This window comes from Erpetoichthys calabaricus, chromosome 15, assembly GCF_900747795.2.
Source record: "Erpetoichthys calabaricus chromosome 15, fErpCal1.3, whole genome shotgun sequence".
Classification (NCBI taxonomy): domain Eukaryota; kingdom Metazoa; phylum Chordata; class Cladistia; order Polypteriformes; family Polypteridae; genus Erpetoichthys; species Erpetoichthys calabaricus.
In genome coordinates, this window is record NC_041408.2 from 93,246,980 (window position 1) to 93,823,695 (window position 576,716).

The 576,716-nt window shown below is 43.9% G+C and overlaps 9 protein-coding genes and 3 long non-coding RNA genes across 19 annotated transcripts in view; 5 read left to right on the plus strand and 7 right to left on the minus strand.

Annotated features, from left to right (window-relative positions):
* Positions 1–3,840, plus strand: part of LOC114665551 (serine/arginine-rich splicing factor 7-like) — a gene marked incomplete at its 5' end in the record, with an annotated part of 14,439 nt that extends 10,599 nt beyond the window's left edge. Inside the window, 2 exons of the mRNA XM_051919260.1 lie at positions 1,286–1,321; positions 3,753–3,840. Of these exons, the coding sequence (XP_051775220.1) occupies positions 1,286–1,321; positions 3,753–3,807 (91 nt within the window). The remainder of the gene's footprint in view (positions 1–1,285; positions 1,322–3,752) is intronic.
* A 7,432-nt stretch (positions 3,841–11,272) lies between these two features.
* On the minus strand, positions 11,273–57,500 carry galm (galactose mutarotase). The gene is made up of 7 exons (XM_028820716.2): positions 57,051–57,500; positions 49,667–49,821; positions 31,922–32,128; positions 20,764–20,845; positions 16,858–17,011; positions 12,758–12,932; positions 11,273–11,515 (listed from the first exon to the last, which is right to left on the minus strand). Exons 1-7 carry the CDS (start codon positions 57,235–57,237, stop codon positions 11,438–11,440), a joined length of 1,038 nt encoding a protein of 345 aa, XP_028676549.2. The 5' UTR covers positions 57,238–57,500; the 3' UTR covers positions 11,273–11,437.
* An 18,364-nt stretch (positions 57,501–75,864) lies between these two features.
* Positions 75,865–192,881, plus strand: LOC114665632 (heterogeneous nuclear ribonucleoprotein L-like). The gene is made up of 13 exons (XM_028820238.2): positions 75,865–76,300; positions 152,293–152,411; positions 155,660–155,897; positions 159,485–159,570; positions 163,401–163,497; positions 163,580–163,652; positions 176,912–176,983; positions 179,644–179,864; positions 181,470–181,591; positions 186,001–186,202; positions 188,470–188,527; positions 188,619–188,717; positions 192,193–192,881. Exons 1-13 carry the CDS (start codon positions 76,022–76,024, stop codon positions 192,246–192,248), a joined length of 1,722 nt encoding a protein of 573 aa, XP_028676071.1. The 5' UTR covers positions 75,865–76,021; the 3' UTR covers positions 192,249–192,881.
* Positions 192,882–200,599: 7,718 nt separating this feature from the next.
* Positions 200,600–314,294, plus strand: atl2 (atlastin GTPase 2). Of its 2 annotated transcripts, XM_028820242.2 has the most exons (14): positions 200,600–200,766; positions 237,562–237,809; positions 285,597–285,731; positions 294,186–294,290; positions 299,170–299,220; positions 299,553–299,609; positions 302,116–302,208; positions 303,392–303,530; positions 304,356–304,483; positions 304,573–304,629; positions 308,861–308,932; positions 310,406–310,837; positions 312,381–312,395; positions 312,481–314,294. In XM_028820242.2, exons 1-14 carry the CDS (start codon positions 200,694–200,696, stop codon positions 312,589–312,591), a joined length of 1,716 nt encoding a protein of 571 aa, XP_028676075.1. In that variant the 5' UTR covers positions 200,600–200,693; the 3' UTR covers positions 312,592–314,294. The 2 variants fall into 2 exon arrangements, with proteins under 2 accessions (XP_028676075.1, XP_028676074.1); XM_028820241.2 differs by lacking the exon at positions 312,381–312,395 and having other exon boundaries at positions 200,603–200,766; positions 312,976–314,294.
* Positions 314,295–322,509: 8,215 nt separating this feature from the next.
* eif4a3 (eukaryotic translation initiation factor 4A3) lies at positions 322,510–336,528 on the minus strand. The gene is made up of 12 exons (XM_028820948.2): positions 336,257–336,528; positions 333,181–333,253; positions 330,693–330,759; positions 330,468–330,530; positions 328,852–328,984; positions 328,462–328,542; positions 325,745–325,886; positions 325,433–325,571; positions 324,365–324,480; positions 323,782–323,889; positions 323,538–323,665; positions 322,510–322,767 (listed from the first exon to the last, which is right to left on the minus strand). The coding sequence occupies exons 1-12, from the start codon at positions 336,408–336,410 to the stop codon at positions 322,751–322,753; spliced, it is 1,221 nt and encodes a 406-aa protein (XP_028676781.1). The 5' UTR covers positions 336,411–336,528; the 3' UTR covers positions 322,510–322,750.
* A 4,630-nt stretch (positions 336,529–341,158) lies between these two features.
* On the plus strand, positions 341,159–412,167 carry ninl (ninein-like). 5 transcript variants are annotated; one of them, XM_051919121.1, is made up of 27 exons: positions 341,160–341,465; positions 346,190–346,346; positions 351,236–351,441; positions 354,929–355,025; positions 367,268–367,473; positions 370,175–370,241; positions 372,888–373,078; positions 374,732–374,884; positions 377,444–377,611; positions 378,079–378,215; positions 378,776–378,916; positions 381,407–381,581; positions 381,730–381,840; positions 382,107–382,196; positions 387,659–387,797; positions 390,795–390,916; positions 392,135–392,484; positions 392,979–394,319; positions 396,769–396,873; positions 396,969–397,038; positions 401,403–401,516; positions 402,128–402,274; positions 405,013–405,147; positions 405,285–405,398; positions 407,774–407,986; positions 410,052–410,159; positions 411,630–412,167. In XM_051919121.1, exons 3-27 carry the CDS (start codon positions 351,259–351,261, stop codon positions 411,819–411,821), a joined length of 4,869 nt encoding a protein of 1,622 aa, XP_051775081.1. In that variant the 5' UTR covers positions 341,160–341,465; positions 346,190–346,346; positions 351,236–351,258; the 3' UTR covers positions 411,822–412,167. The 5 variants fall into 5 exon arrangements, with proteins under 5 accessions (XP_051775082.1, XP_051775081.1, XP_051775079.1 ...); XM_051919119.1 differs by having other exon boundaries at positions 341,161–341,465; positions 410,046–410,159; XM_051919120.1 differs by lacking the exon at positions 346,190–346,346 and having other exon boundaries at positions 341,161–341,465; positions 410,046–410,159.
* Positions 412,168–415,423: 3,256 nt separating this feature from the next.
* gins1 (GINS complex subunit 1 (Psf1 homolog)) lies at positions 415,424–433,107 on the minus strand. Its single transcript, XM_028820949.2, has 7 exons — positions 432,887–433,107; positions 428,123–428,187; positions 425,846–425,944; positions 423,924–424,014; positions 421,249–421,365; positions 417,324–417,398; positions 415,424–415,720 (listed from the first exon to the last, which is right to left on the minus strand). Exons 1-7 carry the CDS (start codon positions 432,959–432,961, stop codon positions 415,652–415,654), a joined length of 591 nt encoding a protein of 196 aa, XP_028676782.1. The 5' UTR covers positions 432,962–433,107; the 3' UTR covers positions 415,424–415,651.
* An 11,547-nt stretch (positions 433,108–444,654) lies between these two features.
* On the plus strand, positions 444,655–511,570 carry abhd12 (abhydrolase domain containing 12, lysophospholipase). 3 transcript variants are annotated; one of them, XM_051919415.1, is made up of 15 exons: positions 444,655–445,073; positions 472,704–472,816; positions 474,973–475,078; positions 477,338–477,457; positions 484,205–484,235; positions 490,138–490,183; positions 491,023–491,152; positions 494,479–494,516; positions 496,592–496,671; positions 498,990–499,072; positions 501,802–501,880; positions 503,570–503,697; positions 505,964–508,439; positions 508,802–509,256; positions 510,771–511,570. In XM_051919415.1, the coding sequence occupies exons 1-13, from the start codon at positions 444,898–444,900 to the stop codon at positions 505,995–505,997; spliced, it is 1,164 nt and encodes a 387-aa protein (XP_051775375.1). In that variant the 5' UTR covers positions 444,655–444,897; the 3' UTR covers positions 505,998–508,439; positions 508,802–509,256; positions 510,771–511,570. The 3 variants fall into 3 exon arrangements, with proteins under 3 accessions (XP_051775375.1, XP_051775374.1, XP_051775376.1); XM_051919414.1 differs by lacking the exon at positions 508,802–509,256 and adding an exon at positions 509,766–510,383; XM_051919416.1 differs by lacking the exons at positions 508,802–509,256; positions 510,771–511,570 and adding an exon at positions 509,367–509,426.
* The window catches only part of LOC127525969 (uncharacterized), a 569,224-nt gene continuing 447,119 nt past the window's right edge, over positions 454,612–576,716 (minus strand). The window contains exon 3 of the long non-coding RNA XR_007933579.1: positions 454,612–454,712. This is a non-coding gene — a long non-coding RNA (uncharacterized LOC127525969). The remainder of the gene's footprint in view (positions 454,713–576,716) is intronic.
* Positions 507,113–510,703, minus strand: LOC127525964 (uncharacterized). Its single transcript, XR_007933573.1, has 3 exons — positions 510,554–510,703; positions 508,781–508,861; positions 507,113–507,125 (listed from the first exon to the last, which is right to left on the minus strand). It is a non-coding gene; the product is annotated as an uncharacterized LOC127525964 (long non-coding RNA).
* Positions 514,702–568,136, minus strand: pygb (phosphorylase, glycogen; brain). Its single transcript, XM_028820161.2, has 20 exons — positions 567,797–568,136; positions 555,751–555,852; positions 551,686–551,764; positions 547,732–547,835; positions 545,886–546,017; positions 545,656–545,767; positions 541,497–541,579; positions 540,770–540,913; positions 534,232–534,324; positions 533,994–534,140; positions 533,578–533,741; positions 532,360–532,474; positions 529,891–529,992; positions 527,386–527,533; positions 527,064–527,122; positions 522,810–522,951; positions 519,928–520,135; positions 519,619–519,753; positions 518,796–518,862; positions 514,702–515,624 (listed from the first exon to the last, which is right to left on the minus strand). Exons 1-20 carry the CDS (start codon positions 568,037–568,039, stop codon positions 515,481–515,483), a joined length of 2,523 nt encoding a protein of 840 aa, XP_028675994.1. The 5' UTR covers positions 568,040–568,136; the 3' UTR covers positions 514,702–515,480.
* On the minus strand, positions 520,867–522,472 carry LOC127525971 (uncharacterized). The gene is made up of 2 exons (XR_007933581.1): positions 522,371–522,472; positions 520,867–521,985 (listed from the first exon to the last, which is right to left on the minus strand). It is a non-coding gene; the product is annotated as an uncharacterized LOC127525971 (long non-coding RNA).

Genomic DNA, 576,716 nt, shown 5'->3' on the forward strand with positions numbered 1-576,716 from the left:
TCTGTGATATACAAGATGTTAAATAAACAATTGCAACCGGTATAAAACAAGAACATCAAGTTAGAAATATGCATTTTAATGAGTAAATGAAATACCAAAAATAGAATATTGGAATGAATCAGTACACAAATAAGATATGCAAAATAAGACCCTTAATGACGGGATTAAGGCTGCAGAGGACCCATGGCCGAAAGACTGTTTAGTTCTCACAGGACATTCCGCCTAACAAATGTGCTTTGGTAATTCCTACTATGTGGTTGTTCTTAAGTAGAAGATTAAATACAGTGAGAGTTGTTGACATTTGGAAGTTCCCCACTTTAACTGATTTTGAAAGTGTTTCAGAATTGTTTGGAATACTAGGGTGTTTTTCCATGTTAGCCATTATGATTATAGTGGGAAGTCAAGCAAAGCGACACCTTTTATTGGCTAATTAAAAGGATAACATTATGCAGGCTTTCGAGGCAATTCGGGTCCCTTCTTCAGGCAACTTGTAGTCAGTTGTTTGGAGATACTAGCACTTCCTACAGTTAGAAGGGACTGGTATATATCCAAGAATCCTTGTAGCCAAAAATTGTGGTTTTGATATATACCTACATAATATGCTGACTTTTTTTTTTTAACAAATAGCAATTGTATTACTGACTAATGTGATTAATGGATGTGCGCCTCATCCATCAAAACACTTGTCCTTTTGCTACTCTGATTCGATTGCAGGTATTCACCTGTCTGGAACTGATAACAGTAAAGCTTCTCTCTCGGTTGCTACCTTGCACCACTGGTGCCAAGCAAACATGGCACATGGCATTTCTTCCTGTCTTCTCTTCCTATATGCATCAACGCGTCAGTCAGGTTGACCGACTCAACTTTGGGTAATATTCATTAAGGGGTAGGCTCACTTATTTTACACCGTTCACATAAAAGTCTATACACAAAAAGCTCTAATACCAGCTCACAATCGCATCTCCCGTTTCTTTCTGCCTTCTATTTTAATTTATAGATGTTTGCAAGTTTTCCAATAATTATAATATACCAAAAAACAGATCAATAATGTTACAGCATCACCCACTACCACCCACACCTGTGTTGTGAGAGGCATGATATGGAGTTTGTCAGCTTTTAATCAGAACCTGTTAATTTATATGCAGAAGACATTGTTTTCTAGTTGGCTACTAAATTAAGGACTTTTTTTTTTTTTTTTTTAATCTTTAGCATAATTGCTGAAAGAGCTCAATAGCTTAATGGTTTTACATTTTTAAGTTTTTTTTTTTTCTTTTTCTTTATCTAGCCGGTCAAAAACCAGATCATCGCCTCCAAAGCGAAGGTATGTTAGACCATCTTGCTAGATACAAAGGTGACCTTGCAGGCATGAGCAGCAGAATGGCAATGTATACTTGAGGGTCTATAGGCAAGCCGGTATCTTGTTTCCATGATGTTTGTCTTTTGAGGACACAGAATGTATTGGGGGAGGGTGCAGAACTTCACAGATTTTAGTCAAAATATGCTGTCGTGTAAGAAAATATTTTGCCTAGGAAGAGGAAATTAAACACTTTTTTTGGACTTGCTTGAATGTGTGCATCTTTTCAATTTAACTGTTCAATTCATGAAATCTTCTACCCATCTGATAGCTCAGGGAGTGTTTCTGGACAAAGCTGTAAATAAAATGTTAGACATACAAAATGTCACCACAGTCTCGCCCGAGAGATGCCGAGACTGATCTACTGGTCACGGACTTGTATACTTTGGGTGTGTGTTCCAGTTTCTCCACCATAGTTTTGTGTTCATTATCTTCCTGAGTAGAATACATTTACCTAAAGTAGTTTTGCGTGGAAGTTAATAGAGTAAATACAGCATTGAGGATCCACATCCCCTTGCTTTGAAATGTCATGTGAATGTCATGTACTTGGAAAGTAAGCATAAAGGAACACATTCCATTAAGTGCCTGTGATGGTTAGCCCAGAATTTACCAGATTAGGTGTATAAAAGAGGCCAATGTTCTCTTCACCTAATCTTTTGTAGGATTAACTTCTCATCAGGTTTGCATTTGAAATATGTGTGGAGAGGGAGAAACTGACTACAACATTCAAATTAGCATTTAACACATACCCCAAAATGGTTTACATGACCTTGGTCTTGGCTGATTGTTTTTGACACTAGGATAGTAGCAGTACAAGTTTAAATAGTGATAAGTGCTGATGCCTCCCAGCATCAGAGTTCAAGATTTAAATCTAGAGCTCGACACTGACTTGGGGGTAATAGTGCCCTCTCCCTGCAGATTAGAGTAACTGGAAATTTGCAAAGTAGCCACGAGTGTGAAGATAAACAACTAGGTTTATTTTGATAAAAAATATCCTGTCATAGAGAGAAGTGGTGGATCTGAGGCTAAGGGTCTGCGCTGGTATGTGAAGGTTGCCAGTTCGAATCCCTGTTACTGCCAAAAGAGATCCTACTCTGCTGGGCCCTTGAGCAAGGCCCTTAACCTGCAGTTGCTCCAGGGGCGCTATACAAAGGCTGACCCTGTGCTGTTACCCTGAGGGTCAGAGAAACAAATTCCTAATACAAGAAATTGTATAAGGTGAAATGAACAAGGGTGGCGCAGTGGGTAGCGCTGCTGCCTCGCAGTTGGGAGATCTGGGGACCTGGGTTCGCTTCCCGGGTCCTCCCTGCGTGGAGTTTGCATGTTCTCCCCGTGTCTGTGGGTTTCCTCCGGGCGCTCCAGTTTCCTCCCACAGGCCAAAGACATGCAGGTTAGGTGGATTGGCGATTCTAAATTGGCCCTAGTGTGTGCTTGGTGTGTGGGTGTGTTTGTTTGTGTCCTGCAGTGGGTTGGCACCCTGCCTGGGATTGGTTCCTGCCTTGTGCCCTGTGTTGGCATGGATTGGCTCCAGCAGATCCCCGTGACCCTGTGTTTGGATTCAGTGGGTTGGAAAATGGATGGATGAAATGAACAACAAAAAAAGTTAATGTTTTGTGTAGTATTTTTGAGTGATAGGAATCCTGGCAAGTGATGGTTCTTTTGACCTTCCTTGCATGCTTTGATGCTGGGATAGGTAGTGCCCCCTTGGAAGCCTGAGCTGAGTAGACAGACTTGAATACAGGATATCTGTTAGATTGGTTTCAGAGTGTTAAACAGGTCATTTTGTGGTCTCCTGAAGAGTTTTGTCAGACCTGATCTTAGCCCTAGAAAGAGTATATATTGTGTTGCTCGCCCACATACATGAGAAACAGTAACACTTGCTAGGATAAGGATATTCCCTCTTTATTTGCATATAAACCTTATGCTGCTTTGTTTAGTAGGCTGTAATTTATATAGATTTGAAAGCCTTTGATTTCTGATTTTTCTTTTCGAACCAGAATTCGTTCCATTCTCTGCACAGTGCTCAAAAGGACCTGAAATATTGTGATTTTATTGTAAATTGAAATGTTCTTTTGTGGTTGGAAATGTTCAGTAATAGGATGTGCTATACAGTAATGTAAATTTGGGACATCCTCTGATGAGCTGCTGGGACAGAATCCAAAAAAATGAAACATAACCAAATGTTTCAAAAAGATGAGGCATTTTTTATAGCGAGTACAGGTAAAGGGTTATGTTCAGGGTATAGCTAAATAATTGGCAAAAGCATTGTTTTTGTCTATGTAACTCTAGTGCATAATGAACAGACTGGCTAATTTTGCAGGGAATTAAAGAGCCGCTCTCTGAACATTTCAATGTGCTGATTCTTTTTTTTTTTTCTTTCCCTTTTTTTTGCTTTCAGCCGCTCACCATCAGGAAGTCCCCGTCGGAGTGAAAGCCCTGAAAGAGATGACTAAATTTTATTTTATTTTTTTTGTATTTTTTTTTTTTTTTTGTAATAAAACCAAATCTTTTAGGAAGGAACAAATATTTGTTTACATTACTATAAGGGAATCTTTTGATTCTGTTGGTGAGAATTTGTGTTGAATATTTTGTTGAGGTGTAGTTCATGTTCAGGTTTCTTTTGTTCTTTTATTATCTCCTCCCTCTCCCCATCCCACCCTACTGTGTCACAAGTTAGAAAAGTTGAAAATGGCATAGATAAAAACTGTTAGTTGGTGAGTAGAATGTGTTCTTTTTACAAATTGGTTGTGAGGCATATTATCTGGAATGCAAGGAACTGAATCGGCTTTTTGTATTTGCATATTAAATTAAATTTTGACTTCTGATTATCCTTTGGCCTGACTTTTTTTTTTGTTCCTTCTTGCTTTCTTTCATCAGTTGGATGATTTTTGTCTCTTGCGTTTAAGGCCTCTATTAGAGTTGAACTATGATTGGATAGTGTGTGTATACATCTACATACATGTATAACTAAGTTTGTAGTAATCGTAAATAAGCAAGTTTGAAGCCAGTTAAGAAAATTGTGTGTTAAAATGTATGCATTTAAAGGAACTGGCTTGCAGCTACGCTAAAAAATAGAGCCCTTAGATTAAATTGATATAGCGAGTTTATTTAATACTTTCATGTCAGTTCAATTTTTTGTAAAGACCTATTGAAAATTGATTTCCAGGATACAAAAGTAATTGACAGATCTCCTAATTCATTAATATGTAGAATGATTTTCCCACCTAAAGAATGGCGATGTGTAAAAGTTTGCCATCATGCCACAAGGATCACTAAACAAAGCAGAATGCCAGAGTGGTTCTTCAGAGCAATGCTATAGGGTAATCATTTTTGGATCCCAAAAGACCCATCCACATGAAGGTTCCAGAAAATCTTAGTTAGCAATGTAGACCTTGGTGCATCATCTGTTGGAATGTATTTTACAATGCATGTAGTAAAGTTAAATTTGTCATTCCAACAGATATGGTGCTTTACAAACAATTGTATTAATCAAATGCACTGCATTTGTCATTCCAACCAATGGTACATCTGTTGTATGCTATTTGGTATTCGTAAAAGCAGTGCTTGTTTGTGATGTACCATCTGTTGCACACTGTGTCAGACACCGATTGAACAAACGCACAGACACTTGTCCTTTTATTCAGGTGTATTTGTCTAAAGTTTTCCTCCATATTTTGGCAGGGTAGCTGGATGATTTATATTAAAATGTTTCCTTGTCTGCCATCAAGTGGGCAAAATAGACACTACAGTCAGTGCAGCTTACATTTCGCATGTCTCCGGTGTATTTGATTTGTGGGAGGCCACCACAATGCTGTCTTAATGACCCAGTGACCAGGGTTCAAATCCTGGGTTTCCTCATGTGCATTTGACATGTTGGCTGTAATACTGAGAGGAGCGGATGACCACCAGTGTTTTACCATGAAGTTCCAGTAATCTGGTTGTCTTTTCACACCCTCTGAGACTGTCAGGTTTAGTTAACTGGCAGCTCCACGCTGGTGCAGTGGATGCGCTGGCCTTGTAATGGACTGGCTTCCCATCTGTTGTTGGCTGTAGCGACCTTGGCTGTGAGTTGGACTCGGTGGGTTTAATGCTGTGAATTTGATTCATTTTGCCATTCATTTAAGTCATTGTAAGGATGTGCTTGTGCGTCTTTCACTTGACATGGATGCATATTGCTTTTGTCTTATCAATATACTTCATGTAGTATTCCATATATCAGACATCTACCTTTTATATAGTGCCTTTTCTTGGAGTACTGTGTTTCTTTGGACATTTTCTCCCAGAGACTCTTGGAGGGGATGGAGCAGATTGCACTGATCTTTGCAACGCGCTCCCCTCAGCTCTCCATTGATCAGACTGATTGCAGTGGTCTGCCAGAAGTCATACAAGGGGTGCTGTTCTGGTTTTCCTCACTTGTTACATGTTTGCTGCTGAGGAAGTGTTTTGTTCATTTAGATTTATCAGTCCCCTGCAAGGAGTGTAACACTGGCAGACACACACACCCGAGGAGTGTGGTGTGCACTCCCTGAGACAGTCACTGGTGTCCAAAATATTGAAAGAGTTGATTAAAAATGAAGCTTATGACAGATTTGTCGCATATGCCAGATTTTGGGTCACCATTCGGGAGTTTTTTTTGTTCCTTTAGTTTATTTGCACAAGAAAACCTGAAATGTCCCTCCTTGGTTACATCCAAAAATGGACAAATATAATAAAGATGTATTTAAAACTGCCCAGTATTTACACTTTTCTGTCAATGACTTTGAGTGGCCTGCCAGTGCACATTTACCGTTGCATGAGAACATATCGGATCTTCTGCATTTTGGCATTTATCTCTTGACATTCCTCATTAATGAGACGTATGGCACTGGTAAGGCTGGGACTTCTGGTCTTTAAAGGGCCTCAACCTGCCTGATTTTCTGATGTTAGATTTGTTGTGTCAGGACTGCCTGATGACTTTGTTTTATAACTGTGGCCCTCAGATGCACAGACTCTCCAAATCGTCGATGTCGACCCATTCACTTAGAGCAAGGGTGGGCAAAGTCTGTCCTGGAGGGCCGCAGTAGCTGCAGGTTTTCATTCCAACCCAATTCCTTAATTAGAAACCTGCCAGTCTCGCACCTTATTTAATTTTATGGCTTGCTCGTCTGCAATGTAAGATTCTTACAGATTTTTTCCTTTCCAAGGATGAAATGATTTGAAGCCTAAAACGTTTGATTTTCAGTCTGTCACATTTTTCTATTAAGTGTTTTATTAAATCGGTGTGTGATGTAAATGGAAACAAGTTCGATGGAGAACTACTGGCTGCTTTGTCATTTACATCTTATTGTTAATAAAGAGACATTAAACAGTGAATCCAGCTCTTTAAGATTGAAATAAGCAATTAAGGGTGGGGAGACCACTAAAATGAAGCATCAAAAAGTCACTTAAGCAATAATTGATTCCTCATAGAGAAACTGGGTTGGAACAAAAGCCTGCAGCCACTGTGGCTCTCCAGGACTGACATTTCCCACCTCTGACTTAGAGGAATGTCTGCTCATCCACTGAAGGTGACAACTGACTGGGTCAGACCTCAAATTAAGGCTTCGTCTGCTGTAGAAGTTTCTGGGTGAGAAGTGAGCACAGACGACTGCATGTAGAGGAGGTGATTGTTGTGTTTATATTCCTGTTCAGATGATTACCGTATCTAGAAGAGTTGGCAAGTGTTTACATCCAGTCACGGTTTCTATCTCCTACACCAGAACGGTGATGGGTTGACATGCAGACTCCAGACCAGGCCAGTAATCCGGTGAAAGTAGAAATCTGATTTCTTGTAAAGCTCTGTTTACATGCACAAATCCACTTGTGGCGTTCTCCTTTGGCAAAGCACTCTGTCATTAAACCATGCAAAACAAAATTAAAATGTCATCGGCCATCGCAAATCCAAAACCAAGCATGGGGCCTGGGATCATTTTTGGGTTTATGAAATAGTTTAGTCCTTCATGTGCTGTGAGGTAAATGAACGTTCATCATCAACCCCTCGTTACACCTCTCAACCTGAGCCACCAAAACTGCACACTGGCTGCTGTGCCACTTGCTCACCGTGTTTCAATGTATTGATAGCAAACCTCAGCTTTATTGTGTTTGCGACTGCACGCAGTTCACTCTTCTTATCTATTTGACTGTTGGTTGAGCCCTACAAAGGACTGGTGTACCAATCTGTGTGCTGCTGGGACAGAATATAATCCTGCTACGGTCACTGCAATAGCACAAGTGTCACGTTGTGTTATTCGTTACTTTAAAATGTATCCGTGTGTTTCCATGCGCTTTAATAAGCCAAGCTGGTTAGTCGAGGTTTCTGAAAGGCCGTGTAAACCTTTAATCCAGTTGGGGACATCAGGTTAACTGGTTACACTTGAGGACTGCGTAGTCCGCACTTGTCTGTGGCACTCTGATTGTCTGTGAACAACTTTGCTTTGTACTCTCTTTCACAAAATACGTTTGTTATACGCAGATGTTTGTGTGATTGTTATTTCTTCTCCTGGTTGAAATCATTGGTCTCAATATTTCAGAAATGACTAAATTGATACTGACGAGCTGAACGTGCAGTGCTAATGTCAGTGGCACAATCTTGAGCAGATGGGTAACGCAGTAAAAGTAAGGTGCATTGACGTAGTCGGGATTATTTTTTGAAGTAATGAGTTACCTTGTGTTTTATGTACCACGATGGAATGGAAAAAAGGTGGCAGAGATTGCAGTTACTTGCTGTAGCTGTTGACCCTTTGTGACTGCCAGTGATGTGCTGTACAAACAGCGGTGAGCAGAACTGTGCTGGTGAATTGTCATTCAGTTGCTAAATGTGACACATCCAGTCACTTAAACTGGCCTGGTCTGCTGATGTGATCAGCAACTTTAGACAGCAAATGTGACCTACCCATGACTTGCGGTCACAAAATGTGACATCTGCTTAAGGGAGATGGAGTCAAGCCTCGAGGAGCTCCCGGCTTGGAGAGGATCACTTTTGAAAAAGATTTGCATACTTTGACTACGTGCAAACAATTTAAAAGAATGTCCTGCCTGCATAACGTAATGAACGGGTAAACCTCCCTACTGTGCAATTCCCCAATCGATAGGTGAGGTGGGACTGAACTGGTGCTCTGACATCGGCTACATCCACACCACTGTGTTTTCATTACATTTTTATTTCTTGTGTAACAAAAACACTTTTCATTCATAATGGTGTTGTCTATGAAAGTATCTCTCGACACTAAAATGGCCGAAAACGCAAATGACGTAGAATTAGGCTTACACTGGGCATCCTTGAAGGGTCAGTTACAGTGCCAGCCAAAACAGTAAAGTCCTGTGTCAACGCTAGCAGCCAGTCAGTTGTTTGCCTTTTGCACATACAGGGTTCACACTTTACAAAACACGATTTAGCTGCATACGCGTAGCAGCACAACCACCACCATGGGGAGCAACTCCTCTATGACCGCCATGTTGGGATATGAAAGTGTGACCAATCAGGGAAGCGTTGGGCAATAAAGCACGAACCAATCAGAGTCTGCACTCTCAGAACTTTGTTTTCACCCATTGATGCTGCAACACTGAGCCCGTGTTTTCTGAAGTGTCTGTGTGTGGAGAGCGTTGTCAAAAGTCTCCTTTTTCAGGCGATAAAAACATCTGCGTAGTATGGATGAAAGGTGAATACGGAGGCCAACGTTGAAAGTACAGGAGTGAAGACCGCACAGCATTTAGGCCGGCTTTATACTTCACACGACACGACATGGCATGTGCTCCAGCGGACACTACTTCTACGCAAGCGTTGTACTGTTTATACTTGTGCGCGTACTTTACGTAAATCTGGAAGAATCCACCAGGTGGCAGTGCATGATATCATCACGGTGAGAACAGGTTCGGCTTCGCTGTGTTGTGAATTTCCTGAAACACCCATTGAAGTCTGAGGACACCTTACTGCAACATCTCTGAAAAGGATGTTTACTGATTAAATCCATCAATCCAGGAATGTGCCCATTCCAGCAAGCATTGGGCACGAGGCAGAAACAATCCCTGGACGGGGCATCAGCTCATCACAAGGTGAACACAAGCAGACACACACATACACTGGCGTCATTTTAGTATCACCAAATTCCCAAACCACATCTTTGGAAGGAAACCGGAGCACAGTGTGGAAACCCACCAGGAAACCACAGAAACTCTAGGCAGGGTCCACCAGGGACGTGACTCTGTACCGCTCTGCCACTGTGCCTCCCACATGTGTAATTATTAACAGTATTCATTATTTAAATAAAGTTAATGACGTACATACTTTAATGCATTTCGTCATGAAAATGATATCAAGTAGAAATCTAAGGATTCTAAATGTGCAGAGAGCTGCAGTGTCACAAATGTCACGTGTCCTGTGTGGCGATCGCTGCTGTCGGCTCAGGAGGAAGCCCCAGTTGCTTGTAGCGATTAAGAACTGGGTGGGTTTGAAGATGACGTTTACGACGGTCTGCTTTAGTGATAGATAACGAGGTTAACGTGGACATTTCGAGATAAGAGACGACATTTCCACTTTAATCACAAAATAGACCTTTTCATCGTGTCCTTAATTTTCTTCTCTGTGGCTCAAATACGCTGCCATACATTCTGATGCTGTGGTGAAGATGGTATGTGAGACCTTTAAAATGTATCGCGTCATTGCGACAGGGCCTGAATATAAAAGCACCACAAACGCATTTGCACGTCGGCATTTTGCTTCACCACATCAAACCCTTCATCAAACATCACAGCGCGCACATCGATCTCAAAGCGGCTTTCCGTCACACATGGAGAGTAAACAGAGACGTCCAACTTGATCACTCCGCTCCTCTCTGACTTTTTGCCGATACTGCAAGTCGTGCACCCGTTGCATTAAATTTTGTGGACGAACTCAGAGGACACATCAAATGAACACTGGAAATGCGTGGCATCCATGATGCGTGCGAGTACGCGTACTGAGCGTGACGTATAAACGAGCCCTAACTCTGCATTCTTCATACGCCGGACCTTGGAAGTCGCAATTTTATCTTTTGTAGCCTTGTGTGTTTGTGCTGCCCAAGTAAACACGGACGCCCCTATGAAAGCTTGTGTTCCAACAACAAATGCCAACTAACAGTTCAACAGTGCAAATCGAAGAAGAAACCGAAGAGCAAGAAATGTGCAAAATCAAAAAAACAATTTTACGCTCTTGGCCGTGATAAACAGTCCTATTTAAGCTGGGACACTGCAATTAAAAAAAAAAAACACACAAAGCAACCACTGAGCGCAGCAAGCAAATAGCAGCAGCGCGTGGCACGCGGGCATCGCTTAGTTGTTCTGCTATTGTAAACGTATTCCGTATTGTGGTGTGAGGAGACTGATTTAAAGTCAATTCTTCTAGTAAATTAAAGTACTGTTTTCGGTGTACACCGCCATTTTGGACTGACGTCATAATAATTGTGATACTTTTGATTTGTGTAGCTCAAGGCATAATCTGCAGTCGGACAAACTCAGACTTGAGTGATGAGGCCCGAGTTCCCAAGTAGGATTTCTGAGTTCGGGACACGTTTTCTTTCTGTTTTCCAAATCTGAGGTCGGACGTTGTAAGTTTTAGTCAAATGCAGTACGCGTCTCTGTCGTTAAAGTGTTCATCGCTGACCGTTCAGAGCGTCCCATTGGAGTGGACATTCCGAGTCCTCGCAGTCGCGGCAGGTTTATCCCCAACTGGCCCCTGATCCCAATCTTTTATTTCATTTTCACTTCATTCAAGTGTTCCAAGTTTTGGGGGACACGTCAACAGCCCACCATTACTGCATCTCCCACAACCGTAATGGCCGACTCGTCCTTCCCGGAGAGGGGACACCTGAGCTCACGTGTTAAATGTCAGAATGCACTTCAGTTTTACTGACTTGACAGACAACAGAACTTCACAATTTTTATTCACGTTTGCCAGAAGTCTCCATGAGAAGTCACAGCACGCTGGTCCCCGTGGAGGCACGTGAGGTGCGTTTTCTTTTCTTCCCAGGTTGGAGATTTGTATTCCTGCAGAATGGGTGATCCAAACTGGAATGGACTCACTGGCTCACGTCAGGCAGTGGAAAACTGGAACCACGTCGTGTGGCCGTAGTCGTCTCCTGGCCGCAACAGAGCATCCGGGAAGTGGGGCTGATGGGAGAGAAACGACAGAAACAAAGACGACATCAGGCATTCGTGAAAAGTTTCGAGGCTCCTCACTGTCACGTGTGCGCAGGCCTGTGCAAAACTTGACGTGCGTGTGCTGACGGACAAACAACCCGTCGTGATAAGCAAGTAGGACCACCAGACCTCGAAACGCCAGCCCTTTACACTCACTGAAGCACAAGGTGACGACCTGAGAGGGAATTGTGCTTAAGGGTGGGAGGGGACGATTAGACGGCCCCCCTGGGTGGCACATCTCTAAACCAATCCGACGCCTCACATAGGCGGAGCTTACAGTAGGGGCGGAGACTTTAAACTGCAAAGATCAGATGGGCTCTCCTTAGCCTGGGGCAGGGGTGGGCAATGTCGGTCCTGGAGGGGTTTTTGTTTCTTTATGAGAAAACAATTACTGCTTAAGTGACATTTTGATGCTTCATTTTAGTGGTCTCGCTTGTTAAGGTCCCCCACACTTAATTGCTTATTTCAGTCTTAAAGAGCTGCATTCAGTGCTTAATGGCAGTTCACCATCTCGCTTGTTTCCATTTACATCTCTCTGTGGGTTCATCACAAATAAAACACTTAATAGGAAAATGTGACAGACTGAAAATCAGACGTTTTAGGCTTCAAATCTTGGTGCCACCAGAAGCCATTTAAAAGAGACAAAAGAGCGAGAAGAGAAGACGGCCAGAGGGATTTTACTTCGTTAAAACAGATTCACTCCAAGCAAACACCAAAGACTCGTCAACGTGGCCGATCACCGAGGGCGACACGTCCGGGTGCACCCTTTTAGGATGGCTGGGGGGGTGGGGCTCCCCAACGCTGAACGCACTCTTCAGTTTCGTGTCGGGGTGACGCCGAGTGTGAAGACGTTCATCGCATTTCGTATCCACGCTCTAAACCGGACTCCCGTTATTCTCTGTTCTCACTTTCACCCAACTGTCTGTGAAGTTAAAGACTGATAACGATTTTGTGGTGAAGGTTTCGTGGGTGTCTGGGGACTGGGAAAGGCGCTATATAAATACAATGAATTATTAGTATTATTGTGTTTGTGTATTTTGTGTTATTTGTCTGCACCTTTCTTATTATAGCAGATGGCACCCTAATTAGCTTTCCTGTTGTTTTCGTCGGGTTTCTTGTCTTCTCCAGGACGAGGTACGGTGAGGGTGTTGGCCTATCTGGTCCTTTTGCCTCAGCCTTACGGGTTTGTCACAAGCGTCTCGTCCCACTTACCTTATTAACGGCATCCGGCCAGTTTTGCGTCTCCAAGCAGAAGGCCGAGTGTTTGGGGTACGCAGCTCCTCCTTTTCCTTTTATTGATGCATCCAGAAAGTTGGACGTGTAAAACTGGACTCCAGGCTGCGTCGTGGCCACGTTCAAGACTCGGCCGCTGCCGGGGTGGTAAACACTGCAGAAAAATCAAAAAGTAAAATAAAAACACGCAGAGTCCCTTAAAGACGTTCTCGGCCAAACCACTTCCATGAACTGCAGACAAACAGACGCCCCCCTGACACTTCTGAGGTCTGCCATTGTGCCACTTGGACTCCGTGGGGTCACAGAAATGTCACTCGGCAGGTTTGTGACCACATGGACCAAAACGTCACATTCATTCTGTGTGTCAGAGAACACAAGTTTGTCTTTACCTCTGAAATTCCTTGTGTTTTATACGGCAGGAGCAAAAGTGCTGGGAGGCATCAATTGGGTGGCGCCAGCAGGTCTGCAGTTTGTTGCCTGGGCACGTGGTGAACAAACAAATAAAACTTGGTATCACTTGTGTGGTAAGTTGGGTGCGGCGTTGTAACCGAGGCCAGGGCTGTCAAACTCAAATCCCAAAGCCATCTTCTTAATTAATAACCGATTACTGGTGCCAATCAAACGAGCGTATTCTGCCTTCATTTGAGTGAACTCGTGTTTTCACGTTCACAGTCCTCAGTAGGCCATATGCAGACGGCGATGCTGACGTACTTCCGGTAAAATCTCCATACTGCAGTTGTGATCTTTGTTTAGTAGCGAGAATGTTTAATGTTTAAAGAAGTTGAAGTGTACAGATCGCTCTACAGCTGGACATTGCTGTGTTCCTTCATATCGAGCTCCCAGTGAGTACAACACGCTACTTGGCTTTCACGCATCCACGATGTGGAAACCCAATCTAAATGGATTGTCGCTATCCGGAGAGAACTTCACAGTCAGTCCCCATCCCCGAGTTTGTAGCTGGAATTTTAAAAAAGACGATTTTCGGAAGCCATGATGGCGACTGTTGAAGAAGGGAGCGATTCTGGCGTCGTCTGAGTGGAACAATTTCTCCATTACACTTTCAAGACCAGGGCTTTGGGAGAGGAGAGAGCAACCAGAGAAGGGCGAGGAGGAGGAAGATGATAAAATCCTTGAGGACCACAACTATGCTTCAATTCCAGATCCAGCAGATATCTAATTAATGCTTGATGAACACATATCTTCTGTCGGAGAGGAGACCCTCCAGCTAAGGAAACAAACTGACACCCTTACAATGAAGCAGCAGTTTGGCCTTCGCCGTTTTGCTGGCTCAGATAGACATTTGGTTTTTCACAAGGTAAACTGTCCGGGAGACTCATGTTGTTGTGCTCTGCACAGAAGCAGGGGCAACACAGAAATGAGACCATACCTTCCAGGAACATTCTACGTTTTTATCATGTGGACCACAAGGGGTGGGGCTTCCTTTGCTTCAGTGCCTTCAAGGGGTGGAGCTTCATTTACTCCACTGTCCTCCAGGGGCGGGGCTTCCTTTACTTCCACGTCCTCAAGGGGGTGGGGCTTCCTTTGCTTCCGTGTCCTCAAGGGGGGTGGGGCTTCCTTTGCTTCAGTGCCCTTAAGGGGCGGGGGTTCCTTTGCTTCCATGCCCTCAAGGGGGTGGGGCTTCCTTTGCTTCCGTGTCCTCAAGGGGGGTGGGGCTTCCTTTGCTTCCATGCTCTCAAGGGGGTGGGGCTTCCTTTGCTTCAGTGCCCTTAAGGGGGTGGAGCTTCCTTTGCTTCCCTGCCCTCAGTGGACAGTTTCTTGAGGCTGTGAGGGAAGAAGGAGACAAGCCTGTTTGTGACAGTGCCCCTTCTTGTGCTGGAGTGGCACTACCTACTTTAGGCAAACTTGGAAGGTGACCCTCTGACATGCATTCATGACAGCATCCGGGTGAGCACTCATTGGCTGTCAGTTCTCACACACACACACACACACACCTGTCCACCTCCCCTGTGACAAATCAAACTTGCCAGGACAAGTCAGTGACTGGTTGGACTGAGTCGCTGGGTATGTTGGACAACGTGACTCCTAATCAAGGGGGAGCAGACTGCCAATTAAAGATGGTGACTGTGGAAGAGTCATGCAGCGTGACAGGGGCTTTAATTGTCCTTCAATAGTCGCTACACTTCAGTCTTTTCGCCATTCTCCTCCTTGATTGTCTTCTCCTGACATCCTTCAGGTCAGACTCCACTGTACGGTACTAACTGGTTTGGGACCTTCACTCAGCAGAAGACGTCAGTATTGGACTTTATCAGCGTAGCTCTGAGCGTCTGTATGGATGTCTACTTGTATGTGTTACGTGTGCATAAATTCGATTTCAGTGATACGTTTATTGCATTTTGTTTTATGTTATCAGACAACATTAATAACAAGATAACCTTCTGCCGTGTCCACTCAAATGGAGTTTACTTGGATTGGGTGGGAAGGGGCCGAAGACCACTACTGTATGATGTTGGCGACTCTTTGTGAACATCGTTCACCTCTCTAACAGTAAGTGAAATGTGACCGAGGTGCTCATCAGAGGCCCGTTGTTATGAAGTCTTCTCAGTTTTTCCATAACGTCTCACAGAAACAGCAGTAAGGAGTCGAGCAGGTAAGCAGATTTTCTGTCAGTTAGCACTCACTCTTGTTCATCATGACGGCGTGGTGGCTGTTGGTCGGACATAAAAGTAAGAATTTCACTGGAATCCGCACACGTGACAAGATGGCTACTGCTATTCCTACTATTGGAAGGCACGAGGAGTCAGAGCCGACTGACTGTACCTGTAGATGTGGGCCTTGACGACCGGGAGCCACTTGTCGCGATCTGCGTTGTGTGCCAATTCTGTGCCATTGTCCCTTGGCTTCAAAACTCACCAATCGGTTTGGGGGTTGGGGAGCAAGTGAATTGCCATGGCGTAACTTCTTTGGCTAACAGTACGAGCCACACGCTGTCGAGTCAGATGGCGCAGGTTCGCGGCTGTCCGTCATCAGTTACCACAGCACAAAGCTTTGAGCCAAGATACTTCGTGGTGCGAGTCCGTGACAATTCACATGGCGACGAGGACGGGATGTGCACTGCGGCCGGGTGAAGCGTAGTGATAACGCAGTGCATAAAAGGTGAGGGCCGACGCTAGCGAGAGATCAGTTGACACCACCAGGAAGCGTCTCGCTCATAGGTGTTCATGTGGCACCCTCTGTGTCGCTGACTGATGGAGTTCCTCCTTTGGCTCACACCGCAAGGAGATCAGTTGACGCCGCAGATTCACGGCTGACCGCCAGCAGTTACCACCAAACAAACCTCCAAATTGAGATGCTGTGTGGTGCGAGTCCACGGCAATTCAGACAGGCCAAGACCACAATGGGCTTATTCATTTTAGCTTAAATACGTTTTTAGTAATGTAGGTACATTTTGTGACAACGCCATTTTGTTGGTCATATGGGCACCTGCACTTTGTGCATAGCGTTTGCTCTGGTCGCCAAGCCGTTACTAGGCAAGGTCAGCCAGCAGTGTTTGACACACGACCTTACCAGGAGAAGGGTATCAATGATAGTGTGGTGGCACGTCCGAGTTTGTGGATACATCATAGTAGCACTGGGTGTTTCAGTTCGATTTCTGTTAGGGTGGCACAATAAAGTGACCCCGTGTCCTCCCTGCGTGAAGTCTACATCTTCTCTCCATGGGTTTCCTCCCTCTGTCCAAAGACACACACGTTAGGTGACTTGGTGACACTAAATTGGGCCTCAGTGTGCGTTTGGCACCTTATCTTAGCTGGGAGAGCCTCCAGCCCCACCACGACCCTGGTCTACATTAAGCGGATTATAAAATGATACGGAAATGTTTGCTAATTGACTTGACTGTCATCTTGTATTTCAAACCCCAGTTATGAGAAATTATTTTGGTTTTCAACTCCTCGCTACATTTTTTGATTTTGGTCTTGTTTGTGAGAGTGTCGTCTTCTCAGTAATAAAACCCATCTGCTGATTCTATTCTTACTTAAATGGCGCTGCCGCCCACTGGAGTCAGTACAGCTGACCAATCCTTAATCAGAAATAATCAGCCATCGGTATTTGACACAACTAACCGGGAGAAATACTTGGGGGTTTCACGGCGCTCTTCTGGTGAAGACAAGCAGAAGTTGTGGTCAAAGCCGCGATCTGGCAGTTGACTCAGGCGATCTCCAATCCGCACGGAGCTCCTCAGGTCGAATGGCGTGCCCTTCACTGGTTGGACATCTCCTGTGAGTGACGACAAAGAGAACATCAATGTGATGAATGAAGGGGAAGGCCGTACCTTGAGACCGCCAGTCCAGGCCTTCACCCTGTCAACCAACTCGTATTTGTTTTATATCGAGAATTTCATAGATGTTAGGATAACTCGTAATGGGAGGAGGGGGGCAAAATTAAAAAAAAAAAAATCAAAAATAAATAATAGTAATTTCATCCATCCATCCATTGTCCAACCCGCTGAATCCGAACACAGGGTCACGGGGGTCTGCTGGAGCCAATCCCAGCCAACACAGGGCACAAGGCAGGAACCAATCCCGGGCAGGGTGCCAACCCACCGCAGGACACACACAAACACACCAAGCACACACTAGGGCCAATTTAGAATCGCCAATCCACCTAACCTGCATGTCTTTGGACTGTGGGAGGAAACCCACGCAGACACGGGGAGAACATGAAAACTCCACGCAGGGAGGACCCGGGAAGTGAACCCAGGTCCCCAGGTCTCCCAACTGCGAGGCAGCAGCGCTACCCACTGCGCCACCATGCCGCCCTCTCTAAGTAATTCCCACAGCTTAATCCAAAAGACTCGTACTACAATATCAGGCCTGTGCTCCGGTCTTTGGGTATCCGACAGTGCATGTAGAATTTCTGGCCAAGCAGGATTACATGTGAAAGTGATAAATAAATCAGGCTTTCTGAATTTACGTACTATGGCCATGGCATCCTGATAGTTTTGTTGCATGTATCTTGGACTTCTTGGAGATGTGGACGGTAATCTGACCATTTTCCCTACACGTACGTTGTTATTTTCAGCGTTTGCTTGCAGTGCGTCTGATAGTTCGACGCGCAGATCTTGTTGATGTAATCTGAGATAGTTGAGACGCGCGCCCTGTTTTAACATACGCATCTACGACGTACTGTTAGAATAGTTTGCCGCTGGAGTGCAAAATACTAAATGTATTCCTCATTGTTAATCTGTACGCGTAAAATTGGCATTGAGTAAGCGTTATTCGCTTGTCGGTTCTTTTATCGGGAACATGTTGAAAATCTTTGTGCCAGCCAATGTCTCCGTAAGGGAATAAAAGTGAGTAAACCATAGAGATCGCAATTCATATTGAGCGTGGAAATCTGTTTAGAGGAGTTGCCAATGGGATAGATGCAAATGTCCCTTTTGGCAGGCGTTCCGCCATCTTCTCCGACAAAAATCTCTGCAACATCGGTGTGACATGTCGGGGCATTGTATTGTCATAAGTCCTGCCTAGGGGTTTCCTTGAAAACCATTTGTACAGATGCTGTTGGATTGGACTGAGTGATTTCATGCGTGTGTTTGTATGATTTGGCAAAGCGGTTGATGGTTCTGAGCATGGAATCTCGCTGGAGAAGTACATTTTCGCTGTGTGCAGAGTTGGAGAAGTAGAAGTGTTAGCGTATGGTGGAGAGATTTGGTGATCAATTTGCCCGTGTATTTTAAAACAGTATGCTCCGTGGCCAGGAGGTTGAGTTATCTGTGCACCCATGGAAGCAAACGCTAGAGAAGAGTTGTATTCTCGAATGTGTTCACGATCATTTTTAGCTTCTGATGTTTGCTTTGTAAGAAGCTGTTGTAAAGACACAGGAGGCTCCCGCAAAGGTGGTAAAGCTACTTTACCATCGTGGCATCACCTCCAGTACTTGTTGGCTGTATTACGCTCAGCAGGCTAGTATAGGGGCGGCACGGTGGCGCAGTGGGTAGCGCTGCTGCCTCGCAGTTGGGAGATCTGGGGACCTGGGTTCGCTTCCCGGGTCCTCCCTGCGTTAGGAGTTTGCATGTTCTCCCCGTGTCTGCGTGGGTTTCCTCCGGGCGCTCCGGTTTCCTCCCACAGTCCAAAGACATGCAGGTTAGGTGGATTGGTGATTCTAAATTGGCCCTAGTGTGTGCTTGGTGTGTGGGTGTGTTTGTGTGTGTCCTGCGGTGGGTTGGCACCCTGCCCGGGATTGGTCCCTGCCTTGTGCCCTGTGTTGGCTGGGATTGGCTCCAGCAGACCCCCGTGACCCTGTGTTCGGATTCAGCGGGTTGGAAAATGGATGGATGGATGGATGGAGGCTAGTATAGTGCATGACATGGAAGAGGACGAATAGGAATCGAGAAATGCCGTGTGGGCGTGACTGGTTTTGAACTGGAAGCAGGACGAACCAGAAGAGAAATTCAGTCATTATAACGACGTAATTTAGAGAGAAGTTCTGAATCAAATCAATTAAACAAAAACAGAAATGTAATATCATAGATACTTGTGTATAACTCACGTCTTGAAACTCAAAAAAATCGATCATAAAATCAGACCCCGACTTATACGCCCATTCAAGAATACGACACTTCATTTTTTCTTTACATCTTCTTGTCTCCTCCAATCTCGCACCAGTTTCTCAGACACATTGAATTTTGTTGCAGCAGCGCAGTTACCAATTTCTTGCGCCACTTCGACGACATTTAATTTAAAACCAGCTTCATATTTTCTTCTGATCGAATGCTCCATCGTAGATAAGGGATGCTCTTACGATAAAGGGTGTATGAGGGCGTGAGATACAAAAAACACAAAGCAGTGCAAACATCACTTCAGAATAGTGCGGGTATCACCGTGTGGTCACATAGGCACAATACACAGAAAACAAAAAGGCCGTGTGCCCCGTGGTGACTCTCTCAGGTGGGCGGGAGTGTAATAGATGGCCAGGAGCCCTGCCCCGCTGGGATGCCTGAAGGAAGGAGGACCCGGGAGAGTGGCGCTTCTTTTCCCTGGGTACCCGGCTGGTCCTTGATCCCTGGGGGACACCAGGGAGTGCTGACAAACCAGGGATGGTTTATGCTCGGAGTGCTTCTGGGTGCAAGGACAGCACTTAAGCCACACTGGGGAGTGCTACCGGAAGTCGTCATCAGGCACCTGGAGCACATCTGGGGCTGAATAAAAGGGGCCGCCTCACTCCATTCACGGGGGGAAGAGGACAGAGCTCGGTGGAGAGGAGTGGAGGCGGTGAAGGACAGAGAAACAGGGGCACCGTGTGCTGTGGACTGTATTGTAAACGACATGGAGGTGTCTGTGTCCAGGGCCGGCTTCCACAGGCGTTAGTGTATCATAATCTCTTGGACCAATAGTTTTCCGCATTCGACTTATACAACCAACATTATAAAATACCAGAAATTATACAATAAAATCAAGCCCCGACTTATATGCGGGAGAACTTAAACGCAAGTATATACGGTATATATATATATATATATATATGTGAATTTCCCCTTGGGATTAATAAAGTATCTATCTATTTATTAATTAAACATAAAACTTCCTCAAATTCTTAAATATACCATTCAATTATTACGGATCAACAGAAATGCAAAAGGCAAAACTAAAAGAGAAAGCTGAAGAACTCTGTTGCACACGCAGGCTTGGCGAGTCTCAGACGTGGCCTCTTACTAATGGAAAGCCTGGGTGGAATACGAGGGTGGAACGTTTGTTTGCCAAGTCCTCGTTTTCCCTCCTTAGAGCAGACAAACAAAGCCTGAGGTCACCTGCTTCTCAAGCCCCGCCTCTTTTTGTCACCGAGACAAAAGATCCAGCGATGCAGCAGCAGCTGTCATTCAAGAGCCTGTCAGACCGCCCGCCCGCCCGCCTTTCCTTTTGAGAATCACCAGAGGGCGCCAAATCCTCAAGTTTCCCCAAAGGCTGACCCTCAGAATCATAAAAAAAAACAAAAAGGTAAACGTTACCCAGACGGCCGACTTCACTCACCTGTAGGAATCATAGTGCTCTCCACGGGCAGGTAGGCATCAGCACTGATGGAAATTTCATGATCATAGATATCAGGAGTCCCCTGGAATGATGGAACAAATGTTAATGGGTGTGGGAACACAGACAATAACTCCATTTTTTTTAAATAAGTGTTAAATTAGTTAGCTGAAAATGACCAGATTTGGTTACCAGCAACTTTAAATCGATCCCCGTGTGTGTGTGAGTGAGTGTGACTGAGTGAGTCTTGTGAAGGACTTGTGCCTCATCCATGGTGGGCCCCACTGTGACAATTGGCTCTACCCCCCACCCCCAGTACCCCTGTATTGTATCTGATGGGTTTGATAAAGTTACATTAAGCTGATGATTGGCCAGCATGCATATGGTAGTAACATGATGATGGGAGCGGTTATGCTCAAACATACTAGACCTCACAGGTGGCGCAGTGGTAGTGCTGCTGCTTTGCAGTAAGGAGACTGTGGAAGGTTGTGGGTTCGCTTCCTGGTTCCTCCCTGTATGGATAGCGCTTTGAGTACTGAGAAAAGCGCTATATAAATGTAATGAATTATTATTATTATTACACTAGATTATACTGGGCATCATCTATGTCACATTTTTCCTTGCTCCAGTAAGTCCTTCTTTCTTTATGATGATGTCCTTTGGTCCCCCTGCCTCATCTTTTGTTCTTTTATTTTGGGCATTTGCTGCTGTGATTGCTCTGTAGGAGCTAGAATAATGTAGGGAGGCACTCCTCAGCTGGATAAATTAAACAGATCTTTAGTGGCAGTTACTTTCTTCAAACAGGTAGGCCAAGCATTAGGGTTCGCTTGTCTTTTATCGTAGTATTTCCCTCTACTTACCCTTTACCTGTTTTCCCTGAACGGTAAGTGTTCTCGTCAAGTTTGTTATCGGGTTGGTCTACTGTTGCACTTTAAGATGAACACACACATACACAGCCATACGCATACGCACAGACCCTCACCACAACGCTGCCCCATGAATGACACACACTCACTGATTAACCTCTAACACTTTAAACCACACGAGTGCTTTAGGAATAACACAGTGACTGCCACTCTCTCAGAACTTCAAGAGACTTACTTATTATCGTCACGAACAACATACGATGTTTTAATGATAGCTCAGACCTAAATATTACTTTTGGTCTACAAGAATACATTTAAACATACAAAGACTCAGCACTCTTGACTAGAGGCCATTTATCAGCCAAGAATACCTTACTTTACGTCCTGTTCCCTACTTTTGGGTGGAGCTCACACCCTCCGCCTTAATAAACCTCACAGCACGGAGCGTATGACAAACCTCTGGCTGCTCTAGGTGCTCAAAGAACTACTATGCTATGAACAACTGTTATAAAAGTGAGGTGTAAGGGAAAAGGATACAGTAAGCCTTGATTTGTCCTAAATGTAGTTCATCTGTTGTCTTGTCTTGAACAAAATATAATGGAAAATTAATCTAAAATATATGGATTTTATACACCATAATAGGTTGGCTTTTCGAAAAACTCTTTTGATCTCGACTTCTGGTTCTCTTTTTAGCCCTTTTGCTTTGGTTGCCCCCTTTAAAATAGTCTTCAATAGATAGATAGATACTTTATTAATCCCATGGGGAAATTCACAATAGTCTTTCTAGTTAAGATTGTGTTTTGAAGTCTCCTGCGCCCTCATGTATAAACGGTGCGTACGCACAGAAATGTTGCGTACGAACGTTTCCACACTCAAATCATGATGTATAAAACCTAAACTTGGCGTAAATCCACACACATTTCCACGGTACCTCATACCCTGGCGTACGCAATTTCTCCGCTTGGTTTTGCAGACTGGCGGCACCCAGCGTCAAAGCAGTGCTACTGTTCCTGTGTGGTTACCCTTTCTTTCTTAGATCCACATTCCTGGCGCGGCTTTATAAATACACTGAAATTAACTGCATATTGTTTATTAGTGTAATGCATCTGATTGTAATTAACCTGCAGCAATATAATGGTCCAGGGAATAGCCATAGTATTCCAAATACCAGAACTGCTTTAGCGTTGTTACTCTCACTGCATCTTCTTCTTTCAGCTGCTCCCATTAAGGGTTGCCACAGCAGATCATCTTTCTCCATATTATTCTCACTGCACCACTCGGAGTATTTATATCACTGTATCTGAGTGGGGAATCACAGCAGCAGCTGATCGGAAACAGAATTATCGGTATACAGCATCAAGCACACGCTGCATCAGCCACAACGTGTCAAAGCCTTCCCAGTATGGACCTCGCGTTTCAGAAACAGTTTCATCCCAAGAACTATAAACGCACTCAATCAGCTATCAAGTGCTTCTTGTAGAACTGTTTGGACTTATAAGTACAATCACCTCACTGTAAACTTGCACTACAGTTATAATATTGCACAACATGCGCTACTTTATAAAGCGCGTATGATGACGATATCATTTTTAAGATGAAATGCAGCAAAATATGTTTATTACATTATATAGATAAAACTTTAACTTCATTTAAATAATCTGTATTGTTAATAATTAAACATGTGAGGACACGGTGCCGTAGCGCTAGCGAGCCGCTGGTGTTCTGTTCATGGCTTGTTCCTGCCTTGCGTTGTATTCTTGCTGGTGCTGATGCGACACTGGAAGGATAGACGGATAGAATAATTAAACACGAACTACGAAGATATTTCAATGTTCCTTAAAAGTTTTGAAGAATCAGCGTTCTAAGCTTACAGATGACTTAACGTCTATTACAGAGCTGATTGTGTGGCGATTGGGTATTTGGAGAAAGAAAAGTAAGGACAGGAATTGGAGGTTAGTACGTTTGAAAGAGACAGTATTTCTGTAATAAATTATTTCGTCGAAGGTCGCACATGGCGCATCAAGCCTCTTGCATGAGATATGAACAATCACTGCGCCACCGTGTTCCCATGTTTAATAAGATGCTTTCATTCCTATCATCATGAAAAAGATATCCTGTATACATCTCAGTATTTTAATTATTCAGAGAGCTGTAATATCACGAATGTAATGGATTCTGTGTCCTGTCAGAGAAAGATGAAGAACGGAAGCACGTACTGATTCACACACATAGAAGATCAAACACAGAACAAAGCATTTAACGTTCTACTTTAGTTACGATGGGATTTAAGAAAATAGTAAAAAAAACGATTTTAAGATGAAGTTTATGATGTTCTACTTTAATGGCAAAATAAACTACGTGATTAAAGTGGAAATTTCGAGATTAAAGTTGACGTTTCGTGTTTTTTTTCCCCACTGTGTGCCTTTTTTTTTTCTCTGTACTCTAATAAGCTTTCATATGACACTCAGACGGTGGCTACGACTTGCCTTTTCACAGCGACTTTGATATGTGACCGCTTCTTTTTTATTTCGGGCACTGTGCGACTTTGTGAACTTGAGATTTCAATTTTCTCCGACACGCTATGTCACTCGATCAACTTCCTTTTGTTGATTATACCACTGTTTAAACCAACAAATAGTACGTTTTTTCTTTGCCTCCACTTGGTATTCGCTGAAATTCTTATATTTTCTCCCGTGCTTTTCCCATCGTCTTTTCACAGAAGGCTATTTAAATTTATTTGCATATTCAAAGAGGCGTAATTCTGGGAGGAGTTGAGGCGGGACAGAAGGCGCGTGCACGTGCGTTACTTTTCACGCTGATCGGGATTTATGTAGTGGAAGAATGTGAAATTTTGCGTACGTACAGATTCCTGCATCTGGATTTTTCTGTGCGTATGCACATTCCTGCTTTTGTGCTTACGCCATGTTATAGTGTGAGTTCTACGCACGGCGTTATACATGAGGCCCCAGGTCCTTTTCATTCGCAATAATAATACATTTTATTTATATAGATAATCCTTGGAGACAAAGTCTCATTATACAAGGCAGGTCTTAATATACAATCCAATTTACTTTTGAATAGCCCAATGGGTTGTCTTTTGACAGCCCCCCAGCCCTGACTCTCAAAGAAGACAAAGGAAAAACTCCCAAAAAAACACCCTAGTAGAGAAAAAATGGCAGAAAGCTCAGGAAAGGCAGTTCAGAGAGAGACCCCTGCTTTCCAAGTTGTGTCCATTTGAAAGTAAGTCTACAAGACAATCAAGTGCGCAGAAAAAGAAGGGGTCTCGGTCCGTTCTGAACCCACCGTATATTTTTTGCTTGTTTCATTTATTTTCGGTGAGATGAGAACGATTGTGTTCCTCCTATTTTTGGGCCCAACTGCAACAGCAGGCTGTGATGGTAAGCCGCCTCATTTTAATTCAGGCTTGTCAACAGAAGGCATTTGTTGGTTTTGTGCTCCACATCAAGCGCTGAGGTGTCACCTTTATTTAGTCACTTACCAGCAGCTGTTATCTTCTGAAGCCATCACTTATGCAAATCGCTAGCGTCACCCAGGTTGCCACAGTCGCTCCAAGTGCATTTAAAAGGCCGAGGGTCTCAGCCACAGCCGGCACCGCTCTGCTCAGCTCAGCGTCCGTGTCACAGCCATTCATCAGCTCAACTGCCTGATTGTCGATTCTTGCTGCCGCTTGTCTTGTATCGGTAATCGGGTAAGAGTCGTCCAGCTAGGAGGCTGTTAATGCGGTCAAGAAACTGTGCCAAGGAGCGACTGTGGGGAAGCAGTAGGCCATGGAGGAGTGAGCTGTAAATTTAACAGGCCTTGTCTTTTAACAGCCCCCCAGCCTTAAGCCTCTAAGAAGACAAGGATAAACTCCCAAAAAAACCCTAGTAGGGAAAAAAATGGAAGAAAGGAAATTTGAAGAGAGACCCCTTTCCAGGTAGGCTGGGCATGCAGTGGGTGTCAAAGAGAAGGGGGTCAATATAACACAATACACAGGCGAGAACACAAGTCATCCTCAATACAATAGAAATATTCCAAGTACAGAGCAGATGAGCTCAATCCTTATTTTATTTTGCTCCTGACTCAGCAAACAACTTCACGCAGCAAGAGCTGTGAAAAGAGTAGAAATGTGAAATGAAAATGTACTTTAGGTATGAACAACACTCAAACTAAGCGACTTCCAGCACTGAAAACATAAGAAGGGGGATTGTGTTTGGCACCGCGCAACAGCTGAATGTATGCAAGTGGTACAACGTGCCATGGCGGGGGCAGCATGAGCCGGTAAGGATGTTAGTGTGACATTTCAGTGAGTCCCTTGTGTTATGATAGTGGCGTCTCCGTATTATGGAGGGCACTGCCTACCATTCCCCAGCAGATGGAGCTCCAATGCAAAAAACGACATAAGCAGTCAAGTCGCCTTGATGATTTCACAAATCATGAAAATGTTTAAGGGAACTCAACTAAGATGTCGTAATCATTTCTCCAAATTTTCACTATTATCCAAAAAAAATTCAATTTTTCAACCTTCATTTGGGATGTTTATGTTTTCTGGCTTGCTGATGCCACTTGTGTAATTTTAACAGGAGACGAGAGGAGCAGAGGTTGGGAGCATGCACCGATACGGCACGTTGGCATACCCGCCACACAAGGATTGACAAAACATTTTGTGACTTTTAGGCAAACAACTTTGTAGTTTCTTTAGCCTCATTCACGTACTATCAGACCTTTTGGATCTTTGACTTTTGACGTTTTACCTTTCCAGTGCGCTCGTGTGAATTTCCAGTCAAACTGTTTGGAGAAAATAAAAGGTTGCTGCGGCTTTCAAATCCCAGCTGAAGACTCACAACTTCAGTTTAGCACACCCTGCCTAGAGCTGCTGATTAACTGTGCAGACCGCATCTCTGTTGTCAGTCGTTAGCACTAAAACAGAAGTAATATGATAGTTAGAATTTGTTACTCACCCTCAGCTATTCTGTTTCTCCTCTCGATGCTCAAATGTGGCACTTGGTGCCCACGGCCCACCTGCCAAGTTGTTTTGCCTGCCTCTCTGATGGAGGATCGCAGGAATCGTTGGGTACAGGGGTCCTATCATCGGATTGGCTGTCTGAGCTGTGGAATGGCCAATAGGGGGAGGCAGCTTGATGGCCAAGGCCTCCAGGATTCTAAACAAATCCAAATCCTATCATGTGATATCATCTACTGTTAAATTCTTCTCCATACTTGGAAAATTTGTATTTTTATACTGTATTGAGGATTTGTTCTCTTCTGTGTATTGTGTTGTGTTGTATTGTATTGTATTAACCCCCCCTTCTTTTTCACACCCACTGCACGCCCAACCTACCTGGAAAGGGGTCTCTCTTTGAACTGCCTTTCCGGAGGTTTCTGGTCTTCTTGGGCCTGTTAAAGCCCATTGCAGCACTTCTTGTGTGATTTTGGGCTATACAAAAATAAATTGTATTGTATTGTTGTTACTTGGTCTGCAAAAAATTGAAACTGATGATAAATGGGTTTTTTAAATGAAAATAAAGAGGAAACTAAATGTATTCATTTTGATGGAAATACAATTTGACCACAAAAATGGCATTTCTGGCTGACCAGGTTATATTTTATATTTTATACAATTGACTAAGGTGAAAAGTCAAAGAATTTCCCCCAAATTGTTCAACTCAGAACTCTTGAGTTCATAGTTTGTTCACATGGAAATTCTGAGTCGGAAATGATTTCCTGTCCGCCTGAAAGTTAAAGGGACAAAGCTCAGGTACAGTGCATCCAGAAAGTATTCCCAGCACATCATCCCTTTTTCCACATTTTGTTATGTTACAGCCTTATTCCAAAATGGATTCAATTCATTTTTTTCCTCAGAATTCTACACACAACACCCCATAATGACAACATGAAAAAAGTTTATTTGAGGTTTTTGCAAATTTATTAAAAATAAAAAAACGGAGAAAGCACATGTACATAAGTATTCACAGCCTTTGCCATGAAGCTCAGAATTGAGCTCAGGTTCATCCTGTTTCCCCTGATCATCCTTGAGATGTTTCTGCAGCTTCATTGGAGTCCACCTGTGGTAAATTCAGTTGACTGGACCTGATTTGGAAAGGCACACACCTGTCTATAGAAGGTCCCACAGTTGACAGTTCATGTCAGAGCACAAACCAAGCATGAAGTCAAAGGAATTGTCTGTAGACCTCCGAGACAGGATTGTCTCGAGGCACAAATCTGGGGAAGATTACAGAAAAATTTCTGCTGCTTTGAAGGTCCCAATGAGCACAGTGGCCTCCATCATCCGTAAGTGGAAGAAGTTCGAAACCACCAGGACTCTTCCGAGAGCTGGCCGGCCATCTAAACTGAGCTATCAGGGGAGAAGGGCCTTAGTCAGGGAGGTGACCAAGAACCCAATGGTCACTCTGTCAGAGCTCCAGAGGTCGTCTGTGGAAGGAGGAGAACCTTCCAGAAGGACAACCATCTCTGCAGCAATCCACCAATCAGGCCTGTATGGTAGAGTGGCCAGACGGAAGCCACTCCTTAGTAAAAGGCACATGGCAGCCCACCTGGAGTTTGCCAAAAGGCACCTGAAGGACTCTCAGACCATGAGAAAGAAAATTCTCTGGTCTGATGAGACAAAGATTGAACTATTTGGTGTGAATGCCAGGCATCACGTTTGGAGGAAACCAGGCACCGCTCATCACCAGGCCAATACCATCCCTACAGTGAAGCATGGTGGTGGCAGCATCATGCTGTGGGGGACTGGGAGACTAGTCAGGATAAAGGGAAAGATGACTGCAGCAATGTACAGAGACATCCTGGATGAAAACCTGCTCCAGAGCGCTCTTGACCTCAGACTGGGGCAACGGTTCATCTTTCAGCAGGACAACGACCCTAAGCACACAGCCAAGATATCAAAGGAGTGGCTTCAGGACAACTCTGTGAATGTCCTTGAGTGGCCCAGCCAGAGCCCAGACTTGAATCCGATTGAACATCTCTGGAGAGATCTTAAAATGGCTGTGCACCGACACTTCCCATCCAACCTGATGGAGTTTGAGAGGTGCTGGAAAGAGGAATGGGTGAAACTGGCCAAGGATAAGTGTGCCAAGCTTGTGGCATCATATTCAACAAGACTTGAGGCTGGAATTGCTGCCAAAGGGGCATCGACAAAGTATTGAGCAAAGGCTGTGAATACTTATGGACATGGGATTTCTCCGTTTTTTATTTTTAATAAATTTGCAAAAACCTCAAGTAAACTTTTTTCACGTTGTCATTATGGTGTTGTGTGTAGAATTCTGAGGAGAAAAATGAATTGAATCCATTTTGGAATAAGGCTGTAACATAACAAAATGTGGACAAAGTGATGAAGTGCTGTGAATACTTTCTGGATGCACTGTATATGGTGGCTAGGTGGTGTCTATGGCAGGGTGACCAGAAGTCACTAAATGTGGGCATGCTCTGATGGCCCGTTGCCGTACCCACCACACAACGAACCACCCGGATTGGGACCCGCATGCAGCAAGGGCCCAACGCAGTACTGGGTCAACAGTATAAAGGTCAGCGCCACTTGGTTCGTGTTTATCCGAGATTGTGGATGCAAGTTGAACTTTCTGGGGTGTGCGCTTTGCTTCATTCGTTTCTGAGCTTATTAAATAACAGACTTTTGAGTTTCATTTTTCTGACCACAATTGGGTTTGGGTGAATTAATGGGCTGATTTTGGGTTTAGACTTTAGTTTAGCATAACGACTTTGTCTCATCTCCTTTGCTCTTTATAAAACTTCACTTGCCTTTTCAATCAGACATAACAGATATGCTACCCGCAATGCAACGCTTATCTAGAAATAAATTTATGAGGGGGAGTCGAGCTAAAGTTAGAAAATGGAGTTTATGAGAAAATGGAACAAACCTTCACAAAACTGATAGATAGATAGATAGATAGATAGATAGATAGATAGATAGATAGATAGATAGATAGATAGATAGATAGATAGATACTTTATTAATCCCAAGGGGCAATTCACACATGATGATGTCATTTCTTAATGTCGCCTCCACCCATCTCAATGCACTGGCGCCACCTGCCCAGATTCCAGCAGAATAAAATGTTTCGTCTTGTCGTCGCTGCCACTCGTGCACCCGCGTTATTGTCGAACACCACATGCCAAGGGGTACTCCGGTCACTAGTGCAAGTTACTGTGACTTGCTGGAGACCAATGTGAAGCCTGCTATTCGACCCAAGCAGTGGGCACTTTTGAGTCCTTTTGTGGGCTGCCAGACAATGACAAACACACACTGCTAAGAACACCGAGGCTTGTCTGGAGAAACCGAAGTTTGAGGTATTACCACATCCTCCTTATTCACCAGATTTGGCACCGTGGGATTTCCGCCTTTTTTTGGGCCACTAAAAAAACATGACAGATGACAACGTGAAGGAAGTGGTGCACGAGTGGTGGCGAGGACGAGACAAAACCTTTTATTCTGCTGGAATCCAGGCAGGTGGTGTAAGTGCATTGAGAAGGGTGGAGACGCCATTGAGAAGTGACATCATCAGTTTGGTGAAGGTTCGTTCCATTTTCTAACTTTAGCTTGACTCCCCCTCGTACTTTTAGAGTATGTGAAAATTTCCAGTGCCGCTCGCCTGTTTCAGGCCTTTGATCGTGCCAGGGGTGTGCAGATGTGGCCTCGACTTCTCAGGTCCACTGCGGAGCCTGTAGGTTTAGAACCCTTTGAAATGAACCTTTGATTGTATTCTGCCCAAAGGCTGAGCCACATGGGAGTGAATTAGAACAACAGACCAGGAGATGAACTGTAGCCGTGTGCCAGAAATGAATCAATACCACAGAGACATTAATTCTAAACTCCACAGCCAAAACAAAACTGTAAATAGTACTCAAGAAGGAAGGCAAGATACTTCAAATAGTAACGCGCCAAGCGATTATCCTTAATCACAGATACTAAATGATCCTCTGTGCCAATATTGAAAAGCATTGTGCTGAGGATGGCAGATATGAATTGAAAGCAACCACCCCTGCAACCGGGGGCGGCATGCGGATGATGGCACTCGTAACACGGTGGTGTCCATTAGCAAAACAAAATAGTGTAGTGTGAACATAAAAATAATTCAAAACAAATAATTGATACTAGGGTGGCACGGTGGCGCAGCGGTAGTGCTTCTGCCTTGCAGTAAGGAGACTTGGGTTCGCTTCCCGGGTCCTCCCTGCGTGGAGTTTGCATGTTCTCCCCGTGTCTTTCCTCCCACAGTCCAAAGACATGCAGGTTAGGTGCACTGTCCCTAGTGTGTGTGCTTGGTGTGTGTGTGCGTGCGCCCTGAGGTGGGCTGGCACCCTGCCCGGGGTTTGTTTCCTGCCTTGTGCCCTGTGTTGGCTGGCATTGGCTCCAGCAGACCCCCGTGACCCTGTAGCTAGGATATAGCGGGTTGGATAATGAATGGATGGATGGATAATTGATACTAATTTCAAGAGGTAATAATTAATAAAAAGGAGTAGCTGGAATTGTTCCTGGTTATTAAGGAAAAATCCTGAAGCCATGTAAACTTTCTGCAAGAAAAATCGATTCCACTTATAACACATTTTTAAAGTGTAACACTCACAACGGATTGATTTTTTGTGACATAAGGGTACATGAACTTGCACACCTGGCTGTTTTGTATAAGTCATCATCATCATCATCATTATGGATCACAATACAATTTAGCACTTTGACAACTGAACAAAAACTGGAAATGTATCGATATTTTTGGTGTTATTTGATAAGGAGATACCTTTTACTTTTGACGTTTGGTGATTGTACTGTATGAGAATATGTCGCGAGACTTTCAATTGGTGTCATTTTCTTTTTTTCTGGCTTTGGGACTCTTAGTTCACAACACAAACCCCTGCCACTGCTTTGCTTGGCTCCTTTCTGTGCCACTGCCTGCACATTCACACCACCTGCTTCGTCTCACATCGCACACTTGGGGTTACATCTGCAGTCACTTTCCCCAAGTCCGTCAGCCATTTCACACCAGTATCCTTCCTGAGACTCTCCATCGGCTACGTACTCAGGCCAATGCATTTCATTTGTGGAGCGGGTCTCTCGTAAAGTGCTGCATTATCAGTTTCGGACACTCACGCCCTCGGCACATCTTCTCAAGACGGCTCCGGCCCGTCTGATAACACCCCCCTCTCTCTCAGGTCTGTGTGGCACAATCAGAATTTTCATTCCAAAAATGCCAATGCAGGGCAGCATGGCCCCTAAAGCCTCAAGCCTAAATGTGCCAAGCAGAGAGTTCAGGTGGGCAGCATACCTGGCCAGCCAGATTGAAGTAGGAATGATTTGTCAGGTTGACTGGAGTCGTCTTGTTGGTGCAGGCCTCGTAATACAGCGACAGCACGTCCCCTTCCAACATGTAGGTCACCGACACTTGCAGCTCTCCAGGATAGCCCTCATGACCATCTGCACTTGTCAGGGAGAGCCTCACTCCATTTGGCAGGACTTCAGCATTCCAGATGGCCTGAAAATAAAAGAGGAACAGAAACAAAGGGGAAAAAAGTCAATTATTTGGAGTTTCAGCAGTGTGACCAAACATTTCCTACAATAGTCCATTAAAGTTATTGTAAGCCTTACTGGGAAAAATCCAACCGTTAACTTTTGAAAGATCAGTCAAGGACAAAGTCAAAGAAGAGCAATCAGGAGAGGAAAGCATCAGAAGTAACAGGCAATAAAGGCTTCCAGTGCTTCTCCTTCCACGGTAACTGGGTCTGCTCTGGATGCGTTGGCCTTCAGGATCTTGGTCTGTTCTTATGCTATGTGGAGACTGTCATGCCAGGGCTCGAATTGTCCTGATCTGGAGTTTCTTCCAGAGCAAAATATGGAGAGGCCTCCAAAAAGAAGCTAGGAAGAAGGCTATAAGCCTGCCAGGTGTGCCCAGCAGAGGCGACCTTAACTTTACAATCTGCTGGCTTCACCTGCAGCAGACACCAGTAATGGGAGGCTGCCCTTATTTTGCCTTCTTCCACCTCTGTGAATCAAGACTTATCTGCCCCCTTATATAAGAGATACCCCTTAAGTGTCGGTTTTAAATCAGGCTGAAGACTCTGGACTTGAGTCTGGCATACCCTGACTAGAGCTGCTGATTAGTTGTGCATATGGCAGCTCTGTTTGTTAGTCATTTCTGTAAATGTATAAGTAATACATTCAATAAGTATGAACTGTCACTCGCCCTCCTCTGTGCGGTTTCTCATGTCTGTGCCACTGCTCTACTTCCAAGCCATTTTTCCAGCCCAGGGGAAACACAGCAAGGATTCTGGGAGCCTTGGAATCCAAGGATGAAAAGATTCTGTCATCATATAAGACGACCCATCATGGACCCTACTGTATAATGACCAGCAGGGGACGAATCTCCAGTTGGCCGAGGTCTCCAGGACTGCAGCTGTGTCTGACTTTCTCTGCTCTAAGTGACAGTGGACCCCATCAGAGGTTTATATTCTCCACTAATGCTGCTGACTGAGTTTCGGTTTTCCTTTCCTTCATTGTCACCTCTGTGTTTAAGTGCGTACACTGGCCTGCCCTGTCGAGAGCACTAGAGAACGTACACCTGCCGCCGAAGATCATCCAGCTTCTTCAAATATCATATATTGGCTCAACAAGCAGCGTGCGAATCCAGAATTTTCTATCCAAACTGGCGTTCTCCAGGTTGACGTCATTTCACCTCTACTTTTCAATATTGTCATTGATGCTATTATGCGAAAAGTATTCGAGGGCAGACGTACAATATGATGTGAACAAATTTGTGACCGACTTGGTATTCACAGATGACAGCACCATATTCGCCGATAACGTCACAGTGGCTACTGATACACTTTACGACACAGCTTGCAATGCTTAAAGATCTTTGTGGATAAGACCAAGATCATGAAACACAGATGGATCACAGGCGACAGTTTACCTCGACGGAGTCCAAATTGAGCAGGTCCAAGCATTCAAATATCTGGGATCACTCGTACAAGAGAAGAAAGTGGTATCAATGATCAAAGTCCATAGTCAGATTGGACTAGCGGCTGCGACATTCACATCGCTCAAGTGGTGCCTCTGGAAGAAGTCCAATATTTCCATCAAAACGAGAATACGGCTCTTCTGTACTCTGATGACGCCAATTCTCTTGTATGGAGAAGAAACGTGGACTCTGCTGAAATCTGATTTGAACAAGATAGATAGATAGATAGATAGATAGATAGATAGATAGATAGATAGATAGATAGATAGATAGATAGATAGATAGATAGATAGATAGCGTAGTTGGCAGGATTAGATAGATAGATAGATAGATAGATAGATAGATAGATAGATAGATAGATAGATAGATAGATAGATAGATAGATAGATAGATAGATAGATAGATAGATAGATAGATAGCGTAGTTGGCAGGATTAGATAGATAGATAGATAGATAGATAGATAGATAGATAGATAGATAGATAGATAGATAGCGTAGTTGGCAGGATTAGATAGATAGATAGATAGATAGATAGATAGATAGATAGATAGATAGATAGATAGATAGATAGATAGATAGATAGATAGATAGATAGATAGATAGATAGATACTTTATTAATCCCAGGGGGAAATTCACATACTCCAGCAGCAAAAAATATTAAATTAAAGAGTAATAAAAAAAATTTAAAAAATACAGGTAAAAAACAGACAATAACTTGAATAATGTTCAACGTTTACCCCCTCTGGTGGAATTGAAGAGTCGCATAGTTTGGGGGGGGAATGATCTTCTCAGTCTGTCAGTGGAGCAGGACAGTGACAGCAGTCTGTCGCTGAAACTGCTCCTCTGTCTGGAGATGACACTGTTTAATGGATGTAGTGGATTCTCCATAAACAAGCTGAAGGTCTTCCAAATGCGATGCTTCAGGCAAACACTGGGTGTGTCCCTCCGTGATCGCCGCCAAAATTCCACCATTCAGACCCAGTGTGATAACCAGAATCCAGTTTAAGAAATGATCATAAAGCGTAGGCTGCAATGGTTTGGCCCCGTCTGCAGGATGAACATCACTAGGCTGCCATACAACCCTTTTATGGTCAGAGTGACCTGCCTCTTGGAAAGTTCAACAAACTGCACCAAAGCAAATGTGGCTCAAACATATCGAAGAAGTCCTAAAAAACCGGCGACTGACCATTGACGTGGCCCGAGACATCACCACTGATCACCAAAGATGGAAGTGTATCATGGATGAAGCGCAGGAATCCATAGGCACCCACAGCAGCGTATTGGCCGAGAGGACATCCCGCTCCCCCAGGAGCCAGATAAAGGACCCCGAGACTAAGACTATGTGACCTGGCCATAGACCACCTGTCATGTTAATAGACAGCACAGACCGACTCTCACCTCAGCGTGGTGAAGGAGTGAACGACTAAGTAGGGGGATTACCTGTTGGGGCTGTGACATCAGTGGTGAAGAGTACCTGAAGTACCACCTAGGGCTCCACACGAGGGGGACAGGCTCAACAGGAACCCTGAAAATGTTGGACAATGAGAGCAGCAAACACTCGGGCAGCAGTGTGTCTAGTGTCTTGGTGGGCAGATGACCACCGTGAGGAGGCAAAGGACAACTAGAGCCAACTGCAGGGCGAGTACCCGGTCTAACCAGAAAATGGCTTGCCAACTGCGAGGTGGAAAGAGTCGGGCAGCGCCTGCCACCTTATTAGCCAAAGAGAGTGAGAAATCACCGCCAACCCTTTGTGAATTTCCCCTTGGGATTAATAAAGTATCTATCTATCTATCATAGAAGGACAACCACCATCACCACCACAACATTGTTTGGAAGTGCTTTGTGTTACTGTGTGTCTAATCTGATCGGTACATTTACGTAAATGCCATTTAATTTGCGATCTGTAAAGTGTGTAAATGCCTTTTACCAGTAAACTGATTACAGCATTCTGAGCCTGCACTCGGCGGAGACGACTTAACAAAACGAACAGAACTGAATACAAAGGCGCACTGAATGATGGGATTACTCCTACACTTAGCGGTGCTGTCATTTCATGTGGCCTTGTAGTCTCGAACTCTTTGCAGCTGTGAGAGAAGCTGGATCTTATTATTCGTGAGTCGCTCTGACCTTGGAGTATTAGATAAGCGTTGCTTCTGCTATCCTTCATACGAGGGTGTGACGTTCCTCGGTATTCAGTGTTCAAACCCGCCACACTTGTGTACCAGCGGGGGCCAATTCAGCTGTGTGGTTGAGGAGTTCTCTTTGAACATCTGCTTTAATGACCTTGGTGAGAGTTATAATAAAACTACCTGATCGTCCGCATCAAAGGAATGGGCCTCAGTGATCCTGTGATTACCTCCACCAACGGCAGGACACCAATAATGTTGACGACAACTCAAAGGTTTGGGGTCCCGTTTTTGATACTTCACATTATCAAGATACCATTCTACTGATCACTTGCTCACCTACCAACGACCGGAGCAGTCTGCTTTTACGCCTAAGAAGTCGGCCATCGACCACATCCTGGCACGGAGGGTTCTCATGGAGAGCAAACACGAATGTCGGCAGAGTTTCTTTGCAGCCTTGTGTCGATTTTCGTAAAGCGTTCGACTCAGTTGATCGAGCTGCCCTGTGGGACATCCTGAGGGTTCGCGGGATCCCCTCAAGGTTGCTGGATATCATGGCCGGCCTGTACACTGGTACTGTGAGTGCTGTGCAGAGCGGAGGAGGCAGACCCTCTGTGTTTGTCCCATTTGATTCTGGGGTCCGTCGGTGGTGTGTTCTGCTCCTACTCTGTTCAACGCCTGCATGGAATGGCTGTTGGGTAAGGTCGTGGGGTCCAGCAGCTGGGGGGCATCTGTTGGTGAAGAAAGACTGACAGATCTTGATTTTACTGATCGGGGGTCTCAAGAGACTGAGTGAGGAGTCGGAGTGTCTGGGCTTGCGAGGGTCCTGATAAAAACCAAAGAGCCAGGCCTTTAATGACCTCTCTGGCATGGCCAATGTTTTAGTGACGTGAGAGGTCAGCCTTACTGAGACCTGCACCTTTCTTTATTTTCAGATATTCCGTGATGGACTAGCTGGTTAGCTGCCCGAGTGTCGGCTCTTTTTGTGTCTCATTATTGGGTGGCTGTTAATTAAAGAAAAAGGAAGCAATTCAGGGGTCTGAGTCAACTTAATTCATCCATCCATCCATCCATTGTCCAACCCGCTGAATCCAAACACAGGGTCATGGGGGTCTGCTGGAGCCAATCCCAACCAACACAGGGCACAAGGCAGGAACCAATCCTGGGCAGGGTGCCAACCCACCGCAGGACACACACAAACACACCCACACACCAAGCACACACCTAACCAGCATGTCTTTGGACTGTGGGAGGAAACCCACGCAGACACGGGGAGAACATGCAAACTCCACACAGGGAGGACCCGGGAAGTGAACCCAGGTCTCCAGGTCTCCCAACTGCGAGGCAGCAGCGCTACCCACTGCGCCACAGTGCCGCCCTCCAACTTAATTCAAATGAAGGCAAAAGAAGTGAACTAGCAGCAAAACTGGTCACTAATTTAGAAGATGGTTAGGACGAAAACCAGCAGCCACTACGACCCTCCAGGACCAGAGTTGGACAGCCCTGCTGTAAGGGGAACAGGGGTGGTATCGTTGTTTGCATTCCATTCTTTATTTGCTGTTTGATTACTGGTTTGCTTTGTTGTCGTCTCTGATTGTGAGTGCGTGCGGGTCGGGCCAAGGCTGGGTGCGGCTCTGGAATCTCCACCATAAAAATAAATAAATCGCCGTCTTCTCGACAGCACCGGACCGCCACACACTTCAATCAGCACCAATGTGTAGCGCCCACCTGCATGGGGCGACGACAGCCATTAGTATCACATCAGTACTCTCACCAGATATTAGCTGTTAGGTGGTAAAGGGGTACGTGAGACAGACACAATTAGAGACGTGGGTGTTAATGATTGAAGTAATTTAGCCAGGACATCGGGATACAGCCCACTCTTTACCATGACCCTCTTTCAGGACCTCGTCTGAAGGACAGCATCAGATTTACGGCACACAGTGTCCCCACATCACTGCACTGGGAGACCACCGGCTGAGCGCCCCCTGCTGGACTCGCCAGCACCTCTTCCAGCAGCAACCCAAGCTTCTTTCCTAGGTGGTCTCCCGTCCAAGTACTGGCTGGGGGGTCACGGGGGTCCGCTGGAGCCAATCCCAGCCAGCACAGGGCGCAAGGCAGGAAACAAACCCTGGGCAGGGCACCAGCCCACCGCAGGGCACGCACACACACACACACACACTAGGGACAACTTAGGATGCACCTAACCTGCATGTCTTTGGACTGTGGGAGGAAACCCACGCAGACACGGGGAGAACATGCAAACTCCACGCAGGGAGGACCCGGGAAGCGAACCCAGACGGGTCTCCTTACTGCGAGGTAGGACCTCTACCACTGCACCACCCTAGCTCTAACCAGAAAATACAAAATAAAAAACGACAAAACAAACAATTAAGAAACACAGCCTTCATCAGAGGTGGCATTTCCTCTCGTCTCACATCTCTGTGGAGGTGTTACAGCTCACTCCTCCTCGGCCCTCGCTAATTCTCAGTTTCTTGACCACATTAACAGCCTCCTAGCTGGACGACTCTTACCCGACTACCGATACAAGACAAGCGGCAGCAAGAATCGACAATCAGGCAGTTGAGCTGATGAATGGCTGTGACACGGAAGCTGAGCTGAGCAGAGCGGCGCCGGCTGTGGCTGAGACCCTCGGCCTTTTAAATGCACTTGGAGCGACTGTGGCAACCTGGGTGACGCTAGCGATTTGCATAAGTGATGGCTTCAGAAGATAACAGCTGCTGGTAAGTGACTAAATAAAGGTGACACCTCAGCGCTTGATGTGGAGCACAAAACCAACAAATGCCTTCTGCTGACAAGCCTGAATTAAAATGAGGCGGCTTACCATCACAGCCTGCTGTTGCAGTTGGGCCCAAAAATAGGAGGAACACAATCGTTCTCATCTCACCGAAAATAAATGAAACAAGCAAAAAATATACGGTGGGTTCAGAACGGACCGAGACCCCTTCTTTTTCTGCACACTTGATTGTCTTGCAGACGTAATTTGAAGGGCATCCATTTGTTATTTGTGCCCATCAATCCACGCTCAATAACCCACAGTGACAAAGTGAAGACAAAATTAAAAACTGAAGTCTCTCCTTCCTACAAGTATTCAGATCTTATAGTGTGACCCTCCAAGTTGAGCTCAGGTCCGTCCTCGAGATGTGTCGAGAACGTGATTGGAGTGCACCTGTAGCAAACCGAATTGACTGAACGTTATCCAGAAGGGCACACGTGGTCCTGTCTACAGAAGGTCTCACAATTCACACTGCATGTCAGAACAAAAGCCAAGCCATAAAGTCCAAGGAACACTCGGTAGAGACCACCATGATCTCATCTGGCCTATATGAATCCAGCTATTCTTCAAAAACATTTCTAACCGACTGCACACCCGTGTCGATGTCTATATTAGTGCAGAGGGACTCCACGTCCATGTCTATCCAGCAGGGGGCGCTAGCTCCCTTGTTGGAATAAGTTCTTTTGTGATTGCGGCATGTTACATAACCTGAATCTATACAGATATAATATAAAAAGGCGATACTCCTCCGTTAGTGATACGGCGGTAAGAAATCACATAGGAGAAATAACTTGGCTTTCTTTAATGACGATTTACATGTCCTCACAGGTGGCGCAGGGGTAGTGCTGCTGCTTTGCAGTAAGGAGACTGTAGAAGATTGTGGGTTCGCTTCCCAGTTCCTCCCTGTGTGGATAGCGCTTTGAGTACTGAGAAAAGCGCTATATAAATGTAATGAATTATTATTATTATTATAACAGATAAGGAAGCCATGACAAGACCTTCGGGTAGTGGGAGCTTGATGTGTAGAGTCTGCCATTTTCGTCGCTGTGCTGGAAGGATTTTCAGGATCGGAGAGGAGATTCTGGTCCACCGTCCGGCGTCTCAGGAGGGGGAAGCAGTGCAGTGTCAACACTGTATATGGTGGGGATGGTGCGCTGCTGACCTCGACTCGGGACGTTGTGGGTCGGTGGGGGGGAAGTACTTCGAAGATCTCCTCGATCCCACTAACATGCCTTCCAACGAGGAAGCAGAGCCTGGGGACTCGGAGGTGGGCTCCCCCATCTCTGGGACTGAGGTCATCGAGGTGGTCAAAAAACTCCTTGGTGGCAGGGCCCTAGGGGTGGATGAGATACGCCCGGAGTTCCTCAAGGCTCTGGATGTTGTAGGGCTGTTTTGGTTGACACGCCTCTGCAACATCGCATGGACATCAGGGACAGTGCCTCTGGACTGGCAGACCGGAGTGGTGGTCCCCCTCTTTAAGAAGGGGGACCGGAGGGTGTGTTCCAACTACAGAGGGATCACACTCCTCAGCCTCCCTGGAAAAGTCTATTCGGGAGTCCTGGAGAGGAGGGTCCGTCAGATAGTCGAACCTCGGATTCAGGAGGAACAGTGTGGTTTTCGTCCTGGTTGTGGAACAGTGGACCAGCTCTACACCCTTAGCAGGGTCCTGGAGGGTGCATGGGAGTTTGCCCAATCAGTCTACATGTGTTTTGTGGACTTGGAAAAGGCGTTCGACCGTGTCCCTCGGGGAATCCTGTGGGGGGTGCTCCGGGAGTATGGGGTACCGGACCCCCTCATAAGGGCAGTTCGGTTCCTGTACAACCGGTGTCAGAGCTTGGTCCGCATTGCCAGCAGTAAGTCAAACCCGTTTCCAGTGAGAGTTGGACTCCGCCAGGGCTGCCCTTTGTCACCGATTCTGTTCATAACTTTTATGAACAGAAGTTCTAGGCGCAGCCAGGGTGTTGAGTGGGTCCGGTTTGGTGGACTCAGGATTGGGTCACTGCTTTTTGCAGATGATGTTGTCCTGTTTGCTTCATCAGGCCGTGATCTTCAGCTCTCTCTGGATTGGTTCGCACGAGTGTGAAGCGGCTGGGATGGGAATCAGCACCTCCAAATCCGAGACCATGGTCCTCAGCCGGAAAAGGGTGGAGTGCCCTCTCAGGGTTGGTAGCGAGATCCTGACTCAAGTGGAGGAGTTCAAGTATTTCGGGGTCTTGTTCACGAGTGAGAGAAGAATGGAGCGGGAGATCAACAGGCGGATCGGTGCGGCGTCCCCAGTGATGCGGGTTCTGCATCGGTCTGTCGTGGTGAAAAAGGAGCTGAGCCGTAAGGCAAAGGTCTCAATTTACCAGTCGATCTATGTTCCTACCCTCACCTATGGTCATGAACTATGGGCAGTGACCGAAAGAACGAGGTCGCGAATACAAGCGGCTGAAATGAGTTTCCTCCGCAGGGTGTCTGGGCTCTCCCTTAAAGATAGGGTGAGAAGCTCAGAGTAGAGCCGCTGCTCCTCCACAGCGAGTGGAGTCAGATGAGGTGGCTCGGGCATCTGATCAGGATGCCTCCCTGGTGAGGTGTTCCGGGCACGTCTAACTGGGAGGAGGCCCCGGGGAAGACCCAGGACACGCTGGAGGGACTATGTCTCCCGGCTGGCCTGGGAACGCCTCGGGATTCCCCCGGAAGAGCTAGAAGAAGTGGCCGGGGAGAGGGAAGTCTGGGCATCTCTGCTCAAGCTGCTGCCCCCACGACCTGATCTCGGATAAGCGTGAGACAATGGATGGATGGACGTATGTTTTAAAAATGATATCTTCAAGGTGGTGGCCATCATTAGCGATACACTCTTTGAGACGTTTTCTGAACACTCGCATGACTTGTTGGGCCATTTCAAGGGGAACAGCGGTGATTTCATGGCGAATGGCATCCTCGAGGGCTGCAAGGTCTTGAGGTCGGGGTGTGTATACCTTCGCCTTGAGAGGCCCACACAGAGTGAGATCAGGCGAATGTGAAGGCCACCCGACATCGCCGCGCAGGGAGATCAGCTTCTCCGGAAACATCTCACGCAAAACTTGCATGGATCTCCACGCTGTATGATCTGCCGCTCCACCCTGTTTCACACCAGGCATCCACCACACCCATTTCTTCCAGTTGGGGCCATAAAAAAGTTCTCTAGCATTTCAATGTCATGTTCTGAAGTCACGTCCCCCCTCCTCAAAAAAAGTAAGGGTCTACAATGCCAAATATTGCAACTGTAACACGTGTGCTCACCGTGAGGGGGTCTCTGATGATTGGTTTGAGCCCGATAGCGAAAGTTTTGCTTATTCACACAACCATTGAAATGGAAATGTGTCTCGTCGCTGACATCACATGACGATGGCGGTTTACAGAATGTTGGCACACAGCCCTCTACGGCTCTCCCAGTCTCTCTCAGTGAGTTCTTGCACTGCCATCATTTTGTATGCACGGAAATGAGGGTCCTCACGTGAAATCAAAGACGTGTTGGAAATGCCTGAGGCAGAAGGGCGCGCTGAACGTCTAGGAGACTGCAGCATTGATGCCCTTACAGCTTGGATGTTTACGGGCGAGGACGGCCTGCAGATTATCTGTTCAATGTTGTACCCGTCTGTCTAAATTCAGCCACCCACTGAAGAATTGTTTTGCGATTTGGGACGTCACCGTTAGGAGGAATGCTGAAGTGCGTTCAGAAGGCGCGTTGCGTCGTGATGATGATGGATTCGTTGTTTTTGAGGAACGCTTTGACAGCGAAAGCACAGTGCGCACCGGATCAAGGCACGTGGCCGACTGACGACGACAAGGGATCGCCTATCAAAGGACCCCCCACCACGACCCACTCGGCTGCCCCTACCTTGAGAAATGGGGTACTTCATTTTGGCTCACCCTATATAGCTCATAAAGCCTGATTGTCTATAAATGAGTCTTCTGCTGCTTTGTATTCAAGTCTTGGTTGCTTTCTGTCCCATATATTGTGACAACTTGGTGCAAGGCACTATATTAAAGAGTTCAGTTTTTAAATCTTTGTATTTTTGGTAGAAAGTGGTTAAGGCTTTAGATTTCAGACCCCGAAGTTGTGGGTTCAGATCCTGCGACTGACACTGTGTGACCCTGAGCAGATCACTTCACCTCCCTGGGCTCCCACTGGAAACACAAAAGAAATGTAAACCAATTGTATCGCAATTATTGAAAGTCACCTTGAGAGAAGACGTCAGCCGCGTAATAACATCCATTAAGAACATGAGAAATCGTAACATTTTAGAAGTAAATTCCAATGTAGGTCTTTATATTCTATTCATGTATGGAATTTCAATTCTGCACAATGAGAAGTGAAAGAAACGAAGCAGCAAAGCAAAATGAGTGACTGTTGTCAAGACACGACTTGATTTCTGCTTTTCTGTATTAGTCACAGGTTTTGAGATTTGACGCTGCAGACAGTTTGTGGTGGTGTGGGTGGACGGCGCTAAACAAGACAAAGAACGGCACAAAAGATGCACGGCGTGTTCTTTGGATCTTTTGGTTGTGGATCTCATTTTCTGGAATGGTTTGTGCTTTTTTGTGAAGTTCTGTGCCAGTCCTTTGTGAAAGGCGCTATATTAAACAACCGGTCTTCATCGTGTGCTGAACAGTCGCATACACTGCAGTACTTTCACGTTTGATTTTCTGTATGAGATGAGTTTGATGCTGAAATGTTCAATATGAAACAAAGACTGGCGGACTGGCTGAGCTGGCGTTTGGACCGCATAATCACTTTGATAAACTTTGCTTTGCTGCGTCATCACTAAACCTCAAAGAGCCCACCCGTGAAGATGACCGAAGTGATGTCGTTCTCGACCCACCTTCAGCAGATACCACCTGATGTTAACATTTGCTCTGGTAGAGTCTGAGCAGCCGGTGTTCTTTAAAAGGCGCTATATAATATGAAGACTGGCTGGCTGCCATCATTTTGTAATCTGCTACCAATATGTCTTAATACTTTGCTAACTGGTAAGTTTTGAGCAGCTCTCTATATCAGTCCTCTTTAATAGTTGTGGATCGGGGGCCTGAGTTAGAGGGGACACTAAGAAATTATACTGAGGTGACGCTACATCGTGACAGTTTGTCCTCTTCCTCTGCATCGGTAGGAGTTCAACCCGGAATAACTCATCTGAGCCCACGTGCGAGCGCCTGCCCTGGTCTCCGGGGTATGCAGTGGGTTCAGAAAGCCTGCAGACCCTTTCACTTGCTGCACACTTTGCTGTGTTGTGGATTTCATTTTAAATGGAGATGTTTGCCCATCAATCTACCTTCAATGACCCATAATGCCAAAGTGAACACGTGCTTTCAGAAAGGCCTTCAAATTTATTACATAATCAAAATCTGAAATCTCTCAATCCTTGAAGTATTCTGAGTCTTAATTCTGTGCTTTGTAGAAGCCCCTTTGGCAGTGTGGCGTCTTCTTCTTGGGTAAGCCTCTACAAGCTTTCCACACCTGGATTTGGGCAGTTCATCCCATTCTTCCTGGCAGATACTCTCACGCACTGTTAGACTGGATGGGAAGCATCCGTGAACCGCCATCTTCAGATATTCTATGAGGTTGAAGGACCCCCAGAGACTCGTCCTGAAGCCACTCCAGCATTGTCTGGCCTGTACGCATCGGGTCATAAGACCATCTCGGCTCTAGGCTCGTGGCGGCCCTGGGCAGAGAAAGAATCGGTGGCCCCTTCGCCCGCCGATGTCAATATGGTATCTTATTAACTTGTAAGATGACTCGCCCACTTGCACTAGCTTCACTTCTACAGTATATGCGCGTGTCCATAACTTGAAAACCAAGTGGTGGCCCGTGATATTCTCATTATAGCAGAACGTTATAATACTACATGTTGCTTACTGCTCCGACTCTAGCGACATCAGTAAATACAGCGTACTAATTAACAAGAAACACAATGTTATTCGGCCACATTGCTGTCAGCTGTGTCGTTATTTTCTCTTTCTGTTTTATATTCAATATACAGTATAGTGCATCCAGAAAGTATTCACAGCGCTTCATCACTTTTTCCACATTTTGTTATGTTACAGCCTTATTCCAAAATGGATTCAATTCATTTTTTTCCTCAGAATTCTACACACAACACCCCATAATGACAACGTGAAAAAAGTTTACTTGAGATTTTTGCAAATTTATTAAAAATAAAAAACCTGAGAAATCCCATGTCCATAAGTATTCACAGCCTTTGCTCAATACTTTGTCGATGCCCCTTTGGCAGCAATTCCAGCCTCAAGTCTTGTTGAATATAATACCACAATCTTGGCACACCTATCCTTGGCCAGTTTGGCCCATTCCTCTTTGCAGCACCTCTCAAACTCCATCAGGTTGGATGTGAAGTGTCGGTGCACAGCCATTTTAAGATCTCTCCAGAGATGTTCAATCGGATTCAAGTCTGGGCTCTGGCTGAGCCACTCAAGGACATTCACAGAGTTGTCCTGAAGCCACTCCTTTGATATCTTGGCTGTGTCCTTAGGGTCGTTGTCCTGCTGAAAGATGAACCGTCGCCCCAGTCTGAGGTCAAGAGCGCTCTGGAGCAGGTTTTCATCCAGGATGTCTCTGTACATTGCTGCAGTCATCTTTCCCTTTATCCTGACTAGTCTCCCAGTCCCCACAGCATGATGCTGCCACCACCATGCTTCACTGTAGGGATGGTATTGGCCTGGTGATGAGCGGTGCCTGGTTTCCTCCAAACGTGACGCCTGGCATTCACACCAAAGAGTTCAATCTTTGTCTCATCAGACCAGAGAATTTTCTTTCTCATGGTCTGAGAGTCCTTCAGGTGCCTTTTGACAAACTCCAGGTGGGCTGCCATGTGCCTTTTACTAAGGAGTGGCTTCCGTCTGGCCACTCTACCATACAGGCCTGACTGGTGGATTGTTGCAGAGATGGTTGTCCTTCTGGAAGGTTCTCCTCTCTCCACAGAGGACCTCTGGAGCTCTGACAGAGTGACCATCAGGTTCTTGGTCACCTCCCTGACTGAGGCCCTTCTCCCCCGATCGCTCAGTTTAGATGGCCAGCCAGCTCTAGGAAGAGTCCTGGTGGTTTCGAACTTCTTCCACTTATGGATGATGGAGGCCACTGTGCTCATTGGGACCTTCAAAGCAGCAGACATTTTTCTGTAACCTTCCTCAGATTTGTGCCTCGAGACAATCCTGTGTCGGAGGTCTACAGACAATTCCTTTGACTTCATGCTTGGTTTGTGCTCTGACATGAACTGTCAACTGTGGGACCTTCTATAGACAGGTGTGTGCCTTTCCAAATCCGGTCCAGTCAACTGAATTTACCACAGGTGGACTCCAATGAAGCTGCAGAAACATCTCAAGGATGATCAGGGGAAACAGGATGGACCTGAGCTCAATTTTGAGCTTCATGGCAAAGGCTGTGAATACTTATGTACATGGGATTTCTCAATTATTTTATTTTTAATAAATTTGCAAAAACCTCAAGTAAACTTTTTTCATGTTGTCATTATGGGGTGTTGTGTGTAGAATTCTGAGGAAAAAAAATGAATTTAATCCATTTTGGAATAAGGCTGTAACATAACAAAATGTGGAAAAAGTGATGAAGCGCTGGGAATACTTTCTGGATGCTCTGTATATTGGCTTGGCGGCCCTGTACAGGTTCACAGTTTGCACGTGCCTAAGGCCGCCACTGACCCCAGGCTGAGGCAGCGGGTTTTCTTGAAAGACCCCTCTGGATTTGGCTGCACTCGTTCTTCCCTTGTAGCGGACTAAAACCCAGCTACGATTCACACCGTTGATAGGACGGTGATTTCTTTAATTTTTTTCAGTGGGGATCCCAGGAACACACCCAGCCTTGGCCCGACTCGCACACACTCCGTCACAGGGACAAAAAACCAACTGGTAATAAAACAGAAAATGAAGAATGGATTAAACAATAAAAAATTAAATATAACTACGCAAACTAAAACAATCCCACCCCAGGTCCCTTTACGACGATAACACAATAAACACAAATTCAACAATACTAAAAACCTCACTCGACAGTGTCCATGAAAAACGGCAACTGATGAAATGAAATGATGGCGGTAGATAGTCCAGAGATCAGCACGCTGTATGAGAATGGAAAGACTTCCTATGAAGTCAGTAGACGGTTTGGGAGAGCATGGGGGGGTCATGAGGTCGCTGGAAAGGGGTGTGTGGCACTAAAGGACAAAGGTTCAAGTCTTTAGGGTCCTGGAGCCCCCTGTTTGTGAGACATGGACGCTATCCAGTGACCTGAGATGTAGACTCGACTCCTTCATGTGTGTCTCCTCAGAGGGTCCTTGGGTCCCGCTGGTGTGACTTTGTATTGCTCACGGAGTCCCAAATGAGGGACAAAACCTGCACTGTGAGGGAGCGCCAGTTACAGCACTATGGCCATGTGGCGCCATTACCCGAGGGTGATCCAACTCGTAGGACCTGAGTGGCTGGACCAGGCCAAGGGATCGCCCACATAATACCAGGCTGCAGCAGATAGAGAGGCTGTAATGGGACTCTGTTTCTGTCACACTCATATCTAATTTGGGTACCAGCACCTCTAATACAGAATTCATTAAACGAGTGGCGTCCTTCTCCCGTCTGTTCTTTCACTCAGATATCTAATTACCGGAGTCTATCGATAAACAAGGAAATGGAGGACCACAAAGTGCTACGTGTGCGAGATCAGAGGTATTTGGTAAAGTCTACTTAATAAAGAATACAAAAGGGCAAAAGAGGGTCACTCAGGGAAAAGCTTGGAAGAGGTGTTGGTGAGGCCAGCAGGGGGCGCTCACCTTGTGGTCTGTGTGTGGATCTCGATGCCCCAGTGCAGTGATGGAGGGGTGGGGGGGGGGGGGACTGTGCTGTAAAAATGGCACCGGTCTTTGGATGCAACGTAAAAACTGAGGTTCTGACTCTCTGTGGTCAGAAAAGATCCCAAGATCCCTGGGCATCTTTCATAATAAAGAGTAGGGTGGGGTGTACCCCAATGTCCAGGATAAGTTACATCGATATCGGGAGCACCACACACCCCTTTCCAGCCATCTCATGACCCCCCCATGCTATATCTCTGCAAAAGGATGAAGGTCCAAGTCTTTAGAGTCCTGGTGCCCCCTGTTTGTGAGACATGGACGCTCTCCAGTGACCCAAGATGAAGACTGGACTCCTTCATGTGTGTCTCTCTATGTAAGAATCCTTGGGGGCCGCTGGTGTGACTTTGTGTTGCTCATGGAGGAGTCCCGAATGAGGCACATGACCTGCACTGTGAGGGAGCGCCAGTTACAGCACTACGGCTATGTGGCGCCATTACCCGAGAGTGATCTGGTTTGCAGGACCCTCATTGTTAAGGACCCGAGTAGCTGGACTAAACCATGTAACACCTGGCTGTGGCTGACAGAGGGTCGTTTCTGGAGGGTGGGACTGGACCAGATGTCTGCCTGGGGGATTGCCAAGCAGGATCCCAAGCTGCTTTGGCGTGTGGTGGGTGCGGCAACGCGCTGTACCAGTGCCTGCTCCCTGACCTGACCTGACCTGTAGTTCTACTCACATATCATACAGCCAGACAGAACGTAACGTAAGAATTTCACTGCACTCCGAACACGCGGCCGTTAAGTACCCATGTGAATGTATGTGTGTTTCCCTGTGGGTTTTGTTCATTTTGTGTTATTATTCTCCATGTCTGTTGTTATTTCTGTTGGGTTCAATTGTAATCCTGAAAATATGCTTTGGTTTCAGATGCCCAGCCTGTTGTATTCACAAGAGGTGAAGGGTTGGCTGGCAGCAGCTCAGCATCTTGTTATCTGTTCTGGAACATTTGCATTTGTCCGTGCAGTTAGTACAACTAAGAGATCGGACAGATAACGCGTCCACTGAGCAGTTGCAAACTCTCTGATGGGTGTCGGCGGCTGCTGTGCGCCTCTGGGCATCTCTGACGCTTGCGAACAGCCTGTTTACAGCCAGACGTCTAGGAGGTCGGAGGTTTTATCGCACACACAACGGATGTCATTTGCCTTCACATTTAATCCTCTGATGATAAGATGAGGGTGAAGGTTTGTACGTTTTTCCTATGATGTATTTGAATGCATGTGAATTTCCCCTTGGGGATTAATAACATATCTATTTATCTATCTATCTATCTATTTTTCCTTAAACTCAGATGCTTTTCATTCATTTATTTTTTTCACATTTTCCTTTATTTTTAAAATTTTTGTATCCTATCATCTCGCCTGAAGAAGGGGCCTGAGTTGCCTCGGAAGCTTGCATATTGTAATCTTTTTAGTTAAGTCAATGAAAGGTGTCACTTTGCTTGACTTGTCACCACATCCTAGCATCGACCAGGTTTATTCAGTGCCAAGTGAGTCCACCTGACTTCTAGTTTTCCTCCTCTTTCTTTCTCTGTACGTTTATCATTCGTTTGCTCAGAGGTTGATCCGCTTGCTGTTTCCTGAGCATCTCTTCTTGTCTCCACCCTAGCGGCCCGCTTCTTCTCTTCTTTCATTGGCATCATTTCACGTTAAAACTGATTAAGCCAGTGTGTGTGTTGCAATTACTTAGTGTCCATCCATCCATTATCCAACCCGTTATATCCTAACTACAGGGTCACGGGGGTCAGCTGGAGCCAAACCCAGCCGACATAGGGCGCAAGGCAGGAAACAAACCCCGGGCAGGGCGCCAGCCCACCGCAGGGCAATTATTTAGTACGTTTTCCTTAATTTTTCACTTAAGTCTTCAATCTGGTCCCGCGGTGGGTTGGCGCCCTGCCCGGGATTGGTGGCCTGCCTTGCGCCCTGTGTTGGCTGGGATTGGCTCCAGCAGACCCCCGTGACCCTGTCTTCAGATTCAGCGGGTTGGAAAATGGATGGATGGAAGTCTTCAATCTGCCTCTGAAATGATTTAACATATGAAGAGGTAGTGGAAGTGAGACCCATTTAAAAATGAACACAGTTTTACCCTAAGAGTTCACATAATACATTTTCTGCTCACTGTAGGTTTTATGTTCTGGTTACCAGTTTACCGATCTCCTGGTTTTGTAATCCAGCCTGGATTAATCCCAATTTCTTATTCCAGTATCACTGCTGCATTTCCTTGTGCAGTCAGTACAGAAGAGGCTTACTTACCTGGTGAAAGCCTGTGGGTCCCCCATGAAGGGCGTTGGGTCCATTATTGATAGCCAGCTGGTACTCCTTCCCATCAACGGTGAACTTGCCATTGGCGATTCTGTTGGCAACACGGCCGACAACAGCTCCAAAGTAGCGAGGGTTTGTCAGATAACCTGAAATAAATCGAGAGGGTCACTAACAGCAATGTTCAAAGATAACGACAAAGAATCGCACTTTCTTGATGGAGCGGGTCCACTGAATGAAAGGTTCTCCTTCACATGGCTGCCAGCTCGGCCTGTACTGTGTGAGTGGTCTTGTCCAGCTTCCAGTTCCCAGGCAGGGTCAGTCATGGACAGATCAGGGCTCAGCCCACACCTACAGATTGCAGGGTCAAGATGAGCCCTTGTCTGTCCCATTGGCGTTCTGTAAGTTTTAGGTGCACTGGGTGTGGGGGGGCTACACCTCAATGAATGCACTCTTCCTGCTCCTGTTGTTTGCAAGAGTTTTTACTGTTCTGATATTACACGGTGAGCACAATTATTAGGCAAGTTGTATTTTTGGGGTTTCACTTTAATATGGAACAAACACAAAAAAATGTTAATAAACCTGAATGATTTACAAAGGAAATGAGAGCATGAACAGGGGATACATACGTGTGTGTAATAAATAACTCTGCTGTTTCTGTTTCAAGCTGATTTTGCTAAAGTACTGAGGCTCAATTTTGGGGTGTAAGACAGGGACTCGCACATCACAACAGTTTTGTGAAATGAGGATTAGTGTTAGAGAAGAGCTGACTAAGACTACAATTTTTATCATGCTAATTGAAATTTAAAAGGCAAGAGGTGAGTTATCCATATTACTAACTGAGAATGGTAAACCAGAAGGCACAGACGCAGGTACACGGCGATGGACCCAGGAGACATAGTGCGCAGGCGCCTACAGCACGCGTCTCATAAACCACAAGCGACGTCTGATCCACCGCAAACGAAGGAGTTACAGCTCAAAAATGAAAGAGCTCACCTGACGTAAATAAGACATGAAGCAACAACGCGCCCATAGCTAACGACTAACGACACAGCCACACAGAAAAGAGGATTCTGCACTGCACCCCAGAGTCAAACGTAAGTCACTACGGGGTCCGCAAAGGTCCACAAAGATAGAACGGAAGGCGCGAGAAACTACGAAAGGCGCATGCGCCTACAACGTGCTTCTGAACTAAACGTTCACACTACACAGCATGGTCCGGGTAATAAGAATAAACGAACTCTCCGTATTAAACGTACGGCATCCTCACACGTCCAAACCATATAGCATATGTGAATCACATTACAGTAATGCATTATTAACAGTACAACCACAGACAACGCTCCATATTAACAGTAAGTGCAATTATCCATATTACTAACGGTAGACAACGGATAACTAATGGAGTCACGGTCATGGCTCCAAAACGATCCAGCTCACCTAACGGAGCTACAAAACCGAGCCCGCATGGATAAAAACAATAGACGTGGGCACCTACAACGCATGTCTGAAACCGCGGAAGCAAAACTGTCTTGGCTCCAAAACCAAACAGCTCAACTAACGGAGCTACAAAAACAAGCCTGCATGGACAAATACAATGTACATAGACGCCTACAACGCGTGTCTGAAACTGCGGAAGCAAAGCAGGCACGGGTTCAAAACGAAAGACCACAACTGACGGAGATACAAAAACGAGCCCACCTGGATAAAAACAAATGAACGCAGGCGCCTACAACGCGCTTCTCAAATAACGATTCATCAATGTATTTCAGGTTACCCAACACCGGGGGTAGGTGAGCGAAGCGAGCAGGGGGCGGAGCCCCCTTGTAAATTAATATTCTACCTGAAAAAGTTAGTTTTTTTTTTTGTTTATTTCATTCTTACAGAACAACAGTAAGTGACATAACATGAGGTGAAGAATGAGGAATATGAGATCCCCTAATCCTGTTCTTGTGAGGTTTCCTCCTTCATAATTTCTGGACTAGAAGACTCCAGTGACCATTTGTTAGGAAACAAAGTGGTCAGCGCCACGTTTATAAAAAGCAATAGGGGTGCTAGGGAAAAAAGCTAGGCAACTATTAGTGGGCACAATTATTACGCAACTAAAAGGAAAAACAAACATCTTCCCATCTCACTTGCTTGTTTTCATCTGTTAAAGTGAGAATAATAAAGAAACAACTCGCAATTTACAAATAAACATTTCTGACACTTAAAAAAAATAAAATCCGTGACCGATATAGCGCCCCTTCTTTTCAATAACAGTCCCAAGCCTTCCATTCACGGAGTCGGTCAGTTTCTTGATCTGTTGACGATCGACGTTTTGTGCCACAGTCTGGGAGTCAAAGGACTGATTTGTGACGTCTGTATCGAAAGCATGAACTTCAAACAAAAAGCCATTTGAACCGGTAACTGGGGTTGTGTAGTTTGGTCAAAGGTTTGGGGTTCCCCAGAGGCCCCCTAGTGGCCACGTCACGTAACACCACCAAGGACGTATTGCAGTCAATGGGATCAACTCCTTCATCCTCTCGCCACATGAGGCCTGGCATTGTCGTGTGCCAGGAGGATCCAGCATAGGGTCTGACAATGGGGCCAAGGATTTCATCCCGATACCTAATGGCAGTCCTGCAGTGCCGTTGTCTGGCCTGTAGAGGTCTGTGTGTCCCTCCGTGGATATGCCTCCCTCCTCAGACTGACCATCACTGACCCACCACCAAACCGCTCATGCTGAATGATGTCACAGGCAGCATAACGTTCTCCATGGCTTCTCAAGACCCTTTCATGTCTGTCACATGTGCTGTCATCTGTGAAAAGCACAGGGTGCCCACCAGTGCTGGACCTGCCAATTCTGGTATTGTATGGCAAATGCCAATCGAGCTCCACAGTGCCCACTAGAGGACATAGTCGGGCCCTCAGGCCACCCTCATGAAGTCTGTTTCTGATTGTTTGCTCAGTGACATTCACACCAGTGTTCTGCCTGCCTGCCTGCTGGAGGTGATTTTGTAGGCTCTGCCAGTGCTCATCCTGTTCCTCCAGTGGGTCCTGCTGATGGGTTAAGGACCTTCTACGTGGGGCCCTGTCCAGCTCTCCTAGAGGAATTGCCTGTCTGTCTCTTGGAATCTCCTCCATGCCCTTGAGACTGTGCTGGGAGACACAGCAAACCTTCTGGCAATGCCACGTGGTATTGATGTACCATCCTGGAGAAGCTGGACTACCTGTGCCAGCTCTGTAGGGTCCGGGTATGGCCGCATGCTACCAATAGTGACACTGACCATAGCCAAATGCAAAATGAGTGACAAAACAGATGAGGAGGGAGAAATGTCAGTGACCTCCCTCCAGCTGTTAACCCATTCATTCCTGTTCTGGGGGTCGTCTCATTGTTGCCCCTCTAGTGCACCAAAGCAGCTGAAACTGATGAACAAGCCCCTCTGCTACTTCACTGAGCAGATCAACAGCCCACAAGTGTCACTGACTTGATGCGATACTCTCATTATGAAGTCATGTCGAGTGTCCACTGCTGTACTGATGCACATTTAGTGCACGTCCTCTGTGTGACACGTTTTGAAACAGTCACTGACGCACATCCCCATGTTGCAATCAGCAGAGCAGAAGCGAGTTTCTTTGTGCGCTTGTCTTTTAATGTTTTCTTTGTTCATTGTGCATGACATGGTAGAATATCAGCGCCTCATCTGCATGATCAGCACCACCCATTGTGGTATTGTGGGCTACCACAGCTCAAGTGTTAGTGACTTCCACGTTTCCCTTGGCACCGACACTGACAGTTGCTGCACTATCCATGCTGCTTAGGGGGAGATCATGTCTTTCTTGTCTTTCCCCTTGATTGCAATTATTTTGTCTTTTTTTGCCACACAGCTACCTGTACCACAGTGAACTTTCAGGTGACCGAATTTGCCATCCACATCACGCCTGTCCGGTCGTACGGTGCCATCAGCATCAGTTTCATTGTCCATGTCAACATCTGGTGACCAGTTCACATAGTCATCACTGTCACTCGATTCAACCAATGGTTCAGCTTCAGTCTCCCCTAAAACTGCCTTTACAGTTTCTCATTTATCCACCGTTGTGTGTTGGTTGAAAGCTCCGCCCCTCTCATGAATATTGATGACTTACCTTAGAGCAGTGGTGTCGGACACCGGTCCTGGAGGGCCGCAATGACTGCAGGTTTTCATTCTAACCATCTTCTTAATTAGTGACCTGTTTTGCGGCTAATTAACTTCTTTTGCCTTAGTTTTAATTAACTCAACTCAGACCCCTTAGTTCTTTCTTTTTCCTTAATTAGCAGCCAAACAATAATGAGACACAAAATGAGCAAACAGGCGATCAGCTAACTACATTATCTGAACATAAAGAAAGTGGAGGGTCTCAGTAAGGTTGGTCTCTCAGGTCACCAAAATATTTTAATGATGTTGTTAGGAAAAAATAGAAAATCAACAGTTTTGGAAATGTCTGCTGTAGCAAAATGAGAGCAGCAACAAGTCATGGAATTAAATAACGGGCTTAATTAACAAGAAGAATCGGCTTCTCTTTAAGGAACTGGTAGGAGTGAAATTGGTTGGAGTTTGAAGCCCCAGTTTAGCTGGTCATCTGTTGGCTTATTTCACGTCTCATTTCTGTTTGGCTGCCGTTTAATGAAGAAAGGAATAAATTCAGAGGACTAAATCCTTAATTACAGGGCTAATAAAATCAAATGAAAATAAGTTAATTAGCAGTGAAAACTGGTCTACTGTTAGAATGAAAACCTGCAGCCACTGCGGCCCTCCAGGCCCAGAGTTTGACACCCGTGCCTTAGAATGTCAAAGCACATAGAAATATGAATGATATTTTGCAGCATATCTTATCCACCAGATGGCAGGAGAATACTGTCCTGAGCATTAACGCTGAAAAACGGACCTTTATATGTCACATCGAATCTGACTCGGGCTTAACCGGACTGCCAAGCCTGAGTAATGCTTGGGGTTAACACTAAAGACATTAAGACTGCAAAATGGGCTGCTTCTTGGGAAAGAATCGTTCTACACCTAATGACTACAGACCAGTGCCACCTCTCCCATTATGAGGACCTTTACATGGCTGGTCCGGGACTATAGGAGTCCTCTTGTGGTTCACCACCTGGACCCACTGCAGTTTGCCTAACAAAGATTGCAGTGGAGGATGCAGTTATCTACCTGGTCCACAAGACTTGTTCTCACCTGGACAAAGCAGTAGCACTGTCAGGATTATATCTTTGGATTTCTCCAGTGCCTTTAATACCATCAGGCTCCCTGTTACCGCGTAAACTCAGAGATATGCAGGTGGATGAGCCTGTGGTGTCCTGGAAAACAGACTACCAGTTGGGCAGACCACACTTTGTGAGGCTCAAGGACTGTGTGAGCAACACAAGGAGCTGTCCTGTCTCCTTAACGTTTCACTCTGTACACCCCTGATTATAAACAGAACAACCGCACTTGCAGAAGTTCTCAGATGATTCTGCACTTGTGGTGTGTATTGATAAGGGGGATGAGACAGGGGAGAGGAGTCAGGTGGGGAACGTATTGTCTGTAATTTAACATCAGCAAAGCCAAGGAACTGCTTATTGGCTTTCACCACACTAAAGGGCCTCCATGTCCAGTCATTATTCATGGCGTGGATGTGATGGTGGTGCACTGCTACAAGCACTTGAGGAGTCCACATCAGTGACAAGCTGGAGTGGTCTTGTTGCAGAGATGAGCTACAAAAGAAAAGGGCTGAGCAGACAATTTATTCTTCGGAGACTGTTCTCCTTTATTGTGAGTAGTGTTATCCTTCACATGTTCTACAACTCGAAAATGGCCAGTGCTATTTTCTGTACTGTAGTGTGATGGGACAATAACATCACTTCAAGAGAAGCCCACTGAATCATAAAGCCGATTAAAACAGCAGGCTCAGTTATGGGACACACTTTGGATCCCCTTCCAAGCTAAGGTAATAGTGAAAGGGAGAATGAAGACAAAAATCTGAGTGCCATTATGAACAACACTGCACATCCTCCTTGTGACAAGCCAGCATTGAGGAGTTTCAGCCACTAATTACTGTGCTGTGTCAGAAAACGCGACTGGGGCTCCAGTATGGCGACAGCAATATATGTATGTATAGTGCCTCACCGAGACTAATATAGGAGTTTTCCTTCTTTTTAGTCATCCATCCATCCATTATCCAACCCGCTATATCCCAACGCAGGGTCACGGGGGTCTGCTGGAGCATTCTGGCATATTTATGATAGATAGATAGATAGATAGATAGATAGATAGATAGATAGATAGATAGATAGATAGATAGATAGATAGATAGATAGAACTTTATTTGTCCCAAGGGGGAATTTGGAGTTTTATGGAAGCTCTTTAAATAAATAAATACGTAGATAGATAAGTAAATATAGTAAATACACGTACACAGTATGGTCTGAGCTCACACCAGTAAGACCATAAAGCAAGAAAAATGAAAAAGAAAGAAAACGTCTGTCACAGTCCCAGTGGGGCGCTATGCAGACGTATTGCTGTTGGTATAAGGGACCCCCGTAGCGTTTCTTGGCACACTTCGGCTGAGTAATTTGTCGCCTGAATGTACTCTGTGTTGGTGTGCAGCATTGTTCATTAAGGCACTCACTTTTTGTTGTAATTCTCTCCTTTGCTATGACCTCCAGGGGGTCCAGAATTCGCACTATAACTGAGATTGCCCTTTAAATGAGCCTGTTGATTTGGTCGTACTCTTGAAGTAATGTTACCCTATATGAGTTAATATATAGATATATATACAGGTATAGATACATATACATATATATACATATATATATATATAAATATATATACATATATATATATATATATATATATAAATATATATACATATATATATATATATATATATATATATATAAATATATATACATATATATATATATATATAAATATATATACATATATATATATATATATATATATATACATATATATATATATATATATAAATATATATACATATATATATATATATATATATATAAATATATATATATATATATATATATATAAATATATATACATATATATATATATATATACACATATATATATATACACATATATATATATATATATATATATATATATATACACACTGTGGTGGGCTGGCGCCCTGCCCGGGGTTTCTTTCCTGCCTTGGGTCCTGTGTTGGCTGGGATTGGCTCCAGCAGACCCCCGTGACCCTGTAGTTAGGATATAGCGGGTTGGATAATGGAAATATATATACACAGTATTTAGCTTCTGTAAAAAAAAAGCCAAATTTCCCCCAGGAACAAGTAACGTTCTATCTATCTATCTATCTATCTATCGTCTCTCTTACCCACTTTCTAACGTATCGAAGCCCAGGACGATGTCGTCGCTCCTGCCGTTCCTGTCTCGGGTCTTTAAAGCGCTGATTATGCAGCCAAGCGTGAGAATTTCCACGGTCACCCCCTCGGACTCTAATCGGAATTTGTCCACGGTGCCGACTCCAGGGACGCTGCCAAACGCCTCCTTTGTAACTTGGGTCATGGCGAAACGAACAAGCGGTGATGATGGAGAGTGGGCAAAAAATCAAAGTCCGTCTGTCAGTGAACGGCCAGCCGTGGTCAGGTCACCTACTTCTGTGTATCGTAATGTCAATAAAGGGACACTCTCCGGCTGTGCCGTGTATTTCACAAAACGATTCACTTCAGAGTTGATTGCATACACGAAATGAAAAATGTAACGAAAGCGAAAAGGAGCGAAACTTGCAAACAGCGCACTTCTGAACTTCCGCGCGCGACGTCAGCTGTCATGCAGCGCACTCCAGTGACGTCATTGCCAGCCGACTAGCAGCAGCGCCGTTCACGTCTCAAAGAGCTCGCGACTCGTCTGCTGGGCTTTTAACGGTCTGAGAATATTCCATTAGCACCGAATTGTTCAATAAGGACAGCAATCTATTAAAGTATTGAGAATCTATTACAAACGTTAATGATCCGATTACTTGTAAAGAATCTACTTTTTATTTGACGCCGTCTCTAGCGCAGTATTAACACTGTTTAAAAGTCAAGGAGTCTCTCTTGTTAGTACAGTACAAGTAATGCTTCAATGGTCTCATTACATATTATTATAAAAAAAGAAATTGTATTTTTTAGATAAAAGATGTAACGATAACCACTGAAGAAATGTATCCTTTCACAGCGTTGCTCCGTCTGCTACATACTTAAAATAGGATAACTTTTGGAGCGTACTGAATGTTGTTTTAATAAAGATAACGTAGTATCGTGAAAATTTGTACACGGTACATATCCCGTTAAAGAAACACCAGAAAAGTTTGAAATAAACAAAGATAATAGATATGTCTGCTGTCTGTCCACCTGAATAAAAGGATAAGGATAATTGTCATTCCCACAGTTGGCACATAATTAACATTAACACTGCTTTTATGAATCCCATGCCAAGTGGCATGTGGCAGAGACATATACATTGAATTTTTCTCTCCAACAGACAAATGTTTGTGATACGCCATCTGTTGGAATGACAAATGCAGTGGAATGTAGCTTGTAAATGTTAATTCTGCGGTCTGTGTTGATTGTTTACATTTCAACCCATCTTAGGCAGGTAGTATTATATAATAGACAGCCTATTACTGGTGCTGTTATTTTGTGCCCGAGGCCAACCGACTGTTTGACAGCAAACCTGTGCGGCTTGGTTCCCACCCCCCAATGATGATCTCCACCCTAGGCGAATGCCTAATTTGCCTTAATGGTGGCACTGGCCCAGTGTACAGCTAGTGTACATTAATAATGTATAATAGCACAGCTAGTATTTCATAATGCCTCATTGTGACTGCTGTTTTTGTCTTTAGCCAAGTCAGAACTTTTTCATTCTCTTTAGTTTTCATGCGTGTTTTTCTGGTGTGTATTTGATTAGAACATTAGAACAATTGTGACGAGAGAAGTTTGCATTCCTGATCTTCTCTGAGTGGAGTTTTGCATGTTCTCCCTGTAATAATAATACTTTGCATTTATATAGCGCTTTTCTCACTACTCAAAGCACTTAGCAATTGCAGGTTAAGGGCCTTGCTCAAGGGCCCAACAGAGCAGAGTCCCTTTTGGCATCTTATGGGATTCAAACCAGCAACCTTTCCAATTGCCAGTGCAGATCCCTAGCCTCAGAGCCACCACTCCGCCTGTGGGTTTTCTCCGGGTGCTCTGGTTTCCTCCCACAATCCAAAGACAAGCAGGTTAGTGGGACTGGCATCGCTTTATCGACCCAAGTGGGCATGTGGTGTGTGTATGTTCCCCTGTGATGGCCTTGTCTTCTGTCTAGGGATTGTTCCTGCTCTGCACCCTGTGCTTGCTGGGATAGGCCCCAGCCCTCCACGATCCTTCTCAGGGTTAGAAAGCAGGATTAGAAAATGGTGTGGTATGTTATATTGGTGAGAACAGGCCATTCAGCACAACAAGCTCATCGATCCTGTTCAGCTTGAGTATCCAAAATAACCTCAGAGCCCATATTTATGAAGCATCTCAGAGTAGGAAAACGGTCCTAACTGGCTGAAAAGTCTCAGAGTGACACCAATTTGGTCCTACTCTTAGAAGTATGAGTGAAAGCATTGCAGCAGTTTTCCTAATTTTGGAGACTACTTCTAACTTCACCAGGATTGTGGAGAACTCATGAGCTGAATTAACTTTGAGAGTGAAACCTGATGAAACTCACTGAAGGATGCTGGCTCTGTATGGAAATGAAAACAGCAGGACTTGACCAAAAGTTTATAACTGGGCAGTAAGGTTTAAGAACAAGTGTAACTGATGAAGATCGATCTGGTCGACCATCAACTTCGTGTACACAAGCCCACATCGACATGGCGAATGCCGTCATCGGAGAAGACGACAGATCACATTGTTTGCTGTTGCTGCACATTTGGATATCTGCTATAGATCTGCACGTGCCATAGGGCATGGTGTCATGTGGTACTGTAAAGTTTACACAAGATGGATACCCTAACAGCTTACTGATCTGCACAGGCTACATCTCTCGGTGAATTTCACCAGGTTGCACTCCCTTGGCTCAAAGAAATCTCACTATGGTGCGTTGTTGAACAGTGGTGCGGTCCGGCAGCAGAGCAGCCATGTTCATTTGCCCTTGGCTTCAACTAGACTAACGGCAGAGCGCTGCGCAGTGTGTCTTCAAATTACCCATAAGCCTTTGTGAATGTGTTGTATTGTGTCAGCTTCTATCTGTTACAGTCGCCACATCATTTTCAAATTGCCTTAACATTTTGATTTACCCTCATAATACATTTTATTTATATGTGCCTTTCATAACAATCAATGAACATTAAATGTCTATCTATCTATCTATCTATCTATCTATCTATCTATCTATCTATCTATCTATCTATCTATCTATCTATCTATTATGTAGTGCCTTTCTATCTATCTATCTATCTATCTATCTATCTATCTATCTATCTATCTATCTATCTATCATGTAGTGCCTTTCTATCTATCTATCTATCTATCTATCTATCTATCTATCTATCTATCTATCTATCTATCTATCTATCTATCTATCTATCTATCTATCTATCATGTAGTGCCTTTCTATCTGTCTATCTATCTATCTATCTATCTATCTATCTATCTATCTATCTATCTATCTATCTATCTATCTATCTATTATATAGTGCCTTTCACATCTATCTATCTATCTATCTATCTATCTATCTATCTATCTATCTATCTATCTATCTATCTATCTATCTATCATGTAGTGCCTTTCTATCTATCTATCTATCTATCTATCTATCTATCTATCTATCTATCTATCTATCTATCTATCTATCTATCTATCTATCTATCTATCTATTATGTAGTGCCTTTCTATCTATCTATCTATCTATCTATCTATCTATCTATCTATCTATCTATCTATCTATCTATCTATCTATCTATCTATCTATTATATAGTGCCTTTCACATCTATCTATCTATCTATCTATCTATCTATCTATCTATCTATCTATCTATCTATCTATCTATCTATCTATCTATCTATCTATTGATGGCCAGCAGCTTAATCCGGCCGGGATGCCCCAGCGATGGAAGGATGGGGGAAGGCAGATTTTCAAGGACACTGCCTCCCCTAAAACGCTAGATGGCAGCTCTCCTGGAGTGTAACAGTACCCCGGATTACCGCAGGGCATCCTGGGACTTGGAGTGTGGTTTCTCAGCCCTGTTGGGTACCATGGGTACTGTCAGGAGGAGCTGTGAGAGGACTAGAGGAGCCATGCCTCATCCATAGCCCGGAAGTACTGCCAAGTCACGAGGACAGGATCCCCAAAGTACTTCCAGACTGAAGAAAACACAAGTTCTCCATCTGGGTCATGGAATGTTTAAAGGACTGCTGGAAACCCAGCAAGCGAGCCTGAGTTGGGAGGAGGTGGACAACGCTTGCTGGGAGGTGTGGAGGAGAAGGAGTATTGTGATTGTTGTGGCTGTGGTGCTTTGGAGGCACTGTGTGGTAAGAAAATAATTAAAAAATGTCTTCTTGGTGCTTTTACCCTGTGTCCTGTGTGTCTGTCTGTTGGGTTTAAGGGGCAACAGCGACCACTAGCATCCACTCTATCTATCTATCTATCTATCTATCTATCTATCTATCTATCTATCTATCTATCTATCTATCTATCTATCTATCTATCTATCTATCTATCTATCTATCTATCTATCTATCTATCTATCTAACAACTAACAATCTTCTGGAATCAGATGGGATCATCTGCCATACTGGGGGGGGGGGGGGGGGTGTCCAGGGTCCTTATGTAGGGAGTCATCTTAGAGGCTACAAGACCCTGGCCTTGGTGTGGTGCCCCTGTATTAGTCCTTTTTCTGTGGTTTTTAATGGTTACATTGGAGGTGGAGATACATAGTCAGAATGTGACAGTCACACTCATCTATCTAATCCTGCCAACTAAAGCAAATGCTCAACCTAATATAGAGTATCTGTCTATATCTATCCTGCCCATCATCACAGGGTAGCAGACTTGGTATGGCAGCATGCCCCTCTCATTTTAGTGAGCCATTCCTGCCCACTTTTGAGTGACCAGCCACCTGTTGCCCATGAGGAGTATTGCATATTTCCACCCAGGCTTCAGTCCACTCTTCTCATTCTGGTGCCCCTGCAAGTTGCCCTCCGGTGCAATGCCATACACACACAACTTATGCTGCTTGCTGGAGGTGCCCATGCTACCACACCAGCATTTGCAAGGCAGCTTCTTTTGTTTGGAGGTTTCTTGTACAACTTAACAAGTTGTGCTTAGTTCCTAATAGCACTAAGTCATGACAGTGCAGTGGTATAAGGGGGCTTTTAGGTGGGTGGACCTCATAGAGTGGACACTGGGTGTATGCCACGCATATATCACTCCAGACAGGGAGGAACTGAGCTGAGAACTTGAGGAAGTACAAGCACGGCCAACCTGCCTTGCCACCATGTCTCAGTTCTCATTTATTGCGTGTGTTAATACTGAATCGGGATTTGTAGGTTTCAGCATGCGGCTGAGTGCCCCACTTCCACTGTGCATAAATGGAAGTGGACTTGGCTCGTGTGTTATCTGCAGGTAGAACAGATTACTTAAAATAATTCTAATGTGAAAAAAAAAACAAATGTGTAAGGTTACAATTCTGTGCCATCAGACATCAAGCAGTGTCACTTGTCAGGATCAGCACTCATGGCAGCAATACGCTTTAACATAAAGGGAGATTTGGGGTAAAACTATAAGCACTGGAGAAGCCAGTGGGCAAGCGGGTACAAGGAAGAAGCAAAACCAGGATGTCATTCCAGTCCATCCTATGGTATGCTCACTCAAAAAGTCACCATTGACCTAAAATGTTGTGATTTTATACCACAGCTTTTGTCCCCGTGTCTCTAGGGGATTTTGTACTCCAGTGAGAGTAAACTGGGGGTGTGTGGGTTGAGTGCACCTTGTGATAAGCTGGCATCCCACCCAGGGATAGTTCACCTAATTTGTACCTGTATGAATGCTTGGGTGTTAATGTGGCCAGTATTGGGAGACACGCAATCACCCTGCCACATCAAACAGGGAGTAAAGTCAGGAGTAGATTCCTAAATGACTTCTTCTGCACTTAAGGTTAGGACCATAGTTGTGTCCCTCTGAAATTTTTGAGCCACCTAGGACCATTTTTGGACTCTGAGACATTTGCCAAATGCAGGCACAGATCTCCAGCTGTCTCTCTGCACTCTCGTCATGGATCACCTTAAACAAAACTTTTTACAGTCAGCTATCCTGTACTTGCCTTCTGCTTCTCCTTCCTCAGTCACTAAGCATCGCTCTTGAAGATGATGCCCTTTCACCACCAGTCACGGTCCGGAATCTCCACATGACTCTGGACTCCTCACTTTCATTCCTTGAATGTACTTACTCTATTACCCAATCCCATCATTTCGTTCTTCGTAATATTCAGAAGATTTGACGCTTCCTCAACAATTACACCACTGCAACTCCTTGTTCAGGCCCTCCTTCTTCTGTCTCGCCTGGATGATTGCAGCTTTCTCCTGGCAGGTCTTCCTTCAAATGCTATCTGACCGCTCCGTCTCCTCCTGCTCAACTGGTGTCCTCTGTTCTTCTTTTCACTCCTAGGCTTCCTATTGCTGCAAGGATCGAGATCAAAACACTTGTCCTGACTTAGGGTTCTTTGAATGGTTTTTGTCCCTCAGTATCTCCATTCTTTGGTCTCTCCATATGTCCCTTCTAGTTGTGCCTCTTCCTGTCTGCTGACCGTCCCTCCACTTTACTTGACTTGCCAAGACTGGACAGTGCTTCTCGTTCTTGTTCCAAAAACTGTGGAATGATCTCCCATTGGTTATTCGGACTTCTCCAAATTAGACGTCTTTTAGAGACGCACCTTTTCAATTAATTTATGCTTTGCACCCTCCTCTGCCATAACCTGTTGTCTGTGGGGAAGGAACAAAAGCTTTAGATTCGTCAAAAATTTCGATCTCTAGTTTTTGACGGATCTCAATGTTTTAGGGTCCCCTGTTACCAAAAATACCGATATCTCAGCGATGGGTGAGTGTTTCTGTGTGTCTCACAGTTTCTTGAGGACGGTCTAGAGCGAAAACAGCTGCACGGAAAAATTCCAAACTCGAAACTTAAGCCTGTTACGAGATGACGATGTGCTGATTAGTTTTTGAGCCAAATCGTATGAGAGAAAAATGCACTTTAGGGGAACCCTCAAATACCGGAGTTCTGCAGTTAATTAGGAATTCTTCTCATCAATTGCTGTCGTAATTTCATTCAATTTATGCTTTGCACCCTCCCCCAACCTAACCTATCATCTACGGGGATGGAGCGAAAGCTTTAGATTTGTCAAAAATTTCGATCTCCAGTTTTCAACGGATCTCGATGTTTTAGGGTCCCCAATATCGAAAATACCGATATCTCGGCGATGGGTGTGCGTCTCTCTGAGTCTTTCTGTGTGTCACAATTTCTTGAGGACAGTCTAGAGCTAAAACAGCTGGACAGAAAAATATCAAACTCGAAACTTAAGCCTGTTACGAGATGACGATGTGCTGATTAGTTTTTGAGCCAAATCGTGTGAGAGAAAGATGCACTTTAGGGGAACTCTCAAATACCGGAGTTCTGCAGTTAATTAGGAATTCTTCTCATCAATTGCTGTCGTAATTTATGATCAGAAAGATCAGCATCAGAGCGGTGAAGAATTACTGAAATGTTATTGAATAGTCTGGCTAACTTGTTTCCGAGGGCACAAGTTGATGCTCACATCCAAATTTTTTCAGAACTGTCGAGTGTCTCCTCTACAGGAGGGCTGCTCACAGGATGCTGACTTGTGTCTTAGTCTAACGGCAGGTATGATTATCTAGTAGTTTTATGGCTCCCCTCTTGCTTGGTTTTTTGTCTTGTTGTGTGTTCTTTTTAATGCCTAAATATTCTTATTATGTATTATAACCTGCTTTGTAAGTCACCTTGGATGCTAATAAGAATAATGTGCCTATTTAATCACGTCTGTCTACTTCAGGGGTCCTGGCTATCCCATTGCTGCATTATTTCTGTCTCTCTAGCCCCCCCCATGCTGACATTTTCAGCCCTCCACAAACGCCCTTCACACGTCTCCGTTCACAAGCTGAGTAGGATCAGTTTAAACACCAGAGAGCAGCCTCGGGGGCCCACTGGCAGACATCGGGAGGACACACAAAGGGGGCACCGGAGCACTCAATGAGACAGGCGCTGCCGCTTTGTGTGTCCTGTTGCCAGGCAACACACGCTTCAGTGCTTCAAGGCAGAGTGTTGTCAGGCGAGGGGCGGATGGACAGACTGGCCATACAGCAGATCGGAGTGGAGAGACTGGCATCACTGGGCTGCAGGGTGGACTTTGAGTTAATGGGAAGTGTAAATGCTTGGAATGTCATGTTGATTTTGTATTTGATTAAACTGTTTAACTTATTATAATTAATAAAATCAACACAATTAAAATGAGTAATGCAGAAACGACTTGGAAAGCAGCATATCTGACTAAGCTGTGTTTTACGTGTTGTAATGTGACATACAAAATATTGTCAGAATCAAAAAGCAGCCTTCATGGATGTGGGCTCAGCAGGCAGTTTGTCACTCTGAGGATCAGGGAGTGCAGCACAAGCGAAGCTGACTGGACTTAAAAATAAAATCATAATAAAATATTTTATTTATAGAGCGCCTTTCCCATGCATTGAGGACAACAGAGAAGCCCCTGGGTGTGGTGTGGTTTGCAATTCAGGATGAGGTGATTGAGGGGGGCTGCTTGTAAATCTCAGGACAAAGCAGCAACAATGGACACTGAACATTCAATGGGCGAATGGCTGTGCTGCACGGCCACCAGTGTGCTCAGGTGTGACACTGACTTATTATGGGCAAGGCAAACGAGTTGACACCCTGAGAAAGAAAGAAAGAAAGAAAGAAAGAAAGAAAGAAAGAAAGAAAGAAAGAAAGAAGTCCAGACCTCGACCTTTGTCTCGTTTCCTCATTCATGTGATTCTGTTGGTTTGTGTCACTTGTGGTGCTCAGTTTATGATGCCGCTGAGCTTCAGGAGACTGGGGTGCAAATTCCAACCCCCTGACTCTGTGGAATTTGCAATTTCTCTGGATATGCCGCTTTTCCACTCACATCCCAAAAATATGTGAGTCGGGTAATTTGGAGACTTTAAATTCTGTCTGTTACGTAGCACCCTTCATATCTATCTATCAATCATTTACTACCTGTTGTGGAAGATCAGCCTCGACACCGAGACAGTCAATGTCCAAAACAGATGCTTTTATTATTTTCCGCTTTGTACACACAGCACAGTGCGCCAGTCACTCACAGTCCTTTCTTCAGTTGTCTTTTCCTGCCGCCTCCACTCCTCTCTCGCAAGCTCCTTTTTCTTCCACCCGACTCCGGCTCCCCGAATGGAGTCAGGCGGCCCCTTTTAGGAAACACCCGGATGTGCTCCAGGTGCTCCCTGATGATCTTCCGGCAGCACTTCCTGGTGTGGCGGAAGTGCTGCAGTCCATGGGTCTGGAACCATCCAAGCGCCCCCTGGCGGTACCCATGAACCCCCACAGGGTTGAGCTTCCCAGCTCTGTATCCATGGCCTGGATGCTATCCAGGGGTGCTGCCCTCTTGCACACCAGGGAAGATGTGGCCCCTCTCCAGGTCCTTCCCTTCTCGAGGCGTCCCGGTGGGGCAAAGTCCCTGGTCATCTGCCACACTGTATTTATATATGTGTCTGTCACTCTGTTATATAGTGCCTTTCATATCTCTCTATCTATCCACCTCTGTTGAGAGGTTTACTTATCTTGGCAGTGACGTTCACATCTCTGGTGACTCTTCCTATGAAGTCAGTAGATGGATTGGGAGAACACGGGGGGGGTCATGAGGTCATAAAGGGGTGTGTGGCGCTCCTGATATCTATGCAAAAGGATGAAGGTCCAAGTCTTTAGAGTCCTGGTGCTTCCTGTTTGAGAGACATGGACGATATCCACTGACCTGAGACAAAGACTGGACTTCTTCATGTGTGTCTCTTCAGAGGATCCTTGGGTGCCACTGGTTTGACGAATGAGGCACATGACCTGCATTGTGAGGGAGCGCCAGTTAATGGCACTATAGCCATGTGGCACGATTACCTGAGGGTGATCCAGTTTGCAGGATTCTCATTGTTGAAGATCGGAGTGGCTGGACCAGGCCAAGGGGATGCCCATGTAACACCTGGCTGCGACAATTAGAGGGTCTTTTCCGGAGGGTGGGACTGGACTGCGTGTCTGCCTGGGGGGTGGCCAACCAGGAGCCCGAGATGTTTGCATCATGTGGTGGGTGTGGCAATGCACTGTACTAGTGCAGGCTCCCCAACATGACCGGGCTATCTATCTATCTATCTATCTATCTATCTATCTATCTATCTATCTATCTATCTATCTATCTATCTATCTATCTATCTATCTATCTATCTATCTATCTATCTCATATAGTGCCTTGTCATATCTGTCTGTCTGTCATACTTAGGGCTGGTCTTTCACAGAGGGGCCATTCATTCTTTCATATCTATCTAACAACTAACAATCTTCTGGAATCAGACAGGGTCATCTGCCATACTGGAGGTGGGGTCCAGGGTCTTGAAGAGGAATCTAAGGAGTCAGCTTAGAGGCTACAAGGCCTTGGTTATATTGCAACTGGAGATGCATGATCAGAATGTGGTAGTCACACTCACCTTCTGAAGATAATCAGGTGACAAGGACTGAGGAAGCTCAGGTGGCTTTCATGGGTGGCTGGAAGGCTGCCATCACAAGAGGATTCGCGTAGTCAGCAGGATTTGAGAGTCAAGGAGAAAGCAATCAAATGCCTGACAACAGTCTACCACCATGACCCGTACATCTGTGAGCACAAAGGACAATACTGCTGTGCCACATGTCCTAAAGTGGTGACCCTGAGGCTGACTGGACTACTGAAATAAAGGGTAACACACACTTGCTATATAAAATGGACCCCACTAATGATAGCTTCAACCCTGCAGCATGCTCTAATGAGACGCCATAGTAAAATTCAAAATGGTTGTATGTACTACATGTCATGGGCTTGACCCAGTTGATGCTCTACACATCTCGGGTACCCAGTGGAAGGATGCCGGGTTACTTAGGGCCCTGGATGAGCCTTAAGCAGCCAATCTTATATATAATTCGCCAGCCTCCTCACTCACTCACTCACGTCCTTCCGAAGCCGAATGCGCAGCTGCCCGAAAAACCTTACGAGACTGACATCGCGGCAGGCGGCAGATTTACGGCCGCAAAAATTCAAAGAGAAAGGCGACTTCGATTAAATCTCTAGAGGCCTGAAAGGCGATTTCGACTACAGCTCGAGGCCTAATTACGCATTCATTCAATACACCGATATGAGGTTTGTGGTGCTTATACTTATTACTATTCCACTCATGCCCGTTTCATCTTACGTTGTCGAAACGGGCTCTTTGTCTAGTATATATATATATATATATATATATATATATATATATATATATATATATATATATATATATCTATACATATGGCATTCATAGTCTGAATCACAATCTGATTGTATGGGTGGTTACCTACCAGGTAACGCTTGTGGTTGGTCAGCATGTCGACAAACATCCGCCACAGTGCCCTCTTTCAGTTGCGAGAAGCAGATCATAGAATATGGCAAAGAGGGGGGGTGCCGTGAGTGTGTACGCCTCATGAGCCCAGAATTAGGGCGAAACACGTGTCGCGTACTCTTTGCATTATTTGACAGTAAAACTTTGCAATATATATATATATATATATATATATATATATATATACAGTATACATATGTATAGTGTATAATGCTGCCCCTCTTGGCTTGGAGTGGTACTGCAACCCCTTAAAGGCCTTTCTTAAGCGCAGTGTCTGGCAACATTTAACACACACACACACACATCTATGTTTTTATACAAGACATTATTGTTTTTTTATCAAAATGATGAAAGGTGGAGCAAAATGTAAACATAGTTTAGGCGTCTAATTTTTTTGGGAGGAAAGACCAGCTACACTTTTTAGCAGTTTAAGAACCCAAGTACAGGTGACACCAAGTATCCACCTCCCCTCCTGCTTCCTTCCCAAACATCATTTCATCTTTGAGAGCGTCTTTGTCTTTATCCTTCCCCCATTGTCAGTATGCCCTTGCGGGTTCTCCAGCACATTTTAATTTCACAGATGCAAGGCTAAAAGAACAAGGTCCACTGAAGATCAGACGGACTGCCGGCAGCACATCCGGCACTCAAATCAAGACAGGCATGGGATCAAAGTAATAAATAAAAATGAATCTATGGATCTTTGCCAAAAGAAATTTTATTTCAATGTCACATATGTGCCACTTGATACGTCCGTAATGTAAGGAGGTAAAACGATACGTTAACATTGTTTTACAGATGCTACACCAGAATCCCAAAAATAGGAGCTTCTCGGCAATGTCAAAAAGTCTCAAGCCAAGCCTCCTTTTGCTGAGGGCTGCAGACGCCCGTAGACGTCACTCCAGAATGGATTCCGTCCTTGTGCCTGCTCGCTTGGTCAAATAGGAGACATGCAGTGCATACAAGAGCTGAATTGTCCTTCCTCAACACGCACCTCACCATTGATCTATCGGGTGAAGGCTTGCATTACATGCCAGGCGGTCAGCTTACTAATGAAGGGCTGCCCTTTTTCATTTCACCATTCATAACGAATTCAGCTCAGCGTCCGTCCAGCACCCTTCAATTCCCAGCGAAGACATCTGGCCCGAAAAAAAAGAGTACGGAATTGAGGATCAGGGCAAAGAGAACATGGCGGAGGACAACACTGTGTAATAATAACAATTAACTTGAGCGTCATTCCTTTATTTATTTATATATGTATGTTTTTAGTAAATTGCCCCAGTAAGCAACCTGTAGGGGGTGCCAAAGAGACACAAACCCCAGACACCACCACTCAGACACAAGTCCGAGTTTCAGATACAAGGTTTATTACAACCAATCTTTAACAGACTTCCAAAGTTGCACAAGCATTATGACTCCGCACTCCCAGGGGAGCTTTGTCTGTCCTCCACACCCGACTCCTACTCACCTGGATAAGGCAGAGTGACTCCATTTATTGCAGACCTGGGAGTGCTTCCAGTGTCAGGGCATTGCCTGCAGGAAGTCCCACAAATTAAGGATTATGAATCCCTGCAGCACCCCCTGGTGGTGCCCACTGATCCCAACAGGCCTGTTCCACGGGACTACAATTCCCAGCATAACCTGTGGATATCTGAATGGGTACTGAAACCCAGGGATGCTGCCCTCTAGTGTATCGGTGTGCAGATAGTCAGAGCTGATTGGCTGCCCCGACTCACCATTATACTGTCTGGGTAAGGATCTTCAGTCCATTGTCAATAAGTGGACGCTTGAGGGCGCTGTTGCCACGTGAAACCCAACAGACAGATGCAGACATGGGTTTAAAAGATAGATAGATAGATAGATAGATAGATAGATAGATAGATAGATAGATAGATAGATAGATAGATAGATAGATAGATAGATAGATAGATATGAAAGGTGCTATATGATAGATAGATAGATAGATAGATAGATAGATAGATAGATAGATAGATAGATAGATAGATAGATAGATAGATAGATAGATAGATAGATAGATAGATAGATAGATAGATAGATAGATAGATACTTTATTAATCCCAAGGGGAAATTCACATTCTCCAGCAGCAGCATACTAATAAAGAACAATATTAAATTAAAGATTGATAATAATGCAGGTAAAAAACAGACAATAACTTTGTATAATGTTAAATGTTAACGTTTATCCCCCCAGGTGGAATTGAAGAGTATCCAGAAGTATTTTAATTATTTAATTAAGTATTTTAATTTCTTCTTTAAAGTGCCCCAAAGCACCTCCACCACCATAAACAAGTAATCACTATAATAACCACACAATACTAATCACAATAATTCTCCTCCTCTCCTCCCAGCAGCTCTGTCACTCTCCCTCCCAACTCCGGGTCCCTTGCTGGGTCTCCACCAGTCCTTTATATAGTCCTTGACCAGGAAGTGCTTCTGTCCTTCTAGCCATGTGACTTGTTAGCACTTCCGGGTCAGATGGAGATTTGTGGATTTCTTCAGCCCGGAAGTACTCCTGTGGTTCCGTCCCTGTGACTCGTGAGTGTTTCTGGGCTATATGGGAAATATAAATTCTCAAGCCTTCCTGCAGCATGTCCTGGTGGCACCCACGGCACCCAGCATGGCTGTGAAGCCAAACTCCAACTTCCATGGTGCCCTGCGGGAATCTGGGGTACTGCTATGCTGCAGGGGCATCTCATTCTGGCGTTCCCCTATCTTTCTCCTTTCTGGGCATCCCGGCCTGAGTTGAGCAGCCAGCCATCCGCCACAATACATATTGTGAAGGATGGCTGGCCATTTACCCCGACCAATACCCCCAGGCCGCTAGATGGAGCCCTCCCTGTAGCATGGAAGTGCCCCGAAGACCAGCAGGGAATTATGGACAATGGAGTTTTTATTCCCAACCCTGCTGGACACCATGGGGCCCACCAGAGGACGCTGCAGGGAGGCTCAAGGACTCTTACGTGCCCTATAACCCGGAAGTGCGTCATGATCACATGACAAGAAGAAACGACGTGCTTCCGGGTTGAGGAAAAGGACTTTTACCCTGACTCGGAAGTCATAAGGACTTGTGGATTGTCGGACAGGAACATCTCCGCGTCAGGGGGTATAAAAGGACTGTGGGGAAGCTCAGACACTGAGCTGAGTTGGGAGGCAGGGTGGCTAAGTGTCTGGGAGTGGAGGATTGAGTATTGTGATTATTGTATTGATTATTGATTGGTTATTGAGTATAGTGAAGTGGTGGTGCTTTGTGCACTTTATTATTATAATAAAATATTCATCTTTGGATTTTACCTGGTGTCTGACGTCTGGTCTGAGGGTTAAAGGGGTCACGGAGACCTTAAACTGTCACAATATATATATATATATATACACATACATACATACATATACAAATGTATATTATACATAAATATATATATATATATATATTGTGGACTCTAGAGGCGCTGTTGCCCCGTTGAACCCACCAGACAGACGTCCAGGACACACGTTAAAAGCACCAAGAAGATTCCTTAATAATAATTCTTCAATAAAGTGCACAAAGCACAGCACACTCCACAATTCACCAATAATAATACAATAATCAATAATCACAATCCTCCTCTCCACCCAGCAGCTCTGTCATTCTACCACCCAACTCCGGCTCGGCTTGCTGGTATTCCCAGAGTCCTTTTATAGTCCATGACCCAGAAGTGTTCCTTCTCCGGGTCAAATGCCACATCATCCTTCTCAAGTGTCCCGGAAGTACTGTGGGCTTCCGTCCTCGTGACTCCGAAGTACTTCCAGGTTAGTGTAACAAGAATAGTCCCCTTGATGAGCTCCCCCTGGCGGCACCCACGGCATCCAATAGGGCTGAAGAAATGGACTCCATGTCCCATGTTGCCCTGAAGGAATCTGGAGAACCATTTCCGTCCAGGGGAGCTGCCATCTAGTGTCCCGGGGGATGTAGTGCCCTGAAAAGGCTGCTTTTCTTCCCTTTCTCTGTTGAGGGACGTCCCGGCCAGGCTGAAACGCCTGCCATCCATCACAATATATATATATGAAAACCAAAAGAAATGTAACCACTTGTATCATAAATATTGCAAGTCGCTTTGATAAAGGCATCAGCCAAATAAGTAAATGTAAAATACACACACAATATAACTTTCCCTCTCATCCTTAAAGGCATTTTTAAGTGTTTTAGGTTTAGAAAGCCTCAGCTCCATTTTTGAACCCATGCAGGCTGCCAGCAGCCTGTCATTTGAGTTTGAAGCAAGGCTGTGTGGGGTGAGGCCTGTTCATTGGGCTTGTTAATTTTGACGCCTGCACTCCCTTTCTGAGCTTGTGGTAGCAAGAATCACAACACAATGACCCTCTGCAGTTCGCATACCAGGAGAAGGTGGGAGCGGAGGATGCCATCATCTACATGCTACACCGATCCCTCTCCCACTTGGACAGAGGCAGTGGTGCAGTAAGAATTATGTTTCTGGACTTCTCTAGTGCCTTCAGCACCATCCAACCTCTGCTCCTTAGTGGCAAGCTGACAGAGATGGGACTAGATTCATACCTGGTGGCATGGATCGTGGACTATCTTACAGACAGACCTCAGTATGTGCGTCTCGGGAACTGCAGGTCTGACATTGTGGTCAGCAACACAGGAGCGCGGCAGGGGACTGTACTTTCTCTGGTCCTGTTCAGCCATCGGACTTCCAATACAACTCGGAGTCCTGCCACGTGCAAAAGTTCGCTGACGACACAGCTATCGTGGGCTGCATCAGGAGTGGGCAGGAGGAGGAGTATAGGAACCTAATCAAGGACTTTGTTAAATGGTGCGACTCAAACCACCTACACCTGAACACCAGCAAAACCAAGGAGCTGGTGCTGGATTTTAGGAGGACCAGACCCCTCATAGACCCCATGATCATCAGAGGTGACTGTGTGCAGAGGGTACAGACCTATAAATACCTGGGAGTGCAGCTGGATGATAAATTAGACTGGACTGCCAATACTAATGCTCAGTGCAAGAGAGGACAGAACCGACTATACTTCCTTAGAAGGCTGGCGTCCTTCAACATCTGCAATAAGATGCTGCAGATGTTCTATCAGACAGTTGGGTCGAGCGCCCTCTTCTACACGGTGGTGTGCTGGGGAGGCAGCATAAAGAAGAGGGACGCCTCACGCCTGGACAAACTGGTGAGGAAGGCAGGCTCTATTGTAGGCACGGAGCTGGACAGCTTGACATCTGTGGCAGAGCGACGGGCGCTGAGCAGGCTCCTGTCAATCATGGAGAATCCACTGCATCCACTAAACAGGATCATCTCCAGACAGAGGAGCAGCTTCAGCGACAGACTGCTGTCACCGTCCTGCTCCACTGATAGACTGAGGAGATCGTTCCTCCACCAAACTATGCGAGTCTTTAATTCCACCCGGGGGGGTAAACGTTAACATTATACAAAGTTACTGTCTGTATTACCTGCATTGTTATCACTCTTTAATTTAATTTAATATTGTTTTTTATCAATATGCTGCTTCTGGCGTATGTGAATTTCCTCTTGGGATTAATAAAGTATCTATCTATCTATCTATCTATCTATCTATCTATCTATCTATCTATCTATCTATCTATCTATCTATCTATCTATCTATCTATCTATCTATCTATCTATCTATCTATCTATCTATCTAACACAGGAGAGGCAAAAGAGAACTTGGTCAGCTCCAGCAACTTTGGACTGTGATGGTGGGTCATCTTCCTAGCCGGACTGTTCCATTTGATTCTGGCTACACACCATCTGGTAGAAGTTGCTATTTAGTGGAAATTTTCTTTCAACAATGTCATTTTTTATTTTACCAAAACCAATATAAACCTCCTCTGAAAACACGTTGTTCCAGCTTCTTGTTATTACTCAACCACTTCTGCTTTATCCAGTTTCCCTTCTTCGAATATGGGACATTCTTCTTTACCAGTTTTGATCTGACTGTTCATCTCTACAGTTTACTGTGCTCCCTTTAGATCCTTCCTTAAATGCAGCACCTGCAGAGAGCATTCACACTGCTTCACTTGGGACATATTTTATTATCTTACAGATTTGTGCTAAAATCATTTCATTGTTTCCTCTTCAAGCCACACTTAGTACCCAAAAATGAGAAAGTGAATCAAAACTTCACGAATTTTTTGCCAATTCATTAAAGATAAAAAAACCAAAACAACTGAAAACACCACTTTCACAAAAGCATTCAGACCCTCTGTTTTGGCTCAGGTACATCAGAAGGAAGTATTTAATTATCTGACAGCAGAAGCACACCATGGTGGAATGAGCCTGTGGCTAAAAGTGTTCCAAGAATGCATCTCCTGGAGAGGATTTTTTCATGATGGCATCCAGTTTTGCTACCATCTTCTTTTTCTACAAGATCTTCCACTGCAGCAGGCTTTCCTGATCAGTTTGTTCAGGTATTGTGCTTCTTTTGAGCTCAAATTGTCTCCTCAGGAGGCCGCAGCACAGAACAACACACTGGCTACTATGGTGTGGTAGAGCATTCTCAGCAATTGCTGGTTACATCAAACATCTCTTTAGGAAGTCTAGTCTACTTTGGCCCTTTTTGTACAATGCCATTGTGTTGTCACATCAGCCCAATTTTTTCTTATGTAAACCCCCAGGTACTTGAAGGTTTTTAGGGTGTAGATGGCCAAAAATGGGGAGGGAGGGGGGGCCCCAAAACTGCTTGACATCTTGCATAACTAGCCATTAACATGAGTGGAAAGGCATATCATATCTGGGAGTTTTCATGTACTGGTGAGTCAGGAGGCGCAGGACAAAAAAAAAGGAAGTGATTTCAAAGCGTTCATAAATTATTCTTATGAATACAACTGGATATTATAAATCACATCAAATACTCTTATGAATACAACAAAGAAATGCTCAAGAAATAAAGAAACGATTTAGCGATTGCTACATTGTGGCTCACGAGCACATCATCCGTGTTTCCACACACTTAGCGCTGGGGTTGTGCTGCACATTCAGAATTTTTCTTCTTGTATTTATTTATTCCTATAAAATCCGCTACTTTATACTTTTTGTATCACCTTCCATGGGATTAGCCTTAGTCGTGCCTCCTTGTGTTATATTTCCATACTAGCCTTGGGACAACACCTTTAACCATATGTTTCATCACATCTATCTAATTACAGCTAGAAAAAGTTCTTTCCCATTTCTTCTATACTTCTTCTTTCTTCGAGTGTTCGCGTTAGTTCCTTCACCCTTTGTTAAACCACCATTACTTCATTTCGTACAAGTGTTCTTCTGCTTCTAACTTGACGCTCTTCATACGCTCCACTTTCCCAGTAGTGTCCAAAATATATCCGACAGTAGTGCCGCGACTCCGCCCTCTCCTTCTAAACCCCGCCCTGGGAGCCAATGAAAAAGCATACTTTTTAAGGATCATCCAATGAAATGGGACTAGGGCGGGGCCTAGCTGCCCATTCCAGAGTAACGAACAAAGAGCGTAGCTCAGAGCCAGTTACGGTGAGGACTGAGGCAGCAGTGGGTGTCTGAGTGGATAGTGCCTGTGCAGTCGTGTAATAAAATCTCAAACAAAGCAGGCAAGTGACGTGGCTGACGCTGTCGATCTTTGCCAGTTCCCAGTCGCCCGAAACATGTCTCTGGTCGAGGAGTTTGAAGAGGGAGATTACGAGCAAGCCGCCAAGCGCTTTAAGGCAGACGAAGCAGACAGAGAAGCAGCGAGAGAGGCGGAGGCGGCAGAAGAGGATGAGGACGATGATGATTTGGAAGAAGGGGAGGACTTGGAGACGGCGGCTAAGAAGCACTTGAGAGAAGATGAAGAAGACGACGACGACGAGGATGAGGCAGCGAAGAGTGGCGGCGAGGAAGACAGGAAGGCCCCGCGTATTCTCCAGGGCACACCGCCGGCGAAGGTAATTCGACGTCGGCTGCACTTACCGCAGGGCTTTCGCACGCGGCGCACAGCAACTTCGTCGTGTTGGGCACTTCGCGTCCAACACCAGTAAGTCACACGTGTGTTCTCTTGAGTTTATCGCGGGGAGCGTTATTCTCGATTTGGGCCTCACCTGGCCCAGCCCAGCCTTATTCATTGAAGTTCGGCGGTTCGTGTCGGACGTGCATTTAATTATCGGTCGCGTGATGTCAATTACTCCACTGAGCCGAACTGAAGTCTGTTCACCCTTCTAGCTAACGCTGAACGCCAGCTCACGGGGACAGTTTGTGACCAGCCGCCACTCTTTTACCCTTTTCTCATGTTGTTTTGGTGTTCACATGCCACGCGTGGGGTTCGATTGGCAACCACAGGCGAAGTTTGAAACCTGCTATATAGCCCGGGTACTCTGGGAAACTCGCGTCAGGCCTGATTCAGTCAGACGTCTATGTTTCCAGTTTCAACAAACGGTGTGCATTCACATGTGTACGCTTACCTCGGGACGCCCCGTACATAACTTTTTATTTTTATACTCTGCACAGATCAGGTGTGGGTGAACATTATCATATACAGTATCCTGCTTTTGTCGTAGACACTCCTTTAGTCGGTGTATCTAAATAGATGTAAACCTGTACATTTTAAATACATTGATATAGTAAAATAGTGCTTGGATAAGTTAACATCTGTATTTAAATACATTGGCACACACAATTATACAGTAACAGTATGCACACCGACATTTTAAATGCATCGATAAGCACATGTTTACGGCTTTATCCATGTTAACATACAACATTTTAGATACAATTGGTTGCTTTTTTTTCTTCTTCAGTTGTTACCCAGGCAGGTGAAGTGACTTGCTCAGGGTCTCACAGTGTCAGTAGCAGGGTTTGAAGTCTAAGTCCTTAACGGCTGTGCCACACTGCCTTGGTGCACCAATACTTTAAATATAATGACTAGGTAAAAACGGTACATGTATTGATGCACTTCAGTTTGTACTGTACAGTACTATTTTAAATGCTTTGGCACACACACATATACAAGTGTCTAAGTTCACATCTGTTTGGACACACCAGCATTATCACCCATCTTTACATCTTTGGCTAATGCAATTAACATTTAAAGATAAACTTGGTTACATTTCTTTAGGGTTTTCCGGTTGGAGTACGGGTTCAAGTTCACACGGTAGTGGGATTTGTGCCAACGACCCCCGGGTTTGAAGTCCAAAGCCTTAACCACTAAGCCACACCACCCAGTTTTGATACACAAGCAATTTAAATGCATTTACATATAAATATTAATATGGTAATGCCACTGGTTTAACTTCGTATCTGTTTGATTGCACAAACATTTTAAATTCAAGATATTGTGTAAATTCACAATTGTTTGAATATGCGTCAAATGCATTGGCGCACACACTTCGATATTATAAAAGCATGAGATGTATAACGATGTGCACATCTGTATGGACACAGACCACCAGCCAAGGCAGACACTCGTCCTACTCTCTTCAGATCACTCCATTTGCTCTTTTCAGCAGCACATACTAAGTTCAAATCCTTGATGCTTGCACACTGAGTACTCTGTGCTTCGCCACCTTTCTATATGGAGACGCTTGTGGACCTTCTCGACCACTCGGATCTGCTGATGAAAGGTGCCCTGGTGATGCCAACTCTGCATGCTGTCAAATCTCAGTCCAGAGTCTTCCTGTGTATGTCCTTGTTGGTGGAACAAACTGCCCACCTCCATTTGAAATGCTGACTCCCTCAGGGTTTTTAGGAAGCGTTGGAAGACTCTTGTATTGTGAATTTCTGTCTAGCTGTGATATGTTAGGTTTTATTGACTAGGAACTATAACTTGTATATTTATATGTAGAATTGATTTTGAGCTCTCCAGTTGTGGTGATCAATTTTCTAACCCTCTTTTGTAACAAACAGCCTCCCAGACTGATATATTCGCTCGACTGTGTTGACATCTTCTGTATGGCACTTCTATCCAAAGTTTTTGCCTAAGGAAATAAAATGTACATTTTTTTAGATGCACACACATTTAATTTGGCTGATGACTTTATCCAAGGTGACACACAATATTTGAGAAACAATTGGTTACATTTCTTGTCCCCCAGTTAGCATACAGGCAGGTGAAGTGACTTGCTGCGGATCCACATAGCCGATAGCAGGACTTTGAACCCTTAGGGTTGGACATTCAAAACCGTAACCACTTTACTACCCTGCCTACTTAGGATACGCCAACATTTTCAATACATCGGCACGCTAAAAATGTTACACAGTGCTAAATATATTTTTCATATGCTCATACGGTGTTGACCTTTACACCATTGATGTTGCCCATTCTGTCACCTTCTCTTAACAGTTTGTCTGATCCAAAGTAAACTTCTTAACCTGCCTTGTGTTTTTCATTTTTTTTTTTTTTGCACAAGAATTGTGAATACCTTTGCATGTATAAAGTGTTTTGAGAAGGCACAATGTCATTTTTCCGATTGCTGGTGTTCTCACTACTTGTGTACTGTTTGTACGCTGGCTTTCACACCAATTCAGACACACTGGTGTATCCTGGCATATACTGGATGTCATTTAGACGCAGTCTGTGTACTCTTCCAAAGCGCATTTCCACTAAAAGCCTAGCGAGAGAGACGCTAAGCACAGTATGCTTTAAAAATACCACAGAATTGAGAAGGATCAATTTAAGATTCAAAAACATATTGCTAAATTACTAGCAGACAAAATTAAAATGCCTTGTTAACGTTTACAACGAAGCACACGCTTATTCATGTGAGCATATAGTGGAAAGAAAATGGAGCCACAGATATTTATCAAACTATAGGTCTTTATTATAACATCGATGGGAGTCCACGCCTCAAGTCTTGAATAAACCGCTGCACTTCACGTTATTTAAGGTTTTGTTATTTATGGGCTTTTAATTCAACACACAGCATTAACAGTTCATAGCAACAGTTTCAAAAGGAATTCGGCATTTGCTGTTGAAAATACAGGATTCATCATTCTAAGACAAAGATTACATACTGCAGATCGAATTAAAAGCCCATTAAGTACAATTCATCAAGGGTGCATATTGATAAACATAATAAAATTGCACAATACAGGTGTATATTTATATTTGGCAGACACCTTTTATCCAAGGTGATTTACAACATTTGAGATATTATTGGTTACATCTTTTTGTTTTTCCAGTTGGAGCAGAGGCGGGTGACGTGTCACTAGCTGGATTAGCACCCACAAAACTCCAACAACTTCACCACTGTGCCACACTGCTTGCCTTTACATGTGCTGCCATGTATGTGTGTGTATACGTACAGTGGTGTGAAAAACTATTTGCCCCCTTCCTGATTTCTTATTCTTTTGCATGTTTGTCACACAAAATGTTTCTGATCATCAAACACATTTAACCATTAGTCAAATATAACACAAGTAAACACAAAATGCAGTTTTTAAATGATGGTGTTTATTATTTAGGGAGATAAAAAATCCAAACCTACATGGCCCTGTGTGAAAAAGTAATTGCCCCCTTGTTAAAAAATAACCTAACTGTGGTGTATCACACCTGAGTTCAATTTCCGTAGCCACCCCCAGGCCTGATTACTGCCACACCTGTTTCAATCAAGAAATCACTTAAATAGGAGCTGCCTGACACAGAGAAGTAGACCAAAAACACCTCAAAAGCTAGACATCATGCCAAGATCCAAAGAAATTCAGGAACAAATGAGAACAGAAGTAATTGAGATCTATCAGTCTGGTAAAGGTTATAAAGCCATTTCTAAAGCTTTGGGACTCCAGCGAACCACAGTGAGAGCCATTATCCACAAATGGCAAAAACATGGAACAGTGGTGAACCTTCCCAGGAGTGGCCGGCCGACCAAAATTACCCCAAGAGCGCAGAGACGACTCATCCGAGAGGTCACAAAAGACCCCAGGACAACGTCTAAAGAACTGCAGGCCTCACTTGCCTCAATTAAGGTCAGTGTTCACGACTCCACCATAAGAAAGAGACTGGGCAAAAACGGCCTGCATGGCAGATTTCCAAGACGCAAACCACTGTTAAGCAAAAAGAACATTAGGGCTCGTCTCAATTTTGCTAAGAAACATCTCAATGATTGCCAAGACTTTTGGGAAAATACCTTGTGGACTGATGAGACAAAAGTTGAACTTTTTGGAAGGCAAATGTCCCGTTACATCTGGCATAAAAGGAACACAGCATTTCAGAAAAAGAACATCATACCAACAGTAAAATATGGTGGTGGTAGTGTGATGGTCTGGGGTTGTTTTGCTGCTTCAGGACCTGGAAGGCTTGCTGTGATAGATGGAACCATGAATTCTACTGTCTACCAAAAAATCCTGAAGGAGAATGTCCGGCCATCTGTTCGTCAACTCAAGCTGAAGCGATCTTGGGTGCTGCAACAGGACAATGACCCAAAACACACCAGCAAATCCACCTCTGAATGGCTGAAGAAAAACAAAATGAAGACTTTGGAGTGGCCTAGTCAAAGTCCTGACCTGAATCCAATTGAGATGCTATGGCATGACCTTAAAAAGGCGGTTCATGCTAGAAAACCCTCAAATAAAGCTGAATTACAACAATTTTGCAAAGATGAGTGGGCCAAAATTCCTCCAGAGCGCTGTAAAAGACTCATTGCAAGTTATCGCAAACGCTTGATTGCAGTTATTGCTGCTAAGGGTGGCCCAGCCAGTTATTAGGTTCAGGGGGCAATTACTTTTTCACACAGGGCCATGTAGGTTTGGATTTTTTTTTCTCCCTAAATAATCAAAACCACCATTTACAAACTGCATTTTGTGTTTACTTGTGTTATATTTGACTAATGGTTAAATGTGTTTGATGATCAGAAACATTTTGTGTGACAAACATGCAAAAGAATAAGAAATCAGGAAGGGGGCAAATAGTTTTTCACACCACTGTATAATGTGTAATGTGTGTATATATAAATGTATCCCTTTTGAGTATTCTCAGATTCTATTCAACGGCAGTGAATATCTGAAGGGAAAAATAATGACCATAAAATGTTAATTCAGTTTCAATTCATTTGAGTGTTTATTTGTTGCATTCAGTTATAAATACACAACGTGCAGTGAAATGTCAACCTGGCTTACTACTCGGATTATGTAGAAGCGAGTAAAAGAGAAGAAATATAGAGAAATAGAAAAGCACGTGTTAGACTAAATGGAGCAGCTTCAATTTTAAATGTGATGGCTAAATAGAAATAGCTTACATTTTAAATATAAGCTAAAAATAGACAAGGCATAACATACGGTGGCAAAGTGATAGTGTTGTATGCAGTGCCCTCCACTGTTATTGGCACCCCTTGTAAGAAAGATTAGAAAAAAATCCCTGATTGCTGAAGAACTGTCATCTTGCACTAAAAAAAAATGAGAAACAAGTTCATTTAAAGAAAAACAAAGGCCTCACTAAGAAATAAATATTTTTAAGAAAAACACATGTGCCACAATTGTTGGCACCCTTGAAAATGAATGTGAAACAATGTAACTGAAGCACGTTTCCCATTTAAATTAAAGATTATTAAGTTGATTGGAGTGTTTAGAACTTTCCAGCTGAAATCAATGACTCCCTGATTAACTGGGATATAAATGTGAGGAGACAGAGAACCAGATTTCCTTAGCCAACCCTTATCATGGCAAAAGGGTGCCAATAATAGTGGAGGGCACTGTAATAATAAATAATAATAATTCATTACATTTATATAGAGCTGTTCTCAGTACTCAAAGCGCTATCCACACAGGGAGGAACCGGGAAGCGAACCCACAATCTTCCACAGTCTCCTTACTGCAAAGCAGCAGCACTACCACGGTCAGCCATCGATGTGCTGTAATATACACATAACCTTTTGTGCGAGGCAAAGACATTATATACGGTGCACAAGGCAGCAGGGGCAGATGACTTTGAATTGCTCCAATAAATTCTGTGAATTAGCAGCCTTGCAGCGCCTTCACTTATTTGAATCTATAATATATAAAATGTGACTATCTGTACTTGTATTATTCAATACTGCTCTTAATTTGATATTGTCTGTCTGTCTAAGGGGCAGCACGGTGGTAGCGCTGCTGCCTCGCAGTAAGGAGACCCGGGTTCGCTTCCCGGGTCCTCCCTGCATGGATTTTGCTTGTTCTCCCCATGTCTGCGTGGGTTTCCTTTCACAGTCTGAAGACATGCAGGTTAGGTGCATTGGCGATCCTAAATTTGTGCACTTTGAGCTACTTTTTTGTATGAAAATGTGCTATACAAATAAATAACTTGTCCCTAGTGTGTGCTTGGTGTGTGTGTGTGTGTGTCCTGTGTTCCTGCCTTGCACCCCGTGTTGACTGGGATTGGCTCCAGCAGACCCTCGTGACCCTGTTTTAGGATAGAGTGGGGTGGATAATGACTGACTGTCTGTCTGTCTAAATCAACAAAACAATGACACATATGAGGCAGGAGTGGGATATTACGTTAGTCCAGTTTGCAGAGAAAGGCCAAGCAAAATGACCCCTTTTATTCCTTACAATGATTCCGCTACTACATGGAACTGAAGACCCGGTGGAAGAAACTGGCACACATGGACAGCGACATCTTCTTCTTAACGAAATGCAAAAAGGAAAATCTTATCCCGAAAGGCATCATGATAAGGAACACACTTAAAATTTCTCATTTAAAGTTTTACCAATGTTGTTTCTTGTCCTAGAGTGTGTATATAAACACAGGGAACTCCAGTCTCTCTATTACATCTCGCCTGAAGAAGGGGCCTGAGTTGCCTTGAAAGCTTGCATATTGTAATCTTTTTAGTTAGCCAATAAAAGGTGTCATTTTGCTTGGCTTTTCTCTACATTCATAATGGCTAACACGGTACAACACCCTAGTACTCCAGTTTGCAGGTAATACTCCAAAGATGTCCTGACAGAGGAGCCTTGTGGCCTGAGGATACGACGCTCCACCTAAGCCTCTCATCTATGGCTGTAAGAAAGCAGAACCCTTTTCCGGATTTCATATAGTATAAGAATAGTATTGAATGTAGTACAGGTCTAACTTTTACTGTCCTAACTTTTATATGGCTGGAGTGTGCGACCCCAAGGCACACCAGGTGCCATCACTAGATTTGGAGAGGGTTAAAAAAAATCTGATCTGCCAAAACAAAGACTTGCTTCATTTCTTTAAAATGCGTGTGAACAGCCTGTGCAGTTTCTCGTAACAAGCCCACACTAGTCTAAGATGAGGCTTGGCTAGAATACGGAGGCCGAAGGGCTCTTCTATTATCGACAGTCCTATGGTTAAATTTGTACGTGTTCGTTTTCTTTCAGCCCCCTGTGTCTATAAATATGCCCGATGTCGCTGTATGTCTGCCTGCACTGCATACTCTTGTGTACTTGGTGTACGCATACGTTTCATCTCACTATACACGTGTGTTTACTGTTGTACTTTCACATACAATTCTGTAGAACTTTGCAGAAACCCTTTTTTGTTTTGTTTACTCAACATCTGCATGAAACCTTTACTCTTGTGTACCCTCCAGTGTTGGTGCAGCCTCATGTAGACGTTGGCGTAACCATACCCAGCATCATCAGACTTGTTTCCCGTGAGAAGAGTGCTAAGCAGTTACTTGTGCTGTTGCCTTGATGGATTTTGATTGCCTTTTTCCTTTCTATTTTTCAATCTCTGTGTGTTATATTGCATGTTCTCCTGGTCTGCGTGATCATTTTTTATTTGAACTACAGTATATTGTCAATGTTTAGAGGACTTAAAGCTTATAAATGCGCTTTGTGCAATTGAGTCACCTCCATTTTTTTGGTTGCCATTTGCTGTTACATGTGCAACAATTCACACCTTCACTCAAACCACAAGAAAGGAGTGCACCCTCATGTTATGTCATGTCGTCTTTTATTATCAACCTTCTGTTTTCTGTCTTGTTGTTTGGAATCGTATACACTGCCGTCAACTGAAGGAAAAACGGAGGTTTCATGGGTTGCCTGTTTGTTCTTTATTGTTCCCTCGTGCTTAATATTATTCAGTATGATAGCATTCTTTATTAAGAATAAGCTCAAAATTGCAGTAAAAATTACACCGGCAAATTGCAGATTTAATAAAATACCTAATGCACACATTAAACATACAGTAAAGCTTAGTAATCCATCCATCCATTCATTATCCAACCCACTATATCCTAACTACAGGGTCACGGGGGTCTGCTGGAGCCAATCCCAGCCAACACAGGGTGCAAGGCAGGAAACAAACCACAGCCAGCCCACCGCAGAACTAAGCAATTTCAAACAGTTTGCATTTATATTAATCAAACAGTTTATGTCAACTGATATTTTTATTGAGAGATGGCAATTTGGCTCCACATGAGATGAAAACAAACTCTCATCAGCAGCATCCGTGAAGAAAATAAAGAGACGAGTTCTAGACAAAGACAAGACACGGTTGTAGTTTTGAAGACCGCTTAGATCAGGGGTGGGCAATGCCAGTCCTGGAGGGCCGCAATGGCTACAGGTTTTTGTTCCAACCCAGTCGCTTAATTAAAAAACAATTCTTGTCAATTGTTCAATTTCATAGCCTGTTAGTGCTTTAACTCTGCCATGTCAAGTAATTCTCATATTCTACACTTATTTTTTCCTTTCTAAGGATATCATCCAAATGATTTGAAGTCTATAACTCATTTCTCAGTGCTTCACTTTCCTTCCAAGTATTTAATTAAACCAAATAGTGCGTGATAAATACATACCGGTGTAAATGGAGAAATGGCGGTCTCTTTTTGTCATTTTCATCTTATTGCTGATAAGGAGCAATTAAAAACCAAGAATACAGCTGTTTAAGACTAAAATAAGCAATAAGGGTTCGAAATCTTAATGAGCGAGACAAATAAAATGAAGCAGAAGTGTTACGTGAGCAGTAAGTGCTTCTTAGTAAGCAACTGGGTTGGAATAAAAACCTGCAGCCACTGCTGCCCTCCAGGACTGACTTTGCCCTCCCCTGCCTTAGACCAGTGGTTCCCAAACCCGTTCCTGGGGACCCCAGTTATCCCAACCAACTTGTAGCGGGGCCACATAGTTAGTGTTGTTAAATGTCAGTTCTGAGTGCGTCTCGTTTCATTGTCCCGTTTGCTGTTTGTATGTGTATCAGTTAATGCTGTCCCCGTAAAGGGGGACGGATGATGGAAGGAGACCACAGCCGCAAACCTGGAAAACACCTGTTCACGATTAATCAATTACCGCCGTCACAGGACTATTTAAGCCAGCAGGAGGAGAAAGAGAGGGAAGGCAGGAGAGGAGAGAAGGAGATTGTTTTTCACATTCACGACCACGAGCCATCTGTACCTGTTATCTTCCACATCGCGCATTTCCATCCAGTTTGTGTTTCTATCCGCCAGACTTGCTTCAAGAACCTCATCACGAGAGACCCCGGGGTTGGAATTAATCATCCACCACGCGCCGAGGATTCACGGTGAGGCTGCTCCATTTTGTCCGGGGAAAATCAAACGACTAATTTTTCGCTAATTCAGTCAACCGCACTCAGGACAGTTTTTTATAACCGGACTCGCGTTCACATTCATTTCCGTATCTCATTCAATTTTTGTTATTCGTGTTGTGTGTTTATATGTTACAGGGGCAAGGGAAGGTTTTTGTTGTATTTATATTTGGTGGTGTCTTGTTGTTGCTGGGGTGGAGGGCTATTTATATTTATATCTGTTTTCTATTTTTTGCATGTCTTGTTGTTTCATTTAATCCGTTTAATTTTACATCCTGCTTTTGTGTACTTATATTTACACCGTCGATTGTGGGGAAAAGTTTAATTGGTTAGAAGTACGGCTTGATAGTTAGATTCTTTCTCAGTAAATTATCCAGGCCACAGGTCTTGGAGGTGTAGCTGCCGGCTGGGTAAAGGGGTCGGCCGTTACAAACTTCTGTTCTTATTTGGACTTGAGCTGTTATTTCCCAGTTTCAGTGTTTTTTGGGGTCAGTGAAGAAATTATAAAAGCAAGTGTGTTAATAAATTTTAATAAAAATTAAGGAGTTAACCGAGGATAAACTATTTATTAATGTCCATCCCGATTTCCATTCTGCCTTTCCTTTATTGACTAATTAGTCAGTCTAATGCTGAAGCAGTTGTAGCCTTTCATCAATTAGCGTTGTTCGCCCAGGTGTCTGGTTTGGTTGTTTATAATTACTATTAGGATACAATGGAGGGAGCAGACTACACAGAATGAGAGAAAAATAATAGGAAAAGAATAAAATGTACGCACTTAAAGCTGTAGCAAGAAATAGAAATATTTCCAAGTGTCTTAAAATGTAAAAATCATACTGCTGTGCTTTTCGGAACGTAGAATAAGAAAGGTGGAAAAAAAAACCCCCAGCTAACTAAATGACATCAGTTTATATCACTGATTGTGAGTCTGGTTGGAACAAAAACCTGCTTTTTTTTTTTTTTGGGAACCACTGCCTTAAAAAACTCCTCCTTAGCGTAATAAAATAATAAAAAATATATTTTATAAAGCAGTGGAGATGATTGAATAAGATGCTGCATTCCTCCAGAGCTGTTAACAAAGGCTGGGCAAGCATTGCTTTATCTTACCGAATTGTTTCACCTTTAAATCGTGCTGCCGTGTCTTTGAGCTTCATTTCAGTCCTTCTCAAGATGTGTAAGGATTTATTTGCAAAAACCACAGCTCATAGTCCTGTGCCAATATAAAGAGCTGGTTTTGGTGTTTGCACAAATTTTTTTTTGCATTTGTTAAAGATAAACAATTACCGGAATAAGAGCAGCAGCAGTTAGGCAGCATTTTATCAGCAGCAGAGCTGGCTGTCAGCCTGTACAATGGGGGCCTTGTTATGCTGCTTTCGCAGTTAATAAAATTTGAGTTTTTAACTCGAGACTATATATATATATAATATGTGTGTGTGTGTGTTTGATGCATCCAAAAACTTAGCAACATTTGCAATCTTTACTGAATGTTAAGTTTCATTTTGCAATCTGCCATTTTCCACTCTTGATTATTAGATAGATAGATAGATAGATACTTTATTAATCCCAAGGGGAAATTCACATACTCCAGCAGCAGCATACTGATACAAAAACAAAAAAACAATATTAAATTATTATTATGATAGACAGTATCCCTTCAAAGACTGCCTTCTGCCTCCTGCTTGTTGCTGTCATGTTTGGATCCGTCCACCTGCAGGCTTGAATTGCGCAAACCAGTCAGAAAATTTTTGTTGGATTGAGTGTTACTAAACTTTTAGCCTGCTTGATTTGGTTGGGTAAACCAGGTACCCCCCTAATATTTAATTTTAATTGTCTTCTTCACATGTAAACCTGTCTTGGGTCCTCTCTGTGTCTACATGGGTTTTCTTCGGGTGTTTCGGTTTCCTCCTTCTTTCCAAAGACATACAGGCTTGGTTGAACCGGTGATGCTAAATCGGCCCTAGTGTGTGTCTGATGTTTCTGCTTTTGGGTTGTGTGTGTGTGTGTGTGTGTGTGTTTGGCGTGAGATGGCCCGGGGCCCTGTCTAGGGTTTGTTCCTGCGTTTCACTCAGTTCTAGCTGGGATAGGCTCCATCGATTTTTTTTCCCCCCCCACCAACCGTGCTCCTGATCTGGATTAAGCAGGTTAGAAAATGCCCCATGACATGTGTAAGAGCCATTTTCCTTGTTCTATAAGATTCATGAATGTTTATTAGATGACAGTGCATAAACTATGGAAGGTTCCTATAACCCCCATGAATAGAATCGTTTTGGTATGTTCTTGCCATTTCTAATAGCTTGGAGTAAGCATCACTGTTCAGTTAGTTAGTGTCAGCCTTGCCTTGTATGAGGTGTGGAGGCATACGGTTTTTAACCGTGACCGCACGTTATCGTGCCTAGGCACTTGCCTATGTGCCAACCGGCTTAAGAGCCTTTAAGAAAATAAGAACCTTTAAGTAGGAAAGAAGAAATTAAGAACCTTTAAGTATAAAAATACTAAAGTCTTTCAAGAAAAGCTAAGTTTATAGAAGATTCATTTTTTCCTTTTTTTGCCTTTTATTCTACATGTGTAACTATTTTTTCTTTTATTCTTGTGTGGACTATTTACTTTTACCTTTCACTAAATATCTTTAAAAATGAACTCTTGGACTCTGAGAATTCTTTTGACACGCGTCTTACCCGTGCCTGATGACACCTTATATATTTTAGCAGCTACAACATGTAAACCAAAATTTAAGTCATTCTTCAGTGCACTGCCACTTAGCAGCCTACAGAAATAAGAAGCCTGATTTGAAAACATTTGATATATAATAATAACGTAGCCACGGTATAAACAGAGAAACATCCTTCACTCCTACAGATGGGAGGGGATTGCCAGTCCGAGATCTACATGTCCCAGGTCAGCTGTACTGCACCCAAAAAAAAGACCAAATGACAAGAATTTCATTCAGATAAAAAGAGATAAACGTGACAGATTTTTAGTGCAAATGCGTCAGTGCTGCAGCATGCTGCAGGTTTGTCTGCTTTGTACTTTGCCTGCCTCGGTTACGAGAGGTGTCATAACTCATGGGCCTCACATAACGGATGTCACAGTCTACTCTGGATACCTTTTAAGGTTTTTTTCCAGTAATACCAGTCTTTCATTTTTGACTAACTCCCCTTCTGGTGATAAGTTTTAGCTCTTCCTCTTTGTCCTTTTATCTGTGGAGACCTAAACTGTACCCGTTCATCGTACAAATGTCTTTCCCTGGTTTGGCTTCTTGTGTGAGGTCTTGACCAGCGTTCACATTTTCTCTTTATTTTATGTGATTACTGTACTGGTTAAAGAATTATGTGTATTGTACACCATTTGGCTAAATGTTTGTGTACATCTCTACGAGCCTGTTGAGTATCCCTGCATTAATATGGAATTGCCCCCTCTTTGTGACTGTTAACACTCTGGTCCGATCTTAATTTCCGCAGTGTGTCTCTAGGAATTTGTGCCCATTCAGCCAAACGTTGGTATGAATGTTGGATGAAGACCTAGCTTGACAGTCAGCAGTTCATCCCAGAGGTGTTCAGTAGGGTTGGGGTGATCGCTCTGTGCAGGCCACTCGAGTTCCTCCATGTCCTTATGAACCACAGGGACACAATCATGCCGAGCAGAAGAGGTCCTTCCCCAAAGTGTTACAACCCAGTTGGAAGCTCATGATTGTGTCAAGTTGTATGCTGTAGCATTACCAGTACCCTTCACTGGAAGCAAGGGGCCTAGCCCAGACCCTGCCATTATCTTTTGTCCACAGAACTCCATAGTTGGCACTATGCCAACCAGAAGATAGCATTCTCCTGGGGTCCTCCAAACTCCGATTCCGTTAGACAGCCTGATGGTGAAACCTGGGTCAACACTCCAGAGAACACGTTTCCAGTGCTCCAGAGTCCAGTAGTGTGTAGCGTGCAGCGTGCTTTACTCCACTCCACTCCAAACGCTTGGCATCACACATAGTGATCTTAGGGTTGTGTGTAGCTGCTCGTCTATGGAAGCCCATTTCATGAAACTCCTGGTGCACAGTTCTTGCAGGTTCTGTTGTGAGTTCTGCAACAGGGGATGAGTGATTTTTATTTGCTGGTGTGCGGCTCCAGTTAATTATTTTGAGTGGTCTACCACTTGGCGTCTGAGTTGTCGTTGCTTCTCGATGCTGCCACTTCACAATAATAGTCAACAATTGACCAGGGCCAATCTATTAGAGCAGAAAGTTATAAGTAGAGCATATTGACTTGGTAGTGGTAGTGCCACATTTAAAGTCACTGAGCTGTTCATTGCTTAGTGGGGTCTGGGCAGTCTTGTGGCCTTGGAACCCCTGCAGATTTTTTTTTCTCCAGCCTTCTGGTGTTTTTTTTGTTTTTTCTGTCCTCCCGGCCATTGGACCTCACGTTATTCTTTGTTATTTAGTATTGCCTAACCTTATTTTAATTTTTTTTTTTTATCTTGTAAAGCACTTTGAGCAACATCTCTCTATTATATAAAAAAAACTTGGGACAAGACGTGACCTCCTCAGAGAGACAAGACGTGACCTTCTCAGACACTTCCACATTCTGCGAGACGAGACTTTATGCCAAGAGATTTAACCACGCCCGGGGCCGGAAATAAAAGACAAAGAGTAGATGACAAAGTAGAACGTCATAAAGAATTCAAAAACGTTGGCGCGATACACATGCAAAGCAGGTTAGAGATAATGAAAGTAGGAAAATTCGAAGTCTCGAAAAAAGGAGAGTAAAGATCACATTAGCGCAAACAAACAGAAAATATTACTTGGTGAAATAACGGAACAGCGAAAAGAGATCGAGTAGTGTTTGAGGATGTCTGGGGGAGAAGAGAGACAAGGCAGGGAGACAAAAGGACAGCTGCTGTACAGGCTTTTAAATGTTTGAAGCGCCGCACAAGATGTAGATCACATGGCACAGCAGCAGCTGATCGAGCAAAGAGGAGGTGGAAAAAAACTGTATTCGTTTCCCATTGTATTACTGTTTAAGAGGGGGTTTCAGAGGAGAAACCACATCTCCTTGGGGTGCGTTCAGTCCCCCTCTTCACAACGGCGTGTTAGCGAGTGAAGCAAGCTGCTATAAAAATAAATGTTATTGTAGTTGTTCACTGTGACCCAATGTTTTGTCAATGGCGACTGCATGGCCGTGTGCCTGGTTTTATGCACAAGCTAATGGTGAAACTCCTTCATTTGAATGGACGTCCACATACTTTTGGCCGTATGTGTTTTACGTTTTTCACAACTTCAGGAGAGCTTACAGAGATTGTATGCTGTGTTTGCTGTGCGTTGCTTCCTTTGCTTTTTGCAGCTTACAGCCATCGGAGCGTAGACTCTATTTTAACTACACGTCATTTTAGCAGCCTTCCAAAGCGGGCACCTCGGTGGCAAGTAGCACTCACCCCCTCGAGAGCAGCACATATGCTGTAGGTTGTGGTCTTGTTTGAAGTGGGTGACAAAAAACATATTTTTAGAGCAACGGAAAATTGTGGTGATTCAAACTAATATAATAATAATAATAGTAATAATAAATCATTTTATTTATAGGGGCACTTTACATTAGCAGTAAATCTCAAAAGTGCAACATAAAAAGATTAATCAAAGGCAAGGCACGATAAAAACAGATAAAACAACAATAATTATAGCATTCTTGTTAATATGCTTTCCTAAATAGAATAGTTTTTAGCTGTTTTTTTTAAAACGGCCCACAATCTGCGGTGTTCTCCGGCTCCCTGGTAGAACATTCCAGAGCTGTGGAGCAGCGACTGCAAAGGCTCGGTCACCAATTGTATGAAGTTTGGTCACAGGGGAGCAAAGGCGGTGGGTATTTGTAACACGGAGGTTTCTTGTAGTGGATTGTAATCTAAGGAGTTCTTTAAGATATTGTGGAGCATTTCCATGGATACACTGGTGAGTAAACTGAGTTTGTATTCGATACGGAGATGGATAAGGGAGCCAATGAAGTGACCAAAGGATTGGTGAGATATGTTCATATTTCCGAACCCTCGTCAGGATTCTTGCAGCACTATTTTGAATTTGTTGGAGCTTTTGAAGGCTCTTGTAATGCACTCCTCATCAGGATACCCAACAATAGTCCAGTCTGGATGAGACAAAGGCATGAACCAGTTTTCAGCATCACATAGGGAGAGGTAGGAACGGAGTTTGGCTATGTTTCGGAGATGAAGGAATGCAGTTTTACAAAGGTGATGGATATGTATATCAAATGACAGATGGGAGTCTAACTTGACACCCAGATTTGTAACAGAAAGGTAGAGGGTAATGGTACGGTCAGAAAAGGAAATACAATTTACAGAGGAACGAAGCTGATGGGAGAGTGCCAATTAAAAGAGCTTCAGTTTTGGTGCTATTCAGCTTGAGGAAGTTCTTGGACATCCAGGCCTCAATCTCATCCACGCAAGAGGAAAAAGTTGATGGAGGTGTAAGAGAAGTCTAATCCAGTCTCACATAGAGCTGTGTATCATGGGCATAGCAATGGAACGAAACTCCACACTTGCGGATGATGATGATAGATAGATACTTTATTAATCCCAAGGGGAAATTCACAAATGAATGTGACCCAGGGGTAGAGTATAGATATTAAAGAGGGTTGGCCCAAAGACTGATCCTTGTGGGACTCCACAGGTGACAGTGTGGGTATGAGATTTAGCATCCCACAAGGCCACATACTCAGTTCTGTCTGTAAGATAGGACTTGAACCACTCAAAAGCAATGCCAGAAAGTCCAATTGTATAGTGAAGATGATGGAGAATATTATGATCTACTGTATCAAATGCAGCTGTAAGGTCCAGGAGGATAAGGAGTGGTGGAGAGCCCTGGTCAGCAGCCATCAGGAGGTCATTGGTGACTCTAACCAGGGCTGTCTCTGTGCTGTGAGAAGTTCGGAAACCAGACTGAAATTTTTCAAACAGATTGAATTTTTTGAGGTGATCCTGAAGCTGAACCAAAACAACCTTTTCCAAAACCTTAAGACAAAAATGGAAGGTCGGAGATCGGACGATAGTTTGCTCTCACTTTAGGATCCAAAGAGGATTTTTTTTTTTTAATGAGGTCTAATTTTTGTGGTTTTAAAGGCCAGTGGGACTAAGCCGCTCTGGAGAGAGTGATTAATGATGTCAGCAATACGAGGGCTTATATCTGATGCATTAGCTTTTATCAGAGGAGTAGGAAAAGGGTCCAGTGAACACATTGAAGGTCACATAAGTGCAGTCTTCCATAGTTTAAGTGCTCCCTCATTACTCCACTGGCTTTTCTTCCAAGTTCATGAACTCCTACCTCGTAACCTGAACGTTTCTTCCCGTCTGTTTACCTTGGAAGGCGTACCAGTCATAAAACAGGGAGTTGGTCGTCCTGCTGGGCAACTTCACTAAGGGCATCCTGGGATTGTGCACACGAGTGTGTGGTTTAACTAAGTGAATGCATCCTGTTGGTGACTGGCATTCACTGCCAAGTTCTAAAATGAAAGAAAATGCTGAACTTTTCAGATAACTTTTGTCAGTTACGGCCTTTCATGGAGAAAAGTGATAAAAGAGCAGAGTGTGGGCAGTTCAGGTGCGCATGTTGGGGAAGCTGAAAGTAGTTAGGGGGTCCAGAGGAACAGTGTGAGGCGCCAGAATTTAAATAATACAAAAAAGGCAGGAGCAGGTTTGTAATATTTGAAAAAAAATAAATAAATAAAAAATAATAATAATTTTTTTAGGTTCTGTTTGATTTTTTTTCTCTCTTCCCTATACTATAATCATGTAGCATTTTATCTTTACATTTATTTTCAATATTTACGATTGCTTTAACTTTTTATTCATGGGTTCCTTGCATTTGTTAAGTTGATGAAGTATTTATTTATTAACTTTTTATTGCTTCTAACTTTGATTTTACTTCTTTGACGTTCCTTTTTCATTTTGATGGTGAATCACAGGTCAGCAAACTTTCCAAAGTTTTTAAATTTTGTGCTTTGAGATTACTTTTCTGCCCCACCATAACCTATCGTCTATAGGGGAGGAGCCAAAGCTTTCGATTCATCAACATTTCGATCTCTCGACGTTTTAGGTGTCCCCTGATTCCGAAAATGTCCATATCCTGATGATGGGTGTGTGTCTGTCTGTTGTGTCACAGTTTCTTGAGGACGGTCTACAGCTTAAACGGGCGGACTGCAAAATAGCAAACTCAAAACTTGAGCCTGTTATGAGACAACGATGTGCCGATTAGTTTTTGAGCCAAATCGTACAAAAGGAGGCGGCGCTTTAGAGGAATCCTCAAATACTGCGATACTGTAGTTAATTATGAATTCTTCTCATCAACTGCTATCATAATGACATATTTTATGATCAGATAGATCAGTATCAGAGTGGTAAATAATTATTGAAATATTATAAAATAATTTGGGTAACTTGGTTTCGAGGGCACAAAGCCTACTGATGCTCACATCCAAATTTTTCATTTCATATATAGTGAATCAAGAGATGGGCGGCACGGTGGCGCAGTGGTAGCGCTGCTGCCTCGCAGTTCGGAGACCTGGGTTCACTTCCCGGGTCCTCCCTGCGTGGAGTTTGCATGTTCTCCCCGTGTCTGCGTGGGTTTCCTCCGGGCGCTCCGGTTTCCTCTCACAGTCCAAAGCCATGCAGGTTAGGTGGACTGGTGATTCTAAATTGGCTCTAGTGTGTGCTTGGTGTGTGGGTGTGTTTGTGTGTGTGTGTCCTGCGGTGGGTTGGCACCCTGCCCGGGATTGGTTCCTGCCTTGTGCCCTGTGTTGGCTGGGATTGGCTCCAGCAGACCCCCGTGACCCTGTGTTCGGATTCAGCGGGTTGGAAAATGGATGGATGGATGAATCAAGAGATACACACAGAAAAATACTGTGGTCTAATTATAGAATTCCCTTGATTATATTAAGTAACATATTAAAAGTTTTATATGCATAAAGTGAAAACACAAGTTCTACGACTTTTATTTTTAGCTACATCTCTAATGAATTTAAAGAATCCATTTCTTATCTCTGCTAATATCTGCCTGTGTGACCAGCCCCACTGAGCAATCTGATTGGTCAGTGTCACTGTGTTTGCTCAGTCAAACACACTGGAGACAGGATATTCCTGGAAAGGTTCACACACACACACACACACACACACACACACACACACACACACACACACACACACACACACACACACAAGGATCCTGAGGTAAGGGATAGGAAGAACGCAGAGAGTTCCCCTGAAACTCAGGAAATATTTACAAGAGAACAAATGCTGTTTTCACACTGGGCAGTGGTGGCCCGTCTACAATTTCTGGTATTCACATAGTGGACAGGAGCCAATCAGCTTGCCTTGAAGTGAGAGTCTGAGAGACGGGAAGCTCTAGCCAAGACGGGTTGAGAGACGCTCAAGGATACTGAACACCTGAATAGTATGAATGCTGATGGTACATTTAAGGCAAGAGTAGTCAAGTATTTAATAAGAAATTATTTTATTGGTAAGAGGTGCAAATCTATGTAATGAAGCTCTAATGTGTCTGAGTGTCCGGTTCGTTGGAGCAATCTGACCAGTCAGTTTTGCTGGTTAAACACAATCGAGAGAGGAAGTGCCAGGCAAGGAGAGTCGTCAGCGTGGTGCAGTGGTTAAGGCTTTGGACTTCAAACCCTGACGTTGTGGGTTCAAGTCCCACTTCTGACACTGTGCGACTCTGAACGAGTCACTTGACCTGCCTGTGCTACAATTGGAAAACCAAAAGAAATGGAACCAATTGTGTCATAAAAGTTGCAGGACACTTTGGATAAAGGTGTCAGCCAAATACGTAAATGTAAATCTTCAAACATGGATAGCATTTGCAAAAATACTAATGCTGTTTTCACAGCCGGTAGTGGTGACCTGCCTACCATGGGTGAGGAAATGCGTAGGAAGGTACGTGTAGAGCAAGAGATGTTGAATGTCAAATATTTTTGTTGTATTTTATTACTTGCCTTTGACCGGTAAGGTAGCTTAATGACTTCCCTGCAACCCTGCGCAGGATAAAGTGGGCTTACAAATGAATGATTTGTACATAAAGTGTGTAGCGAGCATGTATGACAGTTTCTTCAAACTAGGGTCAAAATGAAGAGTTTTGTAACTGTATCAAAGCCCTCGGTCAGGCATTCAGATGCTTTCTTCTTCATTTGGCATTTGTCCCCAACTTCAGGGGGCATCACGTCCCAGGCCGGCAGTAGTCTGCATGTATTGCAGTACAGAAACTGTCGGCACTGTTCACACACACTCCTGTGGCATAGTGAACAAACACATCATGCAGCTTCAGAAGCTTCTCACACACAACGATAGAGGAGCCACAACACATTTGTAGCAGTGCTACTGTAGGAAGAACTCCATTTCCCAGCAGCCCAGGGGGGATTACCCACACAGGATGACTGAATCAGAAGTAGGGGCTGCTGGGGACGAAAGAGGCCAGCGGGAAAGTTGATTAGGGGGGCCTGACGGAGCAACGAGAGATCGGTGTTTTTGTGTATCCTGCCCAACGCGTCGTCTGAAAGTCAATTGTGCCCTGGATTATTTCCCATTAGGATGAGCGGACTCTCTCGTGCTGGCCTGTTGTGTGTCTATAGTGGTGGACTCAGGGTTGTGTGTCTTCAAAACCAGCGCTCCTGCAAATCTCATTGCGCGAAGTATCACAGTTCACTTGCGAGGTACCGATTTTATTAGCGAGAATCTGAGAGAGACTTCTCAGGGGCGGGGCCCTCCTCACTCACGCGTCTGCCTCAGGGCGTAACCTTAACTCGGCTTAGTAAGCAAACGAGAGAACTACTTAACGGATTTAGATCTTTTTTTTTTTTTTCCCCTCAATAATTTTGCTTGAACATTCCGGTTGATTTTGCGACTTCTCTCATCGTGCTAAGAATCAGAGTCCACTTGCAGGAGCAATATATTCACGCTGATCCGAGACAGAGGCTGTGGGCCGAGGGGAGGGGGAAGAGTGACGTCAGGAGTAGAGAGCTGGGCCGGGCTGTGCCCTCGTCGCTGTCCTGTTTCGCTACTCCGAGGGTGAAGCTGTGGGGGATGGCTAGTATATTATATACGCATTCATTGGTTTTGTGTCTTTGATTGTGAGTGTGTGCAGGTCGGGCCAAGGCTGGGTGTGTCCCTGGAATCTCCACCAAAAAAATAAATTTCCCTCGATAATCTTGGCGGCACTGGATCGCTACACGTTGAATCGAAAATGTTCAGGACATGCAGGGTAGTGGGCCGAGCCCTCGTGAGCAGCAGTGCCACAAGTAAAACTGAGCGGGAAAGTAATCTACCCCTCATATCACTAAGGTTTCTCCTTCAGATGATGTTTCTTTTATGTCAGAAATCAATTTTTATGGTGGGGTTCAGAATTTAGGTACAGCTATTTAGGTCATGGAAACGTTTTGACTGCTGACCAGCGAGCGCAGTCTCCATAGTAGCTTGCGTGATGGCTTTTGGCATTGCTGTGTGCTTTTTGTTGAAAGAGTGGGTAAAATGAGAGGAATTCAGCTGGATTTATTTTTGTAAAGCACGCTTCTGCTTTTTGGGTGGGTGGATGGGTGATAATTAATTCTAAAAGATGATTAGATGTGTGGAGCTTTTCTAAATTTGGAGGCACTTGACAGGGTTAGAAATCTTGGGGGGTGGGGGGTGGGGAGAAGATGTCATTCTTCCTGAGTTTCTGTTCCACGGTTTTAAAAATAAAGATGCTCAGTAAGCTCACTTTATCGTAACTGGTAGGTCCAATAAAAGGTTATGGACGTTAATGGAATCTGTGGAATAAATGGTAAATTAGTCATTTTAGGTTTCTTTTGTCTACTGTCTAGACTTCAAATGACGTCCTAGCCTGTAGACTTTTTTTTGAAGAAAAAACCACTCCAAATGTGCCTCTGCCTTTTAATGTGTGATTTATGGAAACGAATAAAGCTGTTAGGTGAAGCCGCAAATAAGACTGTCGTCGGGATGTTTTTGTAATTAAAATGGCTTGGCATCCTTGCTGATTCAAACTTAAAGAGACGACACGAGTTTGATGCATCAAAGGCTTTTTTAAAATTTTTTTTTAATGTTTCCTCTTGAGTGTACGTAGCTCTTTGGCGGTTAAAAACACAAAACAACATTGCTTGGTTATGTCAGCATTATCTGGGGTGTGTTTCCTCTGAGCACACTGAAACTCTTTTGACTCGAGTTGCTGGACAGACTGGTTTCACGGAGAAGAGCCACTACCAACTCCATGGCAACAACACGGCATGCGCGAGTAGGAAGAAAGATTTGTTTGCGATACTCACCTTCTATTCTGCTGCTAGTGTTGCCTTGTAACGCCTCACGATTGTAAAGCACTGCAGAGGGCGGTGAAGGCGGCACAGATTGTCACCAGCACTGAGCTGCCTTCTGTTCAGGACGTACACAACACTCACCGCTGTAGAAAGGCAAACAGGATAATTAAAGACTCCAGCGATTCTGCACTGTCGCTTTCCTCACTCCTTTCTTGTGGCTGTTGACACTCGCACCAGCGGGTTCAGGGACAGTTTCTATCTGTAGATTGTAAGGTTGCTGAGCAGCCAGTCGTAACGGCAGATATTGTAACATAAAGAAACTGTGTGTGTGTGTGTGAATATATATACAGTGGGTATAAAAAAGAATCCCCCCTTCGAAATATTCCATTTTGTTTTGCTTTACAGCCTTAAATGAAAACACACAAACCAATATTTTTTCCAGCTTTACTTACTCAATGCAATCTCTGACATCCAGGTGAAAAATATCACAGCTGCAGTTCAGAAGAATTTTGTGCTCGTGTGGCCAGTCAGAGCCCAGACCTAAATCCCATTGAAAATCTGTGGAACATTTTGAAGATTGCAGACCACCAATGTTCACCATCCAATGTGACCAAACTTGAACAGTTAAACTGTAAGGGGGGGGGGGTGGGGGGATAAACATTGTCCGCTCCATGCTCCCAACGCCTTCCGGGGTCTCTGAACCCGACACCGTCTGTAATGTCACCGAGATGAGCTGACATATGAGGACAAATCTCACATGAAGCCAGGGGATATTTCCAACAGTGCCAAAGTGCTTTTATTACAAACAAACATCAAAACTGTGTCCAAAGTGCAGTGCTTCATAGTTTCTAATCCACAAAACAATTGTCCAGTGGGGATAAAAACCAATCATCAATAAATAAATCCTTTAAAATCCAAGGTTAAAAAATGCAGTCTCTCTCTCTCGCTTTACTCTCCGGCCCACCTCTGTCTCTCTTTCTGCCCCGGCTCACCCATTGCTCCCTCAGCTGGCAGAGACCCTAAAGCCATGAGCTCCTTCAGCCAACCTTCGTCTTGGCCTCCTTATGGACGTCACTGCTGGACCATCCGAAGTCCGCTCTCGTCCCTTCATCTTTTGCGCTCCTGCAGTCACTCCTCAGATCCCTCGGGAGGACATCTGCCCTGCTCACCCCACTCACTTGAACTTTCAGTGGGGCGAACTAGCCCCCAGAGCGCCACCGACTAACGCTCCTTTGTGGTGGCCCAGCTTGTTTGGCTTCCTCTTTTCAGGTGGCCAGATCCTCTAGCTAAGACTGCTCTTTCCTGTCCATTAACCTTTTTTCTTCACCTCTATCTATCTCTACATATATATACATATATATATATATACAGTATATATATATATATATATATATATATATACAGTATATAAATATATATACATATATATATATACTCTACATATATACATATACTCTACATATATACAAGGTATATATATATATAATATTGTGATATTTGCCTGGACACCATCAGACTGACACCGCATCTTTATAAAAACCATGCTTTATTTTCTCAGTTCTCCACACAACACACCTCAGTCCCGCACAACAGCAATGTGCCTTCAGCCCCAGTCACCTTTTTCCTGGGCCTTCTCCCTCCTCATCCCTGGGCCACCTGTCTCCTCTCTCCAGGTGCTTCGTCCTGCTTCTGCTCACAACTCCAGCTCACTAACAGGAGGGAGGGAGGCGGCCCTCTTTATCCTCACCCGGATGAGCTCCAAGTGCTCTTCCTGACGTCGCATCCCGGTGTGGCGGAAGCATCAGGAGAGCACCCGGAAGCACTCCATGTGACCCTGGAAGGATTGTCCTCCATGGGTGTGGCGGAAGTGAATAAGTCCCGGGCTCCATGAGGCTTGGGGCGCCCCCTGGCGGTGACCAGAGGCCCCAATGGTCTTGAGCCTCCCTGCTCCCCTTCCGTGGGCCTCTTCTACTCCAGGGCGGTTGCCCCCTCGTGGCCCGGGGATAAATATGCCACGACCCAGTCCTTCCAGGCGTCCCGGCTGGGTCTGACTCCCAGCCGTGTACCACAATATATATATATATATATATATATATATATATATATATATATATATATATATATATATATCACGGCATTCGTAGTCTGTGTCACAATCTGATTGTATGGGTGGTTACCTACCAGGTAACGCTTGTGGTTGGCCAGCAATCTGCTAACATCCGCCACGGCGCCCTCAGTTTGTGAGGAGCAGATCATAGAATGGTTGAAATAGTTTACTGTCAAATAAATGCAAAGAGTACGCGACACGTGTTTCGCCCTCATTCTGGGCTCATCAGGCGTACAAACTCCACTGCACTCCCTCTCGGGAATCGGACCTCGGACGTCAATATATATATATAATATAACACCCCTATGCGCCTTAATCACATACCGCAGGAAACCAATGAGGCAATCGAGAACGATCGCACTCACTCCAACTACTTCATTAACTCCCCGCAGTCGTGCAGTCTCACCCATGGAGAATGGCACAGCTATTTGGATTTAAAACCCGCCCTTTCTATTTTTGTTGAAGCTGCTGACCCGCTATACCACAACCATTACTCAATCTAGGTGTGCAAAGCTGATAGAGAAGAATCCCAACTGACTCAAGGCTTTAATTAAAGCAAAAGGTGGGCCAACATAATGACATTGACATTGGGGGGGATCCTTTATTAATAGTAGGTCTTGTTTTTGATTTTTTTTATCATTCTTCTGAACTGTAGCTGTGATATCTTTCACTTGGATGTTAGAGGTGGCCTTGCGTAAGTAAAGCTGGGAAGAAATATTTTTTGTGTGTGTGCTTTCATTTAAGGTTGTAAAGCAAAAAAATGGGAATATGTATCAAAGTGGGGGGGGGGATTCTTTTCTAATACCCACTGTGTGTGTTGTGGAAAGAAGATGGGTACATTGGAAGAAGGTTTGGGATTCCAGCCTGCAAGTGGTGTCGTTGAAACGGAGACACATAGCAACAACAATAGGGCTGTCTGTCTAAGGCACGTAGCCCAATAACAGGTAGTCAAAAAGACGTTTTCAGGCAGGTTTGCAAATTTATTAAAAAATCAATAACTGAAGTCTCTCCATCATAGAAGTGTTCAGACTAGGGTTGGTCAGATTAGTCCACAAATAAGGTTTGAATACTCAAATTAAAAATGAGTTTGATTGTATCTGAATTTTTCCTTAACACTACTGGTCAAACATTTTAAAACACCTCAGTTGAAATGCAGCGAATGTAAGATGCTGCAGATGTTCTATCAGATGGTTGTGGCGAGTGCCCTCTTCTACGCAGTGGTGTGCTGGGGAGGCAGCATTAAGAAGAAGGATGCCTCACGCCTGGACAAACTGGGGAGGAAGGCAGGCTCTATTGTTGGCATGGAGCTGGACGGTTTGACATCCGTAGCAGAGCAACGGGCACTCAGCAGGCTCCTATCAATTATGGAGAATCCACTACATCCATTAAACAGTGTCATCTCCAGACAGAGGAGCAGTTTCAGCGACAGACTGCTGTCACTGTCCTGCTCCACTGACAGACTGAGAAGATCATTCCTCCCCCAAACTATGCGACTCTTTAATTCCACCAGAGGGGGTAAACGTTGAACATTATTCAAGTTATTGTCTGTTTTTTACCTGCATTTTTTATTACTCTTTAATATTTTTTGCTGCTGGAGTATGTGAATTTCCCCCTGGGATTAATAAAGTATCTATCTATCTATCTATCTATCTATCTATCTATCTATCTATCTATCTATCTATCTATCTATCTATCTATCTATCTATCTATCTATCTATCTATCTATCTATCTATCTATCTATCTATCTATCTATCTATCTATCTATCTATCTATCTATCTATCTATCTATCTATCTATCTATCTATCTATCTATCTATCTATCATATAGTGCCTTTCACTCTATCTATCTATCATATAGTGCCTTTCACTCTATCTATCTATCTACCTATCTATCTATCTACCTACCTACCTACCTACCTACCTACCTACCTACCTGAAAAGGTAAGCCGTAAACTCTCACAGGTTTACAGGTAAAGTTTAACTTAGCAAAAAAATGTTAAAAAGGAAATAACTGAATATTACAGATGGTGACCTGAGACAAGACTGGACTGCTTTGGTATTGTGTCTCTTTGGAGAATCCTTGGGTACCGCTGGTTTGACTTTGTGTTGCTCACAGAGATCCTAATGAGGCACATGACCTGCATTACAGCACTACAATTCCTCAGCTCACAGGACCCTCATTGTTGAGTGGCTGGACCAGGCCAAGGGGATGCCCACGTAAGATAGACGATCATTTCCAGAGGGTGCGACTGGACTGTGTGTCTGCCTGGGGGTTACCAACCAGGATCCCAAGCTGTTTCGATGTGTGGTGGGTGAGACAACACGCTGTACCAGTGCATGTTCTCTGACCTGACCTGACCTTCTTCCGGAAACAATAACAGGTTACAACCTACAGATGTTCTGCAGAAATGAAAGTAAGTGAAACCTCGACTGCTGTGAAGCTGTGCTTGAATCTGGTGTGTTGTGAGGCGCCTGTGATCACGCCAGCTGGTGACCCTCAGGAATATGTCTTCTGATTGGCTGGTGACTTTGGGTCTGCCAGAGATCTTCCTGTTGGAGTTTCTTCCAGTTTCTAATTGCCTTTGGGTTGTGTAGGACACCACTGGACTCACTGACACTTTGAATTTTTTTTTGTTTTGCAATTTGTCTAAATGGTGGGGGGGGGGAATGCTCTTTCTCATTTCATTTGTTAATTGCCATCTTCTTGCCATTATCACTGGAATATTGTCCAAGTTGTACTTCGGAGGGTGTGGTGACACAGTCTGTTCCAACTCTGCTTTAAGACAGACCGAGGGCTTTTAAGTAATCAACAGAAGTTGGGACACCTGTGTAAATTGTTTGCTTGAACTTACAAGGCCTCATTTATTTTAATTACTGCAGAACATATGTAGGTTGTAACTTGTTAGTTGTTCCCAGACGAAGACCCATGGGTAATCTTCTGAAATTTCCTTTTTTTTCAGTTTTAGCTAACCTAAACTTTAAATGTAAACCTCTGGAAGTCTACTGCTTTCCTTTTCATCATCTTGAGTCATTCATTGCATTTCAATTGATTACATTTGTAGACAGATGAGGTGCTTTACGTTTTTGACCCATTGTGTTTTTTCAGTGAAACACCAGGTTTGCATAAGTGATGAGATCTGGATATTGATTGATTATACTTGAGCATGCTAAACACAGTTACTGTTTCCCCCTTAACAGTAGCATGCTAAACACAGTTACTGTATCCCCCTTAACAGTAGCATGCTAAACACAGTTACTGTATCCCCCTTAACAGTAGCATGCTAAACACAGTTACTGTATCCCCCTTAACAGTAGCATGCTAAACACAGTTACTGTATCCCCCTTAACAGTAACTGTGTTTAGCATGCTCAAGTATAACCAATCAATATCACCTGACATCAGTTGCAGGGAGAGGTTTTGCTGGTAGTTTATGACAATGCAAAGAATTCCAGACAGTTGGAGAGATGCTTTCACAGAGGTGTGTGAAGGGATACAAGAAGGTATCTAAAGCTTTGACTGTCACACCGAGCACCTCGTAGAGCATCATTAAGTGGTGGACAACGTACTCAATTGATAAAGAAGCCATCCAAGGTTAAACCTAGCTATAGGGGTGCTGGATTCTTTACAATCTTTGAGTGCTTGATTATTTCCATTTGCAACTGTCTCTGTCATTTGAATAATGAATTTGTGACAGACTGACATCCCACCCAAGTGCTAACTTTTTGTGACCTCATTAGTGGTTTAAGTCTGATGGCTTTAAAAAGATGAGGGCAATGCCAGTTTGGTTCTGAAGGGCCTGCAGTGATTCCCCTTGTGTCCTGTCTTTTGGAGAGTGGGCTTTGCTTCATTTTATTTTGTCGTTTACATGATTTGTTAGATTGAAGATGATTGAGATGAAGTCAGTGTTTTCAGGTCTTGCTGGCATCACACCTCTTTGTCTGCACTTGCATGTAGAAGATTTGTTTTTGTTGCCGCTGTCTAAATGAAGCATTTCCTGCCATAGATTTGTTTTCTGTATTTCTGTTTCTGAGTCACGGTAACTTGATGTATTATTTCAAACACGATTGTAGCTGGTGTGATGTTTTGAGAGTCGAGTAAGCCTCTTCTAACCTCCTGATCACCAGTGACAAGCCTATGTTAAGGTAGCCATGTTGGATGAGTGTAAACCTGGCATAAGAGGTGGATGCATGGAGTCCTACAGAAGCCAACTGTTCAAGGAGGTTTTGGATTGCATTTCAGGGGGAAACATGGATGGTGATAAGAATGAGAAACTTGCACAGCAGCTGACTGGCATGGTTGCTCTTCCACTACTGCACAAAGCCTTCATGTCCAATTCAATGGAGGCACAACCCAGCCTGGATGATTCTCTGTTTCTGTTCCAGTCAGGATGGTTATTATGAACCATATAGGACGAGTGGTGGCAGATCTCCTCTGAATGGGTCACCGTGTTGACACCTGTGGTGTTGCCTGGCACTTGCATTGTGAAAGGGCAACCCTGTCGGGGTCCCTTGGCACCGTACTAGTGGGATCTCTAAATAATGGATTGGTCTATTTTAGGAAGCTTCCGAATGACCCAGAAGGCTTTTTGTGCCATGGGACCAGAAGTACTGCAGGGTCCACCATAAAAGGGGACCGTCTCACCTCGAAAGATAATCATAATTCTTTTCATTTATATAGCGCTTTTCTCACTATTCAAAGTGCTCAGCAATTGCAGGTTAAGGGCCCAACAGAGCAGAGTCCCTATTGGCATTTACGGGATTCGAACCGGCAACCTTCCGATTGCCAGTGCAGATCCCTGTCCTCCGAGCCACCACTCCCTTAAACACTTTCTACTTGTGTCTCTGTGTTCTTGCTGAAGATCTCATTCTAAAGTAATGGCCTGGATCCACTGTATTAGTTTCTGTGATTATTTTAAAACCTTCTCACCTTTTAATCCCTGCTTGCTTGAACTGAACTGAATAGATCCAACTCCTTCAATCTTTCCTCTAACTTCATACCTTACAGTCATGGAATTAATCCAGTCCCACTTCTCTAGACTTTTTCTAGCATTGCTCTTTCTTTTTTGTAGTCTGTTGACCAAAATTAAATCCAGTATTCCAGGTAAGGCCCCAGCAGTGCCATATTGAAGTATGTGGTACTGTTGGGGTTAGGGGTAGACATCTTAAACTTAAGCTCCTTTAACTTAGGGTGTTATACAACCCAGCATTCTGTTACCCTTCTTAATGGTTTCTGCAAGCTGTCTAGCTGTAGACAATGGTGAGCCTACTATGACTCCAAGGTCCTTCATAGTGGGTACTTTCAAGTGTCAGGCCTACCATTGTTTATTTAAATTTCCACTTCCTACATGTAATACCTTACATTTATTTACATTTGATTTCATAAGCCTCAGATCTGTCCATGCCTCTATTCTGTCCAATTCCCTCAGTAATGATTCGGCTTATTCTACACTATCTGCTATTCTACATTATTGGGTATCATCTACAGATTTAACCAGTTTGTTATTTATATAGTGGGTTGGATAATGGATGGATGGATGGTTATTTATATTCCTATCTGGATCATCAGCACTGCCTCCTCACCTAATTCTGAGAAGGTTCCTCACACCATAACCTTTTGCACCCTGTGCCTTAGCCAGTCTTACACCCATGTGGACTAAGCACCTTGAATTCCCACAACTTTTATGTAGTAAGTGCTGCCACCTTACTGAGCCAGTGTTTTGGGTTCAGACTCTTTACCTGCTTGTTGTCCATGTGGAGTTTTCACATAAACCAGTGTCTAGGTGGGTTTTCCACTGAGTGTTATGGTTTTCCTGGTACCATTCCAAAATTAAGTTTATAGGCAATTCTAAATTGGTCCTTTGTGGGTCTGTGTGTACCTGTTTTCTGCGATGGACTAGTGCCCTGTCCAGGGTTGTTTCCAGCCTTGTGACCAGTACTGTCATGATTGCCATTTGTGATGCTCAAATGGATTAACAGGTTTGAGAGCTTTATGTTATGGTTATGGCATTAGGATCAGCATTACATTAAATAATAAAATTTCACGTCTCATACATTCAACATCCATTTTCAAACCTACTTAATTGAGTTCTGTGTCTTGGCAGCTCCAGGCTCAGGGCAAACCATTATTCTCCAAACACATCCATAAGGTATGTCAGAGTTGGGAGGTATAGGGCAGTGCTCTCGGAAAGGAAGAGCGGGAGGGAACATAAGGTGTGAAGCTGTTTATTTACACCGTGCTGGACTGAGCTAAGCCTCTGGTTAGGTGGGGGGGGGGGGAATGATGAGGTAGAGTTGTGATATTTTAGCTTACAATTGTATCTGGTGTATGGAGTCACTGCCACCTCCTGGTGGTCACACCATTATAAGGAAAATGTTCTGGAGAAGTGCATGTGCTAAGGCTAAGGCTGCCACATGGAATGTCACTATTAGAATATAACCAGCAAGCCCGCGATTCTCGAAAGAATCGCAAATCCAAGAATGGCAATCACCTCATGGAGGGTGGGTGCGTCCTGGGAAATGTCATTTAATTAAATAAACATATTTGTACTAAAGCGGTTTCTTTTTGGAGCTTTGACTCATGTGGTTGTGGTGTTTCAGAAGCGCGTCGTAGGCGCCTTGTTTCCATCAGGACGTAAATACATGACAATATCGTGGTGAAACGGAGGCTCACCGTCATCAGTTTGAAACACAATTGCCACTTCATTAACGATGGGAACATTGTATCGTCTCGGATCCTGTTCTTTGTCCTTTATTAGCACTAAGCCAATTGCTAATCTGCTTTTGCATTGGCTTCTCTTTCAACCTCATGTAGCATTTTTATAGAGTTTGCTAATGGCTGATTGTTTATGACTACAGCTACGTTTCTCATTATTAGCTCTGTGGTTGATATACTGCGTCATCTAGATGTAACACGTACATTTGGGCACATTTGCGGTGGTGATTTGGCTCAGGGTGCACTGTTCCAATCCGATGCAATATTTGTCAACACACGCGAAAACAGTATGGGCCATTCCCAGGGGGGAAGCCGGTGCGTGATGAAATATCATGGAGGGTGGGTGCGTCCTGGGACAGTTCATTTCAACGTGCTTCGGTTACTGTTTTTCTTCATGCAGTCTTGTTTTTGTTTTTTTATGGCTGTGTCGTTGTATATACGGTGGTGTGGCCGGTTGCGTCCGGGCGGCTGTACAACCTGGCGTGCACGCTTTACCTCAGGTATAGTTCACAGGTCATAAGCATGGTAAAGTTTCCATTCAATTCAGTAAACCCATTTGAACTAAAGCGGTTTCTTTGTGTGGGCGCCTTCGTTCATTGTTTTTATCCATGTTGTTTGGGCGCCACCTACTGACTCTGGGAAGCCGCCGCGTTTGACTCTGGGGCGGGCGCCACGGCGCAGCACGTTGTGTTATTTGGTTTTGGGCGCCCCCTACTGACTCTGGGAAGCCGCCGCGTTTGACTCTGGGGCGGGCGCCACGGCGCAGCATGTTGTGTTATTTGGTTTTGGGCGCCCCCTACTGACTCTGGGAAGCCGCCGCGTTTGACTCTGGGGCGGGCGCCACGGCGCAGCACGTTGTGTTATTTGGTTTTGGGCGCCCCCTACTGACTCTGGGAAGCCGCCGCGTTTGACTCTGGGGCGGGCACCGCCACGTTTTGGGATGCCGCTGCGTTTGACTCTGGACTCTGGGGCGGGCGCCAAGGCCGCAATGCGCATGCGTGCGTTTGACTCTGGACTCTGGGACGGGCGCCAAGGCCGCAGTGCGCATGCGCCTCGGTGCGTCCGCCGTGCATAAATTAACTGTGGTTTAGTAAGATAGATTCAAATGAATAAAAAAGAAAAAAGACTTATTTGAAGGCAAAATGTGACATTAGATTGCACAAGAACGCTGATTTAGTTCACCACACAAATTTTGACATGCCGTTACTTCAGGCATGTGATGCTTTACTGTTGTATTTTACAGATCTGTTTCTGCACATAACTAACCCCTCACTGTGCAAGTTATTACTGTCATAAAATGAACAAATTAAACGGACTTCCTCACAGTGCAGTTTGGGTTGTTTTGCCCCTCTGCTCTGCTTTAAGGTCGTCAACGGATGTACTAAGAACACTTTTAAGACACGTGTGCAGCTGCTGGGCCAGTTCTAATTCACTCTGAAACCTCCATTGTAGCAATCAGAAGCTGCTTTCCTTTTTCATTTGTAATAATGGAAAATAACTGCTATATTTCTGATTTCAAATGTTCTAATTTTATTATAATGTATTTAAGATCACCCACTTAAAGAGGGTTTTTAGTGTCAACAATGATTTGCCCGTTTAGCCACTTCAGCCAACAAACGGGATGCATCTTTAGATGGCGGCTGGCTTGAAACACAGCGTTTTAAAACAGGCCTAATAAATTCATATGCATTAAGGTTTCCTGTTTTGTATTATTTCCCGGCATATGTAAGGGGTGGGGTGTGTGGGGGGGGGTTGGCATTATCCATGTTATTCCATACCCGCTGGCTCCCACGCACAGCATTCACCATCTTTTAAAACTCATCTAGTGCATTCTGCTCTGTATTGTGTAACATATTTGTTTTCTGATCAACACTTGGACTCATTTTTGATAAGAATTTTTGAATTACTGTACATGACAGCTGATTCTGCGCTCTGGCCCCCAAACGTCACGCCAAAAGATAGTTTCCCCATTTGGAATTAACAAAGTATATCAAGTCCAGATTAAAAAAAACATCTGCTAAATAATGATAATACAGAGGAAAGACTCAGCGATCCTTACAGTGCAGTTTGTATTTTGAAGTGCGCTCACAGTGCCTTAGTTAATGTAAAAGTCAGGTGGACTGCGATCTTGGGAACCAAATAGCCACATAGCTGATGGGGTTGGCATTTTAAAAATCCTGACTGTGTAACATTTTGAGCAGTCTTGGGAGATTTCTCTCCGTGTCTCATATTCGTATACTTTACATGCACTGTCGAGGGTGCCCGGCTCCAATTTTCTTGTTGATCACGTCACTTTTTTTGATATGGATTGTGTTTTCAAATGGCACTTTTGTTTGAAGGCTACCTTTTTTTTCCCCCAAAATAGAAGTTTTAAGCACTTAATGCTTTGCAGACTCTGCCTGAGCAAAAAAGGAGAAATGAAAATGTACAGATAGCACCCACAACTTGTAACCTGTGTCATGTGACTCCATTTGTCGGTCACAAAGTGTGTACGTCTTTACAAATGAGGCTGTGTGGGTCACTGGCATGCATATTTTTGAAAAGTGTAGGGTGCACCCTGATATCCCCTGACAGTCTGGTCATTCGGGACCCATAATCATCCCCTGTCCCTTTTTGGTTCACCGTTTTTCTCGCCCCTTCATCCCCTAATAGCTAATTGTGTGGTGAGTGCATCGGCGCAAAAAAATGTCATCTGTTGCATCACCCAGGTGGATGCTGCTCATTGGTGGTGGTTGAAGTGGCTCCTCCCTCTCCATGTAAAGCGCTGTGTCTTCGAAAGAGCTATACACATGTCCTGTCATCGTCTACTTTAACTGCCGGTACTGAGTGGCACAAACCAAATTTTTTTTCGGAGTCTCCAGGTCTGTGTAAGGCAGTGTTTCTTAACTATTGTCACACTGCTGGTGGGTCAGGGGTTGCTGTTGTTGGTACATGAGTGGGTTGCCTAAGCCAGTGTTTCTCAAGCACCAGGTGTCCACCGACAGGTTGTGGGTTGCCATTGTTGGGTCACCTAAGCTGTCTGCTGGCATGGAGTAGTACAAAGTGGTGTTTGAGTCTCCGCAGCCTTTGAAATCACATGTGGGATTCTGGGACATGTGACCCTACACACACGTGACTGGCTAGTTCTCCTGGTGATTAATGGCTGTGCTCAAAAGCTTTGGTCCTGTGCATATCTCTGCTGTCTCTGTTCTGTTATTTCAATGAAGTTGTGAACTGACGTGACTATTTTAGACCAGTGGATAAACAAATGGATGCAGTACATTTTACAAGTTACTGATATGGAAAGAATGTACACATGTATTTGGGTCCTACAGTCCACAGGAGAGGATGCTTTGAATGTAAATTCTTTATTAAGCTATCTCTGCACTTTACCCCATTCAGCTTTCCCTCAACCCTCACTACTCTCCCAGTCCCCTGGGTTGATGCCGACACTAACTTGCTTCACCGTTGGATTGTGCTGCTCATGAGCATCGAATAATTTCCTCCAGATGTGATGCTTAGAATTGAGGCCAAACCGTTCAATCTTCATTTTGTCAGAACAGACAGTCTTGTTTCTGACAGTCTGAGAAAATACCTTTTTGCAAACTGCAAGCGGGCCTTCGTGTGTCATCTGGCCACGCTGCCGTCATGCCCGGATTGGTGGAGTACGGCAGTGACTGCTGTGGCTCTGTGGAGCTTGGCCACACTGACTTATTGGGTTCTGTCTTGGTCACCTCTGTTTCCATGACTCTTCTCCCAGAATCGCTCAGTTTGGCTCTGCAGCCAGCTGTAGGAAGTGCAGCAGTTGCTGCAAACTTCTACTGTTTAAGAATTGTGCAGGTCACGGTGCTCTTGGGAATGTTAAGTGTTGCAGGAATTCTGTTTTTTGTAGCCTTCCCCAGATCTTTGTCTAATCTCTGACGGCAACTCCTTTGACCTCATGGCTTGGGTTTTTATCAACTGTAGGACCTTCTATAGCAGGGGTTGGCAACCTTTTAGCGATGTCATGCCGAACCTTTGTTACAATGTTATTCTGCGTGCCGACAGAATTCTACTAAGTTTGTTATACAGTAATCCCTCCTCCATCGCGGGGGTTGCGTTCCAGAGCCACCTGCGAAATAAGAAAATCCGCGAAGTAGAAACCATATGTTTATATGGTTATTTTTATATTGTCATGCTTGGGTCACAGATTTGCGCAGAAACACGGGAGGTTGTAGAGAGACAGGAACGTTATTCAAACACTGCAAACAAACATTTGTCTCTTTTTCAAAAGTTTAAACTGTGCTCCATGACAAGACAGAGATGACAGTTCCGTCTCACAATTAAAAGAATGCAAACATATCTTCCTCTTCAAAGGAGTGCGCGTCAGGAGCAGAGAATGTCAGAGAGAGAGAGAGGAAAGCAAACAAATCAATAGGGCTGTTTGGCCTAAGTATGCGAAGCACCGCGGCACAAAGCTGTTGAAGGCGGCAGCTCACACCCCCTCCGTCAGGAGCAGACAGAGAGAGAGAGAGAGACAGAGTTTGTTTTTCAAGCAAAAATCAATACGTGCCCTTCGAGCTTTTAAGTATGCGAAGCACCGTGCAGCATGTCGTTTCAGGAAGCAGCTGCACAGAAGGTAGCAACGTGAAGATAATCTTTCAGCATTTTTAGACGAGCGTCTGTATCGTCTAGGTGTGCGAACAGCCCCCCTGCTCAATCCCCCTACGTCAGGATCAGAGAATGTCAGCGCAAGAGAGAGAGAAAAGTAAGTTGGGTAGCTTCTCAGCCATATGCCAATGGCGTCCCTTGTATGAAATCAACTGGGCAAACCAACTGAGGAAGCATGTACCAGAAATTAAAAGACCCATTGTCCGCAGAAATCCGCGAACCAGCAAAAAATCCGCGATATATATTTAAATATGCTTACATATAAAATCCGCGATAGAGTGAAGCCGTGAAAGGCGAAGCGCGATGTAGCGAGGGATCACTGTATATACTATCAAAATTGGTCAGGTTATAATGGGCTTCATAAGTATATATTGTACACTTTTGAAGCCCATTTTAACCAGATCTTATATTATTGGTCATTCAGTATTTTAAAATGCATAGGATCATATGTGAAAAAAATGTTTTGTCAAATTTTAATTTTCAACACGTTTATTAAAAATTGCATTACAAATTATAAATTGCAATTTTTTTTTAGTACAAAATACATAGTGTGAATAAGAAAAAGTTATCAAGAATTCTAATATGATTAATCATTCTTTATTATTAATCAGAGCTATTAATTAATTAATGTGAATCTTGGCCCCTGTACCTCTTTGCTCAATTGCTCAATATCAGGTGTGTATTTGGTGACTTTTAGCTTCACGCAGGCTTCTGAATGTTCAGGTGTTAGACTACGTCTTTTTTAGCTTCACTTTTCTCATCCGTTTTTTTTTTTTGTTTTAACATTTTATTAGTTTTATTAAAATCAAATAAACTTGACTTGCTTGTATGGAGTGTTAACAAAACTAGGTTTGAAACAAATCAACCACCACCTCATCAGAGTTTTTAAGCGTGGACTGACATTTAGTTTAACGTCTTTGTACACTTGACGTACGACACACGACACTTTCACAGCATAACGTGCACACAGCACGATCCTTTTGTTTGTACAAATTCATATTCATTTGTCCAAGTCTTGAAAAGAGCAAACATCGAGTTTTTGTCTTTTATGAGTCATTTTAGGGCAGTATAGTAGTTAATAATGAACTGAACACATGGTTTCCCTTTACACGTGAGTCGTATGTGAAAAACGTAGGTGAAGACTCGGAGCACGAATGCATGCTCAGTAATTAAAATATAATAACGAGGTTTGTTTTAACGTACCACAGCCTGCACTGTACGCACGTTTTCCATTTACATGTGAGTTGCATTCGCAAAACGTAGGTGAGGGTGTGAACATGTGCGCTGTAATTAAAATATCAGGAAAAGGATGCTAAGGATAGTGCTGCCAGGTAAGAGGAGAAGAAGACCACCTAAGAGAATGTTTATGGATGTGCTGAGAGAGGACATGCAGGTGATGGGTATGACAGAGCACGATGATGAGGACAGAAAGATATGGAAGAAGATGATCCGCTGTGGTGACCCTTAACGGAAGCAGCTGAAAGAAGATGACTATACGGTATTGCCCTGGGAATCCAAACACCCCAGAACTCGAACAACTTGGAATCCGAATGAAAAATTCGAGCAAATTTTGCCCTGGAATCCGAACGCTGCTTTGGAATCCGAATGCCCAGCACGTTGTTTGTGTGTGTTTGTGCGTACATTTCCCCAGCGCTCGGGCCACCCATACGCTTTGTCGTTCAGTTCGTTGTTGGAAGCTGTAGTGAAAGCATCTCGTGATTTTTTCATTGCTAATTTTATGCTTATGTTCCTGTTTTGTGTTGTTTTTTTTTTTATGTAATAACACCTTAGTGTATTCGCCATGGGTCCTAAAAAGTGTACTGAGGAAAATAAGAGCACGAGGAAAGCGGTTAGGGCTACAATTGAAGTTAGGAAAGAGCTTATTGCTTTTTAAGGTAAATACAGGTTTTTATATTTTTAATTTTATTAATTTACGTTTTTATTCAAATATTACTATTTAATATTTTACCTTAAAATTCAGTGTATTTACTGTTAAAATCATTTTGAAAATTAGAGTTTGTGGGACCCAGGAACAGATTACTCCAGTTTCTATTATATTAAAGGGGAAAAATTGTCTTGGAACTCGAACGCGGTTCTGGAACGGATTAAGTCTGGATTCCAAGGTATCGCTGTATTTCAATTCAATCAAGAGTGCTACTGAAAATCATCCCGTGTGCCACAGGTTGCCGACCCCTGTTTGTCTTTCCTAATCAGTCCACTTGGTTGACTTAACCACTGGTGTCAAAACCAGGGCTGTGGAGGCGGTAGAAAAATCTTACAACTCCAACTCCTTAGTTTCCGGTACTTCTGACTCCGACTCCTCTGTATTTAATATGCTAATGTATTTTCCATGTTGATTAAAGGAAGGCGACATACACGTCGTCATTTAACCACAGAACTACTGGCTAGGAAGCTGACTCTCTACCGTATTGGCCAGTTTGAACCCCTGAACACACATCAGGCCATAGCACACACCTCCACCTACATCATGACACTTGTTAAACATTATATCTGAAATCAAATGGAAACACTTTTTGTGATGTACCATAATCCAGATTACAATATGTCAGGTTGTATAACAGCTCAGCTGAACTTCACACTACAGTAGTAGTAACACAACTATGCGCTGGGCTTTATTCTTACATCAGAGAATTATCTTAATTAGGACGATTGTTTCTGAAATGGGACATTTGAACTTGCTGTATTTTTTCATTACAATTTAAATTTATTAGGAGTCGGTACATTTTTGCCGACTCCGACCCCGACTCCAGGTACCCAAAATTGTCTCCGACTCCACCGCCCTGGTCAAAACATCTCCATGAAGATCAATAGAATGTGATGCACCTTAGCCACAGTAAAAGCACTGAATACTTGTGCCAGTGTGAGATTTCAGTTTTTTATTTTTAATAAATTTGTAAACCTTTCTAAACTCCTGTTTTCGCTTTGTCATTCTGAGTTATTGAGTGTTCCTTGATGATGGAGAAGGAATGAATTGGTATGTTTTTGACACAAGGCCACAGTGTAACAAAATCCGAGACAAGTGAAGGAGCCGGACTGTTCTCTAAATTCACTTCATGTGGTGCATTACATCGAAATGTGACACAAACACCAAATATGAGCTCAGCGTTTACAAGTAGGCAAATTTTGTGGGGAAAGTGCAACTGGTGGTGCTTATCAGATGAAAAGAGAAGCGCTGCTCGCCTGCTAGTGATTGAACCGGGCTGGGAAACGAGCTTACATGCAAAGCAGTGTGGTGTGTGCCCCATGAAAGCAGACAGGCAGCTTTGTCTCTCTAGCTCTCAAGTGAGTATCATTGTGTGACATCAGGGCATGTGGGTGGAACAAGTGGCACTTGAGCGCTAGCCATCTTTTTGAAGATGCTTGTAATGCCCAGCTGCTTGGTAAGTGAATCTGTGACTTTGCATTTCCTACACTTTTGACTCCTCTGGCACAGGCCTAGTTAGATATTCTGGGCGTTGACCTGTTTGGAAAGGCTTGTGTAGATAAGATAGCAACTAAAGGTTAACGAGGAGAAATGCAGTGAGCATCAAAGGGTGGCGGGCACGGCATGTAACAGTCCATGTGGCCCTAGAGACTGCACTTGGTTACCTGTGGACGGGCAGCTTCTCTCTTTGTCCTGGACGTGAAATCGGCAGAAGTGCACCTCGGGCATCTGCCTGACCTCTGTCACCACCATTTCCGTGATTTGTTCTTAGCTTTTCATAAGAGTTGTCTTGTGCTGGTCATCATGTTGTTTCTTACTCAATAATTTTGATATTAAACAGATGATTGGGCAAAAACTAAAAAAAAAAGTGTGAACCAGCCTGCTACAAGATTTTGCTGACATGAATTGCGCAACATTAAATTCTCAACAGCACATTAGTTGGTTAAATAGTTTAATAAAGACGCCATTGACGTGTAAACACTAAAGGAACATCTGGCGTGTTACTACTACTGCAAGTTCACTTAACCCTGACGGTATCAGTTTCTAGCTTTTCAGCCAGCAGGACAAGAAGCTACGATGAGCGCAAGTGGGGATGATTGCTGTGTTTTCTTTTCTCCCAATAGTGGAATACGGTTTTTAAATCTGCAAGGCACATGAAATGACGTGAAATGTTTGTTCGTTTTTCTCTGTCTGAAGAAATGCCACAATGAAATGTGACCTGAATCCTCAGCTACACTCTGCTCCTCTCTCAGAGGTGTTTGTTTACAGACAAGTTACGACGACGCTGTGCCATTGTGGCTACTGTGTCAGCGCTCGATGCTTTTTTTGGATCGTTGGCGACATGTATTATTCATAGTTTCTTTTAGCTTGTTCAGTGGTGAATTTAAGTCCAACACAAATTAGCTGTTTGAATTAAATATTTGATCTCTTGAGCATAGTCGGGGGGGGGGGGGGGAGGAAAGTGAACACCATACTTGCTTTGTGCTGTCGCTGTGCCAAAGCAGATAAGTAAATACCAGGCAGCATCTACAGCAATGCATTTCACTCCCTTTTTAACTTGATTAGCGCCTTTACCACTGGGCAGCCCTTTATTAGGTTATCTAAGATTTACTTATATTTGCCCACAAGGGGCTCCCAGAGAAGAAAATGTGTGTGTGTGTTATATATATACACTAGCTGTGTAAACCCGTTCTGTAAAAAGCCCAGGGTCCTAGAAACTATTGAAATCGTCAGAAAAAAATTTGAAATGTAGAGATAGCAGGTAAGCGAAAGCAACTACGCTGGGCGTCTCTCTCCTAGGAGGATTAGTTTTGCCGATGTGCTCGCCTCGCATTAAGTCCTTTTATATTTAGATGTTCTTCTTTTTAAGCCTGCATATGTTGGGTTCAAGTCCAAGTGTCTGTATGCCTAATCATTTTTGTCTGATGATGACACCTGACAGCTTGTCAAAAGCTTAGGGATAAAAAAACTTTAAGATATGTGAGTCATTTTCTCCCTTTGTGGATCACTAGCAACAAATATACAAACCGTATCACAGAATATTGCTTGTATATCTTATGTATCAACGTCTATGCGTGGAAGTGCGTGTGTGTCTGTCCGGCCCGGAAGTGACAGGTGGAGTCGGGGTAAGGGCTCTACTTCTGAGAAAACAGAAAACACCCTTAGCCGCTAATAACGCAAGCGAGACGAGCACGTCAGCAAAACGAAACCACAGAAGAAAGACAAAGTCACTTAGGTATCCGTTTAACTTTTCCTCCTACCGCTAATACACAAGTGATGCGAGCTCATTGGAAAAACGAGTCCTGTTAGGAGAGAGGTAGTAGTACCTTTCAATTATCTGACATCTTTACATTTCAGGTTTTTTTTTTTCCTGACAATTTCAATAGTTTCTAGGACCACCAAAATTTTTACAGCACGGGCTTACACAGCTAGAGTGTGTGTATATATTGTGAATAAGACGCTCTATTGCGCTCAACCTGGCACAGACTCTCACTGAGGCATGTATAAAAACACAAAGACTTCATTTTTTCTTCACCTGTGGGGCACGTCTTCCCCGTGAACCCCACAGGCACAACACAGTCCAAATAAGCACAAATATCCACACTTCCTTCTGGCCCCTTTTATAGCCCACCCGGAAGTGCTCCAGGTGCGTGATCACCTGTTTCTGATTGCACTTCCGGGCGGGGCTGTAGAATCGTCCCAGCAGGCTCAGGGACCCATGCAGCACCCCCTGGCAGATCCGAACAGGGCTGTGGAGAACTCCATCTCCCATGGAGTCCTGGAGGAAACTGAGGCACCATCGTTAGCCAGGGAGGCTGCCACCAAGCGTCCTGGTGGAGGTTCTGAGTAGTCCATAGTTGCTCCCCCAGAACATACGTAGAAGGGGCATCCCAGCTGTCCGCCACAATATACACACACACATACGTGTATACGTTTATATACGTATAGATACATATATATACGTTTAGATATGTGTATATATAAAATAATCAATTTTAAAAATGTATATGCATGAAAATATATAAAGTAACTTATAGTATCCTACTAATAATAATTGATAACAACAGAAAAGTTTTTCAAAGTAGAAAGAGAGAGACAGCGCTTCTGTCAAAAGGCTGCTGCAGATGCCAGAAGTGAAGAAGAGAATGAAGGGAGCTGAATCCCATCACAGATTTTCGCGCCCGATAGATCAGTGAACACTCGTGTGTTTCTTTTTTTTCTCATATTTTAATTCCTTCTACGTTTTTCTGTAACTAAACAAGAGTGAGAAGTGTAGCTCCTCAATTTAAATCTGTAAAAAGCTGTTTATGAATGTAAGATGTGGAAAGCCAAAGAAGGGGTAAGTAGAGGATTAAGGGCTGTTAATCCGTCCTACTGATCAGAACATTCAGTGGTTGTAGTAAAGTCCTCTTCTGTAGCAGAATGTCTGTCACAACAGGATGATGGCGGTCGTCGAAACTGATGACTTGTGCAATGCTTATTATGCTGCGATGAGGAATAAGGAACTTTGGGATCTTGGGCCTCATAAACAGAAGAGAGGTTCTTCCGTCCGTCTGTTGTCCCGTGTTTTACGTACCATGATAGAGTAGAAGAAATAAAAGGCCAGAGCTTGCGACTGGAGTTGCCGTACCTGTAGTCCCTTTGCATGGACATCAGCTCTGTAGGGCAGCACGTTATTGGCTGTCAGAGTAAAGAGGTGGGAAATGTGAAACTGTGCCTGGAAGTCGTTAACGCAGTCATGTGATGTGACACATCTTGTTCGTGTAGTTTGGTATCCTTGGGTGAGGAGATCAGTCAAGTTTGACATCCTCACTCTAGTAATCCTGTAGTGTGTCATTGGCTTTAATTAGAAGCAGATGTTACTGCTGAATCGATGAATTCTCAAGCTTTACTTTAGTTTACTAACTTGTTAAGACCCTCAGTTCTTTTCCTGCTGCCTTTGTACTATTTTTGTTTTTAATTGCTTCTTGTTTTGTTTCTACCAGCTGCAAATTAACAATAAAATGCAAATATAAAAGGAACCAGCTTGATCACCATGTAACTTGGTTCCCTTTACATCAGTGTGTGTGTGTGTGTGTGTGTGTGAGCTTTGATCAGGATGTGTCCATTTTTAAATAAAAGGAGTAAAGTAAATGAATTTCTCCTCTGTTCTCGTCCACAAATCATTTGAAAGAAATCCATTGAAAAGACAAATCAGCAATATAAAAATGAGCTGACACAGCAGAATAGATTTGCTGATGCTGGCAAGGCTGACATATTAACAATTTACGTTGGACCAAAAACCTGCGTCTGCTGTTGTCCTCAAGGGCTGAAATTGAGAATCCCTGTTATAAACCAAAGGCTGTTTTATAAAATGACCTGTTAGTTGTTCAGCCTTGCGTTCCCTCGCTGGTGGTCTCCTTGTCAGCGCTGATCTCTTTGAATGCAGGGAGGTGAGCATTGGTGTGAACAACGAATCAAGACCAGGTTTGGACCACATTCTGTGAGATGGAGCACCCTGATGCTGGGCTGTATGATTAACTCCAGAATGTCTTGGTAGTCTTGAGATTTTATTGTTCCCTGCACAGACTCGAGGCACCCCTAGAAAAACTAAAAAGTATATATTGTGTGTATGTGTGTGCACCAGTGTTAGATTGGTACTAAAAGTTTGACTTGGATATCGATACCAGATGTTGGACCTCAGTCCCGGTACCAAAGCAGTCCTGAAGCAAATAATGGGTAACTCCCCCATAACCCCAACCCCAGCTTTACTACTGCTTTGCTCCTTGAGCCTGCATGCACTCGCACCTCCCTTGTATGTCTCACTCTGTACATTGATTCCATAGATGTTCGATTGGACTCAAATCGGGGCTCACAGAAGGCCACTTCAGAACAGTCCAATGTTTTGTTCTTCACCATTCTTGGGTGTGTTTGGCTTCCTGCGACCGAGACAGAGCACCCTGATGCTGGGCAGAACGTTTTACTCCAGAATGTCTTGGTAGTCTTGAGATTTTATTGTTCCCTGCACAGACTCGAGGCACGCCATGCCAGACACAGCCCCAAAACATAAGCGAGCCTCCTCCATGTGCTGATGCGAACCAATGTGACTTCCCAAAAAGCTTCAATTTGGCCTCATCGGTACAAAGGACATTCACCCAGAAGAATTGTGGCATCTTTATCAAATTCCAGTTTGGCTTTTTGATGTAGAGTCCTCCGGAGTCGTCTTCCATTGAGCCCACTGTCACTGAAAAAGCAACGGATGGTGGGATTAGACACTGATGGACCTTGACCTTGGAGTTCAGCTTGTATCTCTTTGAAAGTTGTCCTCGTCTTTTTGTCTACCATTCTCACTATATTTTCGGAGTCATTTGGGGTTCGATTTTCCTCATTTGGCGACCTCCAAGGAGGTTGGCGACAGTCCCATGGGCCTTAAACTATTTAATATTTGGCACAGGAACATCAGACTGCTCTTCTAGCCTTTGCCTTGTCTTTCATTTTCTTTCTGAACTCCTCAGACGACTCTCTCCTTTGTTTTCTGTCCCTGCTCAGTGTGGAACACACGATGACCTCAAACAGTAATGACCCCCCCCCCATTTTAAATCAGCTGAGTGGCAGATTGCCCGACTGGAGATGTGTGATATGAATTCTAGAGAGCAGCTTGTTTGAAGAGTCACTCAAAGCCAGTCTTTTCTAGGGTTCCCAACAAATGGGTCCCTGCCGTTTTTGAATATCTTTGTGGAAGAGGTAACGCTTGATCTCTTGTCACACTTGCTTTGCTTGACTCGATGACATCTCAAAGGCATAGAGGTACACAGGGGAGAATTGCATTTTACGTCATGACTTTTCGGCAGGCATGCTGCACTTTGTCAATGAGCTCTACGGGGACAAACACATTTGTCCACGTCAGTATAAATTGCTAATCTCTTACAAATGTTTTTCTTGTCACACAGCATGGGACTTCCTTCCCATCTGTTCCCCTAACAGCATCAGTAATGGAAAGTTGAATTCTGCATTTCAGTGACATGTGCCTGTCTTGTCCTCTGAACACAAACCACACTCTAAAGGGCACCTGTTTTGCCGCTTTGTGAGTTGCTAGGATGGACAGGCCTGCAGTGGGCCGAGGCCGTCAATAAGACAAACATCGCATGAACCGATGATGTCAACACGAGGGACTCTTCTGCTATTTTTTTGCTCTCCCTCCTGTACTTCTCTTTTAATGAGAGATGAGTCATGGTTGTGTGGTTAATTGCTAGCCATTTCTCCTTGGGGAGCTCTTCAAGAGGTGCCATCCAGGAAACGAGAAAGTCTACTGTTGGTGCCAAATGAACTGTAAAAAGTCTGAATTGGCGTAAGGCGTCCTAATTCAGGGTGTTCTTAAGAGGATGCACTAAATGATCTACTCCATGAGGTACAAGTGCATAATAAACGAGAATACTTAGTCAAATATACAGCATGAAACATTCAAATGTGTGCTTCAGTTTAAATGTTGAAAGTCACAACCAATCCTGATTGGAAATTGCAATCTGTCAGCCTCTGAAGGAGGTCCATAGAGACCTAGTAAAGCAGGGGTGTCGAACTCCAGGCCTGGAGGGCCGCAGTGGCTACAGGTTTTCATTCTAACCCTTTTCCTAATCAGTGAGTAGTTTTCACTATTTAACTCCTTTTCCCTTCATTTCAATAGCCCTGTGTTTAAGGATTCAGTCCTCTGAATTTTTTTGTTTCTTCATTAAATGGCAGCCAAACAGAAATGAGACATGAAACGAGACAACAGATGACCAGCTAAACTGGGATTTCAAACTCCAACCAATTTCGCTCCAACTAGTCTCTTAATGAGAAGCTGATTCTTTCTGTTAATTAAGCCTGTTATTTAATTCAATGGCTTGTTGTTGCTGTCATTCTGCCACAGCAGACATTTCCAAATCTGTTGATTTTTCTGTTGTTTTTCTGTCATATGGTGGCTTGTTTGATGTCTCATTATTGTCTGGCTACTAATTAAGGAAAAAGAGACAATTATGGGGCCTGAGTCAAGTTAATTAAAACTAAAGCAAAAGAAGTTAATCAGCAGTAAGAACGGCTCACTAATGAAGAAGATGGTTAGAATGAAAACATAGATAGAGATAGATAGATACTTTATTAATCCCAAGGGGAAATTCACATACTCCAGCAGCAGCATATTGATACAAAAACAATATTAAATTAAAGAGTAATAAAAATGCAGGTATAACAGACAATAACTTTGAATAATGTTAACGTTTACGGGTGGAATTGAAGAGTCGCATAGTTTGGGGAAGGAACGATCTCCTCAGTCTGTCAGTGGAGCAGGACGGTGACAGCAGTCTGTCGCTGAAGCTGCTCCTCTGTCTGGAGATGATACTATTTAGTGGATGCAGTGGATTCTCCATGATTGACAGGAGTCTGCTCAGCGCCCGTCGCTCTGCCACAGATGTCAAACTGTCCAGCTCCATGCCTACAATAGAGCCTGCTTTCCTCACCAGTTTGTCAAGGCGTGAGGCGTCTTTCTTCTTTATGCTGCCTCCCCAGCACACCACTGTGTAGAAGATGGCGCTCACCACAACTGTCTGGTAGAACATCTGCAGCATCTTATTGCAGATGTTGAAGGACACCAGTCTTCTAAGGAAGTATAGCCAGCTCTGTCCTCTCTTGCACAGAGAATTAGTATTGGCAGTCCAGTCCAATTTATCATCCAGCTGCACTCCCAGGTATTTATAGGTCTGTACCCTCTGCACACAGTCACCTCTGATGATCACGGGGTCCAGGAGGGGTCTAGGCCTCCTAAAATCCACCACCAGCTCCTTGGTTTTGCTGGTGTTCAGGTGTAGGTGGTTTGAGTCGCACCATTTAAAACATGCAGCTACTGCGGCCCTTGAGGACCAGAGTTCGACACCTGTGTAGTAAAGGATCAAAAATTAAAAATAACATCTTAGTCATAATCACTGACCAATACCCCCATATGCTTAGGGTTTGAAGTTTGTCATATTGAACCTTCTAGGAGTGGTTGTTTGGGGTCTAGGACCGCCAGTAAAGAATCGGCTATCAAAAATATGATTATATTTGTGATCACCAATCTCGAAATGGCATAAAATGACAAGTGCTGATTATGAGAATTTAGACTTGTTACCCAAAATAATTTTTTTGTGGTATTGGGTATATGAGTATGATTTTAACGCTTTGTGGACAGCCTTAGTAATCTGGTGGTAGTGTTCTTTTAATATCCACTTAAAGAAGGTATGCAATATCTTGATAAATTGCAATTGAGAGTGTTGTCCAAAATTGACTGGTAGGGGGCACTATAATCTTAAACTCTTGCCGGAGATCAAAATGGTGGAACGCATTAATTGTAAAAATTAGAGGTAGTTGAAACTTCTAGGATTGGATTATTTTAGAACAAGATGTAAAGATTAATGGGCTGTAATTTACAATTAATAGGATGTGTGGTCTCCGTAAAATAAAATCATTATAGGTAGAGCTGTGTACCCACCCATGCATTTGGATTTGGCCTTCGGGCTATTATCCCCTACCCTCACCCTAATCCTAACCCTGAGCACCCATAGGACTGAAAACACTCCGCTCACTATCATAGCAGTGTGGACGGAGCCTATGGAAAATCTGTTCCTTCCCAAAACCTAACCCCCCATCCCAGTATCCCATTAGGGAGTGAAGCCCAGGGTCAGTTGATGTGGCCTGTACTACAGTGGAAGTGACCAGAGGGACCTGAAGAACTGAGGAGCTCTTGACCATAAGGGTGCCAGTTCCTGCACCAAATATGGTGGCTTGAAAATTAAGGTTTTTTTGGGTCTGTCCGCTTGACATCTTGGATAACTAGACATCAAGACGAGTATCTGGGGGTGAGTTAGGGGGCACTGGACCAAAAAAAAAAAACCTGAAGTGACGTTCAAAGCGTTCAGAACACAAAAATGCCGATTTGTTTTGTGTTTTTTTATACACACAGACAAAAAGTATTGTGATTATGTCAGAAATTTGAAATTGCAGCATTCTGAAGTGTCGTGTGTGGGATTAATCTGATGATAATACTTATTATTAACCACCGTTCCAACTTTTCTGATTTTTCTCTTTGATGGTGTGCTAATTTTTTCACATTTTTCACACATCCGGGAAGCTGCCTGCTCTTTTAGCTTCCTCTGTCAGCCTAACAGGAACACTGAGCTCAACATGTCTGGATGGCGGCCTTTGTTTGTCAGCCCTGGTGTTTCCTGAAACGCACGTTCGTTTTAAGCCAGAGCGGGGCAGGCGTGTCATCAAGGAGGGCCAGTTACCAGAATCCTTGTATCTGTGCTGCACAGATAATAGAGATGACAAATGAAAATGGCTGTAAGGCTTTAAATTACATGTGCCCGTTCAGTCAAAGGACCTTGAACTGCAGAAACTGAATGGGGTAGCAAGAAAAAGCCAAGGGCCTGAAACACCTGGGAGGGGAGCCTTCAGCTTCTGCTTTATGAAAGGCACAGATAAGCAAATCTACACCTCCTGCTCTGTCATCTTGCACTTCCCTGTGTTATTAACTTGCGTTATGTTACCTCAGATGTGTCGCTGGGAAGCCGTCGTCAGACCCATGGGTGCAAAATGTTCTCTGTCTAAGTGATTATCAGAAGGGTTGTGGAGCAGCGAAAGGAACTGTAGCTAGAAAAACGTTGGCCACTTGGCACAGCCTGGACTGCTCAAACAAGAAAATAAAAATAGAAACCCATGATGGCCTTAAGTGAGCGATAATGTTATTTATAACCCTCATGGAGGCACACGCATGTTTGTGTATTCATGCCAGGTCGTCACTAGTTGGAACATTTCAGGTGAAATTTAAATAAGCAAGTAGGTAACGTATTGTGAAATGTCACAGAGAAATAAAACATTTTTCATTTGTACATTTTATTTGCTCAGCAGTCACTTTTATCCAAAGTGACGTACACTCACCGGCCTCTTTATTAGGTACACCTTGCTAGCACCGGGTTAGACCCCCCCTTTTTGCCATCATTTTCCATGGCATACATTCCACAAGGAGCTGGAAACATTCCTCTGTGATTTTGTTCCATATTGACGTGATAGATACTTTATTAATCCCAATAGCATCACATGGTGGCTGCAGATTTTTCCATGATGTGAATCTCCCGTTCCAGCACATCCCAAAGGTGCTCTACTGGATTAGGATCTGGTGACTGTGGAGGCCATTTGAGTCCAGTGAACTCCATTGTCCTGTTCAAGAAACCAGTCTGAGATGAAATGAGCTTTGCGTCCTGGCAGGTTATCCTACTGGGAGTACCCGTCAGAATATGGCACTCATAAAGGGATGGACGTGGTCGGCAACAATACTTGGGTAGGCTGTGGCATTTATACAAAGCTCAGTGGGTACTAAGCGGCCTAAGAAACTGTCCCTGACACCATTACACCTCCACCACCACCAGCCTGAACGTGTTGATACAAGGCAAGACGGATCTGTGTTTTCATGTTGTTGACACCAAATTCTGTCTCTGCCATGTGAATGTTGCAGTAGAAATCGAGACTCATCAGACCAGGCAGCGTTTTTCTAGTCTTCTATTGTCCAGTTTTGGTGAGGCCGTGTGAATTGTGGCCTCAGTTGCCTTTTCTTAGCTGACAGGATTGGCATCCGCTGTGGTTTCCTGCTGCTGTAGCCCCCATCTGCTTCAAGGGTTGACGTGTTGTTTGTTCAGAGATGCTCTTCTCCATACTGCGCTAGTAACGAGTGCTTATTTGAGTTACTGTTGCCTTTCTATCATCTTGAACCAGTCTGACTGTTCTCCTATGGCATCAACAAGGCGTTTTCGCCCAGAGAACTGCCGCTCACTGAATATTTTCCCTTTTTCGGACCGTTCTCTGTAAACCCTAGAGATGATTATGCGTGAAAATCCCAGTAGATCAGCCAGCAGTTTCTGAAATACTCAGACCAGCCTGTCTGCCACGTTCAAAGTCACTTCAGTCGCCTTTCTTCCCCATTCTGATGCTTGGTTTGAACATCTTGACAATGTCTACAGGCTGAAATGCAGTGAATTGCTGCCTTGTGATTGGCCGATTTGAGATTTGCGTTAACTAGCAGTTGAACAGGTGTACCTAATAAAAGGGCCAGTGAGCGTACAAAAGCAATCAACACAACTGAGTAAACATCGGTCTGGAGGACTGTTTGGGAACAAATGTGATTGGACAAGGGTCCAAAATTGATCACCACTAGTGACGAGTCCAAAACAAAATGCCAGCAAGTGTCACTTCATGTGGTGATTGAATGCGTCACGGATCAAGAAAGAGAGTAACGTCTCCAGAAGTTGTTTTGTCCCCACTAACCATGTATAAAATTGATCGGTTGTGCTTTTTATGATAGTAAGGTTAATGGACGGTGACACAGACACTGAGCTCTTTCCCTGGTCCCTCAGACATTTCTCTTAAAGTTTTAACTTGCAAAGATTGTAGACATGATTGTCTCGGTAGCCTCGCTTGTTTGTCTCTTTCTCTCACACAGCAGCCGTTGACCTCGATGTCCGTATCCGTTGAGCGCCTGCTGCTTTATCGAGATTGTATCTGCACTATTGATGGTAATCTGTTTATGAAGTGCACACCTGGCTGTGGTGAGCCTTATTTTGCTTTCTTTTCTTCTTCTGCTGCTGCTGCTGTCGTCTTCCTGCTCTGCCTGTAAATGACAGCCAGGGACTGGAAATTGGACTTTTACTGTCGCATTGCAAAACCCCTTGGTTGACATGGATGTATTGGGCTGCTTTTATTTGGTGGGCCGTGTGTTAACCTTAAATCACCATTGCTCTCTGACCTAAAGCTGTAACTGAAGGAAGTGATGATGTGTGAAACCTGCAAGATGGTAACGGCATTAGTGACAGTTGTCCACATCCGTGTCACCTTTCTGTCCCTTTCTTGTCATTTACACGAGTGTGCGCACACACACATACCAGTAACCTGGTTAAGCTCAAACCCTTATTTCTTAAAAACCTCTACTTACATGCTCAGGTCCACTTCTGGAGTTCTCCTTTGTCAAAAGGCACTGATGTCACTAAAAAAAATGAAAAACGTCCTCATTGGGGCGCAGTGAAAACAAAACAACTGTGCAGGCTACGTCTCCTGAGCAGTATGCAGACCATTAAAAGTAACTTATTTACATTACTCATTACTTACATAAATAAAATCAACCAAGATGTTGTACAGTTACTTATTCTAAAGTGTAATGCGTTGCAAACGGTGCGTTAGTTTTGCATCACCTTTTCTTCTTTTGTATGGAAAAACTGCACATTTGACTGGCCAGCATTTGTTATTAAGTCCCAGGCTCACAGAAACGCAGCCAAACGTGAATGTTCCTGTGTTTTATCAAACATTTAGTCTTTTGGGTAATGTGAGGTAAGTCACATCCATCCCCAATTTTATCGCTAACCTGAGCTACTTGATCGTTTGCAGTATGAACTCAGGCCACTGCATCCCCAGATTACACCATTTCATCTTATCTCTAATAAATAGCTGAATTAAAACTAAATGGACACTTTTTAATAATTTGTTTTTATGACCAAAATGCTCGCAGTGCAATTTTTTTCCTTTCTTGTATGCAAAGTATAGGGAAAGTATTACAATCGTCCAAAAATTCGACCTTGAGATTTGCATGAATTGCGAATGTTTTAGACCCCACTCAGTCCGGTTTACTTTCTTGTAGGGAAAAAGTATTGTAATCGTCCAAAAATTTGATTTCAAAATATTGATGAAATCTCAACGTTTTAGACCTCCAAGTCCAAAAATACCATTTTTGGAATTACGTCTGTGTGTGTGTGTGTCTGTGTCTGTGTGTAAACACGATAACTTGAGCACGCTTTCACTTAAGTCCACCAAATTTTACATACGAGTATTAGGTACAAAACGTAGGTTTCTGTCAACTTTTCAGCTATTTCCACTAACTGGAAGTGGTACTTTTTTTATTCATGCAGCTGCAGAGTCTGGTTTATTCAGCTTTACTCTTATAATAATTGTTCAATATATTATTACCGTATATGCTTGTGTATAAGTTGGGTCTTGAAACCCGAAACATCGATCATAAAGTCAGACTCCAACTTATACGCCTGTTTAAAAATCCAACCCTTAAATTTTTTCTTTTTTTCATGTGTTCTTGCTTTCTCCAATCTCGCACCAGTTTCTCAGACACAACGAATTTTGTTACAGCAGCGCAGTTACCAATTTCTTTCGGCACTTCAATGACGTTTAATTTAAAACCAGCTTCATATCTTCTGATTGAACGCTCCATCGAAGATGAGGGATGCTCTTAAGATAAAGGTGTATGAAGGTGTGAGATGCAAAAAACACTAAACAGTGCAAATGTCGCTTCAGAATAGTTTGGGTATTACCATGTGGTCATGTAGGCACAATACATAGGAAAAAAAAAGGCTGTGTGCTCCGTGGTTACTCTCTCAGGTGGGCGTTAGCACATCGTAACCTCTTGGACCAATAGCGTGAGTTTTCCACATTCGACTTATGCGACCGACATTATAAAATACCACAAATTACACAGGAAAATCAATTCCTGACTTATCCACGGGAGAACTTAAATGTGAGTATATACGGTAATTTCAGAATTGTTGATGGTTCTTTAATGCACATAATATTAAAATTTAATCCTTGTCTTGCAGTTTACTCCTAAATTCTCCATCTTCATATCTGAGTATACGAGAAAGTCGAGGGGAGACCATTCCTGAATATTTGTTTTTCTTCTTGGCTTTGTGCTTGAGCGCCGCAGGGAAGCATCATACTGATACGTGTCGGTCCTAACCTTAAACACAGTGCTGTTGGGATAATAACGCACATAATTTTGCAGTAAATATTGTATTGGGTTACTTGTTACTTTGAAAAGGAATTGTGTAACGGTTGCTACATATTTTATGTGCTTATATCTGTTTCTGCCACTTGCTCCCTTTGGAATAGATGTCCGAGGGAATTATTGTCTTGGAGGGTATAGCAGGGGGCCAAACCACGCCTGTGGGTCCTTGCCAAAATGTGCTGTTGTATGAAGTAAGGAGAACCGACTTAAAAAGGGAAGGAGGCGCGCATTTTTTAAAAAAAAAAAAATTAAGAAGGAGCTGGGAAGGTGAATATAAAACGGAAGGTATCGGCAAAGCAAATAAGGGTCCGTAACAAGAACGGTTCGGGTGCACGGAAAAAGAGTGCTGGCTAACCAGGAATAATCTTTGGGGCGCACGGCTTTACATTGTATTTCTGATGCTGGCGTCTGCCATGGACGGACGTTAATGCCAATACACCCAGGTGAGGTGAACCTCAATGTTCTACAGAAGAGTCGTCACCAGGCTGGTGAGATCGTTTTTTTTTTTTTTTTTTACACTGTGTGTGTATATATATACTGTATATACTAGCCAAGTGTGCCCAACTACGTTGCGCGTGTTAAAGTTGTCTGTGAAGGGCTCCCTGTTTAAACGAGGCTGCCAGTTGTGAACTGGGCCCTTCGTCACACAGCATTATGATTTTTTTATAAGGGAAACAAAATTACAAAAGAAAACCCTTGGACATTGATTCAATAGGAACGGCCTACTCGGAATCACTGTCTGAATAGTAATTATGTGGTGGTGGAGGAGCATTTCTGCTTCTCTCTGTTCACAGTCCGTCTCGTTTTCACGAAGCTGTCGTTTCCTCTCACGATCTCTTCTCAACCTTTCTCCAATCTCACAGGTTGCTTTGTGGCAATCCAAAGAGTAAGGCAATATACACGGAGCAATGGTTATAAAAGGGGGACACATAGGTATCCAGGCTCTTTAAAGCACAAATAGGGATCACTTCACTGACATGTGAGCAAGCCACGGTACAACTGTGAGACGCGCAGCACTCGCCGGCTACAACGTAACAATAACAATTTCCGGAACGTGCTGTTACATTGTCATTCATTTTACCCACTGTCTTTCTTTCATTCATATGTTACGTAGGCACGTACCTTTTATCTTTGTCAATCTCATTCTCTAACCAGGCCTCATTCTCTAACCAGCGTAACACTGTCCACCACCCCTTTCGTTATTCCGGCACATTGTTGACATCCATGAGTAACAACAACGTACTAAACTGGAAGGTGGTCTACGCATGCGTGGAATTCGCGGACAAACAGATCAAGATCCAAATGAAGATTATATATAAAGATTAGTTAATTTAAAGCACAACAATTTGTTTAGTCTGAATGTCTGTGTTTTGAGGTGTGACTGGAGTGCTACAGTCTTCAGTAGTATAAGCCTGGAGGAGATTCTTAATGCAATGCCTATGTTTTAGCTGTCTCTCTACTGCCATCTAGTGCTGCTTCTAATTCATTCGCGGACAAACAAAGATCAAGATCCAAATGAAGATAGATAGATATATATATATATATATATATATATATATATATATATATATATATATATATATATATATATATATATATATAAAAAATATAAAAAACAACCCGGGTCTCCTATCTGCAAGGCAGCAGCGCTACCCACTGTGCCACCATGCCGCCCTGGTCATTAGGGTTTTATATTTCTTCCATTTCTGAATAATTGAACCAACAGTTGTCACCTTCTCACCAAGCTTCTTGCTGATGGTCTTGTCGCCCCTTCCAGCCTTGTGCAGGTCCTGTTCCTGACGTCTTTTGACAGCTCTTTGGTGTTGCCCATGGTGATGGAAAGGTTAGAATGGAAGAGATGGATTCTGTGGACACGTGTGCTTTATGCACATCACGAGATGAGGTCAGGAGTATCTGTGATTGATTGTGATCTTTGTGCCACGTGGGCACACAGGTAATCTGTGGGAGCCAGAAGTCTGGCTGGGTTGTAGGGGATCAAATCCTTATTTAACTCAATGACATGCAAATCAATTTATAACTTTTATGTGACGAGTTTTTTTTCTGGATTTTCGGTTGATTTTCTGTCTCTCGCCATTAAAATGAAACTACCATAAAAATTAGAGACTCGTCGTTTCTTTGTAAGTGAGCAAACTTACAAATTCAGCAGGGGGTCAATTACTTATCCCCTCCCCCCACTTTAACTCATAATGTAACGTGTCAGTTTCTCGTCTACTGATTCGATTAAGCTATTTTTTTTGTCTAGACTTTTGATAAAACTTTAATAGCTTCTTTTTTAATGTTAATGTTGTTTTTTTTTTTTTTACCTCCTCTTTGCTCGATCAGCTACTTGCTGCTGCCGCCGTGCCTCGTGATCCGCATCTCGTGCTCCGCATCTCGTGCGGTGCTTTGAGTGTTTAAAAGCCTGTACAGCGCCTGAATATTCGATCTCTTTTCGCTGTTCTGTTATTTCACCGAGTAATATTTTCAGTTTATTTGCACTAATGTGATATTTCGTCTCATTTTTTGAGACTTCTGAATTTTCGTACTTCCGTTATCTCTAACCTGCTCTACATGTGCATCATGGGACTTGCTTCCAAAGGTTGTAAGTATGACGTGACTTGTCCATCTCACGGGAAGTGAAAGTGATTCTCCGTCAGAAGATCACGTCTCGTCGCATGAAAAAGTCTCGTATCGTCACAAGATTAGGGTAAGGGTTTTTATAATAGAGAGAGAAGTTTCGTCTTCTAATGTTACTCAGGGTTTATAAGCCACAACATCACTTCATCCTTTATACCTGAAGTTTATCAGTCCGAATGCTGAAAAGCAGCCTGATGACTGACTCGGGCAGTGATGAAGTGCCTTGTGTTTTGTATCTCGTATGGAGTCTTAAGTACAAATTGAAGAGTTGGTGGTAATGGCAATTGAGGAGTTTAAGATCTGATGCACCAGCTCCACAGCCCTGCTGACCCCAAACTAGTAACGGTTTAAATGCTGGTATGGACTGTGCTTGATTTGCGCAGGAGATGAACGGAACATCCTAGCAAGAATCCCCTGAATGGTGGCCACTCCAGAAGGGTTTGCTGCCCTTGCTGAATTTTCAGGTCACTACTAACTGATCAGCAGCATGGCCTGCTGTGTCACACTCGCTCCACCTTGTTCTCTTTCCTCGACTTTAAAGGAAAAAAAAAATGTTCAAAGTTCTGAGCTTTGTTTCCTCCGTTGAAAGACAGCAGGCTGGAAATTGTGGGAAACGAGTGGGCGGCGGATACGCGAGGAACAGTCACGCTAAGGATGCTGCTACTCGAGAATAGGCTGCCAAGGCTCTTGCCGCGTCTGTCTTTGACATCTCCGCACATCATTGCCTTGCTGGAGTGAGCGGGACTTGCGTGGGTGCAAGTGCATCAAGTTTGCCCGCTGCCAGAACTGCAGAGGCGAATGTTGGCCATGTGCATGCAGGAGAGCGCCTGTCCATCGGGTGGATGTGACCGATTAGTTGACTCCTTGGCAGTTTGTATACAGGTGTGTGGCTCCGGCTCTCGATGGGTACTGTGAATAGTGTGGAGTTGTGTGGACAGACCTACATGGCACTGCTCTGAAAGTGCCAGATTGCCCAAAAGCATTCTAAAAACCGGCCAGAACATCAGCTTGATTTCAGCATTCAGATTTGCTCTCTTTGGACAGGTTGTGCCCAATAACAGCCTGGATGCTCAGCAATTTTTCTTTCTTTCTTAATATGGAGATTCACAAATTTGGTCAGGGAACGGGCAGGACTGTCAGAGAATATAGTAATAAAGAAACACACTAAAGACGCTAACCCTTCAAACTGCCCATGCCCGTCCACGCCAGCCATTTGTGATGTGAGAAATTTGTGAATTCATCCCCTCAAGGTGTCAAAGGAGCTGAAGCTGCAGTGACCATGTGAAGAAGTCTGCTGCTTTGTTTTTCTGCCATAGGATTGTCTGCTCTCTTCATTTAACACATGGGGGGGGGGTTTCCGCTTTTGGAAGTGTGCTGCGGTGACCTCTATTTAAGTGCCCCTGACAAATGGGCCTGTTCAAATTTCTAAGAGAGATGCTAATTAGCAAATGCTCATTGGGTGGCAGTTGACAGCTTGGCTTCCAACATGCAGAACAGGATGCGTGAAACTGCTGCAGCATGAGCTCATTCTGATAGCGTGAGCTCATGTAGACAGTATGACCTAAATGCCACATGATTTGTACCACTGACCTTTTTTTTGTTTTTTGGTCATCCTGGCTGTTCACACGTGTGCTGGCCGACTGGACTTGTGATGTTAACAGAAATGCAAAATGAATGGTTGTGAGTGTACCAGGCCTGCATCCCAAGCTGCCAGAGGAGAACGAATGGCATCATTCAGAAACACCACTTTGTACATCTTGGTGTGCACCTCACTCTCAGAGTGAAAGCACCTAGTCTTTTGGTAGCGGTTCATTCTTAAGTGTTTGGAGAGTGGTGGTTGCCCACTAGTGGTTCGTGGGATGACACTAGATTGCAGTTGTAATCCCTGCCACCTGCTCCCATCTCCAGCTCAGCCTATCGGTGACTGCTCACCTTATCATCCCGTCGTAACATCTCTGTAGAGCTCGGCTCATTATCTTCAGCACCTACCTGGTCTGCACGTAACCTTGAGGTTATGATTGATGACTGAGCTAACTTTGACTGATCTCCCGTTCCTGCAGACTCTCTCTGTGTAGTGTCGGCAACATCAGACCATAGCTCAGCTTCTTGTCCAAGTGGTGTCAGTAACACTCCATGACTGCTACGTCTCCTTATTATCCCCGAGTAGCCTCCTGTACCATCAACCCACTGCAGATGCTCTGAAATTCAGCAGCTGTTATAATAAGTTTAATGTCACGGTCTCTGTGCAGACATTTTAAATCTGTTTTTCTTTTCTTTGTACATGCATAGCTGAGCGAGATTTTAGCACAGAGGGGCTCAGCATTTAGAATTGCTCGGCCAAGCATAGGACAAGATGGACAAAGACAGCTGGAGGAATGTATAGTCAGCCTAAAGAGAGATGTCTACTATTTTGTCCTCTGTTAAAAGTCGGCACAAAATCTTCTTCCTTTGTTTGGAACTTAAGTAAGGGCCTGCACGTGGAGAAACCACTATAAAAGACAAGCACTTTGAAGACGACGGACGGATGGGTAATATCGTCATCCGTCCTGAAAAGCCTTCTAGCGCAGCGACGAAAAATGACAGACTGTATAGATCAAGATCCCACCTTGGTATTGTCTTGGTATAGGCTTCCCGAAGTCTGTAATGATGCGTAAATCGTCATTAAAGAAAGCTAAGTTATTTTCTCTTATGTGATTTTTACCGCCGTATCACTATGGGAGAGGTATCGCCTTTTAATATCATATCTATATAGTTTTCGGCTACTTTAAAACGCCGTGATTACAAAAGAACTTATTCCAACTAGGGAGCTACCGCCCCCTAAAGGAACAGCAGCAAGTCTCATTTTCACAGGGCTGACGTCATTCTCTTTCTTGAGTTCCTCTACTGGTGGCCCCCTGTGGCCGCACACATTGACTTCAAGTCGCCGATGCTCACTTACATAACTGTCAAGAGATTTAGCAACTACTCATCTGGAGGCCCACTTCAGTTCCTGTGCTCTTTGTTCATGACCTGCTGACATGGGCACGTCATTTGCCTTCTCAGGTCACTCCACTGGCTTCCCTGTGGCCACACGTGTCAAGTTCAAGTCATTGCAGTCAGAGGTGTTCATTGCCTACTTATTTGGAGTCCTGCGTTAGGTCCTGTGCTCCTTTCTGTCCACTTAGGTCTGCTAACAAGTGGTGTCTGGTGATCCCACCTCTATGTGGCATCAATAATTGATCCTGGCACTTCATGTTTAGTCCCTTTGCTGGTGTGTTTAAGTTAAGCTTTTGAAGACTCTCTCGTCTTTGGGAATAGTGCTAATAATTCTTCTGAAATAACATCAAGTCCGAGCATCAAATTGGGCTGGCGAACTTTGTTGGGCTGAATGACCTTTTCTCATCCAGATTGTTCTTGTGTTCTAATGGCCTGTCTGTAGTTAAAATTAGTCTTGTTCTTTAATTTGTTTAGTGGCTCCTTATATACAAAGCTACATCCATTCTACTACATCTTAATACATAATTCGCCTGCCTCCTCACTCACTTACTCACTCACTCACGTCTGTCCGAAGTCGAATGCGCAGTCGCCTTCTGCACAGCTGCCTGAAAAACCTTATGAGACTGACATCCAACCCCAACATCGCGGCAGGCGGCGGATTTACGGCCGCAAAAATTCAAAGAGAAAGGCGACTTTGATTAAAGCTCTAGAGGCCTGAAAGGCGATTTCGACTACAGCTCGAGGCCTAATTACGCATTCTGATTCAATTACGCATTCATTCAATACACCTATATCAGGTTTGTGGTGCTTATACTTATTACTATTCCATATTGTACTGGAACATTCATCTATATATATAAAATCCCTATGTGCGTCCAGGTGTCCGTGTGTGGGTGTCTTCTGGTGAAGTGCGCATGCGCGGGGCATGGTGCGATGCGCGATATTACTGTCAGAGAAAGTTAGAGGCGTTTTACGGGAGTACAAACCAGTATTACTGCGAGAGGAAATTAAAGGTACACAATACAGTGACGCATATTACAGCCTCATACAAGCCAGTATTACTGTCAGAAGAGATTAAAGGCATATTACCGACGCGCATGCCTGTATCACTGCCAGAGAAAATTAAAGGTATATTACGGATGTACAAGCCAGCGGACATACAAGACGGTATCCTTCAATAAGGGCGCGCACAAAAAGGTGAGCCTCAAAAGGACGACCTCAATTGGGCGTAGCGAATAAAGGCGCACGTAAATAAAGATCTGCACCTGTTGCTCTTCACATATTCCAGAGCCATTTGAACTAAATTATCTATGCACCCTTATTGAATAGAGCCATACAAGACAGTATTACTGTCACAGAAAATTAAAGACACACAATACACGGCGGCAGCCAACGAAGAACGGTCAGCTCAGCAAATAAACATCAACAAAAGAAAGGCTGAAAGAAAGAAAAATACGACCAACAAAAAGAATGAGGTCAAAGTCCCTTGCCATTTAATATAGACTGTACCTACTAATGTTTATGCACTACTGTTCTAGTGCCCGTTATTGTAACAGGCTAAATGACTAGTCATTCAATATTATACTATAGGCCTGGAAAATTCATCAACTAACAGTACAAGCCTGTACAGTAATGAGTAAAGTGGACTACAATCATTACAAAACAACTTCTTCATTACTTATTATTTGTTCTTCATACACTGCTGACACAAACTCGTGCCCGTTTCATCTTACGTTGTCGAAACGGGCTCTTTGTCTAGTGTTTAAATGAAAAGGTCACCGTCCTCGCTAAAATGACTGAAAACGTTGTAATGGCTGACCCCTTACCCAGCTGGCAGCCACACTACCAGGACCCGTGGCCTGGATAAATTGCTGAGGAGAACCTACTTATACCAAGCCGTACCTCTGACAAATAATATTTCCACCCCCCAATCGACAGTTTTAAATACTAGCAAACAAAAGCAGATATATAAAATAAGTGCAGAAATATATTAAATAAAACACAATGACAAATACAGTAATACAAATCCCCGACGTAAAATATATCTATATATATTCCTCCACCAAACCAGCAAAGTGAAAACACCACACATACTGTACAATAACAAAACCTCCGTTGCCCCTGCACACGTATAACAAACACACGATACAAATAATGCCAATGGATGATTACTGAAATGTCAATGAAAGTGAAATTGAGTCTGGGAAAATAACTGTCCAGAATACTAATGGCTGATCAAAATGGTTGTGTTTGATTCTCCCGAATAAAACGGAACAATCTCACTGTGCTTCCTCGACAAATGGTGGATAATAATGTCCAACCCCGGGGTTTCTGGTGATGACCATGTTGTAGTGATTCCGGCTAAATGAGAAGCAAACTGGGAACAAGGCGCAATGTAAATAATGGCAGAAAAATGATGATTGGTGGTTGTTAGTTGAAATCTCTCCTTTCTCCTCTTCTGTCCATCCTGACCATTTAAATAATGACGAGCCAGATAGAACTGGCAAAAGTCTGGTTCTGACGTGTTCAGGGGTTGCTGCCTTCCGGAAATATCCGTCCCTGTTTCTCATTACGGGGGTGACATTTACACAAACACATATTAGTTTAAATGGGGTGCTGTGACGAGACACGACTGGGTGCAAACACTATAAACAATACCTATGTGGCCCTGCTACAACGTATATGACATAGCCACCTCTCTACACTTGGAGTGTGTGTATGTAAGTGTGTGTATGAATATCTTTATATATAATGTGCTACCGCGACTGTTTGTTTGTCTGTCCAGGACTTTAAATCACCTGTAGCTCGTAACCAGTTTGAGCCATTGACCTGAAATTTAGTACACATATACTACGTGATGTCTACTATCTGCTTTCGGGGTGATGATTGACCTCCAAGGTTATTCCTCTTTTTATTTCTATTTTATTTTATTGTAGAATCGACTCTAGGCAGCAGCCAGCAGGGTGGCCATGAGGCGCATGTGTACAGGCACCGTTCTCATTCCCTAACACCTTCGCCATCACTTCCCCTACCTCTTCATATCTTAAATCATTCTTCAGGCAGATTGAAGACTTAAGTGCAAAATTAAGGAAAACGTACTAAGTAATTGAAACACAAACACGGACTTAATCAGTTTTAACGTGAAAAGATGCTGATGGAAGAAGAGAAGCAGCGGGCTGCTAGGGTGGAGGAAAGAAGAGCTGCTCAGGAAATGGCAGGCACATCAACCTCTGAGCAAACAAATGGTAAACGTACAGAGAAAGAAAGATGATGAAAACTATCAAGTCACGTGTACTCGCTGCACGTTATTGTGCAGTGCGCCGTTACTGGTGTGTATATAATATAAAAAATCAACTGTCATATTTCTGTAATCCTTGTGTTTTTAGTAACTTGTGTCACGGTAAGTGGAGCCCACTCGTTTTATGAAACTGAATTATACAAGTCTAAAAGCCAGAGACTGCCTCCTACAACAGACCAAAGGTAATGTCATGTGCCAACACAGGGCCAAATGAGTTGAGAAGATTTGTATTTGTGACCGAGGGCCATAGACAGATAACCAATAGGGTAACAATGTTGCAGAAATTGCCAGACCTGGCCACAGTAATAAATCTTTTGGTATAATCACTATTTCGTCACAGGGTCTCGATGTTTCTGACTCGCTTAAGGTAACCCTTTCAGGTTTGTGTTGATGGGTACTGCTTCATGCTGCTAATACATTCAGTACTTACACTGGTGTTGCTCAACCTTAATTGTCCTACAATCCAGTTTTGCCTTTTTAAGTCCATTGACAACCCACTAGCAGCAATTGCAAACTGTCCCCTTGGTGAAATGAGCACAATTGGGGGGAGTCCCCCTTGGTAAAACAAGCTCACTTAGAAACAGGGAAACGTATCTTGCAGTGCTGCTGACAGCACTAAAGCAACCCATGACCATTCAGGAGCAACCTGGTAATTGAGAAACACTGGCTTAGGCGATCCACTCATGACCCGACAGTGGCAATCCGTGACCCACCGGTGGTGCAATGGTGATTTGAGAAACGCTGCCTTAAACAGATCCAGAGTCTCGAAGATTGGTTTCTGCTTCTCCGTACTGGCGGTTAAAGTGTGCCTACTGGTGACCCCTACACCAAACCGACAGACCTTGATCTGCAATGAATAACCTGAACACTTTGTGACCGGGCATATGGCCAGTCCTAAGTGGAGCTGTAAGTCAGCACATGACTGTCAAGTAGGAGCCTTACCGTGTTACTTAATCAATTAACAGCATTACTGAAGGCAGAACTGATAATTAATTAATGGGTTAAATTCTTTCTCTCTCGCCTACAATATCCACTGAGTGATAACATAAACTGAACCTGCCACCCCATCTATAATGTCACTTCTTCAGCGTCCTCAAAGTGATGGTCACATGACACATACAGACGCATCACGTAAGCAAGGAACAGCAAAACAGGAGTAAATTAGGACTTTGTCCAAACATATCGAGGCTAAAAACAAACCTCAGAAATGTAACATTGATCATTTAAAAAGCTCTGTTAAAATCGGATGCCCGTATGGAATATGTGGCTTACCACACACACCTGCACTTCCACAAAGGCCTGCAATAATTGGTAAGTTTTTTATGCAGAGTGTGCTGTATCTTGCCTGCTGTGTGTACCACTGATAACCAAGTCAACTGTTGTCCTGCTGTACTTGTCTTTGTGGTGACGATGGCAGCAGGAATAACGGGTGACGAAACCCACATAGACACTGGCAGAGCTTGCAAACTTAATACAGACAACTGCTGGGTGCTACATGTGTGCAGCTGCCATGCCAACCATTGAATCACCCTGATAGACAGCAGTATTTAGTTTGTGGCTTTTGAAAAATGTAGATAAGTCGGGCATCATGTGTGTCGGGCAACTTGCTGTTTCGGCTCAGGGCATCGGCTGATGAGAAAGGGGAAGCGTGCATGTTGGCAGATCTTTGGCAGCTGCCACTGATTCTGCAGTTTGAGAAGTAGCTGTCAAGTCATGCCAGCCTGTGTTCTGGCTTTACTAAACAGCTCTGATGACATGAACAGGAGCCAACAGCTTCTTGTTTTCTGATGGTGTTGCAAGTCTCATTGCGTCACGAGGTCAAAGTGAGAGTTCACGTGGGGCTTTGCTCTTCCTAAATGAAACTGCAGGATGATTTTGTCTCTTTTTGCTTGGGGCAGGCTTGAGATTTCTGTTCCCCAGGTAAGTTGTTTAGAGTTTCACTTCCTATGAAGAGAGTAAAAGACAACATCAGTGGATAAAGCCTTTGCCAGTTTGTTTTGAGTGAGAAGTACCATAAGGAACTGGAGAATTTATGTCACAAGGAACTGGAGAATTTATGTCACTGTGTTGTCATTTTATTCCTACAGTACAAGTAAAAAGTGTGTGCTGACGTGGCATACAGTGGATTCAGTGCATAGTCAGACCTCCCTTTCTTCGGCCTTCATGTTGTAGATGTCATGCTTGATGGATGTGTCTGCCATTTAAACCCGTCGGTCTAAATGTGGTAATCCATAATGGCAAAGTGAAAACACATTTTCAGAATGGTTTGCAAATGTGTTTAAAAATCAAAAACTGAAATCTCTCATTTATAGAAGTATACAGACCCTTCCTTCAGTACTGTACAGAATCCCCGTTGGCAGCCATTGCAGCTTTTGTGTCTTCTTAGGTACGTTTCTACAAGCTTTGCACTCCTGGATTTTGGGCAGTTGATCCCATCTTTCCTGGCAGAACCTCTCACGCTCCATTGCATTGGATGGGAAGCATCGGTTAACTGCTATCTTCAGATCTCACCGCAGATGTTTTGTGGGGTTTAAGTCTGGGGGCCACTCAAGGAAACTGAGATTTGTCCAGAGGCCACTCCAGCATTGGCTCAGCAGTATGGTTCGGCTCATTGTCGTGATGAAAGGTCACCCCAGTATGAGGTGGTGTGCCCTCTGGAGAAGGTTGCCCTTGAGGACCTCTCTGTATTTGCACCCATTCATCCTCCCCTCAATTCTGACCAGCCTCCTTGTTTTATAAGTCAATAAAGCATGATGTGGTGTCCCCATAGCTTGATGCTACACTGTAGGGATGGAATTAAGCAGAAGAGATGAGCAGCACCTTGTCATTGTGTGATACAGTGCTGGAAGTTCTGCCCAAAGAGTTCATCAGACCAGAGAATCCTTTTCCTCCTGCTCCCACAATCCTTTAAATGCCATCTTGTGCCTTTTCCTCAACAGCGTCTTCCATCTAGCCACTCTACCCCACAGTGCTGCTGAGATGGTCTTCCTTCTGACATTGTCTCCCACCTTAGCAGAGGACTTTGACCACTGGGTTCTTCGTCACCCCTGACCAACGCTTTTCTGCCAAAGTACTGAATTAAAAGTCTGAATACTTGAGAGATTTCAGTTTTTGAAGTTTAATTAATATTCAGACCTTTTGGAAAACACACATTGTCATTCTGGGTTATCGAGTATAGACTGATGGGAAAAAATGGCAAACTGTAAACGAATCAATTAAACGTACAACACAAAGTAGGCGGAAACTGAAGGGGTCTGGATGCTTTCTCACGGCCCTTGACGTGTGTGTGTCTGCACGTATGTACACTTGCAGGCACCATCGGCCTTCTATTATGGCACAACATTGGACTATTTTTGATTGTAGCCACTTCTTGCCTCACAAAAGGGAAACGTGTGTGGTTGTGGACGGCTTCAGAAAGTCGAGTGTGTCTTCCTTAGTTAAACACGGAGGTGGTTAGCATTTATTCTCTTGAGCCGCTGTCGATGGTAAATGCAGGCGAGCGTCTGGCATAGTGGTTTTGTCTGCTGTGTTCATGCAGAGCACAAATTGACCTCTAAACTCGGCTCACACACCACCAGCAGCACTGCCAGGGTATCTGGCCACACGAGAACAGTTTATGCTATGAATTCACATCTGACCGGTGTGCTGTTAATCAGACATAGGTGACCCGCTCTTAGTGCTGTAACAAAATCAGGGGTCAGGTTTGATTTGGCGTGCCCAGGTCACTAGTTGTGAACACAAAGTGGGCCATTGGAGGCACTCACAGGTTTCTTTATTTATAGCGGAGTGGTGGCTCTGAGGCTAGGGATCTGCTCTGGCAATCGGAAGGTTGCCGGTTCGAATCCCGTAAATGCCAATAGGGACTCTGCTCTGTTGGGCCCTTGGGCAAGGCCCTTAACCTGCAATTGATGAGCGCTTTGATTAGTGAGAAAAGTGCTATATAAATGCAAAGAATTATTATTATTAGGTTTTGAGGAGACGTCGTACTTGGGGGTCTGACCCTCCGACTTCAGAACCAGCAGCCTGAGCTTAATGTGCTGGTGACCTGTGGCTGTCCAGATCTTCCTTCCTACTTTCCCACTGTGTTGCAGCCTGTGTGCAGCTCTCCTTAGCCTTGAGCCCAGCCTCAAATGATGATAATTCGAACGAATGAGAGTTATGGGCACATAGAGCGGCCCTTACTCTGTGCTTTGGGGTCTTCAGGAGTAATAAACAGCAAGTCAAAGGAAAGATTCCCGTGTGTTTATGGGGTGACACCAGCAGACCTTCTTAGAATTCCATGTATTTTTTTCCTGGCGCTGGCTGTGGCCTCGCTGCTTTGATCTGTAGTTGCCATTTCAATGCATTTCTTTTTGAAGGACAAAGTGGGCATTGCCCATTCTGCTAGGCTTTAGTGGCACAGCAGGTCAGTTTATACCGCAGATTTAGCAGAGAAGCAGCCATCCAGCAGCACCTTCTCCCACTCCCAAATAAGGGACTGAACTCTTTGTACAAGGAGCAGCCTGTTCTTCATCTTCTTCTGATAACAACTCTGTAAATTAGAGCTGTAGTGACATCTTTTCACAGTTCCTTTCAGACTACAAGGCGTGAGAGCAAAGACCTGTAATTCAAGGAGTGACAACTGGGACAGAAAGCAACTCACTTGTGAGGAGGCACTGATATTTTTCAGCTAGAACTGACTTCAATCCAATCGAGAGGTTCCACCTTCCTTCAAAAACCAGTTGCACTCTCTCAAGGGAATTTTCAGGAACTCTGTGGAAACTCTCTTAGGGAAAGCACTCTGCTCTCATGTTCTCCAAAATGACCCTTCTCTCTGGAACTAAAAAGCTGACGGGCTGCTCCCTAATCATGGGAGCTGACAGCTGACCATCTCTTCTCTTTGTGGACCAGAAATCAGAGATTCAGCCTTGCCAAGCTAAGCACTGCACCAGTGGGCTCCAATGGCTGAGGAGCAGTTCTTACTTCAAGAAGGGAGCTTCAGGATCTAAACTCTTGTGCCAGAAAGTGTTGTTCCCTGTGAAGTCACATGCCACACAGGACCAATGAAAGCACAAAACACCTGAACAAAGGGTCATGCAGCAGAGAAAAATCCTCCACTTGAGCCCGAAGCTTCAAAACTCTACAACATTGGACATCATCTTTAAGGACTTCATATCATAAAACTGTTTTAACCCTTAAACCGCCGGATCCCATGCAATTTGCCAGCATGCCGGAGCCGAGTATATTCGGCAAAGTACATTCGTTGAATGCCACAACCGGCTAAAGTCGATTTCCAGTGCAATTTGGAGGTACGTCGGAGCCAAAGTATATTTGGTGACGAAAATTCATTGAATGCTGCAACCGGCTATAGTCGCTTCCCAGTACAATTTGCCAGCACGCTGGCGCTGATCAGTCAGTGCTGTACATTAGTTGTGCAGCCAGCTCATGACCACTGCCGCCCCCTAGTGAATCAGCCTCACTGTCTCTGGGATTGAGCCGCTGCACTAGACTGGCCTGCAAGCATCAGCGCTTACCTCTGTGTGTTTGTGTGCAGTCGACTCGGTGATTTACTGAATTTGATCAGTGGCGTCAGTTGCACCTTATACATATAATAATAATAATAATAATAATTAATAACTGTTGCAGTAGGTTTTTTTTTTTATAGTTTTTACAGTTCATTGGCAGTGTGTAAAACAAGTGTTGTGGTAATTGTGATGCTCTTTGGGTTTCTTTTAAAATTTCACTTTTTCTTGGTGAATTATGACGTTTACTTAAAATATATATATACTATATATTTATATATATATATATAATAAAAAACACTTTTTAAAAACCACGCTTATATTAAGTTAAAAAGTGTACTAAAAAGTAAAACACAAGTCTGTCATATATCACTTGTAAAATAAAAGGTGGGCACTTTTGCTAAGATTTTAAGAAGTGTTTTTTGAATGTTGATTGATGAAAAGGCAACACGCTTGTATTTTACGAGAGATATATGAGAGACTTGTTTTTTACTTTTTAGTAAGCACTTTTTAACTTAATATAAGCATATTTTTCAATATAATTATTATTTTTCTCTTCTTGGTCTTGGGTTTTAGTGTAATTTTGTAATCAATATTTTAACACTCCCTTTAATATTTCTATCCCTTACTAGTGCCATCTGTTGGTGAAATCTTGAACTATTCTTCATATGAAAATTTCATTTCTTAATGAACATGGATTAATCGACCAATTAGAGAAACTGATTATTAATTCATGTATTGTCATTGGAAGTGAGTAAGTGTGCAAACTTTCAAGTCATTTGGACAATAGGAAGTGGGTTAAATATCGATTACAAGATTTGTACCAGACAACAAACAGGTGAAGTTAAAAGAAGCCTGGTAAAAAGGGCAGGAAAAAAGTATTTGGTGTCCAGGGGTGCATTAACCCTCAAGTATGTGGCAGTTTAAGGGTTAAGGTAAAGTAGCACTCTGAATATAACCGGTTAACAGCCAAGCCTCTTTAGTGTTACATGATTGTCTCTCAAATCCCTTTTTGTACAGTATGTTGATTTATATGCAGTTACCATATTTCTATAATTCTCGTGACTCTTAATAAATCTCTTTCTTAAAATGAATGGGCTTCAGTTACCTTGATTATAGCTTAGTTCATACTTACATAGGATGAAAATGACGTCGGATTCGGAGATTGGCCTAAGTGTGTGACGTGGAGGACATGTATCAAAAATGGTGAATTTCAAGGAGAGGCTGGTTATGGGGGTACCAGAATGATGAACAAAGGGCTGAATTTAATGCGACAGGTCACCAAAACACAAGGAAGATGTGCAAAAGCATTTGAAATGCATCTGCTCATCATGTAGGTGACCACTCATGAGATTATTTACACTCGCCCTTCCTTGGCTGCTTTTGGTCAATGGCTCTGACACTCCACCTTCACCTTTTCTCTTAATGTCAATCAGAGCCGACACGACTCTTGTTCAGTCAGTGGGGTCTCGCGTCCTTATTAACTATGTGACACTGACCATACACCGCCACTTATTCACTAGGAGAATATCAATGTGCTAATTGAATGGCCTGCAACAAGTAGAAATGCACTTTGGTTGTTTACTGTGTTCTTCCTTTGTGGTTTGGTCCGCACACCGACTTCACATGAGTAGTATAAACCTTTTATGGCCAGAGAAACTGAACAGTAACAGACTTAAAGTACAACAACCACATTTATTTTTAGAGCATGTTTTCATACAAATGATGGAGCTCAAAGTGCTTTACAAGATGAAGAAAGAAAAAATATATAAAAATAAAATTAGGCAATGTTAAGTAACAAAAGATAAGGTAAGGTCCGATGGCCAGGAGAACAGAAAAAACAAAACAAAAAATACAAAATCTGCTGGGGTTCAGAGGCCACAAGACCACCCAGCCCCCTTAACATAAAGATCTAAATCAGTCCTCCTGGTTTTCAGGCTTCACATGGAAGAAATTAGATGATGCTGGTCATGTGGACATCTGCCCTTCAATCCATCAATGCAGGGACTGCACGGTGCCCTGATCAGGTGGTGGTGGCGTTGGTATAGATTGTGGAGATATGATAAAAATGATAATTGAATGCATATACAGAATATCAGGTTTACACTAAAATGAAGCTACGAGAAAGCCATGTTAAAGTAATGAGTTTTTAGCAGTGTTTTAAAGTGCTGCACCGTATCAGCCTGGCAAATTTCTGTCAGTCAGCTATTCTAGATTTTACGTGCATAAGATCAGAAGGCCGACTCGCCACTTCTTTTCAGTTTAGCTCTTGGAATTATAAGCAGACCCTCATTTGAAGATCTAAGGTTGCGATTTGGAGTGTAAAGCAGGGGGGGGGGTTAGAGAAAGGACAGGCATTCTGAGATTTAGGATAGAGTCAGATTATTGAAGACTTGATTAACCATCAGCAGTATTTTAAAGTGAATTCTAAATGGCACAGGTAACCAGTGTAGTGACACTAAGACTGGGGTGATGTGCTCAAAGTTTAGGAGTCTTACTGAAGGCAGAACTGATCATACCAAAAACGTAGAAGCTACATCTCTTGTCACTGCCTAAAATTGTGGTGGACACTTTGCCATCCATATATAGATATTGATATAGATTAGAGATATAGATATATATATATAATGCATACATACATACATACAGTATATAGATTATATATATCTATATACAGTATATAGATTATATATATCTATATACTGTATCTCTCTCTCTCTCTCTCTCTCTCTCTCTCTCTCTCTCTCTCTCTCTCTCTCTCTCTCTCTCTCTATATATATACATATATATATATATATATATATATATATATATATATATATATATTTATTCACGGCATTCGTAGTCTGTGTCACAATCTGATTGTATGGGTGGTTACCTACCAGGTAACGCTTGTGGTTGGTCAGCAATCTGCTAACATCCGCCACGGTGCCCTCAGTTTGTGAGGAGCAGATCATAGAATGGTTGAAATAGTTTACTGCCAAATAAATGCAAAGAGTACACGACACGTGTTTCGCCCTCATTCTGGGCTCATCAGGTGTACACACTCCACTGCACTCCCTCTCGGGAATCGAACCTCGGACGTCAGCGCCAGAGGCGATGCCCCTAACGTTGCGCCACGGCGTGTGGTTCGTTTATTTGACAGCATGTAGATCGGGGTAATTACATTCACGGCATTCGATTCCCGAGAGGGAGTGCAATGGAGTGTGTACGCCTGATGAGCCCAGAATGAGGGCGAAACACGTGTCGCGTACTCTGCATTTATTTGACAGTAAACTATTTCAACCATATATATATATATATTAATTATAAAATAATAGAGAGAAGATAGATATGTCCACTTTTCACAAGAGAACTACTGATTGGATCTTTTTCTAGAATTTCCTTGAACATTCCGGTTCATTTTGCGACTTCTCTCATCGCGCTAAGATTCAGAGTTCACTTGCAGGAGTGAAATATTCACACTAAGGGCTGAGGGAAGCGGGAAGCGTGAGGTCAGGATTGGGTAGTCGGTCTGCCTCTGTGTTTTTAGAGTGTACCTTTCCTCCGCTTAGCTAGCAATACCTTTTTGTTTATTGGTTTTTAAAGTTTGTCCTGTTTCATGGGGAATGACTAGTCGAGTATAAAGGCTCACACAGGCCTGCATTCTAGAAGGAGGCAGGTGCAGCCTCTTGGAATTGCGTGTTGGGGGTCTGCTGTGCCCGGTATGCTACTGTGTGTTTAGACGCTCGAGGGGCTGTGATAATCCTTTGGTGAGTCCCACCTTCAGGACCCAACTTCCACCCTATGGAGCCAGTGGTATGCCAAGTCACATTGACGTGTAAATTCAAGAATTGCATTATGGTTAGGGTGACTGGCCCACATACCTCTTGCTGAAATAACACGTTATTCCCACCCTCATCATCTGTTCTTAAAAAAATGACGCTGTAGTTGTCTGGTGTAAGTGTAATTTACTGTGCAGTGTCATTTTAAAAAATAAGTAATAAATTAATTAAAAAATAATTAGATAGATCAAGCTGGTAATGTATGGATAGGGAGAGTCTGCAGTGCAGTCTGCTTGCCTTTGTTTTATGTGCTAATTTTTAAAGGAGCATTTTCTCTATGGAAAAGTTTTTTCTTGGCCATCACTACAAACTAAATAGTGTTAGGTTACATTTAAATAAATAATATTTTTGTGTAGAGTGTTCCTTTAACCTGAGTTCACAGCTTTGGACTTGTGGGAAAACATCAGAGTAGCCATTGGAAGGCCCATAAAACAGAAGATCTGGACTTGCAGCCAGCAGCCACACCACCTGGACTTCAGAAGAGGTCATCCACCTGAAACTCTGCATCTTCAGGCCCGGCCAGTACTTGGATTGGAGACAAAAGCTTGGGGTGCTGCTGGAGCAGGGGTTGGTTAGGACAGGTGGTCTGAATGTGGATCACAAAGACAGGGACACTGTGCTGTAAAAATGGTGCCGTCGTTCAGGTGAGACGTAAAACTGATGTCCTGAACTCTCTGTGGTCAACTTTGTAAAGAGTAAGGTGTATCCCCATGTCCTGGCTAAATTGCCTACCATGGCTTGGTCATCCAGTCCCTGTACAGGAGGAGCAGGAGTTTGCCGGTAATAAGTCGGACTCGATTCCTGTTGAGGTTGGACTCTGCCAGGGCTGCCCTTTGTCACCGATTCTGTTCATAAGTTATATGGACAGAATTTCTAGGCGCAGCCAAGGAGCGGAAGGGGTCTTGTTCGGTGACCTCTCGTCTCTGCTATTTGCGGATGACGTGGTTCTGTTGGATTCATCGGACAGTGACTCTCACTGGAGCGGTTCGTGTGAAGCAGCAGGGATGAGAGTCAGCACCTCTAAATCCGAGGCCATGGTTCTCAGCCGGAAAAGGGTGGAATGCTCTCTCTGGGTTGGGAACACATTACTGTCTCAAGTGGAGGAGTTCAAGTATCTCGGGGTCTTGTTCACGAGTGAGGGAAGAATGGAGCGGGAGCTTGACAGATGGATTGGTGCGGCATCCGCAGTAATGTGGGCTCTGCAACGGTCTGTTGTGGTGAAGAGAGAGCTGAGCCAAAAGGCGAGGCTGTCGATTTACCAGTCGATGTATGTTCCTACCCTCACCTATGGTCACGAGCTTTGGGTAGTGACCAAAAGAGCAAGATCACGGATACAAGCGGCTGAAATGAGTTTTCTCCACAGGGTGGCTGGACTTTCCCTTAGAGAGAGAGTGAGGAGTTCAGTTATCCAGGAGAGACTCGGAGTAGAGTCGCTGCTCCTCCGCATTGAGAGGAGTCAATTGAGGTGGTTCAGGCATCTGGTTAGGATGCCCCCCTGGGGGGGGGGGGGGGGGGGGTGTTCCAGGTATGCTCCACTTGGAGAAGGCCACGGGGCAGACCCAGGACACTCTGGAGGGGTCATATCTCCCAGCTGGCCTTGGAACGCCCTCGGGGGTCCTTCCAGAGGAGCTGGAGGAGGTGGCCGGGGAGAGGGAGGTCTGGGCTTCCCTGCTTAGGCTGCTGCCCCCGCGACTCGACCTTGGATAAGCGGTGGATAATGGATGGATGGATGGCTTTGGTCATTCTGGCCCCCTAATCATCCCCTGTCTCTGATTAGCTGTTAGGTGGTGAAGGGGTGGGTGGGGTAGCCAATGTGTGGTGAGTGTGTTGGCACAAAAATGGCTGCCATAGCATCATCCAGGTGGGTGCTACACATTGGTGGTGGTTGAAGTGACACCCCACTCACTGTGAGAAATGGTTTGAGTAATGAGAAAAGTGCTTTATATACGGAAATAATTTAAATTATAATTATATTTTAGTCTGAAATATCCATAATAACCACCAAAATATAAAACTATAACTGAACAATTGTGAAACAGAAAAACATCCTTTGCATACATTTTTTTTGGACATGTACTTCTGTCAATAGATAATATCAGTGTTATTTTTACAGCTTTGAAATATGTAAATTAAGAAATCAGATTTTAGGCTCATAGAAGATAAGAGCAAATGAGCCTCTGCTGCTACTTCCTGCTCTGAGCTGTGATTCATATCTATCTGTTTATTTTATTTTATTTTTTTTGTTTTAAACAAACTTTTTGCCAACTCTGCCAGACCTATTGTAGTGTGCCACACTGTCTTTGGATGCTCCATTTGGACACTAAGAAGAGGCGTCTTATCCACTCCGTCTTTATGAAGAGGAGCAGCGGCCAGGCAGTTGAGGCCAAGTGTCAGCTCTGTCAGCAACATCTTACGGCCGATCTTTTGTTTTTTAAAGGAAGTTGACAGTGACTAACATGTTGCTGTGTGCATTACACAATCACTCCGTCAGGCGCTCCTTAAACTACCAGTGTATTGTCCAGCATGTCCTGTAGTTGGAAGGGCCGACCTGTCAGAGACTGTGCAGGTGGTCTGCAGATGATCCACCCTCACGTCACTTGGGTGTTTATGTGGTAGCAAAAAAGCGGAAGACCAGGCTGCACCCTCTTCATCCTTATATTAATGCTTGTGGGATGGTCCAGTATGCGCTGTGCTAGGGCCGTCTAATTATCCAAAAACTGGGAATGCTACCCGTCTAAGTAGTCAACGTAGATCATGGCATGAACATTTGCAGTGCACCATATGATGCCTATGTAGATAGATGGATGCGTTATTCATCCCCTCAGGGAAGTTCAGTTTTCCATTATCTCATGCACATCAGTAAAAACTTGTTACAAATTATTTAAAAAAAGGCAAGAAGAACACAACATAAACAAATAGAAGTACAAATGGTCAGTTGTTACCATGTCGGAAGGCAGAGTGGGGAGCAGGTCATGAATCAATTGTGTTGAAATCTCACAGCAGCAGGAACACACGATCTTCTTCTGTCCTACAGCGTAGTGCGAGGAGACGACTGCTGTGTTGACTTCTCTGACCTTCCAAAATGTTATGGAGAGGGTGACTGCTATTGTCATGGATGGCCTGTACCACCTGCCCCATACACCTTTCCACTAACATTCCCACCGAGTCCGCAGTTTTTCCCAGCACTGTGCCAGCCTTCTTCACCAGCTTGTCCAGCCTCTTTGTGTTCTTGCCTGTTATACTGCCTGCCCAACACACGGCAGCAAAGAAGAAGACACTGGCAACAACTGTCAGAAAGAACAAAGGCAACAGTTCACTACATATTATGAGGAAAGACCGCCTGCTCTGTACCTTCCTGTAGAGGACATCTGTGCTCTCAGACCAGTCTGGTCTGTCAAGGTGGGCACCTAGAAGTTTGCACCACCTCAGTGTCCTCCCCTCCTATACTAATGGGTTGAAAGGGCAGCTTAGACCTGTGGAAATCCACAATCATCTCCCTGCTTTTTGTTGTCTTCAGAACCAGGCAGTTCTTATTGCTCCAGTCACTGAAAGCACCAGTCAGAACCCTGTATTCCCCTTCCTGCCCACTCCTTACATACTCTACAACAGCTATATCATCAGAGTACTGCTGAATGTGGCAAATGTCTGACTTCTGTTTAAAGTCTGCTGTGTACAATACGAATGTTATGTTAGATTAGATAAACTTTTATTATTTCCTTTGGCAAATTTGGAATTTGTCATTTGGTATGGGATTTGTAAAAACCATGTTAATGTTTGTGATATGCCAACTGTTGGAATGACCAGTGCAGTCCATGTCTCTGCTATGTGCCATTTGGTATGGGATTTGTAAAAGCAGTGTTAATGTCTGTAATGCGCCATCTGTTGGAATGACCAATGCAATGCATATGTGTCTCGTATGTACCATTTGGTATGGGATTTGTAAAAGCAGTGTTAATGTCTGTGATGCTCCATCTGTTGGAATGACCAATGCGTATGTCTCTGGTATATGCCATTTGGTATGGGATTTGTAAAAGCAATGTTAATGTTTGTGATGCGCCATCCATTGGAATGGCCAACACAATGCATATTTCTCTGGTATGTGTCATTTAGTATGGGATTTGTAAAAGCAGTGTTACTGTTTGTGATGCGCCATCTGTTGGAATGACCAATGCAATGCATATGTGTCTGGTATGTACCATTTGGTATGGGATTTGTAAAACCAGTGTTAATGTCTGTGATGCGCCATCTGTTGGAATGACCAATGCATATGTCTCTGGTATATGCCATTTGATATGGGATTTGTAAAAGCAATGTTAATGTTTGTGATGCGCCATCCATTGGAATGGCCAACACAATGCATATTTCTCTGGTATGTGTCATTTAGTATGGGATTTGTAAAACCAGTGTTAATGTCTGTGATGCGCCATCTGTTGGAATGACCAATGCATATGCCTCTGGTATATGCCATTTGGTATGGGATTTGTAAAAGCAATGTTAATGTTTGTGATGCGCCATCCATTGGAATGGCCAACACAATGCATATTTCTCTGGTATGTGTCATTTAGTATGGGATTTGTAAAAGCAGTGTTACTGTCTGTGATGCGCCATCTGTTGTAATGACCAATGCATATGTCTCTGGTATATGCCATTTAGTATGGGATTGGTAAAAGCAGTGTTAATGTTTGTGATGCACCATCTGTTGGAATGACCAACACAATGTATATGTCTTTGGTATGTGCCATTTGGTATGGGATTTGTAAAAGCAGTGTTAGTCTGTGATGTGCCATCTGTTGGAATGACAAATGCAATGCATTTTATTCTAACGATTGTAATTGCACCATCATTTGGAATGACAGAGTCATAGCAACGAACACACAGACACTTACCCTTCTTATAATAAAAATAATATTCAAATATATGTGAATGTAGGTTAAAATGTGTCAAGTGTTGTAAAGAAAAGTCAATACAACATCAAAGTGTTGGAGCACCACCCTGGTGACCCCATATGATTTGAAACAAGACAACAATGAAAAACACACAATACGGGTAATGTTCTTTCAGATGTGAGCTCAGACTTGAACGGGCTCAAAATGGCTGAACTTCCGGTCATTTGAGTTCCGGACAGGAAGGAGCGGGTCCAGGAGGGTGCATTACATTTAATTTTGGTGTGTTTATCGTGTCACAATTAAAAACATACCAGCCAAAGGATTGATTGGTTATTGCTACAGCATGCAATTTTCATGTTAGTTGAAAATAACTTTAATTCATGTCCATAGATTACGTCACATGACTAAGAGCAAAGCAAACGCCTTGCATTTTGCTTCTTGGCTGCTCCGAGAATTATTGTGAAAGGACTAATTAATGTCAAAAAGCAGGGAAATGGGCCTCAACAGTTGGGATACGAGATGTTCCAGTCACGTGTGTCTTCACCCAGCGCTTAAGGTGGTAAAGGGGGAGTTGATAAGGCGGGTGATCCGCCGTCTCATTGTACAAATGGAAGTTGGCAATGTAAATAATGATTTTTGTCTTGTGGTTGCTGCAAAAGTCTGCTTGCTGTAAGAGAAGCAGCTTGATTGGAGGTGCCTGAGACGTTGTAGGCTGCAGATGGGAGTCTCCATATCTTTTCTTTATATTTAAATCTGTTGAAGCACATCAGGTTCAGGGGGTGTGCAAGTGGAGTTTTAATTGTGTTCTTATCTTCTTTTTCTTTTGTTTTTTTTTTTGGTCTTAGGTCAAAGCAGAGAGCAAAAGCACCATCATCCCTTCTCCCGTGGTCCATGTGAGAGGCTTGTGCGAGGCAGTGGTGGAAGCAGACCTGGTGGAGGCGCTGAAGAGATTTGGCAAAATATGGTATGGCCTTTAATGCTTTCTTGACTTTGACCCTCCATTGCTCTATCTGTCTTATTCCTTTTGAACTCTTGGCCCGCTGGCAGCTGCCTACTATTATGGTCTTGGAGCCCAGTGAATGTGCGAGTTTGCTGCAAGGTGCAAGTGTAGACGGCAAGAGACTCTCCTTTACATGTCAAGAGCAGCCCCTAGTGGCCAGAGAGCCACACAACCCCATACAAGTTCATTTTCATTTCTGTAGCTTCCTGCTCATGACTGCATAGTTTACTAAATTAGATTAGATAGACAGGTTATTCCTTGTGATCTGTGGAATTTGTGGAGCCAGGGTCCCAGCAAATGCAAACATCTGACGATTTATTTTGTGCCAATGATTACTGTAAATTCTAAGTTTATTGTGCTAACTAAGGCACAAAAAGTTGGGAGAAATGCAAGACCGAATGATTAAATGATCACTGGGCAAGCAAATTTTGTGTCAGAGGCTGGCTGTGTAGTTCCACAGTTTTTTAGTGAACAGTAACTTTTTATAAAATGTAACTTGTACCCACAAATTTGTTTTAATATTTATGGTCATAAGTGACAAAAATGATTAATATTACGGATACAAAAGAATTCCAATAAAACACTAAGCACGAAATGTTAACCACGACAGTCTAGTTTTGCAGATGCAGGTGATGTAGTTAGGAAGTGAAATCCCCTGTGAACAGCCTCTTGAAAGTCCTGCTGTGATGCCAATGTAAGTGAAGATTTGCAGAAGTTAGGGAGACAAAGACGTTTTCCAACTCAGATGAAATCCCTTAAATGAGCGGGCACAGGACAAGAACATAAAACTCGAATCCAGTGGGTGCACTGCAGTTGTAATCCAGTGAAGCGTTGAAACAAGAAGATACCTCAGATTGCGATCTTGCTGGCTTCTTGAGGCTCACTTTTAAATCTTAATGCCCTCATCTCGTTTCACCCAGCAGGCCTTGCTACAACAGCCGGAGCTGCCCAATGACGCAGTACTCCTGGGGTTGCTGGGATTTACAGTCCATTTAAGTGGCATCATTGCGGTGATTTTCTGTAAGAGGCCACAAAACTCGCATTAATTTCCATGTAATTATTGGTGACAAAGTCCCGAATAGGCGGACCCAAAAATCGTAAACCCACAAATCACAAGGGCTGACTGTACAGTGGTGCCTTGGTTTGGGAGTATAATTCGTTCCAGAAATGTGCTTGTAATCTAAAGCACTCGTATATCAAAGCGAATTTCCCCGTAAGAAATAATGGAAACTCGGATGATTCGTTCCACAACCCAAAAATATTCATATAAAAATGATTAATACAAAATCTAAAGTAAAAATACATGAAACAAATTAACCTGCACTTAATCTTTTAAAAGAATCGTGGCTGGTGTGAGGGAGACGAGAGAGAGGAGGAGGGTTACTGTGTAGGACGACTTTCACTCTAACGGAGTCACTGGTATCTGTTGGCTCACTGGAATCTTTTTCTTTTTTTGCGACTTTACCAAGGACAGTTGCTTTTGCCTCCTTTTGAGGATTTGGCAGAAATGTGACACTGCATTGTCGTTAAACAGATTCATCGCTCGCACTGCTACTGCCTTATTCACGTGGTGCTTTTCTACAAAGTTTTTTGTTGCAGTCCAGTTTCTAAAGAACAGTCGCTACACTTGGGCACATAATAAAAAAAAAATGCTTTACGCACACACACACACACACACACACACACACACACACACACACGGTCACAATGCAGTAGTAAACAGTATATGATCATATGGATGTTGACTATACGAGTGAGGCACGCTGACTGAGACCGAGCATGGGAGACGATTACCCACAATCCTGCAGCGAGAGAGAGAAAGAAGAACCATCGGCTCAGTTGTGATCACGTGACACTCGGCAGACAGTGTATACGTACTACTTGTATTGTAAGACCTCGCTCGTTTATCAAGTTAAAATGTATTAAAATTTTTTGCTCGTCTTGCAAAACACAAATCCAAGGTTTGAATGTATTTTAATCATCCTCAAGGAGACGTTCAAACACAAAACACAGAATACGCAGATAGTGACTCAAAGTACATTACAAGAAAATTGAATAAAAACAAATCATACAATTAGGCTAAAAGAACTGGTAGATTGGATCTTCCTATAGCTTCTGGCTGGCGGTGGTTCACCTTCCAGCACAACAACAGCCTTAAACGCATGACCAAAAACGAACAATGCAATGGCTTAAGGATAGGAAGGAAGGTGAATGTCCTTGAGTGGCCAAGTCACAGCCCAGACTTTAATCCAGTAGAAAATCTGTGAATGGACCCGAAGAGAGCAGTGCCATGAATGCCCACCTTGACACTGGAACGGGCTGAACAGTTCTGCCAGGCATAATGACCAGATATGCTCCACTCTTGGTGCACAGAGCTAATGCGGATACATGTACAGAGACTGATGGGTGTCATTAGGCCAAAAAGTGGCAATGTGAAGTATTCAATATGGGGACCGGTCACTTTTCCAATGCTGGTGTTTGAAAGGCGTACGATGAATTTCTATAGGCACTGTAATTCATTTAATTTGAATCCAGTTTGATAAGAGCTGAAAAAGACAGAAACCATAAAACTGGATCTGATCAATCACTCGGTCTTGAGTCTCTGTAATGCCATTTGTCGTCTTCACTTTTCACATAGCGCTTATATTAGAGTGACATCCACCAGTGACAGGCTGCAGTTCTGTCAGTTTTTAATGCAGCAGAAACGGTTTCATATATATAACAGCTGTAAATTTATTTTGTATTGCACTTTTCATGCCCACACCATTTGACGAGTATCACAATTACAATGACAGCATTTGTACAGGGAAGAAGCATCAGTCGCTATTTAGGTGATACAGAGCCTTTTACGCTCATTTTCTTAAACACACAGTGCAGTTTTTCACTTTAATGCCATGTCGGACTTGTTCGAGTTGTCTGCCCCTTTCATTTAATTTGATTGGTAAAGTACAAAGGTTGATGACCTATTTGCACAATTGGCGAGTGTTAATCCGGGTAAGTGACTTGGTCATATTTGAAGAGCGGCGGAGCCCTGAAACTTACGGACACCTTTTCCGTACTCGTGCTTTTGCCCTCCTCTTTCTCCCCTGCATCACCAGGTCGTCTTTCTTGCGCCCCACAGAGATTGTAAAGTTTGCATTGACTCCTATGGCGTGAACTTTTTACTTTTGCTCACATATGCATCTCTTTTAGTCATGTCTCTTCTTTTCCAGTTACGTGATGATCATGCCCTTCAAGAGACAAGCTCTCGTGGAGTTTGAGCAGATTGAAAGTGCCGAGAGACTGGTGTCGTTCAGTGCCAAGCACCCCGTCTATATTGTTGGACAGCAAGCCTTCTTCAACTTCTCCACCAGTCAGAGGATTACAAGGCCCACCAATGCAGACAATCCAAATAGTGGAAATAAGGTCCTGCTGCTTTCCATCCAGAACCCTCTGTACCCCATAACTACAGTAAGTGTTCAGTTTATTCAGTCATTTTCTGTGCATGGGGGCAAGACCAGGACTTCTGAAATAATAGAATGATCTTCATTTTGTTGACTAGAGCAGATCCATTATTTATGAGAGATTCGTTTTGTTATCAAATATTGTTGAAATAGGTCATTTCTGAATTGTATGACAGACGCACAGGCTGTAACCGCACTACAAGAACAATCGTTGTCCACACTAGCATTTCCACATTGTTTAAGAAGGTATTTCCACTCACCCTAAAAGGACAGAAAATACACGTGACACTTCTAATAATGTTCAGTCGCAAAATGGTCTTGTGCAAATGTTTGCACCATTCAAACCGTCCCAAATGCAATTTAGGTCAGCAACACATCACGCAGCATGGAAAGCAACTCCTCTGTGTCCACAGCTTTAGAATGTGGTTTCCTTTTGTGAAGGTTGACCAATCAGGGAATAAGACTTTGAACTGAGCAGGATGCAAATACGGAGAAGGGCCTCGTAATAAGCAACATACCAAGCAGAGGGTGACGAGCCTGCGCTTTCAGAACTCTGCGTTTTCACCCATCCATACTGCAAGTCTACAACTTTGGAGAACGATTTTCAGAAGACTCCGTTTTTGAGGGTTTAAAATGCTGGGGTAGTGTGGACGAAAGGCGAAAATGGAGACCCATGTCTGCGTTTTTAAGCAAAAACTGTAGTGTGGATGTAGCAATAGCTGCAAAAGGAATGAAGTGAGCTGGTCGCGGCTTGGCTATCTTGCATCCCTTTCTTCTTTGGCTGCTGGTTAAGGAAAAAAGCACTAAGTAAATAAATGTTCATGATTTGAAAAAGGAAATCAATTAAGATGAAGGCAAAAACAGCGTGTTCCTTTGGCCACTTTTCTGATTTAGTGACAACATACCACTGCTAAAGTAGAAAACCGCAGCCACTGTGCCCTGACGTGTCACTGTTTAGAGGAGGTTTAGCACCAAAATGACACGTGCACGTCCTCAAATACCGCAGAACAGGGGTTTCCAACTCCAGTCCTGGAGGGCTACTGTGGCTGCAGGCTTTCATTTTAACCCTTAATTAGTGAACAGTTTCTGCTGCTAATTCACTTCTTTTGCCTTAATTTTAATCAGCAAATACTATTTAAGACTCTGACCCCTTAGTGAGTTCTTTTTCCCTTAACTAGCTGAAGTCCCCAGCATTTTTTTTTAATTGTTTGAGAAAAATATAATTAAAAAAAAAAAAAAAAAAAAAACTTTAAAAATAACTTAACAAACAGTGAAGACTCACTAATGTGCTTGTCTTGCGGTCTTGTATGTATGTTACCATCCAGTTGATGCTCGGAACCAGCCAACTCTATTTAGTTTCAAAAGCAACAGGGGCACAGGCGGTGGCGGCACTCAAACATAAAGAATGCTGGCAGTCACCTCCAGTTTGCCCTCTGGTGGCCGTTCTGAGTATCAATTGGATGATAACATCATACAAGAGTGCAAGATCACCCCCCCCCCCCCCCCCCACCCTACAGTATTTTTAGTTGCTGGAACATACATACATATATACACACACACACACGCGCATACATTGACTTTTTTTATATACAGATAAATAGATGTAGATACATACTGTAGATATATCTATGTATATGTGTGTGTGTATGTATATATATATATATATATATATATATATATATATATATATATATATATATATATATATATATATATGTACACAGTAATCCCTCCTCCATCGCGGGGGTTGCGTTCCAGAGCCATCCGTGAAGTAGAAACCATATGTTTATATGGTTATTTTTATATTGTCATGCTTGGGTCACAGATTTGCGCAGAAACACAGGAGGTTGTAGAGAGACAAGAACGTTATTCAAACACTGCAAACAAACATTTGTCTCTTTTTCAAAAGTTTAAACTGTGCTCCATGACAAGACAGAGATGACAGTTCTGTCTCACAATTAAAAGAATGCAAACATATCTTCCTCTTCAAAGGAGTGCGCGTCAGGAGCAGATAATGTCACACAGATAGAGAAAAGCAAACAAATCAATAGGGCTGTTTGGCTTTTAAGTATGCGAAGCACCGCGGCACAAAGCTGTTGAAGGAGGCAGCTCACACCCCCTCCGTCAGGAGCAGAGAGAGAGAGAGAGACACAGAGTTTGTTTTTCAATCAAAAAGCAATACGTGCCCTTCGAGCTTTTAAGTATGCGAAGCACCGTGCAGCATGTCGTTTCAGGAAGCAGCTGCACAAAAGATAGCAACGTGAAGATAATCTTTCAGCATTTTTAGACGAGCGTCCGTATCGTCTAGGTGTGCGAACAGCCCCCCTGCTCAATCCCCCTGCGTCAGGATCAGAGAAAGTCAGCGCAAGAGAGACAGAGAAAAATAAGTTGGGTAGCTTCTCAGCCATCTGCCAATAGCGTCCCTTGTATGAAATCAACTGGGCAAACCAACTGAGGAAGCATGTACCAGAAATTAAAAGACCCATTGTCCGCAGAAATCCGCGAACCAGCAAAAAATCCGCGATATATATTTAAATATGCTTACATATAAAATCCGCGATGGAGTGAAGCCACGAAAGGCGAAGCGCGATATAGTGATATAGGTGTGGTCAAACACGGGTAAAACACATGCCGAAAGAAATCTCAAAGTCCAAAAGTTTGTTTTAAAAATATTTTGTGAAAGTTAAAAGCAAATAATCCACACAAGAATAAATGAGAAAATAGTTATACACGTAGAATAAAAGGCAAAAAAAAAGGAAAAATGTATCTTCTATAAATTTAGCTTTTCTTGAAAAACATTATTTCTGTACTTAAAGGTTCTTTACTTCTTCTTCTGTACACTTTAAACGTACGGCACAGCACATACATTAAGTGCTGTTTTCTTACATATTTACTTCACAATCTATCTGTTGGAATGAAACATGCAATGAATTTTATTACTTAAATGCATTACCAAGTACAAAGTACATCACAATACCCTGAATATGCCTAACAGAGAGTGTAACCACCAAACTTGCGCTAAATCAGTTAGGCAATTTAAAGTGTGCTTTGTTACAAGTTGTTTTATAATGAAAGATACTTCACACTGCAAGAAGTGGGAGTGCAAATAATGGCAGTTTGCGACAAGTTTTCCTTTTCATTAATTCACTTGCTTCACCGCTGGGCTCTGTTGACTTTCTTAACTCCCACGCTATTTGTAAGTTGCCTTCTGTTTCCTCAGCATGCCATCCACTCCAAATCACAATCAGGTCTTGGCTTTGCTTTTATTCTCAGGGTTGTTTTGCTCTGTGCGCCAAATCGGAGGAACACCAAATGTGCTCTCAGAAACTGCTCAGCCCACCTCAATTAGGGAGAAGATGGCATCAAGTAGGTCAGTAAGCATGAAGCAGCTGACGGACGTGAATAGCAGTCGACTGCGGAGGAGTACAGGAATGAGGGTTGATTAGTTAGGCACTCTGAGCTTGCGTGAGTCGTCTTTAAGGTGTCTGGGAAGAGCGAGCCTGACTAGCGCACCCCAGTGGACACGTCGGTAGTTGTTAACTTGTTCTGTCTTGGCCGCGTTTGTTAATCTGTGTCTCTCTCTTTTTTTTATAGGATATCTTGTACACGGTTTGCAATCCAATTGGGAATGTGCTACGGATTGTCATCTTCAAAAGAAATGGAATACAAGCCATGGTGGAATATCCTTTCTTTGAAAACCTCAGTATCGTCCGCTTTTCTTTATGTGCAGTTTGTGTCCAGTGCACTTTACAGGCATTGAATCAAGAGACGGTTAGCTGCTTGGTGATAATTACCAGTTAGTCTGATTGAGTTTCACTCGGTACTAGGGTGTTGTATCGTGTTAGCCATTATGAATGTAGTGAGGAGTCGAGCAACTTTGATTGGCTGACTAAAAAGATTATAATATGCAGGCTTTCAAGGCAACTCCGGCCCTCTTCTTCAACCTGAAGTAACAATGAACGCCCCATGGCTGTGTTGTGCACTTCTTTAATTGGGCCAAATCAGTTTTTTTCCCTTGAAAAAATCATAATGAAGATTGGACAAGAGGTGCACTTGTGCACTGGAATTTTTGCGATGATGATGTGGTTTAGTTACCAAGCAGAGCTCTGTGAGCAGAATGTCTTTGGTTAGTCTGATAACTAGAAGAGAACATGAATTTGCATTTCTTTGCATGTTGCAGAAAGGACAGTAGGTTTCATCGGGTGTCTCCATGGGAAGCTTGGCAGAGGGCATACACTGATGTGCCTCACTTTCATTTAGACCTTGAATATTTAGTTTCCATTAGCCTCAGATGACGTGTTGATTTTTAGGCCTGTATTTGTTGCTGATGATCACTTGGGGATGTTTGGTTCACGTATACTAAATAGTATCAGAGTTGTTGCGCTTCCAGTTACCGCATGGTGTCAGAAGTGCAATCACATTTAGAGAACACACCACCTGTGCGCATCACTCATGTTGCTTGATTGTCCATCACAAAGGTCAGTTGTTTCTCACCATATCTGTATGTGGTCAGTTTGAACTAACCAATCACAAGTGAATCTGCTCTTTTTATTTTTTATTTTACATGGTCAGCTGCATTAGGAGAGAGAAAAGAGAGGCTTTGAGGCGGAGTCGGTTGCTGGGATTGATCGGATTGGCTGGTACTTGGAGGAGGAGTTTTATGCAAATTCATATGTATGTCTTTAGATTTATTATTTTTTTATCTACTGAGATGCTATTAGATAGATACTTTATTAATCCCAAGTTGAAATTCACATACTCCAGCAGCAGCAGCATACTGATAGTAAAAAGTGTCCAGGGAACGAGTCCACATGAAAGAAAGTGGTAGGAGTGATCATTAGAGATGTTTCCCACAATGCACAGTATTTCCTGCCATTAGATCAGCCCAATGTTGGATCATATTTATACATCATGTGAACCGCTCCAGGGTTTATTTGGTATCGCACCAAAGCAGTTGTTTTGGTCTGCGCCAGAGTGCGATTGCCATGTTCAATTCTACCTAAACTAACTGAACTACAGAGGCAGCCCCTTTAATTCAGAAAAAAACGCTCCACATAAACTAGGTGTGAAAATGGCTTCAAGCTTCCAGGAGTTTGGGGGTCTGTTGAAGAGAAGCAGACTGACTTTTCTAAGCCTTGCGATCGACAAAGTACAGTCAATCCTCAACTTTTGCAGGAGTAACGTTTCTAGTGGATGCAAATACTAATAAAACCAGCCACTGAAATCTCTTAATCTTTTGTGAATCATTTCTCAAAATACACTTTTCTGCGTTGAATTCTTTATAACAGAACATTATTTCTGATGATATGCTGAATTTCATAACACATTAACCATGAAGTAACCCGTAACATGCAAAACACTTTTCTGTCATTCCCTAGAATTCTGTGACCTTCTGTGCTAACATCTCAATAAAAATAACAAGTTGCTGCTGTTGGAAGGTTGAGGTCTCAACATCATCCCCGACACACTCTCCTTCACGGCTGGCAGACGGAGCTGGAGGTCATGAAGGGTGCACCATCAGCAATGTCTGAGTCACGCTCTGCTTGAGATCCTTTATGGGTCTGGGAGTACAGAAGCAAAGCAGAGGCGAGCCGACATTTAACCTTGAGGGTGCCATCGATGATGGAATTGGCAGCCTTGATGTTTCTAGCCAGCTGCTTGTGCCCGATAGCAGTTTCCGACATTCCAGCATGAATGTTATCAAACTCCCTTATTTTCTCACCAACTTTACATGCTTGGACTTAGAGCCTGAAGGACTTGCACTGTGCTTTGGGTCCGTAATTGCAACACAAAACTTGATTTAAGCAGACAATGAAAATACGCAACAAGTGCACAGGGAGCTTTTAATCTACAGCATTAGTGTAAATAAGTTTGGTGAAGTGCCTAGATTTTAGGAGGACCAGGCCCCTCATGGACCCCGTGATCATCAGAGGTGACTGTGTGCAGAGGGTGCAGACCTATAAATACCTGGGAGTGCAGCTGGATGATAAACTGGACTGGACTGCCAATACTGATGCGCTGTGCAAGAGAGGACACAGCCGGTTATACTTCCTTAGAAGGCTGGCGTCCTTCAACATCTGCAGATGTTCCATCAGACGGTTGTGGCGAGCGCCTTCTTCTACGCAGTGGTGTGCTGGGGAAGCAGCATAAAGAAGAAGGACGCCTCACGCCTGGACAAACTGGTGAGGAAGGCAGGCTCTATTGTAGGCACGGAGCTGGACAGTTTGACATCTGTGGCAGAGCGACGGGCGCTGAGAAGACTCCTGTCAATCATGGAGAATCCACTGCATCCACTAAACAGGATCATCTCCAGACAGAGGAGCAGCTTCAGTGACATACTGAGGAGATCATTCCTCCCCCACACTATGTGACACTTCAGTTTCACCCCGGGGGTTGGGGGGTTAAACGTTAACATTATACAGTTATTGTCTGTTTTACCTGTATTTTTATCACTTTAATATTATTTTTTATCAGTATGCTGCTGCTGGAGTATGTGAATTTCCCCTTGGGATTAATAAAGCATCCATCCATCCATCCATCCATCCCCAGTGACCGCAGTTTCTGACATTGTGGCAGTAAGATTTTCTAACACCTTTATTTTCTCAGTAAGCTGCATTACTGACTTTTCATGCTTGGGCTTCGAGCCTGAAGGACTTGCACTGAACTTTGGAGACCTAATTGCAACACAAACCCTGATTAACGTTTTAAGCAGAACAATTAAAAATAATGCAACAAATGCACAGGGAGCTCTTTGATTTACAGCAATATGGTGAACAAAACCGATGAAGCATCTAGTAGGATACAAGCCGCTCCTCAAACTTGCACACATTGTGTTTCCCATTTTTTCCATCCTGCACTATGCATAGCCACGAAGCCCGTGAATGTGTGGGGTTGCCAGCGCGAAAGTGAAAATGAGGTTAGAAATAAAATTGCGGGAGTGCTTGAAGTCACAAGAGTTAAATGTCGAGGCCCGAGCCGACCAACCCCTGCTATCTCAGAAAGGTTGTTACCTGCTGCTTTGTTTTTCAGGGTGAGAACGTTGCTTGGAGAATTGTCCTCTCCATTGTGTTGTGTTGTGCTGGATTTGTTTCGAGCATTAAATCAGATTTTTGTTTCCCTCTGATGGATTAATGGATTTAATGTAACCCTTGAGTGAGTTCGATTTCACCCCTCAGTTATGAGACTGCTGTAAATTGTCTTATCACTGCCAGGTTGATTGGTGTGGTGGCTTAGCCCTGCTGCTTCAAGGGTTAAGCATTTTGGGTTTGAATGCAGAGCCCAGTTGCATCCTGTATGGACTGCCGGGCACGATATCCTGAAAGACATGGCAGGTTCAACTAATTGGCCTGTCTAGGTTGCTCATGTGGGTGTGGACAAGTGTGCTCTGCAGTGGACACGTTGTGCACAGTACAGCTGGGATAGACCCCTGCAACCCTCAGTTGAATTGAACAAGATTACGGATGTTATTACGTTTGTAGCTTTCTTTTCGTTTTTCTTAACATGCATTCACATTTGAATCTGTCCAAAGCGCTCAGAAGGCCAAAGCTGCTCTTAATGGAGCTGACATTTATGCTGGATGTTGCACTCTGAAAATCGAATATGCCAGGGTAGGTATCTCGTGCGACGGGGTCCAGTCTTATTCAGAAGCAGCCTTGCACTCACTGGTGTCTCATTTTTTTCCCCCAATAGCCGACCCGTCTGAATGTGATAAGGAATGATAACGACAGCTGGGATTACACTAAGCCTTACTTGCTGAGACAAGGTAAGGGGTGCTTCTCATTTTCCTTTCTGCACGTTACTGGGATACAGCGAGAAATAAGGGAAGATCCAGAGTCTGTCATAGGAAGACATGATTTAGCAATCGCAGGAAGAAAACCGCAGCGGCTGCCTTAGAAAGCACATGATGTGGTGTGTCTTCATAGCCTATTAAGACAAGGTGGAAAATCAGACACATGGCGGAGGCGGCAACATCAGCAGCACACAAGACTTGCACTTCTCCAAGCAACGCATCTAAGTCCCCAGGTCGCACCAAGACTGCTCGAATTAACTCGGCCAACCTGCACACGGCCTCAGCACGGAGCAAAATGGGACTGGGAAGGACACAGAGGCAGGCAGGCAGGCAGACTCTGCACTTCAGCACGCAGTCACGCGCACCAAACACAAACTGGGGGACGTTAGACTTGCCACTCGACTGCACGCAGCGCCTCAACAACATGCCTCTTATGGACGGAAAAGGAGGAGAAACCACAGACTGACATAGGGGGAGGGCTGGCAACCAGCTGCTTGTGGGTCCATGGGTCTTTAGGCCCAGCCACAATGAAAGCAGCCTGCCTGAACTGTTGTATCTGTGTATATTTTAATAGGACAGCTTGAACAGGATGCCGCCCCGCTGGGTTTGCTTTGTACACATTTATCCTGTACTGCTTTAAATTGAAAACAGAAGGAAATTGTAAATGTTGTTGGATTTGTTAACTGGAAATTTGTTAAAAAGAAGAAAAAAAACACTGTACCAAAGTCGCAGAGAAGCGAATGAACAGCACCTGCTCTTCTTTGAGGCATCTGCTTGTGTTTATCCAGCATACATACCTGTCGAGAATCTTGGCCTAGCAGGGCTCAGGGTTACTGCCACCGGCCATGCTGCTCAACAAGACCCTGGGTCAAGCAAGGTGGCTGGTGGAGTAGCGACCTTTGTGCTACAGAACTCGAGCCAAAGCAGTTACACCCTGCTCCCCAGTTCCCAGGTTGGGATAACAACCCTGCAGGTCTGACTTGAGCAGTGGTGTCTGCTGGATTCTCACATTAGTGGAGAAGATTTAGGGTTAAAGTTCCTTTAGTGGCCCCTAGACGATGTCAGAAACAAGTTCCCACTCCAGTTCTTGATTCCAGTGCAGGTTTTAATGAATACTCCACCCATATATATACTATATATTTATATATTTTTATATACAGTGGACCCTTGACTTACGAACTCAATTCGTTCGCGAGGGCTGGTTGTAACTCAAGTTGCTTGTAAGTCAAGACTATTTTTCCCATAAGAAATAATGGAAATACCCATAATGCGTTCCGAACCTCCCACAGCAACACTTACTTAACCTTTTCATAATAAAAAAGGGTTGTATAATGTGCATAATTTACCAAAACAATATTTTTTCTAATTTACTAACCAAAAAGTTATAAAAAGTGCCTAGCCTACCAGAAACAACAATTTCATACTGTACTCACCATTTAAGTTGACATCTTTGGGCTGCAGGAAGGGAGGAGGAGGAGAATGAAATGGAAGGTGTTTATTGTTTGGAAGGAGCCTCCTTATACAAATCTTTTCTTTGTAAAATTGTCGAGATGGTGGATTTCGACATGCTGTACATATTCGCGAGATCGGTCACACGTACGCCACTCTCATATTTCCACACAGTTTCCTTCTTCGTTTCGATTGTGATCGCTTTCTTTACCTTCGTTACCTTCTCTTCCTTCCTTAGCAATTATCGAAAAAAATTATATAAATCACTGCACTGACCGAAATTACGTCCACAAACACATGTATCTGGGCTCCGACTGACACTAACACTCTCGGCTGTTTGTTTACAATCGCGCAAGCAGATACACGTGACCACATTCGGGTCGTAACGCAAGATGTTGGTCGTAAATCAAAACAAAAATTTTGGTCGTAAATCAAGTTGTTTGCATGTCAGGCCGGTCGTATATCAAGGGTCGACTGTATATAATATATATAATATGAGAGCCCTGGATCTGTGTGTGCTTAAAGCCTTGACACGACTGAGTGTTTTGCTGCCTGTGGTCTTATTTGATATTGGTTGTAAGTAGGGCGTGTCTTGCAAGAATCTCATGTTCTACGTCCCCACGGGACAGTCCTGAGTCAATCTCTTGGCACAAAGTCTCATGTTTAAGGTCCCCGCGAGATGCTCCATGGCAAATCTGTTTTGTCTCGCCGGGTCTTTTAAGTGTCTTCCATGATCTTCACATGAAGATCACGTCTCGTCTCCCTAGTCATTCTCTCCCAGGATTTGTTTTTATAATAGAGAGATATATATATATATTTATTTAGATATATATATATATATATATATATATATATATAATACATACATATATATATATATCCATATTACTAACCGAGAATGGTAAACCAGATGGCATGGACGCAGGTTTACTAACTAAACCGGATGGCATGGACGCAGGTACACGGCAATGGGACCATGAGACGTACTGCGCAGGCGCGTACAGCGCACGTCTCATAAACTGCAAGAGAAGTCGTATCCACCGCGAACGAAGGACTCACGGCCCAAAAATGAAACAGCTCAACTGACGTGAATGAGTAATGAAGCAACAAGGTGCCCATAGCTAATGACTACCGACACAGCCACGCCAAAAAGAGGATTCTGCACTGCAGCCCGGATTCAAACGGAAGAGGCTACGGCGGCCCCACAGGTCCACAAAGAGAGTACGAAGGGCGCTGGCGTCACCGCCATTTTGTGAGTGGCACTACTGCTGGGTGAAGTTAGGAGTAATGTGCTGCTTGGGATTGTACAAACCGCTGAACGCTTTACACCGAATTCAAACACAGTACAGCTCAACGATACAAACACGAGCCCACCTAGATAAGATCAATGAACGCAGGCGCCTACAACGCGCGTCTGAAACTGCGGAAGCAAAGCAGGCACGGGTTCAAAACGAACGAGCTCGACTGACGGATATACAAACACGAGCCCGGCTGGATAAAATCAATGAATGCAGGCACCTACAATGCGCGTCTGAAATGCTGCAAGCAGAGCGGGCACGGCTCCAAGACGAACGAGCTCGACTAATTTATTTTAGGATACCCAACGCCGGGGGTAGGCGAGCGAAGCGAGCAGGGGGCAGAGCCCCCCTTGTTTATATATAGATATAGATATATAGATAGATAGACATGGATATAGATACATAAATAGGATGATTAAAAAAGATTCATCTGATTTCAAAGTGCCATATTTTTACAACCGTGAGGCCCCTAGGAACACACATACCATTTGAAAATGGGGGAGGTAGAGTTTCTGTCACCACTCCCAACAACACTGGATGATCTCCAAAATTGCATTGAAAGAGCCAGGAGTAGAGGGACACCCGACACGCTCGATCAAGTATGGGACGAAGTTGACTATCGTGTCGATGTTGTCCGTAACAGCTGGAGGAGGTCATATTGGGCACGTGTAAAATTGCATAATAAACCTTGTGCTCACCTAAACCATTTACAATTTAACTGCATTGTTCTGTAATGATTTGCAAGTGAAATAAATAATTTTGAAATTGGATGAATCTTTTTAAATCACCCTCTATATTATATACTTTGCCCTCCACTATTATTGGCACCCCTCGTAAAAAATAGTAAGAAGGGTTAGAAAAGAATCATTTGTTTGCTGAAGAACCGTCATCTTGCACTGAAAAAATTAGAAACATCTGACTTTTAATTGAAACAAGTTAATTCAAAGAAAAACAAAGTCCACATCAAGAAATAAATATTTTTGAGAGAGAATTTTTTAAGGGTTGGCCAAGGGAAATTTTAATGTTTTCATGGAGATAATTGTTTCTGATGGAATGGTAGCCTATAGTGACCAATACTGGGCAACAACAAACCATATTAAAAACATTAACATGGAGGGAAATAAAATCTCACGTTACTTGTGTCAGATCATTCAGTCATATGCTTACAATGTGCTACAACACCTGCATTTTTGTTAAAGTATTGTTAAACTAGCTGGGCTTACTAGCCAAGGCTGGACCAGAGCAAAAGTATACTCTTAACGCTAAGCTATAAATAATCTTTTAATGTTACATTCTTTAAGAACAATGTTGTATGCCCAACTTCATATTTTTTTAACAGTAGTTTCTTTACACCACTTCACTTCCATTTTAAGCTGTCATACTGTACAAATTAATTTATCCCAATTTCATGTTTCCCCGTCACTTGTTCCATATTGACTTCTATTGCTGTGTGGCCCTTTCCTCTGTTTCGCATTCATGCACCTACCATAGCTCTGGCATTCCCTCTCTGCTGTGTAGCCCTTTTTTTTTTAATGTTGGCTTTATCCCTTGCCATAGCTGTACCTTTGACATTCCTTCTCTGCCATCTGGCAACAACATTAGAACAATCTAGATGAGGACAGGCCATTCAGCCTAACAAAGCTTGCCAGTCCTATCCACTTAATTCCTTCAAAGTAACATCGAGTCATGTTTTTGAAGGTCACTAAAGTCCTACTGTCCACCACAATACTTCACTTTTTCCAAGTGTCTCTAGTTGTCTGTATGAAGACAAACTTCCTAATGTTTTTGCTAAATTTACCCTTAAAAATGTATACCTGTGTCCCCGTGTTCTTGATGATCTCATTTTAAAGTCACCATCTTGATCCGCTGCACTAATTCCCTTCATAGTTTTGCACACTTCAGTCAAGTCTCCTCTTCATCTCCTGTAAAGGCTCGGCTCTTTTAATCTTTCCTTATAACTCCTTGTAGCCCTGGGATCAGTTCAGTCACTCTTCTCTGGACAATGTCTAGCACTACTGTGTCTTTATGGAGACCAAAACTGCACCCTGGACTCCAGATGAGGCCTCACCAGTGTGTTATAAAGCTTGAGCAGAACCTCCTGTGACTTGTACTCCACACATCAAGGCGCTATATAACCTGACATTCTGTTAGCCTTCTTAATGGATTCTGAACACTGGCTGGAAGTCAATAGCTTAGAGTCCACTATGACTCCTAAATTCTTCTCATAAGGTGGACTCTCGATTTTCAGACCTCCCATTGTGTATTGAGACCTCATATTTTTACTTCCTATGTGTAATACTTTACATATACTGACATTAAATGGTTAAAAGGCTCAGCTCTTTTAATCTTTCCTCATCACTCATCCCCTGTAGCCCTGAATCAGCCTAGTCGCTCTTCACTGGACCTTCTCTAGTGCTGCTTTGTCTTTATGGAGACCCAAACTTCACCCTGTACTCCAGATGAGGCCTCACCAGTGTGTGTTAAAGCTTGAGCAGAACCTCCTGTGACTTGTACTCCACACATCAAGGCGCTATATAACCTGACAGTCTGTTAACCTTCTTAATGGCTTCTGAACACTGTTGGGAAGTCGATAGCTTAGAGTCCACTGTGACTCCTAAATCCTTCTCATGAGGTGGACTCTCAATTTTTTGTCCTTATCATTCATCCCCTATAGCCCAGGGCTCAGCCTCATTGCTCTTCTCTGGACTTTCTCCTGTGCTTCTATGTCTTTTTTTGAAGACCAAAACTACACCCAGGACTCCAGATGAGGCCTCACCAGTGTGTTACAAAGCTTGAGCAGAACCTCCTGTGACTTGTACTCCACACATCAAGGCGCTATATAACCTGACAGTCTGTTAACCTTCTTAATGGCTTCTGAACACAGTTGGGAAGTCGATAGCTTAGAGTCCACTGTGACTCCTAAATCCTTCTCATGAGGTGGACTCTCAATTTTTTGTCCTTATCATTCATCCCCTATAGCCCAGGGCTCAGCCTCATTGCTCTTCTCTGGACTTTCTCCTGTGCTTCTATGTCTTTTTTTGAAGACCAAAACTACACCCAGGACTCCAGATGAGGCCTCACCAGTGTGTTACAAAGCTTGAGCAGAACCTCCTGTGACTTGTACTCCACACATCAAGGCGCTATGTAACTTGCTTGACATTCTGTTAGCCTTCTTTAATGACTTCTCAACACTGTCTGGAATTTGATAATGTCGAGTCCTCTAAGACTCCTAAATCCTTCTCTTAAGGTGTAGTTTTGATTTTCAGACCTTCATTGTGTATTCAAACCTCACATTTTTACTTCCTGACTGTAATACATGGTGTTCAGGTTCCTTTGTACTTTCTCTCTCATCGCATCACCAGAGGCAAACTGACCAGATCTCATTCTATCAGAAACATTATCTCCATTCTCCAGGAAAACATGAGATTCATTTTTCTTGGTCATCAATACAAACCACATAAGGTGAAAAACATTATTAAAAAAAATAGAATTTTTGGGAGGAATATTCCTTTATGAGGTGGTTTTTTTTTTTCATATCCAGGGTATTATTGTCTGTCACAGATTACTCCCTTTGAATTATTTGGATAACATTCAAAATGGCATTTCTCAGTCCTATATAAGTTGCCTAAAAAAAGACTTGATTCGCAAAGCAGTAAAAAGGTCACCTCTTTAAAATGAATAGATTTGTAATTGGAAAAAGTGCAAAAAAATTCATCCCCCTTTCAACTGCTGCTGGATTAGTCGTGGGTTCAAAGGCAGGTCTGGTTGGTCACTGTGCGGATTGCGTGGTGGTTAACTCAACGCCCTGCAGTTTTCCTCCCACCGCTCAGACGTGTATACCAGGGGACTTTGTGACTCGATTTAGGCCCAGTGTCAGTAATTGTGACGTGTGATGGGCTGATGTTCATCCGCGGTTTGTACCTGCAAGTGCAGGATTGATTTCCTGCGCTGAACCTGATTAAGGAACACTCCATATTGGATAGAACGTTCTACACCGATCCTTATCCCAGGGTTTGCCATGGTACTGTTTTTTAAATTTTATGTGTCTTGCTCTCTCCATGACTACTTGATTCATTTAACTGAAAAATCTGAGTTGACCCAATTAGGGGTGCCCTGTGATAGACCAGTGCCACTTTCATACTTGGTTCCTGCCAGGACATGCATTGTGCCTCTCCATCATGCTGAACTGGACAAGTTAGAAAATAACTGTCAGTTTCTATTCTGTTAGCCTTACTGGGTAAAGAGGCTCACTCACTGTGACAAGGGTTGACCATGTTGTGTTTTAAACGCCCAGGTCTGTAGTCACAAGATCACTCAGCCTGTCTGAAGGTGGAATTTAAGCCACAGGTAAATGGAGCATCTTTACCCTGGGCTAGAAGAGAATTGAAGTATTTATTTGGAAGTGGCAAATACCACAGATGCATGGAATAAATGACCAAGTAGTGTGGAGGAGAGTAACAACAATATTTACATCTACAGCACGTTTTCATACACATGGTGTTCTCAAAGAGACGTCAAAGTAATAGATGCATCAAGAAAACCCATTGAAATTAGTCGAGAATAATGATGAATGTATTACATATAATTAATTAATACACATTGAGTAGAAAGGAGTGGTCTTGTGCATAGTGTTGTTCTTCAAGTCTCTAAAGATCCTTCATACAGCATCGGGCCCCGTCAGGCAGCCTGCTATAGGCTGTCATAAAAATGGGAGGGGCATAATTGCGCTGGAAGATCAGCTCTCAGTCTATAAATGTGACATGGACTGCCATTTTCAGTCATGTAATTTGAGACGGTCCAGCAACGGGATCAGCAACTGTGCGATCGGCAAATCTAATAATACCCCATGACAAAAAGTAGCATAATGTGACATTGGCTTGACAGATGTAGATTTCCCTGCGAGTAACCCGGTTATGTGGCCTGATAAACCCTTAATCGGGTTACAGCTAAGAATTTTTTTTTTTCCTCCGTTGTGCCAGTCTCATCACATCGTTCAACTTGCTTTACAATTTTACAAATACACTTTTTGACATTCTCATCTTTTCCATCCATTCATTGTCAGTGAACTCTTTAAAAATCGCTATCTCCCACCAGTCTTTGCTTCACACATGCATCCAGTAGGCATGGATGAAAAACAGTGGAAGCGTCGACAAAGATACATTTTTCTGAGGCGAGATCTCAGGCGATTGTTTTTCTTACTTCTTATGGAAATAATCTGTCTCATCATTTCTGAAATCTCCACCTTTGTGTTGATGAGCCGAATGTTCAGTGCTAAGCTCAGCAGCAAAATCTCCAGAGATGAAAGCTTTAATGACGGCGGAATGTCTGATGGACAACTCTCTAGGTAGACTATGGCGCATGTAAATGCACGTTTTGATGAATCCAGGTTTCCGCCTTACCTGGGTTCCTCGCCTTATCCCAGTTTTCTGCGTGTGTAAATGTGCTGATTGTTGCCAGGCTTCATCCCGGAGGATTCGATGAAGTGGACAGCCAGGGCATCTGCCTTCATTCGAGCATCACAGATGGCAGAGCGGCGCCTTAATCAGGCGTTGGTGGCTTTGCAAAACATTAGGGCCTTAATCTCAACTTGATGTTATTTTGGACAATCTACGTGAATTGGATGGCTGAGCTTGTTGGCCTAAAAGGCCTGTTTTTGTCACAATTGTTCTAATGTTCAGGAGGCATAAAACAGAAGGTGTTGCCTTTTTTTTTTTTTTTTTCCTTTTGGCTTCCTCAATAAACGTAATTCACTTTATTTAATGTGTTGCTAGGTACAGTTTAGATCAGCATTGGGCGGTCCTGGTCCTGGAGGACCACTGTCTTATTTTAACAGCAGTCTGGTTCATTGAATTATTTGTGCCTGTGTTTAGTCTTGGATGGGGTTTTTACGACCTGCTTTGGGCTGCATTTCCAAACCTCCCGGCATTACCCCTCATTTAAGCAGAAAGCTCGATCTGCAGCATTGAAATTGAGGTAACGGATTACTTTTACTACTCTTAAAGGTTGTGCCTTTTCTTTTTCTTTCTTCATTTGATTTTGCTTGTTAACCATAATGGGACTCACCATGAGCTGCAAACAAAGTTTAGAAAAACGTTTGACCAGAACAAGCCATTCAGCCCAACAAAGCGAGTCAGTTCTTTCCACCTAACATCTCCAAAATAATGTCAAGTTCAGATTTTTATGTCCCTAAAGTCCTAGTGTCCACCACACTTTGTGTCTTTGGTTCTCTGTGTGAAGAAGCCATGAGTGACAAAAGCTGACAAGCTAAATTATCGTAACTCTGTGTGTTTATCCATCCATCAGTTTTCTAACCTGCTTGTCTAGTTTGGGGTTGTTTGGAGCCCCATTGACTCCCCCAGACCATGGGGTTTTGGGGGGTGGGGGGGTGGGGGGCATAGTGACTCACTACGGGGCAATACACAGTCATTATTTAACCCACCTTGAATGTTTTTAGTATGTGCGAGTAAAACGGGAATACCTGGAGAAGAAAGCCCATGCAGGAAATGTGGAGAAAATGCAGACTCAGACTGTGAGATCAGAACCTGTGAGACGGGAGCACCTCTACGCTATACAGCTACGGTGGCTGCTTTTAAAATTAAATTTTAAACAAAAACATATCAATGTTGAGGGGTTGAGGAAATCTCACCCTCCCAAATTAATGCATCCCATGAAAGTAAAAAAAATTCTGTTTCGGAAATTCTTTCATTGCTTATAAAATGTAAAAACAAGTAAGAAAAAAAAAAGGAGTTGGGACTCCAACTTGGGGGACCCCCCTGATTTAATGCAGAGGTTTTGTGAAAAAAAAAATTAGTAAAGCCTCTTCAGCTTTGTTGAACTTTTCTTTTTTATCATAATGGAAATTTGGCGCCCTCTTGTGTACTCCATGAAACGTTGCAGGAGCACCTTGTTTAGCTCAAGCCCATCTAATCAGAAATAATGGGCTCTTGTTAGGTTGTTGATGGCTTTTATCCTGGCAGTGGAAGAGACCCAAGTTTGAGGGAGGACATGATGTGATGTGTCTTACGGCTCCTGTTCTTCCACTCTATGGAGGGGAACTGAGATTGAGTAGGTAGATGTTACACCCTGGAGTTAGCCTGCAAGACCCCTTCACTTTCTGCACACTGTATTGTGTTGATTTCATTACCCATCAGTCTACACTCATTAGCCCAGAATGACAGGGTGAAAACACGGGACCAGAAAGGTCTGCAAATGTATTACAAATCTCTAATTTAGTAAAGTATTCAGTCTTAATTATGTACTTTGGTAAAAACCCCTTTAGCAGCAATTTGAGTTGCAAATCTTTTTTTAGGTAAGCTTTGCTCCCAGTTTATCCCATCCTTCCTGGCAGATCCTGTCAAGATCCATCCGATTTGATGGGAATCCTCTGTAAACTGCCAGCTTCTGGACTGTGGGTCTGGGGTTGAAGCCTGAGCTTTTGGTGGGCCACACAAGGACACTTGGAGACTTTTCTTAAAGACGCTTCAGCGTTGTCTTGGCTGTATGTTTTAGGTCTTTTATCTTGCTGAAAGGTCAACCATCCCCCCCCCCCAGTCTGAGGTGGTGTCCACTCTGGAGCAGGTCTCCGTGTTTGGCTGCATTCGTCCTGCACTCAATTCCTAACAGTCTCCCTGTCCCCCATACCCTGATGCTGTTGTCACCACCATGATTCACCATTGGAATGATGTTAGGTAGGTGGTAAGCAGCGCCTGATCTTCACCAGACATAGTGCTTGGAGTTCAGCCCAGATGGTTCATTTTTTGACTCATCCGACCAGAGAATCTTTTTCCTCAGGCTCTTGGAGTCGAAGCAATCTATCATGTGCCTTTTACTGAAAAGTGGCTTCCATCCAGTCTCTCTACCATAAACGCCTGTTTGATGGACTGCTGCTGAGATGGTCACCCTTCCAACAGGTTCTCCCATCTCAGCAGAGGACTTTGGTGACCATTGGGTTCTTGGTGTATATGAACCCCCTAAACTGTACATATAAATAGGGGAAACCCCTCCTCACTATTTCTGTGACTCCCAATATATGTAGGTGTGAATTTCCCCTTGGGATTAACTTGGTTATCTATCTATCTATCAATCTATCAATCTAATCTAATCTAATCTAATCTAAATCTCAAATTTCCCATACTTACTTAACGTTTGTAAGTACAGTGTAAAGGGTATGTTTCATTTCACGCCGTACCCCGTAACGAACTTTCGAAAATAACGTTTTTTTGGCGGTTCTCACCATTATGCCATAAGGAACTTTTGGAACTGACCTCTCCTTTTGGCGGTTTCATTCCTTATTTCCATTAACAGACGATTTATTTCACAGCAGAGACGCACAAGGGCCGCCCCCGGTCCCCCTTCCTTTTCCCGCACGGCTGTTGTCCGTACTTCTACCACGTGGTTGGCTCCCTGCCTAAAAATGTGCATTTCTCATACACAACATTTACAAACCTAAATTCAACTCTTTACAATCCTCAAATTCATTCTCAATACTAAAATAAGCCTACGACAATTGCATTGACAATCATGTTACGTTATTTTTAAAATTTTTCATTTTCATAACTTCTTTAGATAGATAGATACTTTATTAATCCCAAGGGGAAATTCACATACTCCAGCAGCACCTTACTGATACAAAAAAACAATATTAAATTAAAGATTGATAATAATGCAGGTAAAAAACAGACAATAACTTTATATAATGTTAACGTTTACTCCCTCGGGTGGAATTGAAGAATCGCATAGTTTGGGGGAGGAACGATCTCCTCAGTCTGTCAGTGGAGCAGGACGGTGACAGCAGTCTGTCGCTGAAGCTGCTCCTCTGTCTAGAGATGACACCGTTTAGTGGATGCAGTGGATTCTCCATAATTGATAGGAGCCTGCTGAGCGCCCGTCGCTCTGCCACAGATGTCAAACTGTCTAGGAGCGCCGGTATTTTGCTAGTGTCTAATAAACGGCTCATTTCATAAACCGAAACAGTTGAGTTCTAATTAAAGCTTACTGTCAACTGTAGCCCTCCATGACTGAGATTGCCCACCCCAGTAACGATCAGCTTCTTCCATATACCTGCAGTGTGAATCCTAAATAACTGATTAAGTGGTTCTCTGAAGGGAGGGGACCTGCAAGTCAGTGGTGTGGTATTGGGGGGGGGTGGTTTATTTGCTGTCAACTCCTTTCTGCAGTGCACGTCCTCTCAAGGCGCTTTATAACACGTGTAACGTGAGGGTGCAATGACTCATTGAGACTCTACGGTCCAATGTCTTAGCCACTAGGGGGCCACCTTGGAATAGGAAACTGGAGTGGGAAAAATACACACATCTGACATCCGCTACTGGAAAGGGACGTGGAGTTCTGGTGTCTGGCTCAGGCAGCAACCCCCCCCAAAGCAGAGGACCGTGTCATTCAGACTTCCCTATTTTTCAGGATGTTCTGAAGGGAGCCAATGAGGTGTCGCTGTTAGGTTGGATTCTTAGATTTGTTTCAAGCATTAAAACCACTCCATTCATTTTTTTGTATTTTTATAATTAATATTTGAGTCTCCTTTTTTTTATTTATTTATTTATTTATTTATTTTTTTTACAACCTTTGGTGGGCTCTACTGTAGGTCCTCACAGTCCACTAGTTTCTTGTGGGCTTTCCAATCCCTTGACTCGTTTCCCCCCCTAAGGTGCTCCTACAGAGTAGTGTGCCCCTCAAGGAAGCCCCGGGCTGCCTCGTTCATTCGCTTCCCGGCGCTTGTCTTGCTAAGCTGTTTTCAAACTGTATGGAATGGACCTTGTATGTACTGACTGTAAAACCATGTAACACAGGTTGATGTTTTACGCTTGTGCTGAAAATCCTCTTGCAACTTTAAAGAAGGCTCTGCGGGTGACGCTAGTGGTATTCTTCAGGTACTGTTTTCCCAATAAGTACACCCTGAGTTTGAGCTTTTTTTTTTTTTTTTTTTTGTTTTTATTTTTATTCTGGGGGGGTTCCCTCCATGCTTGTGATGTAATTCTGTGTCTCTGTGATCCTCTCTTCACTGCATCTCATGGTGGCCACAGTCTGGACTTGTACCTGCATCCACCCTTGGCCCATACGGTGGGTGTGCAGTAGTTTACTTCCATATTCATGAAATGGTGGCTCAGATCTGCTTTGCCTCTGGTCACCAAGTCCTAAATTTGCATGATTATACACGATTGTCAGTGTTAATCTCATGACTCTGAAGTACTTTCTCCCAATTTATACCCTTCCCGTAGACTGGTGTGCCACTTTGGTTCCCTTGCTGGGTAAGACAGCCATTGCCTCGTCTCCCATTACAGGGAGGGGACTCCAAGTGTGTTTATTAGAAAGCAGAAGGCCATCCTAGGATGCTGAGGACTGGAATTGGGCGTCCCTCTCTATTGACCGAGCCCAAATATTAAGCACCCAACTGTGATCTTATTGTGCCAACTCTCAAGTGTTTTGTGTGCCGTAATTAAATGACTAACAATGTCTCCTGTAACATTTCAGAGCAGGCCAAGGCTCGCCATCGACCCGCCATCCTGGGGGAACACCCATCTGTGTACAATGAAGGCGGATATGGTGAGTTTATGGGTTTGGACCCAATACTGTAAGATACAGGAGCTTTCTTCGTGATTGTGTGGGTGACTTGTGAACAATTTGTTCTGTTTGAACAGCTGTCTTCAGTGATCCATGGGAACTGATTGATTCGGGAGTGCATGCGTGATGCTGTTGGCCACCTTCGTTTAGATGTTTAAAACGTGTGTGCAAGCACCGCCTGTCTGATTCATGATTCGCATTCACTCCACTTATTATGGCGTCTAATTATTGGCTAGTGAGAACTCAGTCATTGATTGATTGTTCTCTCGTTTATCATAGAAGTACAGTAACAACACATTTATACACGGTGTGCACAATTAGGCAAGTTTTATTTCTGAGGATTCATTTTAACCTGGAACACACAGAGTGCTATCTATCAGTCAATCCAAAATGTTGTTAAACTTGAATGTTTTACAAAGTAAATGTGAGTGTGAACATTCTCAGGGGGATACATACAGGTATGTGTGCACAATTATTACGTGCACGATTATTACGCAACTAAAGGAAAAACGAAAATTTTCCCATCTCACTTGCTTATTTTCATTTGTTAAAATGAGAATAGTAAACAAACAACTCAAAATTTACAAATAAATATTTCTGACATTTCAAAAAAAATAAATCCGTGACCAATATAGCCCCCCATCTTTTCAATAACAGTCCTAAGTCTGTCAGTTGTTGATGATCAGCTTTTTGTGCAGCAGCAACCATAGCCCCCCGGACCCTCTTCAGAGAGGTGTGCTGTTTTCCTTCTCTGTAAATCTCCCGTAGGGTTTAGGTCAGGTGAGGAAGGAGGCCGCCATGTCATTATTGTTTCATCTTTAAGGTCTTGACTGGCTAGCCACACAGTGGTGTACTTCAGTGCATGCGATGGAGTGTCGTCCTCAATAAAAGTCACGGTCTTCTTGAAAGATGCCGACTTTTTCCTGTACCACTGCTTGAAGAAAGTGTCTTCTAAAAACTGGCAGGAGGTTTGGGAGTTGATTTTGAGTCCATCTTCAACCCAAAAAGGTCCAACTAGCTCATCTTTAATAATACCAACCCATACCAGTACCCTGCCTCCACCTTGCTGGTGTCTGAGTCGAAGTAGAGCTCTGTGCCCATTCCTGATCCAGCCACGTGGCCCATCCATCTGGTCCGTCAAGTGTCACTCTCCTCTCATCTCATTTCATGGCCTAGTCTTGACGTTTCAACTTGTGTGTCCTGTTCAGTGATGGTCGGGTTTCAGCCCTCCTTACCTTGGCCATGTCTCGGAGCGCTGAACACCTTGTACTTCTGGGCATTCCAGGTAGGTTGCAGTTCTGGAATATGACCGCACTGGAGGATGTTGGGTTCCTGGAACCTTCACATTTGATTCTTCTCAAATCTTTGGCAGTTAATTTGCGTCTTTTTTTTTTTTTTTTTTTTTCTCAAACACATTTTTTGCAACCCTGTTGACTGTTTGCAACAAAATGTTCTGTGATCACGCCCCAGTGTCTTAGCAATTTCAACAGTGCTGCATCCCTCTGAAAGACTCTTTACAATTCTTGACTTTTCAGAGTTATTTTAATGTCTTTTTTTTTTTTTTTGGCCCATTTTGCCTGAGGAAGACAAGCTGCCTAATAATTAATGCACACCTTGATGGAGGGCGTTGATCTCCATAGGCCACACCCTCCCTCATTATGCAAATACACATCACCTGATGCGCTTAAATCCAATAAGCATTCAAGTTTATACAGCTTGGAGTTGGAATGTGTGCATAAAAGTGATGATACAGTCAAAATATTCACTTGCCTAATAATTGTGCACACAGTGTAGTAGAATGTTTTAACTGTTTGTTTTATAAAACTCTTTACTCAAATTGTTTTAAACTTATTATATAAACATAATTCTAAAACCTGAAATGTTATGTCCCTTTGTACATTCAACACATAATCACAGTAATCTGAGCCTTTTAATAAATTGTGATTTCTGTTATTTTGCTTTTTATCCTTAGTGTGCAAATTCATTTTTTTTTACGGCTCATTGAATGCATCAAGCATGTATCATTAATTAATTCTTTTGAGTTTGAACTGAATCATTACCCGAGAATGTGGCACACGATTTTTTGTTAGTTTGATTTGCGAACGAGCCACCCGGTTCAATTATGTTTCTCACACTTAGTGTCTTATTTGAATTTTTCATTTATACTACATTGTCATGCTCTGTGCTTTCAAAGAGGGCCAGCATTATATGATACGAATTACTAGCGTATTTATTTTATAGTTTAATAAATCTAAATATATCAATGATAATATTCTAATTTGCATAAATAAAAATGTGTGATTCATTCATGGGAGGATTTCTTTCTCTGTTATTGATTAATCAAATGAATCGATTCAGTTCATCAGGAAGTTCAAAAGAACTGAATCAGTAAAGTGAATCCGAATGCCCATCACCACCATGTGATATGAGGACTGTGCATTTGGTATGGACTGGTTTTACGTATTTTTAAATTTATTTTATATTTATATGCCCACATACATTGTAAGTAAAGGTCAGTCAGCACTGGCCAGTGAAACTCCTCTGTCTTCTGTTTGCTTTGTGCCCACCCCAAGTTTTACTCTTGCGGGCCGATACTCACTTTGCTCACTAATGCACTCTGTAATTGTGTGTTTGTATTGCAGGTTCACACTACCCACTGCTGCCTTTCCCAGGTAATAACCGCTACAGAATTCCCCCTCATGAGGTCCCAGAAATCGTCGCATACCCTCTGCCCCAGTCGTCGTCATACATGGGCCATGGGGTGTCCTCGTCAAGTTCTGTCGCCATGGTTAGTGGTCTGCACCCCAAGATGAACTGTGCTAGAGTCTTCAACCTCTTCTGTTTGTATGGTAATGTTGAGAAGGTGAGTTTTCCTCCAGTGTTTGAGTTAATACCATAATGTACAGTTAACGTATGAATGGCGTACATCACACCTGTTCTCATTTCAAGTGCTTCGCTTTGGGTACGTTATGCTTAGATTATATATTAGTCGGACCACTTTTGGAGTATTGTCTCCAGTTCTGGACACCACGCAACAAAAAATGTTGAAGCTGTGCAGGGGAGAGTAACTAGGTGCATCATGGGACTGAAGGACATGTCATACTATGACAGACTTGAAGAACTGAGCCTGTTTAGCCTTGAGCAGAGGAAACTGCATGGGGACCTCATTCAGGTCTTCAAAATCCTCAAAGGGATTGATGAAGATGATCCAGCAGAATTCTCTGAACTCAACAGTAAATCCTGTACTTGAGGACATTAGTGGAGGTGCATTTAGCACTGAAGCCAGGAAGCACCTCTTTACCAGAGTTAAGGGACTCTGAGCAACCTACTGAGATGTGGAATTGAAGCAAAAATTTTGATAACCTTACTGAAGAATCTGGGTGAGATATGGAGGTAGGTTAGCTGAGCAAACGAGCTCGATGAGCTGATTGGTAGTCTCTCGTTTGTCAAATTTCTTTTGTTCTAGTGTCAAGGTCAATATCATTTTATTTATAGAGCACATTTAATAAAATATCTGTAGCGCTGTAGCCAAAGTGATTTTCATGAAACATAATACAAGCAACAATAAAGTGTAACTAACCACTGAGTAAGGAGGTAGGATTAGCAGTATCACTGAAGATCACGAAAAGCTGAAGCTTAGAAATGAGTCTTCAGTCTAGTTTTAAACAGACCATTTGAAGGGGTGACCTCAATGGAGTAAGGTAAAGAGTTTCACAAAGGAGGTGCAGCGGCTGAAAAAGGCCTGTCACCCTTCATTTTAAACATAGTATGAGGGACCACGAGAGACGACTGAGTGGTAGACCTAAGCCTCTGCATGGCTGGTGTAAAACACGCAATTCAGATAAATAGGTGGGTGCAAAAATATAAAAATGTAAAAACCAGCAAACCAAATTTTAAAGTCAATTCTAAAGCTAACTGTCAAACCGTGTAACGAGGCCAAAATTGGGGGATACAGAGGCAAACTTTCTTGCCCCAGCCAGAAAAACGAGCAGAAGCGTTCCGAACCAACCAAAGCCTGCATATCAGGGATTTCCTGATCCCAGAATACGAGTTGCAGTAATCATGCCGAGAAAAAAATAAAAGCACGAGTAACACTCTCAATATCCCTAGGAGATAAAAAGGCTTAACCGCGGCTAAAAGACGAAGCTGCGTTGTGTGCCTCAGTGGAGGTGAAATCTCATTTGTTTCTCAGTTATGGTGTCTTTAATGACTAGCGCTCGACTAGTTGTGCTTGTATTCCCTGTGAAGTGCGTTTGATCCAATTACTGAATCAATAAAGTTCAAGTTGAGTAGACATGTGGTGTTAGAATGGTTATAAATGCCAATTGTCTCATTCTCTTGTTAATTATAGTGAATTGAAGTAGAACTTGTGAGCCGGATACCACCGAATCACGCACGTGTATCCAATATCCAAGTGCTGGGTCAGCCACTGCGGCTAATTTTCATTGTCCTCATTGTTTCCTTTCAGGTCAAGTTCATGAAGAGTGTGCCTGGTACGGCGCTGGTGGAAATGGCTGACGAGTATGCAGTGGACAGAGCCATTACACACCTGAATGGCATCAAGGTTTTTGGAAAGAGGGTTAGCGTCTGGTGAGTGTGTGTTGTGTTGTATCGGGACTTAACCGTCACCATCGCACCACTCGCTACTTGCAGTCTGCTTTGTTAAGCTGCCAGTCCAGCTGTCTTCAGTTCTCTCAGACAGGTTGCTTTGAAACGTCTCGATTTGCATTGCCAGTCTGTCGCCCAGTGAGAGTGCCTGTGACGCAGGACTTGACGCTCCACTTGTACCTGCTCCTTCTGTTTTTTTTTTTGTTTAGCACAGTGAGCCTCTGTGCCACTTTCACCGACTTATTATAGTCTACTGTCTGAGCTTTTAATTGCAACTTTTGATAAGTGGAGGTCATTTAATCCACTTTAATTCATCAAATCTTGCTTGGCTACTATTAGCAGAACAATGCTGAGCTGTGATTTAAAGGTATGGAGGGCACTCCTTTTACACCTCGCTGCTAGGCAAGTGCACGCAAAGTGTTGACAGAAATTAATAAGACGCGATGGCCTTAAATTGCGGGAAAGCAGCAGGAGAGAGTAGGCCTGGGTAGCTCCAGTCGCGGTAAGTGGCGAGTGTGCAATTTACAAAGAGATTTATAGTAAACAGGGAATGTTTACATGGAGAATGTTAGATGCATGCAATAAGTTACCAAGCAAATTAGTTGTCACATTCTGGGCTCTGAGTTGCACCAGTAAAATTACGGCCATGTCACATTAGATGACATTTCCTGCGATTTTCAGTTGTAACCTTTCGTTTTAGCGAGTTGGAGGCAGCTGCTGTGGCGCTCCCGTAAAGGTCAGTTGTCGTGTGTGATATGCCCAGAAACTCGGCCCAACTGGTCTGCAACTCGCTCACAGTGTTATAGGGATAGGCTCTGTGTGAATGAGAGCTAACCGCCAATGGATGCTCATCTGGAAATACAATGGGAGTAAGAAACGCGGGTGTTTTGGACCTCACTGACAGAGGACTGTCGTACCTGTTAACCCTTCGTACAGGCCTGGTTCCGTCATGCGGCATGTTACATAAAGGGTGAGCACGACTGTGCTGGAAAGTCGTCACACAGTTGGTAAATTTGTAAATTGACGTGGCCCGGTGACAAGGTCAGCAACGGCAGTTGGCAAGTCTGATAATACCGTACGACTAGAAGTTCTGTATTGTCACATCAGCTTTAATAAACTGATCTTTTTAAAAGCATTCTTCTCAAGAAAGTTGGCAAGTTCTCAGAGCATCAAATAAAACAGAAAAGAAAGCGTAAATAACCTTCTATCAAACTCCAGTTCTCTCAGACTAAATCAAATTCAAATGCAGTGATCCCCTGCCTATCGCGGAAGTTACGTTCCAGACAACAACAACAACGTTTATTTCTATAGCACATTTTCATACAAAAAATAGCTCAAAGTGCTTTACATAATGAAGAAAAGAAAAATAAAAGACAAAATAAGAAATTAAAATAAGGCAACATTAGTTAACATAGAAAAGGAGTAAGGTCCGATGGCCAGGGTGGACAGAAAAAACAAAAAAGAACTCCAGAAAGCTGGAGAAAAAAATAAAATCTGCCACAGACCCATCTGTGATATAGAAAGAACCACGTTAAGCCTTAAAATACCCTCCCACACGCTTTAAACACATGTAAACTTATTAAAACACACTTTGGATACACATATGATATGTGGATGTCATGCTAAAGATATGAGTAACATATTAATAATCATCATCAGTTTTACCTTCTGCTGTATGGTCAAGGTCTTCCTCTGGCACTTAGGCCCACTGCTACCAGAAGGCTTAACAAGATGCAGGACGCTTGGGAGCCATCGCAGGGCTTAAAACAAAACGAAAAGTTCACAAAAGTTTGCTCAGAAAAGTCGGACCACAAGCAAAGTATGCGATACGCGATTCGTCGGGGACCCACGATCGCTGTTCTTGCGAGATTACACCACATTAGCAGCAGCTAATCAGCAAGAGAATAAAATCCGCTCTGATTGGTTGAGTCTCCTCTTTCAGCCAATAACGGGCTTTGTAAGAAATCATCTGGGTGCTGTAACGCGAAACTCTGTGTCTGCTGAAAACCGTATGCTTTGTTATGAATTGGCTGCAAGTACACTACAGGTAGGATGTACTTATTGAATTTTTCCGCGATAGTTGAACCGCGGTAGAGCGGGGGGATTACTGTAGTCTTGTTTAGTGCTGCTCCACTAGAGAGATGCAGGGATGCCACGTTCAAGACTCAAGACCCCCTAGCTGGGGGGAGGCATTAGAGGGGACACTTCTATTACTGTGACACAAGGGAGTTGACACGCAGCTGTGACTAGACTTTGTAAGAAAGTCTGTTTCCTGTGAAACTAAACCTTGTCTAGAAGGCCAAAGTGCAGCCTTTTCCACTCCAAATGTCATGTAGGCAATGGTGGAACTTAGTCTCCTTCATATTTAGTTTATTTACATGAATAGAGATTGATAAGGCCATTTTTCATTACACCAAGTTTATTATGAGAAGCTCCTTAATTTGATTTTACTTTTAATTTGATTCAGTGTTTATGCACATTAGGAAACTAAACCAGCAAGCACTGATATTGATATGATAAGGAAGACCCTGCACTCTGACCCTCAACAGTCGTGTGAAAACACAGTTTCCTCTCAGGGATTAATAAAGTGTATCAAAAAAGAAGGCATCTGTGCTCAGTATGAAAGGTGACCAGGCGCTAGAGTGGGTTTGAGGCGCTGTGGCTCCACGGGGTAGTAAAGCATTCTAGACGATGCTTCAGGTAGGTTGTTTGGTTTCAGTGAGTGAGGGTCTTGGAGGAGTGACAGGACCGCAGTAGAGGCCACTGATGTGTCATTTGAGCTACAGTAGCATTCTCTCCCATTGAGATGGAACTGCAGCACTCTGGGAAGGAGGACGTCGGACTGTAAAGCACACACCTGCCTATCCTGTCCGAGTCCCGCCACTGACTTGCAAAGTGAGGGAGTCATGTAACCTACCAGTGCTCAAGACGGTAGAGATGTAAAGACTGTTGTAATCGAACGAACACTCCACCCAAAAAGTTATTTTTCTTTTTTATGTTACATTCACCTCTTGTAGTTTATAGTGGTGGGCACAAAAAAAAAAATCATGTTTTTGTGTATTACACATTTAAAATCTTGTACATTGAAAAATGACATTGGTCACCTGGCCTTTTTTAGATAGATAGATACTTTATTAATCTCAAGGGGAAATTCACATACTCCAGCAGCAGCATACTGATAAAAAACAATATTAAATTAAAGAGTGATAAAAATGCAGGTAAAACAGACAATAACTTTGTATAATGTTAACCTTTACGCCCCCAGGCGGATTTTGCACCAAATGTAAATTGTCCCATTAGTCTATAAGGCCTTTAAGGGTCTGGGCCCACCGTATCGGTTTACTTAATTGAACTCGTAGGTTCTGTCACGCTCACATTGCTCTTCTGATTCTTTGCTGCCAACAGTGTTAACTATGTTTAGATGTTGGACTGTTTAGTGATGTGTTTTGTTCTTTTATACTAGTGTACAGTGTCCTTGGGTATTTTGAAAGGAGTTTTTAAATAAAATGTATTATAATAATTGTTTTCAAGCAGAATAGAGATAACGTTTATGATAGAATAGTCATCTATGGCAGCACAGAACAAACAATTGCAAACAGAGCTCTTTGCCTAGCGAGTGGGGAGCCACTTCAACCCCCTGAAGCCATTTTGTGCCACTCCGCTCTGCACTCATTAGTTGTTAGGTGGTGAAGGGGTTGAGAAAGCCAATTGGGGACAGATGGTGATTAGTGAGCCAGAATAACATGGTGAGAAATTTAACCAGGACATTGGGATACCCTACTCTTCATGAAGAATGACCACAGTGTCATAAAAATTTCATCCGAAGGACGGTGCCATTTTTACAGCCCGGGGTCCCTGTCACTGTACTGGAGTATTGGGTTCCACACACCAAGACCACAGGTTAAGTGCCCCCTGCTGGCCTCACCTCAAGCTTTTTCCAGATGATATCCCATCAGAGGGCTAGCCAGGCCTGGACAGGATTAGCTTCAGGTGGATGACCTCATCTGAAGAGCAGGTGGGATGGTCGCTGGCCTACTCGATTATGCTGACCTCTTTGTAAGTTGGTTTTGATAAGCTCATCTGCTAAGTGAATCAGTCTAAATGTTAAGAGTATTAGACACGTGAAAAGACAATTTCTCCTCAGAAGAGTAATAAATGATATCATTTCAAATTAATAAAATAAATTTAAGGACAGGATTTAAAGTTTGTCTATTAGCAGTCAAGTTGTTCTCTCACGGAAGTGCTTAGCATTTATTTTTATGGGGATCTTGAACAGCTGAGATTGGGCAAGGGGTTCATCTTGAAAGTGTAAAAATGGCGTCTTGTGATTGTGCCTTTGTGGATTCTAGTGATTAATGAGGCTGAGCTTATTTTATCTTTGTCTCCTGTAGCGTCTCCAAACAACATGCCGTGATTTCCAGCCAGGTGTTTGAACTGGAGGATGGCACGAGCAGCTACAGGGACTACACCATGAACAGGAACAATCGCTTCTTGAACGCTGCACAGGCCGCCAAGAATATAATCCAGCCTCCCTCGTGCGTCTTGCACTTCTATAATATTCCTCCTGCTGTCACGGAAGATGACCTAAGAAAGGTGAGCCTGTTTGCGTCCATGGAGGGGCTCATGGTGACCAACTGGTCTTCATACAAGCATTTAGCCAGCCCTCAGTCAAACTGTGATGACAGCAGAGGCCACTCTTTCTTTTTTTAAAGTTAAATGTAGTATTTTTCAAGTTGGTTATTTATCACAGTTGTGGAATCCATTATTTTGCTGCGAGGAGTTGTGTTTATAAGTCTGGTGCAGGCCTGGTAACCGTGTCTTTCTTTCATGAACGCTGCTCAAACGTCCTACTAAATGTGCAGCCTGTCTAACACGGGTTGTAATCAACGGAGACCTGAGTGTTAACGTTTGCAAGGTCGCCAACTATTGGAGTTTATTTTGTAATGCGTGTAGTACTAAAATGCATTGCATCTGTCATTGCAAGAGATATGGTGCATTGGAAGTATTTGTAGTAATAAAATGCATTACTACAAACATTTGTGATGCACCGTCTGTTGGAATGAAAAATGCAATGCATGTGTCTCTTATGTGCGGTTTAGTATTGGATTTGTAAAAGCAGTGTTAATGTTTGAGATGTGCCATCTATTGGAATGGCAGACATAGCAACCAGATGGATACACAGATGCACACACACTTGTACTTTTATTAAGGTGGATTTATTGCATTTGTCACTCCCAACAGATGGTGCCTCACAAACTTTTTTTTGTAGCAATACATTTTATAACAAATGTCTGTGATGTGCCATCTGTTAGAATGATAAATACAATGCATTTTATTAAATGTTTGTGATGCACCATCTGTTGGAATGACAGACAAAGCAACCAGATGGTCACAGAGGTATACAGACGCACAGACTTTTATTAAGGTGGATGCAATGCATTTGTCACTCTCCAACAGATGGTACATCACCAACATTTGCTGTAGTAATCCATTTTATTACTAATGTCTGATGTGCTGTCTGTTGGAATGACAAATGCAGTGTATTTTATTACAACAAATGTTTGTGATGTGCCACCAGTTGGAGTGAAGCATGCAATTCATTTTATTACAACAAATGTTTGTGATGCACCATCTGTTGAAATGAAAGACACAGCAACTAGACAATCATTTGTTGTAATGCATTGTATTACTGTTTGTGATGAGTTATCTGTAGGAATGAAAAATACAGTGCATATGTCTCTGTTATATACCGTTTGGCATGGGATTTTAAAAGCAGAGTTAAAGTTTGAGATGCGCCATCTGTTGGAATGACAGACAAAGCAACCAGATGGTCACAGAGGTATACAGACGCACAGACACTTATACTTTTATTAAGATGGATGCAATATATTTGTCACTCTCCAACAGATGGTACATTACCAACATTTGCTGTAATAATCCATTTTATTACTAATGTCTGACGTGCTGTCTGTTGGAATGCTGTTGTATTTTATTACAACAAATGTTTGTGATGTGCCACCTGTTGGAATGACCAAGATATAGAAACTGGATGAACACACATATACACAGACACTTATCCTTTTATTAAGGTGGATTTAATAGTTTGTTGTGTGCTGGTTTGTTATGTTGGCTTATTGAAGTTTTTAAGAAATGTAACAAGTAAACAAAAAGAATATTTCAAATTAATTGTTAAATAAATATATTGGTGCCCCACCAGATTAAAAGCCATTAAAATTTGTTAGTTTGGGAGAATTAACTTTGAAGATAAAGTCTGACTGTGCCCCTTGGTGGTTGAGGGTGGTCTTTTTTTTTTTTTTCTTTTTCTATCTAAAGGCTTGTTGTCAACAGGCAAGCCCATTGTTTGAAGTGTGTGTAATTCATGGGGGTCCTTCATCTGCAGAAGGCTATGCCTATGACTTGATGTCATTCTGGAAAAATGACGTGGATAGGACTGGCGAGCTTTGTCGGGCTGAATTCTCTAATGTTCATAATAATGCCACCATTGCCACATCCACGGTGAAGGGCTGCTGTGGCATGGAGAGCCGCCTGACTACTCTGGTGCTCTCAAGCCATAGATTTTCATGTTGTCCAGAGTGAAATATCACAATGTTCTGTTGTTCAAGAGCATCCAGAAGCCTGGCTGTCAGGATGCCTTTGGGACCGAGGGACGTGACCGTCACATTTTATTACAGAAGTTGTGTATTACTCTTCACAGCCATGTCGAAAACGTTTCTCTGCTGCCTGTGGTGTCTGCTTTGGCCCCTTAAGTGTAGTCCCACACAGGAAGCCCCCAAACCAACCCTGTTCAGGTGTGGTCTTGATACTTGTCTCATATTTTTTGTTTGTCCTTTCGTCTTCAGCTCTGCTTGACCCAGGAGGTGCCGTGTTTCATCAAGTATAAGGCATTTGACTTGAGACGTAAGTGACGAGAGCTCTGGTTCAAGCGTGACGTGTGGCCGTGTGGTTTGTAGATGTTGTTGTCCTAGTGAGCCCTTCATTTTTATTTCAGCCAATTCCAAAACAATATCCGGCCTGCTGGAATTCGAAAGCAAGACTGATGCGGTGGAGGCTCTCACCGTTTTGAACCATCACCAGATCAAGGTTCCAGGTAAGCATCCTGTTTTGCTCCTCTTCATTTTCTTTATTTATTGAGCTGCCACTTTTATGGAAAGAGATTTAAAAATGACACCGACAGATTTTTATTTTTTATTGTTTTTCGCTTTACATTGTGAGATCTTGCAAGTGAAGTCATTTGCACAGAGTCACATGGCCAAGCTGTCAATGGGAATTGAACACAATAGTCCAAATTTGAGAAAGTTTTGTTTATTTAAATATCTTTTTTTCTTCCCTTTATTTTCTGACCATTTTGCATTGCTTTTGCTACTTATATATTAAGGAGTGGAGGGAAATATCTGATTTGTGCAGTGCTGTGAACAAGTATTTGCCCCCTTCAGGTGCTCACTTTTAGTGTTATTTGTCATGACAAGTCAAGCAAAATGAGCCCTTTTATTGGCTAACTGAAAAGGTTTTGAGGCAACTCAGGCCCATTCTTTGGACAAGATTGTAATATTTCTAGTTAGTCAATAAAAGGGGTCATGTTGCTTAACTTGTCACTGTATACAAGCTTTTGAGGCAGCGCAGGCCTTTTCTTCTGGCAAGATGCAATACAGAGACTGGAATTCCCTGTGTTTCTGTAGACATCAGGACGGAGACTGCATTGGAAAACCGGTAAGGTGGGTCAACTTAAATGTTAAAAAAAAAATGAATAGCCTTCTCCAGGCTAAGGTTCATTTAGCAAGAGAGGAGAACGACATATTAATAAACAGCTTATAATCTTTAGACAAAATGTCAAATTAGAGACTGGGAACAACAGGACGCATAGGGACAGCGTTTTAAAAATGCCACTTGATACACACAATGATCGGCCACAGCATTAACACCACCTAACTAAAATTGTATGGGTCCCCCCCCCCCCACACCACCTCTGAAGGTGTCCTGTGCAGCGGACCCTTTAAGTCCTACAAGTTAATAATAATAATAATAATTCTTTGCATTTATATAGCGCTTTTCTCACTACTCAAAGCGCTCAGCAATTGCAGGTTAAGGGTAAGTTGCGAGGTGATGCCAGTACATCCCACAGACGCTCGATCAGATTGAGATCTGGGGGATTTGAAAGCCAAGTCAACACTCTGAACTCTTCGTCGTGTTCCTCAAACTATTCCCTGAACAGTTTTTTTTGCAGTGTGGCAGGGTGCATTATCCTGCTGAACGAGGCCACTGCCATCGGGGGCATACATGTTCTGCACCAACCTTTAGTTAGGTGTGGTGCAAGTTAAAGTTTAACACCCGCATAATTCTTTAATAATAATTCTTTGCATTTATATAGCGCTTTTCTCACTACTCAAAGCACTCAGCAATTGCAGGTTAAGGGTCTTGCTCAAGGGCCCAACAGAGCAGAGTCCCTATTGGCATTTACGGGATTCGAACCAGCAATCTTCCGATTACCAGTGCAGATCCCTAGCGTCAGAACCACCAAGGTCAGGCCCCAAGGTTTCCCCAGCAGAACATTGCCCAGTGCATCACACTGCCCCCATTGTCTTGCTTTCTTCCCATAATGCATCCTGAGGTCATCTCTTCCCCAGGTAAATGCCGCACATGCACCTGGTCGTCCACATGATCTAAAAGAAAATTCATTAGACAAGGCTACCTTCTTCCAGTACTCCATTATCTAGCTCTGACACTCATATGCCCATTTGTAGGTGCTTTGGGTCATGCAAAGGGATCAGCATGAGCACTCTGACCAGTCTGTGATCGCTGTGTGTCCTGACACCTTTTTCTTTCCTGGCCATTCTGAAAATTTTCAGTAATTTGTCCTCCAGTAGCTCTTCTGTCAGATCAGAGCAGACAGGCTGGCCTTCATGCCTCCCATTCATCAATGGACCTTGGGCATCCATGACCATGTGGCCAGTTTACCAGCTGTCCTTCTGGTAGGTACTAATCACTGCACCAGACCTGCCGTTTTGGCAGTCGTCTGGCCATCTCAATGTGGCCCTTGTCACAGTCGCTCAGATCTTTACGCTTGCCCAACACGTCCCCTTCAAGAACTGACTCTTCACTTGCTGCCTAATGTATCCCACCCCTGGACAGGTGCCATTGATCCTGCCTGTCCTGTCACAGCGCGTCATCTTCATGATTTCACACACTCTAATGTAATTTGTGATTTATGGACCAAACCATCGAAGTGTAATCCACTTGGTTGACAGTTTCAGTTCCAGCTACTACTTTGCTGTGTGACTCTGAGCAGGGGTCTTGGAAAGTTTAAAGGAGTTGAACCTTTTCAGTTTAAACAAGCAGAGGGGACCTGATGGAAGTCAGTCAATCAGTCAGTCAGTCAGTCAGTCAATCATTATCCAACCTGCTATATCCTAACACAGGGTCACGGGGGTCTGCTGGATCCAATCCCAGCCAGCACAAGGCAGGAACAAACCCCTCCGGGCAGGGTGCCAGCCCACCTCAGGGCACACACACACACACACACACACCAAGCACACACTAGGGACAATTTAGGATCACCAGTGCACCTAACCTGCATGTCTTTGGACTGTGGGAGGAAACCCACGCAGACACGGGGAGGACATGCAAACTCCACACAGGGAGGACTCGGGAAGTGAACCCAGACAGGTCTCCTTACTGCGAGGCAGCAGTGCTACCCACTGCGCCACTGTGCCCCACCCCTGATGGAAGTGTTTAGCATTATGAAGTGAATTAGGATCTGTGTTGGTACTTCAACAAGAAACCTGGGCGGTTAAACTGGATGCTACAGAAAATGAGGGTGTTGAGATGGGTATGTGGAGTACCAAAGCTTGACAACATCAGGAATGAGAGAATCCGTGGTTAAAGTTGAAGAAATCGCAAAGAAAATACAGGAAAGAAAAGGGTCAAGTGTTACAAGCATGACATGTAGGGGAGAGGACAACCAAAGAGAAAGTGGATGGGACTGCGTGACGGGGAACTTCAGGGACAAAGGGGTATGGGGCAAGGCAGATGAAAGTGGAGGAGGCTGTCCATTATAGTGACCCACGTGAGAGTGGGAAAAGCTTAGGAGGAAGAGGAACAGGGGAACACAGGTGGAAACTTGTTAAGGGAGGTGAGTACAGACAAGTGGAATGAACTACCAAGGAGTGTGGAAGAAGGTGGGACTTTAAAACTTAATATTTGGAGAAATTGGGAGGATTGGATTGGTGAGCTTTGTTGGGCTGAGTGGCCCGAGTTTTTCTAATGTTCTACCAGTGGGCAGGTGGGGTGGTGCCGAGCAGGTGGCCATTTCCTGATCTGGTCAGTCGGCGGGTAATATGTATGCCAATAGGGTATCGTGTGATCTGTGGGGTACTGAGTACTCCATTTGATTGCCCGGTTCATCTTCTGTGTCGGTCCTCCCGCCGCTGTGTCCATTTTATTCCTTACAGCAGTTGGTACTCAGACTTCCATCAAGTCTCAGCGAGGCTTCCCAAGTCGAGTTCTTCCATCTTCCGTCAGACTTGACCCCCTCTGTGTTTTCTTTTCTTTTCTTTTTTTTTTTCCAGATGGCTGCAACCCGTACACCTTGAAGTTGTGCTTTTCAACGTCTTCTCATCTATAAGAGAGGGGGAGAGAGGGGGTCCATGTTTGGAGTTTTGCAAGTGAAGCTGCTGTTGCTTCTTCTTGCCTTCACGCTCCTGTATGGTCTGCCTGCAGAGGAGGAAGAGAAGAAGTGCAAAACACTGAAAACCATAACCCGTTAGAGAAAACAAGAAGTGATCAAACACGCCACCCCCCCCCCCCCCACCCCCACCCCCTACACACAAAGCCCCCCCAAGCCCCACCACCGCCCAGGGCACAATCAGCACGGAGCATGCGAATGAAACGCTGCCACTGTCAGTGTATACAAGTGACCTTGTACGTTCCATGTCTGTGTGCACAAGTAGAACATTCCTCCAGGTGTGAGCTTCAGCAAGGACCGTCCTGGGAATGCTGTGGCCAGTGAATGTGTGAGCGAATGCCTGACCCGGAGACCACGGGGGATGCGCGGCCTGTTGTCTCATGTTATTAGTTTTATTTTGAGCAGGTACTTCTGAACTGGATGACGTATTTATGTCCTTTTAACCAATTTATGTTTAATTTTGTTGTTCCGTGTCCTCTCTGTGTTTTGGGTGGGTTGTGTTTAGCATGTTTTTCCCCTGTATGAGAAATTCACTTTTAGCATGCGAGTCATTAAAAGCCTTGGATAAGTTGAGTCTCTGCACTGGCGTGTTTGTGTCTAAAAGGCCTCCGGAGATGAAGGGAGAAAGGCGGCTGTGAACCGTCGTACCCTACGCCAACTCTTGGGAGTCGGATGGGTGAGAGCGCAGTGGGGTGAAGGAGTCCTACGGGCGTGGCCAGTGCTTCCATTTGAGCCTTTCAAAACTGGTAGGGAAACTGTGGAAGTGCGGATGTCGGGATAGACGGGTGCCATCTTGTCTCGACTCGGACTTTGCTTGGAGATGCCACCTGTATGACACAACAACAGAAAAAGATTTGGGGTTCAACCCAGCACCGTGTTCACTTGGTTTGCAAATGAAATTTCAACAAGTTCAGACATGAGTTTAAAATGGAACTTGCCAAGATGGTGGAGCTTCTGGTTTTCAGCCTTGCGGACGGGAAGAGGCGGGTCCAGGTGGACGGACACCGGAAGTGATGTCAGAGCTGTCATAGCTGTCAATCATCCAGTCTGCAGAGAGAGAGGGGCGGCATTAAAACAGCGCCACCTCCTGGTGTGGCGGTATAATTACAGTCACTAGAGCCCTTCAGCTGTCCCCAGTGCACGCGCCTGTGACACACCATAGGCCCATTCGGCCTGCTGTTGTAGTCAATGATGCCACTTGGCTCTCCTCCGACATCGTGGCCATTGTACGCCTCTCTCTCTTCCTTCCCCTTACCGAATATGTGGTCTACTTGTTTCTCTTTGTGTGTGGTCTGAAGACAACATGAGACAGTTGGGAGGAGTGCGACTTAACAACAAAGATGACCAGACGACATGCACGAGTGGGCCCAGCGGTGGACTGGTGCTCCTGCTTTCCATCTCATTCTTCCAGGAACTTGGGCACTGCCTTCAGGTAAGCAGCAGGTTTGGAAAAGGTTTCCAGGTATGTATGGATAAGAAGTTCCAAATTATTAAAATAATAAATAAAAATTGTAGTGGGGAATCGGCAGAAATATTTCTTGAAGTTTGCCAAACTGCCCAAAACTGAAAATTATAACCAGCAAGGCAAAGTCATTTGGGTTTGTTCTTATAGAGCGTTCAGAGTTGTGACAGATTTGCCTAAAAGTGTGCAGGGGGCACAGAGTGGCCAGTTTATTAGGTACCCCCTCACTCACATTCTCCATCCCAGTATGTCATTTGATAGCGGTGTGTGCTAGAAGTCTGTGCAGACCAGCGTTTCCAGCATCCGTACGTGTTCATGGGAGTGTTGGGATGGGCAAAACGAGTGACTTTTTGAATGAGACACGGGACCCCACACCAGGCGTGTCTGTTCTGACGATCACAGAAATGGCTGTCAGCCACTTTTTTCACTGAGGGTAATTTAATGATGGAAAGAAGTGCAGCCAAGAACGTGCTCGAGATGAAAACCAGAGAAACGCACTCCTGTCTTTTTTTGTCTAAAGCCGAGAGCAAACAAAAATCGGAGTCAGTGCTGCTGTTGCATTGTAGCCTTCATTTGAAACCTGAAACACTCGGAAAGTTGGTTAGTAAAGCCTGCCGCCCGACTTCGACTGTTGTACTAATGAAGGTTTAGATGACGAGATTACATTTATGTGGCGCTTTCTCGCCACTCACAGAGCTGCAGACAATGCGTAGTGGCATCCACCTGGATGGTGTGACGGCAGCCATTTTGTGTCGGTACCCTCACTACGCATTCGTTATTAGAGGTGGTGAACATGCCAGTTGCACACACACACACACACACACATATATATATATATATATATATATATATATATATAAATAAAATAAATAAATAATATATTTATGTATGTTATTTATTGGGCGGCGCGGTGGTAGCGCTGCTGCCTCTCAGTAAGGAGACCTGAGGTTCGCTTCCTGGGTCCTCCCTGTGTGGAGTTTGCATGTTCTCCCCGTGTCTGCGTGGGTTTCCTCCCACAGTCCAAAGACATGCAGGTTAGGTGGATTGGCGATTCTAAATTGGCCCTAGTGTGTGTTTGTGTGTGTCCTGCGGTGGGTTGGCACCCTGCCTGGGATTGGTTCCTGCCTTGTGCCCTGTGTTGGCTGGGATTGGCTCCAGCAGACCCCCGTGACCCTGTGTTTGGATTCAGCAGGTTGGAAAATGGATGGATGTTATTTATTTATATTTAATATAATATGTACACTATATTCCACCCTTGAAAGTTTAAGTGTGGATCCAGCCTAAGAGACCTTGGACAGAAATGAGGCGAAAAGTCACAGGGACATTGTGACAGTAGAAGGAGTTGAAAACTGGCACACTCAATTTTGTGCCATGCTAGTTATGGTTTGACCTCCCGTCTGAATTGTCTGCCCACTGGTGGACTTGAACAAACTAAGACCCCGTCTATCAGTGCTGCCTGCGTTGGTCATCTTACCACTCGCAGTGCTGTATGGCACCCCACCGTCTACGCTACCGTACTTCCAGTCAAGTGGAGGACATGCGCTGGAGTGGACTCGAGTGCCAATCTGACTTGTGCTGACCCTGTGCTAAATTTATCTCCCTCTGCCTCCCACAGCTGGCACATTCCATGCCTTCCATGTGTCTCCTTGGCACAGGATTAAGGGCGCCGCTGCTCAGATGAGAGGGGCCTGCACGCCAACGGTGGCCACTGACTGGTGGTGACCTTTTACTGTGCTAAGAAGGTGAAGTTTGAGTGCACATTCTGTGTGAACGTTTGTAGACCTGGGAGTTGCAGTGCCTCACATTGCTGCCTCACAGCTCTGTGGGTTAGTGGGTTTGGATCCTGGCCTGGTTGGCATCGTTGTCACTTGTCCTTTGCCTGTGTGGATTTTGACATCTCAAACACGGGTGTGTTAGGGTAATTGGTAGGGAGGCGTATGCTTGCGCAGTAAGAGGCCACGGTGACAGCTTGGAGGTTTTTTAGAAAGCCTTCATTACGAATACACTTTGCCTGTGTGACATCAGAATGAAATGTCTGACATACCCTACGAGTAGAAGTCATAGGCTTGCTGGAAAATCACCAGACACGTCAAATTACGCAGCTGCATGACAGTCTTGAGTTCTCCTTTTCCTGACCGATCACACCCCAAAAATGCCGTGCTGTATGAGGGGTTTACTGGTACAGCTGCACACTCGGCTCTTTTGGCGTTTTTCTATTCTGTGGTGGTACGTAAAACACGAGACCTCACACTGACGAGCGCCTCTTCTTTATTTGTGGTCCACAGCCCCCACGTTCCTTTTCTCAGGGTGAGTCGCTGGGTACGTCCGACTCGATGACCGCTGGTCACCATGGTGTGCTGCCAGCTGCATCTGACTGGCTAACGTTACCTAAAAGAAGGCTGAGTCTGAAAATCCTTGGAAAAGTCGTCTAATGTAACGTAGCCTTAAGGCGGGTAGCCATTATACTCTGATCAAGATGGCCCTGCCGTCTGAAGAATTCAGATCGGCCTCGTCAGTCAGGCTAGTTCTGAGTAACGGACGAAAGAGCACATGGCCAGTGGCAGAGGCCCTATGGCCTACACGTGGGACTCCCAAAGACTGATGCGTATGTCCTGGAGCTCCAGCACCTGTCTATCCCATCGCTATACGGGTTTGATTCCCTCACCAGTATAGGGATGACCATGCAGCTCCAATCGAGGAAGTATTCATTGTTGGGGGGGTCGGGGTTCACCTACACCTGGAATATCTTGGGTTCTGAGCTACTGAAGAGGCCAGTGATGAAGACTTGGCTGGACTAACCATTGTCGTCATAGTTGTCGTGTCTATTTGCGTGAAACAACTCGGCTTCTACTGAGCGGATTTTGTTGAAATGTAAACAAATCGGGTTTTAGTGTGCCAACCATCTCTAGCAGGTCGGGCACACTGCTGTCCGGTGTTAATATGAATTCCTCAACTGCTTGGGCAGTGAAGTCACAAAGCCTTTGGGAGGAGGAGCCTGCCAAGTGGGTTTGACTGGGGCAGCCCCTTCTGATTGGATGTGTTCAATACATAAGGCAGAAGCCACACCCCTGCCCTGTGATTGGCTGACATTACAGGAGGTCCTGGCTACACAAGCTCTTCACTGTGGTCAGGTCTGCTGTCCTGGTCACCGACAGTGGGCTGCCATCCCAGCCTGCTTGTTCTCCACCCTGTGCCCCCGTTGGTTACGTTTGTGTGACGTCCTAAGAGGTGAATGTGACCAGTGACTGCCCAACTTCCTGCCTTAACCCCGGTGCTACCTGGAGACGCAGTGGTCTGTGAAACTGTTAATCCGACAAAGGGGCACACAATACGGCCAATATACTCAGCCATGCCCTAATTGACAGTGAGTTTGGGTGACGTGTGGATGGATTTATTTATTATAGTCCTTCATTTTCTGTGGCCAGTACGGTTGCTGGAAAAGTACCAAAAAAAAAACATCTTAAAATAGTGCGGTGCCAGCATTTTGAGATTTTTCAGTTCCAGAAGTCAGTGCCAGCTTTCCTCTGAACAACCTCCTTGGTTTGCTTCAACACAATTGGAATTTCAGGGGGGATCACTCCCCACACCTGCCCCTTATTAGTTTGATGAAAGGGGGACTTCATTGGGACCACCAGTCTCCCTCCATTGCTTGAGTGTGTGTAGCGTGGCGAGTAATTGCAGGATGGAGTAAGACCCAGTTTGGAGTTCCCTGCTTCAGGACCGTCATGGGGCGTAAACTGGGAGTCCCACAGGTACCTAAAACACTTCCAAGGTTGGCCACTAGAGGGGGGAGGAAACACCATAAAAATACCCTGATTAGGAACACGAAGGGCTGAGAAGAATTTTTAAAAAATACAAGGTTTAGTTTAGTAAAAAAAAAAAAAAGGCAGTGCAAACCCCCAAAGCTCTGAAGAGCACAAAGGAGAAAAGGAAGGGCGATAGACAATTGTGTGGTCGAAAACTGCAGAGTTCCAAAAAATAATAAATAACAGACCCAATCGGAAAGCCAGAGGCGAGGTCAAAAACACCGTAAAGCTTAAAAAAAAAAATCGAATCGTCACTGTCACAAAATGAAATCCAATGACAAAGCAGAGGGTCGAAAACCCAGAAAACAGTATGGTGGTGCAGCGGTTAGTGCTGCTGAGTGTAGTCAGTGCCCTTAGGACCCCACAACTGGTCATCGCTCGGGTGCAGTTTGCATGTTCTCTCCACGTTTGTGTGTCAGATATGCTAAGGACGTGCAGTTGAAGTTTACTGGGCCCTAAATGGACTCTGGCCTGCGATAGACTGGCGCCCCTCCTGGGCAGTTTCCTGCCACGTGCCCTGAACTGGATTGAGTGGACTCCAGTCGGGTTAGGCTGCTTCTTTCATATAAATGGGCTGGAGGTGAGGGGGACTGGCGGACAATATGGACTTGCTGTATAAGGAGGTGGTCCGGGGTGAGCCCTTCTATTTCTGGAAACCCCAGTCCTTTAATGCTTACTAGCCAGAGTCTCACCCTGTCCAGCTCCCTCAAAACTACAGCAGTAGGCTTTAGCCTGCCTAAGCCCAGAAATGGGGTAACTGGATAAAAGTTCACCAGTAAACTTAAATGTTCAAAAATGCCTCACCAGAAGGGAGGAACTGTTAACAAACTCTGACCAAAATGCAAACACTTCACCTTTATGAATGAGAATTTTTAGTAAAAGAATGAAGAAATACCAAGAAAAGCTCACAAGCATTAAAAGAAGTGGCGGTTCGAGTGGGTGGTCCCACGTCATCGTCCCTCACTATCAACACAGACGCTCCACAGGGCTGGGGGCCGAGTCCTCCGCTGTGCTCCCTCTGCACATCTGTAGCTGCACACGACTCTAACGTCAGGTTGACAGACAGCTGTGGTAGGCCTGATAGACAACAACAATGAGCAGACTTAACTGGATGAAGTGGAGGGTCTGTCACAGTGGAGTCCGGACAACAGTCTACTCCTGAGTGGACTTTGGGAGAAAACAGCAGAGGCACCACCACCGCCTCCTCAGCACTCGGGTGGAGAAGGTTGGACAGTTCCAGATATCTCGGTGTCTGCATCACAGAGGACCTGACATGCTGCAGGCCCACTGATAATCCTTGGTGAAGAAGGCACAACAACACCTTTACCACCTTAGATGCCTCAGGGATTTCCGGCTACCCTCCCAATTACTAAAGAATTCCTACACGTCCACCATTGTAAGTATTCTGACAGGAAGAATCACAGCCTGGTTTGGAAGCCACAAGGCACTGGAGAAATCAAAACCCATCATCCTGCCAGTGCTGCCAGCATTGTCCAGGTGAGAATAAGCCTTGTGGAGCAGATGTTGTAGATAATTGCGTCCTCCACTGCAGCCTTTGTTTGATAGTCAAACTGCAGGGGGTCCCGGTGGTCCACCACAAGAGAACTCATACAAGTGGTGACGAGCCTCTGAAAGGGCTTCATGATGTGAGATGTCAATGACGCCGGGCTGTGGTCAGTAGGTGGAGAGGCGCCTGCCTTCTTTGGAACAGGAATAATGCAGGATGTCCATAAAGAAATAAGCAACAAAAACTACATTTTGTGAAAGTTGTATTTAAACTCACGTTGCGTGTTATTATTATTCTGTTCGTAAGAATTCCTTGTGAATGCTTTCACACCAAGTCAGTGTGTTTTGTCAGGCGTGTCCTGACTCACCAGTACAAGAAAACCCCCGAGTATGCGATGATCTACCATTCTGATGTCTAGTTGTGGAAGATGTCAAGCTTTTTTTTGGGGGGGGGGGGGGTCTCTCCCTCACAGCTCCCTGAATTTTTGGCCCTGTAGACCCAAAGACTTCTCATTATTAGTCAATTTTTGGAACCATATTCGGTGCAGACAAACACATCCTTACAATGAAGAGTAAACCAATTGGTGAAGGAAGGATTTGCAATTGACCCCAGGGGTCCCCCCAACTCCAAATGGGAATATGAGGGGTTTTACAAAACTTTGGAAAAAAAATAAGGATTTTGGTAAATCGGGCACGTGGGAGTGTCATTTTTTGATGCTGTTATGAAGTTGCCTATTATGAATACGATCATATTTTTTTCCTCTTTATCGGTGGTCCTAGCCTTCTAAGAGCCGCTCCCAGAAAGTTCAAAATGACAAATTTCAAAGCTCTGCATGTGGGGTATCGTTGTAGAGTATTTCAAGGTCAGTGATTATGAATATGATGTTATTTTTGACCCTTCATTAGTGATCTGTCCCCCCTATGGACTTCTATCAGAGGGTGACAAATTTAAACCTTTAAATTGGCGCAGACATTTTAATATTTCAAGTATCTGACGCAGTTCTTCTTGTTTATTATGCCCTTCTACCCCGTGAAGTAAATCATTATATTTATAAGGCACACCCCATACTCAAGCGGTTTACGTTACTTGATATTTTCCTTTTTTTCCGTCAGTCCGTTTTTCTTTGAGAGGTGCAATCCGATCTCTAAACACAAGGATTCAGTTCAGAAGACACGGATTAGTGTTCCGTATGAAATCACATGACGATAAGCTTTTTTTTCATCCATATTCATGCTCATAATTATTTCAATGGAAGGATGGATGAGATTTACTAGGAAACGCCTCCTGGTGCCCGCACCGTACCTTATGACTGCGTGTCTTCTGTCCGCTCGACTCGTCTGCGTTACAAGACGGAATGCGGCGTATCATATGCAGTCACGTGAGCAGTAAGCGCTGCTGTTGCGGGTCAGCTGGAGTCACGTGCTCCGTGCTCTCCGCTCATTCGTCACTCGGAGCCGAAGAGTCCTTATTTACGCGCGACACGTGCGGCCCCGTTTAAACACGTGGGCAGCGCGGCGAAGGACGGGCGCAGGGACCCGGGAGAATCCTCGTGACGAGATCGCTCGATAAAGGCGGCGCTCCGGGGTTTGACAATTTTAAAACAGAACAAGATGGCGGAGGAGAGCGGGTTGAGGGGTCGGAAGAATTCCAAGCGGAATTGTGAAAACAACGCACATTACCCAGGTAGGAGACCGCGGATGTTAAAGACAACGGCGAGGACGGACTCCCGGCTTGGCTTAGCTGATGGAGAGGTGTGCGGTTACCCCGCTGGCGTTGTGTGTTTTCGCGCTCCCCCTTTCCCCCCAATTACCCTCTGCCGTCTCCTGATACAGGAGGCTTGCTGCGGCTCCTGGCGTTGGACCGTTGTGCTTCACCTGGCCCGAACTCGGGGAGGAGGGGGATTGACAAGCGACGGTGTCGAGGCGGGTGACAGCCGGTAGAAGGAGAGCAGAGGAGAAGCCTTCGTGTCACGGCTAGCTGTGTTTGTGTCTGCACGCGAGTGCGCGCTATTTCCTTGGCGCGCGATTCGGTCGAGCTCGGTTCGCGCTCTCCGGTGTGGCTCGGGGATCCGTTCGTGACTTCTCCGAGTCGCCGTGCCGAGTGTCGGGTCCGGAACACCGGGACAGCAGAGAAACTGCCGCTCTCCTTTACACTAGTAGAGGCGGGTCGCCATGCTTGTCAACGGGGACGGCCCGTGTCCGCCTCCTTCTCTGGCTGTGATGCTCGTGGCTTCTGCGATGCCTTCTCGTCCCGTTATTTCATCTCATTTTCCTCCTCTTGTTTTTAACTGGAATGTGTTGCCTGGAAGTGAAATTTAACTTCACGGTGTCCAGTCTCGTAATCGTGGCCGAGGCACCGGTTCGGTCCGGCCAGTCATGTCTAACGACAGCTTCCGTAGAAAACCGTTTTCTGTAATTGCAGATGTCCAAAATCGGACAGTGTCCCGCCGTGGGATCGGTTATGCAGAGCAGCGCAGACTTCCAAGACTTGACAGTTTGAAAAATCTGGAGAGACCGGAAAAGGAACTTGGCGGAATCTTTTAAAGGTATTCGAGAATGTTGGCTCACTTGCTAACGGATTGCTGTATATGGCCGTCCCGCACTTGCGATTTGTATTCGCTGAGGTTCAAAAGTGCACACCAGTTGGGCAAGTCCTCGCTGGGTGGTTTTCTGGAAGCAGGGCCACATGGCATAATGAACAGACTCTGTGGCGTGGAGCCTTGCGATTAACTTGGCGTGTTTGGAAGAATCCAGCGGTTTAGGAGGGAGAACTTGGGGAAAAGCCAATTCCATTTCACAAAGTGTTGTGTGAAACATTTTAACTTAACGAAGCCTTGTGTTCGGTGCTACTCTATCAGATCTTTCACTTGGGCTTGGGGCAGCCTAGAAGCCAACCTTATCAGGATGCCAGCCCTTTTGAAACGAATGAATATTGGATTTGGGGGCACACCAGGACCTATCATCAATTAATAAATGAGCGGTCCCTTTAATGGTCAAAATTGTAGACACTTTGTCTGAGAAGTTTCAAAATCTTGTAGCTTTTAGTAAAGGTTTAATGTGAGTACCCCTTTCAGAGTAGGTATTTATATGGATTGTGTAACGTCTGAGCGAGATGTGAAATTTATTTATCTTCAGTTTCCAGTTTGTCTGACCCTGATGAAGAGGGAGTCCCGAACTGCGTCCGCCTCACTTAAAGTGGTGTGAATATTCATTGACTGAAGTTCAAATCCTGGTTATTGTGGCTCTATTGACCCTCTGGACTTTATTTGCGATATGTACGGTAATTAAGGGCTGTTTTGCCCGACCTGCTTATATTTTAAAAAATGTCTAGTAGTTTGGAAGCCCTTGTGTTCAAGTCATAATTTTGAAAGCCTTTGTGCTCAAAAAGTAATGTTGGAAGTTGTTGTACTTTTAGTCAAGAAAGCATTTTCTGATGTGGCGGTTGGATATTTGTGTGCCTATAGTATGTAATATTAACAAATGTTTTTGGTAAGTGACCTGGCCGTTCTTTGGTTTGTATTGCTGGTTTGGTATGTTGCGATTGTTTTTTGATTAATAGTCCCGTTTGTAAGAATGCAAGACATTTGACAAATGAGAGAATACCATTTAGTTCATTTGTTGCTTGTAGGGGTGTGTTTTTTTTTTTTTTGTTGGTTAGCTCATCTCTAAACTGTTTCAATATTTCATCCAGCTCCTCCTCAAAGGTTGTGAAGGTTTTTCCTGCCACAACTCCATGTCTCGGTAGTTTTGGTCCAGATTCCTACTTTTCTTTGCATAAAGATTTGCTTCATGGCTTCAGTCCTAAATGCTCTTGACTTTCAAGGCATCATTTGTTTCGGGCCATTTTAGAAAGTGTCGTTTTTTGTAAGAGATATCTGGTATGGCAGTGAGAAGCCTGAGGGTGTCCTGTCCACAAACACGAACATAATTGTGGTGTATATACTGTATGGCCAAGCCGGTTTGGTCCTGATTAGTGATGTGTGGGCCCCTCTGAATTTGCTTCATTTCAAGTTCTTGAGATGAAGTCAATCTAGTCAAAGATGTATGGAAGAGAACATAAAGCAGAGTTAAGTGGGTTAATGGTGCAATGTTCTTAAGTCTCCCCAAGGGCTGGGGAAGCGTCTGCCAACTATGCTGGACTGATCATTGAGGCCAAAAATGTGAGCTGGCCTCCGAGGCAGGAGTGTTAACCACTGTGCCTTGCTGGGATAGAATTATGCTGAGTCGGCGATACTCGGAGTCCTTTATCTCACTCTGTGTCACCACGACTGACACACCCTCGAAGTCTGTGATTCAGGTAATCCGTGTTCTGTATCTGGGGAGCTGTCACTGTCACTACCCAATCTGTGTTACATAGTATGGAGTGCAATGTGGTTAATGTAGTAGTAAAGGCACAACAGATGTGGAACAACAAGGTATTTTCATAGCGTTTGTATTCTAGCCATCTAATTTACACTGCAAATTTTAATTTCATGCAGGGAGCAAATCTGGCTGGACTTCTGAAAGGATAGTGACTTCATGCATGGGTGTTGTATGACCTTCATTATTCACACATGCACAAATTAGATAGGCCAGTGGGGTATAGTGTTAGGTGAGGTATACTTAGATTACACATGCAGACGTAAATCGGGCAACTCGCACAGATCAGGTCATGACCTCCCCCTCCTGCATGGCTTCTACAGCTCTGTGAGGTCATGGTGGGGGCGGTGAGTTGGCCGTATCTGGCCTCGTGGTGAATTTTCAGGCACAAGAGTTGTCAAGCCAAGGTTACTGGCAAACCTAGCAAATTCATGGCGAAAAATGCTTTGAGTTTTGCCAAGTAACACTCGTCATCACACACTTTGAATTGTTACATCTTGTGATGGGCTTGAACTTTTTGAGGAGAACCGTTAGAGTTGTAGTATTCTGGCTGCAGAGATCCCCCTTCACACCTCAACTTGGTCATTGTTGGTCAGTCTGGAGTTTGCACATTCACACCATACTTGTGCAAGTCCTCTGAAGGTGCTCAGGTTTCCTCCTATATCATTAAGATGTGTATTTGTTATGGATGTGCTCCCTGTCCAGGATTCCTGGATCTGTTACCTCATTCCCCAGGCAAGTTTGAAGATGATTTCTGTGCTCATGTAATGCTTACGTGCCAGCAGCCGTACCACATGCACTTCAGAACAGGTGATCCGCTTGAAGTTAGGCTTGTTTGAGCCATTTTGGAAAAGCGCCATTGCAGTGACAGGGAGACTGTGCTGTAAAGTTGGGCCGTCTCTTGGATGAGATATGAAACTGAGGTCATCAGTCCCTGGACATCTTTTGAAAAGACTAAAGGCTTTCACAAAGTCCTGGCTAAGTTACTCTCCTCAGACTGGTCATTCTGGCCCCCTGATCATCCCCTGTCCTTTATTAGCTTACCGTCTTTTGCACCCCTACGACATCAAATAGCTAATGTGTGGTGAGCATACTGGTGCCAAGTGAGTGCCACGCATATGGGTGATGGAGCTGCCCATTCTCTATCTTCCAGCTTTTCCGTGTACGACTTTACCTTTCTACCTTTTTATCTATTTTCTCTTTAACTGATCACTCCTACCACTTTCTTTTATGTGCAGTCGTTCCCTGGACACTTTTTACTACTTTTTATCACTTTTTAATTTAATATTGTTTCTTTATCAGTAAGGTGCTGCTGGAGTATGTGAATTTCACCTTGGGATTAATAAAGTATCTATCTATCTAATGCACTTTGAGTTGTGAGAACAGCGCTATAGAAACATAATGAGCGACATCTTCTCAATTTAACGTTTTATTGTGGGCTGCTGAATGGGATGATTACTGCTATCTTTATGTTCAGTTTTTAATGTTTGATTTGTTTGGACTTTAACATATCAAATTCCATCTGACTGTTATAAAATGTACTGTACAAGTTTTGAGTGCAGCTCGGTGTTCTTTACACACAGAAAATTACAATACCAGCTGCTGTAAATTTATATATCTTAAACCAGATGCTCATGGAATGATAATCGCAAAAAATAGAGTAATTGTAAAGGTGCTAAAACCTTTACCTCTCCTCTCCAAGTGGTCATGTGATAGTCATTGGTTTACTTTTATTTTATTTTTAATAGTTGTGGCCAGATGGCAGCATAATTTGTTTCCTCTCCTCCAAGAAGCCACAGCCTGAGGAAGGTAAATCTCTAGAGGCCTACAGTTTTCAGTAGTTTAAAAAAAAATAATGAAGTTTTGTTAACCAGAGGCCCATTGGCTTCCCAGCCCCTCCAGCCAGGGTTGCTGCACTGGAGTCGCTGTGATGTGTGGAGTGAGAGTACGGGATGGTTCTGATGAACCTGTAGAATGCACTAGTGAGACCTCGCTTGTAGTACTGGGTACAGTTTTGGTTTCCGTATTATAAAAGAGACATAGCAGCGCTAGAGAAAGTCCAGGGGAAAGGGCCCGTTTATACTTCACACTCCGAACGCTTAAACTCGCACATCACAGCTGCCTCACGTTCCCAGCATACTTTTGACGCATCCCCTGAACACGTCGTTAGAAATGAACATGTGTGAGTTGCAGTACCAGCAAAAGTTTGGGTGGCATGTGTGTTCAGGTTTTGGTATAGGATGCCAGCATCGTTGTTTACTTATCAACATGTGACGTCAAGCCGCATTGCAGCTCCAAGAGGATCAAAGTATGTGCTTCAATGTTTGATGAATGGTTTGATGCGGCGAAGCAAATCCTGAAACTTAAATACTGATGTGAAGGTATTCATGGTGCTTTTCATCCATTTCTCACATAGGCAATACAGGCATCTCATGCTATCCATCATAATGACGTGATACATTTTAAAGGTCTAGTACAGTTGATCCCATCTGCTACTTTAAAAATCTTAAAGAACTTGGGGACTTGTTGGACACTTGTGTATAATCCCCTCACTCCGTGAACCCATGGAATGAGTAGTGACCAAATAGTGGGGGCCTTCAAATTTGGACTTGATGTTATTTTGGATTATCGAGGACCTTAGGATTGGTGAGCCTTGTTCTAATATGCGTAGTATTCATGACCAACGCAGCTGTCCTAAGCAAACTTTTAAAAAATTTTGATTGTGCGTTCATCAATTGACATCTCCATTGATGACGCGTTCCAGTGTTTATTTGAAGGCCAGCACTTCTTATGATGCTAAATGACTGAAAGGAATGCGGCTTTGGCCCGGTGATGTTGTGGGCATCACTGCATTTCCATTTTGCTTCATTTTGTGTCTACCTAGAGTTTGTGAGAGAGTTTGAGTTTCTAGATTCAATTTTTCTCACGGCCTAAAGGTGCATTGAGTTGATTTCCATCTGCCGTTTTGCATGTTTTTTGCCTGTCTCTCCACATGACTGGCATGCCAGATGAAACTCTAAACTGCCCTGGTGAGGGCATGCCAAAGTGTTAAAGGTTTGTTACTGTTTGTACCTTTTTAGTTAGTACCTTATTTATCCCAAGTGGGAAATGATTTTTTTATAAAAGCTCAAGAAATATAAGAAACAGCCCCCCCTCAAACACACAAGAAGTATAAAATAAAAAAGAAAACTTCTGACTTGACTAAAGAGAGCAGTCCCAGCAGGGCACTAGAAAGATGTATTGCCGTAGGTATGAAGGGCCCCAGTGGAGTTTCTTGATGTGCCTCTGCTGAATAATTTATTGGCTAAAATCTTCCATGCTGGTTTGTCGAAGAGAGGATGTGCTGCATTGTTGTTAATGGCGGTCAGTTCTTTGTTCTCTTCTCCACAACCAAGTCCAGCAGGTCCAGAGAGCGTCCCAATAATTATATCGTATGCCAATTTGAAGGATCTCTCTTGAAATGACCTTGCAGCGTAGAGAATTTGTACTGACCACCCCACAGTCTCAGAACATGAAAAGGCTGTCGTTACTCGCGTTAAAGGAACGTGGCCTTTTAAGAAAGGAGTCTGCTCTGTCCCTCTACCATTGCTCTCTAGTAAGAGACCAGTCCAGACCGTCACCGATGTGTAACACGTACCTCTGGTCCCTCTTCATGGAGTCAACATACGAGTTTGGTGTGGGGAACGTCAATAACCAGTTACTTGATTATTGGTGATAATTATTTCTGCACCAAGAAACAAAAGTTCTCCTCCTGCCTCCTATACTGTCTCATTACCCCCATGTTAATACACACCAGTAAGTCCTGTCACTTGCAGAAATTGTCAGCACGGGTTCTGAAATTAAATGACGAGAGTGCCCTTACATTCCCAAAACAAACTTCTGTAAATGTGGCCCTTCTTGTGTACTGGGAAAAATCTTACTTTTATTCTAAAAGCCTTGTATGTGAAGATTTTGAGACCTGAGGTGGCCAAAACAAAATATCATCTGTTCTGAAAGATGTTTATTAAAGTGGTAAAAGATTTACAGGAAGAAATTGGATTACTTGCCTCTCTGGCACTGAAGTCTGTTTGGACTGTGAGGGACTTGTTTAGAAAGACCCCGAAGTGAGGTGTTGCTGCCATTAATGACGCTGAACATTTGGAGACGTCTGCCCTGAAACCTCTCTGCAGTGTGTGTGTGTGTGTGTGTGTGTGTGTGGCCACGTCATGGGATGGGGTGGTAGTTTAATTATTAAGTGACCAATAATGCTTGTGGGGGGAAAAAACACACATACCCTGAGTAAATTCTTGTATCTCATTTCCAGAGAAGTTAATCCTTGTACTGCTCACACGTCATTTTCTAACCTGCTTAATACAGACCAGGGTCGTGGGGAGGTTGGAGCCTATCCCAGCTAGCACCGGGTGCAAGGCAGTGCCGAAATTAGTTCTGGATAGTGCTGTGCATTTGAAAACTTGAAACCTTTATTGCAAAAACCTACGTCTGTCTGTCGACATGAAACTCCTCGGGTTCCCCTGTGGGCCAATTTTGTTGAAATGTCGCACATTTGGTCATCAAGATGTCTCAATGAAAACTGCACTGTCAACAAATTTACTCGAACTGATCACATTGCTTTACAATTTCAAAATCTGCCATTGGAAAGCATTTTTGAATTTGTGCGCTTAAAACTGAAGCATTCTGTGTGAATTCAACTGCGAATTAGTTTACTGTTTCTACTTTAGCTTGATGGTGGTTACACCATTTTTGTGTAGTTTGTACATTTTTGTTCTTTTTTTCCCCCACTTGTGGTAGCTGCTCCTGATGGCAAACAGATCCCCAATACAAGGTAAGAAACATCAGCAGATTGTGGGCGTGGGTATGAAGTGGCTGTTTGTGTATGTGCAGATTGGCAAATCCTCCATTACCAAGCTGGAGTAGGTGCACATGGGGAAGTCTGTACTTCGGCCAAGTATTTGTTTTACAAAAAGCCTTCCCAGTGCAAACAGAAGAGAGCGTCAGTACCTCAGTTTGACTTCAGAAGTCTGGTCACCCTGTAATTTACCATTCGGGTGCCACATTCACCTGATATCTGCAATGGTCTCTCATTGTTATAAAGTTTAGCCTTTTTCTTGTGTTATTCCCTAATGTTTGTCATAACTGAATTGCTTTGGAAGTTACAACTGCCGGGCCTGCTCAAGTAACGAAGGAATTAATTACAAAAGGCTCCCCACCCCCCCCCGTTATGTTAATTGCCAAGTTGTCACTGTGAGAATGTGTGAGAGTGGTCTTCATTATGGATTAGAATCCTGTCCAGGCCTGTGTTTGTCCTTTTCCCAATCCTGTTATAATAATGTTCGGCCCCCATAGCCATGAAACTGTCCAACTGAACTCGCTCCCTTAAGGGCTCATGTGCCTGCACAGCCCTTAAAGGCCCCAGAATGCTCCTCTGTACGTTCATTTTCTAACTTATTAAGATTTCGGGGAAGGGTGAACGTGGTGCTTTTGAACCACCTGATTAACCTTAAGCACCGTACCACCATCCTGCCCTCCTTTTGAGCCGTGTCCATCATAAGGTTAGCATTACTAATTGTGTCTTCGCGTGTTCTGCTTCTCCTTGCACGGGTGCCTCCCGGTGTTGAAATTACTGTAAGTGGGTTGATTCCTCCCATGCACTGGTAGGTCAGCTTCAGCTTCTTCTGACCCTGACTTTGCATTCACCCCTCTTATATTGTCCAAGGACAACAAGTGTGTTAAGGTCCCTGCCGGCTTGTTTGCCATCTGGTGTGCTTTTTTTGGATCAAAATCTTTAAACAAGAGTCAGATTCTTCTTAAATGTTTGTGCTGGCATTTTGCATAATTAGAATTTGCACTTTGTACCTCACGGGTGACACGTGGAAGCCATCGCAGTCAGCCAGATAGCTCTTTAACTCTGTCTCCTTTTTTTTTTTTTTTTTCCTATTGGTGATGAAGAGCAGCCGGGTGTCTCTAAGTGAGTCTTAAACATGCCGTTGATTTAACATCAGCACAGTCTTTGTATTGTCTGTTTTCCCAAATGTTTGTTTGTAAGCCACATTTACAAATTTCAAAACCAGCAAAAGCACAGGTTGACTAAAACTACTTTTAGGTAATATTCTTATTTTCTTTATGCACAGACTCCTGTTACTTTTCCCATAATACTTCTAAAAGCAGTACTCTAAAATGTCAGGCTACAATGCCATGCTTTATTTAAAAATAGTCTGGGTAAGTGGTAGTTACCCAATTTAGACATTTGTTAAGGAATCCCATAACCCACCCACCAACATCTTTACCCCCCCAAAATGCTGATGGATGTACTTGTACCCTGACTCTTGACATTTGTGGATGTGTAAACACCAGGGTTTCAGGCCGTGTGCTTAGTCTGTCACTCTGAAAAGATAAAGCTTTATCGTCCTTGGTGTTCATGCAGGGCCCTCTGCTGCCTGATAAGTCGGCACTAAATTTAAACTCTCTTTTTACAGCTCTGTGATCTGTCTTTCACATTAAACACAGAATTTTCACTCTTAGTTTAAGGACTTGCAAGGCACGGTGGACATTTTTTTCTTTGAAGACCGAGGTCATGCCCTAAGATTAGTTGTGTTGTCATTGGTATGAGTGAATGTCAGTTGTCGGTTCTGAAGAGTCTGCATTTTACTGTCTGGTCGCTCGTGTGTAGAAAAGCTCTTTAATTTTTAAGCTGGGACAGTCCCGTTACGCCAGTTTAGTTTAATAAGTTGGTCGTGAATATCGGGCTGTGTGACGTCAGTAAAAGGCGCATTTCCATTTTATTTAAAGTGATCCCCCTTCTCAAATTGGGCATTGATGACACTTATCATTAGTGCATTAACATTTTTGATCGCATGAAGTAGTTTCTCCAAGTGCTTAACAACACTAATGTCGAGAGGTTTATTTACCTCAGCAGTGACATTCATCTCTCTCGTGACACTTCCTATGTCAGTAAATGGTTTGGGAGAGCATGAGGGGGGTGGGTCGGTCATGAAGTCGCTGGAAAGGGGTGTGTGGCGCTCCCAATATCACAACAAAAGGATGAAGGTCCAAATCTTTAGAGTCCTGGTGCTCCCTGTTTGTGAGACATGGACGTTATGCAGTGACCTGAGATGAAGACTGGACTCCTTCATGTGGGTCTGTTTGGAGAATCCTTTGGTCCCGCTGGTTTGACTTTGTGTTGCTCACGGAGTTCTGAATGAGGCACATGACCTGCAGTGTGAGGGAGTGTCAGTTCCGGCACTACAGCCACGTGGCGAGATTCCCTGAGGGTGATCTGACTTGCAGGACCCTCATTATTGAGGACCCGAGTGGCTGGATGAGGCCAAGGGGATGCCTACGTAACACCTGGCTGTGGCAGACAGATACTTTATTAATCCCAAGGGGAAATTCACAATTTCACAGATTGAGGGTCATTTCTGTTGGGTGGGACTGGACTGCATGTTTGCCTGGGTGGTTGCCAACCAGGATCCCAAGGTGTTTCAACGTGTTGTGGGTGCGGCAATGCCCTGTACCAGTGCAGGCTTCCCAACCTGACCTGATCTGACCTGACCCTGAACATGGGGAAAGGTGCTACCGTATAAACGCGCGGATAAGTCGGGGCTTGATTTTACCGTATAATTTTTGGTATTTTATAGTGCCGGTCGTATAAGTCGAATGCAGAAAACTCGTGCTATTGGTGTAAGAGATTACGATATGCTAACGCCCACCTGAGAGATTAACCATGGAGCACTCTGCCTTTTATCTCTATGTATTGTGCCTACGTGACCACATGGTAATACCCGCACTATTCCGAAGCGACTTTTGCACAGTTGTTTTTTTGTATCTCACACCCTCATACACCTTTATTGTAAGAGTATCCCTTATCCATGATTGAGCGTTCGATCAGAAGAAAATACGAAGCTGGTTTTAAATTAAGTCGTTGAAGTAGTGCACTGGCAATCGGAAGGTTGCTGGCTCGAATGCCAATAGGGACTCCGTTCTGTTGGCAAGGCCCTTAACTTGCAATTGCTGAGTGCTTTGAGTAGTGAGAAAAGCGCTATATAAATGCAAAGAATTATTATTATTAGTGCAAGAAATTGGTAATTGTGCTGCTGCAACAAAATTCGATGTGTCTGAGAAACTGATGAGTGAGATTGGAGGGGGCAAGAAGATGTAAAAAAAAAAAAAGTCGTATTTTTGAGTGGGCGTACAAGTCGGGTCTGATTAGAGATATAAGTGTTACAAAAGGAAGTTAAAATTTAAAGAACAAGTTTATGATTGTCAACTGTTATAAATATCCTGCTTAATTACAAATTATGGTCTGGTGCCCTGGGAGGACAGTTGGTGCGGTGCTGGAAAAAAACAAACCTGTGGAGTTCCAAGGCCAAAAGACTTCCCAGCTCTCACACAAAGGGCATTCTGCATTCCAAGAATGTGTCACCATTAACGGGACACTCTTGTGTTCTAACATTAGAGCAGTTGTGACAAGAACAGGCCATTTGGCTCAACCATGAAATTACCCAAAATAGCATCCAGTCAGGGTTTGAAGGTCCCTCCAGTCCTTCTGTCCGCTGCACCACTTGGTCTCTTAATTCTCTGTGACTGTGGCTCTTTTTCTAACATTTGTGTGAAGTACCTTTAAGTTTCTACCCGTGTCCCCTTGTTTCATGAATAGTTTTAAGTAACGGCTGGGGTCCACAGCAGTAATTCCTTTCATAATTTTAAACCCCTTGGTTGCGCACTTCTTAACCTTTATTATTTGCTTAAATTTAAAAGTTCTAACACTTTCAGTCTCTCTTCATATCTCTTGGACTCGAAAGCCACTTGGTTTTTATATTTAGTGCTGCTGCTGTCGTCATTTTTATAATATGGGGGCTAATGATTTGATGTGTTTATTTTTTAATTTCAGAGGGGAAATTCTCTTCATGTGAACTTTGGGTGTCCGAGCACAGGGTCAGCCATTGTACAGCACCCCCTAGAGTAATTTTCAGGTTAAGTCTTCCTCAAAAGCCCGACAGAGTAGGATTCTTTCTGGCTGTAACTGTCAAATTTATATATATAGCGTGAAATTAATCTGTTTGAATATGTGAACTTTTTTTTTTTTTTTTTAATATATAAAAAAAAAAAAAAAAATTCACATATTCAAATATAAAAATTAATCTGTTTGAATATTTCACACAGGTGGCAAAGTGGTGGCGCTGCTGCCTCTCCGTAAGGAGATCATAGGTTCACATCCCTGGTCCTCTGTGTGGAAGGGCTTTGAGTAGTTGGTGTTGTATAAATTTTAAAGAATGATATTTTACCTAACATTCTGGGCTTCACATGCACGTTTTTTTTAAACATTCTTTACTATTATGGTAGTGTCTACAGTGGTGGCCACGGCAAGAACAAACACCAACCACAAAAAATCCTAGGGGTACACGGATAACTGTTACTTAAATAATAAGAGCCATCAAAATCTCTGCCAGCTGCCCCCTGTAAAAGAGAAGCACCTGCACTGCCGTCATTTTCAGACAAGTGCTGAAGGCTGGGTGGCTGAGTTTTGTGTGTGTAGGCCCGGTCTCTCAGCCCACCCTATAAAGGTGCCTTGTGGACTCGCAGAATGTGCTTTCTCCCTGAGCTCCACCCCAACCCTGCTTACCATTACTCCCAACAGTTTTTGCAGTAGCAAAATGCGTCACAATGGGTTTGTAGTGTAGGACACCCGCCGAGTGCTACAAGGACTCATGTGACATTGTTGTAAGCACTTTTAACTTGTGGTGCATCTGCAAATTGCAGTCAAAATTTAATAAAAATAATGTTGCAAAACATGGTGCCAGCATGTTTTGATTCATAAGCATACAAGTTCCTTTTTGTGAGTTACTATCCTGACAAGAGTCTGGAGGAATACGGGTCAGTTGGTAAGACCACGACAGGCGAAGATCAGCGAGCCTAGTGAAGGAGCAGGCGAGTCTGTGGCGGACTTGTTTTGGAGGTGGAGCCCAGGGGGCGGAAAGCGCATTCTGTGAGTTGGGGACAGGGTGCCACTTGTATCATGGCATACAGAGCTGGCACCCGTGGACTCCACCCAGAATAGCCTGGTCATATTGGTAGCCCTTGGGGGGTCTGCACAGTCCATTTACCTATTTGTCCCCGTTTAATTTACAGATGCAGCAAAATTGTAAAGGTGGTCTGAATATTTTTAATTATACCTCATTGTGTTTAGACACGGTGCAAGACCAAGAGCTGCAGAAGACTGAGACTGACTGTGGGACACATGTTGGCTAACACTGATGAAGTTAATTAAGGTGGTGATTTTTAAAGCATTTTAACAAAAAAGTTAAATCAGAATTTTGACCATTATTTTCCATAAAACATTTCAGAATCTCTGCCTTAAGATAGAATTTATATCTAAAATGATTTTAGAGCAGCGGAGAAACATTTAGAAAAACTGATTTGAGTATACTCGTGGGTCAAAGGTGCAGAGCAGTGGTCCCCCACGTGAGGGGCTGGCTGAAAGTTTAAATAATGAAGATCAGCTAAACAATCAAAATTGCAAAAAGATTAACTGTGAAAGTGAAAACGGAGCAGTAATATATTGCAGCATTGCATAGCACGTCTAGAATATCTTGATGCCATAATCGGTGCAGGTAAACAACTGTTCTTTTACAGTCGAATGTCCGCTTTTTCTTTATAAAAACTAAATTGTATTTGAATAGCAATGTTTGATCAGACAGCCCTAATAGAAACCCAAACTCTCGCCAGCACTCCAGTTGTGGCCTCACTGGTGCCTTTTAAAACTTTAAGAGTGACCTCCCTTGGCTTGTACTTCCTGCTGTGTGGAGTACGTTGTCACGTTTTGGTAGGTTAGTACAACTGCATGACCACCCCCAGGCCCCAGTGATGACTCTAGTCAGGATGCCTTTGTGTGAACTGTCAGTTTTAGGTTAATGACTGGTTAACTGGAGAGCAGCACATTTCTTTTCCTTTCATGTCATTAAAATAACAGGAGATTTTTGTTCCAAAAGGGCAAGTCTCAGTAGTTTTTCTTTTCTTTTCCTCTCATCCTATAAGCTGATAAATGGACACCATCTATCCATCTATCCATCTATACATACATACTGCATGGTGACAGTGCAGCCTGGCCTGTGCTGGTCATTCAGTTAATGTTGGTTCTATTGTAGGGTGGTCAGCTTTTCTAATAATTTTTTGTAGGATACTTTTATTCAGTCTCTAACTATTTTGCATGTTCTTGTTAGATTATATATAATATTTTACAGTATATGGTATGGTATCTTAGAGTCTTGTGATGTTCTAGTAGTTTCTGCATAATATTCTGTGAATAACCCTAATAGTTGCTCATATCAGTGTGCTGGGCTGGTAACGCCACTTCAGGAGAGACCCACTAAATCAAAAGAGCACCCTTGACGTACAGAGAGCACTGCTGAAGGAGAGATTGAAAACTAAACTGATGGCCATTCTGGACAATGCTGTGCATCCTCTATCTGAGATGCTGAATTCTTTCATCTAACAAATTATTTGGCAGACTTGTGTGTCAAACACAGCTGGGGCTCCTTTACACCAACAGCAATGTCTTTAAGAGCAGTCACAGTGAGGCATTATAATCTTTAGTCAAGTCGGATGCTTTTCTTTTAGATTTCATTTTTGTCCTTCTGGTGTGTGAGGTGGCTTGTGAGTGTTGTAGTAGTTGTTCTTTCAGCTGCTCCCATTAGGGGTCACCACAGCAGATCATCTGTTTCCATATCTTCTTGCCCTTGTCATCTTGCTCTTTCACACCCATCACCTGCATGTCCTCTCACCACATTCATAAACCTTTGCTTTGGCCTTCCTCTTCTCCTCTTCCCTGGCAGCTCTATCCTTAGCACCCTGTTCCCAATATACTCAGCATCTCTCCTCTGTACATGTTCAAACCATCTCCATCTCACCTCTCTGACTTTCTCTCCCAACCGTCCAACTTGAGCTGACCCTCTAATGTCTTCATTTCTAATCATGTCCCTCCTCATCACACCCAATGCAAATCTTGCCATCTTTAACTCTGAACCTCCAGCTCTCTCCTGTGCCACCGTCTCCAGCCCATATAACATAGCTGATCTCACTACCGTCCTGTGGACCTTCCCTTTCACTCTTGGTGATACCCGTCTGTTACAAATCACTCCTGACACTCTTCTCCACCCTGCATGCACTCTCTTCCTCACTTCTTTTCCACAATCCCCATTACTCTGTACTGTTGATCCCAACTATTTAAACTCCTCCACCTTCACCAACTCGACTCCCTGCATCTTCACCACTCCACTGACCTCCTTCCCATAGTAGTTTATTGAGCTTCTGAGAAAAAGATGGGGACAAATGACATGCCATCTCTCTGTCCATGGTTAACTGTTGTCTCATGCCTGTTGCTACCATAAGTTCTGAGTTGGGTGGATATGAAGAAATCATGGCAGGTGTATATAAATACAGTATTTGTTTATGAAGCTTGCGTCAGCTAAGTGGATAGAGCCTATTACATCCTCTGACTTCATTCTAATGGGACACCAGAAACAGAGGAGCTGCACAAAGTGCACCCACCAGCATCCTCCTGAGAAGCACTCGCAACCTGCAGTGGTATTCAGAGCATCTCCTTTAGATGAGTGTGGGGGAGCCCAACTCCACTGTTGGCAGCGTAAGGTTTGTCTAAGGGGTCTGGAGCTGTTACAACTAGAATATAATAACGCGTGTTTTCTTGTTTACCCCGAGCTTTTAATGCAGAATTTAATTAGGATGTTATAAAACACCTGACTAGCTAAACACTGCAATCAGTTTGCAGAATTTCAAGAATGTGAGATTAGAGGTTATTACTCCATCAAAGACTGCTTTGTTTATAAAGGTGGAAAGCATTTCGATTTGTAATTAATCTTCTGTGCACATGGAAGTTCTTGTGGAGTTCATTTCCTTAAATTCATGGAGCTTTTCATAGTGAAGTCCTGAGACGTCTTTCTGTCGTCCAAGCTTGTTTCTGCTCTTCGACCTTCTAATATGTTCCTCCATCTATGCGCTTCAATGGACTTGTGTGCCTCTCCAAAAGCCTGATTCCCCCATATTGTTCATTTTTAGACGTCTTGGGTTTTGCTGTCACACAGCTTGAATCTGATCGGCACACTTGGCTGATGAATTTCTGTAAGGGACATTTTTTTGAGGTGGTGTTTTAGTTTATTAATAAAATGCAGCGCATTCAACTTAAAAAAGCAAAATTGTAGAAGCCTGCGGGTGGATCCTAAAGTTTTTTCTTTACATGCAGTGATGTGGTGGATAAGAACCTTGAATTTTATTACTTAGAATATATTTAACACTACCAACTTAAAGATGTGAAGTAAATGAAGATAATGTTATGCATACCTTCTGATGCCTTTTAGTGTATGTATTTTTAATTGCAAGTAGTGTTATTTGTTGGTTTGTGATTGAAGTATGAGGTTTGTTTTTTGAATTTGTTAATTTAGATAGCTTCATCAGTGGAATGTTAAATTAGCACCCTTGTGTTTTTTAATTTTTTGGTGAAACGCAGGAATGACTGACGTGAGCAGTGTAGATGAGCGCATCTTCCACTTCCTTATCACTTCAGTTGGCTCTCTCTAGAGCTTTTGTATTGGGTTCAAAATCCATTCATCTTCCGAACCCATTTATTCAGAGCAGGAACAATACCTGGACGAGTTGCTAGCCCATCACTGGGCATATATACAATGATGCCAGTGTAACCTCGCCAATCCACTAAATGTGCAGGTCTGTGGACTGTGGCAGGAAACATGTACTTTTTACTTTTTATAGTAATTGTTCAATATATTATTAATTTGATTTGTTGTTGATGGTTCTTTTAATGTAAATAATATAAAAATCCTTGTCTTGCGCTCGACTCCTCAAATATCCATCCCCATATCAGAATTTATGAGTAAGTCCAGTGGAGACCACTTCTGATCTTTTTTTTTCTCTAAATAGCTTGTCCTTTTTCTTTACCTAAGCAGCATGGTGTCAAATAAAAAGCAAGAAAAATTCATGGCAACTCTTCAAAGCTTTCTTGTGTTGAGCGGCCCAGGGATGTGTGGTGGAAGCTTTTGCAGAAGTTGCCCATTGACCGGTATATTCAGTTTATTAAAGAAAAGATGCTCTTCAGCCGCTCCCTGTGGAATGCTCTTGAAATTGAGTTGGTATTCAGCCTGTCGCTTTGTCCATAAGAGAGATTTTCAAAGGGGCGGAGTGCTTTGATCTGGCGGTACGGTAGTGGCACTCTATCTCTCACAGGGGGTTTCGCATTCCTTTTCAGCTCCCTTTACCTGCTGAATTTAACAAGTTCAGCAATACTGGCTGGCACCTGCCTGCTCACTTTCCTTAGAGATCAATGTTTACCTCCCCAATGTGAAAGCATAGATTTATTTTTTTAATTGGCCTGTTTTCTAAAGAAATGTGGGAGGAACTGGGTGGAGTGAGCTGATTATCTGGGAAGCTGATAAGGAGCGTCATGAAGCACTTTGTGGAGATAACACATTTTGTGGTGTGTGTTGTTTTCAGCGATGGCGAATCTTTAAATCCCTCACTGCTTTGCAGTGGCTAAATGACTTTATGTTGCCTTCTGTCCACCTTGGATGGCAGAGGTGGCACCAACCTCGCACCTTCGTTGGCTGCATTCCAGTATAACATTTGGGAAAACCAATTTGGATGAGTCCAGGAAAACTTCTTGTGCTTGTTTCATTGGACTAAATAGCAGTTGATAACCACACATCACTTGGTGTTCTAGGTTTCTGAACACAGCAGTAACACGTCCACCAGTGGAGGTTGGGCAGCACTGTGCGTTCAACTGATTTAATGAGACAGAAGTGCTAATAAAGAGAGTAACTGCGCAGCTTTCACTACCTTTTCTGGTGTTAGGTTGCCATTTTGGATTGACGTCCTGATCTTGCATTGGACAAACTTGGACTTAATATACCAGCCCCAATTCTAGAAAGTTGATTCTGTTCATCTGGGCATAGTTCTTTTCCAGGGAGATGCGTTGCATCACTCATCCAAGTGACTTCCTCCGTCTCGGTTGACTGCAGGTTTCTCCAACCTTATAAACAGTACCGTGGCATAATGACCGAACCTAGCACCATTGACTAACAGTGGGCTGTGTGATCAATGATGTGCAAATTGTCCATCGATCATTGGCCATGAGTACCACTCAGAGTTGGGGAATGGCTGCAATCACAGCATTGTAAGATGGTGAAAGATGTACCCTTAGACCCCTCCTCGGTTCAGAGATGGTCGTTCCTTTGTCACATAAATGGCCTCCTTGTCTCCTCGCTTAAACCAGTGTTCCTCCCTTTCCAGGATGTGCACATCATCACTGAAAGAGTGACCACTGACCTGTAGGTGTAAATAGACTGCGGTGTCCTGGCCTGACGAGGTAGCTCTTCTGTGTTGTGCCATCCGGCCAGTGCTTGTTTGGTTTCCCCCATGTATAATTCACGTCCATTCTCTTGGCACTTAACTGCGTAAACTATATTAATCTGTCTGTGCCGGGGCACCCGAACCTGGGGGTGTACCAGTTTTTGCTGTAGCGTGTTTTGGGGTTTGAAAGCCACTGAGACCTGGTGTTTTTGGGGAAAAAATGCGTCTCAGCTGTTCCGATACTTCAGATACATAAGGGATCACCAAAGGTTTTTACTTGGGCAGCGGTTATCCTTCCTTACCTGGATTATTGAGCTGACATCGAGACCTACCAGCCCCAAGTTTCTGAGGTGGAAGTCCAACTTAAAGGGATCTTCCAGTTGAAAATTCCAACTAGGAGCTCTTTTGAGAACAACCTGCCTGAAGAAGGGGGCCCCAGTTGCCTTGAAAGCTTGCACATTGTAATTGGTTCAGTTAGCCAATAAAAGGGGTCATTTTGCTTGACTCCTCGGTGACTAAGAACTCTGTAGTGAGAAGTCCTGCAAAATGACACCTTTAACTGGCTAACTAGAGAGATTACAATATGCAAGCCATCCATCCATGCATTTTCCAACCCGCTGAATCCGAACACAGGGTCATGGGGGGGTCTGCTGGAGCCAATCCCAGCCAACACTGGGCACAAGGCAGGAACCAATCCTGGGCAGGGTGCCAACCCACCGCAGACCATATACAAGCTTTTGAGGCAACTCAGGGCCCTTCTTCAGGTAAGATGTCCTACAGAAACTGGAGTTCCCTGTGCTTCTATAGTCACCAGGGCCGATTTACAGCATTGGGAAACCTTTAAGTGAGACATCTTAAAGTCACAGGGCTTATGGGCAACTTCAGAACACTGCAAGAGCGAAAAGAATGGGAAGTCAAACTGATGCTAAAATTGGACACATTACAACATGGTTTGAATAGAGACAAGAGTTTCATGGCAGATAGGATTGTTTGCATCTCGCAGACTGACTTAGACAACCTGAATACAGACCAACGTTGTATTGAAAAACTCGCCAGAAACTTCAAAAGACTATCCAAAGACCTTGACTAGACATTGTTCTCCTTTTGCTAATTGAATCTTAGACTGGAGAGGTCTAAATGAGACCTCTTAAATGTAAAAAATTAATAAAGGTTTTCCAATGTTGCATTTGTCCTGGTGTCTATATAAACACCGGGAACTCCAGTCTCTGTATTCCATCTCGCCTGAAGAAGGGGCCTGCGTTTCCTCCAAAGCCTTGCATATTGTCATCTTTCTAGTTAGCCAATAAAAGGGGTCCATTTTGCCTAACTTGTCCTTGCATCCATAATGGCTAACATGGTACAACACCCCAGCACTAGGAACTCTAAAATTCAGACTTGCCGCTTCAAAAGGAATGCAGTGTCGTTTTAGATTTTGAAATCAAATTGGACTTTGATTCTTGTAAATTACATTTTTTTTTTTTTTTTTTTTTTTTTTTTTTTTGTGAGAGTGAAATGAGTTTTGCAGGTCGCCAGTTATGGTTGTGTAAATTTTGAAAGTTTCTTGGTGACTGGAGCTTCTATTTAGATGGGGGGGGCGCACACACACATGCTCCACACCTGGATATTTTATAGGCCTGGGTGGGATTTCAGGTTGAATTTTAGGAAAAAAGAACCTAATAGCCCAAGACAATCTGATTTAGTCCTATGTACACTTTCATGACGGAAAACACCAGCAAGTTAACCTGGTAGTATCTGAAAAACCCCTTAAAAATCAATGTGGATAAAACCCAAACCCACCCCAGCCTCTTGAGTTGGTAAATGACAAGATTTAGGACACCTTTTTGTTTAGTCTGATGTTTTTACAAAATTCGGAGCATTATTGTAACGGCTCCTTTCAAGCTGAGGAGGTCATCAAGTCAGTCGGGTCCGACATTTTTCACTTGAGAGATTTTTGCATCTTTTTGCACAGGAAATACTGTTTGGTTAACACTTGAAGTAATTGCACATGTCAAACAAATGAAGCTTTGTTTTTCAAATTTCCTCCCGTTTTTCATTTTTACCATCTTGTAGTCTTCCCAATGTGTATATTTAAAATGCCCACTCATTTTATTTTGTAACGGTCCTAAAGAGCAGCTTATCACTAGTACTTTGAAACACAAGGTGGACAAAAAGGGTTTGAACTTTTTTTTTTTTTTTAAATGTATTACTAAAAGCTTTTTTAAAACTATTCCACATTTTAACATTGAAAACAAAATTGCAAAGTCCAACCAATTCTGTGATTAAAGTAACCTGAAATGCCTTTGTCATTTTACAGTCCCCTGTTATGTTGTAGAACATCGACAGTCCATTTTTAGTTGACTGTGACAGTGACGTGGGGTGGTAGTGTGCCCCCTCTCTGCTTCTCTTTTAGTAAAGATGTTTGTTTCACATTTCCAGATGTCAGAACTAAACCGCTGCTGGTTGTATTATTGCATTGGCCTTCAGGGTTAAAAAGAAGCTGATTTGCTGGAGTGTGAATGAACCTTTTCTTAAAATAGGACTTCAGCTCTTCATCCATCTATATCTTGTTACTTCCTAAATTTTAAAATTTATAAATGGGTAATTTTTAAACATGAACTGTTTGGTTGTTTGACTGTCAATGGGCTGTTTATGTGGCGGAGTTCCGGCTGAGCACTTTTTAGGACTTCAGAGCAATTGTGATGAGAGCAGACCATTCAGCCTACCAAGCTGGTCCCATTTTTTTACAAAAAAAGATGATGCTTTATTTAAATATTCTTTTGGAAAGAATTAAAATAATTCAGTTGGATTTAATTTTTTTTTTTTGCAGAAACAAATGGATTGAAGCCCTTGGTTAAGGAAGTGACTACACTGGAGCTTTCTAAGGTGTTGAGACAAAGACACAGACGGAGCATTTGTGCCCATACATAATAAAAAAAATTGCAGGCTTAACACCGCAGTCCTTGTCACTTGATGATGCTGCTGGAATAAGCTGCAACCTTTAATGACCCCAAATGGGAATGAAAAGATTCCAAAAAGACAGTTAATTTGAGGCAAAAAATATACAGTATGTAGATGCTCATTGCTACAAGGACTGCTGTTGCAGTAGTAAGGTGCTGTGACTGTGTGTGGTAGTGGTGGGTCGGTACTAAAATTAACTTTGGCGCCAATACCACCTTTTGCACCTCAGTACCCATCCCAAAACAATACTGAAGCAAATAACGGACAGCCAATCCCAACTCCAAGCCCCTTCATTCCTCCCACTCTACCTGCCTGCTACCATATAAAAGTGAGCCTTCCCAGCCCACCACACTCTGCGTATTAGCAGTTGAGGGGCAGCCTTCTTTCCCAAATGGAGTTTCCAGAGCCTTAATATAAATGTTCAAAGAGGTGGGATGGGTTCTCCCCTTGTGCCAAATTTTAAACATGCTCCTTACTTTGAAGAGCGGAGTGTTTGTAGTTTTTGTTCTGATTTGTGCATCCATTTAGTTCTGGTATTGAAATGGGGTTGATGCTGGTACCATACCTTTTTGTTTTTTCCCCTCCACATTCGTGATTTTTATTCTTGGTATGCCACACCACCCCACCCTAGTGTGCCATCTAAACTGGTAAGCACATGGCATTGTGTGTTTTGTAGCACTGAGGTTGCACAATGTGTTTTGTTTTAATTACCCTCCCTACTGAAAACCAAACAATGCCAAATAACAGATGACTCTTCATTTTGGTACTAAAACCTCCTAGATGTTGGGTGATTTTTTTTTTTTTTTTTTTTTGGTGTTATATAATATGAGTTCAGCTCTAATACCTGTAATCTTGTCAAGTGGCTTTTCCGTACACCATATTGCAGCATACAGTGCCACTAAATGGAACACTACTTTACCTGTCTTCACATATATGTTGCAGTGTGGTCCAATCTTTTGACGTCTCATGTGATGAGAGAACTTCTGATCTGCCAATGCACTCATGCTTGGGAACTTCACCTATGATTGGTTACCGCACTCGCTTGCTGTTTGACTGTTTATTATTGATTACATCTCGCCTGAAGAAGGGGCCTGAGTTGCCTCGAAAGCTTGCATATTGTAATCTTTTTAGTTTGCCAATAAAAGGTGTAATTTTGCTTGGCTTTTCTCTGTTTGACTGTTTGTAACTGGAAAAGCTTAGTTTCCAACAAAGTGGGAGTACTGAATGGAATTTATTAATTGGCACTTTTCACAATTGGTATATCCTAATTTATACAAGGAGTTGTGCAAATGTTACTGCAAGCAATTTCATGTTTTTTTTTCCCTTGGATGGATAACCGTTAAGATGTTGCATGTAGGAGCAGACACCTTGAATACATCATTAGCATTCTGTTCATCAGCTGAAGTGTTTCTATTTTGTTAAACTCCCCGATAGACGTTTAAATAGATGGACTAGATCTTTGAGGTATCTACAGTGGTGTGAAAAACTATTTGCCCCCTTCCTGATTTCTTATTCTTTTGCATGTTTGTCACACAAAATGTTTCTGATCATCAAACATATTTAACCATTAGTCAAATATAACACAAGTAAACACAAAATGCAGTTTGTAAATGGTGGTTTTTATTATTTAGGGAGAAAAAAAAATCCAAACCTACATGGCCCTGTGTGAAAAAGTAATTGCCCCCTGAACCTAATAACTGGTTGGGCCACCCTTAGCAGCAATAACTGCAATCAAGCGTTTGCGATAACTTGCAATGAGTCTTTTACAGCGCTCTGGAGGAATTTTGGCCCTCTCATCTTTGCAAAATTGTTGTAATGCAGCTTTATTTGAGGGTTTTCTAGCATGAACCGCCTTTTTAAGGTCATGCCATAGCATCTCAATTGGATTCAGGTCAGGACTTTGACTAGGCCACTCCAAAGTCTTCATTTTGTTTTTCTTCAGCCATTCAGAGGTGGATTTGCTGGTGTGTTTTGGGTCATTGTCCTGTTGCAGCACCCAAGATCACTTCAGCTTGAGTTGACGAACAGATGGCCGGACATTCTCCTTCAGGATTTTTTGGTAGACGGTAGAATTCATGGTTCCATCTATCACAGCAAGCCTTCCAGGTCCTGAAGCAGCAAAACAACCCCAGACCATCACACTACCACCACCATATTTTACTGTTGGTATGATGTTCTTTTTCTGAAATGCTGTGTTCCTTTTACGCCAGATGTAACGGGACATTTGCCTTCCAAAAAGTTCAACTTTTGACTCATCAGTCCACAAGGTATTTTCCCAAAAGTCTTGGCAATCATTGAGATGTTTCTTAGCAAAATTGAGACGAGCCCTAATGTTCTTTTTGCTTAACAGTGGTTTGTGTCTTGGAAATCTGCCATGCAGGCCGTTTTTGCCCAGTCTCTTTCTTATGGTGGAGTCGTGAACACTGACCTTAATTGAGGCAAGTGAGGCCTGCAGTTCTTTAGACGTTGTCCTGGGGTCTTTTGTGACCTCTCGGATGAGTCGTCTCTGCGCTCTTGGGGTAATTTTGGCCAGCCAGCCACTCCTGGGAAGGTTCACCACTGTTCCATGTTTTTGCCATTTGTGGATAATGGCTCTCACTGTGGTTCGCTGGAGTCCCAAAGCTTTAGAAATGGCTTTATAACCTTTACCAGACTGATAGATCTCAATTACTTCTGTTCTCATTTGTTCCTGAATTTCTTTGGATCTTGGCATGATGTCTAGCTTTTGAGGTGCTTTTGGTCCATTTCTCTGTGTCAGGCAGCTCCTATTTAAGTGATTTCTTGATTGAAACAGGTGTGGCAGTAATCGGGCCTGGGGGTGGCTACGGAAATTGAACTCAGGTGTGATACACCACAGTTAGGTTATTTTTTAACAAGGGGGCAATTACATTTTCACACAGGGCCATGTAGGTTTGGATTTTTTTTCTCCCTAAATAATAAACACCATCATTTAAAAACTGCATTTTGTGTTTACTTGTGTTATATTTGACTAATGGTTAAATGTGTTTGATGATCAGAAACATTTTGTGTGACAAACATGCAAAAGAATAAGAAATCAGGAAGGGGGCAAATAGTTTTTCACACCACTGTACGTTGATCCTGCCAAGTGGTCTTGCAAGCCTGTGTACCAAAAAGGTGTGAATTATCTCTGGCCTACTTTGACCCTGGTGTGTGTGTGGGTATGTTTTTAATTTTTTTTTTCAAGGTTTAATCCATTAGTATATTTAACATGGCAGTTAGACAAGTCTGGGTATTCTAAAATTTTGTCTCCAAAGTGCAAGTAATAAATGACAAATGTAGGTCTGCTGTCGTGTGTGGTTGCAGTCCACCTAGGCTGAATAGGATCTGGCAAGCTATGTTCTGTGCGGTTTGGTAACTCTGTCTCTCTCTATATAATACACACATACAAGGGCCTATGTTCTAACAGACACAAGCAGCATATCCCGCACAGACATATTCCTTTTCTTGTCCATTGTTTACAGTGTACTTTTTTTCCATCAGACTGCTACAGGACTTTTTTTAAAAAAAAATTTTGTGCCAAGACCATTTTTTATACAGCCCAGTTTAAAGTGTCTCGTGTGCTCAGAGGTTTGCCTTTATGCTCCTCTGGCTGGCCGTAATTCCTAGTGGTGACCTTGTGACTCATGTTGCAAGTGGCACGCTTTGTGTGTGAATCGGTGCACCCGTGGGACATTTTCATGCTCCTTCAGGACCTTTTTGTCGTTTTGCCTGGAGTAGTTGCCGTGGAGCAGGGTGAACAGTCTTGAAACTGAGCAGGTTTATTTTTATCTTCTGCTCTCTGGCAGTGTGTTTTTAATTCTTGCTAAGTCACCCTTCTCTGTAACTTGAGAATTCCCTGATGTTCTCTTCATTCCAGCCTTGAGTCTACCCATGTTTCGCGCGTTCTGGAAAGACTAGAGGCCTCTGAAAAAGAACTTCCAGCTAGACATTTTTCAATGACCAGTCTAAGTTTAAAACCTTTTATTTCTAATAGAGTGAACTTCTTGCATTACTTTTGCAAATGGGTGGCCTACTTACTTAAGCCTGGTTGTATTTTGTTTTTTGTGTCACATACAGTATAATTTGCGTAAGGTTGTGCCATCTTATTAAATTCTTGCAAAGTTTTGGTTTCCTTGTCACCCCCTGTCTCTTTCAGATGGTCTTTAGTATTGTAGCCAGCAGGTGGATTTGACAGGGGTTACGTAATTCATGTCAAATTTAGAGGCTGCTCCGAGAGATCCTCCGGGGTTCTGATACTGCATGTTCCTTTACAGACTATCAGATATTAATGGCTTCACCACATGAGGATAAATTCTGTAGTGGTGGTCTCCAACTCTGGTCCTGGAGCGCCACTGTGGCTGCAGGTCTTCCATTCTAACCCATTTCTTAAATAATCAGTTTTTGCTGCTAATTAACGAACTTGACTTTTTTTTTTTTTTTTTTAGACTTTGAACTGCTTCTCCCAACTCCCCTCCTTCTTTATTTTCAGATATTGCATGATGGGCACAGGTTAGCTGGTCCAGTGTTGGCTCACTTTGTATTATTACTTGACTGCTGATTTAGATAGAACTTTATTAGGCTTTTTACATTTTTTGGCTTTTTATGGAAGCTAATATATACAAAGGTGTGTGCATGGTTGTGTATATAGGGAGGAGTCAAGCAAAATGACTCCTTTTATTGGCTAACTAAAAAGATTACAATATGGAACATTCAAGGCAACTCGGGCTCTTTCTTCAGGCAAGATGTAATCTGAGTCACCTCAAACTTGCATATTTTAATCGGCCAATGAAAGGTCTCATTTTGTTAGCCATTATGAATGTAGACAGAAGTCAAACACGGTACAACATCCTAGTACTAAGTGTATATAGAATGACTAAAAAGGTAGAAAACAAAGCACTACTTCACACTTGGCTTGGCGTATTGCCTTCCGTATAAAGGAGCCCCGTTTTGTTTTCTTGACACACTTCTGAGTGATTCATTGAAAGTCTTCAGTGTTAGTGTGTCAGAGAGAGGATGTGCAACATTGTTCGTAACGGCACTCCATTTTGTTTTCTTTCTCTCCTTTGTTGCTACCTGCAGAGGGTGTGAAGTGCGTCCCGGGACGTAACTGAGCCTCTCCTTTTCAGTTAGGAATCAGTTTAGGAAAAAATAATCAAGGTCCAAGTCTTAAATAGTAAGTCAAATTAAATCTAAGGGAAAAGAGATCATTAGCAGCAAAAAAGGGTCACGGGATTAAAAAGGGTTGGAATGAAAACCAGTAGACCCAGCAGAGCTCCAGGACTCGAGTAGAAGACCCCTTTTCTGTAGTCTCTGTGGACAGCATGCTTATGATGAATGTTCTGACTTCAGCAGTGGTGTGGTGACATTTTTATTTTTTGCTCCTGACTTCATTCATTGTACTGATTTAAGGACCTTTTGAATTGCAATGTGTATTGTATATTGGGTATAAAATTTTGCCAAATCAATATGTGGACAAGATGTCGCTGTGGCGACCCCTAACAGGAGCAGCCGAAAGAAGACGGCTGTATAAGATTCTAAGTGTGTCACCTTACTGGCAGTGACGTGCTGGGATTTAATGAGCACAGAGAGTTTAGGGGTTTAAGGACCACATGCAAAACCAAAGTCACAACAGTAAGAGGGAAGCCTGTGTGTTGGAGTTGGCAGAAATCGTGTAGCTAATGTCACAGGTAAATTCTTTAAAGAGAAGGTCATTGGTGGATTGACTTGGCATTGCAAAGTGTATGTGGTGTTGTGTTGGTGGTTTTATTCATTTGAACTTCGGTTTAAAAAAAAAAAATAAATAAAATGGCTACCTCTTAATCCCAAGGGGGAAAAATGTGTTGTAGCCTGTGTGGGATATCTTAGATTGCCAAACCCCAGACACATCACAACAGTCCAGGGTTCAAATATTCTTTTCATTAAACAATACCACCTTAAAAGCTTTTTTAAAAACGTTCAATTGCAGAATTCTCTTCCTCCAACAACCCCTCTGTAGGGTGAGGCGCAGGGTTCATTGTCAAGCTGGGCACAGGAGCACTTGCAGCACATCAGTGCTGTAGCCAACAAGTCCTTCTGGGTCAGATTGATTCTTCTGGCCTACAGAGCTTAGGCAGCTGTGTGGATGTCCAAGTAGTAGGCATACCTGAGGGTTGTTGCCCCCTAGTGTACTGGGTTGGTAGGTGAGTCGTTTTCGTATCGGACTGTCTGTCGTCATCCTGGCCTCCCAACCAGGAAAGGGAACACTGATCCTAACAGGCTGGTGATGCTTTAGACAGGTAAGGAAGCACCTGCACACCTGGCTGTCATGCCAGTCCCTCAATACGTTCACTTCTACTGTCACAAAGTCCAGTAGGGAACCCCATCTTATGGTGTATGTGAATGCTTTCTGTCAAGTCATTCAGCAAGGCTATGCAGATGGATGTTCGAGAGGTGTGCTTTGTCCGAGAACTCCATCGGGGACTAATCTGTGTTTTTAGCTTTTCTGGATGATGGTTTGTTTTACTGAAATTGCATTCGTGCTTCTCTGCCATTTTCAGACCCCATTTGTTTCTGGTAATTTTGTCCTTTTGCAGATCTGCCTGACATGCCAAGGTGTGCCCCATTACAATTAGGTCCTGTCTGTCTGTGTTTTTAGAAGCTTTTTGCCCCCCTCCAGAGTACATCACAGTGTGAAGAGTTACTACCTTCTGCTCATTTCGAATTCCTGCCATTAGTATGCTTGTTTTTGAGGCTTGTTGCTGCTTTTTAGGCCGTGTTGCCTAATTACACGTTTTGTTTTTGGAGGCGTCTGGCAGTTCTCAAAGTGGCTTAAATTACTGACTCTGTTCTGTGACTCTGGAGGGACCAAGGCTGAGCTCAATCTGACATGTGAACAAATGAGATGAGACCATCTGACTTTATTAATCCGCAGTGTGGAATGGTGCAAAGTTCAGCGTCAAACCTTAGCACTGATGTTTTCAGAGCGCCATAGTAAACAGATGTATAAGAATGATTTACAGGTGAGTACTCTTTGTTTTGGAGGCCAGGATCAGTCTGTTGTCTGAACTATTGTTTAAGTTCATCTTCTGTTGTCATTACTACAAGGAACAGTTCTGTCTTTTCTCTTCACTCTGCACACCTCAGACTATAAATAAAAGGGCAGGTCTTGTCACTTGCAGGAATTCTCCAATGGCTCTATGGTGATGTGGTGTATTGACAAGAAGGGCACGAGTATAGGAGTCCGATGGGGAACTTTTTTGTTTTTAAGTATATATATTAAAAAAAGGGACTTGGCTCCCCGATTCTTCACACACACCTTTCAGAATACTGTAAAGTGAGCTTTTCTTTAAATCGGTGCCCACATTTTGAAGAGATTTGTCTCCAGAATGTCATGACATTTGCGTTATGTCTAAGCCTGTGCTTTCCAGTTTGGGGTCTTCATCACCCTGAACAGCCCCAACTGTCCCCATCTCATTTTCTCCTCGCACTGTAAATAGAACAGCAGAGAATTTCTGCAAGTGACACGACCTGATGATTCTGCACTGATGGCGTGTATTAACATGAGGGTGGGCAATGACATGGAGCCTAGGAGTCAGCAGGAGGTCTCCACACCCCTCCTTCTTGGTGCAGAAAGAATAGCCGGCAAAACCAACTGATTGATTGAGTTTCAATGCACCAAAGAACTTCTGAGCCCAGTCGTCAATCTGGGAGTGCATATACAGGTGGCCCACTAGGAGGAGTACTTGGGGGGGGTCCACATCGGTGGCAGGCTGAACTGATTCTGTAACACTGAGGAGATAGAGAAGAAAAGGCAGAGCAGGAGATGGGGTGTTCCTTTTAAAGTGGGTCATCCTTTTATGTGCCATGTAACTCATTGATTCGGTACCAAAATCTGCAGTGGCAATCACAAAGCTCATTAAGAAGGCAACCTTATTTATTGGGCACACTCTCTCTTTACCCGCTGGAGGTAGTGGTGGAGTACAGAATGAAGTATCAACTGATGGCCATTATGCTGCATGTCCTCTCTCTCTCTCTCTCTCTCTCACACACCCTAAGGCCGGATTTATACTTTACGTGACGCGACGCATGCTTCGCAGGACGCTCCTGCTACGCAAGCATTGTACTGTTTATACTTGTGCGCGTACTTTACGTAAATCTGGAGGAATCCACCAGGTGGCAGTGCGAGATATCATCACGGTGAGAACTGTGTTGTGAATTGCCTGGAACAGCCATTAAATTCCAATGAGACCTTACCACAATATCTCTGAAAAGGATGTTTAATGATTAAATCCATCAGTCCAGGGAATTGTCTATTTCAGCTAGCTTTGGGCACGAGGCAGAAACAATCCCTAAATGAGGCATCGGCTCATTACATACATTGAATACAAGCATGTGCGCGCACACACACTGGCGTCATTTTAGTGTCGCCAAATCTGCATATTTTTGGAAAGAAACCGGAGCACACTGTGGAAACCCAGCAGGAAAACATGGAAACTCCAGGCAGGGAATATCAGCAACGTGACTCCCTGCGAGACAGCAGTGCTACCGCTCCGCCACCGTGTCACCCCCATGTGTGCCTTTTTAACAGTATTCATTATTTAAATGAAATTACCAATTTATCTGTAAAATGTAACGTACATACTTAAATGCATTTCATCATGAAAGTGATACCAAGTATAAATCTAAGGATTCTAAATGTGCAGAGTTGGAATATCATACATTTTGTGTTCAGTGTGGCGATCTATTGCTGTTTGCTGCTGCTGTCAGTACTGGAGGAAGCCGTAGAAAAAAAATGACGGCACAGAAGACGGTATGCGAGACTTTTAAAATGTATCGTGTCATTACGATCGGGAATATGCGATGCTCGAATATAAAAGCACCACGAATGCATCTGTATGTCAGCATTTTGCTTCACCACATCGAAGCACACACATCGATCCTGTAGGATCCTCAAAGCGGCTTTCTGTCACATGTAGATAGTAACCAGAGACTCTGACATCACATTCCAACTTTTAGCACACTGTGCCCCCTGACTTTTTGCTGGTACTGCAACTCGCGCGCACGTCGCGTTTAATTTCTGAGGACCTGCTCAGAGGACTCATCAAATGAACGCGTGGCAGCCATGAATCTGGTGCGTATGCGTTCTGAACGTGAAGTATAAATGAACCCTAACATTGAGGACTTGTAGCATCTTCTATCACACAAGAAGTCTCTCCAGCAAAGTAAAATTAAATCTTCATTTCAAGTACGATCTGCACCTGTGAGCCCCAATATCCATTTAAAGGGGCACCTACTGAGAGGTGGTCTCTGGCATTGACTAACCTGTGCACATGGAGACGAACTTGAACTTTTATTAGCAGGCATCACAGTTTTGAGGAATTTCTTTTTTTTGTTCCATCTGTACACATAAGGTCCATAGAATTTAAACCAGATGGTATTGTGGATCACCAGGGGGCATACAGCTCACCAAACCCTAGGCACAACAGACAGAGCCTAGTCTTCCCACACAACACATGTTTGTTTATAGTGGGGCAACGCCTTCCCCAGTTTCCTTCTGGTACAGCACAAACATTGCACACTACAACAAAGGCCTTCTCTCTTCGCCTCCAGTCCTCCACCTCCTGACTTTGGCTCCTCAACTGGGGGTTAGGTGGCTCCTTTTAATAGTGCACTGGGAAGTGCTCCAGGTGTTCCTTGACCACCTTCCAGCAGCAGTCCCGGGTGTGGCAGAAGGTTTGCCTCAAAGGGCTCCACTGTACCTGCAGCACCCCCCTGGTGACACCCATGGAACCCAACAGAGCTGCTCCAAACTGCATCTCCTGGCGTTCCCTGCGGGGATCAGTGATGCTGTAGCAACCCAGGGTGCTGCTCTCTAGTGTCCCGGGAAAGATAATACCCCAAATGTGCTCTCTCCCATGGTCCTTCCACCCAGCTTGCACTCCTGCCGGGTAATAGCCCTGGCCATCCATCACAGCGTACATCACGTAATGCCAGCACAGCATTCTATACAGTAAACTTGGCTATAGAACACTATATTGTACAGCAGAACTACTCTTGCCCAGTAATATTAGATAAGCCCTACATAAAATACACAATTTATAGTTGATGAAGGAGAACCTTCTTCAGGGCCAAGTTCTTCCTCCGACTATTAAAGCACACATGGTCCTTCTCATGCCACCATGGATATCTTCTACTTTACTGACATTGAGAATTGTAACTTTTTGTGCATTTAGTTCTCTCTCCCTGGGTATTGCTCTAAGGTGAGATCTGTGAATATTTATTTTAAACTTTAACCAAACTGGAACATTGGAACAAATGGAACAATAATTTACAGTGTTTACTCTTACAAATCTTCAGTTACCACAACACTCTGACAACCCATCCAAATGTTTGTGTTTTAGGGGGTATGTGCGGCCCCCTGTCTCGGTACTCGGACTTATTATTTTTCTACAATAAAATGAAGTGTGAAATAAAATACATTGGATTGATTTCCTGCTGATCTGTCGGTCTGTTTTGTATCGAGTCAAATATTAAGGTATCCTGTAGAGTGAAGTCCCATCAGTGCTATACTGTGAACAATTTCTCCCAGATGGTGGTGTAAGATTATAAAACGCGTTCAACAAAGCAAGGTGGCATTTTCAATATTGTGTTCTGTAGCGGATTTTTCCCTGCTTCCTTTGTTCATTTCCTTTTCTTACAAGGCAATTAATTCTCGTCCTCATTCCTCTCTACAGAGTGGTGTCTGATTTGGTCTCCCTTTGACTTGCTTATCCGATACCAGCTTTCTGACTTCAGTAACGTTACCAGAACTGTTCCAAAGCAAATAACTGAGAATTCAAAACTCGCACTACATGATTGTTGGCTGCACTACGCAACACTTCCCTCTTAATGGATCAATCAAACTTTATTTGTCTCTGGGGGTAATTTTTGTCTTTTTACAGAAGCTTTTTAAATAAATAGTGATACCTTGGAATCCAAACTTAATCTGACAAATTTTTCCCCTTTTAAAATAATAAACTGGATTTATCAGTTACTGGGTCCCACAAACTCAAATTTTCAGAATGATTTTAACAGTAAATACATTGGATTTTAAGGTAAAAGATTAACAATTTACATTTTTAATTATTAATAACATTAAAAATTGTAGCTCTAACAGCTTTCCTTTTATTTTCTTCACTACACTTTTTAGGACCCATGGCGAATACACGAAGATGTTTTTATATATATATATATATAATATATAAAAAAAAAAAGGCACAAAAGCATAAAATTAGCAGCAAAAATCACACAAGATGCTTTCACTACAGCTTCCAACAATGAACTGAACGACAAAGCGTATGGGTGGCTGGGGAAACCTACGCCCAAACACACATGAACAACGTGCTGGGCATTCGGATCACGGGGCAAAATTTTGCTTGAATTTTTTGTACGGATTCCAAGTTGTTCGAGTTCTGGGGTGTTCGGATTCCGGGGGCAATACTGTATTGTTAAATATATGTACACAATCCCTATGGTCTATGCACACACCAGAATAACTACCTACAAAGGAACAAAAATTTCAAAGGGGGACGGGACTTCAGAGTTGTCAGTGATGTGTTGTGCAGGCGTTTTGCTGTTGGTATAAAGGAGCCTCCGGATGGCCAATTGCATCAAAAGCATGAAGTTCTGAAACGGGGAAACTGATGTTTACTTCTGGATTTTCATTACCTGAAATGCGTTTTTTAAAATTAGTTGTGTGGTACTCCCAAGGATGGAGTGGACTGTGTGAAACCACAGACCTAGTAGACAACAGTGCTGCTCCAGGTTTTTTTAATTTGGTTTGGTGGCCAGTAGTAAAGGGGTGGTGAGGAGAAGACTTCAGTATGAAGAAGTAATCAATCTGATGTTTGTTTGCTGTTGAAGGGCTATCTGTTAAAATCCCAGTGCTAAGGCCTTGCACTGCTGCTTGTTAGCCTGTCTTTTTTTTTTTTTTTTTTTTTTAAATATACTTGTATATGAAGTACAGTGGAACCTCTAGATACAAGTTTAATTCGTTCCAGCACTGAGCTTGTATAGCGAATTTTTCGTATCTAGAACAAACTTCCCCATTGAAAATAATGGAAATCCAGTTAATCCGTTCCGCACCCCAAATATATTAACATAAAAATCAATTTTCCTAACAAATAACACTGATAAATTATATATACTGTAGTCTACCTTTAATAAATAACACTGGTAAATAATATAACTGATTATTAAAAGAATCAAAACAGGTGTCCAAAGTGCAGTAGAGCATTCAATAAATCTTTAAATAAATAATCCTTAAAACAGTTGTGAAGTGGAGGTTTAAAATACACAAGAATAACAATCCTTTAACACGAGGTTAAAACGTCAAAAGGATGCAGTCTTTAAAAAACAGATGACAATCCCCGGTGCTTCTTCTCTGTTAGCGTCTCACCTGCGGACTCTGCAACAGGCGAGACACTCTTAATGCAGCTGACCTTCTCTACACCGTCCTGCTTCAGCTGTTTGGCTCGCCTGTTTAGCTCACTGTTCAGCTACACGCGAGCCTGCACTTGCTCGCTCTTCCGCACCGACTTCCTACTGCTGCCTGCCTGCCTGCTTGCCTGCCACAACCTCCGTTCTCTCTCCTCTCTTTTCTTTTACTTCTTCTCCCCCTTAACCGGCTCGCGCTTCTCTATATATGCGGGGAGGACATGGCAGCTGCAGCCCATCAGCCACAGGAACAATCATGGATGTGGGCAGTTTCCCACCTCTGCACTTAAGTGAGAAACGCAGACACCGCAGATCGCGGCTCGCAACTGCTACCACGCCCCCTCGCTAAGCCGCGAGCTATACCCACAGCCTGGCTCGTGGCTCGTTACGCGAGCCAATGCTCGCATTTAGATCTGAATTTTTCGCTCATACTTTCCTCGTATTTTGAATTTCTCGTATACAGAGGTGATCGTATCTCGAGGTTCCACTGTATAAGGAAAGTATTGTAATCATCCAAATATTCAATGTCGAAATTTTGATGAATCTCTCCATTTTAAACCTCAGTCCAAAAATACTATTTTTGGAATTGTCTGCGTGTGTGTGTGTGTGTGTGTGTGTGTAGACACGATACTGGAGTACGCTTTCACTTAGGTCAACCAAATTTTGCATACAAGTACAGTGGAACCTTGGTTCACGAACGTCTCAGTACACGTACAACTCTGTTTACGACCAAAAAGTTCGCCAAACTTTTGCCTCGGTTCACGACCACACACTCGGTATACGAACAAGCCAGGTTCCCTTTTGGTTTGTACATGTTCAGTCTCTCCCTTTTGCATTTCCTGTGCAGCAAGCAAGAGAGAGCGCGACGCACACACACACACACACAGGCAGCGCGAGAGAGACAGAGAGAGGCATGCGCACACACACACACACACTCACACACGAGAGAGAGAGAGAGAGAGAGAGCGCGAGCGAGGGACGCTTAAGGTAGAGAAGGCTTATTTTTCAGTTCTATTTACAGTGATTGGTTCGTAGCCTGCATTGTTGCAATGTTACTTTTCTTGGTGGTTTATTAAATTAGGGATTTTTCAAATGTTCATTTTTTCCCCTGTGCTTAAAACCCATTTAAAAAAAAATGTTTTTAGCGAGCGGTTCCTAGCACTATAGCGCGAACTATTGCAGTGTTAGTTTTCTCTGTTCAAGGTTTTCTCAGTGTTGTTCAATGTTTGTTTTTACATTTAGTTTACCGTTACTCTGTGCATTCTATGGTATAATTAACTATATTTGTGCTTAAAAACTAAAATATATAATACAGTTCGTACGGTCTGGAACGGATTAATTGTATTTACATACAATCCTATGGGAGAAATTGCTTCGGTTCACGACCAACTCGGTTTACGACCAGAGTTTTGGAACGAATTATGGTCATGAACCGAGGTTCCACTGTATTAGGTACAAAGATTTCCATCAACTTTTGGGCTATTTCCGCTAACTGGAAGTAGTACATTATTTTTCATGCAGCTGCAGAGTCGGATTTATTCAACTTTAACTTTTAGAATGATTGTTAAATATATTTAACTAGCTGTACACCGTGGCTGTGTCCACATAGTAATGAAACGGGACAAACTTTGTTGATTTTAAAAAAAAAAAAAAGATGTTGACATTATATCTGATCGTGTTCAGCTCTGACAGGAGAGCATTCCCCGCTTGGGGAGAAAAGCACGTGGCTGTGATATCTCTGGCAATCGGCAGCAACCCTCTAAAACACACACAGCTCTGATCTCTCTCTCTCTCTCTCTCTCTCTCTCTCTCTCTCTCTCTCAAAAATGTCAAACATAACTCCTTAGCGATCTGTAGATGATGTCTGTTGAACAAACCAGTATTGCTAGCTAAGTGAAGGCAAGGTGCGCTCCAACACGTGGCGAGACATAGACCATCTTGAACAGAGGCTGGCGAGTGAATGAGGAAGGCCCCGCTCCCCTGTTCTCGGCCCACAGCCACTCTCTTGGTTTTTTGCATAAATACATTGATACCGCAAGAAAACTATGGTACTTGGCACAATGAGAGAAGTCACAAAATCAACCTGAAAGTTCAAGCAAATTATAGAAAACAAGCAGATCTAAATCTGTTTTGAGAAAAAAAAAAAGCCAAGCAAAATGACACCTTTTATTGGCTAACTAAAAAGATTACAATAGCCAAGCTTTCAAGGCAACTCAGGCCCCTTCTTCAGTCTTGGTGTCATTTTGCTTGGCTTTTCTCTACATTCATAATGGTTAACACGGTACAACACCCTAGTACTAAATCTGTTAAGTAATTCTCTCGTGAAAAGCGGATAGACATACAGACAACGCGCATGGACCACAAAATTTTGAAAACCATTTGTTAGCGAGCACCTATGGGCCAAGGGTAACCTTCGTTCCAAATTTCAAGTCCCAAGTCCTCATGGCTCGGTAGATTTTGTGATGAGCGAGTCAGGTATGGATGGATGGTTCTTTAATGTACATAATATAAATATATAATCATTGTCTTGCAGTTTACTCCTCAAATATCCAAAACTCGGTATATGAGAAAGCCGAGGAGACCATTCCCGATTTTTTCCTTTTTAAAACAGTTGCACATACAGGTGGCTTGCCACAATTCCCTTAACCAGTATGTCTTTCATTTGCAAAAGTGCTTTTTATTCTTCATGCTGAACCTTTTTTGCATTCGCTTTAAGGCACACTGACTTAGATTCCTTTGTATGCCTTAATGGATAAACATTCTTACCTTCTGGCATACTTCAAGAATTTTTTATTTTATTTTTTTATTTTTTTTTTTAACTTTTAAGTTGCTAAAGCATTTCCAAGAAAATTTCCTGTGTCTTATCACTTGGATTCCTCTGACGTATTTTAGTAAAGGTCAGGGTCCTTTCTGTGTAAGCCCGTATGGGGGAGTGTTGCACAGCATTTTTTATAATGGATATGAGGCAAACACTAAACTTGCAATAGTGGATTTTGAAGTGTATGTATTTTTGTTGCTTAATATTTGTGTTTTGGCGTCTCTGATTTTATTCCACACTCTCTCTGGGTTCTTTTGTTTTGTTGTATAGCGAACACTTCTGTAGAATCTTGGTGCAGTGTCCATATTGAATATTAGCTATTGAGTAACTAATGTTTGCTTGTATGGCACCTAAGTATCAGGCAGATATTTTAATAGCGCAAAATAAAGATAAGTCTGTACTTTTATCTTTGTATTAATGCAAAGGGTGGGGGGGGGGGGGGGGGAATACTTGCAGCCATAACTTATATTTGACTTGTCCCCATCTTTTTTTTTTTTTTTTTTTTTTTTTTTTTTTGGCCAGGTTATTCTGGAGTGGAAGATGTCCCCATCAATTCATTTGAGGATCCCGTTCTGCAGTCCAGGCCTGTCCAGATTGTCCTTGCCCATGAAGATGACCACAGTTTTGAGCTGTCCGAGGAGGCCCTAGAGAGGATTCTTATGCAGGAGCACATCCGAGATCTCAATGTGGTGGTGGTGTCGGTGGCTGGCGCTTTCCGGAAGGGCAAGTCTTTCCTGCTGGATTTCATGTTGCGCTACATGTACAATCGGGTAAGTTGGTTAGACTTTCACTTGACCAAGATGAAATGTGCTTTTGATTTTATTCCTCTGTGTGGGCATCTGCAAAGCGTTGCATTCGGTGGGTAGAAATCCAGTATATTGGGTGTGGGGTTTCCTTAATCTTTTATGTCAGTAGTGAACTTAGAATTCTGAACGAGTTATCTATGGTGGCATTTCTCAAGTTTAGGTTTTAATTAATGATATCTGTTTTGTGTTACTTATGAGATTGAAAAGCTGCTGTTTCAGGTTAGAGGGCTGTAGAGAATATCCCACGTTGAAGGTCTTGAATGTATGTGAGAGACTATTTGGAATCTAACTGTACGTGGGGAGGGCTAGATTTATAGTTCTTTGCAGTTGAGTTCCCCTAAGTAAACTTCTGAATGTGGTGATTGTGTGTTTTATTTATTTAAATTCATGGTCTCTGTTGTTAGTTCAGTTTTATTTTTGTATATCACTCTTCAGAGTGTGCTGTTATTATTTGACCAATGGCTTTATCCATGACAACTTAACATATGGGATACACGTTTCTTTTGGTTTTTCCCACTTGTGACCCTTGCATATGCATTGACTTGCTAATGGGCACACGGTGTCAGTAGTGGGATTTGAAATCCCAGCCTCCGAGTTTGAAGTCCAAAGCCTTAACTGCTGTGACTCACTGCCTTGGCGTCTCTGGTAAAGTGCAAATACTAACTTTACAAACTGTGTACGTGTTGCTGGGAGCTGTTTTTATATATTATCAGTTTTAATTTGCTTTTTTTTCTGTCAAAACAAATTGTTACTAACTATGCAATATCTGTACATTAATTGTTCGACAATGGTCTGTTGACAGTGAAGGTGAGGAGACTGAGAACTGTGAGCATCTCTGATCAAAATACATCTTGGTGGAAAGACTTTGCTGCAGAGTGGACTTAAGATGGCGACTGTGCATTGCAATGTGTAGAAATTGTAACCACAATATTTATTTCTGCAGCGCATTCTGTTACATGGGATGTATTCAAAGTGCTTTACAAGATGTCAGAATATTTTTACAAGAAAAACAAATTAACTTGAGTAAGAAGTTAAGTATCAACCTGTGTAACAGCTATATAATTGGTAGAAAAAGAACAGATAGGTGTTCCAAAATATAGGAAGAAGTAGATTATTTTAAGCTTTATAACAGGGGGTCCTCAATCCCAGTCCTGGAGGGCCACAGTGGCTGCAGGTTTTTGTTCTAACCCGGTTGCTTGATTAGAAAGCAATTCTTACCAATAATTTCATTTCATGGCTTGTTTGTGCTTTAATTCTGCTATTTCAGCTCATTCTCATATCCTGGATTTTCTTCCCCTTTCTAAGGGTACCATCCAAATGATTTGAAGGCTAAAATGGAGGAGTAATTCTCAGTCCTTCACTTTTTTCACTTCACTTTCCTCTCAAGTATTTAATTAAACCCAATTGTGTATGATAAATACACACTGGTGTAAATGGGAACAAGCTAAATGGAGAAATGCTGGTCTCTTTTGTCATTTTGCATGTTCTTGCTAATTTGGAGCAAATTAAAAACCAAGAATACGTCTGTATGACTAAACTAGACAAAGAGCCTGTTTTGACAACGTAAGATGAAACGGGCATGAGTGGAATAGTAAGTATAAGCACCACAAGCCTGATAGGTGTATTGAATGAATGCGTAATTGAATCAGAATGCGTAATTCGGCCTGGAGCTGTAGTCGAAATCGTCTTTCAGGCCTCTAGAGCTTTAATCGAAGTCGCCTTTCTCTTTGAACTTTATCGGCCGTAAATCCGCCGCCTGCTGTGATGTTGGGGTTGGATGTCGGTCTTGTAAGGTTTTTCGGGCAGCTGCACAGAAGGTGACTGCACATTCGGCTTCGGACAGATGTGAGTGAGGAGGCTGGCGATTTATGTATTAAGATAAGCAATAAGGATTCAAAATCTTAACAAGCGACAAAACTAAAGTGATGCAGAAGTGTTACTGAAGCAATAAGGGCTTCTTATTGAGCAATTCTGTTGGAGCAAAAACCTGCAGCCACTGCAGTCCTCCAGGACCGTGGATTGAGGACCCCCCATTTTATAACCTTTACCAGTATTTTAAATCGATTGTAAAGAACGTAGGTAACCAATATAACGGTGCTAAGACTGGTGTGATGTGCTCAGATTTTCTTTTTCTGGTTACGATTCTCACTGCCACATTCTGGACTAACTGCTACTGATTGTCTGTCTTCCAGCTTGGAGTGCATTAGTCATCCAGTCGACGAAACGAAAGTGAATTCTCAGCATCTTGCATTGCTAGAAGTGATTTAACTTTTGTAGTGTTCCTTAAATGGGACAAATGCAGTCATAGTAATCTATAATCGTGTATTTTATTTGCTTGATTTATTGTCGTGGCAGGGCTAAAACTGTAATCGTGGCATGTAGACCGTGTGGGCACCCTGTCTGTTGGTACTTAGTCAGTCGCTGCCTTTTAACTGAAATGTGTGTTTTGGGTTTTTTAAGAGAACCAAGGGTCCTCTTTCCTGGTATAGACCTAAAATACACACACTAAACTCTTGTTCATGAGCTACTAGACTAACTTTCAGGTAGTCCTCTTCAAATATCTACCCTCTATATTTAATGGGGATTTAATGCTGATTAGCTGAATCCTTTCTTTTATTAGCTCAATTTTTCTTGATGCTGGATGTTGCGACATCCCAAGCCAAAATAAATACACCAATGTTTAGAGTAAGCCGTTTCTCTAAGTGCATCTTTTCTGGTCGTCTCCTAAAACTTTGTTTTTTGGGGTTGGTGGTGTCCCAGCCCAACCCCGTTGGGTCCACAAAAAGGCAGATTTACACATGGGTGACACTGGCAGCCACCCAGGGCAGCATCTTGCCGGGGGTGTCATGGGGTGCCCGCAACAAATTCCTTGGAATGGTGGTCACAGCCTGAGCCTGTCAATCCAGTAGAGGTGCCATTTATGAAAGTTAAGGGGGCATGTGTACGCTCAACACCAAGCAGTGTGCGCTCAGTCTACGTTATCTAGCTGAAGGGGCACATGCTCTGGACACCATGGGGGATCTCACACCAGACTGTGGAAGCCTAGTATTAGTGTTTGCATGCCGTTTTATGAATGGTAAATGGAATACGCTACATAGATTCCATGAGGGGGGTGTGTGCTCTGGATCCCTAGGGAGCCTACCCTGTTCCCCCCCAACCCACACAGCACTTTGGTTTTGAGTACCTGAGATTTATTTTTAAGCGGTGGTAGCAAGTTGTTTCCTTCTGATACCTAAAACCCTAATGTACTTAAGCAATGTGCTGTGTGTGCGAGTGTTCACTCCTTGTCTCCTTCATGGTGTGTGTGTGTGTGTTTTCTTGTATTTGCAAGATGAAAATTCCCATGCTAGGATGAGGATCATTTTACCAACTGTGAAGTCTGATTATAGGTTAGGTAGCTTGGGAGGAACTATTTTTGTGTGTGTGTTAATGCTGTGAAGGACAAGTGGAATTAATTTTTGATTGAATGTCCTTGGACTGTTTTGATGAATTGACACCACGAGTAACCTGCTAAAGCAGCGCTTTCCCCCCCAAAGTATAATGTTTGTTTCAGTATTTGAAGACAATGTTTGAAGATTTTGCTGTTTTCCGTTGTAAAAATTGTGCCCGACTCTGGAAAATATTGAGGCCTGTGCAATTTATTCCCATACTTTGATTTTGCTCTGCAAATTTAATCGGCGGAATGGGAATACTGGGACTCGGCTCTTGAGAGGTACATGCCAGTGAATGCTAGTCTGCTGTGGTGACCAACAGGACTGCTCGACATTTTGTTTCTAGATCATTAAGCCCATGTGGGAAAGGTGGTGGGAATAATGTGATGCCAGCTTGGTCATAGGACCAAGAGGACAAATGCTCTCAAAGGAAAATGCAGGGGTGGATTTGCTGAAAGTTTGAAAAATACTAGCTAGTTAGAGGTAGACCCTCGGCGTTCACAATAATGACCTCATAAAATAAACATTTGTTTAATTGGAAGCTCTGCTGGGGACTTTCTTTATAAATACCAGCTAAAGTCACTCCCCACAGCTCCAACCATGTAGTAGTGAAACGGGATAGTGAGGAGGGCCCTGCCCGGCCCTCCACTCCTGACGTCGTGCTTTCCCAAACCGCAGCCTTTGTCTCAGACTAGTGTGAATATATCACTCCTGCAAGTGAACTGTGATTCTTAGTGCGATGAGAGAAGTTGCAAAATCAACTGGAATGTTCTCTCGTGAAAAGTGGACAAACAGACGTTGGATTTTATATATATATATATATATATATATATATATAGAGAGAGATTTAGATGGGAATATAAAACAAACTGGTTAAGTTTGCAGATGATACCAAGATAGGTGGATTAGCAGATCATTTGGAATCAGTTGTATCATCACAGAGGGACTTGGGCAGATTTGTGGACAATGAAATTTAATGTCAGTAAATGTAAAGAATTACACATAGGAAGTAAAAATGTGAGGCTTGAATACACAATGGGCGGTCGGAAAATCGAGAGTCCACCTTTTATGAGAAGGATTTAGGAGTCATAGTGGACTCTGAGCTATCGACTTCCAGACAGTGTTCAGAAGTCATTAACAGAATGTCAGGTTATATAGCACCTTGATATGTGGAGTACAAGTCACAGGAGGTTCTGCTCAGGCTTTGACACAATGGTGAGGCCTCATCTGGTGTCCTGTGTGCAGTTTGGGTCTCCAGGTGGCAAAAAGGACATAGCAGCACTAGAGAAGGTCCAGAGAAGAGTGATTTGGCTGATTCAGGGCTACAGGGGATGAGTTATGAGAGAGATTGATGTGCTGAACCTTTTCAGTTTGAGTAACAGGTGATTAGGAGACCTGAGTGAAGAGTTTAAAATTATGAAGGGAAATAGTGCAGTGGATCGAGACGGTGACTTTAAAATGAGGTCATCAAGAACATGGGGACACAGCATGATAACTTTATGGGTACATTTCACACAAACATTTTCTTTACACCGAGAACGACAGACACTTGGAGTAAGCTACCAAGTAGTGTGGTGGACAGCAGGACTTGATGTTGTAGTTAGAAGAATTAGATGGACTGGACTGGTGAGTTTTGTTGGGCTGAATGGCCTGTTCTCATCCAGATTGTTCTAATATTCTTTTGGCTGCTGTAACTTTGGAGTGTGTGAGAGAGTGGGGTTGGTTTGTTTAATACTGATCTCTGGTCTTCTGAGTGCAGTTGTCCTTGTGTGGTGTTTAGTTGATAGTTGAGTGTCAGCAGAATTGCTGAAAAGTCCCATTTTTTGACTAATTGTGGTGTAGCGGGTCCACAGCTCACGTCAAAAAGGACACTTTTAAAATAAATCGCCGCACTCGCGGCTTAGCGAAGGGGCGTGGTGGTGTGTGGCCGAGCGGTTCCCGGGGAGTTCGTGATGTAGGCGGTTCTCACTTAAGTGCACAAGTGAGGAGTCATCCGCATCCGTAATTGTTGCTGGGAGCTGCCGATTGCCACAGCTGATTCACGTCCCCATGATAAATAGAAGCGCGAGGCGGCTAGCAGGAGAGAAGAAAAGGGCTGGGGGGAAAGAAAAGAGACGGAGGTTTCAGGGAAAGGATAGCCGGTGCAAGAGAGAGCAGGCTCGATTGGAGCAAAAGCAGGCAGCTGGGAGGTGAGCCCCTGCAAAGGAGTATTCGACTGATACTCGGTGGGGCTGAAGAAAGCGGTCATTCCAGCTGAGCGATCAAGGAGCTGGAGTGACTGGTATTGAAGACTGGCTGTTGAAAGGCAGCGGCAGTCATGGAGGCTCTGGGCTGGTTTAGCTCCCGCGTGAGTGCCCTGGCCGCTGGGGAAAGAACCCAAGTGTTGGTCCGCATGGAGCCCAACGTAGCCAGGAATCAGAGGGCTACTGGACCAGTGTGGAAGGCCGCGCACCTGCAGGTAGGGCGATTTCCCCCGTTGCAAAGCCCGATGGGAGAAGCAGGGGAGCCGCCAGTTAGAAAGAGAGAAGGCGGCACCGTGCTTTGTTTCCAGCCATTGTTTTAACCTCATTGTTTTTAAAGGATTTTTTTCTATCATGTTTTAACCTCCCACCTTTTCACCTGTTTTTACTGGATTATTTATTTTAAAAGATTTTTGAGACACTGCACTTATTTATTTGAATGCGTGTTTTGTTGGTTTTACAATAAAAGCACTTTGCATTTTTTGCACTATCCCCTTGCTTCATTGTTGTGCCTCACTGCCTTGCTCGTCGGCGACATTACTGATGGTGTCGGGTTCAAGGGCTCCCAGAAAGAAGATGGGAGCGTGGAGCAGGACCACATCGTCGCACTAATGCACATTCAAAACTGAAAATCCTTAATGTTCTTGCTAGGCCTTTTTCTTGAGTGTAGGTGCTGAGTGCTTACAGAAATTGACTACTGCATTCCAGCGATGAAACAAACATCAGGAAGTTTCTCTTTACACAGAGAGCCATAGACGCTTGGAATAAGTGACCCAGTAGAGTGGCAGACAGTAAGACTTAAGAGACTTTCAAACTTGACTTTGTGTTTTAAGAAGAATTAGGTGGGTAGGACTGGTGAGCTTTGTTGGCCTGAATGGCCTGTTCTCATCCAGATTCTTCTAATACTGCCTATAACTTGGGCTTGTTTTAAGATGGGTACCACCTGTCTGGTGTACAGTAGCAAATCTACCAGATAGCCAGATGGTGAAACTGGTAGATTTGACTCAATGTGGCCGGGCACTGTGTGGCGCAGGTGCTTTAATTCATCAACTTCTGCGCATTGTTGTGCCCTTGGAGGTACAAAGTAGTTGCAACTTTTTAAGCTGTCACTTTTAAAAGTTCACTGAAAGCAATCGGGTTTTGTTGTTGCTTGTATTACATAATCAAACATCAGACCTCTTGCTTCGTAAAGCATCTTCTCGGTGTAAATGGAATGTAAAGAGCACCAAAGTAAGTCTTTTAATATCAACTTGGAATGTTTGGTTTTCTTTTTTGCCAAGTATATAAATTATTCTAAATGCCATAGATTCATCAGCATGTCAAACCTTTTACTAACGTATTCCTATTCACAGAACGAAGTCTCCATACAGCCCCGAATCCTCTCTATGGCCTTTCTGTATTGATTTGGCTGCCTTCAGGCATTCAGAATTTTTGAGTGATTTGGCTTGCTTCCTTAAGTGTGGTAGAGTTGGATAAACAGCTGCAGTAAATGACCCACTGGGATGCTGTTCCTTGTGTAAACGTGAATGTTCAGATTTAAATTTATTTACATGATGATTTTTATTTAACTCTTTCAGGGCTGATGTCAAAATTTCAGGGGTAGAGGACAGTAATCAGCTGTAAACTGCGACAAAACTTGCCCTTACATTTTAGTTCAACTCTTTGCTAGAAGGAAAGTTGCATAGCTTTGTTGATTTTTAACCACGATTCCCTGTGCGTGCAAGAGTAGCGAAGAGCAAACAACCTCTAAAATGGCACCGACATCTGGCAAGAGACCAAAACGAATGTGCAAATCAAAATACTCCATGGACGTTTTAGGTAATTTCGTTGACTTGTCAGACTCGGAGTTTGATGCAAGTGATCTGGAGATGCAGATCAAAAACGGAAGTGAGGTACCAGCATCATCTGATTGGTCGCCAGCTGATTGTGGTGCTGAACACTTTCGTGTAGCTGATGCGCCTACAGCAGTGTTCACCTGGACGTACCACCACTTAGGGTTTATACCTCTTGTCATCATATTTCGTCACACTGTGCTGTGCGAAGACAGGCAGCTGGCTCACAGTGCATTCCTGCTGACTATCAAGACGCCCCTGTGCAGCCACTGCTGTCAGAGATGCTGAACATGCGTCGACAGCAGCCACAGCACATAGCAACAGACGTTTTATGTTGATATACTGTATGTGTGAAACCATTGCTGGAAAAAATATTCAGCCCTCAGAGTTAAAGTAAGCAGCAAATCGAAGTGCAAGCTGTCCCCCAAAAGCAGCACCAACATATTTGTTCGTGGCACATATGTTAATCACATTTCCCACAGTGACGAGTTCTAAAACCTACTTACAGGTTGATTTGTGGGAAGTGGCTTAGGAACCTGCCTCTGAAATACGAGGAACATTCAAAAAGTTTCCGTACTTTATTCTATTTATTCAGAATTTCCAAACCAAATGACATCACTTTTCTACATAGACACCTTCCTTTGTGATGCATTTTTCCCCAACGTCGTACCAACTTTTTAATACTATCGGCGAAAAATGTTTTTGAGTGCGTAGCCACTGCTGGACCGCTGCTTTCACGTCGTCATTGTCACATGGCTGTAGCTGGACATTCAGAGTGCTCTGCATCTGTCACACCAGTACAGCCATTTTCTAACATTTTAATCCACTCGGACGACTCTGAGAGAGAACTTTATCCCCATACTGAGCAACGCATGCAGAGATGAATTGGTGCTCCCGGCACACCACCTTCCCACAAACTGGCATATGACGGATCACTGTTCCTCTTTGGTGCAATTTATTAGTTTTGCAGCCATCTTCACCACAAGGTGACAACTCTTGTATTAAACTGCAATGGCAGCCAGCTTGCCAGACAGAACTAATCACACAACACACTCAGACATGACCAGTTACTATTCCTCCCGACTTTGCCGTTTTCCTACGAAAATATAAAAGTGCAGAAACTTTTTGAATGACCCCCCATACTTATTATACATTTAAATAAAGGTCAGTTTGACTCCTGACACACAGTAAGTTTGAGGTTGTGGTGCCCAGTATCAAAAATATTCCTCCACATCTGAATGACTTGTGATCCAGTGGCCCATGGAAATGAAACCTACAAGCTTATCTGGTAGGATGGCAGTATGCAGTGTAACCTGCACGAGTGCCAGCCTAAGATGACCACGGTCTTGTCTTTGGTTTTTTTGGTTTGGCAATCCTTAATTGATCCTCGGAGGGCAACTCGCAAACCCCAGTAGTAACACGATAAATAAAGGGGAAAGATGATGCGAGTTCATACTGCATACACAATGCAAATGGTTTTAAAAAAAAAAAAAAAAATGTAGTCATGCATGAGCTAAAAAGGACATTGTGCCTAAGGCTTTGTAACTTAACTGGCAAAGATTGTGGGATCTGCAGGGTGGAACGCTGTTCAGTATGGCAGAAAAATACCCTTGTAGCGATAACACAATCCATCGAAATACATCATGGAGTGGTAGGGCAACATTATCCATGATGGCTTCTAATTTGGCCCTCATCCCCTTGTTTGCCACTCTCTCTCCAGTGAGTGCAGGGTAAGTGGCTGTAAATACAGTTGGATTTTCTGATCAGTTGTTGGTACTGCCCCAGCAGAGCAAACAGTAAAGCAGTTCACCAACCTCCATGGACTGCTAGAAATTGCACAAAGAAAACATCAACGACCCCTTTTGTGTAGTGTGTGAAGATGGTGGCACACCAGTTTCATGTGCCTCTACTTTAACATGGGTTTAAATCTGCAGGTAACACTGAGACACATTTGTTATGGTAGAACATTTCTGCTACTTGGGATGCCCAATGGGGGCCAGGTGGTCTTTTGCCTCACCCTTGAACCCTTACAGATTTCAACCCAGATTAATTAGAGTTCAATTTTTCTGTCCACCGTTGCCAAGTGACCTTATCAGACTCGCATTTGTAGACTTAAAGAACAAATAAATACTTAAGGATGTGAATTCTCTTCATTACAGTGCCCTCCATAATGTTTGAGACGCACATTTTTCCTTGATTTACCTCTCTACTCCATGGGTTAAAATTGAAAAATTAAATAAAATAAAATATAAAGAAATCCCCCAGCATCTTTCAGTTGATGCCATTGGCGCACCAGACAGATTGTGAAACACAAGTCTTCACTTACCAAAAGATGCAGTTTGAAGATGATAAACCTGCATATTTTGTTAATGTCTGGAGTAGGGATGTGCTGCGTGTCTCCCTTAGAGTGCCTGCCCAAGATGACCACTTTATTTATTTTTAAATCTCACATTTCTCAATTCGGTGCAGACCCTCTAGTAGAGTTGAAAACCATTAGGTTTATGTGCTTAACAGAAAAGAAGAGTGCAAATGTTTTTCCAGAAAACATTTCATGTTTTTTATTGATTTTATTGTAATCATTCCATACAAATACATTTTTACAAAAATAGGATTGAAAACAAATCATCCCCCCACCACCCCTGAAAAAGAGAGCATGACCAACAGAGTAAAACTTAAAGCTAGTAAAAATAAGTTAAACAAGTTTAACAAGCAAATAAAGATAAATGGAGAAGAAAAAGAAATGGGAAGAGAATCTGCTTCCTCAGTGCTTTAAGAGTTTAATCTAAAATGTTATTGATGATGAGAATCCTGCCAGGTTTTGAAAAATTCCTCTAAGTGAGAATTTGATTTTTTTCCCCCCCAATTTCAAATAATATAAAACCTCAGTTACCCACAGACTTAAAAGAGGAGAGTTAGGATTCTTCCAGCTGAGCGAGACAAGTCTACGTGCCAATAGTGAAGTAAAGGCCATTCCAGTTTGTTTGTCCTTCTCCATTTTCAGCCCCTCTGTGAGCCCACCACACACCACTGTTAATGGGCTAGGAGGAATTGTGACCCCCAAGGCTGTCTGAAAGACATTTAAACCTTTTGGTCCAGAATTGTTCATTTGGTGCAGTCCCAGGACATGTGACTCAGTGAGGCTGGAACTCGATTGCAGCATTCACAGGTTGGGTCTTGCCCTGGAAACATTTTGGATAATTTTAAATGAGACCGATGTGCTCGATTTTATATAATTTTAAGGTTAAGTTAATGTGCCTTCACAGAAAAGCCTGGGAGGACATTCATAGCACATGATGTCTAAAGGGAGACCACCAGCATCCACGTGGATCTCCATGAACTTCTCCCATTTGGCAAATGCTTCAGAGCCTTTCTCACACACACGCACACACACTGATGTCGAGGCCCTGAGACCTTTTCATCATCCCAAGACCTATAAACACACTCCTTCAGTGCAGCAAGTGTCCCCTGTGTATTTACAATTCTAATTACCTCACTGTAAACTTACAGTACAACCGTAACCTTGCATAATCTGAGCCGCTTGATTACACACCACTTAATTTATGGACTTGTTTTGATTTCTTTGTGTGTGTGGATTACTTGGGGGGGGTTACCGACATCTGGTGTAAGTTTCATGTCAATAGCCCCATTAGAAATATATTTACTGTGAAAAACATTGATGCGTTCAATATTTATTCTCCCCACTGCGCACAGACAATATGAATTGGCCTCTACAGAAGCGCTGCTCTGATGCTCCCAAACGGAGTTACATTTTGCATTTTTAATCTTCTCCCAAGACAGACACTTGTTTTGCTTTTAGATTTAGTGTCGTATTGTGTCTGTTAAACTGTTGTGGTGTTTAATGAACAACATGTCTCAGTTTGCTTTACTGCATTGCAAAGCTTGGTAAACTATTGACATCACTGCCAAATGTAATCATTTAATCAGTTCGAATCATCTTTGAACAGATTAAATGATAGATCACACCTAGTCTGAAGATTACACTCCTCAGAAAAGTTTATACCCATCTTTGACTCTTTTGGGAGACTCCATTTTTAAGAAGTCCATCTGTCTTGTTTCTGTATTTTCATAGGCAACAGCCTTTTACGCTAAAGGGCAGGGTCACAGTTAGCTACTCTTGCTTTTACAACTCTTTAGTTGTAATGATAATGGAAAATGAAACCTTTTTTTAAATTCAGGGAATGCTAAACAGGCAATTTTGAGCTCAGTTTTACTTCCTAATTTATTCCTGTACCTTACCCCCGGTGCTTCAAACAGGTGACCTTTCTTGGATGTCCTACTGTTAACATCAATGCCAGTCTCTGAACAGAGAAAGCGCATATCTATCTTCTCTCTGGGAAGAAGATGCCAAGCATCTGCAATAAAATGATTTCATACTTTGTGGCAGGGAAAGGCTGGGTCACCATGCATGTGCAAAATGGGAGAAGAGAAGGTGTAAATGGGGGTTAAAATTTTAAAGATGCTATGTTTAGACCATATACCCTTTATCAGATGTATCGTGCACATTTGACAGATGGAGTAGCGTTTCAGAGGTATAGACTTGGTCATTTGTGTGAATGGTGATGGCTGAAACAGTCGTACCTTTTTACTGTTATTGGTTTCGGTGTGGATGGAACTTTCAACTTTCTCCTACATCAAAATTTGCTTTGTTTAAAATGTATAAAAATAAGCATTTGTTTATGACCAGTTTGTGAATAACCAAAACTGAGAACGTCAACTTCGTGTGGGGTGCCTGTACATTGCAAGTCTCCTTAGATAAAGGCTTAAGCCAAAAAAAAAAAAGTAACATCAGCACCTTGCTTTTCATTTCATTAAATAAATGAAAGTTTCTTTTTTTTTTTCCTTATTGGAAAAAAAACTTGCCTGCTATCTGACAATGGGTTACGTGCCTTTTGGAGATTTAAAGTCTGTTTATATTTTTGTGAACCTCTTTGTGCAAATTGTTTTACCTATGAAAATCTAGGCAGCCTTCTAAGTCCGTCTGATGTCTTTCAAGTGTTTATTTACTGCTTTGTGACTGTGGCAGGTATTTGACTGTATTTTACTTTTAAATGCTTGTGACGGAAGCTGGGTTAGTTAGTTTTTTAGACCGGAGCACTGTTGAATCTTGGGATATGCACTGGTCATGTAAAACAAATGGCTGTTTTGAATTTTTTCCTGTTTCTTCATCAAGACTAAAAGCATATGTCTGAGTTTTTCTTTTAATATTCTAGTGCCATATAATTTTGTTTAGAGTGACGCACATGAATGTCAGCAAAGCTAAATTTCACCAGGATCCGTAAGTGTGGCGAGTTGGGTCCACTGCAGTTTGATGACACAGCTGCTACTTCTCAGCGGACGGCATGCTGCTGTTTATAGGTGACGCTTCAGTCCTAAGGCCTACCTCAAAGGGAGGTTCTGGTTACCAGTAGACTGTTGCCTTCCAGTTCCCATGTTATACTAATAAAGCTTTTCATTACAACATCCTGTTCATACATTTTTACTTTTTTCATAGAAGACTTTTTTTGCTTTGACCCCAATACCATGTAAAAAACCAAAACTCTCTGATGCTAAAACTTGTTTACTTCACATCTCAATAGGAGCAGCCAATCTAGAGGAATGAGGCTATGGAGCTTGCATGAGAATCCCAAGCTGGTGTTTATTGCCTTTCCAAGCCCCTCCGCTGCTACTGGGGCACTTGTGCATCTCCATGCTAGCTTAGTCTCCGATGTGCTATGGTTGTCTTTCTGTAATCCTCCCAAGCAGTAATCTTTTATGTTTAAAACTTTTGAACCAGGCATGGAAGGGGTGGGTCCCCTTAACAGTTCATGATACGTGCCCCCATCCTGCACCTTGCAAACAGCCCTCCGTTATGGTGGAGGCAGAACTTTGAACGTCTGTTACAACAGCTCAGATCTTTGACCCACACCAGACTTCACTTGCTGCAAGGGCATTGGTCACTGGCGTTTATCTGATGTTGGCCTGCTTTCATAAACTTTTAAATGTTCAAGTCCCTTTCTCCTTAAGCATTAAGTGTTGTGTGTGTGTGTGTGTGTGTGTGGTGGGGGGGGGGCGGGTGTTTCCCCTCTTGAGATTTGGATGACGTTACTTAGCCACTTGCAATTATTTCACTCTGTTTGATTTGAAAGTTCTACTTGTCCTGTAAATTCAGGTCACAGGCATATCTTTAGGCAGAGTGGCTACAGGCTTGTCTCCTTTCTTACACACCGCACACAATTTAATTAATGAATGCATGCTGTCTGTCTGTTCAGGTACAAGTTACTTGAGCCACTGGTGCCAGTGCCTAGACTGCTGTTTTTATAACACTGTCATGTATCTTGGTATAAGCAACATTCTTAAAACTGTTATGCATGCACGTGCTAAAGAATAATATTGCCTTAGTGTTTTGCAAATGCATTCAGTTGAAGGTTGCCTTGTGTGATATTTGAGAGATTCATCACCCACAGACTAGTGACATGAATACAGTACAGACCCACTGACCCACTATGTATCTCTCAGATTGGCACAAATAAATTGGTACCGCAAGCGAACTTTGATAGCGCGATGAGAGAAGTCACAAAATCAACCGGAATGTTCAAGCAAATTACAGATAAAAACCCGATCTAAATCCATTAATTACTTCTCTGTTCTCTCGTGAAAATCAGACAGACATTGGATTTTGTATATAGATGTATAGATATTGAGAGAGCTCTATATAGATTGTGCGTTTGTAGCAGAGGCTCAGTTTTTAAAGTCCAGTAATGAATGATTGGGATTTCAAATTAAGATTGGAGTGTCGCTCTGGTAACTGTTGGACATTTCATGTTGGCATTTCGTATGCGAGTCATTTAGGGGCGGCTCATGGATTAAAATGCAGAAATTCTTCAAATGTAGGTGGGGGGGAGCCATGATTTACTAAATGCAACAATACCGCCTGCCTGGGACAACAACCAAACTCTGGGTTGCTGCATAATCTGAAAACTGCAAGGGAAAAGCAGTTTGTTATTGATAATCTTTCGAGGTAACGTGACCAATGCTCGTCGTTTTATTTGACCCCTCACCACATTCCCCAGCTCAGCATCAGACAATAAGCATTACCACAATGAAGAGTAAAAAATATATACATATACCAGGGTGGTCCAGATCTAATTATGCAACTGTTCGACTGACAAACTTCTCCCTGCCATTTTGGAATGCAGGGCAGGTGCTGCCATCTTTCGGCAACAAAGAATTTTAAGTGAAATCTCTATGTGCAGGGCAGGTGCTGTGAATTCTCCTATGTAATAAACCTTAAGTTATAGTTTAATGAAAATTGCATATTTAGATCTGGACCACCCTATATATTTACATACAAACAAAAAACAAACAAGTACCTAACACAGAATCAAAACAACCTTTCCCAGATTAGGGGCGAGATGTTCTCGCTTAAGAGAAACTGGTTTCCCAAATTGGTTTACTGTCTTTACTGTTCTTGAGCAAAATGTAAAGTGGAAGCCTCATGGAAAACGCCAGCTGCCGAGCCAATAACAAAAAAAAAGTTCTGTCCCACCGGTCCAAAGACTTGCTAGTGAAACCAAAAAAAAAGTCAGTTTTCAGAGACGCGTCTCCCTTGTGTCGCCGAGTGAGAAGAAAAAAACACTTCTTGGCAATACCTCGTTGCTTCCTCTTGCTCCACCCACAATTTCCCCCCCCCCCTCTTCCCCCCACCCCCTTTTTTCAGTTTAAAGACTTCAGTACCAATAGTCCTGTCCATGTTGTGACCTCCCCCTTAAAGGTGTATTTTCACTTGAAGTGCACCCTAAGGAGCTGCAAACTTCCAACGGGACAATAGCACATGTGGCACCTGCTACGACTGTGATCAACATGTCCATTGTGGCTTGTGATAGAACATGTGCCAGGAGCATCGACATATGCATGTTGTATAGGCTGATTTTTGTACGATAGGGTTAGAATTGGGAAAATTGTTCTCATATCTGCTCTGTAGAGCTTTTGGGTCTTAGGCCCTGGCACCTGTACCAAAAGTAGATGCCAGACTGTCTTCTCAGTTCAATTCAGTTTGATTGAGCCTGCAGTCAGTAAAAAAGAATTATACAAAACAAAGTGTAGTGACAACTTCGCAGGTAAAATTTTAAAGTGTAAATTTTGCATCTTACTAAATACAGAACTAGTACTCAGACATTTGTTTTAAACAGACAGGAAAGCAAGGTAGGTTAAAACTGATTAATATAGATGGAAACCAAATTGTTGAACTGTGGCCAGTAGATAGCTGAGGAGAAGAAAGATAATCGGCAGCATCAATGGAGAAAAATAACACTCTTGGGTGTTCCATGTTCAGTTATAAAAGTCTGACCTGGTCATGGTCCTAGAGACCCCTAGCTGCCCACCACCTGGGTGTTCTACAGTGAAATCACTGCTGGGTCCTCTAATCTGATGACAATCTTTCCATCTGAAGATTCCAAGACCCTCAGTATCTCAAGTAAATTTTCTGGGTGCAGGAAGACCACTTGACAGCACAGCAATGGCACTAAGTGTCCAGCAAGATACCAAGAGGAGTTGTTAGTATTGGCTTATAATGTTTTTATTTTTGTATAGATGACCAACACAAAAAAGATGTATTATGCACTGTTAGTCTACCCTGACTAGAACTGTTGATTATCTGGGCTAACTCATTTTCATCCCCCACCCATGGTCAAATGGGGCCAGTTTAAATTCACCAGTTAATCCAACATGCACATTTTTGGAATGAAAACTAAATTATGTGAAATGAAAAACCCAAACAGACATGAAAACTAGCATTCAGACAATGGCAGAGTGTAATTCAGAGCCCCAGACTCAGTGCTACAGCATTGCCCAAGAGGGAGGCTGTGCTTTAAATGACTGCTCTTTAAGACTGCCATGTATGAAACGTTCTGTAAATTTTGAAATGACTTCTGGATGGAATCCTAGCTTGGAGGATTCCTCCATTTCAGATTCTACTGTCTGGCTGCTTTTGTAATCCAGGATTGCTTCAGTTTACTCCTTTTCCATTGTTTTGTGCAATCGGTTTCCTGGGGTGATGGGTTTTTGCTTGGTGTGTAAAATGACAGTTCTGCATTCGAAACCTTGTATGTATGTCTAAGACTGCTGCTCTTTTTGCACAGCTTATCATGGATTCAACTTCCTTTCTACGTCGTTCTTCATATTTGGCAGCACCACAGTATTAAATTCCTAGTTGTTTTCTTGCATGTATTGCTGTTTCTGCAGATCCATACTTCAAGGATTGTCTTGAGGTCAGTAAGAGGTGAAGTGTGTGTGTTGCTACTAAAGCTCTTAGCAGCCTTACTATATCTTCAGATTCCTGTGCACATGGCCCTAAAATGTTAAATCTCTAGATTTGGTTTTGAAACCATGGAGGTAGGCAGATTATGGAATTAAGAAGTTTTCCACCATTGAAATGCAGAATAAGCCAAAACGTTTTGATCCATTTGTTTGAGAATTCTCCATGTCAAGTTCAATAATTCCAATACTTTTTTTTTTTTTTTTTTTTTAATTACAAGGCCGAATCTGTTTTTCCAGCGTCTTCCCTAGATGAGATACCTGGCTAATGCAGGGTGTACATAATGCCCAGATTTGTACCTTTTGACCTAAAATGCACCCTGTTAACATAACGGGCATAAACTTTGAAATGCACAATCCTAATACTTGTAGAACATGCAGGCAGTGACTGGTCTGGGCATCCGACCAAGATCTTGTGAGCTTAGAGACTGCAGCGTTAATTACAGTGCTACTTACCCATAAGCTAAAACCATGTAGATTCACTTTTGATCAATCCTCACCATTCTTCTATAAGAAACACTTCCACTTTGTAATGTGGAATGAAAGTACTCTAAGGTCTGAAGTCTCACTCAGTCTGTATTTACGATGATGTGTGGTCAAGTTAATGTGTGTGGGGTTTTCTTTTGTGGTGTGGCCATGATTCAGTGTCTTCCCCGTCATAGAAAATGTAGTGGCAAGCTTCCGATTCTGAAGTTTCTGTGGCTGTTGGTACAGAATTTATATAATGAAAATCCACACTCATTTCCCAGGCAGCACTTTATTTATTAGTTCATATAGTGTTTGGTTGTTCTGCAGATTATCATTCCCACTATACAGTTGGCCTCCAAGCAGTTTAGTGATTCTTGCATGGGTGCTGCACCTCCATGTTTTCTTCAGAAATGCCTGGCTACAAAATGAAATGAGTCTCGTAATTTTTAAAGAATAGAGCGATGGTCCAGTGTACTGCACTGAAGGGTGGTTTTGATTTAATTCTTCAGCACATATGGAGAGCTGCTTTATTCAGTTTGTTAGGGCTTTTCTTTTATAGCCCAATTGTAAAAGGTAACATTATCAGGGTCTATTTTGAGTGTTGTAGTGGTCCATGTTAAAATCAGTCTAATATCACATGCTGTTTAACTACTAAATAGAATGTTCTTTGGCCAATAGGATTGCTCAGAGAAACTGGACACAGTTTAGTGTTGGTGTTATTGGCCAGTTTGTCTTTGGTCAATATAGCACATTTAAAACAACATAGGAATGCTGTGGCCAAAGTGCTTTACAGTAAAAGAAGAAAAAAAATACAATTAACATAAATAAATAGAAGTAATCACAATGACCGTAGAGTGTTGTACCTTGTTAGCCATAGATCGATACAGGACAAAGTAGGGTGAAATGACACCTTTTACTGGCTAACTAAATAGACTTCCTAACTGTAGACAACTCCTTTATGTGATGAGGTAGAGTTTCACTGGCGAGGCTACCAAAGCCCTGTCTGTCCCCCTTAGTTGTACACTTGGTACGAGGGACAACAAGAGACAACTGACAAGAAGATCTAAGCACTCTAGATGGCTGGTGTAAAGCACACAATTCAGATAAATAAGCAGGAGCAAGCCCATGTAAAGATTTAAAAACTAGCAACAAGACTTGAAAATCAATTTGAAAACTGACAGGTCGCCAGTGTAAAGAAGCTAATACAGTGGAACCTCGGTTCACGACCATAATTTGTTCCAAAACTCTGGTCGTAACCCGATTTGGTTGTGAACTGAAGTAATTTCTCCCCATAGGATTGTATGTAAATACAATTAATCCGTTCCAGACCGTACAAAGTGTGTGTGTATGTGTGTATATATAATACAGTAATCCCTCCTCCATCGCGGGGGTTGCGTTCCAGAGCCACCCGCGAAATAAGAAAATCCGCGAAGTAGAAACCATATGTTTATATGGTTATTTTTATATTGTCATGCTTGGGTCACAGATTTGCGCAGAAACACAGGAGGTTGTAGAGAGACAGGAACGTTATTCAAACACTGCAAACAAACATTTGTCTCTTTTTCAAAAGTTTAAACTGTGCTCCATGACAAGACAGATGACAGTTCTGTCTCACAATTAAAAGAATGCAAACATATCTTCCTCTTCAAAGGAGTACGCGTCAGGAGCACAGACTGACAGAAACAGAGAGGAAAGCAAACAAATCCAGTAGTGCTGTTTGGCTTTTAAGTATGCGAAGCACCGCCGCCAGTACAAAGCTGTTGAAGGCGGCAGCTCGCACCCCCTCCGTCAAGAGCAGAGAGAGAGAGAGAGAGAGAAACAGTGAAAAATCAATACGTGCCCTTTGAGCTTTTAAGTATGCGAAGCACCATGCAGCATCGCTTCACTAAGCAGCTGCACACAGAAGGTAGCAACGTGAAGATAATCTTTCAGCATTTTTAGACGAGCGTCCGTATCGTCTAGGTGTGCGAACAGCCCCCCTGCTCACACCCCCTACGTCAGGATCACAGATAGTCCGTGCAAGAGAGAGAAAGAAAAGTAAGTTGGGTAGCTTCTCAGCCATCTGCCAATAGCGTCCCTTGTATGAAATCAACTGGGCAAACCAACTGAGGAAGCATGTACTAGAAATTTAAAAGACCCATTGTCCTCAGAAATCCGCGAACCAGCAAAAAATCCGCGATATATATTTAAATATGCTTACATATAAAATCCGCGATGGAGGGAAGCCGTGAAAGGCGAAGCGCGATATAGCGAGGGATATATAAATTTTTTTTTTTTTTTTTTTTTTTAAAAGCACAAATAGTTAATTACACCATAGAATGCACAGCGTAATAGTAAACTAAATGTAAAAACATTGAATAACACTGAGAGAACCTTGAACAACAAAGAAAACTAACACTGCAGGAGTTTGTGGTATAGCGCTAAAAACACTTTTTTAATGAGTTTTAAGCACAGGGAAAAAAAATTAACATTTGAAAAATCCATAATTTTAATAAACCAAGAAAAGTAACCTTGCAACAATGCACGCTACGAACCGATCGCTGTAAACAGAAGTGAAAACAAAAACAAGCCCAGTGCATTCTTAAACTGCCTTCTCTGCCTTATGTGTCCAGCCCCCTCTCTCGCTCGCTGCACAGGGAGAGACTGAACACGTACGGAAATCATCGGCGTACACACACCGAAAGGGAAACTGGCTTGTTCATATACAGAGTGTGTGGTCGTGAACAGATGCAAAAGTTTGGCGAACTTTTTAGTCATAAACCGATTTGTACGTGTTCAGAGACGTTCGTGAACCGAGGGTTCCACTGTATTGGAGAAACAGAATCGGACTTTCTTGCCCCAACCAGAAAGTGAGCGGCAGCATTCTGGACCAACTGTAACCTGTGTATCAGTGATTTGCTAATCCCAGAATACAGCGAGTTGCAGTAATCAAGGCGAGTAAAGATATAAAAGCATGAGTAGCTTTCTCAAGATCCCTAGAGTATTAAAAAGGCTTGATCTTACCTAATAGACAAAGCTAGAAAAAGCAACTCTTGACTACAGAATTAATCTTTCTCAAAAGAGAGGTTACTGTCAAAGATAACACCAAGATTGCGGACTTAAGGTTTACAAAAGACGGAGAAAGAGCCGAGAACTCAAAGACCAATTTGGGTTTTAGCTGATGGACCCACTATAAGCACCTCCATTTAATTTTGATTCAGATCAAGAAAATTATTAGCCATCCAGGATCTTGGTTCAAAAAGACATATGCAGTTGATTCATTGCAGAGTTGCAGACAGGGAATATAAACCTGTGTCATCAGCATAGCAGTGAAAAGAAATGTTAAATTTCCTAAAGAGAGCTCCAATAGGGTGAAGGTATATAGAGAATAAAATGGGACCCATAATGGATCCCTGAGAAACACCACATTTAAGAGGAGCAGTAGACAAAGAGCAAAAGTAATTTTAAAGTCACTGAAGAGTGTCTACCAATTAGATATGTCCTCAACCAGTTAAGAGCAGCACCTTTTAAGCCCAACAAGATGTTCAAGTCGCAACAGCAATATCTCCTGGTCAATAGTGTCAATGGCAGCGGACAGGTCAAGGAGGACAAGGACTGCAGCACCACCTGAGTCAGTAATAATAGAGATGTCATTGAATACTTTAAGGAGGGCCGTCTCAACACCATAACGGCTAAAGCCAGGTTGGTAGATCTCAAATGAATTATTGGAGTTAAGGTGATCAACCGATTGATTTGGTGACGTAACATAAGATGAAGTGCAGGTGTGAGACAGACACACACACACACAGAGGAGTAAAGTGTATGAGCCACACTATAAAAGTTGCCTTCAAAGACAAGGTGGACAGGAGGCATGAAATAATGAGTATGAGACGCAGGCTTTACAGGAATGTGCTCGACCGAGGGAGCACTTGTGCAGAGACGCTCACACATGTGAATACAGAGGAAAGGCATTGCAGGTATTTGTAGGCCAAGACAGAGCAAATATTTTGTTAACCTATAATGGCAGGTATCTATATTCTTGTGCAATGAATGATTACATAGCCGTAAGTGCAGAGTCCATGTCATGAGCAACGTTCATCTTCTGCAGAGTCAGTCAGTCATTTTCCAACCCGCTATATCCTAACACAGGGTCACGGGGGAGGGGGGGGTCTGCTGGAGCCAATCCCAGCCAACACAGGGCACAAGGCAGGAACAAACCCCAGGCAGGGCAGCAGCCCACCGGAGGGCATGCGCACACTAGGGACAATTTTAGGATCACCAGTGCACCTAACCTACATGTCTTTGGACTATGGGAGGAAACTGGAGCGCCTGGAGGAAGGCACAGGGAAAACATGCAAACTACACACGAGGAGGAAGTGAACCCAGGTCTCCTTACTGTGAGGCAGCAGCGCTACCACTGTGCCACCGTGCTGCCCTCTTCTGCAGAGTGTTTTGCCAAAAAAGAGCAAATACTTGGACATTTGAAGTACAGTTCACATTATCGTATGGTGTTTCCTAAATCCATCCCAGGTGATGTTTCACGACGTTTAGCCTTGCGTCTTGATGTCGACTTTTGTCGACAACCTCCTTGAAGAAATTAAGGTACCTGTCCTCCCTAATTTACTGGAACAAAGTGTTCCATGTAAAGAATGGCAGTCATCTGCTGGGAAAATAGGAGTAGCATTAAACATACAACAGAACTTATTAAAGTTTTTATTTTTCTATCAAAAGGCTAGAAGAAAAAAATAGATTAATCTTATTAGTATATGTAATATTGCTTCCTGAGCAGCTCTTCATTTCTCCACCCTTGCAGCCCGCTTCTCGTCGTCTTTCGTCGGCATCTTTTTGCGTTTAAAACTGATCAAGTCAGGGTTTGTGTTGCAATTACTTAGTACATTTTCTTTTAATTTTTAACTTAAGCTGGCACTTAAGTCTTCAATCCGCCTCAAGAATGACTTAAGATATGAAGAGGTAGAGCAAGCGCTGCCCTGCTGCCAGCTGCCAAGAGTTGATTCTACAATAAAATAAAAAGGAATAACCTTGGAGGTCAATCATCACCCCGAAAGCTGACAATAGACATCACGTAGTATATGTGTACCAAATTTCAGGTAAATAGTTCAAATGGTTTGCGAGGTACAGGTAATTTAAAATCCTGGACAGTCCCAGTAGCGTATTAAATATAAAGATAGTTACTAAAAATAAAAAAACAAATACTTTCACCTCTGGATTAAATCCAATCACCATTGTGTCATTGGCATATGTGTTAGTAGAACATCAAGTATTGTTTTTTGGGTCAGTGGAGCTAAATCTTTAGGAACTCCTATTTTTATGGGTTTTGTACTCTGTAAATGTAGAGAAAATCCTGATTGCATAGTGTAGGATATACATTAACATTCAAATTGTCCAATTTATTGTTCCTTGAGAGTGAGTACAATTTAAACATGGGAGACCAATCCAGATCTAGAGCTCTGGCATAGGAACTAAGCTACTTGAAAAAGAGCAGCCATGATAAAAGATAAACACCCAAATGTCCTTACTATGCAAAAAAACAAGTGTGGAGGACACAGTGCTGCTTATCATGAAAGGCCCATATCTTTGTCAATGATTTTTTTTCTCACCAGATTTTCAAAACATTCCATTGGTAAGTAGGTGAGGGCTACCAGCCTATGGGCATTCAGACAGCTTGGCTTGGTAACCTTGAGAACTGCGGTAATGATTGACTGATTTCAGCTCAGGGACCTCTTAAAGTAAGACTTCAGGTGCCACCCTGACATGCCATCTGCTGCCACTGCCCTGTTGGTTTTGACCTGGCCCAGAGAATTCTCCACTTGAGCTATGATGAGCTCCTTTACAAACATGATTGGCAATTTCCCCAAGGGGTCAAATCTTGAATAAAAGAAAAATTCACTGGGCCACCCATAATGTTTCAGTCAAAGAAACATTTTTGCTTGATTTACCCATCTGCTTCACAATTTAAAATTTACAAATTAAACTATTCAGACATCTATAAAGTGCACATTGCAGACTTTCATTTAAGGGGATTTGAATACATTTTGGTAGAAATGACACCACTTTTTCTTTGGCGATTCTAAATTGGCCCTAGTGTGTGCTTGGTGTGTGGGTGTGTTTGTGTGTGTCCTGCAGTGGGTTGGCACCCTGCCCGGGATTGGTTCCCTGCCTTGTGCCCTGTGTTGGCTGGGATTGGCTCCAGCAGACCCCCGTGACCCTGTGTTCGGATTCAGCGGGTTGGAAAATGGATGGATGGATGGATGACACCACTTTTTCTTGGTTGTATCTAGCAGGAGGCCAGTACATCCTGAGAAGGGGTTTGTTAGAGACTGCAGCCATTACTAACTCAACAATATGCATTCGGATCTCTTCAGGGTACCATAATGTTTGGAGACACAGCAATGGCAGGTCTTTTAAAGCCATTGTCATATTTAGGACTTTGTCACATATCCCTTGCATGCAATTCCTAGTCACCACCAGGTGATGAAGATCTTCTCTGCTGATGGTCTGCCAAAACCTCTAATGCAGCCATCTTTAGCTCCTGCTTTAGTCAGGGTCTTGTCCCCATATTTTCTCTTCAGCATATAGAAGGCCTGTTCTATTGGATTTAAATTGGGTGACTGGCTTGGCCACTTAAGAATTTTCTATTGCTTTTTCCCTTAGAAAAACTCCAGTTCTGCCTTAGCAGTACATTTTTGTATCCTTTATCTTCTTGTTTGATGAAGTGCCGTCCAATGTGTTTGGAGGGATTTACTGGAACTTGAGCAGATCAGATGTTTCTATACACCTCGGATTTCATCGTGCCACTGCCATTGGCAGTGACATCATCATGGAAGAGACGTGTGCCAGGACCTGTGGCAGCCATACATGCCCAAGCCATATCACCTCCAGCACCATGTTTAACCAATGAGGTGGTCTGCTTGGATCTTGTGCAGTTCCTCCTTGTCTCCACACTTTGCTCTTACCATCACTCTGCTGCAGGTTTGTCTTGTTGGTCAACAAGACCTTTTTCCAGAATTCTGCAGGCTCTTTAGTCCTTTTTCTCAAACTGTAATCTGGTCCTGCTGTTTTTTGTAGCTCTCTGGTGGTTTGCATCTTACAGTATGGCCTCTGTATTTCTGTTCATGAAGTCTTCAGCTGATAGTCGTCTCTGACACACACACACACACACACACACACACACACACACACACACTGGCCTCCTCAACACTCTTTGATCTGTGTCACAGGTGCTTGGAGCTTTTTTTTTTTTTTTGGCAGTAGTTGAAGACCTCCACTGCAGATGACTAAAGGATCTTATCGGCCTAGCAGTCCCTTTGTGATTACTGAGCTCACCAGTGGACTTGTCTTTCTCTAGAAAACTCGGTTCTTCCTCTTTATTTCTGAGGGCGTTATTCCAAAAGAGCTTTAATATTACTGGTGATCCCTGGCTTACTGTTTGGGTAGCGAGGGTGTAAAACTGGTTTTCTCCTAAACAATCATTCAGTCAAAAATGTTATCTAGTTCACACTCCATTTGATTACCTCACAGAAGCTGTAAGTGTACATAATGACCTCCTAAGCAACTTCATTTAGTGTTTGTGAAGATGTCCGCACATCCTCTTCAGTGCAGGAATTAACATTCCTGTAAGTCTGCTATGCCCGTACTGTTCCAGTGCTCTGTTTTTGTATGTCTGGTTTTTCCTGTTTTTTAGTTTCTAGTTATATTTTGGTGCTAACCATTGTGGTCCAGTGCATTAAGGTCTGCCCTGCTGTGAATTTGTAGGCTCTAGAAATATTTCCCATAACCTTTTGTACACTGTGTTTGTTTCCCTTCTAGTTATTTAAAAATAACATACTGACAGTAGAGCGGCAAAGTAAATTCCAGTTTGCATAAACCTGAAATCGCCAGTTGCAGGTTTGGATGAGCTCTTTGATTTGGTTTGTTGTGCCGCTGCTGTGATATTCACATGTGGTGAAGCAAAATGAAGTCTCTATATTGTGGGAGTTTAAATTCAGGTGGCATTTGGTATGGATATGAAGGGCAACAGTGAACGACTCTACTTGGAGAGCAGACACATTTTCTCACGGGGTTATTCTTGAGTGGTTTGTGATACACCGGCAGACCCAGCCACGCCAAGTGCAAATTTATTCTCACATACAGAGTTGAGTGAAATTTTTGGTGTCTGACCCTCGTACTCCTACAAGGGAGAAATCATAACTAATGCTTGTCCGTACATTAGCCACACAAAACCTTACAATACTCGACCATATTGCCTCCCTGCTTTTGTCGTCTTGTATGTAAATCCTCCCTGTGTTCTAAACTGAATATACTGTATTTTAGAAGACGGGCAGCACAATTGGTGCAAGTCATAAATACATAATGGAGACTGAGTAACGTTGACAGATTGAGAAACACATTTGTAGAGCTGTGTACTTTACTAGCGTCGCTTTCTGTATAACCTGTTCAGCTCTGACATACAAAAGCAGGATGTGATCCTTTTAAGCACGGTCCCGTATTCTGAGTCCTCAACGCCTCAAGTGCTGTGCCTCCGGCATTGTTTATTTGGGACCTTGTTCTAAATTAAAGAAATATAAATAAAGAAATATATAATTAAAAATAATACATTTTTTAATATAAAGTTGCCCTTTTCAGATGTCACCATATACCTGTAGTAGTGGAGTTCCTACGTTTTAGAATGGATGTCATTTAGGATTATAAGTTCCATGCGGCCTCCAGTACCACTGCATGCTGCAATATGACGTATGGATGGTATGACGACAAAGCCACTTGAATCCTGAATACTTGATTTGTATGAGGTGAGGTAATTGTGTGAGTGGTCATCCCCTGTGATTCAGAGTTGAATAATTTGATACCCCCAAGACACTGAAATTTGGGAACTGCTGCTGTTCAGCATGCTGTCCTACTGGAAATTGTTTTTGAGGCGTGTCATGTGATGTAGGCTCCATTGGTCAAGTGCCTTAGTGCCATTTGCACACGGTATCCATTTGTCTTGTTTGATTCAAATGTAAAATGTTCAGGCTAGTGTTAATGGAACATGAATCCTATTTGTGAGCACAGATACACAAATAATCTCTTTACTCCGTTAAAGGCCATTTATTGGCTCCATTTAGTTCTTCTGCAGACCAAAGATTTGATTAGGTTAGGTAGGTATTATTATCCCAGAGGGAAATTTTTGTTTGCAGTTGGAATTTGCCAGTGAGATTTTTTTCCACAGCAATAATCAGAGAAGGAATTGTCCAAGAAGAACACATGGCAAAGATTTTTACATGTAAAAATATTGGAACCTAACCGTATGGCCTAAATCTCCTCCTCGGAGCTTCTAAAATTTAAATACTTACACTACTAGGAATACAGATTCATTGTTCTGTTGCTATTTAAGATTTGGAAATCTAAACCTTCAATGTGGTGACCGCATTATTTAAAACTTTGAACATGGCCATGTCTGAAATGCTAGGTGAGGTACAGTAAGCAGAAACATGAAGGTATGGTGAACTGGTAGCCCCCGCAATTTTATGATTTGTGTTTTTTTTTTTTTTTTAAACCCTAACCCTAATTTAAAAAAAATAAAAAAATAAAACTTGTTAGTGGAAAAATGTACAAAGTCTAACGAATTGAACTGTAAAATGAAATGTGATTCAGAGAGGAGAGCACAAGGTATTAACAACATGAGTCGTTAAGGTTACTCCACCTGAAAAGTAAATGGTCCTGAGCAAACCTGATAGAAGAATATGTGTGTGTGTGTGTGTGTGTGTGTGTGTGTGTATGTATGTATGTGTACACAGCTCTGATTTACAGCAACACTCTACACACAAGGGTTTTTTTCAGTATTTTGCTTAGCCCTTGTACTTTTGTAGGGATTATCGGGGGTCAACACCCAGGGAACTCCAAATAACCCACATGATCCCTTAGTAGTTCGTAAAACTGAGGTTGGGCATAACGACAAGTGAGAGACGGCAGATAAATAATCCATTATTAAAATCTGTGTGTTTGTGGAGTATGAAAACTAACAATATATACTGTAAAATGCAATTTAAAATCCTAAGGGGTCGGTTTAGGCTTCTCCACAAGTCCCTCACATCTCTCTCTCCAGCTCAAGGCGATAGCTGTGGCCACCTTCTTCCAACTGCTGTCCCACCTGACCTAGCTGGCCCTCTGTCTTCCCATACACTCGTAATGCTTCCTGAATACTTGGGTGGGTCCTTCCAAGTCTCCACTCCAACCCAACAAGTCAGTGAGGACTCCTGTATTTTTACTAAACTATCAGCGAATTAAACGCTTTCTGAAAATGCTGTTGTGAAAACATAGATGTGAACAAGCATTTGAGTTGTAGACCCCACTGCCATTGTTCCAATTTATATTCCTCGCCACAACTGGAGTGAGTACCTGGGGATGGATTGTTTAACTGCATCTTGTAAAACTGTACCGGTGACCTGGCCTTCTGCATGTTGCATCTTTTCAGACGTCCCTAAATTCAAGGGAGATTCTCCTCCCGAGTGTATTTATTCACTTTTAAGTACCGGTTTGTAAACCTTGGCTATGTGTGTCACTCTGAACTTCGTGCTTCACGTGATCTCAACAGTGCAGCGTTAGTCAAGGAATGAGCTATTACTGGGCTGGACTTATGGCCGATGAATGGAGGACTGGGGAGTCTCCCATTCAAATGCTCTGCTGTGTTTTAAGTGTAGTCCGTGTAGTTTGAGGGTTTTCTGGAAGCGGTGTACTTAATAATATTTTGATAAATGCGTGTGTTTGGGACTTTGAGCATATCACTGGATGGCTTCATGTGTGGGTTAAGCGACACGAGTAAAGAGGTTTCATTCATGTTCAGATTTGTTTGCTGTTGCTCGCCACCATAGATGTCAATTCTGTTAGAAACTTTATGTGAAATCCTGAGATGGTTTTCTTGGTTGTCACTATAAATTTAAATGGGGTAAGTAACACACATACATTTTAGGTGCAGCATTAGAGATGTTAAGAGTGAGTTGGACAAGTTCTTCATTCAGTTTCATTCAGTATTTTTGTTCTTGATAATTTTTCTGTTCATATTTAATAGGATGTTAAAACTCTACAATTCTTGGGTTCCTAGTGTTTATCGTTTTAGTGTCACTTATTTCTGGATTGTTTTGACATAATTTGCATTTCCAGTACCTTTTTCTTTTTTTTTTTTTTTTTTTTTTTTTTTTTTTTTTAAAGTCTTTAGCAGTTGAATGGTGCATTATTAATGTCTTCAACACAAGTATTTGCTTGTCAGGACCTCCATATTCTTATGCTGCGTTCCGTTTTGATGTGGGAAGCAGGATTTTCCAAGCTCCTACTTGGAATTTTCAACTGGAATGTCCCCCCTAAAGTCCGATTTCCAACTCGGAAGGTTAGGGCTGGTCTGTCAAGTCAGAGTTGCCCAAATTTTGATCATGACATCAATCCAAAATGGTGACCTACACTGAAAACTGTAAGGAAGGCTGTATTCTAAATCTGTTAGCACTTCTGTCTGTTTGTGTCATTAAATCAGCTGTGCACACACTCCTTTCCAACTTCTATCCATGGACGTGTTGCTACGGTGTTTAGATACATAAAATACTGCGCAAGAAGTTCTCAACCTCTGTTTGATCTGATGGAGTAAGCACAACATGCGTTTATATTTAGTTTTCTGATGTTTTAATGAAACTTGATCAACTCTGGACAGACACCAGTTTCTATTGCTTTGGCCAGTCCAGCACAGACTCCACTACAGAATTCCCAGTTGAGGAGGTCAGCGGCCAGTAGGCAGAGGTCTCTAAGAGTCTGTCTTTTTTGACTTTCTTTTTCAATTTTAATCTTCTCCATTGTCAGCTGGCCATAGCTCATCCATTTATTAATGAGCGGATATTCTTGGTTTCCATTTGTTTAGATTTGTTAAAACACACTGAGAGCAAGGCAGAATTGGTTAATTTTTATTTATACTAGTCTTGTATTTAGTAATTCATATATTTATACTTGTGTTTTAACTGTGAGTTGTGTAGTTGTGAACTCAGTGAAGAGTGCTTTATGAAAAGTTTTAGATGTAATTGACCTGAAAAAAACTGGGAAGGACTACCTGGGTGGCCATTGTTGAAGTGGGACTCTGAGGTCAAATGTGATAAGACCCTCCGTAAGCTCCCGGTCTCATTACCACTTGCATCGTTTATGTTGTCAGTCTCTCTGAAAGGTTCTATTCCTGTCTGCCCACTGTACCCAAAGTACCATCTGAACTGGAGTTCTGCTGATTGTGACTTTGATGGGCATTTGTGGATTTCCCATTTCATTGTATGGAGTGGCCTGGTTGGCTGTAGATTTTTTGTTTGGGTGTTAAAGATTACTCATTAATCCCGGATCGCTCGCCTTGCAGCATTACCAAACATGGTATCTTAAGTGAGGTTGGAGGAGAACCAAAAAGGGACATAGCGGAGGCTTTGGTGGCCGCTTTTAATGAGATGGGAAAAGGACGCAGTAAGTTAGCTGTGTGTGCCTCTCTAAGTTCTCACCTAAAATGTGATCTCCACACCTCGTGATGAGTTACAGACACTTGTGCTTTTCAGTTTGCTGAGCGCTTTCGTAGCCTTGGCTGCCATGACGGTGACCCCTGTTACTATTTATGTAGGGTTTGTCTTTCTCACTTCAGTTTTAAAACAGTGGGGTGCCTCCTAAGTGTGAGATGTGTTTTTTTTTTTTCCCTCCCTTAATCTGTTTGCCCCCCAATCTCCGAGCTGCATGTTCTGTTTGCAGCTGCCGTACACTCGTAAGTGATGGTCTTCACTCTGAGGAAGGAGCAGCTGCTGCTGCTGCCTGTCACTAAAGCAAGTGTGAGTGGAGTCCTTTGCCAGGCATTTTCTTGCTGTGCCGGCTATGGCTTGTGTCCATTTTGTAATTTTGTTTTTCTTTTTAATAAAGCTGAAGTACAGTTAGGCTTTTGTCCATTAAGTGGCTGTTTTCTATGTGTGTCGGGCGTGGGCACTTTTTTAAAAATGGAAATGTGCTGAATAATGAATGCTGACCTTTTGTATGTGGGCTCTTTGCTAGAAGACTCTTCTGGCTAATGAATATTGGGTGGAGATGGAAACGAGAAACTGAATGACCCAGGAGGTGCCGCCGCTAATTCCATTTCATCTCCAGTAGAAAGGATGCTGCAGTCGGCTAGTGTGTAGTCTCTGCTTCCCCCATTTTGTTGAGTGAAGTTCTTTCTTTTTTGTTTTTGCAGTTTAGCCCGTGTTTAATTGATGGTTCATCTCGTTTGTTTTGTTTTGGCTTTCCTTGAAAATGCCTTTGTTTTATTCTTTGTGCAGCGCACTCTAATCTCGGACTGATCTCTCTCAGTTCCGACCACTTTGGTGAAACTTCATGATTGTTATCTCTAAGGCTTCCTATTCAATGTGAAAAGCAGCTTTCATTTCTTCGTTATATTCAGTCAGATTAATATAAAGCGGCTCTTTTAAAAACAATCTCTCATTTGTAATAGCAAAATGGGGTGGGCAGAACTAGACCAACACTGGCTTCAAAAACCTGAAGCTGTGATGTGTATATTTAACCCTTTTTGGTTTAAACAATTGACTTTGGCTGTGGGGCAAAAGAGTGGTAAAGTGGGCCTTGAGACCCGCTCTCGATACCTAGCAGGTGGGCAGAGCAGCTTTTGTTGCGAAGAGCACAGCAGGGCACAGTAATCCAATGTAAGGTAGCATTCTGCCAGCGTCCTGCTGCCTCTCTGGTGCCACATCAGGCTGGCTCCAAATTCTCCTGCCAACTGTGTATGCGGTAAATCCCTTTCTATAGAGCTCACTTACAGGTCTGGTATCTTAAATCATTTCTTCTTTTAACTTTGAGTAATTTGAATTATGTGATGTTGTAGAATGTTCGAATTGCTATTTAGCTGCTTTTGTATGTGCCAGGTGCCCTCTCTTATAATGGCACTCTTATGCCTGGCACTTGTAGGGACTCTTCCAACCCAGAATGTTGCTAGGGTAAACAGACTTAAGGTTGGCTTGCTATAGGACTAAACAGAAGGGGGACTGAACCAAAAACACGCCTGCAAAATAACAAATACCGAAAAAAAACATTTTTAAAACAACACAGTACCAGCATTTTTGGATTTTTCAGTAATTGAAGTAAACCTTTTGGGTTTTCTCTCAATCCCCCGCAACATGTCACTTGATATAGCAGTTGTGGACAAAACGTCCGTTTCATAGATTTCGGGAAACAAAACTACACGTATTGACGGCTGTCGTGAAGCGGTGTGTAGTATGGCGCAGTGCACCAAGTAGGTGAGCGATTTTATACGACACACCAGGGAGACTGCAGTAAGACTTTACAAAGAATGTGAACAGACAGGAGAGGTCAGTGTTTCTTAAACAGTGGCTCAGGTCCAGACATGTTTGTGATGGGTCACAGTATGGTGGTGTAGTAAGGTTAGCACAAGCGTACATTTTGTCGCAAGTGATTACACTGACCTGTTTAGTATACCATTTGCTGCGGTATTATGTGATGTAAGATGTATTCTGTAAACCATGCCATTGATGCATCATCAAACTTTCATTTTAATGGCATGATATTTATTTTCCCCACAGCTGTACCCACCACCTCCTGTCACAACCTGTAAAATTAATCTGAGATGACAGACAAGCAGAGACACGGAGGAGAGAGTTGGGACTGACCCAGACAAGCTATAAAGTGACAGTGCATGTTCTGAAATGTCAAAACAAAAGCAACAGATGCAACACAGGAATGTGACCATTTTGGGGCGGTTAGGTGGGGATATACAGTTTATAGATACTGTATTAATCCCAAGGGGAAATTCACATACTCCAGCAGCAGCATGCTGATATAAACAATATTAAATTAAAGAGTAATAAAAATGCAGGTAAAAAACGAACAATAACTTTTGAATAATGGTGCCACGTCGGGTGTTCAGTGTCTACGGCTTACATTGAATCTAAACCTGTAACTGAGCTGCAAATTGTTCTTATTGTTTGTTTGTTTGTTTGTTTACTTTACATTTCATTGAATTTATTAAAAACAAGTAATATGTTAAGTTAAGCTGACTGTGCCTCAAAGAGTTGCTTCTCGTCACACTAATTTACAGGCTTTGAATTATCAACGGCCAGTGTATGTTGGACCAAAGAATTGGCGGGGGGGACTGGTTTGGGGGTTATGAAAGTGTGAGGCAGACTGATGCCACAACCCAACTTCATGCTGAAGGTTCCAAATACTTTAACTCTTTCAGGTTGGATGTCAACTTTTGTTAAAGGAAGGGGGGTTGACGGGGGTAATCAACTGTAAACCGTGGCAAAACCCACCATTCTGTTTTAGGTGCACTCTTCTCCAGAAGGAATGTTAGATTCATTGGTTTGACGGAGATTCCCTGCACTCACACGTGAGTCGAAAGGAGCACGCAGTGGCAAAAATGGCTTCAACTTCTGGCGGGAGAACGAAATGAAATACTCCATGGACGATGTTTTGCACATTATCGCTGACTTAGACTCCGACTTATACAAGTGATTGAAAATAAACGTGCGGTACTAGCATCAGCTGATCACATTCCAGGTGACCAAAGCACTCAGCAACGGGTGTTTTTATGTTGATTTCGGTGTGAATCCATTGTTTTGTGTGCTTTTTAGAAAACTGAGGGCTGAATATTTTTTCCAAAAACAGTTAAACTGGACTGTTTCTTGAATTATTTAAACATTTATCCAATCACTTGAATAAATTTTTTTTTTTTTGGGAATAATTTAGCTACTGAGCTAATAAGAAATGGTATGCATTGACCTCTTTGTGAACTCGTTTAGAAAAATGTGTTGCTAATGATGGAGCTCATTTGAGCTTTTTAAAAAGAAAATGTTAATTAAGACTAGGTCATAAACTACATTGATTATTTTGGAGTACTTTCTTCACCTGGAACGATGGGCTAAGTGACCATTCAAGCTCTCTTGTCAAAAATAATCACGTTTTTGTGCTGTACCCATTTTAAAGAAAAAAAATTGCTCCTCTTTAGCTTTACACTGGCAGCAAGACGCCTCAAAAGTCTGGTCTCTGTTTGCTGATAAAATAACTCATTTCAATGTGTTTGCTTTTCTCCTTTAAACATTTGTTTTCATTCGAGAATACATTTCTTGCATGAATATTACTACGGTTTATTAATATTTGGCTTTTGTCTGTGTGGTTCTGATGTAATTTTGGTAAAAATCCTAGTATGGTACCAATTTTCTTATTTGTGTCCACAGGTTTACAAGTTTCAAGCACACTGCTTCATATATATTTTCTCTTAAGAAAAATCTGACCATCCTTTTGTAGTTTTTTTTGGCCTCTCATTTGGAGAATTCTAAAGGTGCACTTGTGGTTAGTAAAGTCAATGTGGTAAAAGCTAATGAACACTTCCTTTGGTTTGACTCCCTGCCCCTTCCTGCCTTCTGTTTATTTTGGTTCCCGTAAAAGCAGCCAAATGGTCACGTGTGACATGAGCAGTCTGAAATACTGGAACATTTGTGTAGCTCCATCTATATAACTGGGCAGCAGGTAGCATCGCTTGCTGTGACCAGCTTTATGTCCTGGAGTCTGCAGTGCTGGCGTTACATTAGAGGCCCATTGGAGTGGAAGGTTACTGAAGTGCATGGTTTGCTGCTTATGCTGATTTATTGTAGTGCGAAGTCTTTGTCTCTTGTGTAGTTGAACAGTAGTCTGTCTTTTTAGTACAAAATTAAGTTCACCTTCAGTCACGCTGTTCTTTTGGTTTTGTATCTGATCTTTCCGACAGTGTAGTTGCAAACCGCAGTACCTACGAGGTCAGTCATGTAATGCCCCAAAATCGAGAAACGCCCTCAGTGTCAGACATGTAACACCCATCACATTAGACTATATGATTGGTGTCAGGGCCCTGTTTACACTATATGGTTAAGATTAGGGTTGTAGGAAGGTAATCTGAGTCAAAGGGTGTTTTGTGACTGACGACGTGGGCATTACCTGATTTGAGTCATAGGTGTTGCAAGCTGTACCTAGACCCTTCTTGATCTTTCTAGCAGTCTAACATGAAGTTGAGAGAGTCTTGTCCATTTGATTAGCAATTAGCCAAGTTATTCAGATTAAAGTTTTATTTAAAGGTTTCTAATTCAGCTACGGAACTGTTTTTCAGATTCCTCGGACTCTTTGTGCTATGGGGTGGTTGAGTCGATCACTGCAGCATCCAGACCTGAAGGAGGTGTTAACTTCACATAAACACCTAGACATGCACTTCAACCCTTGCTAGTTTAGGGAATCATTTTGGTCAACATGGTAGTTTAGTGAATTTTTCATTAGGATGGGGCAGGCATGGCTCCCCCCCCCAACCGCCGCCCTTTTGGGGAGGGGGCACTCAACTGTTTTAAAATGGTCAAAATCAAGGAGATACTGTTTTTAAAGTCCTTTATTGAATCGAGTTACTTTTCTTTTATTTATATCCATGTACAGTATACGTTACATTGGTACCCTCAGCGTGCAGTATATAAACCATCTTAAGAGCCTTGTAAGAATTAGCAGTAACATTATTGATCTGCAGCAGACCTGTCACTGAGCTGTATTAGAACAGAAGGAGGCATCAGTTCTGTCTGATGGATTCCAGTTTTTGTCATTAGGGTGCAGATTTGGATTTCCAAGGGTAAAGGGCAACAGATTTAAGAACGCTTTTATTCCTACAGCTATAAGTGTTTGGAATTCTGAGCTGTGTAGGGATACAGCCAAATGCTAAATTCTGAATTATTACTTTAGGTTCTGTTAAAAGTTAAGTCTTCTTTATACCAATGTGTGTGTATGTATGAGGCTGTCAGTTGTATCTTTTATTTTATTGAATCTGTATAACTGTGTTTTATGCTTTCTTTCTGCAAACAAATTTCCCTGCGAGTTAATGATCTGAATTTATGTGACCCTTAGTATGCTTAATTTTTTGATGTTCCCACCTTTCTTTGGACAGGACTAAGTCTTTTGTAGAAGGTTTTGCATTTGTCATGTTTGGATATCTGAATACAGAATCTGCAATAACTGACAAATTTCAAGCTATTACAAAAGTGTATATGAGTTACATTGTGTTTGCTATAATACATATATTCATTTATATGTGCCAGTATTCTCCTGAACTTTTCATATGTACAGGAGGAAATGCCCCACGATCCTTCTCTGTTAAGAGGTCACCGTAGTTTTGCCTACATGACCAGGAAAACTGCTGTAATACTGCGCAGCAGAAAAAAAGTTTATTTTTTTGGATGTGACAAAGGAACGGGGCCAAGGTACAGAAGAATTAGTGCGCCTAAGCCCTAAATTCTGTACCCGGGACCTTTAAAGGTGCGGCCTGGGCAAGTGAGTGATTAATTCTTGTTTACATCTGTGTTTACATGGCTGACCTACTGCAGATAGTAAGGCTGTGCAAATTTCAACTTTTGAGGATCTTGGTGTGTTTTATTCCTAAAGCACCGTTTCTCAACCCTTTTGCCTTTGTGGAACCCTTGAAATATTCTATTGTAGTGCAGAGGTAGGCAAAGTTGATCCTGGAGAGGCATAGCGGCTGTAGGTTTTTGTTCCATCCCAGTTTCTTAATGAAAAGTGAATTATTGCTGATGAAGCACTTACTGCTCAAGTGACGTTTTTCTGCTTCATTTTAGTGGTCTCTTGTTAAGGTTCCCCACCCTTAATTGCTTATTTCAGTCTTAAACGGCTACGTTCAGTGTTTTAATGACTTATTAGCAATGAGGTACAAATGACAACGGATCGTTTATGATTTGAAGCCTAAAACAGATCATTTTCAATCTGTCACATTTTACTCTTGTGTTTTATTAAACCAAATAGTGCGGGGGTGGGCAAAGTCATTCCTGGAGGGCCGCAGTGGCTGCGGGTTTTTGTTCCAACCCAGTTGCTTAATTAGAAAACAATCCTTGCCAATAATTACATTTCATTTCACGGCTTGTTAGTGCTTTGACTCTATGTCAAGTCATTCTCATATCCTAGATTTTTTTTTCCATTCTAAGGATATCATCCAAATACTTTGAAGTGTAAAACCGATGGGTAATTCTCAATCCTTCTTCACTTTTTTTCTCTTCTCTTTCCTTCCAAGTATTTAATTAAACCAAATAGTGCATGATAAATACAGGTGTAAAGGGTAACAAGCAAAATGGATAACTGCTGGCTTCTTTTGTCATTTGCATCTTACTGCTAATAAGGAACAATTAAAAACCGAGAATGCAGCTGTTTAAGACTTAAATAAGCAATAAGGGTTCAAAATCTTAACGAGGGAGATAACTAAAATCAAGCAGAAGTGTTTCTAGAGCAATAAGTGCTTCTTATTAAGCAATTGGGTTGGAACAAAAACCTGCAGCTACTGCGGCCCTCCAGGAATGACTTTGCCCACCCCTGAAATAGTGCATGATGAATCCACACAGGTTTATATGGAAACAAGTTAGATGGAGAACTGCTGGCTCCATTGTCATTTGCATCTTATTGCTAATAAGACCAACTGTGAATGCAGCTGTTTAAGACTGAAATAAGCAATTATGGGTGGGGAACCTTAACAAGAGACCACTAAAATGAAGCAGAAAAATGTCACTTGAGCAATAAGTGCTTCATCAGCAATAGACTTCTCATTTAAGAAACTGGGATGGAACAAAAACCTATAGCCACTGCGGCTCTCCATGATCAACTTTGCCTACCTCTGTTTTAGGGAACTCCTACATAATTAGTATTTTTGTTTTTATTTATAAATTTTAAAGATCATAAGGAAAACCTGTATACCAATACAATAACAAGTGCTATACTTGATCGTCTCTTTGCAGTTTTCAAAAGAATAAGATAAAGTAAAATGTCATAAAAAGAAATGTGCGCTCGTTGCTGTATGAAAAGTGAAGCACGGACAGCATTGCCGCACATCCTAGTGGCTGTTGATACAAGTAACGTGAACTCTAATTTATTCTTTTTAGAGAAGGTTCATTATTTTCTTCCACCATTGAACAGCAGTGGGAAATAAAGTTGATTACAATTTCTCGTGGAACTGGTTGAGAAAAGCTAATCTAAAGTTGGATACAAAATTAACATCTTGTGGAGAGAATTAAAGACAGTTAGTGAATCTGGACATTTTGATTGTCAAGTTGAGAAGTGACTTATATGTGCAATATATCTGTGTGTTTTTATTAATGTGATGTCTAGGTCTTTTTGTTTTTCTTCACCCTTAAATTCTACATATTACTGCTACAATTTTCAAATGATCATTTAGGAGAATGGGGCAGTGCTGGATTATGGTGCAGGTTAAGTGCAACAGATTTTAGTAAGTTTGGAGCTTCACACAAGTGTAGCATAACATTCAATCCGCTTATTCCGGTGCAGGGTTGTGGTCCACCAGAACTTATTCTTACAGCAGCAGGTGTGAGGCGGGAGCCAGTCCTGGATACTGTAAAACAGCCTGATGGGCCGTTCAGTTAACGTGACCTGCATGTCTTTGAGATGTTGTAGGAAAAACCCACATAGACACGGAGAGATCATGCAGTCTGCACTCGGCTAATAACAGGGTATGCGTGCTGAACTGGGGATGATTGTAGTGATAACCGCCACTCTAAAAGTGGAATAACGCCACCCAATTGTATTTCAGTGATTTACTATTCCTGCAGTTTTAGGTCATTGCCTTTCTTTTAAATGAACCTCTGTGCATGATGAATCTTGGGGCTAATATTAGCAGAACTGGACTTCCGCCAATTAGCTGCAACTATTTGCTATTTAACTGGAAGAGGTTTGCTCGGGAGCCGTTCTAATGTACACTAACAAATCATGTCAGAAAGGGGTCGAATTTGTTTGCTGGAACAAGGAGTTACAGTGGAACATTGCGCTCATTAAGATGACGGTGGATGCTTTTTGAAAGCTTGACCCTGAGCTACTCGAGAGAGGTAGGCCGTGAATCACTTGACATGCAGTTTACATTCCTGAATACCCAGCTGGCAGTCTGGTGACACACACGATGTCTGAGCAGAGACGGAAGGCAGCTGCTCTTTCTGGAATGGATGCTTTAATGTTGAGCCATTCCTGCCGAACATTCAGCTTTACTACTAGAACATGTTTAATTCAGTTGATAGGACTTGCAAAGTTTGTTGGGCTAAATGGCCTGTTCTCATCCACATTGTTGTAATGTTTGTGTCAAGTCCAGCAACAAGATCATGACCCTTCTTGTGCTTGCTTTTTTTTTTTTTTTTTAATTTTGTACTACTTATATAAATGGAAATCTTTATTTTTGCTTAGGTTCTGTTAGCTGTGTGTTTGCTCTATTGATTCTAAGCTGGAACATTTAGTCGTTATTGCCTACTTTGAGAAAAGTGCATACGCCATCCGTATAAATTCTGTATCCACACTTCAGTTCTTGAGATTCCCTCGCCTTCCATCTTTGGTTTAAGCTGTCAGTAGAGGAGATTTTATAAAGAATGTAGCGGTTTTTCCACTATAGAGCATACTTTTAGAAAAGCAATAGAAACTATAAAGCATAGCTTTGTTTCTTTTTAGTTGGGCAGGGTGGTGGTGTACATAACCAAGAATGTCACGGTGTATCTTGTCACAACATCCTTTTGGCAGGTATTAACAAACATTGTGTAGTGGCTTCATGCTTTTTAGGTTTTTCAAAATTTTTTTTCTAGAAAGTTGATACAGTTCATCTGGACATAGTTCTTTTCCAGGGAGATGCGTTTCATCACTCATCCAAGTGACTTTCTCAGTTGACTGCCAGTTTCTCCAACCTTATAAACAGTACCTTTTGCATAATGACCGAAACTAGCAGCATTGACTAACAATGGGCCGTGTGATCAATGATATGCAAATTGTCCAGGAGTACCATTCAGAGAGTTGGGGAATGGCTGCAATCACAGCATTGTAAGATGATGAAAGATGTACTCTTAGGCCCCCTCCTCTGTTCAGAGATGGTCGTTCCTTTCTCACATAAATGGCCTCCTTGTCTCTTTGCTCAAACCAGCGTTCCTCTCTGTCCAGGATGTGCACATCTTTATCACTGAAAGACTGACCACTGTCCTGTAGGTGTAAATAGACTATGGAGTCCTGGCCTGACGAGGTAGCTCTGTTGTGAAAAAGGAACGACCATCTCTGAACCGAGGAGGGGGCCGAAGGGTACATCTTTCACCATCTTACAATGCTGTGATTGCAGCCATTCCCCAACTCTGTGAATGGTACTCATGGCCAATGATCAATGGACAATTTGCATATCATTGATCACACGGCCCATTGTTAGTCAATGGCGCTAGTTTCGGTCATTATGCAAAGATACTGTTTATAAGGTTGGAGAAACCTGCAGTCAACTGAGACCTGAGGAAGTCACTTGGATGAGTGATGTAACGTATCTCCCTGGAAAAGAACTAATGTCCAGATGAACTGAATCCACTTTCTAGAATTTCCTTACCTGGATTATTGAGCATGCATCGAGACATTTCAAAATGTTTCTTTATCCCCCAAAAAATGGAGGCAAGTCCCAATGACTGGTGAAGTGAAACCTAACACCACCCTTACACTTACCCGAGTCCAACTCTTAGTGTTGTCAACAGACAACGTTTTTACTTTTTCTGCCATGTCAATGCTTACACGTGGAATCTGGAGCCGGTGTAGTTGAGCAGCATTTACTGTAAAAGGTGCGTGTGTGTAACTGAGCTCCCAGAGTGAATATTCCCTCTAATCCCTAACCACCAGAGGCACTGGGCAGAGGAATTTCCTAATAACCGTTAATGTGGCTTTTAGCTAAAGCAGGTCTCCAAATGTTTAATTCAATTTACAGTTGCCGGTTTTGTGAACCCAAACCAACGACATCAGTGATAAGGCAGTAACCAACCATGCGCCTATGCACTCACTCACACTCGTATCAAACATAAAAAATGTTAAGATGTGAGGGGGAAAGTCTATTAGACACAAACTCCACCTTCGAATGAACCAGTTTCCAGATTTGAGCCCCAAATGTGTCGTGTAGCAGTATTGACCACTGTGCTGATTTTTTTTTTTTTTTTTTTTTTTTTTTTTTTTTTTATATAGAAATGATGTAAAAATCATGATGCATTTGAAACGGAGGTCCTCAAAATGTGGTCCCTGTGCTGGCCTAGTCGGCCGTCTTGGAGTTTCTTGTGGCCTTGTCAGTAAGAAATCTCTTCTAAGGCTCTGGCCACTATGGGGGGAGAGCGCTTAGGCTGTATGGTGAATTTTCAGGAAAATATTCAGTGATCAGGGTCACTGTCGAGGATGTGGATGCTGAAGTTGAAAACAGGAGACTAAAACCAATTTAAAATAAGGCAATTTCTTTATTCTTGGTGAGTTAGAGACTGCTCCCCACCCTCCAGCTCCGTGCCACTCACTGGTTAGAACAGTCTGCAGTCTAATGTGGGGCGCCTCTCTATATACCTTCATGTATTAAACAAAAAAAAAATATATACATGGCAGTTCATTTTGAGGTTATACATAAATTATAATAGCTTACTACTCCCTGAATTGGAATGTGTACATTGCTTTTTTCAGATAAGAGGTTATCAGAGCACTCAGTTTTAAGAAATCAAACTCTCACATTGATTTATAATATTACAGGGTGTTCTGTTAGTATCAAGAGGTCAGCATTTTCTTATAAAAGAATGCAAGATACTCTCATAATTTTGTGCACAAGCTTAATTCTTTTTCTACCTAAATGAAGAACAAATCATATAGAAGTAAAAAATCCTATAACTCTCTGCAGCATGATTAATACAAAATTCAGTCCTTGGTATTTGTGAGTTAAATACTTATAATCATTACAGTTAATGTTTTTTCTTCCTCAAGGACCACAGCTTTGCTGCAAATTTCACTCATCCTCCCTATGCCATTGTATGCAGCGATATTGTGGATGGTATGAGAGTAACGCCTCTTGATGCTCTACACTTCTGCTTCTTCCCGTTCCACTCCTGCGCTCCGACACTGCATGGGCTGCCATGTTGGCTCAATTTGAGAGTCAGTGAGCAGCACTGAAAAGGACCCGAGGAGCACTGCTGGTCTGACAGAATTCTGTTCATGTTGTCTGTCTGTGGGCACCTTCCAAGGGCATCACTGTGTGAGGCACTTAACTCTTTGAGGGCTGAATATTTTTTTGGCAGCTGGCAAGAATGTGCAGCAGAGTAGCTGCCGACTGCCAGAGCTAAAGGTGGATGTGGCAAAAGAGCGAGGCAAGTGCACAATGCAAAATACCCCATGAGCAACATATTAATGCTGAATCAGATTCTGACTTATCGGACTCGAATCTTGATGCAGGTGATCTGGAGATCGAAAATGAAAGTTATGTACCATCATCACCTGATCGATCCCTAGCTGATCGTAGTGCTGAACGCATTTGTGTAGCCACCAGAAACTGCGTGAAGACACCCCCTATATGCTGTTAAGAGCTGCCCCATTCAGGCTTACTAGCTCCATATCTGTGTGTCTGCCATCTCTTCTTTGTGCCTTATTACTGTATCTAATTGTAACACACACACAATTCACAGTAATGAGCATCTGTCTGACCATAGGTGGTCATCTTTTTCTCTTTGATGTGTTGTGAAGTACTTTGCACTACATGGTTTGTATGAAAATGTGCTACAGAAATAAGTGGTGGTGTTGGACTTTGACAGGGGGCCCTTTGTCCAAACACACACTCTGAGACGCACATTCTACAGTAAAAGCACTCTGAAAGAATCATGAAGATTATTTAAGAGGCGTTTGTTTGCTGTCTTTTTTTTTTTTTTTTTTTTTTTTTTTTTTTTGCAAGTGTTTATTCCCGAAGGAAATGGTAGTGCAGTTATGAGCGGTGAGCAAAAGAAAATATTTATACCTAATTAACAGTTTTATTATTAGCATTTGTGTGACTTATTCTCTTGCCAAATTCAATCTAAAAGGAAAATCACAAAGTAACATTTCTAGGGCTCTCACTGAAATGGCTTCTCTCATGTCCTCCATTCACAAGCTTTGTCTTAGATGGTTAAAATGATTGTGGTCTCTTCTAATGAACTGGTACCTATGTGGCCATTGCACTGGACCATGAAGGTTTTGCTTCCTGAATGGTGAATCTTCTGGATTCTGGCCTCTCATGAATATATGTACACAGTACAGCAACTACATCTGGGGTGCTGTACAGGTAAGTGTCATTGCAGTGTGGATATGCCAAGTCCTGTCCCGTTTGTGAATAGGACTGCCATGCTGAAGTTTTGCTGTGTTTTGTAAGAACTGGCCACTCTGTAAACCTTTAGTGCCAGGGCAGAAAAGTGTGGTACTTAATCTGGTTGTCAACTCAACTCCAAGGTATTTTGGCTTCCGCCAAAAAATTGAATAAAATTGTGAAAGCAATGAACAGGGAAGGTGAAGAATTTTTTTTTTTTTTTTTTTAATTGGAGATTTACATCCATCCATCCATTTTCCAACCCGCTGAATCCGAACACAGGGTCACGGGGGTCTGCTGGAGCCAATCCCAGCCAACACAGGGCACAAGGCAGGAACCAATCCCGGGCAGGGTGCCAACCCACCGCAGGACACACACAAACACACCCACACACCAAGCACACACTAGGGACAATTTAGAATCGCCAATCCACCTAACCTGCATGTCTGTGGACTGTGGGAGGAAACCGGAGTGCCCGGAGGAAACCCACGCAGACACGGGGAGAACATGCAAACTCCACGCAGGGAGGACCCGGGAAGCGAACCCGGGTCCCCAGGTCTCCCAACTGCGAGGCAGCAGCGCTACCCACTGCGCCACCGTGCCGCCCGGAGATTTACATAACTTGTGTAAAGATTAAGGGAGGCAGTTCTTTTTTTGTTGTTCTGTAAATCTGCTGCATCAGCAATGACAAGCAGTTGAAAGATCTACTAGTAAGGCTGCAGGAAGTGGCATGGAAGGCATTCAAGGATTGTGAATTTTCATGGCACCTACAGAGCACCAAGCTACATCCATCTGGTAGAAAACCAGCAAGTACAACATGTTGCTAAAGATTTATTTTTCTGCTTTCACACTTGAATTTCTTGCCTGCTAAACTTGGTGACTGGCATGATGAAAGGTTTCACCAGGACATGGCAGTGATGGCAGAGCAACATCGTGGAACTTGGAATCCACCAGTGCTGGCTGATGATTGCAGGACATTGAAACGATTAGCATCAGATGCTGACTAGAAATGAAAATCGGCAGCATAAAAATTGCATTAATACAGTTATGTGCCATTTATTAAGTGATTAAAATGCTCTAAATTCAATAAGTTTAATATCATGTTTCTACAAATTCCATCCTGACCAGCCAATCTAAAATTAGCTTCTCACTGAACACACATCTACTGTCACCAAGCAAACCTTTTTGGAATAATGTGTTGTCCAGGCTGCCGTGCAGCAGCAGAATTGGAGGTCAGTTGAATGCAGCCCTGTGATGAATGTGCCCTGTTTGTGTTATGGACTGGAGGATTAAGGAGACCTATGCCCTTAAGTGCAGGGGCTTTTCTGTTTGGGCAGCTAAGTGGCTCATGACAGCAGAGCAGGAGCCTGGGTAAATGTAAGGATTTTCTGTGGAAAATGATGTGTTCCTGCCGTTGTAAATCTCACCCTGAATAATTTAACTTTCTAGCACTAAATGATGATGTAAATCCATTGGTGCTTATATAAGGACACTTTAAACAAAAATGCTGTGATGAAGCAAGCCTGTAATAAAGCAAGCTGGAGAGCTATTAGTGCTCATGCGGTCTGAACTCATTAAGAATCCCCTAGCGGCTACTGGAGTAGGTCGTTACGTTAAGATCGTTCATTATTTTGCAGGTCACTTGCTTGCAGAGAATCTTGTTGTCCTATGAAGTGGTTTGTTATGGTTTTTAAAAAAAAAAAAAAAAAAAAATTTAAGCCCCTGTGGACGTACATCAGTATATTGGTGTAAAGTGGAGAAGGACAAACTGGAATGGCCTTCACTTCACTATTGGCACGTAGACTTGTCTCACTCAACTGGAAGATCCTAACTCACCTCTGTGAAGTCTGTGGGTAACTGGTGGTATATTATCTGAAATTGGACAAAATCACATCCTCACTTAGAGGGTCTTTGCAAAAAATTTTTCAAAACCTGGCAGGATCGGATACCTAACATTTTAGAATAAGCATTTAAATTGAGAAAGCAGATTCTCTTTTTTTAACTGTTTTTATTTATATATTTATCTTTTTACATATTTGTACTAGTTTAAATTTTTACTTTGCCAGCCTAGCCCTCTTTCTCATGGGGGGGGGGAGTGTGATTGATTTTGTTTGGAACCTAGTTTTGTAAAACTTGACTTATTTGTGTAGAATGTTGTTTGATTTTAATAAAATCCAAAAAGCAATGTAAAGTCTTGCATAAACATAAAGCATCCCATCATGAAGCAGCACCTCTTGGTAGCAGATGTGTTTTTGTTTAGGCAGGGTGCTTCTAGAGGTGAGGCCAGAGACCCACTGTGACTGCAGGCGCTATATAAATAAAATGTATTATTATTATTCATTTGGACTCCCACCTCATTTTAGGACCACATCTCAGTTTGTGTTTTTGCTGTTAAACCAGATGATGTTGGTTTTTGTTTTATTTTTATATAACCAAAGCTAGGTTAACAAATTTTTACTGGATTGATGCAAGCTTTTATGTATTTTTTTTCTCCTTTAATGATTTCCTGTTGAGATTTTATTTTATCAGGCATTTTTATAAAATGATGTGCACACCGGTGGGTTTGAAGCTGAAGTAGCTACAGGGTTTACCTGATTGTCCGTCTCTACTTAGTTATTTGAGCAAATGCCTCATGAATGTGAATTGCTAGGCAGATAACAGAGAAAAACTGTTAAAGCAACAGGGAAAAATACAAATACGGGTGGGCTTGGGTTATGGCAGTCCCAGCTATGACAAAGTGCTAAATCTGCACATTTTCTTCTGTTCAACTGAATTTCACTTTTCATCTTGGTTTTCCATATTTTACATACCAGCAAACTGAACTTGTTTTGATCTCTGATAGGATACTCCAGTCGGGATTATTTATTTTTTTTTGTGTTTTTAATCCATCTCTGTCCCTATATCTTTGTCGATTATATCTATATTTAACAAATGTTTATACACTAATGTGTCTGGTTGTGCAGAAGCTAAGAGCCTTACATTCTATATTGAAGTGTTAACTATTGGTATTTTTATAATCTATAGACTACACATGTTGCACACTTGGTGGGTGGTGGTTGTTTTTATATATACATATTTGAACTAATAAAATTATGTAAGTGTCCATAATACATATATTAAAAAATGATTGTCATAATTAAGTTGTCATATCATCTGTAATGTACTTATCTGAAACAAACCTTTTAATAAAAATTCACCTTTTGTGTGTGTATATTATTATTATTATATTTATTATATATATAATATATATATAATCTTTGCATTTATATAGCGCTTTTCTCGCACTCGGCAATTGCAGGTTAAGGGCCCAACAGAGCAGAGTCCCTATTGGCATTTACGGGATTCGAACCAGAAACCTTCCGATTGCCAGTGCAGACTCCGAGCCATCACTCCGCCGCAATAATCACACATTGACTGAATTAATTGATATTGGAAGTTTAAACACTACTTAAACATAAATATAAATGCACTTGTAGGTTTTAATCATTAATTGCACTACAGCTTTTTTCTGTTTAAAATATACATTTATTTTTTAGTTTTTTTTCCGCCACCCCGGTGTATTAGATATTTCTAATTCTTGAGGTGTTCTTATATATCCGGATTACCATTTTAATTACGCAGTACATGTTTAACAACTGTGTGCTGTATGACACGTGCAGAATTAAACATAAAACAAAATCTATCATATGTTCATAAGCGGTTTATCAAGAAGATACACAGCTAATGTGCAAAACAAGTTTACAAGTAAAAGGCCCATCTTTCTATTAACCTAACCAAGTATCAGTTTTAAACTTCTTCTTTTTGTTGTTGTTCTTCTTCTTTTGGCTCCTCCAGTTAGGGGTGGCACTGACCAGAAAGCCAGAGACAGAGCTGGGGGTGGCAGAGTTAAAGATGCTAAGATTTGCATTGAGTGTGACAAGGATGGACAGGATTAGAAAGGAGGACATTAGAGGGTCAGCTCAAGTTGGACGGTTGGGAGACAAAGTCAGAGAGCCAAGATGGCGTTGGTTTGGACATGTACAGAGGGAAGATGCTGGGTATATTGGGAGAAGGGTACTAAGGATAGAGCTGCCAGGGAAGAGGAAAAGAAGGCCTAAGAGAAGGTTTATGGATGTGGTGCATGAGCTCTCTTGCCATTCCATTTCAGACAAGCAATGTTTGTTCTTAATTAATGGACAAAATAAGGTGAGAATTCATTAAAGTAGCTGTTCTTGCCATTTGTCTAACTGCAGTTTTTATTTTGCCATTTATTGCTGCGCTTTCTTTAATATAAAGGCTGATATTCCAGTCTTCTTTCTCTGCTGGGCTGAACAAGCCCATTTACTAGAATGCCTCATGCGCATCTAAATTACCATAAAGTTTAGAGAAATGGATTTTTTAATGTGTTTGTTTTTTTTTTTTTTTTGATTTGATATACTTTGGTTAATTCCCGAGGGGAAAATTGTAAGCTGAAAAAAGGAGTGAAAATTGGCTGACTTTGATCAGTGCCTGATTGGAGTGTGAATCTGTAGCACCCTCGCTAACAGCAAGGAATTGTAGTTTATGCCCTCCCTTTTTATGTGTGTGTGCTTTAAAGCCCAGTGTCCTCCAATGTAGTCCGCAGAACACACATTCACGGTCACAAGTTGTCTTTTTCTAACTCTGCTACTGTGTCTTAATCAAACTGTAGGAGAAGCTTATGGTCAAAATACTTTACATACGTGAGATTTCATTTCAGGTTAATGTAGTTGTTTTCTGATTTAAACTACAGTAATATTGCTTGCTGTCACTTAAGTCTGAAATGCTTTTTCTGTAGAATATATAGCTTTGTTGACATTTTCAGTAAACGTCCTGACTTGCATGCAGAACTGGATTATGGATTTCCTTCACCACCCAAGTGCTGCCTGTAAATTTAGTTTCATATAAATGTGACCCATTCACTAATTCTTTCTAAATGCAGAGTAACGGAATGCCATTTAAACCATGAGGTGGATGAGGGTGAAAGTGGTTGGCGCAAAAACCTGAAGCTATGGGGGTCCCCAGGACTAGTCTTGAGATCTGCTGTTTTAGTAGATTGTACAGGTAAAGGAGCTAGGAGACGCACTTTCTGAATCTGAGGTACTTCCATCTTGGAATGGGAGGTGAACTTGTAGGCCTTCCTCAGGTTAAGACTCTTAGACACAGACTGGAACTGTATAGTTGTGTCTGGACTCTGCATTCCCAGTGGACCACTGTGCTGTCTAGGTGAATCCTCTGATGTCTATTCTGCATATCTCTGGAAGTTGATTTAAGCACAACAAAACTGTAATCTCTCTTCTTTGTTGTACTCCTTCACTACTTCTTTCCTTTCTGTTTAGGAGAGCAGTCTTTGGCTTGGTGGTAAAGAAGATCCATTAACAGGGTTCACGTGGAGAGGTGGATGTGAGCGAGAAACCACTGGCATCCAGGTGTGGAGTGAGATATTTGTTGTTGAGAAGCCTGATGGCAGCAAGGTGGGTTCAGTTTACACTTTTTTAAATGTGGGTTTTCAATTTTATCTTCTGCTTTTGTCTTGTTTGAAACTACTTAATTTCTTGTCTAGGGTAAATACTCCTATCATCATGCATTTGTCATTCAGTTTTAACGCAGTTTTAGTTCATTTGTAGGTGTTATTTTTTTGAAATTTCATGATTTTTATCTATCCTTTTTCATTTAGTGTTTCTCTTTTTGGCGTTTTAATGTGAAATTAGTCTGCTCTCTTTACCTGGTGAAATGCATATCCATTACTGACAGCTGAACTCTTTTATATGGCGACTTCAGACCATATAACTTTTAGCAAAAAAAAAAAAATATTTAAATAATTTAACTGGTACTAAAAAATTATGTGCATTTCAAGAACGTGAAAGCATCTTTAGATGTTGCTAAGCAGCAATTACAGGGTAAGGTCCGGTATTAAAAGAGACTGCGTTTTCTGTGTGTCTCTTTTGCTTTGGTTTTGGTACCCCGTGTAACCCCCTTTGCAATGACTTGACATTGCAGTGCATTTAGAAAGTCTTCAGACTCCTTTAACATTTTATGTTGTGCAGCTTTATACCAAAATCATTTAAATTCCGTTTTCCTCATCACCTGCACCACTCGATTATCCAAAGTGAAAACCTGATTTTAGGACTTTGTCCATCTTTATTAAACTAGGGGGCTTTGATCGCCAACCCATACCCCACCCCCACCTGGTCTGTGCTATGCGCCAGCCACTTTGCGTCTCTGCCGCTCACGTATGTGGTTTTCCCTTTCACCAAACAACAAATCTTAATTCTCACAGATACGCCTCTTCATTGAACAGAAACACTACTTTTCCCTGATGGCAACACGAATTAAGCGATCTACTAGTCTCAGACTTAGTTTAAATCCGAATAATCGAATCTCTTTTCGCTATTCCATTATTTCAGAGTAATAATTTCCATTTGTTTGCACTAATGCTGTCTTTACTATCATTTATTATTTAAAAACTTTCGCATTTTCGTACCTTCATTATCTCTAACCTGCTCTTCATGTGCATCGCGCCAATGTTTTTGAATTCTTTGACATTCTACTTTGTCATCTACTCTTTGTCTTTTATTTTCGGCCCCGGGCCTGGTTTAATCTCTTGACACAGACTTTCACGTACTGCAAGACTAGAATCTCTCTGAAAAAGTCGTCTCATCCCAGGATTTTTTTATTATAATGGACAAATAAACTGAAATGTCCCACTGACCCAAGTATTTAGGCCCTTCCCAATGACATTTAAAATATAGCACAGAAGGCTCATCCCATTCTGTTGATTATCCTTGAGATGACTGGTAGAATTCAATTGACTGTACATGATACCGAAACCTCAGACATCGGTCTATAGAAGGTCCCACTGTGGAGCAAAAACCAGGCTATGAGGTCAAAAAAAATTATCTGCAGAGCTTAGAAACAGGATTATGACAAGAGACAGATCTGGGGAAGCCTAGAAAAACATTTCTGAAGCACTAAAGGTTTCCAGGAATTGCAGTGGCCTCAAATTCTTTGAGATGAAGTTTGGAACAACCAGAAAATCTTCAAATTCCAGGTGTGTAAAGTTTGTCCTGTTAGACCCATGAAGAGTCCAGCCTGGAATTGCTACCATAGGTGCTTCCTCCAAGTGCTTAGTAAAAGCTCTGAATGCTTGCGTTAATGTGAGATTTCAGTGTTTTTTGTTTTTTAAATACATTTTTAAAAATTTTCTAATCTTGTTTTCTGTCTTTCTATTCTGGGGCCTGGCATGTTGCATGAAGTGGGGAAAAATTAATTAATGATTTTAGCTGAAGGCTGCAACATAAAATGTGAACAAGGTGAAGGAGTCGGGAGTACTTTTTCTAAATGCACTGTGCTTTATTAGCAGAATGCTGATGTGATTAAATGAGTTAACGAATCTCCGTCATTTTCTACAGTGTCTTGCATACTGTCATTGCCAAAGGGTGACAGTTTAAAATGTGCCAATTAATATGTATCGGGTAATACTACAGACGTATTGCTATACCTGTCAAAGTGGTTTAATTTGCCATTTTCAAGCCTGTCCTTAAGGCAACCCAGTATTTGTTGTCTCCATTCTATGGCCCCATTTATTAAAATTTCACTGCAAGCAAATCTAGTTGACCGGACTACCACATTCATTTAAAACTGAGTGTGTCACTGGGAAATTTTAACAAATGTGTGGAGTGTCGGGGTTGCTTCAGCCTTGGGAAGTAGACCTGTGTTCTAGCATCTCAAGATAGCAGGAAGTTTTTAGAAATGACATCCTTGTTACATCTGTGACCCTCATGCAGTTAGGAATATGATGATAAAGTGGAAATGTAACAAGAACGTCTTGTCTCAAGGTTCATTAATCACTGGTGAAGCACCCGTAATATATCACTGTGTGTTGATTGGGGGTTTGTCTTTGGTGTACGTGTGAATGTTGGATTGGTGCTAACATTCTGACTTTGATATCGATACCAGTTTTCAGATCTCCGTACTCTCACCAAAACAGTTTTGACGTTCTGAACAGGAAACTCCAAGATCTAAGAACCCATCCTCCATACTCCGGCCTCCCTGACACTTCAAACCATTACGCTGAACTACACGCCACTTCTCACTTAATGCCATGAAGTCCCGATGATGATAAAGCAATAAGGGAGTTCCCCAAAAGTCCCAATACTGTCCAAGCACATAGTGTCCTCTTGTTCAGTAAGAGGATAAACTGGATTATTTCCAGTACTGAAAATTCCAAAATGCTGGTACTATACAATTTTAAAATTTTTTGGTACTGTTCAGTACCCGTGTACCCAACAACCCTATTATGTGCTTACAGTATATCAACATGTACAGAATAAAGTTTACGAGGGGGAGACCCCAAAATAACTTGTATGTAAAGGAGGTCAACAAGCAAACGACGGAGGCACTGAAGGCTATCACTTTGCAAGAGTTCTAGAACAGTTTTGGAGAATGGGGGGGTGGGAGGGGGAAGCAGTGGGACAAGTGCATTGCGTCTCAGGGAGAGTATTTTTTGAGGGTGATTGTTCTGAGAAAAAAAAAAAAAATTCTCTATTTTTGGGGCCCCCCCTTGTATGTGTATGTCTGGCTACTGTGATTTGTAAAGTAGTTGACCCTCTTAGAAAAAGAAAAAAGTAGTTAAGTATAAAAAGCAGCAGCAGTGTGCTTTTTGGATTCATTTTTACAGATGAAATAAAAACGTGCCCCTCTAATACCACTCTGTACACCTGAACGTAGCTTTGTAAATGAGTTGTGGTGATTGTAACTTTAATATTTTAAACCATACATTACATAGCCAAAGTACAAACTGCAATTAGTTTACATGCATTTTTAAAAGTTTTGTGTGATACTGTATATACTTGCTTTCACAGCGACTGGTATTGCATTCTTTGGTAAGTGCTCCTGTGCATATGCCTAGTACATTGGAACCTCGGTTCATGAACGTCTCGGTACACATACAAATCGGTTTACGACCAAAAAGTTCACCAAACTTTTGCCTCGGTTCACGACCACACACTCGGTATACGAACAAGCCAGTTTCCGTTTCGGTTTGTACATGTTCAGTCTCTCCCTGTGCAGAGAGCAAGAGAGTGCAACACACACACACACACACACACACACACACAGAGAGGCAGCACGAGAGAGAGAGCTGGACGCATAAGGTAGGAAGGTAAGAAGGCCGTTAAAGAATGCACTGGGCTTGATTTTGTTTTCACTTCTGTTTACAGCGATCGGTTCGTATTGTGCATTGTTGCAATGTTACTTTTCTTGGTGGTTTATTAAATTACAGATTTTTTGAAATGTTCTTTTTTTTTTTTTTTTTTTTTTTTTTTTTTTCCCCCCTGTGCTTAAAACTCATTAAAGTGTTTTTAGCCAGCGGTTGGTAGCGTTATAGTGTGAACTATTGCAGTGTTAGTTTTCTCTGTTGTTCAAGGTTTTCTCAGTGGTGTTCAGTGTTTTTACATTTAGTTTACTATTACGCTGTGCATTCTATGCTTTAACTCTATTTGTGCTTAAAAATTTTAAATATATATATAATAGAGTTCATATGGTCTGGAACAGATTAATTGTATTTACATACAATCCTATGGGGGGGGGGGGGGGAATTGCTTCGGTTTACGACCAGAGTTTTGGAACGAATTATGGTCATGAACCAAGGTTCCACTGTATAGGAGACCGTAGCCACTTCCCATTTTGCTCTTGATCTGCTCAAAATGTGTCTGTTTAATCTCTAAAGTATATGGCAGCATTCACAATCACAGTAGACAAGATTGCAGCCCCATACAGTATCAAATGACTGACCAGCACAATTAAAACTGAAAAGTCGAAACAGAACCCAAATTCAAACTGTTGGTCACCAGCAGGGACTTGGAAGATTGCCTGACAAATTTTCCAGAGAATAATATAAAAGTAAAAAGTGATTTGACAAATTACAGCATTTGTATGGAGCTTTCAGAGTCAGTTGTCACAGTAATGTCTGTCTTACCAAAGCAAATAAAAGGAGGAGGAGAAACTCATTTAAACAAGTGACAGCAAATTAAACAGGTTGAGCTTCAGTTGGATTTGAGCCTCAAGACAGATGGAGCCTCCCAAGCAGACCTTGGATGAGAGAGCCAGAGAATAGGAGCCTCCAAGCTTAAGTGAGTGTCTGTGCAGAGTTGCATAACAAGGCTTTGGAACAGCAAGAAGGCCACTGTCAGAGATTTCAAATATCTAACAGGTTTATGCTGCAAGCAGAATAAACAAGCGATTTTGGAATATTGCAACAAATGGCTTTATTAATTGGAGTCTTGCAATAATTAAACAAGGACTACAGTTTAGACATCTGACACATCCGTGCATTTGACAGGACTCTAGTAAAGGATCGTGTTTGTGGAGGTTTGTTAGTGAGGATTTGCCCCCAATTTGTGTGAATGCATTTTTATTTAGTGTTTGTAGTTTGCTGCATAGAGAGGCAGTCAACTTGTCCATGGTGGATAGATCTTCTCAGTGTGTGGGTGAAAGCTCATGCTGGCAAGTCTGATAAATCGGTGTGACCATGTAGAGTATTTGTCCAGTTGTCCCATGCTTAAGTATACAGTGAACAGTAAAATGTTAGTGCATTGAGAGGTAAAATCAAATACTAAATTAACCCAAACAACTAATTTTCAACAAACGCTAACCCCGTCAAATAATCCCTCTCAAAGATGACAGAGCAGGCCTAGTGATGTGCTGTAAAGGTGTATTGCCATAGATATGAAGGAGTCACTGTAGCATTTTTTTGACACACTACTGCTGATTTGTCTGGAAGTACTTAATGATGGCACTACTTGTAGTGACACATTTTTGGGAGAGGACCACTCCATGTCAGAACTGCTTTAGTGCCTGTTGTAGTGTTTTTTTTGGATTCTGCATTATAGTCCTCTTTTAATGTGCTGTAGGTCTGGACTTTGGCCAGTCCATTTTAAATTTTGAGACCGTCCCCAACTTTCTTGGCCCAGCTGCATTTCATGCTCAGCTCAGCCTTGCTCTTTGACATTCTGGCAAGCCGTCTCTTTTTTGGCAAGACTTTTTTTGAACTTCCACTATTTAGATGACAACTCTTCAGTTTCTTGCTACTTTACTACTCCTTCCAGACTGATATCCTGGAATAAATAAATCCTGTGAGGTTTCATGAAAAAGATGTTTTTGTTAATATGCTTGAAACAGAGCGCTACTATATTCACCATCTAATGTTTAGGGACTAAGTCAGCTTTTTATTTTGGCAGGGATGGCCAAAATTAGACATTTAATCCTAACTGAAGTAGCTGACCTCCACTCATCGTTTTCAATTGAACCGAGTTCACTAAAGGGTTCTAAAGATTGAGATTTTGTTTTATTTACCAGATAAACAATGGGATGTGTGCGTTTTGTCATATTTGGCTTGGGGTTTGAGAATGTTATGTGGCTTCTTAAATGGTAAATTATGAACAAAGTACAACATCACTAAAGAAGCCGTAGGTGAGGGGCTACAGGGAGCTGAATTCATTATAGAAGAAAGCTGTTTAATTGCTGCTGGGAAGAGCGATGTCACCAGGAGAGGCATATTGACGTCAGTCCAGTGTAATTCACTTTCACTGGCCAGGCCAGCATTCTTTATATCAGGGGGCTCCAGCTCCAGTCCTGGAGCGCTACTGTGGCTGCAAGTTTTCATTCTAACCCTTTTCTTAATTGGTGACCAGCTTTTCCTGCTAATTAACCATTTCCCTTTATTTTAATGGACTTTTCTTGAATCTGACGACCTGAATTGATTTTTTCCTTAAATGGCACCTAAACATAAATTTGATGTGAAGTGAGCCAACAGATGACCAACTATGTTGGGGCCTCAAACTTCAGACTTCATTCAGTTTCTTAACTTGAAGCCAATTCTTGTTGCTAATTAAACCCGTTATTTAAGTCCATGGCGCTCATAATGCCATGGTAGACATTTCCAAAACTGTTTTTTCTTTTTTAGAAGCGCTGTCAAAATCTTTTGTGGACCTGAGCAGATCAACATTACTGAGGCCTTCACCTTTCTTTATTTTCAGTTATTGTGTGATGGATGCAAGTGGTGGTTGTTTGTTGGTTCATTTTGTGTCTTAACCGTTAAACTGACACATACTTGGGGGTTAATGCACCCCTAGATGCCAAATACTTTTTTGCTGCACATTTTAAGTAAACGTCACAATTCACAAAGAAAATATGAAATTTTAGTGGAACACTTTGCACATGGGGGGGAAAAAGAGTATCGCCATTACAGCAACACTGATCATTTTACACACTGCCAATGAACCATAAAAACAAAAATACATTGTTCCAGTAAATTTATTATGTACAAGGTGCAACTGACGCCATTGATGAAATTCAGTAAATCACCGAGCCAACTGCACTTGAACTGGCTGCACGCAAGCACACGGAGGTCAACGCTGATGCTTGTGGGCTGAATCCTAGGGACAGTGATGCTGCAGTTCTGCTTGGGCTGGCAGTGGTCATGAGCTGGCTGCTCAATGAATGTATGGCACTGACTGACTGATCAGCTCCAGCGTGCTGGCAAATTGCACTGGGAAACAACTTTAGCCAGTTGCGGAGTTCAATGAATGTACGTTGCTGAATATACTCTGCTGTGGCGTGCTGGCAAGTTGCATTGAGAACCGACTATAGCCAGTTCCGGCGGTTTAAGGGGTTAATATTGTTTGGTTGCTAATTAAGGGAAAAAAATAATTAAGGCAGCTGAGTCTTAAGTTGTGCATCACTTAAAATTAAGGCAAAGAGTTAATTAGCATCAAAATCTGGTCCCTAATTAAGAAAAGGGTTGGAATGAAAACCTGCAGCAGCTGCGGCCCTCCAGGACTGGAGTTGGCGACCCCTTCTTTATATGATTTAATTTGCGCTAGAGGTGGGCATAAATTTGAAAGTTAGAACACAAAAGGTATCGAAGAGATTAGCAAAATAGTCCCTAAAAGTACAACAGTGGTTGGTCATGGTAGTTAAATTTGAGGATTTTTAGAGGCCACATGCACTTGTCGCACTGAGAAAGGTAATGGGAACTGCGTTCACTTTAGAAAGTAGGAACAATTCACACAGTGGGTTAGCAATCCTGAGCAAACTACAGGGTTATTTATGCAGCTGATGTAAAGTTACCTCTTGAAGTCCTTTGTGTTAACTCCAGCATAAAATTTTGCAGCAGCCTGGTTAATTACCAAATGTGCATCAAAGCTACTGAGTGGTCTCCTGTTGTTTGCTAAATTGTGTTTTTTTTTTTTTTTTTTTTTTTTTTTTTTAACATGTGAAGTTGAGACTTTTCAACTAGTTTAATGTAAATTGCTTTTTATATATTACTGCAGTCACGTTTTTCATTTGAAAATGAAAACTTTCAAAGGATTTTTAAATGACAGTGTAAAAATAATTGGCCCATTTCTGCAGGCCTTTTTTTTAGTTCTGAGGCCTTCCTACTTGTGCCCTTTTTTGTATTTACTGAAATTGGTCTTTTTTTGGAAAGTCCAAGTTTAATGAATTTAAAATTGATTACATTTGTCATGTATAGAAAGCAGAGTTTTCAATGGTATAGGCTATGGACTGATGCTGCTTTTTTCCAATTTTTAGAAAGAGTCCTCTCTTGGAATCTGTGTAGCATATCCATTTCAAGAACGGCACACTCGCAAATGCTTCTTGTACCTTTGGGGCTGAAGTCTTTTAATTAGTAAAAATCCTGCTGTGCTTGTTTTAAATTGGAGCTCTCTATCTGGGCCTCTGACTAGAGGTCAGTTTTAATGGGTTGGTCAAAAACCTCTTTCTGAAACTTTGGATCCCCCAGTGACGTATCTAAATTTAATATACACCGACCTCTCATTTTTACTGTAAAGTTGCAGATGATTTCTCTTGATGCTTTCTTTTTAAATTTTGTGCCTAAATTCTGTTTTTTTTTCCCTAACCTGCAGGTTGCCGTGCTGTTAATAGACACTCAGGGAGCCTTTGACAGTCAGTCCACCATCAAAGACTGTGCCACAGTGTTTGCTTTAAGTACAATGATCAGTTCAGTGCAAGTAAGTAAAATGGGGTGCTAGTTTTTTTTTTTTTGTCATCAATTTTGTGTTCACTAAATTGTGATAGTGATCTATTATATATTATATATCATATATTAGTTTGCAACAATATGTGATCCTTGGAAAAGAGAGACACTTTCACGTCCCGCAAGATGGACACATTGCGTTATACTTGCAACCTTTGCATGTGTATCACATATCGTGTGTAGTAGGAAAATTTGAAAGTCTCAAAGGAGAGTAAAGATCGCATTAGTGCAAACAAAAGGAAAATATTACTCGGTGAAATAACGGAACAGCGAAGAGAGATTGAATAGTGCTTGAGGATGTCTGGGGGACAAGAGAGACCAGGCAGTTAGACAAAAGAACAGCTGCTGTACAGGGATTTAAACGTTTGAAGTGCCGCACGAGATGGAGATCATGCGGCACGGCAGAAGCAAGCCAACAGCTGATCGAGCAAAGTGGAGGTAAAAAAAAAAAAATTTCCCATTGTATCACCGGTTAAGAGGGGGTTTCAGAGGAGCGATCACATCTCCTTGGAGTGCGTTCAAACCTCCACAATAATCCCCCCCAAACTTCACAATGGTGTGTAGCGCTGGCAGAAGGGGAAAGGGGTTGGCAAGTGAAGCGAGCAGGGGGTGATGCCCCCTATCAAAAATGAGTCTTAATCTGTTCTTTAAATCTTGTGAGACAAAGCAGATGTCTGACATTAATTAACCAATGTCTCATTCTCCAACTGCTAATTGGAGGGTATGTCGAACTTGACAATGTATTTGGTGATCTCGTCACCAGAGTATGACTAGAAATGACCTAGAAAATCAAATTATCTGACCTGCCTGACAGCTTTCTAGCTCAGTTGCTCATTCCCAAAGTATCAAGAGCTTGCTGCTTTTTCTGACCTTCAATAATATTGCTCGATGGAGCTGGACCCAATACAAAGGGTGTAAAGGTGTCCATTCTCCCTGGCCTGTTTTCCATTTCATCATTGTATATAAAACATGAAATATCGCAAACAGAAAAGAGGAGGTCTGACTATCTGAAGTCCAAAACACTCCCACAGTCCTCAAAACTGCCTTCTATGCATTGCTCTTCCAGGTGGCTGCTCACTGGTTATCCACTCTTAAGCACACAGAGCCTTCCCTTACAACTTAAGACAAAATCGAGTCTCATAGGCTCTCGCACTCCATGACCAGTGGCAATGGGAGCTCACAGCAGCTGCCCCTAACTCTCAAGATTATACAAATGAACTCTACAACTCTAAAATGCTGGAAAAAGTTGTGTAATGTGGCGTAACCAAATGTATGTGAAAAGGACAGCTGTCCCCTGTTCTTCTCCAAAAGGTCTTGTATTGACACAAGTATGGGTGGTGTAGTGAACCGCTGCACAAAAGCCATCTCGACCAAGCTTGTGTTACTTGGATATCAAGAGGAAAGAAAATTTCACTATCGCCATAGTTGCGTTGAAATAAAAAGCCAAATGTTGATTTACTTGTATGATTCATAACAGCTTACTCACTTGTATCTTGGTTAAAAGTGCACTTCATCTCTAAGTTATAACCGTGTCTGATGCAGAATCGGAAAAGAGAAACGTGTCTCATGCGGTCTTTTTTAATTTGTTCATTCTCTGACTTGCTGTATTTTGGGAGTAATGTCTATTCTGAGGTAGCAACCACCCCTACATGGGCTGTCATTTCATTACAGGGCCCACAACCCATGCACGCTAGACTGAATTAGTCACCTTAACCTGACATTTATGTGGGCGTAAAACTATAGTAATCGGAGGGAAAGATCAGAGCATTGAAACCACTTTGGCAAGAATGTGCCATTTAGCTCAACACTCACCAATCCTATGTACAGTCTCCAAAATAACATTAGGGACCTTGACATCTTGACTCAAAAGTCTTGTTCTCCAACACACTACTTAGTTACATGTTCTCTTTTTCTGTGATTCTTTGTGTGAAGACAAACTTTCAATACTTGTGTATAATTTTGCCCTTAGGTTTCCATGTGTGCCACCTTGAATAAATAAATGAGCTGAAAGTAGAAAATTTTAAACACAAGCTGTGCACAGGCCAGGGTCTACACCACGGATTATTGAGCTGTGCCACAATGAAACCGTTGCATGACATTTGGAAAAATCCATTTCTTCTAAAATATTATCAACTCCTATTCCCCATTTAACTCTTATGTGGTGTCATCTCTGTATAATAATTTCAGGTGGCCTCCTAGAGATAATTCCACATTTTTGGGGATTGTTTCTCATACAGATGAGACATGTCTTACTTTCTAAATGTCATTCGTATAATCGATTGAATTTATGCTGTATTTCTCTCATGTATACTTTACTAGAAACTGACTTTGGTTCTAAGTCATCTGTTTATTTCAGATAATTTTGAACACACTCTGGCAATTGTAGTTTTAGTCAATTGTTACTTTTAATGACATCAGTAGTCCTAAGAAGTGGATGCCCATTGAAACTTTGTATGAGAATTCACTGATGGTTTTCTGTTTACTAGGCTGCCACCTGCTGGCTAAATAAACAACATGCCTTTCCAGTCATTTTCAGTATTTAGAGCAGTGTTTCCCAACCTTGGTCCTGGGGACTCCCTGTGGGTGCAGGTTTTTGTTCCAGCCAGCTTCTGTTTTTTATTGGACTCGTGGGCTGATTTAAGTGATGGGAAATAACACAAGTTCTGTGTTTTGGGAACAATACAGAAATTAGAAAACTAAGTTTGGTTTAAAAAAAAAAATAAAAAAAAATGTGTGTGTGTGTATGTATGTGGTGGGTGTGTTTGTGTGTGTGTCCTGCGGTGGGTTGGCACCCTGCCCGGAATTGGTTCCTGCCTTGTGCCCTGTGTTGGCCTGGATTGGCTCCAGCAGACCCCCGTGACCCTGTGTTCGGATTCAGCGGGTTGGAAGATGGATGGATGGATGTATATTTGTATGTGTGTGTATATGTGTATGTATGTATGTGTATGTATATATATTCCCATATAAATGCTTGGTACATTTTAATTTATTATAAAGTGTTTTTTTTTTCTTTTTAACACTATTTTCATCTTGATTTTCATTCTACTTTTCTAGGTGTTCTAATTGTTTAACATCAGACCAACTAATTAGTGAATAATAAAGTACTTGCAGCCTTGGATTATTCAGTGTTGTTTGCCAGCGTCTCTGCTCTGCTTCTTTAATTGTCATTAATAAGATACAACGAAGTGGAAAAACTGCACAGAGAGGGGGCAAAATTAAAACAAAATCAACATAAGAGTTAAGCATTTAAATCTATAGCAAAAGCAGAAATATTTCTGAATGTCTTATAAATGTAAAAATCATGCTGCTGTGCTTTTCTGAATGTAGAATAAAAGAAAAACAATACCAGCTAATTTAATTGAGGTTGGTGGTGTCACTGATTAGGAATCTGGTTGGAACAAAAACCTGCAGCCACAGGACTGAGGTTGGGAAACACTGATTTAAACGATATTCAAAAGTGAGAAGCTTCAGATCCACTGTAGTTGTAATCCTGCTCCTTTGAAAGCTGCTGTACCTCAGTCTTCTGCAAATACCCAAGAATATAGTTTTCAATAGAGCCAACATTTCCAAGACGTTCTGCAATTTGGAGTGTTGCAATGAGCAGGAACTTGGGGTGTGAAGAGGCAGTGCTTACATGATTTCTGCGAACTGGTAAAGAAAAATTAAGACCATGTTGTTAGTATAGAACTGGTGACAATGTACAGTATAATGGGAAAACCCTAAAGCAACTGAGCAGGGACAAATGTAAGTTTTTTGAAGTTGTGTTTCAAATATACAGCCTTCCATTTGAGGTTTGTGTGTGTGTTTATAGTGTATAACATTCATTTTCTTCCCCTCCCCTGTTGCCTGTACCTTAGGATTTATCAGGTCCCTTGACTCGCTTTATGGCTAGAGTAGATTTGGCAGTGGATATCTCCAAGTGTTGGAAAATGTGTAAAATACAGTATGTAAAGTTGTGTACTGTAATTTTTAAAGATTATGCAAATAAAGAACATTCTTTGTGTTTTTTTTTTTTTTTTGGTCCTTTTTATGTAATTTAAGACAGTGACCATTGTAGCATACAACTGCTGAGGTTGTGTAGGTTGTGGGAGTTTTAGGATTAAAAACAAACTTGGGATTTCCTGAATTAATCAACATATTTAGTGACCAAATTTCTGTCCCCCTTCCTTTTCTATGTAAATGATGCACAGAAGAGTAGAATTACTTGTGTGAAGGGATAAGAATTTAAATATGGATCTCTCCTCTTTATTCTGTGTGCAAATGTTATTTATACCACAGTGTGGTTTAATCAAATCCGGGGCAAAATAAGTGAACCTCCATAGTCAAACCTGCCAATTTGAGGTTTTGAAAGTTAAGAACTGAGACGTGGGGGTGAATTTGAATCTAATATAGACATTTCATGTGGTGTTGTATTTTGAATGATAAAATTTTAAAATGTCACTGTTGCCTTAATTCTACAAGTCTCCTGCAGTGTAGCACACACATTTTTGGTAGAATATATATCCTTGCATCTTTAGGGCACTGAAATGAACAATGACAAAATGGCAGATTGTGGTGAGGCAGAAACAGAATTTTGCTTTAGCATTCATCAAAGTGGTAGGTAGTCTACATCATACTTTTTCAAAAAAACAAAACTCTTCAATTAATCATCCATAGTCTGAAAACCTGTGTACCCTTGGTTGTACTTATATAATTTTTTTTTTTTTATTAAAGTTTTTGCATTTACATAACTGAACCAAGCAGTAAAATAAATATGGAAAAGCAATCAGAACATTAGAAAAATAACTAGTACTCTGCACTGTGCATTGTGTGTCTGCAGAGTGTAGTAACCAGAGGAATGTTTTGTTTTTAAGGTCTATAACTTGTCTCAGAACATTCAAGAAGATGACCTTCAGCATCTGCAGGTAATCTGCCTTTCTTAGTTCTCCAAATATTTTGCTGTAGGCAGAGACCCTCCAAGGAGGAACTTTAGGAGTGCGGGCACTTTTTGAATCCTCTTCAAGAGTTTCATGGTATCTGTAATTTGACCCATGAAATATATGACCTAATCACCTCATATACTATGTGATCCCCACTTTTACTTTGAATGAACTGTAATGATTTGGTGCACTTCTGAATATTATGGTAGTATTCCATTCAAAATGGCGTCTAGCATTTTTTTTAATTGTCTGTATATATGTATTTGTGTGTGTTTTGTATTTGCCTTACTAAATCCCCCCCCTTTTAAATTCACTAGCTCTTCACAGAATATGGACGGCTTGCAATGGAGGAAATCTACCAGAAGCCTTTTCAGGTATCCTATCTCAAGTTTTTCAAACACACAGCCTTCTACTTTTGAAGTAGCACCAGTTGTTAAATTATAGGTTGCCACTTTATTTCAGTTATGGAGATGGGGAATAAGTGTTTGATCCCCTGGTGAATTTGCAAGTTTGTTCACTTGCACAGAAACCGTCTCTAATTTTTATGGTAGTTTCATTTTAATGGAGAGAGACAGAATATCAACCAAAAATCCAGAGAAAAAACACATCACATAAAAGTTATCAATTGATTTGCATGTCATGGAGAGAAATAAGGATTTGATCCTCTACAAACCCGCCAGAATTGTGGCTCACACCGATTACAATCATTCAGTTACAGATACTCCTGATCTCAACTTGTGTATAAAGCGCACCTGTCCACAGAATCCATTTCTTCCATTCCAACCTCTCCATCACCATGGGCAACACCAAAGAGCCTTCAAAGGATGTCAGGGACATGGCTGTAGACCTGCACAAGGCTGGAATGGGCTACAAGACTATAAGCAAGAAGCTTGGCGAGAAAGTGACAACTATTGGGGTAGTTATATGGAAATGGAATGTAAAATTGCCATTGGTCTGGAGCTCCATGCAAGATCTTACCTCATGTGGTGAGCAGAAAAGCAGGCTCATAGCATAATGTTTCCACCTCCATGCTTGACTGTGGGGATGGTGTTCTTTGGGTCATACTCGGCATTTCTCTTCCTCCAAACATGGTGGGTCGAGTTGATGCTAAAGATTTTGATTTTGGTTTCATCTGACCACGGCACTTTCTCCCAAGCCGCCTCTGAATCATTTAGATGTTCACTGGCAAACTTAAGATGGGCCTGTATATTTGCCTTCCTGAGCAGGGGGCGCTGCCAGGCTTCAATCCATTGGTGACTGTGGTCCCAACTGCCTTCAGGTCATTTTAACAAGCTCATCCCATGTAGTTTTGGGCTGATCCCTCACCTTTCTCATGGTCATCCTCACCCCATGAGGCAAGATCTTGCATGGAACTCCAGACTGAGAGCAATTTGATGGTCATTTTAGATTTCTTCCATTTCCAAACCGCACCAACAGTTGTCACCTTCTCACCAAGCTTCTTGCTGATGGTCTTGTAGCCCATTCCAGTTTTGTCCCTGATGTCCTTTGACAGCTCTTTGGTCTTTCCCATGGTGGTGAAGAGGTTAGAATGGAAGAAATGGATTCTGTGGACAGGTGGGCTTTATACACATAAGTAGTTCGAGATCCAGGAGTATCTGTAATTGAATGGCTGTGTGCCCCTGTGCTACACAGATTACAATCTGTGGGAGGCAGAATTCTGGCTCAGTTATAGGGGATCAAATCCTTATTTCTCTCAATGACATTCAAATCAATGTATAACTTTTATGTAATATTTTTGTCTCTTTCCATTAATTTGAAACTACCTTAAAAATTAGTGACTGGTCATTTCTTTGTAAGTGAGCAAACTTAAAAATTCAGCAGGCAATCAAATACTTATTCCCCCCCACTGTGTGTTATCTAAGATTTAGTGAGTGTGTTTTGTTGTACATAAATATAGGAAGACTGGGTAGTCCTTTCACCTGCCACTGTAATTACAAAAGATTGTGATATACATGTGTGTGTTTTTTTTTTTTTTTTTTAGTGGCCATTCTCTCTTGACATTGGCATTTGGTGTGTGTTTATTTCTGATTTTGGTAAAACATCAAGACATTTAGACTACAGTATAGAATTCAGTTTTTAAACGCTGAAAAACGCTCTGTGCTGTTTGACTGTCTGGATCATACTGTAGAGGACTCATTAACATCACACACAGGCTGCACAAAGGCCAGTTTGTTTATCGGAGATGGAAATGGTACTTGGATCCAGAGTATGTGGTGTGTACTGTGAATGTCTGCATGCATTTCTCCAGAACCAGCAGGATATCTTGTGCCCTCTGGGTATTGTGCTGCCTTTATGTGCTATGAGACAGACCAGTTATGAGGCTCCCATTGGAGAAATTTCACACTCACTTTGACTTGATGACTCCCAGTGGGACAATTCATAGAAAACAGTGCTGCCCAAATTTCAAATATTGTGATGTAATGGTGACCTTTCACCTCTGCCCCCCAGGTATGTAATAAAAATGGTAATGACCTAGTCTGCCAGAAATTGTATTTTGTGGTTGAATTTTATTTGGAGGAATGAGACGCATCCTTAAATCTGCTGAGTTTGTTTTCCAAAACCCTTCTGTTGCTTCCTTTCCTGATCAAAGAAGCAGTTCATTGTGATCTTGCAGGCATTCCAGAATACCTACCAGAAATTCATGTAAACGTAGCAAAGTGTACAGGTGAGATGTCACAGGTGTCGCCTTCAAAAATTCCCTTCGCATTTAATGGTAGCATTACCTGCCATTACTCATTTTAGGCACCAAAAGACATTTGTCCTGCAGAACATATTTCAAAACCAGCCACTAACATTCAAATTTCTGTAGAGAACAGCAGAACTCTAAGAAATGTATTATCTGTATTTTACTTTTCTTAGACCCTTATGTTTCTCATAAGAGATTGGAGTTTCCCATATGAACACCCATATGGCCTGAAAGGAGGAATGAGCTTCTTAGAGAAGAGGTTACAGGTAAATTTTTTGCTTTCTGGACAGTGTTGTACAAAATTTATTAATGGCTTTGAAATGTTTCACTTACAGTGGAGTCATTTTTATTGTTTTGGTTTTTGAGATGCTGATGAGACATTACATTTGTTCCACAAATTTAGTTTAATCAAAAGCTAGCATGGTTAATTCAGTCGGTGAGCTGCCTTGAGTTTTTGTGCTACCTAATGGTTAAATTGTTTCCTTTATTAGCTTTATTTCTTCAATATCCCATTAGATTGACTGTTTTGCTTCTAACAATGGAAGATCTCTTTGTCATAAAGAAACAAGCCAGCCACTATTGCACAATTTTGTAAAGAGTGGGTGATTCAATAAAATGGTTTTCCGACTTTCCCAGAGCCACTTAATCCACTTCAGTTATGGGAGGCTGAGGACTATGTTAGCAGCATAAGGCACAAGGCAGGAAGCAACTCTGGGAAGGATGCCGGGTCATAGCAGAGCCCACTCAAACGGGGACAATTCAGAGTCCCTAGGTAACTGGAACCTGCAAGTCTTGAGAGATGTGAAACTCGCATCGGTGTGTTGAGTGAATAAGTAAACTCTGCATACATGACGACTGGGCACAGGATTTGAACCCTGAACACCAGGAGTGATAGCCACAGAGTCGTGAGACGTACGTTGATTTGTGATCCGGCCTTATGGAGTCCATTCTCCAATAAATGCATCCTGGAGTTGCCTACTCTTCTGTGACACTCTACTGTTGAAATCTTGGATTATATTCATTAATTTTACTAAAGGAATACTAAACTTCTGAATTTAAGTGTATGGTAGTTGATTAGTCTCTGATGCTGTGAGTAAAACAAATACTTTTATTAGTCTTTCCATTGGTTCATTTTTATCTAGCACTTGAATGAGTTCACCTTAACCAGACACTTAACTAAGCAAATACCTGTAAGTACAACTCCAGGTAGCAATATTCAGATCTGCTTAATTTGGTTCTGGGTTGTGGTGAGTTGAGCGTAAGGCAGGGCACTAAATAAGTCAAACGAGATTGTTCAGTAGACTTTTTAAAAATTGTGTGGAAACAAATAATGCAATACAATAAACATTTAACTGAGATCAAGGGGCTGGCAGTACACTTGAGTATTTAGCCATGGACTTTCTTTATGATGCGGTCGTCTTTGTTCTGTTCTTGACTTTTATATCTTAGGTCAAACAAAAGCAGCATGAAGAGCTCCAGAATGTGAGAAAACACATTCATTCCTGCTTCTCCAATATCAAATGCTTCTTACTGCCACATCCGGGTCTTAAAGTTGCAACAAATCCAAACTTTGATGGAAGGTTAACAGGTACCCTAATTTGGTTTTCTATGAATTGTCTATTTAGAATGCGTGTTGTTAATCCAGCATTTATTTATTCATACTGGCATCTTGCATGAAAGATCTTGAAAAATGATGTGCTTAAGAACCGAAACATCCAATTAACAGTACTTCTTACCATAATAATCACCGTAATGGTGGCAACTAAAGGTCCTGCATTCCTTAAATTTACAAAGGTACCTGATTGCTATAGACCAGTAACGTACAACCAATTTAGACAGCTACTCCCTGTCTGCTTGTCTGCCTAAGATACCTTGGTGCCTGCTGCCTTAATTCAGTTAAATAAGGTGACAGGTTGGTAAAGCAATTTGCTGTATTCCTGTTTTTAAATGTGGAAAGCCCTTAGTAAATTAAGGTTGACTGCTAGAGGGTGAAACGTATTTGGAGGTTGACTTATCCACATGTTTCATTGGTTTAATTACATTTTAATGTAGGGGACTAATTTGAGATAGGATTTAACAACATGATGGCATGTTATAAGGTTATGACTTAGGTTGGTTTTAATTTCAGTCCTAGCATATCACCCAGGTAGCCGTATCCTGGCCTCTACATTAATTAATGTGTCCTTGCAGCACATTTTCATCTTTTTGTACACCAGGAAATGGTTCTTTGAACTCCAACTTTATTTTCAAGTGCTATGAAAGAAATGGTTTAATAGGGTCTTTTAGTTTGTATATTTTATGAAGAGTGGGAAAATTACTTTTTTTTTTTTTTTGACAGTTTAAAACTGCAGCATATCTGAAAACATTCTGATCATTTTTAAATTTTATTTTTTGGACGCCTATTTTCTTGCAGATATAGATGATGACTTTAAAATAGAACTGGAGAAGCTAGTGCCATTAATTCTGGCTCCTGAGAGTTTGGTGGAAAAAGAAATTAATGGATCTAAAGTGACTTGTAGGGATCTTGTAGAGTACTTCAAGGTGAGCTTTTTGTAATGTCTATATAAATAAATGCAAAGACCTTTTCTTTGAAAATTGTGGTTTTTAACCTCTTGTGTGTTGACTCTCAGGCGTACATGAAGATTTACCAAGGTGAAGAATTGCCTCATCCCAAATCTATGCTTCAGGTAATTCATTTTATTTGCAGTCTTTAAAGAGGAGTTCTTTCTCATCAACTGTTTGTAATTAAAAATTAGGCTGATCTTCTTTCTAACCAAACTGAATTTTATCAAAATTTGACCTATATACATTTTTGGGAATCTTTGTATAAAGAAGAAAAACATTGTAAAAATAGTTGTAAGACCATTCCGTGGCAGCCCTTCCACCATACTTCACTTTGTCTCGATCATGAAGTGTAGAGGAAAAGCCCAACAATTCTGTAAGACAGCAGCCATCCTGAGTTTCCAAATTAAAGTTATTGCTGCTGGGCCACTGATCTATATCATACAATTGAACAGCAATAGCTTTAAGAACTTCTTCCCAGTGCTGCAACAAATTTAATTTCTAGTGGCCCAAGGGACCCTTATGATCTCTGGTAATCTGATATGCTGTGATACTGCAGAATTCTTATCAATAAGCATCTAGATACATGCTCACATTGTAAAAGTGGATACCATTTCTTATCTCATGACTCATTTTCTTGTATGTATTGAGCAGTATGTTTACAACTAGGTGTGTGTGTGTGTGCGCGTATATAGATATCTATATAGATGGATATAGATAAATATCTTTGTAATTATTCCTTGTACACATCCTCAAAACGAGTTCTGTAATAATTTAGACTTTAGTGCTGTTGTCATTGTATATTTGTGGAAACCGTTTATGTCTCAGATGCGTAAATCCTTTTAAATGATTTGACTTTTTAAAATTGATGGCCCATCTGTTTGGGTGTCACAATTGACTTTTTTGTGGTGGCACTATATCCCTTTTTTTCTTTTTCTGAAAGGCGCCTTTTTAAAACCCTGCTAATCATGGAAGATTTGGATATATATTTTTTTATATATATAATGAAACAAATGCTGGAGCCACAAGAGTGATCCCATTTGTTAATAAATGGACAATAAGATGAATACTCTATTTTTCTTGGCACGGTGTGTGACAACCTTTTAATTTCAATTAAATGGCAGGCTAATTTGCCACTAGATATGGAAATGTTAAACTTTCAATCTGCACAGCACACTCGACCATATTGGGTCACCCTTGACCCGCATTCCCTTGCTTTAATCCAGGTTTGTGCATTCTTACTAATTTATGAGTGGACTCCTTTACATTTCCTTGCTGTCAGACAGCTGATGGTTTTGGTATGTATGTATGTATGTATGTATGTATGTATGTATGTATGTACAGTATGTATGGGTGTGTATAGATGTATGAAATTTTCACAAATGTTGTATCCCTGCATCCTTCTTCTGCAGGCTTACTGAAGTCGTATGTTCCTATCTAATTCTCACATTGCTGGTTCCTAAACACCCCTATCCAGAGCTTTGGTGCTCCTTCATTGAGCCTGGCCTTGGCAAGACGTGCAAAACTACTTAAGTCTGAATTGACTTATTGTGTAGTAATGTTCACCACATTTGACTGAGAGCCTGGCATTAACCCATCACCAGAATGGTGTATGTCATGTCATTAAAGTAGCAACCTGTGGCTCTGACATTGAGGGTATGTCAGTGAAATTCAATATTAGTTCAAATGATGCTAGCCCCGAAGGCCTGTGGTTTGTTAGCAGAGTGGGCACACTTTGTTGGCTGTGCATCCTTTATCTAGGGATATTCTTAGCAGACATCTGTTGTGGGTATGGTTCATTCACGTTATTTCTCCCCAATTTCTGTGAAACTTAAAAGGGATGACACAGACTTGGTATCTGGATATAGAAGATTGTGGATTTGTAGAGCACTAATACAGTTTCTAAGGACAAGTGATGGAGATCAAATGCCTTCTTAGTAGTTTAAGGAGATCCATGACAGATTGTAGTGCACCACCCAAGAAGTCTTCCCTTTAAACTTGTTTGAAAGTATCTTGAAATCTATTCACTCTTTCACTAATAAATGCTATTGTGTGAGGCACTCATCCTGGGTTGCTTAGAAGAGAGACTTGCAGCAGTGCTGTGACCTTTTTTCACTGTGTGATATTTTTGGTAGGCCCAGAAACAAAGCAATAGATTAGCTTTACATCAAACACTGTATATGAACAGATGAGGTGTGGGAACAAATATTTCATGAAGATGTATATACATTACATTTTAAACACTTTAATAGTCTCGTAATCCAGTACAACAGACATAAATTATACACAGTCCTAACCAGGAAGTGTGAAGTGAATGATATTCTAATAAGCATAGTCTGCATTTGAAAGAGCAAAAGTATAAAGTCCGAGTACCTAATGTGAATAATCGCTGTTCAGTAAATCTATGCTGAGACTCCCTCAGCAGAGCCGGCCTTTCTGATGTTGCGCTGCTGCTCACTATGCATATCAAAGTGCTTCATAAATTCGGCAATTGAACAGAGAAGCTTGTTGTTTCAACACCAGTTTTCAAAATGAGCAATGTAAGACTTGTACCTCTCGTCCCAAACCATAAGTGAGAGCTGCATTGCAGCCTTATGAATTGTAGAAACATTTATTAATTACTCTAGTCTACAGTCGTGGCCAAAAGTTTTTTGAGAATGACACAAGTATTCATTTTCACAAAGTTTGCTGCCTCAGTTTTTATGATGGCAATTTGCATCTACTCCAGAATGTTCTGACGAGTGATCAGATGAATTGTAGTTAATTGCAAAATCCCCTTTTGACATGAAAATGAACTTCATCCTAAAAAAAAAAATTCCATTTATTTTGTGAAGAAGGCTTCAGGGTGCCCAAGAAAGTCCAGCAAGCTCCAGGCCAGTCTCCTAAAGTTGATTCATGGCTCGGGATCGGGGCACCACCAGTGCAGAGCTTGCTCAGGTGTGTGAGAGTCAAAGACTTTTGGAGGATGGCCTGGTGTCAAGAAAGGCGGCAAAGAAGTCAAGAAAAGTATCAGGGACAGACTGATATTCTGGGATTGGACTGCTTTGGAGTCATTTTCTCGGATGAATCCCCTTTCTGATTGTTGGGTGCACCCAGAAAAAAGAAAAGGTGAGAGCTACCATCAGTCCTGTGTCATGCCAACACTAAAGCATCCTGAGACCATTCATGTTTGGGGTTGCTTCTCAGCCAGGGCAGTGGGCTCACTCACAATCGGAGAGCAACTTCTCCCAACCATCCAAGAACAGCTTGGTGACCAACATGGTGGAGCACTGGGCCTCGAGGCAAAAGTGACAACTGAGTGGCTCTGAGAACAAAACATCGACATATGGAGTCCATGGCCAGGAAACTCCCCAGACCTTAATCCCATTGAGAACTTGTGGTCAATCCTCAAGAGGCAGGTGGACAAACAAAAACCCACCAATTCTGACAAACTCCAAGTATTGATTATGCAGGAATGGGTTGCCATCAGTCAGGATTGGGCCAGAAGTTGATTGATAGACAGCATGCCAGGGTGAATTGCAGGGGTCTTGAAAAAGAAAGAGGGGCCAGCACTGCAAATATGGACTCTGCACATAAACTTAATGTCATTAAAAGCTTCTGAAACTTATGAAATGCTTGTAATTCTACTTCAGTATACCATAGAAACATCTGACAAAAGATCTAAAAACACTGAAGCGGCAAACTTTGTGAACACCAACACTGGTGGTGTTGTGAAAACTTTTGGCCACAACTGTACAGATCCCCTGTGGAATGAAGAGGAATGCCGATTCCTTCCTGGATGTAGAACAATGAAATTTTCATCTATCATTACACAGATAAGGGGGGTCTTAACTAGAGACTGACATCACAGAGTACCCTGTAGATTTGGGTGCAAGGTACTAGAAAAGGAAGTATGGAATGCAAAAGCCTTTGCTATCCAGTCCTTGTAATTTTTAAAGTGAGAAACAGAAGTACATGCTTCATCTTTAAACTTAAGCAGACACAGGGCTCCACTGTGGAAGAGAATTCCATCTCCCCTCTGGTGCTTAGACCAAGAAAAGAAGACACGGAGTTTGTGCCACATGAGCCCCTTTCTTTCAGAATGTGCATTTGTTGCAGACTTCCTATCTGCTATCTTGGATCGACGTGCCTACCTCGACGTGCCTACCTCGTTATCAAGTTGCAGAATGTGTTTTAATATGAAATCTATGTAAGTAGTTTTTGGAATTAAAAAATAACCTTGCCTCCATCACTGATTTGTCCAGGATGAACTTTTGCCTGCCATTGCTTGAATTAGTTATTCGTGTATATGAACTTGAGTCACATTTAGTTGATGAGCACAGAGTGATGTCGTTTTTTTTTTTATCTTTCAAACAGGCAACAGCAGAAGCTAACAATCTTGCTGCCGTTGCTGGAGCAAAGGACTTGTATGGTAAAAGTATGGAGCAGGTGAGTATTGATCAGCATAGCTTATTGTGCGAACACTCGGTTGGATGTGGACTCGCTCTGTTGTAAGGCTGTCGCATTAGCTAACAGTTATGAAGTTCAAATGTTCATATTGAAAGAAATAATATACGCTTTGATCTTGAGAGCAAGTTAAAAATTATGGTTTTTGTGTACATGGGCCATATTCCTTTTTATTTATTATTATTAAATCTTCAATGTGGTCACCTTCAAAACATATTGATGAGTGGCACAGCCCAGTAAGAATCTGATTCCATGCTCATACCAAATGACACAGAACCTGTTTCTACAATTAATACATATAAGAAAACCATTGTTTAACTCTTTTAGGGCTAATTCTCTCCCAAAAAAGTACTGTTTTCTAAAAAGCACACAGAGAAATGGTTTCTCACACAAACCAACATAAAATACTTATTTACAACACAAGTCACTCTGTTTTGTATGTTCCATGAGCCTCTACTATATGTAAATTCACATACTTATGACAGGTCGGTCTCATCACTCATAAGCTGAAAGACATTTTGCGGGGGGGGGGACAAAAACAGCTGCCAGTCTCATTTTTTTGATTTCCACATTGCTTGCATCAAAATCACTTAGTCAGTCTGATTGAGGAATAATGCACAAAAAATCAAATAAGTAATGTGGCCTCAGTATTTTGCTTTGTGCACTCACTTCGCTCTCTTGCCCGATGTCGATGCCGTTCTAAATGTTTACTCAACGCTCCTCAAACACTCGCAGGTACTCCAGTCCAGCGGTGATTTTTGTCGATGTTTACAGCTGATTATCGCCCTCTGCCCCTGGATGTTCCACCCTAAAAGAGTTCATCAGCGTGTCATGTTTCTAACTGCTTCTCTGTACTCTGCCTGAGGGCCCAATACAATGTCACCTGTGCTCTTTATTTAAACTTAGATATTGTTTTACAAACGAGAAAACTGAATGTACTAAATAGTCAGAGTGTCGCCCCTTTTTTTTTTTTTTTTTAAGCAGAATCTTTATTGCCATACCAATAATTGGTCTATGGTTCAGCTAATAGAAATGTCACAAAGACACAACAATGCAGTTCTCTGAAGTGCCACATTGCTGTGTAACTTTTTTTTTTTTTTTAATATATAAAAGATGCCTAAAACAAAGGAGTAATAAAATATTAAGCCATCCTGTATTACATTTTTGCTATAATTGTAAAGGTTTGTGGATTGAGTTCACTTTAGTCCTGTATGTTTTACTGCCTGGTTCTGCCCACAACATGAGCCAAGATGTCCGATTGTGTCCCACACTCCTAATATGTTGCCCGGCAGCATTTCTGGGTGGTATTTAGTTATGATGTATGCAGTCAAACCTTTGAACCTGTTTTAGGATGTGTGTACTTTGCATGACATTTCTAATTTAGACTACATCACATATTTTAGAGGCCTCAGTTATTTTATTTTTTTTTGTGACTTTAATTCTTTTTCGGAACAGATTTGTGGTGGTGACAAACCTTACATTGCACCTTCCGATTTGGAAGCAAAGCACCTGGATTCGAAAGACTCCGCTGTCCGACAGTTCCGGTCTGTGAAGAAAATGGGTGGTGAGGAGTTTTGTCGGCGGTACCAGGAGCAGCTGGAGATGGAAATTGAGGAGACCTATGCAAACTTTGTTAAGCACAATGACAGCAAAAATATCTTCTATGCTGCTCGCACACCTGCAACGCTCTGCGCTGTAATGTTCTTCATGTACATCGTCTCAGCAGTGACTGGCTTTGTTGGAGTGAGCTCCATAGCTACCCTATGTAACTTTATAATGGGAGTGGCACTACTGGCCCTCTGTATCTGGGCATATGTGAAATACTCGGGGGAGTTTCGAGAAATCGGAACCATCATCGATCAGATTGCAGAAACCATATGGGAACAGGTACGTACGAGTATCTTCTTAAATCCTACTACTCTAAAGCATCTCAAAAGTTCCACTTTGGAAAAGATCAGTTCAACCATTATGATGGAGAAACAGGCTTACTGGGCAAAATTTTCTTTTGTGCTGGGGACCAGTGAGCACTTTTTAGACACCTTTTTTTGGACTGCTTTCTGATGTCCATAGCAGTTTAGAAAAACCAATTTGGTTTAGGGTGTTCTAATTCTGTTCAGGTAAGTTACCAGTATCGGTGGTGCATTTCCATGAAGGTGTATTTGAGTTGCTGTCTCGATCGCCAGGATTGACTGATGGCCCCTCGTTTTTTGGTGCCTGTCGGTGGGCCACAGTGGTATTCACTACCTCACCTGCTGTAGTGAACTAACCCACCTGCTTGGCTTGCTCTGAGCTCCTCTTAATCAGGCCCAGTGTTTCATGATCGCCACTCGATGATGACTCGGCCTAATGTGTTCCATCTCATGTATGCTCTGTGTCTACGGTAAGTTCTTGACCCTTAGAAACTAACATTTTCTTGACTCTGAAAGACCAACCGTAAGATGCAAAAACAAGCTCTTAAAGGATCTGCCTTATGAAGTCAAAGATAACGTACTAAGATTAATACTGAAGTGGTGGTTTAATAGACATTGCTGTGTAGGACACAATACATTCGAATGATTCCAGCAGGATAACACAACACTCTTTGCCAAGCATTTAAGGCAGAGGAAGAAAAACGTACAGCAAAGCAGTTGGTGCTTTGGGCAGGAGGAGCGAAACCTCCTGAAATGTTGGCCTGTGTGGATCGGTAAGCTGTTTGGGAAACCCACCTTGCGGTACCCCATTGAGTACTGAGAAAAGCGCAATATAAAATGTAATGAATTCTGTCATCCTGTGGCTCGTCCAGATCAATAGCAGATATCCAAATGTGTAGCAACAGCAGACAACATAATCCGTTGATATTCTCTGATGAAGGCATTCGCCATGTCCATGTGGGAGTGACGTTGATGGTCACCAGGTGACGTTTCGTTGGTTACACTTGTTCTTCCCTCTTCAAGCCTTTCTGCCCCTTTGTAAACTTTCCCCGAGTGCTGCTGTTTTCACTTCTGTACTGACATCAGCAGGTCTGCACAAAGAAATCTTGTTGTTCAGCAGTGATGCAATCTCTCCTGTCTGTCTGTCCATGGCTTCAACTAGACTAACATGCTGTGCGTGTCAATCTAGCCATAAGCCATTGCAAATGTTGTATTGCATCAGCTTCTACCTGTTGCGGTTATCGCCGTTTACTTTTTCATTTAGTCTCGTATATTATGTCGTCCACTAACACACATGCAATTCCGTCATCTGTTTTATTTTTGACTCTGACTCCTCTTTACATAAAGATTTAATAAACAAATATGTAATATGCGACTGTCGGATGAAGTAACTAAAAGTGAGATGCTCCAAGTTTCCTATCGAGTAGTTTAGTCGCCGAACGCACATGAATGTTGCGCCGGGCCTGCATTTTCCAGCTTATTAATCTTCTTGCTCTTTCTTTCTCTTCCTTGCTGCACAGAGGACTCCACGAAAGGTGAGCCACGCGGCGGGAGATGGAGGCCGAGCCGCTCCTCTTTGCCTCTTGCCCATGTAACTAACGGTGCGCTCCTTGTTTTTAGGTATTTTCCAGACTTTTTCAGTTGGCGAGAAGTCGAGTGACATGGCGAATGTTTGCATCAGCGCAAAGACTGAGACTTTCTGCAAACAACAATAACAAGAAGAGAAACTAGCGCCATGGCTCACTTTTTTTTTTTTTTTTGCTCTTTCTTTCTTGCGTGTGTCCGCCGGGCTGATTTTAAAATCTGGTCTCCACATGTCCTGCCAGACCGACTTGTTTTGCTAAACTTTTTTTTGTGGTTCTGAGTTGCACATTCAAGGGCCCTCCATCAGTTATTCCTGGAGAAGATCGCTTCTTGGTGGAGCAGCAGCAGGGCCCACACACCGTCATCGTTTGCATTTTTATTTGTTTGCGTTTTCCATGCGTCTTTTTTTTTTTTTTTGTATGTTTTCGTTTTCATTTATTTTCATTGTTCTCATTTTTGCCATCTTCCTTTTTTTTTTTCCTCCTCCTCCTCCTTTCTTTCTCTTTCCCTCCCTCCATTCCCACTTTCTAGGTGTTGAAGCCTTTGAGTGATCAGCTCATGGAGGACAACATAAGACAGACTGTGGCCAACTCCATTAAAGCTGGTCTGACTGAGCAGGTCACACAAAATGCCAAATTAAAAATGAACTGATGGGCGTCCTGACCCCCCCCCCCCCCCCCCCGTTTACCCACCCACCCCGTCAACCTGGCCTGCCTGACCTCGAGTGCTGCCTGTAGACTAATGGACTCCGTGAACCAAAGTTTACAATGCTGATCTTTCAAAAAGGCTTTGGAGGAAACCACCGAGCACTCAGAAGACGTCCTGCCGGCCGCAGTCCTTCAGGACACCCGTGTGCACGATGTTGACTTGTGACCAGCGAGTCCCACTCGAACCTCCTCCAGCTTTCAATTTCCTTTACCCACCATGGATTAGTCCATTTCTGAAGTTTTAATTGGACAATGACGAGCTTTAGCCATTTTTTCTTTCTTTCTTTCTGAAAAATTGCACTGGAGTCGCGTAAAAGGCAATTTCAGGGAACGGCAGCCAATCACTGCTTTGTGTATCTTTTGGAATTAAAAAAAGGCGTCCGTAGAAATGATTGAAATACAAATCCGCCTCCTCCTCCCTCCCCTGATTGTCTCCAAATTGTATTTGTATCTCGTCAGTCAGCCGCTGCAATTTTATTTGAATTCTCCTTTAGCGTCAGCCTGCCAGTTTTTAGCCATTTTGCACGTAGTGACGTCCACACAGCGCACGTGGCGGGGAGCGAACGCTGGCGGCAGGGGAGACCTTGGAGATCACATTGCCTTGCCTCTTTATTTTTTTTTTACGTTATTATTTTTAATCTGTAAATGTGCCCTAAAGGTATAAGAAGTGACCTCTGGGTGTTCAGTTTTTTTTCTGTAATATAAAAGTAAAGGGCATTGGGATATGCCAACGTTTTAACAACAATTCCATCCAAACTGACGACCGTCTGTACAGTGTGCTTTACCGTCAGTTTTTCTATCAGATTAATAGGGCATGTATATTTAACTATAAATATATAAATACAGATTTTGTATCAAAAGTTTTGTAGTTTATTGGAAATCCTGGTTCCGTGGTAGGCTCAAGTACAGTTTCCGTAACGGAATGTTTTTGTGGTCAATGTCCTAATGTGAGAATGCATTTAAAATTGGAGTTTTTGATATTTTTGTCATATAACCAACCTGCCTCCAGCACTGAGATTCCACCCCGCCTCTGGCAAAGCAATGGGAATGTTAAATAGTTGAACTTGATTTGTCCTTGCATTTTAAACTTTATTCCTGTAATTTATTTTTCAATACATAATTAAATCAAACGATACAGTACCACCATGCTTGATGTCTCTTTACGTGGGGAAAGTGGACCACCGAGTGGTGTGACCCTGCATGTCCGCATCCGCGCGTCTTGTTTGATTTTTGCTTTTTCTTCCTTCCAGCAGAGTGCTCACCTTTTTAAGGGGGGGGGGGGGGGGGGGTGTTGTGCGGGTGGCGCAGTGTGTAGCGCTGCTGCTTCGCAGTTAGGTTCGCTGTGTGGAGTCTGCGTGGGTTTCCTCCCACAGTCCAAAGACATGCAAGGTAGGTGCATTGGCGATCTTAAATTGTCCCGTGTGTGTGCCCTGCGGTGCGCTGGCGCCCTGCCCAGTGTTTGTTTCCTGCCTTGCGCCCTGTGCTGGCTGGGATTGGCTCCAGCAGACCCCCATGACCCTGTGTTAGGATATAGCGGGTTGGATAATGGCCGGATGGATGGATGTTTTGTGCAGAATTGCAGGCATATTACCACCAGTATATCCAGTAGCCATAACCACTGTGGTGGTGGTGTGGAGCCTGATGGGATTCTCAGAATGGGAATACACGTCTGGGGACTGCTGGGTAAAAAATATTGAGCAGCGAAATGTGATGCTGAAAAAGTCACACACACGGGGGGAGGGCCTATAAGAAGCCACACCCCTGAGTACACACACACACGTGCGCGCGCGCGCATTCCTCCAGTCCGTGGACTGTAAATGTTTGTTTGGGGTACAAAAGGAAGCGAGCAAAGCAACGTCTGGGCGGCTGGCTGGCAGAACTAAATGTAAGGAAACCATAACGAGACAAAGTGCAGGTCTAAGAGTAACTCAATGCGGGATTGTAACGCTCGTGTCTAGCATGTTGGGTATTTACAGCTGGAGAGAAATTTGTTATTGAAATTGACGCACTGTCCGAATTTTGATGCTGCGCACCCTCGTCTGAGGTTCAACTTTGCTCGTAGTCGTTAGGCCCGTTTTAGTGTTTCACAAGAAAACATGTGCGACAGAACCATCCATCCATCCATTTTCCAACCCGCTGAATCCGAACACAGGGTCACGGGGGTCTGCCGGAGCCAATCCCAGCCAACACAGGGCACAAGGCAGGAACCAATCCTGGGCAGGGTGCCAACCCACCGCAGGACACACACAAACACACCCACACACCAAGCACACACTAGGGCCAATTTAGAATCGCCAATCCACCTAACCTGCATGTCTTTGGACTGTGGGAGGAAACCCACGCAGACACGGGGAGAACATGCAAACTCCACGCAGGGAGGACCCGGGAAGCGAACCCAGGTCTCCCAACTGCGAGGCAGCAGCGCTACCCACTGCGCCACCGTGCCGCCGCGACAGAACCATGAATACTAAAATGTTAATACAGTAGGAAAGGCATGTCGTGTGTCCACTGCTATACTGAGGCAGATTTAATACTCCTCCTGCATGTGACACGTTTTGTGACCCAATATCCCAGTTGGACCAGTAGAAGTGTCTCAAAGTGACTTCATTTTTATTTTGTTTCCCTGTTACTTAAACGTGACTGGGTAGAACGTCTGTGCCTGCTCCGCACAATCAACTGTGACCACCAGAGGGCACTCCTGCCACCCTGACCCAGACGGACGCAGACGCGAGTCTTACCACCCGGCACACTTTTCTTATATTTATTATTCCTTCACTAACCACAGCAGCCCAGTTCACAAGCACAATGCAGCCCAGTCCCTTTTTCTTCCTCGTTCCGCTCCCAGAGTGAAGTCAGGCTGCTCCTGGGGGCTCTTTGGCTGGATCTGAAATCACTGCCAGTGTAGCAGGGCTCTGCCACCTCCACAGCTCCCCCTGGTGCTATCCACAATACCCAATAGGGTTGCAGCACATTTCGGGGATGTGAGGAGCTGCTGCAACCCAAGGGGGCTGCCATTGAGCGCAGTGGGGGAGTCGGTGGCCCGTGCATGTCTGCTTCCTGATCCTGCCAATATATTGGCCTCCTGGCCGGGAAAGGGAGCACCGCCGTCCTGCACACAACTCACTCCTAGTTATTGCAGCTTACCGTAGCACAAGGCTTTGTGTCTTCTGTGTGTCCCCAGACGTGAACCTTGACAGTTACTGTATTGTGAACAGAGCCACGCGTTCCTCCACTCGGGTTTTTTTTTTTTGTGACGCAGCTACTGTCTTACCGCAGTGAAACTTCGAGACCGAATTCTCCTGGCATATCACGGCGGTTCGGTTGTGCAGATGGTGTCGCCGTCTCGTGTCAACATCTGAGGACCAATTCACATCGGCGTCACTGCTGTTTGAGGTGAGTAAAGGTTCAGTTTCAGTTTGTTCTAAAAAAAATTTCCTTTGTGGCTTTTAATTGGTGTTTGGAGGCTCCGCCCTACTCATGAATATGGATGAGTTGCCAAAGCTATACACCTACTATACTTCCTTAGAAGACTGGCGTCCTTCAACATCTGCAAGAACATCTGCAGCATCTTATATCAAACGGTTGTGGCGAGCGCCCTCTTCTACACAGTGGTGTGCTGGGGAGGCAGCATAAAGAAGAGGGACAAACTGGTGAGGAAGGCAGGCTCTATTGTAGGCACGGAGCTGGACAGTTTGACATCTGTGGCTGAGCAGACTCCTGTCAATCATGGAGAATCCACTGAACAGGATCATCGCCAGACAGAGGAGCAGCTTCAGCGACAGACTGCTGTCACCGTCCTGCTCCACTGACAGACTGAGGAGATCGTTCATCACTCACACTATGCGACTCAATTCCACCCGGGGGGGTAAACGTTAAAATTATACAAAGTTACTGTCTGTCTGTATACCTGCATTGCTATCACTCTTTAATATTTTTTTATCAATATGCTGCTGCTGGAGTATGTGAATTTCCCCTTGGGATTAATAAAGTATCTAAAGCATAGAAATGTTTTTTGTAGTAAGATGTTTTAGCCACTAGATGGCAGCACAGTACCATCCTGGCCGTTTATTTGCGGTTACCCATCAGCCAGTGCGCGACTTGTGGCTAACCAGTCGATCATCGAATTCCAAGCCGGAGTCCTCAGTGGGTTTAACCAGCAGTTGTCTTCACCTCCGTTTAACTTGGTGAAGGACTCGGACCAGCAGTATTAATGCATCGGCCACTTCTACTGATGAGCTCGAGTTTTTACAACACGCTGTTCAGTTGATGTGACGTACTGATTTGAATGAGACGTGTCAGTCGTAGCCGATCTGTTTAACTGACTAGTGAGGCTTCACTCCGAGGACGCTGTCTGTAACAACAGTTGGTACCTCAATTTGAGGTTTTTACAAAAGCTCAAGCAATAAACAACAAGCACCCCTACAGCACACAGGAGGTGTCTGCCGTGACTCGGAGCACAGTGGCAGTGCCGGATTAGAAGACCTAAAATCCCGTCCGTCACAAGAATTTAGGCTACCTTTAGAGGACATGGATTGTTATTGGGGATGAAAGACGGGGAGACCACCATCCGGCTGAACCCTAACCGGAGAGTCCATGTGGTGGAAGTAGAAGGGGGTCCCCCGCACCCCCAAGACATGTGTGCAGCAGTCACGTGACACTTGGCTGGGATTCACAAAGGGTTCCTGCTGTTGGAGGACTTGTGTGACAAGAAATTCCGTCACACGCCATGACGTGAGACCATCAAACCGAGAGGCACCGTCCTACCCATCCCAAACACTGAAGGCTGCAATCGGGCACTGTGGCTTCATGGATCTTACCATCCAGCGGGGCCCAATGAGACCTGAGAACACCACGATGAAAGTTACAGGCGATTAAAGGCACCGTAGACAAAGTGAACGGACCGCGTGGAAGTCGGGGGGGGAGAGAGAATGACAGGTAAAAGTAATGTGGAGAGTTTGGGGGGGGGGGGGTCTGAAAATAGAAAATGTGAGGAGCACCGGTCAGAAACTGCGGCTTGTGTAGTCCCGGGGGTCCCCATCGCGCTTGTGATGTGCTCTTTGGGTCCCCGTCCACTCCACATGATGGCGGCGTCTCCATTTACTCCTCAAAGGTGACTCTTGATCCACTTTACTCGGTTAACTTCGCACCAGACGTAAGGTTTGGAAAGTGATTAAAAATGAAATTTGACGTCTTCTGGGTTTTGTTATGTAAATAAACGAAGTGTCTCTCCTGTGATCAGACGCGGGTGCCGCTCTTTATTTCTAGAAGGATTTGTTTTAAGTGCAGCTGCCGAGCGCGACGTTGCGGACACCTCGGTGTGTGACACCACGGGGCCAATCGGACATCTTGTGGAGACAAACAGCCGGCGCATTAGTTTAAATCAGGGGGTGCTGCTCGCGGAGCCCCAACGGACATTTCTCTTTGCTAGAATTGGGGCCCTCTGTGGCAGCCGGGTGTTCATAATCGGTGCTGACGACACTCCTCTCCATCTCCTTGAAGTCGCTGCCACTTCTCGTCTCTTATTCTGCATTCAGAAACGCACAGGAGCCTAATTTTTACATTTGAGACTTTTAGAAAGATTTCCATTTTTGGTAAAGATTGAAATCAACAAAAGAGAAACATTTCATTCTATTTTGCCCTTTCTCTGTGTAGTCCCCCCCCCCCCCCTCCATCTTATTAATGACAATTAAAAACGAGCAGCCAGGCAGCCAGGCGCTCGACAAAAAAATAATCCAAAGGTCGCACCGACGTCAGCCCCACAGATGAGTAGATAATGGAATAATTAAACAATTAGAACACCTGGCAAAGCAGAATGAAAATCAAGATGAAAAAAAATATATACATTACTCACATATACCTGCGTGTGTGCGCGCGCATGCGCACAGATACAGGGCGAGTCAAAGTGATGTTAACATTTGAATGGCAGAAACAATTTATTCACAAAACAAACTTCATCTGTGCAGGATGATTTACAGGAATGGCTCAGCCTGTTTGCCATCAGGTTCAACACAAAAACCAACTAGCAACAGCACCATTTAAATTTTAATTTATCACCCGTGGTGTACGTCTAGCTGCAGAAGAAAAATAATCCATTAGTGTTAACACAATTTTTGACTCTCCCTGTATATACAGCAAACTTAGCTTTTTTAAATTTCTTTTTCTTCTTCTTTCGGCTGCTGTCATTCGGGGTCACCACAGCAGATCATCTTCTTCCATATCTTCCTGTCCTCGTCATCTTGTTCTGTCACCCCCATCACCTTCATTGTCCTCTCTCACCACATCCATAAACCTTCTCTTAGACCTTCCTCTCCTCCTCTTATCTCACAGCTCTATCCTTATCACCCTTCTCTCATTATACCCCTCATCTCTCCTCTGCACATGTCCAAACCAACACCATCTCGCCCCTCTTGCCTTTGTCTTCCAACTGTCCAGCCTGAGCTGACCCTCTAATGTCCATCCATCCATTATCCAACCTGCTATATCCTAACTACAGGGTCACAGGGGTCTGCTGGAGCCAAGTCCAGCCAACACAGAGCACAAGGCAGGAAACAAACCCTGGTCAGGGCGCCAGCCCACCGCAGACCCTCTAATGTCCTCATTTCTAATCCTGTCCATCCTCGTCACACTCAATGCAAATCTTAGCATCTTTAACTCTGTCTCCTGTGCCAGCGTCTCCAGCCCATATCACACAGCTGGTCTCACTACTGTCCTGTAGACCTTCTCTGTCACCAATCACTCCTGACACTCTCCTCTCCCACAGTCCCCATTATTCTGTACTGCTGATCCCAACTATTTAAACTTCTCCTCCTCCTCCTCCCCATTCCCCAGCACTGAGGTTGGCAGCTAGTTGCCTTCATTTTAAATGATTAGCTGTTTCAGACTCGGGCCCCCTTAATTGTTTCCTTGTTCTTTAATCAGCAGCCAAACCCCACTGAGATGTTAGACGAGCCAACAGCCGCCCTGCGTGTCCCTCAATCTGCTCGGCTCTAAAAACATTTGTACCGGCGCTCTTAAGAGAAAGGAGAAGCGACTGCTGTGGCACAACGCGACCACAAATAAGTCGAGGAATTAAAGGACGGGTCTCACTAACAACACGAAGCGGCTTCTAATTAGGAAAGTGAGCAGAGTGACATGTTTTGAGTGTGAGACCCCAAGTTGGCGGCTCACCTGTCGACTCCCTAACTTCATGTCGCATTTCTGTTTGGCTGCCAATCAAAGAGGAAAAAATAAATAAATAAAAGCAAATCTACTAAAATGAAAGGAAAACCAGTGAGTGAATGGCACAAACTGGGCACCACTAAGAAAGGGAAACGTGCAGGTGCTGTGGCCCTCCAGGGAGTTGGGGACACCAGTGGTGTAAATTCTGAGTAATTGTACCTTAAACACGTCAAAAGACCCACTGGAATGAGAAAGCAGACGCCTGGGGGTCCGAGATCCTCACAAAGGGGAGTGAAGTGCAGACAGGCGCCAGTTAAAGGTCTGGACCTTCAATGCGTTGGGAATACACCGTTACGTGTGCCACATGTGCGCCATCTCGAACTGTAGATGAACACGACATGTCGACGGCTTTGGTTTGAAAGTCAAACCCCAGCAGATGTTTGTGTGTAATTAAACTTCACTTGAGAACCCAGTCGCCCGTAGTAAATGGATGCCTACCATGACTGGCAAAGACAACTTTTAATGTTCTGTAGATATTGCTGCTTCCATTTTGTTTATTTTTGCAAGAAGGGGCATCTAAAAAAAAAAAAAAAAAAAAAAGGCCCCCAAGGTGGCAGTGCCAGCCAGTGTGGTTGGCCCCCCTATAGTTTTGCTCTTTTATTACAGGCCTGCACATCTCGACTTCTCCAGAGTTCTAACTAAGCATCCCGGGACGCCTTCATCTGGAATCACAAGTCGATACCCGAGCCTGTAAACCAAAGTGAAACTCAACCAGCTGAGCGTCTTGTGTAAGAAAACGACTCGTTACTTCTAGTCTAGAAAATTCCAAACGATGGCACTGTGGCGCTGTAGACTGGGCGGTGATCCACACGTCCCATTATAATATTTTAGTAAACAAACACTGAAGTGGCTACTAAAATATTATAAAAAATAAACCACTTCCAGATCGTGCTCTGATGAATGAGAAGGGAACACACGCGGGTTAGAAACGGGCCTGTCAAGCATCAATCACCCAGTGAGCCTGCCGTCAGCTTGCACTTCAACTGCCAGGCCAGAGGGCACAGAGACGACGACTAAAGATTAAAAGTTCAAAAACATGAAAACCAAATCGAGAAGAGTCGTCCACAAGTGTGCTGATGTGAGCTGCCTCACCGCACAGAAAGGCCACTCGCTTGTGGCGGCGTCACAGCCTGGCATATGAGAAGGCCGAGGTACTCCAGTTGAGGAGAGCGTTTTCTTGAGAGATCTTTTAAGAAATGTGTGAGTGTTTGACAAAGTCACATGTCTGGGTTCCATTCAATAAGGGCGACCTCAATTGGGCACAGCGGTTAAAGGCAAACGCAACAAAATTATTACAGAAAATTTATTAGATAAAGGCAATGATTGAACGTATAAAAAGGCGAAAGCAAGAATATTAAAATGCCGCCCTCAATTGTGGTCGCCCTTTTGAAGCTCGCCTTTTTTGTGCGCGCACTTATTGAAGGACACCACGTTTGGGCTACAAGATGCTATTTTCATTTTCAGAATTCAGTCGTAATCTTCTTTATTTGTTTATCTGGTCTGTACGACGCTATATGCTGTATACCCTCTGTAAGTGCCTTGAGCATGAGAAAGGCGCTATATAAATAAGATGTATTATTATAATGGCAGTGCGTCAGACGGAGTCTCGGTCCAAACATCACAAGTGTCCTCGACGACCCCAAGGAGACGCCAGCTCCGATTACTGCATTAGTGGGGAACCTCCGGTCTCACTCGTTTATACAAGCAGCCCCACTGAGGGGTCCTCGAAACGCGAGCATTGCTCTCTATGGACGCCTGTTTGATCAGCAACACTCGTCTCTGTTCTGCGTATGTCCTCAGGCCTCACTATGAATGACAGACCACCGCTAACACTATGTGAGCCTCGTTTTTGGGCGGACTATTCCCTAAAAATATAAATCTCTAGAGTTATACTTGTCAGGGAAATTAAACTTACAGTTTCTATCGTTCCTCCGAGTAGACGTAACTGATTTCACTCGCTTCCACTAACTTCAATTTTTATGCCTCCCAACACCACCTTTGTCGCACTAATTGCAGAAAAACAACTGAAGTATTAAAGATGGTGAGGATTATGGACTTTACAGGCCTTCGAACCGAGAAGCTCCACTAAACTCAAATCGGCGACCGACTGACCGACAGAAGAGGCTCCCCCTAAACACCATTAGACACACTTTTTGGTTTTAATGTTCATTTAAAATGTTACATCGTCATCAAAACATCTGTCAATAGTTCACGTGACATTAAACGACGGCAAACTGATCGAGCATAATCCAACATAAAAAGGTTTATTTACAAGTCTACTGGCTTATTCAAAATGAGCTCAAAACACGTCAAGTGAAAAAGGTCAAAAAAAAATAAAATCAGAATTAAACGTTTTCCAGAATCCCTTCTTCCATTTTCTGTTAGATCAGATCAGCAACTGAAATAAAACAAAAATCAATTAAAGTCGGAGCATTTCAACATACAATGGCAGCTCAGGGTCTCAACACGACATCCACAAAACAGGGGGGCTCAAGTGTGGGACGTCCTGAACTGCGCTGCCCGGTCACGTGGCGGTGAAGAGCCTCTACGGTGTACAGCGCCAGAGCACTACGTCTATGGTGTGCAGCCGCTTGCTCTTCTACAGTTCAGTGAAATCGAGATGGCAGACGTCCGGTTTACCACTCGGCTCCTTTGTCCCCCGTCACCCTTCTGAGTGAAGAGCAACTGGATAGACGATCCGAACAGCAGGTAGGCCTGGCAGAGTGGTGGCTCGGGATCTGCACTGGCAATCGGAAGTTTGCTGATTCGAATCCCGTAAATGCCAATAGGCACGCTGCTCTGTTGGGCCCTTAACCTGCAATCACTGAGCGCTTTGAGTAGTCAGAAAAACGCTCTAGAAATACAAAGAGTTCTTCTCATGAAGTGCTTCTCTGTTCACACATTCAGCTCAACACGACTACCAACCTCCTCTAGAATGGTAAATACAATAAACCAGCGGTGTAAGCCTGGGCTCCTAGAAACTGTGGATTCTCATCGCTTGTCTATCAGCAGCTAAGCGAGTTTCTCTTTCCTCTGAGGTTTCGTTTTGGTGACCAATTTGCTTTCTTTGAGCTTCATGCTGTAGCCTTGAACTTCTGGGCACAGACGGACAGACAGACACTCTCACTTCCACCCGTAGACATTTATATAAAAGACAATTAAAATTACCGTTCATGGGCATTTCATCAATCTGCGTCGAGTAGTACTGTTCAATGTCTCGAAGAATGCGAATGTCGTCGTTTTTCACAAAATTGATGGCAACACCTTTACGTCCATAACGTCCCGATCGACCAATTCTACAACAGAGATACAGCACATAAGAAGAAAAAGAAAACCAATATGCCACACGATGACCGACGTGGCCAGGGAGCTGGCATTGCTGGACTCTGTAGACGACGTCTCGGTGCTCTACCTGTGGATGTACAGCTCTCTGTTGTTTGGAAGGTCATAGTTGATGATCAGGGATACTTGAGGGACATCCAGACCTCTTGCCCACACGTCTGTAGAAATGAGAACACGGCTAGAAAAGAAAAGACAGAGCGTCAATGACGTGTCACCTTTAATAAATCACCCAAAGCAGCTTGATAACGGAACAAAGAACGCTTTAGATGATTTCATTTTTATTTATTTCAGAATTTCACATCCAATTTAACGAGACTGGACATTTTAATCCCAAAGCAAGCCTTACAGTTGAATCAAATTTAGAGAAAAAGATTTGGAAAATGAAAGCACCGGGAGTTTGTGACATCGGAGTCACCTCATCCTGCCCAATACCTGCTACTCCTCAGTTATGTTTTTACCCCCCCAATATCTCGTAAATACTGTGATGTGGTGCCTTTATTAATGAATCGCAGCTCAATGGTGCCCACACATTCCCACGACCGGAGTCGCATTATGATGCCCGATCCTGCCAAGGCCTGTCTCTTACACAAACAGAAGACCTGAATCTCTGGCCGTTTGTAATGACTTGACACACAAATGAGGACGGCACTTGCCTGGCACCCGACCGGAACTCCTTCATGATGGACTCTCGCTCTTTCTGAGGCATGTCACCATGCATTGAAGACACCGTGAAGTTGGCTTCTCGCATCTTCTCAGTTAGCCAGTCCACCTGTCGACAAATTACATGCAAGCAAAGCAAACTTTAGCTCTTCCTACAAACAAATTGCAAAACAAAGCCAGTAAAACCAGAGCTGCTGTACACATTTCAGTGATTCCATTAACCAGAATATTCATTTAAATTTTTTCTCTTTGATATGCCGCTCGTGTTTCACAAACTTTTGAATAACCTGAAATCGAAGTGCGTCGTCGCTACTTTTGCTCACTTGAATCTGCCTTCAAGTACTTTAATAAGCACACACACAAGGCTCAGAAAAATGATCGCATTAGTGCAAACATACGGAAATTATTACTTGGTGAAATAACGGGACAGCGAAAAGATCGAATATATTAAAGTTTAAGTCGGAGACTTGTAGATCATCTACTTCGTGTTGCCATCAGGGAAAAGTTGTGTTTCTTCACAACGAAGAGGCGTAGATTTGTTGTTTGGTGAAAGTGAAATCCACACCACGTGGGCGGCAGAGACGTGAAGTGGCAGGTGGGTAGCGCAGGCCAGGGGGTTGGCAAGCAAAGCGAGCAGGGGGTGAAGCCCCCAATATTGACAATAGATTTACCTCTTGGCAATGGCTGTGCCTCAAAATCTGTCCTGTCATTAAATGATTCCTTTTACTACTTGCAGCTCATAAACTCTACTAGAAGAACCCTGAAGTCTTCCTCAACGTCCGCTGTAAAAATACTTTTGAGACTGAGATGAAGATATTTCACAGAGCACACCTCCGCATGATCGGAGACTGCACTTGGGACAGAAACTTGTAATTCAACTTACAGGTAACGAGTGGAAGTCTTTGTGCAATAACACAGACTCGTCCTCAAATCGACGAGAAAGATGGACTAACTCCATGCAAATCATTAAAAACACATTCAGGCTAAAATAAATAAAGTCTCAAGTCACATTGTTCCCTGCTCCCTAAATATGCTGAAAACAAACAAAAACGTTGACTAACCTTCCTTTTTGTGTTACAAAAGATGACGGCTTGCGTAATGGTCAGCGTATCGTACAGGTCACAGAGCGTATCAAACTTCCACTCTTCTCTCTCCACAGCGACGAAGAACTGCTTGATGCCTTCAAGTGTCAACTCATCACTGCAAGGAGAAAAACGGGCAGAAACTCTTTGTTTTAAGCGACTCTATGCAAGATGGCGGCTCTAAATCTTTACATCACCCACTGAAATATAAAACTAGGAAACCCCTCTCTCTGTAATCTCAGTATGCATGCAGAAACAACCAAGAGTGAAATTTAAAAAACCGGCACGTACCGCTTCACCAAGATCCGGATTGGGTCAGTCATGAATTTGTTGGTCATTTCCAAGATTTCATGTGGTAAAGTGGCGCTGATCAAACAGACTTGCGTGGCAGGAGGAAGATACCTGTAGACATCGTAAATCTGCTCCTTGAACCCTGGAGGAGTTTAGAGCACCAAGTTAGTTATAATACACCAGCTGTGTAAGCCCAGGGTCCTAGAAACGATCGAAATCGTCAGAAAAAGAACTGAAATGTCGAGATGTCAGGTAATTGAAAGGAACTACTCAGGGTGTCTCTCTCCTAGGAGGACTCATTTTGCCGATGTGCTCACATCACTTGTGGACTGTGATGTTTGCTGATGACATTGTGATCTGTAACGAGAGTAGGGAGCAGGCTGAGGAGACCCTGGAGATATGAGAGGAGAGGAATGAAGGTCAGTAGGACCACCAGGACAGAATACATGTGTGAATGAGAAGGAAGTCAGTGGAATGGTGAGGATGCAAGGAGTGCAGTTGGCGAAGGTGGGGGAGTTTAAATACTTGGGATCAACAGTACAGAGTAACGGGGATTGTGGAAGAGAAGTGAAGAAGAGAGTGCAGGCAGGGTGGAGAAGAGTGTCAGGAGTGATTAGTAAAAGACAGGGATCAGCAAGAGTGACAGTGAAGGTCTACAGGACGGTAGTGAGACCAGCTATGTTATATGGGCTGGAGATGATGGCACAGAAGACAGAGCTGGAGGTGGCAGAGTTAAAGATGCTAAGATTTGCACTGGGAGTAACGAGGATGGACAGGATTAGAAATGAGGACATTAGAGGGTCAGCTCAAGTTGGATGGTTGGGAGACAAAGTCAGAGAGGCGAGATTGCATTGGTTTGGACATGTCAGGAGAAGAGATGCTGGGTATATTGGGAGAAGGATGCTAAGGATAGAGCTGCCAGGGAAGAGGAAAAGAGGAAGGCCTAAGAGAAGGTTTATGGATGTGGCGAGAGAGGACATGCAGGTGATGACGAGGACAGGAAGATGATCCGCTGTGGCAACCCCTAACGGGAGCAGCCAAAGAAGAAGAAGAGCTCATATCACTTGTGTTGTTAGCAGCTAAACGAATTTCGGTTTCCTCAGAGGTGGAGCCCTCACCCCGACTCCACCTCTCACTTCCCGGGTGGACGGACAGACCGACCCACACACACACACACACTTCCACGCGTAGACGTTTATAGATCAGATGAAATGCACGCCGTGTACTCTGACTTACTGTTATTTGACCTTTTCAGAAGAACATTAGAAATGAGCTTTTTTGTAGAAAGCAGGACTTCAGTAAGGTCAGCCACTCAATGAAATGAACCTTTTAGTGTTTGACTTCAGTGACTCAAAACGGCCGCCGTTCAGCTTGTAAGGACGCTGCCACCTTTGATTTCTAATGTGACTGAAGACTGGAAATGTGATGAAAAAGGCAATAAACTTCATGAAGTGTGTTTGATGTGTAAGCAAAGACGTACTTCTTCACACAGAGGATTGTGGGAGTCTGGAACAAGTCAACCAAGCCATGTAGCTAAAAGCAGAAACCTTTTTAGATTTTTAGAACGTAAAAAGATATGGAGGCAGCTTAGCGGACAGAAACAGACTGAATAATAAGAACATAATCTACGAGGAGAGCGGGCCTACAGCTCTCTGTACTTCAAACAGTAAATGACTGCCGATGACGAGGAGAGGACCGTCTGCCGTTCACTAATGTCACTGGTGTTTCTTTGGCCTTCCCCTACACTCCAACATACGTTACTTAGGCTCATCTCTCCCCTTTAGCTGGCACAGCAGTCATTTTCACTGTCCAGTATGTCTCCTCATCTAGCTGGAACTTACTATGAAGGTTAAAGTCCAACTTGTGGTGCTTACAATCAAGCGTCATACTGGTGCTGCGCGGGGCCCTGATGAGCCTACGTTTAGAAAGGGCTTAGTACTCCAAGTGTAGTCAGAGCTCTAAACCTCGGTGAGCACTCCAATAGCAAACTATGAGAACTTTAAATCCTGTCATCCAAAGGCACTCAGATTTTTGCTGGCAACTCATCTTCTTATGTAATATGCTAACGTGGCTGTCCGTTTGTCTGTCCAGGATTTTAAATCACCTGTCACTCGCAAACCGTTTGACCCATTGACCTGAAATTTGGTACACATATACTACGTGATGTCTACTATCCGCTTTCAGGGTGACGATTGACCTCCAAGGTTATTCCTCTTTTTATTTTTATTGTAGAATCAACTCTCAGCAGCGGCACATGTGCACTGGCACTGCTCTCATCACTACCACCTTCACCGTCACTTCCTCTACCTCTTCATAGCTTAAATCATTCTTGAGGCAGATTGAAGACTTAAGTTCCGGCTTAAGTGAAAAATTAAACATAACGTACTAATTAATTGAAACACAAACACGGACTTCATTAGTTTAAATGCAAAAAGATGCCAATGAAAGAAGAGAAGAAGCAGGCCGCCAGGGTGGAGATAAGGAAACAGCAAACGCATCAACCTCTGAGCAAACGAATGATAAACGTACAGAGAAAGAAACAGGGAGGAGAACCGCAAGTCAAGTTGTATTCCGTGCAGTGCACAGTTACTGGTTTTATATAAAAAGCGTCTTTAAATAAAAACACTGGTATAGACTTGGCATCAAGACAAGAACGTGGAGCACACAAAATGAAAAGATGGGCACTGGGAATAGATGCCAGTAGCCAAAGAGCATACCTTTGTTCAGCATTTCGTCAGCTTCATCAAGAACCAACATTTTGATAGCCCGCGTCCGTAGGCTTCTCCTGCGAATCATGTCTGTTTTATGGGGGGACAAAATGGATTTTGTTAAAGTCTCAATAATTAGTTTACACAAATCTGTTCCGTTTGTGCACAGCACCAGGCCTAATTATATGAAATAAATACATTTTTAAAAAAATGGTGGCCTCCAATGTGCAAAACAAAACTTTCCCTTAAGTACCACATGACTCTGACTTATTTCTTATGGCATTGTGTCATCGATGACAATGGACAGACAACATGCAATACACTTAGAAAACCAAACGCACACACAGAGAGCACCACCCTGACCAACATTAATGTATCGTCACACAACATCATTCTTACCAAACACTCGCCCTGGAGTGCCAGCGACAACGTGCTGCCCGTAGTCAAGTTTTCTGATGTCTTCTCCAACATTTGTCCCTCCGATACAAGCGTGACACTGCACATTCATGAAGTCACCAAGAGCCAGAAGAACCTGCAAAAATCAAAGTGAGTGAACCGTGCATTCCCAGGCAGACATTTTAAATTGGTTTGTTTTCCACTGGCTCAACACAACACGGAGGTTCGAGTAGGTAGAGCAGCACTGGAAAAATACTGAAAACCCCACATTTTTAGGGGATTTTCGGTACTGAAAGTAAACCTTTGCCTTCCTCGCAATCCCAAACAAAGCCCCCCCCCCCCCAATCCCCCTTGGTTCTGAGGCTAAGGATCTGTGCTGGCATCCAGAAGGTTGTCGGTTCAAATCCCCGTCACTGCCAAAAGAGATCCTACTCTGCTGGGCCCCTGAGCGAGACCCTTAACCTGTAATTGCTCCAGGGGTGCACTCCAACCCCCCCAAGGGGTCTGAGAAAACTAAAATTCCTAATACAAGAAAATGAACAAAGCAAAATAAAGAACAAAAAAAAAAAAAAGAATGCTTGTTACGGTAGTGTGAGGAAAAAATGGCTGTTTTGCTCGATGTGATCAGAACTGCACAGGGAGGACCTCAACTACACCTCCACCCACAATGACGTGGCGCACCAGAGAGTCTGGAGTAGGGAGGGGAGTTGTGGAGCCATCCAGTACGTGTGTCTGAACCGTTTTGGTACCGACGTCAGAGAGCTGGTATTAATATCGATGTCAAAGTGTGAGGACCGATCCAACGCTTCTCAGGTGATCGTCTCACTCGGTGCAATTTTCAATGTAAATTATGACAAAACTAGTGTGAAAAGTCTTCACTGAGCACACCCTCCCACTTTACTTTAGAACTGAGCATTGAAATATTATTACAAAGTGAAAGATCGCTCAGCACGTGATAAATGTGCAAATTAAGAAGTCAGTTACTCAGTGGCCAACAGCACCAGCAGATAATCAGACCCCGTTGCATGGAGGCCAAGGCAGCAGCAGACCAAGTGTTGTTAATAATAATAATTCTTTGCATTTAGATAGCACTTTTCTCACTACTCAAAGCGCTGACCAATTGCAGGCTAAGGGCCTTCCTTGCTCAAGGGCCCAACAGAGCAGAGTCCCTACTGGCATTTTACGGGATTCGAACCGGCAACCTTCCAATTGCCAGTGCAGATCCCTAGCCTCAGAGCCTAACCCTTATCTGAAAGTAGAATAAGAGAACAGGTAGGTAGATACACCTACTTACCTGCATGCTGACTGCTGCCAACTAGATGGCAGTCTTGTGCTAAAACGATCGAGCAATCTGCTTGCACTCACTGCCTAACTCAATGTGAATTTCCCCTTAGGATTAATAAAGTATCTAACTCCTCCAACATTTACGACAAGAGAGTTAATCTCACAAGACAGACGTGTCACTTTAGGCTTCACACAGGTCCAAAATATAAAAAACGGCACACAGCGCGAGTCCCACCGGAATGAGCCGATTCTAACGAGCGCGCGGCGCCTCCATTCCTCCACAGTCTGCCTTTTGAGTAATCAAACTTTCTTCTTTCAGAAAACTGAATTCTTACCTTCTGGATTTGTCCTGCCAACTCTCTGGTAGGAGCCAAGATGAGTGCCTGAGTTTCCCGGACCTTAAAAGAATTTTAAAAATTTGCATAAATCTCATTTTGTTTTGACTCCAAGGTGAAGAATTAAAAAAGAAAAAAAATATGAGAATTAATTTTGCAACATTCATGTAAAGGAAAACACAAAGGGCGGCTGCACTTCATTAGTCAGGAGAGGAGACTTCATACCTGAATATCCAGGCACTGCAGCACAGAAACACAGAAGGTGGCCGTCTTTCCAGTACCAGACTGAGACCTGAAAGCAAACAACAGACTTGAAATCCCATCTGCCCTCCAATAACTCACTTTATTTATACCCTGCAAAGGTTAACTGGTGTGGCTTTAAAGGTTGGCAACTAAACATTCAAATGAATGTCCGTTTATGTATTAAAAACTACGCTTATATTAAGTTAAAAAGTAAAAAACAAGTCTGTCATGCATCACTCGTAAAATAAAAGGTGGGCGCTTTGCTGAGATTTTAAGAAGTGTTTCTGAATGTTGATTGATGACAAGCGCCCAAGCTTTTATTTTACGAGTGATGTATGACAGACTTGTTTTTTACTTTTTAACTTAATATAAGCGTGGCTTTTAAAACGTTTTGTATTTTGCCCTTTCTCTGTGCAGTGTTCGCCCCTTTGTTGTATCTTAATAATGACAATTAAAAACGAGCAGAGCAGGCAGCACTGAATCATGAAAGGCTGAAACTACTTCTGCGTCTGACCCACTCATTAGTCAATAATGGATACACTTAGAAAAGTAGAATGAAAATCAAGATGAAAATATTGTTAAAAAGTAAAAAAAAAATACATTATTCCCATACAACTGCTTGGTACATTTTAATTATATATATATTTTTTTGACCAAACTTACTTTTCTAATTTCTATTTTGTTCCCAACAACACATCACATAATTAGCCCAGAAGCTGCAGCCACCGGGGGTCCCCAGGACTGACTTGGAGAAGCTCAGCGCTCCACTGGTGTGTCTCTCGAATGCTGGGAGTCACCTTGGACTGCCAAACAATAAGTAGTATTGACGTTTGTTTTTATTGATTAATCCAATAACTAATTTTATCCAAATAATTCAAGTAGGTATTTGATTGTGTGCTGTATTTTAATATTTATTGAACAATATTATATATAGAATTTGAAAACATCAGGCTATGAAAAAATAGTAAAACTCCTCCAAGATCACAAATGAGGGGACTTGCCCAATATTTGGAGGAACCTTCTTTAGCGAATGGTGTAGATACCACCATGACTGGGCACATCACAACAGAATGTCCCCTTTGTGCAAATTGGGTTAATTAGCTGGTGCTACTGGCAGGGACGACTGTCCAGTAAGAAGGTATGACTGGGTTTTTAATTGATTGGTCACTTAAACTGATTAACCCTTAACTCGCGTGGTCTACTTTATGCACCCCTGTTAAAATGGCTATTTATATGCACGCTGTGAGGTTATAATATAAAATATTGCAATCATTTTAAACTGTACATGTTTGTAATGTATAGGGTGGTCCAGATCTAACTATGCAACTTTTAATGCAATGCAATAATTGCATAATTAGATCTGGACCACCCTGTAATGTAATCCCATGTTACTGAACAGTATGACCCCCGTCTAGGACTATCTGAATATAAATCTCCACTTCTCCAGCGCTCACTCGTCACCCGTCACACTTTGATCCACTGAAGGATTTGCACAGGGTTCACACTTCAGTTGCCGAATGTTCTTTGCAGACAAAGTCATTGCCAGAAGAAACATCTCATCATTGTCATACTTATAGAAGTACCAAATATGCCACATGGAACTGGTGACTGGGCATCCACTCATAAAACTGCCTGGGGGCACACTGGAGGAACACCACTGCGACACTGGACTTGTAGTGAATGAAGCTGAGGAGAGATGGCGGATGCTGCTGGTAGGTTCAAGTGAAAGGACGTTGGATAAAAATAACTGCGATTGGTGTACAAAATACAGGAGTGTGAGTAGTTAAGCGTTAATCAAGGCAGCCCTAAAGTTAACGTTCTCTCCTTCGATTAAGCGAGCAGCCAGTCAGCCTCATCTGAAACACTAGGCGACACTTTCTGCTGTCTACCGAGAACCCGTAGGAGACTGAAAGCTGACGTGTTGCTAAAACACCAAACACTTACTGCAGGAATTAGATAGATAGATAGATAGATAGATAGATAGATATGAAAGGCACTATATAATAGAAAACCTTTTTTGTTAGATAGATAGATGCAAAAGGCACTATATAATAGATAGATTGATAGATAGATATGAAAGGCACTATATAATAGATAGAACTTTTTTGATAGATAGATATAGATAGATATGAAAGGCACTATATAATAGATATAATTTTTTTGATAGATAGATAGATAGATAGATAGATAGATAGATAGATAGATAGATAGATACTTTATTAATCCCAAGGGGAAATCCACAGGGAAAGCTGCTCTAGGACTGCTATGTGGTTTTGCAAGGAAATGAAAGCTAAATAAGGAATTAGTGGGAGGTAAAAGAGGGGAGTCTGACGCAAACTAAATGAGCAAGTGAGTGACTCCCAACACCGAGGAGCTCCAGAATGGAGGCCAGCCGGAGAATTATGAACTGAACTTAACAGAACGGTCCACTGCATTACGCTGTTAACCCAAGAGAAGCAAGTCGACTTACTGTGCAATCACATCCCTGCCCTTGATGATCTGCTTGATCGCTCTCTGTTGGATTGCAGATGGCTTCTCAAAACCTGGACAGACAAACAAACACATAATTAATAAACAACTCAAGACATCGACCCATCGTTATAGTATTTAAAAATGTGCCCAATCACTCACTTAAAAAAAAAAAAAAAAGACATTGTGTTCTATAAACACGGGCGCCTGTACTTTCCTACAAACTTTAGACACACACCACCATATAGTGGAAAATAAAACTATAGGCTATGCGATAAGCCGTCGGATATTCAAAATGTTAAATGTAAACAGGCACCCCTTGTTGGGTTTTCCTCTCAAATCTCAAAGTGTAGGTTAGGTTAACTGGAGACTCTAAACTGTTCCTGTAGCTATGGGTGGGCCCACTCATGAAAATGGTGTTGTCACTAAAACAATTGTGATTAACATTTTTTCTGCCTCTATACCTTCACTAGTACAAGTCTTGTGATAACACAGCAACGCACAGACAAGTGAGGAAGAGAAGGCCATCTGATCGTGAACTTCAGAGCGTCGACAGATAAATACTCTGAACAGAAATGCACTCCCGTCACAGCCCTGCCAACCTGCGGCCCACTCCTCGCCATCTTCAGCCCTTGTACGACCACAGTACTTTGGCTCCTGCTTACACCTCGTCATCCACCCACGTGTCCTCATGTTAACCTCCTGCGGCTGCTCAGACCACCAGGTAACGAGCAGAACTTCAGGATGTTTTCAGAGTTTGATGTTAGCACTCAAAATTTTAGTCCTGCTCCAATGGTAAGTGAAAATGTTTCTCCTGAATGGCATGAAAGATTCACAAATGATTGGTTGGTAAATTTTGAAAGATCAGATAAGATCACATTTGTTTAATAATATGGATGAGCCGCCAATTCAACAGGCTGAAGTTTCCAGTTTCCATTACAGCCAGTAAGTCAAGCAGCTGCAGTTCATTAGCACAACAGATGAGGTACACAGCAGGAAAAACTGAAATGTGATCAAATAGGCAGGTAGAGCAGGATGAGCTTTGAGACGTCCGGTTTCAAACGTGCAGCATGTCCCGTTTACAGGACGTCTTTTTCTTCGTCGTCTTCTCGTACCTTTGCCTCGTTCTCTCAGTCTCACTCTTCACGTGCTGGATGAACCAGCAGACACAAAGGGGTCTGTAAAGCAGCTTGAGACATTTGAATGTGAAATCCCGAATTTAAGCAATTGTGTGAAAACGATCACAGTCAGAAAAAAGAATTCTGACGAGGTAAATAATGTAATAATCTCGACAGGCCCGTGCGCGCGAGTGAGCCTTGTGGTGCTGCAGTGCGATTTTCACCATTAGTGCTGCCAGGATCGGCACCTGCTCCCTGCGACCACAGACTGTCCGTTACATTCACCCACACTGCCCTCATTCCCGGCCCATTCTACACACACATTTAACAGTTTCCTTTTAGTAACAAGCACAGCGTCATCTGCCCATCGCACCCTGGTAACACTGACACTTTATTCCTATCATTTCTTCAGCATCTCTTTCAATCATTTAGCTGTACAACGAGAAAACATCTGGCACAAGACCACGGCCTTGTCGTATTCCTCTTCTTATCGACTTCCATTCTCCGAGTTCACTGTTGATTCTTACAACTGCTGCCAGTCCAGCTTCATTAATAGCTGGACAGCGAATGAAAAAGATAATTAAAAGATAATCAAATGTCTTTTGCATCAAGTGGTAAACTTCTTAAAATATTTAGCATTTCTTCACGCTTCACTTTACCAAACATCTTTGTGTAATCAATAAAGCACACATACATTATTTAGATTCATTTTTGGCATTTTTACTCTAAGCGTTTATACCATTAATCCTTGTATCTCACATTTGGTCTTTCACAGAAATGATGAAGGATAACAAGAAAGCAATCAGTTTAGTTTTCATCGATTGTGTTCTAGTTTGGGATTATGAGGCTGAGCCCACCAGGTGGACGCGTACGTGTATTTGTTTGGCAGAAACTTTTAGCCAAAGCAACTTACAAATGCGATCAACATAATCAAATAAACATCAGTCTGGAGTTTGACAGGACAAGGTGACAAAATTGGCCATCACGGTGAGGAGCTCAAATCAAAATCCATGCGAGTGACAATTCCTTAGTTCCAAAGAAAGCCCAAACAGCAGGGTCTTCAAACGTTTCTTAAAGACTGAAATGTTAGGTGAGGTGGGCAGCTCGTTCCAACAGCCAAGTACTACACATCAAGAGCCTGGACTGAGATTTAGTGCCATGCAGTGGTGGCATCGCCAGACGCCATTCAACTGCAGACTGGAGTGGTCGAGAAAGAGCAGAAAACATCTGGAAGGCACGTCATGATGTTCTACAAAGAAGTTTCTGCTTGAGGTACAAACGCAGATCTTCTGCCATCGGGGGTCTCTTTCGTGAAGATCACGAACGTTCACCATTCAGCCCGCTTCCCGAGATATCAAGCCTCACAGACCAATTGCGCTTTAGTTTGAAACGACTAAATAAACGTTAACAAAGCTGAAGGGAGAACAGTTTCCATTGAACTCAAGGCTGCCACTCACCGCGCAGAACCTTAAACGGGTCACCCAATCACATCTTCTAAGCGCCGCTACCGTCCGGCACACAAACGAAACGAGAAGCGCCTTCAACTACGACCTCGTCAAAGCGATGACGGAATGGAACGAGTAACACGGACAGGTATATACAACGTAGGAGATTTCGGTCGACATTTCGCATGGTTGTCTTCGTCTATTTAAGAAGAATTATGTAGCAGTCCTACTCCATTGTGCGCGCCTCATTCTTCTATTGTATTAGGACTCGCTTTGTAAGTCCCCTTGGATAAAATAAATAATAACTGGCAAACTGCCACCCGCAAACCCGAACTAGATTAGTGGGCTGGAGAATGCGAGATTTTTCGACATTCGAGCCGTAAATTCCACGCGTTTATATAAAATGTATAATTATATATAAAGCACATGTCTATCTCAGAACAAAACGAAGCTCAGGCAGCCCCATAAATCCATATGGCTTGACATACAAAACGTGTGCGAGCCCCGGACTCACCGTACGCGTAGATCCCACGGAGGAGGTCCTCTCGTAGGCCCATAGTGTCGAAAGTCGGCGTCACGTCGACCTCCTCGCTAGTTTCAAACTCCACTTTTGTCATGTCCTCCTCTTTGAGGATTCGCTTCCTCACCGAGACTGTTTGCGTGGTCATTGTTAGCAAAAAAGAAAAACCAAACTCCCCGGTAACAACTATTCCACTCCGGAATCCAACGAGCAACAACCCGCAGCAACAGCGGCCTAGCGCAAAAAAGGGGCCTTGTGACGTCAAAGTCCTGCGCCAAATGGGTTACGTCAAGCATCCGCGACTGACACGTGACCACGCGGTGGGCTGGACGGTTAGGACAATCCGCGCTCTGCAGAAACGGCATTGGCATCGGTGGCAGCTCGGCTTTTTGGCAGAGTTGTACCTCAATTGAAGTTCGAAGTTAGTCATTAAACATGAAAGCAAAAGATAACCCAGCGCCGCATTACGGAAGGGATGTGGCAATAAGCGTAAGGCTTATAGTGTTGTTGGGGGAGGCCATAGCCTCTTGTTTTGAAGGCACGTTTGATATACGCTACCGGTCAAAAGGTTTAGAACACCTCCGTTTTTCCTCAGATGTAATCAGTTGAAATGCAGTGGATGACCCAAAATGGTAAAAAGGTAAGCAGTACACTGCCGTAGTGTAAATTTAAATTTTTGCTAACCTAAAACTGACAAAAAGGAAGTTTCAGAATAGATAGATAGATACTTTATTAATCCCAAGGGGAAATTAACATACTCCAGCAGCAGCATATTGATAAAGAACAATATTAAATTAAAGAGTGATAACAATGCCGGTATACAGACAGACAATAACTTTGTATAATTTTAAATAATTTGGTATTTTGAAATACCAGCTGTGGACAAAGTCTCCTCTTTACAGTAGAAGCTGTTTGTGACCTGCACTGTGAAGCTGTGCTTGATGATGTTGTGCTGTGAGATGCCAGCTGTTGACCCTCACAAACTTATCTTCTGATTGGCTTGTGACGTTGGGGCTGCCAGATCTCCTCCTATCAGAGTTCCTTCCAGTTTCCAATTGCCTTTAGATTGTGTAGGACACCACTGGACTCGCTGACGCTATTTTTCTTGTCCATTTCTCTAAATGAAAGGCCTACACTTTGTGAGGGTAATAATGCTCTGTCTCCTTTCATTAGTTAATTGCCATTTACCAGTGTAATCTTTTCCAAGTTGTACTTAAGAGTGTGTAGTGACTCAGTCTGCACCAACTCTGCTTTAAGACACACAGAGGGATTTTTAAGTAATCAGCAGAAGTTGGGACACCTGTACAAATTGTTTGCTTCAACTTTCAAGGCTTCATTCACTTTAATTGCTGCAGAACATCTGGAGGTTGTAACCCGTTAGTTGTTCCCCAATGAAGGCCCATTTGAAATATTCTGAAATTTCCTTTTTGTCAGTTTTTGCAAAACTTTGAATTTAAACCTCTGGCAGTTTACTGCTTACCTTTTCACCATTTTAGATCATTCATTGCATCTCAACTGTTTAAATTTGAAGAATAAAAAACGAGGTGTTCTAAACGTTTCATTAGTAGTATACAGTATATTGTAATTCTTCCAAAAAAAAGAAAAACCGAGAACGATTAAGAGTTGGGGAACCAGATGGGTACCAAATTTAATTCATAAAACTGAAATGAGGTGTTTCTCGTGGAGTTTTGTGTGCTAAACAAGTGTGGGCCGACTGAGCACTAACTTCTGATACCTTTTGTCTTTAAACAGAAGAAGCGGGAGGTTCGGAGATATACTAGTGTGACATGATGGCACATTGGGGACTTGTCCTGTGGTCTGTGAGGAAAAGAGAAGAAGTCCAGAGTGAGCGCTTTTGCCATGGCACTGCAGATGGCTGCCTTATTTGAGTAGAGCCATCCAGGCGTTCCCCAACTGTTTGTGTGAAATGCCTCCATGTTAGTCCATATATATATATATATATATATATATATATATATATTGTGGATGTTAGGGGTCACTGTTAACCCTTAAACCCAACAGACAAACACACAGGACACCAGGGTAAAAACACTAAGAAGTAGTTTAACTCTTTTTCCAGGTTGATACGTTACATCACTCATCCAAATGACTTCCTTAGTCTCAGTCGACTGCCGGTTTCTCCAACCTTATAAACAGTACCTTTGCATGATGACCAAACCTAGCAGCATTGACTAACAATGGGCCGTGTGATCAATGATATGCCAATATCCATTGATCGATGGCCATGAGTACCATTCACAGAGCATTGGGGAATGGCTGCAATCACAGCATTGTGAGATGGTGAGTACCCTTAGGCCCCCTCCTCGGTTCAGAGATGGTCGTTCCTTTCTCACGTAAGTTGTCTCCATTGTTGTGCAAGTGTTCACTCTGAGGATGTCAGATTTGCAATTAAGAAAGCTTGGCCCGGTAAAGTGTAAGTCGTTGAAGGGGTTTTCCTAAATATACGAATTTTCATGATATTACAATATGATGACTTTTAAAAGTAGATTAATTTTCGCGCACATTACATCAGTTGTTGGGGAGAATCTGCTGATTGCCCACCGTTGTGACAGAAAAGTAAGCGCATATTACGGACAGCAAAGCCAGCATTACTGTCAGAGAAAATTACAGGCATTTCACAGAAAAAATTTAATGAGGTAAAAGGTCCCTTGCCATTTAATATCGACTGTTCCTACTGATGTTTATGGACTACTGTTCTAGCGCCCGTTATTGTAACGGGCTTAATGTGTAGTTGTTGCCATATCTCTACACTGTGAGACCTGCTGTTGTATTTCTAGTCGGAGGTGTGCAAAGTGACAGGCCTGTCCCTTGTGGTGCTCACACAGCCCCTGATTGTCACACACTGTAGTCGGCCCCACAGATCGTCCATCATCCAGGACCCCCACAGGCTCATCCACCTGCACATCTCTGAGTTTAAACCTTGACAAGGATGGCTGGTTGGTATTAAAGGTGCTGGAGAAATCAGAACATCTCATCCTCCGAGTGCGGTTGGCTTTGTGGAGGACACAGATAATTGTGTCCTCCATTCCAGTCTTTGTCTGATGGGCAAATTGCAGTGGGTCCAGGTGGTCTACCACAAGAGGTCTTCATGATGTGAGATGTCAGTGCCACTGGTTTGTAGTCATGAGGTGAAGACGCGCCTGCCATCTTTAGGACAGGAACAATGCAGGGTGTTGTCCACAGCAGTGGCATTTTCTGGAGCCTAAGGAACTGGCGCGTCTCCTCACCTCTTCAGTCTGTGCACCTCAAAGTATAACAGCAGGTCACTTACAGAAACTCGGAGATGACTCCGCACTTAATGGGGTGAGTCAGTAAGGGGGAACGAGACCACCATCAACTGCTGCTTGACTTTCTCTGCACCAAAGAGCCTCCGTGTCCGGTCACTATTCAAGAAGTGGATATGGAGGTGATCCGCCACTACAAATACTTGTTGGTCTACATCGGTGGTCTCATAACACGGAGGAACTGGAGAAGAACGGACTCTGCAGAAGACTGGGTAGTGACATCCTTCACATCATCCACAGCTCTGTGACGGCCAGTGTGGCGTGCTGGGCTGGTAGCATCACTTCGGGAGAGGACCACCGAATCAACTAACTAAACAAAAAGGGCAGAGTCATTTATGGGACCCCCCCACCGGAGGTCTTAGCAAGTGAGAGAAGACAAAACTGAGTGCCATTATGAACCATGCTGCACATCCTGTGTCTGACACACCTGACACCAAGGAGTTTAAGCCAATGAAGTGTGTCAGGAAACACAACCGAGAGCAGGGCTGTCTTATCAGCATTATAGACCCCCAGGCAAAGCAGTGCACTGCGGCCCCCCTACCTACACAATCACTCAGCAAATCACAACATATATAGATTAGCACGCTTGTGGGGTCCTGGGCAACTGCCTGGAGTGCCCATACATTAAGACAGCCCTGACTTGAGGTCCTTTATACCAACAGCTATATGTCTGTATAGCGCCTCACTAGGACTGGCACTGCCTTTCTTTTTAATTCCCTGTCCAGACAATATGGTGTGTGTGTGTGAGTATTTATTTATTTAACTACCTATCTGAAGTGTGGCCTTAGGGCCATGCCCAGGCCCAGGTAAACTAAGGAGGGTTGAGTCAGAAAGGGCATCTGGCGTAAACCTAGTGCCAAGCTTGTTTCGTGTCTCGTTATTGTTTGGAAAAAGAAACAACTAAGGGGTCTGAGTTAATTTATTTTGCCTTCGTTTTAATTCACTTAATTAGCAGCAAAACTGGTCACTAATTAAGAAGATGGTTAGAATGAAAACCTGCAGCCACTGCGGCCCTCCAGGACCAGAGTTGGACATCCGTGACTCTAATTGAAGGTCAGGGTTAAATGAACATGGACACTCTGGCGCCATAGTCAGATTTAATTGGGCCATTTATCGAGTTGGGGGTTTTGATGATCAGTCCCATTGTTGGCATTAGTGAAAGCGTTTGTGGAACTGCTTGGGGACTCCCAGGTCATCACAACAAAAAAATAGGGCAATCCCTAGAAATGGCGAGAAAAATGGGCACAATACAATTCAAACCAAACTGCGTTATCCGGCCATTGAAATACCGACTGAGTGTGTCCACGAGTTTCATCATCTGGACTCCCGTTTATTAGCTCACATTCCAGGGATGATTCCCTCTCTGCTGAAGTCCTAAATGAGTTGATCATTCTGCCCTTAGAATGGCGCGGACTTCACGGGGGGGTGTCGGAAACAACAAACTTCAGTTAGCATGAGCGGGTAACGCATCTAGTAAATAAATTAATTAATAAATAAATAAAACGAGAATCCATAGAGCGCACGTCTGTCGTCACCAGCCTTCCACCTCCTTCTTTGACGTGTGCACGAGCCCAGCCGCGCGCCCCGAGTGAGAGACTTTTATTTTGACAGCTGCCCCCGAGCCCTGGGATGCCGCCGGCCTCTCGCGGCGCCGCTCGCGCTACAGCCTCGTTGTCGAGTCGGGACACCGTCTGTCTGGTAATGCGAGAATGCAGTGCGAGGCTGCAGTAGAGCAGAGAGCCGCCGTACGACGAACGCAGCAGCTCGGCGCCTCAGAGCACTAGGAGCCCGACGAGATCGTGCGGAGGGGCTTCGCCTGTTCAAACGGCGTCTCTTAGAAGAAAGGAGCGCAGGGGATGTGAAAAGATCTGGAAGTAGCGGCGGCAGGAGAGCTTCACGTAAGCAGCCACTCGAGCCGGGTTCGGTTTTGGCGGACTCTGTTATTGTTGTTTTTCTGGGAGTTGGACCGGCAGCACTTCGATCTCCCCCTCTTTTGGGGCTCTTTTTTTCCGCCTGTCTGTCCGCTCCGGTCCGTTACTGCAAACTTATTTGGTCGACTGGAGCGGAGCGGAGCAGCGGGTTGGTTCGTATTCCGTTCCTATGGTGACGCGTGTCCTTGGACGCGCATGCTCGCTCAGGAGGTGACTGCTGCTGGCGCGGTTGCTCTTTTCAGGTCGGGCGGGTAGCGGATCACCTCTCTCGGGGCTTTTGGGTGGCCGTTTGTGGAGCACAACGTGTGTTTTGTGTTGCGATTTTGTGCGAATGTTTATTAGGCAGCAATGCTGAATCTGTGGCTCCGTAGACCCACTGGTGGTAGTCCTTGAGTTCGGTGGGATTGGCGGAGCTCCAGCTTCGCGTTGTCGTGTACAGTAAATCCACTTTAGCGCACGCGAGCCTCGCGCCGGAATTACAGTCGGATCAAAATGAAGGCGGTCGTGCCAACAGTTGGAGAGGCTAACTCGAGACACGGAACAGGGCGAGAAGAACCCCTCGTCTTCGGTTCGGTTAAGTTGCTGTCTAAATAATTGATTGATGTATAAAGTGATATTAATCCTCAGAGGGAATTTTAGAAGCATACAGCAGCAGAAACATAAAATAGATGCAGACTCGCAGGACTAAATAATACAACCAATCCATAGGTAGATGATAAATGTACAGTCATGGCCAAAAGTTTTGAGAATGACACAAATATGAATTTTCACAAAGTTTGTTGCCTCAGTTTTTATGATTGCAATTTGCATCGACTCCAGAATGTTCTCATGAGTGATCAGATGAATCGCAAGGTCCCTCTCTGCCATGAAAATGAGCTTCATCCGCAAAAAACCAACTGCATGTCAGCCCTGCCACCAAAGGACCTGCTGACGTCATTTCAGTGATCCTCTCGTTCGCACGGGTGACAGTGTCAACGGGGACAAGGCTGGAGGTCACTCTGTCAATCTGATTGAGTTACAATAGAGAGGTGAAGAAGGCCTCAGGGTGCCCAAGAAAGTCCAGTAAGCGCCAGGACCGTCTCCTGAAGTTGATTCAGCTGTGGGCACCACCAGTGCAGAGCTGGCTCAGGAATGGCAGCAGGCAGGTGTGAGTGGGGCAAAGACTTTTGGAGGGTGGCCTGGTGGGTGTCAAGAAGGGCAGCAAAGAAGCCAAGAAAAACATCAGGGACAGACTGATATTCTGAGATTGGACTGCTGGGGACTGGGGTCAAGTCATTTTCTGTGATGAATCCTCTTTCCGATTGTTTGGGGCATCCAGAGAAGAAAAGGTGAGCAGCGCCACCATCACTCCAGTGTCATGCACATCCTGAGACCAATCATAGCCAAGGCAGTGGGCTCACTCACAATTTGGCCTAAGAACACAGCCATGAATAAAGAATGGGACCAAAACATCCTTTGAGAGCAACTTCTCCCAACCATCCAAGGACAGTTTGGTGACCAACATGATGGAGCACCGGGCCGTAAGGCCAAAGTGAGAACTGAGTGGCTCGGGGGAAAAAAAATCAAAATTTTGTGTCCATGACCAGGAAACTCCTCAGACCTTAATCTCATTGAGAACTTGTGGTCAAGAGGCAGGTGGGCAAACAAAAACCCACCAGTTCTGACAAAATCCAGGCATTGATTATGGGCTGCCATCATTCAGGATTTGGGCCCAGACGTTGATTGACAGCCTGCCAGGGCGAATTGCAGAGGTCGTGAAAAAGAAAGAAGGACCAACACTGCAAATATGGACTCTGCACATAAACGTCATGTCAGCGTCAAAAAAACCCTTTGAATCTTCTGAAGTGCTTGTAATTCTACTTCAGTACACCATAGAAACATCTGACAGAAAGATCTAAAAACACTGAAGTGGCAGACTTTGTAAAAACCAACACTTGGGTCATTCTCAAAACTTTTGGCCACGACTGTATGTTGTGCAGAAATTGCAAAGTGAACTTAAAGAATATCAATGTTTAGTTTGGGATGTTGGGAGGAAGCTTGGAATCGCCTGATATCAGCGGGCAGAAAATACCCCCAGAGGCTCCTCTTAGCAAACTGTTATTGGAATGGGCCTGTGGCTAAAAGTGTTCCAAGAGAGCGCCCCCTGGAGAGGATTTTCCATGACAGTGTCCAGATTTGTGTGTCCAGGGTCATCCCTGTGATGGAGGAGCTTTTCCTGATAGTTTTGCTCAGGCATTGTGCCTCTTTTGGTAACGTGAGTTGCTTCTCCAGGAGAACTGGCTACTACAGACTACGGGCGTCCCATCTGTTTTATTGTCCAGCGCCACTGTGCTGTCAGACCAGTCCAGTTTGTTGTTTATGTGAACCCTCAGGTCCTTGTGGTTTTTCATCACGTCCTCCTCTTGACTGGTCTCGAAGGATCCTTAACACGCCGGAAGCCCATCACTTAACTCGTCTGTCTTGCTTGAGGCTGAGCTGCATGTGGATCTCCTTGGACCAGAAGATAAAGTCCCTCCACAAGCCTCCTGTATGCCTGACTCATCTCCATTATTAATGCAGCCTTTGATGGAGGATTGATCAGAGAATTTCTGTAGATGGTATTGGTACTGTGGTGCCAATGGTGCTGGAAGTCAGTTGTATAGAAGGTGGCCAGTAGGGAGAACGGACAGTTCCCTGAGGTGCTTTCCAGTATCACACACCACCGTCCTTGAGCCACACAGTCTGCCGTCTGTTGGTCAGCTAGTTCACGACCAGGAGATGTGTATCATTGAGCATTTTCTCCATTCGGTGAACCAGAATGATGTGTGAAATGCACTAGAAAATCAACAACACGATCCTGACTGTGGTGCTGGCTTTCTCTGAGTGGAAGTCCTCTCTCTGTGGAGCATGGAGAACTGCAGACCAGTGACAATGTTCTGAAATCAGGGGGTCGGAGCTATTTGAGGACCAGCCTGGCAAAGACCTTCATGATGTATGAAGTTAAGTGCAACAGGTCTGAAGTCCTTAGGGTCACTGGCATGCTCTGTCCTTGGCATTGGGACCATTAAGGATGTTTACCTTTCTTGGGGGAACGTTCTACAGACTACTGGGAAATGAAGGACAGTTGGTGAAGGACCCCACAGAGCTAGCTGGCGTGTGTTTTCAGCACCTATGGGCTGATTCTATCCAGACCTACAGCCTTGTACATCGAGCTGTCACCTGACTTGATCCATAGAGACGGACAGCATGAGTAACGGATATCTGTCACATAGTTAGGTAGACAGGAAGTCGATTTAATCCCAAAGGACACTGCAGGGTTACAGCAGCTGATAAGAAAGGCACACATGTGCGTGTGGTCAGAATGATCTCTAAGCAGATTAACAAAGTCAGGCGACTGATTCACCAGGTGTAATGTGATTAGAGCTGCCCATACTTAGTTTCACAGCGCAGGATACCCACCCGCCCGTCCGTCATTGGCACAACATCATTGTCTGTTGAGATGTCTGCCAGACCAGCTCAGTACCATTCAGCACAAAGAGGGCACAAGACCACCTCGGCTATGTGGTGACTCATAGAACCTGAGGGTAGAAACGACCCGACATGCCGCTCATCCCATCCAGTTACTGAGGGGAGTGAGTCATTGTCCAGGATAATAAGAAGCTTCCAGAGTGTCGGTCTGCTCTCCCACTTCTCCAGGGAGTCTCGCCTTTTTAATCCCTGCAGTCTGTTGGCATCCTCTGCACTAATGGCATTTCTCCAGCACACTACTGCACAGAAGGTGGCACTGGCCACTACAGACTGGCAAAAAACATGGAAGAGTGGCCTGCATACACAGAAGAACCACAACGATAATTCATCTCTTGTGTATCCCAGAATCACACAAGGAATGGCTTCAACAGGCCCTCAGCCTCGACTTCCTCAGGTCAGGTTAGGTTGGGGAGCCTGCACCCACCACATGACGAAAACAGCTCGGGTTCCTGGTTGGCAACCACCCAGGCAGACCTGTCCAGTCCCAACCTCTGGAAATGACCCTCTATCTGCCGCAGCCAGGTGTTACGTGGACGTCCCCTTGGCCTGGTTGAGCCACTCGGGTCCTCAACAATGAGGGTCCTGCAAGCCGGATCACCCTTGGGGAATCATAGTGGCTTAAGTGACGCTCTCTCACAATGCAGGTAATGTGCCACATTCAGGACTCTCTCAGAAGACAACAAAGACCTTTTCAGTTGGGTGGTCTTTTATATTGTTTAACACATTTTGATGTCAACACCAAGGAGTACAAAGCAAAACTCTGAACTCTCGTCTCATATTCATCTCTTGATCTCAACCCAAAGTGTCTTAAGTATCCATCAAAACCAAACTGGCCTCTTGCCGGTCCAGTCCTTATGGAGGCGACTGCAGATGGGTGAGTTTGCTGCGTAACGGAAAGAAAGAAACAAAAACAAAAAATGGTGACCCTGCGTAGCCTTAGTGGGACTGGGGTGGCTGCAGTGCGATGGCCCGTCCCGTGTCCAGTCCTGCATTTGGATTCTCTCTTGTGCTCCTTTGGCCACACAAACTGGACATTTTCACAGGTTTTATTTATGAAATGAAGTGCACCTGGACGTAGTGACCCTGCAACCGCAGCCCACCTAATTGTGCAAACACATCCCGCTTGTCTGAAGGAAGCTCAAGAGAAATCCATCTTTGTTTTATTTATTCTTATTTTTTTTAAGAAGAACTCCTGCAGGCCTGGACTTGCCTTGTTTGTGTTGTGCAATCCTGCTTTCACGGTCGACCTCCAAAAAATGGATAAATATTAGTCAGCCGTCATTTGTACTGCAGGCGCCGTCCTGACAGGTCACTTCACTGAAGGAGCGGAACATCAGTGAGGTAAGCTGAGCAGCAGGAGGCTTTGGGCCTTTGGGTTTGCGTTTAGACAGACGGAACTTTGTGTTCCCAGGGGTGTTTTTTTTTTGTCTTTTTACAGATAACTTTATTAAATACCTAAATAAATAAACACCAGAATAACTAAAAGAAAGTAAATGTCTCACTTTGCAGTCCCAGTCCCAGTGTGGTGCTGTACAGGCATATGGCGGTTGGTATAAAGGACCCCCGTCGCGTTTCCTGATGCACCCCATTGATTGAAAGTCCTCGGTGTCCGTGTGTCACAAGGAGGATGTGCGGCGTTGTCCAAAATGGCACTCCATTCTGTTTTCATTCTCTCCTTCACGACTACCTCCAGGGTCCCAGAGTGCGTCCCATAACTGAGCCTGTACTTTAGTTCAATGGTCCTCTCATGAAGTGATGTTACCAGCCCAGCACACCACACACTGGTCATCATAGACTTGCAGAACGTGTAATGGACAACGCTACCCACCTCGAAGGAACGCAGTCTCCCAAGAAAAAAAGTCCCTGCTGTGCCCTTGCTTCGGTAGCTCCTCCATTTTACGAGACCAGATTTGAATGTCGGTGTCATTAAGTGTGAACCTGAAATACAACTGGGCAGATCTGACCACATCTTAGTGCCACCTGCAAGCCTGTCATTGACAGCAGCAGCAGCAGCTCCTCTCTTATTCACGCCGGATGTTCTTGAGTGTTTGCGTTTTTATTTTATAAAACACTCAAACCTTGGTACTCGTCGGCTTCAAAACTCATTGAATTTGGTATTTGATGAGAAAAAATTGCCGCGGTACTCGTCATTTGTTTGGCACTCATCGCGCTCCCTAGAACTTGTATACAGTGGAACCTCGGGTCATGACTGTAATTCGTTCCAAAACTCTGTAAACTTGGTAGTGACCCGAAGTAATTTCCCCCATAGGATTGTATTTAATTGCATATCAAATGCTTTTTCTGCATCTAATGATAGTAATATCTCTGGGGTGTTTGATTTTGCTGGTGAATATATAACATTAAACAAGCGTCAGAGATTGGAAGATAGGTGTCGGCCTTTAATAAATCCAGTTTGATCCTGTGATATTACTGAGGGCAGCACTTTCTCCATCCTTCTAGTTAGTATTTTTGAGAGTAACTTAACATCATTATTCAGGAATGAAATTGGTCTGTATGATGCACATTGTAACAAATCCTTATTTTGTTTAGGAAAGACGGTGATTAATGCTTGACGAAATGTTTGAGGTAGTATTTGGTTGTCTCTAGCTTCTGTAAATGTTGCAAATAAGAGGGGAGGGAGCTAGCTGAGTGGAGAATTTCTTATAAAATTCTACTAGGTAACCATCAGGGCCTGCTGATTTCCCGCTTTGAAGTGACTTTATAGCATCTAGTAATTCTGTTAGCGTCAGAGGTTTATCCAGTTCCTCAGATTACAGTTTTGAGGTAAAGTCCCTCTGTGCGATGCACGTCTGACCGAGAACAATGTACTGTACAGGGAGAGACTGAAGACGTGCGTAAATCACCGGCGCGTACGAACCGGAAGGGAAACGAAATAGAGCACAAAGAGTTCACAGCGAATGCACAGGGAGAGACTGAACACGTGCGTAAATCATCGTTGCGTATGAACTGGAAGAGAAACTGGCTTGTTTGTCTCCCGAGTGTGTGATCATGAACAGATGCAAAAGTTTGGCGAACTTTTTGGTCGTAACCCGATTTGTACGTGGTCCGAGATGTTCGTGACCCGAGGTTCCACTGTATGTCGTGACTCGCATGCCCCTTTCACGATAAACTAAGGAGCGCGTGTTAGTCTCTGCGTAGCTCTCACTCGTTGCAGAAACCCGCTCGGTCCTCCGTACACTTTGTGTGTTTTGTTTTTTATTTTTCTATTCCTTGTACAAATTATTTCAGAATAATCACTGGTCCCAAGAAGGCTGGTGATAACATCCAAAAGAGAAGGAAATTAGAACTACGATAGTGCAGAAAAAAAGAGAAAATCGAGAAATATGAGAGTGGTATCGGCGTGTCTGCGCTCACGATAAGGTACTGAATGCCAAGAACAAGAGGCCATCAAAGTAGCCGATGTTGGTAAAGGAGTCAAAGCTTTGATGAAACAAAGAGCACAGACACTAGAGGAAGTGGAAGAATTGTTGTTGATCTGCATAAATGCTGATAGTATTTCAGAGTTCATCATTTGTGAAAAAGCAAAACTGTCGCCTGTAAATCTGTCAATTAAACAAGCCTGGAACGAGAGCTGAGAGTAGTGAGGAGTTTAAAAAGAGAAGTGGCCTGGATGGTGTGGTGAGACATGGCTGCCAACACAAAAGCTGCCAATGAATTTATTCACGTGTTTAAGTGCGATGTTTTTTATTTATGTCTATGAACTTACACTGTTTATTAGTAAAATACATCTCCATTAACTGATTGCTTGATATATAATGCCTTATAAAATGTGGACTTTCTGGGGGTCTGGAACGGATTTAATCAATTTACGTTATGGGAAAGATTTGCTTGGTACTCGTCATTGTTGACACTCATCATGCCATCTGGAACGAATTAACGACGAGTACCAAGGTGCCACTGTATTTATACTTTTCTTGAACTTTTGTAACTAAGCATTTGACTACAATCTGCAGTATGTCTGCACGTTTACAAAGGGGTACCCAAAAACAACCGGAGTCTGTACCTGGCGCACAATCTCGACTTAGTGGGCAGTGTAGCACACTTACAGTATTCTGTGGCAGTCTACCTGTGTTGTCCGTATGCCATTCCATGTCGGTTTTTCTTGGTGCTTATTAAACGTGTTCTGTGATTTTTGCAATGGGTGCTCATAAAGAACGGCGAGTCTGCGTTCAGTTTTGTTTTCTCTTTGGCTAAACGGCTGCTGAAACTGTAGCGATGCATGAAACTTCGTTTAAAGATGAAGCTTTAAGTTAAACGCAGGTCTACGAGGGGTTTTCACGTTTCAAATGAGGGGAAATGTCACTCGAAGACCAACTTGAGATCTGGCCGACCTTCCACCAATTAGGGATGACGGAAATCTCGAAAAAGTTTGTAATGCAATTTACGAAGGTCGTCGTTGGACTATTGAAGAGATTTCGGAATTGATTTGTGTGTCTTGGAGTTCTTGCCACCTTCCCTGCTCGCCTGATCTTTTGCTCCGTGTGACTTTTTCTTGTTCCCCGCATTTGAGAAAAGAAATCAAAGGAAAGCGTTTTTGTACCGTGGAGGAAGTCGAAAGAAAAATCGCTGCAGGCCTTGGACAACATTCCTCTTCCACCAGTGGGAAAACCGTTGGGACGAGTGCATTCATTCACATGGAGAGGACTTTGAAGGAGACTAAAGTTTCAGGAAGTAAAAATCCCGGTTATTTTTGGGTACCCCCTCGTATGTGACAAATAACATTTGATTTGATTTGGTTTGGCTGGGTGGTATTGAAAGAAATGGAGAAATCAAGAAATGTGATCCTCACAGTGCTGTCCGCTTTGTCCAGGTGAGAGTAATGAGCCTTGTGGGGCAAATCAAAAAGTAAAGGCAATAATCACAACGGATAGCAGCTGACGGCCTCCACCACATTCACGATGTGCAGTGGCTTATGGGTAGTTTAAACATGCGCAACACTCTGCCGTTTGTTTAGTTGAAGCCAAGGTCAAATGAAGATGGATGCTCCGCTGCAGGACTGTTGGAACGACGCACCATAGTGAGATTTCTTTGGGCAGAGGGAATGAAACCTGCTGACGTTCACTGATGAAAACCGCAGGAAAAGTTTATGAATGGATAGGAAGGCTTAAAGTGGGAAGAACAAGTGGAACTGACCAATCAAGCTCAATCTGGTCGACCATCAACATCGTGCACATCACCACGGCAAATGGCTTCATCAGAGAAGACCGATGGATTACGTTGTCCGCAGTTGCTGCACATTTGGATATCCTCTGCGGATCTGCACGCCCTGTAGTGCTTGGTGACTTGGGGTACTGGGATGTTTGTGCAAGGTGAACACCCAAACCGCTTACTGATCTGCACAAACTGGCAGGTTAGATTATGTGATGTTTCAGCCAGGGTCCTCCCTCTTCTTCAGGTTCAGATGCTTTTTTTTTTCGACGTTCTCTTTGTTAAGATTGCTTGTCTCTTAGTTTCTATGTATCTGTACGTTTACTGTTATATTCCATGTGTCTGGGGGTTGTGGAGGGTTCCCCCAAGAGTCAGTGCCACCTGTCCTTTACTGCTATCAGTCGTATCAAGGCTGAGACAAACCAACAGTCCCTTGCGGTTCATTGAATGCTCTCGTGGTGTGATTTTTTTGTTTTTGAACCCTTACTCTGTTTTATTTCTTTTGACTTTGCCTTTGGATTTTGTTCCGGAAAATGACTTTTGAAAGTTGATCTGAGGTGCGTTCCTTAATTAAAGGGCGGGACTAATTCTGCATTACCAATCTCTATTAGCAATGACAGGCCGCGGCTGGTGATTATTTACTGCTTGGTGTGTTGTGACCTGTAGAGGGCACGCAGGGTCAAGGAACAGGATAATGTCTTGTAAGAAGAATAGAGGGGCACGGGTAAAGAGTAGGGGTCCATGGGAGGGGGTACCATTTAATTGCCAACTGCCAATTGAAAGGTCTGTCAGGACTACGCAAGACTTCACTCATGGTGAGCATTTCCAAGGCAGGCGGTTGAGGAGGCAGAAGCTCTGTCCTCATCCAAGGCTAGTCTTGTTTTGGAACCCGACTTCCTGTTAGTGGTCATGCTAGAAGAAGTGGGGCTTCCTTCACCGAGCCAGAAGTGACATCGTAGGTCCTCGGATGGGTTCTCCTTCATTCTGGGTCAAAAGAAAGAAATTACAGTCACACCACTGTCTCTGTCTACCTGGGTTTTCATTTGTCTTTTTAAATGCAGGGCGGGACCCAGTATGCAGTGGGATGGAGGAAGACGAGCAGGATCACTATGTATCTCAGCTTAAGGAGGTGTTTGACAGCTGTGACACCACGGGCACCGGCTATCTGGACAAGGAAGAGCTCATCGAGTTGTGTCAGAAACTGCACTTGGAGGCACATTTGTCGTTTCTGCTGAACACCCTTTTGGGTACGGACCACTATGCCAGGGTAGGTGTCTTGTGAAGTGTCCTGTTATCAATATTTGACTTTAAGGTGGTGTTCCACTGTGCCTCAAGATACCCATATTTTCAGAGCTGGTACCAGAATTCTCAGGAGCTGCCATTTTGTCACATTCACACAGCCATACTTGGCATACCATGCCAGTTTAGTGTCCTCACCCATCCATCCAAACCTGTAAAGGAACTTGGAGTCTATCATTGCAAGCATAGGGTACAAACCCTAAACGGGGTGCCAGTCCATCGCATGGTGAACACACACACACATCAGGGGACCCCTAACCTGCATGTCTTTGGACTGTTGGAGGAAACTGGAGCACCAGGAGGACACAGGGTGACACAGGGACAGGATTCCCGCTGTCCTTCCTGTGAGTCAACAGCAGTGCCGCCCTTAATGTCATCAGTTAACCTGATGTGTGGGTGGAAACTGGAGATCTTGGGGCTAAGAAGGTTAATCTGATGTCTGGTTATATGGTGCCCTGATGTGTGGAGTACCAGTCAAGGTAGGTTATACTTGAGGTATGTAACATGCAGGGCCTATAAAAAGTCCTCACCATCTTGGACATCTGATGTGATCAATGATTTGCTGTTTTGTATTTGTGATTCACTTTTTCAGAGATCTCTTGTCACTTTGTCATTGAAGAGTCTTATTCTGTCCCTCAGTGTCAAAAAAAGTCAAAATCCCCTGGGATTCAATGTTTTATAACAAATAAAATGTGAAAATGTCCATAGGGATGAGTACTTGTTATAGACTCTGTACTGGTGAGGCCTCATCTGCAGTACTCCATAATACAAAAAAGACAAAGCAGCACAAGAGGAAGTGCAGCGGAGAACAACTTGGTGGATTCTGGGCCTTGGAGGGCGAGTGAGGCCGAAGGATCGGAGGAGCAGAACCTTTTAGTGTTACGTTACAGCAACGGTGTTACACCTTCCTCGAGTTTCATTGAATCATTTTGGTTTTGTCTGTTTGTTATTTAGTAAAAAATTATATACAGTAAAACCTCAATTTTCCGTCACTCAGTTAACCGTCAGTCTCCATTAACTGTCAGGGCAATAAAAGAAAAAGCCATTGTGCATGTCAGCGTCTACCCGTTACTACTGCAACCTCAGCACATTGGAACAAGGCCCCCTTTCGCCAGCGCGTAGTGTTTTACCGCAGCACTACGTGTCAAAGTGCAATTTGAAATCACAGCGTCGATTACTTATCTTCAGCTGTGTTTCGTAGCTAATTAAACTGTTGTACATTGTTATGGACGATAAGCACATGCGTGTGGTGTTGGGATTGTCACAAAAAATTGAAATTATTGAACATTTATAAAATGGCAAAAGCACTTCAAGTATTACTTGGAAGGACAACAGTGAACGATTATAAGGCGCGATGGCGACAAAATTGAAAAACGTGTCGAAAATGGAAACCACTGATGGTAGCGTTATTCTGTATTAATGTCAATGTTCTTCTGCATTATAATTATCTTTTTAAATTCTGTTATGTTAAACTATTGTGACGTTCAGGCAGCTTGTGACGCTCTATGGGAGCAGAAAGGGCGGAATGCTGTGTAAGTGATAGGACTGGGAGAGGGGTGGACACGCCTCCTAGGAGATGAGTGACAGGAGGAAAAGGAAGGAGTAGGGAGCCGAGCCGGGAGACAATAAGCAGGAGTGTCTGCGGTGCTGCGAGTGGCAGGAGATGATAAGTATGGGTAGGGGGAGCTCTCTTTTATTGTTTGGAAGACGTGTTCTGTAACCGAGATAAGACAGGGCACCGTTCGTTATGAAACGAAGACTCCAAGTAAAATGTAGGAAACGCCAGTACCTCTGAGTTGTATTTGCTTATTACGCTGGTCGTTACGATATTATGTAAATTAACTTTGTTAATACTATGTTATATTTTCTTAATGTAGGTTGATTTTTTGGTAAATAAATACGACTCTTCACTAAACTTATCTACTGTATATCACTTTGAAAGCAGCAGCTCTGTTATCCGTCTTTTCTCTTATCCATCACAGCCTCAGTCCCGACCCCTGGCAGATAATCGAGGTTTTACTGTATTTGTATTCTCTTTTTTTATATTTTGACGAACTCGTACTCTGTCCAGGATTTGTTCCTGCCTTACACCCGAGGCTTTCTGGGATAGGCTCCCATCTTCCCCAAGGTGTTGCTCAGGATTTGCAGGTTTGAAAGTGGATGGAGTTTTGGATGGACGTTGCTTTGTCAATTGATTTTGTGATATTTTCTGAGTCCTGTTTGTTCTGTTTGATTGTTTTACGTGCCTTGAGGGTGTAGCCTAAGGGGGTGAGGCCCCCCGACATCGCAGCTGAAGGACCGCCCCCTAATTTGTATATATTCAGGGCTGAGGGCTCCTGTTCCTGGTGGGATCATTGATAGGCTGTGGAGTCTCTGGCTTTGGTTTCATTTTGATCTTCACGGTTTTTGTAAGTGTTGTCTTTTCTGATTTCTGAGACATGGCTTGTTTCTGAGGATTAAGATTTCTGGTATCTGGACTGGCATAGTTTGCATTGGTTTGCATTTTCGACATTTGATTCTCTGTTAAGTACATTTTTAAAACAGAAAAGTGTTTTTGTTGTTTTGGCCCAGGAGTTTGGTGCGTCTCCTCCTGCCTTTGATTATTTTTGAGGTTCTGAGAATTCTTGAGGCCTTTCCTCCTTCCTAGTGTGTGTGTGTGTAGGCCGAAGCCTGATTTTGAGTTTGAGGATAAGCTGATGTTTAGTCCTCTGAGGATACAGAAGCTGAGTTTTGGAGTTTCAGCCTCATTTAGAGCCTGGGATCCTGTAGGAATCACAGGAGCAGATGGAGATTAGGAGGTGACATGGTTGACTTGTTCAAGATAAGGGAATTAGGACAGTGGATCCAGTCCATTACTTCAAAATGAGTTCAGCTAGAACAAGGGGACACAGACAGACACATTTGGGGAAAATTTCATACAAATTGTTAGAAGTTTTTGTGTTCACATAGAGAATTCTAAACATGTGAAAGAAAATGACCAAGTAATGTGGTGGACAGCCAGAACTTTGGGACCTTATTTTGGAGAATTCAGGTGAAGAGGATCGATGAGCTTCTTGGGCCAAACAGCCTGTTCTCATCAACATTGTTCTGATGTTCTCATATATCTGGACTTACTCATTAAATGGCTGCCGGGGCTGTGCTGAGATCTTTGCAGGGTGTGGGTAGTTTAGGTGATTTGGGAGGAAGCCGGAGTGCCCAGAGAGGTCTCCACATCTACATGTAGACACCACACCGACACCGATTGTGACAGGACCAGGAACTGAACCCCACCCTTGGGCCCTTGAGACAGGAGCTCTAGGGGTCTCTCGGCCTGCACACAAGTGTAAATTCAGTTCACGAGGCCAAAATTGAGACACCGCTATGTCCAAGTCTGATGTCTGTTGTGATTTGTAAAGCAAGGGAGCTCTTTTGATGACTTTTAAGACAAAATTTTCAAATGTTGAAACCCACCACAGGTGAACTTTGAAGAATTTAAAGAAGGATTTGTGGCCGTCCTGTCCCACTCACTGGACATCAGCACATCTGAGGAGGAGAGCAGTTACCTGGAGCCAGGTGAGTCTGTCACAGCTTTTGATTTCTTTTCTACTGGTGCCCACCCAAGGGTGCCTTAGTCCCGTCAGCATGAGGTTTAATGAGCAGCGGCTGCCCTCACTTCTATAGAAACATTGCGTTGGTCAAAGCCCAGCTTCTTATTTATTCTATATATCCGTGCTGGTGGTGATATCGGACTATTTCTGATTTTTATATTGTTTGATCGGTCAACATTTTTTCTGCCTTCTCCATGTGACAGAACGATAAGACAGCAACATTTCTTATTGTGTTTCTGGCCTTGTTTCTATTTATGTTGGCTTTCTTGCAGACAGCGACAAATATTGTCAGCAAATATTGCAAATATTGTCAGCCGGCGTTTATTTACAAAGCAAGAATAAGTCCCGATGGAGCGTGTCCAGATAGCCAATAGGTTTGTTGTAAGAGTCAATACTTTTGATAGCAGGCTGGTCTAATAAAAGCCTTTTATAGCTGTGCTAGAAATAGAAAACAAGCAGATAAAAAAGGATCTCTTAGTAACTGATAACTTATCTCTGCTATTAAATCGCCAACACGTGGCCTTCATTCCTGGCCCTATGACCTCCCTCCTAATCCCGTTGTAGGATCACAGGGTGAGCCCATAGAATGCAAGCACTGCCACCCACCCAGGTGTCACCCTCGGGGCTGAGCCGTCTGAGTTGTGTAGCATCAGAGTGGATTCACTCCATTAACACGACTCACACCGCTAGGACCAAGTGGACGTCGCCTTCCAGTCGGAGTGTTAGGCTTGAGTTTGTGTTCACAGACAGCCCTCATGTTTTAAGCTGCCAGCTTCATGAAATTCAGAAAGAGGCTTCACCTTCAGACTAAAGGCCTACTCCTATTTTAGTAGTGGTGAGCCAGAATTGAGCACTTAACAAGTGTAGCATGCGGTCGGGACGCCTCCTTGATGGAAGGGCTGGGGGGAGCAAGTGTGGCGAGAACGTTACCTCCCCCGGGTAGATGGCAGCCCCCCTAGGTTGCAGCGGTCCCTCTGACTCCCGCAGAGCTTCATGGGAGTTGGAGTTTGGTGCAGCCCTGTTAAGATCTGCGGGTGCCACCAGGGGGTGCTGCAGCAGGATCTGCTGAGCCCTTTTGGGCAGTTCTTCCTCCACACCTGGAAGTGCTGCTGGAAATACATCATCAAACACCTGGAGCACTTCTGGGTGCATTTTAAAAGGAGGCAGAGTCGGGAGGAGGAAGACAAAGCTTGACCAGAGGAGTGGAGAAGAAGAGAAAGAGAGAGAAAAGTGTTGTGTTGGTGCTCTGCTTGTCCTAGGACTGTGTGTTGTACTTGTGGGAAACGGGCGAAGGCGTTTCCCACGAGGTAAAAAGGTAAAAAAGAAAAACTGTGTGTGCTTTTGAACTTGTGTCCCACACCTGTCTGTGTCGGGTTCAGGGAGCGATGCCAGCCTGGTGGTGTGCCATTTCAAATTTATGAACCACCAAGTAGAGGTCTTTAGTTCTCAAAAGAATTGTAAGGAAGAGTCTTAGTATTTAAAAATAGAACGGACTTAACCGGCTGAACACTTTCAAACATGGAGTCTGGAAACGTTGAACGATTGCTAGTGGATTGGCTGGATCTTCTTCTTCTTCTTCTGATTGCTTTCCATCTCATGTGTTGCATTCCTCATCTCAGGGAGTGTGTCCTACAGGGGGCTCTCGCTCTATGGGAGCGCACAGTAAAACCTTGGATTGCGAGTAACTTGGTCTGGGAGTGTTTTGCAAAATGAGCAAAAATTTTTAATAAATTTTAACTTGATAAATGAGCGAGGTCTTGCAATACGAGTAGTCCATATACACTTTGTCTGCCGAGCGTCACGTGATCACAACTGAGCCGATGGTGGTTCTCTCTCTCTCTCTTTCGCTGTGGGATTGTGGGTAATCGTCTCCCATACTCAGTCTCAGTTGGTGTGCCTCACTCATATAGTTGACATCTGTATACTGTTTACTGTGACCACATGTTTTTGTGTACATGTGTATTGACTGTTCTTTAGTAACTGTACCGCAACAATGGCCCCCATGAAAAAGAAGGTTGAAAAGGAGATGATTACGGTGGAAGTTAAGAAGGAAATCATCGAGAAGCACAAACAAGGTATGCGAGTGGCTGACATCTCAAGATTTTATAACAAGTCTACATCGACGATTTGCACAGTATTAAAGAAGAAATAAGAAATAAGGGGGGCTAGACGCAGCGAAAGCAAAACTTTGTAGAAAAGCACCACGTGAATAAGGCAGTAGCAGTGCGAGCGATGAATCTGTTTAACGACAATGCAGTGTCACACTTCCGCCAAATCCTCAAAAGGAGGCAAAAGCAACTGTCCTTGGATGGGTTCCTTGTTAAAGTCGCGAAAAAAGAAGTTTCCAGTGAGCCAACAGATAGCAGTGACTCCGTTAGTTAGAGTGAAAGTCGTCCTGCACAGTCACCCTCCTCATCCTCCTCCTCCTCTCCCTCGTCTCCCTCACACCAGCCACGATTCTTTTCACAGGTTAAGTGCGGGTTAATTTGTTTTGATGTATTTTTACTTTAGATTTTGTATTAATCATTTTTATGTGAATATTTTTGGGTTGTGGAATGAATCATCTGAGTTTCCATCATTTCTTATGGGGAAATTTGCTTTGATATACGAGTGCTTTGGATTACAAGTGCATTTCCGGAATGAATTACGCTCACAAACCAAGGAACCACTGTCTATTTATCACATTAAGTTTGCACATAGACCTCGACGAAAAGTGCGCTCACTGTCAAAACGCAAATATACTTGTAGCGGCCCATTCGCTCGGCACGTCAGCATTCTCCTAGTCAGGAAGTGGCCAGAGTTTGGTCAACGTCGCATACCTAGGAGTTTCACAGCAGAGGAAGTGACTTCTGTACAAAGGGTCGCTGTGCGCGATGAGACTGTGCTGCGCCCGTCATTACTGGCTTTGAACAGAGAGTGCCCAGGTTTCCCTGCATGCTGTTCTCTTTAGTCCAGTGCTGTTGTCATCTGTGAATCTTTGTGGCATCAACCCCCCCCCCACTTCTGCCTCCAGCCTCTCCTCGAAATTCTGCAATTTGTATGCGCAACACGGCGTCGCTATCACCGCATAATCAGGAAAAATTCCTCGTCTCCACATCTGGTGTCATTTTTGCTGCATGGCCCTGGCGTCCTACGTGGACACATGAAGTAGAAAACAGGCTTAAGACTCGAAGCCCCAGAATGGCTTACAAACTCAAGAAGCAGACTTCACATTCCTGCGGAGGACGAAAGGAGCCAAGCTTCTGTTTTGTTTTTACAGACGAGAAGAAGGAAACCATTAAATCACCTGGCACCAATGACAGAAGCCAAGTTCTGTAATATTTGAAGAACATAACCAGAAATACAACAGGAACAAAGGATCAGAGGAGAGTTTCCTCCATGGCAAGTCAATAATTACCACAAATCAAGTCTACGATCCGAGCACAAAACCCAGAAAATCATAGAAGTGCTGACCTTGACCAGAGCCAAACCTCTCCATACTTGAGAAAGCTTGACAAAGATGAACAGAGGCAAGTGAGTGAATATGAAGACTAAAGGTGGTCCCTCAGGTGCAGCAGTAGGTGGCCCTGCTCCCTCGCGCTCAACACACTGAAGCCCTGTGATGTATCCAAGTCTCATCCGCCTCTAAAACGGCTCCCTGTTGGAATTCATTAGCTCAAAATTCCCAGTGGAGCATCAGAAGTTGTGATGCTCGATTTCAGGCGTCACCCGAAGTGCACACACCTCCATTAGGAGAGCATTTAACTGTCCCAGAATTCATCTCTGTGGAGTCCGCTACCTCGCACACTGTCACTCCATTATGATTCTCTCTCGCATTTGTTTTTTTTTTTCCGTTACCAATCAATTTTTTTGCAGCCTTTGTTGATTTCCGTAAAGCATTTGACTCAGTTGATCGAGCCGCCCTGTGGGACATTCTGAGGGATCGCGTGATCCCCTCGAGGTTGCTGGATATCACGGCCGGCCTGTACACTGGTACTGTGAGTGCTGTGCAGAGTGGAGGCAGACCCTCTGTGTTTTTCCCAGTTGATTGTGGGGTCCGTCAGCGGTGTGTTCTGCTCCTACTCTGGTCAATGCTTGCATGGCCTGGGTGTTGGGGGGGATTGTGGGGTCCAGCAGCTAGGGAGCATCTGTTGGTAAAAAGAGATTCACGGATCTTGACTTTGTGAAGATCACAGCATTGTCAGCAGAGTCAATGGAGGCTCTGATCAGGGCTGTCAAGAGACTGAGTGAGGGGTCTGACTGTCTGGGCTTGTGAGGGTCCTGACCTTTAATGACCTCTTGGGCTCGGCCATCAGCAGTGTGTCTGTCTGTGGAAAGAGTGTCGACCTCGTTGAGAAGTTTACTTACCTCGGTAGTGACATTCATGTGTCTGGTGACTCTTCTTATGAAGTCAGTAGATGGATTGGGAGAGCATGGGGTTGGGGGGTCATGAGGTCGCTGGAAAGGGGTGTGTGGCGCTCCTGATATCTCAGCCAAAGGACGAAGGTCTAAGTCTTTAGAGTCCTCTTGCTTCCTGCTTGTGAGTCATTGACGCTATCCAGTGAACTGAGACGAAGTCTGGACTCCTTCAGTACACTGTGTCTCTCTAGATGGTCCTTGGGTACCACTGGCTTGACTTTGTGTTGCTCACGGAGTCCTGAATGAGGCACATGACCTGCAGTGTGAGGGAGCGTCAGTTACGGCACTAAGGCCATGTGACGCCATTACCTGAGGGTGATCCAGCTTGTAGGATCCTCATTGTTGGGGCTGGAGCAGGCCAAGAGGTTGTCCACATAACACCTGGCTGCAGCAGATTGATGGTCATTTCTGGATGGTAGGACTGGACCACATGTCTGTCTGGGGGGTTGCCAACCAGGATCCTCAGGTGTTTCATCATGTGGTGGGTGCGCCAACATGCTGTACCAGTGTAAAGCTCGCCATCTAACCTGACCTGACCTGACCTGTTGCCAATGTTGAAGGCTGGGCAGACGCTGGCTCATCTTCAGGAGACGTCCTGCTGTGATAGAATTCTGCTTGCCGTCTTTTGACTTTTTTCATCTAAAGTGGGCTGGTCTACCTACGTGGTACTGAGAAGGTTTGCCGTGAACGTGTGTGAGAACTTTCCAGAGGTCTTTTTGTTACGTTTTTGGAGTTTTTGTTGTTGTTTTTTTTTTAACATTGTGCTGGTGATATCCTTGATGTTGTTGGACTTGGAGTCTTCGCGGCCTTTGGTTGTGTTTTTGATTGCTCACTTTAGTTGTCTCCTGTGCTATTTAAACTTCTTGCCTTTCCTCAGACTGTTAATTTTCCTTCCCTTTGAGTTGGCGGCTGTCCTCTTCTGGTTCATTTCCATCACTTAAAAGTGATTTCTGGCAGCTCGACTCTCTCTGGTGTTCACAACAGTATTGTTCTTTAGTGTTACAAATTCAATGGTGGCATGGTTAGGGTTAGGGTTAGGGATTTTTGCAGTTTTTGGTGTCGATGTACCCTCTAAATCACAAATGCTGGACACTTGGACTTCACTTATTTGTGTACACCGGACTTGATCTTCAGCGACATACAAAACCAACATCATAGAATACCGTTTTGAGTTTTTCAGTCACCCCTCTTACAAATGTAGGAGACGAGACAAAGAGCCCACCTTGACACATAAATAAAACGAGTCGGCCCTGCAAAGATAACTTCAGTCTGCATAATTTCAGACTTTGCACGAAGTCTTGGGTATTCGTCACCTGCTTTATCTGTGCCAAGATAAACTTTAAAGAGCCAGTAAACAAACACAGCAGTCGTACGCTGGCACCGAAGCATGCTACTGCCACCACTGTGCTTTCATTTTCTGTTTATCGTGTGCCCTTCTGATAAGCGTCAGAGAAAATCTGAACCTCCTGGAAACACTCACAGTGAGAAGTGGCTTGTGCCTGGCATGGCGTCCACCTTGGTGATGAAGGGAGCTGGCATCAAGTCTTTTCAGCATCTCAGAATTTGATTGACCCAATACAGGCAGTGACAAAATGAATGATTTCAGGATGGTGTCAAAGAAATTTACCAACAATCTGAGGGCTCAAGGTGTGAAGGTTGGATGTCACCCAAGACCAGTGTAGGAAAATGGTAGCCTTGACATGAGGGAATATCTCAAGGGGGTCTTGTAAATCAAATGTAGGTACTGTTCTCAGAAGAGGCCACACTGAAACCACTGTGGGAACGTTTGGCTCCATTTCTATAGTTGAGAACCTTGAGAAGTTTAGATCTGGATAGAAATGGAGGACATGCTGGTGCCAGAGAGGCGACATGTTGTTCATCGATTAGCACTTGAAAGTAAACATTACAGGGGATGCTGTTGATGTGACAATAAAGGCCCTCTAGACCTAAAAATCTGGGGTGTTCAAAAATGCCAGTAGTGGTGACCCAGAATTCAGTAGCTGGTAATTTATCTCTGCTATTAAATCGCCAACCTGCGGCCTTCATTCCTGGCCCTATGACCTCCCTCCTAATCCCGTTGTAGGATCACAGGGTGAGCCCATAGAGTGCAAGCACTGCCACCCACCCAGGTGTTACCCCCGGTGCTGAGCCGTCTGAGTTGTGTAGCATCAAAGTGGATTCACTCCATTAACACGACTCACACCGCTTAGGACCAAGTGGACGTCGCCTTCCAGTCGGAGTGTTAGGCTTGAGTTTGTGTTCACAGACAGCCCTCATGTTTTGAGCTGCCAGCTTCATGAAATTCAGAAAGAGGCTTCACCTTCAGACTAAAGGCCTACTCCTATTTTAGTAGTGGTGAGCCAGAATTGAGCCGTTAACAAGTGTAGCATGCAGCCAGGACGCCTCCTCAATGGAAGGACTGGGGGAGTAAGCGTGGCCAGAGCGTTACCTCCCCTGGGACACTAGATGGCAGCCCCCCTGGGTTGCAGCAGTCCCTCTGACTCCCGCAGGGCTTCATGGGAGTTGGAGTTTGGTGCAGCCCTGTTAAGATCTGCGGGCACCGCCAGATGGTGCTGCAGCAGGATCTGCTGAGGCCTTTTGGGCAGTTCTTCTTCCACACCCGGAAGTGCTGCTGGAAATACTTCATCAAACACCTGGAGCACTTCCGGGTGCAGTTTAAAAGGAGCCAGAGTTGGGAGGAGTGGAGAAGAAGAGAAAGAGAGAGAAAAGTATTGTGTTGGTGCTGTGCTTGTCCTGGGACTGTGTGTTGTACTTGTGGGAAACGGGCGAAGGTGTTTCCCACGAGGTTAAAAAGAAAAAAATGTGTGTGCCTTGAACTTTTGTCCCACGCCTGTCTGTGTCGGGTTCAGGTGGTGATGCCAGCCTGGTGGTCCACACAAGTAATCAATATGGCTGATGTTTGCCCCGTGCCATTTCCAATTTATTAACCATCAAGTAGAGGTCTTTGGTTCTCAAAAAGAGGTGTAAGGAAGAATCTTAGTATTTAAAAATAGAACGGACTTAACCAGCTGAACACTGTCAAACACGGAGTCTGGAAATGTTAAAACGATTGCTAGCGGATTGGCCAGATCCTCGACTGCTGATTGCTTTCCATCTCGAGTCTCACATTCTTCATCTCGGGGAGTGTGTCCTACAGGGGGCGCTGACTCCATGGGAATGAGTATGAGTTGGTTTGTGATTGCGGTGTGTTACTTAACCCAAATTTATAGGTCGATATAACATAAAGGATGATACCCCTCTCTAGTGATACGACGGGAAGAAATCACGATGTAGGAGAAATAATGTAGCTTCGTTTAATGTCGGCTTATGCTGCAGATAGTACAAAGATGAATGAAGCCAGTGACAAGACCCCCATCCTGGAGTGGGGGCCCCCAAGGCTTGGAGTTTGGCGGTGTCGTCAATGTAGATGTGGAAGGGATTCTCCGGAACAGGTGGCGACGTCTTCCATCTGGTGTGCCAGGCACTGTGCCAAGGCTTTGTACTGCTTCTCCACGTCCAGGGCTCCATCAGACGAACATGAAAGTCCAAACGAGGACACAATTCTGTGCTGACTTAACAGATAGAAATAGCACACGGTTACAGCATCCCACAGTCTGACTGCGCACGGCTTCCATTTGTCCGAGTCCGTCTTTCTGTCCTGTTGCTTGCCTGACAGTTCTCTGTCTGTGTGTCTGCTGCACTGCATGTCAGTAAAATGGAGCTCTAGAAGGACTATGTGCACAGAGCACAGTGACATATTAAAGTTATGAGTGCCTACAGGGAGGATGACCAAGTAGGTGGTGGGGGTGTCACCCTGAGCGATTCCTCAGCAGTGCTGCGTATCGTCTGACGCCTGCCCCTCTGTCGTGCCTCTGAGAATCGCGAGTTTCTTACGTGGACCGATTTTATTGGGATGCCTGGGCAACTGGAGCGGGAGTCGCACTTGAGGCTGTCACGATTTCTGTTGCCGATGTCGGGACAGGGGGGAGTCCTGCACAGAGCTGATTGAAGTCACCTGTGGTCCTTTTCTTCTGCTGACTACAGAAAAGGTGACCATGACAGGAAGCCCTCATCGGATCAACAGCAGGATGCATTTCTGCTCTCTGCTCGTGATTTATTGAAGCCTCGTACCTTACAGTGGGGAGAATAAGTATTGAACACGTCGACGTGTTTCTCAGTAAGTATATTTCTAATGGGGTTGCTGACATGAAATTTTCACCAGATGTCGGTAACAACCCAAGTAATCCACAAAACAATTAAGTCCATAAATGATGTTATGTGTAATAAAGTGGAATGACGCAGGGAATAAGCATTGACCACATGAAGAAAGGAGGTGCAAAAAGGCCTGGAAAGCAGCTGAGATCTACCAGTCCTGATAGCCCCCCATCAGTGCTAATGAATATCAGCTGCTTTAGTCCTAATTGATGGCCTATCATTACCAAGGAGTCACACAAGAAGCATCTCATGATGGGTAAAAGTAAAGAGCTCTCAAGACCTTCGCAAATACGGTGATGGCATTGATGACAGACGTACTTCTAAACTTCTGAATGTTCCAGTCAGCACCATTAATCCGCAAGTGGAAAGAACATCATCTCACCATAAACTGGCCACAACCAGCTGCTCCTTGCAAGATTTCACAGCCAATAGAATAATCAGAAGAGCAAAGGACCACTCGCCGAGAGCTTCAGAAAGACCTGGAATGGGCAGAAAACAATAAGTAATGCACTCCGCCGCCATGGCCTCTATGAATACTCACCGCACAAGACTCCACTGTGGAAGAACAAGCATGTTGAAGCTCGTTGAAAGTTTGCTGCACAACATTTGGACAAGCCAATGAAATACTGGGAGAATAGAGTCGGGTCAGAGGAGAGCAAAATGGAACTCTTTGGATGTCATTGGAGGAGGAATGGCACTGCACATCACCGCAAAATCACCACACCAACAGTGAAGTTTGGAGGTGAGAACATCATGGTGTGGGGCTGGCAGACTTCATGGAATTGAAGGAAGGATGAATGGAGAAATGTAGCAGGACATTCTTGATAAGAATCTGCTGCCATCTTCCAAGGATGCTGAAGATGAAAGAAGGGGGGGACATTTCAGCAAGACAAGGACCCCAAACACACAGCCAAGGAAACTCTCAATTGGTTTCGGAGAATAAAGAACATAAAGAAGCTGCTAGAATGGCCGAGTCAATCACCCAACTTGAATCCAATTGAAAATCTATGGAAAGAACTGAAGATCAGAGTTCATAAAAGAAGCTCCCGGAACCTTCCAGATTTGAAGAGAGTTTGTGTGGAGTTACGAATTGGCTAAAATCACACCTGATGCAAATGTGACTCGTTTCTCCATACAGGAGGCTTCTTGAAGCCGTCATCACCAACAAAGGCTTTTCTACTGAGTGTGAGGTACATTTCAGTAAACGTGTTCAATACTTACTCCCTGTGTCATTCCACTTTATTACACATAACTTCATTTGTGGACTTGTTTGTTATGTGGATCACTTGAGTTGTTACCGACATCTGGTGAAACTTTCATGTCAATAACCCCATTAGAAATATACTTACTGAGAAACACGTTGACGTGTTCCAATCCTTTATTTTCCCTGCTGTACCTCCTTAATAAAAATGTCCTGTTGTGGTTTTGTGTTATTTATTCCAGCGTTAGTCTTTTCCTTCTGTGTCCTCCACATTGAAGTTCTCCATTTTTTTTTCCCTTTTTGGAATTTTCTTTTATTCAGTTCAGATTTGTTTCTTGTATCTTCTGATGGTGTTTTATTTCTGTGTTCTCCAGTGCCATTCTTAGACATCAAAGGACTGCGTTCCTCACAACTTTTTGATTTGACGTCCTTTGACTTTCCGTATAAATGTGGTGATGACCAGCCTGTTAGGTCTCCCCAGTGGACAACGTCTTTGCAGAACATCTGCTCTTGGCTTTTGATCAAGTAGCCGTAGAGTCTGAAGTCCTTTTTTATTTGTTGTTTTTTCTTTCACCCATTTTCTGCCCTCGTCTTTGTCATTTGCTTTGCCCCTTTACCTCGAAGCTTTGGTATCATCTCCTTCTTGGCCAGTACCGCCGCTCACTCTCAGCCTTGCAATAATCCTCTGGAAGTTAAAATGCCGGATTCCCAGCAGGGAACCCCACCATCTTTTTTGGTTATATGTGTTCTGACTGAAATACGTGAATCAGTTCAAAAATTAAAGAGTGAGAATCGGGAGAAAGACCCGAGTCCAAAGGGAAAGCGCAGGTCAAAACCGAAAATCAAAATGAGGGAAACGTCAAAAACAAATTGTAAACCAAAACTCAAAGTCAACGGGGCCGAGCTTTGTTTCCAAAGTACAGTAATGAAAGTTTAGAGAAAGTAGTTTGTGAAGTTTGGTCCAATCTCAGATACAAGTGAATATTTGTGAATTTCCCCTTGGGATTAATAAAGTATCTATCTATCTATCTATCTATCTATCTATCTATCTATCTATCTATCTATCTATCTATCTATCTATCTATCTATCTATCTATCTATCTATCTATCTATCTATCATGTAGTGCCTTTCTATCTATCTATCTATCTATCTATCTATCTATCTATCTATCTATCTATCTATCTATCTATCTATCTATCTATCTATCTATCTATCATGTAGTGCCTTTCTATCTATCTATCTATCTATCTATCTATCTATCTATCTATCTATCTATCTATCTATCTATCTATCTATCTATCTATCTATCTATCTATCTATCATGTAGTGCCTTTCTATCTATCTATCTATCTATCTATCTATCTATCTATCTATCTATCTATCTATCTATCTATCTATCATGTAGTGCCTTTCTATCTATCTATCTATCTATCTATCTATCTATCTATCTATCTATCTATCTATCTATCTATCTATCTATCTATCTATCTATCATGTAGTGCCTTTCTATCTATCTATCTATCTATCTATCTATCTATCTATCTATCTATCTATCTATCTATCTATCTATCTATCTATCTATCTATCTGATTGATTGATTATCTATCAATCATATTTTGTCTGTCTGTCTGTCTGTCTGTCTGTCTGTCTATCTGTCTATCTATCTATCTATCTATCTATCTATCTATCTATCTATCTATCTATCTGATTGATTGATTATCTATCAATCATATTTTGTCTGTCTGTCTGTCTGTCTGTCTGTCTGTCTATCTATCTATCTATCTATCTATCTATCTATTTCAGGGTGGTCCTTATTCAGATTTCAGAGTTCGATTCCTTGAGAGTTAAAAGCCCCTCAAACATCAATCTGAGAAACTGATGTGAGATTGGAGGAGGCAAGAAGATGTAAAAAAAATTGAAGTGTCATATTTTTGAACGGGCGTATAAGTCAGGGTCTGATTTTATAATCGATTTTTCGGGTTTCAAGACCCGACTTGTACGCGAGTATATACAGTATTTATAAAGGTCCTGCATTTGGCCTCTTATGTAGCCAGGGTTTTCACAGTAAACCTCCCCCAACCCTCCAAAGTGGGCATTTCAGTATTGTCATCCTGGTCAGGGTTGGCTCCTGCCTGGCACCCAATGCTGCTGGAGTGAAGTCTGCCAGCCACACAGCACGGCCCTGGAAGGTGAATGGATGATAAATAAAAATGACAGATGAAATGTTAAATGTTGACTATTACACAAACTACCCATTAGTGTCTTGAAAAGTCCAATCGTTCTCATTGAGGGGATTGAACCCTGGCCAGCTGGGTAAAAATCTAGTAAAGTTAAACCTAAGTCTTCTATAAATTGAATTTCTTTTCTTTGGAAAAAAAAAATGAATCTGCAGCCATTCCCGAAGAGGTGAAGCCCAAGTTTGTGAAGGGAGTGAAGCGCTATGGCCGAAAGTCTGTCCCCGACGCCTCTGACTTGGACGTGGAGCTGGCGATGGAGGCCTCGGAGCCTCGGCCGTATAAAGCAGGCAAGTCGGAGCCCCTCGTGCCAGGAGCCAGGAGAGCGCAGCTGAAGCGGGCGACGTCTCTGGAGAGTGTCGAGGTAGGCATGACTCACCGGGCAGCTATGCTCACTCGGCTCAGCTCTGTTGCTTTTGGCCTGGGCTGGCGGCTCTTTCTGCATGAATGGCTGTAAAACACGGGCCCTCTGGTTTAGCTGCATGATTGACTCTCTTGGTGGGGGGGCCTCTGGGAAATCATTTCCTGAGTCGGGTAGCAGGGTTTTTTTAAAAGGTGTTTTTCTTCCATTGACAGGAGGTGGAAGACTGCAGTGGGTTGGGGGTGGGGTGGGGGGGGGGCTACTGGTGAGATTTCAGTTCTGTGGAGTTTGAATGACAAGCCCAATTGGACCACTAAGGGGGCTCCATATCATAATAGAGCGTAGTTTCTTAAATTATGGGTTGGGACCCAAAATGGGCCTTTGGGTTGCGGAGGGTCGTGACTCACCATTGTGTTTGATAGGAGAGGGTCACGTACGGTTTGTGTTGGGTCGCCACAGGAAGCTCAGGTAATCGACATTACTCCACTATGACTGTTGGGATTGCTAACAAACGCTGTAATGGATCATCCAGTACAACTTGTAACATATCAGTGGCCTGGAGGAAGCCCACCGCAGCCCAGGATGAACACCAGTAACCAGACAGCTGTGCTCAGTGGGCCACACTTACCCGGTGCTGTCCATTATTTACTAAAATGCATTTTAAGGAGGCAAAGGGAATTTGTATTTTTCTTTCTTTATTTCTCCTTATACAATTTCTTGTATTAGGAATTTAAGATTTTGTGTACCCCTTGGGGTCAAAGTGCAGGGTCAGCCATTGCAGGTTAAGGGCTTTGCTTAAGGGACACTAATGAGGATTCGAACCAGCAACCTTCTGGATCCTCAGCCCTGCACTACTGGCATTCCACCATATGAACGTACCCGGGTCCCAGTGCTGTGACACCTAGGCACTTGTGACCACTAGGGGGCGTCCTAAACCTCAGATATAATCCCACAGGCAGGAGTCGTGGCTTTAGAGAAGTATTTTTATTGTCACAGGCTCTTCTTCCACGATGCACAATTCTCATTCCTTTTACGTCTCTCAAGTGAGTGTCGAGCAGCTCCTCTTCCGCCTGATCCCGAAAGTACTTCAGTGCAACAAGATTGCCACCTGGAAGCACTTCCTGGTCGGGGGGGGGGGGGGGACCACTTTGTGACAGGGGAGCCTTCCCCCAACACCACCCCAGGCCCACCAAAACTACAACTGCCATGCAGCCCTGCGGGTGTCCAAACAGGATCCATACAACTGGGGTGCCACACCACGCAGCATACTGGGGAACATACGGCTCTGGGAGGGCCGTCTCCCTCTGTCCTTCCACTATAACGTTTGTGGACGGGAGTCCGAGACATTTCAAGAAGGTGTGAGGCCTCCACATACCCCACAAAACTGCATGACTGGCCTGGTCAGGACTCCCTTCCCTGCCTGAAAAAAAGGCCTCACCCCAGTAGAACCCAAAACGTATTTTAGCCTCAAAAATAAAGTTTGTGTCCAAATCTGCTGTGGGCGAGTGAAGAAGAACAGCAAGTCTCCCAAGTGAACTGTTGGGGTGCCAACCCAGTTGTTTAATAAAATGAAAGAAATCAAACAATAGTAGATACTCTGTGGTGCGAAGTAGAACAAAAGAATACTCTGAAATGAAAAGGGAGCCGTCAGGCTTGTAAAGGCCTTTGCAGTCGGTCAGCTGGTAGGACGTCCGCCCCGCGGTGTGCTGTTTTCATAGAGCGACGCCCCCTTCTGGTGGCCTTGAGATCGATGGGGCGGGGACACGAAGGGGCGGAGTCGAATGCCTTCACTGGGCGTCTTTGCAGTACTGTGGCAGGAAGAGAAGAGGACCCAGTTAGTGCCACACCAGCGCCCCCTCTCGACCTGGGGTGGTAGTACATACCTGAGATGACCCCAGACCAGTGGCGTAGCTGGGGGGGGGGCAAGGGGGGCCATCTGTCCCTGGGCGTAGCATCCAGGGGGCGCTGAATTGATGTTCCCAATTGCATTTTGGCAAACAGGAGACGGCACGAAATCTTCAGTTGTCCCCGGGCACTGAAAACCCTAGCTACGCCTCTGCCCCAGACATGCGTGACGTTACCGAAAGACCCACAAGAAGAAGGCCAACTGTCAACTCTCTGCTTAAGGGCAACAGAATTTTTATATATATAAAAAAAGATTTAATTGAGAAAATAGAAAAATAAGGGGCGGCACGGTGGCACAGTGGAGGCTGCTGCCTCACAGTTAGGAGACCCGAGTTCGCTTCCTGGGAATCCTAATATGAGGTGTGCTGCCAGAGTAGAAAATGACAGTCTGTAGGCCGGTGCATCGCATACTGCCAGGCATTCTGGTAAAGGTATGGCATCGTGATAAGATTAAACATTGTAAATATTGAATAATGAAAGAAACAAATGTAAACATCATAACCCTTGGGGTCTCAAACCAGGTATTTCCTGCACGACTCGTAGTCTGACCTCGAGGAAGGCAACAAAAGTGAAAGGAGACGCGGGAGACCATAATGACATCGGGCGAGGGACACCGACATCTCCGAGTAAGGCTGTTCTACTAACTAGAGAGTCGCCACGTGTCGCTTGCTAATTATTATCTCACGAGAGCGACAATACGCATGACCAGAATAAGCCCGTAAATCCTGTATATTAATAAAGACGGAATAAATCCAGTTACATTTTGGTTATTTCTTGTGTTCCTTTTTTATACTTTTAGAGTCTGAAATCCGATGAAGAAACCGTAAGCAATAAAGAGTCAAAGCAGGAGACGTTTGAAGCTCAAGGTGAGTGTACCACTTGTGTGAACGACAGGGGGCGCTCTCTGCTGGAAGTGTGCCGGTCACTCGGACCCCGCGCTGCTCTTAGAGTTCGTGTTTTACAGCAAAAGTATACGAGGCATTATGGGTGTCTTTAATGTTTGGGACATGTCTGTGAAGTTAGGTCTCCTGATAGATGAGTAGAACTTGATTTGTCCCCAGGGGGAAATTTTGGCTTTTTACAGAATAAATAAATAAATAAGTTCAGAAAAACCGTGACAAGGATCTGCTGTATCTCCTAATTAAAGTGCTTGTTTATTTCACGGTGCCACAGCGTTATTTTGTTTTGGCATGTGGGCACTGCCAGGTTATTATACGCTACTCCAGGTTTCCAAGGATCCCAGTGATGGGCAGCGTTGCGTCTTACATCATCAATGGGACCCCTTTACTTGTTGGCGCGTCGAGTAAATAAACTCGAAACAAAGGTGGTGTGAATTTCTGGCTTCTTAAATTTTGGATTTCCCCCCCGACTTGCAATTCAAAGACATGTGGGTCGGGTCAGCTGTCTGTCTCATTCTGCGCCTCTGCCAGTTTAATGGCCATTCACCACTGCATGGGAAGGGACAGTGGATTGACGTCCAAGCTGGGATGGATGGCGTTTCCCTTTCCTGGATGGGAATATAAAATGGATGGACAGGGTGGGCAGCCCTCCAAGACTGTACGCTCCACTGATTGGCTAGGTGACAGCATCCCAGTACCCACCAGGCACACTGCAGTCCAATTGGGCGGCCATGCTGGGCTCTGTGGGCACCACAAGGTAGAGCTGCAGAGATGGACTGTCCCTACTTTGAAGGGCTCCTAGTGACCCCCACTGGAAGTGTTCCCTGGTCAGGCATAAAAGGGGAGAGGAGGAGGACATTTGCTAGAGGAAGTCTGGGAGTCAAAGGACTGATTTGTGACGTCTGTATTGACAGAATAAACTTCAAACAAAAAGCCATTTGAACCGGTAACTGGGGTTGTGTAGTTTGGTCAAAGGTTTGGGGGTCCCCAGAGGCCCCCTAGTGGCCACGTCACGTAACACCACCAAGGACGTATTGCTGCAGAAATGATTAGAGCTGGCAGACCTTTTTCATAAGACCGATGGTGTAACACCTCAGGGGTCACGGGGTTTGGTCAGCTGATACTGAAGGAGTGTGTGTACACGGAGGGTGTGCAAGTTGTATTTTAATACGGAGCAAACACCGCGCTATCAGTCATCCCACATGTTAATAAACCCGAATGTTTAACAAAGGAAATGTGAGTGTGAACAGGGGATACCTATGTGTGCGCAATTATTACACAACTAAAGGAAAAACGAACATCTTCTCATCTCACTTACTTGTTTTCATCTGTTAAAGTGAGAATAATAAAGAAACAACTCGCAATTTACAAATAAACATTTCTGACATTTAAAAAAATAAAGTCCATGACCGATATAGCGCCCCTTCTTTTCAATAACAGTCCTGAACCCCTCCATTCACGGTCAGTTTCTTGATCTGTTGACGATTGACTTTTTGTGCCACAGCCCCCCAGGACCCTCTTCAGAGAGGTGTGCTGTTTTCCTTCCCCGTAATTCTCCCGTAGGGTTCAGGTCAGGTGAGGAAGTTGGCCGCCATGTCATTATTGTTTAATCTTTAAGGTCTTTACTGGCTAGCCACACAGTGGTGTACTTCAGTGCATGTGATGGAGTGATGTCCTGCATGAAAATCACGATCTTCTTGAAAGATGCCGACTTTTTCCTGTACCACTGCTTGAAGAAAGTGTCTTCTAAAAACTGGCAGGAGGTTTGGGAGTTGATTTTGAGTCCATCTTCAACCCAAAAAGGTCCAAGTAGCTCATCTTTAATAATCCCAGCCCATACCAGTACCCCGTCTCCTCCTTAAGTCAAAGTGGAGCTCTGTGCCCGTTATGATCCAGCCATGTGGTCCGTCCAGAGTCACTTTCATCTCATCAGTCCATAACACCTTTGAAGAATCTGTCTTCAGATATTTCTTGGCCCAGTCTTGACCTTCAGTGGTGGTCTGGTTTCAGTCTTCCTCACCATGGCCATGTCTCTGAGCGCTGAACACCTTCTACCTCTCCAGGTAGGTCACAGTCCTGGAATAGGACAGCACTGGAGGATGATGGGCTCCTAGTAGCTTCAAGTTTGATTCTTCTCAGATCTTTGGCAGTTAATTTTCATCTATTTTTTTTCTCAACACGTTTTTTGCGACCCTGTTGACTATTTGATTCTGTGATCGCGCCCCAATATCTTGGTGATTTTGAGAGTGCTGCATCCCTCGGAAAGACTCTTTACAATTCTTGACTTTTCAGAGTCAGTTAAATTTATTTTTTGGCCCATTTTGCCTGAGGAAGACAAGCTGCCTAATAATTAATGCACACCTTGATGGAGGGCGTTGATCTCCTTAGGCCACACCCTCCCTCATTATGCAAACACACATCACCTGATACGCTTAAATCCAATAAGCATTCAAGTTTATACAGTTGGAATGTGTGCAATAAAAGCGATGATACGGTCAAAATACTCACTTGCCTAATAATCCCAGTGTAAACTACCATGACATGCATGTAAGAATTTCGTTGTACTCTTTATACCAGACAACTAATTGGAATCTGATCTCGAATTGTGTTTAGGTCAGATGAGAGCCTGGGCCTGTGACGAGTGTAATGGCGTGCAGCACGACTCCAACTCCCAGGCTGACCTTGTGGGGGAACAGATTCGAGTCATCTGGGAAGACCTGTGTGGGGGCGACAGAGGCTACCGCAGCCGGCCAGCGTCCTCCATGGCTCATAACACCATCTGCCTTAAGTACCTGCGCTACGAGGTAAAGAATCTTTGTTTTTTGGTATATGGATCTGTTCACTAAAGTCCCACAGTGTGGTTGAGACATTCAAAGCCGGAAAAGAGAACAATCTGAGTAAATAAATCCAAGATCTGAATTGGTGATCTTAGAAGTCTTGGAAGGCGTGTTTTGCCTGCCGCAGGATGGAAACTGGGAGGTAGAGGTGACACTGGGGGACTGGGATGTGAATCCTTAACCAAAAGCAGATGGATAGGAGTTGTAATCGGAGAGACAAAGCCTGAAACCTGTAATCACAAGCACCAGCAAGAAGATCATAAATTGAGCAGATTTACCTGATTTAGGCCCGGGCCCAGGAATTGGTCTCCCCTTAACTCAATAGGCAGGCTTTCTGGCCTACACAGGCCCAAAATGGGGCTGTCATTAATGATCTAGATTTTTTCATTTACTAGTGAAACACGTGGACCTCTGGTCAGGTGCATTTCTCCGTCTTTGTCGCTCCTCATTCTGTATCCCACACGTTATGCTCATTGGATGTCACTGCTGTTCTTCTTTTTCTTCTTCTTCCTATTGTGGTGTTCTTTGTCATATCACTGGTGTCTGCGACTTGTTGGATGCGTGGCAGATGTTGCTGGTCTACCATGTCACTCCATTTGCTTATCACTTTTGCCACAAGGAATCCACAAGCACAGGTCAGGTTTCAAGTTTACTTGCACCTCAAACTATTTGAATTACCAGAACATTCTAGGTCATAAGCTTTCGACGAAGGTCAAGGTTCCAGCCCTAACATTTCTCCTTCTTTGTCTTATCCTGCTCTTGATGATCATTAGTGTAGCCCCAGCAGTTCCACATGGACCCCCAGTGCCATGCATTTATCTGTATGCATTTATTCATAATGCATTTATTCCTCACAGGTGGCGCAGTGGTAGTGCTGCTGCTTTGCAGTAAGGAGACTGTGGAAGATTGTGGGTTCGCTTCCCGGTTCCTCCCTGTGTGGATAGCGCTTTGAGTACTGAGAAGAGCGCCATATAAATGTAATGAATTATTATTATCTGTCTTTGTCATCCTCACATTCACTTGATGCTCAGCAGATGTCACTGATGTTCTTCTTCCTTTTATGGTGTTTTTTGTCACGTTACTGGCCTCTGCGATTTGTTTGACGCTCATCAGATGTTGGTGGTCTCCTGTTTTCCCGCCATGTCACTTTGTTTGCCTGTGACTTTGCTGTAAGAACCCCACCAGCACAGGTCACATTGCAGGTGTTGCCATTACCTGACATTTTTTGAGCTACCAGAAGGTCATCAAATAGTGGAAACTGCAACCCACTGCTTTTACATCCTTACATCGATAGCTATTTAGAAAACGTAACTTTAACTTGTTTAGCATTTTATTTTGGCACCATAGGTCCGCGCGTTCCACTGGTACACATTAACATCCATGTACCAATTGAGAAAAACTGGCAGACAAGGTGATGAATTGTCACAAAGCACAGGATTCCAAGAATTAAATGGAGGATCGTGAACGTGTAATCTGGGGCCTCACAGGTCAAAATGCCACATGAAATCAGAACATCTGTGGAAAGTGCAACACCTTTAAATGAAATATTTAGGAAGTCGTAAGTTTGTCTTCCTTTTACTTTGATGTGTCTTAAAGAATATTTTTTTCTCGTTTGTTAAGGAAGTGGATGACCTCTTCAAGAAGCTGGATAAGAACAGAGATGGCCGAGTGAACTTTCAGGAGTTTCAACAGGAACTATTCAACCTCAGCCCACTCTCGACCCCTAGAGCCTCGACTCCCTGTAAGCCCAGACCCCAGCGCTCGGGTCAGCAGGTGAGACTTTCACTTTTGATGAAGTCACACGGGGCACTAAATTGTTTGTTATGCTTAAGGAGGTGGAAAACGTTACACAGACGACAAGAGAAAGCACATCTGATGATCTGCCATCATCAGTCAGCGAGCCACTTGGATGAAGTCGGCCCAAGCAGGCCTTTCACGGAATCGGTTCCCACAACACGCTGAATTGAGATCACACAAACAAAAGGAATGGGGGGCGGCTCATTTCCTCCTTTTTACTTTCTCGTATACGAAGTATTGTCATCGTCCAAAAATTTGATTTTGAGGAATCTCGATGTTTTAGACCTCCCCGAGTCTGAAAATACCATTTCTGGAATGATGTGTGTGGGTGTGTGTGGTAAACACGATAACCTGAGAACGCTTTAAATGTAGATTTCTATCAACTTTTGGGCTATTTCCGTTAACCAGAAGTGGTACTTTACCTTTTATTCTTGCAGGTGCAGAGTATGATTTATTCAACTTTACTTTTATAATAATTGTTCAATATATTATTGATTTGATTTGTTGTTGATGGTTCTTTAATGTACGTAATATAAAAATAGAATCCTGGTCTTGCGGCTTACTCCTCAAATATCCATCCCCTGCCAATAGGGAAGGCCCTTAACCTGCAATTGCTGAGCGCTTTGAGTAGTGAGAAAAGCGCTATAGAAATGCAAAGAATTATTAATTATTATTACCTGAGTATACGAGACAGTCGAGGGGAGAGCACTCCTGATTTTTAAATCTCGTGGTAGGAGATGATGAAATCCCCAAACATGCAGCTGTCCACAACTTGGACTCCTCTTTGGATAGCAGGTCCTCCTCTAGCACTTTGAGCAAAAAGCATATTAAAGTACGGCCATAAAGGAAAAGAAGAGAAGAACGCAGCACATCTGTCAGACAATATGCATGTAGCCACCACTGAACTGTAACAAAGACAAAAGTAAAAATGGATTACAAAAAGTACGTGTAAAAGGCAAACCAAAGTGAGCAAAAGGCCCTTGTGTCCTCACTCTCAAAGGTCTTATGAAAAGCCTTGGGGATTAACACAGTATATCAAATAAACAAAATCAAAAACCAGTCCACAATCCCACAGGTCTTATCCCTTTAAACAAAGCCAGAGTCCATAACTAAAGTATCAAAGAAAGAAAGAAAGAAAGCAGTTACACAATCCAGAATTCACATAAGACAGAAGTTGAAGCAAATGTCACAGCAGCCTTGTGATGCTCTGCAGGGCTCTTAATAACAGTGCAGTGTCAGGGGTCCCACCCCCCGGGGTTCAGTATATTTAGTGCAAAGCAGTGATCCCCAACTGCCAGTCCGTAGTCTGGAAGTGTAATCGATCGTCATTGAATGAGTGCCCCCTTGGAAGGACGATCAATTGTCATTAAACAAGAGGGTTAATATTAGATAGATAGATGGGATTAATAAAGTATCTATCTAAGGGGAAATTCCCATACTCCAGCAGCATACTGATAATAAACAATATGAAATTAAAGAGTGATAACAATGCAGGTATACAGACAGACAATAACTTTGTATAATGTTAATGTTTACCCCCCCGGGTGGAATTGAAGAGTCACATAGTTTGGGGGAGGAACGATCTCCTCAGTCTGTCTGTGGAGCAGGACGGTGACAGCAGTCTGTCTCTGAAGCTGCTCCTCTGTCTGGAGATGATCCTGTTCAGTGGATGCAGTGGATTCTCCATGATTGACAGGAGTCTGCTCAGCGCCCGTCGCTCTGCCACAGATGTCAAACTGTCCAGCTCCGTGCCTACAATAGAGCCTGCCTTCCTCACCAGTTTGTCCAGGCGTGAGGCGTCCCTCTTCTTTATGTTGCTTCCCCAGCACACCACCGCGTAGAAGAGGACGCTCGCCACAAGCGTCTGATAGAACATCTGCAGCATCTTATTGCAGATGTTGAAGGACGCCAGCCTTCTAATGAAGTAGAGCCAGCTCTGTCCTCTCTTGCACAGAGCATCAGTATTGGCAGTCCAGTCCAGTTTATCATCCAGCTGCACTCCCAGGTATTTATAGGTCTGCACCCTCTGAGGGTAAGAGGGGACTGGAACATTGGCCACTCGTCCATAAAACACTTCAGCTTTTTGAATTTGGTCCACCGTATATAAAGGGTACATAACCAGAAGAAAATGATTTAAACTAAATAATCCAGCAAGACAATATAAAAAACAGAATCAATAGTCATATTTATAACACATTTACAAACAACAGAAAGTTTAAATAACGGGAGGACACACCCAGCTGTTCTGTAACTGTGGCCAACACAGCAGTAATGTTAGTTAACCGCCTCCTGGCTGCTCTTCAATGGCTGCTTTTTCTTACCTGCTCATCTCTGTCAGAAAATACCAGTAGACATTCACCCTCCATTTTATTTGTTGACGTGGAAGTCCTGTGGGCATTAAACCTTGGGGAAGGATGGATGTGGGCATTAAGGAGATTGTCCACTAATGTAACGATGTCTCATAAGAGTTTGTGGAGCAAGTCCACCATTTCTGTTCTTTAAGCCTTGCACATTCATCAACTTCTTTCTTTTAAGCCATTTAAAGAAGCCCCCTGCAGAACTGCGACGCCACCTTTGAGGTCTCCGGTTGTTGGGCTCAAGCTTCTCTCTTTCCTTGACGATGGCTCTGGCTGTGTGAATGCGGAGGAGGTTATGAGCATTTGGAATGAAGAGGGAATCCAGAACAGTAGGACAATTCTCCAGGTGAGCTTGGAAAACCTGTCAGGACCGTAAAGTAGCATCACTCAGAGGGCGGACAAGTTCCACAAGTCTGGTCTAACATGTGGCCTGTTTGATAAGGTTCAGCTTATTCATGTTATGGTAACATTATGGCCAGTCAGTCAGTCGTAAAGCACGTCGACTAAATCATTTGACAGCCTGAATTCCACAATTCTCTCCTACATTTACACACTGTAGCCTGGTGAAGTGGGCAGCCCTGCTGCTTCACAGATGATGGTTTCAAGTCCCATGTCCAGATGTTGTCTTTGTGCTCAGCACTTGAAATGTTTGCCCCTCAACACATTGCAGTTCTTCTTCATTCAGTTGAGATTTTATGAGAGATGGCATCCATCGCAGGAAGGGGTGCCAGTCTGGATGTCTTTGTGGTTCAGAGCTCTGCTGTACTGGTGATGAGTTTGCCCCTCTGAAGTTGCTCCTTTTGTTTGTAACAGACGCTGGAATTCCCTGTGGATGGCAAGCTGAACCTGGAGGAGCTGACGCTGGCCTTCAACAACGAGCTGCTACTGACGAACAACTCCATCCACCAGGCCGCTTTTGTCCTCTACAAGAAAGAAGTCCAGTTCCTCCAGTAAGGATGTTTTTCTTGTTTCTTTGATAAATGGAAATTAAATGATTTTGGAAAACAAACCTCTTTAAGTATTTTAATAGTAAAAAAAAAACGGTCAAGGAGGAGGTGAAGTGTGTCAGGAACAGTGAGGGGGACTTAAAATACACAGACAGTGACATAACGAATGTGCTGACGTTGACATGTGTGAAGATCTCAATAACCCGACAACAGTAATAAGGACTGCCAAGGGGGCTGAAGTCTGGTGATCAAGGACCTCTACAGTTGAGGGCTTAAGTCTTAAGTGGCATCAGTGATTACAAATGATGCCAGCGCACTCCACCTTTACATGGCAGTGCTATAAAGCTGAATGACCACCCATGTTCTCCTCCCTTAGCGTCCTTGGCAGGTCCACAGATGAAAATGTCAAAAGATAAATGTCAGAAATGTGGAAGTGCGCTCTGCTTTATGGGCATTCGATGCCGGTTTGTAAATGTGGGCTTAACTCCCATGCTCCTTTCAACCATTTTTTGCAGTAGAAGGGGCATCTTAATGTTTTTGGGTTTTTTTTTAAATCTTTGAAGGGGCCAGTTAGAGCAGAGCTGCAAGGAGCGGGACAAGGTGAAAGGTGACCTGGATAAAGCTGAAAAGAGGAGTGCCCACCTGGCCAGGGAGGTGGATGACCGCCATGCTGCCATGGAGCAAATTCATGAGAAGAAAATACGGTAAGAGCTGAAATGAGGCACCGGTGTTGAAATGAGACGACACGTCCACAGATCACATCGAGCGGGGGGCCTGGCAGTGCACACACTCACACACACTCGTGTTCACTCATTCTTTACCAGTTTAGAGGTGCCACTTAAACTAATCTGCAGACACAATGAAGGCGTGCGCTGCCCACACAGGCCAGGACCGGGTTCGATGTTCAAACCCAGCTGTATGGGGCACCGAGTCACTCAGTGTGTGGCAGACTTGCTTGGGTGGGCGATCCTGAGAAAGAACAAAATCCCACGAGTAGCAAAAGGAGGAAGAATAAATCAAACCTTCTGGAAAGGGAGGTCAGAGCGGCCAGCTGTATGCCACCTTTCCTGTCACACTGATTTTAATATCATAAAACTTTTGCAATGAACGAGACGAAATGTATCTGGATCTTCACTCCATCAAAAACGTGGAAAATGTCCAATTATAATTTACGCATATTTTAAAATCCCCAAATAATGCAAGTCAGTGACGAACAAAAGTAGGACGTGAGGAGGTTCGGCAAGAGGCGCTTACCGTATATACTCACGGATAAGTCGGGGCTTGATTTTATCGTATAATTTCCGGTATTTTATAATGTCGGTTGTATAAGTCAAATGCGGAAAACTCACGCTATTGGTCCAAGAGATTACGATATGCTAACGAATTTATTTATTTATTATTAATGAATTGTGAATTTCCCATTGGGATTAATAAAGTATCTATCTATCTATCTAATGAGAGAGGAACCACGGAGCACATGGCCTCTTTTTCTATGCATTGTGCCTTCCAAAGTGCCAGTAATCAAAGTCCAGAGAAAGTAGTTTGCTAAGTTTGGTCCAATCTCCGGTACAAGTGAATATTTCAGGGTGATCCGTATACCGACACAAACGTCTGATTTCAGAGTTCCATTCCTTGGGAGTTGAAAGCCCCCAAACGACCCCAAGATTAACATTGCAGCTTCAGAGAAACCCAAGAAGAAAAGGAAAGAAGCCCCCCAGCTACGAGACAAGTCTAACGATTTGTGCTTACTTCACACCCTCTTGTCAGTGTGGGTCGGGGGTCCCAAGTGGTCTCTGTATTTGTTCGACCTCAGCCAGGGTTCCCTTTCTCTTTTCTTCACTTTTGACTCTTTTATTTATTTACGTCGTTTACGTATCTCACTCTTTACTTTTTGGTTTTGTCTTCATATGTAAGCTGCCTTTGTTTGGTGCCACGTGTTTTGTGGGCCAATCGCTGCCCTCCACTCTGTAACTCCAGAGGGTCTGCCCACAGTTCCTGGTGGTTCATTTTGAATGCGCTTTGGAGTTTGGGTGAGTTTTGAGTTTCTTCTTGTGAATTGTTGGGTTTTTGAGCTGCCTGCTCGGCCTTTCAGACCACCCGCTAGAGTATTGCAGTTGGGACTTTGCTCACCTTTACTGGCAGCTCTTCAGGGCTTTCCAGTATAGCAGAACGTTCTGTGTGAATAAAACGTTTTATTTTGCCATATTATACTCGCGTTTAAAGTTCTCCAGCAGGGCTTGATTTTACTGTATCATTTCCCGTGTTTTATAATCTCAGTCGTATAAATCGTATGTGGAAAACTCACTCTATTGGTCCAAGAGATTACGATATGCTAACGCCAACCTGAGAGAGTCACCACGGGGCACACGGCCTTTTGTGTCTATGCATTGTGCCTACGTGACCACACGGTGATAACCGCACTATTCCTAAGTGACGTTTGTCCTGTTTTGTGTTGATTATACCTCACACACCTTTATCGTAAGAGCATCCCTTATCTACGATGGAGCGTTCGATCAGAAGAAAATCTGAAGCTGGTTTCAAATTAAACATCGTTAAAAGTGACAAAAGAAATTGGTAACTGCGCTGCTGCAACAAAACTCGATGTGAGATTGTAAGTGTCGCATTTTTGAACGGGCGTACAAGTCGGGGTCTGATTTTTTTTTTTGATCGATTTTTTTCGGGTTTCAAGACCCGACTTATACGCGAGTATACACAGTAACTGCTGAAAACACAGAAAAGCAAAACCTTTTAATGGCAGCCCCCCTTCACATAACCTGTTCACCCCTGACTGTTGCACGTAATTAAATCCTTGGCGTGGTATTCACTCCTAAACACGTGGACAGAGTTAAGTTGCTGCAACCAAACCTGCTTGTTATTGGGAACGTGGGAGGAAGACACGTGAACCCAGGGGGAAGCTGACATGGACACGGGGAGAACATTCAAAGTCCATTGTGTGATTCTAACCAGGAAGCCGTATGCGCGAGTAGGCCGCACTGCCCATTGTGCCAGTCTTATCTTCAAGCGTCTTCCTTTCAGTTTCACTGGCTAATTAAACCGAGCAGCACAATCCTGTCAGAATCCTTTCAGAAATCTCACCAGCTAAACAAATGCCCACCTTCTCCCCCTCAGCACGACTTCACAGGTGTAGACCTGCCACCAGAGTCCTCCTCAGACTCCCTCTCTCTGTCCCTTAGTGAACTGGAGCAGGAGTACAGAGAGAAGGCGTCTGCCACGAAAAGCGAGATGGACAAGGAGCGAGAGCTGCTGATGCAGCAGGTGACCAGCCAGAGAGCCAAACTGGAGAAGGAGAACGTCTGCCTGCAAAACAGCGACGCCAGCCTGCGAGAGCAGATCGCCATGGCAACCAAGGTACGTCCAGAGTGTGCCCGTGTTCAGCTTTCATCCGGTTTGTCAGTCTCGTTATCGGGCTTCCTTTCGAGATGCCAGTCTCGAAGAAGAGGTGTGACCAACCTGCTTGGCCTGCTCACTGTTCACACTCGAACCTCTGGTTTTGTAGGATAATGGCAGCTTGCAGGAGGAGATCGCTGAACTGACGGAAAAGCTGGCACAGGCTGAAAAGAGAGTTTGTCGGCTTCAAAAAGATTTGGACCACTTGCTGATAGAGAAGGTGATATTGTGTTCTGTGATGAGGGAAGGCCATCGAGCCCAGCGGCCCTGTCCAAATTAAACCGCTTTTGTTCATCGTCCTGTAAATGTCTGCATGTTCTGCTTCGCTGGCATTGCGTTACAGCGTTTCTGACCTGGGACAGTCCATGAGAATATCACAGTAATTAGAATCCTGGCAGCGTTTTCAGAATTTTCAAAATGATGGCTGTGATGAGCCTCACTGGTCAGAATGTAACTTTCAGTATCCCTGCTTTCATTGTTTTCTAGTTTGGCAACCTGGATCCCCACTCCGTTGAGCTCTTTGACCAGGAGGAGCGTTTTGCCGAAATAATAAAGGCATATGAAGAACAATGCAGGGTAAGTCTGGGCACGGAGCAGTTTGACCGCCAAATCTAAAAACGGGTGTAAAGGCAAAGTGAAATAACGCGGGCCTCTTCGTGAATGGTGGGTGGCGAGTTTGGTCCTAAAATTGTGGGTGACGGGACACAAGAGTGCGGTGACAAATAAGCACAGCTAGTAGTTAACTCCTGTGAATTATTAAACGGACACACAAGGAGGTTTGGGGGCCGCCAGGCTGCCTAAGAATGAAGGTTGGTTCAGAGATTTCCAGACTTCAGTCCAAAACCAAAGAACAAACAAGACAGGCCAGCATGGTGGCAGGGGAAGTGACGTCAACGGGGCAGGAAGCGGAAGTGATGTCATCAGATGCAGGTGAAATTTCCTGTGGTCTGTCTGCTGATGAAAAAGTGTAAGGATTAGTGCACTCTGCCATCGCCTGGTCTGGCATGGGATTACCTGCCCTTTCAGCCTTTTAGCATCGTGACACCCCCTTAACGTTAGACATTTTTAGTAATATAAATGTAATGTATGGCACCTTCAGAAAGTCTTCAGACCCCTTCACTATTATCACCTTTGATTATGTTGCATTCATGTTTTTCCTCCTCACTCAATACTCCAGAATGACCCCACAAAATAGAATTTTAGGCACATCAAAAATCAACAGTCGGATGTCCCATTGACACAAGTACTCGGACCCTTTACTCTGTACTCATTTGAAGCCCCGTTGGCAGTGATTCCAGTCTTGGCATCTTCTTGGGCCTGATGCCACAAGCTTCCCCCCCCCCCCCCCCCCCCAGATTTTAGGATTTTCTGCCATTCCTCTCAGCAGGCTTTCTCAGGCTCGTTCAGGTTGGTTGCAGACCGTAGTGAGATGGCCATCTTCAGGTCTCTCTCTCGAGATGTTTTATTAGGTTCAAGTCCAGGCTCCTGGCGTTACATTCCCAGAGTTGTCCCTGAGCCATTCATATGTTGTCTTGCGTGAAAAAAGATAATTTCAATAGAAAAGGATTCTCAAGGGGGTTTTAGTAAAGGTGTGTTATCCGCAGCTCCGAACAGAAATGGGTGTTCATTTAAACCCAGCGCTGCAGTCGCCCAGGGGTTACGACCTTGGGAGACACGCCCATTAACGACGGAAAAAAACTACCCAGGAAATGGGAGAAAAACGGCGTCGCTTCCAAAAACGCACAAAATAGCCTCCTGAATGAATGAAAAAATCTAAAAAAATCTAACAACTCTGCTCCCGTTACCTAATATTACATGTCGCTTAAAAATCTGAAGCCATTAATTGTGACAGACAGGGAGGGGGCAAAAACTTCACAGGACCGTATGGCCACTCAAATGGCATCCCACAGTAGACATCTGTGCTGGGCTGTCAAATACGACGTTGGGCGCTAAAACAGCTTGGCAGGAGAGCTCTGGCACCGAGGAGAGAACCACAACAGAGGAGGGTTAGGAACCTTGGTGGTCTGAAGGCCCAAAAACTCAGTCAACATATTTACAACATGTTATCCAACCCGCTATATCCTAACTACAGGGTCACGGGGGTCTGCTGGAGCCAATCCCAGCCAACAGAGGGCGCAAGGCAGGAAACAAACCCCGGGCAGGGTGCCAGCCCACCACAGGGCGCACACACACACCAAGCACACACACTAGGGACAATTTAGAATCACCAAAGCACCCAACCTGCATGTCTTTGGACTGTGCAAGGAAATCGCGCACCAGGATGAAAACCCACGCTGACGCCAGTGTCCTTACTGTCAAGCAGCTGCGCTACCACTGTGCCACCTATTATTATAATTATTATTATCCATCCATCCATCCATTATTCAATCAGCTACATCCTAACTACAGGGTCACGGGGGTCTGCTGGAGCCAGTCCCAGCCAACACAGGGCGTAAGGCAGGAAACAAACCCCGGGCAAGGTGCCAGCCCACCACAGGGCGCACACACACGGGACAATTTAGAATCACCAATGCACCCAACCAGCGTGTCTTTGGACTGTGCAAGGAAATCGCGTACCAGGATGAAAACCCATGCTGACGCCAGTCTCCTTACTGTCAGGCAGCTGCGCTACCACTGCGCCACCTATTATTATAATTATTATTATCCATCCATCCATCCATTATTCAACCAGCTACATCCTAACTACAGGGTCACAGGGGTCTGCTGGAACCAATCCCAGCCAACACAGAGCGCAAGGCAGGAATAAATGCCTAGGCAGGGCACCAGCCCACCGCAGGGCACACACACACGGGACAATTTAGAATCACCAATGCACCCAAGCTGCATGTCTTTGGACTGTGGGAGGAAACCCAAACAGACACGGGGAGAACATGCAGACTCTGGACTGTGGGAGGAAACCCAAACAGACACGGGGAGAACATGCAGACTCCACGCAGGGAGGACCCGGGAAGCGAACCTCAGGTCTCCTAACTGCGAGGCAGCAACGCCACCCACTGTGCCACCATGCCGCCCAGAACATGTTATGCTAGCAAAAAAGTTGTGAAATAGCAACTGGGAATATAAACGTAGACAGAACCAGAAGAAGGACCAAGAAACGAGAGAGCAACTGCACCGTCAGTGTCAAGGTAGAAAAAATATGGACAAGGACCACAAAGGTGGAGCGTTCACATGTTATTGAAAAAGGTTTGTTTTAGGATCCGTCATCCTTTACAAGTGACTTTTAACCCCAAGGAGTAACTACATAAGGTTCATGACCTCTGAAGACACACCCCCTAGAGACACCAAGGCTGCCCTAGCAACCAGAGCACGAAATGGAGCTGGCGTTAACAGTAAATGTAAAAATAGTGAAGACAAACATAAGGCCTAGTTACGAAAACTAATGGTAGCTTGATAACCTACAGTCCTCAAAACTCGGAGTGTAAAACGACAGCAGCTGATCTAGGAAAGGATGGAATAAACGGTAGTGAGGACGCAAACAAAAGGACCCCTTTTATTGGCCCAAGTTTGGAGCCCGTTGTCAGGCATGTTCCGAGTTTTATTGTTGCTCGTCAACCGTGCCCCTCAGGTCGGCCTTCTCACCCATCGGCCTTGTCCGGATCGTCATCTAAGTGACGCCTTGCATGCACCCCGGACGGTTAAGGCAGCAAACGCCGTCTCTCGATTGTCTGGGGGAAAGCAATCATTCCGAGATTTTGGCCCCACTGCCCTCGTGTATGTAGCTAATTCCTGGCCCAGTCCTGTATATGATAGATTTTTACATTAGATTACAACAAATGGACATTGTGTTATGTCTGCTACATCCTCCTTGGGCACTCTAAGCAGACGCGTGTGTCTGTACAATTTGGACAAAAAGCTTTATGTAAAGAAATATCTGAACATCTTAGAACTGTTTATAGTTTGGGAAGAAAGTATGTACAGTGGAACCTCGGTTCACGACCATAATTTGTTCCAAAACTCTGGTTGTGTACCGAGACGTTCGTGAACCGAGGTTCCACTGTATTGAGTACAACAGACATCTCCTAGTCATCAATGTGCTGAACCCGGTCAGATTGGAGCTGGACGGTCCGATGGTTGACTCTGTCCCATTTTCCACGGGCCCCAATTATGATGCCGTTTACTTCAACAATTTTACATTTGAATAACTTTGTAACTTGTGGAATAATGGCTGGGTACTTGGATTCTTTCTCGTTTTTGTCTTTAATAGCTTTGTCCTTGCTAGACTCAAATCTAACCCAACGGTCCAGGATTAGTGCCATGTTTTTTTTTTTTCCCCCAAAGAGTCAGGTCTGGTCTAAGGGTAGAACCATCGTCCATATTGAAGGAAGATTCACTGAAGGTAACCCAATCGTACGATTCTCCTTCATCGCTCACAATATTGCAGAGTTTATGCTTGGACGTATGGGCAAAATATGAGTCATATTGCATCTCATACATTTAGTGTCCCCTTCTCTGTCTCTTCTTTGGTAGGAAGGGTATTAGTTCCCAGTTGTAGTGCCACAATAAAGTGGCCTGGTTTAATGTCCTTGTTATTATCTATTACTCATTTTGTCAGGCCTCTTCTTCCAGCAAGGTGTCATTTCGCTTGACTTCTCACTACATCCATAATGGCTAAGACGGTACAACACCCTCCTACTACTTAATAAGCGGCCTAAAACAACAGAGCAGAGGATTGTCCTACAGATTCACATCTTCCAGGGTGATGAAGTTGTACATTTTAATGACGTGTCATCCATATTTGCTTTTTCAAATACTTGAAGTTCGTAACTCGACGATTTGCTCCCAGTGTCTCTGACTGCTTGCATGATTGGCTTTGTTGCTTTCTCAGTTGATTGCCCTTCCCCTTCATCTGCACTAGGAGTCCTCAAGCGTGTGATTTTCTGTCTTGCTGGAGGAGTCGTTGCGAGCCCCTGGCTTTCTTGTTGCTCTTGAGAAATTTGACTCCCCAGATGAGCTCCAAAGGGCCATTTCTGCAGCTCTGTTATAACGTTCTCTTTTATTCTAATGCTTCATTTTGGACTCTCTAGAATGTTAAGGTGAGCTTGTTTTTGAAATCCTCCGGGACTGGCGTGACTTCTCTCTTGAAAAATCTAACCCCAGAGTTGGCTGTTGTCCATACAGAGTTGACATTTTTCCTTCCAAATCTCCAAAGACATGCAGGTTAGGTTGATTGGCGATTCCAAATTGGCCTCGTGGGTATGGGCATAAGTGGGTGAACCGTGAGGTAGGCTGGTACCCCATGTAGGGTTGATTACTCCTGCCCTGATTTGAACTGAGCAGGTCTAAGAACTTCTTCTTTGTCTAGTGTGCCTCGGTCCTTCCCACTCTTGCCTGTCACCCAACTGAGATCACACTTGACCTTCACCTGAGGTCTTGAACTTTGGGTCATGGTGGTTGAATGAAGGAAATCTCAAGTTCAGGTGGTCAATGTGATGGTCACAGAGCTTACTCTCCATAATATGGCAGGAATTCAGAGTAGAACTGCTGCTACTCCAGATTAAGAGGAGTTAGCGGAGGTAGTTTGGGTACAAAGTTAGGATGGGGGGGGGGGCATACAAAGAATGGGCCAGAAACCCCCAGGACACCTTTGGAGGGCTTTCATCCCTCAGCTAGGCTGGGAGTGCCTGGACATTCCCTAAGTAGAGCTGGGAGAGTTTGAGGAGTATCGGGTGGGCCGGTCAGCCCAGTTAGACCACTTTGCAACTGCAAAGTTAACCAAATAACATCTGAGTGGAAATGAATGAATTTCGACTGTCGCTCATTATTATTATTATTATTATTATTATTATTATTATTATTATTACTAAATGTTAATCTTAAATTCTCAATATTTGGAAAAAAAAAGACCCCCTTCTGTATTCCTGGGCACTTTTGTTTGAGTGAGTCTGGGTTTCATTTGAAAATGTGCAGATATGTAAAAAATGTAAATTTGGGATTAGTGAAGCTGGCATGTGCCACGTATCCTAATGTGAGGTCTCTCTCCTTTCCTGTCGGTGCCACCCCCCTGTCTCTGTGTCAAGGACCTGCGGGACAAGAACGACGAGCTGCAGGTGGAGCTGGAGCAGCTGCGGTCACAGGCGCAGGTCCAGAAGTCTCGCCACTGCTCAGGACACGTGGACGGCGCCCACCAGGATTGTGCCGACTGCAGGTCTCCCACTGGTACTGCTGCTGCTTCATTTACTCCTCAAACATTTTTTCAGTTCTCTAGAAAGCTTGCAGTTTGTTGCTGCTTATAAACGAGGGGCTGGATGATTTGGGTGGTCGCTAGACGTCTGAGGCAGTGCCGCACACTCTGGTGGTCCTCCTGTCTCAGGCCACACTTGTCTTTTGTGGCTCCTGATTACGATTTACATCTCATGTTTCTTGGTTTCGTTACTCTCATTTTTGGCTTACGACTTTATTGCTTTGTTGTTTGTCTGTAGTTCTGGCTACGCGTTCTGAGCTTTGTTTATTTCATTCTAGTCTTCCTGGTGAATTCTGAATCTCCGTGCCATCTTTTGCTTCCATCCTCTCTCAAAACTACTGTCATCTTCCATGAACAGCACACCAAAACTAAAACTTTTCTGTTTTTTAATTTGTTTTCTAAAACAAAGGGCTTTGTAATCATTCAGCAAAATTCTGCAGTTCAGTCAGAGCCAAAATACCAAGACCAAGTGAAAACGAGAGCACAAGAGTCAACACCAGAACTCCGAAATCGAGACCCTCCAGGAGCAGTCGCCCACGGACTGAATCGGAATCTCGGACAAAGGAGCTGACGCCACTGCACTGCTGCTTCTCAGCTTGCGTTAGGAAAGGAGGTCCTAGCAACAGGCAGGGTCCTTCACAACCATCATCTGCCCGTAGCGGAATGTGACGCCGTTAAAATTTAAAGTAAAAAAATGCAGTTCTCGTACAAAGAAATATCTGTGATGGTGATGGACAGGTGGGCAGACGAGATTAGACAGGAGTCCCCGTGGACTGTGATGTTTGCTGATGACATTGTGATCTGTAGTGAGAGTAGGGAGCAGGTCGAGGTGGAGATATGAGAGGAGAGGAATGAAGGTCAGTAGGACCACCAGGACAGAATACGTGTGTGAATGAGAGGGAGGTCAGTGGAATGGTGAGGATGAGGGGAGGTGGAGGAGTTTAAATACTTGGGATCAACAGCACAGAGTAATGGGGATTGTGGAAGAGAAGAGAAGTAGAGAGTGCAGGCAGAATGGAGAAGAGTGTCAGGAGTGATTAGTGACAGACGGGTATCACCAAGAGTGACAGGGAAGGCCTACAGGACAGTAGTGAGACCAGCGATGTTATATGGGCTGGAGACGGTGGCACAGGAGACAGAGCTGGAGGTGGCAGAGTTAAAGATGCTAAGATTTGCATTGGGTGTGACGAGGATGGACAGGATTAGAAATGAGGACATTAGAGGGTCAGCTCAGAGTCAGAGAGGCAAGATTGCGTTGGTTTGGACATGTGAAGAGGAGAGATGAGGGGTATAATGAGAGAAGGGTGCTAAGGATAGAGCTGCCTATCGCCTAAGAGAAGGTTTATGGATGTGGTGAGAGAGGACATGCAGGTGGTGGGTGTGACAGAGCAAGATGGAGAGGACAGGGAGATATGGAAGAAGATGATCTGCTGTGACAACCCCTAACGGGAGCAGCTGAAAGAAGAAGTACAAAAAAATAAACTTTGACCTCATACGTAGCGTTAGGTCTTCTGGTTAACGACTTGCAGCTTCCAATTTCTGGATTGGGTTTATAGTCTTAGAGTTGTGGTTGTGGTTTACCCAAAATGACCAAAGTTCTGCAGCTTCAGTCTGCTTCATGGGATTCTGGCAGAAGCTCGATGCATTGAAATGATCCCAATATCTTTGTTTTAAAAATTCAAAGTAAACCAGTTCACCTAGAAATAGAGAAAAGATTGGTATTACAAGAAAAGAAAAGTTCTGTTTAAGGCTCCTGTATCTTGTTTGTGTCTTACAGTTCTCTCGTTTTCATGCTGTAAGTGGGTCTGTCACTCCCTGCTAGCACTGAGACCTACGTATTCGAAACTATTAACACACAGCATTACAGATTATAGCAAGGAAGTTCTGTCTCAAATGAACTTACAGGGAGTTAAAGGCTATCGCTATCCCATTGTCTACTCTGTGAGAATATCAAACACTAATATGAGTTTAACTTAAAGCATTAATTAACTCTCTTACGGTGACATTATTGCAGTTTTGGTAACAATTCCTCGTAGTTCTTGTTCTGACTTTACTTACGTTTTGTCCTTCTGGATGTTGTGTTTGATGGCAGGTCTTCAGTATTCTAGAACACTGCTTTTGTTCCAGTTTCTCCCAATCCATTTTTTGACGAATCTTTGTGGTTCTTCACCGTATTGCTATGAACTCGCCACACGAAGCTCCTCAGTCTACAGATCTGCATTGCAGTGAATTGCTCCCAAATGTCTCCGTGTAGCCTGAGCTAAGATGAGACCCACACAGAGGCTGCTTGTAAACTCCGGGAGCGGACGTCAGCCTATCTGTCACTCTCCCTCTCGTTCAGTCCTCTTAAGTTTGCCAATGGAGAAGTCTCGTGGCGAAGTGGTTGTGCTGCACAGCGAGGGTTCGGTCTGAGAGAGGGGGACAGATGACAGACGCCAGGAAGATCTGTGCTCGCAGTGTTTCCAAACAGTCTCTGTGAGGCTGACACAAGGATTTCTCCTACTAGCCATTCTTCTGTTATCTCACGCCATGAGGAGACGGCATCTGAGCCAGGCAATGCAATCCACAATCCGCTGTGCCAGAAGAGGAAAAGGTCAGCCGAGATTAAAAAGCGGGCATAACAAAGTCGTGTTGGGGTCAAGCCGAGTCACTTTGAGCTTTTGTGACTGAAGTATTAGTAACGGTGACTGTCTGAAGACCTCTTTGGTTACGCACTTGCTGGATTTTTATCGTCCGTCGTGGCAAGATTATACTAGGAGAATCCTTCGGATAACCGCGACTTCATAAACAGTTCTTGATGGCAGTATTCATTAAATCGCTTTTCATTTTTACAAATAAACTTTATTTCTGCTTCTATGCTGACAGTTGAAATGCTACTGGTTTTCCTTTTCCAAACATAGCTGTGTTCTTGCTGGTTTTTTCTTTTTATTTTTTGTTCCTTATCAATAAAAGTTGATTTCTGTGTGATGCAGATGTCGATGCTTCTGAAAAGGATCTGGCAAACGTAAGCATTGAGGCCGAGCTGGCAGTCGAAGTGATGAAGGACCAGTATCAGCAGGCAATTCAGGACCTGAAAATAGAGCTGGAGACAAAGGTAATGCTTCACGTTTACCACCAGGAGGCAGTAAGGCCTTTCCAGTTGAATTTATCTCTCAGTCTGACGATGCAAAGCAGACCTGAAGTTCTTTGCAGGTGGTACTCTTAATATCTATACTAATATACCATCAGGTGACGTCAGATTAAGAGCTGTCATGATCGACGTGTTCAAAATTATGAAGGAAATTTGTATAATGGATCCCAGCTGTGAGGGCAAAGATGGAAACTCGTTAAATGCAGATTTGAGTACAAGTCACGGGAGGTAATGCTCAAGATGCACATCACACTGGTGAGGCCTCATCTGGATACAGTGGTGGTTTCCATATTACAGAAAACACTAAGGAGGTCTAAAGAAAATCCAGAGGAGAGGGAAGATGCCCACAGGCCAAAGAGAACCACAGATGGAGATCATGGAGGAGCAGCAGAAGGAGTTGAACTCGCAAGTGCATGCAGATTCAGTAACGCCATGCTGTGGCCGGAGTGTTGAGTGCAAGAGATGGCCATGTGACCCCGGCCTCCACTTTAAAATCTTCTTTAAGCCTGCTGATGTTGACCTCTCTGAGATGCTTTCAGTGGTCCTCTTGCCATACCAAGAGGTCCTCCCATCTGCCTCCTTTGGCCTTAAACTCTGGGGATTTACAGGATGAGCCCGTGGTGTCCTAGTTTATGGATTTTCTGTCCAGCAGACCTTGAGGATTGTGTGAGTGACACTGGGAGCACCACAAGGACCAGTCCGGTCTCCTTTTCTTTTCACTCTGTTCACTTCGAGCTGGAAATATAACAGCAGGTCGTGTCACTTGAGGAAATTCTGAGACGATTCTGCACTAATGAGGCGTATTGACGACACAATATGGGAGTCAGGTGGAGAACTTTGAGATGTCTGTGCCACTCAACATCAGCAGGACCAAGGAACTGCAGCATCAAAGACGTTCTTCAGCTGGTCACCATTGAGGGGGTCCACATCAGTGACAGGATGGACCTGCCTCGACTCGTAACACAGAGGAACAATAGAAAAGAGGGCAGAGCACACTGTTTTATTGGAGACTGTGCCTTTGATGTGGGTGGTGACATCCTTCACATATTCTACAAGTGTGCGATGGCCAGTATGGTCTGCTGGGCTGGTAGCATCACTTCAAGGGAGGCCCACAACCAGCCAATTAACTCTTTCTAAAATATAGAATATTCAACTTCTTCTCTCCCTCTGCTTATCTTGTAGGTCAATTTCTATGAGAGGAACATTGTACTGTTGAAGAAGAACATTGAGCGAGAGCGCAAAGACATAGAGGAGAGCTTTAAGCTGGAAATTAGTGAGCTCGAGGAGCAGAAGGCCGTCCTGGAGGAGAACAGCGCAGAGCAGCAGAGAGTCGTCACCGTGCTGAAGGAGCAGCTCCAACAGAAGGCGTCACAGGACGTCGGCCTAGAGAAGAGGCTCATCCGCGAGAGGGCCGACCTCGAGCAGTACTACGCAAAGGAGATCTCCAGTCTGGCTCAAAGGCTCACCAGGGAGAAGGAGCAGCTGGAGGCCGAGCTCCATGAGACACATCAGCAGGAGATGGAGCAGATGAGGTCAGTGACGTTTGTACAGTTTACCCATTTTTAGCATTTCCAGAGCTGACGAGTCTTCTCTACGTTAATAGTAAACCTCTAGATCTTATCATTTGAAGAGTATCCTCCTCGGCGCCCTGAATGTTGTCCTGTTAAGACTTGCTAGACAGCGGACTCTGTTTTTATTTTTTCTTCGTTGTAAACTGATTGTAGAGCTCCAGGTTCAAGTCCCAGGCTGGTCATTGCCTTTGTGGGTGTTCCTCCTGGAGAAGGTTCAGACTGGACAAGGCAGTGACCAGATTGGGATACACTTAGGTTTAGTAAAATAATTAACTATACGAGACATATTTTGACATCCGGCCATAGTAATTTTTCACATTTTGGTTTTTCGTCTGCACTTTGAGCTGCATATTCCTGACTTCGGGATTCTCCATTACGAGTGCAGGCGGTATTTGTGAATGCTGCTGATCTTCTAGTTTGTTTTGTGTCTGTAAAAGCTAAGTGTTTGTCTGTAGGAAAGAAGCGGAGGACGTGCTGCTGAAAAGCTTATCGGAGATGGAAAAGCAGCACACGCTAAAGTACAACAACTTGCTGCAGCAACTCGAGGCTACGGACCACGAACTGCGCAGGCTGTCGGAACAACTGGAAATCGAGAAGAGCCAGTGGCAGAACAAAGAGAAGGAGCTTCTGGACGAGTGTCGGAAAGAGCAACTGAGGAAAGAGGAAAAGCTAAATGAGGAACAGGCCCGGATCTGCCAGAGTTTTGCCCTTGAGAAGATGATGATGGAAGATCTTCACAAAGTGCAAGTGATGGAGCTGAGAAGCACGATCACAGATCTGGAAATGCGACTTCAGGAGGGAAGCACCATGGAAGGGTTTCACATAAAGGACACCCCTTCTTGTGTTCTGGCCAAAGCTGCTACAGAGATGGACGTTTTGGGCACCACACCTCTTGCAAGTGAGGCACTGCTGCACGGAGAAGACTTGACCAGCTTGAAGGCTGAACCCGACTCGACTCCGCAGGATGAGAGTGACTTTTTAAAGAAATACAAAGAGCAGGTTGAGGTGTCCGAGCAGCTGCAACGTCAACTAAAAGAGAAGGATGATGAGGCCCAGAGATGGTCGGCCGAAGTGCAGGACTTACATCAACACTTGATAAGGTGTAGGGATGAGATCTTTTTCCTGGAGTCTAAGGTAACAGCTGAACTGGAAGCCAAGAGCGACTCTGACCAAGAATGCCAGGGGCTCTGGACTCGATTTAGATGGCTGGAAGATAGTATGACTGTGTCGGAAAAAAGGGAACAAATCCTGCAGAGCGCAGCGGAGGAGAAAGAGAAAGTGATAACAAAGCTGAAAGATGACCTCCGAGATCAAGAGGGGCACCTTAAGGAAGTGGCCAGGCTGACTGACCTTCATCAAGAACTAAAGTTGGAGCTCCTTGAAAAGAAATCCGAAATCTATCAGCTGTGCGAGCAGCTGGAGCAACGGGAGCAGCAGATTGCAGCGCATGAGTGCCAGATTGAGCTGGACGTCGCTGAAAAAGTGGATCTAAAGTCAAAGTTGGAGGAGATGGAGAAGGTGATCACGGAGAGCCGAAAGCTGCTAGAAGAACACACAAATTCCTGCGGCCATCTTTCAGACCAGCTTCAGGACCAGGAGGAAGAACTGAAGGTGCTGAGGCAGCAGAGCGAAGGTCTGGCACAGCTGGTAGAATGTCGGGAGCGGGAGGCACAGGAGTCCATCCACCGAGTCACCAAGTTGGAAGAGGAGAAAAGCAAGCTTACGGAGCAGCTGGTGTTGATGGAGAAGCAGGTGGCAGACTTGGGGGAAGGCAGACGTGAAGGAGAAATGCACAGGTTTGTCACGCTAACTAACCCGGCCGGCCCTGACTAACCAACGGCTCACATAGCTGGAGTAGCTTGCAAGCCAATCGTTCTCCTGCTTTGATTACTTCTGTCTGTTGCCAGAGAGCCGGCATATAGCAGAGCAAGAGCCGCCCAGGCGGACCCGCGCTTTGGGATCTCCGGTGATGCTAAGCTCGCTTATCGCTTTGCTTTTTAATCGTTAGATCGGTGTGGGCACGTACGCCAAAAAGCAATCAATGCTGTTTTCTGCTTTATACGCTTCTTGCTAGATGACCACTTCTGCACTCTGGTTCCTCGTGATGCTTTCGCTTGTCTCTTATGACACGCTCTTGTTTTCTCGTGTCCCAGTCATGTTGTAAGATAGAAACCGAGGTCACCTCTGGAAGTCGTGCACTGGAGGCACTCGGAAACACTCTTTAGTAACTGGGAGGTAAAAGTTAGGCGATGTCGGCGTAACGCTTGTGTGATCAAATTGAATGTTCCCTCAGTAACGCTACTGTACTGACCATACAGTGACCGAGGGAAAAGGGAAAGACGTAAAGGTCAAAGATAATGGAAATCAGCACTCACCAGAGGCCCGTTCCACGCCGTCCAAACTCACAAAAGGGTTTACAACACTGAATAGCACCACAAAATGTTCATCGTTTGGAATCCAAAATCCTGGACACCAACTTACTTACCCAGGTGGTGACGTTTGTCGTGACGCACCACTTGCAAATGGTAGCAAAAGGACCACGTTGCCATCAAGAAAGTTGTTTGCCAGACCCAGAATAACCATAAAATGGTGGTGCCCATGAGAAACAAAATGGTGGGGGAAAAATTGTTAACAATAAGAAAGATGTCAAAATTAACGTAGAAATGTGCAAAAGGGGGAACTCAAGTGGCCAAAAACCTGAATCATCACAGCTGTGTGCTTATTGTTTTCATGCCTAGTGGGGCACTCTGGGGGGAGAATGGCGCCCACACGCACACTCAAGATGGGAATGGCCACCTAGTGGTGAACTTCATGAACTGTAAACCAGTTCAGCCAGCAGCGTCCGACTTCTCTCAACCTGCCACTGGTCACACTCTAACAATTTGGAAACGACTTGAGATTTACGGTTTTGGATTAAAGAGACCCACCCGTCTTTATAATTCTGGGGTTTTTTTTGTAGTGCCAGCCAACACCTCAGACTCGTGATGCCACCAAAGACAAAAATCTGATAGGCCCAAGAACTGAAGCTTGTGTTCTCGTTTTCATACTTATGTTATTAGCTGGCCCCCGCAGTTCCACCTGTGTAGTAGTGACACAGGACAAACTTTAAAAATCAACAAAATAAATGTAATTGTGTTGAGAAGAATTTATATTGATAGCTTTCGTATCCGAGGGTCTCTTGATATATAATATTTTTGGTTTTGCTATCAGGGGTGAGAATGTATTTATGATCTATTTGCCAAAAATGTAAAAAGTTGGTCTGGCCAAGCGGAAGGTAGGTACACTCTGACGTCAGATGTTGGCACTGTATATCTGATTGTGTTCAGCTGTGAGGTGAGAGCGTCCCCCGCATGGGGAGAAAAGCACATGGCCGTGATATCTCTGCCAATCAGCAGCAACTCTCTAAAACACACGTACCTGTGATGTCAAACGTTACTCCTTAACGATCTCTAGATGATGATGTCTGCTGAACAAACAGGTATCACTAGCTAAGTGGAGGCGAGGTGCACTCCAACACGTGGCGTGAGGTAGAGCGACTCAGATGGAGGCCGGCGTGTGAGTGAGGATGGCCCCGGGCGCCCAACTCCCTACTCCTGAGGTCACGCTTCCCACTCCCCTCAGCTCACAGCTTCTCTCTTGGATTCGTGGGAATAAATTGGTGCCACAAGCGAACTCTGATATTTAGCGTGATGAGAAAAGTTGCACAATTAACTAGAATAATCAAGCAAATTATAGAAAAAAAACGATATAAATCCGTTAAGTGGTTCTCTCGTGAAAAGCGAACAGACATTGGATTTTATATATAGAGAGAGATTTATAGTCATGACCATTGCAGTTGACCACTTCTCTGTGCGTCTTATCCCTCGAATGCTCGCTCCTTGACCTTTCATATCCTTGGAGCTTTAGTAGCTTTGTGTTGCTGCCACCTAGTGGCTTTAAAAGTTTTACACATCTGCTAAGTCAGGGACGTTAAATCATTAATGTCTTCTCCAGACCAGAGGTTACCATGGACCGAATGACTTGTCTCTCAGTCCCTGATGTTGGCTTTGTCACTGACATGAGATCAGGCGTCATGTGGGGTCCCCCTGGGCTCAGGAGCTCCCACTCGTTGGGTGCAAACTTTGGCTTTCCTTTTCCTGTCTGCCTTGTACAAATCAACAGTTTTGATTTCTCTGCCCGCTTATTAGGTTTTCAGCTCCATCATCTTGTTCTCGTTAGATGTAGAAATTTGGATTTTCTCCACAGGGTGCAACTTCAGCTACTTAATGATGAAAACGTGGCTCTCAAATCGAAACTGGAATCTCTTCAGTGTGACATCCAGAAATGTGAAGTGGAGACAAACAAGCAAAGGTCGGGACAAATTTTGTTTTACTTGAAGGCAAAAAAAAAAAAAAAAACACAACTGTCGACGTTTCTAACTGGCGATGTCTGCTTCATTTCCACAGGAAGCAAAGTGAACGACTCAAAAGTGAGAAGGACAAGTTGCAGCAGGAGCGAGAGCAGCTCTTCCAAGAGGTGAGTGGTCACCCACCAGGTTCCTCTCCCCACGTCCAGTCAGGTCTTATTAAAACACTTCTGACGAGAACAACCCATCAGGCTCGCCAGCCCTCTTCACGTAACTTCACCAACATCCAAACAAGTCAAGGCTCACTGTCACTAAAGACAGACGAAGGAAGACCACTTGGGTGGTCATTTGTCTTTGTGGCACTGCCAGGTAAGCACTCATTCTATGGGTATCCTCTGCTAGCCTTGTCACCACATAAGACCTTATAAGCACTCAGCAGTAGTGTCAGATGTTCATGATTTCCCAGATGATACCACATGTGGACGATGGACACTGCAGACAGCGAGGTGAGACCGTTAGAAAATGAGAGCACAGGCCAATCGGTTCAGTAATGTCACACAGTTTCTCCAAAAGTGACATCAAGTTGAACTCATAGCCGTCCTTTGATCCCGTCACATCGATTACTTATGGGTCGCGACCTCCGAGGCCACGCCCCCAACAATGCCGGAAGCGGACCTAACGACAGAAATAAACAGTGGCGGTAGCTGAGGACCCAGAATCGTACCAAATCAGGACACTTACAGCTTCGTCAGACTTGTCTCCTTTAAAGGATTCCCTGCCCCTATTTTTCCAGTTTGTCAATTTTTGGAATGTGTCCCGGAACTCGTTTTGCGGACTGTCATGGAAAATTCTCTATTGTTTGAAATTAGCAACCTTTCAGCGTGGATGTCAACTTCAGGAACAAAAAAAAAATCCACAGGGGCCGTGCCCCCACATTTCCTCACCTCTTACAACACGATTCAGAAAGGGGACAACTCCTGAGCGACTGTGTCACGGTTCACGTTTTGCTTTTCTGGCACAAATGTCACAGCAACACGATGCAAATGCAGTTTTTCAGTCAAAATTGTGTGACACAAACTTTTACCGACGCCTGCTTCTTGAGCAGTTTCTCAACATGATGACCGTCCAGTTTGGTGATCGTCTGCCCGTTTTGAAACGTCGGTCGACTTCCAAACATTGTGTGTGGCTTAAACGAGCCTCTCCATACCGTAAGACCTGAAAAGTCTCGGTAAACATTTTTGCCAGTTTCACTCAGACTTTTCACGGAAACACGTTGCTTTTCAAGATCCTTGAAAGAAATCTCAAAAGGCACAGGAGATAAGACCTCTCTACTGCAGGTACTCGATGATCGATTGATGTGGCCTGATCAAGCAAGTGGGGATTGTAAAGGTCAAGTCTGCTATGTTGGCGTCCCGTTTAAGAAGTTTGGGTTATTTTTGGACAGAGTGTGGATGTAGCCTTACTGTCCTCGGTCCTTGACGTGCAGGAGGAGTAAAGGTTAAGGTAGAGGATAAGTGGACCAGTCACTCCTTGGGGCAGTTAGGGTCCTTCTGTGTTCAGTTTGGCCCTCCTGGCGTATTTGAGGGGTGGTTGTACTCCCTCGTTTGAGTTTGTTTTTGTCCTGCCTGTAGTCATTCCTTGTTGTTTTCTTTATGAAGTCCCCTTTTCTTTGTTACTACTTTGAGGTTCTGTGGTTATTTCTTGGGTCTGGGAAGGGCTCTCTAGCGCCCCCCACAGTCCATAATGCTGGCCTAATGACCAATACCCTCTGCAGTTACCACAGTTTTCTTTCACAACAAAATAGCGCACAGATTATCATCCGCCACATTTTTGTTGCGAGTCCCCAGGTGAGGAGAGTCTGGAGACTCTCAGTCCACATCGTGAGTGTCAATCGGTGAACGTCACAGCAGGTGAGTTTTAACACACGTCACGTGTTTTTTGTGAATCTCTCCAGAATACCAGGTACAGAGGAGAAGTGTTTGACATCAGCTCGAGAAACCTGAAGCTAAGCAGCGAGAATGTGGACCTGAGTTCCAGAGTGGAGTCTCAGCTGGGCGCCATTCAGCTCCTGAACGAGAGGCTCGGGGAAATCACCCGGCAGAAAGACGAGGAAGCTGCGGTCACTAGGCAACTGGAGGAAAGCTCGGCCCAGCTGGAGAGGGAGCGGCTTCAGCAGCAGTCGGCCTGGCAGAGGGAGCGGGAGCTCATCGAGGAGGAGCTGCACATCTCCAGAGAGAAGGCAAGTTGAACCCTTGAGGGGTGTCATCTGATCTGCCGCGCTCTATGGTGACAGTTCCCTTAAGTTAGGGGGTCTTGAAAGGTAGTAGCGGGGAGGAGATGTGTTGAGTGGCTTTTGTGGGTTCAAGGGGTACGTAGCCTGCTGACACACAACCCGTTTTAATTTTTAGGCAGCACTGCATTCTCTTCTGCCCCTAGTGGCTTTGTGGGTGACCCCCTTTTACTGCTCTTTCTGGGGTCACTTAAAAGTAGGAGAAGTCCAGATGGCCATAACCGGACATTACAGTGCTGCCCTCCAGTGGCTGCAGCCATCACTTCACCCTAGTCTCTTGCTTTCAGGAGGCACCGTGTTTTCATACCCCGTTGCCAACCCCAAACCTGAAACTGTGACAAACAGGACCTGTGTTATGTTCTCAGATGGGACAGCCATTCTCTTAAGACTTAAATCGAGGGTCCTGCACCCATAAACAAAGTTAACTGCCTCAGGTTCAGTCCTGGAGCACTGCAATGGCTGCAAGTGTTCATTCCAAGCAGTTTCATGAATGAATTACTGGCCTCGAGTGTTCGTACCTCAGTAACCCTGCTCAGGCTTTTTACAGAACGGGATTGATCCGCTGCCACAACAAAACAATGGAACAGACATGAAAATATTAGAACGTGTGGATGTGATTGGACCTGAGAACTCCGTAATGAGCGCTTTACAAAAAATAAACAAAATGGCCTACCAAAGCATGCTTAACCTCCACAGTTTTCTGGAAGAACTGGCACATTATTTGCGTAGAGCACAGAGGTGCCAATGTATTTGGCCACGACGAACGATAATAGGCCCCCATAAAGTTAGTACCCTGATTGGCCAGTGAGCCACTGGAAGGAGTGTGAAGATCTGAAACACGGAAGGTAAGAAACGTGAGGGAGGGCTGCCAGGTTCCTAAAAAACAATTCTAGCCCAATGGCTACTTAAAAATATCAACTCTGACCCAAAAAAAACCCTCTAATACCGGAGGTAGAAAACGTGACACACGGGACAGTGGAGGGCAGGGTTCGGTACATACCAAAGCCCAAGCTAGGGTCCCCTCTGAGGGCATATGCCATCATACAGCGGTGGGTGGGTTAACAACGGTAAAAGTGCAAATAGCAGGGGAAGAGGTGCCAGGTGAATGAAAAACGGGGTAAACATTCATTGGTGGGGCGTTGAAAAATAGCCCAAAATACTGCGGCGTTGTTTGTTTTTAAAAAGTAGCCCAAAAAACCTCAACACACGAAAGCCCACTTTTTCCCCCCATAGACGACAATCAAAAAACTAACAAAATCAAACAAGAAACCAAAAAACCTGACAACACTGCGGCCTGAGAGAGTTCTTGGCAGTTTAACAGTAAAGGGTTAGTTTGGTATTTTTCAACTCAAAGCAGTTTCATCACAAACACGTTCACTGGATGAAACTCTTCTAAAGTCCAACATTTTCAATAAATAAAAAAAAAAAATCTCACCTGAACCGGCACTTTAATGGGGCACAAAGCACCACCTGGAATTAAAACTTAGTGAGTACGTCCTCTTTGAGTTTCAGTTTACGTAAACGCACTCTCCAGCTGTCCAACGTATGTTTGTGACAACAAAAGGGATCTGGAAATAATCGCTTTATCGTATATTCCTGGTATCGTTCTTCTCAAGGTAAGGATACGTTTTCTATTTGTGTGAATTCTCAAAATAAATACAGAAATAAATCAAATAAAACCAACCATGTGGCACAAACAGTTTACTGTGATTTGGTCTTTCGAGACACAGAGGAGACTACAAGTGCTGAGGTGAAGCGCATACGGCTGGTCTGCTTTTAAAATGGCCGAATCTCATAACATTGGTGTTTGTTAATTGAAATTGACGTGTTTAAGCAATTTTACAATGTGTGTGTAATTAGAAGACACTGGTCAATGTTTGAGAACTGTCTCAGTTTGAAAAATCGATGTATTTGTTAAGTTTTAAGGCTTTTGTTTTTCGGCTCTACCCGTACCCCATTAACTCCACTGTAAAATGCCAGTACGGGAAAGACACTTTTAAAAATGTATAGAAAATGTTGGACTTTAAAACACAGTTTTGTATGAAGAATGCAAATATAATATTTGTGAAGAAATAACTTTGCTTTGAAAAATACCAAACGTCTCCTTTAAGCTTTAAGCGACGCGCTGCTTTTCCTTAAAACGGCGTTCTCTTTGATCACAGTTGTGCCTGTGAAGTACCATTGGCGTGGAGCGCCACTAAGTTTTTCTTTGTTTTTTTTGTTACTTCCTCTCTGTGTCCACAGCTCCAGCGGCTGAAGGACTGCGAGGCCGAGCTGTCCAGTCTGAACATCAAGCACGAATGGCTCCAAGAGGACAAGAAACGGCTTCTTCATGAGATTGAAGAACGGAAGAAAAAGGTAAAACGATTGCACCCTGGACAGTGACCCCACAGCAGCCTGACTCTTGTAGCAGGGACACGCTCTCTCGACTGGTCAGATGACTGTGGTCAATTGAGTTACTGGCTGTAAAGAGGCCTGTCGAGATTTTCAGGTGTCAGGGTTAGAAGTCTCCCTTGTCAGTGTCAGTGTTTGTCACTCAAGTGAGTTGCAGTTGTCTTTATTTTACATTTGGTCTCCCACTTTGATGAACGCACTTCATTGACCAAAGGGTCAACGCTCTGACAATCACACTCAATTCACCAAAGTTAAAACTCAGACAGTTGTGCTTGACTCACTAAGAAGGAAATGACCACCAAAAAAAAAAAAAAAAACCCACCCAACCAACCCCCCCATCTGATGTTCCCAAGGGGAGAACACTTACATGGGAGAAAACGAAGGCAGTGACACCAAAACAGCTGAGAACCGCTGGTTTAAGGGGTCCTGGGGGGTTATAACACTTACAATTGTGATAAAATCGATTATAGCCCATCAAAACGTGAACGGTGTTCTTGTAACAATGCAAAAAAAGAAATCGCTTCACAGATGTCGTACCTTACAAATGGCGGCAGCAGTTTGTTTTCATTTCACAGGCAGAGCAATCGGAAGAATTCCTGGACAATGTCAGGAGGCAGGTGGACGAACTCCGCTCTCTGCTGCTGGTTGCCAACCAAGAAAAAGAACTGCTGGCCCAGGAGCTCGCAGCCAGCCAGACCATGATAGAGGATGCCAAGAACACGGTGAGTTACCACGGCAAGCGAGACCTCCGTGTCAGGGTTGGGGGCACAGGGGGGAACCTCGTATCACCCACGCTAGGACAGCAATTCAAAAACATACAAATATGGCCTGTGAGCACTAAATGATGCGTTTTACGTCATCTGGATGTTGAAGCCTATGGGCACGGGGCCCAATTTACAGTCGCCAGCTGATTGGCTCTTATTGGGGTTCACCCAGATTGCTGTGCTCTGAATGGCCTCCCCTCTTTAATTTAAAAAGTAAACATCGTCTCACTATCACTATCAGTATCATGTTTTGATACGTTATTATCAGATGGGTTTTGTTTGTCTTTCTGACGCAAGTCAGCAGATGCCAATGTGAAAACTGATCTCGGCAGAGCAGTCAAAATTATTAACAAGTGAGAAAAGGGGGAGAATGAGAGTAAAAAAATGTGGACGTGAGCGTCAATCGGCTTTGCACCCTCAGAACCAAATTACCCGAACTATACGATAACATTTCAGTAATTACGTACCGCTCTGATGCTGATCTTTCTGATCATAAAATAGGTCATTACGATAATTGATGAGAAAAACTCCTAATTCAAAGCAGAATTACAGTATTTGAGGGTTCCTCAGAGCGCCTTCTTCATCTTGGAAAGGATTTGACTCAAAAACTAATCGGCACAGCGTCATCTCATAACAGGCTCAAGTTTCGAGTTTGGTGTTTCTCCGTCCAGCCGTTTTAGCTCTACACCTTCCTCAAAAAAACTGTGACACAGACAGACACACACCCGTCTTCGAGATATAATAATAATAATTTACAATGTTTTCAGTATCAGGGGACCCTAAAACATCAAGATTCATCGAAAACCAGAGATCGAAATTTTTGACGAACCTAAAACTTTTGCACCTTCACCATAGACGATACGTTTGCAATGCAAAAACAGGAAAAGGGAGTCCGTATCTCATCGTGACGTTAGGATTGCGGAGTACGCAGGAATTGTGCCCGTTATTGGAAGTGTCAAGTGAAATGTTCTTCTTTAATTTTTAGTGTTGTTCATTCCTTTATTTTGCAGATTGGCGTGGTGTTGTGTATTGATACTAAAGATTAGTTTGTTTTCAGTGTTTTTGGTGAATTGTCTTCTTACTCCATTAGCACCAGCCTGATGGTAAATCACATCGTTAATCCTAAAACGATACGGAGACGCGATGCTGTCACCCATTGGGCCAAATACAGAGCAGCTACTGATTGATTTAACATTTTCCATTAAATTTTTGGACCGTATATGGAGTGTCGTCATTAACTTTTGGATGAAATTATCTGTCTGAATGGGCTGTAATGACGTTTCCCTTTTGACCACACTGTTTAAATCTCCTATCGGGCGGTCATTCCACAGCAAAATGGACGGTGTGACCACAAGACACACAAAGGCCACATAACACTTCACACGATAACAAAAGATTTGTTGGTGGGAACACCATAGGCAAAGTGATGAGAAGTGGTGACACAAGCAGCAGTCCGGCTGTTTCACTCACATTTATCGTGTAGGAACCTCTGCTGGTGGGATAAGCTGGTGGCGACGTCCCTCTTGTGCCTCTTGCTGTCTCTGCTCATTCGACCTTCTAGATTTTCTTTTCTTGTTCCAGGCTTCGTTTACATTTTTACTTTCTCGTATATGAAGTATAGATAAAAATTCAACCTCGGGATTTTGATGAATCGTGATGTTTTAGACCGCCCCAAGTCTGAAAATATCGTTTTTTGGAATTACGTCTCTGTGTGCGTGTAAACACGATAACTCAAAAATGCAACGAGATTGATGGATGAAATTTGGCATGTGGTTGCTACACCAAAATTGTAGACCTGTATTAACTTTTGGGCCAAGTCCATCAACTGGAAGTGGGACTTTACCTGAACACATACTCGATTTTTCTCGCAGAGTCTGATTTATTCAACTTGACTTTTATAATAATTGTTCAATATATTATTAATTTGATTTGATTTGTTGGTGATGATTCTTAATGTACAGAATATAAAAATATAATCCTTGTCCTGCGGTTTACTCCTCACATATCCATCTCCATATCTGAGTATACGAGAAATCGGGAGAGCACGCCCGATTTTTTTTTTCTTCTCCCCCATGTTGTAATTGCTCATTAACCAAAGAAGAATTCATTTTAGGCTTTATGAATTCCTGAGGTGAATAACTCAGAGTAGCTATTTTTTCAAAGATAGTTTTGTGGACGCTGGTAGACATTGACACGTGTAAACACTGCTATGTTTTACGAGACCTGGGAGAATTTCCAGTACCACGACATTTTCTGTCCAGAAGCACCTCCGACTCATGTGGAGGGAGACCTTCTCCTGGCGGCACCCACGGACCCCAATAGGGCAGCTCTTGTAGACTAGAAGTCCAATACAACCCTGCGGGAGTCCGGACTGGGACCTTGGTATAGGAACGCTGCCTCCTCCTCTCATACTGGGGGATAAACTGTCCTCGATAACCAGTCTCCCATTATTTGATTGCCCCGACTGGGATAGGAATCAAGAGCCATCCCAGCCAGGCTGTACCTCTACACATCTAATCCATCCATTGTGGCCTCGTGGCCAGGTAAGGCCTCACTCTCTCCATCCGTTATGGCATTTCCAATTTGTAACACAGACACCATTATTTTAGATCTCGGCCCTCTGTGCAGGACCACCTGAAATTCAGTGACAATTCCTATGTCATGATGGCTAATACTGAATCTCTTTCTCTTTGCAGATAAATCAGCTGGAGGTAGACGTACAGAGGATGCAACACGAGAAGAGGCGAGAGCAGGCAGACGATCACGAACTCTTTGAGCTCAGGAGACGATGTGAGGCCCTGTGCTCGGAACTGCAAGCCGCTCGGCAAAAGGTACAAGAAATGTTTGGTCAGCCAGCACGTCACACTTGACGTCCACTGTTGGGTACCACGGGAATGTAAAGCTTGAGGGTGACAGTGAAAGACAAACTGGAGCCTGCGGTGCTGACCGTAGTATGGCTTTGTTTAAGACCGAGCAGGTGGCTACCAGTGAGAGGGAGCTGCGCCAGGTCGACCAGGAGTGCCAGACCCTGCGGAGACAGCAAAGCACACTGCAGTCAGAGCTGAAGGACACTCGAGATCAGGTATTGATTGTTTGGCTTGAGTGGCCAGGCCTTCACCATGAATTCGGAGCAGTGAGAAAGGAACTGGCCACTTAGGGGGGTCTTCCGAGGTTTTACAGATTGTGAACTGGATGAGCAGGTTTCAAACTGTATGGATGTTTTAAATCACACTACGGTATTTAGAGAGCGCCCTCCTATCAGTAACGATACGCTGCCGTTCGTCCATCTTGTTCACCAAGTCACCACCACACTACTTGGTAATTTTACTCCATACATTTGCTTATCTGCGTGAAGAAGAACATTCAGCCATTTATGCGAATTCTTGAACCGCGTCCCCGTGTTCTTGTCGAAGAATTCATTTTAATGTAACAGCTAGGATCCGCTGCACTAATTCCCTTCATCATTTTAAACACTTCATATACTTGTGTCACTTGTTCAGCTTCTAACCTAAAAAGTGGCAACCAAAAAACCAAACGATATCCAAAACTAAAACACAAAACCAGAGAATCAAAAGAATCACCAAAAGTGGATGGAATCCAAAGACAGACTCAGTAAATAGATGGCGGCACCCCGGGTGTTACATGGGCTGAGGGGGGTCAGACTCTAGTGAAGCACCTGAGAAAATGGTGATGGACTTCAGGAAGGCCTGTTGAAGGTGAAGACGTGGAGGTGGTGGGGACCTGTGAGTACCTTGGGGTGTCTTTGGGCCGTAGACTCGAGTGGAGTGCGGACACAAAGGCTGCGTGTGAGAGGGGCAGAGTGGCCTCTGCGGAGACTCAGGTGCTTTGTCTTCCACCAGTCTGTTGTTGCTGGTGTGATCTCCTGTGCATTAGTGGAGGCCTAGAAAATTGATTAGGAAGGCCGGAGTCAGACTGGAGTCACTGGAAGTAATGGTAGAGTAGAGGACACTCAGACGTCTCGCGTTCTTGGACAACAAATCTCATCCTTTGCAAGCCAAACAAAGGAGCCCTTTCAGCAACAGACTTGAGGCCACGTCCAAACTACTGTGTTTTCATTTAAAAACGAATATGATCTCCACCCAGATCAGCGTTTTCACATCATTTACAGGAGTATCTCTGCCTACACTAAAACGACCAAAAATGCGTATTTTGTAGCCATTTGCCAATACTGGGCATGAGCGCATCGACAAAATCAGGGAGAGGACGTGTCCTCCTCAAAGGGACGGTTACACCCCTCGACTTCTCACCAAACTGAAGTGATCAGTAAATAATTTGCCTTTTGCATACGTAACTAGCGATTCAAACTGCACAAACCACAATTGAGACACATACCGGTGGGCAACACAACAAGCGCCATGGAAAGCAACTCCTCTGTGTCCGACGTGTTGGAATACGGTTTTCTTTTCTTTTTTTTTTTGGATCACTTTTATTGATTTTATTTAAAGCATGTATCGTGCCATACAATCAAGTCAAACGTAACAAAACTAAATTGAATTCTGCCTCCACCCACGAGAAAGAGAAGAAGGCCGACAGCCTGAGTAAAACTATTGAGAGTCTTTCTCCCCAATTTAAATGCTTATTCTAAAATATTACTTAGTAGATCCTGCCAGGTTTTAACAAAGTTTTGAAAAGATCGTCTAATTGAGAATTTGATTTTTTTTCCAGTTTCAAATCGAATACAACATCAGTTACCCAACTGACGTAAAAGAAGGTGGGCTAGGATTCTAAGAAATACGGTGATCTTCCATGCAGGGTGACCAATCAGGGGATGAGATGTTGTAGTGAGCAGGATCCAAGCAGGGGGGAGGGCCATGTGATAAGCTTGAACCAATCAGAGCGCAATTTGAGGCTACGTTTGCAAACCTCTTCGCTTTCACTCATCCACACTGCCAAGCCGAGCTGCCATTTTCAGAAATGTTCGACTCTTGTGGACGATTCCAAGTCTCAAATTTTGGTTGTGTGGATGGAAGGTTGAAACGGAGACTAACGTCTGCATTTTTAAATGAAAATGTAGTCGCTTGGATGTAACCCAAGACAACTGTGATGCCCCAAATAGTACCACATGAGGTCAACCCTAACCTCGGCCATTGGGAGCAATGATGTGAAGACGTCAACCTATCAGAATTCTCCTAAGCTGTACTGGCCAATGACCACTTAAAACAGCATCGATGAGATGATGATGATGATGATACTCAGTCGCATTATTTTGAGGTTTTGTTTCCTCTCCTAATGTTTGTCATATTTGCTCTTTCCTTAGTCTTTCTATCGTAACCTGCAACTTCCGTTGAGATCCGTCGAGTTTCTGCTTTTTACTGTTAAACTGTGCGCCTTAGGATTGTGTCTGTCTGATGGTTCCCTCCATGACGCCAGTCTTCCCTACTAAGTGTGACGGCCCTCATTTTTTTTAACCCTGCTTCTGTTTTTAATCGTTTTCAGCTCCAGGATGCCCTCACTACCCTCTCCCTGGCACGCTGCTCTCACGAACGAGAGTTAGGAGTACTAAAGGAGCGAATAAGCGAGTCAACGTCCAGAGAGGAGTTGGACAAAGTGCGGACGCAGCTTCTGGAAGAGCAGCAGAAAGTGAAGAGGCTGCAAGAGAGTCTGAGCTGTCAGGCTGAGCAGGCAAAGATGCAGATGGCGGGTCAGCAGGTGGGTACACTGTGCAGCAGGGCAGTGCTTGTGCCAGCCCTACAATTTAGGAGCCAAAGCATTTCATGGGGCTGCAGTGTCACACAAGGCCGGCATAACAACACTAGGACTGGGACGGCAGAGTCTGAGCAACTAAAATGGGCAATGAAGAGGTGACGTGACGAGAACACTTCGAATAATCACACAAATTAGCTACAACACCGCGGTGCCAGTGGGATGTTGGCAGCAGGGAAATTTCACAACAAACTTTAGAAGGTACCACCAGTTTTAGGCGGAGTGGTGGCTCTGAGGCTAAGGATCTGCGCTGGTATCCAGAAGGTTGCTGGTTCGAATCCCCGTCACTGCCAAAAAAAGAGATCTTACGCTGCTGGGCCCTTGAGCAAGACCCTTAACATGTAATTGCTCCAGGGGCGCTGTACAATGGCTGACCCTGCGCTCTGACCCCAAGGGGTATGTGTAAACTAACAAATTCCTAATACAAGAAATTGTATAAGGCAAAATAAAGAACAAAAAAAAAAAGTTTTTGTTCTGGCTCTTGCAGAACTGGCCTGTGCCATTTTTGTTTTTCTTGTTCTTATTAATACTTCTGGGCTTGTCTGTGACGTCACTGTGCTGTCACTCTTGCTGTAGTTGTTAGGATTCATAAACAGTCAGAGCTCCCTAAAACTACAGAACCTAAAAAAGAAACTTAACAAAATGCAAAAACCTGCCAAAGAAGAGAGAGACGAACAACACAAGTGGGAGAGCAAAGACGAGACACAAAGAAGGAACAAACGGAGGGGACTTCTAATTGGGAAGCGGTGACAAAAGGCATACAAAGAAGGGAGTGGGACAAAATTCACAAAAAACACGAAAAGGAAGATAAAAGCCATCATGACCTTAGCGTTATTTAAGATAGTGACGCACTGTGTGTAAGGTCCAAGCTTTGAATAGTCAGTCATTTTCTAACCCACTCTAATGTGAACAGGGTCTTGGGAGGGGTCTGCTGGAGCCTATCCCAGCTAGCATAGGACGCAAGGCAGGAACAGACTCTGGACAGGGTGCCAGTCCATTTCAGGGCGACCACACACACACACACAAGCCAGTTTAGTATCAGCAGTTCACCTAACCTGCATGTGTCTGGACTGTGGGAGGACACCGGACCACCCGGAAGAATCCCACGTGGACACGGGCAGAACCCTGGTCTCCAGAGAAGCTCTATAGGCACTCGTGTTTTGTTTTCTGATTAACTGGTGGTTACCTGCTCCTAAAAAGACTTTTGCATCTCCTGGTTTTAATCTCAGACATTGTGCCTCTGTGAACACGTAACACACAGAATTGGTGAGCAGTGGAGTAAATAATCGTGATTGGGCAATCGTTAATGTTAAGACACAGAGAGCTGTACGGCACACAGTCACACGGGATGGCCTGCTGTCATCCAGCGTCTGTTTTTATGAAGCTCTTCCCATTGTTCCATTTTTAATTTATAGATTTATGGGGAGGGCAGCACGGTGGTGCAGTGGGTAGCGCTGCTGCCTCGCAGTTAGGAGACCCATGTTCGCTTCCCGGGTCCTCCCTGCGTGGAGTTTGCATGTTCTCCCCGTGTCTGCGCAGGTTTCCTCCCACAGTCCAAAGACATGCAGGTTAGGTGGATTGGCGATTCTAAATTGGCCCTAGTGTGTGCTTGGTGTGTGGGTGTGTTTGTGTGTGTCCTGCAGTGGGTTGGCACCCTGCCCGGGATTGGTTCCTGCCCGGTGTTGGCTGGGATTGGCTCCAGCAGACCCCCATGACCCTGTGTTCAGATTCAGCGGGTTGGAAAATGGATGGATGGATGGATTTATGGGGTGACTACTGTCAGCTGCTGCGGTGGGTTGGCACCCTGCCCGGGATTTGTTCCTGCCTTGTGCCCTGTGTTGGCTGGGATTGGCTCCAGCAGACCCCCGTGACCCTGTAGTTAGGATATAGCTGGTTGGATAATAGATGGATGGACTACTGTCAGCTGTACAGAGTAGAGTGAAGTTAGTGTGCTAACCAACCTACGTCATGTCAGTCACTGTTAAAAACATCCTTCTCTCTAAAGGAGCAGTATGAACAGGTCCTCAGGAGAATGGAGGAAGGCATGCAAGACGTTGAATCCAAACTGAAGAACGTGCGTGAGATACTTCAAGAGAAGGTCGCACAGCTTAAAGAACAGGTGAGCTTGGCCAAAGCTGAAAGACATCCGTACTGTGACAGGGACACCTCAGGGTGCCACCTTAAACATAACAAGCAAGCGCTTTATATCAAACTAGTCATTTAGCCCGTTACAATAACGGGCGCTAGAACAGTAGTGCATAAACATTAGTAGGAACAGTCTATATTAAATGGCAAGGGACTTTGACCTCATTCTTTTTGTTGGTCGTATTTTTCTTTCTTTCAGCCTTTCTTTTGTTGATGTTTACTTGCTGAGCTGACCGTTCTTCGTGGGCTGCCGCCGTGTATTGTGTGCCTTTAATTTTCTGTGACAGTAATACTGTCTTGTACGGCTCTATTCAATAAGGGTGCGCACAAAAAGGCGAGCTTCAAAAGGGCGACCTCAATTGAGCGTGGCGAATAAAGGAGTTCGTAGATAATTTAGTTCAAATGACTCTGGAATATGTGAAGGGCAAGAAAGGTGCAGATCTTTATTTACGTGCGCCTATATTCGCTGCGCCCCATTGAGGTCGCCCTTTTGAGGCTCGCCTTTTTATGCGCGCCCTTATTGAAGGATGCCGTCTTGTACACCTGCTGTCTTGTACGTCCGTAATATGCCTTTAATCTCCTCTGACAGTAATACTGGCTTGTATGTGGCTGTAATATGCCTCACTGTATTGTGTACCTTTAATTTCCTCTCGCAGTAATACTGGTTTGTATTTCCGTAAAACGCCTCTAACTTTCTCTGACAGTAATATCGCACATCGCACGGTGCCCCGCGCATGCGCACTTCACCAGAAGACACACACACACGGACACCTGGACGCACAAAGGGATTTTATATATATATATATATATATATATATATATATAGATGGTCGCTTATTACATCAAAGTAAACACAAGGGAGGGACGATGAAAGGGGATGTGCTGCCTACTGCCACTTCTGGGCCTCGCTTCACTGGGTTCATCCCAGTCAGCTTAGTGGGAGGGGGGGGGGTCTAGCCCATTTACAGTATATCCTATTCACAAGCATCACATAACTCGCTCAGTCATGCTGGCCACTCCGTCTCCTAATGCTGAGCTCTGACGGCTGGCCCAGGGCCTGGAACCACTTCTGGCATGGAGAGGCCTCTAGAAGGTTCTGTAACATTGAGATGCCACCTAAAACAAGTGCTGGGTTAAAGCCTTCTGCTCCTACACATGGACCAGGGTTTCATTTGAAAAGACAGACAAACAGTGTATCGTGTATCTTAGCTGTGGATGCGGATAAGCCTGCTTCTTGACTTTGATTTTTAAATCACAATTTTGGTTTTGACGTTCGGCTTCATGTTGTCTTGGCATTTCACCCGAGTCTGCTTTTCAGCTTCTAGTGACTTCCTTGGTACCAGACCGTTATTTCTGAGTCACTGACGAGTGGGAATGAGTTATGGTTGATGGACTCTTCTGGCCTCCTCCTTACTCACTCTCGTCTGTCTATGTCTCCACACAGCTGGACAAGAACACCCGGTCAGACCTGCTGCTCAAGGACCTCTACGTGGAGAACTCCCAGCTCATGAAGGCCTTGCAGGTAACGGAGCAGCGGCAGAAAAGTGCGGAGAAGAAGAATTTCCAGCTTGAAGAGAAGATCGCTGCTCTGAACAAACTTTTGTGTAAAATCACGCCGGTGTCGCTGACCGCATAGTGCAGGCTGCTTACTGCCTGTAAGTCTTAATTGGCACCTTCTCCCTTTTTGAGGTACATAACTAGTGGGACGGGCCCCCAATGGGGTGACTCCCTTCAGATTATATAGCGCCACCAGCATAGCTAGAAACTCATTTTCCTTTGGCCCAGAGGCACTTTGAAACCAGTTAGTGAAAAGCGGACAAGGAGGCAACTGTGAGACGTAACTGGTAAGCACTGGGAGAGTAGAGACAACTGGAGCTACCGAAGTACCCAACACTGTGCCAATGGGAGACGTAGGCAAAGTTTATTAGTGTGTTAGCAAACGATGGGAGGCATCACAGGCCGCAATATGACGAGAGTGGCTCAACTACTTCATTACTACCCTCTCACTTATTTCTTTAGGCCTTACCTTAGGAATGGTGCCCGCTGCCCACTCAGTTTATAAGCCAGACGTTAGGACTGACTGGCTGAGGGGGGGTCCAGCACCTCCCACCTCAGTCAGATGTGATTGGTAGACGCTGGACGTGGTGGCCAAATAGGAGACTGAGGAGCACGAGTAAGAGTGCACAGTTAGACACGTGGACACTCCATTAATAACCAAAAGACAGTATTTTATTTGGCACAGATGTGCGAAGATCATTTTATCGCCATTGTGGCTTTATGGTGTGAATAATGACGTTCTGTACAGTTTTTATACAAGAGAAATGAAGTATGTACATATTTACATTTTTAACGCAATGCACTGCTGCGTGGAAGTGACCTTCTTTATCACTGTGCATCACTTTATGGCACAAATTGAATACATATGTTATGATACACACTTTGTAAATATTAAGATACAAATTTTAAAGCTGTTTTACCAATAAAATGTGAGCACTAAAGTAAAAACATTTTACCTGTTTTTATGAACTGTGGGGCTCATAATTGTAGAGATGCTGATGAAGAATGTAAGAAACAAGAGGAGACCATTCAGGGCATCTGTCACTCGTCTGTGCAGCTAATAGCTAACATTACATTTATTTGAGTGGCAGACACTTTCATCCAAAGCGACTTACAAAAGAGGTAAACGTAATTGAGTAACATTTGCGTTAGGGCCTGTTTGTTCAGCAAGTGTAATAAGATGGGTAGCAAAAGTTGATTGCCACAAATGAAAAGATGTGATAACTAATAATTTATAATCATAGATTATAATCGATAAAGCAAGCAACAAATTAACCAACACTGTAAAGGGGCACAGAGCAAAGGATCTTCAATCGCTTCTTGAATCCATTGAGGGAGTCAGCAGTATGGATGGAGGTGGGCAGCCAGTTCCACCAGCTAGGAACTATGCAGGAAGAGAGTCTGAATTGAGATTTGATGCTACACAGAGGTGGCATCACCCGAAGCTGCTCCCTACCCAGACCTGAGTGGGCGAGGAGGAGCACAGTGTCTCCATTTACTCAGGCACTGACCCACTGACTACTCTTTATGCCAGCATCAGGGATTTGAACTTACTGTGTGCTGCTACAGAGAGCCAATGTAGCGACCCAAAGAGAGGAGTGACGTGTGCTCATCTTGGGTGGTTCTGCGGTGGCTTGATAGCACATTTGGCTGCTCCTGCCAGGAGCGAATTGCAGTAGTCCAGAAGCTACAAGAGCAAAGCCTGGACCAGAGGTTGTGCTGCATGCTCTGTCAGAGAAGATCTGATCTTGTGGACGGTGAACAGATCTTCTTTAAGGATGTCAGGATTTTGATTTCAACTCCACGTCCTGGTAGTTTGCTCCAGATTGCCACAACACTTTGCATAAAGAAGTGCTTTCTAGTTTCAGTCCTAAACGTATTCATTCCCTATTAATATCCACCGAGTATGCGACTCACCCTCAAGTTGAAGGAATAATTCAACCAAAGGTCTCATCTTACACATGATTACAACCATCTAGTTCATATTAATTAGTCCTTGGTCTCTTTAAATGAATCCCATCTAGAATGGAGTCACAGGCACAAATTGATGTTCCCAGGGAATTAAATGAATCGGGTAAACAGAGATGGGGTCATCTAAAACGAATGGTCCTGTGACAATGAAGTGGACTAATCAGATTTGAAAATATTGTCACATATGGAAAAGTGTGGGAAGTCAGACATAAACAAGGGGCAATCTTCACAGTGTGACTCTAGGACCATGAGGTAGTGATGCCAACCTCTGTGCCACCATGGTGCCAAAAAGGAAAATGTGCTTGGTTGTCACCGGGCCCAAAGCATACAGGAGCTGCTGGTAAACCTTTGGTCATTTATGAAGCTACAGACAATGACTGGCACCCTCACGTCACCTGCTCTCCAAAATGTACACGTCAATTACCAAATTCCTTGAAATATTAATTATGTATCCCCTTCTGGACACCAATAGGAGACAAGCCTGGATGCCTGTGACGAATGTTCATCCTTATATAGTGGAAATGCGGACTGCTGCTTGTGGGCCACGTAACTAATCAGTCCCCTAATGGTGGACATGTAAGAAAGAAAAAAGGGGTACTCACTAGTGATGGCACTGACGCGTGCTGATGTGTTGATTGGCACATGCAAGTAAAAATGTCACTGTACTCTGTACCCAGGACAATGACGCTATACAGTAAACCTATAGAAGATAGGAAAGGTGATATTAGCATATATAAATACATAAATACATAAAATGTGCTATATGAGAAAAATATGAAATACACTAGTAAACCAGATAACAAAAATAAACAAAAATAAGAGATAAATATAAAAGCTGCTATAGTTAAACACAGGAAAGCTGATATTATGTATTTATTATTATCATCTTCATAGATGCAACAAAGGAGGAGGAGGTTAGGAGCAGGCGCTGATACAGCACATCGCCGCACCCACCACATGACAAACCAACTGAGGACCCCAGGTTAGGACCCGAGTGCCGCCATGCAACGGGTGACACCACAGCACCACACCAGTTCAGATGGAATGGAACCAGTATTTGGTCAACCGGAATAAAATTCAACATATATATATAAAGAAAAGTGCTATATGTATCTATATATATATTCATTGCATTCATAGTCTTGAGTCTCGACAACCTGAATTGTGTGGGTGGTTACCTACCAGGTAACGCTTGTGGTTGGTGTCCGAGGTTCGATTCCCCAAAAGGGGAGCAGTAGAGTGTGTACGCCTGATGAGCCCAAATGAGAGCGAAACACGTGTTGCGTACTCTTTGCATTATTTAACAGTAAACTATGCAATAATATATATATATATAGTACCAGGGTGTTGTACCGTGTTAGCCATTATGAATGTAGAGAAAAGCCAAGCAAAATGACACCTTTTATTGGCTAACTAAAAAGATTACAATATGGAAGGTTTCGAGGCAACTCGGGGCCCCTTCTTCAGGCAATATAGAATAAAAATAAAAGCGGTATCTGCACACTTACCATGCCATGGCATCTTCACCTCCATACACACTAACAAACCAAATTCATTTCACTGCCTGTTCTCAGTCCCATTGCATCACATTTTTTGTAACATTCTTCCCCCTCCTGGCATCATCTGGAACTGCACACAAGCCTCTGCTCACAACACCAATTTATAAAAGAGCTGTCCCAGGCAGTAGAGGAGAGGTTGTGTGCTGTTTGAGGTCATGTGGAGGAGTGCTAAGTTGACAAGTGTGAAAATAAGAGGAAGAAATGTTGAGAGAAAAATAAATAATACATTGCATAATGTGTCTTTGAGGGGAGGAAAAACAAGAAAGGATGATACCAATGCAGTTTATTTAGAACAGACAAGTGAAAACATATTTACAAAATGCTGGATAGAACACCAGTTATGAAAAAAAAAATGAAAGTGACCCCCCCACCACTCTGGTCATGACATAACATGTTCCAAGACTCCTTGACGGATCAGCTGTTCACACTTCCATCTGGGCAGAAAGTGCTGGAAAGAGAACAGAACAGTTGTTGTTTTTTCCATTAGATTAAACTTAACCAAGAATAAAACAAAGACATAATAAATCTCATTAATGGCCATAGTCACTTACACCCCAGTGACTAACACACAATATCACACTTGCTCTGCCTCTGACCGTCGGCCCATCACTGCACTTTAGGAGTGAAACTGTCCGCAGTTCTAATAAACTGCAGCCTAGACGCGAGCTATCTCAGTTATCATGATATCAAGATACAGGGAAGTCAAATGCTTAGATTTAAATGCTGTTATTGATTGGCTGCAGCTTTTTTCAGCGTTGTTGACAGATATTTTCTCAAATAACTTTATTTTGGTGTCACACATCTTGATGAACACTTCATGATATTTCAGCTAATTTTAAACGTAAAGATGGCAATTGATGATGCTAAATTGCAATTCTGCAAATGTGATGCTATAGAGTGCACACTAAAAAGAGTCTAAACCTCCTTGTGCAGGTCGTATGAATCAGAAGCCGGTCTTCATTGTAATCCACTTATGAATATGAATCATAATCATGATTTAGAAAATACGCAAGCAGATGTAAAAAGAGAGAAAAGAGTGGAAAATCAACCAGAGTTGAAACGGACAGTGTCCACAATACATGGAGATTCTTACACACTTGCATGCCTACCATAAACTCTTTACACAAGTATAGCAAATACCTGCTGACCTTGGAGCCAGCGGGTACTGATGTGTTGCAAACTGGTCAGACAGACATGCAGTGAAGGATTCGAGATGTCACTGTACTCTGTACACAATGAAAATGAGATTAAATACATCATGAGATAACTGGCACTGGAACACATGGCTTATTGCAGTGGTCAGTACAAGTGGCTATCGAGTTGCCCCATGATTCTAAAGTAAAAAATAATCTCTAGATCGTGCAGTCTGAGCGCTACTGAATCTTGTGCCATTTGCCAGAAGAGAGAAGCGAGAAATGTGCCGCCTGTCCATAATAATGCAGTTTGCTCTTCCAGAACAGCTTGTGTTGAGTGTGCCAGTGATATTCTGGGCTGACTTCACCGCCCCCTATTGTGCTTTGCAGTCCTGAGATGAGTGGGTGCCGTACCAGGGTGTTGTGTAATCAGTTAGGATGCGTCCCAGCCCTGGTTTTCTGCAAATTTTAACAGACTGTTTAGTGAACAAGTCCAATTTAAAAATAACCCTAATTTCAGACAGATCATTTCAAATACAATGTGACAGCGTGTCAGCCTGCCAAGGCAACAGCAGGTTTGTAAAAGATACGAAGGAGGGAGAGCACAGAAGACGGACCCCCAATACAGTCAGCACTGCAACAGGAGAATCCGGGATTAATGTTCAAACAATACGCTTTAGTGTTATGAAATGAGAATGTATATCACAATTGTCAAGTGAATCACAATCAGAGACTTTAATGAAAATGTCTGCACTGTGGCAAGCTAATGCAAACAGGGAGTCACTGGGGGTAGAAAAGTGCATCTGTACTAAATCACAAGAGTGGAAGGAAGGCCTACCTAAAACACACCAGGATAATACAACACTACAGAAAAGTGACTTTCCTTATTTAGGACCTTGTCCCAGTTTTAGATCTTACCTGACTGTTTTTCTTAAGCAGTATTGTGGTGCCATCATCAATTTCAAACTCTCCATAATCTTTCAAACAACGAACCTAAAAAATGTAAAAATAAAGAACAATTAGTTTTGTTTGCACAATATGCACCATGGTGCAGAAGTTCACATTGCTGCTGCACAGATCCAGGGGCCTGGGGTCAGCCTCACACCTGTCCGTGGAGAGTGTGTGTGTTTTCCTTGTGTCTGCGCAGGTTTTTGTTCCAAGTCACCCTGCATGTTCATTGTCTACTGTATATGACCTCTGTGTGTGTCAGTCGGAGAGCATTGTGGGATAGACCAGACCTCTGTCCTGGGTTGATCCCTGCCTTGTGCCCAACTTTGCCATCCCCACTCAACAGCCAACAATCCCTCAGTTGGATTAAACTGGCATGAGACTGTTAAATCATATACTGAGAAGAAAATCTAGCAATTTAGACCAGTCTCCTTCCAAAGTCTCTGAATGACTTCAAGCGACAGACAGTGGTTTTCAATTTGACCTTTACACAAAATTCAGAAGTGATGCATCAATGGGAGGAAAATCTACTTCAAGTTTACCAGTAATGGATCATTTCTATTCCACTTTCTACTTTGACGTCCAATTAAAAAAAAAAAAAGTACGACACAACAACATGACAACTGGACAAAAGCCGAACGTTTTTCATGGAGGAATTAATTTACAATTACCAAGGTAAGTTTATTCACTTTTTTATGCCGGTACGCTAGGTGTTTCAGCTAACGTGTTTTAATCAGTTTTGTTTAATATGTAAAGTTAGCGTACTCTGTTTTGACAGATGTGAGTATATTATGGAATAAACAAAGTAAATTAGTTGTAACCTTATAAAATAACCGTATTTGATCTGTGCTTACCCAGCAACCATTTATTTTTGCATCGTTTTCACACGTTTTTCCGTGCACGTTTTTAATAATGACATTGCAGTCACGTTAAGTTTGGCATAGTGACCAGCAGCAGGTGCCACTGGACGCTCGTATTCCACTGAGAATGGCCTGCTGTGCTGTTTTCCGTTAGTGCAGAGTCTCACACGTTAACTCCGAGATGAGCATTTGCCCTTTTTTTGTTTAGAATTTGAACACAGAGGGACACACTCTCGTTTCATGACTCTGCCATTATTTAGTGGAAAACAGTTTACTTGCCAACAATGCTGAAAAAAAAGAAAATATGCAAGTGTGAAAAGGGCTAATTGCACAAAAATAGGAGCCATTCTAGTACTCTGAAGTTTTATTCTCACCAAACCTAATTTTACTCCATCATCTGGTGAAGGTAAGAGAGATGGTGGCTTACTGAAGATCTTCTCAAGCAGAAAAAAAATGTAAAATGCCAGCCTTGGCAGTTCCACGTCTTGTTGAGCTTTTTTCCGTCAGTATTAAAGGAGTATGATATCCCATTTCACTATTTATTGTCTGCCAAAATATGCCTCATTTATTAATGATTTTTCACATATTTTGTCTCTAAGAATTACTAGTTATAACAATTTCCTAAACGTTCTGCTACATCATTTAGATAAATCATTCTGACCCCAAAGCCCCAGAATTTACATTTAATTGTATACAAGGCTTTGCACTATCCACCTCTTAACTTGTTAACTCTAATTTTATTCTGTTTCCTATTATGGATATGTTAAATGTTTAGATTCATGTATGCTAATGTATTCAATTAACTAAGCCTGTGGGGGTTGAGATGGGGGGTGGTGGTGTGATTTACTGTTTTGTACTTTTAAGCCTCTTCAGTAATTCGTTCACTAGCACCTTTTTATATTTTGGAGTGTTTGTCCTCCTACATTCCTAACTGTAATCTTATTAGCATAACTAATGCCGGCTTGCTAAGAATTCTGGGAGTGAAGCATCAAAGAACTAGTGAGGTAGCCTGTTCTTTTTATGCACCTAACATATGTACAGTTAGAGATACGCCAGGCCAGTACAGCAGAACAATTTAGAAAACTACTACGTCCAATCCTCCTCCTTAATTAGTTTTTCTGATATCTGAAGAAATTCCTAGAATCACTAACATTCCCTCTTAGTGATGTTAGGTGGAATCTGTCTCATCAAAAATGCTTTTTCATTTGCTGTATTATAGTTTGGTCACTAATCACTACTTTTATACACATTTCACGGTTTTTCCATGTTACTCAGTGCTAATGCTGTGCACCACAGCCACCTGTAATGATGCTGGGAAAATGAAGAAAGCTCCCCAAGAGTTAACTGCCGACAGTGACGTGTGTACAGGTATTGCGTACTGGTGAAAGCCCAGAGAGGGCGGGTGGTCTTTTGGCCTTAAACCCCAGGAGGTTTTTTTTCTCCCATATCCAGCTTTCTGGAGATTTTGTTTCTCTATCCCAGTAGACATCTGATCAGCTAAGTTAGTAATTTCCTTTTCTCATCCCTATTCTTTTATATAACTTTTTTTAAAAATACGTATTCATTAGTTTTTGAACTTTGTTTTGTAACTCTGTTTAGCTATTGTTCTTGTAAAGCACTTTCATCTGTTTATGTATAAAATGGAACGATGAGGATTGCAGGAGTAGCAGAGGAAGATACAAAATGCCATAGGGAGGGCAACTAACCAGAGCACAGTGAGTTTGTAAATGCAGTTTCTTTGCAAGTGTATGCCATTCATATAATCCTGTGATAATGTGATGAAATAGAAACACATCTTACATCAGCTGCCAAAAAAAAACATTACATACCAGTGTGAGGTATTTGCTTAAGGGAACTTCACCGAGTTACCTCAATGCTCCAGAGACCAGGGTTCAAATCCTGGCCCAGGCCGCTGACTCTACTGAGTATGCACAACATTTGCTCCAAGTACTTTAGTTTTCCAACCAGACACCCAAAGACATTCTTGCTTAGTAACTGGTAACTTTAATACTTGACTGGGTGCCATCCATTACAGGGCCCACTCAAGACCAATTTGATTATTGTCTTGTACCCAAAGATGCCAAGATTGAGTCCAGCTCCCCACAACTCTGAACTGGATGAGCAAGTTAGAAACATGGACGGATGGAGTTTCATCTGTGATAATTTGAGGCCCCCCGGTTTAACGTAAGCCCTGAAGGGTGTAATTGCTACAACACAACAAGTAGTCGGCTGTTTAAAACTAAAAAAAGCTATTCTGGGTTGGCTCTGAGGCTAAGGATCTGTGCTGGTATCCAGAAGGTTGTCGGTTCGAATCCCCGTCACTGCCAAAAGAGATCCTACTCTGCTGGGCCCTTGAGCAAGACCCTTAACCTGTAATTGCTCCAGGGGCGCTGTACAATGGCTGACCCTGCGCTCTGACCCCAATGGGTATGCGAAAACTAACACATTCCTAATACAAGAAATTGTATAAGGCGAAATAAAGAACAAAAAAATCTTTAAAAAGTGAGTTAACTAATAAAACCCCAAAAAAAGTACAAAAATGTTGCTTCTGGAATACCATAATTACATTATTAGCAACAACTGGCTTCTAATTAAGAAGTGGTGGTAGAACAGAAACCTGCAGTCACTGCGGCCCTCCAAAACTGAATTAGAGGACCCCTGCATTAAACAGTCAAGTGCTGGATACTGTGCACAGGAGGTGTGAACAAACACTTACATCTACTGCTATATAACAGATAACAGATACTCTGAACAGATATGCACAAAGCCATACTAAAAACGGAGAGAGACTCCTGTTATTAATAACTGCAATTTCATATTTTTAACAGCAAACATTTTTTCTATGAGCCAGTCAAGGAAATCTTTCTTAGGTTAACACACATCCAGTCACCCTTCTGCCCCACTGGAGCTTAGAATTCTGTAAGACAGAAAATAAGGTGACCAGAGCCTGAATATATAAAATAAGCTCAGTGCAGCCTTATCTGCATTTATGAGGCCATTTTGTTATTCAGCTTTCATTTGTGAGTATTACAGACCTCTATGTACAGACTTTTTGGTGGCTTCATATCTTGCGTGATATCCAGGCCTCCTCCTCCTCCCAGTGATCTCATGTAAGTGGCCAGAGATTTCTTATACTGGTTAAACCATTCCAGCTTTAGGTAGAGAACGAGAAAAAGACAGAATACAAGAAGTCAATTACAGAATGTGGCAAGAGGACAAAGAAAAACATTTGAATGGCAAACTCTAGAGGTTTATGTTGTTACAATGAATGGAAAATCAAGAGTGCACTCTTTTACTTTACAATCCAATTCTTTGGCTCGGCTGCCTGCCTAAAGATTACTGCTTATAAATAAAACAAGAAAGGGCAACATACAAAAAGAGATGTGCAACTACATCAGTAATTACAACCAATTATCGTATATACATGTATAAGTATAACAGCCCACCACCACACAAGGGTGGGATAAACCTAAGGACAATTGGCACTGGAAGTTAAATTAAAGAGTGTGCTTGACAGCGTACACCACATGAACTTAAAACTACAGAACGACTAAAAAAAAAATGAACAGTAAAAATGACAAAAATAAAAATTAATAATTTGACAATATGGCTTACATACCACATTCAAAAAAGTGAAGAAAACAAATAACCTTGTAACTCTCAGCTTTGATACACTTTAACATTTTCCTCACTTTAAGTTCCCAATTAAAGACAATGTATTATGTCCAAATCTTATTGAATATTTTCATCACGGTTATCAATATAAAAAATGAGTACACGCACAATCCTAGCACCGAGAAACGAGGAAGTCAAACGAATTAACGGCAAAAATGTCAATCAGTTACACATCAAATTGGTTAAATGCGTCCAAAAATTGTTGAACATGCCAAATTGTTTAAATGCATATCAGTAAACTCTGCTGAAACAGTTGGTGGTGATGGTGCGGAAGATGAAAACAACAATTTACAATATCACAAAGAATATCTGGTCTTCCACCAGCCGAATTACTGTAGATGGAAGGATGTATCCAAGAAAGGTAATGTAGTACATCTTCAGGGGATAACATTAGACACCAAAGGAGATCTTGATATGCCATTTGTATTAAAATTTTAACAGTTTCCCATTAGAATAGCTTTTGCAAAGACAACAAATCTCAGAGTCAAACATTCAAAAAAGTCATTTTATTTAATAGAGAGAAAGAAATGAAATTCAATCACGGGCAGTTATACGTTGCATTGATGCAAATGTAACATTTCCCATGAAAATAAACATCCGCATCCCCGTATGTGAGCGGCAGAACCGCAAAGAGGCTAGTGTGTAGCCCAGGCCGGAGGGTTGGCAAGCGAAGTGAGCAGGGGTTTGATGTCCCTTAGTTTATTAGAAGATCAAGAGAAACATGCTTGCTATTAGTTTCCAGGTATATTTGCTTTACTTTGAAATGTCCGCCAAAAATAAGTTTAACAATTGAAAAAGAAAAAAAAAAAAAGACTTCTCCTGCACTCATAAGGTTCGGCGCATGCACTGATAGCACGTTGCCTCACAAACCACACGACAAACCACCTGGACTGGGACCCGAGTACGGTGGGTGACACCTCAGACTCACACTGGAAATAATCCAAATCAATTATATAAAAGGAAATGGAGCGATCAATTATTTATGTGGCATTTGAAAGCATCCTATACTTTTAAACTGAAAAGCATGTAAAGAATTTTACAAAAAACTGTTGGTAGTTTCGCAAAAAATTAAAGCGGATGGTATAACAAAATGTGAACAACAGTGTGCAATGCAGCATGTACTGTATCTTGTAAGGATTCACTTCTAGATATTCAGGTGCAATACTGCGGTGTGAATAGAGACAGTAAAGCTAGAGGTTGCTATGCTTTTGTAAGATAGCCAAACATCATTCATGATTACTGCAGTATTTTAAGCTAAAAGTTGTGGATAAATATTTACTGGGTTTAAAACAATTTAAGTTTTATAAGTTAAATTACAGGAGGTGTGGTGCTGCAGTGGTTAGCACTGCTACTTCACAAATTCACCGTTTGGGGTTTAAATCCAATGTCTGGTCATTGTATGTGTGGAGTTTGCATGTTCTCCCCATGTCTGTGTGGGCTTCCTTTGCATTATTCAGATTTTCCACTCACATTCCCAAAGACTTGCTGGTTGATTTAACTGTGGCCCCCCCTCCAAGTGTAAGCATGAGAAGTTCCGGTGATGGACTGTTGCCCTGTTCTAGAATGTTTCCACTATTTTGCTCAGTATAATCTTTATTTTCAATGTGCCATATACAAGTAATTTTTACATTTTGTTAAAGATAATTAAATCAGATCAATCATTCAAATGATTACATTTTCTGGAATTTTCCCCAACAAATTTTTCACAAGAAATGTTGAGTGTGTTGGTTGTGAATGCCGATAATTAATGCAATGATTGTTATATGAAATGAGAAAGAAAAAAAAGTTAATGTACTGTATATATACACACACATAGGAAAAACATGTTTCATAAGGTAAAATGTATAGCATCACTGATACGTCTTTTAAGATAATTAATTTCTGCAGTAACACACTGCATTTTAGTATGTTGAAGAAAAAAAGACAGGAAACAGGGTGTATGTACAGTACAGTATTGAAAGGTTTTACATGTACAGTAGATATTGGTTTAGGGGTATATTCTGTAGGAGATTATTATTAGACACAAAACACATACCTCTTCTGCACACATATGAAACCTTATTGCAGTTGGAAGAACACTGCCATACTCCCACCTCAACGCCCGGATGCGAAGTAAACGGTCATAGCTGACAAGACAAGATGAAAAGTACAAAATGAGCAATGATGCTGACCTTTCTGTGACACAGTTCTTGTCTGTGTGAAATATATATATATTTTTATCTCAAGGAAAATAATAAATTGTCTGTAATACTAGCGGATTTCTGTCTGTCTGGCAGTTACACCGTCTTAGGCATATTCCACCTCACTGTTTCTCATGTGTTATCTATTAGAATGTATTTTGTAATGCATGTAGTAATAAAATGAATTGCAGGTTTCTCTCCAACAGATAGTGCAGATGGTGTATAGCAAATATTAGAATTGCTGTTGTCAGCACACAAACAGACACTCCAAAGTAATAAAGGAAAATGTAAATAGAACAAATATGGGAAATAGATAAACAGAATGATAGAAGAAGTACTAATCTCATTTAAGCCTTTTAATAATTCTAGTGATCTCCCCTCATTAATGTAGCAAAATGAGAGCAGTAATAAATCCTGTAAATAAATATCAAATTCTGTTAACAACTATAAAGAGCGCATGCCTCTCCAGACCAGTGTTTGAGACCCCATCTGTCAGACTACCAGCTTAGTTGCCTCTGTGTGATAGTCGGTGGGATCAGTACAGTACTTCCTTAATCAGCCCTTTTTATTTCCTTTCATTTCTTTCTACTTAAAAAATTCCTTTATGAGGTTATGGTGTTTGTTGTATATGCCATCTGTTTGATTGAAACGTGCCATGCATTCTTTTAGCACAGGTGAACAATGCCTTGGAAAGTACATGTTGGGAATGACGCTGTCAGGTGAGCACATCACAAGTGTCTTCATTGGTATGGCACACAGCAGTTTCACTCTGTTCGATTAATTTCAATCAGATGACACTTTTGCACTTGGATTTATGTGCTAGATCAATAGTCCAAAATTCATCATGGACTGGGCCAGTTAGTATATATTTATAATAATTATATATAATAACAAATAAGTATATTTTAATATCAGATGATTAACAATTAATAGTACTTTCTGAAAAGATGACAATACTACAGGCTATGCACGACAAGATAAAATACCTTGTTGTGTACATTTGAAATATAGTAAAATAGTAGATTTAAAGAGGCAAGGTTTCAAACACTGAATAAAAAGTGCACTTAGATTAGATGACAGTTTAAAGGTGGTCATTGTAGGTGATACTGCAGCCCTGCATAAGTCTTCATAAAGTGACAAGCATCAAGGTTATAAAATCTATGACAAAGAAAAATCACGAAGGCCTTTTCTTGTGTGGACTCACCCAGATGAGATACTCCAATGGCTTTAATAATAACCAGCACTTTATAGAAACCATTTAGCTTTAGGATTGGCGTTTATAAAGAAAAAACAACAAAAAAATCCTGCTACTTAATGTTAGCAAGTTATTAGATTCTTTTCTATAGATGGATACACTAAATATGAATATCTATTCTTGACAGTATATAATTAATCTAGTACAGAGAGCATATTAACTTTCCTTTCAATTATTTAGTAGGCATTAAACTGTTTGGAGCAGTTGAAAACAGTAACTACATTTACAAAATTTAGCACTCAAGCTTACAAAAATAATTTTTCCATTCACAAATTTGCCATTCCAAAGGTCATGCAAAAAGACAGTTTCCCCTCTGGGATTAACGCAGTGCAATAACAGTGTACTGATAATTTTATACATTGCTAAATAATGCTGTAGGGTTGGACTCCTGAAGGTTTACTTTTGAAATGCTGGCATTCTGGTTTTGTTATACAAGTTTACTGCTATCCGTCCAATATTTTAAATAACCCCTTCTTTACCTGTTTAAAATGTATACTCAGATTACAAAAAAACAATACACACAGGTATGCTGCAATACATCTCTGATTCCTCAGGAGACAGCAATGCCGGAATTTAATTGTTGGGATCAAATCGCTTCTTCCATCAGATTTTGCAACATTCCTGTGGATTAAAGTTTCACAAGCACATAGTAAGTAAGAATTGCTTCATTTGCCTAATGTCCAATACCTTTGGTCAACAACTTGTCCATACATTTTTTAATTAGTACAATTAAATAGGAATGTTCTGAATAAAAGGGGCATGAAATGCAAGTGAGTGATGTGTAACGACACTGTAAAAGCCTAAAATGGTATAAATCTGTCTATTAAAATAAAAAAAAAATCTGCTGAACAAAGCAAGCAGTTACAAGTTAAAAAAAAAACTACATACAGTGCAGTGTAAATTGGAAATTGACCCTGAATCTTTTGGTTTACATATATTAGTAATTATTTAAACTTAAGTTTAATGGTTTTGTAATTTTTGGTTGTAACACAACAAATTGTGGTAGCACTCTGAGTGGCTGGTCATTTTGAATGCTTTTCTACACCTGCTTTCTTTTCAGTATTACAGCACAAAGCAGACTTTTTTAGTAACCATTGTGCAGACTGTAGATATTAAAGATTATTTCCAGGAAACCAACATTTTGCGTAGACTGAAAAAGAATCTGCTGCACAAAATGCTGGCTGTTAAGAACACCGATGTCATACACATGTACTAAACTGGTATTAAGACTGTATTCTTTTCCATTTATTTAAACTATTGCATATCAGCGCACCCCAAAATACCACATTTCTTAATGACATCTGTACACCTTTATAATAGCTCTGTTTACTCTCAAGAAAAATGTTGAAATGCTTTGCCTTTGAAAACTAATCACACTGTAGTCTTCCTCTGTTAACAGTATTATGAGTCACAGCAGTATAATGGGTCAGTGCAAATAGGTGTATCGTCTATAAAAGCTTGTTAAAAATTCATCTGAATGTTGGGAATAAGTTGCTTTACAGAATATGTAAATTATATTTTAGAAAAAAAAAAACACATGCTGTGACGATGCGGGTTCTCTCTATACTCCCATCGTCCGTCCCGGAGCCCTGAACCCAACACCGTCGATAATGTCACCAAGATAAGCTGACAAATGGGGACAAATCTCACATTAAGACAGGGGATATATTCAAAAAGTGCTTAAGTGCTTTTATTAAAACAATCATCAAAAAAACAGTGCAGTGCTTCAAGTGCAATAAATAAATCCTTAAAACAAGTGTCCAGTGGGGATAAAAACCATCCAATAAATAAATCCGAGGTTAAAATGTGCAGAACTTAAAAAGCAGCCTCTCTCTTGTTATTCTCCGCCCCACCTCCGTCACTCTCTCTCTGGCTCACCCATTGCTCGCAGCCAGCGGAGACCAACAGCCACGAGCTCCTTCAGCTAACCTCCATCTTGGGCCGGAGAGTAAAGGGAGTGAGAGACTGCATTTTTAACTTCTGTATTTTAATGGATTTATTTATTGGATGGTTTTTATCCCCACTGGACACTTGTTTTAAGGATTTATTTATTGAACTTGAAGCACTGCATTGTTTGTTTTAATAAAAGCACTTAAGCACTTTTTGAATATATCCCCTGGCTTCATATGAGATTTGTCCCCATTTGTCAGCTCATCTCGGTGACATTATCGACGGTGTTGGGTTCAGGGCTCCCGAACAGACGTTGGGAGCATGAAGAGAACCCGCATCGTCACACATGCATTTTGCATATTGGGAGTATAAGACTGGATGATTTGATGTATGGATTATGTGGCACAAGTAACTTGAGGTTGTATGCTCATAACGTGTAAAACACATATAGCTTTGGTAAAATATTAAAAAAAAATGAAAGCCGTCCATCAACAGGAAGCTCCTTCACATGCGCTCAAGCTTTTGAATTGAAGATGGACTCGTCTCTCACTCTGATTCACTGGTCAAGAGTCCCGTGTTCAATTATTTATTTATTTATTTAGCAATATGTTAGCATAAAACAGATCTGTTTTGCAAATTGTGAGCATACAATCGACTGACTTGATATGCGGATGATATGACACAAGTAACAAGAGATTTTGTTCTTGGATATTTTTGATATTGTTTGCATTTCTCCAGCACAAGTCACCATAGGCCCAAGTTCGCACAGAAATGTGGTTATCTCCATTCTCCACAAAAACATGACATTAAAATATATTTTTGGCCATTACTATAAACTACATGTGGTAAGAAACATAAAAAAAATATTTTTGAGGAGTACTTCTTTGAAAACTGCAATTTTAAACTTACACATCCATCTGGTTTTGTTCATACAAGGCCTTCATTTCTTCAAAAACTTGTCTTATCCCATCCTCCTGTAAAAAATTAAATTGTCTTTAACTGGCCACTTAGAACAACTTCAACTTGGTTATAACAAAAATCTGCATGCTCTTTTATTTTACCACTTTCAGAGGAAGAAGCATTAAGACAATTTATAAGCAAATGAGACACAAACACAAGATAGAAAATGCATTACATTTAGAAACAGATAATTGCAAAGTAAGATAAATCAAATATATAATGTGGGTGGGCGGCACGGTGGCGCAGTGGGTAGCGCTGCTGCCTCGCAGTTGGGAGACCTGTGGACCTGGGTTCGATTCCCGGGTCCTCCCTGCGTGGAGTTTGCATGTTCTCCCTGTGTCTTTGTGGGTTTCCTCCGGGCGCTCCGGTTTCCTCCCACAGTCCAAAGACATGCAGGTTAGGTGGATTGGCAATTCTAAATTGTCCCTAGTATGTGCTTGGTGTGTGGGTGTGTCCTGCGGTGGGTTGGCACCCTGCCCGGGATTGGTTCCTGCCTTGTGCCCTGTGTTGGCTGGGATTGGCTCCAGCAGACCCCTGTGACCCTGTGTTCGGATTCAGCGGGTTGGAAAATGGATGGATGGATGGATAATGTGGGTACAAAATAGCAAAAGGTACACGTATGTGCTCCTTTTTTTTAGATTTAGATTTTATTTTTTTCTCCAGCCTTCTGGAGTTTTTTTTTTGTTTGTTTTTTCTGTCCCCCCTGCCTATCGGACCTTACTCTTATTCTATGTTAACTAATGTTGTCTTATTTTAATTTCTTATTTTGTCTGTTATTTTTGTTTCCTTCAATTTTGTGAAGCACTTTGAGCTGCTTTTTGCATGAAAATGTGCTATATAAATAAATGTTGTTGTTGTTTGTATTTTGTAAATTTATATTTAATTGATCCTAAATTGGCTGTCAAGGTGCTGCCGCCTTATCACAAAGAGACTGGGCTATAACTGAACAATTACTGTAGTTGTACTGTGATTATTGAACACCCGGGAACAAAGGAAGACCACATTACTTTACTTTGATGTGTTTTCTAAACAACTTAAAACACAAATGAATTAGTTAAATAAAATAATAAAAAATAAGTGAACCATTGTTTACTTGCACATTTCTGCCTCCCAATTGTGCATTATCTTTTAAAGAATTATCAAAGTAAAGATTTAGATTTACTTATTTAACTGACGCCTGGAGTTTTTTTTTGTGTTTTTCTGTCCACCCTGGCCATCAGACCTTACTCCTTTTCTATGTTAACTAATGTTGTCTTATTTTAATTTCTTATTTTGTCTGTTATTTTTCTTTTCTTCATTATGTAAAGCACTTTGAGCTACTTTTTGTATGAACATGTGCTATATAAATAAATGTTGTTGTTGTATCCATGGTGATTTGAATCACCTGAGTGATGCACTTGGTTCCATTTCTTTTTGTTTTGCCATTTGGAGCACCGGCAGGTGAAGTGACTTGCTCAGGGTCACACAGTGTCATCAACAGGATTTGAATCTACAGCTTCAGGGTTTGACGTCCAAAGCCTTAACCACTACACCACACACACTGCACTGCTAAATTAAGAAATACACAATATTTACAGTTAAATCTTGTTTTATAATAAGAAGAAGTATGCACTGGAGAGTAAACATGTCAACGTCTGGGCTAGTCCTAACGTAATATATATGGCTATCACACTGCAGTTTAATTTAATATAAAGCATAGAAGAGCGTAAACATTCACAAATGTTATGGATGCTATTTAATAAAAACAATGTTGGGATTTTTATTACATTTGTATGATGTAAAACAAACGCTCTGGTATTGTTTGCTTTGGCTCAGCCTGGCATTTGGCTGCAGCGTTTTTACTTGCATTTAGCTTTTTTGCAATGCAGCTCCTTTATACAGACAGCAGTACGTCTGTATAATGCCTCACTATGACTGTGACAGCCAAGTCAGACGTTTTGGTTTTTTTGTTCAGACCAAAGTGTGTGTGTGTGTTTATTTATTTAAAAAGCTTCTGTAACAAGTCTATCTATCTCTCTCTACTTTTTCATTGTTCTGTGAGTTGTCCATGATGCTGATATAAATTAGTTGTGCAGCACAAGTCTGCCATATCAATATCTTTGTGTTCTAATCCAACGTTCTGGCAAATGGCATAAGTATTTTTTTTCCCCTATACCAAGTGACCAATCCCCCCAGCTCCCCATCAACTTCCATTGTACAGAATACAGAATAAATGTCAGGTTAGCTTATTCTGTCATCTCCAAAAGCAGACACACCTCTAAGTAAAATAAATGGCAGTGGGATGATAAAGGAGACTTCTGATTGGACGGTCTGAATTGTGCGTAGTTCATGTCCAGTAGACTGGCAGGATAAACTCCTTACAAATGCGTGCAGTGATTTGACAACCAATGTGTATATATTACTGGCAATAAATCACAGCTTTTTGTGATTTAGTAATCTCACGGGTCCAAATCAGGATTTTGATTTTAATTTGATTACTTGTGCAGCATTATTTGGCATTGTAAAGGATTAATTGGCATCGGGCCACCCTAATTGTCACAGGTTTGAGAAAAGACAGATGCCTTTGTTAAACTGGAGCTGAGTTTTGTCCAGCTCAGTGCAGGTAGGAGGGTGAAAGTGACTGGCAGCTCTCGTCAAAAGGAATAGCTAAAGTACCCACTGCAAGGAGTAAAAAAAGTGCAATCAAGGAGCCAAGTAGTGATTTCATTTTTTTTTTATTTTAAACCAGGGACAAATTCATAATATTACAAAATTCAATTTCTTATTCTAAATCAGGGGTCCTCAGTCCCACTTCTGGAGGGCCGCAGTGGCTGCAGGTTTTTGTTCCAACCTGGTTGCTTAATTAGAAAGCAATTCTTGCCAATAATTTAATTTCATGGCTTGTTAGTGCTTGAACGCTGCTATGTCAGGTAATTCTTAGAAAGGGAAAGAAAATCCAGGATATAAGGATATCATCCAAATGATTTGAAGGCTAAAATGAATGAGTAATTCTCAGTCCTTCACTTTTTCCTCTTCAATTTCCTTCCAAGTATTTAATTTAACCCAATAGTGCATGATAAATACACACGGGTGTAAATGGTAACAAGCTAAATGGAGAAATGCTGGTCTCTTTTGTCATTTGCATGTTATTGCTAATTAGGAGCAAATTAAAAACCAAGAATTCAGCTGTTTAAGACTAAAATAAGCAATAAGGGTTCAAAATCTTAACAAGCGAGACAACTAAAGTGAAACAGAAGTGCTACTTGAGCAATAAGTGCTTCTTATTAAGAAACTGGGTTGGAGCAAAAACCTGCAGCCACTGCGGCCCTCCAGGACTGGGATTGAGGACGCCTGTTCTAAATGAATGTCATTTTTTTAATGCTTGGAATTTTGGAAAAGTGATACAATTTATCACAGCGGTGCTATTCATAGGTGTTTTCTACAGCAGTTTGTGACGAGTTGTTGAGTGAAGGGTGGCATATGGACTAAACAGTGTTTCTCTCATCAGGCAATACTGATTGCTTTGGATGAAAATGAAATAATAATAATAAAAAAGAGTAGTGAAAGACAAGTCAAGCTTGAATGCAATCCAGCACACTAAAGGCAATCTGCATTTTTGTTCTGTTTCATAAGGATGGTCTATTACAGGAGAATTTCAAAAGACAATACGTTTTAAATGTGAAATTTGTGATGTAACACTTTTTCTGCTCTAATTATTCAAATGAAGTGCAAGTAATTTCAGGAATTAGGTGCAAAATCATTTCAAGAGAGGAAAGAAATGCTTTGGATCCATCCATCCATTTTCCTAACCCAATTATCCAGAGCAGGGTTCCTATACCCCACCAAGCACTGAGCGAATGGCAGGAACAATTCCTTGACAGGATGCCAGGCAATCACAGGGCGAACACACGCAAACACTCACTAGTGCCAGATTAACATTGCCAGTCCTCCTAACCTGCATGTCTTTGGACACTGGGCACTGGGACAGCATGCAAAATCCATGCAGGGTGCACCTATTTAAAAAAATGTTAAGCATATATTTGCCAGCATGTATTTATTAGCTTAAATGTGATATTTTACGCCATGGTTTGATTCTAGCATTGCATTTGCAACACAAAATGTTAAGTTTAATATCTGCATATCGCAACTTAAATTGCAATTGCAATATGTGTCAAAATCATCACAATGTATTTTTGATCAAACCGTGTAGCCCTTGTGCCAATAAAACATCACTGTAAACCCCATTCATTAGATAATGGGAATGTGCCAACTTTGCCAGTCAATTTCACCCAAGTATCCACGCTGGTCTGGGCAAAATTCGTCTGTAATTGAACTACCCTGGGGATCCCTGCTCTACGCAGATTTAGGACGTTCTCGAATTCGAATTCAGGTCGCGGGTGCTGCGAGGCTGAAGCGCCAGGCAACCCACCTCCGTTCCTACAGACCACACTTCAGTTCATCCGTCAGCGAGAGCGATTTAAGTGTAAACTTAGCGGCATGCGTGTAACGATGTCAAAGCCGGCCACCAACGATAGTTTGAAACGGCGACCCCCTCGACATTAGCCGTCCCGCGACTGTCCAAATGGGAAGTGCCAGCGTCACGCAGTTGCAGATCATGAAACAAGTTATTATCTCAGAGTCACCATTCATCTGGACGCCGTCCTGCCTGTGAAGATGACACCGAGAAGGTAAGCGTGACGCGAAGCGTCTCGCACTAGTATTAGAGAAACTTACGTTAAATGCGGGGAGCTGTCCATCGGCGGCTCGCTTGAGCTCCCTAATCAGTTCGATGGCTTTTTCACAAAACATCCTGACAGCAGGGCCAACAGCACACAGCGCCGGGTTCTGTAGCGATCCGCTCAGGATTCGCGCTCACAATATCAACCAATTGAAAAGACGAATTTGGTTCGAGGGGCGGAGATAAGGGTACCTGGTGGGGACAAACTTCTTGGGTTCCCACAATGGTTTGCGCTTAAAGGGTAAGTCGTGCTTTTGGCCTGCGTGGTCCGCGTTGCAGTGGTTATTGAGTAAAGTGCACTGGGGACAGGATGTCGGATTTTATCCAAAACTGAGCGGCGCTAATGTTAGGCGTAATGAGCAGCTGTGTGAGTGTCGTATACGAAACTAATGCTAGTAAAACTGATTTGTAAACGTGATCAACAGTAACGTATACATGAAGCTAAGCAATGCTTCTGTGTGTTTAATACTATTCATTAATTTTCAAAACCCACTTTATGGTAAGAAGATCACGGGGTTATTATTATTATCATTATAATTACGTTACTTATGAAAGTTTATTATTCCGGTAGCAGTGGGTGACAGGGCGGGGCACTGGATAAGCAGGTTAGCAAGTTTAAGTTTGAGAAATGGGCAAGTCAAGTAGCACGTTAATATGTAGAATGTTCGCGATGTTTGTTTTACCTCTAAAGTGTGTAGATGATCGCATCCGTGTGTGATTATTTTATTTTGTGGGGGCAGTGATTAGCATTTATAAATGTATTTTACTCGTCGCGTGCAGCTGTCAATCTGTATTTGTTAGTGTTTTAAGACCCGCCCCTATACTTCATTGACCAATCACACTATTGATCTGGGAGCAAGATTTGAATGCTGATTGGTAGGAATCCATAGTCGAGGAATGGAGAAGTGATCTCGTCAACGTAAAATACCCCAAACTGCACAGATGTATATAAAACGTAAAAAATGGTTTAAATGTGAGTTTAGTATCACGTAACAGAGAAGAAATAGTCAACATGAGGAGTCTCTTATCAGTCAATAACATAGCCAGTGTACTCTGAGCCACCTGGCGTAGAATAAAGTGCAGATGCAGTCACTAAATCAATTCCACAGGGGAAAAAATGTTGCCCGCAAGCCCAGAATTTCAGCTAGTAAACCCATCGCGAGGAGAACTTGATATACACACAAGGACCTAGCATGGCTGTCCAAGGGGGCTTGCTACTTTGCTCCCTCATGCATTCCTGGAAGTTGTGCAGATATAGACACTGCCCATAGTGCACGTTACATGTGCCTCTTCTGGGAATGCCCTACCCCACAGTCCCAGCTGGACACCCTAGAGCAGGACTTGAAAAATTCAGTAGCTTCCACCTGCCGACCTCCAGAACTCCACTTCATTGAGGAACCTACCAAAGTGTACACATCCTATGATGCTTAGCATCCTCTACATCATACACTAGTGATATTATGTGATACACCCAGTCATTTGTGTCTTTCTCAACACACATTTTGAAGATGCTTCATTCTCATTAAACACCCTTGTTTTTAACCATTGCTCCTTCACATAGATATCGAGTCCCCCCCTGCCTTTTCCACTCCGTCTGGTTGTATCAGATGAACCCCATCCAGCATTAAGATAACATCTGAAATAAGACGTTTTTCTCCACAGTATCCACAAATGCCACAGTACCTTTACTCCCAGTGATTTTCCGTGAGCTGTGACCGTTCATCTGACTTATTTAAAAGTGATCCAACATTCCTCATTATATGGATGCAGGCCAGAACTGAAAGCTTTCCACCTTTTATCCTCACTGCAGATCTTCACCGTTTCCATCCTCGGCGGGGCTGCTCCTTCTATAAGGTGTAACTAGGCGGCAATGATTGCTGTGCTACTGGCTGAGCTGCGGGAACATTTAACATACCCTGTGGTACGGCCTTCAGGGTCTCTTACATTCTTAGATGTTGTAGATGTAAGGCAGCCTTCAGATCCTCTACGCTCACCTTATGACATTTCTCAAATCCACAATTTGTCTGAAAGGAAGCTGGAGATGTGCCGACGCTTAGATTTGCAAAGGCAGCAGCATGTCTTCAATTTAAAAATCTATTTAAAAATTTATAGTGAAAAGCCAGATGCCAGATCACATATAATCCTAACATTAATAATTTATAAAAAACTCGAAAAAATAAAAAACTCTGCAGTATGTAATCCTGAATATGAGATTTAGGACGGCAGTCTTCAGTTGCAGTGGAGCAGGTTTTCACTTCCACCAAGTTTTTAATTAGAAGTCATTTGTTGCTACAAAAGCAGCATAGACTTTTTGGGCTTTATGTTAGTTAGCCCACCTGTTAAGATTCAGAACCCTTACTTGCTTATTTTAGTTTTAAGCAGCTGCATTCAGATTTTGATTGCTTCCTAATTTTCATACCAAGCTTCCAATTTTTAATAAGGTCCAAAGGTCAAAAGAACTGTTAGTTAATCAGCAAACATGGTGCCTTTGTGTATATTCATCATGAGATATCTCTCTATTGTAAAAGAAAATCACGAGACGAGACTATTTCAAAGAGATTTTCTCAAGTCTCGCCCTCCTGTCAACGATTTATGGTTCATGGCCCACGCCCGCGGTCCTCTCACCTCTCATTCGTGTGAATGCTTTTGTCATCACAGTTCCTGCTCTTTCAGCTCTTATACATTTTTACGTTTTCCTCACTTTAAGTTCCCAATTAAAGAAGACGTATTATGTCCCAAATCTTATTGAAGAATTTCATCCCGAAGGGTTATCAACAGAAGAAATGAGTACAGGGGCAATCCTAGCACCGAGAAACGATGAAGTGAAATGAATTAATGTAAAAATTGTCAATTGGTCTTCCCTGCTTAGGCTGCTGCCCCTGCAACCTGACTTCGGATAAGCGGTGGACAATGGATAGATGGATGGATGGATTGTCAATTGGTTACGCAGCATCCATCCATCCATTTGCCAACACGTTGAATCCAAACACAGGGTCACGGGGGTCTGCTGGAGCCAATCTCAGCCAACACAGGGCACAAGGCAGGAACCAAACCCAGGCAGGGCGCCAACCCACCACAGTGGTTACACAGCAAATTGGTTAAATTCGTATCAGTAGACTCTGCTGAAACAGTTGGTGGTGATGTTGCAGAAGATGAAAACATCAACTTACAATATCACGTAGAATATCTACAACTATCAACACCGTACAGTCTTCCACTGGCCGAATTACTGTTGAAAGAAGGATGAATCCAAGAAAGGTAATGTAGTACATCTTCAGGGGATAACATTAGACACCAAAGGAGATGTTAATATGCCATTCATATTAAAACGTTAACAGTTTCCCGTTAGAACAGATTTTGCAAAGACAACAAATCACAGGGACAAACATTCAAAAAAGTCGGTTTATTTATTAGAGAGAGAGAAACGAAATTCACTCACAGCATTTATACATTGCGTTGTCATGAAGAAAGTCCAAACGCAGAATCAAAATTCAATGCGATAATGACAAAAAGTTAATTCAAAAAATTGTTTTTACTGAAGTTTTACAGTAAAAGTGTAAGCTTAAAAAGTATTTGCGTGTTAATTTCAAATCCAAACAGAATGAAATCGTATAACGCAACGAATAACTCAGTTTCATGGGTTACTCATGTGGCCAAATCAGCCTGACAAGTTTCATTAAAATCTGTGAGGTCCAAAAGTGTGACCCGTCTGCCGTAAACACACAAGTTCTTATATCGAGTTTTCTTTTATGACTCTTGATGTTTGCTCTCGAAATCTTGGAATGCACAAGTTTTATAAACGTGACCCTAGGAATTCATTTTTGGGCACACAAGAAACTTTTCAGTGTAACCAGAATCTTGGACGGCCAAGAAGGTGTGCGCCACAGACCTTTATGCTGTGGAAGTTCAGCCCCGAACACAGACAGACAGACACCAGATGTCCAAAAACACACACGTTTAATACTTCTCTTTAGTGTACAACACCTCACAATGCTCGATTCAGACAAATACTTTCTCTCTTTTTCTACTCTTCTGTCGCCCTCACTCCTTCTCTCACAAGCTCTGTCTTCTTCCTCCTGACTCTGGCTCATCTAATGGAGTGAGGCGGCCCCTTTTATAATGCCCCAGATGTGTTCAAGGTGCTTCGCAATGATCTTCTGGCAGCACTTCCGGTTGTGGCGGAAGTGCTGCAGTCCAGGACTCCATAATTCTCCGGGTGCCCCCTGGCGGTGGCCACGGACCCCCAACAGGGTTGAGCTTCCAAGCCCTGATCCTGTGGCCCCGATGCAGACTAGGACAGCTTCCCTCTCGCGGTCCAGGGGAGGTATTGTCCCTCTCCTGGTCCTTCCAGGCGTCCCGTGCGAATTCTCGTTTTTGCCAGCCTAGCAAAGGTATGCAAACATGGTGTCACGTGATGGCAGCAGGCTAAGATGATTGTAACCCCACTGGAATGTTTCAAAATCGTCAAAGTTATCACAAAAATGGGAAGAAAAAAACAAAAAAAAAAGCTAAGAACGTTCAAAAATACCTGCAGGAAAGTTGAAAAAGGCCACAGCATTATGACAGTAATATTTTATGTCCCTTGGTCTGACCCCCCAGGCTGCCCCTGGAGTGGCAAGACACAAATGAAATGTCTAAAACCTGGCAGGTGAGAAGCACCCGCGTGTTAAATTTCAAAGCTTTGCAGAAAGGACGCACAGACTGATATTGTGCTTGAAGGTTTCACCGAGTGACGCACGAAAAACCGAACCATCTCCGACTCCAACGTCAACGTATGTTTCTTGGCCCATACACGAAATGAAAGATATGCAATACAAAATCCAGTTGCAATTATGTGAAGGAGCCACGTGCAGTAAAATACACATTTTTCCTCGTCGTCGTCCTTCAGTTCTTGGACACAAGTCATTCCGTACGGCTTCATTCGTAGTGAGTGCAACACACCTTGACGAGACCTGCGCGAAACATTCGCTTGTTGTGTCAAATTATGTGTCAGTTTCCTAGGGCTTCGTGAATATCTGCTATGACCGCAGGTGTATGAACGGACGGGGCCTGATTCTTTTTGCAATTTGCAACCAACCCAGACTTACGCCACTTCTTCACCAACCCGTAACTACTGCTCTTTGATGGTAGGTTTACGCCAGGAAACTTCTGTGTGAAAATGTCCCACGTTTCCTTAAAAGAACCGGTAGACACATACGCCTTTACTATTCCAATCTTCCGGATCTCTTTCATGCATGTCTGTACCCACTGGCTCACGGCTTCCTTACTAATGCACAGTTGGGGCTGCTGACCCCGTTGCGACAACGAGGCTCATCGATTGCGACGGTACCCGCCTGTATAACGGCTTGAGCCAGCCGGTCAGAAACCGTTCGCTTTTTCATGCGCCACCCTGGTACAACATACAGTATGTTAGGGTTTGCGTGTCTACAGGCAGATGTTATGTCATCTGTGCCACAAATAAAATGGCACCTTAGAGACTTCAGCCTAAGACCTCATATCAACATGTGTGGATAACGTGAAGGACAGGCATTAAGAGAGATCCTTAAGTCCTGATGTATTGTTTCGATTTATAACGTCTGTATTGTCAAGTTTACTTGCACGTGCTAACCAATATGACACGTCACCACTCACGGACCCCATAATTAGAAACTGTAATCCACTTTACCTTGAAACCGCTGCCTTTTCTTCATGAAATGCACTATGTGGCCAAAAAATTGTGGACACCCGATTACCACACCTTGTTAGACATCCCATCTCAAAGCCATGGGTGTCAGTATGGAGTTGTCCCCCAAAGACAGTGTCCACTGTGTGATTTTGTGCCCATTCAGCCAAAAGGGCATTTGTGAGGTCAGGAAATGATGTTGGACAAGAAGTCCCGGCTTGTAATCGGCGTTCCCATTCATCCCAAACCTGTTCAGTAGGGTGGAGGACAGGATTCTGTTCAAGTCATTCCAGCTCCTCTGTGTCTTTATGGACCTGGGGCACAGTCACGTTGGAACACAAAGTTGGAATCACCCAGTTGTCTGCTGTGGCATTGACAGCACCCTTCACTGGAACCAAGGGAGCCGAGCCCAAACCCTGTCACTATCCCACCAAACTCCACAGTAGGCTCTGTGCAGTCCAGAAAGTAGCGTTCCCCTGGCGTCCACCAAACACAGATCGACCTGTCAGCCTGCCAGAGAGTGAATTGTGATTCTTCACTCCAGAGAAAACATTTGCACTACTCCTCTGGACTCCAATGGGGACGTACTTCATGCCACTTCAGCCAGTGCTTGGCATTGCACATGGTGATCTGAGGCTCAGCCATGGAAAGCCATTTCATGGAGCTCATCGTGCATGGCTCTTGTGCTGATGTTTCTTCCAGAGGCAGTTGTTGGAATGTTGTGGTGAGTGAAGCACCAGTGGAGAGGTGACTTTTACTTGCTGAAGGACTTGGTGGCCCCGCTCCATGAGTTTGAGTGGTCTACAACTTCATAGCTCAGCTGTTGTTGTTCCTCGATGCTTCCACTTCACAATAATAGCCCTTACTGTTCACCGTACATCTCTCTGTTCCTTTAGGTCCTAAACATTATAATAATTATGAAGATTTGAATCCAAAAATGTTTAAGAAGCCAATCTACCACACAATCAATATTCAAACAGGCCATTCACCCCAGCTGTCATGTATTAACATATTGCAATGTATTTTATTGTCATTTTTGTTTGTATTTTCTGTTATTTTTATTATTATTATTATTGTACTGTCTCTTGAAATGTACTTATATTCCATGGTCGTTGTGGGTGGAGCCCTGAGAAGCGGGACCACCCTGGGGTCCCCACTCTTGAGCCCTCCCTCTGGCTGTATAAGTAAGCTGAGCAGGCTCAGGAGTGGGGAATCATTCATTTATGGTGGGGGCTCGTGAGTATTCCTAATTATTATTGCTGGATTTTCTGGTTTTCGGATTATTCTCACTTCGTCTTAAGGCTTCTGTTTTTTGGATATCATTTTGGGACTTGGTTGCTAACGATTGGCTTTTGGGCAACTCCTTGTGCCTCTGTTTGCTCTGTTGAGGATTTCTTTGTATTTTTCAATTTTTGTTAAGCAAATCCTCGATTCATAAAGATTTGAAGAAAGCTATGCTCTTTTAACACAAGCCGAGGGTTTATGCTCATCCCTCCTCTTGTGGGGTTTTTGTTCTATTTTTGGATATTTCGTGCTGTTTTGCCAGTTCCCCATTTTTGGGCCTGCTCCGGCTGAAACCAGCAGACGGCCTTTGAGGATCTGGCTGAGCTTGGGTGGATGTATGCTGGGCTGGCCCAGCCCATGAAGATCCTGACCTGCCTTTTTGGAGGCCTCACACCATTCTGTCTTTGTGAAAACTCCAGATCATAACAACAACAAAGCCTGGAAATTCTGTCCAGCTAATGTCTCCATAATGACATCAGCTCAAGGGTTATAGGATTAGAGTCGTTATTGTCGTGGGTACAGAGAACAGTGAAATTCCCACTTGAATCTGCTGATCGATTTTAAACATCCCGAAAGTCCGGCTGTCCACCACACCACACTGAGTCTGCGATTCTCTTTGTGAAGAACAAACTTTTTATCATTTGTGTCAAATTTCCTCTTAACAAGTTTCCATTTCTGTCCTTGTATTCTTGATGAAGATCTAAACTTGTAGCAGGAGCAGCTTAGTGGACGTTCCATACAATGAGAAAGAAAGAGGAATGTGTGAGAAAAACTTCACAAAGGAGACGATCTAAAATGTGCAATTTGGTCCTTTCATCTTCCGTAATTGAACCTGCCAGGCCCTAAAGTTCTTTACTTATGGGACAAACAAAATGAGGCAAAATGTCGCGTTAGAAGACATAATTGGCATCAAATATTTAACTTTTTGAAGCTTTTGAAATGTGTCAGTTGGTGTCCTCAGTTTTGTAAGCGGTTGGGTAAGACCTTGGTATTTCCTGAAATGCTGGTTTGCTGCTCTGTTGCCATGGAGTGGAGAGGCAGCTTTAAACACAAACCCTGCGGCACATGTGGTGACACGACAGAGAGAGAGGGACATCTGAGGAGTTGGGGACAAGAGGGGCGGGCGCAGCCCTACTCATTTGAGGCCATCTTGAAGGCACTATATACAGTAGGTCACATCTGGGAAGCTGCTAGCGTATTTGTTTGGATCTCCAATCTATGGTACTCTGTGTGTCTGCCTGTCCAGCTATGGCACTGTGCCATTCCTGTCCCTCTATCATATAGCACCTTTACTGCCTGTCCCATTTTTGATAAAGAGCCTTTCCTGATTATTTATCTGTGTCTATATTATATATTTCAGAGTGCCCTTCGTATCTCTGTATCTCTCTATCAATCTTATAGTGCCTTTCCTGTAGGTCTGAGTCTTATATAGCACCTTTCTTATCTATCTGCCTGTCCATCATATGTTTCCTATCTACTTTTGATAAAGAGCCATTCTGATCTATCTGTTTAGATAGGGCTTTTCCTATCTATTTATCTTTGTCTCAGTTATATAGTGCTTTTGCTATATGTCTTTGTCTTATATACTGCCTTTCTACATCAGTCTGTCTGTCTATCATATAGTGCCTTTCTGTCTGCCTAGCTTTTGGGATAAAGCCTTTGCAGTCTATCAGTTATAGAACGCCTGTTTGCTTGTCTCAAATATATAGTGTCTGTCATATCTATACTGGATATTTTAGACTCGCATCTATCTATTATATTACGTACCGCCTTTCCTGTATGTCTATGTCCTATGAAGAGCCTTTGCTATTTGTCTTCCAGTTCCTCACATAGTGCCTTTATTGTCTGGCTAGCTTTTGATATAAAGCCTTTCCAATCTTTATATTATATAACGCCTATCTGCTTATCTGTTTTTATGCGTCTCAGTTATATAGTGCCTTTCCTGAAGGTGTGAGTCTTACAGAGTGCTTTACCTATCTACCTTTCGATATTTAGGCTTTCCCTCTCAGTGCGAGTCTTTTATTGTAACTTTCCTGTCTACCTTTTGATACAGAGGCTTTACCTTCTATCAGTTATATAGCACCTTTCCTATCTATCTATCTATTTTTCCATCCATCATTATAGTGTATCTTCCATTGTGTCTTTCTTGTATACAGTGGTGTGAAAAACTATTTGCCCCCTTCCTGATTTCTTATTCTTTTGCATGTTTGTCACACAAAATGTTTCTGATCATCAAACACATTTAACCATTAGTCAAATATAACACAAGTAAACACAAAATGCAGTTTTTAAATGATGGTTTTTATTATTTAGGGAGAAAAAAAATCCAAACCTACATGGCCCTGTGTGAAAAAGTAATTGCCCCCTTGTTAAAAAATAACCTAACTGTGGTGTATCACACCTGAGTTCAATTTCCGTAGCCACCCCCAGGCCTGATTACTGCCACACCTGTTTCAATCAAGAAATCACTTCAATAGGAGCTGCCTGACACAGAGAAGTAGACCAAAAGCACCTCAAAAGCTAGACATCATGCCAAGATCCAAAGAAATTCAGGAACAAATGAGAACAGAAGTAATTGAGATCTATCAGTCTGGTAAAGGTTATAAAGCCATTTCTAAAGCTTTGGGACTCCAGCGAACCACAGTGAGAGCCATTATCCACAAATGGCAAAAACATGGAACAGTGGTGAACCTTCCCAGGAGTGGCCGGCCGACCAAAATTACCCCAAGAGCGCAGAGACGACTCATCCGAGAGGTCACCAAAGACCCCAGGACAACATCTAAAGAACTGCAGGCCTCACTTGCCTCAATTAAGGTCAGTGTTCACGACTCCACCATAAGAAAGAGACTGGGCAAAAACGGCCTGCATGGCAGATTTCCAAGACGCAAACCACTGTTAAGCAAAAAGAACATTAGGGCTCGTCTCAATTTTGCTAAGAAACATCTCAATGATTGCCAAGACTTTTGGGAAAATACCTTGTGGACTGATGAGTCAAAAGTTGAACTTTTTGGAAGGCAAATGTCCTGTTACATCTGGCGTAAAAGGAACACAGCATTTCAGAAAAAGAACATCATACCAACAGTAAAATATGGTGGTGGTAGTGTGATGGTCTGGGGTTGTTTTGCTGCTTCAGGACCTGGAAGGCTTGCTGTGATAGATGGAACCATGAATTCTACTGTCTACCAAAAAATCCTGAAGGAGAATGTCCGGCCATCTGTTCGTCAACTCAAGCTGAAGCGATCTTGGGTGCTGCAACAGGACAATGACCCCTAAACACACCAGCAAATCCACCTCTGAATGGCTGAAGAAAAACAAAATGAAGACTTTGGAGTGGCCTAGTCAAAGTCCTGACCTGAATCCAACTGAGATGCTATGGCATGACCTTAAAAAGGCGGTTCATGCTAGAAAACCCTCAAATAAAGCTGAATTACAACAATTTTGCAAAGATGAGTGGGCCAAAATTCCTCCAGAGCGCTGTAATAGACTCATTGCAAGTTATCGCAAACGCTTGATTGCAGTTATTGCTGCTAAGGGTGGCCCAACCAGTTATTAGGTTCAGGGGGCAATTACTTTTTCACACAGGGCCATGTAGGTTTGGATTTTTTTTTCTCCCTAAATAATAAAAACCACCATTTACAAACTGCATTTTCTGTTTACTTGTGTTATATTTGACTAATGGTTAAATGTGTTTGATGATCAGAAACATTTTGTGTGACAAACATGCAAAAGAATAAGAAATCAGGAAGGGGGCAAATAGTTTTTCACACCACTGTATGTCTGTGTGTCACACAGGGACTTTCCTGCCCACCTAGCTTTTAATATAGTGCCTGTTCTGTCTATTTATCTGTGTGTTTTGATTATATATTGTGCCATTCCTGTCTATCTTTGTCTCAGTTATGCAGTGACTTCCGCGTCTGTCTATATGTTTTAGAGTGCCTTTCCTATTTGTCTGTGTCTTATAGAGTGCTTTTCCTATCTAGCGTTTGATATGGAAACTCCTGCCAGCTATCAGTTGTATATCTGTATCTGTTATATAGTGCCTGTCATCTCTACCTGCCTGTCCTTTAGTACCCTTCTTATCTGTATGTCCGTCTAGTATATCCATCATATAGTGCCTTTCCTCTCTCCCTAACTGTTGATCTGTCAGTTTTATAGTGCCTGTATGTTTGTCTGTTTATCTGGGTCTCAATTATATAGTGCATTTCATGTGTATATATTTTAAAGTCTCTATCATATAGTGCCTTTCGGGTAGGTCTGAGTCTCACAGAGTGCTTTACCTATCTATCTTCAGATATTTAATATTTCCCTCTCTGTATGTTGTGCCCATTTACACAGTGATCTCCTATACAGCCTCTTTCCTATTTCATTTAGTTAGACGGTAATCAAGGTATACATAAAACAATCGTGTAATATAAACAGTAAATGCAGATCAACTGATAACGTGTTCTCTCTGGTGGTCTGCAGTCGGTGCCCATGCCGTAGTCCGTCCTAGCCGTCTATCAGAAAGTCCTGTAGGAAGCGCCTCCTCAAGTGCGCTCAATCACAACGTCGTGACTGCAGTCTGCACGCCTGCCACTTCTCATTTTTCCGCTTTTCGATCTCCAAGGCCAAGCCAGTGCGTTCATAAGGGCCGCATTGTGTCCGGTAGCGGACCTGCAGGGAGACCGGGAGTGCAGCCGCTACTTGCGCTTGCCTGCGAACCGGCAGAGTGACCGCTGTAGTCCCGTGCTTACCGCTCGCCTGCGCCGCGCCCCCTCGCTTGTTTTGGTTTTTTTTTTTTTATTTTGTCTTTTCGCTGATTGGTCATCACGTAGGCGGGGTCAAAGGTAGCTCTGATCAGCTGGTGCCTGCGGAGTTCGTCTTGTGTGAACAATGTAGCGAAGTGCGGAGTGTCAGCGGCGCCTTGCAGAGAACATCACTCTGGGAGCCGATGTGCACCGCACCAGAATAGCCAGACGAGTACCGGGGAGAGCAGGGCACCGCTTTAGCCGCCTGCGTGTCACTGATTCGTTTTCATTGTTTTGCCGCAACGTCTTTTCTGTGTTGATCTCGATTTCAGTTATGCGAAAGCGAAGAAATTCTCTGAACTCGGACCAGGAGAACTACGGCGGCAGCGAGTCCAACTCTCATCTGAAACAAGCCGCCAAAGAATCGCCAGGCAGCCGAAGAAGAGGAGAAGTTCAGTGCCAGTCCGGCAGCTCTGATGCGGAAAAAATGGGCACGAGAAGATCAGGAAGGTAAGCCGCCGGAGGGACGGACGGACGGATGGAGGGTGGCTGGCACTGGCACGGGCGAGGCAGGTGAAAGAAGTACCTGGTCGAGAATCCATCTGGTGTACTTGAAAGTGAAGGACATTGGTTGCAAAAATGACGGGCGCTGTTAGAATAACCGTCATGAGGGGAATGTAATATTAGACCCTGCTCAGTGGGCACGAGCGGAAAAGCCAACTTGACCTTTTAATGCCTTTATAGCCTAAGCAGCGTGTTATTAGCGGTCCTTAAGAGGGAAAGTCTGTAGCTGTGCATTAATCGGGAAACGAGGGCAGATCTCTATCTGTTTTATGTAATCCACGCCGATGATTTTAGTCTGCTCTGCACTTGATGAGCTGTTTTGAGCAATTCAGTTTATTTTGTACAGAATAATCTGGCCAGCATCCAGAAAAAAAAAAAAAAAAACCCTCCTAACCAAGTATTGGATGGAGTGAAGCTCTCCGGAAAGCTGACAGTGCAAGTAAGCTGGCCAGTCCTGCTGGCTCGACATCTATGCCACTTATTTCCAATACCCTCATACCAGCTGGATTGATTGGCTCATTTATTAGAAGAGCGCTGGCATAAAGCAGATCTGAAAAAGTCCTTAATGGGACATTAAATCAGCATTCCTCTTTAAAAATAAATAAAATAACAAGATTACAGTGCAAACCGTTTGTGCCATCTGCTCTTTAAGTTGTCTGCTGACTTGCAGACTTGTGTGTGTGTGTGTGTGTGTTGAGTGAGTCATCCACCCACCCACCAGTGCCCATGACTACCTCCTGATAATTTTCACAAACTCAGAACTGCTGAATGGTGGATAAGTTTGGGAACAAACGATCGGCTCTGCTAACTTGCATAAAGCAAAGTGAAGTCCTCCATTGCCTAACTTGGAAAAATGCAAACATCTGTCATTTCTCAGCCAGGGGGTTCAAATTTATGTTTTGGGTCTCTTTCTTTTGTTCCTTTCTTATTCATGTTGTTTATGTGTATCATTCTTTATCTTTGGTTTTGTGTATTTTTATATGTATCTGTCAATCACCACCAGGAACTGCCCTCCGCTCTGTAAATGTGTAGGTTCTCCCACAGTTCTCGGCAATTCATTGTGAATACTTGAGGGATTCTGCAAGCGTACTTGTGCTGATTATGAATTCTGTTTATTTTTGGATTTCTGACATCTTAATATTTTACTGTGTTTTTGCTTTGCGCTAAACCAGTCATCCCCCCCAACTGTCATAACCTGTCCTCTATATGGGAGGAGCGAAAGCATTAGATTCATTAAAAATTTCAATCTCCAGTTTTCAACATTCGAGGGTCCCCTGATACCAAAAACATTGATATCTTAATAATGGGTGTGTGTGTGTGTGTGTGTCTGTCTGTCTGTCGTGTGTGTGTCACAGTTTCTTGAGGATGGTCTTCAGCTAAAACAGCCAGACAGAAAAATACCAAAGTCGAAATTTCAGCCTGTTATAAGATGACGATGTGCCAATTTGTTTTTGAGCCAAATCATGCAAGAGAAAGAGAACCCTCAAATACCGGAATTCTGCAATTAATTATGAATTTTTCTCATTGATTGCTACTGTAATGACCTATTTTATGATCGAAAGATTAGAGCGGTAAATAATTACTGAAATGTCAGAGGATAGTTCGGGTAACTTGGTTCCGAGGGCACAGAGTCCACTGATGCTCACCTCCAAATTTGTTTTCTCTTACCTTTGGAATCTGCTTTGGGTCTTGTTAGATTTTTGGATTACCTTCACATTTCAGGCAATTCCATGTTACCTTTGTGCTTCATTGTGATTGAAATGCTTTTATGCTTTTATTTTGTTAAGATTCAGTACTTGAGTTTTTTACTGGCCGGGGTTTGACAGTGACATCCCCCTCTAGTGGGCATTATTGGAAGTGCTTTAGAATTGCTTCAGTGCCCCTAGTGCAGGGCAGCAGTGGGGTATGTAGGCCCCTATCTTCCACATCAGGGGGTCCCCAGCTCCAGTCCTGGAGGGCTGCAGTGGCTGCAGGTTTTCATTCTAAGCCCTTTCTTGCTGCTGTGAAGTCATTTTAATTGACTTGCTCTTGAAGACTCCGACCCCTTCATTGTTTCTTTTTTCCTTAATTAGCAGCCAAACAATAATGTGATAGAAAATGAGCCAAAACATGAGCAGCAAACTGTGTCCATCATACAATATCTGAAAATAAAGAAAGGTGAAGGTCTCAGGAATGCTGATCTGCTCAAGACCCCAAAATATTTTTACAGTGGTCTTAGAAAAGAGAAAATCAACAATTTCGGAAAAGTCTGTTATTGCACAATGAGAGCAGCGACAAGCCATGGAATTAAAGAACGAGTTTAATGAATGACAAGACTCTGCACCTAATGAAGCAAGTGGATGGAGTTTGAGGGCCTGACTTAGGTGGTCTTCTGTTGGCTGACACTTCACATTTCATTTCTCTTTGGGTGCTATTTATGAAATGATGAAGAAATTTGGGGGAAACAAACCTTAAAAAAAAAGTCAATTAAAATTCCTTCAAAAGAAATGAATTATCCACAAGACTTCAAAAAGAACAAAACCAGACGTGGACCTCCATTGGTCTGCCTAGAGACAGGCCTCACCCCAGGCAGTCAGACCCCCCAGTACTCAACCGGCAGACTTCAAAGCCTCCTAAAAGGGGCACTGTCTTTAAGTCGTTGAGAAGCACTCTTTTAAATGTCTTTTAAATGAAAAGAGGGTTGTCAGGGACCTCTGGAAATGCGCTAATTCGCAGGGTTTAGCTAACAGAAATCCGAGTGCAGGAGTCACGGTCAGATGACTGGCGATATGAGACTGTTGAATTTCAGTATTTTCTATTTATTTAACGTAAACTAAAACAATAAACAAACAAACATGCTGAAGATAAACCAATATGGTGGCAAGAAAAATCTGTCGTGAACAGGCAACCACTTCCAGTTGAGTGCATGACCTCATTAAACTTTCTTACAGTCCCCTTTAAAAGACACCAAAACCATGAAACCTTCTGGCTTGAAGGATAAAAACAAAACTACGTTCTTTAAATTTGGGGATTTATTAAATAAGCAAAAGATGAGCAAAATATGGCAAAGTAAAGCAACCATGCAGCAAAAGGATATGCCTGAAAAGACAATCGAGTCGAAGTCCACAATCCAAAAGTCAAATTTATTAAACAGTGGGGAAAAAAACAGAAAAAAATCCAATAATATTCACAATTGATCTCAACTCCACAAATGTCAATGACACTGTCCATATCTTCCACCTGAATATAAAGGTGGAGGGCGGTCCCACACTAGTGACATCACAGTGGCCCCACCTCTTATGGCTCCTCCCACAGAGTACAATGAACATCTTCAGACAAACCAAACACCCAATGTCTACCTACAAGCACCCAACCCACCCATTTTCGGAAGTCGCTTATCCAGAGCAGGTTGTGGGGATGCTGTAGCCTTTCCCAGAAAGCATTGGGCAAAAGGCAGGAACAGTCCCAGGACAGCACACAAGTCCATCACAGGGCGAATACACACATAACACATACAGATCTGGGGCCAGTTTAGCAGCACCAGCCCACCTAGCCTTCACATCTTTGGACCCCGGGGGATAACTGGAGTTTGCACGTTCTCCCCACGTAGTGAAACCAGAGAGCCCACCAGTGTACTCAGAGGAAACCCATTTGGACACGGGAAGAACATGCAGACTCCATACAGGGGAGCCCCAGGACGTGAGCCCCGGCCTCCTTGTTGTAGGACAGCAGTGCTACTGGTGCACCACTGTGCCGCTCTACAGTGCCTGCTTACTGAACAATAAATCAACCTAACAATATTAATAAAAATGAAATAAAACAAAAACATATGAAAAATAATAATTTAAAAAAAAACAATAAAGAGGAAAATAAACATCAGCCAGGCAACAAACCCTGGGTGGGTTTGAGGATGTTATGTTATTGTACAAGGGTCCTGATGTACTGTAGCTTTAGTAGTCCTTGTACCACAAGCGTCATACCGCGCCATGATAGGCCATTTGTGACATTTTTTACATATTTAATGTATAGTTAAAGAAATGGTTGAAAAGAAATTTTCGATGGTTGCCTTCTTTGTTACATTCTTAACGTATTTGCGTATGTTTGAGCGTCATACAGAGCTGTATGGTGATGGAGAGCCCTTCATCTGCATCACCTGCTTTGTCCTTCATCATTGCACCAAACCGGAGGAGCCACATGTGCCACACAAGCTGACCAACCCGGTGTGCCCGTATGGGGTCCTGTGACCAATAGGATAATACAATTAAAAGACGAACAGGTGAACAAAGCTGCCAAAGAAAGGAGATCATTGCATCCATTAAGCACGTTTGGATAGCTAGTCGCTAATTTGGTATGGAGTGTCATTCACGTGCATTTCAAGCACAGTGAAGGTCTCCTTTGTAACGCCATGACCTCTGATAGTCTGGCCCAGTTTCTGATGACCCTCTATGTCACGGATGTCCAACTCCGGTCTTAGAGGGCCGCAGTGGCTGCAGGTTTTCATTCTAACCATCTTCTTCATTAGTGACCAGTTCTGGCTGCTAATTCATTTCTTTTGCCTTCATTTTAATTCACTTGACTCTGACCCCCTTAGTTGTTTTCTTTTTCCAAACTGTAATGAGACACGAAACAAGGCGCCACATGACCAGCCCACCTGTGCCCATCACGCAATATCTGAAAATAAAGAAAGGTGGAGGTCTCCGTAAGGCTGATCTCTCAGGTCACCAAAACATCTTGACGGCGTTCTTAGAAAAACAGAAAATCAACAGTTTTGGAAATAGATAGATAGATAGATACTTTATTAATCCCAATGGGAAATTCACAGGAAATGTCTGCCGTGACAGAATGAGAGCAGCAACAAGCCACGGAATTAAGTAATGAGCTTAATTAACAGAAAGAGTCGGCTTCTCATTAAGAGACTGGTTGGAGTCTGAAGCCCCAATTTAGCTGCTCCTCTGTCGGCTCGTTTCACATCTCATTTCTGATTGGCTGCCATTTAATGAAGAAACGAATCAATTCAGAGGACTGAATCCTTAAAAACAGGGCTATTAAAAGAGTTAATTAGCAGTGAAAACTGGACACTGATTAGGAAAAGGGTCAGAATGACCGACCCTCCAGGCCCAGAGTTGGACACCCCTGCTCTACGTGGAGGAGCGTTTCTTGGCTTCTCATCCACATTGGGCTTTCCCTTCATTTCCACTAAGTGTCTTTCTGTTAATGATTCACTGTTTCGTTGATGGAATTCTACTAAATCAGTTTTATTGATGTATTTAGCAAGTTTTACAAGCTGGCTGAAGTCTCTTCAGTTGAAGATTAAACAAGCGGAGTGCCGTTAGTCAGTTTCAGTGTTGGCTTTGCAGTTTTGTCCATGGATGTCCCTTTTTGCTGCCCCGTCACTCTGATGTGGCTACACGGCGTATGCGGTGTACGTATGTGTTTAAATATGGCAGGTCAGAGCTGCCAGCAAATCCACGTCCTTCTCAGTCTCTCCTCGGTCTTTGACACGGTCACCCACCAGGCACTCCTCGTCATCCTCTCTGACCTTAGTATCACTGGGACTGCCCCTCAGGTGGTCTGACTCCTGCTGTGTGTCCCGGTGTGGAGAGGTGCACCAGGCGAGCCCGCGGGTGCCTCATGGATTTCAAACATAGCTGGGGCGACGAGTTTACTTTTGTGAATTCTATTAATTTTGACTTTCTCGTTTGTGTTTTTTTGACCTTTTTCTTTTGGTTTTTTGAGGAATTGCTCTGGATGCTCCATTTTGCCTTTTGTGCTCTACAGAGTTTGGTTTTGTGGAAACAAAACCTTTTAATTTTTATAAAGTGACTTGCCCCAATTACTAGCCGTGTTTGATGTGTTTTCTCCTCTAGTGGGCATTTTTGGAAGTCCTTTTTGGGACTATATGTGCCTTTGGGACTCCTAGTTGATGACAACGGGGGCAACTCTTGGAAAATACACTTTAATGTAGAAAAGTGATACACGTGGGCAACAGGAGTGTCAATTATAACTACAAATGGAAGACACTGAGCTACAGGGTGCAACCTCAGAATAGGATTTAAGGGTTTATGTTGACACTGTGCTTTCATCTTCTAAGTAATGTGCAAAAGTGATTAGGAAGGCAAATAAAATGTTAGGTTATGTCGTAAAAACTGTTAACTGTACATCATGGGACGTTGTGCTTTATATAATCTGAGCATTAGTGAGATCAGCTCTGGAGTGTTGTGTGCAGGTCTGCTCACCACAGTACAAGAAAGACATAGCAGCACCTGAAGCTGTGCCGAGGAGAACAACCAGGTGCATCATGGGACTACAGGGGCGTGGCCTTTGGTGACGGGCTCAGACAATTAAACTTGTTTAGTCTCAAGCAGAGGAGACTTCATGGGGGCCTCATCCAGGTCTTCGGGATCCTCAAAGGCCTCGATAAAGAAGAACCAGCAGAATTCTGGAATGGTGAATCGCATACTCGAGGGCACCTGTGCAAATTAAGGGGAAGAGCACTTCGGGCTGAATAGCAACATTTAGTTCTGTAGCACATTTTCATACAAATGGTGTAGCTCAAAGTGCTTTACACGATCCATCCATCATCCAACCCGCTATATCATAACTACAGGGTCACGGGGGTCTGCTGGAGCCAATCCCAGCCAACACAGGGCACAAGGTAGGAAACAAACCCCGGGCAGGGTGCCAGCCCACCACAGGGCACACACACACACACACCAAGCACACACTAGGGACAATTTAGAATCACCAGTGCACCTGACCTGCATGTCTTTGAACTGTGGGAGGAAACCCACGCAGACACAGGGAGAACATGCAAACTCCACGCAAGGAGGACCCGGGAAGCAAACCTGGGTCTCCTAACTGTGAGGCGCTTTACACGATATGAAACAAAAATAAGATTAGACAATACTAAGTAATCTATATACAGTATATAGAATCCAAATACCACTGACTCACTCATCACAAGGACTTCGGACTTGAAATTTGGAATGTAGGTTACCCTTGGCCTATAGGTGCTCGCTAAGAAACGGTTTTAAAAATGTTGTGGTCCAAGCACGAAATTTCTTATAGTTTTTTTTATACCTGTTTGTATGTCTGTCCGCTTTTCACAAGTGAACTACTTAACGGATTTAGATTGGATTTTTTTCTAGAATTTGCTTGAAGATTCCATTGATTTTGCAACTTTCTCATCACGCTAAGTATCAGAGTTCGCTTGTGGTACCAATTTATTTGTGCGAATCCGAGAGAGACTCATCGGGGGGCGGGGCCCTCCTCACTCACGTGTCTGCCTTGGGGTGTAACCTTATCTCCGCTTAGTTAGCGAACAAGAGGACTACTTCACAGATTTAGATCGTTTTTTTTTTCTAGAATTTGCTTGAACATTCCGGTTGATTTTGCAACTTCTCTCATTGCACTAAGAATCAGAGTTCACTAGCAGGACCCTATATATTTGCTCTAATCCGAGACAGAGCCTACACGCCAAGGGGAGGAGGAAGCGTGACGTCAGGAGTAAAGAGCTGGGCTGGGCCCTCCTCACTGTCCTGTTTCAGTAACACGCGGGCAAAGTAAAGAATGGCTAGTAAAGAATAAAGTAAAGTCCAATGGCTAGGAGGACTGAAAAAAACAACAAAAAAAAACCAAACAAAATCTGCAGGGGCTCCAAGGCCAAGAGACCACCTGGCCAGCTCCCACTGGGCATTCTACCCGAGATCAATGATCAAAATCAGTCCTCATGGCTACTTCAGGCTTCACATGAAAGAATTTGATGATGGTGGTCATGGGGACATCTGGGGTGCTGTCTTCAAATCTATCAATGTAGGGACTGCTTGGTGCCCTGATCAGGTGGTGATGGCGCAGAAAGCCACCACAGAAAAAACGGAATTAGAGCAGCAGAGAGTAGTAGGGATTAGTACGGTTTGTGGAGCCTTATTGAAAGGGATACACTAAAATGAAGTTCTGAGAAAGCCGTGTTAACATAACGGGTTTTTAGCAGTTTCTTAAAGTGCTCCACCATATTAGCCTGGTGAGTTTCTATGAGTAAACTCGTATTCCAGATTTTAGGTGCATGACAAGGCCACCTCACCACTTCTTTTAACTTTTAGCTCTTGGAATTATAAGCAGACCCTCATTCGAAGATCTGAGGTTATGATTTGGAGTGTTAGGGGTCAGGCCTTCCAAGCTACAGGACAGAGCAGATTATTTAAGGCTCTGTAAACCATTAGCAGTATCTTAAAGTCAGGAAGCCGGGAAGCTCTTCATGCAAAGAATTGTGGGAAAATGGAACAAACTACACAGTCACAGAGTTGAAGTAGAAACCTCGAGAACCTTTAATAAAGATCTGGAGGCGATACTGGGACCCCTTAGCCCCTTGCTAAACAGAAGCACCTGGTGGATTGTTTGCTCCTTGGCTCTTGTTTGTGTTCCAGCAGCCCCAGTCCTTACCACCAGTGAGTTTGTCTCTGAAGGCCTCAAGCCTGTCGTGTGGTCCCCCCACATTTAGGTGACATGTTTGTAACATCACCCCTGCTGTTCTTTTATTATTTTTTTTCCTCTTTTTGTGGACGTTTCCTGTTGATATCCTTCCAGGGCTGCCGGCCTCTCCATGCAATCCACGTAATCTTCACACCTTCAACGGTCTGATCCTTGATTCCTGTAGTCCAGGAGTTCGTTTCCATGTCATGACTTTTTTTTTTTTCTCTCATTACACTTCTGTGACACATCCCGAGTCCCTCTAGTTCTTGTTCCCTGATGACTGCACATCACTTGCTTCTTCCTGGCTTTTCCTAATTCTTCGGAAATGCAGTCCACTCGGGATTCCATAGTCTCAGCACTTTTAAGCTCCCTGCCCTGTTTTTGTTCATTTCAGTCTCACTCTTTACAGTTGTTCTTTATTCGTTTTGCTCCGTTTCTGTGCTGCCTCTACAGTACGCAACCATTTGGAGGAATTGACTCAAAGCTCCACAGCCTGTGGGCCATTGCCAACTTCCCATGTTCCAGCTTAGAGATGGTTGATGTGTTATTGTTGTTTTGAATCCGAGTGGAATTGTCCTCCGTTGCCGCTTTACGTGTCTGGGCTTTTGAGCTATTGTTTGTCTTACAAATCCCATTTGGCTAAAAGCAACAGATATAAATAGACTGCGAGGGATTTCAGTTAGACGGGGGAGTAAGAAATGCAATGGCTGAGACCTGCTAATTAAGACTGGTTTGGCAGCAGCGAACAAAAGAAAATGGCAGTCAGTGCAAGACACAGCCATCCGTGGACAAACGTGTTTAAAATGTCTACGGTTACCAGTTTAGACCCCACCCCTCACTCACTGGGTGACTCTGATTGAGTCGCTTCGCCTGCCAGCCCATAATGTGAGACACGCGATGAGGGGTGTTCAATAATTTATCTGCTTTGTCGTTGTAATCCCCCTTGAATTCAACACACTTGGTCCATTTTGCCTCCAGGGATTCAATCCCATTCAGAATAGGAGGATTCATCTTGGTCCTCCAGTCAACCCATTCTTCTTCTTCTTCTTTCGGCTGCTCCCATTAGGGGTCGCCACAGCGGATCATCTTCTTCCATATCTTCCTGTCCTTGTCATCTTGCTCTGTCACCCCCATCACCTGCATGTTCTCTCTCACCACATCCATAAACCTCCTCTTAGGCCTTCCTCTTCCCTGGCAGCTCTATCCTTAGCACCCTTCTCCCAATATACCCAGCATCTCTCCTCTGTACATGTCCAAACCAACGCAATCTCGCCTCTATGACTTTGTCTCCCAACTTTAATGTCCTTATTTCTAATTCTGTCCATCCTCATCACACCCAATGCAAGTCTTAGCATTTTTAACTCTGCCACCTCCAGCTCTGTCTCCTGTGCCACCATCTCCAACCCATATCACACAGCTGGTCTCACTACCATCCTGTAGACTTTCCCTTTCACTCTTGCTGATACCCGTCTGTCACAAATCACTCCTGACACTCTTCTCCACCCACTCCACCCTGCCTGCACTCTCTTCTTCATCTGTCTTCCACAATCCCCATTACTCTGTACTGTTGATCCCAAGTATTTAAACTCATCCACCTTCGCCAACTCTACTCCCGTCATCCTCACCATTCCACTGACCTCCCTCTCATTCACACATGTATTCTGTCGTGGTGGTCCTACTGATCTTCATTCCTCTCCACCTCTCCAGGGTCACCTCGACCTGCTCCCTATTCACGCTACAGATCACAATGTCATTGCAGTCCATGGGGACTCCTGTCTAATATCGTCTGTCCACCTGTCCATCACCATTGCAAACAAGAAAGGGCTCAGAGCTGATCCCTGATGTAATCCCACCTCCATCACTCCTACTGCAGACCTCACCGCGGTCACACTTCCCTCATTCATATCCTGCACAACTCTTACGTACTTCTCTGCCACTCCCGACTTCCTCATACAATACCACAGCTCCTCTCTATTTACCCTGTCATTTGCATTCTCTAGAGTCACAAAGACACAATGCAACTCCTTCTGGGCTTCTCAACTCTTTCTGGCTTCCAGCCTTCCCATTATCACCTCCATTATCATTGGGAAATCGCCATCCACGTAGAAATTTCTTCAGGTTTCGAAACAGAAAATCATCACCGGGGGCCACCACTTAACTGTCCAGTGGAGGGTTAAGTTCCATGAAGCCGCATTTCCCTGACAACAACCTTCAGTTTTTGGCATTTGTGGGACAGTGTGTTGTCATGAAGCAGCGACACACCTGATGACGTTTCTGTTTGATGGCCTCATGTAATGGCCTTATTATAGAAGTGTAGGTTTCTCCAGTGATGGTTGACTTGTCCAGCATGAATTCCAACAGCAGAACGTCCTTTGTATCCCAAAAAAACTGTTGCTATGACTTTTCTGGCCAACTGATGCGCATAAAATTGCTTGGGGGTCATGGGCCCTTTATGCTTCCATTGCATGGACTCGTTTGGTTTCAGGCTCATGGTGGTGAACCCATGTTTCATCTTCAATGGCAGTCTTTGAGCAGAGAGTTCAGTGGTGTTTTCTCTAAGAAGGTCCAAGTTCTCATGACTGAATTCCTGGCAACGTGCTTTCTGATCTGGTGTTGGCATTCGGGGAGCCCATCAGAAACTGACTGTTGACATTATAAGATGAGTGTAGATGATGGTGAACATTAACCTTAATTTGACAATCTTCCCTCATCATGGCCTCCTCTTTTTGGCACAATGTCCACAGTCATGGCCTCTGCTTCTTGGTACGTTTCTTGCGAATGTGCCTCCACAGGATGCCCCGTGTGGTGGTCATGTTCTATCAACTCCCGACCCAATTGAAATTGCTCAGTCCAGAACTTCACCTTGTATTATTAAGATGTATTGTCACCATGCAACGCATTCAATCCTTAATGGATTTCCTTTGTCTTCTTCTCTTTCTTTGTAAGGAATTCAATGACGGACCGACGCTCCCAGTCTGTCCTTTTCGTCATAGACGTGCGGGTAGATGTGTTTGCCGCCCCCCCCTCTATGAGTGCTTCATATGAAATGACCCCAAACTGCATTTGTGTATCTATCTATCTATCTGTCTATCCTGCCGACTACACTAAAATATCTATTATATAGTGCCTTTCATATCTATCTATCTATCCTGCTGACTACACTAAAATATCTATCTATCTGTTATATAGTGCCTTTCATATCTATCTATCCTGCCGACTACACTAAAATATCTATCTATCTGTTATATAGTGCCTTTCATATCTATCTATCCTGCCAACTACACTAAAATATCTATTATATAGTGCCTTTCATATCTATCTATCTATCTTGCCAACTACACTAAAATATCTATTATATAGTGCCTTTCATATCTATCTATCCTGCCGACTACACTAAAATATCTCTATCTATCTATCTATCTATCTATCTATCTATCTATCTATCCTGCCGACTACACTAAAATATCTATCTATTATATAGTGCCTTTCATATCTATCTATCCTGCCGACTACACTAAAATATCTATCTATCTGTTATACAGTATAGTGCCTTTCATATCTATCTATCTATCCTGCCAACTACACTAAAATATCTATTATATAGTGCCTTTCATATCTATCTATCTATCCTGCCAACTACACTAAAATATCTATTATATAGTGCCTTTCATATCTATCTATCTATCCTGCCAACTACACTAAAATATCTATTATATAGTGCCTTTCATATCTATCTATCCTGCCGACTACACTAAAATATCTCTATCTATCTATCTATCTATCTATCTATCTATCTATCTATCTATCTATCTATCTATCTATCTATCCTGCCGACTACACTAAAATATCTATCTATCTATTATATAGTGCCTTTCATATCTATCTATCTTTCGGTTAAGTGCAAGTGTGGTGTGTGACCACTGACAGGGATGTGCTGAGACCCCATTCTCGTCCTTCGTTAGTCTCACATTTCCTAGCGCAGCAGCATTGGTGATGTGCCAGTCACATGTTAAAAGGTCAGTGGACACACAGATTCTTGGTTAGTGGCGTTGCTTGAGCCTTTGTATTCTTGCCTTTGTCACCGCCATTATCTAGCAGGCCTCTTTCCTTATTGATCTCTTTTCTGGTGTTTTGATCTTTGATCTTGTTTTTTGGGTTTTCAGTTTTTTTTAGTGACTTGGCCCTTGTTTGCTGCCCTTCTAATGACTTCCTGCCCGTGTTGTGATATTGCCCTTTTTACTGTAGGTGTGTTTGTGATTGATTCAAAAAGCACCAATTTGTTGTAGTCATCATAGGCAGCATGTATTTTATTTTTTTTGTGTGTGTATTTGTCACCATTTTGTTCTTTCTTATTTTTTTTATTTTCATATAATCAGTCGTGTGTAGAGCTGGCACACTGTCTATGAACTTTCAATTCAACTCTCACACCATCATGAAGTTTGTGGCTGACACTATGGTGGGTGGTGGGTCTCATCAGCAATGGCGATGAATGTGAGTGCCACAGTCCATCTCTTAATGAGGAGAAGATGAAAGAGGTGATTGTTGAATTCAGGACGGCTGTCCTTACCCCATGGCACATCCAGGTTCCTGTGGTGGAGTTGGTCAACAAGGCATTTTCCCCCAGAGAAGTGCCGCTCACTGGATATTTTCCCTTTTTCGGTTCATTTTCTGTAATATGTGTGTGATAATCCGAGTAGATCAGCCAGCAGTTTGTGAAATACTCAGAGCAGCCCGTCTGGCACCAACAGCCATGCCACGTTCAGAGTCACTTCATTCCCCTTTCTTCTCCATTCTGATGCTCGGTTTGAACTTCAACAGGTCACCTAAATGCTTTGGGTTGCTGCCTTGTGATTGGCTGATTAGATATTTGCATTAACAAGCAGTTGAGGTGAGTGTTTATTATTCGGTTTTAATCAGCGACATTACATTGAAGTGCTGAGACGTCTACAGGAAAGCATCAGGAAAACAACGTCTGGAGAAGTAAGTGACACACAAAACTCGGATTCTGCACCTGCACCCTAGTGTTAGATTGGTACTTAAAGTTTGACTTTGGTATCGATACCTGCTTTCTGACCTCGGTAGCAGAAACAAAATGACTCCAATATAAATAACCGGGTATACGGTGCAACCCCAGTTAGCACATGGCAGTCAGAATTTCACTCTTCTCTGTTCAGGTCTCAATAAAGACCCTAGAAATGCAGAATTAATCCAAGTCATTATTCAGATTTTACCATCTCAAAAGAGTCCGACTTGAGAGACGTCTCACCGTGATGAGTGGTTAGCCGTCTACTGGCTCAGACTAAGGGCTAAGAAAAAACATTTTGTGCTCGATCAAGTAGAAGGAAAGAAAGCACATGAACTTTGGGGTAGGCCTGACTGTCTGTCAGCGGGTGGAAAAGGAACTGAGAATTGCACGTGATGAGGAAGATAAAGCGGCAGCTGCGGGGAGCTGCTGACACGTAAAACTGCTGAAATAACTCGTTACACAACAAAGGAGAAGAAAACTTTACCATAAGGTGCACCCGACTCGAGACATCAGCTGATCACTGGTCCTCGGCGGGGAAATCCAAGGTTAGCCGCATGACGTTTATTTTGAAACCCAAAGGGCACCTCTAACTGTAAAAAGAGCTGGACAACTGGAAAGTGGAACGTAGTTAAAACCGTAACACTGCCACCTCATCTTTAGGAGGAAAAACCTCATATGACGGGCCTGCCAGTCAGACGATGATGGAGACCGAAAAACCAGCATTTGTGTGACAGTGTCATGTCATGTCATTCTCTGACCCGCTTAATCCAGACCATACTGGAGCCTAGCCCAGCTAGCACTGGGCACAAGGCAGGAACATACTGTGGACAGGGCACCAGTCCATTGCAGGGCAGATACACACCCAATCACCCACCCACCATATACCCACTGGGGCCAATTTAGCATCTCCAGTTCACGTCTTTTGGAAACCCACACAGACATGGGGAGAACATGCAAACTCTGGTCTACTTACTGTGTCACCATGCCACAGGTCAGGTCAGGTCAGGTCAGGTTGTGGAGCATGCACTGGTACAGCGTGTTGACGCACCCTTCACATGACGAAAACAGCTTGGGATGTAGCTTGGCAACCGCCCCCAGGTAGCAATGACCAACTATCTTCCACAGCCAGTTGTTACATGGGTGTCCCCTTGGCCTGTTCCAGTCACTCGGGTCCTCAGCAATGAGAAGAATCACCCTCAGGTAATTGCGCCACATAGCCGGAGTGCCGTAACTGACGCTTCCTCACAATGCAGGTCATGTGCCTCATTCGGGATTCCATGAGCAACACAAAGTCAAACCAGCAGCACCCGAGGATTCTCTGAAGAGACGCACATGAAGGAGTCCAGTCTTCGTCTCAGGTCACTGGATAGCGTCCATGTCTCACAAACAGGGGGCACCAGGACTCTAAAGACTTGGACCTTCGCCCTTTTGCTGAGATATCAGGAGTGCCACACCCCCTTTTCCAGCGACCTCATGACCACCCCATGCCCTCCCAATCTGTCTACTGACTTCACAGGAAGAGTCACCAGAGTCACATGAATGTCACTGTCTCTCCACAGACTGGTACATTGCTGATGGCCGAGCCCAAGAGGTCATTAAAGGCCGAGATCTTAAGTGCCACCCTGTAAGAAGATATGTATAGAAATGCAGTAAAACCGTAGCTCAAGGGTGCACTATTTGGCCAATGTTTGTGGGCACAACTGACCACCATATCTATATGGGCTTGATGGACATCCCATTCCAGAATTATGGGAGTTAATATGGAGTTGCCTTGGCGTCTGGTGGAATTTATGGCCTCTGGTGAGCTCTGGTCCAGAAAGGTGTTTAGTAGGGTTGAGGTTCAGGGCTCAGTGCAGGACTCTGCAGGTCCTCCTTGTGTTTATGGACATGGCTTTGTGTACACTGGCACAGTCTTGCTGGAACCCAAACTTGAAGCACACAATCATCTCAAATGTCTTTTGTATGCTGTGGCATTAACGGTAACCTTCAGTAGAACCAAAGGGCTGAGCCCAAATCTGGCCATTATCCTTGGATGAGGTCCCCACCTCATACATTCTCCTCTGTTTGAGACTAAACAGGTTTAACTCCCTGAGTCTGTCACAGTCGGACATGTCTTTAAGTCCCATAATGCACCTGGTTGCTGTCCTCAGCACACTTTCAAGTGCTGCCATGTCTTTTTTTTGTGGTACGGTGACCAGAACGGCACACAACACTCCTGATGTGGTCCCTGTAGCGCGTTATATCATCTGAGCATAACGTCCCTTGATTTATATTTTTAATGATATAACCTGTGTGCCGGATCATGCAGTGCTACCCACTGTGCCACCGTGCCGTCCTAGACCAAGCAAAGTCAGAAATCCCTTTTTTTTTGTGTGTGCTTTGACTTTCACGGAGGGCCGTGTTTATTGCAGCAGTGGCACAGGGGAATGCAGTGACACAGTTTGGAAGTGAAATGAAAAGGCGCAGAGGCCTGAGCTGCAGGTGAAGTCTGTGCCTCGAGAGAAGCACTAATAATAAAGTGGTGGATTGTGCTTGTCTGCTGAAAATGGGACAGCGAAGGGCATCTAAGCGAAGTCGTAATTGAATGATTTGTACTTGGAGGTGCTGGCTCACTCCTACACAGCAGTACTGAACATTCATAGATCTTTTCTTTCTTTCTTTCTTTCTTTCTTTCTTTCTTTCTTTCTTTCTTTCTTTCTTTCTTTCTTTCTTTCTTTCTTTCTTTCTTTCTTTCTTTCTTTCTTCCTTCCTGCATAGTCTGGTCATGCGAGTCCGCAGAGTAAGCGCTGAGCTGCGTCCTTCATGTCTCAGATTAGCAGGTTGTATTGTGACAGGGGACTTTAGAGCAGATTTGGGGCACATTCTTTCAGTCTGAAACCTTGCAAGGAAACTGACTGGCCACCAGTACTTGGACATTCCAGATTGATCACACTGGTGGACTTCCATTATAGTCATGTGACTGCACACTGGTGACTGCCATTTAACTAACCTGGGCTCCTAATAACAACAGCATTTGTTTCTGTGGCACATCTTCACATACAGGATGTCCTCAAACTGAAAGGAAAAACCAATAAAATGAAGTAAGAATAATATTGAATAAGTAACAAACCAAAAATAAAGCTTATGTAACACAGAAGACATATAATTAGTAGAAGAGTAGAGTCCTTAAATATGATATCATAATGTACGTCTCTGATGATGAGGTCAGGTGGCCTGGGAGGACAGAAAATACACAACAAAACAAAAAACTCCAAATAAGCTGGAGGAAAAACCAAAATCTACAGGGGATCAAGGGGGGCTGAAAGACCACCCAGCCCCTACTGGACATTCTGTCTAACATAGATGCCCTTAAGTCGCTCCTAATTGTTCCCAGGCTTCGCCCCCCCAGGGTTCAATGCAGTGGGTCTCCTGCACACCTGGGACACCCGCCTTCATTCGGCGGCACAGGACTTTGATCAGGTGGTGGTGGTGGCTGCGGCGCCAAAGAAAGGGAGAACGGCAGACATTAGTGCAGATTGCAGATCCCTGAAGAATATGCCTGCATAGTCTATTAAAATGTAGCTACGCAAAAAACAACAAATTAAAGTGGGTTTTTAGCAGTTTTGTAAAAATTATCTATGGTGTTAGCCTGGCATATTTCCTATTAATTATAATAATAATTCTTTACATTTTATATAGAGCTTATCTCACAACTCAAAGCACTTCAGTGAGGGGGAAGCCACTTCATCCACCACTAATGTGCAGCACCCACCTGGATGATGCAACGGCAGCCATTTTTGCGCCAGTAGACTCGCCACTCGTTAGCTGTTACGTGGTGAAGGGGTGAGAGAGAGCCAGTTAGAGACTGGGGGTGATTAGGGGCTGTGGGGGACATTTTAACATGGACATCGGGATACACCCTACTGTGTATGAAGGATGGTATGAGAATAGACAGTCAGGACCTCAGGTTTACATCTCATCTGAAGGGCGGCGCTATTTTTGCAGCACAGCATCCCCGTCACTGCCCTGGCGCAGCTTTTATTTTCAGCTGGGGAGCTCCCCGCACCACAACACTGTCCTTCCTTCAGCTGCCAGTTCCCAGTCCTTCCTCCTCCACTCCTCCCCTGCACGTTTCGTCCTTCTTCTTCCCTGAATGGAGTGAGGCGGCTCCTTTTACGATGGCCCGGGGGATGTCAATCAATGAAGGGCTCTGCAGCTCCCCCTGGCGCGGCCCCCATGGAATCCAAAAGGGCTGTGTTTCAGATTCCAACTCCCAGCATACACTGCAGGAGTCCATGGTGCCACAGCCACCCAGAAGAGCCCGGGGAAGGTATTGCCCTGCTGGTCCTTCCATACAGTTGGCATCCCGGCCGGGTAATCTCCGTGGCCACTCGTCACAACGTCGTTGGGTAACAATCCTTTACATGTGATTATTTATGTATTTTTTTTTCCGGTGCCTTTCTGACCTCGGTGTTCTCCCTTTCTTTTTGTTCTGCCATCTCTGTCACTTGTGTTGCATTTCTAGCTTAGTGAAAGTTCGGTTTGTCATTTTAGGATCAACCCCTGCTCGAGTGAAATCCCCCCACAGACGACAGACACACAGTCCAGAAAGTCCAACCTCTCAATAATGTTCTTTTCTTTAAACGTACATACAGTTACATTCTACTGGTACCTACTGACTCGCTCAGAATTGGTAATTCTACTGTGAGGTGCGTTTCTGGCCATACCGCCTGCTCCTAAAGAGAGATGAAGCCCGTCTCATTTTATCATTTGCAAGTAATGCCAGCTTGAGCTTGGCATCTGTTCCAGGTTTTTTTTTTTTTTTTGACAGATATTCCTACGAGGTGCTGAAGCTGGCAACTTGCACCACCTCCACTGTTTTGCTTGCATTGCTATGGCAGCTGCATCTCCTGACAGGCAGCACTGAGACCTCCTCAGTTCAATGGCTGCACTGTTAATGCCGTTAGTTCATTAAATGGCCTCCACGGAGCTCCTCGTTTTCCGGGTAAGGATGTTTATGTTTCATTCAGCTTGCTGGAGGCACGCCGATGCCAATGCTTCAATGGTGGCACATGCCCTGGCATGAGGAGTGTGATGTGTGTGTCGTCAGTCAACTCTTAAGTCTTACGATGGACTCGGCACGTCTTCAGACTCCTTCACGTTCTTCACATCATCAAGTCGTTTCAGTTCCACCCCCCCCTCAACCTCAAGCCACACTCCAGTCCCCAGATTGCCAAAGTAAAAGCAGGAGTTTAGACGTTTTTGCAAATTTATTCGAAATAAAAACCTGAAATCTCACACCGACTCAAAGATTCAGACCCTTCACTTGGCACTCAGAGTGGATTCAAGCCTGGGGTCTGCTTGGGTTTGACAGGACAAGCTTTGCACGCCTGGATTTGGGGATTTTCTTCTCTGCAGATCCCCTCAGAAGCTCAGTTGGGTAGGATGGAGACGTTGGTGGATGACTAATTTCAGGTCTCACCAGAGATGATCTGAGCTGGGCCACTCGAGGCCATTCACAGAGGTTGACCCTAAGCCATCCAAGTGTTGTTTTTGCTTTGTCCTGTTGGAAGGTCAACCTTCAGTCCAGTCTGAGCTCCAGGTCTGCATTAAGGATATCTCTGTACTTTACTCTGTTCAGCTTTCCTTCATCCCTGTCTAGTCTCCTAGTCATCCTGCCACTAGTTCTTCACGTTGGAGTGGTTTTGAGCAGTTGATGGGCAGCTCCTGGTTCCCTCAGCTTACATTTGAGGCCAGACGTTTCAGTCTTGGTTTTCATCAGACCAGACGGTCGTGTTTCTCACAATCTGAGAGTCCTTTAGGTGCCGTTTTTAGCAAAACTCCAAGCAGGCTTTCGTGTGTCGTCTGGCCACTCTGCCATAAGGTCCAGATTAGGGTTGCAATGTCCTTCTGGAAGTTTCTCCATCTCCACACAGATTCTTTTTGGAGCTCGGCCAGTGTGACCATCTCTTCGCCTGTCTTACTGAAGTCCTCCTCCCACGGCTTCTCAGTTTGGACGGACAGCTCTTGGAAGAGTCATGGTTGTCCCAGATTATGAAGGCCTTTGCCCTCGTTTTGTGCACCGCGACACCGTCCTGTCTCTGAGCACTGCAGAACATTTTTCGAGCTCCTGGCTTAGTTTTTGCTCAGCACTGGGGCCTTCTATGGGCAGGTGTGCGACTTTAGTAACCGGTCCAATACACTGCACTGACCACAGGTGGACTCCGAACGAGCTGTGGTAGCATCTCAACGACGAGTAGTAGAGTAGGAGGCACCTGAGCCAACTACCCATAAGTCATTGCAAATATGTTATATTGTGTGAGCTTCTATCCACTATGGTTACTGCGTAATTTTTCAGATTGCCTTTACTCTTTGATTTACCATGCAGAAGCATTTCCTGCAAAGCCCACAATCTGTTTTTAAATCTGCAGGTCACCCCTACTGTGTCGGCCATTTCCACCCACATCAGTAGCAATACCTGCTAGTCCTGTACCTTTGTTCACGTTGTTATGACTGCTTGTGCGGCGTCGCCATTTATCACTAGTAATTTGTGATGTTTGCTGTTGAACCAGTTCACCTTGCTGGTTGGCCTGTGTGGCGGGCCTTCCCTCTGCACGAGCACATTGAGGACCCTTTTTATAGACGGGCTGCCCGCTAGCATCTCGGGGAGGGTACTGTCCCAAAGAGGTCCTCTCCTCTCCCTCGGTCCTTGCTTGTAGTCGGCGTTCCAGCTGGGTAATGGTCCTGGCCATCGTAATTAGCAGTCTGAAGGATCACCAATTGAAAAAACAACGCCACCCACGCTGCAAGTTGTTACACAGAAGGGAAACGCTGTCTAATCTAATCTGTCCTTGCATACATCCATCCATCCATTATCCTAATCTTCTTATCCAGAGCAGGATCACGGAACAGCCAGAGCCTATCTCAGCAAGCATCAGGAACAACACCCTGGAGGCCTTTAGATTACGGCTGATAAACGTGCTGAAACTATGGGGGCAGTGACTTTTTCACGTGAGTGATAGAATTTTTGGATAACTTTGTTCTTTGTAATAATTTAGAAGCTGCATTGTGTGTTCACTTAGGTTTTCGTTCTCAAATAGTACATTCTTATGGCCACTTATTGGGTAAGACAGGATGTTAGGGAGGGGGCAAATACTTTTTCACAGCCTGGTGACTGAAACCTTTGATCGGCGGGCTTCAAATGTGAAAAGAGGAGCAGGAGGGGCAGCAGTGTCCTCTTGTGTGGAGGAGGAGTAAAGTCGTCCAGGCACACTTTACAAAGTGGACATCGCGGTGCTCGGTGTGCTCTGCTCCGCTGTTTTCAGTAAACTTGTGCTGGTCACCTTTTTGTCCTCTCTGTGTTTCCCCCTTGAGGCCCATTTTCTTCTGCACCTGTACTTTCAGCTTTTTTCAAAGTATCAGCTCTTTGGTAAATGTCCGCTTGTGTTGGCTGTAAATAAGTCGGCTTGTGTCACGTGTAGTTCTTCTAAACCTCATTTTGGGACAACTGCCAGCCCCCAGGTTGCTAGATGTCATTTACTGTCAACATTTCTGTGTTTTTCTTTGCATTTACCCGATGGCAGCCTAAACCTGGTAAGTGTATAATAGCGTTTATACAACGTGAAGGTGGGCAGGCCTGGGGATTTGCTTCTAGTGCGTGACCCAGCTGGCAGTGGGCACACACGGGATAAGTGTCAGGTTGCTTTGCCAGTTCATAGCACTGTCACTTCAGTCCAGGGGTGTCTTCTGTGTGGAGCTGGCATGTCCTCCTGTGTGCTGTCACAGCTGTTACTGTAATGTTCATCCTCAACTATGTTTAAGAGTAGTCCTAGTAATGTCGTGTGTACAGAGCGCAGGGAAACTCTTACTTGTGTGCCTCATCAATGCCATTCTGTCCAAGGTGTAATAACACTGAATAAGGGACCAGAAAACAAGATGGCCGAGGATCAAAACGGTGTGGAGCACCAGGAGGCGTACCACTCCTCAAACTCAGACAAAGACAAGCTGAGACACAAGTCTTGCCAAATGGCACACCTTTTATTCAAGTGGGGAAGCGTTTTTTATTTTGCCCTCCACTACACAACACACTGCAAAGCACCAAACGACACACAGTCCTTTCTTCCTCTTTTTTCTCTCAGTCTCCACTCCTCCTCCTCCTCCCGACTCTGGCTCGCTGACTGATGGTGAAGCAGCTCCTTTTATAATGTCCCATGGTTTTCCTTGACCTTCTGTCGGCTGCACTTCTGGGTGTGGTGGATGTGGTGCTCCAAACTACAACTCCTGGCATACCCTGCGGGGACCTGTGGTGTAGTAGCAGCCCGGGAGGGGGCAGTCCCGGTGGGGGTGGGGCTGCCCTCTAGCGTCTCAGGGAGGATACTGTCCCAAAGAGGTCCTCTCGGTCGGTCCCTCCACCCAGCTGGCATTCCGGCCGGGTAATGGTCCTGGCCATCTGTCATAATGGTAATTAGCAGTTGAAAAAAAAAATTAACCAACCATGCAAGTCGTTACAAAGAAGGGAAGCACTTAATACACACACAGGCCTTTTAGAATGATCCGTAATCTCGGATAACCAGAAACTCCTGGCTATTCTTACATAACAACATCGTGACAACCATAAACAAGTGCAACTGTGTTTAAGGGTTTAAAACGTACGGAGTTAAAAAAAATCCCCAAATAAAGCCAAATTTGGCCCCCTTGGGATTTAATGTGGTGTAATAATAACACATGAAAACTTCCAAGGGGGGTATACATATATATATATATATATAATTTTTTTTTTTTTAAATAGGCACCTTATATAGTGGAGAGATATGGAAAGAAGCAAGCAGCGCCTCCTCTAGGTCAGCTTCGTACCTTGCACTGGTAGAATACACTTGAACTATGGACCCTTAACCAATAAACTAGGACAAGGTGGGCATTGAAAATGAATGCCAGGAGACCAGGGTGCCAAATGGGGACTCCCAGCGTTTGCCCAAACTCACCCCTGTGTCCTACCCCAAATCTCTGGTTGGTCTGCTCAGGTTTGTTTATTTGCTGCTTGTTGTGATTATTATGGGATGTTGTCCACCTTGTGTTTTCTGGTGCCGCCAGTCTCCACAAGAGGCCTCAAATCACCAGTCATGATAAAAGTGGTGTTGTGCTTCACAAGACAATGGCTTGCATTGTGCGCGGTGGGCCTCCCAGGCCAGTTGGCAGCTGGTCCTCCAGACTTGGCTGAAGCTCCAGCCATCATCAGGGTCACGCGCTTGTCATTCCAGGAGCCTCCTGTTGTCTGTCTCTCTTGATGAGTGCTCGGCCCAGCATGTTCTCCCCATGCTTGTGTGCATTTCTCTTCAGGATGTCATTTTCTCTCTGGTGTCTGGTGTTCATGGAGATGTTGTGATGCCTTCAACAAGTTGGGCTCCTGCCATGAGCCCACCACCGCACCTGTTGTCTCTTCTTCCCAAGAAAACCTGACAGAACAGGGACAGAGAGGGTCATGGAAACAACAGCCATAGATGAAGAAAAAAACTCTTCACTCTGGTGAGAGTTTTAAAAATGTGGGCCTTCAATATTAGGAATGTCCTCAAATTGAGCTTTCTGGAGGAAAAAAATGAATAAATGCTGAGTCATAAGTGTTGTGTCTCTCGTCGACAGGCTAAGTCTGGCTGGACGAGCTGCTTTGAAGTGTGCAGTTTTCACATGCAGTCTCTGAACCAAAGAAGCGGAGTTTAAAGCGCCTTGTGATCGCGGATCAATACCAATGCAGAGTGGGTGGCACCCTGTGAGGCCTTCCATCCTGACTCACATTTTCACATCTGAATTCCGTCACTGAAATCTCGTGATCTTTATGACTTGTCATATGTGAAGTGGGCAAAACCAAAAAGCAGAATCTAGAAACCAACAAGACAGAGCAATTCAGGAACCGAGACAAATAGCCAGCCGCTCACGATGGCCGACTTGGCGGTTATGGCTTGGCTGGGTCATTCTCCTCTTTGTCTGTTCATTTTGTTGTATGCTGGGATTTTATTTTGTGTGTTCTGGTTTTCAAATCTCTGTATATCTGTTATGCTTGTTAGTTTATTTGGTGGTCCTTTGCATGTTGAACCTAAGGGGGTGGACTCTCCTAACTGTTCAGACCGTCCTCTATCCCCTGTGTACAGCTTGTGAGTTTTTTTGCTGAGCTGCTAATGGGAACCAGCGGAGTGACCTGAGATTGGCAGTAACATGCGTTGAGAACATGACATGTCACCACATTTCAGGGCAGCTGTGGTGGTCTGACAGTATAGGCCAGTACTCCAGCCAGTAAGCAGTCACAGCAGTCGAGGTGAGTTGTGGCCAGTAAGCTGGACAAAGAAGTAGGGTTGAATACACGGTCAGATATGGTCTGTTTGTGAATTTCCCCTTGGGATTAATAAAGTATATATCTCTCTATCGATTCATCAGGAATGGGAAACTGCTGAGGAGTGATCACTGGAGGTAAGCTGGTCAACCCAAGGTCACATGCTGACTTAGCTGGTGCTAATGATAATGAGCTGAGCTTTACAGAGAATGGCTGAGGTGATAAGGAGCTCCATGTTTTACTGGTTGAGCTGGTGATGGTGTTCCTTCACCCAGGCTGAGATGTTACCATGTTGTCCTCAGGAGGGAATGATGGGGACAGCTGAGTATCATCAGCATAGCAGTGATATGAGAAGCCATGGACCTGGACAATGGGGACCTAGCGAAGTGATGTATGAGGAGAAGAGAAGAGGGGTTGTGGCATTTACTGTCATGTGTGATTTATGTTTGAATCAGTCGATGGAGGTAAAGAACACTGAAGAAGAGTAGTAATAAGAGAAACCCACTGAATTTGCTTTGCCTCAAGTTTGGTGAAAATGAGTAAATGTTCGGGAATTTCGGTGAACTCATCAGAATGCGCTGAATGAAGTCAATACGGAAGGAGAAACTGAACAAGCTTTGACTGGATTATAAAGGTGCAGTGGTCTTTTAAGTGTCCACCAATTATGCTGGACCAATTACTGTGGCCAGAAATGTGCAGGCCGCTGTGCCTCTGTGAGATAAAGTAATACTGGAAGAAATCCACAATGCTTTGAGTTCTTTATGTCTTTCTGCGTATCCCAAGCTCCTATCACTTCAACTAACGAACGTCCACAGAGCCTGTGAAACAAGGGATCGGTGGGACTGTCCCTGTCGCTACCTGATCTGCGCTACGTAACTCTTATATTTTAATCAGAGGCTCAAATCCTTGTTTTATGTCCTTTTTGTTCATTTTTGAATTGTTTATGTTAAGGTTTCTTTCGTCTGCCTTGTGCAAAATGCCTTGGTTATGTTCTTTGTATTTTGGGGGTGATACCCAAAGAGGCGGGACAACCTGCCAATCACCACCAGGAATTAGGGTTAGGGTTATGACATATTCCATGTGCTTTGTAAGTGGTGGCCCAAGAGGCGGGGCCACCTGCCAATCACCACCAGAGACTAAACAATCCCACCCCCACTCCCCCATTTATCAACAGGGTCTTCCTCACTTCCCAGCTCTCCATTGTGAATGCACTCTGGGGGTTTGTTGAGCTCTTGTGCCTTTTTCTGTGCTTTTTGAGAATTATTGGGATTGTGTGTTTGATTGAGTTTCTGGATCACTTGACTGTGTTGGCTCACTGGAGCCTCTGTGTAAGTGGAATACACCACTTGGTGGTGACTAAATCTTTTATTTTATGAAGGTTCTATGAAGGCCTTTTGTGTGTCTAGCCAGGGATTAAGACCATGTCAGTTATTGGAAGCAGTTTTGGAAGTTGCATGCTTTGGGACTCCTAGTTCAGGACGATAACGAGAAGAATAAACATACAATGAAAGTCATGATAGTCCGCCAGTGCCCACCTCGAATGAAACTGCTGCCAGTCTTTGTTATTGTTTTTTGTGCATAAAGGGCGCAAATCCAACTGTAGTATCAATTGGCTGTATTTACAATATTCACACATGCGTGAAGCAGATCGGATAGCGCCGTCAAGTGCGACGTGGATGGCTGTTAAAGTGCTCTGGTGTCACTCTGACCTTGCAAAGCATCATGGGGCACTGGAGGAAACAAATTTCTCCTACACCCGCCGCACGGTGAACTTCCAGGGGAAAATGTCATCAGTGAACCCAGCAAGATTGCAACGATTAAAGTGAGTGACAGCGCAAGGTAAAATGGCTGCAGCTAACCGGTGATTGGCCACCTGTTGTGGGGTACAAAAATCTGTACATTTTTCTGTATATTTTCATTATATACAGATGAACTTACATGACACTTAACATCAAAGGCAATCTGTTTTCCTGAATCAAAGTACAATTTGTTTCATCAGGAATTCAGGAGACGTCTCAGGCTGTATTGACAATTTTATCACCTGTGAAGGGAAAGGCACCAGGAATACCATATATACTCACGGAAAAATTCTCCCACAGATAAGTCGGGTCATGATTCTACTGTATACTTTCTGGTATTTTATAATGTCGGTTGTATAAGTCGAAAACTCACGCTATTGGTCCAAGAGATTATGATATGCTGACGCCCACCTGAGAGGGGAACCACGGAGTGCACGGCCTTTTTGTTCTATGCGGGTGCAGCAATGCGCTGTATCAGCACGTACTCCTCACTTCTCTCTCGCTCTCGTGCCTACGTGACCACACGGTGATACCAATTCCGAAGTGACGTTTGGACTGTTTTGTGTATTGTGTATCACACCTTTATCGTAAGAGCATCCCTTATCTATGATGGAGCTTTTGATCAGAAGAAAATATGATGCTAGTTTGAAATTAAAAGTCGTCGAAGTAGCAAAAGAAATTGGGAACTGTGCTGCTGCAACAAAATTCGATGAGTCTGAGAAACTGATGTGAGATTGGAGGAGGCAAGAAGATGTAAAAAAAAAACGGGTGTATAAGTTGGGGTCGGATTTTATGATCGATTTTTCGGGTTTCAAGACCTGACTTATAAGTGAGTAGATACGGTAAATTAGTTTACAGCTTGATACAGGAGATTGTTAAAACATAAAAAAAACTGTATTGGAAAAACGGACGTTCTCAAACTGATGAAAAAGTTTGACAACATTCATTCATCATATCGACAGCCAGCCAATTGGAATATCACGTATTGTGAAACCCCCGGTAGAACTTTATAATAAATATGCCTCGTATGAAGAGCGACAGAAGAACAACGTCAGAGGAGGGCACCAGCAGCGTGCGTCTGTTTACATCTGATCATCAGAAAAGCATCTCGTGAACAACGCGAATACTAGATCACTGCTGCCCAGAGTGAGCTTTTTCTAATTGTAATTACGAACTATGACATGTTCCTAATAGTCGGTGACTTTAACTTTAATATCAATAATCAGTGTGACCTGAAAGTAAAAGAATTCATGAACCTCCTGGACTTTTTTGATCTGAGCCAGCACGTTAGTCAGCCTACACACAAAGCAGGTCATAAGTTAGACTTAAAAGACTGAAAGTTGATGTGAAGCAGATCGTTGATATTCGTCTATCAGACCATTTTCTCTTGCTATTTAATATAGAAATAATGATAGAAAATATTCATGAGACACATATTGTTAAAAAACGCTTCTTGGATTCATCAGCAGCTTCAAAATTTACAAACATTCTAAGCAACCAGTCCGTTTATAGTGCTTACTACAATAATGAGAATAATGTAAATAGTGAGATGGAAAATTTGAATACTAAAGTGAGAGCTGCTGCTGACATAGTCGCACCTGAAAAGACAGTTAAAAAATTCTTCTAGCACTGTTATACCATGGAAGACCCAAAGAGTGTCTGATCTTAAGAGAACATGCTGGAGAGCTGAGCGTAAATGGAGAAAAACTACACTAACTATCCATTATGAGATTTTGAAGGTTAAAATAACAGAATTCAACAACACAGTCCATCTTGAGAGGCCATCTTGTAATTTCTCTAGAATTATAAATAACAATGCTAGTAATCCCAAAGTCTTATTCTCTACGATTGATCGTCTGCTAAACCCTGGCCACTCAATGGAATGCCTCCGAAAAACTTCCAGTGAAACTTGTGAGGCTTTTGCTGTGTTTTTTAATCTGTTACACAGATGAAGGCGTTTGAACAGTATGTGTATTCTTAACATCGCCTGCTTCCTCTTTCAGGTATGTGGCTTTGAAGAAGGTTGCTCTTTGGCTCCTTGGGCTCTATGTTGCCATTCCATTCATCATCAAACTCTGTCCTTCCATTCAGGCCAAGCTGGTGTTCCTGAATTTCGGTAAGTGTGTTTCATTTGATTATGCTCACATACACTGCATTACTGTGTCATGATTCCTGTTTCTCTTTTTCATACCTTATATATTTTTAGAGGAGGTTATTTCATTTTTTATATTCATCTTTATTGAATATAAAATCTTTATTGTTTTGTTTGGTGATGTCACCCCAAAGCGATTTCATTGCTGTGAACTGTAAAGATTCATGTCCTGAGGGGCAGGGTGTTTGCCAAAAGGAATCTGGAAATGAAACAACCGAGAGGCAAAACAAAATGTTTACTGAAAACGCAGGCCGAAGTGAAATCCGCAAGTCAAAACACAGAGCGTCAAAACACAATACGTTAAACAACAGCGAAAAGTCGAAGCACAAAGCAAAAGATCCCGTCTGCTTAACATCCTTTCCCTATGCAACATGAGCAGAATGATTATTTGGTTTGAGAAGATAAATAAACTTGGACAACGTTTATTTCTGTAGCACATTTTCATACTAAAACGTGCAGCTCAAAGTGCTTCACAAGAGGGCAGCCACCTTAGCGTTGTGTTTTAACCTCGGAATAATGAGTCAACGTCTGTACTGATGCAGATTTAGCACACGTCTTTTGTGTGATATTTTCTGCGACAGTTACTGTCACACAGCCTGATGTCACAATCAGGACAGTACAGGTGTGTTTCTTTGCACTCTTTTCTTATAATAATGTTTCTGTTGTTTGTGCATGAGAGTGTAGAATGATGGCGCCTGATCCGCATGATGGATGCCGCCTGATGTATTATTGTAGGCTACCACAGCACAAGGCTTAGTGACCTCTGCATTTCCTCAACACGAATATCGACAGTTGCTACATTGTAAGCGGTGCTTGGGGGGGCTAACGTCTTTCTTGTCCTTCCACTTGGTCGCAGTCATTTCACCTTTTTGCCACGTAGATCCTGCACTGTCCCGCAGTTTAATGCGACTGAAGCCACCGGGCATATCACGGTGGTTTGTTTGCATCAGTTTCGCTATCCATGTCAACGTCTGATGACTCATTCACGTTGTCCTCACTATTATTTGATCCTATTAATGTGTCCTGTTTATTCTCAAACTGGATTGACGTCTTTTCGTTTACACACCATTGTCTGTTTTGGTTGAAAGCTCTGTCCCTCTCATAAATATTAATGAGTTACCTTATTATGTCAAAATGAGTAGTAAGATTGATTTTTTGCAGTATGATGTTATTTTATTCACTAGATGGCGACAGCATACTATCCTCAGTGTTATTTGGGCTTCACACTTTACGTGGGATCATAGCAGCTTGACACGAGAGACACTCTGGCTTAACCGTTTTTACACAGAATTCCATGCCACAGAGATGGTCGAATTAACACCAGGGAGGTTAAAGAAAAAAATCACACTTAGAAAGGAAAACAATAAATAAAAAATATTCATAAATGAAAAATAATTTAACAAATAAAAGTAAACTTACATAATACCGATCAATAAATAACAGAAATGAGAGAGTTCTTTAGCATGGATTAAATTAATTTTGACTGAACTCGTTTTTAAGTCTCTAGTGACTGTAATGGTAAATCCGGCGCTATAGTCAACGTTCTGATCTCCACTAGAAACAGATGTTATGTAAAAGGACCCAAAAATCAGATGGGGGGGTCAAAAAATATATGCCAGGGTCAGAAAGCGTTATTTTGCTAATCGTAAATGCTAACCATAAAATCGTGGTGCCAGTGCCCAACACATAAACCAAAGTTTAAACTAACTGGAGATATAAATGTAGACAAGGAGGAGATGCAATGCCGCGTTGAATCTCGTCGTGCCGACGATGTCACGTGATGCGACTTCTTGGACATGCCCCCTTTCAACAGGTACCTTGCCTCACAGCTGCGATAGGTCAAAATGGCAACACCTGCCAAAAAAATTAAATGCCATTGTGGGTTTTCCAAAAAAATTGTAATGAATATGTAAAATAACATCTTAAGTTAAAACGTGAGTGAAACTAAAGTCTATGCTCATCAAAACTGGAGGAAAGAATAAATAAATCCCAGAAAAACAAAATGATAATGTTCAGGAAAAATCCTCAAAGGAACAAAATTGTAACGATGTATATAAAGAGACACCAGCAACAGTCCAGTGAGCGCCATGTCCTGACGCCTGATGTCCTCCTCGTTTCAGTGCGGATGCCCTACTTCATTGACTTGAGAAGGCCTCAGGACCAGGGGCTCAATCACACGCTCAACTTCTACCTGCAGCCTGAGGACGGCGTCAACATTGGCGTCTGGTAAGAGAATCTCTGATTTTTACTGCTAGGAGTTTGTTGCGCTGTTCTGTGCTGGAATGCGCCTGCCCTCACTTCGGTTGAATTTGCAGTCAGTGATATTGTAACAGATGCACTTTGAGACGACTTGGCTACGAGCTAAAGAAACGAGCTTGAAGGACTGAGTGGCCTCCTCTTGTTTGTCATATTTCTTATGTTCTCATGTCCACTCACATGTTTTCAGTCATTCGCGCTAAGTGGAAGAAGACAATTAATCTGCCTAATGGAAGATGGAGGGCCGAGCTCCGTACAGAAGACACGAGTACTGCTCAGGCCTTTAGAGTTGTACCCTTCAAACCTACCAGTAATGCTGTTTGAGTGAGTAGTTAAGGGGGCAATTACTTTTTCACACAGTCGGTGCATTACTTACATTCTGTCTGTAAAGCAGCAGTTTAGAGATGGTGTGATATGTTTACTCAGGTTCCCTTTATCTAATATTAGCTGCATTATCTTTCACGGAGAAGTCATAAAACACATTTAAGAATGTTTGATATTTTCTGTCTCTTGCCCTACACGTACCCCCAGGGTTACTCTGACACCGTTCCTCGGTATCCTCATGTGTCTGACCCTCTCGTGCCCGGTGCCTCCTCTCTCGATCACGTTCCTATAAACTCTGCTTCTCCAGCTCTGTCATTTCGAGGTGCCCTAGTTGTCTCCTCTCCCCTTCCTGACTACTACCAATGGTGGACGGACCCCCAGACAACAGTAACACTGCACTCATTTCAGGCCATAACAATTAAACAAAAAAACTGGCAACTCCAAGTTAGCTCCTGTCTGAGTGATGCCGTGCAGGGCCTGCCTGTTGTGGCCTATAGAGGGCGTCACTGAGCCCCAAACGCAGCTGCACCACAGCAGTCCCGGGTTCAAATGAATGTTTTTTTTCTTCTTCAACAAAGTACCTTTCAACAGGTCTCTTCTTCCACAGCGTTGCCTCAATCTAAGAACAGACAGACTGAGGAAGAGTATCATTTATCAGACGATAAAAATAAGAAATGGTCGTTATTTCAGACATTCATCGAAACTGTAAAAACAGTCAGTCTGTTACTTCTTTTTATTGTTAAATAATTATTTAACCATTATACCTCTGATGTGTGTCGATGTTACGTGAGTATTTTTAATCTGCACCTTTAAATCTCTCGCATTTATTTTTAACGTATATTTTTAAATTTTATTGTACAGTACAGGCATGTCACTGTATAGCCCAGTGTGTGTAGCTGTGACAATAAAATCGAAATCTAATCAAACGCCACACACTACGACGTACAAGTCCTTTATTAGCGTCTTTCCGCTCCTCCACACCTCCAGGCAAGTGTCGTCCACCTGCCCTCGACTCCGACGTGATTGCGTTGAGGGGGCTTCCTTCACACCAGACCCCAGAGTATTTCTGGAGCCACAATATTACATGGCAGATGCACTTCTGGATCAGGAGGAAGTACTTCAAAGTAGGCTCACCCACTTTAGTCAGCTCCCTGTGCTGGCACCATTTCACCCAGCAGGTCTGCCCAACAAGGACTACAATTCCCAGGTTGTGCACATGGGTGCATCAGTAAGGGGATGCTGCCCCCTAGCACCTTGGAGGAGTATGTAACCCTGATAGGCAATCTCACCCCCCTGTCCTTCCACTTCGTTGTCCCACCTTGGAAAGGGAGCTCCAATGATCCTGGTCAGGATGTCCATCCACTATGTGAGCCTTCCAGCCAGGCAAGGGTCCTTCTACTCCATTAGGGAAGCCAGTGGGTCCTCGCCATCCATTACATTGAACCGCTGAACACTCCAGGGTTGTTTCCTTGTTTTACTTCATGGAGGAAGCCAAGTGATCTCTCTGTCCACTCAAAGGCAAAGTCAGACGAGAGACCAACCAACATACTAAGACAAAGAGTCACCTGGTAGAAAGTATGTGGATGCAAGACCGACTGCTACTTAGGCTGTGTTTTACTATTTTACCAGTTCTTTTACCATCTTGGTTGGGATGTCTACCCATTATAAGAGCCTTGTGGCCAGGCAGTGGTCCCTCCAGTCCATCCTTGACATCAATTACACCACAAAGAACTCTGCAGGGTGCCCAGGGCTGCCCAGGTAGGCTGTGGTGCCACTTGATCCTGAGTTTGAGAATGTAGTGCAGGCTTTTGGAGTACCATCCTTGTTTTTCTTTTTTTTTTCTGCACTCTGCATGTTTTGCTCACTTTCTGACGTTGGCTAAGCCTCCTTTTTTCTTGGCTCTAGGCACACAGTCCCAGAGGCCTTTTGGAGGGAGGCTCAGGGAAAAGACCAGCAATGGTTTGAAGATGCCCTGGCTTCCACCCACCCTGTCATCCTATATTTGCATGGCAATGCTGGCACCAGGTAAGCCAATCTGCTTGCTCCTTAAACGTGTTCCTTTGGGATTTATGCCCGCCACTTGTGCAGTTCAGTCACAAAAACCTATTTTAGCTGGAATTAACTGTCTTTCCTTTTTTTGTGATTACAGTTTTTGTCTGTTAATGCGAAAAATAACCAAAATAAATAAGAACGGACAATTAGGATTAATCTTGGCCTGTTCACAAAATTTACAATGCTGTTAGCCCTCAAAAAGGAAAGTCAGACCTGCACTAATACACACCTCTGAGCCAAAAGCGTAGACTTCACCTGTCATGAAACTGGGAAATCTCAAAACCGCAGGAATAAAATAACTTTCTAAAGTGGCCTGCTAATGGGGGGAAAGCACCCTCAAAAACCCCTGACTAGAAACCCAAAGGGCCGAGAACAAATCTTTATAGAAATTAAAAGGTTTATTATCAAAAAAAAAGCTCTGCAATACACAAAGCTCCGTAGAGCACAAGGAATTGTCTGCGAATACAAGGCGATACACCAAACAAACGTCCAAAACAGAATCTAGTAATGGTGGTCAAAACAGAGCCGAGGTTCAAAATGTTAAAAACGGAGCACAAGGGTCGAGAGTCCGGAAAACACAAAACAACTGCAATAATACAAACAACACTCCACTCCCCAGCGCAGTCGCAATGAACCGCCAGGAACTGTGGGAGGCCCCCCCATAAACAGGGTGGAGGGCCGTTCCTGGCGGTGATGGACAGCTGGCCACGCCCCTTGGCAAGACAGCCACAAAACACAAGGGGCATAACCTAGGCCAGTGGTTCTCAAACTAGGGGGGCGTGAAGATGTGAAAAAAAGGAAACAAGAATCAAAAATATGAAATATACATCTATTGAAACCAAAGCAAGTTAACTTAAACTACATTCTGATACTAGAAAAATAAATACAGAGTTAGATCAATGTCGATAAAAGTTAAGTAGGTATAATAAAGTATGCATCTAAGATATATCATTAATTAAAAAAGAACAAATTGGTATTAGTGGGCTCCTTTCAAAAAAAACCTTAGGGGGGGGCGCAATTAAAACTGTTATGAAAACTCGGGCTGCAAATACTTAAAGGTTGAGAAATGCTGACCTAGGCCACGCCCCTTTCCCAACACTCAAATAGAAAAACGTACATTATGAACAAAAGAACCATTAATTCAAATAAGTGATACAAAATTAAACAAAGCCGACAACAAACACAACTGTGAACAACTGTGAAAATGCTGGCAGAAACGTGACCTCTTCAAATCAGCCTGGCACCAAACTCAACATGCTGGCTTCAGGCCTGTACAGGCCCAATAGTGGGGCAAAGGCTTTTACAATCAAATTGCCCAGAAAAGTGAGAGAGGAAAGCAGCAAAAAAAATCACTCTGACTCCTAAAACAAGAACTACGATTCTTAAAGTAATTAGGAGCTTATTACCAAAAAAAACAAGAACTTTGAAAGCAAAGCCAAACACTCAACTTTAAAATGGTTGGTTCACAAATCGGCCTGCCCAACCATTAACTGCCATGATCCCGGGAGGAAATCCTTCTCCAAACCAGCCAAGAGTCGTGTTCCTGTTGATATCAGAACCTCTGGAACTGGTCACTACATTGAACGCACAGAAATGGGCAAACAAAGGAAGTGTGCAGTGTGTAAGACTAACGCAAGAAAACAGTGCTGCAAATTTAATGTTGGACTACATGTTGAGTGTTTTCCAGTATGGCACCAAAACTAGGCAGTATGTGTCATGATCCCCATTTGGGGATGGCCAAAATTTTGAAATGTTGGAAAAAGTACAAATGTTGAGATTCAAAATATATGTTTTCCTTATTAAGCAGATGTTAATCTATAACAATAAAGCGAAAATATTCGGAAAAAAAATTTGGCAGTTAATGGGTTAATCAGAGCCATAAAGTAGAGAATCCATTTGGAATCAAATTCAATATCCAGTAAGTAAACAGAAAACAAAGAAACGTTAACAGCGACCAAGCCAAAACAGCCCTTTGGGGGGGGGAAGATGGCTTTTAAATAGTACTGGGGGCGTGGCCTAAGCTGCTGCATCATGAGGCCCCACCCCTCAGCTAAACCTATAAAGAAAAAGACAACTTCACAAGTTTATAAACAGTGGACGAAACAAAGTAATTGTTAAACAAAATAATATTTACAAGCATACCAAACACATATTCAATAATCCATCCATCCATCCATTTTCCAACCCGCTGAATCCGAACACAGGGTCACATGGGTCTGCTGGAGCCAATCCCAGCCAACACAAGGCACAAGGCAGGACATATTCAATAATAAAATATACAAAGTAATATTGAAAATCACAACATAAAAAGAAAATATTCACTGAATTGCCGTGGACTCAGCTCAAAGATGTGCATTGTGGTGAATTGCTGGTGGTGAAGAGCTCAAGGTGTAAATCCCATCCTCGTCACCAAGTGTATTGCTGTGGTCTCACACCATGAAGCATCTGAGTTTGTAGATCTGCACTGTGAGGAACGGCCGGTGGTTATTAGTGAACCAGCAACATCTGCCTCAGAAGAGATTTGCTCTGTGGTGAACTGCCTTTATCTCACGCTGCAAGGAGATAGTCGCTTCTGAGGCAGATGTTGCCGGTTCACTAATAACCACCGGCCGTTCCTCACAGTGCAGATCTACAAACTCAGATGCTTCATGGTGTGAGACCACAGTGATACACTTGGTGACGAGGATGGGATTTGCACCTTGGCCGGCTGACCACCAACAATTCCTTATAGTGCAGTTCACTGAAAGTCCACAGCGTTTCATCAATGCTGAACACTTAAGCCTGGGATGAACCCCTGGTTACAGTATAACCGTGATAACTTTCAAAATTATAGAGAACAGCAAAAACTCCCACCCCTCCACTGTCTACGTCTGCCTTTCCAGAGAGTCGGAAGACACTGAAAGGGCAATTGGAGGCCACACAACCATAAAGAGAGAAAGATGTAAGATTAGAAAAGAAAAGGAGCTCCGGGGGTCACAGGTCTCCAGGCTTCCATTTACATGCTGATTTACTGAATGAGATTCACTTCTGTATATAATATGGCTGGAAGGCCCCGTAATCCTCAGAGCTTCCAAGAGTATCAGATTATAAAAAGGAGATTTCCAAGAGTCAAACGAGACGGAGAGTTTAGGGACTTTTCAGCAAGAGGCCAATGTGAACTTGGCAGGGAAATGATTCTCTGCTGGGAGAAATTTAAGAGAAAAGGTACAAATGTATAAAACATTAAAAAAACTCTGACAAGAACAGGCCGTTCACCCGGTTTCAAACGTGACCCATTTTTGCATTTTAAATCAGAAATAAAGCCACCTTAATTAGTCCGCAGCAGTTCACTTGGTGATGAGGATGGGATTTGCACTGTGGGCAGCGGGAGTGTAGTGGCAGTGCTGGTTAGAAATTCTGGAGGCTGACAGAGAGAGAGTGACACCAGCTGACGTCACCAATGCTCACAGTGCTCAGAAATGGTCTCCGCACAGCTGACTAATGGAGCTTCTCCTATGAGCTCACACTGTATGGAGACCACCTCTGAGCCAGACGTTATGGGTTCACGACTAACCACTGGCAGTTCACAACAGTGTAAATGTTTAAACTGAAATGGTTTGTAGTGTGAGTCCACAGCAATTCACTTGGCAACGAGGGTGGGATTTGCACTGTGAATGAATGGAGTCTAGTGGGACGTCCCGCAGAACAGGTGGGGGCTGAGTGAGAGAAGGGTCAGCTGACGGCCCCAGGAAGTCTCCACTCGCCATGTTCAGAACCGTCTCTGCACAGCTGACTAATGGAGCTCACACTATGAGGAGACCACTTCTACGGCAGACGTTGTGAGTTCACGACTGACCACCGGCAGTTCACCACAGTGCAGATGCTTCATGGTGTGAGTCCACAGCAGTTCACTAGCATAACAAGGAGTGCTATCAAGCTTATCAGTTGGTATTTTTTTATGAATGTCTGTTAATATTTATTTTTATTATGTTTAACCTGGTAGGGAAGTTATTGTCTAACAATATATCATCTTCAAACACGGAAGCTGTATTGGCCCATCCTTGCTCGGGGACATTTATGACTTGACTTATGGGTCAAGATAAGACTTTTGCATGCAGGTGCTTAGCCTCTAGTTGAAAACACGAAATGTGAACAAACAGAAACTGACTGCTGACTGACCAGCGCTGGCCTTGCTGAGATATTGGGACCTACACACCCACTGGTTCAAGAGGTGCAAGCCACCAAATTCCTGTAAATGAAGGCTGATACGGAGGCTTAGCCTCTCCTCGTGATGAGAAGTAACTCTCCCTCCACTGTTCTATCCATGGAGGAGGCCAGGCCATCTCTATCTCTCTCTCTCTCTCTCCATGCAAAGGCCACGAGGTAGCAAAGTCAAACCTAATTAAAAAAAGTTAAGTTAATAACAGGCTCACCTCAGGACACTGCCCCCTAGTGCCTTGGATGATTATGGAACCCTGATAGATAATGTCCTCCCTGTCCTTCCACTTCACTGCTCTACCTGGGTAAGGGAACACCAATCATCCCAGCTGGGATGTCCATCCATTTAGAGCCCACTAGCTGGGCTTTCCAGCCAGGTAGGGGTCCCCCCATTCCATTCAGGAAGCCAGTCCATCCTTGCCATCCCTTACATAGTAAAGAAGTGCTGAGCATTCCAGGGTTGTTTCCTTGTTGCACTTCATGGAGGAGTCCAAACCGTCTCTCTGTGCATTCAAAGTCACATTCAGCTGAGGGACCAGTCAACATACTGAGGCAGCGAGCCACCTGGTAGTAAGCATGAAGATGTAAGATGACCTGCTGCCTCGACTGTCCTTTGTTATTTACAATACAATACAATACAATTTATTTTTGTGTAGCCCAAAATCACACAGGAAGTGCTGCAATGGGCTTTAACAGGCCCTGCCTCTTGACAGCCCCTCAGCTTTGACTCTCTAAGAAGACAAGGAAAAACTCCCAAAAAAAAACCTAGTAGGGAAAAATGGAAGAAACCTTGGGAAAGGCAGTTCAAAGAGAGACCCCTTTCCAGGTAGGTTGAGCGTGCAGTGGGTGTCAAAAGAAGGGGGTCAATACAATACAATACGCAGAACAGAACAAATCCTCAATAAAAAATACATTTTTTTTTTTAGAAGTACGGAGCAGAATTTAACAGTAGATGATATCACATAATAAGATTTGGATAATTTTAGACTCCTGGAGACCTCATCCATCAAGCTGCTTCCCCCATTTGGCCATTCCACGGCTGAAACAGTGTTGGGCCAGCCAATCCGATGAAAGGACCCCTCTTTCCCACGATTCCTGCGATCCTCCATCAGGGATGACTTTACCTTAGGCAGGCAAAACAACTTGGCAGGTGGGCAGTGGCACCAAGTGCCACATTTGAGTACCGAGAAGAGAAACAGAATAGGTGAGGGTTAGTATCCAATTCTAACTGTCATGTGACTTCTGTTTTAGTGCTAATGACTGACAACAGAGATGCAGTCTGTATAGTTAATCAGCAGCTCTAGGCAGGGTGTGCTAAACTGAAGTAGTGAGTCTTCAGCCGGGATTTAAAAGCTGAGACCGAAGGGGCATCTCTTATAGTAGCAGGCAGACCACTCCAGAGTTTAGGGGTCCTGTAACTAAAAGCTCGACCTCCTGATGTTATTTTATTAATCCTTGGAACCATAAGCAGACCGGCATCTTGAGATCTTAATGTGCGCTCAGGTTTGTAAGTCATGATAAGTTCAGACAAGTAAACCGGACCTCGGCCATTTAATGCTTTATATGTTAAAAGAAGGATTTTGAAATCTGCCCTAAACTTAACCGGGAGCCAGTGTAAGGATTTAAGAACTGGAGTTATGTGTTCGTATTTTCTTGTTCTTGTAATAATTCTTGCAGCCGCATTTTGTATTAACTGGAGGCTGTACAGAGAACAGTTTGAACATCCAGTGAACACCGCATTGCAGTAGTCAATCCTACTAGAGATAAATATTTGACCAACTCTAACATTGTATTCTTCTTATTTACATTTTGGGCTCAATTAAAAAACCTTAAATTAACTTACACATGAATGAAAGTGTAACTTCCTGTCCTGCCTCTTTTCAGAGCTCCGCCTCATCACGTGAGGTCATAGATGTGGAAGGCAGCGTAACATAGGAGGGCTGCAGCAGGGATGGTGGGGCATTTTGTTCAGGGTTGCGTAATGAAGAGCATAAGAGGGGCAGCAGAGCCATTTCACTGTCTTACCTGGGAAAGGGAACACCAATGATCCTGGTTGGGACGTCCATCCATTTAGAGCTTCCATCCACTACCAGGACCCTACCGTGACAAAATGGCATTGTAATGCATGGGTTTGTTAAAAATTGAACCGAAATGTTCAGAGGCTGGCTTATTAAATTGACTGCAGTGCGCGTTTTCCATTTAATTGGTGCAGGACATTTTTTTTACTTAAACGTTTGAACACGAACACCATCAGCATTATTGTCCGCAGTTAACTGGATGCCAACGTGTGAATAATGGTGGCTCTGCTGGCTCTTTGAGACCAAGCTCCGTTTTATTTCTCTCTCTGCATGGATGCACTGGCTATTTGTGGCTTCTCCGCAGCACGTAGTTTGGGTGACCTTCAGGAATCGGAGCGAGTGCCTGTGGGTGAGCCGCATCAGCGCTGCGGATTGAGAAGTATCCACAGGTGGATATCTTGCAGGGTGATGTTTCATTTTTATCTTTTTCTTTTTCTTTTCTCAGAGGTGGAGACCACAGAGTGCAGCTCTACAAGGTAAGCAGGGTCACCGGAATGGCGTGCGACTGGACGCTGACTGCCTGCTGAGTTTAGTTTATTGGAGGAAAGCATTTTGAAGATTTTACAGTCTTGCTACCTTAAGCCAGCGTCGTAGTCTTCGGGTGTCGTGGCTGTTCTGCTTTTAGAGAGCAGAATTTCTGTAATGAGGCGGAGAAGGAGAAGAGGCGAGGTCAGGGCGTAGCGAAAAAAGTCGAGAAACGGGACGCTTCAACAAGAAGATTAGAACAAAAGTAAACACAAAAATATGTGTTTTTAGCACAAAGACACACAAATGTTTATCTGTGAGATCGAATAGCGAAGTGCCACATCAGGCAAACCTTTAACCTGGCACGGATTCATTTTTGGGTCGTGACCTTCATAGCCACGGCCACCAACGACAAGGCATCCCCAGCAGCAGAAAGACACAATAATTAATTACAATTACGTATTAGACACAATAATTAATTACAATTACATAGCGCTTCACAAACACTTTACATCAGTGATTCGTAACCTTTTTTGAGTCACGGACCCCTTTAAGAATCTGATGAAAGCTAAAGCTATGCACCCCCTTCCCCAGAAATATTCACATAAACACACACACACACGCGCATGTGCATTTTTCCGTACTACACCCTCATGCAGACTGCACACACATCACTTCTCAGCCAGCCACACTTGAAGGAAATTGTGGTCAATTAATCCTCACCAGCATATGAGAAGATAATCAAGCCGTGATAAACCGTGGAATATGAGAATTAGCATTTGCTGTTATGGGGTGGCACAAGATGGCGGTCGTACAGAGAATGATGACACACGTCTAAATGGTAAACGTGGGCCAACTGCAAGTCAAGAGACGCCTAGCGGTTGGCACTGTAAGTAGTGGCAGGGTGCGTTTTCTTTCATTTATTTCAATGGGAAACCATTGGGACAAGGGGAAGGGCTGTATAGTGAGCGCTGTTTTTCTCGTGTGACATTTTTCTTGCACATTATTTTTTTCATGAGTATGTAACTCACACATTAGGCTTAGGTGAGATAAATACTTGCGAGAAAAATAATTGCGAGAGAGAACTGTGTGAGAAAAATCACACGAGGAAACTCAACAGTACTGGGCTGTATAGTGAATATAAATGTACATTTTTATCTGACCCTCACAGACCCCCTGAAACCCATTCATGGATCCCCTAGGGGTCCACAGACCTCAGGTTAAGAATCCCTGCTTTACATAGACATTGGGGAACCACCGCCAATGTGTAGCATCTACCTGGACGATGTGATGGTCGCCATTCTGGCGCCAACATGCTCACCCTGTGTTAGCTGTTTGGTGGAGAATGTCACCGTTCTGCATATTGGTGTTCTGTATTCTCTGTTTAAGCTCCCTTTTCTATATATATATATATATATATATATATATATATATATATATATATATATATATAGTGCATCCAGAAAGTATTCACAGCGCATCACTTTTTCCACATTTTGTTATGTTACAGCCTTATTCCAAAATGGATTCAATTCATTTTTCTCCTTAGAATTCTACACACAACACCCCATAATGACAACGTGAAAAAAGTTTACTTGAGATTTTTGCAAATTTATTAAAAATAAAAAAACTGAGAAATCCCATGTCCATAAGTATTCACAGCCTTTGCTCAATACTTTGTCGATGCCCCTTTGGCAGCAATTCCAGCCTCAAGTCTTTTTGAATATGATGCCACAAGCTTGGCACACCTATCCTTGGCCAGTTTCGCCTATTCCTCTTTGCAGCACCTCTCAAGCTCCATCAGGTTGGATGGGAAGCGTCGGTGCACAGCCATTTTAAGATCTCTCCAGAGATGTTCAATCAGATTCAAGTCTGGGCTCTGGCTGGGCCACTCGAGGACATTCACAGAGTTGTCCTGAAGCCACTCCTTTGATATCTTGGCTGTGTGCTTAGGGTCGTTGTCCTGCTGACAGATGAACCGTTGCCCCATTGCTGCAGTCATCTTTCCCTTTATCCTGACTAGTCTCCCAGTTCCCACAGCATGATGCTGCCACCACCATGCTTCACTGTAGGGATGGTATTGGCCTGGTGATGAGCGGTGCCTGGTTTCCTCCAAACGTGACGCCTGGCTTCCTCCAAATGTGACGCCTGGCATTCACACAAAAGAGTTCAATCTTTGTCTCATCAGACCAGAGAATTTTCTTTCTCATGGTCTGAGAGTCCTTCAGGTGCCTTTTGGCAATCTCCAGGCGGGCCGCCATGTGCCTTTTACTAAGGAGTGGCTTCCGTCTGGCCACTCTACCATACAGGCCTGATTGGTGTATTGCTGCAGAGATGGTTGTCCTTCTGGCAGGTTCTCCTCTCTCCACAGATGACCTCTGGAGCTCTGACAGAGTGACCATCGGGTTCTTGGTCACCTCCCTGACTAAGGCCCTTCTCCCCTGATCGTTCAGTTTAGATGGCCGGCCAGCTCTAGGAAGAGTCCTGGTGGTTTCAAACTTCTTCCACTTACGGATGATGGAGGCCACTGTGCTCATTGGGACCTTCAAAGCAGCAGAAATTTTTCTGTAACCTTCCCCAGATTTGTGCCTCGAGACAATCCTGTCTCGGAGGTCTGCAGACAATTCCTTTGACTTCATGCTTGGTTTGTGCTCTGACATGAACTGTCAACTGTGGGACCTTCTATAGACAGGTGTGTGCCTTTCCAAATCAGGTCCAGTCAACTGAATTTACCACAGGTGGACTCCAATGAAGCTGCAGAAACATCTCGAGGATGATCAGGGGAAACAGGATGCACCTGAGCTGAATTTTGATCTTCATGGCAAAGGCTGTGAATACTTATGTTCATGTGCTTTCTCAATTTTTTTATTTTTAATAAATTTGCAAAATCCTCAAGTAAACTTTTTTCACGTTGTCATTATGGGGTGTTGTGTGTAGAATTCTGAGGAAAAAAATGAATTTAATCCATTTTGGAATAAGGCTGTAACATAACAAAATGTGGAAAAAGTGAAGAAGCGCTGTGAATACTTTCCGGATGCACTGTATGTAATGAGTGTAATTCCTCACTATTTTTAGTTATGTTTCTGTGTGTGCTCACGTGTCCTCTCGGGTCCCTGTTGCTTTATGGGTGGTTCCCCAAGAGGTGGGGCCACCTGTCTGTCTTCATGATAGAACCGCCCCCTGACCCAACCCATGAAGGCCGTAGCATACCCACTGGTGGTTCATTGGTGTCAGTTTGTGAGTTCACTTTGCATTTCTAGTCTTATTATTATCGTTTATTTGATTCTTTGAGATCTCTGCTCTGTTTTTGACGACGATTGTTGGATTCTGTTTTGGGAATTTGCTCGTTATCAGATTTCCTTCTGACATGTCCATTTACAATACAAAACAATTTATTTTTGTATAGCCCAAAATCACGCAGGAAGTGCTGCAATGGGCTTTAACAGCCCTGCCTCTTGACAGCCCCCCATCCTTGACTCTCTAAGAGGACAAGGATAACTCCCAAAAAAGCCCTTGTAGGGAAAAAAATGGAAGAAACCTCGGGAAAGGCGGTTCAAAGAGAGACCCCTTTCCAGGTAGGCTGGGCATGCAGTGGGTGTCAGAAGAAGGGGGTCAATACAACACAATACACAGAACAGAACAAATCCTCAATACAGTATAAAAATAAAAATTTTAGAAGTACGGAGTAGAATTTAACAGTAGATGATATCACATGATATGATTTGGATTTGTTTAGAGTCCTGGAGACCTCATTCATCAAGCTGCCTCCCCCATTTGGCCATTTATGCCTCCTGTGATCTTGTGAGCATTTTGGATATATTTTGACCTGTTAGAAGGTGAATCTTCACTCCAGTCTGATGTCCACAATGTTCTGAGCAGGGTTTCGTTAAGGAGATCTCTACGTTTTGCTCCATTCAGCTCTTCCCCCAACCCTGACTGTTCTCCCAGTCCGTGATGACTTCACTGTTGGAATGACACTGGACAGGTGATAAGTGGTATTTGGTTTCTTTGAAATCTGATGCTTGGAGCCGAGGCCAAACAGTTCAATCTTGGTTTCATCAGACCAGACAGTCTTGTTTCTTGTAGTATGAGAGTCGTTTAGGTGCAATTTTTGCGTTCATCTAGCATACTCTGGCATAAAGCCTTGATCAGTGGAGTCTGTCAGTGGTGGTTGTCCTTCTTGAAGTTTTGCCTATCTCTGCACAGCTTCTCTGGAGCTCAGTCAGAGTGGCCATTAGGTTCTTGGTCATCCGTCTTACCATTGTTCTTCTCCTCTGATTGCTCAGTTTAACCATGTGGCCAGCTATAGGAGGAGCTGTGGTTGTTCCAGACTTTCTCAATTTAGGCTACAGCACCCATGAGATCCTTCAGTGCTGCAATCTTCTCCACATCTGTGCCTTGAACACAAATCCTGCCTCTAAGCTCTGCAGGCGTTTCCTTTGACCTCTCAGCTTGGTTTGTGCTCAGCTGGGGACCTCCTATAGACAGACGTGTGGACCTTTCCTTGTTCTGTCCAATCGAGTGAATTGACCACAAGTGGACTCCAAACGAGGTGTAGAATCATCTCAATGGATCCACCTGACCCACATTTCAAGTGTCATAGCAGAGGGCATTGCTTCTTGTGTCAACATGAGAGTTCAGCCTTTTTATTTTTAATAAATTTGTAAAAATTCCTAAACCCCTGTTTTTGCTTTGTCATTCTTGGGAGGGCATTGAGTGTTACTTGATGAGGGGAAAAATAAACTGAAATGATTTTAGCACAAGGCCACAGCATAACAAAATGTGAAAAACCAAAGGGGTCTGATTACTTTCTGAAGATGCTGTGTGTCTTGGCTTTGTTCACGTCACTAGTTTTCGACTCTCTTGCTTCGCCCCTTTACTGTGATTTTGGTTTCTTGCTTTCAGCTCGTCTCCTTGATTCTTGAGCTCCTGCTTTTGATCTTGGCCAGTTCGGATTTCTAGCTCCCGTCTCCTGATTCCTTTCTCTTTTCAGACGGCTACCTTTTTGTGTAGCCAGATGAGGCCATAAGTTTAGAGGAGATCCCGTGTTAAATCTGAGCCAGATGGTGATCTGATGTTTCTCCCACGTCAAAATAAAATGCTCAGTCAGAAGCCATCCACATGGGTGTCTCAGATGCAGTGCCATTACGCAGCAAAGATGATGGAGAATCAAAAAGTAAAGGCAACTTACCCTTCAACAGATAAACCGAGCAGTTCCATCACTTCTCAGCATAGTTTTCCTCAAGGTTGATGGACTTTTTTTATCGTTCCACTAACTTCTACATTCCTTGGGAGAAAAAGCGTTTCGGCTGCTCCCTAATTCAGGTCTGCAGCACTTAACTTTAACTTCATCATCAGAGGTGAACCTGCGACTGCGTAGAACCTCTGAGAGGATTGAATGTGTGATAGTCAATGGTTGCTGTACTCTTGTGTGTACGATGTTGATGGTCAACAAGATCGAGCTTCGTCGGTTACATTTGTTCTTTAAACATTTCTACTGGTTCATAACCTTTCACTTAGTCCTGCTGTTTCCATGTCCATAATGAGCCAACATCCTTCTGTGAATTTCAGCAGGTTTCGCTGCCTCTGCCCAGTTAAATTTCACTACAGCGCATTGTTCGTCAATGGTGGTCATTGTTCGTCATATTCATTTGACCTTGGCTTTAACTAAACAAACGGCAGAGTGCTGTGCTGTGCTGTGCGTGTCTGAATTACCCATCAGCCACTGTGTCTGTGCGGTATGTCAGCTTCTATCCATTGTGGTTAGCACGGAATTTCTGAATCGCCTTTTCTTTTTGATTTACTCTCGTTGAAGTGATGAGAGTCAGACATACACAAGCAGAGCTGAAGTGCTGTGTGTCTCCAGAGATTTCCCTGCACGGTCCTTAAACGCATTTTCTACTTTCTTTGCAGGTCTTGAGTTCACTGGGTTACCATGTTGTGACCTTTGACTACAGAGGTGAGTAATGGCTGAGTGGGAGGTAAGCGTGGGGTGTCTCTTTCTAGATATATCTCTTTATCTTCCTCCTCTTCTGCTTCGCTTTGTAAAGAATCTCGTGATGGTGCCAGACAAATATGGACTGATGGGTCGGATATTTCACTCAGCTTATTTGTACAACACCCACCATAGAATCCCACGGCGCAGTCATATTTGTCTGAAATGCCAAAAGCGGCTCCCCTCAGCATTTGTATAGGAACCTGTTTATGGGCTCTGTGTCCTTAACGGTTCGATCACTTTGCCATTGCTTAGTGGCAGGTGCTCCTTTAGCAATAAAGAATAATAATTCATCAGAAATGTTTAATTTATTTATATTTATGCAGTCTGCTTGCATCATTGTCAGGCTTATTATCTAAACGCATGAAGTTTCAAGGACTCGGCCCACTTTCCCCATCACACATGCTCCCATCTCAGACTCTACCATAGTTAGATCCACACACTCAATTAGTAGTAGCAGTAGTAGTAATGGTCGTTGTATTGTCACGTGTGCAGAGTGCAGTGAATTCGTTACTTGCATGTCTGGCCATCATATACCACCATTGGTATGATGCAGGGCTGTTGAAAACTCAAAATAGTCCCTCAAACTCTGACCTCACGCCTGTACTCCTGCATAGGCCTGAAAAACACAAGGTGGGCCTCACTAGCACACAGTAAGCCTGGTCCCCAAACTTTAGTAGCAGGCTTATGGCCTGCACTGGCCAAAAGAAACAAAAGCTTATAAATTCAGACTTCCAGTTAGCAACCCCAGGCTTTCGTGGTGGGCCTATGGCATCTCAGTAATCCACTGCTTTGTATTCCAGGGTGGGGTGATTCCGACGGTGAGCCCTCCGAGAGGGGCATGACGGCCGACGCCATCTTCATGTATGAATGGGTGAAGAGGAGGAGCGGCAACAATCAGCTTTACGTTTGGGGCCATTCGCTAGGAACTGGGTGAGGGGAGATCTTCTGTTGTGTGATCCACTGGGAAATTGACCATTTGTTTTTATTCAGTAGCAGGTCAGTGGTCACTCACCACGGGGAGGTCCTGGACCAAATGCCGTTTGGTTGTTTGTTTATTACTGTAGTCCCATGCCTTTCATTTGTTATAATTAATTTGGAGCTTTCTGTACAACTTACGATATTCAGGGGAAAAAATGAGCCGTAAGAAGGTGGTATGGTGATTGGCACCAATATCTCGCAGCTCTAAAAATCTAAATTTACAAAATTTAAAAAAATTAAATCGGCAAAAAACTAAAGCCTGAATATTATTACAATACCAAACGTTATTAATTTAAATTTAAAAATGAATCAAAGTCAGAAGGCTAATAGCCTGAATCTATCTGGTGTTGTAGTCTCTGCCAGAAGAGTGCACAAAAAGGGAGAAGACCTCCAAAAACCCACACGAAAAGCCATGCAGCTTAACCCCTACTCAGAAAGCAGGCCCAATAATGGGTCTCACGCTTGTAATGTTCACAAAAATACCCAAATGTCCACAGTGAAAAAAGGAGAGTGGAGGGAGAGAGAGTTTGGGAGTCTGCGCTGATTACAGGGGGCGTTGCTGCACCCACCACATGGCGGACCATCCAGATTGAGATCTGAGTACAGCCATGCAACGGGTGACACCTCAGCACCACACTAAACAGTGTGGCTAGAGTGCCAATCCTGCCACCAACCCCCAAATTATCCCTCTAAGTTGGAGGACCTGCTTGCAGGGCTGGATGCAGATTAACATCACATACCCAGGAAAGAAGCAAACTGTAACAGTTCTTAATTCAATACAAAATAGAAAAGCAAGTAAATAACCCCATATATACTGCTCAAAAAATTTAAAGGAAGACTTCTTAATCCGAGTATAGCATCAAGTGAATGAAACTTGTGGGCTGTTGATCTGCTCAGTGAAGTAGCAGAGGGGCTTGTTCATCAGTTTCAGCTGCTTTGGTGCACTAGAGGGGCAACACTGAGATGACCCCCAAAACAGGAATGAATGGTTTAACAGGTGGAGGGAGACCACTGACATTTTTCCCTCCTCATCTGTTTTGTCATTCGTTTTGCATTTGGCTACGGTCAGTGTCACTACTGGTAGCATGAGGCCATACCTGGACCCTACAGAGCTGGCACAGGTAGTCCAACTTCTCCAGGATGGCACAACAATACATGGCATTGCCAGAAGGTTTGCTGTATCTCCTAGCACATTCTCAAGGGCATGGAGGAGACTGACAGGCAGATCCTCTAGGAGAGCTGGACAGGGCCCCTCGTAGGACCCATCAGCAGGACCCACCGGTATCTGCTCCTTTGGGTAAGGAGGAACAGGATGAGCACTGGCAGAGCCTACAAAATGACCTCCAGCAGGCAGGCCGGCCACTGGTGTGAATGTCTCTGAGCAAACAATCAGAAACAGACTTCATGAGGGGGGCCCGACATTCTCCAACGGTGGAGCTCGATTGGCATCTGCCATCGAATACCAGAATTGGCAGGTCCACCACAGGCAGACGCCCTTTGTTTTCACAGATGAGAGCAGGCTCACCCTGAGCACATGTGACAGACCTGAAAGGGTCTGGAGAAGCCGTGGAGAACGTTATGCTGCCTGTCACATCGTTCAGCATGACGGTTTGGTGGGGGTCAGTGATGGTCTGGGGAGGGAGGCATATCCATGAAGGGCCACACAGACCTCTACAGGCCAGACAATGGCACCACAGGACTGCCATTAGGTATTGGGATGAAATCCTTGGCCCCATTGTCAGACCCTATGCTGGTTCCTCCTGGTGTATGACAATGCCCGACCCCATGTGACGAGATGATGAAGGAATTGATACCATTGACAGCCCCCCCCCCACCCCCCACGCACATTCGCCTGACCTCAATCCAATAGAACACCTCTGGGTGGGACATTATGTTTCGGTCCATCTGACGCCTCAGCCTGTCCAGGAGCTCAGTGATGCCCTGTTCCAGATCTGGGAGGAGATCCCCCAGGACACCATCCGTCATCTCATTAGGAAGTTGTCAGGCATAGTCATACAAACTACTAAGTACGATTTGGAGTTGCTGCAATGACATTTCGACCAAATGGACTCGCCTGCGTGCTGCATCATTTTTTCCCTTTGATTTTCGGGGTGTCCCTCTGTCGGTTCATCATTTTCATTTCCATCCTTTTGTTCCTCACACATTACCATATCAGTCCATAGCAGTAGAGATGGCCAGCAGGAGTTTTTTTTCCCATTGATGGGTTTTCAAAGTGTTCCTTTCATTCTTTTGAGCAGTTTATTATTAAACAAAGTACATAAAGAACAAAACCAAAAATGTCCTAACATGGCATCCATATAAAGAGACACTGAAGAGCTAATGCCACAGCACAGTGGCTAAGGCAGCAGGGGTCTTACATGGGCCTCTCAAGTAGCTGTTGCCCAATGGACCACAGCACCTGAGAACCCTACCTGCCAATCAGAGAACAGACATCATTGAAGGTAAGCGACTGGGGCAAAATAAAAAACAGAAGGAAAAAATGAGAAGTGATCAGCAACAAGGAGGTGTGGATAGATGACCAAACTGACTGACATTTTTAATGAAGGAGAGAGTCTTCTGCAGATGGCATGATGGGGTTTTCTCTCAACTGAAGAAAATAAAAAGTTTAACAAATGTTGGTGTAGGCTGCGGAGTGTGCCGTCGACCGTGTGAGAGTTTCATTTTAATTAAGCGATGTTTCTACCGGTGGTAACAGACGTCAACATAAAGACAAGGCCTGTGACTCCCCCTTTTATTTTAGGGAGAATGTTGTGTAGCCGTCACAGGGCCTCCACACAAAGTCAGTCGTGGTCAGCTGGGTTGATCAGATGGGAATGCCAAGCCGGGCCATGTGCCCGCTCTTCTCTCTGGTATCTGCTCTCAGAATGTCATTGGTCTGCTGGGCCGTTTTCTCTCCTTTTGTGTCCTTTTGTTCCTCTGTGTTGCCCACTATTGGCTCTCACCGTTAACAAGGGGCACAAGAAAATTAATATTTCTCAAACAACAGAAAATTACAATAAAAGAGACAAACAAGCCCTGGCTGAAAAAGAACCTTTGTGGTAGAGAGCGGGACTTGAGGGACATTCAGATCTTGACTTGTGGGTGTTTTTGAACAGTGTAGTTGAACAGGACTGGTGAACATGGTGAGCTGACTTGCCCGTTCTTGTCAGAAGTGTTTTACTGTTCTTTCTGTCTGTTATATTGCGCCTGTCCCGTCTCTCTCTATCTCTCATTTTATTCTTCATTTATTGACGTCATTTGTTTTCTATCTTTTTCAGTGTTGCCACAAACCTTGTCCGAGATCTCTCTGAACGAGGTAAGTGCATTTTGGAGTGAATGAGCCACTGCCAGGCCACCATGAACCTGCCTGCCAACCTTCATAGCTTACTGTGGTGTTGTGGAAGCTGCTGTTACTGGTGGCCAGCAGAGGACAGTGTGCTGTCCATATACTGCAATGCCAGCAAGTCTCTCTGAATCTCCCCCTTAATAAAGATGGCAGGGATCTTTTAAGAGGAGTCCCCTGGTCAGCCTTGTCTAAGGTTTCTAAGGAGCATCTCATCCTTGTTTTGTCCCGGTAGGGTCCTGGGGTGACCGTACCCTCCCTTTAATAGAACTTAACAAAATGCTCCAAATCCCATCTATGGCCTGTTCTGTTTGTTCTTACCAGCCTGCTCACTGTCGGGGTTGAGTGCTGTCGTAGTTCAACACTCCAACCTTTTCTTGTACTTCTGCAACTCCAGGCAGTTAGATGAAGCACCAGAACAAGCAGGAGAGAAAGCTACACATTTTTCAGGTGTAATAGATCAGGGCATCTCTACCTTTTCTGTATCATGACCCACCTTTTCCCATATATGTGTCTTCACAACCTGGCAAAGTGGGCAGGGGATGTCCACTTGGTGAAGTGTGGGGCAGGGTCGATCATCAGGGCAGTGTCACACTTCACAACCAACTGTTACCAACTACCATTAAAAGCAATAGCAACTCGCAAGAGCTTTGAGAAACTCTGTTAGAAATGTGAGCCTTGGCAAAATAATATTAATATGACGTGGACAGTAATCGGCTCATCTTACTTAGACTACCAGGTGGCTCTCTGACTTTATGTACTGAATGGCCTGTGGTCCAGCGTGGCTCAGAATGGCCTTCCACATGAACGGAGCAGCAGCTCTCTCTGCCCTTCATTTAAGTTGAGTCTTATTATCCTTGACGTGCCTCTTGGACTAGTTGGGAGGTCTGTTCACAATTCAGCTCTTCGGCCCTCCCCAGTCCATCAGCCAGCCCACACAGAGCTGTTTGAGTCTTTTCACGTCAGTTGCCTGTATTCCCCCAGGCTGTCTTCTTAGAAAGGGAAGAGGTGATAAAACATGTCGTCATATATTTTATCTGCCCCTTCCAGTCCAGACTTTCTTCATGGCAAAAGGGCTCATAACATCTCAAGTATCCCCTTTCTCTGACCAACCAACCAAAATGAAGCTTGTGACGTGTCCACACAGAGCCCTCGTGAAACTGGTGACAAGTTGATCGATGAGAGGCCTTCAACCCTTCAGTCAAGCTGGCCAGTCGGTTCCTGCTTTGATATTTCAGTGAGGGGCATTCACATGTGCCAGAGCAAGGACTGGCATGAACATTATTAAAATAAAAATATAAAGAGAATTTTGCAAATAAAGACAATCTACAAAATATTTATCACTCACTATGCCAAATATCACTAAAGCTTTGCTTTCCAGTACGATCTTATAAGCTACTTAAAGGAGTAGCCCACCCAAAGTACATGACTTCCCCCATGTAGTGGTGACTGTCACGTTTTCATGCCCAGTGGAGATCAGATTTATGATAAAATACAAGCCATTGGTGACCACAGCAAACAATGTGATAAACGTCCATGGAAGAGAGAAATCCCACGTCACTTGTGTTTCATGTCCGTTATCCCGGCATTCTTATAATATTGTACTTTCCGATTAAAGACGGGACACTTGACCAATGAATGAAGGGGAGAGGCGGATCTTCAATTTAAAAACTCTTCCCATGTGAACAGCGATTTTTCTTGACGGTATTTAATTTTTTTTGTATAAGTGCATGTGTTTTGCACATTTTGAGCTTTTGATTGGATAACTTACTTGTGGAGGAGGAGGGAGCAGTGGGGTCAAGGATTGGCCTCATTAAATGCCGTGTTTGAGGGATTGAGTGAAGCCGATAGCCAGGTTCAAACTGCGTGAGATGGTCGTGCCATTCGTGTTCAAGATGTGCCTCCTGCAACTGGTGCCCATCACACTTAGCAGCTCGTCTCCGTATGGACGCCACATTACACTCTTGTTGGATTCCTGTACGTGGTGATGATGCTTATGGACTAAACATTGATTAACTGATTGATTGATTGCCTGTCTTTGATTACAGGGAGCCCTCCTGATTCCTTAATCCTGGAGTCGCCGTTCACCAACATCCGGGAGGAAGCCAGAAGCCATCCTTTCGCAATGGCAAGTAAACACAGTGCTTTACCATAAGGACGCTAGAAATGTCACAATTATGTAAGAAGCTCAGTCTTGACATACAGTGCAAGTTCATTAGCTTAGGGGATTAATCTAACAACTAATGAGTGTGTCACCTTGAGATGTGAAATTACACAACTAGAATTCGCAGGGCGTGACAACTTGCGACTCTGTGACGACTTTAGAGCATTCAAAACTTTGACATAGGAGAGGAGACCATTCAGTCCATCAAGTTCACTTGTTTAGTGAAGAGCGAAAATGTCCCAGGACCTCATCCAGATACGTCTTGAAGGTTGTCAAAGCTTCAGCTTCAGCTACACATCTCAGATGTTCCAGACTTTAAGGCACAGTTTCACACTTCCAAAGTGTGGTGAGCTCAAGACTTTCTGTACCTGAAGGCCAATAATGTCCTGTCTGCTGGAGCCGAAGTTGTGCAGATGCAACAAACGCAAAGTGGAAGTCAAGCACTGGAGGAACAAAGCAAGAGAAAACCCTAATTAGAAACGGGCCAAGGTCAAAACTGGGAGAAGAAAACATCAACACACCAAATCCCAAAAACGTTCTGCCAAAGTCGTAGACAAAGAGCAGACAAGTAAGATTCTAAACCCCAAATTATTTAGCGGATAGAAATTTCAACAGCGACCAGAAGGAGACACATCTGTCCGACGTGAAGCCAAGTTTTTAAATCAAAAGCGAAACCAGTCTGTCGTCAAGCCGAAAGACAAAACCCTAAACTTGCCAAAGAGTCAAAACCAATAATTCTTTAGCCAGGGAACCAAAACACACGAGAAAAGCTCAATGCCATCTCTGCGAATCTCGACTGACCAGGACACGCTCGCTTAGAAACGTAGTAGCAACCGCACCCCAAAATGGCAGCACCATGAAAAAAATAAGATGGCGTCGAACGTAAGAAGCAAAGCTTTTTTAACAGTAGTACAATGAAATCGAAACAAAAGAAACTAATGTCGGAGTTGGAGACCGCAGAGGCTATAATGATGACTAGTGTCGTGATAGAATGCCCACCAGAAATGAAGAAAAAACGAATAACGTGTAACATTCATGACTCAAGGGTTCTGTAAGCCAGCTAATCGTAATCCAGAATCTCGGACACTGTCTGTGGAGCTCATCGCCAGTTAAAATGCCATCACGCCGATGACATCATGACATGGACAACCAAGTCGCATCATAGTAGTGGAAGCTCAAAATGGCAGTAAACATAAAAAAACAAAATGTCACCACAGGAATATTTAAAACAAAACGATAAATCTTATGGCCGCAGCCATCCCATCTACGCTTCAGAAGAGGACATGTGCCTGATGCTAAGAATGTTCAGGCCCAGTCAGCACTTCTATAGGAGTCAGTCTAGAAGAAGCTGCTGGAAGTGGTGTTGGTGAGGCCAGCAGGGGGCGCTTACCCCATGGATCCCATTGTCCCAGTGCCGTGACAGGGACACTGTGCTGTAAAAATGTCCTTCAGATGAGATGTAAAAACTAAGGTCCTGATTCTCTGTGGTCATAAAAGATCCCTGGGCGCCTTACATAATAAGTAGGGTGGGGTGTTTCATGATGCTGAATTGCCCACCACAGCCTGGTCATTCTGGGTCCCCTTATTGGCTCACCACCTTTGTCACCCCCTTCACCTCCTCATAACTAATGTGTGGTGAGCACAATGGTGCAAAAATGGCTGCCGTCACCATTCACATTGCTGGTGGTTGAAGTGGCCTCCTATTGTCCATGCAAAGCACTTTGAGTAGCAAGAAACGTGTGATGTAAATGTAACAAATTAATTAGTTAATTAATAAAAAACAAAATCATTATACCGATTGAAAGTAAAAAATAAATACCTCATATAATTCAAAACCTCCGTAGACGATTGAAAAGATGAGGAATATGTAGAATTAAACCCAAGGGATACCCCAAAACATCTGAGTGGAGCCCCCTTACAGAGAAGTGAGCCAAGTCTGACTTTCTGAAAGGAGTTGAGAATCGTAGCAAGTGCAGCCGAGGCCTGGAGCGCCGCCCTGCAGGTGGCATCCTGTAATTGTGTTTTGTTTCTATAGTGCAGATGGACGAAGCGTCACTCCGGCACACAGAAGGGTAATTTCCTTAATTTCTAAATGAAGGTAAACGCAGGCACGTTTGAAATCCGCTCCGTCATTCCCGTGTTAGTTTGCACATTCTTTGTCCTGGGCCGCCATATGCAAACAGTTTGGCTTTCTTCTCATATTTTATGTTCTGTATTTTCAAATGTTGGCCTGGCTAAGAGGTGCCTGCTGATTTCCCCCTTTTCTTTTGTTTTCTTTCCAGATTTACAGGAATCTTCCGGGCTTTGACTGGTTCTTTCTGGATGCCATCACGGCCAACGACATCCGATTTGCCAGCGATGAGAAGTAAGTCTTGCTGTTCCACCTCTTGGTCGTTTTGATCACTCTGAGGTCAGAGTAGAGTTTGCAGTTTGAGTGCGGATGTGGTCCGAGGAATTTTTTTTTCTTTTGGACATCTGCGTTTCTTTCAAGGGTTTCCAAGGCTGTTCTTCCTGGTTTTACTGCTGTTTTGTTTCTCCATTTTGTTTAAAAACGTATTTTATTTTAACGTTACTTCATGATTATCTGTTAATAATGCCGCATTAATGTCGGATCGGACAGCCGGTAAGTGAACTGTCAGAAGTTCCACGTGAACGCCCCTTGAACTCGGAGCTACAAGTCGGATGATTTGGAGTAAAACAAAGCTGCCTGAACTTTCCGAGTTATGACATCATGCTTGACCGTTCACATTGGTCAATTGTATAAAATAAAAAATAGAGCCTGGTCAGCCAGAAATGGCACTCGTTTCATACGTTTAAGTTTGCTCTTCATTGCCAAGAAAAATGCACTTTAGCTTTAAACTCCAAATAATAAACCAACAGCCACCTCACATTTCTGTGGAAAGTCCGACCAGAATCCCACCGAAGTGAGAAGGTGAAACGTCCCAACTGGTGGCTCCGTGTGGTCTGTGAACACAACATGAGACACGGCGGCTTCCAGTTGTTAGGCCACACCTCCTAGCGGCCATGTCACGTTACATCACTGACACAGCGTTGGTTGTCCAAGGTTGCGGATTCACTCTCGAAGGTCTTTGTCATCGCTTATCTGGTTTTTGACTTCTTTTTTTAGAAATTTCGACTTTGAGCTGTGATTATGTAGCGGGTTTAGTCGCACTGTCGTCGCTCTTTTCGGTTATAACTTTTTTAATTTTCACCTTCTGTTCCTTTTTTAATCTTCCCCTTTTGGAGTCGGCCAATAGCTGAATGGCAACGGAGAGAGTAATCGATTAGTGATGCGCATAACAGCCGAGTGCCGCTTCACCCACAGTTTTGTGAAACTGCACCCAAAATGAGTTTTTGCGTACGGATTCACAATTACAAAACACGAAATTCTGTAAAAATGATTTTTAGGGTTTTTACGCATGGAACGGTGAAGAAGTCGTTTTCTGATCTGCTTAATCCTGGGCAGGTCGCAGAGTTGGAGCCTAACCTGGCATGTGGATAGTGCTTTGAGTACTGAGAAAAGCGCTATATAAATGTAATTAATTATTATTATTATTATTCTGAGGGCACAAGGCAGGAACAACTCCATTACAGGTGCCAGCCCATCTCAGGGTGAGCACATGCGCACCCCCACATACACGGGCCAATTCAGTGTTGAAACCCACCTAACCTGCGTGTCGTTAGATAGTGGGAGGACCCCCACACAGACACAGGGAGAACATGCAAACTCCACCTAGGGAGGGAGGTCCCATGATGTGAACCCCGGTCTCTTTATTGTGCCACTGTGCATTATACCCCTAACCCCGGTGACCCAGACGTCCACGAAACGCCCATCACAGACGCAGCTTCAGTATTCAAACAGCATGCCACGTGGTAGCTCTGCCATGTAAAAAAATGTTTTGTATTTGCTGCTGTCTGTCGTGTTTGCCCGTGCGGGTTTTAGGGGAGCCCATACAGCCTGTGATTGACAGCGGCGCCCCCAGAAGGCGGGACAGCCGGTTTCTTTTTTCTGGTGGAATTTGCATAAATGGCACCATTTTTCAAAAGGCAAGGAGAATGGCCATCGAGGAAAAAAAAAATAGACTGAAAAGACAGATCTGAAGTGATGAGCATGTGCCCGGGCCTCGGGGAAAAGGGTGTGCAGCTCCCAAAGGCCTCGCTGCAGAGGGTCCAGTGCTGCTCTGACCAGGGGCTGCTAGTGAGCCAATGGTAGCTGCTCTGAAGCCTTCCTAATGTGAGAGGTCAGAGCCAGCGGTCGGTGGTCATTTAAGATGTTGGGCTGCACTGTCTTGCCGACTGGGACCACAGCAGATGTCTTCCATGCAGCTGTAGGATCAGAATCCGATTGAAGGTACGCCGAAAAACCAAACATGGCAGCTCAGCGCACTCCTTCAGCACCTCCGGGTTAACACGAGTGGGTCCGGCACTTTCTCTCAGGCCGCCAGCTGTGCCGTTACACTGACGGGAACTCGTGACTCGGCTTTGTCCTGCGTGGTGATGCGGCCCCCCTCAGCCACTCCTGTGCTCACCGCAGGCCACAGAAGTCGGGCGTTAGCAATGAGAGAGCAGCGGAGGTTCGTTTCGTGTCACACCTGAAAAATGCCAATCTCGCTAAAGTGAGATATTTGTGGGGGTCTTAACAGTTGTTTGTGGTGGAAAGCAAGGAATGTTAGTCCCGACAGTGAAAACTGCTGTTGCCATCCTCTGCCGCCCTCCAGGGCTTCTGCCGCCGCCACCATTGTTTTTCGTGGCTCCTTTTCCACGATGTCTCCACATCCTCTCGTCTGCCTCGTGCACTGCTTGCCTTGCTCATTCACACCTCATCAGTTCCACCTCGTGCTCCTCATTTGTCCTCAAGAGGTGGCAACGCCTGCACTCGCTTTCCTCAAATACGTTCGCTAATTCAAGCCAGGGTCCTTGTAGATGTCCACCTTCACCGGGGGGCCCCACATCCAGTTGAGCAATCAGAACGACAGCAGAATAATTTATTTATTTATGAACAAGTGACATTGATGCCCCCATCCACCATCTGCTGTGTTTGTGGTAAAGCCACTCTCGCTCATCAGCGTCTCCTGTTTTCTTTCTCCTCCTCAGCGTGAACCACATCTCATGTCCGGTGCTGATTCTCCATGCAGAAGACGACACTGTGGTCCCGTTTCATCTGGGGAAGAAGGTGAGTGCGTCTGTGTCTTTTGGCTGCGTACTCAGTGTAAGAGCCATTTGCTAGTTATTTAAGTTATAAACTGCTCAAAAAAATGAAAGGACCACATTATAATGAGAGTATCGCATCAAGTCAATGACACTTGTGGGCTGTTGATCTGCTCAGTGAAGGAGCAGAGGGTCTTGTTCATCAGTTTCAGCTGCTTTGGTGCACTAGAGGGGCAACAATGAGACGACCCCCAAAACAGGAGTGAATGGGTTAACAGCTGGAGGCCACTGACATTTTTCCCTCCTCATCTGTTTTGTCACTCGTTTTGCATTTGGCTACAGTCAGTGTCACTACTGGTGTCATGAGGCCATACCTGGACCCTACAGAGCTGGCACAGGTTGTCCAACTTCACCAGGATGGCACATCAACATGTGGCATTGCCAGAAGGTTTGCTGTGTCTCCCAGCACAGTCTCAAGGGCATGGAGGAGATTCCAGGAGACAGACAGGCAGATCCTCTAGGAGAGCTGGACAGGGCCCCTCGTAGAAGGTGCTCAACCCATCAGCAGGACCCACTGGTATCTGCTCCTTTGGGCAACGAGGAACAGGATGAGCACTGGCAGAGCCTACAAAATGACCTCCAGCAGGCAGGCCAGCCACTGGTGTGAATGTCTCTGAGCAAACAATCAGAAACAGACGTCATGAGGGTGGCCTGAGGGCCCAACGTCCTCTAGTGGGCACCGTGGAGCTCGATTGGCATTTGCCATAGAATATCAGAATTGGCAGGTCCACCACTGGCGGGCACCCTGTGCTTTTCCCAGATGAGAGCAGGTTCACCCTGAGCACATGTGACAGACCTGAAAGGGTCTGGAGAAGCCATGGAGAACGTTATGCTGCCTGTAACATCGTTCAGCATGACTGGTTTGGTGGTGGGTCAGTGATGGTCTTGGGAGGTATATCCATTGAGGGACGCACAGACCTCTACAGACCAGATAACGGCAACGCAGGACTGCCATTCGGTATCGGGATGAACTCCTTGGCCCCATCGTTAGACCCTATGCTGGTTCCTCCTGGTGCACGACAATGCCCGGCCTCATGTGGTGAGAGGATGAAGGAGTTGATACCATTGGCTGCCCCCCCTGCTCACTCACCTGACCTCAATCCAATAGAACACCTCTGGGTGGGACATGATGTTTGGGTCCATCTGACGCCTCAGACTGTCCAGGAGCTCAGTGATGCACTGGTCCAGATCTGGGAGAAGATCCCCCAGGACACCATCCGTCATCTCATTAGGACGTTGTCAGGCATGGTGGGGGGAGGGCATACAAACTACAAAGTACGATTTGGAGTTTCGGCCCAATGGACTCTCCTGCCTGCCACATCATCATTTGTTCCCTTTGATTTTCGGGGTGTCCCTCTCCTGGTCGATCATTTTCATTTCCATCCTCTCGTTCCTCACACATCACCATATCACAGCTGGTGTACAACGAATAGCAAACCATATAATTAACTAAGATCTGAGTTTGGCCAGGATTGGTTTCTAATTTTGAAGACCTGCAGCCACTGCGGCCCTCCAGGACCAACGTTGCCCACCCCTGTATTTTGTAATGCATGTACTAATAACTCGTCCATAGGGACGAGCTGTTGCGGGTTGGGGTGCTCTGCCATGGTCAGTGGTCAGCCCTCCTTAAACTCATCTTCTTTGTTTCTGACAGCTGTATGAAATCGCTGCCAGCTCCAAGAGCCTCCGTGGACACAAAGTTCATTTTATTCCGTTTCCCATGACCCTCGGCTACAGACACAAGTACATCTACCGGAGCCCGGAGCTGCCGCACATACTCAGGTAACCTGCTGTCACTCAGTGCCGTGCTGAACAGATAAGTTGGCACTGTGAGCGAGGCGTGCTGGGGGCATTTGGACGCCATGCTTGGCTTTTGTGCCAAAAAAACAATCCTTTAATGTCTTCTCGTTGGCAGGTTTGTATAAACGGGAAAACGGCTGCATTGGCTGTTAAAAATGAGCTTTAGAGGTTGAGCAATTCATACATGTACACTCACCGGCCACTTTATTAGGTACACCTTGCTAGTCCCAGGCTGGACCCCCTTTTCTGCCTTCAGAACTGCCGTCATTCTATGTGGCGTAGATTCAACAAGATGCTGCAAACCTTCCTCTGAGATTTTGGTCCACGTTGACATGACGGCATCACACAGGTGCTGCAGATTTGTCAGCAGCACATCCTTGATGCAAATCTCCCATTCCAGCACATCCCCAAGGTGCTCTTCTGGATTGAGATCTGGTGAGTATGAAGGCCATTTGAGTGCAGTGAACTCATTGTCATGTTCAAGAAACCAGTTGGAGATGATCTGAGCTTTGGGACATGATGCATCGTCCTGCTGGAAGGAACCATCAGAAGATGGCGGTCATAAAGAGATGGACAACAATACTCAAGTAGGCTGTGGCATTTAAACAGTGCTCAGCTGGAATTAAGGGGACCAAAGTGTGCCAAGAAAGTATCCCCCACACCATCACACCACCAGGATGAGCCATTGATACAAGGCAGGATGGTGTTGTTGTTGCCAAATTCGGACTCTTCCATCAGAATATGGCAGCAGAAATCGAGACTCGGCAGACCAGGCCACGCTGTCTGATTTTAGTGAGCCTGTGTGAATTGTGGCTTAGCTGACAGGAGTGTCACCCGGTGTGGTCTCCCACTGCTGTAGCCCCCTTGTGTTGAATGTTCAGAGCTGCTCTTCTGCACACCTCGCTTGTAACGAGTGCTTATTTGAGTTCCTGTTGACTTTCTCTCGGCTCAGGCCAGGCTGGCCATTCTCTTCTGACCTCTGGCATCAACAAGGCATTTTCATCCACTGGATATTCTCCCTTTTTCTGACCCTTCTCTGTAAACCCTAGAGATGGTTGTGCGTGAAAATCCCAGTAGATCAGCAGTTTCTGAAATACTCAGAGCAGCCCGCCTGGCACCAGCAGCCACGCTACGTTCAGAGTCACGTCACTCACTTTTTGTGCCCATTCTGATGCTCGGTTTGAACTTCAGCAGGTGGTCTTGACGATGTCTACAGGCCAAAATGCAGTGAGTTGCTGCCATGTGATCGGCTGATTAGAAATTCATGTTAACAAGCAGTTGAACAGGTGTACCTAATAAAGTGGCCAGTCTATGAAGCCGACTGGCATGTTACAGGGTGCTGCCTGGCAAGGTGTGGACTGGGCAAAACAGCCCTGTGCTCCACAGTTCATCATTTCAAACCACTAGGGGCCCTCACTTGTGCAGCTGGCACATCGTCCACATGGCTGATCAACAGGACGCCACCATGCATTTGGTGACTCTGCCCATTCCAAGCACACGAGAGGGTGGCACGCAACTTCACAGATCCAGAATTCTGGCTTTGAATGAAATGCCGTTGTGTTGGCACAGATGTTCAGGTTTGGTTAATTGGCTCTGTGTGGGTCTGTGCGTGAGCAGGACCTGTGAAGAACAGGTGTGCCATTTGAGGCTGGATCCTGCCCTATGGCACCAGAATAGGCACTAGCTCCCTGCCACCCTAAACAGAAAAAAGTGGGATTTATGATTGTTATGTTGTTAAAAGCACAGGATAGTCTGAAAGTGCCAGTGGTCTTGTCCCAGGATGGCATTCAGGTGTCTTTGGCCCCCTGGTGGCTGAGCACTTGCTTGTTTATGACCCTCAGTAGGTCATTTCACATCTCATTGCCCTTGATGGCAGAGGTCCACCCTAGTACCGTAGTTGCTCATTCACAGGCTCTCAGGTGGTCATTTGAACCTCTCATTCCATACATGGCATTGGCTCTCATTGGCTGAGCGCTTGCTTGTACCATCACCCTCAGCAGGTCATTTCACCTCTGATTGCCCATGGCACATGGGCTCCAAGCCAAGACACTCATCAGGAAAAGTGGATTGAGACTTTGAATCTAGGTGGTAGTGTGGCCCCCTAGTGGCTGAGCACCCTCAACAGGTCAATCTCCTTTCTTTGTCCATGGCATTGTTTAAATTGTACACTTGTGATCTGAGAATTGCTGCCCCCTACTGGCTCATCTTTGTTTTTTGTTTTTTTTGTTTTTTTTTTCTCCATCCTTAGGGACTTCCTGAGCGCAGCCGGCTCACACGCATAACGTCTGACTGTCCTTGGGTTGTTGAAATTCCTGTCACCTGAGCCCGGGTGAGAAGACCTTTGAATCATTCCTTTCAAACTGAGAGCAGAGACAGAGACTGGTGATTGCCTTGGCATGACGGGACAGGAATTTGTGCTTACGACGCCCGAGAGGCTGGGTATCCAAACCCGAAGAAAAGACAACGTGCGCCGAGGAGGAGGGGAGAACAGTGGACTGAAAATGGCTTGCTGACGTACTTGAGGTCTCCTGCTAGGTGGCGCTGTCTGAGGAGGCCTGCTGGTTTCATTTCTCGCCGGTCATCAGGTTTTCACAGGAGCGACTCGTGGACACGTGCCGTCGGACCCCCACTGCGCTCTGTCTCTCTCTCTCTCTGGTGAACGTTTTGTACCCTGAAGACACAATTTTAAACGAGCGGCTGGTCACCGCAAACTGAGCTCCAGCCTGGTAAGATAAAGAATAGCATCCTGTAGACAGTGGGAAGGGTAAAGTGAGCTAAAGGTCCTAAGGATAAAGCTGTCTTTGCTTTTTTTGTTTTCCTTTTTCAAATTTATGAAAACTGAAATTGCTTCATAAGCCTGGACTTCCCATACCCGTTGCTCTACCACGGTTGTAAATTTTGACGCAACGGGTGATCCTGAAATGGGAATTTGTCCTGGTGGGTGCCCGACGGGTTTTCTTTAAATGGTGGCAGGATAGCCGAGTGCTCTGCATAGCTGACTGCAGCTGTGTTTGAGGAAGAGGAGGAGGATGTGGTAATTGTAGTGACATCCTTGCCATTGTCCACTTCCAAATGTTTTAAAATGACGGACTGAAACTGAGCCAATGGCCGTTACCCACTATAGAGCGCCACTCCCTGGCATGGAGTCGCACTTCAGTTTGTTTAGATTAAAGCGACTTTACCAACGTTGTTTTTTTTTAAATTCACTCTATTTTTTTTAATTTAGTTGTGTGTGACTGTTCTCACATCATGTGGTTCACGTTTCCTACGCCACTCTGGATGGAGCGGCTTGTTTCTAATCAAACTTATTAGCATAATCACCGAAGCCACGCCCACCAGTCTCCTTGCAAACACAATTCTCTTGACGTTTGTGTGTGTCCAGAAGTTCATCGATAGCCGAGTCTCGACCCCTATGACAGGAATCGTCTCAGTCGCCAGTAAGTCACTGGTTTGCTCTGCACTGCACTCTCCTCCTCGACTTACGAGCCAACATTTCGACACTCGTAGATAACGATGGGTCCTGAAATTCAATTATTGATGAGCGTCAACCCCTTTGATCTAACTCTCCATGATCGACTAAATAGTCTGACCCATCGTTTTAGGGCCCGAGGATCAAAATGAGTCCTGAAATTCATCAGTTGTAGAGTTGTGAGCTGTTTGACCAGCCACTCAGAAGTAGTCGACTCCGCAGTCAGCCCAACTGTAGCCCCTCGTAGTGGCACCACTCTGATTATTTACCGCCGTTTGCTCTGCACTGCACTCTCCTCCGTGATGACGTCGTTTGTGGGGCTTGGTGATAGAAATGAAACTTGAAGTTTATCACTTGACGAGTCTCGACCTGTTTGGGCGGCCACTCAGAAGTCATTGTCTGAGTACTCAGTCCCATTGTAGCTCCCCCTAGTGGCCTCATTCTGATTATTATCATTGTTCGCGCTACACTGCACTCCTCCTCCCTGGTGACTCGAGACTCATCATGTTGACAGTTATGGGTACAACGAGTCCTGAAATTCATCTAATGACCGGTGTCGACCCATTCGCTCGTTTAATTTACCACTTGATCATCCATTCCAAGTCATCGGCTCAACTGTCAGTCCACTTGTTGTGACCCCCACTTTAATTACGTATCATTGTATGTTCTGCATTGTGCTCTCCTCCTCGTTTGTAGGACTCAAGGATAGAAGCGAGTCCCGAAATTCATCGATTTGACGAGCGTCGACCCATCTGATCCTTCCATTTAACGCTTGACCATTCGCTCAGAAATAACCGACTCCAAGTCAGGGCCATTGTAGCGCCGCCTAATGACACCAATCTAGTAATTTAGCGTTGTTGGCACTGCACTCTCCTCATTGTTTTCAAGACTCGAGAACGGAAATGAGTCCTGACAGTCATCGATTGACGAGTCTCAACGTGTTTGACTGGCTGTCGTCGTCAGTAATTAGTTACCTTTGTTTGCTCTGCACGTCTATTTGGCCCTCGTAGGTAAAAATGAGTCTGGATATTCATCAGTTGATGAGTCTCGAGCCGTTTGACTCACCACTCCAAAGTGTCCATCCATCCAAAGTCATCGACTCAATAGTCAAGTGGTATCATTCAAATTATTTATCGTTGTTTGAGCTAGAGTGAACTGTCCTCACCAGTGTCATCGTTTTAGGACCCGTTAATATAATTGAGCCTGGAAGCTCATCGACTGACGAGTCTCAACCCATTTGACTGGCCGCTCCAAAGTAATCGTCTCGCTCGTCTGTAGTTAGTTGCCATTGTTTGCCCTGCACTGTACTTTCCTCCTCGACCTCGAGTCGTCGTTTTTGGCCCTCGTACATAACAATGAGTCTGGAAATTCATCAGTTGACGAGTGTCGACCCCTTTGATCCTTTTGTTTAACTCGTGACCATCCACTCAAAGTAATCGATTCAATAGTCAGACCTAGTGTAGCTCCCCCTAGTGGTATCATTCAAATTATTTATCGTTGTTTGCACTATAGTGCAGTCTCCCCACCAGCGTCCTCGTTTTAGGACCCGTTAATAAAAATGATTCTGGAAGCTCATTGACTGACGAGTTTCAATACTTTTGACTGGCTGCTCCAAAGTAATCGTCTCCATGGCTGGTCATTAATTAGTTTGCTCTGCACTGCACTTTCCTCCTCGACCTCGAGTCATCGTTTTGGCCCTCATAGATAAAAACTGAGTCTGAAATTCATCATTTGACGAGTGTCGATCCGTTTGATCCTTATGTTTATGTCGTGACCACCCACTCAAAGTAATCAATTCAATAGTCAGTCCTAGTGTAGCTCCCCCTAGTGGTATCATTCTAATTATCGTTGTTTGCACTGCAGCACACTCTCCTCACTATTGACTTGGAAGTCATCGTTTCAGGAACGTTAAAAATGAGTGTGGAAATCCATCGACAGATGAGTCTCAACCCATTTGACTCGCCACTCCAAAGTGTTCATCCATCTAAAGTAATTGATTCAATAGTCAGTCCTAGTGTAGCTCCCCCTAGTGGTATCGTTGTAATTATTTACCGTTGTTTGCACTGCAGTGCGTCTCCTCACCAGTGACTTGGAAGTCACCGTTTTAAGACCCGTTTATAAAACTGAGCCTGGAAGCTCATCGACTGACGAGTCTCAATCTATTTGACCGGCTGCTCCAAAGTAATCGTCTCAATGGCTGCTCATTAATTAGTTTGGTCTGCACTGCACTGCACTCCTCGACCTCAAGTCATCGTTTTGGCCCTCATACATATAAATGAGTCTTGGAAGTCATCGTTTCAGGAGCGTTAAAAATGAGTGTGGAAATCCATCAACAGATGAGTCTCAACCCATTTGACTCACCACTCCAAAGTGTTCATCCATCTAAAGTAATCAATTCAATAGTCACTCCTATTGTAGCACCCCCTAGTGGAGTCATTCTAATTATTTACCGTTGTTTGAGCTGGAGTGAACTGTCCTCGCAGGTGACTTGGAAGTCACCGTTTTAAGACCCGTTTATTAAACTGAGCCTGGAAGCTCATCGACTGACGAGTCTCGACCCATTTGACCGGCTGCTCCAAAGTAATCGTCTCAATGGCTGCTCATTAATTAGTTTGGTCTGCACTGCACTGCACTCCTCAACCTCGAGTCGTCGTTTTGGCCCTCGTACATAACAATGAGTCCGGAAATTCATCAGTTGATGAGTGTCGACCCATTTGATCCTTTTGTTTAACTTGTGACCATCCATCTAAAGTAATCGATTCAATAGTCAGCCTCATCATAGCTCCCCCTGGTGGTATCACTTTAATTTACCGTCGTTTGAGCTGGAGTGCACTCTCCTCACCAGTGACTTGAAAGTCATCATTTTTAGGACTTGTAATAGAAATGAGTCCTGAAATTCAACGACTGTTGAGTCTCGATTCATTTGATTGGCCACTCCAAAGTAGTCGTGTCGATCATCAGTAATTAGATGCCATTGTTTGCTCTGCACTGCATTCTCCTCCACGACCTAAGTGTCATCATTTTGGCACTCGTAGGTAAAAATGAGTCTGGAAATTCATCAACTGGTGACTCTTGAGCCATTTGACTCGCCACTCCAAAGTGTTCATCCATCTAAAGTAATTGATTCAGTAGTCACTCCTAGTGTAGCTCCCCCTAGTGGTATCGTTCTAATTATTTACCGTTGTTTGCACTGCAGTGCGTCTCCTCATCAGTGACTTGGAAGTCACCGTTTTAAGACCCGTTTATAAAACTGAGCCTGGAAGCTCATCGACTGACGAGTCTCAATCTATTTGACTGGCTGCTCCAAAGTAATCATCTCAATGGCTGCTCATTAATTAGTTTGGTCTACACTGCACTGCACTCCTTGACCTCAAGTCATCGTTTTGGCCCTCATACATATAAATGAGTCTTGGAAGTCATTGTTTTAGGAACGTTAATAAAAATGAGTCTGTTGACGAGTTGACGAGTGTCGATCCATTCGATCCTTTCGTTTAACTCCACTCAAAGTAATCGATTCAATAGTCCGCCTCAGTGTAGCGCCCCCTAGTGGTGTCGTTCTAATTATTTACCGTTGTTTGCACTACAGCGCCCTCTCACCATTGAGTTCAATGTCATCGTTTTGGGACTTGTTAATAAAAACGAGTCCTGAAATTCGACTGGCAAGTCTCGACCTGTTTGATTGGCCGCTCAGAGGTAATGTCTCAATCGTCACGCCCCCTAGTGACACTGTTGTTGTTTTCTCTTCTCTTCTCTTCTCCCTGATGAATTGAGAGCCATCGTTTTGTCATTTATTCATAAGAACGAGTCCTGAAATTCGATTGGCGAGTGTTGACCCATGTGATGCTTTAATTTAACGCCAGACCGTTCACTCGAGGTAATCGACTCTGTCATCAGTCCCAATGTAGCGCCACCTAGTGGCACGATTCTAATTATTTCCCATTATTTGCTCTCTGATGACTTGAGGTTTTCACACACCTGGAGATCGGGCAGCACTTGTCACCGGTGGCACTTCACTCCTCGCTGTTAGACCGGTGAGGTCTTGAATTTCCATTTTTGGCAGCTGCTCGCTTTTCGGTTTGTGTCGCCGACTTCCCATCAGATGTACTCGCTCGTTGGCGTCCCGAGAGGCATGAGGTCATGTGACTGATCCCCTGTGAGCCCCGAATTCACGCAGACCGCCATAAATTTGAACAATTCCGGAATGGCCTCCAAGCACATCCCTGATTTCTGTTGTCATTTTAACAGAATGGGATTTTTTTTCCTCCTTCTTTTCTCAATTGTGTTACTTTAATTTTTTTCTTCTTTGGGAAACACTTGAAATGGCAAACTGAACACAATTTTATGTATTGTTCTTTTTTGTAATAAAAAGTAAGGATGCCTGATTTGTCTGGTCTGCTCCCAGAATGCCTCACTGTGTTAATGGTAAGGATGATGCTTTACTCCGCTTGTGTTTGGGTTGAATTTACACACACAAAGTGGGTGGTCAAGGTTAGTGGGACTTGGAATCTTGATTTTATATAGCGCCTTTCATAGTAAAGACGCCTTACAAATCCAGAACTGTTGTTTTCATGGCCCTTGTGCTGGGAAGCCATGGCAGGTGATGTAACTCAGCCGGGATCACATGGTACAGCAGTGGTGGGAATTTCAAAGTCCATGTCGTTTTACATAGCGCCTTTCATAGTAAGACGCTTCACAAATCCAGAACAGTGTTTTCCATAGCAATGTTGTGTGAAGACATGGCAGGTGATTTTTTTATTTTGATAGACTTTACCAACTGACCCCAACAGGCACAGCAGTGACTCATTCAGGAGGATCTCAGAAGAACATCCAGAGAACTGCAGGCCACTGTAGCCTTAGCTAAGGTCAGCGCTGATGATGAGGGGAGAGCAGCAAAGTGGAAACCTCCGCCATCCAGGAGGAACACCAGGATGATCCCCAAGTGTTTGGAATAACGACAGAGGAGTCAAAAGTAGAACCTGTGGGACGAGACTTGTGTGCTGGTGGACAGTCACAACATCAGGCCTGGGGAGATGGGGAGGAGATGCTCCGACGTCTTGACATGATTGAAGGAAGCAGGAAGCCTGAGCTTTAGCAGAATATTCATAAGGAGAAGGTCTGCTCACCTGTCTGTGGCTTGAAGCAAGTGTACAGTTTTGGAGTGGCCCACTCAAAGTCCTGACTTGACGCACAGAAGTAAACAGATGACGCTTGCAAACCTGCCAATGTGCCCAAATGACACTAAAGGACGAGTGGGACGTGAAAGCTGGATGTCAGATGATGGAAAAAAAGTGTTTAGTTGCAATTGTTGCTGCAACCCTTAAAACTCTGGGGGCAATTACATTTTCACATGGGTGACAAGGGTTGTTGGACCATCCAGGTTCTGACTTAAAAACTGCATTTTGTGTTCTCTCAGGCTTCCTTTCTCTATTTGGCTGATGGTCTGCGGCCATTCATTGTGTCACGGATGCACAAACAGAGATTAGGAAGGGGGCAAATACTTTTTCACAGCACTGAGCCTAACCTCATGAGCCCCACTGGTTGAGAGTGGCAGTCTCTGAACCCAAGGTCCCCCCCTAGTGTCACGGCCAGCCTCTCCAAGTGATGACAAGAAACACGGCAGGAGGAGGCCTCAAGTGGCCAGCAGGTTGTGACTTGTGGAGCCCCTCGCGGTGTCCACTGCTTTAACTATTGAGCTGTCCCAGGACCATCATGGGGAATCCTTTGTTACTCCTCTGATTGGCACAGACATTAATTCAGAGATGGCGTCCACCACCAGGCACCACAAGGCAACAGCCAATCAGAAGAGCAAAACACTGCAAGTGGGGCTACACAGACCTGAGCACGAGATACCACAAGAATGGGTGGAGCCTGTACTAGAGATGCTGTCTGAAGGGGCGGAGTCTGATCAGAAGGCACTGTCTAAAGGGGCGGTGCCTTAGCAGAAGGACTTGTCTGAAGAGTCAGAGCCTGAGAAGAAGGAACCGTCTAAAGGGGCGGAGCCTGATCAGAAGGTGCCATCTAAAGGGGCGGAGCCTGACCAGAAGGAGCCGTCTAAAGGGGCGGTGCCTTAGCAGGATGACTTGTCTGAAGGGGCGGAGCTTGAGCAGAAGGACTTGTCTGAAGGGGTGGAGCCTGATCAGAAGGACTTGTCTAAAGGGGCGGTGCCTTAGCAGGACGACTTGTCTGAAGAGTCAGAGCCTGAGAAGAAGGAACCGTCTAAAGGGGTGGAGCCTGATCAGAAGGCACAGTCTGAAGGGGTGGTGCCTGAGCAGAAGGACTTGTCTAAAGAGACGGAGTCTGATCAGAAATTCTATTAGAAGGGGTACAGCTGGAATGAGGAATATCACAAGAAGGGGAGGGACCTGAGCAGGAGCTGCCCTCTGAAGAGTCAGAGCCTGAGAAGAAGAAGGAGCCATCTAAAGGGGTGGAACCTGCTGCAACCCTTAAAACTCTGGGGGCAATTACTTTTTCACATGGGTGACTAGGGTTGTTGGACCATTCAGGTTCTGACTTAAAAACTGCATTTTGTGTTCTCTCAGGCTTCCTTTCTCTATTTGGCTGATGGTCTGCGGCCATTCATTGTGTCACAGATGCACAAACAGAGATTAGGAAGGGGGCAAATACTTTTTCACAGCACTGGGCCTAACCTCATGAGCCCCACTGGTTGAGAGTGGCAGTCTCTGAACCCAAGGCCCCCCCGTGTCATGGCCAGCCTCTCCATGTGATGACATGAAACACGGCAGTAGGAGGCCTCATGTGGCCAGCAGGTTGTGACTTGTGAAGCCCCTCGCGGTGTCCACTGATTTAACTATTGAGCTGTCCCAGGACCAGAGGTCTCGTTTTAGTTATTTATTCCTAGTGGCACCTGACCTCTCCCCCTAACTTGGTGGTCCATAGTGACTCCTTGAAGTGTTTTTCCAGAGTCAAGTCCAACAGCGTTGCAGCAGACTAGCATCCCATGCAGGGTGGGGTCTTTGGTCCCAGTGTTCTCCCTGGTGAACCAAAATGGGATGAAGTGGGCTTGACAATGTCATTCCTCCACTGCATTGTCACATGAGCCCACCCGCCCTCTCTGTTTTTTCATTCTCACACATCAAACTCGGGACCTCCTGGGGGTCTTCTCAGTCAGCCTTGCTGCCCCCCTCACTACATATGTCATTTTACTCGCCGTGTGCCCATCCATCACTCTGTTAATAATGGCAAAAAGCTGAGGAGGTTAGGCCCACCATGAACCCAGCATTTGTCACACCTTTGTCTTCATCATGGCTGGGGTCTCCTGGGTGGTAGACGTCCAATGTCAAAGCAGAGAAATGTCACTTATGCCACTCATCTGCAGTCACAAGAATGGCGGTACAAGGCTCAGGACGGAATACAAATCAATTGGTCGAAAATCTGCTGTTTTCAGCCTCCCGCCAAACCCCAACTCTTGACACCTCCTCTCCATTTTGTGAGCACTTCAACTCCACCACTAGGGGGTCCCTTGAACCACTCAGAATAATTCAGTCTCACTGAACAAGTGTAGAGCAGCACCCATTTTTATTACCATGGCCACCCGCTTTCTTTTCTTTACACCCGCGGGGTTCAACGCTTACACGGAGTAAGGACGCAAATTAATGTGCAAAGCTACAAACGATGCCACCCTAAGGAAGGATCGACGATTTTCTGCTCCCTGGCTGCGAGTCGCTCCAACGTGGTTGGTCAAGGTGGACTCGAGTGCGGTGTTGGACGGCCAATGGCTACCAACCTTTAGCTGCGCATATACAACTGCGGCACACACACCCACACGCACACACATGCATGATAAATGGCAGGTTAGCAGCGCAACCAGCATCCACTACAGGGCTTGCCAGCAGGTGCAAAGTGGACATTTGGTCTTTAAAACGCCCCACCGACTTCCCGTTTCCCCAACAAAATCAAACGTCCAGCCTGCGTCTCCTCAATGAGCTATAAACTGGACTCATGGAGTGGGGACAGCAGGACGTCCCCAAGTGTGGAGCTGCAGGTTGGACAGGACCAGAGTGCTTTCTCTCCTCCCCCCCCCTTTTCCTAGTCGCCTACTGTCACACTCGACCTACTTAGTTCAAATCACACGATGACGAAGGACGACTTCCTACTCTACAAAACAAAGGTGCCTCCTCCTCCTCTCCACACGCAGGCGTCGTAAAGCCAAGGCCATCTGGTGGGCAGCAGTTGCCACTGAAGCTTCCAGAAGCTGCAGTGTGACTGCCGTCCCTGAAGTGCACGCTGCTGCTGCTGCTACTGCTGCGGAGCCAGTGGCCTGTGTGTCCAGTGTGGCTCACTCGTTGGGGGCGGGGATCTTGACGCTGGAAGGTTCCACACCCCAGATCTCCCGGGCGTACTCGGAAATGGTGCGGTCGCTGGAGAACTTGCCAGAGCCTGCAATGTTCTTGATGACCATCTTGGTCCACTCCTTTGGCTTCTGTGAAAACGAGAAACGGGGTGACAAACAAACGGATCAAATTGGGACTTTAATCTTGATGACTGTGACAAAGGCTGAGGGGCAGACAACAACACAAAAAAGAAACACATAAGTCTGTACCATCATGGAGAATCCTTTGTTACTCCTCCGATTGGCACAGCCATTAATTCAGAGATGGCGTCCACCACCAGGCACCATAAGGCAACAACCAATCAGAAGAGCAAAACACTGCAAATGGGGCTACACGGACAGGAGCACGAGATACCACAAGAAGGGGTGGAGCCTGTACTAGAGATGCTGTCTGAAGGGGCGGAGTCTGATCAGAATGCCCTGTCTGAAGGGGCAGTGCCTGAGCAGAAGGACTTGTATAAAGGGGCGGAGCCTTAGCAGGATGACTTCTCTGAAGAATCAGAGCCTGAGAAGAAGGAGCCGTCTAAAGGGGCGGAGCCTGAGAAGTAGGCACAGTCTGAAGGGGCGGAGTCTGATCAGAATGTCCTGTCTGAAGGGGCAGTGCTTGAGCAGGAGGACTTGTATAAAGGGGCGGAGCCTTAGCAGGATGACTTCTCTGAAGAATCAGAGCCTGAGAAGAAGGAGCCGTCTAAAGGGGCGGAGCCTGAGAAGTAGGCACAGTCTGAAGGGGCGGAGTCTGATCAGAATGTCCTGTCTGAAGGGGCAGTGCTTGAGCAGGAGGACTTGTATAAAAGGGGCAGAGCCTGAGAAGAAGGAGCCATCTAAAGGGGCGGAGCCTGATCAAAAGGCACATTCTGAAGGGGTGGTGCCTGAGCAGAATGACCTGTCTGAAGGGGTGGAGCCTGATCAGAAGGAATTGTCTGAAGGGGTGGAGCCTGTGTCAGATATTCTATTAGAAGAGGTAGAGACTAAGTGAGAGATGCTACAATAAATGGAGGGACCTAAGCAGGAGATGCTGTCTGAAGAGTCTGAGCCTGAGAAGGTGGAGCCATCTAAAGGGGCGGAGCTTGAGAAGAAGACACCAGCTGAAGGGGTGGTGCCTAAGCAGAAGGAGCTGTCTGAAGGGGTGGAGCCTGATTAGATGGTGCTGTCAGAGGGTGTGGTGTCTGTGTCAGAAATTCTATAAGAAGGTGTAGAGCCTGAGGGAGAGATGCAGCAATAAGTGGAGGGACCTGAGCAGGAGATGCTTTCTACAGTGTCAGAGCCTGAGCAGAAGGAGCTGTCTGAAAGGGCAGAGCGTGTACCAGAGATCTTGCCAGAAGTGACAGAGCATCAAAAGAGATGCTGCCGGAGCCTGAGGTGATGTCACTGGGGGCAGAGCCTGCACCAGAAATTCTGTTAGAAGAGGAGGGGCCTGAATGATGGATGTGGTCCTTCTCATAAAGGTCATGTGAATTGCTCTTACACTCTGATCCCTCATATTACGACCAATTTGCCTTAGTGGACTCTAAATGGGGCAGATGCCCTGGACAACATAACTCCTAGGATTTCTTGGAGGGGGTCCAGCTTGAGGACCTCAGGATTGCATCTCTGCTTCATGCAGGTGCTGTGGTACCTGTTAACTTCATCGGGTGCGAACTTCAGGTGTGCACTGAGGCATTTTGTGTCAGAGTGTGATGTGGTCAGTAGGAGGATCATCAGCACCTCCAAGTCTGAGGTCATGGTTCTCAGCTGGAAAACAGTGGAGGTGCAGGTGCTACCTCAAGTGAAGGAGTTTAAGTATCTGAGAGCGAGGCAAGAAGGGACCAAGAGATCAACAGGCAGACCAATCATGTCGAAGAGTGGAAAAGTTCTCAATTTACCATCCAATCTACATTCCTACCATCACTTATGACTGAAAGAACTAGATCATGGTTGCAAGTGGTGGAATGAGCTTCCTTCACAGGGTGCCTGGGCTCAGATATTGGATGAGAAGCTCAGAAAATTCTGGAGAAGCTTAAAGTTTAGCCGCTGCTCCTCCTCCATATTGAAAGGGGCCACCCAAGGTTGGTTTGGGCATCTGATTAGGATGCCACCTGGACGCCTCCCTTCAGTCCTAGGACACCATAGAGAGATTAGATGTCCTACTTGGCCTGCAAATGGTTCAGAATTTCACTGGAGGAGTTGGTGGGGTAAAGAGACATCTGGTCAACTTTGTTTAGACTGCTGCCCCATGACCTGGATAAGCAGTAAGACATGGATGGAATGTGTGTGTGTGTGTGTGTGTGCAGCATAAGAAGTGTACCATGTGATGTCATCGTAATTCCATAATAAAAGATGGTGGAGGGCAATGCAGCACTTTGGAAGTGTTGGATCTTTCAAAAATAAAATACTAAAATAACCAACAAAGTAACGGTAAAGAATGGGGTCAGCGAGGATGGACGGGTCCAGATCTTGGTCTTAATGTGTCTCATCTATTGGTGCATCGCTGTAGGCACGCCATATTCAGCAATCATTTGATTGTCAGCATGGGCACAAGACCCAGCGAGCGGCACTCTGGTGGAGGATACGACTGGTCTTGGTGAACGCGGTGGTAACATTAGAACAAATGCTTCAGAAAACATTTGATAAGGTGCCACGTGAGAGGGTGGGCATCAAACTAAAAAGTGGCAGTTCAGGGTGATGTTTTTAGATGGGCACAGAATTGGCTCAGACACAGGAAGCAGAGGGTGATGGTGCCAGGACCTTCATCAGAATTGGCCGATGTTAAGAGTGGAGACCAGCAGGGGGCAGTGCAGGGACGCTGAAATTTTTAATAAATAGAAATGATTTAGATAGGAATATAAGGAACAAGCTGGTGAAGTTTGCAGATGATACCAAGATAGGTGGATTAGCAGATAATTTGGAATCCGTTATATCATCACAGAAGGACTTGGACAGAGTTGTTTTTACACAAAGAACCACAGACACTTGGAATAAGCGACCAGGTAGTGTGGTGGACAGTAAGATTTTAGGGACTTTCAAAACTCGACTTGATGTTATTTTAGAAGAAATAAGTGGACAGGACTGGCGAGCTTTGTTGGGCTGAATGGCCTGATCTCGTCCAGAGCGCCCTAATGTTCTAATAGAACGCCATGATGGGGGTCTTCTGCCTTTAGTTTTGTGTAGCACACTTCTTGTGGGTACACCTGCTCACGTGGACCAGCCCTGTCCATTCACAAGTTCACAGTCAGGCCCCCCGACAGAAATGAGTGTCACGATGTGGCAGCAGTGCCAACCTACCTTATAGAGGTTGCTGACCTTCTCCTGGCAGCTGATGTAAGCTTCATAATCGGCAAACACTTTGAACCTGCGACAGAAGAGAATGAGGAGAACATCAAACAGGAGGCTGAGAACATTCTGCTTTCAAAGTAGATGGTCTCGATGCAGTTTATAGGCCAACAGAAATGCCATAGCTAACTGAGCCACGTCCTCCTTCTGTCATGTGTGACATGTCATTGAAAGGGCTCCTGCGGTGGCAGATCTAACTTTCTCATGCCCAGTTGTGTGGCATCTGCACTTTCTTCCCAATGTCTGCAGAAACTTTCGATTGAGTGGCCACTGACTGACCCCCCAAGTGAGCAGCGTGAGACAGGACTAGTGATGAGATGATGTAGGGAAAAGATGAGGAAGATGATGTTATGCATGTGAGGTCTCAAAGCTGAGATCCCGATCTGGAACGTCATTACACGAGTAGCTGCTTCCTCCATCCCTGGCTGTGATTGACAGCATCGTCCATTCAAGATGCCATTTTGTGGTTAATCATTTCTAAGAATTCGGCTATCAGAGGACAGACCACTAGATACGAAGAACACAAAACGTCTTTTTCATGAGAACCGTGCAGATGATGGGATTGCTTGTGTTTCAGTGGAGGAAAAGGTCACCAAGGAACAGGGACCCACATGTCATCCTCATGTAGATGAAGGACTGAGGGTAGCAAGGTGACCCCCTACACACCTTCTGAGATCATCTACTCACTACAGAGGGCAGGAACGAGTCTGGAGAGCAGGACTCTCAACATGGGATGAATGGCCTCTTCTTGTCCAATTGTCCTAATGTTCTTTACCTGTCGTTGTTCATCAGCATATTGACGACGTCCTTGAAGAGGTCAGGCTGTTTTGGAGAGAAGAAGCCACTACTGATCTGGTCAATCACCTGTCGGAGCTCTGGGATCCTGTCATAGTACTCCTTTGCGTTGTACCTGTTAGTGACAAAAACAGGTTAGGGAGAGTAATGGCAGCAACCAAAAACTTGAGCCCCACTCTCAGGATCCGGGACAAGTTCACATGCGGATATCGAATCTCGAAGAGGAAGTGGAGGCCTCCATTCGTACCAGAACAGCGGCTCCTCCTCTTCACTCCACAAACCCACTCACCCCTTCTTGTCCATGGCTTCTACATCCTCAACCCGCATGCCAAAGATGAAGAGGTTCTCCTCCTTAGCTTCCTCCGCCATCTCCACGTTGGCGCCATCCATGGTGCCAATGGTGAGGGCTCCGTTCAGCATGAACTTCATGTTCCCAGTACCAGAGGCTTCTGTCCCAGCAGTGGAGATCTGCTCCGAGAGGTCAGCTGCTGGGACCACTGCAATAAAAAAAAAAAAAAAAAAAGAGACGAGGCCTTTGAGATGCCAGAAAAGGGAGGGGCGCCATTTAAGTTGTTGGATAAAACAAAGAGAAGCCGAAGGGGAAACGGGGGGTCTTGAGGGGGGTCTTGAGAATGGGAACATTCAGCTTTGGTGTGGAACGTTTATTGGAGTTCGTCAGATTTGAGGCGTATCGTCGACTAGATAATCAAATGATACTGAGAGAGAGTGTGAGTGTGTGGGTGGGTGGGTGCCTGGTTCCTCTGAGCAATCTGATTGGTCAGTTTGGCTTTGTTCTGATTGGCCAGTCGTAGGGATGATGACCCAATACTTCAGAGGTGTGAAGTTGTCCACTTCCTGATTGTGAACGTTGTGTTTATCTTTACATAAAAGGAGCATTACGTTACTCACTTTGTCGTCTTCGTCGTACCGAACTACCGAGCGTAATTAAATACTAAAGCCTTTAAGGACGGGAGGCCTTCGTCAGATTACCGATGATGTTTTCACAGCAGGTAAGGGGGGCCCAGCTACCAAAATGGCTGGGAGGCAAACAAGGAGCCTCAAAGTCTGAGGAGTCTGAGAAGCTGACTTCATGGGAGCGGATCGAGAGAGGAGGTCGAGACACACGACACTACTGAGGAAAGGTGTGGGAGAAACGCTGAGGGTACATGTAAGGCAACAGGGGTTGAGATATGCGAGGATACCAAGCAGGGGTGTAGCAGAAGCACCATTTTTAAATTTATTCCATTATGTGTCTTCAACAGCAAGGTGTAGCTAGTACATTAAAACATAAAGTGCTGGCCCACCACAGGAACTCGATATTCAGGAACCAATGAGTTCCTGTGTGATGAAGACCCTGCACCCCTTGTGGTCCCTTACCACTTTTGTGTGTTGTGTTCCCACGACAGAAACCGGAACTGTGACCTAAAATATGATGTGTGGAACATAAAAATGAGTGAAGCAGGGTGAAGTGAGGTGCGTTCAGAAGTTCAAGGGAGACCCCGCCTATTGCTTTGAGGTGCTCTGGCCTTCAGTGGGGAGATGATCGCTTCAATGAAGTGTGCTAGAGAGGCAGCTATGAAGAGGGACGGGATGTGAAGTATGGAGCGGTTAGGAGTTCACCTGCACCTTATTGCTTTGAGGCGTTTGGGACTTCACGGAGGAGATTATCGCTTCGATGTGTTGCACATCACGGCGCACCAAACGAGGAACACATTTGTAAGTTGTCACCAGTGCTGGTGATCAACCAATCAGCACAAATCATCAGCTGAGCCCCACCCACGAGAGATCCTGGTTGAACGAAAAGTACACACCCAGAAGGAGGAGCTAAAACAAGTACCAGGAACGACAAATGGCCTGAGCTCCTGCGGTGGGAATGCCACAATTTGCCAGAAAGTCTCTGATTCCTGAAAAACGTTTCTGCAGTGGGAAGGCCCCCATAATGTATCACCAGATGTGACAGCCTGAAGTCACAAACCTGACTGTGGGAACTTTGCACTGCTGGGTACTAATCAGGAGAGGGCACCCTTCATAGGTGGGGTCACATGGTCACTCATACAGAAAAAGGGGGGACCTCAGACCTCAAGTCCACTCATGTTGGAGTACATCTGAGCAACGGAAGGCAAAGTAACTAGCGACCACGTCATCTAAAGGGAATTGCAGAACTGTAGCCAAAGTTCAAAGCCAAGCTGATCAAAAAATGACCCCCCACCCAAACAAATAAAAACAAGGCAACACACACCCTGTGATTTTATTATGTGTCACCAAGTCATTAAACTCAAAAAGGGCTTCACCCCAAAAAGTAGGCCTCAAGGCGCCTGTGAGCCCAGCCCTAAACTCAAGGAGCAGGCTTGTGGCCTGCATAGGGCAGAACAAGGATTAAGGCAGCGTTTCTCAACCTTTAAATATTTGTGACCCGAGTTTTCATAACAGTTTTAATCGCGCCCCCCCCTAAGGTTTTTTTGAAAGGATCCCACTAATACCAATTTGTTCTTTTTAAATTAATGATATATCATAGATACATATTGCATTATACCTACTTAACTTTTATCAACATTTATCTAACTCTATATTTATTTATTTTTCTAGTATCAGAATGTAGTTTAAGTTAATTTGTTTTGGTTTCACTTGATTATTTTCGATTCTTGTTTTCTTTTTTCCACATCTTTGTGCCCCCCTTTTTGTTACTTTGCGCCCCCCCCCCCCTAGGGGGGCCCACCCCACAGTTTGAGAACCACTGGATTAAGGCTCATGTTTCTGAAAATCATTCCAAAAAGGGAGAGGAGTACCATTAAAACCCCTGGCCCAAGAACAAAAAAAAACATTTAAAAATAATGTTTTATTCAAACAATATTAAAAAAAAATCTAAATCAGAAGAGAATTGAAAAAACGAAAAAAGGCCAAGTCACATCTCAAAAAGAACAAAATCCAAATCTGAAAACCAGTAATCAGATTCAAAACCAGGAGCAAAAATCGTGAAAAAGGGGGACTCTTATCCTGGTCAAACATTTGTTTCTAACCTGAATTTCATTTTGTTTTCTATATTCTGGGGATGATGGCATTTACAGTTGTTGTTTTGGCATAATTTGGGTTCAAAGTCCTGGTTGTGCCCTCACTGTGCCAGCTACTCAGGCCTCGCCACCCCCCTGTAAGACGAGAACACAAATGGGGTACCTTTTTCTGCCAGGGACACTCTGTAGTTCTCCAAGAAGATGACTTTCAGACGGTCGCCCACCACAGGGTCGTGGTTCACAATGTTGCCCACAGACGTAATCAGTTTTATGATCATTTTGGCCATGTGGTACCCAGGAGCTGCCTGTAAGCAAACGGGTAAAGGGGACACTGTGACACTTGTCTTCGTTTGGTAACAATTCAAAAAAGTCACCTTGTGAAATGTCTGAGATGGCGTGCGTTGTTAAAAAGCTCCATTCACAGTTAAAGTAAGACTGGCCGGTGGTCTTGTCAGACTCTCGACGACACACAAAATGGCGTTGCAGGTTAGCGATGTTCTTTTTGTTAAACACCAGGGAAACTGAGGGCAAATCCACAGGCCATCAGATAAATGCAAATACAAAACTTTCAGTCACTTGAACCCCCCTTTGAAGCGGGGGATTTCAGTGGGACAATCTGCAGAAAACAACGCAACTGGAAATGTCTGGGACCCTCCACCTCCGTCAAAAATATACAATTAAAAGAAAAACCCTCTCCAGCCAGAAATGGCGTTCTTGTGGCCGATTTGTATGTGGCGTTAACACGATACGCCTTTAATGCATTTATAGTCGAAGTCAGGAGCTTCCATCCACTTGGGGTCAATTCTCTCAAACTCCCGTCCCACAGATTTTATATTAACAAATTATAAATGTGGCAGATCGTTGAAGATGTCTACTCTGTGTAGGGTAGAAGTTATTTTTCACCATGATGTTCACAGAGCTCTGAGTGTTTCACGTTTTCTTGACCACATCACAAGTCCAGGGGGTCATAGGGTCACATACAGTTTGTTAAGTGGGCCTTGGAAAATTCCAGAAAATGACGTCAAGCCTCTAGGCAGCGAGAGCTTCTGATAGCCAATCACTCTCACTGGAGCCAACACGTGGATGGATGTTAAGGCCGACCATCAAACTCTCTGCCTCTTTACTGGACATGATGGGAAAATCAAAAGAAATCAGCCGAGACCTCATAAAGAAAAAAAATGGTGGACCCCCGCAAATCGGATTCATCCTTGAGAACAATTTCCAAACGCCTGAAGGTTCCACGTTCCTCTGTACAAACAACAATACACCAGTATAAACACCATGGGACCACCCAGTCATCACTCCGCTCAGGATGGAGACGCATTGTGTCACCTTGAGAAGAACGGGCCTTTGGCAAAAAGTGCAAATCATTCCCAGAACAACAGCAAGAGGACCTTGTGAAGATGGAGGAGGACACAGGTATATGAGGAAAACAAGTCCGACATCGACATCACCTGAAAGGCTATGCAGCAAGGAAGAAGCCACCATCATAAAAAAAGCCAGCCTGCAGTGTACAATGACACATGGGGACAAAGATCTGACCTTGCGGAGAAATGGGCTCTGGTCTGATGAGTGCAAGATTGAACCGTTTGGCCATAGTTACCTCTGTTGTGTTTGGAGGACAAAGGATGAGGCCTGCAAACCAAAGAACAGCATCAAGCATGGGGGGGGTGGGAGCGTCATGTTGTGGGGGCTGCAGGATGGTCTGGGTGACCGTCACAAAATAGATGACATCATAAGTAAGGACAATGATGGGGAGACACAGCAGCAACATCTCAAGAGCCCAGCAAAGAAGATGAAGCACAGTTGCCAATGGGTCTTCCAAGTGGATGAGGACCCCAAGAAGACTTGCAATGGCTTAAGGACAACAAGGTGAAGGTACAGGAGTGGCCATCACAAAGCCCTGACTGACTGAACAAGCGAGTGCGACCAAGGAAGCCTGCATGACCTGTCCCAGCGACACCAGTTCTGTCTGGAGCAGTGGGCCAAAAGTCCAGCGGCTTACGGTGAGAAGATTGTGGAAGGCGACCTGAGATGTTTGGCTCAAGTGAATAAATTTAAAGGCAATACGGCCAAATATGAACAACGTGGATGGAAATGTGTGACCCACCAGAAGAAAAAGTGAAACACTTAAAGGTCTGTGAGCACTGTGGGGGGAAATTTACTTCTGCCCTGCACAGAGTAGACAACTTCAATGATCTGCCACATTTATAATTTGTTAGGATCAAATCTGTGGAGGGCTTAGAAAGGCGGTTTGAGAGAATTCAGCCCAAGTGGATGGAAACTCCTGACTTCAACTGCATTGTCCTTTGAATTTTTACCATAAATTTAGAGCTCAACTTTAATTGCTCTTCACGCAGGCCAACAAGCAGATGACGATCTTGTAAGCGAGACGTCACAAGTGGGAGCTCTGAAGGTGAACACACAAAAGATCAGAGAGTCTGGAAACCAGCAAATCATTCCGCCAGCGCAGCTTATTTGGGCTGTTGACTTCCAAATTGACCCCCATGATGCCCCTCGGTTGAGAACTGTAACCTGGCAAGCTGATCAGGACCTCGACCGCCATCTTTGTGAGCAGAAGTTTCCAGGTTTTTGTCTTCATTTGCGTTTCACCAGAAGTGTTTATCGTGAAGAGTCCCACTTGCGTTCCTGAAATCCTTGATGGTTTGTATCAGCGCAGGCTCCTGACCTCTAACCTCTTCCACAAAGCCTTTCTTACTTAAAAGTGAATCAGCGGAGTTGCTTGTCACAGTAACACACGCCACTGGTCCCCAGAAATGCACCTGCGTATTTTCAGCCCGACTCTTCTGCTGCATGTCCATCCTCCCAAATGCAATTCCACTTGTGCCGTGCTGAATTTGAGCAACTTCTCCTCAATGTTCATTTTATGGTCATTTCCTGGAAGGCGACCCTGATGACCCTTTGTAGAGTTTATGAAGCTCTGTGCCCACCCTTTGTCCTTTCTCAGTCTTAACGGAATCTGCTCTTCAGCTTCTGGTCCTCCATTCCTCACAGCTTCACTAGAATCAAGTTTAGAAGCCCGCATGCCATCAATGGTGCCATCTTCCAAGTGTGTTCTAGGATGTCCCTTATTTTGAATTTCCCCATAAGATTAATAAAGTTGATCTCATCTAATCTAACGCAGACAACAGCTTTCCACAAACCGCTCACGTTGCCATTTCATTTTCTTTCTTAAATGGAGTTTATTTTTGTATCGTATTCCTCACCCTTCACTCAGATCGAGTGCGTTCTTCTGTGGCATCTTCTCCTACCAGCATGGCTGGTGTTCCTGAATCTCGTCTCAGCATTTGCTTCTCCATCATGGCAGGCCGACACTCAACGCCCTGTGTGGCAACAGGTCCAGTAACAGTGTGGTAAACGTTTGATTTGAGCTGGTGTGGGATCTTCTTGTTGCCAAGCTCTCGTCATCCTTGTAGCTTAGGATGGTGTCAGCGTGACCCCCAGGTACTGGAGGTGGAACTCCTTTCTCAGGTTGATCCCATCAACGGTAGTCTGTTGTCAATCTGCTTGCTGCCCTCCGTCCTCTTGATGTTTAGCACAGAGGGGGGTCTTCCATTTCTAAATGAGGTCTCAAAGCTTCTTGGGCTTTGTAATAATAAATCAGTCGTCTTGTGGCCTGCATGAATCACCACACACTAATCTGCCAATTTTTAAAATTCCTTGTCGTCTTTGTTTCTGTGCATCATCTTGACTGATGAAAGACAATTGGCTTATGGGCTTAAAATCCAACGGGCTACGTGCCAGTGATGCCCTGGGCCAACGTCATTACAACAACAACAAGAACAATGGATTTCAAACACGGCCCACAATGACACAAGGAATGGGCTTTAACAGGCCCTGTGTTTTGTCAGCCCCCCACCAGCCCTGACCCCCTACAAAGACAATAACAAGTCATGACCCTGTTTAGTGCCCTGTGCCCCTGGGCTGAACAGGTGCCACACCAGGATGGTACACAGCCGGTGAGGATGCACTCCATCTTGGTGCCCCCTGATTGAGACCCCCAGGGTCTCCAAAAGAACAGGAGGAAGTAAAGTGGCACTGGTGAGCCTTCTTGAATTACTGACTAGCCCTCCTGTAGCCGCCATGGAGCGCCAGGCACTAATCGGCTTTGATTTGGAGCTTCGGGGTGCTTGTCCGTCCATTGTGCTTCATCTTCTCTGTTGCACTTCACCTGCAGATTCCCTAAGCAAACTGTATTGATAAAATAAAACGAGCTTAGTGCAGGCCGCCGAGGGGCTTCATTTTAGATCTCGTTCTGGGTCAGTCGTCGGCCTCACGTCCATCCGGTAATCCTAAATTACTTTGACTTCAGAAGTATTTACAGAAGGTGACAATGAAGTCATTTGTGGCACACCCAGTTTGGTCAGGCACTATAAGCACTTAACACTCAGCCTACCTTTCCTCCAATCATAACTGTCCTGGGGACAAACTCCTTATTCGGCTCCTTTCTGATGCCTAAATGTAAAGAAGAAAACATGACAACCATCAGTTAGTACGCCAGACGGGGACCGTCCACCAGCATGACAGGTGGGCTGGACCTGAATGAGGAGGAACTTTAGGGTCATTGCCAGGCTGGGGGAAACACAGAGGTAGTGAGTGGGGTTGGTTAAGCAAAGCCATCACGATGCAGCTCAGTGCCCACCCCCCATGCCAGTTCTGTATCCCACCCACACAAAGCATACAAAGGCAGCCAACGGTGAGCAACGAGGAGAACGTACGGTTGTAGAGGGTGATGATGTGCAGACAGTTGAGCAGCTGCCGTTTGTACTCGTGAATTCTCTTCACTTGGATGTCAAACAAGGACGCCGGGTTGATTTTTACGTTGTACTCCTGCTCCAGGTAGCTTGAAAATTTCAGCTTGTTTTCCTAAACAAAAACAAAAATACGTTCACCATAATGAATAATACTCAGCCAGGCTGGTACGTTGACACGATGCCCTGTCCTGGGGTTCCAGGGGGGCCGAGTAGGCAAAGATCCTGACCACCTAAGGCAGGTCTTTTCAGCTCCCAAATCTGCTGTGCTGTAAATGAGGCAGAATGTCTGCAATGAAGGTTAAAATTACACACCAGAACGGACCGCGTTAGGAGGACCGCACAAAATACGCTTCCTTGACGTGTTGTGATAACTCATCTGATGAATGAGCTTGACTCGGACGATTAAAAGAAAGAAACGGCGTCCTGACGGTAATGAGACGCTGGTGGGATACAAACCTCTCAGTCACGGAGCTCAAGCAGAGACATTGAGCACCTCTGGGTGAGACGACTTGACCGTCATTGTGGCTAACAGTGGGACGGAATGGTCAGCTCTCATTTATCAGGACGTTAGAACAATCAGGGCCAGAACGGGCCATTTAGCCCAACAAAGCCCACCAGTCCCCTCCTCTTAATTCTTCTAACATAACATCAAGTCGAGTGGAGCTTTGAGACTTTGAATGTTCTCAGCAGATATTTATCAAGTGTCGCAGAGTAGGAAAACGGCTCTGATTGGCTCGGAGGGACACAGATAGGGGTCTGCTCTTAGGAGTAAAAGCATTTTATCAATTCTCCTACTTTAGTAAACTCCACTTAAGGGAGTGTGGCGTAATGGTTAAGGTTTTGGACTTCAGACCCTGAGGTTGGGGGTTCAAATCCCACTTCTGACCCTGAGCACGTCACATGACCCGCCTATCCAATTGGAAAACCAAGAGAAATGGACCCAATTGTATCATAAATGGATGAAGGCGTCAGTAAAGTAAATGTAAATTTCATCAGGATTGAGGAGAGCGCGTGCGCCGTCCTACCTCGTTAGGAGCTGCCAGAAGGTGGCGCTCAGGCACAGATTGGCACGCACATCTCGGGAAAGGTGGACTGTTTTGAAAAACGCTGGACAGCAATCCACTCGTAAAATGGTAGCAGTGTGACAGAGACGGAATGATAGTTGCAATAGATCTTGTACGTGAAGTGATCACTCCATCCACATGGAGAAGCCACGCGACGTCAGACAAAATTAAAGCATTGTAAACTTTACGAGTTAAACGTAGCTTTGTGACGTTGGTGATTTGTGTACGTCACAACCAAGCATTTCTTGAATCTTGCACCGAATTCTGAATGCCGTTACAACACGTGAGGCAATATGCAAATTCGTACATTACCCCCCCCCCCCCCCACCATATACCACATGTAGTGACATCAAAGCAAGCAGCATTCGTGCAAATTGGCGCACACGTTGACGTCACTGCCCAATTGTGGATGAGCACGCGGATGTGAATCACAGCATCCACCACAGGTGCTCGTGGATTCAAACCGTACTGTAGGGGACAGCAACTGAAGATAAAAGGGGCAGGATGGGTGGTTGACAGCAAAACGTCACACGGCTACGCTGAGCTTTGCATTCCACAAACCCCTGGAACCTTCATGTTACACTTTATAAGCACAGGAAGGTTTATGAAAGGAGGCGCAGACTCCTGGGGAATTGGATAAGTAAGCCTCACAGAAGATAAGTGGGGGGATCACAGAGCGAGAAGTGGCCATAACGTACAGCAGTGGAGAGCTTCAGTGTAACGGTTACTTTACAAGTGGCCAGAACTGTGGGAATAGGATTCTTCTGAAGGTACGGCTGTGGATCGCTCACTGCAAAATGAACAGCGTGTTCTATGTTCATTTCGTGTGTGTGTGTGTGTGTGTGTGTGTGCGTATCGGCCTTTCCTACTCGGTGCTCGTTACAGGATTACTTAAGATGTGGTTGCAAAGTGGCAACAATTAGGTACAGCTTAGAGCAATGTCCTGCATTATTGCGTTTCCCTTCTTCTTCTAATTCTTCCTCTAGTCATGTTGTTATCAGCCTTGTGGTGACACTACCATGTTAGTATTAGAAAACTACAACGCATCATTATGACTTACAAGGAAACATCACCATGAGTGCCACCTTGTGGCTTTGGCTGTCATCAGATTGTGACGTCACTCATTCTCAAATGCAAACTCTTACTAATATCTGGGAGTGGGCGCAGGATGCTTCATAAACTGAAGCGTCTCGTGTCCCTGTTGGAGGAAGGACAAATTCTTATCCTAGTTGGACATTTGGTGCAATTCCTAGGAGTAATTCTGGGATGTTTGACAAATACGGACCCTGGGGTAGGAAATGAGCCTCTGGCCCATCACTGGGCTCCTTCATGTGCACACTGTGTGTGTCATCGAGTGGGAGAGCCACTCCGGTGGTCTGAGAGAGCCGTACGGCCGTTGGCTTACCTGCTTGACCTTGGACACGTCTCTCAGGAAGATGCCGTCATCAATAAACTTCAGAAGCTTCTTCAGCTGATATAAGTCGGTGACAAAGTCTTCGCCAATTTTCTGAACAAATTAAAAACAAAAGGGGGGGGGGGGTCAGGTGTTATAAATGACAAAGTTAATTATTAATATGTGGGGGCTGAAAGGAGAGACCTGAGGGTCTGCGTGGCTCTGCAGCATTAAAGACAACATGGGAACACACCTGCTGCTGTGCCACTCTTTCTACCTTTTCTATTCTTTCTTTTTCTTCCTTTCCCTTGTTTTATTCAATAAATAATAATAATACAGTTTATATATAACATGCATTTATAAAACCTAAAGCACTACAAAGCATAACAACAAGTACGTCTCACCTTGTTTTAATTGTACGCATCACATCTTTAGGTTTTTTGTCACTTGCCCTTAGGGGCCACCATAAAATAGATCCAAAGTAACAGATATGAAAATGAAAAATCAATATATAACAGACTTTATGAATTAAAACAAAGCAGGTTAATACAAAAGAAAAAAACCCAATGTAATATGATGCAGATGAAGTCCAAATAAAAGAACAAATTTGTTCTATGAATTAAGATTCCCTCACCTCTAGTTTTCTTTATATAGCTGCTGTGGAATATTTGGGGCAGCACGGTGGCGCAGTGGGTAGCGTTGCTGCCTCACAGTCAGGAGACCTGGGTTCACTTCCCTGGTCCTCCCTGCATGGAGTTTGCATGTTCTCCCTGTATCTGCGTGGGTTTCCTCCCACAGTCCAAACACATGCAGGTTAGGTGCATTGGCGATTCTAAACTGTCCCTGGTGTGTACTTGGTGTGTGTGTGTCCTGCAGTGGGCTGGCGCCCTGTCCAGGGTTTGGCTCCTGCCTTGCGCCCTGTGTTGGCTGGGATTGGCTCCAGCAGACCCCCGTGTCCCTGTAGTTAGGATACAGCGGGTTGGATAACGGATGGATGGCTGGAATATTTGGCCAGTCCAATCTCTTTGCAACCAAAACTGATCCTTGCTGATTAAGAGAGTATCCTGTAAAAATACTGTCTTGGCATTTAGACCTGTTAGATCAGAAAAAACTTTCTTCCTCTTTAATTCATGATTGAGACCTTTGACATTCCAGCTCACAAAGTTTACTGTTTGGTCATAGCGACATTGCTTCTGAACTTTTATTGTCATTTTATAGTCTTAAATTAAGGTAAAACAAGAAAAAAAGTAGAAACTAAATTTGCTAAAACCCTTAAAAGGTGTATTCAATAAGTGCATTTAAAGTCCTTCCTTAAGGCATTCAATTGTCTGGGCATTGCCAATGGCTACTGGCAGGGCATTCCTTTGCCCAGGAGTACGGCCGGATAAAAGTTCTTTTTCTCCCTTGTGGATTGAAGTCTGCAACATGGCCGCAGTAGGGTGAAAGAGCCAGAAGGACAGAGAGAGCGTGAAGTTCCAAGATCTTGTAGTTCTACCGAGTAATCGTAATGCAGGAGAAGAAGAAACAAGAAAGAACTCCATACTGGTCAGGTTGGGAAGTATGCACTGGTACAGTAGGTTGCCACACCCACCTTATGACAAAACAGATCAGGATCCTGGTTGGCAACCCCCCAGACAGACATACAGTCCAGTCCCACTCCCCAGAAATGACCATCTATCTCGTGAGCTGGATCACCCTCGGGTAATCGCTCCACATGGCCGTAGTGCCGTAACTGACGCTCCCTCACACTGCAGGTCATGTGCCTCATTCAGGACTCCATGAGCAACACAAAGTCAGACCAGCGGCACCTGAGGATTCTCCAAACATGAAGGAGTCCAGTCTTCATCTCCGGTCACTGGATAGTGTCCATGTCTCACAAACAAGGAGCACTATGACTCTAAAGACTAGGACCTTCGTCCTTTTATTGAGATATCAGGAGCGCCACACACCTCTTTCCAGTGACCTTATGACCCCCCCCCCCCATGCTCTCCCAATCCGTCTACTGACTTCATAGGAAGAGTCACCAGAGACGTGAATGTCACTGCCGAGGCAAGTAAACCTCTCGATGGAGTCGACATTCTTTGCAGACAGACACTCAGATGATGGCCGTGCCCAAGAGGTCATGAACTCCACCTGTGACAATAATGACCTTAGAAATCTAGAAGTGTCACTGACATTCACTGTCTCAGCTGCACCAGTGACTTTTCAAAGTAATGTCCCTCATTTCACAAGTCAGCCGATTCTGTGTTAATGCTGCTTGTGGCACAGAGAGCAGAGACCCACACCGTTGTGGCTATCAATGGTGTCACGTTGTCCCCTAAACTGAGGAGCCATAAACACACCTGAGCTCTCTGCTTACTTTGTGAAGTCTGTCTACAGACAAAAATGACATATTCAGGGGGATGAGTGGCTATTTGTACCCTTTAGTCATCACACGGCCATCGTGTACCTGGTGTCACCTTCATAGGTTTGTGTTCTTACCTCAACAATGAGATCGGTCAGTCCCGGGTTACACAGCAGCAGCCAGCGGCGTGGAGTGATGCCATTGGTCTTGTTCTGAAACTTCTCAGGCTCAATATCGTAGAAGTCTTTAAACCTGAAAGAAAATGACACGGAGAGCAATGAGGCCACAGCAGTCTGAAGAAATTCTGAACGGGCTTCACTTAAAGAACCAGTGCCATTAAACCATGTGGTGTGTTTTGTGACTGGGTGATGGTTTTGGGGGTGTGGTGGAGGCCTGGAAATAATTGGTAGCTTATTGTCAATCAATAAAAGTTGCAGAGGTTGTAGTTGTAATATTGTCACACATGCAATGACATTCTTACTTACCCGTTTGACTAATGTGCAACACGTTGTAGCTCTGGCCAGAGGTCTGACTGACGTCCTCATGCTGAGAGGTGGCAGTGCCATGCAGGGACGTAGCCAGAAATCAGCTTTTTGGGGGTGTGTGAGAAAGAAATCGAATCATAATTTTGCCAGTTGAAACTGCCATAGAATATATATGATTGGTCAAATCTGAAATCCACTCCCCCCAACTACGCCTATGGCACCATGCCAGTGTGCCACCTCAGTTTTACAAATAATTCAACACACATTTTAAATAATAAGAGGCCCACTTTGATTCACATGCCCACCCACCTCCCAAAACCCAAAGGTACTGCAATTTGTTTTCTCAGTGACTTGCTGTGTCACCCATGAAGATGAAATGACACTCGATGCCATCAGTGAGCTCTGGGCATTCAATCAACTTTACACTCATATATGAAACCCATTAATGAAACAAGATTCTTTCCCATACTACTGTATATGTTATTTCTAAGTATTCATTGTTTTATTATTAGAGTGCTTAATGTTCCTTTTTATTATGCATTCTTGCTTTTGTTTTCATTATTATGGTGTCTCAGTTTGTATCTCTTGGGCTTGGCAAGGAGAGACATCCAGAAATTTCTTTGTTTCCAACCATTTTTAGCCAAAGGGGGCACAGCCCCCCAGTTAGTTTATTGTACCGAAATGATATTAAGGTTATAAAAAAAAGTGTTGGCACACCCTGGCATAACACACCGTAACGTGCCACCCTCCCAATGTCCCTGCACGCCTTGACAGGACCGGGATAAGATAACAGGCCAGGGCACCGAGGGCACCTCCACAAAGAGGGAGTGAATGAGAGAGAGAGAGAGAGAGAGAGACCCCTCGACTCACACGCTGTTCTTGACGATCTCAGAGTGGATCCTGGCAACCCCATTCACCGCGTGTGTCCCCACCACACACAGGTGGGCCATGTTCACCCTCTTGGGGTCTCCTTCCTCGATCAGAGACATCCTTTTCAGTCGGTCCCAGTCTCCGGGATACAAAGCCGAGACCCTCTAGGATTTAAAAAGAAAAGCAGAGGCTGAATGCACTTTTCATTGTTGTGTCGAATCCACACACAGCTTGTCACTGGACGTCACTTATTAAACCCACGACGACGCCATTTGTTCTCCTTCGATACTCTCACCATTTGATGTTTTAATGAAGCAGTGCCCACCCAACCCCTGCCATCTCGGCTTTAAACCCACTCCTGCTATCTCGTATACCCACACCTGCCTGTTCTCTACACCCAGGCGGCTGCTACTTACATCCAGGTGACGCTGGTTGATCTCATAGATGATCTGCAGATGTCGGGGCAGCAGCTTCTCAAACATGTAGACAGGCCAGCGCTCCAGGGCCTCGGGGAGCACCGTGTGGTTGGTGTAGGCGCACGTCTTTACCGTGATGTCCCAGGCCTGCATGGGGACAGAGACATCCGGCAGGGTCATTACTTGATGTGCTACCTCTCGGTGACAGTAAAGAAAGTCTTTAACGCCGTCCGCTTACCTTCTCCCACTCCAGCTTTTCCACATCCACCAAAATCCTCATGAGCTCTGGAATGGCCAGAGCAGGGTGAGTGTCATTGAGCTGAATGGCCACCTGCAGACAGAAAGAACTCAGTGTAGTGACGTCCATGCCGTCATGTCCTGCCTTTACACTTACAGCTCAGAGCCATCAGCAGACTTCAAAATGGAGAAGAGGAGCTGCTGGGTCCGAGTGGATAGGCGCCCACTTAGAGCCATCTTCAGGAGTTACTTGGATCTGCAATAACAGACGTAGGCCACCAGGTGGCGGTGCAGCTCACTTCTTTCAATAAAGTCCAAGCTTTGCCAACAGGAAGTCAGTGGCTCAGTCCACTTAACGTGTGCCGCCGGTCGACTAATGGGAGGAACTGGTGAGGAAGAAACAGAGTCGCACGTCTTCAACAGGAGCGTCAGTGGGAGTTCAGACAGGGGGGTCCATGTTTCACTGAAATGCTGGAAATCCATAAGGAAGCAACAAAGGGATACGACCAGAGAGAGCACATATGAGATTACTGATGTGGACTTTCAAAGAACGCACCGCACGAAAGGTCAGGAAGAAAAGCAAAGAGGCGGGAATTCAGGCTGTGGTGCGTAGGTGGGGACAAAACTGGCATAAACACCACAGACCGAGGGTTATGGGGGGAGGAACCGCACTAGAATTAGGGGTCAGCGTCGGGGCCGATGCTCTTGTTACGATGCCGTGGATTCAGCGAGGATTCCGACCCCTGCACTCGCTGCACACTTTTATCGTGTTGTCGATTTCATCGGAGATGGAGAAACTTGACTCCGCTGCCCACCAATCTACACTCGGTAACGCACGATGGCGACGTGAAGGCGAGTTTACTGAATGTCGATACTTTCGTTTTTGTGAGTTACGTAGATTTTGAATTCCAGGGGTCCCAATTTTAGCGGAGTTCCCTTTGTATCTTACAATTTAAACTGTTTGGAGTCCGTTCTCAATTCTGTTCTGATATTCTCCTGCACTGTTGGTGGGGAATTCAATTTAATGGTGAAATAACATCAACACTCAAGAAATGAAACGAAACATTTTACTGCGGCACCATTTATTGTTTTTCCATGGGTGCTGTCATTTTCTGGAATGTTCTGTTGCGGTTGCCATAGTGTTGCTATGCAGGGGTAACCAGGGGTGCGCAATGTGGGACGTCCCTAAATCGGTTTGTCAAATGGGTGGAAAACCAAATCAAAAGATTCCTTCATCTCCAGTGTGTCCAATCCCAGGATTAGGGGAACGTTTTGAACATAAACTGCTCAAAAAATGAAAGGAACACTGAAAACACATCAGACCTCAATGGGAAAAGAAATCCTGCTGGCCATCTCTACTGCGATGGACTGATATGGCGATGTGTGAGGAACGAGAGGATGGAATTGATCAACCAACACAGGGACACCCCGAAAATCAAAGGGAAAAAATGATGATGTCGCAGGCACGCAGGCAGGTGAGTCCATTGAGCTGAAACTCCAAATGGTACTCAGTAGTTTGTATGCCCCCCCCATAACCCCCCCATGCCTGATAACGTCCTAATGAGACGACGGATGGTGTCCTGGGGATCTTCTCCCAGATCTGGACCAGGGCATCACTGAGCTCCTGGACAGTCTGAGGTGTTGGGTGGACCCAAACATTATGTCCCACCCAGAGGTGTTCTACTGGACTGGTCAAGTGAGTGAGCGTGGGGTAGGGGGGGGCAGTCCATGGTATCAATTCCTTCGTCCTCTCGCCACATGAGGCCAGCCGGGCATTGTCGTGCACCAGGAGGAACCAGCATAGGGTCTGACAATGGGGCCAAGGATTTCATCCCGACACCTAATGGCAGTCCTGCAGTGCCATTGTCTGGCCTGTAGAGGTCTGTGTGTCCCTCCATGGATATGTCTCCCCCGACTGACCATCACTGACCTACCACCAAACCGGTCAGGGTGAACGATGTCACAGGCAGCATAATGTTCTCCATGGCTTCTCCACACCCTTTCACATCTGCCACATGTGTGCTCAGGGTGAACCTGCTCTCATCTGTGAAAAGCACAGGGTGCCCACCAGTGGTGGACCTGCTAATTCTGGTATTTGATGGCAAATGTCAATCGAGATCCACGGTTGGAGAACGTCAGGCCACCCTCATGAAGTTTGTTTCTGATTGTTTGCTCAGAGACATTCACACCAGTGCTGGAGGTCATTTTGTACACTCTGCCAGTGCTCATCCTGTTCCTCCAGTGGGTCCTGCTGATGGGTTAAGGACCTTCTACATGGGGCCCTGTCCAGCTCTCCTAGAGTCACTGCCTGTCTGTCTCCTGGAATCTCCTCCATGCCCTTGAGACTGTGCTGGCAGACACAGCAGACCTTCTGGCAATGCCACGTGGTATTGATGTGCCATCCTGGAGAAGTTGGAGTACCTGTGCCAGCTCTGTAGGGTCCAGGTATGGCCACATGCTACCAGTAGTGACACTGACCGTAGCCAAATGCAAAACAAGTGACAAAACAGATGAGGAGGGAAAAATGTCAGCGGCCACCCTCCAGCTATTAACCCATTCATTCCTGTTCTGGGGGTCGTCTCATTGTTGCCCCTCTAGTGCACCAAAGCAGCTGAAACTGATGAACAAGCCCCTCTGCTACTTCACTGAGCAGATCAACAGCCCACAAGTGTCACTGACTCTCATTATAAAGGGGTCCTTTCATGTTTGAGCAGCGTGTTACTATTACTGATTGTGTTGGTCCTTTGAACAAAATGTGGGAATTAACTATTAATTGTAAGGCACAAGATATCCTGAGGCTATTCCTGTAAACAAATAAAAAATAAAAATCGCTGCCTCTGTTATTGTAAAGACTTTGCTGAATTTTTTTCTATATTTGGTTTACCTAAAGTTATGTAGTCAGATCTAATTTCACGTCTAAATAGTTTGCCCAAGTTTTACAGCAGTTAGCAGTAAAGTATAAAACATCAAGTGCCCGTCAATCAGAATCTCAAGGGGTTTCAGAAGAGCTCCGTCAGACCCTGAAGTCCATGCTGCGTACTTATTGTTACCCATTTGAGAGAGACTGAGATGAGCGGATCCCTTTTGTATTTTCTGTTAGAAAGGTCGCTCAAGACTCTCTAGGATTTAGTCCAGGGGTCTCCAACACGTCGCCAAAGGGTTAAAGAATCCTACATAAATTTGAAAACTTAATTAATCAAATTAGGGGTGGGCGATCTTTCCAAACAAGCATATCACGATCCTTTTAACACAAAATCACGATCCGCAATCTGAATTGCAATCTCTCTTTTCAATGTGGCAGACACTTAAGAGAATATCCGGACTCAAACTCATCAAGACCTCAGTAACACTTTATTTTAAATATCAAACAAAGTGGAATTCAATTGTTCTCTCGTTCGCTAGCTAAGCGGAGTTAAGGACCACGCCCCGAAGCTGGCGAGTGAGTGAGAAGGCCCCGCCCCCTCCCCTCGGCCCCACCCCGTGGATCTCGGATGCGCGGAAATAAATCGGTGCCGCAAGCGAACTCTGACACTTAGCGAAATGAGAGAAGTAGCAAAATCAACCGGAATATTTAAGCAAATTATTGAAAAAAAAAAGACCCGATCTAAATCCGTTAAGTAGTTCTCTTGTTCTCTAATTAAGCGAATGTAAGGAAGACCCCGAGGCAGGCGCGAGTTTGAGGAGGATCCCCATTGTGTGTTTCTTCAACTCTGATACATAGCGAAATGAGAGAAGTCGCAAAATCAAGCAAATTATAGAAAAACCCGATCTAAATCTGTTTAGTCCTCACGTTTAAAGCGGACAGACAGACAGACGCTGGATTTTATATATAATACGCTACCGTGGCTGTTCGTTTGTCTGTCCAGGATTTTAAATCACCTGTAGCTCGCAAACTGTTTGACATATTGACCTGAAATTTGGTACTAACATACTACGTGATGTCTACTATCCGCTTTCGGGGTGATGATTGACCTCCAAGGCTATTCCTCTTTTTATTTTTTATTTTATTGTAGAATCAGCTCTCGGCAGCAGCCAGCAGGGTAGCCGTGTAGCGCATGCCTACGGGCGCCGTTCTCATTCCCTATCACCTTCGCCATCACTTCCCCTACCTCTAAATATCTTAAATCATTCTTCAGGCAGATTGAAGACTTAAATGCCAGCTTAAGTGAAAAATTAAGGAAAACGTACTAAGTAATTACAACACAAACACGGACTTAATCAGTTTTAACACGAAAAGATGCCCACAGAAGAAGAAAAGAAGCGGCCGCTAGGGTGGAGAAAAGAAGAGCAAGCGCATCAACGTCTGAGCAAACGATAGATAGATAGATGTGTGAAAGGCACTATATAATAGATAGATAGATAGATAGATGTGTGAAAGGCACTATATAATAGATAGATAGATAGATAGATAGATAGATAGATAGATAGATAGATAGATGTGTGAAAGGCACTATATAATAGATAGATAGATAGATAGATAGATAGATAGAGTGAAGGCACTATATAAGAGATAGATAGATATATGAAAGGCACTATATAATAGATAGATAGATAGATAGATGTGTGAAAGGCACTATATAATAGATAGATAGATAGATAGATAGATAGATAGATAGATAGATAGATAGATAGATAGATAGATAGATAGATAGATGTGTGAAAGGCACTATATAATAGATAGATAGATAGATAGATAGATAGAGTGAAGGCACTATATAAGAGATAGATAGATATATGAAAGGCACTATATAATAGATAGATAGATAGATAGATAGATAGATGTGTGAAAGGCACTATATAATAGATAGATAGATAGATAGATAGATAGATAGATAGATGTGTGAAAGGCACTATATAATAGATAGATAGATAGATAGATAGATAGATAGATAGATAGATAGATAGATAGATAGATAGATAGATAGAGTGAAGGCACTATATAAGAGATAGATAGATATATGAAAGGCACTATATAATAGATAGATAGATAGATAGATAGATAGATAGATAGATAGATAGATAGATAGATAGATAGATGTGTGAAGGCACTATATAATAGATAGATAGATAGATAGATAGATAGATAGATAGATAGATAGATAGATAGATAGATAGATAGATAGATAGATAGATAGATAGATACTTTATTAATCCCAAGGGGAAATTCATAAAAAAATAAAGTCATACAAGGAGCTGCTGGAATAGCTGCCACTCGCGGTGGCGTCTGAGTCATCTAAGATAAACGTATGACAACCAGGAATGCTCAAGTCAAGTGTATTCGCACCGCTACTGGTAATATATATTAGTAAACCTTCAAAATAATGTGCAGTTAAATTGTCAACAGCATTCTCAGCATTTCTGGAGCTTAGTAGAGACAGATGACTAGAAGAATCTTCACCAAGCAGCTCTGAAAATGTCTGCTGTGTTTGGGTCTCCACACCTCCGAGAGTCTGACGTGAATATCATGAAGTCAAAGTTCAGAACAAGACTGACAGACGGACATTTAAATGAGTGAACCTGAGGGGCTCCACTCCACCAGACACCTCAGTGCCAGTCATCTGACTAACTCAAAAACACATCACACATGTAACTGGAGTTTTGAATAAAGTGACATGTGACAAAATGACAAATGAATAAGTCAGTCAGTCAGTCATCTTCCAACCCACTACATCCTAATACAGGGGTCTGCTGGAGCCAATCCCAGCCAGCACAGGGCACAAGGCAGGAATAAACCCTGGGCAGGGCGCCAGCCCAACCGCTGGGCACACACACACACTAAGGACAATTTAGGATCGCCAATGCACCTAACCTGCATGTCTTTGGACTGTGGGGGTGAAACCGGAGCACCTGGAGGAAGACACGGGGAGAACATGCAAACTCCACACAGGGAGGACCTGGGAAGCGAACCCGGGTCTCCTTACTGTGAGGCAGCAGCACTACCACTGCGCCACCGTACCACCCTTGAAGAAGTCATCTGTGTATTGGGGATTGCATTGTTTGGTTTTCATTCAATAGTCTGAGATCCACTAGAAAATGCAAAATGCACTTGCAGGTGAACTCAATATTTTTTTGTGATATTTTAATGCACCGACATTTTTTAAATGTTCAGGCAAAACGAGCGTGTTCAGTTTGTTTGGGTTGAAATAAGTGATGAGAAGAAACGTTAGAAAACACAAGGAGCTCTCAGCCATTGTCATATTGGAAAAGTAGCTCTGGGTTTTGGAGAGCCCTGATTTAGTCCTTCGGAGCTCGTATCTGGTCATACCGCGTGGGGGGACCTTTACAGTTGTGTGTGAGGAGCAGAGTTTGGGTTGGAAGGCCTGGCTTTGGGTGTTTGTTCCTTTTGCTTGTTAAATGTAATTGTTGTACGCTAGCTGTTGTCACACACGTGTGCAATAAGGTGGAAGCTGAATGGACCGAGTGAAGGCAAGTCCACGCCTTGCCTTGTTAACCCTAACCCTAACCCTAACCCTGCTGGGACACTCGTGTTGGGGACTTTGAAGAAGAAGTACGAGAGTGTTTGGGACAGGCGCGCTCACCTTATCTGGGAACGAATCAAAGCTCGTCCTCACAGGGTCTCTGCAGCCGAACTTGGAGGACTTGAAGCGGCGGATGATATCCTGCAGGGTGGCGGCCACCACAAAGTACTCCTGCTTCAGCCGTAGCTCCTTCCCTTCAAAAAACTGAACATACACCTAAGTTAGTCACTCGGCGGAGCAAATGAAATGACAACGTTAGGAAATCTCGAGCTCAGATCTCCTCGCCAGGACCCACCTGCTTACACACCTTTGCCATTTCTGCCTCTTTATGCTATAAAAAAGTTTCTTGTTGTAGAAATGATGGGCAAAGAGACCGACACTAGGGGGCATAACTGCGCCACCCTTCAGCAGTAATGGGTCTACCACCCGGGTACGAATGGCTTGCTGCTCACCTTGGATGCCAGTGTGCCAGTGTGGGTGTCACACCCCAGCATTGGCTTCTTTAATAGGTTGGCTTACAAAAGTGATGCTCTGCAGAGCACACCAGCAGGGTACCCCCTGTAGCTGATGTACCCCAACATCCCACTGTCAGAAATCAAAAATCCTGTGCAGATGTTGTACCTCCAGCATCAGCAGTGCAGCCTGACCTCAGGCTGGGCAGCCGGCACACTGGCAGGCCATTGTCAGCCATTAAATCTTGGAGACCGCAGGCTGCTAAAGGCACCTGATTCAGTCTCACGTCGGTCACAGATTTGCTGCTCCCACCTGGATGTGTCTTCATACTCACGTTGTCGTTGGGGTACAGCACTCTGGAGATGTTCTCTGCCAGGTTTCTGTCCAGCACTGCCTCGATGTAGTCACCCACATTGACTGCCAAGGAAAGAAGAACCTCATTAGCAATTAGGAAACCGGAGGACACAGACAGAGGAAGAAAAGCCCAAAATAAAAAGGGGCGAGTCTGGTGTGGGTGGTCTAAAGGCCCAATGGCCTCGTCACCCTGGTGGCAGGATGGACAGCAGTGTGAGCTCACAGTGCCCACCATGGGATTGAGAGTCACAGGTGCAAGTCACATGGAAGACTCCCTGTGTGACCTGCCTGCCTAAGTGAGATGTGGCAATTATAAAAGGAACTGTATAAAATAAACAAACAAATAGATATAGAGCTAAATAATACACGTGAAAGGCACTATATGATTTATTAGATACGCTACACATCTAAGTCGGGTTGAAATCTAAATAATCCACACAGACCTCAGTGTTAACATTTTCAGTGCACCATCCATTGGAATGTATTTTGCAATGCATGTAGTAATAAAATGCGTTGCAGATGTCAATCCAACAGATGGCGCATCATAAACATGTGTAGTAATAAAATGCATTACTACAAATACTTGTGATGCTCCATTTGTTGGAATGACAAATGCAATGCATAAGTCTCTGTTAGAGGCCATTTTGGTATGGGGCTCATAAAAGCAGTGTAAATGTTGGTACTGCACCATCTGTTGGAAAGACAGAGACATTGCAAGTGGACAGATGCAAAAATACACAGACACTTGACCTTTTATTAATGTGCACAGAGAGAAAGGAGCTCTATAATAGACAGATATACAGACAGATAGATAAGGAGCTATAAGACAGTTATATGGGAAAGGCGCTATATAATATAGACAGATAAATAGATAAGGAGCTATAAAAGACAGTTATATAGGAAAGGCGCTATATGATATAGACAGATAAATAGAGAAGCAGTTATATAGGAAAGGTGCTATATAATATAGACAGATAAATATATAAGGAGCTATAAGACAGTTATATAGGAAAGGCGCTATATAATATAGGCAGATAAATATATAAGGAGCTATAAGACAGTTATATAGGAAATGCGCTATATAATATAGACAGATCACAGGTGGTGCAGTGGTAGTGCTGCTGCTATGCAGTAAGGAGACTGTGGAAGGTTGTGGGTTCGCTTCCCGGTTCCTCCCTGTGTGGATAGCGCTTTGAGTACTGAGAAAAGCGCTATATAAATGTAATGAATTATTATTATTATTATTATTATTATAAATAGATAAGGGGCTATAAGACAGTTATATAGGAAAGGCGCTATATAATATAGACAGATAAATAGAGAAGCAGTTATATAGGAAAGGCGCTATATAATATAGACAGATAAATATATAAGGAGGTATAAGACAGTTATATAGGAAAGGCACTATATAATATAGACAGATAAATAGATAAGGAGCTATAAGACAGAACAGATGGACAGATATGAAAGGCGCTATATAATAGACAGATATACAGACAGATTGATATAAAAGGAACTACATAACAGACAGAAACATTGATATATAAGGCACTATATAATAGATATAGGAAAGGAGCTTTAAAATATATAGAAAAGGAGCTATATGCCAGAAACATAGAAAAGTCGGAGCATAGCAGACAGAAATATAGATATGAAAGGCACTATATAATAAATAGATATAGATTGAAAAACATCTACATGATAGATATATAGAAAGATAGTGCTATTTATTTATTACTTAAACATATAGAAATGGAACTGAGAGATATATAGAAAAGGCACTTCATAACAGACAGATAGCTATGAAAGGCACTATATAGACAGAAAAGGTGCTCGATGACATATAGATAGATGTACTGATCCCAGATGTGAAATTCACAAAAAGAGCCTTAAAAGCCTAGCATGAAACTGTAAAAAATTCACAATGGCATAAGTTCAAGATCCAGAGCCGTAGGTGCCATCTTGGCACTGCACATTTGTATTCCTAATGCCTGTTCATGTATCCCCTGCCCGTCCCTCTGAAGTGCCAGTACGTTGCTATTTCAAATGCCACCTCCTCCTCCTCCACACTGAGCGTATTGAACATGAGGCTGTTCCATTTCTGACCTCCCCCCCACACTTTATACTGCACTAAACTGTGTGCTGCTGTTCCGTATCTCAGCACCCTCCCACACCCCTTCTTCAGATTGCACTTAACTGTGTGTCTCCCTGTTGCTTTCCCACCAGTTTATTTCTTTTTTTTTTACTTTCATCTCGTGCCACTTCTTCATTTCTCAATGACCCGTTTCTACTTTAAACTGTCACTGTTTGGTGTCCCACTTCTTCCTCCCCCATGTTCCATGACCCCCCCCCCCCATTGAAATGCCCTCCTCTGTCCTGCAGTTCCTCCTCATAATCCTCCATCACCTCCCCCTTCTTGCTGAAAGGCCTGCGGACCCCGAGGTGTCACGTCACTGGCAGGCTGCCATCTGCAGACGGCACTTGAAATTCTGCTCAGAAGGCAGAGAGCTGCACTTCAAGCCTGAAGGGACAAACAGGACAGGCGCACGATCTCTTTAGGTCGGGGGGCTGGAATTTAATGATATTTATTTTTAACCCTTTCCAACAAGCTAAACAGAATTAATTATTCACATTAAAATTTGTTTGCGTATTCCACTAATGGCGTGTGACAGCCAGCAGCCTCTCCAGGTGGCATTTGCGTGTAATGCAGTAGCCAAGACTTAGAGGGGCAGGAGACCACTGCAGGGCCAGTGTGCTCATAAATTTACATAGGCCCACCTAACCTTCATGACGGTGGGATACAAGACCAGACTGGCGGACCAGGACATCCATCCATCCATCCATTTTCCAACCTGTTGAATCCGAACACAGGGTCACGGGGGTCTGCTGGAGCCAATCCCAGCCAACACAGGGCGCAAGGCAGGAACAAACCCCGGGCAGGGTGCCAGCCCACCGCAGGGCACAAACACACCAAGCACACACACTAAGGACAATTTAGGATCACCAATGCACCTAACCTGCATGTCTTTGGACTGTGGGAGGAAACTCACGCAGACACGGGGAGAACATGCAAACTCCACGCAGGGAGGACCCGGGAAACAAACACCCAGGCTACCCACTGCGCCACCGTGCCACCCCATAACCTACATGCAGTCTCTAAAATGATGGGAGGCAGGACAGACACCCACTGTGATAACTGGCTGGAGTCACGAAACCTTGAAAACGTGATATGGACAAAGTCCCATGGGAATTATTATGAGCTAGAAATCCCAGGAGATGCAAACGTAATGCCAATGAACACAAACAGAAAACAAAAGAAATAAAGAAAAAGGACCGAAACGCCACCCAACTGCCCGATTTTTTCGACAGTCTTCACTGCTCACCATTTCACACGAGAAGGTCTCCACCGAGGGACATTCAACATCGGCGACACCGCCGTATTTAACTCAACCCTGGGATGACCCGCAGTCACGAGAATCTCGACCAATCGGGACGCATGGCGCCCTGCAGTGCTGCTGAAACCAACAGACGAGAAATGGATGAGGTGACAACTCGACAGTAGATGTGTTAACCTCACGACTGTGTCAGTACAATCCAAAATAACCAAAAAATACAACAAAACGTGGGTCTCAAGGCTCCAGTGGGGCCCACAACCAAAGGACGCCTTTCTCCGCGGGCCGGAAAAACAAGTAAAGGCGTCAGAACTGCACAGGGAGAAGGGAACCGACGTATGGAAGTCCTGCCTGCAACAGCGGCCTGTCATGCCATCATTGCCAAAGCAGCGACACCCTCGTCAAAATACCAAACATAATATGAATTTAAAAAAACAACCGCATTTCTAAGAAAAAATGAACACCTTTATACTTTATAAAACGTAAAGAAATGATTTTGAATCTCAGAGGAAAGAAAAAAAAACGTATATCCCTATTAGAACATTTTTCAAGTTTGTCCAATCATAAGGTTTGAGAACCAGCACTACCGGCACAGCCCAGCTCACTTAGGAGTTCTTCATGATCACGTTTGAAGGACGCGTCGGAGGGGGTGGAGCTTCACAAGGAGGTCACTTCCTGTTGCTGTCCCAGGACCGCCCAGTCACCCCTACAGACCAGCAGTTTGAAAGTGGGTCACATGACACTTACACTCCTGAAGGTTGAAGTCGTTGGGGGCTTTGGCTGACCAGAGTCTCATGGTGTTCACCGTGTTGTTCTTGTAGCCCGGCACTGGAGTGTCATAAGGCATGGCGAGGACGATCTAAAGGTCGAGGAAGAACATGATGATGAGCTTAGTGAGGCAGGGCTTTGATGAAAGATTAAAACCAAACCTACACAAAGCACATCAAGGCCTTGGAGCCAATCCCTCAAGACATTACCTGAGTGTCTACCCACTTGGCACCACCTCCGCTTTGATCGACTCTTCCGTAGAAGTGGATGGGCAGCATGAACTCGGGTCGCGCTTTCTCCCAGGGGTTGCCATAGCGCAACCAATCATCAGCTTCCTCAATCTGAAAGAAAAGATTTGGGCATTTTTTACTTCTTGTGGGTAAAACATGAAGGACATCAGGGATCAGAAGCTCTTCACTGAGACGAGACGAGGCCTCCTTGACAGCACCATTTTGTACTCTGGACTATTAAATTGTGTAAATGGCTGACAGCTGCAGGTGGCATCCAATCCACCATCTTAAACTTGCCAAACTCACCCCTGGGAACAATAAAGCTTTACCCATCTAAATGAATGAATGAAATCAATAGAACTTCTCCAAAGCTGTCACCGTGACGGCCTGAGCCCACGGCTCTGGGCACAACCCTCAGTTCTGGGACATTGATAGTCACGACCAAGATGGACCAGGGTGAGCGAGCAGACAACAAAGACTTTTAAACAGAACAATAACAATGAGAATAAAAATGTCCTAAGTGTGCAAACAGTGCATTTAAATACGTCAAGAAATAATCCAAGAAATAAGTAAATCCATAAAATGCAGCAATAAAAACAAACAACGTCCTCTGGTGCAAATAAATAATTAAAGTCAATAAATAGATTCAAAACCCCAGGGGTAATCTTCATTCATTTCACCTTCAATACCACAACATCGAGATCTCACAGGCACACAGCCTGTGTAGTGTAGTGTAGTCGGCAGGATAGATAGATAGATAGATAGATAGATAGATAGATAGATAGATAGATAGATAGATAGATAGATAGATAGATAGATAGATAGATAGATAGATATGAAAGGCACTATATAAGAGATAGATGTTTTAGTGTAGTCGGCAGGATAGATAGATAGATATGAAAGGCACTATATAATAGACAGATATTTTAGTGTAGTCGGCAGGAAAGATAGATAGATATGAAAGGCACTATATAATAGATATTTTAGTGTAGTCGGCAGGATAGATAGATAGATAGATAGATAGATAGATAGATAGATAGATCGATAGATAGATAGATAGATAGATAGATAGATAGATAGATAGATAGATAGATAGATAGATAGATAGATGTCCCAAATGGGGTGGAGGGCGATTCTTTACCCAGCAGGGAGACCATAATTGAAGTTCAACATGGATGGAAGTTCAGCCCGACTGTCCCCTTTTGGACACAAAGAATAATAGATGGACTGAGGGGATGTACACTATCAAGTGTAATTCAGCCCCCATTACGAGAGGTGGTAGTATTCTTCTGGCTTGGCTGCAGTTTGGGCACCCGCAGGGTTGCCTGGGATGTGTAGTGTGGAAGGATGGCCCGGTCAGGGTCCTTTGGTGCAGCCATGGGGCGCTGTGGAGAGAGAAGCTCCTTGGTTTTTGCCACTTCTTTGTAGCCTGAAAGTGCTGCTGGTGGGCAATGCTATGGCACCAGAAGTACAGGAAAACAAGGTATGGTGGAAGGAGAGCGGGCAGTTGCTGCTATCGTATGGTAGAGTATTAGACTGAGTTTAAAGGCTGTGACAGTATCAATGTGGAGTCATGTCTAGCACTTGGGGCTTGGTGGCGCCTCTAGTGGTCACAACAGATAGACAGATATGAATGCACTACTGTATATGATAGACAGATAGGACTTTACTTGTAATGGCACTTTGGCCTAGTGCTGACCATTCATCTGCTGAACCTCCAGACTCCGTGACTTGCCAGCTGATGACCCCTCACCTGGTTGCCATCTTGGATAATTTGCAGGTGCAGCACTGAACGGTTAGCTGGAGTGTCAAATGCACAATTTACCTGCCAGCCTTCTGAGATCTTCTGGTTGAAAATCCCAAACTCGTACCGGATTCCGTATCCATAGGCCGCCAGACCCAAGGAGGCCATGGAATCCAAGAAACAAGCTGGAAAAAAAAAAAACAAGAAGAAAAGCGAGTGAGATGTGCAGGACGAGAGAAGAACGAGTTTATGAAATGCTGAGCTTCATCACAACAGAACAGGTGTGGCATCAGCCTGGTGTCTTCTGTCCTTTCAGTGTCACCCAGTTTTATTTCAGCAGGTAAATAAACAGCTCAGTATTACCCAAAGAAGACGAGTCCAGAGAGGAGCAGCCATCTGTGTGCCCGCTGTCAGCACATTTTAAGAGAGGACAAAAAATCCAAACCTAAAAATCTGCCATGTGCAGCACTCGAGTTTCTACCCCTAAAGCTGTGAGCTGGAAATGTCGGCCACGTCTGAAGAATAAACACACCGGTGGCACTGAACGTCTACAGCATGAGCCGATATGGCAATGCTGTCACTTACTGACAAATCACAGAGTCAGGCCTCACTCCGGCCGGGGGACTCGGTTTTTTTAACGGTGGCATTTAATGACAAATCACATTCAGGGGGTCAAAAAACATACAAACGAACTGAACATTCTCGTCACACTGCTTTATATATAAATAAATAAATAAATACTGTGTACATGCAAATATTCCGTGTTTTATATCCATTTACAGTACACATATAGAGAGAGACACACCCCTCCCTTTTGTCACACTTTGTGATGTCACAAGACCTCAGAATGACAGAAAGGACAACAGAACTTCAATTTTTGCAAAATATAATAAATAAATAAATAAAACCAGAACTATCCCCTTGGTGCACAGACCCTCTCCTCGGTACTCCGCCATTCCATCCTGGAGTCTTCATGGGTCTGGCGTGACACACACACACACACACACACCTGGATTGGAGGACTCTCTGCAGATCCCCCTCAGGCTCCGGCAGGTTGGTGGAGACCCTCAGTGGACGGCCCTGTTCAGGTCTCTCCAGAGATACTTGATGGGGTTCAAGTCCGACTAGGCCACTCAAGAAGGACATTCCCAGAGTTGTCCCGGAGCCACTCCTGGGTTGTCTTTTCTATGACCTGTTGGACCCTTCAGCCCCCATCGGAGGTCCAGCACACTCCGAGTAGGTCTTCTTTAAGGACATCTCCATGCTTTTTCTCTTTTCGCTAGTCCCCCCAGTTCCTGGTGCTGTCCCATCTTGCTTCACCCTTGGAATGGCAGTGCACAGGTGATGAGGGGTCCCTGCTTCGAACCAGACAGGACACTAATCTTGGTTTCATCAGACCCCAGAATTTTATTTCTAACAGTCTGGGATTTCTTTAAGTGCCTCTTTCTTGATCTTCAGGTGGGCTACCTAACATCTTTTACTGAGAAGACCCTTCTGTCTGGTGTCTCTGTCACAAGGATCAGATGGATGGACGTGTTCCAGTGATGGTTGTCCTTTGAGATGTTCCTCCCAGCTCCACACAGGCTCTCTTGAGCTCAGCCAGTACTGTCCATCAGGTTCTTGGCCACCTCTCTTACCAAAGCTCTTCTCCCTCAATTTCTCACTTTGGTGGGGAGGTCAGCTCCAGACAAGGTCACAGTTGTTAAAGACTTCATCCATTTAAGAGTTATGAAGGCAAATGGGCTCTTGGGGACCTTCGATGGTGCTCTGCACAGATCTCTTCCTTGACACAATCTCTAAGTTCCACAGGGAACTCCTGGACCTTCAGTCTTTCCTAACCATTCCAATCAACTGAATTGACTACAGGTGAACTCCCAACTCTTCATCATCATCATCATCAACTTCTTTTTATTACTCTTCTTGATTCCATGTAGAGGGAGGTTTCCTTTCGCTGGCCAAGAAGTCGAAAACCCATTGTTGCTGACCGAAGGTCCTCTGGGCTGATTGTTTCATTTCAAAATCATCTCGCAACTGAACGACTCCACTTTGTGGGGGTCCCCAGCTCTTCCTCTTCATCATCATTTAATTTCACTACTCGATTCACCTTTTCTCAAACTCTAAACAGGCTTTCATGTGTCGTCTGTCTGCTCTGCCATAAAGCTCAGATTTGTGGGGTGGTGGTGGTCCTCTTTCTGGACGTTTCTCTCATCTCCACACAGGCTCTCTGGTGACTTCTTGGTCACCTCTCTTGCTGAGGGCCCTTCTACCTTGATTGCTCAGTTGGCCCTTCTGCCTCTAGAGCTGTGGTTGATCCAAACTTCTACCACTCAAGAATGATGGAGACCACTGAGCCCTTGGGAGCCCCCAAATCTGAGCCTCAACACAATCCTCTCTCCAAGGGTCTGCCGGCAAATCCTTCAACCTCACGGCTTGTAGGACCCTCTGCTGACAGCCATGGGCCTTCACTAATTGGTCCAAGCAGTGGAACGGACCACAGGCGGTCTACGGACAGGTAGGGAAACATCTCAATGGTGATCACTGGAGCAGAGTGCACTGGAGTCACAGCAAAGGCTCTAAACACTTGTGTCAGTGGGATGTTTCAGCTTTTATATTTTTAGTAAAGTTGTAAAAATTTCTAAAATCTTTTTATTCACTTTGTCATTTTTGGAGTATTGAGGGTTTAATGAGAGAAAAAAAATGAATTTAAACAATTTTTGCACAAGGCTGAAGAAGTGAAGAGGTCTGAATACTTTCTGAAGGAACTTTATATATCCACCTTAACAAAAGAACACATGTATCTGTGTATCCATTTGGCTGTAATGTTTCATTCATTCCAACAGATGGTGCATCACAAATATCTGCAGTAATAAAAAGTGCAGCATTTGTCATTCCAACAGATGGCGCTTCATAAATATCCGTAGTAATAAAAAGTGCAGCCTTTGTCATTCCAACAAATGGCACATCACAAATATCTGCAGTAATAAAAAGTGCAGCATTTGTCATTCCAACAGATGGCGCATCACAAATATCTGCAGTAATAAAAAGTGCAGCATTTGTCATTCCAACAGATGGCGCATCACAAATATCTGCAGTAATAAAAAGTGCAGCATTTGTCATTCCAACAGATGGCGCATCACAAATATCTGCAGTAATAAAAAGTGCAGCATGTCATTCCAACAGATGACGCATCACAAATATCAAGTGCAGCGTTTGTCATTCCAACAGATGGTGCTTCATAAATATCCGTAGTAATAAAAAGTGCAGCATTTGTCATTCCAACAGATGGTGCATCACAAATATCTGTAGTAATAAAAAGTGCAGCATTTGTCATTCCAACAGATGGCGCTTCATAAATATCTGTAGTAATAAAAAGTGCAGCATTTGTCATTCCAACAGATGGCGCATCATAAATATCTGTAGTAATAAAAAGTGCAGCATTTGTCATTCCAACAGATGGCGCATCATAAATATCTGTAGTAATAAAAAGTGCAGCATTTGTCATTCCAACAGATGGCGCATCATAAATATCTGTAGTAATAAAAAGTGCAGCATTTGTCATTCCAACAGATGGTGCATCACAAATATTTGTGCTCCAATCGGCAGGGTGGGAGGCACCTAAGCCAAAGTAAAAGCTCTGAATCCTTGTGTTGGTGGAATATTTCTTTTAAATCTTCTGTTTTTGTTTTGTCATTCTGGGGTGTTGAATGTTGCTTGATGAGGAGGAAAGACAAATGTAAATGATTATACAATAAGGCTGCTTAATGTGTAGAAAGTGAAGGGGGCTGCAGACGTTCTAAAGGCGCTATATATATGAAGGACCACGCTAGGTGGGCACATCTTATTTCATTGCTCTCAGGTGCCGGTTCAGGAATGGCACGGTGATGAATTGTGGCGACCGTCGACACATCTCAAATTTTTCTTCCCCAACACAAAGTTGAAAATTTGCCACCGGAGAGCAGTGTCACCCCAAACGAGGGGCACGCCTCTGTGTGTGTGTGTGTGTGTGTGTGGGTGAGGTCACTAACCAACTCCTACCTGCTAGACGCCCCAGTCCCCCGTTGCCCAGTCCAGCATCCTCCTCGATCTCCTGCAGCTCCTCCAGGTCCAGTCCAAGCTAACAGAAAAATACAAAAAAAGAAAAAAAAGTGAAAAAGAAAAAGGTGAAGGCGTCCCACACGGCGCTGAGGAGTAACGAGGTCTGCACACGGGGACCCCAACTGCTCACTGCCAGTGGGTCACTTTCAGGATCCCAAACAATAGCATTAAGAGGGCTGATGGAATGTGAGGTTATGTAGCACCATAATGTTAGAGTTGGGATCTTTGTATCCCCCCTAACCCCCCTCCCAAGCCCCCCTATACCCCCCCCCCCCCCACACGAAGTTATTTCTGCAGGTTTTCTTGCTCCCTGTTAGGGTTTCCAAAAGGGCAGAACTCATTTTGACTCTTTAAATATTTTCATGTTCGTCCTTCAAGACGTAGGAATGCACGTTTTTACTGATAAGACCTTCTTTTTCACTTTATGATTTTAGAGTAGCAGACCCCCCCATTTTCCGCCCGACCGTTTTACTGCAAAACGAGCTTTAAACCTGAAGAGGCGAGGCTCAGCAGGAAGAGTAAAGGCATCACACAGCCAATCAGATTGCTCCCCTTCCTTACCACACAAGTGGAGCAAATCACAAATGATGTGCTCTGATGTCACTTCCGCCCACAAGCCCCGCCCCTTCTGGCCTAGCTGCAAACCATCTTCAATGGAGGACGGCCCCCCTTTCTCTGGCCAAGAAGTTGACTGGAGGTCCTTGGGGGCCAATTCTTTAATTTCAAAATTATGGGGGGGGGGGGGGATCCCCAACTCTTCATCTTCGTTATGTTTTTATTGCACTTATTGATTCTCGTTTTTGCAAACTTTAAATGGGCTTTCATGTGTCATTTGGCCTTTCTGCCATAAAGCTCAGATTAGTGGTGGTGGTGGTCCTTCTAGAAGTTTCTCTCATCTCCACACAGGCTCTCTGGTGCTCAGCACAAATGACCATTGGGTTCTTGATCATCTTGCCAAGGCCCTTCTGCCTTCTGATTGCTCAGTCTGGCTGGACGACCCGCTCTAGGAAGACTTGTGGTTGACCTAAACTTCTACCATTTAAGACTTGCGGAGCCCCCTGTGCTCTTGGGAGCTCTCAATGCTTCAGATTGCCCAGATAGCCTTCCCCAAATCTGATCCTTGACACAATGCGGCCTCTGGGCTCTGTCGGCAAATCCTTCAACTTCATGGCTTGTAGGAACCCCTATAGACAGCTGTGGGCCTTTACTAATCAGTCCGAACAATGGAACGGACCACAAGTGGACTCCAGACATGGGACGTCTTAATGGTGATCACTGGAGCAGATCACACCTGAGCCAAAGCAAAGGCTCTGAACACTTGTGGCAGTGGAATGTTTCAGCTTCTATATTTTAAATAAATTTATAAAAATTTCTAAAATCTTTTTTTTTCATTTTGTCATTTTTGGAGTATTGAGGGTTCAATGAGATAAAAAAAATGAATCTAAACAATTTTTGCACAAGACTGAAGAAGTCTGAAAACTTTCTGAAGGCACTTTATATATCCACCTTAACAAAAGGACATGGTGTCTGTGTATCTGCGTGTTCATTTGGTTGCTGTGTCATAGCCATTCCAACAGATGGTGCATCACAAACATTTGGAGTCTGGTATCTCTGTGGGCTGCAGCCTTCACCCAGGAGCTTCAAGTAGGTGGAGGTAACTTACACGACAGTACTTGGCATTATTGAAGTCAGACAACCCTCCCACAACCCAGTGGGAATGTAATTGGGGAGAGCTCTGGTGGTCTGCAGATAGACTCTATTGGGGTCCATTGGAGACATCTCCACCTACCTGGGCCACCCATTGGAGTCAATTTCACCTACTTGAAGCTCCAGGGTGGGGGCTCCAGGCTGTGGCCAGATATACTTAAAAAGGTGGAGTCCTAAAATGCATTGCATTTTCCATTCCAACAGATGGTGCATCACAAACATTTGGAGTCCTAAAATGCATTGCATTTTCCATTCCAACAGATGGCGCATCACAAACATTTGGAGTCCTAAAATGCATTGCATTTGCCATTCCAACAGATGGCGCATCACAAACATTTGGAGTCCTAAAATGCATTGCATTTTCCATTCCAACAGATGGAGCATCAGAAACATTTGAAGTCCTAAAATGCATTGCATTTTCCATTCCAACAGATGGCGCATCACAAACATTTGGAGTCCTAAAATGCATTGCATTTTCCATTCCAACAGATGGCGCATCACAAACATTTGGAGTCCTAAAATGCATTGCATTTTCCATTCCAACAGATGGCGCATCACAAACATTTGGAGTCCTAAAATGCATTGCATTTTCCATTCCAACAGATGGCGCATCAGAAACATTTGAAGTCCTAAAATGCATTGCATTTTCCATTCCAACAGATGGCGCATCACAAACATTTGGAGTCCTAAAATGCATTGCATTTTCCATTCCAATAGATGGCGCATCACAAACATTTGGAGTCCTAAAATGCATTGCATTTGCCATTCCAACAGATGGCGCATCAGAAACATTTGAAGTCCTAAAATGCATTGCATTTGTCATTTCAACTGATGGTGCGTCAAAAATCTGAATTTTACTTTTCCAAAACTCCTATCAAATTCAGTAGGAGAAAGTTGGACTGTCCTGTCCGAGTGAGAGGTGAGTTACTGCCAAGTCAAGTGGAGGAGTTTAAGTATCTTGGGATGGAGAGTGCCGTAGATGTATTAGGATGTTGAGTGCACTTATGCGGTTGCTGTACCAATCTGAAGAGGAGAAGAAGGAGCTGAGCCAGAAGGCAAAGCTCTTGATTTACCTGCCCATCTACATCCCTACCCGGGCCTTACCTATGGTCATGAGTTTTGGGCAGTGATCGAGAAGATGAGATCATGGGTTCGACTGGCCGAAATGAGCATTCTCCGCAGTGTGGCTGGGCTGTCCCTCAGAGACATGGTGACAAATACAGATATCCGGGTGGAGTGGAGCCACTGACCCACCGCATGAGGTGGTTCGGGTGTCCGTTACTGATGCCTCCTGGACACCTCCCTATGGTGGTTTAATGGGCACGGGAGGAAGACTCAGGGATGATTGGGAGCATGAGTTGGCAAGCCTGGCTGGGGAAAGTGACATGTGGGCCTCACTGTTGGCCACGTGACATTGTCTTGAATAAGCAGAAGAAAACAAAAGAAATGAACACCAAATAGCAGATCATTTAGATGCATGCATTCCATTTGTCATTCCAACAGGTGGCACATCTCAAACATTTCTAGGAATGAATTTTATTACTACAAGTGTTTCTGATGCACCATCTGATGGAATGACAAATGCAAAGCATTTTATGACAGCATGCCTTACTAAATACATTCCAACAGATGGTGCACGGCAAGTGTTAATGCTGAATATGTCGAGGAGTACGTTGATGATTTAGATTTCAAGCCATCTGAGGCAGGTAGCTCATACAGTACTTGATGTATCAGTTCCCCTCTTGCCTGTTTGAACCCCATGTGACTTGCCATCGAGGTCTTCTTTTTGCTTCACAACAATGTCGAGTAGCGGGAGGATGAAAAATAAAACCTCTTTACATTCACAGCATTGTCAGCTCTTTCCATGTGACAAAAAAAGAAAGGAAACAACACGAGTGGCCCCCCAGGGGACGGCTCTGACGCTCTTGTGTGGGAGGCGGTCGGCATCTGAGCAGACCTCCGCTGACTTTGGCTTTCATGGGAACGGAGGGGGGCCATGAGAAAAGGCGGTCAGACCCCGCCAGCTCGCGTCCACTTGAAATCTTCAGAGAGCGGGCCGCGTTGCTGACCCCGCAGGACGTGCGGAGCTCCAGTGCAGTCCGGAGGAGACATCAGCTGCTCTGGGGGGAGACGGGGGGGTGGAGGCGAACCTCCGCTTTGTAAAATCAGGAGCAGCCGAAGCCTGACGAGGTCAGATCCACCATCAGAGGGCCATCACCGTCTCCGCGGACCCTCAGGCATGAAGTCGGATTGGTTCAGGTCGGGGACCACAAGGCCAAGGGAGCGGCGGCGACGTACCTGATAGATGGCTTCATCGCAGGCGCTCTGCAGCCCCAGGTTGATCATCGTGTTCTGCAGGGTCCGTCCCATGTAGAACTCCAGCGAGAGGTAGTGAATGCGCTGCAAGGAAAATAAAGACCGTGAATTTGGGAGGCGCTTAGTCGATCAACACCAGCGTAGTAAGGCTGCTGCATGTGAAATATCTTTATTTTATGGGAGGCACTGCCACCCAGATTTGCTTTTCATTTCAATTCTCGTGTAACCTGCAAAAAATCGGTGACTTCCCAGGTCATGTTTTTTGTACATCATAATACATCAGGATGCTCCAAACATCCGAGGAAGACCGCCCCCCGCCGCACCCCCTACACTCTCTGTTCTAATGTCAGAGAACCTGCTGGGTAAAAACTTCACTCGGTTTAGAAACGAGACTTCACACGAGAGTGGCGACCCTTCGGGCACAGCTGGGACCAATCGTGATGCCGACTAAATCAGATACTCCGTCCGTTTCCCCGAGTCTTTCACGGGCCACAAGTCAAAACGGTTGAAACTCACTGACCTACAAAGACTACCCAGCCCATCTATTATGGGTGATGAAAGTTGCAGGCCTCACCCCAAAAAGAACGGGGGCACGGCGTCAACGAGGAAACCGGCTGAACAGATCGCACCGGAGCATGAATACCAATCAGACAGTTTGCCCTTTAAGAACTATGGGGGCTGCCCAGCTGCACTACCCCCAACCCCCCCCCCCCCACTTTTTAATTATAAACTCGCTCACGCTACTACCGTTAAGGACCCCCGATGCGCTTTGGTGGTTTGGCAACGGCTTGTTGTGCCAACTGTCTGTGTTGAGCACCTCTTATGTATTCCTGTTCCCTCAACAGGCGGAGTGGTGGCTCTGAGGCTAGAGATCTGCACTGGCAATCGGAAGGTTGCCGGTTCGAATCCCATCAATGCCATTAGGGACTCTGCTCTGTTGGGCCCTTAAGCAAGGCCCTTAACCTGCAATTGCTGAGCGCTTTGAGTAGTGAGAAAAGCGCTATATAAATGCAAAAAATTATTATTATAATTATTCCCTGATGGGGGTTTTCTTTGTGTACCAGCAGGCACTGAATTTTATTCCACTCACCTGGCATACAACTGAGGTGCCACACACTAGCAGAATAAATAAAAAAATAAAAGTTGTATCCTCGTGTCGTCCTTTGGCCTGCCTGCCAGCACTGCTGAGTGTTGTACGATGGCGTGGCTTTATTCTTCTTTGCCTCATAAAGTGCCCTGTGTTGGCGCTCACTTTGAAAGACGCTTTATAAAATAAGAACTGATGGACAGGTCACCTGATTTAGCTTCTTTGTTTTCTAAAGCCCTTTGCAGTGACACTTATGTATATAGCGCCTTTCTTCACTTTGGTGCCACGTGACCACACCCGGGCACCTTGACATCCGTTAAATATTGACATGTTAAACATGCCCTCTGCTCTCGCCGTGTTGTCTGTAGCAACAGGACGCGTCGCCCAGTTGTGATGTGTCAATAAGCTCAGCGACCTTCACTTGACGCTCCCCCCCAAACGCTCAGGAGGACTTTGGGGTGACAGACAGCCCGTCTTGGAGACTCCTCCCCCTGCAGCAATTGACCAATCAGGCCTCAACTTTATGGAGCAGCAGGCCGTCACTCACTCTCAGCCTCCACTTCTAGTGATGCCAAGTCACGCTGCCAATTTGGGTCTCCGGTGACAGCTGAACCCCCAAACTCTGTTACCCTTTGTCTCCAAAATGGCAGTGGCTGTCCCTTTCCTTGTCCCGGTTTATAGTTCTGGCCAAGAAAACACGGCTAACCTCACGTTTTTATGGAGAACTACAGTAAGGACAGTTCTGAGCCAGTAGGCGTCAATGGGGACCAAAGCTGAACAGCAGCAAACAACATGACAAAAAAAAATTAAAAATCCCAAATTACACCAAATCCACCAGTCAGGTGTCCCGTCGTGTGATGGAAACGAGTATTTTGGCTAAAATATTGGTAAATAAATCACTTCTGGAAAATTTGCACAACTGGAGTGCATTAAAACGGAGCTGAGCTTCGAAATTGAAGAAGGGCCCGTCTGCCTCGTGAAATCACAGCAGTGAACCGACGTCCCGTTCGTTGAAGCGTCTCAGAGGAGCTCAAACACGAGGCGGATTTTCCACCTGGTGATGTTGGTCTTCACTTTGTGTCCCCCCCCCTTTTTTAACTGTGACTCTCGTCCCTCAGACCAACTCCATGCCATCTCGATACGACGTGAGGAGCCGTGGTCACCAATGAAGGACTCCTGACCAATGAGTGAGTGCAGGGGGGCGGTTCTTCAGTTCAATTATTTTTTTTCCCCCCAGAAGTTGCTTTATTTACTTGACCAGCTGTGCCACCCACCTAAGACGGGCTCTGGAACTCAAAACGCGTGCACAGGAACCACCCGACTTGGGAGTCTCGACTCATTTGACTCACCGACGATTCGTTTCCGAGCTGCGCGGTTCTCAGTCACTTGTGATTCTGTAACGTGACGTCTTGTTTGAATTACGGACCTTAGACGTGTCGTCGGGTCCAGTGTACAGAAACTGGGCAACGGCAGATGAATTATGGCGTTAAATAACGTGAAGAATTATCCACAGCTAAAAAAAATATGAAGGGAACTCGCCATCATGACAGTCGAACATCAAGCTTCAGAGATGTCAATGTGTCCAGTTAGGCAGAAGAAGCGATTGAGACTGAACGTCACCTGCTTTGGTGCAAATGACAGTGACAACAGGTGACTCCTGGTAACACAAGCCCATTCAGGACACACAGGTAGTCCAACCCCTCCTGGACCTGCCGTCACAAGAAGGTCTCCAGACCATGGAGGAGATACCAGGAGACGGGCCGTTACACGAGGAGAGCTGGGGGACCGCGAGGCAGTCAATGGCATCGATCCATTCGTCATCCAGGAACTGCCTACACACTCGGGTCCCGTGAGGCCAGGGGGGATGCCAGGGCTTACTATGCCAACAGAAGGTCTGACAATGGCTCTGAGGATTTCATCAGTCGGGGTACCGTTGCCTAGCACCACCCTCCGAGGATATGCCCTCCTCAGACCATCACTGACCCACCGCCAGACTGGTCACACTGGAAGATGTTGCAGACGTCTGTCACATGTGCTCACCTGCCCTCATCTGTGACGTGAACGGGGCACCAATGGCAGAGCTGCCAGTTGTGTATTCTCTGGTGAACGCCAGTTGAGCTGCACAGTGATGGGCTGTGAGCACAGGTCCCACTAGAGGGCGCTGGGCCCTCATACCACCTTCATGATGTCTGCTTGTGACAGTTTGGTCAGAAACCTGCACACCAGTAGCCAGCTGGAGGTCACTTTCTTGGGGGTCTGGCAGCACTCCTCCTGTTCCTCCTCACACAAAGGAGCAGATCCCAGTCCTGCTGTCGAGTCGATGCCCTTCTACTGCCCTGTCCAGCTCTCCTTGTGTGGTGGCCCATCTCCTGGCAGCTCCTCCATGCCCTTGAGACTGTGCTGGGAGATACAGCATGTGCCACCCTGGAGGAGCTGGACTATATGTGCAAACTGAATGGGCTGCAGGTGACACCTTGGGCTACCAGGAGTGACGAGGACAGCAGCAAAACGCCAAACGAGAGAGAAATCAGTCAGGAAGGATGAGGAGAGAGCAGCTGTCTGTGGACACCATTTCCTTTTTGGGGGTCTCTTGGGCATATCCTTGGAGGATAACGGTACCACGACTGATGAAATCCTCAGAGCGTGTGTAGTGGGACCTGGCATCCCCCCTGGTGCAGGACAATGCCCGGCCTCACGGGGCCTGAGTGTGTAGGCAGTTCCTGGATGACAAATAGAGTGACGCCATTGACTGGTCCGCATGACCCACAAGTCTCCTTGTGTAATGGCCCATCTCCTGGTATCTCCTCCATGCCTTAGAGTTACCTTCTTGTGACGGCAGGTCCAGGAGGGGCTGGACTACCTGTGTGTCGGCTGCAGGTGACACCTCGGGCTACCAGGAGTGACGAGGACAGCAGCAAAACAAGAGAAGAATCCGTCAGGGAGGAGAAGGAGAGCAGTTGTCTGTGGCCACCATCCCCTTTTTGGGGGCATCGTGTCTTGCTGTGTCCTCTCCTGGTCACCTGTTGTCACTGTCATTTGCACCAAAGCACCAGTCGCTTGTTTTGCCTAACTGGACACACGGATATCCCTGAAGCTTCGCTGACTTGGTGTTTGGCTGCCAGGATTACGAGTTCCCTTCATTTTTTTGAGCAGCGTATATTTAGATACAACTCATCAGATATTTCTAGATAATGAACTACATACTTATAGAAATTAATATTAAAATAAACCTTGTGAAGTCCAGGGGCGCGCCTGCTGCCCCAACCCGACACCAACAGACGACGCCAGCAGCTGTAAAGGCGCTCAGATCTCGAGTAATCACCAAGGACTGATACCCATAATCCCAAGCAGAGTAACTGCGCCCCTTTTCTCTGCAGCCTTGCACTTTCTTCTTGTCCGGGTACGAGCCTCACCAGCCTTCTCCTCCGACTCTGGCTCCGCGTGCCACACCCAGAAGTGCCCCAGGTGTTCCACGATCTCAAGCTGCACTTCCGGGTGTGGCGGCAGCCCTACGGGGGGGGGGGGGGGGTTCAGCCGTTTTCAATGCACCCCAGCAGGGTGGAGCTTCCCTGCTGTAAACCCGTGGCACTGTATTATGCCAGGGGGGCTGCCCTCTGTCGTCCCGGGGGCAGGTACTGTCCCATGCAAGCAACTTCCCCCGGTCCTTCTGTTATAGAGGCGTCCCAGCCGGGCAAGAATCCTGGCTGCCCGTTACAATATATATATATATAAATTAACAGGCAAGAGTGTTAATTCTGTATTTACGTACACACAAATATGAAACTAATGTGCGAATTATTAAAAAATATATTTGTGATGCACTTAAAGAGGACCACCCGGAAGTACAGCTTAACTGACCCCTAAAAATGAATCACGGGTAATGCCCATCACTAGCACAAGGCAGGAACGATGCCTGGCCAGGGCGCCAGTCCACCGTAGGGCCACACAGCCACCACCACCACCACCATTAGGGCCAATTAAGGGGTGCCAATCTGCCAAACCTGCCTGGATTCAGAATGTGGGAGGAAACCCCCAAAGACACGGGGAGAACATGCAAACACCACACAGGGAGATGCCAACCTCGGTCTCCATGTCGTGAGACAGCGGTGCCATCAGTGCTGCCCAAGTGTGCTGTGGTAACAAATATTAATTGCTGTGGGGGGCCCCCAGAGTTCATTTTAATCAAATTTCATGTCATTTTAGGAAATATGGAGGTCAGTTTCGAGTCTTTGGAAAGCTAACTTGAAGGCGTTGGTGGTCCGGTTCTCAGATTGCAAAGACGACGCCGTCTGGGCAAAGAAAATGTCCACCCAACCACCAGGGCAAACATCCCAGCCCAGGCCTGTGAGTTTTCTTCATAAAGTGCCAGACACCTGCCACTCCTCAGCTGGGTGCTGCCAACCCTTCACTACTGCCACCTACTGGGCAGGTAAATCACTTTGGAGTCCTGGGGCTTGGAATTTTCATTTTCAAGTCATTTGACTTTCACTAATCCTGGATTAGCACATTCACGGCTCTGCCTAAGCGCAATTGAATGAGAAACTCCTCGCCGCCACGTTCGGCGCGTTGGGGTGAGCACCCACTGCTTGCCAGCTCTCACCCACACAGAGCTGCCCCTGTGACTAAAGACAAAGCCAAACACATCTGGGGTTAAAGAGTCACAGGGGGAAGATAAAACGAGTGGCCGGGCCTGTCAAACGACACACCGACTGGCAGTCCCGGGTAGCGCAAGGTCGAGTGCCTATGACTCATGAAGGTCACACGATGAAGACTACGACTGAAAACCGCTGGAAAATGTCAGGTCATGTGACACGCTGGGCAGGCGGGCTGGCCTCAGTGCATCCGTTTGGCCTGCGATGGCCTGGCACCGTGTCCTGGGGTTTTTCCTGCCTTGTGCCCAAGGATTGCTGGGATTGGCTCCAGCTGTGCTGCGACTCTGATCAAGTGGGTTAGGAAGACAGGCGGACAACAAGAGTCCCAAATAAAATAGCAACACGAGGAAGAAAAGGAAGAAGTAAAAGCAGAAGCGCCACTGTGAAATCGCTCGGTCCAAATAAAACACTCGCCACTCTGCTGCTCTTGTTATCCCAAATGGGAAAAGCTCAGGGCAGGGGGGTCAGTAATTAATAGAGTGGGCAAAAAAAAAAAAAAAAAGTAAAGTAAATTGGTCAAAGAATGAAGAGCGGAGGCCCAGGGGCCCGGGCGTGTGAAGTGATCCTGCCATCTGGCTCAGAGCCCAACACAAGCGGCATATCGAGTGTCCACAAACAATGGAGGCTCTCTCTCCGGCTCTTTCTTTCACTTGATCTCTACAGCTTCACCCAGGCAGCGCCAACAGACAGGCAGACAAAGGGAGAGGAGGGACGAGGACGCCGCACGTCCACACCGCTGACACGGCAGCATTAGACTTCAGGTATAGCGTTAGCGTCGAGGGTCTGCTTTACTGGAACAGAACGTGTGGCCTGTAGGGGGCGCACACCTCGGGCACCACCTCCGGGGTTGACTTTCACTCAGCACTTTGGATTACTGGCAGAGTCCTCTGTCTCTCCTGCTTCTCGTTCCTCCGCTCCTTCCAGGTGGGCTTCTCTTGTCCTGCCTCCTCTCAAGTCTGACATCCCGAGATGTAATCCTGGACCCGGGGGGGCTAGGGAGAGGGTGTGTGGTAATTCCGGCACTGGGACGCTGCACTCAGGGCACACCTCCAGAACGTCAAACAAGAGAATCCCCCCTTGGTGACACCCGGGGCTGCCCTCCCAAACTACAAGTCCCATGCAACCCTGTGGGCGTCCAAACTGGAGCCATGCCAAAGGAGCAGTGCCCCCCCCCCCCCCCCGACCCAAGCCGGTCCGGTATCAGCTCCTGGAATGTTTGTTGTCGGGAAAAATCAGTGAAGTCTCAGGTCACGTTTTGTTTTTGTAGCGGATTCTCATTTCAGGAATGGAATTTTATCCAAATGCTCCCATCATTTCATGCCCAGTACCACCGATATGCCCCCCCGCTCTCCAGTTTAACAGAAGTAGTTCTGGACCCTCAAACCTTCAACGAGGGGCCCGCTCTGCTATCTCACATTATTAAACCTCGACTGTCTCCCACCACCGCTCTCTGATGTAATGTAAGGAAATCTGGACATGTGGACCCCCCCCCCCAAATCTAACATAAAGAAACCTCAAACGGGAGCCCCCCCCCCCCCCACCAAGCCCCCTTTCTAACAGACTGCACCTCCCCACCCAGTCCTTGGTCTTTTGCTAGTCCTCAAGTCAAAAAGGTTCAAAGCTGCTGCTGACCTAACCTACTGGGGGGGGGGGGGGGGGGGGGGCGCCATGAGCTCTCAAGAAGCAGACCACCCCCCCCCCAATGTCCATCCGCTATTCCAGACCCCTTCAAAGAGGAAGGGAGCAGCACCCATTTGGCTGCCCACCCCTAACAGCGACCACCCTGCTGGGTAACACGGTGCCCTCCTTGCTGGCCGGGGTGGCAGTCCGTCCGCGCCCGTCACAAACGTTAGTCTCTCGTAGCCATAGAGATAACGGAAGGTTCAGTTTTATCCCACATAAGCAAACATCAATGGAACCTTCTGGACACTCTGATGGAACAGGAGACGAAGTTCAGATAAAAAGACAGATTGATGGCGTCACTCACGCGGAGTGTTGTATGGCGGACGCTCGTCAAGTTTAAGGATAATCCCGCATTCTCCAACCCCCCACAAGAGTGGTGACATGTCGCCATGTTGATTGGCATATGCCAATAGGAAGTTCATTTTCTTGTCGTTTCTGCAGAGTCCAGTGACACACTTCTCCAAACAGGGTGCACAATTTGACACGTGACAGTTGGGGGTTGGGGGCTGCGGACCACCACACCCTGCAGCCGAATCGACGAGATGCAGAAACACGACTATTGAACACACGTCTGATGAAGACGAGTCCTTCACGGCCGCTGACCTTCATGGAGAGCTGATCTTTTGTGTCCTCCCGATTCGACCTTAGGAATTCCTGACATTTATAAAATGTCACCACACTTATCACTCGTGTCACCAGGGCCACAGGCTATTTCTGGGCTGCTCTCGTAAACACCTCCGGTGTGAGCCCAAGGCACGCAAGCTGGAAGGAGTTTCCATTACACGCGGGGGGGGGGGGGGAGAGGGCATGTCAAAGGCGCTATATAACTATGTGAAAACTGTAGACGGGGGGGGGGGGCATGGTGGCACAGGGCCTTGCAACAAAGAAAGCAGGGTTCAAGTCCTAGGTGGTCCCTCTGGGGAATTTGCATGCTCTCCCTGTGTCCCCAGGGGGTTTCCTCCCACCGTCCAAAGACAGGTGTTGTTAGAGTGTGACTAGTGTGCCCTGTGAGGACTGGCACCCCATCCAGGTGTTGTTCCTGCCTTGTGCCCAATGACTGCTGGAACAGGCTTCAGCGGCCCCCCCACAGCCCAGCTCCGGATAAGCAGGTTAAGAAAGCGGATGGGTGGCCGATTTCATTTGCAGCTGCTGTGACTTCAGAGACATTTTCTGATATTTTTAAACCCCACTTAATTCAATTCAAGGTTGAGGCAGAATGGAGCCAATCCCAGCAGTACTGGGCACAAGGCAGGAGAGGAGAGGACGCCAGGCCATCGCAGGGCTAATTCAGACACCAGTTAATCTGTGGGGTGCAGCGTCACTAGGAAGTCACCCTGGGGTGGGCATTGGGATAAAGGACAAATGGTGGGCACTGCCCACTCTTCACCCACCTACAGCCACACCCTTGTAAGGAAAGCCAACAGGGACTTGGGTGGGGGGGGGGGGGGGATGAACGTGCAAATTACACAAGGAGAACAACCTGGGAGTGACCCCGTGCAGCAACGCTGGATCACCGAAGCGGCAAAACTACCAAGAATTCCACTTACATGAATGACGTCTTTGGCGCGGAGTGGCAGACCACCAGTTGTCGAATCAAAACATCGCAGACTGGCGGCAAAACCATAAAAAAATAAAAAAAAAAAGTAAACATCCGTCTCTCACCTTAACACGAGGGCTTGAAAGTCAACATGCAGAAATCTGAAGTCGTCCCACCTAACATCTCAAATCCTTCACCAATCAAAGTGGCCGGAGAAGCATACCAACCTTGGCAGCACTGGCAGGCAGGGACATCGAGAACAGACGGAGCAAAGCCAGAAGGGCCCTTAGGACACCAAACAATGTGTGGCGGTCACCTCAGTACAGCCGAGGCTTTACCAGAGCAGCGTATGGTGGCAGATGACAGGAGAAGACATCTCCAAAGTGTCCACATCCCACACCAGCAGCCGGAGGAGAACCCTTCACATTTCACTGCTCACCTGATTCAGTCAAGAGAGCATGGGCACCATTGGCAGAAGATGGGGATGGACTGGGCACATCGGAGGAGAGCGAGACTTCGGCAAAAGGCCAGCGGAAGAACACCTGAACGGACTGTGGAAAAAGAACTAAAGACCACGAACCGCAGCTGGGCCACCATACAGAAACCTGCCCAAGACAGACGCATGTGGAGGACCACCATACCACCTGGCATAGTGGGCAATAGCAGTACTATAAATATATATATTATATATATACACACACACCAGTTCTATCAACCTTAATAAAGGGACGAGTGTCTGTGTGTCTCTCTGTGTGTCAATCAGATTGCTGTGTCTCTGATATTCCAAAAGATGGCGCATCACAAACACTTCAAGTAATAAAATGCATTGCATTTATCATTCTAACAGATGGTGCATCCTAAACATTAATACCATTTTTAAGAATCCCATAATGGGTATATTATATATATATGAAAGTCAATATAGGAAAGGAATTATATGTAACAGAGACACATGTGCTGCATTTGTCTTTCCAACAGGTGGTACATCACAAACATTAACTTCACTTTTATGAATCCCATAATGGGAAGATAGAAGTGAAAGTCAATAGATACTGTATATAGGAAAGGAAATTATATATAAACAGAGCTGTTTATAACAGAGACATATGCCTTATGTTTGTCATTCCAACAGATGGTACATCACAAACATTAACTCTGCTTTTATGAATCCCATATTGAATGGCACATAACAGAGACCTATTCATTGCATTTATCATTCCAACAGATGATGCATCCCCACCATTTATAGTCATTTCATTTTATGACTACAAATGTTTGCGATGCACCATCTGTTGGAAAAACAAATGCAATGCATTTTATTACTACATGCATTACAAAATACATTCCAACGAATGGTGCAGTGCAAATGTTAACACCGAGGTGTACGTCGAGTGTTTGGATTTCAGCCTGTCTTAAACATTTAGCACAGCTAGTATATTTAAAAAATGCTTGCCACTCAAACTGCACTCTGTAGAGACAATAGCGATAACAACAGACAGAAACGATGCAAGGTGTGTGCCTACTGAGAGAGCTGCCAAGGCCCACCTGTCACGGACATTGAATAATAATAATTTTTTTTGAAGCTGTCGAATGCGTTTGCCCCCACAATCCCTTTAAATAACCACCATGACCCTAAGGTGTCCTCTTCTCTTCTGCCTTCTGGATGCCTTACAGGTCCAACGCCAGGTGTAGCAGATTTATCAGACATCCTGAAGCACGGATGGCACAGATCGGAAGCAAAAAATCGGACTGGGCCTTCACAGTACGGAGATGAATAAGCACTTTGGGTGAGCCAAACCGAATGAGTGGTCACTTGTAGGTTTGGAGGCAGATAGACAGATTTGAAAGGCACTATATAATGGACAGAACTTTATTTGTTCCAAGGGGGCATTTAGCTTTGCTCAGGAGCCCAAGGAGTAGAGGAAACCCACTCGGATACTGGGAGAACATGCAAGCTTCACGAACCCTGGAATTCGTATTGAGATGCAGCAGTGCAATAGTGTAAAAAACCATTCCAACAGGGGGCGCAAATACATTTATCTGTGCGATCATTTAAAAGGATCTGAAGGCATACAAATGTATTTATGACCCCGAAGCAGATGTTGCTGATAATCTGCAAATATCTGAACGAGTCGAATCTGGGCCTTCACGTCTGTAATAAAGCCAACTTAATTATCTGGCTTTTCATTTCTACCCCCAGTGTAAATCTTAAAATAATGAAGAAGCCTTTCTGGTTTAAGCCGTTGAAGGCACGTTGAAATCCGAGATGCCAGCCATGAAACGTCAGGCCCCTCCAGCCAGGCTGCCAATCCGGATAACATAAATAACCTTGTAACCAAATTACAATTTCAGAAAACGGGTCGGGAACGGCGAGCCCCCGAAAAGCCGATGGAGATGCCTCTGCCGTTGCCGCTGCCGCAGCGGATGAGCGCGTTGTTGTCGCGAAGGACTCGATGACCCTTTTGACATTGAGATTATCTGACGCTAGGAATCCGAGCGCAAGTGACAGGCGTCGATTTTCCATTCAGTGATAATAAAAAATGGACAGATGACGAGCTTGGGGGGCTCAGCTGCGGTTTAGATAGTCGGTCGGGTCTGATTGAAACCCCCCCCTCCCCCGCCCCGATTACTCAGCAAGTCTGCAATGCGGACACGGAAGCCCCGGGCTGCTCGGATCGCAGCGGCCAGTGGTCTGCAGGTTCGCTCATCCTGCATGCCGGTGAAGGTGGGCTGGACGGGGGGGGGTTGGGGGGGGGGGGGGGGGGGGATTGTGGTTTGAGCAGATGCGCACCTAATCAGGTTACACCTGCTGCTGCCCTTTTCTTTTAGCGATTTGCATTTCTGTTTCGGAGGCAGTGTGAAATAAATAACGCCATTGCGTCGGCACAGAGCCAGGAAGCGCTGCTGCTCCTCCTCAGTCGCCTTGGCAATTCGGGTGCATCTCACTGGGTGGGTGCGCTGGTGAACATGCAAAGGGGTCTTAAAGCAAAAAAAAAAAAAATATGATATATATATCTACGATACACATCGACAAACACCGGGAGGATTCGCTCACGTAAAGTCTCTTACCTTGGGGTCCTTCTCGTAATAATACTGCTGGGTTCGAATCCATCTGCCCACCAGGTGATCCCGCACGGTGTGCGCGAGGGCGAAATAATAATCTCGGGGGGTCGAGACGATCCTGTCTTTGACGAGGGTGAAGTGCAAATGCCGGTTGAAGGACTTCTTGATTTCGGCCACATCTCCCACGCCGGTGATACCCCTCACGCTGATCTGCTTTCTTTTCTCGCTGTCGGTTAACGGTTTCGCCATCTCGGCAATCCGCGCAAGAGCAACGCACAGCTGAAAACTTTGCAACAGGGGCTGAGACTGGCGACCGAGGAGAAGGTGATCGGCTTTAGCATCACTGACACACCCCCCGCCAAACCACCACCCCCCCGCTCATTGTGTCTGCGGGACGTCAGAGAGGCTCTTGGCGATTAAAGGGGCCGCGCGCACGTAACGTGTACGAGCGTGCGCGCTCTCTCTCTCTGACAGACACCCTTGAGCGCTTTGCTCGATTTATCACTCTGGGACGGTGGGCTCCAAGCCAGTGTCTCCATTCAGGCCCGGTCTTAGGTATTATGGGGCCCTAGGCGAAAGGGGGGTCCAGGGGTCCCCCTGGAAGCTCTGTGAAATGCGTGAAAATTAGACCAAGGAGTCGATCCGGGGCCCCAGGCGGTCGCCTACTTCGCCTATGCCTAAGGCCGGGCCTGATTGGGACAAATAATGCTGTAGTATATTTAAGTATATATGACAATTGCTCACTCGGACAATTTGTTTTGGGGGCCCCCAAGAAAGCGGGGGCCCTAAGCTATAGCTTGTGTAGCTTATACGTAAATCCTGCACTGTCTCCATTATTAACGATAATAGAGCACAGTGGGCAGATCTGATTTTAATTGTCTTCCGTTTTCATTTCTTCTTTAAACAAAGACGAGACTCAAAGCAGACCTCGCTGGCTCCCGAGTCGCTCATGCAACATCTGAGAAATAACGACCATATAATATTTAAAAAGTGACCTCAGAAAATGGAAGCGACTGGAGCGGCAGAGTGAGAGCACAAACATTAAATAATGAGTGTCGTTAACAGCTAAACTAGAAAGGGATGAAGCTGATTTGGTAAGGGGGTCTCCAACTACGGTCCCAGAGCGCGACTGTGGCTGCAGGTTTTCATTCTAACCCTCTTCTTAATGAGGGATCATTCTTGTCTGCTGATGAACTCTTTTGCCTGAACTTTAATTGACGTCCTATCAGTGGCGTAGCTGGGGGCGGTCCGTTCCGGGCGGCACATTTTTGGGGGGCGGCATTATTGGCCAAAAGGCTCAGTACAATTCGTGTGTAAGCAGCAGGGTTAGGAAAAATATCACTCATGAATGAAAAAAGGAAAATTCTCCGATTTTTTTTTTTTTATCCACAAATGCTTTAAAAATAATTTTCAGACTGTCCTTCTGTGACGACATCAGACGCAGCAGTTGAAATGTAGAAGGCAATATCAACAATAAACAGAAACTTCACACCGATAACAATTTCTAGGAAGATAAACAACTAATTTACAATTTACAATTTCATTTCGTTATCAGTCTGAATGCGTTCTTGCTCATCCCCACCAGTCACTTGTACACTACACTGATTCTGGTTTTCACATATTAAACTAATAATTAGAACACGGCTTATCAGATAGATAGAGATAGATAGACAGATACTTTATTAATCCCAAGGGGAAATTCACATACTGCAGCAGCAGCATACTGATACAAAAAACAATATTAAAGATTGATAATAATGCAGGTAAAAACAGACAATAACTGTAATTATCAGTGCGTCTATACGATATTCTTGTCTAGTTGTGAAAAATTATTGCTGTTTCTCTATATATGAATAAATCTATAGAAAATTTACCTTAATTTTTCTCTATACGTCATTTTAATTTTCTATTTAAATAGGTTATCATATTCAGATATCTGCAGTGGGCTGGCGCCCTGCCCGGGGTTTGTTTCCTGCCTGGCGCCCTGTGTTGGCTGATTGGCTCCAGCAGACCCCCGTGACCCTGTGTTTGGATTCAGCGGGATGGAAAATGGATGGATGGATGGAGAGCCGGGAGGCACGAACTCGAGCTACGCCACTGCTTCCTATTAAAGACTTGGACCCATTGTTTCCACTTAATTAATGAGACAAAAACAAATGTGCAGCTAACCTGTCCCCATCATACAATATCTACTCTCTCTATATAAAATCCTAAGCCTAAAAGTGCAACGATTTTATGTCATGTTTTTTTATCACGCTTTAAATCGGGCTTATTTTAAAACCTACATATATGTTTAACAATTCTTTGCAATTATATACTCAAAGCGCTCAGCAATTACAAGTTAAGGGCCCAACAGAGCAGAGTCCCTATTGACATTTACGGGATTCGAACCGGCAACCTTCCGATTGCCAGTGCAGATTCCTTAGCCAAAGAGCTGTTTGTTATCAAAGATGTTTGGTATCAATCTTTTCATAATTTATCGAACTTTAATGTAATGTTGTTAGATTTTCAGATTCTTATTCCATTTTGAAATTATAAACTAAAAAATATCAAGAACTCACCACTGGTGAGATGGGACTGTGCCGGAAATAAAACACAAGCAGTAGGACAGCTGATTCTGTAGGCTTTTAAATGTTTGAGGCGCGGGGGATTGGGGGCTTGGCTGAGCGAAGCGAGCAGGGGGCGAACCCCCTAGTCTGAAAATAAAAAAAAAAGTCTTAGTAATGTTGATCTGCTCAGGTGCACGGGACATTTTGACGGCGCTCTTAGTAAAAACGATGCAGAATGAGAGCAGCAACAACAAGAATCCTCACAGGTGCGCAGTGGTAGCGCTGCTGCGGAGATTGTGGGTTCGCTTCCCGGGTCCTCCCTGTGTGTAGAGTGCAGTGAGTATAAATGTAAAGAATTATTATTATTAATCGACTTCTCATTAAGAAACTGGTTGGAGTCTGAGGCCCGGACATCGCTGCTCATCTGTTGGCTCACCGACTTCACATCTCATTTAAGGCAGGGGATCCTCAATCACGGTCCTGGAGGGCCGCAGTGGCTGCAGGTTTTTAGTTTCCTAATTAGAAAGCAGTCCATGCTGATAATCCATCCATTATCCAACCCACTATATCCTAACTACAGGGTCATGGAGGTCTGCTGGAGCCAATCCCAGCCAACACAGGGCGCAAGGCAGGAAACAAACCTCGGGCAGGGCGCCAGCCCACTGCAGATGCTGATAATGAACCTTGGTATTGAACTATTTGGCTTGTAAATGCTTGCATTCATCCAAGAGCAATTTGAACTGCACTGTAGAGTTTCCTTCTGTGAGGACCTATCCAAGTATTTTGTGGACCAGAATAGATTTAAACTTAATGCTCCTTCCCCTCTCATTCATTTTTTTTTAATCACAGATACTTCATGTTAAGCAGGAGAGCTGCTGTTTTTTTGGTTCTCTGCATCACATTATTAACTAACTAGACAAAGAGCCCGTTTCGACAACGTAAGATGAAACGGGCACGAGTTTGTGTCAGCAGTGTACGAAGAACAAATGATAAGTAACGAAGAAGTTGTTTTGTAATGATTGTAGTCCGCTTTACTCATTACTGTACAGGCTTGTACTATTAGTTGATGAATTTTCCAGGCCTATAGTATAATATTGAATGATGAATGTTCCAGTACAATATGGAATAGTAATAAGTATAAGCACCACAAACCTGATATAGGTGTATTGAATGAATGCGTAATTGAATCAGAATGCGTAATTAGGCCTCTAGAGCCTTAATCGAAGTCGCCTTTCTCTTTGAATTTTTGCGGCCGTAAATCCGCCGCCTGCCGCGATATTGGGGTTGGATGGCAGTCTCATAAGGTTTTTCAGGCAGCTGCGCAGAAGGCGACTGCGCATTCAGCGTCGGACGTGCGCAGAAGGCGACTGCGCATTCGGCTTCAGACGGACGTGAGTGAGGAGGCAGGCGAATTATGTATTAAGATGTCTGATTTAAAAACAGGCAACAATTAAAACTCAAATGCAGCTGCTAAAATAGGCAATTAAGGGTTCTGAATGGTAACAGGCAAGAGAACTAAAATTAAGCTCAAAAAAGTACTGTTTTAGTAGTAAATGCAAGGGTTCTAATTAAGAAATTGGTTAAAGTGAAAACCGGCAGCCATAGCAGCCCTCCAGGACTGTAACTGAGGACCTCTGAACTACAAAGGAACTCAAATTTGTCTTTGATGAATAAAGGCGCTAACAACGTGTAGTGTTAAACACCAATCAGCAAGGACTGAGTTCTAATTAGGACACTGGCTGGAATGAAAACCCGTAGCCCACCAGGACCGTGATTGAGGACCCCTGATTTAAGGAAAAAAAACAAAAAAACGAAGCAATTCTGAGGGCCGAGTGTTAAAAAACAAATCAATAAAAATGAAAGGAAAGGAAGTTAATTAGCATCAAACGGTGGACACTAATTAAGGAATGGGTTGGAATGAAAACCGGCAGCCACTATGGCCCTCTAGGAGCAGAATCTGGAGACTTGTGGGTTAGAAGGGGGAAGGCTTACACCAGGGGTGTCGAACTCCAGGCCTGGGGGGCTGCAGTAGCTGCAGGTTTTCATTCTAACATCTTCTTAATTAGTGAGTTGTTTTTGCTGCTGTTTTGCCTTCATTTTAATTGACGTGACCTGGACTCCTTAGTGGTTTCGTTTTTCCTTAATGAGCAGCCAAACAATAATGAGACACAAAACAAAATAAAGAAAGGTGAGGGTCTCAGTTATGTTGGTCTGCTCAGACATCAAACATCTTGATGGTGGTCTTAGAAAAAACAGAAACTCAACAGTCTGCTGCAGCAGGATGAGAGCAGCAACACGTCCTGATATTCAATAACAGCTTTCATTAACAGCGAGGATTGGCTTCTCATTAAGGAAATGGTTGGAGTGAAATTGGCTGGAGTTTGATGTTCCAGTTTAGCTGCTCATCTATTGGCTCGTTTCACGTCTCATTTCTGTTTGGCTGCCATTTAATGAAGAAACGAATCAATTCAGAGGACTGAATCCTTAAGGCAGGGGTCCTCAGTCCCAGTCCTGGAGGGCCGCAGTGGCTGCAGGTTGCTTAATTAGAAAGCAATTTTTGCTAATAATTTAATCTCATGGCTTGTTTGTGCTTTAACTCTGCTATGTCTGCTCATTCTCATATCTTGGATTTCCTTCCCCTTTCTAGGGATATCATCCAAATAATTTGAAGGCTAAAATGGAGGAGGAATTCTCAGTCCTTCACTTTTTTTCTCTTCACTTTCCTCTCAAGCATTTCATTAAACCCAATTGTTCACAATAAACACACACGGGTGTAAATGGTAACAAGCTAAATGGAGAAATGCTGGTCTCTTTTGTCATTTGCATGTTATTGCTAATTGGGAGCAAATTAAAAAACAAGAATATGGCTGTTTTCATTCTAACCATTTTCCTAATTGGTGCCCAGTTTTTCCTTCTAATTAACTCCTTTTCCCTTCATTTTAATAGACCTGTTTTTAAGATTCATTCCTCTGAATTGCCGAAATCCCCCCCCCCCCCCCCTCCCCATATGGCACTCATATAGGAATGAGATGTGAAGCGAGCCAACAGATGACCAGCTAAATCAGGGCTTGAAAAATCCAACCAATTTCACTCCAACCAAACCCTTAATGAGAAGCCGAGTCTTGCTGTTAATTAAAGCAGTTATTTAATACCACGGCTTTGTGGCTGCTCTTATCCTCTTGATTTTCTGTTTTTAGAACATTAGGACACTCTGGACGAGAACTGGCAATTCAGCCCCACAAAGCTCGCCAGTCCTGTCCACTTATTTCTTCCAAAAAAACACCAAGTCGAGTTTTGAAAGTCCCTAAAGTCTTACTGTCCACCACACTACTTGGTCGCTTATTCCAAGTGTCTGTAGTTCCTAACTCTAATTTCTTAAACTGTAAAGGCTCAGCTTTTTAAATCTTTCCTCATAACTCATCCCCTGTAGTCCTCTAATCAGCCCAGTTGCTCTTCTCTGGACATTTTCTTGTGCTGCTATGTCCTTTTTGTAGCCTGGAGACCCAAACTGCACCCAGGACTCCAGATGTGGCCTCACAAGTGTGTCATAAAGACTTGAGCAGACCCTCCTGTGACTTGTACTCCACACGTCAAGGCGCTATATAACCTGACAGTCTGTTAGCCTTCTTAATGGCTTGTCTGGAAGTCGATAGCTTAGAGTCCACTACGACTCCTAAATCCTTCTCATAAGGTGGACTCTCGACTTTCAGACCACCCATTGTGTATTCAAACCTCACATTTTTACTTCCTATGTGTAATTCTTTACATTTACTGACATTAAATTTAATCGTCCACAAATCTGCCCAAGCCTGTCTGCTGTCTAAGTCCTTCTGTGATGATATAACGGATTGGAAAAATGATCTGCCAATCCACCTATCTTGGTATCATCAGCAAACTTCACCAGCTTGTTCCTTATATTCCTATCTAAATCATTTATAGATATTAAAAATAGCAGCAGCCCCAGCACTGCCCCCTGCCGGTCACCACTCTTCTTGGCGTCACTAATTGCTGAATTTTTTGGGGTGGTTTTTTGGGGACCCCTTTATCCCGATCTTTGATATGACATCCACGTACTGTACATCTCGTGCGGAACGTCAACGTGGATTAAGCGATTATGTGTACAACATTTGACTTCAAGACCTCCGCGCGACATTATCACCTTTGCCCTGGACAGCAAAAAAAACAAAACAAAAGCTGCTCTATTCAAACTTGAAACATGCCCCCCCGGTGTGTGTGAGCACTCTTGATTATAATAGAAGCCCCCCAAGAAGAAGTGCAGTTCACTACCCTCTGGTGAACCTGCGCCAATACCGACCCCGATGTCATACCGGCAGTTTGATTGTAATTGAGGGGTTCCCAAACTTTTTTGCCCCGTTTAGCCCACGGCAGCTTTATGAATGTAACCCCCCCCCCCCCCCCCACACACACACACACGTTTTGTTCAGTAATTTGAGTTTGCACTTTTACTGCAATAACGCGATCGACATAGGCGACATTTTACGATTCCGTTTTAACATTTTTATTTTAAGTCCAAATAATAACAACACATAATAATACTAAGGGCGGCACGGTGGCGCAGTGGGTAGCGCTGCTGCCTCGCAGTTGGGAGATCTGGGGACCTGGGTTCGATTCCCGGGTCCTCCCTGTGTGGAGTTTGCATGTTCTCCCCGTGTCTGCGTGGGTTTCCTCCGGGCACTCCGGTTTCCTCCCACAGTCCAAAGACATGCAGGTTAGGTGGATTGGCGATTCTAAATTGGCCCTAGTGTGTGCTTGGTGTGTGGGTGTGTTTGTGTGTGTCCTGCGGTGGGTTGGCACCCTGCCCAGGATTGTTTCCTGCCTTGTGCCCTGTGTTGGCTGGGATTGGCTCCGGCGGACCCCCGTGGCCCTGTGTTCGGATTCAGCGGGTTGGAAAATGGATGGATGGATGGATAATAATACTATTGTATAAAAATAGGTCTACTTCAAATTTTCTTCTTGACTTTAGAGTTTAAGGAGCAAATTGACCCCCTCCCTGAGTAGGCGAAATTTACCCCTGGATGGTACATTAATCCCAGTTGGGGACCCCTGCCATAAATATTTAGGATTTGTGCGAGTTTTACGCTGGGCCTGCATCAGTGCGGCTTGCGCGCTGGTGGGTTGGATGACTTGGATTTGTGGACCCTCAGTTGGCCCCTCCCCTGAAAAAGTCTTGTTCCGACACTGCTAAACCCCCATACCCCCGTTTTAACTGTACAACTAGTCCGCCTAGACCCTCATATCAAGTGCAGGCCTTACACCGATAACAGCCGTTACAATAAAGGATCGGAATACACCGGCAGACTATTAATACAACCGAACAGGGATAACACAACCGGCAGGAAATCCAGCAGCCTCTGGAGAACAGACTGAGGACCGCTCCACGTTCCTGACACTGTACTGCCATCTTGCGGAGAAACACAGACGGTACACCAATCAGACGAAACGACTGGAGAGCACCGGCCATAAATAAGCGCAGCACAACATCAGGGTTATTTTCAGTGGCTGAGCCAAAAAGTCTTTTTTTTTGTGCTAGTAGGTGTATGGCAGAGTCAGGGTCTCAAATATTTATACATATATAGTGAGGGATGGCTAACATCTTTACCCGACCGGGACCCCTTCTTAAAGGAAGGACAGGGGGAGGTGGCTTTTGAAAGGTGCCATCTCCTCCAAACTGCTTCCTGGCAGCCCCCCCTGGGTTGCGATGGTGCCTCAGATTCCCACAGGGCTGTTTAGTAATTGGTATGTGTCAGCTCAGTCCTGTTAGGTTCTGGGGGTCCTGCAGGAATTGCTGAGCTTCCACCTTACCCAGAGGTGCTCCCACCGGGTCACAATTATGAGACACCGAAAGTTCTCCTGGGATTCTGAGTCAGGAGGAAGAGGACGAGGCAGTGACTGGAAAAAAATTAGGGTTAGGGTCCGCAAAGGACGGAGTGCTTTGACTGTAGCGTTTATTGTGCTGTTGGAAAGTGTTTCCCATCTGTAAATAAATAATTGTGTTTGTGCTGGACTTGTACCAGTGTCTGTTGTGTCGGGTGTTTGGGGAGCTGTGCGCCCCCTGGTGGTCACAATACAATATTACTGTCAAATAATGGAAAGAGTACGCGACACGGGTTTCGCCCTTATTTGGGCTCATCAGGCGTACACACGCGGGGATCGAACCTCGTTCTGGTTTGGAGCATGGAAGCTTAACCCTGCTGGGACCCGGGACCACCTGGACGATTGCTGAGCCCTTGGTTGCAGCACTTCTGCCACACCCGGAAGTGCTGCCAGAAGAAGGTCATTGGACACCTGGAGCACTTCCGGGTGTCCTATAAAAGGAGCCCCCCCGCCACTACACCAGGATTCAGAGTCAGGAGGAG

Bases quoted from the DNA above. Each gene is read 5' to 3' on its own strand.
- ninl (XM_051919119.1), top strand. From the start codon at position 351,259: ATGGAGGAAGACGAGCAGGATCACTATGTATCTCAGCTTAAGGAGGTG. The intron at 396,874-396,968 runs GTCGGGACAAAT...TCATTTCCACAG, and splicing joins GTGGAGACAAACAAGCAAAG to GAAGCAAAGTGAACGACTCA. The intron at 397,039-401,402 runs GTGAGTGGTCAC...CTGTGTCCACAG, and splicing joins GAGAGCAGCTCTTCCAAGAG to CTCCAGCGGCTGAAGGACTG.
- eif4a3 (XM_028820948.2), bottom strand. From the start codon at position 336,410: ATGACCACGCAAACAGTCTCGGTGAGGAAGCGAATCCTCAAAGAGGAG. The intron at 328,543-328,851 runs GTAAGAATGATG...CCCATAAAACAG, and splicing joins CACTCCAGGGCGAGTGTTTG to ACATGATTCGCAGGAGAAGC. The intron at 325,572-325,744 runs GTACGTGCCGGT...TTCTCCTTGCAG, and splicing joins ATCCGGATCTTGGTGAAGCG to TGATGAGTTGACACTTGAAG.
- LOC114665632 (XM_028820238.2), top strand. From the start codon at position 76,022: ATGTCTCTGGTCGAGGAGTTTGAAGAGGGAGATTACGAGCAAGCCGCC. The intron at 76,301-152,292 runs GTAATTCGACGT...TTTTGGTCTTAG, and splicing joins AGGGCACACCGCCGGCGAAG to GTCAAAGCAGAGAGCAAAAG. The intron at 179,865-181,469 runs GTGAGTTTTCCT...GTTTCCTTTCAG, and splicing joins TGTATGGTAATGTTGAGAAG to GTCAAGTTCATGAAGAGTGT.
- gins1 (XM_028820949.2), bottom strand. From the start codon at position 432,961: ATGTTTTGTGAAAAAGCCATCGAACTGATTAGGGAGCTCAAGCGAGCC. The intron at 417,399-421,248 runs GTCTGTAATACT...TACATTTTTTAG, and splicing joins CAAAAAGTCTGTACATAGAG to GTTCGTTGTTTGAAAGATTA. The intron at 415,721-417,323 runs GTAAGATCTAAA...TTCTCTTTCCAG, and splicing joins TGCTTAAGAAAAACAGTCAG to CACTTTCTGCCCAGATGGAA.
- atl2 (XM_028820242.2), top strand. From the start codon at position 200,694: ATGGCGGAGGAGAGCGGGTTGAGGGGTCGGAAGAATTCCAAGCGGAAT. The intron at 237,810-285,596 runs GTAAGTTGGTTA...CTTTCTGTTTAG, and splicing joins TGCGCTACATGTACAATCGG to GAGAGCAGTCTTTGGCTTGG. The intron at 304,484-304,572 runs GTGAGCTTTTTG...GTTGACTCTCAG, and splicing joins ATCTTGTAGAGTACTTCAAG to GCGTACATGAAGATTTACCA.
- galm (XM_028820716.2), bottom strand. From the start codon at position 57,237: ATGACCCAAGTTACAAAGGAGGCGTTTGGCAGCGTCCCTGGAGTCGGC. The intron at 49,822-57,050 runs GTGGGTAAGAGA...GATTTATTTCAG, and splicing joins GGGCTTCGATACGTTAGAAA to GTTATCTGACAAACCCTCGC. The intron at 20,846-31,921 runs GTATGCTGCCCA...CCATCATTCCAG, and splicing joins ACTTCAATCTGGCTGGCCAG to GGGACTCCTGATATCTATGA.
- pygb (XM_028820161.2), bottom strand. From the start codon at position 568,039: ATGGCGAAACCGTTAACCGACAGCGAGAAAAGAAAGCAGATCAGCGTG. The intron at 534,325-540,769 runs GTGAGCGCGCCT...TTCTGTCTGCAG, and splicing joins TTGATTCGTTCCCAGATAAG to GTGGCCATTCAGCTCAATGA. The intron at 522,952-527,063 runs GTAGGCTGAGTG...GTTTGCTTACAG, and splicing joins CAGTTATGATTGGAGGAAAG to GCAGCTCCTGGGTACCACAT.
- abhd12 (XM_051919415.1), top strand. From the start codon at position 444,898: ATGCGAAAGCGAAGAAATTCTCTGAACTCGGACCAGGAGAACTACGGC. The intron at 477,458-484,204 runs GTAAGCCAATCT...TTCTTTTCTCAG, and splicing joins CATGGCAATGCTGGCACCAG to AGGTGGAGACCACAGAGTGC. The intron at 496,672-498,989 runs GCAAGTAAACAC...TTTTCTTTCCAG, and splicing joins GAAGCCATCCTTTCGCAATG to ATTTACAGGAATCTTCCGGG.